The sequence below is a fragment of the Vulpes lagopus genome, chromosome 6 (assembly GCF_018345385.1).
Source record: "Vulpes lagopus strain Blue_001 chromosome 6, ASM1834538v1, whole genome shotgun sequence".
In the NCBI taxonomy this organism is placed as follows: Eukaryota; Metazoa; Chordata; class Mammalia; order Carnivora; family Canidae; genus Vulpes; species Vulpes lagopus.
The window spans coordinates 109,104,689-109,625,178 of NC_054829.1; the positions used below are offsets into that span (position 1 = coordinate 109,104,689).

General features: G+C 36.2%; 2 protein-coding genes, 1 non-coding gene and 1 pseudogene across 64 annotated transcripts in view; 1 reads left to right on the plus strand and 3 right to left on the minus strand.

Moving 5' to 3' along the window:
- Positions 1 to 31,470, plus strand: part of ANK2 (ankyrin 2) — a 259,972-nt gene extending 228,502 nt beyond the window's left edge. For 19 of the 50 annotated variants that reach the window (XM_041759904.1, XM_041759911.1, XM_041759903.1 and 16 more), the window contains 11 exons: positions 518 to 539; positions 11,292 to 11,366; positions 13,275 to 13,406; positions 14,332 to 14,475; positions 17,561 to 17,846; positions 19,433 to 19,721; positions 22,689 to 22,772; positions 22,861 to 23,025; positions 24,010 to 24,192; positions 25,560 to 25,651; positions 29,193 to 31,470. In XM_041759904.1, coding sequence (XP_041615838.1) covers positions 518 to 539; positions 11,292 to 11,366; positions 13,275 to 13,406; positions 14,332 to 14,475; positions 17,561 to 17,846; positions 19,433 to 19,721; positions 22,689 to 22,772; positions 22,861 to 23,025; positions 24,010 to 24,192; positions 25,560 to 25,651; positions 29,193 to 29,376 — 1,656 coding nt within the window. In that variant the 3' untranslated portion in view covers positions 29,377 to 31,470. Of the gene's footprint in view, positions 1 to 517; positions 540 to 3,460; positions 9,713 to 11,291; positions 11,367 to 13,274; positions 13,407 to 14,331; positions 14,476 to 17,560; positions 17,847 to 19,432; positions 19,722 to 22,097; positions 22,191 to 22,688; positions 22,773 to 22,860; positions 23,026 to 24,009; positions 24,193 to 25,559; positions 25,652 to 29,192 lie in introns of all 50 variants that reach the window. The other 31 variants (XM_041759873.1, XM_041759879.1, XM_041759872.1 and 28 more) reach the window with 6 other exon arrangements.
- Positions 31,471 to 116,109: 84,639 nt separating this feature from the next.
- CAMK2D (calcium/calmodulin dependent protein kinase II delta) lies at positions 116,110 to 421,303 on the minus strand. 13 transcript variants are annotated; one of them, XM_041758553.1, is made up of 21 exons: positions 420,889 to 421,303; positions 419,166 to 419,260; positions 323,272 to 323,331; positions 273,606 to 273,660; positions 206,747 to 206,812; positions 202,601 to 202,673; positions 192,706 to 192,808; positions 184,702 to 184,785; positions 170,676 to 170,770; positions 167,865 to 167,987; positions 166,968 to 167,051; positions 166,214 to 166,256; positions 162,855 to 162,892; positions 158,308 to 158,367; positions 156,291 to 156,332; positions 153,845 to 153,893; positions 126,831 to 126,906; positions 122,669 to 122,763; positions 120,639 to 120,867; positions 119,207 to 119,302; positions 116,110 to 118,012 (listed from the first exon to the last, which is right to left on the minus strand). In XM_041758553.1, the coding sequence occupies exons 1-20, from the start codon at positions 420,951 to 420,953 to the stop codon at positions 119,236 to 119,238; spliced, it is 1,602 nt and encodes a 533-aa protein (XP_041614487.1). In that variant the 5' UTR covers positions 420,954 to 421,303; the 3' UTR covers positions 116,110 to 118,012; positions 119,207 to 119,235. The 13 variants fall into 13 exon arrangements, with proteins under 13 accessions (XP_041614487.1, XP_041614477.1, XP_041614476.1 ...); XM_041758543.1 differs by lacking the exon at positions 202,601 to 202,673 and adding an exon at positions 203,624 to 203,696 and having other exon boundaries at positions 162,855 to 162,889; XM_041758542.1 differs by lacking the exon at positions 202,601 to 202,673 and adding an exon at positions 203,624 to 203,696.
- On the minus strand, positions 334,255 to 334,327 carry TRNAE-CUC. The gene has a single exon. It is a non-coding gene; the product is annotated as a tRNA-Glu (tRNA).
- A 17,409-nt stretch (positions 421,304 to 438,712) lies between the features above and the next one.
- LOC121493047 lies at positions 438,713 to 439,393 on the minus strand (annotated as a pseudogene).
- Between the last annotated feature and the right edge of the window lie 81,097 nt (positions 439,394 to 520,490).

Consider the following 520,490-nt stretch of genomic DNA (forward strand, 5'->3'; position numbering starts at 1 on the left):
AAACCATTTTTACTATGTTTAAATGAATTTCTTGCATTAAGTTTATGATATTTCTATTGAATATTTTCAGAAGCTATGCAGGGCAATAGATCCAGTTTGTATTCTTTTCAGGATTTGGAACGAAACTACTTCTGTAGAATGTATTACCCTGGCATGTTATTTGTTCTTTCCTTCTTTTTCTCCACTAAATTGACACTGTTTAACCTCCACTTAACTATTTTCCTGGCTTTTCCCTAAATAAATATTTCTAACATCAAACGCACCCTGGATCATATCTTCCTAGAAATAACATATTAAAAAGTACTTTCCACCTATAACATCTAGAAAGATTTTTTTCCAAGTTAGGATAAGAATCAAGGAGATTCTCAGGAAGAACTGTAGCAAATTACCCTGACCTTCCTCTAGCTTCTGGTATCTCCCTGTGGGTGTGATTATGAATAGGAGCTTATTTGCACATCAGGGGCTGTGAAACAAGACACAGTTTGTAACCATTCAATTTATGTATGTTTTCTTTCAGATCGATATGACATCAGAAAAAAGTAAGATTTTAAATAAAATTGAGTTTTTTTGAAAGCTGGCTACAATAAAGAGAAGCATGAATTAAGATGCAGCTAGTTGCCATTACTAACCACTGTAATAATTATGTTTTTATATTGTCCTTATTAATCATTAATGTCTACTTAGAAAAGCAGCTTGGCCAGTTAAATTACAAAAATACCTAATTTGTGAGCTAATTAGCAGTAAAATGCAATGATTATTCATCTAAGCATTCACTTTCTTTTGATACCCCTGTTAATCCTGCTATTGCTGTTATGCTTGTTTAGAAACCCACCCTACTGTTTTTGTCCATTTGTTAGCATAACATTGTCATCTCTCTTTTTTTTTTTAAGCACTGACATGACAGTATCACTTTTTGATATCAAGCAACACTGACTTGGGGAGAGAGCTCATTATTTTTGCAGGCTACACTTGCAAAAATGATACTGTCTTAATAGTTCTCAGCTAAAGCCAACCCTTTCCCCACCCCCACCCCCTAGCACCTCTTACTGTGGTGAAGTATAACTGACTTCTTTCGGGTTGAGGTCTAACGGATTTTTGTGAAACTTTTTGAGAAAAGTAAGAACCAAGAATACAAAAATCAAAACCTCCTGGATGAAATTATTAATCACAACATTGTGCCATTATAGGGCTAATTTTAAATAATGATGCAAATCCCACACATAATTTTGTACAGAGAGAACTGGTTTTTACAGACCTTAAGAGAGCTATCTTAGAACTCATTTTGGGTTTGTAACAATTCATTAACATTTTAGTTTTGAGGCCTGTTTCTGGTGACTCTGGCTTCTTGTGTGGAAGAAGTTGAGTTTTTCAGGTTTCTTTCTTGCTTTTATGCCCCAAGATAGTTTAAGGAAAAAATACTAATTTTTATTGCTTATTCATTTAAAAATTCATTTTGAGTCACTGTATTTCAGGGTACTATTCTTAAAAGGAGAAAACTTAGAACCATGTTTGATATGGCCATCTGGTTCTGTGCAATGATCTGGGGCTATTTTTTTTTTTGAAGACCTAGTACAATGTAAATTACTGTTATTAAAATGCTTTTCTTTAAAAAAAAAAGATTTTATTTATTTATTTGAATGTGGGGCTCTATCCCAGGACTCCAGGATCATGACCTGAGCTGAAGGCAATGGCTTAATGGCCTGAGCCACCCAGGCACCCGTAGAATGCTTTTAATTGAGAGTCTCTTTGCTCTTATGTTAAAATCACCATTCAGGACTAGATTATTTGAAATTCTGGGTGTTTTCATTGGTTTGTATATGAACAAATTTGCACTGATATAAACCATTTTAACATATCTTTATATATGCATAGTCACAGAGTTTATCTCCTCAACAAATGACAGTTCTCTCAGGAAAAGACACTTTCTTTGCTTAAAAAGTGACATTATCATTGCCTTCATTCCTTTTTTAAAAAAGAGATTTTATTATCCCATTTTCTTCTTCGGGACTACTATGTTATTTAAATCACCCTTTCCTTTGTTTCTTGAATACCAGATAGTAGAAATTGAAGTGTAATACCTCCAGCTGGCTCAATCATTTAAAAAGGAAAGGGAAAAGGTTACTATATTTCTATAATGCCACAGATTCTTCTGTGATGACTTCTTCTTCTTCTTCTTAGATGACTCCTAAGTGTTGTGAATATTTTTTAAAGTTTAAACATAGACTTGTGTTTGTTTGTTTTTTAAGTCTAAGACCATCCTTAAATAATCATCTAGGTATGAGATAATCTCTAAAGAAGGGCTCTATTGAAGGGACTCTTTCCTAATTCTTTTCAAGAGCAAATCCTAAAAGAGTGTGACCCAGTGTTTTCCTTTTTGCTTTGAATGGGTGCAGGTCCCCACTACCTATTCCTGGAATATATTACATTCAGCACCTATGTACAGACTTGTAGGGAAATAAATATGCTTCACCACAGTAATGTTTTACATACTTGTTCTAATTTCTTAACCATCCTCCTACCCATGCATTTCAGCAAAGCCATCTCTCCCACCAGTTTTCCTCCACCTTTGCTTTGCATGGAAATAACTTGGCTTACATAAATTGTGCGTGTGTCCCGTGTGACTGTCTCTGATTTGGATTGCCATGCATCACATTTTAACTTTGGACTCACATAATAAGTTTAATCACAGTTGTTATTTTGTTATTTTTTTCTTTCCTTTCCTTTATTTCCCTCCTTGGTCTGTCCATTTTGTGTCTAAACCAGGAGGTTGCTCCAAGGAAAGGACCATGCCTCTTAGCACAAGACCATTCGTTTCATTGTTAGGTGTGAATTTCCCTTAGATGAAATGCCGGTTTGCAGCTGATTCAGACATCTTTTATGTGTCATTGTAAATTGACAGAACAAAACATACTGAATTCTGGATTTTCATATGATAAAAAACATATATACATCATTAGAAGGCATTCTGAGTTTGCTACTACTGGCTTTCTCCTAGAGGAAATCAACTTTCTGCAATTTCTAATGCTTTTTTCCTTTTTTTTTCCCATGTTTATATTTTTTTCAACATCGATCTGTAACATCTGAACAATCTTGAGATACTTCTGTGTAATTTCACTGTGTCCGTTCTTTGTTTTGATCTGTGGTGTGTGTGTGTGTGTGTGTCTGTCTGTCTTGGCTATTTGTTATAGCTTTGTTGTATGTGTGGATGTGCTACAAGTGAGAAAATTAAGCAAGTTATTTCCTGCTCATTTTTCCTTTTCAGTTTTGGTTCTTTTTTTTTTCCGTTAGCCTTGCTTTGCTTTTGTATCCTGAGACCTTGTGGATCCACCATTCCCAGCCCATTCTGTTGTCCCTCCCGCCACAACAGGAAAAGACACTGTGTCGTTTCAGTCCTGATTACATTTGCCGATATATTTTTTGATTTCCATTTTACTTTCAATGTTTTTCATTCACATCAAAGATGATGAGACAGAGTCTACAGAAACATCTGTCCTGAAAAGTCACCTGGTTAATGAAGTTCCTGTCCTAGCCAGTCCGGACTTGCTCTCTGAAGTTTCTGAGATGAAACAAGATTTGATCAAAATGACCGCCATCTTGACCACAGATGTGTCTGATAGGGCAGGTTCTATCAAAGTGAAGGAGCTGGTGAAGGCTGCTGAGGAAGAGCCAGGAGAGCCTTTTGAAATTGTTGAAAGAGTTAAAGAGGACTTAGAGAAAGTGAATGAAATCCTGAGAAGTGGAACCTGCACGAGAGATGAAGGCAGTATGCCAAGGTCTCAGCTGGAGAGAGAGTTAGTGGAAGAGGAGTGGGTGATTGTCAGTGATGAGGAAATAGAGGAGGCTAAGCTAAAAGCACCTTTAGAAGTCACCGAATACCCATGCGTAGAGGTTAGACTAGATAAGGAGAGCAACGTCAAAGTAGAGAAAGACTCAGCTGGGCTAGTGAACTACCTTACTGAGGATCTAAAGTCCTATGTGTCTCCTCATGAAAAGCACCTGCAGACAGCTCAAGAGAGAGCAGGGGAGAAGCGTGAGGCTCCGCCTATTGGCAGGAGCTCTGAAAATGAAGGGAAAGATGCACCCCCAGAGACACAGAGTGCACAGAAACAACAGAAACCAAGCCTGGGAATAAAGAAGCCAGTGAGAAGGAAATTAAAGGAAAAACAGAAACAAAAAGAGGAAAGCGTACAAGGTAGTGCAGAAAAAAGTGAACTTAAAAAATGTAGTTCAGAAGAGTCATTAGAGGAAGATGCAGGTTTAGCCCCTGAGCCTCTTCCCACTGTAAAGGCCACTTCACCTTTGATAGAAGAAACTCCCATCGGTTCCATAAAGGACAAAGTTAAGGCCCTTCAGAAACGAGTGGAAGATGAACAGAAAGGTCGAAGCAAGTTGCCCGTCAGAGTCAAAGGCAAAGAGGATGTGCCGAAAAAGATAACCCACAGGACACATCCAGCTGCATCACCCTCTCTGAAGTCAGAGAGGCATGTACCGGCGTCACCCTCCTCTAAAACAGAACGACACTCTTCTCTTTCCTCCTCTACAAAAACTGAAAGGCACCCTCCCCTATCACCATCAAGTAAAACTGAGAAACACTCGCCTGTGTCACCCTCTGCGAAAATTGAAAGGCACTCCCCCGTGTCATCATCAAGTAAGACTGAGAAACACTCACCGGTATCACCCTCGACAAAAACTGAAAGGCACTCCCCTGTGTCATCTACAAAAACAGAAAGACACCCACCTGTTTCACCTTCAGGTAAAATGGACAAACGCCCCCCTGTATCACCTTCTGGGAGAGTGGAGAAACATGCACCAGTTTCACCTGGGAGAACAGAAAAACGTTTGCCTGTGTCACCAGCTGGACGACTAGAAAAGCATCCACCTGTATCAACCTCTGGGAAAACTGACAAGCACTTGCCTGTGTCGCCTTCTGGGAAAATAGAAAAGCAGCCCCCTGTATCCCCCACCTCAAAAACAGAAAGAATCGAAGAGACAATGTCTGTTCGGGAGTTGATGAAAGCTTTCCAGTCAGGTCAGGACCCATCCAAACATAAGACTGGACTCTTTGAGCACAAATCAGCAAAACAGAAGCAGCCACAAGAAAAAGGCAAAGCTCGAGTAGAAAAAGAAAAGGGTGCTAACCAGAGGGAGACACAGAAAACAGAGAGTCAGACCATCAAACGAAGCCAGAGGTTTGTGGTAACAGGAGTTTCTGAATCCAAGAGAGCAGTCCGTGCTTCTTCCATAGGGTTTAAGAGAGAAGATGTAGTTGTAGAAAAGGAGAAAGCTCTTAGCCACAAAACACCTGAACCTGTTCAGTCCGCACCAGAAGAAGAAAGCCATAAAGAAAATGAAGTTCCCAAAGAAAAGCTGGCTGATGAACAGGGAGACATGGATCTTCAGATCAGCCCAGATAGGAAAACCTCCACTGACTTTTCTGATGTCATTAAGCAAGAATTGGAAGACAATGACAAATACCAACAATTCCGAATGAGTGAGAAGACGGAAGAAGTACAGCTCCATTTAGATCAAGTCCTCACTAGTCCTTTCAACACAACCTTTCCACTAGATTACATGAAAGATGAATTTCTTCCGGCTCTGTCTTTACAAAATGGTGCTTTGGATGGCAGTCCTGAGAGCCTGAAACCTGAAGGGGTGCCAGGTTCTCCATGTGGCAGCCTGATGGAAGGGACCCCTCAGATTAGTTCGGAAGAAAGCTATAAGCATGAGGGCCTAGCAGAGACGCCTGAGACAAGCCCAGAAAGCCTTTCGTTCTCACCAAAGAAAAGTGAGGAGCAAGTTGGGGAAGTAAGTGAAACAACCAAGGTAGAAACACCGGCAGCAGTTCATTCAGAAAAAGAACATCCCTCAGTCAAAGACATCACCGATAGTTTTGAAGAGCAAGGTGCTGTGGTCACTAAAGGCACAGAGCCCTCAGCGGAGCATTTGCTGAAGGAGGCCACCCTGGACCCTTCTTCTGAAGACACATGCCTCAAACGAGAAGATGATTCCCTTGGCAGCTGTAGTATGTTATTAGCAAAGGAAACACCCAAAGGATTGACCGAGGAAGCATCCTCTGATGAGGCTCAACCAACAGATACTGGTTCCACCCACAAGACACAGACCGATACTGAAGCTCAGAAATCCACTACCACTGAGCCCTCAGATGAGACAGAGGCCTCCCCGCAGCCTAATGCTTCTGTAAAGACAGGCACAGGAACTGAATCAAAGCCCCAGGGAGTTGCTAGAAGTCCCCAAGGGTTAGAACTTGCACTCCCTAGCCGAGACAGTGAGGTCCTCAGCCCCGGTGCTGATGAATCGTTTGCAGTGAGCCACAGAGACTCCCTGGAAGCCAGCCCTGTGCTGGAGGATAACTCCTCACACAAAACTCCAGATTCTCTGGAGCCCAGTCCTCTGAAAGAATCCCCTTGCCGTGACTCTCTTGAAAGTAGCCCCGTGGAACCAAAGATGAAGGCTGGAGTTCTCCCAAGTCACTTTCCTCTCCCTGCAGCCGTAGCCAAAACAGAACTCTTGACAGAAGTGGCCTCTATGCGGTCCCGGCTGCTCCGAGACCCGGACGGCAGTGCTGAGGACGACAGTCTTGAGCAGACGTCACTGGTAGAGAGCTCAGGGAAGAGCCCCCTTTCTCCTGACACCCCCAGCTCTGAAGAAATTAGCTATGAGGTCACACCCAAAGCCACAGATGCAAGCACACCCAAACCGGCTGTAATTCATGAATGCGCGGAGGAGGATGACTTGGAAAATGGGGAGAAAAAGAGATTCACACCTGAAGAGGAAATGTTTAAAATGGTAACCAAAATAAAAACATTTGATGAACTTGAACAAGAAGCAAAGCAGAAAAGGGACTACAAAAAAGAACCCAAGCAAGAAGAATCTTCTTCGTCCTCTGACCCAGATGCTGACTGTACAGCAGATGTGGATGAATCAAAACATATGGAGAGTGTAGAGGATGAAAGCGATGTCCCTGTGGTAGTAACATCAGAGAGCAGAAAGGCTTCTTCCTCCTCAGAGAGTGAACCTGAGTTAGCACAGCTGAAAAAAGGTGCCGACTCAGGCCTCTTACCAGAGCCAGTTATTCGAGTGCAACCTCCCTCCCCACTTCCATCCAGCATCGACTCCAATTCCAGTCCCGAAGAAGTACAGTTTCAACCTATTGTTTCCAAACAATACACTTTCAAAATGAATGAAGATACTCAGGAAGAATCAGGTAAATCAGAAGAAGAAAAAGATCATGAATCCTGCGTACCTGAGGAGAGTCCTACCATTTCTCCTGATGGCCAAGATATGTTTGATGATGATTTGGACAGAGATGCTGCTCAAACAGAAGTCTGTGATGGCCACGGGTGTGAGACTGGGCGTCCTGGCAGCTCAGTCACTCCTATATCTTCAGGTCTCTACAGCTCCCCTAGGGAGGATACCAATGAGCAGCAAGTTATCCATGAAGAATCATTACCTCTGCAAGACACTGATGAAAAAATCACAGAAGGGGAAGAGCTTGATGTTTCTAGAGTAGAATCTCTACAAGGAGATTGCCCCAGTGAAGGCCCTTCATCTTTGTCCTCTTTGCCTCATATTCCAATATCTGAAGGACAAGAATTAGATGAAGCCGTATTCTCTCCACCTTCTACTACAGAAACGGAGGATACCAAAACCGACCAAGCTTTTGAAAGCTTACCAGAGGACTCTTCCACTCAAGACTCATTGACTGCTACTCAAACAGACAAATTGTCCGTGGATGTTCCAGCGTCTGACCCAGCCGATACTGATGAAATTTATGATCCTCAAGTAATAAGCCCTTACGAAAATGTCCCTTCCCAATCTTTTTTCTCCAGTGAAGAAAGCAAAACCCAAACAGAGACAAGACACACAAGTTTTCAGTCTTCAGAAGTACATTCTGTTACGACCACATCCTCTGTTGAAGACGTGGTAGTAACAAGCTCCTCCAATAGAACTGTTTCAAGCCAAGAATCTAATTTTGAGGACCAAAACATGGAAAAAGAATCCAAACAAGAAAGCATCTTGTGGGAAAGGCAATCAGATGGAGCCCCTTCATCTTTAGAGCCTTCTGTACCAAATACATCAGCAGTTGTTGGTGAACAAATAAGCAAAGTCATCATCACAAAAACAGATGTGGATTCTGATTCCTGGAGTGAAATCCGTGAGGATGATGAAGCCTTTGAGGCTCGAGTGAAAGAGGAAGAGCAAAAGATATTTGGCTTGATGGTAGACAGACAATCACAGGGTACCACCCCTGACACCACTCCTGCAAGGACCCCAACTGAGGAGGGGACCCCAACCAGTGAGCAAAACCCATTTCTCTTTCAGGAAGGAAAATTGTTTGAGATGACCCGAAGTGGTGCCATTGATATGACCAAAAGGTCCTATGCAGATGAAAGTTTTCACTTTTTCCAAATTGGTCAAGAATCCAGGGAAGAGACTGTCTCTGAAGACATGAAAGAAGGGAGTCCTGGGGCTGAGCTCCCACAACAGGAAACATCAGCTGAGTCACTAGCTCTCTTAGAATCAAAAGAAGCAGTGAGTGATGAAGCAGACTTACTTCCAGATGACCTGAGTGAGGAAGTAGAGGAAATATCTGCTTCAGATGCTCAGCTTAACTCCCATGTGGGGAATTCAGTCTCTGTTGAAATATCAATGGAAGAGACTCCTTCTGCAGGTGCCGAGGACCCCCCCACCATGCAAATGGGTGATATGTCTCCTAAGTCTAGTGTGAAAAATACATCTTGCCCTGACCCCCCTGAACCAGTTGTACATGTTCAGTTAGATTTTTCCACAGTTACCAGGTCTGTGTATTCAGATCGGAATGATGATTCTCCTGATTCTTCCCCAGAGGAACAGAGATCCGTAATTGAAATTCCTACTGCACCCATGGAGAATGTGCCTTCTACTGAAAACAAATCCAAAATTCCTGTAAGGACTATACCCATGTCAACCCCAGCACCTCCATCTGTGGAGTATGAGAATTCCCTTTCTGAAGATTTTTTACCCAGCCTGGATGAGGAAAGTAAAGAGGATGAAATAAAACCAAAGTCTAAAATCCCTGTGAAAGCACCTGTCCAAAGAGTAGAACAGCAGCTTTTGCATCTAGATTCATCTCTCCAGAAAATAGTGGCTCCTCAGGGTCAGGACATGACAAGCAGAACACCAGAGAGTAGAAGCAAATCTGAATCTGATGCCAGTCCTTTGGACTCAGAGACCAAATGTCCAGTAAAAACTAAAAGTTACACTGAGACAGAAACAGAGAGCACAGAGGGGGATGAGGAGCTTGAGTTAGAATCAGAAGAGGGGGCCACAAGACCAAAGATATTTACATCCCGATTGCCAGTTAAGAGCAAAAGCACCACATCTTCCTGCAAGGGGGCTGTGAGCCCCACAAAAGAAAGTAAGGAGCATTTCTTTGACCTTTACAGGAACTCCATAGAATTCTTTGAGGAGATTAGTGATGAGGCTTCCAAGTTAGTGGATAGACTTACACAGTCAGAAAGGGAGCAAGAATTGGTTTCAGATGATGAAAGTAGTAGTGCCCTGGAAGTTTCAGTAATTGAAAATCTGCCACCTGTTGAGACCGAGCATTCAATTCCTGAGGACATCTTTGACACAAGGCCTATTTGGGATGAGTCCATTGAGACTCTGATTGAACGCATCCCTGATGAAAATGGCCATGACCATGCTGAAGGTATTTGCCAGCCACTGGGATTCCCTGTGCTACGCATGTCATAAATTTGATATAGTTTTTCTGTATATCTTTTATTTGGTGATTTGTGTCTCATTTTCTTTAAGCTTTCTGTAGTGGTTACTGTGTTTGTGTAAGCCCTTTGTGTTTTGTGCCTTCTCTGTGTACTCTTGTCCATGAAAACAATCTCAAGATTGAGTAATGAGAATGCTTATGGAAAACATAAACATGATAAACAGGCAATGGTGATCTTGCCTTTCTCGAGCCGCTGCACGTAAGGCCATGCAAGCTTTGAGTTTTGTTGTTCTGAAGTCCTGGGCTTAGCTTCAAATTAAGCACTTTTGCTTTTGCATATGAATATGTTGGGCTTTGTTTCATATGGTAAGGATTCGTTGCTTTTTTTTCTTACCCTCAAGTACTTTAAAATAATTTGTACTTAATAATTCTGTAATCATTAGGAAGCCATTTGCCCAAGCAGATTTCACATTATCATGAAATTCCAATTGTTGTGGATCTGTTTTTGACTCAAAAGGCTGGATATCAGATACCACTGGTAAAAACTTTAAGAATACAAATATAAGGTAAAAAACAAAACAAAACAAACGTGCTTTTCATTAGAGTGTCAGGTAAATGGAGAATGTACTCCAGTTAGATGCAGCAGACAACAAAAACTCAAACTTTGCATGATGTAAGTGACCGTGAGAGGATGATGACCCTTGGAATTATAAAAAAGGAAACCATTGATGGCTTTGAGAAGTAGCCTCTGGTCTTCCAATATCTCTACAATGAAGACTATTATTCTTAAATTTGTGTTGTAAGAAAATGTCATAATGCCTAAAATGCTGCCCATCGATTAATGGGATTTAAAAATGAATGGAGAAATTATAGTTTGTGGGAGTTATATATAAGCTTACTTAGTAGTAAGCAGACAGAAATTTCACGCAAAAGACATCTATACCTATTGATACAATAGACACAAATACATATGCTTTTATCCTCCTTTCTTCCAAGGTCACCAGGACCAAGGAAGATGTTTCTGGCCACCCTGAAAACAAAACAAAACAAAAAAAAACCTAGCATGGCCTGATTAACCCATGATCTATGTCTCTTATGAATCTTGGATGTGATTTCTTTCAGACATGACCCGGAAGTGATCTATGCTGCCACAGGCAATAATAGTAGGTCCTAACCAGTTACTCCACTTCTATATCCCATTTATGATTTTTCTGTTTTTTGGTGAACAGGATGATTGTCTTCTGGTGGGCAGTATTCTCTCAGATAAATTTTTTAAAATAGTCCTAACATTACTAGAAATCAGCAACTTGTATAATGTGGCCTGTGACTAGTCTTGATTAAAGAGATATGGAAGCAGTTGGTTTTCATGATTTATAATTAAATTTATTTCCCATTCCATTCCAGAAATCAGGCAAACACACAATTTAAAATGATTTAAAATATAATAGCTAACTTGTGCTATTATCAAATATTTGGACAAGTGACTTCCTTTCTTTGGATGATCAGTACTGTGGTTGCTCTCTTGTCATAGACAACCTTTGGCCATTCTGTTTTTGACCTTCTATAGATCAACAGGATGAGCAGGAACGGATCGAGGAGAGGCTGGCATATATTGCTGATCACCTTGGCTTCAGCTGGACAGGTAAAATTAGTGTGACTCATTTTTTCAACAGAACTTGCTTCGTTTAGGAAACACAATTGCATCAGCCAACTATCATTAACAGTGAAGAAGACCACGTGGAATAGTAAAAAGAATGATAAAGTATGAACTAGAAAATCCAGGCAGGCCTTTTATTATCTCTGGAATTTAGAAAAATAGAACTTTAAAGTGGGGGATTTTGAGAATAGATCAATGTCACCATCCTCCTTTCGGAGCTTTGGATATTCAAACTTTGGGGAGATGACTGTGTTTCAAAATCATTGTTAGATGTAATTGTCATGAATTTAGTTGGAGGTTTAATCTAGGGCTTCTTATTTTAGACATCTTATATCAGATATCTTCATCATGAACAGTACTCAAATTTGCTTTGGATGCATGTTGAAATATATATAATACGATGTTTCACTAGTTTTCTGAGAAATGAGGCTATTTCAGCGTATAAATTATAATGTATGTTAAATTATTAAAGGAAAGTAAATTAGAAAATCAATATGATAAATAGAAATCCATAAAAGCCTTAAAAAGGTAATACAAAGCAGAAAGAATAGTCATCTCCTCACTTTTAAACAATTGTTGAATGCTGGTCAGATTTTTTTTAATAGGGGTTATAGGGGAAGGAAGGACATCAAAATGTCCCTGGTTGACTAATTAAATAGGTAACATTCAGAATTATTTAATTTATTTATTAAGTATGTGTGCATTTGCGTATAAAATGTAACATCTATATACTTGTTGAAAATGCAAACCCTACAACCATACAGAAATGGTATACAATGAAAAGTGTAAATAAGTTTCTCATGCCTGCATCTGATATTCTATCTCTATGCCTCAAAAGTAACTGCTTACACTTTCTCATGTATTCAGGAAAAAAAAAAATATATATATATATATATATATAAATACCCACATGTATGTGTACTATTTAAAAATAAGCACAATTAAAAAAAATAAAAATAAAAATAAGCACAATTTTCCTCAATACTACTCCTTATAAATATTCCATCAGCATAGACATATTATCTCATTCTTTGAAATGGCTATTTAATTTTATTGTATCTAAGTATAATTTTATCAGTGGCCTTTATTCCTGGATATTTAGGTTGTTTCCTGTTAATGACAAACATCCTAGTGCATTGGTATATTTTCATGACTGTCTCTATAGAGTATATTACTAGAAATAGAATTGAATATCTGCATAGAGTATATATATCTTTAATTTTGAAAGATATTGGCCAATTGCCCTCCAAAGAAGACACTTATTTTTACACACACACACACACACACACACCACAATATATAAGTGTCCACATACAATGTTGATGGTAGACTTTAAAGAAAAAATTTGTGGCTTTTTCCCTACGTCAATTAATGCTTCCCGGAGCTTTTATTTATGTGACATCAAATCAAAGAAAGGAGTTTATCCAACCACCATAATATAACCACAGGCAGTATTTATCCAAGTATACAGAAATAGGATTTATAGTACTTAAAATGTTACTTAATGATGATTAAAAGTGAGAAAGTCTATTACTCCTGTTTTCAGTAATTTATTTTCCATTACCTTGGTTAAGAGTATAAGCCTGTATTAATGGTCCAGTCTGCATTTTGGAATTAAATGGGTCGGAATTATACATATTTTATCATTAGTTGCCTCAAACTTAGTGTTTCCACTGTGAAAGTGATTAATTCTATAACCAATTTTAAGGAAACCATCTACAGTTAGGTCTAGAAGAACAAAGGCATGTTGAGAGTCACTTCTAATACATACGGGAAAAAAGGAACCCTGTTACAGTAATACAAAGAATGCATCATTTACTGAATCACAAAGCCATGTGTGGAGACTCAAACTTTGAAGTTAAGGTACTTATGGAGTAATATTTTCTTTTCTAGAATTAGCGAGAGAACTGGATTTCACTGAGGAACAAATTCATCAAATTCGAATTGAGAACCCTAATTCTCTCCAAGACCAGAGTCATGCGCTCTTGAAGTACTGGCTAGAAAGGGATGGCAAACATGCTACAGGTAGGTGGGGAACTGTATGTAAAAAACATTAGACTAAAGGTTGAGATACAAGGCCTATTCACCAACCCTTTCTTGCAAATTCAGTAAAATAATAAAATAATGAATGCCATCCATCTGAAATACTACTGTAAACAAGTGAGAACGAGCTCTGACATTTCTAAAATAAGCTGACAATTCTTACCCTATATTCCCCTGAACAAGGCCAATTAGTGGAAACATTGGCTGCTAACAGGAATGTTTTTAAAGTCCTAAAATTTTCTAAATATGAGAATGGACAGTTACTTTATTTGTCATTGTTTTATTGGTAGTGCCTTACCTTCAATTCCTACTTCCTTTACTCCTAAATAACTTAAATGAGGGAAAGATGTCAAGAAGATATTCTTTATAATGATTTGTATGTAATATGCTGGCCACATCAAATAAAGTGAGAAGTGGTAAAGACCTTTACTTTGTCCCATTCTTCAGCTAGTCTAAATTTGCTACTTCCTTTAATGTCTCTCTAAAGATCAACCTAGAGACCTCCCTTATTTATAGCCAGTCTACATTTGCCTTTCCTTCTATTGCATTCTTCTAGGTAGGATTGTCAGATTTGGCAAATAAAAATAAGTCAACAAATACTTTTTCAATATAAGTATATCCCCAGGTAGTATTTGGGATATACCTATGCTTTAAAATTTGTTTGGGTTTTCATCTGAAATTCAAATTTGACAGTGTCCTGTTTAATATCTGGCAACTCTACTTTTGGGGCTTATGCCTATGCTTTCCCACTTTTTCATACACATATCTTTTCTATTTGCTCCTTTTTACAAAGACGTTTAATAAGTTTTGTTGTTTCCTGTGCAAATATTAAAATTTTAGTAAGGCAACTAAATGAAAGACATTTTAGAAGGAATACTTTTTAAATGCATTTTCTCTGATATTCCAGATACCAATCTCATTGAATGTCTCACTAAGATCAACCGAATGGATATTGTTCATCTCATGGAGGCCAGCACAGAGCCTCTCCAGGAGCGCATCACTCATAGCTATGCAGAAATTGAACAGACAATTGCACTGGATCATAGTGAAGGTCAAACAATTAGTGTGTGTGGGTGTGTTGTACCTGTGTTTAATTCAGGCAACTGGACCAAATCTTCCTTTATTTAGAGGGTGGTCTGTGGACTTTGGTGATCACCAAAGTGGTGATTTTTCTCATTTTATAAGTACCCATATTGCTCATTCACCAACCATTGCTCATTCTTTATTATTTCACTATTGTCCTAACCTGTTTGGATTGCTATAACAAAATGCCATAAATTTGGTAGCTTAAACAAGAGAAATTTATTTCTCACAGTTCTAGAGAGTGGGAGTCAGAGATCAAGATGCCAGTATAGTCAGGTTCTGGTGAGGGCCCTCCTTTGGGTTGCAGATGGCCATCTTCTTGCTGTTGTCCACACGTGGGCAAAGAGATCTAGCTCACTCTTTGGCCTCCTCTTATAAAGGCACTAGTCCCATTAAGGGCTCTACCCTCAGTGACCTAATTACATTCTAAAGGCACCACCTCCAAATACTATCTCACTGGGATTAGGGTTTCATCACATGAGTCTTAAGGGGATACAAACAACAACATGGATGACCTATCCAGTGCCTTTTTTTTCAGTTCCTTAAAGGCACTTCTGATACTTGGGTCTTTCACTTTATTTTAGCTATCTACTTCAGTGCTCACAACCAAGACTATATTACTACCACTGACCATACTACTTCTGCATCCTAACTTGAAGAATTATGCTTACTTCCTCTTCTGCTTCCACACTAACAATTCTCCAAACCCACTGGGACTACTAGCCTTTGGCCCTACCACCTACTAAAGTTTCTCTAGTCCATTCTTATTTTTTTTATATGGTCACCCACTTTCTTTCTTCTTCTCTCTCTTATCTCTATTTTATACCTTCTCTTCTTTCAAGCCTCTAGCATTTCTCTTCTCTGTATTCAAATCCGATGACCAAGCTTCCTACTTCTTAGAAAAAAATAAGGATCGTCCTAAACAAATGTCCATATTCTTTCTTTCTTTTTTTAAGATTTTATTTATTTATTCATGAGAGACACACAGAGAGAGGCAGAGACATAGGCAGAGAGAGAAGCAGGCTCCTCACAGGGAGCCCGATGTGGGACTAGATCCCTGGACTGGGGTCACACCTTGAGCCGAAGTCAGATGCTCAACTGCTGATTCACCCAGGGGTCCCCATATTCTTTCATCACAAAATCTGCATCTCTAAGTGCATCTTAATGCCTGTCCTCTACTTTCCCTCCTGTATGAAATGTCTGTGCTTTGCTAAAACCATCATCTCTTGTTTTGTACTGGATCTTGTCCCCTTTTTATCCAATTAAGGACCTCACTCCTATAGTTATCCCCTGTAGCTTCCTACAACTAGACCATGCTCAACAGCATTGAGCATTAAAAACAAAACCAATCAACTCCTTTCATCCCATATTCCTCCTTGTATGATTGTTGTTTCTCCATTTTATAGAAAATCTCTTTAAAAGGATAGCCTAAATTTCCTGTATCTACTTCATGTCTTCCTAATCTCTCTAGAACTATTTCTAGAATCTATGCCAGACTTTTGTCATCACCACCCAATGGAAAACAGTCATAAAATTCACCAATTATTTCTTCTTTCCCAAATACAGTGAGTAATTTGTCAGTCTTTAGCTCATGTACCCCTTAGTACATTTGACAAAAAAAAATCTCTCCTTATAGTATTTTCTTTTTTTTTTTAATTAATTTTTATTGGTGTTCAATTTACCAACATACAGAAAAACACCCAGTGCTCATCCCGTCAAGTGTCCACCTCAGTGCCCGTCACCCATTCCCCTCCAACACCCGCCCCCCTCCCCTTCCACCACCCCTAGTTCGTTTCCCCGAGTTAGGAGTCTTTATGTTCTGTCTCCCTTCCTGATATTTCCCAACATTTCTTTTCCCTTCCTTTATATTCCCTTTCACTATTATTTATATTCCCCAAATGAATGAGAACATACACTGTTTGTCCTTCTCCGATTGACTTATTTTCTTCACACTTTCCTCCCTTCATGTTTTTTTCCCCACTATTTTACTGGCTATTCTTCCTTGGTTTCTTTCTATAGCTTCGTACTTTTCCTAGATTTAAATGATGATGTGTGTCTGTTCAGTGAAAGCTTATCCCCTCTCCTATCTCTCTCCTTCTTTCATAAATCCCGTCTGGCCTCCCTGTTGTTCCCTGGGCACCCTGCGTATTCTCAGGCTTTGGGGCTCTGCTCCTTTTTGTTTCCTCTACTCCCAAGTGTTCTTCCCTCAGAGCATCAGTACCCTTTTGTCTTTTAACTAAATTCAGGCCTCTGCTTAAAATCCTCTCCTAACAGGACTCTTTCCTGACAAGTCTACCTAAAATACTAACCCTATTTGCTCTATACTTTTACCCTGGTTTCTTTTTCTCCTATTTTTCTCCTAATTTTGTCATAAATACATATCTGCAGAAATCAGATTTCAATGAGGACTTTTTTTATCTTGTTCACTGCTGTATGTCTAACGTCTAAACAGCACCTAACACATCGTTGATACTCAATATGTATTTGTTGAGTGACATAACTCAGTCATAACTCTGCTAAAATTTTTTCAGTGACTCCTCACTGCCCTGGACATAATCAAATTCCTTAGCCTGGCTTGAGAGGCCCTCCATAAAAAGGGTATTAAACTTCAGAGTGTTGTTAATATAAGTTAATACTCTTGAAGCACCTAGAACAGTGACTGACACATAATCAATTTAGAATGTATGAGCTATTATTAATTATTCTTAAACTCTAATTCTTACTACTTACCTTCTGTGCTTCAGTATCCCAGTCAATGCCTACTTATCATTAGGTCTCCTTAAAATGTCACACCCTCTGCATTTCCTTTCCTAATTCTTTAACCCTGAGTTGGGTGCTCCTGCATTCATTGACTGGCACTGTGGCCCAGTCACTCTGCACTTTAATAGACTCTTGCTTGCCTGAGCATTGCTAGATGATCTGCATCTTGAAGGTCAGCTTTGTAGCCATGGGTCTATCACAGGATGTGGCACATTAATAGTTACTCAATAAATACCTGTTTAATAATAAGTGAGCTTCAATTCAATGCTTAATTTCCATTTTCTCCCCTGTAGGCTTCTCAGTACTTCAGGAGGAGCTAAACACTGCACAGCACAAGCAGAAAGAGGAGCAAGCTGCTTCTAAAGAAAGCGAGTCCTGTGATCACCCTCCCATTGTCTCAGAGGAAGACATTTCTGTTGGGTATTCCACTTTTCAGGATTGCATCCCCAAAGCTGAGGGGGATAGCTCGGCAACAGAGCTCTTTCCCCAAACTCACAAGGAGCAAGTTCAACAGGATTTCTCAGGGAAAACGCAAGGCCTGCCTGAAGAGTCATCTCTTGAATGTCAGCAAGAGTACTTGTGAGTGTCAAAAGAAAGCCCATCAAATGTAATTCTATGAAACAAGCCAGTGTGACAAGTGTGCCCAGGCATATACAGCTGTAAATGGTTTTCAGGTGGATTTCAAATAACCTCACCAATAACAAGTGCCAGAACTACAGAAAAAGAGCAAAAGAGTTGAGACCTTATTGTGACAGCCTCATGTGGTAGATCTGATGGAACCAACTTCCAGTCCTGTGACCTTGGGCAAGTCCCAAAGCCCTTTTGATTTCTCTTTCCACCTCTCTAAGTTATATTAATATGTTCCTTATTCATTTCATAGGGTCACAGGTCAAGGATGTGTGTGTGAAAGCATTGTTTCAACTCTAAAATTTCATATGGACCTCATTCTTATTACTCATTAGAGTACTGCCCCTCACTTCTCTGTAGTGCTTGGACAGGTGCCAGTTGTCCCTGGCTCGTTGAGAGTGTGAACAGTGGCAGCGTACAGTGAAGCAGCTCTCAGTGTGTTTCACCAAAGCGATGGGGTGGCCAGCAGTAAAATTGGAAACACAGCACAGATTATTCACACAGAAAGACAGACTATTAAAATAAGGTGGGATGGGATCAGAGTGGGAGTAAAGAAAGGCTTTGGGAGCGCTTCCGGCCAAAGGAAGCTACAGAACAGGCATCTCAGAACCCAAGTTCTGGGCTTTTATAGAAGCAAAGGAGAAAGAGTTGTTTAAATGGCACTTGTTATTTAGAGAAAGAAAACAGACTATGCAAAAGGAAATTGTGTCCCCAGCCCTGAAATCTGAGAACAGTGTGTCAGGAGATTGCATCAGAGCATTTCTCTTGTCATTAAGTGAGTTTTGTGCTGGGGTCACTGGAACTTGAAAAGAGAATGAAGTGAATAATAAAATCATCTGTATTTCCACCGAACCACCACCCTCCCAACTACCTTTAGATTTTAGGGAAGAGAAGAAAAAGAAAGAGAAAGAAACAGGTGGGAAGCAAAGAGGGCATATCAGAGAAGCACTTGGGGCATTTAATATCTATGGAGTGACAATAATGTACAGTAAGTTAAAAAAAAAAGCAGAGATTTTTCTTATTTAGAAAATTGGAGTATAAAGATTGCATTGGAGTAACTCCAAATTATAACAGTAGAAAAAGTTTTAACCAGGTCTTTCCATGAAGTCCTATAGTTTTCCAGAGGTATAATAAGATTCTATATATTTACAGTTATGATAATGATATTAACATAGGGTTTATATATTGGTTTTTAAATTTTTTTCCCAAACTTTGATTCTTGCCTCGAAAACCTTATTATTTACAGGTCTTTGTTATATAAACTTTCTCAAATCTTCAAGTTCACCTTCAGTTATCAAAGAAAAGATGAAATTATAATTTATATACTTTGTAGAAATTAGGAAATGGTAATACATTTTAGGATAATTTTTTATCTCTAGAATACACCTTTCTCAGTCAATGCTAGATCAATGTGCAGTAACTTAACATGACTTCCCTGGACCATGAAGGTAAATTCCATCTTTCCTTCCAATTCCCTTGCTTCGGCAGGACGAAAAATGCATATGCTTTCATGCTATAACTTGGCTTCTCTGTTTCAGTGTGACAACCCCAGGGACGGAAGTGTCAGAGACTCAAAAGCCTACAGCTGAACCTGCCTCTCCCAGCAAGACACCTGAGGAAATCAGGACCCCTCCTGAGGAGGAGAGGCCATACCTCCAGACCCCAACATCTAGCGAGCACGGAGATTCTCCTATCATACAAGAACCCGAAGAGCCCTCAGAACGTGGGGAGGAGAGTCCTCGGAAAACCAGCCTGGTGATAGTGGAATCTGCTGATGACCAGTCACAGATACTTGAAAGACCTGATGAAGATGCAGCTTTCCATAAGGTAAGAATGTACTCCATTTCCCTGCCCACAGGCAGTGAAGCTACAAATCTTCCCCAGTTTCCTTTTCTCTGATGGCTTATGTTTTCTCTGAAAAAATTAACCTGGGTCATGTGAACCTCTCAATCCCTTTTAAAACCTGAGGCCTAGAGAATCTAGAAAAAAAATGATACACGTTCCAATTCTAGCTACTTGATCATGAACTCTAATTGGAAAACGATTTGCTAAAAAATGAACCCTGGTGTGAAACAAGATACCTGGATGTAACTTTTCAAAATTGATAACCATGGGTTTGAAGACTAGTAAGAGGGATGCACAGGGCCTCAGGTAAGTGCCAGCTGTGGAAACGTGTGGCAGGCAGACTCTGATTAGATCTGTCTGTGCTGTCAGCTGATGAGCACGCAGATTGTGGATATTTAGTGGGGTTTACCTCCTCAAACAAAATTTTCTCATTAAAGGAAAGATGATTTCCCAAATAGATCTCCTTATATCTGTTTTTAAAATGATTTTGAAAAAAGGACACTGTTTCTCAACTTCTTGCTGATTGAGAATATCAGAATACCTGACTGGAGTAGGAGCTTGCATCACACCCTTTCCTTTGTCATTAAATGAATTCTGATGTTCTGAAGAGAGGTGGAGACCATATTAAGAAATTCACATAAACCATTTATTCTCAAAACATATTCTAATCTCTCCACATCCTCAGCATTAACTGGCGGGGTCTGAGCCCTCCTCAGAGCTTGTGAATCGAAATGAACCTCAGAGAGGGAAGGGGGACCCAGAATCTGTATTTTAGGTAACTTCCTAGATGATTCTCATGCACAGAAGAAAGTGCCAGGATCTTTTTGCGTTAAACGTAATTTAATATCAATTAAATTCTATATTTTTCCTTTTAGAATCCAAAAACATTTTCTACATCAAAGTGTTTATAAAGCATTACTATATGTCTCAGTAGTAGAGAATGAGTTATATAAAGGAACTGAAACTTTGAGGAAAAGAGTACAACTTATCTGCAGGCTGAAGGCTCACATTTATTTTTGTTCACCGTGAGGATGACATCTGCTCATAAATCTGCAGGATTTATCTAAAATCATAACTAAAATTAGGAGAGGTTCAGACGAATGAAAACTGTGTCCCAATTTTGGCAGTTATCTTAAATAATGAATTCATCCCATGAATGGAATTTTATTTTAAGTTTACATAGAATTATTCATCTCCCAAGTTCTTATCTTAAATGAATTCTAGTAAAAATGTTTCAAAGATGCTATCTGGACCTAAAAGTTAACTAAATTTAGCCTAAGAATCTATTGGCTAAATGAAGTATAGATCTCAAACAATTATTTGGATAATTCATTTACTCTTTCAATGCACATAAAGAAATTTTGATAAGTCCTTCTGTATTCCACTTTATACAGACCCATTCCATTTATTCATGATGAATATCCAATTATCTCTGTGATGCTTCCTAGTTTGACCCTTAACTTCTCATGACCCTATCTTGAGGATCCAATTTCAATCACTTTTCTTGCTGATCATATTTCTAGGCAGTAGATTCCTGAATATATTTAAAGTATAATTTGGCTTAGATTTTACATGTTTTCTTTTAGTAGAAAAGCATATAGAAATATACCAGATATTTAAAAATATGTTGGAAAAATTTCATTGAGTTTTCTTTAAAAAAAAAAATAGCATCCCCTTGAAAAAGAGTACATTGACAGAATGCCCCCAAGATATATTTTCTAATCTAAAATTATGTTTTAAATTCCATCTCTGACTCAGGGCCAGACCCATAATATCAGACTGGCCAGTGCACCTTAACTTCTCTGCAGAACGAGTCTAATATTCATAGCCTGCCTCCTTTGTTCCCAGGGAGATGCTTTACTGGCTAGATAACAACTATTAGGAAATACTGACTTTTTGCAGAAAGTTGTGCTCCAAGCATAAGTTATTTTATAGAAATATGGGTTAAATATGGTTAATATAGATTAACCTGTGGGTTAATCATTTCAAGACTAAGCCTGAGTGTCAGTGGCTTACAAGTGTTGTTTGTGCTGCTTAACTTCTGTGTTTACATCTAGTTATTTATCAGGATTTAAGTCCAAGAAGTGATGTGGACAAGCTGCTTATTTCTTCTGACAGATTTTGACAGATGGGCACTCAGACAGCTTTCAGAATTCCAGATTTTTTTTTCATTCATGAACACAAAACTATCTTCTTATCAAAATGTGAGATAGGCACACACCTGTTTGCCCTGCTGGCTTTTCCACCAAAGCTTCCATGAATGAGACTTTGAGAAAACAGTGTGAACTAAAGCAGAAACCAGTAGTGAAGACATTCCTTAGCATGTTAAACAAAACAATGCTTCCATGCTTCCACCAGGAGCTAACAGAGGAATTAGGTGAGCTGGAGGCCAGCTCAGATGAGGAGGCGATGGTAACTACCAGGGTTGTCCGCCGACGAGTGATTATTCAGGTACCAGTTACATTACTGCACGTCTGGGACGCTTCTGTCCCCATAGCCCTCAGAGAGTGATAGACCTGGAGCATTGAGGGCTTGGCATGCTCTTTAGGTAGTGCATGGCCATTCAAAAGCAGATCCTTTAACTCTCCTAAGTTTGGTTTGTTTAAAAAAAAAAATGCAGCAGTGATGACATTGGCAGCCCACCTCCAAGAGAGCGAACAGCAAGAGCAAGAGTGCTTCTTCACTCCCACCCACCTCACCTCGCTTGTCTGTTTTTGTTCGTTTGTTTGTTTGTTTTACACCTAACTTTGGTCCAGTTCTCCTAAGCATGTTATTACCCATTTTTTTCCCTTTCTTTTAAACATACTACTCGACAGGACTTGGCATCTCAGCAGTGCTTCTTAGTAGCTCCCTTCCTTTTCTAACATGGCTCACATTATAAGCACTTGGGAGTAGTTTCTCAGAATTGGTACCAAACACCAAAGTGACCCTTTTCTCTCAACCATTTAGGGAGATGATATGCCTGACATACCCCCAGAAACAGTCACAGAAGAAGAATACATTGATGAGCACGGACACACTGTGGTAAAGAAGGTATTAATCTAATGTGGTTGATGTCAAACTTACCAGTACCCCGGTACTGCCGCTCAAAGACGAGCTGCATGAATAAAATATCTTTCAGGTCACTAGAAAAATCATTAGGCGGTATGTATCCTCTGATGGCACAGAGAAAGAGGAGGTTACGATGCAGGGAACGGCACAGGGACCCATCAGCATTGAGGAAGGAGATGGCTATTCCAAAGTCATGAAGCGCATTGTATTAAAGAGTGACATCGAACAGTCAGAGGTAAGATCATCTGATTCTCCAACCTGGTTTTATGGAGAAGTATAAATTAGAGTCAGAAGAGGTGGGTGCAGTTGTTTTTCTCTATTGGCCCCTTATATGGCACCCTGATTTCAGCTCACATTCGTTTTTCTCTTCATGATTTTGTGGAATTTTAAAATAGCCATAGAGGAGATTTATAGCCATTATAGTCATTATCTCTCTTTGGCCCTTCTTATTTCTATTTCCTGTTTAATTCATAGTCAAGTACATACAACAGAAATCCAAAGTCAAATTTTAGAAGACCGGATTTTCATTTGCTGGCAAACAATGTCACACAAAGCGCCTACTCTTGTGTTGTTGTGCTTGTTCCCTGGGTGGGATGGCAGCCTTCTGTAAGGCACTATAGATAAATATCTGAGAGTTAAGCTTATGCATTTTAGAGTCACTAAAGCCAGGATCCCAAGAATCCCTGATCAATAGTTTTCTTTCTGTTCTACTTCTCTCTAAGGAACATTTACCTCTTTGACATATAATTTCTGACATACTCACTGTTTTGCATTCATTCATATCCTCAAAATTTTATTATTATACACAAAATTTCTCTAGAAATCTACTTTTTCAGTTTCTCATATCTTTGAGAGTTTCTCCTTTGGGAATTAATTTTTTTCTCATAATGTCAAAACCATTTAAACTTGGAAAGAGAGGGTTCATCTACAAGCTGTTATGGCCACATTGCACTGAGCAATTGGTTTCTCATTCATAATACTTCCTGACAGATTTTCTTTCAAGTGACTCATGAGTGGTTGGTTTGGTGCTGCGTACATTATAGCAGCATTACCAATTGATGCTTTTTGTAACTGCTTCTCTTTTCCAAAATACTGTTTTTAGAAGACCAATATATATCATTATAGGGTTTTGGTGTTTTTGTTTTTCTACATAGGAAAATTCATCACTGTTACATTGTGTCAGTCAGAAACTGTGTATCATGTGTCCTTCATTCATTAGGTAACTTTGTCTGAGCCCAGCATTTTGTCCAGTACCTCACAATTTCAGGCTGAACCAGTGGAAGGCCGTAGAGTCAGCAAAGTTGTTAAAACAACTGTGGTACATGGAGAGAGGATGGAGAAACATCTGGGTGATTCTAGTTTAGCCACTGATCTTCCTTCAGCCAAAGATGACTTTGAAGAGGTATAGAAGCATTATCACTTTTTTGGTTTTGTATTGTGTGTTTTATGTTTGCTTTGCGTTTAAAATAAAATGGTTTATCATTATGTCATTCCATATATGTGTTCATGGGAGGGCACAGACTAATTCAAGAGTAGAACTCCTGTTTGAGTAACTCTACAGCGAGTTAATGTTTCCACAACTTATGATATTCATTGGTGCCACTATAAATGCTTTAAATATCAAGATGACCAACATTGACTTCAGCTGAATCAGAATCAGAATCTTTAGAATTAGGTCATGATCGTACATCTTGCTTGGAAGTCCCGGAAGTGACTTCCCAATTACGAAGAGAAAGAAATGAATAGGTTGCAAATTATCATTACTAGCTGATATTTTCAAATGTTTCCAAAGATAGGCATTAAAGAAAGTTCAGGTTTATTTTAAACCTAGAAATAAAATAAGCATTTTTAATTATTTAAGTTCTAATTTCCAATAATTAGGAAATGAGTCTATGGGGACAGATCCTTCCTAGGATACAAGAATCCAAAAATTCTGAAAACCAAAACAAATTTTCTAAGTTAGTAGCAAGCTAATTGGGCAGTGAAACTTAAGATCAGCTGACATGGAGGGTTTTTTTTTTCTTTGTCCTACCTAGAATGAATATTCATGTTTTGCTGTTTATTTGTTTATTTATGAGTTTGATTGCAGGATGCTGTCCCAACCCCTTCTGGGGTATTAGAATGTACATTGTATATATCATACTACCTTCCTAAAATCCAAAAAGAAAAAATTCTGAATTCTGAAACATAGCTGGTCCCAAGGGTTTTGACTAAGGGATTGTGGGCATATGCAAACATCCACCAAACATTTTTTGCTATTGAGACATTTTGAAGTTAAATGTTACACGTGTGTCCTCATCTATACCCATGGTATGCGTTAGGATTATATATGAATGCATTGGGATTTGAAAAGCATACCTTAATGAAATACTTTTAAGGGAAGCATTTTGACCTTGGATAATCAAAAGATGAATTATGTGAGTTGTACACTGTAGACCGTATTTATTTGTTGCTTATTGTGTCTCTGATCATTATATTTACCAGTGGAGTCTCCACTGGGAAAGGAAGGAAGATGAAATGAGGAGAAAATAAAAGTCAATCAGTTCAGCTATTATTTACCAGCATTTATGAAGCATTATAATGCATGTCCCTCACAAGTGGGAGAAATTTAAATAAAATTCAATACTTGCATTTGATCCTAATATTGTTTTTACTTATCCTTTCAAATATATATTTTTATACTTATTATCAATTAAGCAAAGTAATAGATTATTTCTAAGTCTATGGTTTATGATGGGTTTTGTCCTGTTTTCTTTTTTCTTACTTCAGGCTTTGAGTTATACAGGTAGCCACATGAAAGTGCACCTCCCCAGTTTAGTAGAGAATGAAATTCTGAAAGAGGATGGATCAATAATTAAAAGGTTTGGGTTAGCATGGGGTTACGCTTTGCCAACTAACACCTTAAATTTTTCTCCAATTTTAAGAAAAGAAAAACAGAGCCCCTACATATACCCTAACATCCTTTGGGAACTTTCAACTCTCTCTGTATTGTACACTTTTGTCAAATGGTAGATCTGTCAATGTGTCATACCTATAGATGCTTTGAAGGTAATACTAAGGCTTGAGAATGAGACACCTGTTTACACAATCACTCCTTGGGTTTTATCAAGTCATCAGTTTTGCTGAGGCCAACTGCCTGGGATAGTCCATTGTGTTGATAGATTTGGAGCACATATGAAGAGGAATCTAATCAACTGCTCACAAATTAATCTTGTGACCAGCTGCCTTCAGCTCAATCTTAGCAAATCATAACTTTGTGTGGTGCATGCTTAAGGTTTTTTTCTTCTTCTTTTTTTTTTGTTTTTGTTTTTGTTTTTGTTTTGTTTTTAGCTCCTTCTAAAAGCTTTGAGCTAATTCATGATCTGGCATGTGAGTGGCAAATAACATGAGCATGAGTTTGATACCAACAAACCTGAATGTACCTAGCAGTACTGAAACCAGGGAATCTACTAAGTTAAGAAAGAATCATAAAAGCAGTAAGCAGCTCACTTTTGCACCTATAAAAGGGGACCAGCTGTGAAACGCTCTGGTCAGCCCACCCCTACCACCAATTTGATGTATGAACTTCAGTACCCTTGCCTTGTCTCCTGGCCCTTGTCTCTGGTCCTCTAGCAGCACCATGCTGATAAAGTGCTCTCTGCTTCTCAGTGAAAAGACACAATGGAAACTCAAGTTACTATTGTGCTTTCCATGTCATTGTAAAGAAGAAAAAGATTGTCATTTATAGTACTCTACAAAGCTATTTTTAGCCTGTAGAACATAATAATTAGAACAGTGAATTAAAGGTTCTATCACAATTCCGTCCTCCAATCGCATGTGAACAACCACAGCAGCTAAGAATTTAAGGGTGTAATTGCCAAGAGAACTATAAAAATGCTACATAGACTAAGGATAAATGCTTTTTATACTCTGAACTTTTTTTAAAAAAGATTTTATTTATTTACTTGAGAAAGAGAAAGAGACAGGGAGAGGGAGAAGCAGACTCCCCATTGAGCAGAGAGCATGATGTGGTGCTCGATCCCAGGGCCCCAAGATCATGGCCTAAGCAGAAGGCAGACGCTAACCCACTGAGCCACCCAGGCACTCCTGTACTCTAAACATTTAAGTCTTTTATTCAGTTACTCAGACAAAGCCATATAAACCATGTACATATCCTAGCATCATGAGATGTTTAAATTGGAATACATTTAGAGATGAGTTAATCCAAAGTTCTCAATTACAACTGGTGAATTTGAAGCCAAAGATACAGATAACTCACTTAAATTCTATAGCTATTTAGTACTGGAACTGTATTTGTCATGTATAACACTTTATCTTGTATGTTGCTGAAGACATTTCATGATGCCTACTGCTCCCCTGATATGCATAATGGGTAGATTCATTTCACTGCTTGAAGAATGCATATGCATACTCATAAACACATTCATCTACACATATCTGCACAAAATATCAGGGATTGTCCTGTGAATAAAGCTTATCCCCCCACACCAGTGCCATGAAGGCTTCTCTTAGCTCTTGGCAGAAATAGTCAGATATTTGCCTTTTGGGAGAAGAAAAATTATAGGTGCTACATAGTTTAAAAAAAAAAAAAAAACATGATCTGATGTCAACCATTGGAACCAGATTTGACCTTTTATAAGAAGAGCAAATTTAGTGTGCCTGGGTGGCTCAGTCGGTTAAGTGTCTGACTTAGGTCATAATCTCAGGGTCCCAGGATTGAGCCCCATATTGAGCTCCATGCTCAGTGGGGAGCCTGCTTAAAGATTCTCTCTCCCTGTACCTCTTTCCCAACTCTTTCCCTCTCTCTCTCAAATATATAAATAATTTTTAAAGGAACAGATTTGTTTTCAGATACAAAATAATTCATGTGGTGTCAAAGGAAGGGAGAGAAGAAGAGAACATGAGAGGAGAAAGAAGGAAACAAAGATGCCCAAAAGAAAGCTGAAAACATTTCAGCTAATAGAAGTCATTTAAAAAAATAAATAAATAAAAATGATTTTAAATGCATGACAGTGTTAGAAGGCAGAATAATGATGAGAGCAGAACCTCTAGCTCTTTAACACTAGGAATCAATAAGAAAAATGCTGGGTAAAGTCATGAAAACTGCTCATTTCTTCCATGGTTTTCAATGAAGATGCATGGCATCATGGTAGGGATTCAGGCTCTGGAATCTTTGAGTCTTGGCCCCACTTCATACTAACTGTTATTTTGTATTTGGAGCATTGCTTAAAATCTCTGAGATTCATTTTCCTTATTCATTATAATAATAGTGCCTGGCACATAAAAATGTTCACCACATATTTACGGAATGAATAATTATATTTAGAAGTAGTGAGAAGAAGAGAGGATGTACAAATTACAGCATAATCGTTTTCAAGTAGGGATACAGGAAAATAGTACAAAATATCACAGTACATCATAGCCCCTTTGTCGAGTAATCACTAGTTAAGAGGGAACCAAGAAAGCAGCAGACTGTTCAATGGCGTAGAAGACCAAAAATGGGCAAAGTCCATGGAGATCTGAGCAGATGGAGGAAGAATTTGTCTCGGTGTTTTTTTTCTTTCCTCTCTCTTCCCCACCATCTTCAGATGGGGTTTCAGTATCTGGGCAGACCTTCATCTCTCACTGGTAGTCACCTTCCTCTATGTTGATAGAAGAGGATTCCAGTTTTAAAGATCTGTGTCCATGGAAAAATTTTCCTAGAACAGGATGCAACTCTAAGGAGTAAGCTGGCAGTGAAGGTGTTTCAAAAAAAAAAAAAAAATCAAGAACTATTCTCAGCCTGTCAAGAAGTACATATGGAATCCCTGTTTCAGGATGAGCCAAGTTTTCCTTTTCTTTTCTTTTCTTTTTTTTTTTTTTTTTTAAGATTTGTTTATTTTAGAAAAAGAGTATGAGCAGGAAAGGCAGAAGGAGGGAGAGATTCTCAAACAGATCCCCACTGAGTGGGAAGACTTATGCAGGGCTCATTCCCATGATCCTGAGAATACGACCCGAGCCAAAATGAAGAGTCAGATACCCAACCAACTGCACCACTCAGGCGCCCCAAGCCAAGCTTTTCAAATCAGTGTGCCTTGAACAAAACATGAATGATTGGATGGTTACTTTTGGAGAGAATCACATTAAAGCATGGTTTTATTTATTTGAAATAGTTCCTTAAGTTTTAAAAAATACTCTTTGTTCCAAAACACTTTAAAACACTTCATGACTCACATCAGATAGAAGAAGCCATGTTTCAAAGACAGATGTGGAAAGATGGCTGTTGTTCAACTAATAGCTCAGTGTAGAATTATCCGGAGGTAGGACAGTAAAGTACTTTCATGTCACGGTTACCCCCATTCCAAAGATGGTGGCTGTCTTTTAGTGAAGAAAGCATAATTCTCTCTTGTCGCTTTCCTCCAGGACAACAATGAGTAAAGCCAGTACACAGAAGAGGGCTGTGGTGAAGGACCAGCATGGAAAACGCATTTACTTGGAGCACCTGGAGGATGTACCAGAAGCACTAGACCAAGATGACCTCCAGCGCGACCTCCAGCAACTCCTTCGGCATTTCTGCAAGGAGGACTCGAAGCCAGAGGCCAAGTGAGGGGCTGCCCAGTCCTCACACCAGAAACCACACATTCACTCAATATGCAACTTCCCACGTCATTAGCAGAGTGACCTAACCGGCCTCATGGGATACCCTGACACTTCCACTTTGAGCAAATACACACCGCATTTTGTTTCAGTTTTTCCCCGTCCTCTCTCTGACTGTAAGCTAATTTGTGACCAAAGATAGCATCCTTCAGACTGGATGCTGTATCCACTACTTTGTTGTGTCTGTGCTAAACTGGGAACTGGCCACCTCCATTGTTCTTTGCTCCTGCACAAGCTCCATGAAAATCCATCGATCAGAAGAACTTCACCTACAGACCTCTTCAAGTGATGCTATCTAGGAGTCCTTCCATGGGATATCCTTATACCATGTATATAGCTAAAATGCTCAGATGAACAACATATTAAAATTAAAACCACTGCCTATCATAACTACACTGGGCATCATGGAATAAAAGGCCTCTAGAAATTGCTGAACAATGAATGGTTAATTAAGATATTGCTAACACAATCGAATGATAATACAGTTCTACTGCAAAAGAAGCACTTCAGACCTACCATGTCCTTAGAACTTCCAGAGTAGCCATTGCTCCTAGTTAAAGATGGGTTGATAACCTCAAGGAACTATCCTAACTAAGCACTTACTGCTGGTGCTGGCCAGCCTTGATTTAGGATTCTCCAACAGCCACTCTGAGGGAGGGGAGAGGGGAGCAGACGGCTAAAGGAAGGAATCAATGAGGTATTCAGCTGCTAGCAGCCACAGCTGGTGGCGTTCTAGCATCTTCAGGTCTTTTAGATTTTGGACACATTGGCAGGGTATTTTAAAAGCTATAACTACTGTAGTTTTCCAGTTTTCATTGCTGCTTTAGCAAACCACGCTGTCTTATTGGTGGTACTTTCTTCTGGCCACTGCACTGTAGATAATTCATTGGAAACCAGATTTACCCTCTACGCAAAAGGTTAAACTCCTTCACCATGTTGGAGTGGTTCCCCTCCCCTGACCCCCCGCCCGGGTTTATATCTTCTCTAATACCTGCATGTAGCATTTAAAAATCAAAACCACAGTCAAAACTCCTCTTCTGATCACACTGATGGTTTTCATTCTTTTGACCCTGAGCAAGCACTTTTCACTTTTCCGCTAGGTCTGTTTTTTAGCTTGCAGACAAGGTTGAGAAATCCTTACCAATTTGGTTTTGGTTAAAATTTTTGATTTATTTATTTGAAATCCAAACTCCCTTGGAAACTCTGAAGTGCATTTGTGCACTTTTTTTGTTTCAAAGAAGGAACTTTAATCATCTGAGTGATTTCCATGTCCTATTCCTTATTCCTCTAGTGGTTGAAGCTGTGTAGCATTTTAACATATATATATATTCACAAATATATTCATATAAACAGTATACATTTCGAATCAGTTATTTGTTAAAGAAAAGTATATTCAATGAAGATGAAATTAAAAAAAAAAAAGAGTCTATCCTCCAGGGATTGAACATTTTCCAATTCTATCTGGTCTTTTCCTGTTGTGCAAAAATGACTCACTGCTCCGAATGTCAAAAACAAATGTGACAAACAATGGCACTTCATCATTTCAAGTAATGTTGCCAAGGGAGAAAATTTCCTGGGAGGGAGGTTTCCCACAAGCCAAATCTCTTAAGCCTCAAATGCTAGCACTTTTTGGCAGTTGGATAAGAAATAAAGCTTTCTTTGGCAGCCAAAATGAGAGCGGCTCATGGTGAAACTTTTTGAGACACGCCATGGCCTTCTTGTCAAAACCTTCACTGGAGCTCAAGAAAAGCATTTCTGTTGTGTTATTTGCAGTGCAGATGATGTCTGTGTAACAACATAATGGTTATTCACCTTTTTTTGATTTTTGATTTTTGCTGTGTAATCAAAAAACTTGAATACTGTGAGAAGAAGTGAATTTTCAGTTGATGAATCAGCATCTTGTTCCCATGGTGATAACACTAATTGAATATATCTATGAGGGCATGTATTAGTTAATGGAAAAAAAATACAACACTAACAATACATAGCTGCAATGTGTACAATGGCTGATTTAATTAAATAAAATGTACAAGTGTTAAATGTGGCAACAGTAATTTATTCTTCTTTATCACTAAGTCTGTGATTTCATGAGATAAGAGGTTGTTAAGGAGATGACATGGGTATGAAGCCACAGAAGGGGCACAGAATGCTCTTTCCCTTCTAATTTTTATTTAGTGACTGAATATGCTATATGCCCAACACTGTATATAAGCACTGAAATGGGTAGAAAGATTTTTGTCCTTGCCCTCAAAACTTTTCGTTATGCAAAAGGAGAAAGACAAAGATTTATATTTAGTTTCGGGATCATTAGTAAATAAGAAATAGGAATTTGGAGGCTGGGGGCAGTGAGGAGAGGGGAACCAGAGATTGGTAGGACATTAAGGCTCATTGGGCAGGAGTCTCCCATTTCGGTTCTCGCTTATAATGCAGGGGTGTTCCAGAAACACCTTCCTCTGGGAAGTAGCATTTCGCTGGGGTGGGTGAGCGTGTTATTTATCTCATGGCTTGAGAATTAAACATTAAATGGATACATTAATATGAGTAACAAAAGGGCAGAAATACACAAAACTGAAATCAGTTGTATTTGGAGAGTTTTTGGTTTTTGTTTTTATGAAAAATCCCTTTGGTGCTACTATAGTATTTTTTACCATAAAAACAGTACAAGAAGGCATGGTTAGGAAACCGATTAGGTTTTACTTAAGTCCTATCCAGCATGAGCTGTGAAGCTCACTGGACCTGGCTTATCTTAAATCTTTAGTTGATTTAGGAGATCTCACAAAATTAAAATACAAATTATTGCTCAAAATTAAAAAAAAAAAAGAGTCGAGGTTAAAGAAAATCCCAAAGTAGGTTTGTCTATGTGACCATCCTCTTCCTCCCATTTTTCTCATGGGCTGTGCTTTCTATTGACAGGAACTCTAGGCTTCCATTGCTTTGAGTTTGACTAAGGGAATATTCAATGTTTTCTCAGTACAGTGATGTAATGACTTGCTGTACAAACTCCATTAAAAAATGAGCAGTGATTCATCTGCCCTTTTACAGGAACATATTTAAAATACAAAGTGGGGCGAACCCTCCAGATTGAGGGAAGAGTATGCACATCTCAAATGACTTGAATTAGATACAAAGAGATGAAAATCACATATAAGTACATTGAAACAGGCTCAAATTGAGTTTGAACTTTGGTTGCTAGTGGAATGATTCAATTGATATCAGCATGGAGGGTCTGGGTGTGGGTAAGGAGACAGGCACATGAATAAGACAGATGAAGAGAAGCTAACCAAATATTTAATGAAAACCAAAATCACAAGGTTTTCTTGAGTAATGGCAAAAGATGGTCAGCTTGTTTTCATTATACCATGAGAAAATAATTACTTAAATGTCTTTGTCTTCAGTTGCCACTCTCTGTTTAAGAACTGTATTCTCTTCCTTCAGTCAAAGTCTGATTTCTGTTTCTGATCTAACTAAAGCTAGAATTACAATCTTAGAATGAACCACCCACGTAAATATGTAACACAACTTTTGTTTCACTGTAGTAATGGAACATTTGAGAAAATCGTTTAAATATCTGAAGAAAAACCTTTGTTCCTCACTCCTACACACAAATTATTTATTTTTTTGGTTAGACTGACTCCCTGGGAAAAATAAAAGTACCCCTTTACTTTAAATTAGCTCTTCTGAGTGGAATGGATGATTACATATGAGTATCCTGTGGGTGGAGCTGCTATATTTGGTGGACAGGGGCATCAGAAGATGGTATTTGTAATACTCCAGCAGATCTCTTCAATCGCTGGAAATGTTCAGCTGCTAGCCCTGGAAGTGTTTCGGTGAAGCACTACAACAAGATTGTTAAGTAGGTGATCCTGGAGTAAGCCTGGATTCAAATCAATCCAGCTACATTGGTACTTCTGTGACTTTGTGCAAGTTTACCCTCTGGAATCCTCATCAGTAACACAAAAGAGAACAATGCCTGAGAACCCTCTCACCATACCAGATGCAGGGAAGGGCAGCAAGCCCTTCCCCGTACCCTCCTGCCCCACCCCATCATCCTGTTAATCTGGAAGTGCCACAGGGGCCTGTGTGTTCTCAGAGCCCATGATATATGGACCTATATTTGTGACCTTCCACTTCTTTGGGAAGGGTGATCTTCCAGGTGGGAGTTGAAGTTGATAGTTTAGAAGGTATAAGTTAACTACTTATACCTCACAGGACAGTCATTGTCAATCAAGCCTTTTCATTCCCTTCCTACTCTGAGGAAGGATTCTTTAGGATCTCTTTTTCTCAGTAGGCCTTCAGAATTCAGTTCTGGTTTCCATCTCTTCTTCAAATTCTATGCACAGACTATTTTAGGTTTTCATTTTTGTCTTTACCCTCAAAATAGACTGCTGAATTAGAGAAAGCCACCAAACTCCCCTACTGAATGTTCTCTACCAGCAACAGGTCCAGCAGAGCTGCCACAAAGACCTGGAGGTGGGAGGAACAGACTAGCTGTCTCTGTGGGTGTGCAGAAACAACTGAATGACCATGTTGCATGACATCCACACTCTACCACTCTATCCCACTCTATTGATCGGAACTCAGAATTTTCATGGCATTAGTATAGCAGCAACTTCTGGGTGAGTTGGGCCTTGCGTGAAATTTTCAAAGGACTCACAAATATACGATACCTTCAACACCCTTCCAACCACACTGACTCACTCCAAAGAATCAGAGGGACAGCTTAGAGTCATTGTTCTAACAATCCAGCTACTGTTCAGACTGGTATATTCTTTTCATAGGGCTGCCATGTGACAAAGTACCCCAGGAGGATGGTATTTATTTTCTCACAATGCTGGAGGCTAGAAACCTGACCACAAGGTCTCAGAGGACTGGTTTCTACTAAGGCCTTTCTCATTGGCTTGCAGATGGCCACCTTCTAGCAGTGTCCTCAAGTGGTCTTTCTTCTTTGCGAGTGCATCCCTGGTGTCTCCTTGTGTATCCAAATGTCCTATTCTGATCAGAACATCTGTCAGACTTGGTTAAGCCCACCAAACTGGCCTCATTTTAACGTAATCACATCTCTAAAGGTCTGTTTCCAAATGCAATCATAATCTGTGGTACCAGATGTGAGTGCTTCAACCTATGAATTTGGGGAGGACACAATTCAGCACTTAACAATTGGGTTTAGTCCAAAAGGCAAAACCCATGAGATATTTTAAGCAGAAAAGCATTTAAAGAAGGGAATTAGAAACTTATATAAATGTTGGAATAGAAAAAAAAAAGGTAAGGAAGCTGCTGCTGCCTTGAAGAAACCCATAGTGCAGAAATCAGAACTCCAAGCAGTCACTGATGGGTTTGGCTTCATGTAGCAATGAAGTCTATGGATAATGCCCAGATGTAGCTGCATGAAAGCCTTCATCTGTCTTCTGCCAAAGTCCTACACACTGCCCAGCTGCTTCTGAACAGATAATTGTTTTCCTTCTCTCTCCCTTTCAAACTTTGGGCAAACACTTATTATTGGCTGAATCTAACACAACCCCACTGGAAAGCGATTCCAGAATTTAGTTCTGAGGATCTTCCCTCAACCTGCAGAGAAGATTATAGAATAGGGTGGAAATTATGATGAATTGGTAACCATTAACTGTAGAGGCTAAGCCACCAAAGAATAGTCTTCATCCATCTACTAACGCATCCATTCAAGATCTATATTCCAAACATTGTGCTAAGTGCTCAGGCAGATTGAGGCCAAGATGACCATGATTTTTACTATTGCCAGTCACCATTGAAACTGTACTCAAGATTTCTTTATTTTCTACCACAAACCTATGAAGTAATAACAGATGAGGAATCTGAGGAGTGGAAAGGTTGAGTATCTCGCCCAAGATCATGCAGCTAGAAAATAGAAAATCTGAGATAAGAACCCAAGCAAACGACTCCAACAGAAAACCATGCTCCATCTTTGAAAGACAATCCTTACCCCTTGAATTTATAATCTTGCAGGGGAGATATATGGAGCCAATAATTTCACAAATAATTCTCAGCAGATGACCTTGACTCTGTTTTTATAAGACAGTAGGTATGAATGGGCACAAATTACTTCAATGCCTTATGGGCCAGGGTTCTGTAGAGAACCTGTATATAATATATATATATATATAGATAGAGAGAGAGAGAGAGAGAGAGAGAGAGTTGGACCAAAATCTGTAGTCAGCAAGCTGAGACCCAGGACAGCTGATTTTTCAGTTCTAGTTTAAAAACTGGCAGACCCAGATCTAAGAGCTGATGTTTCAGTTCAACCCAGAAGGCAGGAAAGGACTGAAGTTCCAAGTCAAGAAAGTCAGGCAAGAAGAGCTCCTTCTTACTCAGGGACAGTCAGGCTTTTTGTACTATTCAGGGCTTCAATTGATTAGATGAGGCCCACCAACACTGGGAAGGGCAGTTTGCTTTACTCAGCCTACGATTCAAATGTTAATCTCATCCAGAAACACTCTCAGAGACATATTCAGAATAATGTTTGACCAAATGTCTGCCACCCATGTCCCAGACAAATTGATGCATAAAATTAATCATCACAAGTGTCTTTCCTATTCCTACCTCCAAAATTATGTATATCTCCCTTTACCCTAGCACATGTTAAAAAACAAAATTTAACTTAGTTTTAGATCTTATTGGCTTTATTCAGAGACTCATGAATTGGGCAGCATCCTATCTAGGCAGATAGAAAGGAGCTCTATAAAAGTGTTTATAGGCAGAAGGGAGCAGGGAAAAGGAAGTTATACTAGGCAGAAAGTAGATTAGTTATTAAAAGGTTACTTCCCTTTAGGGGATGGCTGGGGTCTGTCAGGCTCCTCACTACCTCATTAACATCAATCAGGCTATTCCTGACTGATGTTTAAGATTCCATTATAATTACTACCTGAAATTGTAATTAAGTCTTATTTGGTGATGTGGGGCTTAGCATCAGTGATTCTATTTTGTACTTGTGGGCTTGTTTTTAACATATTCTTGGTTTTCACCAATGTTCTCAATGGCTCTCTTGCCCAGCTGAGGCATACATTCATTCAGATTTCTCCTGGTTGCAGAGAAAAAAATTATAGTGCAATCTTGGCTTTGCATCTAACTAATGCTCTCTTCTCTCTCTCTCCCTCCCTCTCTCTTTCCCTTTTTTTCTTTTTTCTCTCTTACATATGCTTCCCCAGTTTCTTATCCTTCAATCTTCCTTCAACCTGGCTTTGAAGAATCTAAAAACTTAATGTATTAGAAATTATGGATCTGGCTCAAGAGAGCACAGAAAAACCCAAAGCTTTAAATGGAAGAGTTATAACTAGAATGTCTACAGGCCAGACAGGAAAGTAATGAATGAATTGTGTAGGCATGGGAAATAAGAATTAGTGGGGCCTGTGGCAAACTTAAGACAACATGCTGCATGTTATATATATATATATATTGAGATAAATATGAATTATCAATAATTAATGTATTATTTAGAATAGAAAAATACTAAAAATATAAAATGTATCTGAGAACTCTTTTTTGAAATAATATAGATAATGGCCATGAACATAAACAAGCAGAAATGTACAATGTTAAAAAAGGAAATTGGGGAGTATGATATTGTGATTTATAATAATTAAATATATATTTATCATTAATTTCTGGTACATTAATTTCTGGTACAGAGCTCCTAAAACCCTTGGAATTTCCTGAGCAACAAGATCATCTCTTATTATAATATTTAGTCTTTTACCTTCAGACCCATAAAGTGAAATATGTGTCTTATTACTCTTAACAAGCTCCTTTCCACCACACCTGAGTCTATGTTAATGCGGTGACTGTTGGAAAACACCTAGAATCGTGGCCTGGTTGCCAGGAAAAACAACCATAAACAGAGGGGAGGAAGTTTTATTTCCACCCTCTGATTTCCAGGGAGGGGAGAATGGGCTAGAGATTCAATCAATGGCCAATGATTTAATCAATCATGTCTATGTAAGAAAGCCTCCATAAAAACTCCGAAAGGAGGGGGTTTGGAGAACTTTCAGATTGATTAACATGTAAAGGCTTTGGGAGAGTGATGTGCCTAGAGAGGGCGTGGAAGCTCTCCACTACTTGTCTCACACCTTGTCCTGTGCATCTCTTCAGTCCAGGTGTTCCTAAATTATACTCTTTTATAATAAACCAGTAATCTAGTGAGGGAAATGTTTATCTGGGTTCTGTGAGCTGCTCTAGTAAGTTCAAACCCAAGGAGTTTGTTGGAACCTCTGATCTATAGCTGGTTGGTCAGAAGGACAAATACTAATGTGAGCTTTTGACTAGTGTGTGTGTCAGGGCGGGGGAGAAGTCCTGCAGGACTGACCCTTAACTTGCAGGATATGAAGCCATCTCCAAGTGGATAGGGTGAGGATTGAGCTGAATTGTAGGACTCCCAATTGCTGTCAGAGAATCATTTGTTGGTACGGAAAGCTCCCTCACCCACCACATACTGTAATTAGCAGCAGAGCCTCTTTAGTTAGATAATCAGGGGAAATAGCTATAAGAAAATGTTACCTAATTTTATGCAAGTAAATGTAGAAACCTGAATGAATGAGATTATTTTGTTTAAATGAAAATTAATAAAATTTATCACAGAAGATACAGCAAAGTAAACCCCAGTGTGTCTACCTGACTGGGGAAAGGGACGCCTAGAAAGCTGGTCCAACATTATATCTGGGTGTGTCTACTTGCTGTTAACAAGTAGCATTTGAATAGGTAGATGGAGTAATGAAAACCTACCCTCATCAATGCAGGTGGGCATCATCTAATCCATTGAGGGTCTGACTAGAACAAAAATGCAGAGGAAGGACAAATGTGCTTTAGCTGGAATATGTAACTTCTGCCTTTGGATATCTATGCTCCTGGTTCTTAGGCTATGGAACTTCTACCAGGACTTATGCCATGGGCCCCCTGGTTCACATGCCTTTGGGTTTGGACGAAAATTACACCCCTGGCTTCCCTGGGCCTCCAGCCTGCAGACAGCAGATACTGGGACCTCTCAACCTCCATAACTGCATCAACTGATTCCTCTCAATAAACCTTTATCTACCCATATATATCCTATTGGTTTTGTTTTTATGGAGAACACTATTAATATACCCAATCATCATGGAAGAAATTGAGAAAGTAACCAAAGACTTAACCCCACAAGAAAACTCCAGATCTAGGTGCTGTCACATAATCATAAAGAGATCATTCCAATACCATTTAAACTGCTATAGCGCCCTGAGAGAAAAGAAAGTTCCCACTTTTTTAATGAAGTAAATATGTCATTGATACCAAAACTGAACAAAATGCACTTCCAAAACATCCAAAATAACAAAAACACAAACCAATTTCACTCAGGAATAGCTGTGGAAAAGTCACAAATAAAATGGCAAATATAATTTGGCATACATTTTGAAAATTAAACTATAACCAAGTTTCTTCAAGATCCCAAATGGTTTGTTACTAATAGCTGTTAACACAAGTGCCCATATCAAAAAGTCAAAGGAGAAAAACAATGTATTATTATTCCCATAGATGACCAAGAGCCATTTGGTATAATATAGCATTCATTCTTGATTTTTCTATTCTTTTAAGAAAATCAGAAGATATTCTTCCTTAAATTGATCAAAGAATTTATGTATATATAAACAGCACTTCTTTAACAAATGTTCAAATAAATTTAATTTTTTAATAAAAGATTTTATTTGAGAGAGAGAGTGCAGAGCAAGAGCAAGAGCGAGGAAAGAGCACAAGGTGGAGGGGAGGTACAGAGGGAGAGGCAGAAGCAGGCTCCCCCCTGAGCAGGGAGCCCGATGCCGTGCTGACCCCAGGACCCTGGGATCATGACCTGAGCTGAAGGGGGACACTTAACCAATTGAGTCACCGAGGCGACCCTAAATAAACAACATTTAAGTTATGCTCACCTTATTTTTTTAAAGATTTTATTTATTTATTCATGAGAGACAGAGAGAGAGAGAGAGAGAGAGAGAGAGAGAGAGAGAGAGGCAGAGACACAGGCAGAGGGAGAAGCAGGCTCTATGCAGGGAGCCCGACGTAGGACTCGATCCCGGGTCTCCAGATCAGGCCCTGGGCTGAAGGTGGTGCTAAACCGCTAAGCCATCTGGGCTGCCCATATTATGATCATTTTAGCACAGCTTTTGCAATAATTTGCCATAATAGAGTAAACCTTACCTTTGCATACCACACACAACTGAGTTGTTACGTGTAAGGTAATATCAGTTATGGAGTGTTTATGAATCCTGTCATGTAATAGGTTCAAAATTAATACATTCATTAAATAAGTTATTTCTTTTAAATCATGAGAAAAGCAGGAATGAATGTGCAACAGAGGACTCTTATCACATAATACAATTAGAAAGAATTTACTTTTAAGATGTAGTTCACAAATGAATTTGCAATTTTAGCCCAAATTTGTACTTCATAGGAAATAATTTTTATTTTGTGTTTTGCAATTTTTTTAAAAAATGAGTTTTTAAAAAATGGATTAAAACACTAAAGAGAGGACATGTGCCCCTCATGACAAAATTCATCTTGCTTAATGATGAACACTGAGAGCATTCCTATTTTAAAGCTGTGAACAAAACAGAAATGCTTTATTTTTTTCTATAACTATACAGGATAGATCATGAGTATTAATCAGTGCAAATAAAAAACCCCAAAGAAAGAAAGCATAACAATTAGAAAACAAGAGGCAACCATTATCAATAGAGGTAGGTGATATGTTTGTGAACCAGGAAAATTTAGCTCAAGCTCGTCTGGGTGGTCTGGGCCACTGGAGCACTTCCTCCAAGCAGTCATTATTATTTGAGGGGTAATCTTGGTTTCCATCCAGGATATTATGTCCATCCTGTGGGAGTCTTTTGCCTAAGTTAAGAGTAAGCAGAAAAGAAGAGCTTACAGAAAAATGTGAGACAAAAGTAAATGGGTACAAGCCAGGTCTTGGGGTCTAGCTGGTGACATAAGCAATGAAATAAAATGGAGAATCCAGAAAGAGAAATTGATCCAAATTAAAAAGAAATTTGCCATACAATAAATGTAACCTTTCAAATTAACCATAAAAGGGTGGACCATTCTACGTAGTGTTAGGTCAAATGTTTAGTTATTTGGAGGAAGAAATAAAACTAAACCCTTATTTATTTCTTTTATTAAAACAAATTATAGATAGCTCAATTATTTAAATATAATTTTTTGAAAGTAAAAGTTATAAAGAAAGCAAAGGCAAATTGTTTACTACCTTCAATGAGGAAGATCTTCTTAGACAAACAAAAACAGAAGCCTGGGTGGGAAAAAAACAAAAACAAAACCCATACATTTGACTATCTAAGAATTTAACATTTCCACAAGGAAAAAATAAAAATAAAATCAAGAGATAAATGGAAAATTATTAATTTACTGATTATAGGAAGAGTTTGCATATGTCAACAACTAACATAAATAGCCCACTATCACCTATAATTAGACATCATAAATTAAATCATTAAGATATTATTTTTAAACGAATCAATTTGGAAACAATTACAATTTTCATAAGACCAAGTATTAGCCCAAGTGTGGTAAAATGGGTAACGAATACCAGTGAGAATGAAAAATGTCTTCCAGAATTAAATGTGTACAAATTCCTTGACTCCACAGTTCTACTTTAAAGGATTTATTGATAGTCTCCATGTAGAAGGAAAATATTTTACCTTTTTAAAATAATAGTTGAGAAAACTGAAGACAAATTTTATATCCATAATAAGATGCATAATGGGAACAGTATGTAGCTGTTGCCTTCAAGTATGTCTATGTGAATAAGTATGAATAGGTAAGGTCCAAAGGAGGGGGGCATAATATGCCCACATCTATGTAAAACTTAATTTATAGGTGTTGTTGTAAATCTGTAATGATTGTTCTCCAAGTCTGTAGGTAAGGAAGACTAACCTAGTACTATGTAGCCTCTGGTTGTGTTTACTTTCATTCTTCTTTTTTAAAAAAATCACATACTTCTTGAAAGACAGGAGTAAGGGTCCAGTTATTACATAGATGATTAAGCCCAAATGGAGATAGATACTGGAAAATGAGCTAGTGTTAAAATAACAACAAAACAACCAAAACTTAAGTAATTTTAAACAAATGGGGAGGTGAATTAAAAATGGAAATGTTGATACTCAAAATGAGGGAAAATCCCTTGTATGATTTGTATAAAAAAATTTAAGCTACTTATAAATATAAAATAAAAAATCTAGCAGTTTTACCTTTCACTTCAATATAGATACAATGTATACAGACTTTATTACATTCCTGGTGAGCCCTCTATAAATAAGTGGTTCTTAGGATTTCGTGTCCATCATTGTACATAAAAAAAAAAAAAAAAAAAATCTCCTCAGTCTGCCATTAGAGGGCAGCAGACGATAGGTCATTTGCCCAACAGCTCAAGGTAGTGGCTGCCACAATGAAATGGAAATCACTCAGCTCCGGAGTTTTGCAACCTAAAAAGTTGATGAACTTTTCTAGATCGCAACTTTGCCAGCAAAATGTAGAGGGGGTTGTGGACCAGAAGACTCTAAGACCTTTCCCAGGAATAGCAGGCTGTGATTTAACTCACAGTAAGTAGATTCACATGACTATAGTGACTCCTGCTCTGATAAAATGTAACCATGTTAAAGTGTAACCATTAGACAAAAACTGTTTAAAGCCCAAATCTGTCTAGATACTATTCTATTCTTTTAAAAATAGCTAACAGTTTTTGAGAGTTCTTATGAGCCAGATACTGTTTTCAGCACTTTACTTGTCTTGTTATTTATATAGCAATCCTGTTGAGGTAAATGCAGTTTGTTATTAGCATTTTGCTGATGAGCAAGGTGAGGACAGAGGCAAAATAACTTACCCACAGCTAGGAATGGCAGGGCCAGAATGTGAGAGCTCTGATACCAGAGGCCAAGTTTATAAAGCTCGGTTATGCAATGAAACTACTAGTGCAATGAAAGGCAAACCCAATGTCTAATGAAATCTTAATAATTACATCTGGCTGGCAAAGCATAGCTTTGTCCTTATAGAAAAAGACTTTCGTGGGAGCTTTTCAGGGTATATAATCACACAATTGTATCCTATACTTCCTACTTCAACAATATTTGGTTACCATAAAAACATTGTAATCTGTCCTTTGCAATGACTGTTGATCTCTGAGCTAATCTCTGCCCACCCCCAACTCCATAGCTGCTGGCAGTGTCCCATACAGCTTTGCTGCCAGCCCCACTGCAGTTCACACAGGCTGTTCACTAAATGGCTCTTCCCTGTCCCCATGGGCCATACTTCTTTATTCATTCACTCACTCATTCATTCATTCATTAGAGAGAGGGAGATTATGTTAGTGCACATGCTTGCATGCCTGTGTCAGGAGAGAGGCAGAGATGGAAGGAGAGAGAGAACCCTCAAGCCGACTCCTTGCTTTGCATAGAACCAGATACCAGGCTCCATCCCAGGACGATGAGATCATGACCTGAGCCGAAATCAAGAGTCAGGCACTTAACCTACTGAGCCACCCAAGTGCCTCCCCGTAGGCCATGCTTCTAAACCATGCATCAAGTGTGGTCTCCCTGTAAAGCTTTCCCCCTACCCTATGAGGCAGTCTAAAGTTCCCCTTCTTGTAAATCTCTACTTTGGCAACAATCTCATTGCACTGTATTTGTTTATTTTGTTTTCTTTCCCCAGTTTGATATAAGCTCTCGATATTTTCTCTCTTTTCATCTTTGTCTCCTAAGGTCTAACATAGTACTTGGGATATAGTAGATAATAATTATTCTTTGAACGAACGAATGAATGAATGAATGAATGTAGGTTTTTCAAACCTTTGCTCTGAGGTCTTTTAACCAATCTACCTATTACATAGTTGTTGGTTTTTTTTCCTGCCAGTGACCTTAATGATTCTGACTGACTTAAACATAGTTCTCTGAAAAAATAATTCTCTGACTTTATTTAAGTGTTCAATAAGTTTGCAATAACAATTCTTTTGTTTTGCTTTATCTTTTAGGTCATTATGCCCAGGTATTTTTGATGCTGAAAACTTCATTAGCAATCTCTGCCTACAAACTGGTATCCATTGTGGAGAGGCAGGATTGCAAAAACCAGTACAGTGTGGGAGAGTCCCTATATCTCTTGGGGGACGCAAACAACCAGCTAGATGGAGAAGTAGCTTCTTACCAATTTTGGAATAAGCAATTAAAGTCAGAACCACTCAACTTCCATCCAGAAACATCTTATTCAGCTTGAGGGGTCACTGGATTGAAAACATTCTTGCTGATTCTAAAACTAGATTGTTTCTCCTCACAGGTGCTCAGGATTCAAGCCAGGGATTATACTTGGTGGATAATCATTTTATGCCTTTGGGTCAGCTCTGCTAGTTTTTGTTTGTTTTAAACTTGTCTTTGCATCAGGTTCCATTAAAGCTGTGGTACTTTAGGTGAAATGTCTTTCTAAAATGGATGTCCTTCTGTTTACAAAGATATTTGGAATCAATGTCTTCAATGTACTTCAACCTCCCACACTTCTATAAGTAGCAATCTCCCTCACTGACCTACATTTTTGATAGCATCCTATCTCATCGCAGTTCTTCTATCTCTCTGAGACATGAAGTTCTCCCTCCTTGACTATAAATATGCTTATACTTTTTCTAGCTTAATTAAAAAAAAGACTTCACTAGAATCTGCCATGCCCCCCAAAATACATTCCCTCTCAGGCACTCATGCTCTTTCTCTTTGTCTCTGTCTTTTCAAACTAAAATGTTCAACTAACATTCCTAGAAAGGTGGAGAAGAGCCTGGAGAAATGTATAAGCACAGCAGGGAAGATAGAATATGCAAAGCATATGCAGGGAGTGTGAATAGCCGGGTTTCCCTGACAGAGAAGTTTTGGTGAATAGTGAAGTAAATCTGAAAAGATTTTTTTTTAGTTAAATTACAGAAGGTCTTGAATGCCAAGCTGTGAAGTTTGGATGTTATGTGGTTGGTCATTTATAACTACAGCAGTTATTTGATCTGGAAAGTGCTGGGTAGAATGAGGTTAGGGGTACAGACAGGAGACATTAGAATGTGGTCTAGGAATGAGGTCCTTACACACTGGAAAGAAAAAGAGATACTGATCGTGTTATCAGGATTAAACATTTTGAAAATAAAGTTATTGGAAATAGAATATAGTTTACCAAGGTCAAGGTTGGTTAAAATAAAGCTGACAGTAGTCTTTAAAAATGTGTTTATATGTGTGTTTATAAATGTGTTCATACAAAAATGTGTTTACATATAGCTGAGAATTTTAAATGAGTGTTACTAGTATGTGGAGTAAAATGTTATTCAGTGAAGGAGAAATGCACATACAAACACGTATATACATAACTAATGCTTTGGAAAAAAAACTAAGAGGGATTAAGAAGTATAGGTTGGTCTTCTGTGCTGTGCTATGTGTGTGTGTGTGTGTGTGTGTATGTGTGTGTGTATGTGAGACAGAGAGAGAGAGAGAGAGAGAGAGAGAGATTGAGAGAGAGAGATGTGGCCTGCATCCTTCTCTCCCTCTAACTGAGGGTCCCATCTCTGAAGTCCTTCACTGGCCACTTGCTAACCACTCCCACGGCCCCAGCTACCAATAGTCTGGGCGCTGGGGGGCCACCTCTCTGCCATGCCCTCAAAATGAGTCCTCCAGCAACTCAAAGCCAGTCACCTTTTCTTGTCCACTGGCTCTTGTGTATTCTTGCCCTGTTAATATTTAAAAATTCAGGGCCTGCTAGAGCAGAGCTGTTTCTTCCCTTTGCTCTGCCACCAGAGAGCGCTTTAGAACTCCCAGGTCAACCTCCCCAACTCTGAGGACTTGCGCTTATTTTTGCAAGTGGCTTCCCTGAAGCTCCACATGCTTAGCTGGGGAGTGAAAGAGGAATTCACAGGACATCAGCAGTCTCTGCAAAGTAGTCCACATCAACAGGCCTGGCTTTTCCCCTACTTTCTCCCGGTTAGATTCTTGCAAAGTAAGTGATGAGCTGGAGCTGCCAAACTGGTTTCACAAACAGCCTGTCTTGCAAAGACGGTAGTCAAACACCTATAGTTGTTGACCTTTGGGCTCTGAAAGCTCTAAACTGAGTCAGGAGGAAATTTAGCATCTGACACACATACACACACACACACACACACACACATACACATACACACACACACACTTTCATGTGTTCACACATTCTCACACACCCATGGAGAAAGGGCTAGGTGGACAATAGTTACCTGAGTACAAGAATTAGCTCAATCTTTTTCTCTATATTTTCTGTGTTTTCCAAGTTCTCTGCCTGGAAAATATATTTCTCTTTCAAATAACAAAATAGTAAATATTGTAAAATAAATCATAAGCAAAATAAATTGCTTATCTACTATCTGCTCCAATTTAACAAAATTCCATAGAGAAAAAATATTTTCTCTCTAATATGTCTGATGACCCATTGAAATAATTTCTTTTTTGAAACTTTGTTTTGATATTTACTTTTCAGAAATCCTTATTTATTTATGTAACAAAATCAGTAAAAATATTTATATACTTTTAGTTATTATACATTGAAAAGGAGACCCTACAATTGGGATGATTTCCCATTTCAAAAAAAAATCAGTCTGGGGCTTTATATGGTATTAGGAACTGTTGTGGCTCATAAATATTTATTTAGAAAATGTGATTGATGCTTGAATGTTCTTCCTTTCCTTTAAATAATCGCAACATAAGCCCTGAATCACACGTGTGATTTAAAAACTTTGTTCCTACCCCATTTATCTCACCATAAACTGGGAGTTCTGAACTTATATTTTGGCCTCATGTATCATGTCTTATCATCTCTAGTGATATTCACAGGAAACCCTGAATTTGATCAATAACAAACTCAATAAATCAAAGAATTCAAAAATGAATTTTTGAAATAATTTTTATAAACCAAATCTGAAATATGTATGAGGAAGTTAATCTTCTTCCTTAATTATCCATTCTTCTGCCTGGAGTGAGGTCTGAGGGCAATGGTGAATCACATCCTCTCTCTCTTGTGCGTTCTTACCCAGACGGGGAAAGTTTTGGAGTTATTATCAGCTTTATTTTGGTAAGTAAAAATAAAATAGGATTAAGCATAGATTCAGAGCCCAAATTGGGCTTTCTTCTCTGACTTTTCCACATGGTTCCAGGGTGGGTGGAAAGGCTATGCCCTGATGGCTGACTTTTCATGTGGTAGCATGGCATGTGTCCTGGAAGAAATGTGTTCTGCAAATATCTGGACCTGCCAATGCATGGTGAAAAGAAAAAAAAAAGTTTTCTTCTAAAGCTGTTGATTCTTAGGAAATAGAACTCCCTCTTTGGCAAAATAAGAAATAAAGTAATAAATGCCATGCTTACTACTGAACATGTCTGAATGCTTTTTTCCATTGCTAAAAATGTAAGACTGTAGATGAAATGTGATTGGTGAATCACCTCTCACAATGTCCTTGGTGATTACTTTAATAGTGCTTCACTTAGGATTTCATATATTTTCTTCTTTTGAATTTAATGAATGGGGCTGAGTGATCATCAAAATAAACAGAGTAGATGGTGAGGATTTTGAGAGTAAGAACTCCTTCCAAGAAGAGTGCCCAACATGTTTTCATTACTGTTGTGTATTGGTTTGATATGATTTAAAATCTACTTGTTTATGACTTACATAAAGTTGTTTTAATCCATTTGTTTATGACAAATACCAAAAGAAAAAAAAGGGTTTTGTTTTTGTTTTTTTGATACAAGAAATAAGTTTTGTCAGGATGGCATCATCTCACCTGTTCTCACTGATAAGAACTCAGTTGCTAAGAGGCCCTGCTGGGGGCTTATGGATTAAAAAAAAAAAAAATCTGAAGAAGCAACTAACTGTGGCAAGGTGATATTTAGACTATAAATACCAAGGGTTTGTGAGAACTATCTGAGTATTCAGTCTGGGCAAGGTGGCTCTTTGCTGATCTAAATAACCCTCTGAAGACCTTGGAGCAATTGGCTCCTGTGTTGTAAAGGCAACTGTTTTACCAGGCGTAGCAAAAGCTGTGCAACAGCCTGGAGAAGCTTGAGCAACAAGGGGCTTTTACTTTTGCTCAGGACCTCAGCTCTCTGTGTTGGCCGAGGCATTTCACCCGGGGCCTCACTGGCATGAAGGTACACCTCAACTACATTTGGACTGAATTCCTTTTATCTCCCATAGCCTGGAATAACAGTGTGATCAATCTATCACTGATTTGGAACTTGTTGTGTCTTGATTGGCTCATTAAGAGACATTATCCTGTATGTTATTGGCTGTGAAATTCACACAGTGAACCCGTGTTAAATAAATTGTTGGCAGAGACAAGCTCAGTCTCTGAGTATTAATTTGCCTCCCAAACAAAACACTGGTCTCCCTGTTTAGCCTAGGGCCAAATGGAGTAAACAGATCATGATAGCCATGTGCTTCCCTATGGGAAGAAAATCTGGTAACTGGGCATCCATGAAACGATCTGTGAGTCCTGCAACAAATGGAAACTGATGAATAAAGGTCTTCATTGTTTCTGGCCTTCATTCCTCACCAGTGATCCAAGATTTTATTCAGGGAACCAAGATTTGGTGTTGATCCAGGGCTTTGTATTAGGAGCCAATTTGAACTAAGAGCAAATTGCTGAGGAGAGGTTCAAACGCCTCTCCTTGACCATGGAGGAAGGATGGGAGCAGAGATGCTTCTCTACAATGGCTCATGTTCTCCTTCCCCCTCAGCTGTTGCATTAACAGAGGTCAACCCATTCTTCTAAATTTAAATCTCCCAGAACGTGCAGAAATGTGGACATGAGGGTAAGTGTGGGCAACCACGGACTAGCTGGAGTAACTGAACCAAACCAGGCCCGGACTTGCGTCCCTCATTCACTCAAAAGGCTCGGGAGCCTAAAGGGTGAATAGTTGGTTGACGCTTGATAAAGGGCTTTAGCAATGGTTCTCAGGGCTCGCTTGTACGTGATCGCCCACATAACACAATAGATACAACTTATTCTGGCCTGGTCATAAATGTAAATAAGGGTCTGTGCTGTCCTTGCTGGTCTGTTTACCATACCTAATATTCCTTTGAAGTATGCACATCTGGAGCAACAAGCTTATCTATTTACCAAGGTCTTCTGGCACCCATGAGTCTGTCTTGTATGCTGAGAAAGGGGAACTTTGGAGGGTTTCACAAACCTGCTAAAAATAGACACCTTCTTAGTTTTGTTTTGCTCATGCTATAAAATGTTGTAGAACCTTGAATAAATCTGGCACTTCTTGGACATCATCCACGGTGTCCCTCCTGTCCCCATCTCTTTACTTTTATTTTCCTCATCCCCTTAGCCTCAGGACCCTGATCGTGTTGCCGCAGCACGCGCAATAGGTAAGGTTCTTCAGATTAAAGGGAAAATAGGAAAGTTTGTGCTCCCAGCAAGTGTCTACTGCCCAGTACATAGTATATACTCAATAAATGCTGTTCTAGGAACTTGAGGTAGTTTGAAAATGGCTGTGTCAGGAAACAAATCACACAATATTAGATTGAGCAGCAAAGCCATATGAGACTAATAGATCAGAGCTCCTTTGGAAGCGGTATGAACCATCTCTGTATCCAGTGGGATTGTCTAGCCATGGTGACCTTGAGTTGCAGATGTGAGCAACACCTTGCTCTGTGGGAAGCCTGACAGTAAGCATCAAGATCTGATAAGCCCTGGAGGGGAAGGCAGCTCTTTTGTACATGTGTACATTGGCTTACACGTGGTGGATGCTCAGCAAATAGAGGGGAACTCCTTTAAACATGACCCTGGAGGACAGTAGATGCATGTATGACTGTTTTTTTTTGTTGTTGTTTTTTTTGTTTTGTTTTGTTTTTGAGCCAGGCTGAGAGAAATACCATATAGCCTATGACACAGAGAGGATAGGGTTTGGTCTGACCAAGTCCACTAGTTGAAGCATGTTCCACACAATGTTGTGAAGGACATAAAGGTCACTTTTTAGGGGTCCAATCTCTTCTTATACATTCCTCCTTTTTTATAGGTCCTTTCCTCTGTAACCCATGTCACGATCCCTTCTCGGGAAATCTCTGATTGGATTTCAACTTTTTTCTTTTGTCCAACCCTAATAAAAGACAAATTTGTCTGGGATATATATAATATTCTCTTAGTAATGTTCTCCTTAGTGAGATGATTCAATCAGAGATAGAAAGTCATGCATTTCCAACAGTGGAATTTAAGGCAGTGTATTAGGTAGGATAAGTAGTTAAGTTCAGCCACCATATCAATGGTTCAAACACAACAGAATTTTATTTCTCAATCATGTAACAATTCAGTGTGGATGTTCAGGTGACTGAATAGATTTCCTTCACATGGTAATTCAGAGACCATACTCTAGGTCTCATAGTTACAATTACAGCCAGCAGTGGGAGAGCCCAGCTTCTCTGTTAAAAGCTCTCATCAGGAAGTGGCACAGTCACCTGTGTAATGTTTCAATGATAAGACCTTAGTCACATGGGCACACCTACTTGCCAGTTAAAGTTCTACCGCCCTGGCAGAAGAGGAGGGTGCATTTTGGCATCAAACCAACAGTCTTAGCCAAAATTGTTAATCCAGGGTGTGGAGCTACATTGCTCTGGAGAGGTGCGGACAACAAGGGATAATGATCTCTATTAGTAAACTGTGTCCTGTAGCAGTTACCACATAAACTGAAGCCTATGCTGCTGAGGAAACTAATTCCCAAGATTTTCAAACAGATTTGCTAACACCATTTTACTTCTTTATAGATCTCCCTAGTTTTGCAATGGTAGAAATGTTCAGTGTGGTGCTGTTAGTGGCTCCTGGACCTAGAGCCATTATTTACTAGCTCCTCCACTGCTCCAAGTAGACCCAAGAAGTCAATCCCAAAAGCCACTACAGTGGAAGGGCTCCTAGTCACTGACTCAAGGCCTTTGCTTTGCTTGGGATCTGCCACTGGCCTCTGATTTCTCCACCTTCTCTTGATTTCTTCTCTTTTCCCTTGACTGTTTCAATGCTGATTCGTATCTGAACCAGATGGTGAGGAGAAGGTGATGGAGGTGGCAAAATAAACATAAGCCTGTTAATTACTTAAAACTGTTGAAAATAGGGTTGACCAGCTCCAGCTGAAATGCGGTTAGAGCTGTGGATAATCATCCTTTATCTTCTCCCAGTAGCATAAGCACAGATACTTAAAAGGTGTCTGTGATATTATTTAACACTGTAAATTGATCACATATTCAAGAAGTTTAATGCATTTTTCTAATTGTAACATTGTAATGTTGTAATGTGATTTATAATAAGAAATATATATTTGGTCTTCATCCCCATTTCTGACATGGAGATCCTAAAACCCTGGGAATTTCCTAAGTGTTGAGAGCTATAAAATTGTCTTATTATGCTAATGAGGCAACTTTTGGTAAGCACTCAAGGAAGAGGGCTGGTTGCCATTGGAACCAACCATGTGATCAGAGAGTTAGACATTTCCATCCCATCTCCTGACCTCTGGGGAGGAGAAAGGGGGCTGGAGGCTAAACCAGTTACCAATGGCCAAGGAATTTATCAGTTATGCCTGTGTAATCAAGCCTCAATAAAAACCAAGAGGGGAGAGGATTTGGAGAGCTTCTGGGTTGGTGAACACACTGGCAGTGCTGGGAAGGTGGTGTTCCTGGAGACAGCATGGAACCTCCTTGCTCCTTTCTGGCTAACTGGCACTAGGCATCTCTTCATTTGGAAGTTCATCTGTATCCTTTCCTCTATCTATCTATCTATCTATCTATCATCTATCTATCTATTCAGTGTGCACAGGCACGTGAATAGAGGGTAGGAAGGGGCTAAGGGAAAGAGAGAGGGAGTGGGAAGAAAAAGGAGGGGAGAGAGAGGGAGAGAGAATCTCAAGCAGGTTCCACCCTTGATACAGAGCCCATTACAGCACTTAGTCTCACTACCCATGAGATCATGATCTGAGTTGAAATCAAGAGTCCAGTGCTTAACTGACTGAGCCACCCAGGTGCCCCTCCCATAGCCTCTTATAACAAAGGTAAGTAAAATGTCTTCTTAGCCCAGTGAGCTGCTCTAGCAAATTAAAGAAACCCAAGGAGAGGGGTGTTGGAAGATCTACAGCTGATGGGTCAGAAGCACAGGTGACAACCTGGGCTTGTCTGTTGGCATCTTGGGTGGGGTTGGCCAATCTCGTGAGATTTGATGCTGCATCTGCAGTGTCCAGAATGGAGTTAAATTGTAGACACCCACCTGGTGTGAAGAATTGCTTGGTATGGGGGAAAAGCTCCTTCACATTTATGGCCCAAAGTGTCAGAAATAAAGTGTTCTGTGCAAATAGTAAAGGAAACAGGAAAGAAGAACACAAGAGAAAGGTTCATAGGAGGGAAAAAGTGGGTTTTCTCCCCCATACCGTATGAAAGAACTGTAGGTTTTTCTTTTCAAACATGTTAACAAGAAATAATTGTAACAGTGAGTGTTTATTGAGAGATTACGTGTCCAGTGTGGTCTTAAATACTTTATGTACATGGTTTCATTTAATTCCCTCTACAACCCTGAGTAGTAGGGACTTTTATTGCCCTGATTTCACAGTCAAGAAAATTGGGCTATAGCCAAACACACATACTTAATAAGTGACAGAGGCAGAACTATGTGATTACAGTGCCCAAGAATTGAACCTTTATGTTCTTTGCCCTCCTTATTCCAGCCACAAACTGTGACATACTTGTTTTTAAAGAAAATACGACAAACATATATTTCTTTTGAGAAAGTGAATTAATTGTGAAATTTTGCTTTTTCCACAAAATTTATAATTAGATATGGAATGAGATATCGAATTGAGAACTGAGAAGCCCCATTCTATGTTGATAACTCTGTCATCAGAGCAACACTCCCTCAATGGTCTTCATCAAATTAGTGGGTGACAACTTACCATGGAATTTAGATGGCCATACACTTCCACACCCCTCTACTCTACAAGGAGAAGAGAGTTTACAGCAGATAAAAATGGGAGGCAGAGACAGGCCGCCACACGGCATACCCCTCACCCCCCACACAGAGAACAGAAGAAACACTGCTGGTACCAGTTCCTGTTGACTGGTCTACCTAGTTTATGAAGGAGATCTTCTGTGAGGCTGCCATCGCAGATCACACTAAATCTTTTTCTGTTCTGTAACTCAACAGATTGTAAGCATTTCTCTAGCAAACGCCAAACAAGGTAGCAATGAGAACCGGAGCAGGCAGCTTGGGTCAGCTGGGGACACACCAATTGCTGTGTCTAATGACAAACATCGGAAAGCCCAATTAGGCTCCAGAAAGTTCCCCTGAGCAATCCCTGATATGGTGTTGACTTTCATGAGGCCTCAGCAATGCTGAGCACCTGCAAAGGGCTCATTAGCTACAGGAAGTTATCTTTTGCTGTTCAACTGCACCTCCAACATGAAACTCTTGGCAGGTAGAGCCTGCCAGCAGCTCAGGAAAGTTTTTTCTTTGGTTTTCACTCATAAGGCTAAGCAACCTCTTCAGTCAACTGAAAATCCACAGTAACCTGCAGCCAGATGCCCCATATAGAATAGTTATGGTCATACGCACTGCTTCCTGTTGTAGAGTTCCAAGCATTAGAAGGCACTTCTGAGAATTGGACTCTCTAATCCAGATTTTTTATAGGTTCCCCCACCCCCATCCTGACAGAACTCACACTTTCTCTTTTGTAATATCTAAAAATAACCTCCCACACATATTTTAGTGTGTTTGATGTGCCCTGTGGTGACCTTTTAGGATATGTTTTCCGTGGATATATAAATTTCACTTATAGCTAAGTGACTTCACAGATCACTTCAAGGCATTTTTTTGAAGGCAAATGTTTATATTTTTTTAAATTTTCTTTATTTCAGAGAGAGGGAGAACACAAGCAAGGAGGAGAGGCAGAGGCAAGAGTCCCCACTGAGCACAGAGCCTGATACAGAGCTGGATCCGGGGACTCTGGGATCAGGACCTGAGCTGAAGGCAGCTGTTTTGCTGGCTGAGCCCCCCCCACCCCAAGGAAAATTTTTAATCCCAGTCTCTCCTTCCTTCATTCAGTAAGTCCTTATTTACTATGCATTATACACCTACACTTTAGACCTTAGGGATATGACAGCAAATAAGAGACCAAGTCCCTTCCCTCATGGATAAAGGGGTGCCCTTCTTAAATAAATTAAATGAATGAGGTAAATAACACCGATGATAAAGGTTCTATTGAGATGACTAGATCAGGGAAGCACAATAGGACCTAGGGTGTTGGGAGGGAGGGGGGAGGGCATTGTTGTCTTGAACCAACAAGGCAGGGAAGGTCTTACTTCAATGATACTTGAGTAGAGACTCAATAGTGGCAAGAAAATAAGGCACCCCTGGGTGGGGAGAAGCACCTGGTCAGAGAAGAATGAGTGAGGTTTTATATAGACTGAGTCTTTTTGGTCCTTGTTTTGCAAAGGGAGCAACAATTCTACACTGATTGGTTGTGTTTATGACTAAAACCTATTGTGATGGACTGGATTTCTGTGTGCCTCTTGGATTCACAAGCTGAAATTCTAATCGCAGTGTGATGGTCTTTGGAGAGGAGGCCTTTAGGAGATAATCAGGTGATGAGGATTGGGCCCTCACAAATGGAATTGGTGCCCTTAGAAGAAGAGGAGCTCCCTCATGCTCTGCCCCCACCCTGAGGATCTGACCCGAATTTAGCAGTCTGCAACCTGGAAGAGCCATCTCAACAGGACTAACCACGTAGGCATCTGAGTCTTCAATCTCCAGCTTCCAAAACTGTGAGAAACAAATTTCTATTGTTCATAAGCCACACCCAGACTATGGCAATTTGTTATAGCAACCCAAATGAATGAAGACACCCATAAAATTAATTAGTTTGGAAGGATAAAACAGTGTGATGAAATCTCAAAAGGTTTGGTCTAAAATGGCTATGTTTATACAAACAGATTTGACTGTTTTATTTTAGTGTTGAATGCAGGCAAAACAAAAGTTGATTTTTATCAAATAACTGCCTTAACTACATTTCATTTTGAAACAGTTATTTTTATGGCAAGTAAAAAAAAAAATGCCTCCTGTGGAGAAAGAGTGAAGGTATTAGGCAATCACCAATGAAATGCAAGTAAAAAATATTTCTTCAGGAGTGAATTAATCTCACTTGATTTCCCAGCTTCTGTTTATGGGTCAGACAAATATAATAGTTTGCAAGCACTTCATTTTGCAAGGCTGATATGATCTGCATCTCTGAATCTTCTGTTATTGACTGAGACATTCCTAAACTGTTCTCTTTTTCTTTTTTAAGATATTTTTTATTCATGAGAGACACAGAGAGAGAGACAGAGACATAAGCAGAGGGAGAAACAAGCTCCTCACAGGGAGCCTGATGTGGGGCTCGATCCCAGGACCGGGATCATTCCCCGAGCCGAAGGCAGACACTCAACCGCTGAACCACCCATGCATCACTCTAAACTGTTCTTGTGCATGAAAGAAAAAGTTCTGGTCATCCCCTCTATATACTGATAACTGCAGTGGGAAATCCTTTAGAGCCTATGCAATTATTATCCTGTTTGCCACTATGAGAAACTCTAGGGAATGAAATGGTGCAAAAGCAAGGATGCTGGCACACCTGGGTGGCTCAGGGGTTGGGTGTCTGCCTTTGGCTCAGGGCGTGATCCTGGAGTTCCAGGATCGAGTCCCACATCGGGCTCCTAAGAGGAGCCTGCTTCTCCCTCTGCCTATGTTTCTGCCTTCTTTCTGTGTGTCTCATGAATAAATCTTCCAAAATTTTTTTTAAAAAGCAAGGATGCTGTAATTCCAACGGTTTTGCTCAGTGGTGACACTGTCAAAGTCCCAGGAAGAGAAGTTAAATGTTCATGTCTGTCCTATGCCAGAGAGGGAACCCCACTCTGTTCAGGGATTGCAGTGGGCACAACCCACCCTTGGATTCATTGAAGGTCAGTACAGCTTCTGTATTCAACAAATGTTCAGAAAACTTTTCAATGTGGATGCAGTGATTAACTTCGTTTTGGGGAGTTGTAAACCTGGTTCTATTATTTTGAGTAAGTGACAGCACAGAGTACAGCAAAAAACCCCAAAGGATTGGGATCCAAGGGTCTCTGGCAATGCATAGAAGCCCCAGATAGGGGGCTCTGCACTCAGGTCAGGCCTGATGTTGTAAGCTCCACCCTTGCAGAGGCATCTGTGCACTGAGGGCCATGAAAGGTTAAGATCCACTAGGCATTTAAATCTGTCATTTGAACATTGTCAGCTTCTAGCTGAGAACCATATTTTCATTTTCATAGTTCCTTTAAAAACACTCGGTATTTGTTCCTGGTTTGGGACCATACCACTGAAATGGCCTCTTTCTTTGTGGAGTCCTGAGGAATCTGCGAGGACTTTTAGGACCTTCATATTCCCTAGCAGTGGTTTTAGCTTTTTGGCTATTTGCAGAGTATTTTTTTTTTGTAAGTTTGTTTGCTTTTAATCCGAACTGTATTATGTAGTTTGTCAGCTAAATGGCTTCTCTCTATCTGGTGTGCTGTTCTTAATGATTCTCTGTGGCATCCTTTCCATTTCCTACTCCCTGATCACCAGAAGTTAATAACAGAACTCTAAACAAATGAGCCACTATTTCCAAGGGACCGTTTCTGCCAGTATTAGATTATTTTTGTATTGTGTGAGGCTGTTGCCTAGGAGGCTTTTATTTTCAGTAATCACAGTTTTTGTTGTTTCTTGATTTTTTTATGGATGGTAAAAAATTAAATTAAATTTAATTTAAAAAGCAGTTTTGGAGTATGTATAGAAAAATTCTTTAAAGTCCCCAGTTACCATAGCATATAATTTCCTATAAAATTCTTCCTGCGAAACACAGAAAAGGAACCTTTAATGGAAGTAATTACTCTAAGCTTTGTATTAAAGCACCTGTGAAAAGAGATTTTTAGAAGTAAAATCCCATATCCTAGAGCCCATGTAATTTCAATAGGTGAACTAAACAAAACCAGTTTCAGCCTGTAGAAAATAATTTTATCAAACAAGTTACTCTCTTGAAAAAATCTCTAACAACCGACAAGGACATTTAGCCAATGGAGAGATATTTGGTTGAACCCTATGAAATAGCCTTTTTTTTTTTTCTGTCAGAAATGGTGGGATATCAGCAGTTTCATAGGGTCTGATTTAATAGATAAAATCATAAAAGTTCAAAAATACAATAACCCAGGTCTATACAAAGACCTGCAAAAGTGGGGGAGAAAAGATCTCTAATGGTAAAATAGAGCAACTAAGCGACCAGGAGCCAATTCTCCACACTGGATACTCTTTTTGCATTGGTTCAAAATTCAATGCTGCTTTTGTGGAATATTTACAAGGAGCAATCCTTGCATTAATCTCTCTTTATGATCTATATATATTGTCTAGAGACACCTCATAGATTGACAGCATAATGTATTTTTATCTTCATTTTTATGTGGGAAGGAATTGTTTCCCAGGATTGAAACAACTTTCCCAAGCCTGGACAACATTCAAGACTACTCTTGCCTGATCCTAAAATTTCTTTCTTTCTTTTTTTTTTAAGATTTTATTTATTCATGAGAGACAGAGAGAGGCAGAGACATAGGCAGAGGGAGAAGCAGGCTCCTTGTGGGGTGCCTGATGCGGGACTTAATCCCAGAACCCTGGATCATGACCTGAGCCAAAGACAGATGCTCAACCACTGAAGCATAGGCGTCCCTGATTCTAAAATTTCTGCTCTGAATCATTGTGCCATTTTTGTCTTGTAACTAGAAAGTAGGAGAAAGCCTAGATGCTGGAGAGTTTTGGGGGTGCTCTCTCCTTTTATTTTCAAGAGAAGAATCTATACCCAAAAGCAAATTCTGCAGTGTTTCCCTTTTCGGGGTTCTCTCTCTCTCTCTCTCTCTCAATATCAGAGCTTTAAACCACCAGGTGTCAGAGTCACACAGACTTTAAAAGAAATCCTTCCCTTTCTTGCTATACCTCAAAGATTACAGTGTTTTATTTACAGTTGGAGTCTAAGTTATAAATGTCATCTTTTTATTTTTCTGCTAAGGATGCATCAGTGGTAGAAAATAGCTCAGCTACAAGAGCTATGGATGGATAGAAATGGGTCATGAAGGTATTAAGGAGACCAGAGGATTTCCTTTACCCTTCCCTGGTGGGAGTGAGGAAATGTCTTTGTGCTGCATCCTAGGGCCTTGATGCACTAAGCATGTCTTGGAAGATAGTGAATGGTGTATCCTCCCACATCACCATATTTCCTTTTTCAATTAGTGCCTGATTTATGTTTTAAAAATAAAAATACATCTGTATCTTTAAGAAGGGATGAAGTGTGAAAACAAGGGAGGAAAAAGATGTTTTAAAAAAATTAAGGCCTTGGACAAATCTACATATGTGTATTTACAAATGTTACTTTAGTTGGGGAGAATTAGATCAAAAATCTTTTTTTTGGGGGGGGGGAATCCCTGGGTGGCTCAGTGGTTTAGCACCTGCCTTCAGCCCAGGGTGTGATCCTGGTGTCCTGGGATTGAGTCCTGCATCGGGCTCCCTGCATGGAGCCTGCTTCTCCCTCTGCCAGTGTCTCTGCCTCTGTCTATGTCTCTCATGAATAAGTAAATAAACCTTTTAAAAAAATCTTTTTTAAGAGATTTTATTTATTAGAGAGAGAGCACACACACAAGTGGGGTTAGGGGCAGAGGGAGAAGCAGACTCCCCCCACTGAGGAGGGGCCCAGATCCAGGGCTCCATCCCAGGACCCTGGAATCATGACTTGAGCAGAAGGCAGTCGCTTAACCAACTGAGCCACCCAGGTGCCCCAGAATCTTTATAAGCCATAACAATGTCTTAAACATCCCTCCCCACGCCAAAAAGAATACCACATGGGCCTCCTTCATATTTGTAAGCTTGCCTTTTATCTTGGGCATTTCGTCTTTGGGAGCTTCAGCTGGTGTTTGTTTAAATATCTCTGTCCCATCAATCTTAGATCTGGTGAAGCGGATGCAATGCAGGGTTGAGACACGGAGAACTGGCTGGGTAGACAGCGAGAGTTCCACTATGGATCTCACACCACTAGAATACTAAGAGTTTTCCTAGAACCTTGTAGGAGAAACTAGCGTTACTTTCCCAGGAGGTTAGTTTGATTCATTCATTAGACTATCGTTTTTCCATCGCCTACTTTAAGCTTTAAGTCAGGCATTTTGCCAAGAGTTGTGGCTACACAGATGGCTTGGGCATAATTTTTACCCTCAAGGAGAAATGACAATTAGTTCCGACAAGCTGTCAATGACACACTACTATAGGAGGACTGAAATGACTGAGGGGAGCGTAGGGTGCTGGCTACACCAAAGGGAGTAGAAGAAAAGGTCTGCTGAAGTGATAGGGCTGTTCATACTGAAACCTTAGCCACAGTGGGATGGTATGCCTCAGTTTTTTCTGCCTATTGGGTAAAGCTTTATTTAGGGCACAATGCTCTGGGTCTCTAATGGAGTACTTTCCTTCATGTGTGATGTTTTTTGTGATCCATAAAATAAATGCATCTTCCTCATCTGACATCAGACAAATGTGAAGAGAGGTTATAAGCTGATCAGGAGGAAAGCAGGAAAGGAGAAATGAGTACATCTCTATAACAAATACTTGTGCATTTGTATGTGGTCAACCATGAAGAGGCTAGCCACTCAGAAGAACTGCTGATAGTAAAAAGAATTGTATGCACCAAAGGTAAAGTTTCAGTAATTTGTCTAAGAATTTATGGCCATCTCTACTGCTAAGGAAGAAAACCCATCAGTCCCTTATTCTGTCTCTCAGTGGCTAATGAAGCATGTAAAACACCATTTCTGTATAGCAAGTTGGCTATAAGGAATGCCTAAGATGTAATGATCAGCAGCCAACAATTAGAGCTAGTTAAATGTCTGTTGACATGGGGCTCTCTGCATGAATGTTATGAATCAACTTAAATAAAATTGGTCCCTAACTTTTTAGATTGTCTCCTAAAGTGGGGTCAGAGGACTAGCTGCATTAGAACCCTATAGGCTGCTTGTTTCCCTTGGAGTTCTCTTCCAGATCTTGGGTTTCTCTTCCAGATCTATTGGGTCAGAATTTTTTTAGGTAAGGACACTAATATGAATTTTGAAAAGTAAATTTCTCCACGATTTTTATGTATGCCACAGTTCAGGAAGTACTGCTATGGATGCTTATAACCTTAGAGTGTAATCTGGAATAGACCTACATATAAAGTAAAAATAGAGATAAAAGGAATACATTTAACAAATGGATAGAAAAGGAATGATATTCATGATATTATAGTCCTGAAAACCATTGAAATACAATCAATATTGAGCAATAATGCATAAAGAAAACAAGTTCAGAGTTCTTCTTAGACCTAAGATTACAAAAAAAAAAAAAAAAATCTTTCAGCTGGACTTCAAAAGAAGCAGCCTAAAAATCACTCTTTACCAAATTTGTCAAATAATAGTCCCTTTCACATGGCATGCAACTTCTAGACATATTGCATAAATAAATGGCAGGAGGCTCACAGGTACCAAGGACCAAGACATGGGGGTGATCTGTGAAGAGTTCAAGTACACATGCGCCTTTTCTCTCTCACGCCTTTCCTAAAGGAGCAAAAAGTTTTAAGTACACTCCATGCCTCCCAGCATTGGAATCCTTGCTGCTAAGTACAAACTACAAATGCTAATTGCTGACCAATCGCAGATCCAGGAGTTTTAGATAAATTTTTCTGGTCGGTTTGATTGGCATTTATGCTATGTCTATCTTCCTAGCTGTAAGTTCACAGATTGTTCCCTAGGCACTATGGCAACTTGGCATAAATGCAAATTTGAAATCAGAGTCCATGTTATTCCATGATATTAGCCAGGATCTCGGTGAGGGAGGGTCCTATTATAACCAGAAGAATTGTACACATTTTATCAGCTTTACCAGGAATTTTCTTAATTATTCAAGTCCAGATTAATGGACTTACACATTCAGAATCTCACCTTTCTTCGACCACTATTCATCTCAATGCAGACGCTGATTTCTTCCTTTCTTGGTTTAGCCCTCTTCCTCTTTCTTGGGTTTAAGTACTACATATTCCTAGTGATTGCTGCTTAACAGATAATTCCAGGTTATGATCCATGTTGGCTACAGCTAGCTAAATTAGTGAGATAATTAGAAGAAAACACAGAAGGCTCAAGAGTCTGTATTGAGAACTTAGATTTTCATATTGGATGGGAAGAAAGAGTGATGAGAAAAGGAAAAATGGAGGAGAAAATTATGCTTAAAACAAAAAGAAAGCAAGATTATGCCAACTGGAAATATCAGGTGACAGTGATAGTTTATAAAAGTCAAACTTGGAAGGGGAGACACTTTTACCTATTGTTGGAATAACATTGCTTCTCTTCCTTCTTGTTGTGGGTTATATTTTCTTCCCAAAAGATGATGAAGTCCTAACCTCCAGTGTCTGTGAATGTGAACTTATTTGGAAATACAGTCTGCGTAGATGATCAAAGTAAGATGAGGTCATGAGGGTGGGCCCTGTCCAATGTGACTCCTGATTAAAAGAAGAAATTTAGGCACAAAAATAAACAAGGATGAACGGAAAACAATGTGAAAACTCAGCGGGGAAACCATCTGCAATGAAGGAATGCCTGAGGCTACCAGAAACAGAGGCAGGAAACATTCTTTCTTAGAGACCACAGAAGGAACCAGCCCTTTCAACACTTTGCTGATTTCCAGCCTCCAGAACTATGAAACAATGTTCTGTTTTGTTTTGTTAAGTCACCCAGTTCATGGTACTTTGTTCTGGCAGCCCCAGGAAATACATATACTTAAAAAATATTTAAGAATTAAAAAGAACAAATTAGAATGTCATTAAGATAGAGAACTTTGGTCTATGGGACGTGAGAATTCTCCAAGCAATTTTCTGATTTGGTAAATGACTGATAGAAATTGAGAATGTACAAATCCTGGAAACCAACCATTTCTCTGAGCCTTGGTTCCTTTTATGGGAGGATGGTATACTTATTGCCACTGGGGTATTGTTTCTTCTAGGCCCTCTCAGCTCACAGAGGAAGAAAATGTCTAAGTGTATAATCACCCATACATACATTACAAATGTTATATGTAGCCATCTATATCTTCATTGGACTAAATTTGAGTTCATAGTGATACTTCCCACTGGAATCCATCACTACATGGATCATTCTACTCTCCATTATTTATCTTAATTCCCATTCAAACCACCCATTTTCCTTTTTTTTTTTTTTTTACTATAACACTCTTCATTTTACTTATTTATTTATTTATTATAAATTTATTTTTTATTGGTGTTCAATTTGCCAACATATAGAATAACACCCAGTGCTCATCCCGTCAAGTGCCCACCTCAGTGCCCGCCACCCATTCACCCCCACCCCCCTCCCACCTCCCCTTCAACCACCCCTAGTTCGTTTCCCAGAGTTAGGAGTCTTTCATGTTCTGTCTCCCTTTCTGATATTTCCCACTCATTTTTTCTTCTTTCCTCTTTGTTCCATTGTCCAGTTATATAACATTTGCTCCCAGTGTTGGATGTATAGTGGTATCAGAATTATAAATCTATACACCCAGGGGAAACAACTTTCTCAACTAGAGTAGATAATGTTTTGCTTCTAGTCTTACAGACTTCACTCTTCTACAGTTACCTGGGTCAGCATCTCTTCCTTCACCCTCTTCAGTGAGGCTGGTTCAGCCATTTGCAATACAGTTAGGTTGTACTGTCACCAGCTGCGTGCCATCTGTGGGTCCCCCCAATTTCTTGCATGCTATTTAAAAAATTTGTATAAAGATTCATTCTTCATACTGCAAAATCCTGTGGATTTTAACAAATTCATAGTATCATGTATTCACTACTACAATATTGTATGGGATTTTTTCACAGCCTTAAAAAAATGACTTGTGTCATTTTGAATAGAAACATTAAATATTTAACTGTTAAGCCCCTGCCAACCATTATTTTTCTTTTAACTATCACTAGAATTTAATCTTTTCCAGGATGTCCTATAATTGGAATCATAGAGTACCTTTTAAGACTGCTTTCTTTCACTTATCAATATGGACTTAAGATTCATACATGGCTAATTGTAACTTAATAGCTCTCTTTTATTAATTGCTGAAAAAACATTCCATTGTGTGGACATACCAGTTTGTTTACCCACTTACCTTTTGAAGGACTTGGCTGCTTCTAGGCTGGGCTTTGAATAAAGCTGCTATAAACCTTCTAGTACAGATTTTTGAGCAGACATACATTTTTCACCCATTTGGGTAAATATATAGAAGCGTGAGATTGTTAGATTATATGGTAAATCTGTGGTTAGCTTTGAAACAAGTTGCTGAACTAACTTCTAAAGTGGCTGTACCATTTTAAATTTCCACCAGCAATGAATGAGAATTCCTGTTGCTTGCCAGCAATTTGTGTTATCAAGTGTTTTGGATTTTAACCAATCAAGTGAGTATGCAGTGCTATCCTATTGCTGTTTTAATTTGCAATTCCCTATGACATATAATGTTAAGCATATTTTCATATGTTAATTTGGCATTTGTGTATAGTTTTTGATGAGGTGTATGTTCAGATTTTTTTAACCTATTTTTAAAATGTGTTTTCTTGTTTTTACTGTTAAGAGTTTTTTGTATGTTTGGGATACAGGTCCTTTATCAGACATGTGTTTTGCAAATATTTTTTTTTTCAGTCTAACATGTCTTCTCATTCCCATAATGATGTCTTCCACAGAGTAAAAGTTCAGCTTAACAATGTTTTTTTCTCCCATGAAATATGCTTTTGATGTTGTAACTAAAAATTGCCACCAAACCCAACATTATATAGATTTTCTTCTTCTAGAAATTTTTATATTTTAGAGAAAATATAGAAGCATTTCTGTAGTTTACCATTCAATATTATGTTTGTGATATATTTTGAGTTAGCCTTTGTGAAAAGTGTGAGGTCTCTGTCTAGGTTCCTTTGTTGTTGTTGAGACTGGGTATCTAATTGTGTAGCATCATTTGTTGAAAAAACTAGTCATTCTCCATTGAATCGCCTTTGCTGCTTTGTCAAAGATCTGTTGACTATATTTCTTTGGGTGTAGTTTTTGGCTTTCTAGTTTGGTCTAATGATTGGTGTGTCTGTTCTTTCACAATACCACAGTGGTATTGATTATTTGATTACTGGAGTTTTATAGTCTGCACTGAAATTGGGTAGTGTAAGTTTTCCAGCTTTATTTTTCTTCTTCAATATTGTGTTAGCTATGCTGGTTCTTCAATATTGTGTTAGCTATGCTGGTCCTTTTCATGTAAACTGTAGAATCATTTTGTCGATTATCTACAAAACCGTTTGATTTTGATTGGGATTGCATTGAAATTGTAGAGCAAGTTAGAAAGAAAACACATCTTAACAATATTGAGTCTTCAAAACAATGACCATGCAATTTTTCTCTATTAATTTATACCTTTCTTTGTCTTTCATCAGAATTCCTAGTTTTCTGCACATAGATTTTGCATATATTTTGTTAGTATGTCATTTTTTAGTGCTATTATAAACAGTATTTATTTTTGTAAAGATTTTATTTATTTTATTCATGAAAGACACAGAGAAAGCGGCAGAGACACAGGCAGAAGGAGAAGATGCTCCTTATGGGGAGCCCAATGTGGGACTCGATCCCAGGACCTGGGATCAGGACCTGAACCAAAGGTAGATGCTCAACCTCTGACCACCCAGGTGCCCCATAAACAGTATTTTTTAATTGACGTATAGCTAACACACTGTTAACATTAGTTTCACATGTATAACACAATGATTTGACAAGTCTATATATTATGTTACACTCACCATGAGTCATCAATCACCAGACAATGTTATGACAGTATCACACACTATATTCCCTATTCCCTTTTATCCCTATAAATTATTCATTCCATAACTAGAAGCTTTTATCACCTACTCCCCTTCATTCATTTTGCCCTTTATTACCTTCTCTGCTGGCAACTACAGTTTGTTCTCCATATTTATGAATCTGTTTCTGCTTTTTTGTTTTTACATTCATTTTGTTTTTTAGATATGTGAAATCATATGGTATTTGTTTTTCTCTGTCTGACTTTTATCATTTGGCTTAATACCCTCCATGCTGTCACAAATAGCAAGATCTCCTTTTTTTATAGTTGAGTGGTATCCCATCATGTGTGTGTGTGTGTGTGTGTGTGTGTGTGTGTGAGACATATTTTTAATGATTCATCTATTGATGCACACATAGGTCACATTTGTATGTGGGCTATTATAAATATGCTTTAACAAACATAGGGTGCATACATCTTTTCAAATTAGTATTTTTGTTTTCTTTGGATAAATACTTTGTAGTGGAATTAGTGGATATTATGGTAGTTCTACTTTTAATTTTTGGAGGAAAACTCCATACTGTTTTCCACAGTGGTTGTACCAATTTACTTCCCACCAATAGCGCATGAGGATTTCTTTTTATTCACATCCTCACCAATATTTTGTCATTTTGATTCTAGCCATTCTGACAGATATCAGGTCACATCTCATCATGGTTTTGATTTGCATTTTGCTGAGCATCTTTCCGTGTGTCTGTTTACTACCTATATATCTCCTTTGAGAAAAAAATATCTATTCAGATCCTCTGTCCATTTTTAAATTGAATTGTCTGGGGGTTTTGTTTGTTTGGTTGGTTGGTATTGAGTTGGATAGTTACTTTGTATAGTTGGATATTAACACTTTGTCAGATATATCATTTGTAAATATCTTCTCCCATCAGTAGATTGCCTTTTTGTTTTGTTGATAGTTTCCTGGTGCAAGAGATTATTTTAATGCAGTCTTGATAGTTTATTTTTGCTTCTCTTTCCCTTGCCTGAAGAGGTATATCCATAAATACTAAGACTGGTGTGTAAGAGACCACTGTCTATATTTTCTTCTAGGAGTTTTATGATTTCAAGTCTCCAATTTAGGTCTCTACTCATTTTGAGTTTATTTTTGTGAATAGTGAAAAAGTGGTCCAGTTTCTTTCTTTTTTTTTTTTTTTGCATGTAGTTGATCAGTTTTCCCAGAACCATTTATTGAAGAGAAGGTCTTTTCCCCACTGTATATTTTTACCTCCTTTGTCATAGATTAATTGACCATGTAAACATGGTTTTATTTCTGGGTTCTCTATTCTGCTCCATTGATCTGTGTGTCTGTTTTGGGCTAGCCATACTGTTTTGATTACAACAGATTTGTAATATATTTTGAAATCTGGGTATGTAGTACCTTTGGCTGTGTTCTTTTCAAAGACTGATTTGGCTATTCAGTATCTTTGTGGTCCCATACAAATTTTGGTATTATTTGTTCTAGTTCTGTGGAAAATGCTATTGGTAATTGAAAGGGATTACATTGAATCTGTACTTACTTTGGATAATATGGACATTTTAATGATATTAATTCTTCTAATCCATGAATATGAAATATCTTTCCATTTGTTTGTGTCACCTCCAATTTTTTCATCAGTATTTTGTAGTTTTCAGAGTACAATTCTTTCACCACCTTGGTTAAGTTTATTCCCTTGACACAATTATAAATGGAATTATTTTCTTAATTTCTGTTTGTTATTCTGTTATTATTAGATAGGAATGCAACTTATTTCTGTGTATTATTATTATTGTATCCTCAACTTTACTAAATTAATCAATTCTAATAGTTTTTTTTGGTGGGTTTTCTATATATAGCATTATGTCATTTCAAATGGTGACAGTTTAACTTCTTCCTTAACAATTTGGATGGCTTTTATTTCTTGTCTGATTGCTGTCACTGGGACATCTAGTACTATGTTGAATAAAAGTGGTGAGGATAAAATCCTTGTCTTATTCCTGACCTCAGAGGAAAAGCTTTGTTTTTTTGCCATTGAGTATGATGTGAGTTTTTCATATATGGTCTTCAATATGTTGAGATATAGTCTCTCTAATCCCGCTTTTTAACATGTATGGATGTTGAATTTTGTCAAATGCTTTTGCAGAAAAGATCTATTAAGATCATATGATTTTTATCCTTTGTTTTTTTAATGTGTTGTATCACATTGATTGATTTGCAAATATCGAATCACCCTTGCATACCCAGAATAAATCCCACTTGATTGTGGTGAATGATCCTTGTAATGCATTGTTAAATGTGGTTAGATAATGTTTTGTTGAATAATTTTGCATCTATGTTCATCAGGAATATTGTCCTATAATTTTTTGTTGTTGTTTTTCTTGTAGTGTATTAATCTGGTTTTGGTATCAGGGTAATAGTGGCCTCATATTTGAAAGCTTTATTTTCTCTTCTATATTTTTGAATAGACTAAGGAGAATAGGTACTAACACTTTAAATATTCAGTAGAATTCACTAGTGAATCTATTTGGTCCTGGACTTCTGTTGGGAGTTTCTTGATTGCCAATTTAACTTCTTTGTTAGTACTTAGTCTGTTCAGACTTCTATTGCTTCCTGATTCAGTTTTGGAAGATTGTTTCTAGGAATTTGCCTCGTTCTCCAGCTTGTCTGATTTTGTAGCATAGAAATTCTGTAGCAGTCTCTTATAAGCTTTCGGGTTTCTGTGTTGACTGTTTTTTTTCCTCTTTCATTTCTAATTGCATTTCTTCGGGTCCTCTCTTTTTTTCTTGAATAGTCTAGTTAAAGATTTATCAATTGTATCTATCTTTTCAAAGAACCAGCCTTTTATTTCACTAATATTTTCTATTTTTTTAAAATTTAGTCTCTAGTTCATGTATTCCTGCTCTGATCCTTATTAATTTCTTCTAATCTTTTTTCTCTTCTTCTTTTTTACTTTAGGTGTAAGGGTAGACTATTTCAGATTTTTCTTGTTTCTTGAGGTAGACTGGAATCATTATAAATTTCCCTCTTAGAATTGCTTTTGCTTCATCCTAGAGATTTTGGACTATTATGTTTTCATTTTAATTTGTCTCCATATACTTTTTAAATTTCCTCTTTGGTTTCTTCATTGACCTGTTGATTTTTTAGTAGCATGTTGTTTAGCTTCACAGGTCTGCATTCTGTCTAATTCTTTCTTTGTTATTGACTTCTAGTTTAAGACCATTGTGGTTAAAAAAGATGCATACTATGATATGAATTTGATATGAATTTTAAATTTATTGAGACTTGTTTTGTGACCTAATATGTGACCTATCCTGGAAAATGTACATGTGCACTTGAAAAGCATGTGTGTTCTGTTATTTTTGGATGGAATGTTCCACATATATTTGTTAAATCTGTCTGGTCTAATGTGTCATTCAAAGATACTGTTTCCTTATTTATTTTCTTCCTTGGATGATTTGTCCCATTGATGTAAGTGGAATATTAAAGTCCCCTTTTATTATTATTCTATTGTCAATGTCTGTCATCATGTCTGTCAATATCTGCTTTATTTAGGTGCTCCAAAGCTGGGTACATATGTATTAATGATTGTTATATCCTCTTGTTGGATTGACCCCTTTATTACTATGCAAATACTATTCTTTGTCTCTTGTTACAGGCTTTGTTTTAGAGTTTATCTCTTCAAGATAGTCATTTTGTTTCCTTTCAATATATTCCCAGAAATGATATTGCTGCTTCACATAATAGTTATACTTTTAATTTTTTGAGGAAACTCCATACTATTTCCATAATGACTATAAAATTTGTGTTCTCACCAATAGGATACAAGGGTTCCCTGTTCTCCACATTCTCATCAACACTTGTTAGCTCTTGACTTTTTGTTGGTAGATATCCTAACAAATGTGAATGATATCTCATTGTGGTTTTGATTTTAATTTTCCTGATTATTAGAAATGTTTAGTTTTTTTATTCATATAACTATTGCTCATTTGTATTTCATCCAGTTTTTTTTTAAAGATTTTATTTATTTATTCATGAGAGACAGAGACACAGGCAGAGGGAGAAGCAGACCCCATGCAAGGAGCCCTATGTAGGACTCCATCCTGGGACTCCAGGATCATGCCCTGAACCAAAGGCAGACGCTCAACCGCTGAGCCACCCAGGCGTCCCTCCATCCAAGTCTTTTGCCCATTTTCAAATGCGGTTTTGTTTTTGCTATTGAGTAGTTATTTCCTTTTATATTTTGGATATTTGCCCCTTATTGGATAGATGGTTTCCAAGTATTTTTTCTCATTCTGTAGATTGCCTTTTTACTTTGTTGGTTGTTTCCTTTGATATGCATAAACTATATAGTTTGGTGTAGTTTAACTTGTTTTACTTATCTTGCTTTTGCTACCTGTGCTTTTGGTGTCAAATCCAAAAAATCATTGTTAAGAACAATGTGAAGATTCCCCTCTCCATTTTCTTCTAGGACTTGTATAGTTTCAGATCTTACATTCAAGTCTTTCATTCATTTTGAGTTGATTTTTGTGTGTGGTATAAGATAATTGTCCAGTTTCATTTGCATGTAGATATCCAGTTTTTCCAACACCATTTATTGAAGACTCTCCTTTCCTTATTGTGTATTCTTGCTGCCTTTGTCAATGATTAGTTAACTGTATATGTGTGAGTTTATTCCTGGGCTCTCTATTCTATTCTATTGGTCTTTGCACCAGAACCATACAGTTTTAATTACTCTAGCTTTGTAATATAATTGCAAATGAGGAAGTGTGATGCCCCGAGCTTTGGTTTTCTTGCTGAAGATTGCTTTAATTATATGTGGTCTTGTGTGCTGTCATATGGATTTTTGGATTTTTAAATTTTTTTGTGTGTGAAAAATACCATTGGAATTTTTATAGATTCTGTTCAATCTGTAGATTACTTTGGATAGTGTGAACATTTTAATAATATTAATCTAATCCATGAATATAAGGCATTCTTTCATTTATTTGGTCTTGAGTTAATTTCATCAATGTGTAACAGTTTTCAGTGTATGGATATTTCACTTACTTGGCTAAGTTTATTCTTAGGTACTATTATTTTTGATGCCCTTGTAAATGAGGTTGCGTTCTTCTATGTTTTCAGATAATTTGTTTTCAGTGTATAGGAAAGTAACTGATTTTTACACTGGCATACCTTGGAGATAATATGTTTTTTGTTTCAGACCACTATAATAAAGTGAATATCCAATAAAGTAAGTCAAATGAATGTTTTTCCTTTCCTAGTACATAAAAAAGTTATATTTATACAATACTGTAGTTTATTGTGTAGTAGCATTATGTTTAAAAATAATGCATACCTTATTTTTAAAACACTTTATGCTAAGAAATGCTAACTATTATCTAGACTTTCAGCAAGTTGTATCTTTTTGCTGCTGGAGGGTCTTGCTTTGATGCTGATGACTACTGACTAATCAGGGTGGTGATTTTTTTTAATAATAAATTTATTTTTTATTGGTGTTCAATTTGCCAACATACAGAATAACACCCAGTGCTCATCCCATCAAGTGCCCACCTCAGTGCCCGCCACCCAGTCACCCCCACCCCCTGCCCTCCTCCCCTTCCACCACCCCTAGTTCGTTTCCCAGAGTTAGGAGTCTTCCATGTTCTGTCTCCCTTTCTGATATTTCCCACTATTTTTTCTCCTTTCCAGGGTGGTGATTGTTAAAGGTTGGAGTGGCTGTGGCAATATCATAAAATAAGGCAACAATGAAGTCTGCTCCATTGATTCACCCATCCTTTCACTTGAACACTCAGAGGCCATTGTAGGGTTCCTAACCAGCCTAAATTCATTGTTGCTGTGTCTCAGGGAATGAGGAGGCCCGAGCAGAGGGAGAGAAGGCTGGTCAGTGGGCTAACCAGAACACACACAACATCTATTTTATTAGGTTTGCCATTTTACACTGCCACAGTTCACAGTGCAGCAAAAACAATTACAATTGTAATATTAAAGATCACTGATCACAGATCATTACGACAAACATAATGATAAAAAAAAAGTTTGAAATTTTGTAAGAATTACCAAAATGTGACATGGAGGCATGAAGTGAACGGATGCTATTGGAAAAAATGGTACCAACAGACTTGTTTAACTGGGTTGCCACAAATCTTTGAAAAAAGATTTTTTTTTAAGAAAGGAGGGGGTGGTGAGCAATATGTGAAAAGCACAATGAGGGTAAGTGCAGTAAAATGTGGTTTGCTCTGTATATTGATTTGATATCCTGCAGTTTTACTGAATTCATTTATAAATCTTAACAGGTTTTTTTAGTGGAGTCTTTCAATATTTCTCTATATAAAATCATATCATCTGCAAACAGACAATTTTACTTTTTCCTTTCCAATTTAGAGGTCTTTTATTTCTTTTTGTCACCTAATTCCTCTAGCTTCAACTTCCAGTTGAATAAAGCGGTGACACAGGGTGTTCTTGTCTTATTCGAAAAGCTTTCAGCTTTTTTTTTTTTAAATTTTATTCTTTTATTTGAGACACACAGAGAGAGAGATAGAGAGAGGCAGAGACACAGGGAGAGGGAGAAGCAGGCTCCATGCAGGGAGCCTGATGTGGGACTCGATCCGGGGACTCCAGGATCACACCCTGGGCTGCAGGGGGCGCTAAACCGCTGTGCTACCGGGGCTGCCCAGCTTTCAGCTTTTTAATGTTGAGTGTGGTATTAGTTATGGGCTTGTCTAAATATCCTTCACTATGTTGAGGTACATTTCTTTCTTTTTTTAATTTTTTTTTTTAAGATTCTATTTATTTATTCATGAGAGACACACGGAGAGGGAGAGAGACAGAGACAGAGACACAGGCAGAGGGAGAAGCAGGCTCCACGCAGGAAGTCCGACATGGGACTCGATCCTGGGTCTCCAGGATCAGGCTGAAGGCGGCGCTAAACCGCTGAGCCATCGGGGCTGCCCAAGGGGTACATTTCTTCCATACCTAAGTTGTTGAAAGTCTTTATCATAAAGCAATGTTGAATTCCATCAAATGTTTTTCCTGCATCTATTGAGAGGATTATATATTTTTATTCTTCATTTTGTTAATGTGATACATCACATTGATTGATTTCATTATGTTGATTCATTATTGCATTCCAGGAATAAAGCTCACTTGATTATTATAATACTTTTAATATGCTGTTGAATTTGATTTGCTAGTATTTTGTTGAGGATTTTTGTATCTATTTTTATCAGTAATATTAGCCTTGTAGTTTACTTTTTCCTTAGTGTCCATATCTGGCTATCGTCTCAGGGTAATGCTAGACTTCCAAAATAAATTTGGAAGTGTTTCTACTACTTCAATTTTTTATGTGTGCAAAAAAGATTGGTATTAATTCTTTAAATGCTGGTAGAATTGTCAAGTGAAGATCTCTAGTCATAGACTTCTCTCTGTTGGGAGATTTTTGACAACTGATTCGATATCCTTTCTTAATATATTTAGGTTCTCCAGTGTTAGGTAAAACTGTATCTACAATTGTTATATCTTCTTAATGAATTGACCCTTTGTCATTATATGATGACTGTCTTAGTCTTATTGCAGTTTTGGACTTGAAGTCTATTTTGTCTGATATAATTCTTGCTCCCTCCTCTATCAGGTTTCTATTTGCATGAATATTTTTTCATCCCTTCGCTTTCAACCTGTGGGTGTCCTTAACGCTGAAGCAAGTCTCTAACTGGCAGCATGTAATTGGTTGGGTCTTGTTTTTTAATCCATTCAGCTCTTCTGTCATTTGATTGGAGAATTAAATCCATTTATCTTTAAATTATTAATAGATTAAGACTTACTATTGCCATTTTGTTAATTGCTTTCTAGCTATTTGTTTCTTTGTTCCTTTATTCCTCTCTTGCTGGCTTCCATTGTTATTTGACTTTCTCTATTGATGTACATTGATTGCTTTTTCTTTATCTTTTGTGTGTTTACTATAGTCTTTTTTTTTTTATAAATGCCATTAACCTTACATAAAACATCTTATAGTTATATCAGTCTATTTTAAACTGATAATTTTGCATTAAAAACTACCATTTTACTCTTCTACCCACTTGTTTCTTTCAAATATAGCATATTACTCATCACTTCTTCTAGTTTTCTTAATAATCATATATTATTGTGTAAGTTTGAGGGACATAACATGATAGTTTGAGTTACATATATTGCCAAATGATTACATTAGGTTCAGCTAACCTCCATCTTCTAATAGATGAAATTAAAAGAAAAAAAAAGAATAAAAAAAAATTCTCCTGTGATGAGAACTCAGGATTTACTTTAACAACTTTCCCATATATCACGAAGTATTGCTCACTATAATCATCATGTTGTATATTGCATCCTAATACTCATATCTGGAATTTGTACCTTTTGACCATTTCTTCTAATTCCCCCTTCCTAAAACCCTACTCTGGTAATAAGTCTGATCTCTTTTCTGTGAGTTCAATCTCCTCCTTTCTTTATATTTTACATTTAAATGAGATTATAGGGCACCTTGGTAGCTCAGTGGTTTTCTGCCTTTGGCTCAGGTCGTGATTCCGGGGTCCTGGGATCGAGTCCTGCATCAGGCTCCCTGCATGGAGCCTGCTTCTCCCTCTGCCTGTGTCTCTGCCCCTCTCTATCTCTGTCTCTCATGAATAAATAAATAAAATCTTAAAAAAAAAAAGAAACACTAACTCAAAAAGATATCTGCACACCCATGTTTATAGTATGATTATTTGTAAGTCAACACATGAAAGTAAGTGTCCATTGGTAGATAAATGGATAAAGAAGTTTATATATATAATGGATTGTTATTTAGCCTTAAAAAAAAAAAAACAAGGAAATCCTACCTTGAAGATATTATGCTAAGTGAAGTAAGTCAGACAGAGAAAGAAAAACACTATATAATCTCATTTATTTTTTTTTAAAGGTTTAAAGGTAATCCTAGGACTCCAGGATTACACCCTAGGCCGAAGGCAGGTGCCAAACTGCTGAGCCACCCAGCGATCCCCAAGTGTTTCCTTTCTTTGAATATATTCCCAGAAGTAGAATTACTGAATCTTATAGTAGTTCTATTTTTAATTTTTTGATGTTCCTCCATAGTGTTTTCCATAGTGTCTGTATCAATTTACGATCCCACCAATAGTGCACAAGTATTCCCTTTTCTCCACATCTACACCAGCAATTATTCCTTGTCTTTTTGATGATGACCATTCTCACGGGTGTGATGTGATAAGCCATTGTGGTTTTATTTTGCATTTTCCTGATAACTACTGATGTTGAATATCTTTTCATGGTTTGTTTTTCATGTATGTTGTTTGCAGAAATGTATATTGAGGTGCCTGCCCATTTTTTTAACTGGGTTTTTTTGGGGGGCTATTGATTTGTATAAGTTTTTAAAATATTTTAGATATTAACCTTTTGTCAGATATATGATTTGCAAATATCTTTTTTCCATTCAATAGATTATCTTTTCACTTTGTTGATGTTTTCCTTTGCTGTGTGGGAGCTTTTTAATTTGATGTGATCCCACTTGTTTTTTATTTTTGCTTATGCTTTAGGTATCATATCTAAAAAAATCATTAGTAAGAACCAGGTCAAGGAGCTTGGTTCCTATATTTTCTTCTAGAAGCTTAATGGTTTCAGGTCTTACGTTTGAGTCTGTAATCCATTTTGATTTAACTTTTGTAGCTGGTATAAGATATGGGTTCAGTTTAATTCTTTTACATGTGACTATTTAATTATCTCAACTCTGTTTATAGAGGAGATTTTTTTTTTTTACCATTAACTATTCTTGGCTACCTTTTCAAATACTAGTTAACTAAATATATGCTCAGGTTAATATCTGGACTCTTGATTCTGTTCCATTGGTCTAGTTGTCTGGTTTTTATGTCAGTACCATACTATTTTGATGATTATAGCTTTATAGTATAGCTAGAAAGCAGTAAGTGTGATATTTCCTGCTTTGCTCTTTTTCAATATTTCTTTGGCTAATTGGGGTCCTTAGTGGTTCAATACAAATTTTAGTAATGTTTTTTCCTACTTCTGTAAAAAAAAATGGCATTGGAATCTTGATAGGGATTGTACTGAATTTATTGATTGCTTTTTGTAATATAGACATTTTAATAATATTCTTCCAGTCCTTGAACATGGGATAGTTTTCCACTTATTTGTGTCTTTTTTATTACTTTAATCAATGTTTCATAGTTTCTGTATATATCTTTCACTTCCTTAAATTTATTCCCAAGTATTTTATTCTTTTTGATACTATTGTGAATGGGATGAATTTCATTTTTTTCACAAAACTTGTTCATGTCTAGAAACACTATTGATTTTTGTATGTGAATTTTGTATCCTGCACCTTTACTGAATTCATTGATTAGATCTAACAATTTTTTGGTAGAGTCTTTAGGATTTCCTATGTACAAAATCATGCAAATAGAGACAATTTTACTTCTTCTTTTACAATTTTGATACCGGATATTTTTCTTGCCTAATTGCTCTAGCTAGGACTTTCAGTATCATGTTGAATATGAGTGGTGAGAGTGGGCACCTTTGTCTTTTCCTGATCTTAAAGAAAATCTATCATCCTTTTGCCACTGAACGTAATGTTAGCTGTAGGGTTGTCATACATGGTCTTTGTTATATTGAATATGTTCCTTCTATGCCTAATTTGCTAAAAGTTTTTATATAAATAAATATTGAATTTTGTCAAATGAGTCTATTGAGATGATTACATGATTATTTTCTTGCATTCTTTATGTGATGTATCACATTGATATATTTGCATATGTTGATCCATCCTTGTGTCCCAGGAATAAATTCTACTTCATCATGGTGAATGATCCATTTAACATACTGCTAAATTTGGTTTGCTGGTATTTTATTAAGAATTTTTGTATCTATATTCATCAAGGATAATGGCCTATAGTTTTCTAGTGGTGTCTGTTTCTGGTTTTGGTATCAGGATGATGCTGGCTTCTTACAATACAGTTTGGGAGTGTTCCTTCCTTTCGTTTTTTTTTTTTTTTTCTTTTGGAAGAGTTTGCTAAGGATTGGTGTTAATTCTTCAAGTCTTTCATAATTCACTAGTGAAGCCATATCATCCTGGACTTTTCTTTCTTGGGAGATTTTTGATTATTGATTCAATCTCCCTTGCTAATAGTCAGATTTTGTATTTCTTCCTGATTTTGTCCTTTTTTGGTCCATTTTTAGTTTCAAGTCTATTTTATCTTATTTTTTATTTTTTTAAAAGATTTTATTTATTTATTCATGAGAGACACACAGAGAGAAAGAGGCAGAGACACAGGCAGAGGGAGAAGCAGGCTCCATGAGGGAGCCCGACGTGGGACTCAATCCTGGGTCTCCAGGATCTGCCCTGGGCTGGAGGCAGCGCTAAACCGCTGAGCCACCCAGGGTGCCCTCAAGTCTATTTTCTGTGATATAAGTATAGTTACCCCTGCTTGCTTTTTGTTTTGTTTGTTTTTGGTCACCACTTGCATGGAATGTTTTTTCCTATCCCTTCTCAGTCTACATGTGTCTTTAAGGCTAAAGTGAGTCTCTTGTAGACAGCATATTATTGGATCCTATTTTTTATCCATTTAGCCATTCTGTGTCTTTTGATTGGAGAGTTGAATCCATTTACATTGAAGGTAACTATTGATAAATAGTTATAACTAACATTTTGTTAATTGTTTTCTGGTTGTTTTGTACTGCCTTTTTTCCTTTTTTTTTTTCTCCTATCTTTTTTTGCCTCTGTGTTTTGATGTTGTTCATTTGCAACACTTTTAGGAGCTTCCATGATTTCCATGATGTACCCTGAAAGTTTTCTTCATACATAGAGGACAGGGAGAGACCAAGAAAGAGGCAGGCCACTTTAGGTTGATAGATGGGAATTTTAATTAGCAAAGGAAACTTACATATGAGGCTTTTCTTCAGTGTCAGCAAGACAAATGGATACCTACACATACCCACCAAATATTAAAAGTTTATAAAGAGGCCTTAACTTGGTTCAATCATGTATATTGGGAAGATGTTCACAACCCCATATAATTATCTCAAGACTCTCTTTGGAAGCCTCTGGGAAGAGGAAAGGTAAGTAGAACCCACATTCAAAGCACCAGGGAGGAAGTGAGGAGCATCCCAGTGCCTGTGTTCAGCTCACAGGTCAATCAGCGATCATGTCTTTTTGATGATATTCACCAACAGATGTCTTTGGGTACCAGCATTCATTGACTTCTTTGTCATGTTTTCTTTCTGTAAAGACTACAAGATTTTACCTTTTGGTGCCACGAGGCTTACAAAAAATGCCTTAAACCTGTAACACTATTTTAAACTGATAAGAACTCAACTTCAATAGAATTCATCTAGTGATATTAAACTCCCTCAGCTTTTGTTTGTTCAAGAAAGAAAATCTGCATCCCTCCTTTGTTTCTAAAGGACTGCTTTGCTGGGTTTAGAATTGTTGGTTGATAGTTATTTTCTTTTAATATTTTGGATATGATATCCTATTCTCTACTGGCCTGAAGAGTTGAGAAATATGCCTATAGTGTTATGGAGGTTCCCTTGTATTTAAGTTTTCTTTGCTCCTGCTTCTCTTTAAATTCTTTGACTTTTGTCAATTTACTTAATTTTTTAAGATTTTATTTTTTTAAATAATCTCTATCCCCAATGTGTGGCTTGAACTCATGACCCCGGGATCAAGAGTCATATGCTGACTATCAGCTCTAGCAGCTGAGCCAGCCAGGAACCCCGGACTTCTGTTAATTTATAATATGTCTGATGTAGATTTCTTCAGGTTCAACCTACTTTGGATTCATTTGGCCTCATGGATCTGGATGTCCATTTGTCTCCCCAGATTTGAAAAGTTTTCAGCCGCTATTGCTTTAAAAATATTTTCTGTTCTTTCTTTCTCTTCTCTTTCTGGAATTATGCAAGCTTTGTTTCTTTCCATTGTGTCTCATAATTCTTATAGGCTTTCTTCTCTCCTTATTTATTTATTTTTTCTTTTTGTTCTTCTTACTGGAAAATTTCCAATCATATCTTCCAGGTCACTAATTCTTTTTTTCTGTATGATCAGTCTACTTTTGAGACTACTGGATTCTTCAGTTACTGTATTTTTCGACTATAGGATTCCTGAGTTGGTTTGGTTTGGTTTGTTTTTTTTTGACAGTTATTTCCATGTCAATCTTCTCATTTTATTCATACATTATTTTCCTAATTTTGTTTAGTTGCCTCTGTTCCTATAGTTCACTAAACTTCCTTAAGAGGATTATTCTGAATTTTCTGTTGGCAGTTTATAGATCTCTTTTTTTCTTTAGTGTCACTTATTGGAGCTTTATTAGTTTCATTTAGTGGTCTTATTTACCTGATTTTTCATTATCCTTGATTCCTTATGTCAGTATCTACTCATTTGAGTAATCAGGCTCCTCTTAACAATTTTACAGGTTTGCTTTGGCAGAGAAAGTTTCTCACCAGTCAGTTCAGTTTGGATTTCTGGGTGTGTCTGCTGGTAATGTCCTTGCACAGGTGGGGCCTGTCATTATGGCCTTTTTGGGTGAGGCTACCAGATGAGTTCTTAGGACAGGGATGAGTATTGTGCCACTGGCTGAGAAGAGTTGGATATAACTGTTGACTTGGTTTTCTACACAAGTGAGGTTGTAAGGTGGGCTCCATGGTTGCCTGGATTCTCTAGTCAGGCTTACTAGACTGTTAGGAATGCATGCTATATTCAAATGTAGCTGGGTCGATCAATTAGCTTTCCTGCCCAACCATGGTACCAGGCTAGGGCCAAGGGCCTGTACAGCTTATTTTTCAGAAGTCTGAATGAGGCCTGAGTATGTATTAAATTCTTTGGTTAGGGGAGGTCACAGGTTTTACTCTGTAATTGGGAGAAGATTTGAACTGTGCTCTCTATTCAAGTTCCACTGTCTATAGGGCTTTTGAACGGGTTATGCAGTTTCCTATGTTCTCCGGTTAGGTTCCCTGGTCAAACTAAGTACCCTATTTAGTAATATCAGGGCTACAAATTAGATTCTCTGCTCTCATGCCATGGGAAAAGCAGCTGTAAAATTGTTAAAGCTCTTTGTTGTCTTAACTTGAGCAGACCCACACCCCAAGTTCCCTGGCTGAACAGGTATTAGTTTTACTTTGCAAACTGTAGTCTCTGCTTTTCTTGGCTAAAGCACCACACCCCCTACAGCTTTCAAGTGTGTTTGACAGTATTTCTGTTCAGAAGAGGCCAGAAGACACTCTCCACTATAAGTGGGGCTATGTTTCAGCCCATTTTCCTGGTCTAGAGGAGAAGGGAATGCTCCAGGCTACTCTCAATTTTCCAGATAGGCTGTCCAGTTGTAAAGGGCCTTAGTCTTATCATTAAATTAATCCTTCTACCCATGTGTAGCACAGAAGACTTCTCTTCCAATACTGACTTTGTTCTGGGGGCAGTCACTCTGTACACCTCTTGACTCAAATGCCAGTTGGTTGCAGAGCTCCCAGGAGTTGTTACCAGCCCTCTGGTCATATGGGCTGAAAGCACTCCATAGTAGGTGGGTCTGTGACTCAGCACCTTGCCCGGGCATGGACAAACTGGGCTCTAGGGCTGACAAAACTCATTTGAGAATCTGATTCAGGCAGTTTTGTACTCTGCCAAGTTTCCCAGTAAGAATGTGTCCAACTTGGCTCTGCAGATGGGCAAAACTGCTGGCTGGGATTACTACCTGGGTACTACAGGTACAAACTCTGCCTGCTGATATACTGCTGTTTGTTGCTCTATTCTCCATCACAGTCAGATTCACAGTGCCTGAGCCTTACACATTCTTCTGGAATTCCTAAGGAATGTATGAGTTTGCAGAGTAGAGGTCCCCATAAAGTGACCCACAAAGCTGGGAGAGGATAGCTATCTCCCTGGGTTCTCTTTTCCCACTGGAGGATTTAGAGGCTTAGGAGAGATCTCTCCACATGGTGCTGTGCTGTCCTGGGCAAGGGGTGATGTGGTCAACACGTAGCTCTTTCTTTTACCTTTCTAATGCAGTCTGTTGGTTTGTAAGATACAGGGACTATTTTAGCCATATCCTTGCATTCTAAAATTTTCTCAGTGGTTTTCTTGAATAGATATTAGTTGTTCTTATGAGGGGGAGCAATGTCAGGAATCACCTATGTTGCCATTTTGATGACACTCTTCCATGTTTTTGATATCAGAACTTATTTCTTTTTTTTTTTTTTTTTTAGATTTTATTTATTTATTTGAGAGCACATGAGCAGGAGGTAGGGGTGGAGGGCAAAGCAGACTCCCTGCTGATCAGGGAGCCTGATGAGGGGCTCAATCCCAGGACCCTGGGATCATGACCTGAGCCAAAGGCAGCTGCTTAACCAACTGAGCCACCTAGGTGCCCCTTATCTTTTTTAATATTGTGTATTTATTAATAAACTATTGTAGCTGTAGTTATTTTTATACTTTTGTTTTTATACTCTGATACCTGCTCAACTTATCCTAGCATTAACAGTGATTTATGCACCACCATTGGAGTATTAAAATATTCTAAATTAGAGTATATGTATTTTTTAAATTTTATTAATTTATTTATTTGATAGAGATAAAGAGAGTACAAGCAGGGGGAGCCACAGAGGGAAAAGGAGAAGCAGACTCTCCACTGAGCAGGGAACCAAAAGCAGGGCTGGATCCCAGGATGCCAGCACCATGATCCAAGCCAAAGGCAGATGCCTTACCAGCTGAGCCACCCAGGCACCCCAAAATATTCTAAATTAGAGTATATATTTACCTTTACCAGTTAGTTTTCTACTTTCATATGCTCCATGTTATTAATTAATATCATTTTTCTTCAGCTTAAAGAAAACTTCCTTTAGGGTTTCTTGTAAGGCAAGTCTTGTGGCGATGAAATCCCTCAGCTTTTGTTTGCCTAAGAACATTAATTTTTCTTCATTTGGGGAGACAACTTTGCCAGGTAAGGTATTCTTACTTAGCATTTTTTTTCCTTTCAGCACTTTTGAATATATCATCCCACTGTCTCCTGGCCTGCAAGTTTTCTACTGAGAAATTTACTGAACCTTTTGGGGTTCTTTGTATGTGAAGAGTTTCTTTCTTTTGATGTTTCACAATTCCCTTTGTGATTTTTCTTTTTTAAGATTGATTGATTGGGATCCCTGGGTGGCGCAGCGGTTTGGCGCCTGCCTTTGGCCCAGGGCACGATCCGGGAGACCCTGGATCGAATCCCACGTCGGGTTCCCGGTGCATGGAGCCTGCTTCTCCCTCTGCCTGTGTCTCTGCCTCTCTCTCTCTCTCTCTCTGTGACTATCATAAATAAATAAAAAAAAATTAAAAAAAAAAAAAGATTGATTGATTGATTGATTTGTGATATACATAGAGTGAGAGAGAGAGAGAGAGAGAGAGAGAGGCAGAGACACAGGAGGAGGGAGAAGCAGGTTCCATGCCGGGAGCCTGAGGTGGGACTCAACCCCAGGTCTCCAGGATCGCGCCTTGGGCCAAAGGCAGGCGCTAAACTGCTGAGCCACCCAGGGATCCCATTTGTCTGTGATTTTTGACAGTTTTATTAATGTGTCCTCATGAAGTCCCCTTTCAATTTGAGGATCTATGAGCTTCATATATTTGCATGTACATATCTCTTCCTAGATATAAGGTTTTCAGGCTTTTTTTCTTTAAATACGCTTTTTACCCTCTTTTCTCTTCTTGAAGTCCCATAATGTGTTTTGTTGAATAGTGTTGCATAAATCCCATAGGTTTTCTTCATTCTTTTTTGTTCTTTTTTCATTTTGTTCCTCTGAGTAATTTCAAATTGTCTTTAAATTCTTAGGTTTTTTTTCCCTCTGTTTGATCAAGTCTTCTGTTGACACTCTCCATTACACTTTTCACTCCATTCATTCTACTCTTCAGCTCCAGAATTTGTTTGGTTCTTTTTTAAAAAATAATAATAATTTCTTTTTTTTTTTTCAAGATTTTATTTATTCATGAGAGACACACAGAGAGAGAGAGAGAGATTGGCAGCGACACAGGCAGAGGGAGAAGCAGGCTCCATGCAAGGAGCCTGATGTGGAACTCGATTCCAGGTCTCCAGGATCACACCCCGGGGCTGCAGGCGGTGCTAAACTGCTGTGCCACCAGGGCTGCCCCCCCCCCCCCGCCAAATAATTTCTATCTTTGTATTGAACTTCTTGTTTTGTTCATGTGACCTTTCCTTAATTTCATTTTTTTTGTTTACCCATACTGTCTACAGCTAGAGCTTCCTTTAAAACAATTATTGTGAATTCTTTGTCTAGCCATCCATAGATATTCCTTTCTTTAGAGATGGTTATTGGAAAATTATTGTGTTCTTTTGGTGGTGTCATTTTGCCTTGGTCTTTGCATTGATATCTGCACATTTGATTGAGCAGGCACCTTTTCCAAAGTATGGACTGATTTTGGTAGGGAAAGAGCTTCACCCACCAGTGGGTGTGAGGTCACTGGCTGAGTACCAGTGGTTCCAATTCTGGGTAGGGAACAGCCCCATAGTTTTCATGCAGCCACATCAGTGAGACCCGGAGTCTGGAATAAAGGTTCTCTTCCTGAAGAGCTCTTGCTCAGGTGTCCTAGGCATGGGTAGTTATGGAGTAGCTACTGAGTCAGTATCTGAAACATGGGTACACATAGAGTGGCTAGAGTTTGGGACCTTGGCAGAGTGTTTAAGGGAGGAGGGGTGACAGAGATCCTGGGGTAGCTAACAGTGGCACCTTATTGGGGGTAGGGGGGTGCATAGTAATGTCTCTTTCTCTAGGCGTCTGCTGCAAAGATGGCTATTGGTTACCTTGAGGCAAAAGTTGCTTATGTATTCCATAGAGCAGGCTACTGGGGTCCATGCTGATGGGCCCTCTGCTGTAAAAGCTGTGGGGAGTCTGAAAATGTCAGCTGCTATAAGGGTCAGTGTGGACCATGGTGGCACCTGACAAATGGCTGATAGTGATATTCTCTACCCTTCTTCATTCCCAACCATTTCCTGATATTTCAGTTATGCTGATCTCCCCAGAGATCCTTTGCATGCAGTTATTCTATTTTTTGTTTTGTTTTTTTCCCCTTCTGCTGTGTTGCTGCAGGTTCTCATTGGACTCTTGAGCTCTCCCAAGGCTATTTTCATTCATGGTTAGTTATATAATTATTGGATTTTGTTGGGGAACAAGGACTTGTATCTTACTCCATCATCTTGCTGACTTCACTCAAGGAAAGCCACTCCTGTTCCCAGTTTGCTGAATTATTGCCATGAGTGAGTGTTGAATTTTGTCATATGTTTTCTTTTTCTGCAATTGATATAATCACTGGATTATTCTATTTCTTTATTTAGTGATGTGATGGATCACATTAATTGGTTTTCACATATTGAACCAGATTTACATATTTGAAATAAAGTCTTCTTGGTCATGGTATATGATTCTTTTTAAGCATTGTTGTATCCAGTTTTCTACTATTGTTTGAGGGCTTTTACATCTAAATGGATGAGGGTACTAGCCCATAGTTTTTCCTTCTTATACTGTCTTTATCTAGTTTTGATAATTATGGTTATACTAACCCCATAGGATATGTCAGAATGTGCATAATATGCTTGTTTTTTTTTCTGAAATAAATTATGAAGAGTTTGTAATTTTTTTAATAGAATTCACCAATGAAACCATCTGGGCCTGGTGCTTCTTTTGTGTGTAGGGGGGTGATGTATAATTATTGATTCAATTTCTTTAGTAGATATAGGCCTATTCAAATGACCTTGTGTGGAGTTTTGATAGTTTATGTCCTTCAAAGGATTGATCCGTTTAGTTTATCAAATTTGTGAGCATGGAGCTTTCCATAGTTTTCCTTTATTATTTTTTTGATGTCCAAGGACCCTGCTTTCATTTATGATATTAATAACATAAATATGGAGATTTAAAAAGTTATTATCACCAAGTAAAGAAAAGAGAAAAGATACAAATTATCAATATCATAAATGAAAGCAGGGTCCACTTTGCTTCAGGGCAAGGAGTATCCACCAGAGATAGATTCTAAACCCACATTTACAAATCTACAACAGGCTAAAATTCCACCTAACTGAAGAAGCGTCACAGATAAATAGCCTCATGGCCTTTAGTAACATTGTTAGAACACATTATTTTGATACTATACTTCATGAGGTCATTTGTCTGCAGTCCTACTACTTGGCATATTAAATCATAGTGTAAGAAGTGTTACTATGCATCTCTCAAGAAGTTTGCAAATATCTATTAAAAAATCACTAGTCTACAATTTTGTACAAATTCAACAATTTCTATATAAACTTTATTGTCACTCCATTCTCAGTTTCCTTGTCAAGTTCCTCATATCCACATGCAAAGAAAACAATGTCTTTCTTTTTAAAAAAATATTTTTATTTATTCATGAGAGGCACAAAGAGAGAGAGGCAGAGACACAGGCAGAGGGAGAAGCAGGCTCTCTGCGAGAAGCCCAATGTAGGACTCAGTTGCAAGACTCAAGGATCACAACCCTGAGCCAAAGGCAAACCCTCAACCACTGAGCCACCCAGCTGTCCCCAAAACAATATTTTTCAATAGACACACTGTATCACTGCCTCATTCTCCTTAGATTTCTTTAGATGTTGGTAGTTATTTTACTAAAGGGAAGTGATCATCTCCCAGAAGTAGAAAAACAGATTAAAACTTACTCAGTTTGATTTGGATTAATTAGGAGATATGATTTACCCTCTCATACTACATAGAGGATAGGTCATATGAAATGCAAAATCATCATAGGACAGTGCTACTAAATCAACACAGATGGTTTGATTTATTTCTAAAACACAAGTAATAGAGTCATTAAATAGGTCTGGAGTCAGAAAGAGATTGAACAATAGTTCTATCACTAACTGAAGTCTTAGACTATAAGAGTTACTTAATTCTCTCTAAACCTCAATTTTATCTTATATAGAATGGGAGTAAAAAAAATGCTGGTTAACATAGTAATAATAGATGCAAAGAATTTTAGAAAAGTGCCTGGTTTAAGTGCCTATAAATATTAATGATGATAATGATGTGATAAGGATAATGATGATCAGCTGAATCATTCAGAGAAGACCAGGAAGTACATCTGCCTACCTTACTTCAGGGTGACCCTTTTAAAAAACATTTGTATTGAGATCTACTTTACATAAACGTCACCAGTTTAAAGTGTATTGGCTTTAAGATACCAATGTAAAGTGTATCCGTGGTTTTAGTGTGTTCACAGAGCTGTGCATTATCACCGTCTAAGTTGAGAATATTTTCATCATCCCCAAAAGACACCCCATATCCATTAGCAATCCTATCCCAAGTCCTAAGCAACTGCTAATCTTCTTTCTATCTATATATAGTTACCTATTGGAGACATTTATATAAAAGACATGCTATCATATGTGGTCTCTTGTAACTGGCTTTTTTCTCTCCACATTGTTTTCAAGATTCATCCAAGCTGTGGCATCTATCAGGTCTTCATTTGTTTTAGCAACAAACAATATTCCATTGGATGGATGCACATTATATTTATTTGCTCATTAGTTGATAGATATCTGGGGGGTTTCCACTTTCTGGCTATAATAATGCTGTCAGTTCCTTCACAGTCTGCCTCAGCTGTAGAGAATCACCTCACTCAAGTTCATACCCTTTTTGAGGCAGCCCACATAGAGTAACTGGAAAAGGAGTACAAAGACCAGCCATTTCAGTCTGATGTGGGACACTCTGATGGGCCCACTTGCTCAAGAGTTTCCACTGTGTTTGACCCAGGTTTTTTGGCACTCCATTATAGCTTGACTTCTTCCTATGTCCAGTCTTGCTTCCTCCCCTTTTCTTCAAAGATCTTGATCCTTAGTAAATATCTTGTGCTGCTAACTCCATCTCATCACCTTCCTGGTAATTTAATCTGTGATCTTTCAGAATGGAAATGAGATTGGGAAAGAATTAATGATAACCATCCCTTGATGATGATGATCATGAGTCCTTCCTATCTCTCTCTCTCTTTTTAAAGATTTTTTTTTATTCATGAGAGACACAGAGAGAGAGGCAGAGACACAGGCACAGGGAGAAGCAGGCTCCATGCAGGGAGCCTGACGTGGGACTCGATCCCAGGTCTCCAGGATCAGGCCCTGGACTGAAGGTGGCACTAAACCGCTGAGCCAGTGGGGCTGCCTGCGTCCTTCCTATCTCTAATCTATTGACTCTAGGATTGCTTTGAAATCAGAAGACCAAGATATCCAGAATGGTGGCATTTTATGGCCCTTGGTAAAAAGTAGATGTGAAAGATTTCAGAGAAAGAGGTTCCTACATATCTAATGGCAAGGTGACCAAAAGCCCAAACAACAAATGAGAAAAACATAAACTCTGGTAAGTTCAAAGGATAACTTTGTGAATGGATTGACTTTTACTCAAGCGTTTTCTATCCTAGGGAACAATCCTTTACAAAGTAAAAATTCAATACTACTTGACTCCTCAAACATTCTAATTGTTCTCTTGATTCAGGTCACTCTATTTACTACCAAAAGGAAAAAAATGTAAGTATGTTCTTATCTCTGATTCTCTGTACTGCTTCACTGAGGGCTTACAGTTCAATTTATGAAAAAGCAAAGTGAAAAATTTAGATAATTAATTATTAATCTGACACTTGAATGTATCTCATGGATGAAAAGGGATTTCTTTCCTTGATCTTTAAACATGTTTTATCTAAGGTAGAGTATGAAACACAGTTCATATCCGTGGTTTAGTCAGAACATCTGTTTTCTGATGGCCTTATTTAAGGCAACCTTAAAAGAGAGAGAGAGAGAGAGAGAGAGAGAAGAGAGAGAGAGAAGGGAAGAGAGAGGGAGAGGAAACACTGGTGAGCAATTATCTGTCTGAATTTCTTAGGTAAGGTAGTTTTCCCAGGGTACTCAGAGGTTGGCTGGTAGTCCTTAACATGGATAAAGGACAATAGGATGTTAGTAGATCTGAAGTTCCATAGACTTTTAAAGACAATTTTGTAATCTCTACAATATGTTTCCATCAACCTTACCTTCTTAATGTGCACTCTATAATTGACAACTGTCATGTTCTTTTTGATGGAAAAATCACATATCCATCCAACCTAAGCAAAATCAGACTGCCTTAGAAAATGTGAAATTCAACTGACTAGCCCATTTCAGACTAAATATAGTTACTGGATCCTTATTTCCTCCGCTTATTTAGTTAACAATTCACATTTGGGGTTTTTTTTCTCCTTATGAATCCCACTTTGTTAGTGGTCTCAGGATCCTGGATCTATTCTATTTACTTTCTTGGACCTGTTCCAGTGCCTTATTCTGAGAAATCATGGTCACTTTTTCTCAAAGCACCTGGGAATTACCTTGCTATAGTCCATCCACAGTTGCATCTTTGATCTTTGGAGACTTCTGAAATTGCCATTGATTACAGCTTTGAGTATATTTATATTTATATTAGCTGTAGATTTCAGCTCTTAGTGCCATCCTGAATGGAATCTCTTTTCCTCAGTTTTGCTGTCTTTTTACTAAATTCTTTTGCGTTGTAACACTTTTTAAAAAAATATTTTATTTATTTATTCATGAGAGACACAGAGAGAGGCAGAGACACAGGCAGAGGGAGAAGCAGGCTCCACGCAGGGAGCCCGATATGGGACTCGATCCCAGGACTCCAGGATCATGCCCTGGGCCAAAGGCAGGCACCAAACCACTGAGCCACCCTGAGCCAGGGAGCCCTCCTGTTGTAAAATTTTTAACAATAGATTGTATTCACTTGGATTGTTTAAAGATACTCTTGGCTCTTTACAAAGTATTGACAAATTATTAGCTTCTCTTTTCATCTTACTGAAGAATTATGCTGCTGACATTTCAACCCACTAGATGCACACTTTGGAACCAGAATTTAGCAGGGGTCTCCACAGAACAATTCTGGCACAGTTACTGTATTCAAGATTGTGAAATTTTAGGGTGTCATCTTTATAAGAAAAAAATGGTGCTTAGATTAGGCATTTGTGCTGTTGGATGCCAATATATGTAGGAGAGAAAAAGAGGAAAAATGTAGTTTGAACTCTGTATTTTCTATGCTCTGTGTATGTGTGTGTGTGTGTGTGTGTGTGTGTGTGTGTGTAAACCTGTAAAAATGGAATCCTTACTGAAATAGTAAATTTGAGTTGAACAGTTGTATTTTTTCTTATGGTCCAATTCAATCTCTTCATGGCTTTTCTCTTAACAAAACATATTCACAGTTCCAAAAGCCACATGGTTGCTTCAGAATGTTCTCAACCACTGAATTGTCTCCTCTCCACACAAAGCTATTACTGGGGTTTCTATTTCCTGTCCACTCAACCCTCCCTTTTAGCAGCAGGAGGACACAGCCACTCCTCTGGTTTCAACTCTCTTTTGGAGAGGCACATTCAAGTAGGAACTCTTCATCATAACAACCTTATTTGTATTAAAGGGCTGAATGGAAGGTGGTATTGGTTTTCTGTGCACTGTACATACTGTAATTGATATTTTATTGTACATACTGTAATTGATATTTTTGTACATTTGTACAATTGTACATACTGTAATTGATATTTTCTTCTGACAACCAGGTGTTTCTGGCTCTTTGAAGAACACGCACATTTAAAGGGTTAGTGTGGTTTTTCCAATTTTTTAAAATTTTGATTTAAATTTTTTTTTTTTTTTAGTTCACCTTCTTTTCTCCCAAAGCAAAACTGGGCTTTGAAATTATTTACTGGAATTCTCACTGCCTGGCTGCCTAATTTAACTCTTTTTTGTTTTGTTTTGTTTTAAATTTGGTTGTTAGCAGACAGAAGGGCTACACCATGTTAATGAGGCCAAAAACAATGACTCATCCTGTGTCTGGAAGTGCTGATTTACCCTCACGGGATTGAGAGAAGAAACCTCTTTAATCAAGATGAGATGATCAGCCTTGCTGCCATGGTGATAGAACGCATGTTTTCAGAGGTAGTCAGAACTGGATGGCACTCAGCATCTCCCTGGGGAGAAAGAGACCAGTGCCAGAAACTCCATTCTGCTCCCAGGCGATTTCAGGAACCAATTGCTTACCATGATGACAGTTCTTAATTATGAGTCACAGCAGTATTAGGTCAGGCATGTCTGGAAGAGCTGTTGTTTTAGCCTTACCCTTCTTAAATTTTGCCTGAGTAAAGTTCATCAGGCTGTTTTTTTCTGGACACTTATTTTTTTTGAATAACTTATTAATAAGGTTCCTCTCTTGTTGAGAAGAGTATCTGTGAATTCAGATCTGTTTAGTTTTAGTTTATATTTATTTTTTATTGAATTACAGACATACAATGTTACATTGTACATAGGTACAACACAGTGATTTGACAACTTTATATATTATCCTATGCTTACTGCAAGTGTAGCTACTCTCTGTCACCATCCAATGCTATTGCAATACTATTGACTATATTCCCTATGCTGTTTCTTTAATTCCTGTGACTTAATTATCCCATGACTGGTTGCCTGTTCTCACTCCCATTCCTCTTCCATTTTTCCCATCCCCTCACGCAACTTCTCTCTGACAACCACCAGTTTGTTCTCTGTATTTATGTACCTATTTCTGCTTGGCTTGTTTGTTTGTTTGTTTTGGATTCAACACATAAATGAAATCATATGGTATTTTTCTCTTATTTTGCTTAGCATAATACCCTTAGGTCCATTCATGTTGTTGCAAATGACAAGATTTCATTTTTTATGGTAGGGTAATAATCCATTGTGTGTATGTATTTGTGTATGTGTGTGTGTATTTATATATGTGCATGTATGTATACACACACCATAACTTCTCTATTCGTCTGTCAATGGGTACTTATGTTGCTTCCCTATCTTGGCTATTATAAATAATGCTGCTATAAACATAAGGATGCATATATATTTTCAAGTTAGTGTTTTTGTTTTCTTTGGAAAAATACCTTGTAGGGGAATTGTGGACCATATGGTAATTCTATTTTCAATTTTAGGAGGAGACTCCATACAGTTTTCCACAATGGTTGTACCAATTTACATTCCCACCAACAGTGTATGAGGGCTCCTTTTTCCCCACATCCTTACCAACACTTGTTATTTCTTGTCATTTTGATTCTAGCCATTCTGACAGATGTCATTTTGGTGGGTTTTTTTTTTTTTGTCATTTTGGTTTTGATTTGCATTTATCCCTGATGATGAGTGATGTTAAGCATCTTTCCATGTGTCTATCATCTGTAGTTTCATTTGGAAAAATGTCTATTCTGATCCTCTGCCCATTTTTTAATTGTTTTGTCTGGGTTTTTTTTTGTATTGTTTGTTTTTAAAGATTTTATTTATTTATTTGAGAGAAACAGAGATAGACAGAAATAGCGCTAGAGAGAGCACAAGTGGGGAGGAGAGGGAGAAGCAGGCAATTTTTTTCATTTTCATTTTTCATTCTTTTTTTTAAAATTTTTTCATTCTTCTTTTCCTTCCTTCCTTCCTTCCTTCCTTCCTTCCTTCCTTCCTTCCTTCCTTCCTTCCTTTTTCTTTTCTTTTCTTTTCTTTATTTTTCTTTTCTCTTCTTTCTTTCTTTCTTTCTTTCTTTCTTTCTTTCTTTCTTTCTTTCTTTCTTTCGTAATGTCTTTGTCTCGTTTTAGTATCAGAGTAATGATGGCTTCGTATAATGTATTTGGAAAACTTCCTTCCTCTTCTATTTTTTGTAATACTTTCAGGAGGTATTAACTCCTTTTGGTTTTATTTTTTAATTATTAAAAATATTTTATTTATTTTAGAGAGAGAGCATACATTCATGAGAAAGGGGAGGGTAGAGGGAGAGAAGAGAGAGAGAATCCCGAGCAGAATCTGTGCTGAGCCCAGAGCCTGACATGGGGCTTGATCCCACAACCCTGAGACTATGACCAGAGTTGAAACCAAGAGTTGGACGTTTAACCAATTAAGCCATCCAGGCACCCCTTACTTCTTTTTTAATATTTGGTAGAATTCACCTATCAATCCTTCTGCTCTTGGACTTTGGTTTGCTGGAGGTTTTTAAATTACCAATTCAGTTTTGTTACTAGTAATTGATTTGTTCAGATTCTCTAGTTCTTCTTGATTCAGTTTTGGAAGATTGTATGTTTCTAGGAATTTATCCATTTCTCCTACATTGTGCAATTTGTTAATGTATAATTCTTCATAGTATTCTCTTAGAATTCATTATATCTCTGTAGTGTTAGTTTGCTACTTGTCTTCATTTCTGACTTGAGTACTCTCTCTTTTTTTTCTTGATGAGCATGGTGAAAGGTATACTATTCTTTTTTATTTTTTCAAAGAACTATGTCTTGGTTTAATTGATATTTTCTATTGTTAGTCTCTATTTCATTTATTTCTGCTTTGATCTTTATTATTTCCTCTCTTCTACTAACTTTGGGCTTGATTGTTCGTTTTCTAATTCCTTTAGGTATAAGATTAGATTATTTGAGATTTTTCTTGTTCTTTGAGATAGGCTGGTATCACCATTTCTGTCTTAAAACTGCTTTCACTGAATCCCAAAGATTTTGAACCATTGTGTTTTTATTTTCATGTGTCTCCATGTATTTATTTCCTCTTTGGTATTTTTCATTTGCCTATTGGTTGTTTAGCATCATGTTGTTTAGCCTCCACCTGTTTGTGTTTTTGCTAGAGTTTTCTTTTAATTGATTTCTAGTTTCATACCATTGATGTCAGAAAAGATGCTCAATATTATTTCAATCTTCTTAAATTTACTGATACTTATTTCGGCCGAATATGTGATCTATCCTGGAAAATGTCCATGTGCACTAGAAAAGAATGTGTACTCTGTTGTCTTTAGATGGAATATTTTTTATACAGGTGTAAGTCCATTTTAGTATAATGCATCATTCAGGGAACCCCGGATGGCTCAGCAGTTTAGCACCGCCTTCAGCCCAGGGCCTGATCCTGGAGACCTGAGATCGAGTCCCATGTCGGGCTCCCTGCATGGAGCTTGCTTCTCCCTCTGCCTGTCTCTGCCTCTCTCTCTGTCTCTCTCTCTCTCTCATGAATAAATAAAATCTTTAAAAAAAAATAATGCATCATTCAAAGATACTACTTATGTATTTTCTGCCTGAATGGTATATCCATTAATATAGGTGGAGTGTTAAGTCTCCTACTATTATTATATTACTGTCAGTCTCTCTCTCTTTATGTGTTAATAGTTGCTTTATGCATTTAGGTGCTCCAATGTTGGGTACATAGACATTTCACATGATATATACATTTTTTGGATTGACTGCTTTATCATTATGCAATGTCCTTCATCTCTTGTTACAGTCTTTGTTTTAAAGTCTATTTTACCTGATGTAAGTATTGCTGCTCTGGCTTTTTTTTTTTTTTCTTCCGTTGTTATGGAGTATCTTTTTCCATCCCTTCACTTTCAATCTGTTTATATCTTTGGGTCTGAAGTGAGTCTCTTGTAGGCAGCATATAGTTAGATGGGTCTTGTTTTTTTTTTTTTTTTTAATCCATTCCATCATCATGTTTTTTGATTGAAGTATTTAAACCATTTAAATTTAAAGTAATTCAGAACACTTGGGTGGCTCAGTGGTTGAGCATTTGCCTTTGGCTCAGGTTGTGATCCCGGGATCAAGTCTGGCATCAGACTCCCCACGGGGGGAGTGTGCCTCTCCCTCTGCCTTGTCTCTGCCTCTCTGTGTCTCTCATGAATAAATAAAATCTTTAAAATAAATAAATAAATTCGAAGTGATTTAGTCTGTACTTACTTGTTAATTGGTTTTTGGTTGTTTTTGTAGTTCTCTGCTCCTTTTTTCTCTTGCTGTCTTTCCCTGTGGTTGATAACTTTCTTTAGTGTTATGCTTGGCTTTCTTTTTCTTTTTATTTTTGTGTATCTCTTGAAAGTTTTGGGTTTGTGGTTACCATGAAGTTCATATAAAACATGAAAAGTATATGGAAGTCTATTATCTGAAAGCCACTTAAGTTTGAGCACATCCTAAAAGGACTTCATTTTTACTACCTCCTCCACATTTTTTATATATCCTGTCATGTTTTACATCTTTTTTTTTTGTGAATCCACTTAACTAATTTTTAAAATAAAATTGTTTTTCTTTTAACTTTAATGGTAGTTTTATAAGTGGTTGTTCTACTACCTTAACTGTATGTTTACTTTTATGCACAAATTTTTCTCCCTTCATAATTTTCTTCTAATTATGGATTTTGCTTTTCATTAAAGAAGTCCCTTTAGCATTTCTTTTAAGGCTGGTTTAGTGGTGATAAACTACTTGAACTTTTGTTTGCCTGGGAAACTATTTCTCCTTCAATTTTGAATAAACTTGCAAGGTTGAGTACTTTTGGTTGTGAGTTTTTTCCTTTGAGCACTTAGAAGAGAGTGGTGTTATATATTCTGACCTGCAACATTTCTGCTGAAAAATCAGCTGATGGCCTTATGGATCTTCCCTTATACATTACCAGTTGATTCACTCTTGCTACTTTTAAATTCTCTCTTTATCTTTACCCTTTGGCATTTTAATTATAATATGTTGTGGTGTGGACCACCTTGGGTTCATCTTGTTTGGAAATGTCTGTGCTTCCTGAACCTGGATGTCTTTCCTTCCTCAGGCTAGGAGAATTTTCAGCTATACTTTAAATAAATGTTCTGCCCCTTTATCTCTTCCTTTTCCTACTGGCATTCCTATAGTACTAATATTCGTTTACTGATGTCATCCAAGAGATCCCTTACTCTGTCCTTATTTTCAAAAGTTTTTTTTTTTTTTTTTTTCTGTTCAGCTTGGGCACTTTTCATTACCCTGTCTTCCAGATGGCTGATTCATTCTTCTGTATTTACTAATCTGTTGATTCCTTCTAGTGTATTTCTCATTTCACTTACTGTATTCTTCAAGTATGATTGCTTTTAAAAAATATTTTCTCTTATTTTAATTCCAGTAGTTAACATACAGTGTTATATTATTTTCAAGTGTACAGTATACTGATTCAATAATTCCATACATCACCCAGTGCTCATCATGACAAGCTTGCCCTTCTTAACATCCATTGCCTATTTCATTCATCCCCCTACCCTCTTCACTAGTAACCATCATCCTCTATAGTTAAGGGTCTGTTTCTTTGCCTCTCTCTTTTTCCTTTGTCCTTTGTTCATTTTGTTTCTTTAAAAATTCCACGTGAGTGAGATCATATGGTAATTGTCTTTCTCTGAATTATTTTCCTTAGCATTAAACTCTGATGTCATTGCAAGTGGTGAGACTTCATTCTTTTTTATGGTTGAATCATATTCCATTGTGTATGTGTGTGTGTGTGTGTGTGTGTGTGTGTGTGTATAAATATACATATACCACCTCTTCTCCATCCATTCATTTGTTGATGGACACTTGGGCTACTTCCATAATTTGGCTACTATAAATAATGCTGCTATAAACAGGGTGCATGTATCCTCTTCAATTAATGTTTTCATATTTTGGGTTATATACCCCATAGTGCAATTACTGGATTTTAAAGTAATTTTAACTTTTTGAGGACCCTCCATACTATTTTCCACAGTTCTACACCAGTTTGCATTCTCATGAACAGTGTATGAGGGATTATTTTTCTCCACATCCTAACCAATACTTGTTGTTTCTTGTGTTTTTGATTTTAGCCACTCTGATAGGTGTGAGGTGATATCTCATTGTAGTTTTGATTTGCATTTCTATAATGATGAGTGATGAACATCTTTTCATGTGTCTGTGGCCATCTGTATGTCTTCTTTGGCAAAGTGTATGTTCGTGTTTTCTGTGCATTTTAAATTGGATTATTTGCTTTTTTTTGGTGTTGAGTTTTATAAGTTCTACATATATTTTGGATACTAACCATTTACCAGATATGTCATTTGCAAATATCTTGTCCCCTTCTCTAAAGTTACTTTTTGTTTTGTTGATTGTTTCTTTTGCTATGTAGGAGCATTTTACTTTGATGTTGTCCTAATAGTTTATTTTTGCTTTTATTTCCCTTGCCTCAGGAGACATCTAGAAAAAGGTAGCTGTAGTCAATATTAAAGAGATTACTGTTTTCTCTTCCAAGATTCTTATGGCTTCAGGTCTTACATTTAGGATTTTTAATACATTTTTTTAAAGATTTTATTTTCAAGTAATCTTTACATGTAACACGGGGCTCGAATTCACAACCTCAAGATCAAGAATCACCTGCTCCACCAACTGAGCCAGCCAGGCGCCCCAGGGTTTTAACCCATTTTGAACTTATTTTTGTGAATGGTGTAAGAAAGCGGTCCAGTTTTATTTTTTTGCATGTTGCTGTCCAGTTTTCCCAACATCATTTGTTGAAGAGATAGTCTTTTTCCCATTGGATATTCTTTCCTGCCTTGTTGAAGGTTAATTGTATGATAATGAGTTCATTTCTGGGTTTTCTCTTCTGTCCTATTGATCTATGTGTCTATTTTTGTGCTGGTACCATACTCTTTTGATTACTGCAGCTTTGTAATAGTACTTAAAGTCTGGAAATGTGATGCCTCCAGCTTTGTTTTTCTTTTGATGGTTGCTTTGGCTATTTGGGGTCTTTTGTGGTTCCATGTAAATTTTAGGACTGTTTGTTCTGGTTCTGTGAAAAATGCTGTTGGTATTTTGATAGGGATTGCATTAGATGTGTAGATCACTTTGGGTAGTATAGGCATTTTAACATTATTTGTTCTTCCAATCCAGGAGCATGGAATGTCTTTCCATTTCTTTGTTTCACTTTCAATTTCTTTCATTATTGCTTTATAGTTTTCAGAGTATGGGGCTTTCACCTCTTTGGTTAGGCTTATATCCAGCTTATTTTTAATGTAGCAATTATAACTGCAAATGATTCCTTAATTCCTCCTTCTGCTGCTTCATTACTGGTGAATAGAAATGCAACAGTTTTCTGTATGTTGATTTTGTATCCTCGCAACTTTACTGAATTTATCAGTTCTAGCAGTTTTTGGGTGGACTACTTCAGGTTTTCTATATAGAGTATCATGTCATCTGCAAATAAGTTTTACTTCTTCCTTGATGATGTGGATGCCTTATTTCTTTTTGTTATCTGATTTCTGTGGCTAGGACTACTAGGACTATGTTGAATAAAGGTGGTGAGAATGGATACCCCTGATTTGTTCCTGACTGTAGAGGAAAAGCTTTCAGCTTTCACCCATTTAGGATGATATTAGTTGTGGATTTTTCATATATGGCCTTTCTTTTGTTGAAGTATGTTCCCTCCAAACCTACTTTGTTGAGAAATTTTATCATGAATGGATGTTGTACTTTGTCAAATGCTTTTTCTTGAAATTATCATATGCTTCTTATCCTTTCTTTTATTACTGTGTTGTATTAGGTTGATTTGCAAATATTGAACCACCTTGCATCCCAAGAATAAATCCCACTTGATTATGGTGAGTGATTTTTTAAATGTATTGTTGGATTTGTTTTGCTAGTATTTTGTTGAGGATTTTTGCATCTATGTTCATCAGAGACATTGGCCTGAAGTTCTTTTTTTCATGTGGTGTCTTTATCTGGTTTTGGTATCAGGGTGATACTGGCCTCATAGAATGAATCTGGAAGCTTTCCTCCTATATTTTGGAGTGGTTTGAGAATAATAGATATTAATTCTTCTTTAACTGTTTGATAAAATTCACCTGTGAACTCATCTGGTCCTGGACTTTTGTTTGTTGGGAGGTTTTTGATTACTGATTCAATTTCTTTGCTGGTTGTCAGTCTGAAAACAAATTTTCTATTTTTTTCTGTTTTAGTTCTGCTAATTTACATATTTATGGGAATTTATCCATTTCTTCTAGGTTGTGCAACCAGCATATAGTTTTTCATAATATTCTGTTATAATTGTTTGTTTTTTTGTGGTGTTGGTTGTTATTTCCTCTATCTCATTTGTGGTTTTATTAATTTGGGTCCTTTGTCTTTTCTTTTTGATAAGTTTGACTGGAGATTTTTTTTTTTAATTTTTATTTATTTATTTATGATAGTCACAGAGAGAGAGAGAGAGAGAGAGAGAGAGAGAGAGAGAGGGCAGAGACACAGGCAGAGGGAGAAGGCAGGCTCCATGCACCGGGAACCTGATGTGGGATTCGATCCAGGGTCTCCAGGATCGCGCCCTGGGCCAAAGGCCAGCGCCAAACCGCTGCGCCACCCAGGGATCCCTGACTGGAAATTTATCAATTACATTAATTTTTTACAAAGAATCAGCTCCTGGTTTCATTGATCTGTTCTATCACTTTTTTTTGTTTGTTTCTATATAATTTCTTCTTTTTTTATATAAAGATTTTATTATGAGAGAGAGAGAGAGAGAGAGAGAGAGAAAGAGCACCAGAGGAAGAACAGAGGGAGAGGGAGAAGCAGACTCCCCAACAAGCAGGGAGCCCCCTATGGGGCTTGATTCCAGGACCCTGGGATCATGCATGATCTGAGTCAAAGGCAGACGCCCAACCAACTGAGCCACCAGGCACCCCTATATCATTTATTTCTTATTTAGCCTTTATTATTTCCTTTCTCCGACTGCTTTAGGCTACTTTTGTTGTTATTTTTCTAGCTCCTTTATTATAAAGTTAGGTTGTTTATTTGAAAATTTTCTTCAGGTAGGCCTGTTTTGCTATAAACTTAGAACAACTTTTGCTGCATCCTAAAGTTTTTAGACTATTGTATTTTCATTTTCAATTGTTTCTATGTACTTTTTGATTTCTTCTTTGAGTTCTTGGTTGGCCCATTCACAGTTTAGTACCGTGTTATTTAGCCTCTGTGTATTTGTGGTCTTTCTGAAATTTTTTTCTTGTAATTGATTTCTCATATCATAGTGATGTGGTCAGAAAAGATCCATGGTATGACTTCAATTTTTTAAAATTTCTTGAGGCTTGTATTGTGGCCTAATATGTGATCTTTTCTGGAGAATGTTTTGTATGCATTTGAAAAGAATGTATATTCTGCTATTTTAGGATGGAATGTTCTGAATGTCTGTTAAATCCATCTGGTCCGTATGTTATTCAAAGCTACTGTTTTTTTCACTGTTGTTGATTTCTGTTTGAATAATTTGTCCATTGATATAAGTGGGTTGTTATACTACCCTACTATTATTGTATTACTATCAATTAGTTTCCTTATGTTTGTTAGTGACTATTTTATGTATTGGGTTCTCCCATGTTGGGTGTATAAATATTTACAATTGTTATAGCTTCTTGTTCGACAGTCCCCTTCATGATATACTGTTTTTTGTTTCTTTTTATAGTCTTTATTTTAAAGTCTCTTTTGTCTGATAGAAGTATTGCTATCTGGCTTTCTTTGACATCCATTTGCATGATAAATGTTTATTGATCTTTTCATTTTCATTCTGCTGGTATCTCTAGGTCTGGAAATGAGTCTCTTATAGGCAGAATATAGATGGATCTTGCTTTGTATCCACTCTGTCACCCTGTCTTTTGATTGGAGCCTTTAGTCCATTTACACTGAAAGTAGTTATTGGTAGATCTCTCTTTATTGCCATTTTGTTACTTATTTTGCTCTTGTCTCTATATGTTTTCTCTTATCCTTTCTTCACTTTCTCTCCATTGTAACTTGCTGATTTTCTTTAGTGACATATTTGGATTCTTTACCCTTTTTTGCATTTTTATTACTGTTTTTTGATTTTTGGTAACCATTTGGTTTATATATGACATTTTCTGTATATAGCAGTTCTATATTAAGCTGACTGGTCGCTTAATTTTGTACTCATTTTCTACTCCTTTCCCTTCCACATGGCAGATATTTGGTATCATATTTTACATCCTTTTTTTGTGCTTCTGTTGACTGAGTTTTACAAATATACTTAATTTTGTCTTGCTTTGGGGTTTCCTATTATTCTTACTCTTATGTTTTGTTGTTGATTTTTCCCTATACACTGAGTTTCCCTTAACATTTCTTGTTAGGGGTGATTTAGTGGTCATGAATTATTTTAACTTTTATCTGCCTGGGAAACTCTTTATCTCTCATTCTATGCTGAATGATAGAGTATTCTTGGCTCTAGATTTTTCCATTTCAGCACTTTAAATATAGCATGCCACTTCTTCAGGTCTGTAAAGTTTCTGCTGAAAAATCAGCTGATATCTCTATGGGTTTTCCTCTTTATGTAACCCATAACCCTCTTTATGTCTTTCTCTTAGAGTCTTAAAGTTCTTTACCACTTTTTTCTGTTCTGCCATTTTCATTACTATGTACCTTGGTTTGGGCCTCCTTTGGTTAAGTTTGTTGGGGGATCTCTGTGCCTCCTGATTCTGGATCTCTGTTTCCATCCCAAGATTTGAGAAGTGTTCAGCTATTATTTCTTCAAATACAATTCTTCCCCCCTTTCCCTTCTCCTTCTGGAATCCCTGTGATGTGAAAGTTATTATGCATGATGGTGTCACTGAGTTCTCTAATTCTATTCTCATTATGCAATGTTTGTCTCTCACATGTTCAGCTTGATTTCTTTCCATTACTCTATCCTCCAGGTCACTGATATGTTCTCTACTTTCTGTAGTCTACTATTTATTCCATCTATTGTATTTTCCATTTCATGTATTATGTTCCTCAACTGTAATATGTATTTTTATCTCTTTATTAAGGGTCTCAATGATGTCCTCCATGCTTTGCTAAAGTCCCATGAGTATCTTTACAATTATTACTTTACATTCTCTATGATGTATATTATTTATTTCTGTTTCACTTAGATCTCCTGCTGTGATTTTGTGACATATTCCTCTGTCTCCTCATTTTGTCTACCTTTGTTTGTCTGGTTCTCTATGTTACCTTTTTCTCTTGAAAGTAGTGGCTTTATGAAGAAGAGATCTTCTTTAGTGCAGTGTGCCCTGTTCACCAGAACCTGGCACTTCAAGGTAGTCCCTTGTGTGTGTTGCTGGTGTTCTGCTGTTGTGTTTGAGTCACCTTTTCTCAGTCCAGATGTCTGCACTGACTCTTTGCCTATTGGGGCCTGTGCTTGCTCTCCATGGTGTTAGCAAGACCCAGGCAGGCTGACTCTGAGGGCGTTTGACCATAGGAGGCTGGAGGGTAGGGCGGGAGTGTTAGCAAAATTTGTGCTGAGCTACTAGCTGGATCCCTTGAAGCAAAGTAGCTACCAGAGGTGTGGTGCTCAGTGGAGGGTGGTGGCTAGGTGTGCAGTAGTTGCATGGGGCATGTGTCATGTTATCAAAATTTGTACTAAGCTGCTAGTCCTAGGCTGGATCCTCAAAGCTTGGTGGCTTCTGGGTGCATTTCTTGTGACAGCAGTGCCTAGCGACATGGTGCATTGTGTACTGGATATTAAGAAAATTTGTGCTGAGCCCAGAGTTGAAGCCAGCATGTTTAGAGTGGACAAGTTCTCAGGAAAACTTCCAGGTGGGAGGCATGCTAGTGGGTTAGGTAGCAACCATCTGTGTAATGCCACCTCCCACAGCTGGCTCAGTGTTTATGTTGGGGGGTAGAGGAGGAAAATGCCAGCTCTTTTGTTCCAAGAGAAGTCCTCCAACACACTCTGGAGTCTATATAAACAGAGATTCCTCTCATTTGCACCTGTCATGCAAACTGTCACTCTACATCAACTCTCTGTTGGCTGTGGTCTCTTTAAGGACAGGAACCTAGCTATCACTTACTTGCCTTTCTGGTCTCACACAGTACTGAGTCAGCTGACTTTTAGAGCTCCAGGCTCCAAGTCCCTCTTGTTATACAAACTCACAGAATTCAGCCCCTCTGGTTTTCAAGGCCAGATGTTATCTTCCCCATGTTGGTTCCCTGGCTTGTTCCCTTCTCTGTGCTTGCTGTTCTCTTCTCTTGCAGGAAGCTCCCCACTGCCTTTCTGCCCTTCCTAAATGCTCCAATGCAGCTTCTTCTGTACATTTAGTTGTGGCGTTTTTTATGTTAGTCTTTGGATTGCTCTCTGGTTTATGTACTCAGATGTGAGTGATATCTAGTTGTTAACATGGATGGAGTGAGCTAAGGGTCCTCCTACTCCACCATCTTCCAGAATTCTCACCTAAAATCTTTTCCATCCCTTTGTTGAAGTTTTCTTTTCTTTTTTTTTCCCTTTGTTGAAGTTTTCACTGAGTTATTCCACCTTTATCTCCAGTCCAGTGAGAATCCTTATGATTACTACTTTCAACTCTTTATTAGGCATATTGCTTATTTCAGTTTCATTTTGTTCTTTTTCTGTGATTTTTGTCCTGTTATTTTGTTTGGAGCATATTCCCCTGTCTTCTCATTTTGCTAACTTTCTTTGTTTCTGTGAATTAGAATAGCTTCTCTTAAATAAATGGTCTTCTGTAAGGTCATTCCCTGTACAGACTATGTATGCATGGGACTTTGGCTGTGGCTGAATCTGTGGCTGGTATAGGCTATGGGTCCTGTGGCACTCTTCTTGTGTTGCCCTGGTGGGATGGCCAGAGCTGAAGTGGGCATGGGTTTGGGTGGTCCTGGGGGTCTTCACACAGAATGTGCCTTGCTAGGATTGCTGAGGCTGAAATCAGTGCAATCAAGGGGATCCTGAAACTCTCTGTATAGAAGATATCCTGGTATGATATGATGGTGAAGTGTGTGTAAGTGGAAGGGTCCAGGTAACATTCTGCTCAGAGGTCATCCAACTGGGGAAGCTGGAGCTGAGGTGGACATGAGGCAGAGAGTTTCTAGAATGCTCTGTGCTGAGGTTTCCTCAATCAGTCCTCAGTTCTTCTTCAGGAATAATTATTTATAGATAGGTATAGATTGGTGTGTCCATGGAGGAGGGGAGCTCAGGTTCTTTCTACATTGATGTTTAGGACTGAAAGCCTCTTCAAATCCAAATCTGAAAAAGCACCTACATAACCCTCCACCTCTGTTGTATCATAACCCATGAGAAACTAAAGGCTATTGTATGTGAGACCTCTCACCGCCACCACAATCATCATCATCATCATCAAATAGACATTAGTTGAAGACCTACTATGTGCCAGGACCCTGTAGTAATGGTTAGAGACACTCATATCTGGTTATTGAGATGTACATCTTTTTTTTTAATTTATCTATCTATCTATTATCTATTTATTTGATTGAGAGAGTGAGATAGAAAGACCACAAGCAGGGGAGAGGAGTGGAGGAGGAAGGAGAGGGACAAGCAGACTCTGTGCTAAGTGCAGAACCTGACTCAAGGTTCTATCCCAGGACCCTGAGATCACGATCTGAGCTGAAACCAAGAGTTGGATGTTTAACCAACTCAGCCACCCCGGCAAACCTCAAGATGTACAACTTAAAAAAAACAAAACTTTTTCCTAATATGAAAATATTTCATATTAATTAGAAGAGGGTATCCTAAGGGGGTGCTGATAGCTAGCAGCTGAATTCCCTGGTAAAAAATTTTCCTCTTCCAGAACTTTCCTGTGAGCAGCACAAATGGGATCTTATTTCCACCACTTTGTGGCTGTTGAATCTTAGACAAGTCTTGTGATCTCTCTGGATATGAATTTCTTTATCATAAAATGAGATAAAAACTTCTCTATTTCATAGGATTGTTGTAAGTATAAGGAAGACAAAAATTAATGACTCAAAGAGTTAGTAACAGGCTTATCTTAGATGAGCAAATGGGTCCCACATTAAAAAAAGGAATTTGGGGTGAGAGCCAGAATTAATACTCATTTGTAGGTCTGCATGAAAATATATATTTTTCATATATTGAAAACTGAATCTGGGTTTAAAAATAATCATTATAAGTCCATTCAATCTAAAATTGAGCAAATATTAGTAATTAATATAGATACAAAGCATAAATGTATCTTCAATATCTTCAAAAGATATCGAGAGCATTTAGAAAATTTAGAAAAGTATCAAGAAAGGAATTATCGGTAATACCAATGTTCATACACATTAAAGATTTAATGGAGAAAGGAATGGATATTATTTTTTGATTCTTCTATTTATATAGGAAGTTATTACAAAAATGTCATGATTCCATGCATTTATGCTGGCATTGCTTCTTTCAATGAATATATCAAATGTTACCATTTGAGTTTATGTATTTCATCTCTCATGATAAGCATCATGTATCAATTAGGATAATTCTACCTAATATTATCAATTATGCTATCAAGTCTGTCACTTACCTCAGTAGAAGTTTATTCCTCTCTCACTTCACAAGCCAAATGGCAACCTTCCATGTGTGGACTCAGGCATCTAGGCTTCTTCCATTTGTATTTTGCCTTCTAAAGTTCCAAAATGTATTGCCTTAAGTGCCATACAGAGAAAAAAAAAATGGAGAATGCACACCTGTTTCACAGATTCTAGGTTTGAAAGTGACCTGTATCATCTGCATTAACATGTTCACATTTCCAGGAACTAGTCACAGGGCTTACCTAACCTAGTCATGCAAGAGGCTGGGAAATGTGATCCCTACCTGGGTAGCTATTTTCCAGAGATAACCTACAATAGAAGGGGAGCGCAAGATTTTGGTGATCAGTTAAACATCCCTTACATGGTGCACTCATGTGGGCAGGCAGCCAATATCCACATACCAACTTTTCTCTAAACAGAGAATATACCTGAAAAGAACCAGAGTCCCTTCAACCACTGTATCTCAGAATCCTAGATCTGTAGGTAAAGAGCAGTCCTCAGTATTAGGTTTGGATGTGGCTTCTCATTATTTGGCAACATCTGAGTTAACAGGCACCTGTTCACACCCATACGTGATACAGTGGGAGCAGGAATATATATATATAATAGTGGACTACAGCTATGTTGCTTCTTCCAGGAAAACTTAGACCTGGAAAGACATGGCTGCAAATTAAGAAATAACTTTATGGTTTGCTTTAGGAAATTCCCACTTATCATCCCCCCACCCTCTTCAGACACAATAGTCTGCTCATCTGGGCTCAGTTACCAATAATAGCTAACTTACCAAAGCTTTGCTTCAAGACCTTCTTTTCACTTACACATACAAATCCTAAAATAATGCATCAAATACTTTTTCTTGTCTCAAATTGTTCCCTACATTGAATGACTTCCCTTAAATCAATTGACCCCAGACTCTGAAATCTATAAATATGGTACTTCTGACTTCTCTCTCTTGAGGCACTGTTAAACCTCCAATAATGTGGTAATCTCTCACACTGCAGGAAATTCCAAAAAATTAAATTTTGTTAAAACAGACTATCCATGTTATTGGGGATTCACCAAATGAGGGGGAGAATGGGAGTCACACAACAATCACTAGTGTCTGACAACACTGAAATCATTTGAGTTTGTAGCATTTTGAAGTTTCTCTGTCTTGGTTGGGGGTGGGGGTGGGTGGTGGTGTTCCTTGATTAGATATTGAACCAGCTTTCTAGTAGGGATTCTACTGGTAGGAATGGCCATGTCTGAGGTGGGCATTGTTTTGTTGAGCTTTCTGTTAGCACAGGTTTTGTAGTTTCAGGATAATGCTTAATATTCAACAGCATTTTTTGTTTAGGATTGAGGCTTCTTTGGTAATACAACTCCCTCTTTCAAGTAGATTTCTGTTCTATTGTTTCTGGGCAGTTCTACGTGCCAGAACTCATAACTAGAGTTTTACCCTACACCTTATTTGTAGGCCTGCTTTATTCCTTGACTTCTTGCCCATGCTTTTCTCTTAATTTAGTGGTGCCTGTTTTATAGCTATCATGAAACAATGGGCTTATATGGAAAGGAAACATCCTTATTCTGATTTTTGTTCTAAGACTGAATTACTTTCTTTGAGTGGAAAAATAAAAAGCTTCTGATATTAAAGTCTTTTTAGCCATATCTATTAATGTTTGAGTTCTAGAATTATGCAGATTTTTCAGTTGTGAGAAACCCCAGGTACTTGGATTCTGTTCTCTTTCAATTTTTGTTTGCAAACTGGTCAATTCTGCTTGGGCTCCTTTTTCTTCTGATAGCCTGCTAAGAATGGTCAGTAACAAGCTAACACAACCAATATTTTAATTTAGAGCTACCAGCTTGGCAGCCAAATTTTATCAGGTCTATTGCCACTGCATAACAACACTACACTCTATCTTTCCTACATCTTACATCGAGTTGTGTCATCCACTGAATGATGGCACTAGTTTAGGATTCTGTTAAAATAGCATTCTAGTTGTACCAATTTTTTAAGATGAAAATAAATAAGCCTCAAAATCAGTATTGCTGTTAAAATAGCATTCTAGTTGTACCAATTTTTTAAGATGAAAATAAATAAGCCTCAAAATCAGTATCTTAAAAAACATATTTCTTGGTGTTCACACAGCTGTGTGATATGGGTGCTTCTGGTGAGCAAGTGACCTTCCATGTTAAGATTTAGGGACCTTTCATACTTTGTCTCTCCTTGCCACCCAGAGACTCAAAATCCTCATTCAGCCAGAGGATGGGGAAAAGAGAGAGGATATATAACGCACACCTGGTTTTTGAGGACTTTGGCCTTCAAAGTAAGACATGGTGTTTCTGTTCATATTCTATTGACAAGATCTAATCATGTGGCTACTAGTTGCAAGATAATTGAGAAATGTAGTCCCTGGCCCGGCAGCAACTTTCCAGTAACACCATTGTACTGTGAAGAAGAAAGATCTGTGGCAGCAAATTAGTCACCTGGTATACGTTCTTTATTAGAGAAAATTTCCTTTTGATCTGGATACCAGAATACTAAATTTCTATAGTCACAACTCTACTAAATACCCAGTATGTAATTCATCCAGTAACTAATCCTCTCTTCTTCACCTCACTGTGATATGCTCAGGAGTCTCCAACATTTACCGGGATTACTGCATTAAATGCCTAATTGAGCTCTGTATTAATGTCCTGTTACAACTATAACAAATTGCCATAAACTCAGTGGTTTAACACAACTCATATTTATTATCTTTTACAATCCCAAAAGTCGGAGTTCTCCCTGGGCTAAAACCAGTGTGTACCTTTTGGAGGCTTTTGAAAGAAAGATTCTGCTTCTTGCCTTTTCTAGCTCCTAGAAGACACTTGCATTCCTTGGTATGTAGCCCCTTCTTGCATTTTCAAGGTCAGTAGTATATATAGCATCTTCAGACCTCTCCTTTCTCTGTCCCTGATGTCTGCTTCTGTAGTCTTCTCTAATCTTCCTTCCTTTTTTCCCCTTATAAGGACCCTTGCGATTATGTTAGGCCCACCTAGATAATCCAGGATAAACTTCCTATCTCAAGATCCTTAACTTTTTCACCTGCAAAATCCTTTTTGCCATATAAAGTGACATATTCTCAGATTCCAGGGGTTAGTCTATGGACATCTTTGGAGGTTTATTGTTTTTCCTACCACAGAATCCACATCTCTGTATGTCTAGCAGCTTTTAAAACTTTTTCTATATATGTTTGGATTTTTCTCCTTAACTCAAATTTTTTTCTTTCCCTTCTCGCACACATAAAATATTAAATTTGATGCTTCTGTCTACTAAGGTTCCATTTGCATTCTCTCTAGGTATGTTTCTTTCATTAATTTTTCTCCTCAGGATGGTTCATGTTTTCCTGATTTTCTGCATGCCTGGTAACATTTGTTGTATGAAGACATAGTGAATTTGAACTTACTTATTGTTAGATATTTGGTATTCCTCTATTCTTATTTTTTCCTCAAGCTCAGTAAAGTTACTTGAAACAGCTTGATCCTTTTTGAAGTTTATTTTCAACATCTCTTAGCTGGGATCAGGAAAGTCTTTAGGGGCTAATTTTTTTCCCACCATAGGATTATTACACTTTTGAGTATGCTCTCTGATGCCTGTGAATTATAAGGATTTTCTACTCTGGCTAGTGAAAGCGCAAACTATTTCCAGTCCTATGTGAGCCCTGGGGATTAGCCTTCAGGTGTTCTTTCCCAGCCTACTCAGCCGAAGACTCAGGCAGATCCTCTGAAATTTCCATAGCAGTTCTCCTCTTTCTAGAGCTTTATGCTGAGAATTCTACTTGCTTTGACCTCTCTATTCTCTCTCACCTCCATCTGCTCAACTTACGAAGACTATGGAGCAATGCTTGACCCCTTTGTGTTATAGGCTGGAAACTCTCTCAAGGTAATAAACTGGAGTAACTAGCTTGGGGCTCACTTTGTTTCTTCCTGTCTCTTCGGATCACTGTCCTCTGGCACTTAATATCCAGTGCCTGAAAACCTTTTTAATATATTTCATATGTTTTTTAAATTTTTTTTCAGCAGGGTGGTAAACCCAATCCCTGGTACTCTATCTTGGCAGATCTAGAACAACTTGGATGTTTGGCTGCTTCTTCCTTCCTTCCCCATCCAAATGTCATATTCATACAGTTAATTACTATGTTTGGCTACTCTTTTTCTTCCTGTTTCTATCCAAATCTATTTTTCAGCTTGTCATGTTGATCAATGATAATTTGTAATTTGTTCTCATCCTACTTTTAATTAATTCTCTTTTTAATGTCTATTTATATCCACCCATAAATGTATTGAGGGAGAGTACATTCCAAATGGTGTCTTAGTGGTTAAGCCTTCAGGAACATTACTCCATGTTTGATTAGTTATTCTATGCTTTTTTCTTCCTGTAGGCCAGAAGTTCTCAGTGTGACCCAAAAACACATGAGGGGGAACCTGTGACATTTTCAAGGATTGTATCCGGTCAAAACTATTTTTATAATAATACCAAAGTCTTAACTACCTGTTTTCTTTTTCTCTCATTATTACACACTGGAGTTTCTAGAGGCTTAGTGATGTTTGGTAACATCATTGCTCTAAGGGCTAATAGATGGTGTGCTTGAATATTATCATGCTTTAAAATCTTTTTCATTTTAATTCATGTGGTAAATGTCATTCCATTTTTAAAATTGGCAGTAACTATTCTTTGAGATTTCTTACTCATAAGATTGGCTGTTAGATTAGACGCCATCTACAAGCTGGCCATTTATCTGTTCTTAGCAGTGAGATTTTTTTTTTCTTTTTTGTATTAATGCTAATATTGGTGTAATGGTTCATTTTCTGTGTCAACTTTACTGGGCCAAGGGTACCTAGATATTTGATCAACAATGTTCTGTGTGTGTCTGTGAGAATTTTCTGGATGAGATTAACACTTGAGTTAGTAGACTGAATATAGCAGATTGTCCTCCCTCATGTGTGTGGGCCTTATTCAATCAGTTGACATTCTGTGTAGAACAAAAAGACTGACCCTTCCTCTTGTTAGAGGAAACTCTTCCTGCCTGTTTCTGAGCTGGGACTTCAGTTGGTCTTTTCTTGTTTTTGGATTTGAATTGAAACATTGGCTTTTCTTGGGTCTCAAGCTTGCTGGCTTTCAGACTGGAACCATGCAATTAGTTCCTTTGGGTCCCCAGTTTGCTGACTGTAGATCTTGGGAATTGTCAGCCTCCATAGTAATGTGAACCAATTCCTTATAATAAATAAATAAATAAATAAATAAATAAATAAATAAATATACACACACACACACACACACACACACACACACACACACACATATAAAACCCTGGCTAATATAGCTAACAGAACAAAAATAAAGAGTAAGAAACAGTGGATCCTGGAATCTTTTGAGTTCTCATAGTCATTTCCCCCAGTGTGTAGTTCGCAAACTGACAATCTAAACAAATTGTCAGCCCAAATACTAATTAAAAGAAACCTAGATGAAATCTTGGAAAATTTCATTTTTAAAGCTAAGATAAGGTGAAAAAAATAAAACAAAAACAAGACACTAAGCAGCAAGGTCCATGTACCAAAACACCTGGAGAAGAATATAATCAAGTGGAAAGAAGAAGTTGAGAACAGCATTTCAAAGCTAAAGTAATGAATAGCAACAGTGCTCTGGGATTTCCCTCGTGTCATCTTGTCTTTCCAATGCGGTGACCACAGTCTGGCATGGTAGCTTGAAAAAGCTGTAGATAGTTGGACAGTGGAGAAATATAGTGGACATGTAATGAGGAAACCTGGTAAAATTTGTCACTGAATGAGCCAGGACATTTAATTTAATCTCTATAATAATTTCTTCCCTATACATCTGCCCTATCATTATTTTTGTGAGGCTAAAATTGAATGGATGACTCAGTATTTTCTCCTCTGGCAGATTCAATTCCCTAAGAAAATTATTAAATAGCAAAAAGTTAGCTACAAAGATGCTCAATGCTTATTGTTCATATCATAAAAATGTGAAACATACATGTTCAACAATAGGTAATTGATTAAATAGCATATCACTTAAATAGACTAGTATGAGGTCACTAAAAGTAATGTTCTAGGGGCATAGTTTTGAAATGATATTTGTTATTATATGCTAGTGAGTGAAAAAACCAAGTTATATAAGAATATATAGCATGATCTTTTTATTATATGTATGCAATTAGAGAACTAAGCATCCCTTTTTCTTTTCTGCAGATGAGGAATGATAAGAAGGAAAGATCCTTAGTATTTCAAAGCCTCTCTCATGAAATAATAAGGGCAATAAGTTTTTTAGCCTATTTAGCTTGGGGAAATAGGAAAGAAATCAAACATGCTAAGAATGAGAAAGAGCATTAATCATGAGGTAGCTGGTAAAGTATTTTGTTTCTGTGTCCTGGAAGAATTAATGTTTGTTCTTGGAAGGATGTGGGTACTCCTGCCTTTAACAGATATGTTAAAAAAAAATTAGTGAACGTGGAGCACAGAATGAGATTAACTAAAAGAGAGACTTAAGATTTTGTGCTGCTGAAAATCTGGAGCTTCAAAATTCCCTTGCTTGCATTCCTTTCTTCCTATCTGGTGGCATCATAGCATCAGCATAGAATCACACAATACAAGGCCCAGATGCTTCTCTAGCCTCAATGTCTCAGACCCTTGGAACGGCTTCTGGGGGATGAATAATGAATTGGTGTGAAGGACTTCTATGACTTCTCCCAAAAATTAAACGAGTTTTGTGGCCTAAGCATAAATTATAGGAAGGTGGAGCCAGATTAAGAATGAGATAGATGCCCACAGCTGCCATCAGGCAAGGAGAGACTATCCTTTCAGGAAGATTTTTATCATCATGGCTCTAACCAGCAGGCACGTAGTGGATACTTCTTGTTTGCCGCCTATAAGGAAATTTGTTTTTTCTTTCCTACTCATCAATCCTAATGCTAGCTTCTATGCCTGTTATCCTAAAGTGCTTCATTTTTCTATCTCTTCACATGTTTACATGTGTGCATATTAATCTTTTAGCAGAGGGGTTCTGAGGATGGACTTGCTGATTTTTTTTTTTTTTTAATGACAGGAAAGAAGGGAATGCATGTGTGTAAACTCAGTCATCACTTTAAAGTCATCTTCTTAGAGGATCCTAGCCAGCTCAGTCACTTAAGTGTTCGACTCTTGATTTCGGCTCAGGTCATAATCTTAGTGTTGTGAGATCCAGCTCCGTGTCCAGCTCTGTGCTGGGCGAGGAGCCTGCTTAAGATTCTCTCCTTGCCTCTGCCCACCTCCTCCACAACCCCCACCCCCACTCACTTGGCTCTTAAAAAAAAAAAAAAAGATAAAAAAAAGTCATCCTCTTAGCCCCATGCCCTAGAGGGGATCCCTTCTTCATAGTTTGAACAACAGAGAATCTAGTTATTTTGTTTGGGGTGAAAAGCAATCATGAAAATGCTAAAAAAGCAAATATGAGAGGAAGCTTGATTCTGAAAATTAAGACTTCTGTTAAAAACAAAAAGACTGGTGATTAACCAAGTCATCTTTAGTGGAAGATATCTTTGAGTCACCTAGATTTGTAACAGCAGTACTGACAAAAAGGAGCATTGTACACGTAACACCACTTGATCACAAATCAGTTAGCTAAACACTTCTTCCCACACAGCAGCAAATTGTTGTTTCAGACCATGTGGGAACAGGTTCTAGAGATGAACTGCTTGTCCTTTTGTTCCCTTGGCCAGGCAGTTTCAAGTGGGTGGATGGTGAATAAGATCGTTGGTGTTTACTTAGTTGTTATGATCCTCCCATCCCCCGCCATTTTCCACTTTATTTAAAGTAATACAAAAAGAAAAGCAAAACTGAACAGCAGTTATCACTAAATGTGGTTTTGGGTACCAAATGGTCTTCACTTTGTTTTTAAAAAGTATTTCATTGAAAGGAGGGCAAGGCAAAGAGGGTATCTGGAGGGGGCAGGATGTAATTGTGGCTTACCAGGTCCTGCTTAGGACCAGAGCTCCTGGAAGAAATCCAAGCTGAGTGAAATGACTGAACTTTCCTAGTCCCAAAGACTTCTGTGCTGAAAGCACTCTCCAGCACTGACCTGACTGGGCAAATCGGGAGCACACAACATAAGAAAATGCATCAGTGGATGGGATTTAGCGTTTGGAGAAGAGAGTTCATTTCCTCAAATTCTGCCCCACCTCCATGACATGCATAGAATAGCAACTTGAAAAGGACAATAAAAACAAAGGTCTGACTTTCCTGAGGTACTTAGTATACTGGACAATGTTGGTTCTCAAATTCTTTCTTTAAAAAAGCAGTAAAATTCAGTCTTAGGTCAGATATCTATCCTTCGCTGAACACCCATCTAAAGAAAAGTGGCCCATTCATAGCTCTCATCTGGGTCCTTAAATCAGGTGAAGCTAAACAGGATATGGCAGTTGAGCCAGTTCTAGGCCAACTGGGCTATTGGGAAATGTTTCTTTGCTGACGGAGTGGGGAATGGAAGAGAGAGAGCATGAGCCCTTCCATTGGATGTTGTCCTGTCTGGATGTGATAGTAGGACCCAAGTCATGCATTTTGGGACCATTAGGTCTCTTAACCTGGAGTATGACATTTATACTTTAGAAAGGGCAAGCTAGGGGATCCCTGGGTGGCGCAGCGGTTTGGCGCCTGCCTTTGGCCCAGGGCGCGATCCTGGAGAGCCGGGATCGGGTCCCACGTCGGGCTCCCGGTGCATGGAGCCTGCTTCTCCCTCTGCCTGTGTCTCTGCCTCTCTCTCTCACTGTGTTCCTATCATAGGTAAATAAAAATTAAAAAAAAAAAAAGAATTTAGAAAATATCAGTCCTTGAATAAATCAATAAATACAAAAAGAACACCATTCTCTAAATCTGCTTTGCTCACTGCTTTGCTGTTACAGTTCTCTCACTGGGAATTCTATTTAAAAAAAAAAAAAAAAAAAAAAAAAAAAAAAAAAAGAAAGGGCAAGCTAAAAAATGGGTAGAACATGGTTTTTTTATGTTGCCGAGTCACTAAAACAACTGGAGCTAACTCATCTATATCTTCTGTAAAATATATATATATATTTTTTTTCCTTATTATTTAAGATGTTTAGAATTAAGTTTTGTTTCTTGCACTCCAAAAAAGTTCCAAATTTGTGCTTGGATGCTAGAAGAAGTTTTTTATAGCAGAGTTCCCCACACCCCCCAAGTAATTATGTGGGCAATGCACAACCCTGGGGATTACTGAGGAACCTTTTAAATGGGCAGGAAACCTCAGCTTTTCTAAGTGTAAAAGAAGAGAGCAATTCATTATTTGTTCCACTACAAATATTTATTAAGCAGTTGCTATGTTCCAGACACTGTTCTAAGAGCTGGTAATGTATCAATCAACAAAAGACAAAAATCTCTGCCCTTGGTGTATATTTTTTACTGAAGGAGTGTCTCAATCAATAAAATGAAGAAAACAATATGTAGTTCTAAGAAAACAAAATAGCAAGTGCTAAGGAAAAACATTCCAGGAAGGAGAATACATAGATACCATCTAGTAGGGGAGTTAAGTTTGAAGTCTTTGATGAGATGACCAGTGAAAGCTTTACTGACCATGTGACTTAATTCTGTAAAGGAATAAATAAGAAAGCAAAGAAGATAGCAACTTGGACCTCTGAGGAAGAGTATTCAAGGCACACTAAATAGCAAGTGTAAAGGCCCTGAGGTGGGAGCAATCCTGGCACATTTATAGAAGAGTGATAAGGGTAAAGGGGAATCTTTACCTAGTTTTATCATCATAGGCCACTTTAAGAAGTTTGATATTTAATGAGCGATAAGGGTAATTACTGGATGGTTTTGTGCAGAAAAGTGACATGTTTTGCCTTATACTTTAACAAGCTCATTCTAGCTGCTGCCTTGAGAGTAAAGAGAAGAGAGACAAGAATGGAAGCTGAGAGACTAATTAGGGGGATATTTCAATAGTATAGAGAATATGATGGTGATTTGGTGTAGGGATATAGCAGAAGGCATTGTGAGAAGTCAGTTCTAGTTATATTTTGGAGGTAAAAGTGACAGGATTTCAAATAGAGAATTAGAAAAAGACACTAGCCTGTGTGGCCTGATCAAAGGAATAATTGAGTTGACAATTACTTGAGATCTGGAAAGGACCGAGGGGAGCAGGTTTTGGTACAGACTCTCAAGATTTCAGTTTTTGACATTTCACTTTGAGACACTTGTTAGAAGTACACTGTAGATTTCAAATAGGCAGTTGGATCTCTATGTTTGGAATTTAGGGCAGTCATCTAGGCTGGACACATACACTTGAGAATCATTAATATAATCTAAAGCCATTGAAGTTGGACATAACTATCCTGGGAACAAGTGAAGACAAAAAAATATTCCAAAATTAAAAGTCAAGTTGATGAAAAGGGAGCAGTTAGAGGTTGGAAAGGGGCATCTAGAATGATAGGGAGAAAATCAGGGCAGTGTATTGTCTAAAAGACAGGAGAAAAATGTGTTTCAAGACTGGGATAGTAAACAATTTGAGCGATCAAGTAAAATGAAGACTGAACATTGATCTTTTGAATTAACAGGGTGGTCACTGGACTGAGGAAAAACTGGTGAAGCTGTAAAGGCAACTGGAGTGGGTTTAAGACGAATGAGGGGGAAAACTACACATAGCAAGTACAGGCAGCCTTTTCAAGGAGTCTGCAAAGGAAAGAAGCAGGCATGGGTGGGGATAGCTAGTAAGGAGGAAATGATTTATAGTGGTGGTAAAATGGGGAGGGCCACTAGAGTGATACCTAGGAGTGGGTGCTAGGAGATAGATGCTGGCCTTTGGCAGATATGTGAGCTATTTATCCACAGCAACTGGAGAGAAGGCAGTATGTGCAGAAAGAGATGCTGAGATTGCTTCACCTCTTGCAGTGAAATTGGAAGCACAGTCCTCCTGAGTGATGATGAGGAAGGACAGGTTAGAGGTAGGAGATGGAAAGGAGAGTCTGACCTAGTGGGTAGGAGAGTGGGAGAAAATGGACTAGGGAAATAGAATTCTTGGGCAGCTGCAGGGATCTGTGAGGGGTGTGAACGGCTATGAACGTAGAGCAAAAGCTGTCAGCAGAACTGGGGACTTCCCTTCAGCCACATTCAGCAGCAGGAGTGTGAGCATTGCCTACCCAGCCTGGGGGAATGTCAGCATGGTTCTGGGTTTCCAGGTGAGTGGAAGGAGAAAGCAGCAGGGGAGTTATTAAGTTCAGATTGCATTATGTGTTAATATCTGAGTCAGGCCGTCTGGCCTTAGTAAATGGTCACTCCTGCACCCCAAAGCAGTTTCTGAACATCTAGTTACAGAGAGAACACTGCTAGGGTTTATATAAATGGTTCACAATTACCCTGCACTGCCTATATAAACCTGGCAATAAAAATCAGCTGACAGTTCTTGGTCATTCAAGACTTTGGGAATGGGATAAATCATTTTACATGAAAATAGCAGCTGCTCTTCCTTTAATACATCAAAGTGTACCTCAGAAAAATTGTGTGCTTTGGGTTTATTTTTGTGGATCTCAATTTTCTTGTTTAAAAATGAAGTCAAAATAATGCTGGGTACTTTAGCTGGAGAGATCAAATAGGAAGACAGCTGCCTTAGTAGTATGGTTTAGGGATATAGGGACTGCTCCGTCCAAACCAAATGACCATGTTCGCTGAAGCCTGAGGTGCCAATAAGTGCTCTCTGACTTTAAGAAAAATGTTCAACTCTAGTGTCTGCAGCAGCTATTTGCAAATTCAAAGGAGTGGAGCATTTGTGGGTGGGGAGAGGCAGGGCACTTGGTCTCCTCTAAAAGAGGCATCAGCTTTTCTGTTATGATGAGTGAACATGGGACCAGCGTGGCAATTTTTCAAATTAACCCAGAAATCATAACTTTTATATGGACTCTCCGATTCTCAAATTTTGGCAACGTTTTTTCAAAAAGTTAAAATCATCTTTATGGGCAAACCAGAAAATTTTGACTCTGTATTGTAAAGCAGTAAAAGCTTTTAAAATTATAGTTACTTCTGGGGCAATATTAATACTTAATTTCATCATTTTTCCTATTAGAGTCTAATGGAGAACATTTCAGCCTACTTTAGAGAATTGGTTGATAGAAAAGTAGGAATACTGTAAATGCTTCATGCTGCTGTCTCAGCCATGTGGCTTGTATCACTGCTTATTGTTCAGATCATGGGTATGTGGCCTAGTATGCTAATGTTCATAATAATCTTTTATATATTCTAGTGTCTTAAAATCTGACAAAAGGTACCAAGAAAACATTAAAAGAACTGTAGATAACAGAATTTTAATGAAATCACTCAACTGTTATGCCATCTATGTTTACCCTTACATTAGATATGATTATACAGGGATTCAGAATTTCAGTTACTTAAGAGTAAGATTCCTTGAGAGTTTTCCTAGAATATACTGATTTATTTCTATGTTATTTTCCCTACTTTTGGCTAGATGACTACCTACTTCAGTGTTTCTCTTCTTCCTGCTGAGACATTTGATATGACTATATCCTTAGCACAATCCATAAACCTACATAAAGAGAGCAACCCATAAAAGAAGAATGTTCTATTCCCCTGAGTAAGGACTAATAAGAACAAGGGGAGTATTAATATTTGTGATTATAACAGTTATAGAAGCTACCACGTAATATTATCTACCAAATATTACTCTAGGTACTCTGTACCCATCACAATATCCCTAGTAGACTGGTCTGTTTGTTCTCATTTTACAAATACAGAAACTAAAGTTCAGAGAGAAGAGGCAACATGTTCAGAGTGTCAAAGACAATAGTGACGGAGCCAAACACTAAACCCAGGAATGTCTGATTGCATCTTGAGGTTCCCACTTATGGTTTGGCCAACAGTTCAAAACTATTAACAGCTTCTCCCTTCCTGGCTCTTTTTGAGTTTAGAGATGCAAAGAGGAATACACAGTTCTTGCCTATAGAGACATTATACTGCAGTAGAGGAGACACAAAGATGTGTTTTCAAAACCGCATGGCTGGCAGAACTAGATCCAGACTACACAATATTGAAAGGATAGGCAAGCTTAGAGCACAGTCTAAGGAAGTTTAATCAAGTTGATGATACTCTAAACTGGATTTTTAGGAATGAGTAAGAATTAGGTTGAAGAAGGGGGAATATTCTAGGTGAGAAGCCTAAATATGTGTGATATTTGCAGTAAATTGAAAGATGTTGCATATCTGTACATTCAAGTTCACGTCGACCAGTGGCAGGAGAGGAGGTGCTTGCCGGGATACTGGAGATAACACTGAAGTGTTATACAGTCAGATTTGGGTTAAAAAAGGAACGTCCTAGCAGCCATGGAAGGATGGATTGGAGGACATTTTTAAGACTCTTGTTTTTAACCGCTTTGTTCTCAGAAAAATTTTCTTAGCAGAGACTGTTATTTTGTGCATGTAGTAAATTGCCATTGTTACCAAGTATATTTTTAAAAGGAAGCATAGTTCAATAACTTCACCTACCCTTTACAAAAGATAAATTGTTATGAACTAATGAGACCATAGTAGGACAACTGCCGTTGGCACTAGCCAACATGATGCATGCATTTAGTACCTCTTCTTAAGAAATAAAGATGGACACATTGTCAGCAGAAATCACAAATTTATTAACTCTTAAATATATCAATCAGTCATTTACCATTATGGCAAGAAATATATACAGTGTCCCATGGTAAACTGCAGTGTTTCAAAATGACAGAAGATAATGTGTAATTCAGTTGTGGCGGAGAGAACAAATCACAATTTCCTCACATCTCAGTGCGGAGACAAACTTGATCTACAGTAATACTTCAACACCACATGCTAAGTTGAAAGTGTAAAAAAAAAAAAAAAACCACTCTATACCTATTATTTTTAAAATACATGTATGCCACGTATAGCCGCTTCACAAAAAGGTAAAAGAAATCAAAAAGGGAAAAACGAGGCCATTACTTTTTCACAGATCTCATTGGCAGGTTAACATGGCTCAATACATTTACTGTATATATTTATTTTAAATATATATTTTTAAATCGTGTAATTATCAGAAAAGCTTTAATCCATCTACCATACATCCACTAGCAACAATATCTAAGGTGATGAGTCATCAACACAGAAAGGTGAAATGAGAGAAAGAGGGTTTAGTTTTTTGCTTCTGCTTTAAAAATAGGCTTCTGAAGATTGTGAATTACTATTGTTAAAATAACGCTGATGAAGATACCATGCACTATAAAGCATTTCAGGGAAGAGAACCAGCCTTACAAGAGCTGAATAAACAAAGGAGAAATGAGAAGCACAAAGAAAATATGGGCATTTCCCTTTTCTTTTTAAACTGGAAAATCCTAATTCTTCACAGAGAGATAATGTTACTGACACAAGAGAGAAGCTAAGAGGGCGTAAGCCACAAAAATCAAGTTCTAAACACTTAATGAGAATGGAAATCACAGACCTCTCTGACTTTAGCCAGTAGTGAAGCAGGAGGGGCCCCTTCCACCAGGCAGAGCTAAGTGCACATTCACAAAATCCTGCTCTGCTACAACTCCTTGCAAGTCCCCTAATCAGTGAGACACAGCTCAGGGACACCAGAAATCCTCACTGCTTTGATCCTAAGTTTAAACAATGCTAAAACCACTGACATAGGCTCGCTACATCCAAGCTAGAGCCTAAGCAGAATCAGGAAGCTTTAAAATCTTGACAACAGTTTTGTGGGTCCTGAAGATGATCAAAAGTGCTAGTTTAGTTACCTCGATTATGCAAATTTCACTTTCCTTTCTGTCTAGTAGAATGTGAGAAAAGACAGAAGAGGATGGAGACAAAGCAAACAGCAACAAGTAAGATCAAATGGAGAAAAGAAAGCATATATCTGAGAAAGGAACAAAAAAATTCAGCAAATTCACCAGAAGTGTGAATATATCCTAAAGTGATCACTCATAAATTATGTGAATTTTTCCAGTTTACAGTCTAACCAAAAACAACTTTGGATGGTAGCAAACCAACTGATTCTCCCTTCCACATTCATGAGTGATTTTGCTCACATATCAACCTACTTTGTTAAACAGCAATATCAACCAGGAAACTGAAGGTATATATATATTTTGCTTTTTGTTAAACAAGCCAAAACTGATTAACAGCAAAGAATTTTAAAAAGGTATGTTTCTCTTACAAACTGTCATTCAGAGAGAATAATTTTGAAGTCTGTTATATCTTGGCATAAACAGAAACTTGAATAGGTTGCATTTGGAATATTATGGAATATTTTTTTATCTGACCTCCCCCTATTGTTTGCCAACAGTAATTGAAGTTTGCCTGGAACATCCCCATAGTTGAAGTGTAAACAATGTCTAGGAAAGGAATATATGACAAGATGATGCATCACATATGCATTACGTGTAGGACTTTCACAACTTCATGCACTCAGAAACATGCATGAAGGGGGGAGAGGACGGCCCAGGGTTACCATCCAGATGCCTTGAGAACAGAGAATGCAGAAGTGGCACTGTTGATATTTAGCTGAAAGAAAGGGGAGGGGAGCAAAAAAATAAGTTATACTGTTTTACAAAATATCGTCAAACTGTTTTGCCAAAGACTGTGACTAGGCTACAGTTATATAACAACTAAATTAATAGAGTGAAATACAATGTATAAAAGATCTTTGCTTGGGATCATTAAAAAATGAAATACACAATGTTAAACAAACACAATGTTAAAATAGTAAACAGTATTAATTATCTATCAACTTGTCCACACAGAGCTAAGCTACAAATAAAAATAGGAACCCAGGCTTCAATCTCCTTATTGAACTTAAATATGTATTAAAAGCATTCATGTTTACTAAACAAATATTTTGTTGAAATAGATGAAAAGTTTAAGTGCATCCTTAGCTTTTGTCATTATTCTTAGACTCCTTGGGGAGTTAAACCTACAAGTCAATTTGAGGAATATAGCCTCAAAAATAGAGAAAACATATTATTATTTAATTGGGAGTCTCTCTCTTTTTTAAATCCAACAGCAGGGAGCAGCACTATTTCTTAAAAGCTCTGACAAGGTTGAGTGCTTTGAGTGGAGAAAATATTCACAACATTAGCACACATAACTGAATCCTAAGCCAAGTTAAGAAACAAATCTTTAAAAACAACACAGGTGTGAATTTAATTACAGTCAACTTTCAATTATCCTCGGGAATTACCCACTATGTAAGTTTTAAATTTCAGCTTGACTTCCTCTTGTGGCCTGTCCTCATAGTCAAATACCATTATACTTAGGCAGAGCAAGTTAATTTATATATTAACCTTAGCCAAGTGTGTAACTCGAATTACTACCTCTAGAAAAACAGACCCCCAAAAATCCTAGACCTTGATATAAATTAGGTCTGGATAATTGAGAGTTGTCTGAATTGACCCAGACATAATGGACTTTGGATGTGGATGTGGGAAATCCAGGATATTCGAAATGCTAAGATCTATATGCTGAAGGGAGGCTCTGCTCAGCACTTATTACCTTTAAAATAAGGGTTATGCTACAAAATGAGGCCAAACATTAGACTCAAGAGCTCATGCAAAAATGCTATAAGTTTTCAAAGACCTTTTATATTTTCCATTGAGTATAATGCAAAAGAAAATATCCTTAAGGGGAAGAAAAACAGCCATGCAGCTTTTTAGTCATTAGCTCCATTCACAAAGTATCACGGAGCAGGATGTTACTTACAAGACCCATATGTGAATGGTTTTCAAGCCTTAGATGTTTTGCCACAAAGAGGTGCTTCCTGAGAAGTTTTCTTTCCCATTTGGAATACAGGATGGCCTATTAAGAGAAGCCCCACTTAAGCCACCTGGCATAAAATGAAGTTTTCTTAAATAGGCTCTGTCCCACAAATACTTCAGGGAATTGTAGAAAAACCTAACCCTATAGTACTGTATGAATGTAATCCCTTCCATATTAACTGGCAATTAGTGCTGTACCTCTTTGGGGTAAAAAACACACAAATATGAGTGTCTTCATTATTCTATTCTTTTTGTCATTCTCTTAATGGGCTGAAATTCATTCTAAAAATAATAGCTATCTTTTTTTCCTTCATCTACTTTTTACAAATCCAACAGTGATATATAACTATTAAGGCTATGGAGAAGGCCTTTGAAAACCACTGTGGTACATTATTAAACTAAGAAATTTTGACAGATTCTCTGGAGTTGAATGGCTGTTCGTATAAACTTGACTCCCTCATCCCACTCCCCACCCCACCAGGTGATCCTGGTGAAAGAATTTAGAATGACATCAGCAGTGGGACAAGCTTCTGAGTCTAATCCCTTCACTGATGCAACCTTATTTCCTAAAAATATTCCCCTTTACTCCAGTTGGAGCCAGCCTTCCTTATCCATACTCCTCTACCATATAAAACTAACATCTTGACTTTGTCCCATCCTTCTGATATTCCTTGACTGTGCTCCAGATCTCCAAATTCCACTCAGAATGTTGGACAAGTCTTAAATGATATCTTCTACAAAAGGTATACTTCCAATTGTTAACAGTTTTGCTACATTGGTCACTAATTCCATTCTACTCTGATGTTATGAATCTCATAATTTTTCTTTGGCCTAAGTTCCTTCAACTTTTACCTGTATTTTATCTGGTACAAGTTTATCACCTAGGAGATGTACAATAATATTTGTCTCATTACTGACTAGAAGAGCAGACATAATGTCTGAGATACAGTGGCACAGGGGAGGAAGATTTTGAGATATCTGCTACTTATATTTTAAATATTTCTAAATTTCTTCTAATATCTGTAACTGGGCCCAGTAGATAATCTATAAAGTTCGATATTATTTTGTCCATTTTAGAAACTCTCTACCTTCCTCTGCCAATTGTGACAATGAAGTCACAAATTATTTTCTTATTACCTGATTTAACAAAAATAAATCCGCTTACTAGAATATCCTCCAGTTTCTATTGTGTGTGTTTCAACCCACAGTTGGTCTAATCTTTCTAGAGAGTTACAATCTGTTTCTCTTTGAACATTCCCAATGTAACTGACTGCTAGCATTAAATAATATATATCATGTTATTAACAATGGAATAAGTATAAAATCGCTGACCATGGGTATATTAACAAAGAAGCTGACAGCCTGGAAATATTTACTTGATGGGTACTGTTGGTGACCCAGAGCGATGAAAATGAACATTCTGCCACTTTCCATCCCGGCGATGCCACACACGAGTCTCTTCTGACTGCATTGTCTTTGGCATTCCACTGCCATCCATGTATTGTGTGAGCCTAATGTATGCTATGCAGGCAGCATCATCACCTACCAGGTGTACGTGGGGGTTTAGGATAATTGTGTGGATTGGTTTATTGCTTTTGGACAAAGCTGAAAGAGAATAACATTGAAAAACAACACTTAGTTTCTACATAAAGTAAATCAAAACCAGTATCTTCACCTGGAATGCTATTCATTCATTCATTCAATTATGAATTGTTTGCACTAATTGAGTCCCTGGCAATGTGTAAAGTATAAAGGAAAAGAGAAAGAGCAAAAATAGTCATTGTCTGTGTTTCCCTTTTTGGAGAATTTGCATGTCACTCTGGAAACTATGGAGGGGGGAGCTGAAGAGATGTATTTATTCATAATGGGAAGTGGTTAGAAACAGAAGCCATGTTACAGAGGGAGAAAGCCTTGCCCAGATTCAGGGAGCAGTTGACAGGATATCCTGTCGTCTTGTTCGTTTTTGTTAGTTGCTATAGGATATGGGACAAGGGAAATATAACAAGTATCATATATGGATAGAACTGTCTAGAAAAAAGCCTGGCCATTAATTAATTCCAATTTGTTTCCCCATCTTATCCTGTCACCCCTTTACTTCACAGAGTCTATTTCCTGATAGTCCAGTTGTAGTCATCCAGTAAAAATCCAAAATTTGGCTGTTGGACATTTGGCCTGATTCTGATCCTCTAGTTCATTCTTTGATTAAGCAGTCCTCCTAAGGCTCTAGCCTTTGGTGTTTTGACAATAGCTACAGATTCTAATTATTCAATGACCAAGAGATGTGAAGATTTAGTACAAATGATCATTGATGTCATTCTTTTAGATCACTAAACAGGCTGACCTGTTTTACCTATTGTCCAAACCTGCTTCCTATTCTCAGAAAATATTTTAGTAAATTACTCAGTGCTACAGTTACATAAAAAGAATGCCTCATTATGAAGAATATATATTTATGGTAAGGAATAACATATAGTTTGAGTTGAAGGAAGTTGAATATTTAATGGGCTAATTATTAATTCTTTTGCTAGGGCTGAGATGGTATCAATGGAGAACCAACTGAAAGAAACATTGAGAATGAGAGAATTTACTGAGTATTTGTTAAGGCCAATTTACTACATAATTATTTGTTTGCTCTCAAATGCCCAGGGAATATAAAGAAAAAGTAATTCATTAAACATATCTTAACTTAAAAATCCATGCCAGGGCAGACACTCTTGTTAATACTTATAATTACTAGAAGTGGTCTTGATTATCCTAATCATTACTACACCTCTTCTTTCATTTCTAAGAATTCACTGAAAACGGGTGAATTCATTCTATGCATCATGCAAACAAAACACAATACCTAGTCTTTAAGTATAAGGAAAAGAAGATAAAAGGAATTTCTGGTTTACCCTTTTTTTTTTTTTTTTGAAGGCCTCAAGAATTTCTGCAGGGGCATGTGTTGTATGGCTGTTTCCTCTGAGACCACTAAAATTCTTGTAATGGTAACTGAAATATTTACCTGACCACTCATCTTCATGTACATTTTACTTTGAAAAGTGAGCACTAAATATGCTTGAAAGCACTAATTTATGTCAAGTATTCTGACATGCGGTGGTGTCTTTTATTTTTTCATATATAAATGATGTTTTATGAATACTTTTTTGGTGATTCATTTTACAGCTTATATCATACATTCACTGTGACTTAAATGGAGTATATTCAATCAACATTACCTTCTACAAATCAGATAGTTTTAAAAACACTAAAACCTTTAAGCTTGTCATTTCCTAAAAATTTCAAATATAAAAAATTTTATGATGTAAAATTCTCACTGCAGAATAGAGCAAACAAAACTGCAAATTTGGGAGAAATTCAACAAGAAGCTGGAAAAGTCATCTTATAAAATTTAGAATATATGTACCATTTTCAAAGTAGAATCGGTGAAAGTCCATCCCTTCCACTAAATTACCCAAAGCTTCAGGTTCAAAAGCAGTAAGACCTGGGTCACAGATTTTTCTGTAGGGACAAACAAATAAAAATAATCATAATGAAAATGACCATTACATGAGTTAATATATTCTGTTACACACATATCCACTCTTATTTATCAAACAGTGAAGGAGTCTCTTTAAAAAATACAAAATATAAAATTTCTTTCACAGCCCTTGGCACGGTGGGTTGAGGAGCAAAAACTGTTCTGCAGAAAACTCTGATGGGGCAAGATAATATAGCAAGTTCCAGCAGATGATAATCTATACTACTTTAGGAATCTCTTTTTAAAAATTTCTGCTTTTTTTTATATTTCCAAGGTAAATTTTTAGTATTTCTCCAGCTTTTCTCATTTTTAAAGTTCTGTCTAAGTACAATACACTGTCCAAGTCATACAAAACCAACTTTGGCTTTGAAATTAAATAATTTTGGAACAATTTTTGACACCTTGTACAGTCATGCCAAATATCTATATTATTGATTTGAAGGCATGTGTCACATCCTATACTTTCTGGAAAAGGTGAATTGAAAGTTTATTGAACTTTTAAAATTAATAAAATGCACGTATTCGTTTTTTTAATCCTAGAAACGTAATTTAACAAAGAGATACAACATTTTAAAATATTCAGAGAAATCCAGTAGGCTTTCTGTGGAGAAATTTATTCAACAAAGAATTGTTAAACACCTACTATGTAGTGGGTATTCTTTGAAACAATTATAATGCAACAATTAAGAGTGGAATAGAAATAAATACAAAGTGCTTGAAAACTAGATTACTTACATACTAGACAGGAAAGATTTAAGACAAAAAATGTAAGCTTGGCTTTCAGGAGCAAGTAGCAGTTTTACAGGTGTGTAGAAGGTGGTAGGTAAGAGGGGGCAGCAATCACAATGGCAAAGTAGTGTGAGAATGCAGAGTATATTTGGGGAATGATGGTTAGCTGCTTGATCTGGTGAGTGCTGGGCACAGGGTTTGTATATAAGTCCATGGAAACATAAAGGGGGAAGCAGTTCCTTCGGCCTTTGGTGAGGCTTCCCAGAGGTGATGACATAAAATCTGGATTTGAAGGAATTGGTGGAAGTTTACAAAGTAGATAAAAGGATCTGGGACTATTCTGGGGCTACATCTAAAATAGTCCCCCCCATTTGGGAGGCAAAACATTTTAACTGTTGAACAGAAATACAAGTTTCAAAAGGCTAACTCACTATGGTTCTTCACAGTATTGTTCATAGAATGTGGAACTGATTTTTTCAAAGAACATTTTAAAAGTACATAATAATTTAAAAATAAAAAAAAAACAGATCAGTGATTATTCTTTGTGTTAAAAGCCTTAAAGGCAGGGGTTGCAGGGGTAGCGGGGAGGCATTTTACATTTTTGCCTTAGACTTGCTAGTGGGCAGGTACTTCCAAGCTCGGAGTCAAATATATATGATCTCTTTGTAAGAGGCAAACTGCGAAAAGAACAATGTTCCTATGGTAACAGAAATTTATTCTGCTGGGGCTATTACTTCCTCTATAAATATGACTTTTAGTTGTCAACATAGGTGAGTCAAAATTTTTTACTACCTTATATTGGCACTAAAATAATCTGAGAATCACTGTACCATGACGGATCTCTTTACCTAACCATCAAAAGAGTCAATATATCTGAAAACCTGTTAATATGTTCTTTCTCTCTCTCCTATGTATATATGTATTTATTGCCTGTCCTAGGCTTTGGATTAATAAAGCATTCACAAAGCTGCCATTTGATGTACATATGTCTGTACACATACTCTGAACAGGTGTTCTAAGGACCAGATGACAGAGCTTTACCAGTTTGTTCTACATCCAAAAAGCTCCTAAATGGAAGGACCTGTTTGATTATCCCTGGGCCTGAGAATGCAACATCAGACCAGATTATAGGCCTCCATAGGCAAACTGAATTGATTCCAAGGGATTGCATTATTTAAAATACCCTACAATAAAGTGTCTGAGAATATAGGAAATATCCCAGTTTTGCTTGATTTTCATCACCACCAAAACATGTTTTTTTTTTTTGACTATTCCACCGGAGAATGCTATTACCAAAAAACAAAAACAAACAAACATTTTTAAAGAGTATTCTCATGTTTGGAGAATCCTATAGGTCTAACAAAGTTATCAGCAAAAAGAATAAAAGAGCAGGTTCTATGGCACAGACTTCTCAACAACGATTTAAAAGGGAACTCTTGTCTCTGACAATAGAGTTCTCTTTTAAGCTTCATATTGTACTATTTCATTTTAAATGCACTTTATTAAATCAATGTAAACAGTTTTTTTAAGATTTTATTTATTTATTCATGAGAGGCAGAGAGAGGGGAAGAGACATAGGTAGAGGGAGAAAAGCAGGCTCCTCACTGAGAGCCTGATGCAGGACTTGATCCCGGAATCCTGGGTCATGCCCTGAGCCAAGGACAGATGCTTAACCGCTGAGCCACCCAGGCGTTCCCATGTTAAATAGCTGATACACACAAATACACATGTATGTATGTATGTGTGTGTATATATATATATATATATATATATATGAATGTGTTTGTATATGCATATACACATTTAATTTATAAGAAGCACTCTGGCTATTTGTAACTGATGATAAAAGCAGTATTTTACATAAAATTTGGGGAAAAAAAGCAAGGAAAAAATCTCACACATAATTTCATCTTCCAGAGTCAATATCCTTTTATCCCTTTTAAAACCAAGTTGGCATATCTCATTCCATTTTTAATGCTTTTTTTATGTAGCTGGAATAATTTTGAACATTATAAGCCTTTCGTCAGATAGCTAGAAACTGTGCATCAACATTCACTGTACTAAATGAACCACATGTTACTTACTGGTTACCTTAATGTTGGACAGATGCTTCCAATTTTTCACTATTGTGAATGAATACTGCTTCAGTAATGTTTATAATTTCTGTCCATAAAAATCTATACCATGTTAAATTTTTATAAGTAAAATTAGAAGATCAAAACAATTTTAAAGTTCATAAATGCTTTCTGGTATATAAGAACTAAATGTCCCCTCCAATCCCTGCCACTGCCACTAACCTAATTGTCTGCCTCCCTTTATACCCCATCCAGTGGTGCAGGAAAGTCATAATAGTTCTGCAGTATCTGCACCCCTCTGGTTGTCAGTAGTTTTTATCTCTGCTGATCTGATTGGCAGAAAATGCTCTTGCATTCAAATTTGCATATTTTGACTTTTTTATTATTTTGGCTTTTTTTTAAGTATACATGTTTTACCAATTTGGGTTGCCTAAGCATTTTATCTTCTCATTTGTGATTAATTCCCCTGCTTTAAAACTTTGAATTTGATCTCTGATTAGAAAGATCTATCTCTTTTTTTGCCTTTAACTCTTTCATTTGAGAAGAACTTACTTGTATGGAATAAGGGGAAGGCTTAAACTGATTTTTATCTTCATCTAAATAGCTAACTTATTGACCCACATACTTTGTGAAGTAAGCATCCATGTCCTATTTATTTGTATGCTTTATTTTTATGATTGGAGTGATTTCCTGTAATTTATATACCCTATGACCCAGTAGTTTATAAACTTTAAGAATTTGAACCTTCCTTCAAATAAATTGTTACCCAAGAAACAAACTCATAAAAGAGATGAAGATAAAGTTGAGGTGTACTGCCTGATGAGGAAGAAGGCTGCCTCCTGTTGCCTCCTGATCTCTCTCTCTCTGTCCCAGCACCTTGACAGAGCTGCGAGGCAAAACATTTCTTAAACCAAAATGCCTTTTTTGGTGCTTTTCTCTCTCGTATTTTTACTCTCATGAATGCTCTGCCTGGAATGCCTTCCCCATATGGAGGTGCTGATGATTCCAAGTCTGTGCATTGACAGAGAAAGCTCCAATCCTCCTTTCAGAAGTCTTGTCTTTCCTCTCTAAATCCTCAATTTATTTCTCTCCTGGGGACACTTAATTTATACACTGAAATAAAGCTATTATTGACATCAAACCTGGGGTTAAATATACATGAATTCTAGTACACTGAAGAATGCATTCACATAGAAAATATCTTGTCATATGCATGAAAGCAAAATAAATGTGCCTCTACTCACGTGTAAGCTTCAAAGTCTCCATTGTTGATAGCTTCAATCAGTTGTTCAGTGACTTTGATGATTTCTTGCTTTCGTGCTAAAGGCAAACATGGAATGTTTTATATGACTTTTGTCCTTTATTGTCACAAAATTCTGACAATATTGCCATTTTTCTTAAACAGGGTATTACCATTTAAGACACACCCCTCCCCGAACCATGGTCTTACTCTCTCTATAATCTTGCTGCTCATGTTGCAGAGATGAGCATCATCTATTTTTCAGGGGCCTCTTAGACACAGATTCTCAGGTCCTACTCCAGACCTACAGAATCTGTATTTTAACAGGACCCTTAGTCACCTGGAAATTCAAGCCTATATATTTTTTAAATAATTTCTCATCACCTTTATCAATTTAATTGAATTTGTAATGTTTTTCTCTTGAACATTAACAAATGTCTATCTTTAGAGTATAGATGGATCTTTTACATTGAGACACTTTAAATAATTATTTTTTATTATTCAGTCCAATCAACTCGACAAAAGGGGATGTCAACACTATAATTGCCATCATATTTATACAAGGGGACTGCAGTAAGCTCTGTACATTGGAAAACCAACATATGAATCAATATGTGGATGTAGGCAGATAATTAGATGGAAGCCACCCTAGAGAACTGTCAAACTCAACACGAAACATGCTTTCTTTTTGTAGCCCACAAATGGTAAAATTATTAATAGCTGGCTTGGCTCAGATCCTATGCAGTCAATTCCTTTCTGATAACATCTGCAAGTGTTCTTTGCCTTTTTTGAATGCCTACAATGTATCATTCATTCTGTAATTAAGCATATGCTATGTACCATAACACCTTCTTTAGTTAAATTATTACTGGTTTTAAATTCTTATTAAACTTTGTTCACTGTGTAACTGCCTTTCTTGTTAAATTAAAAGCTCCCTATGTGTTTTTGGGGGAGAGGGAATGTTATTTTTTATATCATCTAAGTTTTATTTCAATATATTTAATAAAACAGATGCTTAATAATGAGCAATGGAATTTGATCAATTGCTATTAATGATAATCTTCTGAGTTCAGGATATTTTTCTGTTACCAATGAAATTAATGCATGAAATTTTTAAAAATTAAATTTCCCTGAGTTTTACCTTAAGAACATTGTGTTATTTCCTTAAATCACTGGAAATAAACTGGGAGAGTCACAAAAAGTTATATCTGTTTTATCTTAGTGAAACTGCTATTCATCACAGAAAAAGCTGAAGTTTTGTTTTTGTTTGTTATTGATTAAAGGCAACTAGTATGCATTTTTAATGAAACAAATCTTCATTAAATGTTTTAACCACAAAATTAGACTTTTATGTTATCTGCATTATATTTAATACAAATATCCTGTAAACACAACTTGACTTCATTTCTTCATTTATACATATGGCACTAACCTATAAAATATGATTTGTCCATAAAATGGTTGCTAATAATGTTAAGGTTTATAATGTCAAAAAACCACTATATAGGTTAGATTTCATATTTAGTTACATAACTAAATTTAAATTCTATTAGAGGGAAAAAAGAACATAAGGTTTCTTAGCTACTACACACATTTAAAACATTTTTGCCCTTGTTCATTTGATTTATGAATATAATATATCCAAGCACCAAAACCACACTGATACAAGTAGTAGCAGGGAATAATTCTCTAATAGAGATGCTGCCAGTGGCACATTTTAGCTTAATTTAGTTTGGCAATAAGTGATTCATCTGTCTCTGGCCTCAACAGTATGAACATTTGGCAAAAATGCATGACAGCTGACCCGATTCTGGAATATAAAGGACATTGGTAAGAGGGTACTCAGAGAATGAGATTAAGAAAGTGTGACTACCAAAACTTCATCCTCAATATTAAATCCTTGTTTAAAACTAATACATTTCTTAGTTTTCTAAGTTAAAGCCTATAGTTTAGAAAACAGTGTCAATTTTTAAAAACTAGGAGGGGGAAAATGAACATAAGGTCAGCGCCCTTTGTAGAGCTTCATTAGGTTAAGACAGCTTATAGAGCATGAAAAGTTCAAAGTCACTTTCTGAATTTCCAAAAGTCTCTGCATTCCCTGATAAGCAACATATTGAATTAAAATATCAGGCATATATATGGCCATTTCTCTCCCTCTAAATCCCTGGAAATATTAGCTCTTTCATAGTTTACATGACACAACTGGCTTAATTTTTGTCCTGCATAATCAAAGCAACACAAATTCCTTTCTCTCTTAGTTCTTAGGCTCAGCAACAATGGTCCTTTAGCTGGCAGCAGAGCAAGTGGGAATTAGTAAGAATGCTTCTGTGCTGCACCATTATAAAAACAATATGACTATCTTGGCTTCGGAGGAGCCTGGAACTCAGAAATCTTGAGAGTGTTTATTTCCCTGGGGTAAAGGAGCTTGAATGAGTCACAGACAGCACATGACAGCTGACTCTTTAAAGAAAAGCAGAAGTCTGGAAATGAATCAATTGTACATAGTAGTCTATTGTAGTTGAGACTATTGCCACAGTGACCTACAGGAAGAATGAGGTTTTGGTGTTATTTAGCTCTTCTTTTCAGCAGTGAGGATAAGCGACACTCAGTGTACTAGGTGATTGGATGCCTGTGACCTGTAGGAAGAGGCCCCTATCATCTGGCCTTCCCTCTTTCAAAAGATTGAGTACTGAACATTCCAGAAGTCAAAGTGGGGGATAGCTTGTGATGTGTCACTAATTAACACTTAACATGAAGAGTGTACAAATGCAGCATCCTCTGAATACCAAAAATTTTTCCACCCTTAGCTAGCATTTTAATTACAGAGAACTGATTACCCAGTAGTTTTATTTACAGATGGAGATGCTCAAGCCTATACCACAGGTCCCAAAATAGTTTCTGGGGATTTCCAGGTTCCTAGGGGAAATGTAGGGGAGAAAAGTGAGTGGGAGAGATGCTCCAGATCTTGAGTATAATTGCTTCCCATGCAACTATGCAAAAGAACTAGGAACATTTTCATGTTTAAATTCACATCTTTTTGGCTCTTTCGTTGTTCTAAAGAGGGCTGGAAGAGTAAGATAAGAGTGTGAATGGTCCCAGTGTTACAATTCAAACAAACAAGAAACCGAGAATGATTACATAATAAAATGACAGATTTCAACATTTCTCAAACATTAGCAGATCTTATCTGATCAGATCAACAAGGATCAAATCTGATCAAGGCTTTGAGATATGCAAACATTACCTGTTTAACCAGTACATACACAGAATATAGGCCCTGCCCAAAGGTACAGTGTTGCTGATTACTCCTTTCCTTCATGCTGAAATACTCTCATTTCTTTCCTGCATTTCTTACTAATTACGTGGTCACATGATCTCACTCTCATTTGCTATGTTATCTTTCTCTATCTGGACTTGAAAAGTTTTGATTCCTTTTAAAGGTTCAATATGAGGCCCTCTTCTCAACATACATTGTATCCCTATGATCCTGTCCACTCTAGTGTTTTATATTGCCATTCATGTCCCAATGACTCCCACATTGTGACTTCCTTTTCTTCTAGTCTTTTCCTTCAGATCTGGTATCAGTGCCTATTTTGGAATCTTCATTTGGCTATTTCAAATGCATCTTTAACTCAACATACCCTAAATTGAATTTATGAACTTCTACCCCCACAAGTCTATTTGCTTTTCCAGGGATTTCCCTCTTGGTGAATGGCAACATCATCATCCAGTTGCACAAACGAGAAAGAAACCTGAGAATAATCTTTGACTCCCTCAACCCACCCACCCTATATAATCTTTCAAGTTCTGTTGATTTTGTCTTTTAAAATGTCTTACTTATTAGTTTTTTTCTTTTTTCACCACCACTCTGGTATAAGCATGCATCATTTCTTGTCCAGGATAAGTATCTGGAGACTATGCAGTCTTCAATAATCTAGACCCTGACCACCTCACCAGACCCATTCAAATATTTTTACTTTATCTTTTCCATTCCACTCATATAGCCTACTTTCAGAAATTCAAAATGGCCATGATTCCTTCTATTATCAGCCCTTCATATATATTATCCTCTCTTCTTGGAAAAGTGTCCCCTATCGTTGCTTCTACTTCTTTTATCAGATCTCAACTATTATTTCTTTGAAAAAGCCTCCCCTGACCCTCATTTTAGGAGAGGTCTCTGTTTTAAATTCATACATGTCCTACAATTGGTGTTTAAAAGCACTTAGTACACATGTGTTTACATATTGTGTGTATTTGATTACATTTTCTTTATGTAATTGTAAACTCCTCAGGGGTGGATACCTTACCATTGCAACCCAACATCTAGCATAGTACATGTTTAATAAATATTTGAATGAACAGTGATCCAGAACAAACTCAAGTGCTTTCTGACTCCCAATACAGTGGCCTTTCCAAAATATACTACATTTTTTAATGATGGTCAGGTAGCCTTTACAAAATATACAACTGATAAATGGAAACAATTCAGATATAAAGAAGCATGTCTTATTGCTTACTGATAATGAAAGAAAATACTCAACTTGTCTAAAAACTAAACATCAAATTTCTTTCTCTTGACTTCCTCACTTTTGCTAAAGTGACCACAATTTTACTAGTCTTGTTCTCATATTCTGTCTTCCACAAGTCATATAATTTTTCATTACCAGCTATGATGATATTTCCTGGGGTATATCCTCAGCCTCTTCATCTTTTTGCTTGCCCTTGGCAATCTCATTTATTCCTCTGGCTTTGACCATATAATGAAGCCTGCCAAATCTCTATCACTAACCTTAAACGTGTGTAGGATCCAAGTTCATATTTCTAACTGCATCATATCATCTCTGGTTATCCTGACATTTTAGACCTAGTAGGGTACCCAAGATGGACCTCAAGTATTTTCCTTACAAAATATGCTTTCTCTTGTATCCACTCATCTTGGATAATGATGACATAATCTACTCAGTTACCCAAACCAAAAGCCTTGACACTCACTTTTCTTTCAATTCTTCACATAGCTGATCACTAGTGCCTCTTCACTTATCTAAATCTTTCTCAGATCCATTCTTCCTCTTTAGGCTAATGGTCACTGCTCTGATTCAGGCTCTTAGGTGTTCCTAACCCCTCCTGCTCTATGGTCACATCCTACAGATTCCACCCTCTACCCCTCACTGTTGCAAAATCATCTGCAGAACAGAGTTCTGTCTATACCTCTCTTCTGCCATCTAGAAGCCAAGCCCAAGCTTCTTTGTTCTTGAAAGGTCTTCCTACTTTACTTTTCTAGCTTTGACTCTGATACTTCTTTTCCCCCAGGAGCCCTACAACTCCACCAAGGGCCTCACTCTTCTTCAACTAGTCCTGGCTCTTTGATAATGCTGTGCCTTTCCTGTCACTATTTCTTCTGTCTGGAAACTCTCCCTCTCCTATCTAGAAATCTTCGATATTCTGCTCCAAAGTTATGTCTTCCTTATAGCCTTTTCTAGGCTCCATTTGCAGCTTTTTGGTTGTATTGCTGTCCTCCTAAAGTATTGTCATAGGATGTTCATATATCTATCCAGGACTTTTTTCTAGCTTCAACACCTAGCACTGACTACTGTCTATAAATGCATGCATATATGAATAAATGCACAGATAAGGTGTATAAAATATTATGTACATTTTGAAACATTAGATAAATGCCAAGTATATAGGTGATGATGATCCTGTCTGATAGCAGTCTGAATGTGACTGTGCTAACTGAAAAGGCACTCGTGGATCTTGCATACCTGAGATTCAGCAGAATGACCACTCTATGTGAGGCCATGGTATTTTAGATGCCAGAGTAATCTGTATAGGTCTAGTGAGATAAACTAGGCATGTCTAGTTGATGTTTAAACTTGTAATTTCTTTCAAGAGAATTGAGTGCAGAGAAAATCCTACTTATTCAAGCATGAGCTTTTCAGCAATTACAGATTTTGGGTTAACCAATTTGCTGATATGAAACTACTTGATAATAAACCTTACTCAGGAGGCTATCTGGCCTACAATGAAACTCAAACCAGGAAAGGAACTGAATTTATAGATGCAAACTGATCTTTACTAAAATGTTGGCAGGGTATATACATTGAAATCTTTTAGAGAACTATGCCTAAAGATTACTCAATGATCAAAGGTTACACAATTAAAATTAGATTTTTAAGTTATATTAGTTTACTAGCAATTCTGCTCACTTAAAAAAAAAAAAGAAGATTTGAGAGAAAGAGAAAGACACTAGGAGTAGGGAGGAGTGGCAGAAAGAGAATCTCAAGCAGACACCCTGCTGAGTGTGGAGCACTGTGTGGTACTCCATCTCATGACCCTGAGGATCATGACCTGACCTGAAACCAAGAGTCAGACTTACTGAGCCACCTGGGCGCACTGCTCATCTATTTTTTGCCAATAGGTATAGTTCTATTTAATTTAACTTCTTTCTACATTTCTCAGAGGTATTAGGCACTTGGCTGCCACAGAATTGAAAGACAGGGGGGTTAAATGACTTGCTCAAGTCATCCAGCGGAGTAAGAAGCTGTGCCAGGGCTGGAGCTTTATTTGGCTGAGGTATCTGTTTAATTCACTAATCTATGTTCCTTTCCAGGCCACAGTGCCTAATTCAATATTTTGAAATCATAAACTTAAATGAACCACCTAAGTGCCTTTGAACTTACTCTGGCAAGGTGACTGACTACTTAATTACTAAGCCAAGATTGTAATTAATTATACTAATTTCACAAAACAGGGTGCCCCATGATTTTACTATCTTTTTCCATATGCCATTAACAAAAATAACTGTTAGGAATAGTTATTATCTTGGGGAAATATACAAATTAGGATCATTTTCTTGCTTTTGATAGTTTTACAGAAACAGGTGCCTATCAGCTCAGCTGTTTGGCATTTCCTATGCAATTAACGCCTTGCTTTTTAATGATTTCATTTTTATTTCACCAGTTTGATGTATCAACATTCAGAAGAGTAATTTCCATTATTTTGGCTTTTGGCTTTTAAAATCAAGTCCACAGAAGATTTTAGAGTTGAGTGGTTTAATCTATAATATATTATTCAAATTATGACCTGGAAATTACCAAATTTCTATTCAAGAATTTCTATTCAAGAATGCTTTCAAGAATTGTAAAACTCACTTATCCAGAAGTCAATTACCTCCTTAATTACTAGAGGCCCTCAAAACTTAAAAAAAAATTCACACCATCTTTGTAACTTGCTCTATAAAAATGACTCATGAATTCAAAGCATAAAATGTAAATTGGGGGGAAGGAATACTATCAATCTCAGCTCTGTAGTTGCTATGACCTGACAACATATGATTAACAAAAATTTAAAAACAGAAAATTCTAGCATTGGGATCATTTAGCATAAGTGAAAAGAGGATTACATTTTTAAAAATTTTGTGAGATATTATTGGGTTATATAATATGGTGAGGTGATTTCTAAAATGACTGTAGATCTAAAGAGGAAATAAAATATTTACTTTTTTTTAAAAATTAAGGATGTGTAAAGTATTTTGAAATATTTTCATTAAAAATGGCTTAAGTAAAAGTTTTAAAGTATAAAAAAAACCTACATGTGGTTATATAATATTTGCTTATATGAAAGAATTCAGTCTAGCCACATTAAAGCAATTGAATAACTGTTCTGCTATCCTCAGCTGACTTAAAGAAGCTAGAAATAGCACAACATTATGAAGACCACTGAGTATTTTAGTATTAAGATGTGTCTGAATAAGGTCGATAGGTGTGGTAGCACTTCTAGTTAAGAGTTGATGACGTGGAAAAACAAGATTTTAAGAAGCTGGTTCAAAGATTTACATAACATCAACTGCTTGAGGATTAAAACTGTAGTCTCCTCAATAATGTGGGTTGACCTGTGCTAAGTGAAATGAATCACACAGAGAAAGATACACTGTATGCTTTCATTTATATATGGAATCTATCAATCAGACAAACAACAAACTCATAAAAAAAAAAAAGAGATCAGATTTCTGGTTACCAGAGATAACTAGAGAAAGGGAGTTGAAGAAAAGTGGTCAAAAGGTACAAACTTCCAGTTTTAAGGTAAATAAGTCCTAGGGATGTAATGTATAATATGAGTACTACAGTTAGCACTGTTGGATGATACATGTGAAAGTTGTTAAGGAAGTTGATCCCAAAAGTTCTCATCAGAAGAAAAAATTTTTTTTGAACATTTCTTTTACTTTCCTTTATTTCCTTTTTAGTATGTATTTTAGAAGACAATGTTATTTTATTTTTAATAACTTATTCTATTCCTATATAAAAAGTATATAGTTTGAATTTAGCAAAAAATAGAATTCAATACATTCTTGGATACGTTTATTTATAACTACATTTTCCTGAATAATTCAACTGGTAGATTTTTGAGTGCTCCCTTGGATCAAGAATGCAAGAAAAGCTTAAGAGCATGCGCTCTATATTACAAAACCATTTAAAAACTTTGTTTTGCAAAAACCAAAAATAAAAAGCAAAATGCAAACAAAACTCTACCAAAATTAGCTAAAGTGTGATGTCCCTGGATTTGCTTTTTGAGAAAGAACTAGGCTTTTTGAGCTAAACTCTTAATACTAGTAAGAGTATACAATATTATTCTGCCTCCACACATATTGATTTCCATCTAATCTTTTTTAAAAGATATTTTTATTTTTTCATGAGAGACAGAGAGGGAGGGAGGGAGGGAGGGAGGGAGAGAGAGAGAGAGAGAGAGAGAAAGAAAAAGAAAGAAAGAAAGAAAGAAAGAAAGAAAGAAAGAAAGAAAGAAAGAAAGAAAGAAAGAAAGAGATACAGAGGGAGAAGCAGGCTTCCCGCAAGGAGCCTGATATGGGACTCCATCCTGGACCCGGGATCACGCTTTGAGCCAAAGGCAGACGCTCAGCTGCTGAGCCACCCAAGTGTCCTGCCATCTAATCTTTTCCCTTGTCTCCGGGTTCACACAAGCTTAGTTATATTTCAATACTTCTTACACCAGTGTTGTCTCAGAGTAAGTCTGAAGCTAAGCAGCTTGTTATCACCTACCACTGTACATATATTTTAACTCTAAGAATGTCATTTCACTTTTTTTCTAAGTGTTAAGTTCTTCTACTTCTCCCATTTTGAACCATTCCCTTTGATGAAGCTGCTAAGATAACACAGCGGATATTACCCAAAAATATGCAGCAGCATCCCCTGTCACTGTAATTCTATACTCTCTAGCTAATTCTCATTTTCAACAGCTGCAAAAATAGTAGCTTGTGGTTTCATTACAAAGCTTATAATTATCCAATCCATAACTTCCAGAATCAATAAATGAGAATTGAAAGGGCAGATGAGGTCCAGTGAAGTGGAAAGAGAGAGGCCAATTCACAAAACATAGAATACAGTTGCACTCATATGTTATTCAAGAGTACTAGAGTATCTATAATCAATGGTAAATTGGGGAACTAGTGAAACAAGTTTATAGGACAAATAACATAAATAAGGATTTTTTTTTAAATTTGAAAAATTGTGGAATAATGATAGACTCTTGATAAATCAATTGTGTAATACAGTTGTCTACGGCATCATAAGTACAAAGGCCAGAGTTCAATGTAATACATATGTGCCTATATGCCTAACTTTGATGACCATTGTTGCCTTTTGAGATGCCAGACTACTGGTTTGAAAAGGCATAGCTGCAGTTAATCTGTATATAAATTTACAATGGTTTGTCACAACTTGGAAAACCTTTTTAGACTTAGAGGAAAATTACTTACAAATATCTCTTACTTTCAACACACACACACACACACACACACACACACACACACACACACACTCTCCCTCTCACAAAATGATGTAAATTCCTATAATTCTTCTGTTGTCCCCATGCATCTGACAGATTGCACTGGTAGGATTCCTAGGACCAAGAGTCATTTCTGTGATTAGTTACTACATTTTTCAAAGCTTACTTTGGAAAGGTGAAAATATCCTATCAGACCAGAAGTTCTTAAGTGAGTTCTCATAACAAATGCTTTTTATTCAAGTGATACCTCACATTGGCCTTATATAACTAGTTCAGTGCTGAGATATTTTGTGCTAAATTCAGCTTAGGAAATTAATGTAAAAGTATTTGTTAGACTATTTTGGCTAAATTTTACAAACCCAGTGAAGTTATTCTTGGTTTAATCAATGTGACCACAGTAATAATTAAATTTATGAACCATATTGTTTCAGAACATATTACTGTCATTCCCATTTATCCTATGGTATATTATAAATGTAAATTATCATAAATTAACAGTGTATTATAAAATGTAACTTAGAATGGATACAGTATTTTTGAGTAGGGAATATTCTTTTGCCTTTATCTGTTGAATTCAAATGATGAACATTCATCAGAGACACCATTCAGGTTATTTAATGTGTAATCAACAGTGCACACTTACAAAATTCATGTCTATATTATGTGAACTGAGGTTAAGACAATAGTAAGAATCTTCCATAGAGAATAGTTTTGAGCTAACAAGGAGATACTAACTTGGGAGTTCAGCAGGGTAGACCATCAGAAACATCTTTAAAACTTGTCTCTTGCACTTATATCAGCAGATTACACAAAAGGATGAGAAGTGAGTTATAATTTAAATAACACTGATAAGGAAATTCTTCAATAACTCACAACACTGTTCATGTTAGAAAATTCTAGTATAGACTCTAAGGATATCAACTCTGGTACAGATATTTAGACATTTATCCTAAACAGTTTTTTGTTTATTTCATTCTCCATAACAAGTAAACACATTTCATTTTTATTAGCTCTTTAATATTTAAATTTCATATTACTCTTTTTACTTGTAAAGGTTATGAATGAAGAGCTTCTACTTCTTGAAAAAAAATTTAAAATACACAATTCCAAAAAAAAAAAAATACACAATTCCAAAAAAAAAAAAATACACAATTCCATATGCTCACACTTCCTATACTGGTAAAAATACCTCTAAAAAATCATGGTAGTCTTTTTAAAGTATAGCTGCCTTTTCTGTTATTATAGACCATTAACCATTTCATTAACAGTACTTCTCTACTGTTCAAGAGTATCTTTACATTTTTGTTCACCTTAACTTTGTATAATGTGATGCAGTACTTGATTAGAAGTCTAAGTAGGCTAGGTATGGAATAAAAAATACGATATACTCAGATACCATCACCACGAATTATTTTCCTTGACTGAAAATATCCTCTAGTTTAAATGATAAACAAATGACATTCTGGAGCAGCATTTTTCTTTTCTCGTATTTTAAATTTGAAAACACATAACAGCAGTGGATTTTTTTCCTATTACTTAAACTTCCTAAAATCCAAAATACTCTCCTTAGCATTTCTTATCTGTGTTTTGCTAGACAGACACATTCTAAATAACCACATGTAATGAGGTTAAAGAAATCCATGATTCTGTAATAGATTATTTAACAAATAGGTCTTTCACACTTGATCTGTTAATTTCTACCAAGATGGTTAGTGGCCCTTTGAAGAACACTGAACTGAATAATTATCCCTCTAAGAGGGACATTTTATATTATAGTTCTTGCAACATTTTGCTTGAGAAGTGCATATATATACTTCTTTTTAAATATGTGTTTTACTTTTGTGGAAATCAGTCTACATACTTTTACTACTCTCGACCAGAATAATCAAGACAGCCAAAAGTGAGCTAATTTTTCAAAACACTTGAGAATATTAAAGGATAAAAGATCAGTTTAGACTCTGGAAGACTGAATCATTACTTAAAATATTTATGTTTAATTAGAAACAAAGTATGTCTGAACTCAAAATGTTAATGTAAAAACCTCATGAATAATTTATTAATTTACTGAGTGTCTACCATATGATACCAGGGAGGAAAAAAAAGCAATGAATTAAAACAATCTAACTTTAAAATTCATCACAAATTAAAAGAATATTGTTAGTTTAATAAAAGCTTATTTAAAAAAATAAGGCAAAAATGAATTTTTCTGTACTTATAGCTATTATGTGTATGTCTGTAAATTGGCTACATTCTATATGTGGATCTTTACATTTACAGATGTTTACTCACTTATTTGAAACAAATGGCTTAAAAAGTAGAAACACTGATGCTAAAATTAAAAAAACCTCCACAGTTCTTTTTAAATTTACAGTCTCTTTTAATTATGAATCTCTGTGTTAATGTCATCTGAGGAAAGAATGGCCAGAAATAATATAATTTGACTAAGCAACTATCATGGGCCAGGCATTTTAACAAACATTATTTCTAGTCAACGTGATCATAGTTGTTGTTTATTATTATTATTATTATTATGTTAAACCATATGACACTGTCACTTTTGAAGGTAAAAAAAATGGTTAAGAAGTGAGATACTGTATGTATGACTCAGAGAGGTTTACATGAGCAGCTGGATTACATTGCCCATCAAGGGCTGGGTTGGGATTCAAACCTAGTAAGTCTGACAGCAAAACACATGCTTCATCCAGACAGGGAAGAGGATCCTATGGGAGTTACTTTTTAAATTTGCAATTTTATATCGTTAGCTCCTAAATTATGGGGGAGGGGCAGAGGACATGTGTATAAAAACCTATAGAAATAAAAAGTTGTGATGAGGTCATAACTTTTAGAGAATTTTCATCATTTTATTGGCTGGCCAATAAATTTTATGGCATGGTTGGTATCCACCTGTTTCCTTCCTCCATCAATTAAGTACTTATTATTCCTATCATTCCCAAACACTGGTCTAGATAATGCAGATACATCAGTGGACAAAATAAATATCCCTGCCCTGAAGAAACTTACATTCTAGTAGACGAAGAGAGAGACATTAAACAAATAAGTAAAATAAATATCTCATATAATATAAAGTACTAGGTGAAAAGTAAAGCAGAGAAGGAAAATGGAATTGCTGGATTTGAAGGCACAATTTAAAGTAGGGTCATCAAGGTCTGAGAGGGTAATATTTAATCAGCTACCAAAAAAAAGAGAAGAGGCAGCAAGCAATGTGGAATGTGTATCAGGACATAATAGGCAGGGAACAGCAAGTGCAAAGGCCCTAAGCCAGGAACCTGCTTGATACAGTTTCAGGAATAGTGCTCTTGAGGTATATAATATGAGATGAGGCCAGATGGTAAAAGGAGGCATAGCTAGTGGAAGTTCTCATCATGGAGGGGCTTTTAATCCTGAAATGGCTTTGGTACATATATTGCACATGTGAAACTAATATAACACTGTATGTTTACTATATTGGGATAAAAATAAAAGATAATAAAATGGCTTTGGCAGTCACTGAAAAATACATAGTGGAAACATTATACAATCTGATATATTTTAAAAGTGTCACTCTGACTACTATGTTGTGAATAGACTATAATCAGGTGATACTTAAAGCAAGGAGACTAAGAAAGTCATGTCAATGATATGGGCAAAAGATGACAGTATCTCGGACAAGGGTGGTGGAAGTGGAGGTTAGTGAGCAGTTGTCAAGTGGGAAAAAAAAAATGTGTGTATTCTGAAAGGAGAGCCAGCAGGATTTGCTGATAGAGTGGTAGACTGGATGTAGGATATAAACAAAACCGAGGAGACAAAGAAAACTCTTAAGATGATGAGCCAGGAGTATTAAGGGATCTAGAATATACCACAAGCATGTCAAATTCGGTTTTCATAGATGCATTTGAACAGAGATACATGAAAAAGGTTGAAGACATGTTATACAGGAATAAGCAATTAGATCAAAACATTGCAGACTTGTACTGATAATATGTAGATGAGGAGAAATAAAAAAGAAATCTTTCCTGAAGGTGTCAGTAAGCCCTGACATTTTTAAAGTATAATTTTATTTATAACATATAACATGAAATAGTTCTACAAAGAAATTTTATGTTCATTTTTAAAGAAAACACAATTGAATAGTTTGGGAATGTTCAAACCTAAGTATAGGTTTTAAATTTTCTATTCTAATCTCAAGAGATCAAACCATCCAAAGGTATTTACATATTGCAAATTGTTTCATTTGGGTACTGAAGTACCTTTATACATATAATTAGTAGGATAATATGGCTCTAGCAGTGACATTTATGTTACTACGGTAAAACAAGTCACAACAATCCCAATAACTAAATCAGCCCTTTTGCACTAACCATGATGCTTATTTTCATATAATGGATTGGCAAATTCTGCTAAACAACATTGGCCAAGAGTACAATGTTACATTACATATCCAATAAATAAATAAATGAAAGAAAGAAAGAAAGAAAGAAAGAAAGAAAGAAAGAAAGAAGACAAATTCACTAAGTTTTAAGTACAAACATTTTATTCAGGTACCCTAGAAGAAATTTTCTTTAACATAGAACAAAATTGTAATGTAAAAATAGCCATTCACTGGGGAAATGTACCAGCAGGTATAATTTCATTAGAGAGGATACTATAAGACTGATAACTCCTTGAGGATAAAGGTAAGCCTTATTAGCCTCAGCCTAGTCTACCATTCCCAAGGCACAATGGGTGTTCAGTAATTTTTTCTCAAAAACAAAATTGGATCAAGTATTTCAAATAGAGATTTCAAATAGAGATCTCTTTGTTAGACATTACATATGTTAGGGGTGCCTGGGACGTTCAGTTGGTTAAGCCCCTGACTCCTTAGTTTTGGCCTAGCTCATATCTCCTGAGTCAAAAGAAGATTGAACTCTGGGGCTCCACACAGAGCCAGGAATCTGCTTGGAGATTCTCTCCCTCTGCTTCTCCTCCAACTCACAGGTACATGTGCATGCCCACATGTAGGTACACTCTCTTTCAAATAAACAACTCTTTAATAAAAAAGGAATATGTGTTACATGCATCTGAAATTTTCTGTATTGCTCATATATGACTTTGTGTCCTTATGTTTATTTTTTTTCATTAACATATTATTCCTTGTTTTAGAATTATCTGAGTATCATCCAGAAGTAAGAAGATATATTATCATGCAGAATCTCTTTCCTTTTCTAGACTTGTTCATGATGAGGGCAAGAAATGTGGCAAGTGCCTACTTAACTTACATTGGAGGTGTTCTCAGAATATTCATTGACTATTTCGATTGAATAATGAAATACCAGTATTATAGATGCAAAAAGAAATCCTGTATTTTTACATAATCTCTTTCATTAAGCTCCTTCATTCAATAATGCCTTCTCTGTTTTATCTCGTAATATCTTAGTTCTCCACCTAACATGGTCTAAAACTGAATGACCTATAACCAGATAAAATAGTAAAAGTGCCCAGGACTGAGATTTATTTGACAACTTTACACCTTCTGAGCAAATCAAAGGGATCTGAGAAGTCTATCAAAAAAAACAAAAAACAAACAAAAAAACGCTATTTCACTGAATCACTAATGTATAAGAAGAATCACTAAATAATATAGACATATAATTTCACATAATTTCTAGACATAGTTATTGGTATAAAATAATATAAGCTCAGCAAAGGAGGCAGTATTTTATTCTAATAAATAATTTCAAAATTACATAATTCATAGCTAATAAAAAATAATTATAATTTAATTTCTGCATAGAAATGTCTGAGGTAAAATAAATTTAGATATTTAAAGTAATTTTACCTAGTAGATACTTTAAAAACATGAAATACAGCCCCAGAATAATTCTGACTGGGATGTGTTTAAAGTACTAATTTTACAGTCCACTAAGTGCCATGATAATATTTTGAATATACAGATTGGTGGACACTATTTTTTTCATTGCAATAATATTCCATAAAACTGAAGCAATTTATTCCTGTATTCAACTTTGAATTAAATATCTTTTTAGAATTGTTTTGGATAATTTATACTATTATCATCTATATTTATTATATATTAATTTATAATGTAAAATTGCGCATACTTTAAAAATGTGAGACTTCATAAATCTTAGTAATAGTGCATTTAAGTAGGGTAGATCAAAACCTTATAATTCTGTATTATTGATTTCAGTATCTAAATTCTATAACCTGAAGGCTGAACCACAGAGAAGTTATACAATTTGCTTTAAGCAAGTTAGATAAAAGAACTACAAACAAGAGAGTAAACTCTGGATCCAAATCAGATACTTGTTAATATTTTTATATTGTTAAAAATGTAACAAAGTTACAATCTGAAAAGATAAAAGAAATAGAGAAAGTAAAGGAGATAGAGAAAGGTAAAGGAGATAAAGTAAAATACTTTAAAACTTGGACATAACTTTAAATTTAGTTGCTTATTAAATTGGACCATAATGGGAAATATAAATACATAGAAAAAAAAACAAGAAAGTTTTACACTCAATATATATATGCAACTAGGGATGCCTAGGTGGCTCAGTGGTTGAGCGTCTGCCTTCAGCTCAGGGCGTGATCCTGGAGTCCAAGGATTGAGTCCCACATTGGGCTCCCTGCATGGAGCCTGCTTCTCCCTCTGTCTGTGTCTCTGCCTCTCTCTCTCTCTCTCTCTCTCTCTCTGTCTCTCATGAATAAATAAATAAAATCTTTAAAAAAATATATGCAACTATATTATGATGTCAATTAGATCTTGCTGACTATAAAATTTTTGATTATATAAATTGTGAGTCTCATTATTTTTAAGTTCCATGTAAGTATCTAAAAATGTTAGATTTTTAAGCACTGAATTATTATTTTTTTAATCTTTTTTATTTTACTTATTTATTTATTTATTTACTTACTTACTTACTTACTTACTTATGATAGTCGAGAGAGAGAGGCAGAGACATAGGCAGAGGGAGAAGCAGGCTCCATGCACTGGGAGCCCGACGTGGGATTCGATCCCGGGTCTCCAGGATCGCGCCCTGGGCCAAAGGCAGGCACTAAACCGCTGGGCCACCCAGGGATCCCTAAGCACTGAATATTTAAAATGAATTCAAAGTTGTAAAACTGGTAGTTTAATCATAATTTGGAAATCAAAGAAGAAATAAAAAAGTACATGGAAAGAAATGAAAATGAGAACAAAATGGTCTAAAACCTTTGGGATACAGCAAAAGTGGCTCCAAGACAGAAATTTATAGCAATACAGGACTACTTCAATAAACAAGAAAACTCACATAAACAACCTAACATTATACCTAAAGAAGCTAGAAAAAGAACAAAGCCTGAAACCAGAAGAAGAAAGGAAATAATAAAGATTAGAGCAGAAATAAAAGATCAACAAAAAAACAGTGAGAAAGATTAATGAAAGCAAGACCTGGTTCTTTGAGAAGATGAACAAATAGCCAGACTCATCAAAGAAAAATAAAGAAGGGGTGGGGGGGGTAGGTAGGGAGCGAAGAGAAGAGAGAGAGAGCTCAAAATAAGCAAAATCACCAATGAAAGAGGAGAGATAGCCACCAACACAGCAGTACAATTGTATGAAATTATGATGAAAACCTACATGCCAACAAATTAGAAAACCAAGAAGAAATGGATAAATGCTTAGAAACATTTAACCCCCTAAAACTAAAGCAGGAAGAAATATAAACTTTGAAAAGACCGATTACCAGCAAGGAGTTGAATCAGCAAAGAACTCCCAATGAACAAAGTCTAGGACCAGATGGCTTTACAGGTATATTCCACCAGACACTTAAAGAAGAGTTAATACCTATTCTACTCAAGAAACTCCAGAAAACAGAAGGAAAACTCCCAAATTCATTCTTTGAGGTCAGTATCACCCACATACCAAAACTAGATAAAGAGAGCACATACACACACAAAAGAACTATAAGCCAATTATCTGTGATGAACATAGATGCAAAAATCCTCAACAAAATATTAGCAAACTGAATCCAACACTACATTAAAACATATTATTCACCACGATCAAGTGAGATTTATTCTTGGGATGCAAGGATGGTTCAATATTTGCAAATCAATCAATGTGATATGCCACATTAATAAAGAGAAAGAATAAAAACCACAGGATCATTTCAATAGATGCAGATAAAGCATTTGACAAAGTACAATATCTATTCATGATAAGCCCTCAACAAAGTAGGTGTAGATGGAACATACCTCAATATAAACCATATAATCAAAAACTCACAATGAACATCATACTCAATGGGGGAAAACTGAGAGCTTTTTCCCTAAGGTCAGGAATATGGCAAGGATTCCCATACACTCTTACTACTTTTACTCAATATTGTACTGGAAGTCTTAGCCACAGTAATCAGGCAACAAAAAGAAAGAGAAGGCAATCACATTCGTAAGAAGGAACTAAAACTTTCACTATTTGCAGATAATATGATAGTAGATAAAAAACCTTAGACTTTTTTTTTTTTTTTAAGAACTATCAGGACAAAAAAGTTGATTTAAGCAAAGGAGCTCCCTGTAAGTCATCAGGGAGGGGCAAGGAGGTGACCTGCCAGAGACAACCAGTCCTGAAGAGTACCACTCCCAGAAAAGGCAAGGAGGGTGGGGGGCTAAGATTAGTTATGTGAGGAGCAGGGAAGTGGGATGGGGTTCAGCAGGGACAGGAAAATAGGAAATTGGTCACTGGGACGTTCAAGGGCAGGGAATTTTTTTTTAAGCTTTCCATTAGGGTTTTAAAGGCTAAATAATCCCGATCTTCCCAAGTGATAGGGTCAGGTTTGTTTCGACTTTGATGGCATGCCCAGACTCTATCAGACTGACCCCTTGGGGACATACCATGCCTGGAAGGCCAATGCCATAGGTCGGGGTGCCAAGTCAGTGTGTGAATTTCTGGAGAAGAATTACACTGATGAAGCCATTGAGACTGACGACCTGACCATTAAGCTGGTTATCAAGGCCCTCCTGGAAGTGGTTCAGTCTGGTGGCAAAAACATTGAACTGGCTGTTATGAGGCGAGATCAACCCCTCAAGATTTTAAATCCTGAAGAAACTGAAAAATATGTTGCTGAAATTGAAAAAGAAAGAGAAGAAAATGAAAAGAAGAAACAAAAGAAAGCATCATGACGATGGAATCTTGTAGTGGTTTTTAAATTCAGATCATGGAGGATTCTCAAAAATGGTATGTAGGCATTTCCATTTCATTTACTGCCCATGTGTCCTGCAATAAATTTGTTTGTTGACCTTTAAAAAAAAAAACACTAGAACTGATCAATGAATTCAGTAAAGTTGCAGGATACGAATCAACCTACAGAAATCTGCTGCATTTCTATATACTAATAATGAAGCAGTAGAAAGAAATATTAATAAAACAATTCCATCTACAATTGCACCCAAAATAATAAGATACCAAAAATAAACCTAACTAAAGAGGTGAAAAACCCATATTCTGAAAATTATGAAACACTGATGAAAGAAATTGAAGACAACACAAAGAAACAGAAAGACATTCCATGCTTAGGGATTGGAAGAACAAATATTGTTAAAACGTCTATATTCCCAAAGCAATCTAAAGATTTAATGCAATCCCTATCAAAGTGCCAATAGCATTTTCCACAAAACTATAAAATATCCTAAAATTTACATGGAACTACAAAAGACCCCAAATAGCCAAAGCAATTCTGAAAAAGAAAAACAAAGCTAGAAGTATCCCAATTCCAGACTTCAGGTTATATTACAAAGCTATAGTAATCAAAACAGTTTGGTACTGGAACAAAAATAGACACACAGATCAATAGAACAGAAAACCTGGAAATGAACCTACAATTATATGGCCAATTAATTTTTGACAAAGCAGGAAAGACTATTTAATGAGAAAAAAAAATAGATGGGAATACTGGACATCAACAATCAAAAGAATGAAACTGGATCACTTTCTTACACCATATCAAAAATAAACTCAAAATGGAATAAAGACCTAACTGTGAGACCTGAAATCATAACAATCATAAAGGGAGCACAGGGAGTAATTTATCTGACATCAGCCATAGCAACATTTTTCTAGATATGTCTCAAGGCAAGAGAAATAAAAGCAAAAATAAATGATTAGGACTACATCAAAAGAAAATGCTTCTGCACAGTGAAGGAAACAATAAACAAAACTAAATGACCACCCACAGAACAGGAGAGGATATTTGCAAATGACACATATCTGATATTTGCAAATGACATATTTGGTCAGTATTCAAAACATATAAAGAACTTATACAAACACCCCAAAAGCAAATAATCCAGTTAAAAATGGGCAGAAGACATAAGCAGCCATTTCTCTGAAGAAAATAGCTGGCCAACAAACACATGAAAAGATGCTTAACATCACTTATCATAGAAACGCAAATCAAAACTACAATGAGGTATCACCTCACACCTATAAGAATGGCTAAAAATCAAAAACACAGTAAACAAGTATTGGCAAGCAAGTAGAGAGAAAGGAGCCCCCATGTACTGTTGGTGGGAATGCAAACTGGTGCAGACATGTGGAAGACAATATGGAGGTTCCTCAAAAAAAATAGAACTACCCCAAGATCCAGTAATCACACTACTGGGTATTTATCCAAAGAATACAAAAACACTAATTCAGAGGGATATATGCACCCCTATGTTTACTGCAGCATTATTTACAACAGCCAAATAATGGAAATAGCTCAAGTGTCCAATGACTGATGAGTGAATAGAGAAGATGTAGTGAATGTATATACACATACAAACAGACACACAAAGGAATGTTATTCAGCCAAAAAAAGAATGAAATCTTGCCATTTACAAAGACGTGAATAGAACTAGAGAGTATAATCCTAAGCAAAATAAGTCAGAGAAAGACAAATACCACATGATTTCACTCGCATGTGGGATTTAAGAAACGAAACAAAGGACAAAGGAAGAAAAGAGGAGGATAGGGAGATGGTGGGGGAGAGACAAACCAAAAAACAGACTCCTAGAATCCTAAGTATAGAGAATAAACTGGTACCAGAAGGGAGGTGGGTGAGAGTGAGGGGTAGGTGAAGTAAAGGATGAAGATTAAGGAGTGCACTTGTTGTGATGAGTACTGGATGATGTAAGGAATTATTTTTTTTAAAGATTTATTTATTTATTTATGATAGACATAGAGAGAGAGAGAGGGGGGGGGGGGCAGAGACACAGGAGGAGGGAGAAGCAGGCTCCATGCAGGGAGCCTGACGTGGGACTCAATCCCAGGACTCCAGGATCCCGCCCTGGGCCAAAGGCAAGCGCCAAACCGCTGAGCCACCCAGGGATCCCGATGTATGGAATTGTTGAATCACTATTTTGTATACCTGAAACTAATAAAAACTGTTCACTATACCAGAATGAAAATAACATAAGATTATATTAAAAAAATATAAAAAATAGGGAAAAAAAAACAAAATAAGGTGAAAGTAAAATAAAACCTAAACTGGAGTTTATCTGTCTTCAACATAAAAAAAAGTACAGCAATTAGCAAATATTTCTATGTTTCAGTTCTGAAAGCCAACTATTTAACAAATTGTACCTTGATAGAGATCCTTGGTGGTCACAATATAAGTACTAGAATAGTATGTTAGAACAAATTACCCTTTTTTTTTTTCTTATAAAGAGCTAAACCTGGTCAAAATGTAACACATTAATATGTTTTCTATGTCACAAGCCTTTGTCACTAAAAATACTAAACCTGTAGCCTAGTCTTAATATAAACACTATGAAAAGCATGTCTTATAAATACAAGATTTTTACCTAATAATAAAAAGATTGAGAAACTGATGGCAGGAGTCTTAGAACATACGTGATTTAGAATTTATGAAATACTTAATAAAATAATGCTCTATTATTTCCTAGAAATATATAGAGTTTTGCAAACTTGCTAAAATGCCATTTATGGAAACTTGGAACTGAGAATACTTATTAATATAGGATGAGCCTGTGATTTCCTAGTGATAAAATGAGTAGCTAACTACATGCTTTTGTTAGTTGGTTTTGCTCATTTTCAATTAGGACTTTTTTTAAGCTCAAGTTGGAAGCAGTTTTGACCCTGTATTGTGTCAGCATGGTTAAAGAAGCATGAGGTTGTCACTGACAGATCTAAGGTACCTAGCAGGTAGGCAAAGAGTAAATGGAAAAACCTGAGTGAGTATGATGGTAAAAAATAAAGGAATGTAAACAAGAAAAATAAAGAGAAATGAAATTATTTTATATTGGTGATAGAGCAGGTAAATTTGGCATCATTTCTATAAGTTATTGATCTTGATTTAAAAGTTAAAAGATCAACAGGCAAGATACACACATGCAGATGTAACTTTTTCTAAGTAAAACTTTTTAGAAATCAAATTTGGATTAGAAATCTGAAAGAAATTATTACGCACTGCACTATAGGTCTTCTAAGACACTTTTAACCTAATGGAATGACATAATTATCGAAGGTTCTTAAACAAAATAACAAGAAGTTTCTTGATTTGCAAATTCCCTTGAAAAGAGAAACACAGGCAGGACAAGTGCTGAGTAACAAGCCACAGAGGGATCTGAAAAAGATCAGTATCATATGATCATCTGCCTCAGGGAGTCCTACCCAGCAATGATGGTTTTCATTGAAAACAGAACTTAAGAATAGTTGAATCTGAATAGTCATCACACTGTCCACCGATGTACAGATTTACAAAGATGTACACAAAAGGCTCATTAACCAAGTGATTCTGTAAATTGGCCAAGACCTTTATAACCAGATGTCATCAAATACCAGGCCCCATTCAAATGAAGGGTGTCAACCCTTGCCCTTAAGGCCTTTCGCAAACATTCTGTGCAACTTCATTATCATCATCTATTTGTTAGCAAAGGGAAAAAAAAGAGGATAAACCAAAATGAAGTCCCACAGTCAAGCTCCTAGCAATACATGGTTGCTTGTTGTAAAGAGCTCCACTGGTCTAGAGTTGTTAAGGAGGAAGAAATGTGGCAAGAGATCCAAACAGCTACTCAGTTGTGAGCTGAATGCAATGAGATGCTGGAAGCAGGATGAGTGACAGAGATGACATATGGGCACAGAGGAGCTCAACTTCGACAGATGTCACACAACTCTGGAACTCTAGGAAAGAGCAGCAGATGGACCAAACCGATGCATACTCATCAGGAAGAAGCAGTTGACTCTGAACAACGGTGTTGGCAGGTTATGAGGTAGAGAGACATTGTGGCATACAGCAACAGGCCCTGCAAACTGTGGCTACAGCCACAAACCAAAGGACAGTCTTCAAATGTATATATAGTGGTGAAAGGACCATTGCTATGTATCATTGGCTTTAAGGACACCCATATTCATAGACAGCCACACTGTTAGTGTTGCCATATACTAATTAAAGGTTAATGATGATATCTGTTTGTTACACCTTAAACTAATGAAAGTCATTGTTTTACTAGAAATGTACTCAAAATGGAATGACTACAACAATTTTGGACCTAAAAATTTGCATTTTGAAAATACCAGTGAATTCTAATAGGAAAACTTGTTTGCTTACTGGGTTTTGGGTGCATAAAGCTGTTTTTACTACATGGTGCTTCTATGGTAATAACTATGCCTCATTAAGATCCCATTTATTTTAGAGCCCTTCGTGTCTTTCCATTACATGGAGTTTATCACTGAGTTTACAGACAGAGAGTTAGGGATAATATTTGGTTTTTGAATATAGTATAAAATTAGGAAATGGCTCAAAAGGTCCATACTAGGAAGTCCACATTGCCTTGAAAAGAGAAAACAGTGAACTTGATACACTTTTTAAAAAGAAAACTTATAAAATAATTCCTTAGGATAGATTGTGAGCTTTGGAAGGGCAATGTTGTGGTTATAACTAAATGCTGAAGTTTTTTTAAAAAATGAAAAATAAAAAGACTTTTAGAAATAAAATGCATTTATCTTGGATCTCACTTTTTGAAGTCAATTTCTTGGTATTTATTAAACTAGGTGAGGAAAATAGCCAAATTATAGCATTAAAGCTTCACGTAAAGCATACAGAAGAACGTCTTGACTCTGATTTGTTGAATAAGACTGGTCACCAAGAAAAGATGTGGAGCTCACACAAATAGTAGGCATTCAGTAAATATTTGCTGAATGAAAAAAAAGTGGGGTAGCCTACATAAAGTTCAAGAATAACACATAGATTGGGGCCTTATGAAAACCAAAGGCCATTTTGAATGGAAACTAACAAAGAGAGGTAAAAAAAAAAAAAAGGGGGTCTTCTCCAAATTCTGGCTCTCTAGGTTCCTTGAATGTGAAGGACTACTCATCTACTATGACTTCTTTCCTCATCCTTAAGAGCAGTTGGCCTACCTTTTCCCCCCCGAAAACGCCAGCAAAAGGTATTCTGTTGTTGGTTTTCATTTCTTCCTTTGTCTAGGTCACCATAATGTGTTAAGATTCCCCCCTAAGCTTCTTTACAGTAGAGAGGGTGTAGAACTGTCATTACCAGGTTGGTCCTTGGGGATTGGACAGAAAGTGCATGACACTAGCACAAAAGTATGTACTATGGTATTCCAGCCACCATGAAACAATGTAAGTCTAGGAGGGATACCCAGCAGGAATGGATGGAGCTTGTGATTGCATGCAGGAGCATGCTAGGGCAATATGCCTTTAGGAATGTGTTGAGAAATCTGGTGTTTCACCCTGATAACAAAGTTGTCTACAGAAGGGATAGGACTGCAAAGTAAATGTGGAAGAAAGATATGCAATTTTGTAAGTAGGATGTGACTTTGTAGAGAAGGTGTGGCTTTGGTCAGGTTTATAACCAATGATCTTTTTGAGTTCCTAGAGCTGAGATGTAAATTTGGGTTCTAACAGAGTTGGTCAATAAACATTCTCTACCAAGCTACCTAAAGCTATAGCAAACTCTGAGGTAAAGAGAAAAGAGCACAGTCGTACAAATGCAGAATTCAATTAGGAACTTTCTGAAGGACTGTGTATTTATTAATAAAGAGATCCCCATATAAGCATATAACCAGCACAATAAATACATTACAAATATTTATGACAGTTTTATGTACCACCTGTCTTGTAGTCAGAATGATAGCCTGGGTGATTTTTTTAAAGTGTCTTCTAGTCTGACAGGTTTCTAATATCATTCAAAATTAAAAAAGGTTAGCCACCAAAAAGCTGTGTGGGTCTTACAGAGAACACAAATGATGCTTAATATATTATCTGTGACTCTGCAGCCACATCCACTCAAGGAAAATTAAGCAGAAATGTCAATATCTTATTCACTGAGTTCAAAGAAATAAATCAAAGCACTTTGGGGTTAATAATAAACTGGACATTTCTTTCCATCTCAATATTATGCTTAATTCCTCTAACATTTGGTGTGTGTAGTCTCAGCATGTAACCATAAAGACAAATGTTATCTCAATTTGTGAAATCCCAGAGGCAAAATGAAACTAGTATCATTGTTGTGATTTAGAGAGAACTGTTTTGTGAGAGGTGCTGATATAATTTTATTTCATCAAAAAATATTATAAACTATAAGGTAACACAGACAGGGATTCTGTTTATATGTTGATATTTATAGTGTAATAGCTATGATCCTAAACCAAAACTTAGTAGAAGTCAAACTCAGGTGAGAAAGACCACTTATAAAAACTCTGCTTGTGATCATCAAGGAATATGTTTATTAGGATGAATTGCACATAGTGGTATTACTATTCTAATATTATTCAGCTGTTTAAAGACTCAGACTTTCCAGTGGATAATGCACAAGTTTATTTCCCCTGATTCTTGCTCAAGAGAAGAATGTATAAAGTCATATAAGTATTTTGCTTGGCTGAAAAGGTAATGAATCCAAAACACTTACAAAGATGATGCTTTCTGAATCACCGAGAAAGCTAAATGGCATATCTGCTTATTTGGTTAAAAAAAAAAATCTTTATCTAATGCGACTGGCATCAATGATTCATAAAATTATTTCCGTTCAAATTTCAGCTCAGGGGCAAGAGCAAGATGAATAGACCTACTAAATAAATCCTCAAAACAGTTATCCACCTTTCTATTGTAAGAGAAAAAAAAAATGACTATTCTGGCAGAGTTAGGTTAGTGCACTAAAAATAAATAGTGAGTACACTTTAATATAATAGAATCAGCTGTTCTATTCAACCAAAGGGGGAAAAGTCAGCACAGTGACTGGTAACTTGCAGTCTATAGGTATTTTTATTTTCTAAACTGCCTATATATCTTCGTGATCTGAGAGTTTCCAGGTTCCTTATTCTATAACATGAATACAGTTTTCCAAAACTGTGTCTTACTAATGCCATCTACAAAATGAAAACCCATGTTGATACTATTAGGTAAATAATCTTTCCAAATAATGTTTAATTACCTGACAAATCATTTCTCTACCTTTGTTTTATGCTTATTTTCCTTTAATACATCTTTAATACTTTTTAAACCTCCGATTGTTATCATTCTTTTTTAGAATGGTTTCTACAAAAGTGGCCAGTAGAAATTGCAGTTACACATATGGAAATACAAAAATGAGAACACAAAACCACGAAAGCAGCTGAAGCAAAATTAACACTTCTAGAACAGCCATGAGACCAAAAAGAAGTCAAAGTATGTTTAGTATGTATGGGCAGAAGCAGTGAGATGTCCATAGAAATGTTGGCAATGACTCATTTATATTCCTAAAAGATCCTGGGCAACTCAAGTGAGTGGAGGTCAAGAAAATATTAGGAAAATGCACAAAAACCGAGGATAAAAGGCTGCCAAATGTGAAATTCCATTGAAACTCATCAAGACCATTAAAGGCTTTAAAAAAATGGTCCTTTTAATACTCTATTCTTGAACATAAGCTGTTTTCTAGACATAGATATACATTTAAATTACCTTTTGACTGATACATTTACAATTTGATATCATGTCCCCAGACTGTCATCTGGTTTAAAATCACAATGTGTTCAAATATCCCACATTTGTTGATATTTCAAAACAGAAAAGAATGTGAAAAAATTGGCCAAATCAATACATATAATCAAAATAATAGTGTACTTTTAAGAAGAAAATTATTTTTGTTTCTTAGAACAGGCCTAGTTCCCAAACTTGTTAGTTATATGAACACTTATTTTTTTGATTCATGTGGAACTCTAAGTTAGGATTTTCCATTTCTGATTTAATCATACCTTTCACATCTTCATCCTCAATTGTTGTATTTGAACTTTCAGTTGACTCCTGTTGAGAAGAAAACAAGTGTTAAGTTGCAAACAATGGATAACTTCACTTTTTTCCTTCTTAAAATTGGCAAGTGATATACATATCATGCAAAAATTCATCAGCAGGCTGTGTACATATACTGACATGCAGATGGACAAATACATTATGTGGTTTTAATAGAAATAAAATGCCAAATGCTGCAAATGTTTCAAAAAGGGAGTACTCTGGTGGCCTACGCTAAAGCATGATAAGTCTAGGTTATTTGTAGAAGCAGCCAAAGTGGGCAACTTATTTTAAGAGCTGTGTAAGGCCGTATTTGGTTACAGTGCCCCATAAAGTGTGCTTTTTCTATATATTTATCAGAAATTGTATATATTAGCCCAATGAATCTGACCCTAAAATAGAACAATTTCTATCTCCAATTAATTAATCAGTAAATAATCCCTTCTTTGTATAAAGCACTATATCAAGCACTGAATTCATAGCCTATTTGTCTTATTCCTGTGTAGAGATAGAAAGCATTTCATTGCATCATTTGATGATGAAATTATGGGCACTAAGGTGAATTATGCTGAAATTGCTTTTAACAAGAATTTCCATGTTTGTGATCAGTGCAATGGAATTATATGAATAATTTACTTTCAAGGACTATTAAATTTTGTCATCTATTTAATTAGAGACTGATATTGATAACAAATCTGCTCTCATAATGGATAGAAAAAGCTATTATTTTTGTAAAACTACAAATGAAGTTGAAGATTAATAAGCACACTTAAAAAAGGACACTGCAACTGCCAGTAGTTAAGATATAGTTTCTTAAAAAGGTTTGATAAATTTTTCCATTAATAATGTGCTAACAAAATATTTTCTAGCAAAGAAATTTGGTAGTAGTCATAAGAAAAACACTATTTTCTACTTGAAATGATTAAAGGCTAGAGTTGAAAGAAATTGGAAACAAACTTCCAATCCAGAGCTATGTGCTCAGTGATGAAAAACAGATTTTGGAAAATGATGCAAATACTAATCAGTGTCCTTGTAGAGATTCAATAGTCAAAAAAGCCATCAATTTGTATAAATATAATATATAATATTTAAGCCAAAGGGTCAGACTACTTAAATGGGTCAGACTAATTAAATGTATATCCAGAGTCTCCATACACACAAAACCAAAGCAGAGAGTCTTCATGCGTTTCTTAATGTGACCTAGTGTTCAAATTAAACTCAAGATCAAGGTAAACCCATGCACTGTAAAAGTAAACTAATTCATGTAAGAAAAATCATGCAGCAACTCTTACAAATGATATAGCTAGAACTATCGAAGTATCCACTCCAGCTGTTATGCTTGGTCTTTCATTTGCTAACGATATTAAAAAAAAATTGTTCTCCTATATGATGCTCCTGAGTACTAGAAGTCTTTTAGGGACTTAAAATATTTTAAGTGTCATGACCATAAATACATCTTAAGAAATACTTGATTTTTTTCACTTTAATTATTTTAATATTGATCAACTAAATGTTAAACCAGAGAAAATGTGTTTTCTAGGACTTAAACATTGTTGATAAGAGTAAGGAGAAGTTAGACCCTTGACTGTATTTTGATCTTTGAGAAAAATTGGATGAATTATATTTTCCTTCCTTTAGAGATACAATAATATATGAGAATTAGTAAACTGGAAACATGGAATATGTTCAAAAATGTTTCCTTTCATCCAATAGACATGTATACAAGTACTATTATTTGGTCAACATGCTATACAACTAATCTACAACAGACAGAAAACATTACAGCCTAACTTCATTCAGCCTACCTGGTTAAATATGTTACCAAAATCCATATAATTCAACAAAAATAAACATTTCACAAGAATTGAAACTCCTTGATTATCCTCAATTTCATGCCAAAGAACAAAAACAACACCAACAACAGAATTAACAGAAAAGGCACTCTGACAACAGAATAAATAAAATTCAAAAGCAACATTAAATTTAAACAAACATCTATGAACTCAAGTTGATTTTTTTGAAGACAGTGAAATGATATAGCAAGAAATTCTAAAATTTCATGCAGAATATAACTAAAGTACAACACACAGAACAAGCATGGAAAAGAAAAAAAAAAGGATCAGATGGAATTGCTTAAGATACACAGTCATCTTGACATAAAGACTTTGCTTAACCCAACTTTTATTGACTAATGGTACCATTAACTTCTCTTTCAAGATGTCATTCATGATTGTTTTAAAAGAAATATGTGTACAATTCTATATAAATTAGCCCCCCCCCCAAAACAAAGCGTGTTAGAAAAAGGGTAAGGATTTTATTTCCACATTTAGATAGTGAATTAATTTTGCTTTGGATATTTGATGAAATGTGTAATCTTGTGAAAGCAAGATGATGTTGATTCTTTCTGAATACCTTGTTTCCATCAGGGTTGTGGATTACAGTAGTTTGGGGCTCCTGAGTGAGAACAAAATAGAGAAAGAAACAGTTCGCATTGTAAGTACATTCTTACTAGTGTGAGGGACAGAGCAGAGTGAGCCGGCTGACAAAACTAAATAGTGACAAGAGCTTAAGCGATGTTAACTACTGTCAGAGATAGCAGCTGACAAGATCACTGATGAAAAGTGTTCCTAGTGAGCCCATGAGATAGGATACCTCAGTACCCAGCAGCAGCATGCAAAAGACCTTATTCGTGATCAGTAAACAGACAAGGCTTTGAAGTTTGGAGACTTAAAGAGGCACTCACTGTTTCACAAGGTCCTATAATAGAATTTTCCTTTCTTCTTTAGTGAGTAAGCTGTTAATGTTTGTCCTACAGAAAACTGACCAAGGACACTGGAGATCAGAACTCTTTAAAATTAGTATTTTTTTCAGTTATATCTTTGAGAATCGATGATGGTGTCATCACTAATAGTAGTGCATAGTTAATACACAGGTAAATACTCTGAAAATTTAGAACATTGTGACTTGCTCTAAAAAATGCTATTCTAAAGAATTTATTTCAAAAGTCCATAAGAAATTCTAAAGAATATTGAAAAGGTTATTTAAAGGATATTAGAATTCATCATATAATCACTATAATTTGAGACATACTGCTGTTAAATGCCATGTTAATTCATATCTAAAAAGAAATTTCAGCTTTATGGAATGAATATATACAAATATTTGCTTGTAACATCATGCTTTTCCTTGAAGAGAACATTATTATTCTTTTCTGCTTTCTACCAGAGAATTGAAGAAATATTCCAAGTGGAAAATAATTCTCAAATAACTGATGTTAAAAAAGATTCAAGGCCCATATATTATTGGCATGCTTGACACTTTCATTGCATGATGTCTTGGTAACTGAGACATTATCTGAGGTATCTAGCCATTGAAAATTTTCTCCCACTATAAGTACTCTGTTCTCTAGGATCTCCTCTTCACCACAGTTTATGCTGTAATACTTAGAGAACATATTTACTGCTTCCATTCTTCCTCTCTCTTGGCTAGAGTTATGACTGACATTGTTTTTTTTACTCATAGATAATTTGCTATCTTGATTATGTCCTTTCTCCTTTAAATGTTTTTAAACAGAACCTTCTAGTTAACCCAAGTGAAAATAATCCCTTAGTATTTTCTTTCATTTAAAATATTAGTATAAAGGACAGTTAAAAATCAGAAATAGTTCAGAAAACCTATATCAAGATATGGAATTATTTGAGCAAAATATTATGAAACTCAGAGTACTGAATGCCAGTATTCAAATCTTGATTTTTAATATAACACTATCTCAAAGTATCAAAATGATTTAGTTGTAAATGGTGTGATTGGATTAAAATGAGCAAAACTGATTTCCACTGATAATTCAAAGTTCTATGGTATACATTTCATTCTTTGGATTACTGTGAAACAGTGATCGTTTAAAACTCAAAGAGCTCTTTAAAAGCTCAAAAATAGCAAATGCCTCTTTATCTCAAAAAGGTCTTATAAAGCCCTGCTGTCTTTCAAGAAGAGGGAAATGAACTCTGAATAAGGTCTACATTTACTGGTGTCTGGCAATAACCCCCTTAGCTCTCCTCGATGTCAATATTTGCATCACAGAAGGAGGAAATCATAATCTAGAGCTACCATCAGAAGAAGAGCTAAGAGCGACCAAAGCGCATTCTACTGTATTTCTAAAGCAGCATGCAACAATTTCAACTACAGGGACCACAGCTATCAGAATAATGTTCAACAATGAAATGAGATCATTATGTTAGAAACACACTGCTTGGCAACTACCTTAACAAAAAGAAAAAAAAAGAACTTTTCTCATATCTTCAAAAGCAAAACAAAACCCAACAAAATAAAATACTTATATAACATATGTATCTATATAGTGAAAGCAAATGAGAGAAACAACAAAAAACAGTAAAGAACTTAAGAAGGGTTACAAAGAGTCCAGGTATACCAGCGCTGGGGTAGGAATATTTTCTTTGGGGCTGGTTACCACGTTGGCTTTGTTGTTTATCTGTAGGTATGCAGAAAATAGAAACAGAGATGCCTTAAATCCCTTGGTAGCCAATGTCTCTATACTTCAGCATGTCTATGTGGAGATATAGACATGAAAATAAAGAGCCACTGAAGATGAACGTGAAAGACACCATGATGTGTGACAGAAATGATAATCAATTCTAGTCTCTGATGGTCACATACAGGCTAGGACCACGTCTGTGATGGTGGGATGATCAAACAGACTTGGCTGCTTTGGCTGTGCCACGTTAGCCAACAAAGAATTGCTTCAGTAGAGCTCAAGTCAAGTTTCAGAGTATGAAATTAACATAAATATTTTCATACTCTTCAAGTTGGAGTCTGTTCCCAGCTTCCAATTATTCTCTGTTATGAATACATTCCTTTTTTTTTTTTTTCATTTTATTCACGATCCTGAAGTCACACATAGACTGTTTTTCTCTGCGAAGCCATCATCACTTTGCTTAGTAGGTAACCAATTCCAAACTTAGATCTTCTGAAGAAATGCAGGCTTTATAACATACTTTTTAAAATGATAAGTTTGGGCCTCCTTTAAAAAATACATCTTCAATTATAAATGGGCAAATTGAATTCTTTGCTATCTTCTGAATGTAAAAAGATTATTTTTCACAATTGTTTGAGAGGAAAACACTGTGTTTTCTGTCAAAGTGTTACTACTTTGTTTTTCTTTCAAAGTGCTACTGTTGAAGATTGTATTTGGTAATATTATTCTCTTGCTTTAACATATTGGGGTTGATCTTTATTTTATTTTTAATAATAAATTTATTTTTTATTGGTGTTCAATTTGCCAACATACAGAATAACACCCAGTGCTCATCCCGTCAAGTGCCCCCCTCAGTGCCCGTCACCCAGTCACCCTCACCCCCCGCCCTCCTCCCCTTCCACCACCCCTAGTTCGTTTCCCAGAGTTAGGAGTCTCTCATGTTCTGTCTCATATTGGGGTTGATATTAAGGAGATCATATCACAATGGAAGCCACACTGGCAACTCAGTTGGGTCAATAAGTATTATAATGGGTCCACAGAGAAAACTCTTTGTAGACAAGTGGCAAGTTGAAATTACAGTTGAATTTGGGCATTAAATAAGAAAAAACTAAGCAGTAATAATCAACATTCATTTAAGTTCATGTATGATAACTTATATTACAGTTATCAAACAGAACTATTTATTTACATTAATTCTCCTGTACTACATTATCTAGGTATTTTCTTTACATATTATTATTTAAAGGAACACATCACATAATTTTAGTATAAATGTTCTTAAAGGCCTCAAAGGGAAAAACATACTGCATAAAATAGATAATACCAAACAAGTTTATAAGCAATTATGCCAATTTAATTGGACTTCCTGGGAGTTTTTTTTTTTCTTTTGTATTTTATACCTGTAGATCATAGTGAAACCAGCACTGAGAAGAACATAGAAGGTTAAAGAAATTAATTTCAGTACATAATATTTTGCTTTTTTAATCATTCATATTTGTGTGATTTTTTGTATTGGTATTATTTAAATAAGCTATAACACTATGCTCTATGACATGCAGGAAAAGAGAAAACTTCTGGTGCCCTTTACGGAAAAACTCTAAATATAAACCATCAATCTCTATTTTACATAGTCTAAATTTTTTCTTTAAATCAAAGTGCATGGAATTTAACATCAAATTTGTGCAACAGCCAGAAAGAGGTAAGAGATGGAATCTATTAAAGAGGGATCAAAATTAGTATTTATGTTAGTATGAAATACATGATAAAAGAGGAGGGTGCACATGCAAATAATTTCCAATGAGGAAGAGTACATGGTAAAACACAGTTGACTTCTTATCAAATGATCAGAGGTACTTATAATTGAAGCACCACATATATTTGTTATATTTAGTTTATATCAGCAGATACAAAAATAAAAGAGGAATATACTGAGATACGTCTTTTTTTTGAGATCTTTTCATTTCTGTATTGAGATAAGAGACGACTGTTTTCTAGAATGGTTGCAAAGAACTGATTTCTTTCAGTGAAAATGTCACACATGCACACCTATGCACACGCACTTCTCTGCACAAATGTGTGCACACACATACAACACACACTCCTACACACGTTCACAAATAGGTACGCAGCGTACACACATCACCTGGTCTTCCAATTGAAGGCCATTCTGCCTGGATAAGCCATTCTTTATTGTCAGGTATGACAAATATGAGTTAAATGAATATGAGCCTCAACCACCACTTTTAGTTGTGTTTAAATATGCAGTTACAAACTTTTTAAGTTAATGTAAAAATAAGCTTAATGATCTTTTATTACTATGGGAAGTCTTTTAAAGGTACTTGTAATATTAATTAGTTGAAAAATAATAGGAGAGTTTCCAAGTAAAAGGCTAGGAGGACTTCTTTTTTATTAAAGAATCAAATATTAAGTATGAGGTAAACTATAAGCAGTCTTTAAAACATACAAGGACTCAGGCACTTTTGTTATGAAATGTAGTTATTTTATGTTATGAAGCTATTTTTCTTTAACAAAACTAAATCAAACCAGGTATTTAAGTGATCCACTGAATTACTGTTATGGGGTATGGGCAAGATATTCTTATTTCTCAGGTGTTAAGTTTATTCAGTTTTGAGATTAATAAATGTTTCCTCTGTAGGTGCTTAACTAGGATGGGTCCATTGTAAGATAACTATTACACTATTTATAAACTTCATGGTAGATGTATTATGGTGTATCTGGAACTGAAAATGAGTCCTATTTTTAGTAATCATGATCATCACTTAAAAATAATCCTACAATATTCTTTCACTTATCATTAAACAGACATTAATTATGTCATGGTCTCTTCAGTTTTAAGGTCTTATAAATGGTCTTATAAATGATCCTTTAATAGCATATAGATAAAGGTATGAACTTTTTACATATTTTAAAAATTCAAAGTCCAAGATAAATAGTATTATGTGAATGTGGATACTGTGTTTTGACAGTTAATTGACATTGGCCTGTAATGGTCCTACACTCTACTTACACTAACTTAGGTAAATAAGACTGTTTTTATTCCTAAGTATGACTTTTCACAGGAGGAGAAATCTGGCAGATAGAGATCCTCACCATCATCTGAACACTCGAACTGGACTTCCTTTTCTGAATTGACCAGTCAAAGAGAAAGGAAAAGAAAAAAATATGACCGGTTGAATTTTTAAAGTATCAAAGCATGGAGGACAGAATAAATTTCTCTTTAAAGAGGAACTGTAAGTTGTCTAGAAGAAAAAAGTTCTGGAAGTTTTTCTTTCTATATAAGGGGAGTAAAAATAAATATCTCAATGGGAACTATGACTTCTGCATCACTGAAAGGTATAGAAAAACAGAATAAAACATTTGGAAAATTTAAAATATCACATTTCTACCAATGTAACACTGAGAAAAAGGCAACATCAACTGTCATTAGTGAAACTGAAATGAAACAAACTAAGCAGAAGGAAGAGAACATTACAGGTTGAGGATAGCAATTGGCAAAAGGCAAATGCCATCTTAATGGGAATCACAAGTACATGGTAACCATAGCTCTGGAAATTCCCTAATCACATAGACAGGAGGTGAAGAAATGATTGGGCATGAACCTAAGAAGTGACAAATGATTTTCTATGTTACATTTTCAAAATGAACTGACCACCTGACTTTGGGTCAAGTTCAATGTTAGAATATTAACTAATTCCCAAGAATGTTGAAGTGTTCATGAAGAATGTATGCATCTGCCATTGGAAGAGAAAGAAAAGGATTAAAGAAACAAAATACTTAGGTAATACTCTAGAAAGATAACAAACATAATACAAATACATTCAATTAAAGGTAAATTCCCACAAAACAAAATAGAATCAATAGAAAATAAGTTGTATTACTTGGTTTAGAAATCCAAGAAAGTCAAAATATCCTGTTGTTATCTTTCTTGGAAAATTTTCTATAATTTATTAGAATATTCACCTTGAGTATGTGTCAATACCTTATGACAGAAGCACAGGAACAATTAAGACCTTTATAAAAACTGTCTATGCAGATAAATTTAATCATTTGACGTTTAATTTCCCATACCCTATGACTTGATTTTTTTCAGGTTATATAATTCAGCAGACTTCAAGAACATAGCATAATTAATTAGAAAAGCATTTGGTTTTCATTGATTTTCAGGTCTTTATGATAGGATTGTAGTAAAGCACAGAGGATTTAGACATTGTTTCTACAACTGCATATAAAAGTATTATTTTGTCAGACTATTTAAAATATAATTGAATCAAAATATACACAGTTTGTCATAAATGATAGTCATATTTACATATTAAATTATTTTATACTTCAAACTGCATCCTTTACAGGAACTATAAAAAAACTTACAATTACTATGAAAACTTACAATTTAGATTTCACATTTAAAAATTATCCAGCATCTGAAAGTCAGAAATGATTTTCGGAGCACCTGTTTAACTTACCTTTACTCCATCTGGTTTCTTTAACAAACTCTTGGCTGCTGCAAAATGAGAGTAAAACCATTTCAGTGAGTTATTCACAGAAACTCATGCCAGCAACAAATTAGGTTATTGTTTCCTTCTATCACCTTTACTGAGTTATGGCCAACATATGCCAAATTATCAAGGTTACACTGATGAGCGTGAGCTTACAGGACATTGAAACACAGTATCGCTTTTCTTGGTTTTGCCACATCAAATTTAGAACTAAATTCTTATTTAGTGCATTGCATGTAATTGGACACTTTGCCAGTTATGTTACTGGACTTGGTTTCACTGTTGGTTGTGAAAAGGATACTGGAACTTTAACTGGACTATACTTTTGTAATCCAGAAAGTTGATTTCAGTCTTCAAACATCAGCTTACAGACTATATTACATGTTCATTCACACTACAAGTATGGTGACCAGGTCAGTTCTGCCACTTAAGCCCCTCTTTCTAAAGATTTGAAATTTATTTGTGAAAATTTGCTCTGGGTAAATAACATCTCTTAAAAAAAAAAATATATATATATATGAAATCAGAGCTTTCATTTTTTTACAAAAAACAGTAATAAATGTATTTAAAATGAAATGGTACATTATTGGCCTACAGCAAATTTTTTAAACACTTAGCATAGGACCTTTGAAAAAAGGTATTATGTATTCTTTTATACTTCAAAATCAGAATACAAAGCTTTCATAAACAAAAGCCATTTACATCAAAAAATTTAAAATTATAAAATTTGAGGTGAGTTATAAAACAAAACAACATCTTCAACTAAATCAAAGAACCCTTGAAGTATGTGGTCTCAATATGAAATTTCAATTTCTCAGAGGATAGCTTTTAGCATTCCTTCTGTTATTGAACTTCTTGAGTATATTAGAAGGTGAAGTCATCCTTTCAAAAAACAGACTTATGAATGGGTACATTCATACACAGTGAAAAGATTATATAACTGCTAATGACAATTAGTACACCAAGAGTAGAACATTTATGAATATGCAGGACAAAGTATACAGTTATATTTCCATTTAATGTTTTATATATATACATATATATATATACACACACACACATATATATATGTATATATATGTATAATTATTTAAGTATATCAGAATAGACTTTGGCATCTGAAATGGAATACCTAGCTATAATAGAACTGTATGAACATGTAATTTCCTGACATCCATTTGATTTGAGCTATTATTTTGATATTACTTTGGTATAATTTTAAATTTATTTAAGATACAAAAATGTTAATTTTATTTAGTTTTTAGCAACAAAAGCTATTAATTTATTATTAATTGATATTGTAAGCATTGGTGCCTTAGCTATAATACTATTTGCCTAGAGTTAAAAAGCAATATTAAGTAAATCCTGTGGCAGTTAATAGGTTAGAAAGCAAACTCAGAATAGTTGAAATTGCAATAGCAAGCAAAGAGAAGACAATGATTCAGGGTAAGCAGGGATTTGGCCTGGGAGATGCAGAAATGTCCCTTTTGGTTACTATTCACCTTACCTCACAAGAAATACATTCCACATAAAGGGAGAAAAGAAAAAAAATAAAAACAACTTTATAACCATATACTTATGGACAAATTACTTTAAAAGCATGTTTGCTAATGAAACAGAATGAATAAAATACTCAAAACTAAAATGCATTATCAAGTATAAGATGTTGTAACTGGGTTCAAGGTTATTCAGTTGCCTTGAAGTGATGGATTAAAAAAAAGTTTGCCTTTCATGCTAAGACATCAGAAACAATATAAAATTCACACATTAGTTATGAGTTTTAGTTTACACGATGATGAAAAGGAAAATGTGATGTATACAAAAAGCTTCTATACATGAGTGTATATTTAAAAAGGCCCAATTTATGCCCGAGTGTATTTAAAACTTTAACAAAATACATAATCTTAATATTGGAGATTTTTTCAAGTTAGTTTATCTTTAATAATATATATATTAATCATCCTTTTAGTGATTCACTAATTTTTGGGCCACAGTGAAATAACTATTTGAATATAGTATGTATTAGTTAATATTTAATGAGATGATATTGAACTCACCCTTGTAAATGTCAATTATATTAATCAACTGTTCATAAAACAGGTAACTTGACAAAGGCAGTAACAACGTTTTATTACATCAAACAAATTGGACAAAATACATATATTTCACTAACAGGTCGATGGAAGCCTTTGGAAAGCATCCTATGGTTTCACATTATGTATTAACTAAATATAGTGGGGGACAAAAGCTGATTATTTCATCTAGTCATAAACAATAACTAAAAGTTGAGAAGGTTGAAGAACATTTGATAAGGTTATGGATCATCACCTGATAGCACTATAATACCCAGGAGTTAAGTATGTACAATGATAAATATCTTAAGGATATCTAGATAATTTGATGTCACTCTTATGTGAATAGCAAGCAAAGTAAAGTGGTAGTATTTTTGGCAAATCGTTTGATAATCCTTCCAAGTCTTAAAGCCACTTTACCAAATGTAGCTTTCTTGCTGCTTCAGTTCCTCCCGAGATATAAGACTAATTAGTATTTACCAAAATTTGATTTTTGGAAACTGGTTCTTAGTGATAATCTATTAGAGGGGGGGTCCAAAATTCAAGTAATTTCTGGACATAATACATATTTATGTCCATTTTGAAGAGCCACACCTAAAGAAATGGCTTTACTTCTTTTATTTAAAAATTATTTTTATCATGGAATAATTTTGAGGAACATTTATTATCTTGTGATATTACTGTGAGGTAGGGTTCTCTGTACATTCTTGAATTTGGATACCTTTGAAAATGCAACCATTCTTTTAGTGTGTCAAGATACATCTGTACTTTTGAAAGAACTTGGGCCTATGAGAACTGGGTTCCACAATAATGGTCTTCTTTTAAAAATGTTGCTTATTGGGATTCCCTATGAGAATAAGACAAACAAAATATCTTATTTATAGCTATTAGTTGATGAAACATCAATTAACTAATTCTAGGTTTGAAATGCTGAGCTTCAGGAAGAGAGAGTACATATTTCCTCAACTTGTGTGTACCCCAGCAAGGATGGCAGATGGGTTTCAAATGCTGCACAACACTGACCAGTGGAGGTGCTGCTTGTGTGCTCTTTAGAAAAGTACAGTTACATGTCTAACATCTCCATGAGACAGTACCCTTAGGATTCCTAATGATAGACACTGCACAGAAGGAATCCATGCCGCCTATTTGCGATCCCTAACAACAGTGTTTTTCTAATTGTTAGGTTTTTCTTTAATTTCAAGATGACTACTAAAAAGGAGAGCAGTGGATAAGGAGAATTCTTAACACATGTACCTGAAAAATTTCTTGTAGCCAGCATAGTTGTTAAGATGGCACCCTGTCAGAAAAACAAGAATATGAAATTAATGTTGCTTGTACAAATCTTTGACCTAACAAATAAACAGTCTTTGATAACAAATCTTCTCCTAGCCTTACTTTCAGGTCAGGGTATTTTTTTTTTTTTTTGTAAATTTATTTTTATTGGTGTTCAATTTGCCAACATACAGAATAACACCCAGTGCTCATCCCGTCAAGTGTCCCCCTCAGTGCCCGTCACCCAGTCACCCCCACCCCCCGCCCACCTCCCCTTTCCCCACCCCTAGAGTTCGTTTCCCAGAGTTAGGAGTCTCTCATGTTCTGTCTCCCTTTCTGATATTTCCCACTAATTTTTTCTCCTTTCCTCTTTATTAAGTCAGGGGATTTTTATTTGTCTGTTTTTGATGTTTTGTTTCCTGAGACTAGCAGGACTATGTCCTCACATAACACTGGGGTTGCCCTCATGTGTATGGTTGGATTCTAATTATCAAATTGCAGTTGTTTTCTTCTGAAGGGAGGAACTACAGGACACACTGCCACACAGATCCTACCTCCTCATTGTAGACTTAAGTCCAGTGTGATATTCAATTTTCTGAAGACCCAGAAGAAGAGTAATATAAGTACTGAGGTCTACACATTTAAAAGCCTTTGCTGAAAAAGTTATTTTCCTCATAAGAATCTCATTTCTCACTCTGCCAAGTCTACCTCCTCACAAAAATGTAAAATTTCTTACCTTTAGTTTTCTTCTAGCATTAAATTTCTTCAAGCAGTCTACAGTCTCCTGTCTGTGCATCATGGAAGCAACAGTAGAACGTTGCTGAAAGAGGAGGAAAAGAAACTTAACTTAGGATATTCAAAACATACTAAGCATTATAGTATCTCAATTTCATCAAATCTGCATTAATGGTGCCTGAACCCATTTGATGAACTTGTGAGTATTCACTTGCAAAAGTTCGCTAATAATGGATGAGTAGTTTTGCCAAGACTATTTGTAACAAAGGTGCAACATTTATCTATAGAAAATATAGAAATGAATAGCAGTAATTCTCCAAATTAACTTTATTTCAATGTCTTTACTAATATTTCTATTGGACTGCTTTTCATTTACTTGGTACCATATTTACTGCCCTAACATTTGACACTTAAGCCTAGAAATGTACTGAAAACTCTACATTCCCCCTGAATTTCAGTTTTTCTTAGCACATCTAAAGTATATTTAGTCCACCATTGCTGTTCTTTCTTGCTAGTAAAACTTACTATAAGCTTCTAAAACTTTTTGCCCTAAAGCTGCCTAATGATAAATAATTGAACTTTGTCTAATATTCTCTACTGGGATATAATCTTAGTGGCATTTTCTTAACCTCTGTTCATAAGTATTATCAATAATTGATAGGGGGAAATACTCATTCCTTGTGTTATTGTAGGTAACATTTATCAATCTATGTAAATCAGATTTTGTTACACCAAATGGCAATTATCACCAGTACAAATTTATTTTGTTAAATACCTTGAGTCAAAAATTCATTCATTTTTAGTTTTATCTTTTTCTGCAAAAATTTAAATCTATGAAAAAAAATTAAAGGACTTATTTTTAATTTTTTCCTAAGGTCTTTCGAGAACTGTCACTTACACAGATCCATGGGTGTTTCAGTGCCTCTGAGGCTGTGATGCGCTTGGCAGGGTTGATAGTGAGCATTTTATTGATTAGGTCTTTGGCTTCAGGAGTCACTGTATCCCACTCTGGTGATGGAAACTTCAAAGATACAAATTAATAAGGAGTTTAAAAAATAGATACACTCAGTAGAATAGGGAAGAGCTAAGTAAAATAATCATTTCCTTAAGTATTGAATTTCTTTATAAATTTACTTTTTGTAGAAGTTAAATTGTATCTACAGGTAGATAAATCGTAGATGTATATATCCCCCTCTCCCTATATATATTTATATATATATTAAAGAAAAGTAACCAATAAGGGATAAACATATTATAAATTGCATATTAGAACTAGTAGTTATATTTTGAAATTTAGAAAAATAAACTTAAGAATCTTCTGGTCCTCTCAAAGCATATTTATTTTGGTTTGAAAATAAAATTTTATGCCATCTTTCTCATAATTATTTGCAAACATCAATAAAACTGACGTGGTTGTCACACGTATTGATGTCATCATGCTATTATACCAAGATTCAAAAGATGTTACAAAAAAAACCAATGAGGTATTACATACTTTCACAACTCATGAGCAGTTAATAGTGGATATAATAAAATAGCCTCCATTACCTGTTACAAAACTGACCTACTACTTGTGGCTATTTGTAATATAGTACTGAGAAGAAATCTCAGACTACAAGAGTGTTAGCAGGATCTCATTTTAACACTTCAGAAAGGTTTACCTACTTAATTATGAATTTCATCAAAGTTCATAAAAGGAACTAATATTCATAACTTCTATTAGTAATCTATTTGTGCATTAATAACTATATAATAAAGCTATTTATCCTGTTTATTTAAAATTTTTGTTGATAATAATGTAACTTAATTTTCACATAATTTATTATTAGACATACTATTCTCGATAGGTTAAGAAAAATTTACATTACATTAGGTTCTAAACAGACAGAATATCAGGTCCTTTTCTTATTCATGAATTTTTATGAGGTTACATGTACACTCAAGAATAGAAAATCTTAGAATAAAATGCCACTGTCACTGTGTCATGGACTTTAAGTTCACTTTTAGTATTTATAAAATGGTTTCTTTGTGACCCATTGGTAAAATGAAATATGAGAAAAATGATAGTGACTCATTATTTAATACTTCAAATTTTACTAGTTTAACAACTGTCATTTTATTTCCAAAAATTATTTTAGGCAGCTGCAAAAACTCAGTAATGATTAGGCGCTACTGAAGAAAGATTCAAGGCTGCTCCTTCATGATGTACAGATCTTCCGATAGCAAATTAGGAGCTGGTTCAGCCTGAATAAAGGTGGATCTTTTCCTCATTTTTTAAATTTTAACAATGTCACTCCTTCACATTCATCAAACAGTACATCTGCAGAGCCTTTCTAGGAGGGTACCTAGTTGTAGTCTATAAAGATGACGAATATGCTAGCTGTAGCCATGTAAATATAACTTGGTCCAATTATTAGCCTGACTACAATGGAATGCTTCAAAACTAAAAGAATATACATTTTAAATTCTTGTGATACACACTTCCATATATAGAACATTTTTACAGAAATGCCCATGCTGAGTTCATATGACCTGACACAATATAATACAGATTTTAACTCCTTACTGCTATATTGAGCTTTTAACTTGTGCACAGGCTTACCCAGTATTGCCTACTACTTAGTTACCCCACTTACTAATATATGAAAAGCATCTCCAGACCTTGATCTCTAATTTCCAGAGGGCTGGCTGTGTGAGATGCACCCAGAGGTGGTGGTAAATCATATTTATAGACATATTTGTCAAAGGAGAGAAAATTATATCAATAAACACAAAGTTAAGACATAAAGAGAAAATATATAAGGCCTCACTTTTTAGATTTAGGACTTTTTTTTTTTTTTTTTCTTAAATTTGAAAGAGGTGAGAGAATTAGATGGAAGAAATGTTTTGGTTTTTTTTTTTGTTTTGTTTTGTTTTGTTTTAAACATTTGATTTTTTTTTATTATTTATTTATGATAGTCATATATATATAGAGAGAGGCAGAGACAAGGCAGAGATAAAGGCAGAGGGAGAAGCAGGCTCCACGCACCGGGAGCCCGACATGGGATTCGATCCCGGGTCTCCAGGATCGCACCCTGGGCCAAAGGCAGGCGCCAAACCGCTGCGCCACCCAGGGATCCCTAGATTTAGGACTTAATTCATTCTCATACTTTCAAGCATACTGATTGTAAATGAAATGTATTAGAATTGTGATTTTCAAACATTTTAAAATTGTGAAACCCATTCTTCAAATGAAAGTCTGCAAAGAAGCCCATTAGGTAAACAAGACAAAAAATGTCAAGCTGACATAATGGAACAATGTTCTATTTGATACATGGATCACTGCAAAGTATTGTTGATATATTATTTAAAATTATGTGATAAACATTTGGGAATATAATTCAACTAAGCAAGTAGTAATCATTTCCAAAACAAAAATCATTTAGTTTTTCTATGTCTTAAAATGTGCTAAGATCTCAAAATTTGATAAGGAAACTCCTTCCTTAGAGACTTCCAATTGTATTTATTTCAATCCTAGGAGATAGTGAACTAAGAGGAAATATAAACTGAATACATATGCTGCATTCCTTACTCTTTATCTCCCTTTCCCTAGGAGAGAGAAAAATAGAGAAATTGTTGAAAATTATGGTTAAAATTGTAATAAAAAATTTGGTTCTTGGTCAAAAACAAAAAATACTCATCTACAGCTATATGAACTTTTATTACATACATCATAAGCTCCAGCCTTGATCTGCTGATAAAGTCTGTGTTGATCTTCATCCCAGAAGGGTGGATATCCCACCAGGAGGATATAGAGAATAACACCTGGACAGAATAAGCAAGCATATTAGCATAATGTTTAATCATTCAGGTAACAATAAGTTAAATATGGCAGATCCACAATGATGCTAAGCCACATCCATTCCAAGAGAGGAAACCAAATATTTGGAAAACTTCAGAAAGACATTCTCTGATCTCCTCTGAAGCATTCAGTGGAGGGTGAAAGTGCCTGTTGTTATGCTCAAGAACTCTGATAATGTGTGGCAATTTGAAACATAAAGAATTCTATGTGCACTTGAAAAGGATGTGTACTCAGTTGTTTTTGGATGGGATGTTACATATACATCTGCTATGTCCATCTGGTATAATGAATCATTCGAAGACACTGTTCCCTTGTAAACCTTAGGACCAAAGAATTCTGAAGAGGCATAGCAGGTTAATACCTAAAGATGAAACTCACATGTTATTGGGTGACATATTCTTTGGTGTCCCTGATTAAGACTTGTTCTGTGGCCTAACAAAGGATCTTTCCTGGAAGAGGTTACATGTACACTCAAGAAGAATGTGTATTCTGTTGTCCTCAGATGGAATATTCTGTATACATCTGTTAAGTTCATGTGGTCCAACATATTTAAGGCCAATACTTTCTTACTGATTTTCTGTCTGGATGATCTATCAACTGATGTAAATAAGGGTATTGAAATCCCTTAGTATTATTGTATTGCCATCTATTTCCCCCTTTAGGTCTGTTAATATTTGTTTTATATATTTAGAGGCTCCCATGTTGGGTGAATATTTATAAATGTTATTTTCTCTTGTTGGATTGACCCATTTATCATTACATAATGTTCATCTTTGTCTCTTACTACAGCCTCTGTTTTAAAGCCTGTTTTGTCAAAGTATACTCTACCTGTCTTTAGGTTTTCATTTGCATGAAAGATTTTTTTTTAAGTGAGAGGAGCTTTTTTTTTTTTTTTTTAGATTTTATTTATTTATTCATAAGAGACACACAGAGAGAGGCAGAGAGACAGGCAGAGGGGGAAGCAGGCTCCATGCATGTAGCGTGACGTGGGACTCAATCCCGGGTTTCCAGGATCACGCCCTGGGATAAACTCAGTGCTAAACTGCTGAGCCACCCAGGCTACCCAAAAAATCTTTTTCCATCCCTTCACTTTCAGTCTATGTGTCCTTACATCTGACGTGAGTCTCTTATAGGCAGTGTACATTTATTTTTGTTTTTAAAATCCATCCAGCCACTCTATGCCTTTTGATTGGATAATTTAGTCCATTTACATTTCAAGCAATTATTGATAGGTATGTACTTTTGTCTTTCTGTTGTTTTCTGACTGTTTTTGTACTTCCTCTCTGCTCCTTTCTTCTTTTGCTCTCTTTTGTGGTTTGATGACTTTCTTTAGTGGTATACTTATATTTCTTTCTCTTTCTCTCTTCTGCATTTACTATAGGTTTTCACTTTATGGTTACCATGAGTCTTATATATAACAAGTTTCTAAACAATATATTTAAATTCAGTTTGCCAACATATAGTTTAACACCCAGTGCTCATCTCATCAAGTGCCCTCCTTCGAACAAATTCTAATAGTCTACTTGAAGTTTGATTCTATCCTAAAGCTTATATTTTTACTCAGCCACGCTTTGTTTTTGATGTCACATTTTACTTCTGTATCCTTTAGATAATTATCACAACCATAGTATTTTTACCTCCTTTGTCTTTTAACCTGTATATCAGCTTTATAATCGACTAATCTACTACTTCTACTATGTATTTACCTTTCCAGTGATATTTATTCTTTCATAGGTTTTCTTGTTACCAACTGGCAACCTTTCTTTTCAGCTTAAAGGAATCCCTTTAACACTTCTTGTAAGGCTGGCTTAGTTGGATGAACTCCTTTTGTGTTTGTTATATGGAAAACTCATGATCTCTCCTTCAATTTTGAATGACTTTATGGGTAGGATATTCTTAGTTGGAAGCTTTTTTTCTTTCAGCACCTTAAATATATCATGCCACTCCCTTTGGCCTGCAAAGTTTCTGCTGAAAAACTTACTGATAGGCTTATGGGGGTTCCCTGGTACACAACTAATTATTTTTCTCTTATTGCTTTTAATATTTTATCATCTTTAATTTTTGACAGTTTAATTATAATGTGTATTGATGTGGGTTTTTGATTTCATCTTATTTGGAAATCTCTGGGCTTTCAGGATCTGGATGTCTGTTTCCTTCCCCATTTCCTTCCTTGACTTCCTCTAGAAAGTTTTTAGACATTATTTCTTCAAACAAGTTTGCCTATTTCTCTCCTCCTTGTGGGACTCCATAATGTGAATGTTAGTCTGCTTAATGTTGCCTCATAAGCCCCTTAAGTTAACTTCATTTTTTTTTTCTGCTGTGAGTGGGTGAGTTCCACCAGCAGCTTGGATTCATTTTAAATGATCCTTCCTTGTATTTCATGTAATCTGTTGTTGAACCCTTCTAATATGTTTCTCAGTTCAGTTACTGTATTCCTTAGCTCTATGACTTCTATTTGGTACTTCTTTTATTTTCCATTTCTATGTTGCAGTTCTGTGTCTATCCATTCTTTTCCCATGTTTGATGAACATATTTAAGAACATAATTTTGAGTGCTTTATTAGGTGAATTACTTATCTGCATTTTATTACAGTTTTTTTCCCTAAGGTTTTATCTTTTTCTTCCATTCTGAACATTTTCCTGTTTTTTTTTTTCATTTTACTTGACTCTGTATTGATTTATAGAATATACAAAACCACCACCTCTCCTTGTGTAGATGAGCCTTATGGGCATCTTTCAACTCTGCTCCAACTCTGTCATTCTCAAACCTTTGTTCTCTTCCAAAAAGCCTGCTATATCTTTATTAGGGCTCAGTAGGTGAGGATGTGCCAAGACCTGTCAGTGAATGAAAGGGGAAGAGCTCAGTACCTAGATTCAGGCTGTTTGGAAGCCAAATCTTCAGGTAGCAGCTTTTTAAATTATGCAAATAAAAAATTAAAAAATAAAATTATGCAAATATGTACAGTCCTGTGGGACCACAAGCATAAACCCACTGAACAAGCAATTTGGTGTCATCCCCTGGGTGACAGTTACAAAAACTGGGGCTCCAGATGAATGTAACATCTCTTTTCTGGGAGATACTGGCCAGATGGAACAAGGCAGAATGAGAGCACCATGATGGTGCCTACAACCTACATTCTTTGAGAGCAGCTCTTAGTGTGCTCCTCAGACCAAAGCTCTAGGACAAGCCAAGAGGCCCCCTTCACAGAATGACTGGAAAGAGGTATGCCTCGATCTTCTGTCTGTGCAGTGTCCTGGGATGGCAGCCTGCCAAGAACTTTGTCTCCAATTGCCAGTCTGGTGGAACTTCAGATGCAAGTTTCCCTAGCCAGCCAGGCAATCTAGGGACATACCCTGGGGGGCAGATAAAAATACATGGCAGCAGATGCAAAAACCAGGACACCAGCTTCATGTGAAGCTTCCCTCCAGGAGACACTGGTGCTCTGGAGTGTGACAGAGGGAGAACATGAAGATAGTGGTACTTTCTGAGGTCTCTGGAAGATTATAGTCATTCCTTAAATGTGTGTTTAATTAGAAACCTGCCCCTCAGGCTGCCAGCCATGACTTTTAGTTAGTAGGCTCCCTTCCCAGAAAGACCAAGCTCCTAGGTCTGTTGCCTTTTGCTGTGCAGTGGGGGTGGTGGGTATTTAGGAACCCTCTCTCCGCGAGTTACTGTCCTAAGGAACTCACAAGCATAAACCCCACTGACTAACAGAGCTGGCAATGTGGAGGTGTCTCCTGGCAGCAGGTACAAAAATTAAGGTGCCAGAGACAAGTATGAGCTCCTCTCTGGGTGATCCTGATTATTATAGTCTCATGAGATGAGGAACATAAGTCCCCCTGGCATCCAGAGCCAGCCAGTCAGGAGGCATCCCCTGGGCAGCAGCCACAAAAACCAGGGCACCAGATACATGTAAAAATTTCCTTTCTAGTGCTCTGGAGCACAGCAGAAGGAGAGCATGGACACAGTACTAACCAGTCTCTATCCCAGAGAATACTCCAGTAGGCTCCCAGATATGTGTGTTACGTTAGATGCTTGCCTCACAGGCTGACACTTAAATATCAGCAGGCCAACCTCCTTCAATTTATGTCTGGATGCAATCAGGCAGCCACTGAGCTGGGCCCTGAGGAAGGTATGTCCAAACATCCAGGCCCATTAAGAGCTGTCTTTCAGATCATGATAGCCTTGTGCATCTGGGACATAAGTGCTATTGGTTTTACAATTAGATATTTTGAGTGTTTAATTCCTAAAAGCTGAGGGACTGGATGGGGGCTTGAACACTTTACTCCACAAAAAGGCTCAGGTTTTGAATTTTTTCCTCATTTTGGTCACCAAATCATGGGCAGGGTTTATGGTGAGATTGTGTCCTAGCCTCTCCTGCACACTTCAATGTGATATTCTTTTCTTTTGCCTGATGTATAGTCAATACTCAGCCAATCTTTAGTTTTTCGTCTTTTGAAAAAGATTTATTTATTTGAGAGAGAGGGAGAGAAAGGGAGAGGGAGAGGTGGGGGGAGGGAGGGAGAGGGAGAGAGAGAGAGAGACAGAGAAAGAGAGAGAACACAAGCAGGGGGAGTGGCAGGCAGAAGGAACTGAGCAGGTAACTCCACACAGGACTCAATCCTAGGACCCCGGGATTATGACCTGAATCAAAGGTAGACGCTCAACCGACTGAGCCATCCAGGTGCCCTAGTTTTTCTTAAGTTGTTTCATATGAAGCTGTAGAGTCAGTGTGCTCACTGGGGAGTTGAATTTGGGATCTTCTAACCTTGCTATCTTGAACCAATCCCCTTTTGAATTAACTTTTGAAAAGTTAATTGGCCTGCATGAGGCCTTTAGTTTCTGCCACTGCTCTGACCTCTACTGCTTGTTTTCTTCTTGTTGCTTTCCCTTAAACCATGGAAACCAGGGACAGATAGGTAAGACACGTAAAACTGCCTGGCATGGCCTACGATTCCTTTTTTCTCTAACGAGGATCTCTTGGGTTTCTTTATGTTTTCTTTGTCAGGGAAATCTAGATTTGCTCTTATCCATAAGAGTTGGCATCTTTATACAGTAGACACTGTGGCAGCAAAAATGGCTTTTAAACAATGGTTTAATCACTTTAGATTTTGATAGCCTGCTTCAGGAAGTTCCAGTCCAAAAGCAGATTCTTAATTCATGTGAATCACAACCAGAGTAGAACAATTTAAACAACAATTTATTTAAACATCCTTAAATAGAAATCTAACAAAGCATTAAAAGCGAGACTGAAAATTATTTTACTGTACTGGAGTTAAAAAAGGAGACCATGAAAAAAACTTCAATACATTAAACCTCATCTTCACAACATAAAAAAATATTTTTCCACCTTTCACTACATTATAATCTAATGTACACTTTTAAAAATTATTTTTATATCATTTTTATTATCTGATGTAACAGATACATCTAATGATGATGATGATGATGCGTGTCTGTGTTTGCGTTCCTAGAACACAGGCAGAGGTAAGACTATTTCTAAGTTTTTTTTTAACCCTCCCTTTAATTACTCCCTTTAATTTAGGGAGCAAAGAAAAAAATTGGCCTTGTAATGGCAACAGTCTATATTAATTTTTAATTAGGAATTTTTCTTTTTTTTAAGATTTTATTTATTTATTCATGAGAGAGACAGAGAGAGGGAGGCAGGACATAGGCAGAAGGAGAAGCAGGCTCCATGCAGGGAGTCTGATGTGGGACTCAATCCTGGGACTGCAAGATCACACCCTGAGCCACCCAGGCGTCCCTAATTAGGCATTTTGCTAATAAATATCTGAGGTAGGCTGTTATGAAATTATAAAACAGACTCCCAACAGAGTCATTTAGCATTCTGGACCTAGGTTATGTTGCAAGCCTGGCCGCCTCTGAGGCTTTGTCCTTTTGCATTACATCCATAGTCCTACTGGCTAACACTTGATGTGGCATGTCTCTGCGAAGGGGAAGGCTCACTGGTTGAGTTCCTCCCAAATTGGCAGCCACTATATAGATAAATGACCACAGTTTAATTGTTTGAGGAGTTTCTACCAAACGAACTACTTTCACTAAAACAACTATACAAATACAGAAGATTTTAAAACACTCAGGCCAGAAGATTTCAAGACGAAAACTACATGGCACTAAGGAGACTGATGATTAATTATTGTCAGTACCTATTTAAATAAATATTGCTTTGTTAGCTTAATTTGATTTGCTCATTAGATTGGCATCTGAAGCCTTCCTGAATGATATACTTTTGGCGTTCTACTTTCTGAAAGCATAATTACAAGAGTCATGATATAATAATGTTTTATCGTAGGTTACATTTTTTGAGCAGCTGGATGTGCTTTAGTGCATTACCTCATTTACTCCCTATACAAAGCTGTGCGGTAATGTTATTGTCTCCATTATACAGATGAGGAAATGGAATTTGAGAGTTTGAGTGACTTAACTGTTTTAGCCACAAGCAGGCTTGACAAAGCCATGTCTTAAAGGTTCCTTGCAGCTACTTTTTCTTTATCTATGAACTTTAAGAGAAATGATCATTTTAAGTTTTAAATTGTTTGTGTTGTCTGATTGAGAGGCCTGGACTCTCAATGGTAAGGTTTCAACTTGGTCCTGCCTTAAATATTCCCTGTAGCCATTTTTTCCTTTAGCTAGGTACCTTGATTATTTTAAAGCTTTTTTGTTGTCTATGAGTCTTTGCCCCATTAGTAGGTTCCAATTTACTTTTTTCTTGTAACTTTTTTTTTTAAAGATTTTATTTATTTATTCATGAGACACACACACACACACACACACACACACACACACACACACAGAGACACAGGGAGAAGCAGGCTCCATGCAGGGAGCCCAATGTGGGACTCGATCCCGGAACTCCAGGATCACACCCTGGGCCAAAGGCAGGTGCCAAACCACTGAACCTCCCAGGGATCCCCTTTTTCTTGTAACCTTAATTTATAATCCTAACATCTTACCTTTTTCTCCTAGGTCAGAGGGAAAAAAATGAAAAAAAAAAAAGTTTTTTTTTCTTTCCCTATAACTGAAACAGCAAAAATTTTAAAAGTCAATCAAAATCTTCACTTCCTTTTTTTTTTTTTTTTCAAGAACACTTCAGGGGTGATGCCACAACCTCTAAAGTTTGGATTTTTCTCACAATGTTAGTGCCCTTTGATGATCTCTACCTAGATATTTCATTAGGGGTTGCAAAATAATGATACTGTTATTCTATTATACCTTCTTTAGTCTAAGAACAACGTACTTCATCATTATTTGGTTATTCTATCTTATAATTCATACAGGAAAGGCAAAGTAACAGAATTTTTCCCTTTTATTAGTTTTCAAAATAACATATTCATTCCCTATTAACTAATCTAACTCAAAAGTTAAAATTGCTGTTGTATTTTATCATCATGAATGCATGGATTTAAACTTATTTGATGTGTTTTAATCCATTACTGTTATTTTTCTCACTTATGCTCTAATTGTCCCATGTTTAACCAAAAGAAGCCTCTCCAAGTTGGCTCTTGAGTCCTGTTAATACCTAGGTAGATCATCAAAGGCCATTAACATCATTAGAACACCCAACCTTTGGAGGTTATATCATTATCCCTGAAGTGTTCTTGCTCCCTCCAAAAGTCTATAGCCTTTAACAGTTTTCTTTTTTCTTTCTTTCCTGCTATAACAAGATCCACCTCTATCATCTTGTGCTTTTTCCTGATCCATACTTGCAATCAGCCACTTACTTCTACAAGGAATCCTGGTTTCTTAGGTTGTAAACACTATGTAGAGACCAATATCAGGTACTCCATAGGGATGTTCCATGGGAACTACAGATTTCTTCAACAAATAGAGAAATGGGAAGGGGAATGAGGAGAGGGAGAGAGAAAGAAGCAGGAACTACAAATTAAAAGAGGCCTAAGAGATCAAACTAATAAATTGTGAGATAAGAGGGCAAATTAAAAAAAAAACAAACCCTTAAATGTTTGATGGTTTTAAGTAGTTATTATTATTTTAAATTTTGAAGTATTGCTATTATTATTTTTTTAGTTTTGATATTATTGTCATTCTTTTAAAAGAACCCTTTTCTTTTAGAGATATACATTACAGTATGTATAAATATATTGATATTATGTTTGGATTTGACTAAAATAATCTTGGGGATGAGGAATGAATAGATGAAATAAGATTAGCCAAGAGTTCATTCTGTATATTTCTGTATGCTTTAAAATTTCTAAAACAGAAAGCTAAAAACTATTTTGACACAGTTTCATATAACATTTAAAAGTGGATAAAACTAGTTTTAACTGTCATATGTGCATATTTGTGCTTGAGTGGTGCCAGAGATATGTGATTAATAAGAGTTGAGAAGCACTGATTACTGATTAGGTAAAAAGATTACATTATCAAGAACATTCAAAAATGATTTTAATAAAAGCTAGAGTTAGAAACATGATTAAACCTATAATCACATTAATGATTAAAACATTCTAATGAGTGCTCTAATGGAAGGAGAAAAAAAAGCAATGTTGAGAAACTTTGAAAAGTCAGTGGGAAGTTAACAGAACAATCTAACAACACATCCACTTAATACTCTCAGTAAATAAAGGACACACTATGAGTGGAGTTTGGAAATGCATAATTAACTATATGAGGAATAAGTATGGCTCTCTTTTAACTTTTTTTTTTTTTTTTTTTTTATTGATGATAGTCACAGAGAGATAGAGAGAGAGGCAGAGACACAGGCAGAGGGAGAAGCAGGCTCCATGCACCGGGAGCCCGACATGGGATTCAATCCCGGGTTTCCAGGATCGCGCCCTGGGCCAAAGGCAGGCGCCAAACTGCTGCGCCACCCAGGGATCCCGTATGGCTCTCTTTTATATTGTAATATCTTATGCAAAAAAAAATAATAGAATTCAAATAGGAAAAGTGTTTAACTCTGACCTACAAGGCCAATGATGGGTAGGACAAAGATCTAGAAGAAGGTCAAGGTCAGTAATATAGGAAGTTAGTCTTCGGATGATAGAAATTATGCCATATACTAGGGGTGGCAAACTGGCAGTTCTTCCAACATCAGGCAGAAATGAATGCCTGAGTTTGCAGTGTGCATCGGGGAGAGTGGTAATCAGGGGAGAGCATGTGTCCATTATCTGACAGGCACAGTTGCTATTTAAGGACAAAAGCATCTTGTTATTAGTTCTTTTGCTTACTTTAGAGGGGTTAGAAACTGATAGTTTTACCAGTAATCTCTTGATAACAAATTATAAAGATAATAAATGTCAACACCTCCCAAAGTGAAAGGTCCGCCAATCTGGCCAAGACATCTATAAACCAACCTGTTTACAACCTCTGCTGTATGGTGTAAGAATCCTAAAATTTGCTGCCCTAAGGAAATTTGCAACTCCTAGGGTGATGCTGTTCAATGTTGGTGTGTATTAGGATAACCCAGTAAGCTTGATAAAATGCAAATTCTTTAGCCTCACCACAGAGAATCTTATTAAGTGATCCTCGGGTGCATCCCAGGAAGCTAAAATTTTGATTAGCACTCAGGTCACTTTGAAGCATGGGTCCGTGGTCCACAGTTTGTAAAACATCAAGTTAGGGAAACCATAAATATTTTCTTAAGAAATCTAAGACCAGAGCAAGAAAATATTGGTAGAGGCTATAATTGTGAGTAAAGCTCCATGGGTAGAAGACTAATGAGAATGTGGGTCATAAAGAATGAAGACACAGAGACTTGTAATTGTGAAGTATATGTGTGATGGCCAAGTGTAAAGTAATCATAGAACTGGTAATCATAAGCAACAAATGTTGCCCAGTGTAAGGTAAGCATAGCAACAAATTTTACAGTAGGCTTGAGATTTCAAAACTGTCAATACTTTCTTTAAAAAGTGCTTGATGCTGACTTATCTCAGCTGAAATACATAAACAACCCCATAATCTCTAAGGTTAATGAGAACTGTTAGCAGATATATACTCTAAGGTCCAGTAATCACACAAATATTGAAGCTACAGTGTCCATGCAAGAAAAGAATATTTTCCATAATATTCCAAAGGTTCATCAAGTCATGATCATTCTGTGATAGTCACTAATTTATTACCACTCGTAATTGTTTTGAGTGATATCTAATTCAGTTAGAGACGTAGTTAAGACCAGGATGTGTGTGTGTGTGTGTGTGTGTGTGTGTGTGTGTGTGTGTGTGTGATATGTTTAGATGGGCTTACATTTTTTGAATCAAGATGTAGAAGCAAGTTCTGTTAAAATCCAGTGATTCAGTGACATCTATAAACAACATCTGCTCATTCCATTGGTGAATTACGGAAACAGCTATATATGCAAGAAAGCCATCAAAATCAATTGGTTAACGGTACAAAACAGGGGTATATTCTTGCTTCATTAATGTCTATTATTTGATTTCTAGTAATGGACTAGTTACTTTAAAAGACTGAGTACAGATCAGACTACACTCTGTATGAGGTCTCGAAAACAAGGTAATGGTAGTAAGTATTTGAAATTTCTTATGTACCAGTTTTTGCATATTTCTAATAAAAATAATGTGCAGACTTCTTTTAGCCATTATACTAATAGTGTGCCTCACTCTGGTCCGCGTCAACTGCTAAACAGATAATCTGCTGTAGTGAGTACTCACAGCTTAATTCACAGATTAGCTGCCATTCTGCTAAATGTCTTATCTTGCATTTGTTATCTGTGTAGTGTCATTTCCTACTATACTATACTATACTACGCAACGTCTAACCTTGAAAAAAAGTATTCACTAGGTAAGAGCCAGTGTTGATGGATGGCTAAAAAAAAGTTTCTCTCAAGATTGCCATCGCCTAAAGGTAATCAAATGATGTGTACATTACCTTGGTGGTTCTTAAATGGGAATGAGAAATGGTGGATCATCTTAGAAATAAAGAGAATTTAATGTAACTTCCATGTTACCTGAGTGAAATGAAAATAAAATAAAATGGTAAAACAACATTTCAAACTCACTCACTGCAGTGATCCAGAATGTAACAAAAGGCAGAAGATTTTATTATGATGTTTATGGAAGGTGGGGGGTCATTTCCCCCAAATATGTGATATTGGAATATCTAAGACAATTCTGTGGTTACCTTTGTGATCCCAAATACATTTCAAGGCACACTATTTTTAAAAATGTCACAATCTCTAAGGAAAATGGGAACTGTTAGGAAATATGGTCTAAATGGAGCATGGCTTGTCACAAAGGGATTTGGCTGTTTATAGAAAATTGTGGACAGAAAACAAAGGTAAGGATAGAACTGAATAAAGTGAGGGTCGTCAGTTAGGCATCTGACTCTTGGTTTTGGCTCAGGTCATGATTCTATGGTCCTGAGCCGATGTCAGGCTCAGTGTGGAGACTGCTTGAGATTTTTCTTTTCTCTCTGCCTCTACCCCTGCTTTCTCTCTCTCTCTCTCTCTAAATAACTAACTAACTGAGCACAAAGTGAAAGGTGGCTCTGCCCATGGGAAAACTGAGGTTGAAATTTTTGAGATACTCTATGGCTCTAAGTTTCTAGAGTTATTATGAGATATGTATGTGTGAATATATGTCTGCAGGTATACATGTACTATCTATCTACTACTTACTTACAGTTCTTAAGAATGGCATATAGCTTAGACAATAAGGAGGGAGGTAACTCTTCACCTATATTTTTTCCTTCTTCCAGCCAAGAGAGAGCTTCTACCCTGTAAGTTACCTCACATTTTACAGATGTGAAATCCTATTATTATAAAATATACTTTATAAAAGGTTAGCTATACAAATAATACACCCAAACAAAAAATCCAGAAGCCAATTAGACTCAAATTTACCAAAGTAATATTAAAATTGAGTGTAGTATATTTAGTGAGTCTAAGACAGTGAGTCTAAACTCTGATGATGTCATAGATATTAAAAATGCAGCTGCCTATACTGAGTTCAGACCCACTAAAACAGAAGACCCACTCAACTACTTCACACACTGCCTCCTGCCTGTGAAGCAGGTGGGAGAGAGGAGGAGAAAGAGAGAAAGAAGAAAGGATGAAGAATAAAGGAGTCGGGAGGAGGTTAGAGGTAAAGTCTAATGAAGGCAACAAAGAAGCCTTCTCAGTGCCTTGCCTCAGCTACTGACCAGTCTCTACCATACTAGCCCGCTGGTGTTCGGGGTCTGAGTGTAGCACACCAGATACACTCCCCTCAACTGTATCCTCCATAAAACCCATCTATGTTTGCCTGTCTCTCAACACACTCTACTACTTTTTAAATTCATCAGCAAAGAGAGGTCTGTGATGAGAGCTGATCATTGCAAGGGAAATATGTGAGTTATTTGCCTTTAGCATTTAGATTTCAAGAAGGACATTCTGTGACAATGGTCTAACCCAAAGGCATAGAGTTCATCCTTAGAAGATATTCTCAGGCAGGCAGGAAGACAACATAGCTTGGGGTACACATACAACATTACCCTTTAATTAATCCAACTTTTAGAGTAATAGCTGTCTGCATTTTAAATTTCTTTACAAACTATAAAATGCTTTTATTTGACCTCCATACAACTCTATGAGGGCAATATTTTCCTGTTTGACAGGTAAAGAAACCAACTCAGAGATACTAGAGATAGGGTTAGTAGGTGCAAAGCAAAGATCTGAATGCAGGCATTGACTCCAGATACAGTGCTCCTCCCATAACTGCTTTCCTAGGAGTGGAGGTAAGTCTAAAGGCCCAGGATGCATTCAGTTTAAGATCAAACACCAAGTTGCTATTGCTAATAGGATAAAGCTGACAAGAAATATAGTGTGGTTACTGATAGGTTAGGGATAACTATTACTATGAAGTAGTGGTAATAAATTATTATTTTTTCACTAGAGCCAAATCTAAAAAGTTATTTTCGGAATCAAAAAATGTTTTTATTTTTTTTTTTATCAACTCTTTCCGGGCTACTGACAAACACCAAAGGCAATGAAGTCTGTTTGCAGCACACTAAAGCCAAACTATTTATAGACTTGTAGCGATGGCAGTGTCAGGAACCTAGAGGACTAGTTTGTGTCAGTAACACCAGTTGAAAAATATTTCAGTGCATCCTATAGTATCCCTTTTATTTCGGTTTTTCACCTATTTGCTGTATATGTTAACACAGAGAAATTCCATTTAAAAACTGGTGGGAATCCTCCACATTAAGTGTCTTTGAGCCTGCACAGGATTCTCATTTGATTGGAGTTGGTTGCTAAAGGCCTAATTCTGAGTTCAGTCCATAGGACAGACCAGTTTCATCCTTTTCCAAGATCCACTTTTTGTCTCTTAATCCCTGCCAACCAAACATATTGTGCAAACATGGCATCTGTTATAAGGACTGCTTGAATGAGGTGGCAGGACAACAGTATAAATGCATGGCCACTAGTGGGGATGCTCTGTGTCCCTGGTCTCAGTGGTTCCTGATACTGGAAGCACTAACATTGTCTGGGAACTTGCTAAAATTATAGATGCTCCCACTCTAGACCTCCTTAATCAGATGCAGCAATCTGTGCTTTTTTTTTTTTTAAAGATTTTATTTATTTATTCATGATAGTCAGAGAGAGAGAGAGAGAGAGAGAGAGAGAGAGGCAGCGACACAGGCAGAGGGAGAAGCAGGCTCCATGCAGGGAGCCCGACGTGGGATTCGACCCCGGGTCTCCAGGATCGCGCCCTGGGCCAAAGGCAGGCGCCAAACTGCTGCACCACCCAGGGATCCCAGTAATCTGTGCTTTAACCAGCCTTCCATGTGACCTGTTGTAGGCTGAAGTTTGAGAACTACTATTCTAAGCTGATTCCTAGTGAGCATCAATTTCAAATTTAAAAAATACTATTTTTAATATACTGGTATACTGAAAAATTTGCAAGGAAATATGATTCCTTACCACATGCCCACATATCCACTGGCTTTCCATAAGGATCTTTACGTAAAACTTCTGGAGAAAGATATCCGGGTGTGCCAGCAAAACCTAAGAAAAAAAGGTTAATGAGTCAGAGTTCACTTGACAAAACCAAGAAACAGGAAACTAAGGAAGAAAAAATTTGGGGGGATTTTTGATCTGATGATATGCTTGTCAAGAGAAAACCAGGCCTAAAATAATGTACACTAGTTTCTCTCTATTGCAGTATCACACTAACCTGCTTTGTAGCTAATTAGAAAAAAAATGCATTTTTCCCAGAGATGAATGTTATTCTATTGTACCATACAGTCAGAATTTTTACTTAAGTCTACTTGGTTAGTTCTTATTCTCACTTACTTATGCAAGATTTGAAAATAAACCTTTGAAGGGGATCAGAACATACCACCCCAAAATATGTCACTGTGGCATACTGATTATTTTTAGCTGAAGGCAACTGAGAATCAGCAGATGTATGACAGGCTCTTTAATCTTCTCCTTTCTACCTAAAAGTAGGGCATAAATTCTTGTGAAAAGGTGCCCTCCCTGTACCAGAAAGAAGGGAAAATTCCTGGCACAGGAGTTGGTGCCAAGATGGATCTATACAAACCAACCTTACTAAAATAACCTTGATCTTCCATTAGTGTCCTTATAGGTTTCCTTGTTATTTCCCCACAATTTAATACCTCCAGCCCTAACTCCTTTTCCCTTTGTCTTGTCAAATCGCCACATTTTATCACTCTTTGTTAAAACAGGATATGAGCTCCTAAGGCTGGCCTTTCTTTAGGTCTTCATTAATTTTCTAGAAAGGCCCCTGTGTGTATGTAAGAGTTAAAATATTAACATCAAAAGCACTGTATGCTTTTCTCCTGTTCATCAGTCTTTTGTCAGTTCAACTCACAGGCCCCAGCCACAGACCCAAGAGGGGAAAGAAAAAGTCTTTCCTTTCCTATATCTGAAAGGAAATAGGGAGAAATTTGAAGATAGGGTTAGAACTTTGTAAGAAATGATAGTTAACATGATACCGATATAATTTTGAGACACACTCACCTATAAAACAAAAGGACAAAAAAAATAGATCCTAAGTAAATATTTTTGAAAGTGAGGTAGTCTATGGGGTAGTAATGGGGCTGAGTGTTTGAAGAATTCACCAGGAGAAGAAATAAACCCTAAATATATCAAAGAGATCACTGTGTTCTAATAAATAGTCAGTGCGTACTTATAATTGTCAACTAAAGAGAAGACTCAGGAACATCTGTATGAATCACTATTGAACAAGTATCAACTAGAATTTTGAGAGATGTGGTAAGAGAAAGAAAATGGTAAAATAAAAGTGGAACAAAAGTTTCACTATTGTATAAATCAGTGTAAAGCATACTTTCTGATAAAGTATGCTTAAATAATAATCAATTTAGAGTTAGGGCCTAGAGTGACATTTTTCTTATTTCTTATTTTCTTATTTCTTATTTCTTATAGCTTTCAAATAAAAAATAGCTGCTTTTAAAAAGATCCAAAATAACTATTTGCAAGTTTTATTTAAAGATACCCCCAAAATTGGAACCATTTCTTTAAAAGGATACGTAATCAGGAATTCCTCTGACCACAAATCACTGGAGAAGCTCATCATATATTTACTAGGATTTAAAGGGCTCAAGAAAGGAGCCTTTTCTTCCTATTTTCAAATTTATTAAGTACAAACAATGTGCAAAAAGGTATAAAAACAAGTGTGTGTGTGTGTGTGTGTGTGTGTGTCTGTGTGTGTAGAGAGAGAGAGATTGAGAAAGTAGCATGGTTATTACTCTGAACAAAATTGCCTTAGAAAACGAGGCAAAGGATTGTGGATTTTATCCCTTCTACCCCTTTATTACTTTTCCTTTCTTTTTTTTAAAATTTTTTTTAATTTATTTATGATAGGCACACAGTGAGAGAGAGAGAGACAGAGAGAGAGAGAGGCAGAGACACAGGCAGAGGGAGAAGCAGGCTCCACGCACCGGGAGCCCGACGTGGGACTCGATCCCGGGCCTCCAGGATCGCGCCCTAGGCCAAAGGCAGGCGCTAAACCACTGCGCCACCCAGGGATCCCCTACTTTTCCTTTCCTTTCTTGTGGAGGAAGATGGAGTGGACAATGAGAAGGGATTCCAAAAAAAGACGCCTGTAAAGTAGTTTAAGCTTCACATGGACCATAGTGGATCCAGCTCTATTCTTAAACTTTACTTAAAAGGAGCATTTGCCTCACAGGTGCGAGGTGAAAGAATTCCTGAGTAATCACGGTGGTTCCATTACCAAAGTTTGAAGATTACATCAAGGAGTGATGTGGAGTCAGCTAATTCCAAGGCAGGGATGGGCATAAGAGTCCTAAAGAGCTTCTGGGTATGCCTCATCTGCTCTTATTCCAATGATCCCTTTCCAACTCCTCCCAAGATGAGACACAAAGGAACCCAATGAGAAACCAATGCCAAACTCCAGATTAAAGACCAAGTTCCTAGCCTACATTTTAAGACCCTGTATTACCTGGTTTCCCTTCATTCAACCAACATGATTTCTTTCTACTCTTGAGCATTTGACCTTATTAATCTTTTTAAGGTCTCTTGAAACAAATTTCTCATTCTTGCCATTGATGTTATTTTTTGTTCCTTAAAACCTCAATTTCTACTTTTACCTTTTCTTTAACAGAGAGTGGACTCTAAATTATTTCCATCTTAGAGATCTCCTTAGCTAACTACAATTCTCAGTGGTCCTTCCTCACTCTGAATTTCTACCACCCTTTTATATACAATCTATAACCTCCTACCTAGAATTAGTAAACTTTAAATATAGGTATTAAATTTCTTAGAATAATATATTTCCTAGAGGAGGAAATATTAATGATACTTCATCTAGGAATAAAGATAAAGAAGAATTCATTAAGTGACTAAGAAATGAAAAGATAATTTTAAATGTAAATTATTACAAACCTTTTCTGGAGACTAAAAAGTTAAGAAAATACCATCATGTTCATTCTTATTTAATATAATTATCATTTGAGCGTCAGTGGGGTCCTTAGTATTAAGACTACTGAAGCATATTTTAAATATATAAACATAAAGGAACTGTGTACTGTGCAATGTGTTCTCATGAATACCAAAATACTTAGGGTAAGACAGGAAAAGCCTTTTTTAGCAGGAGATTACTCATAAGAATCTCATTTATCATGATATATGCTATTAGCAGGGAAATTATGAGAGCTTGCCTTCTCTAGAGGTAGTACATGATTCTTAATCTGAAAAACCAAAAGGAATATCAGAACAGACCAAAATCAAAACATAATTACTTACTGTTGGGAATCCAAATAATTATAATGGATATTCATTGCATTTTAAAAACACCAATATTTTTTTATATTTTATTTAAATTCAATTTGTCAACATATAACACTCAGTGCTCATCTCATCATGTGCCCTCCATCCAGTTACCCCAACCTCCCATCCACCTCCCCTTCTGAAACTCTTTGTTTGTTTTCCAGAGTTAGGAGTCTCTTATGGTTTGTCTTTCTCTTTAATTTTTCCCCACTCAGCTTCCCCCCTTCCCTTATGGACCCTTTCACTATTTCTTATATTCCACATATGAGTGAAACTATATGATAATTGTCTTTCTCTGACTTACTTCACTCAGCATAATACCCTCCAGTTTCATCCATATCGAAGAAAATGATAGGTATTCATTCTTTCTGATGGCTGAGTAATATTCTGTGAGTGAGTGTGTGTGTGTCTGTGTGTGTGAGCGTGTGTGTGTATATCACACCTTCTTTATCCATTCATCTGTCAAAGGACATCATGGCTCCTTCCACAGTTTGGCTATTGTGGGCATTGCTGTTGTGAACACTGAGGTGCAGGTGTCCCATCATTTCACTACCTCTGCATCTTTGGGGTAAATATCCAATAGTGAAATCATGAAACCCTCATTATTTTTAAAAAGAGACATAGTATTAATCAAGCAAAACAATTTTTCTATGAAGCAAGATGGTAGTGGTTATTCTTTTTTCCTAGCAGCAAAAAGGAACTAGAAATATACTGCAAATAGCACTTCTAATCCCACAGGAGAAATGGGCTATATTTGGATATTTCTCTTTGGTAAATTTTCTAGCCATCTTAAAACAAGTGTAATGATACAGGGTGTTACTTCTAGCTTTTTGGCTAGTAATCAAATAGAACAGGGCTAGGAAGACAGACAAAATTATCATGAGAAAAAGAAACATTAAAACTTACAAATGAGAATTAAAAACACAATAAACAGCTTCTATAAGCTTTGTGTAGTTTTATTTTTCTTATTTGTAGTAGACCTCTTATATTTATTATAATAAAATTGAGCAAAAGCCTGAAATTCTGGCATTACACAAAATGAAAAAAGAGTTCTGCTCTTGTCTTAAAATTAAAATAACTTATTTTATTAAAAATAAAAAGGTTCCCCTCCCTATCACTGATAATACATTTTAAAAGATAAAATTAATCAGTCAAGGGGAATGGGCCTTAAGGAGGGCACTTGATGTAATTGAGCACTGGGTGTTACATGCAATTGATGAATCACTTAACTCTACCCCTGAAACTAATAATATACTATATGTTAACTAACTTTAATATTTTAAAGATTTATTATTTATTCATGAGAGACACAGAGAGAGAGGCAGAGACACAGGCGGAGGGAGAAGCAGGCTCCATGCAGGGAGCCCGATGTGGGACTCGATCCCAGGACTCCAGGATTGTGCCCTGGGCCAAAGACAGGCGCCAAACCACTGAGCCACCCAGGGATCCCCACTAACTTTAATTTAAATTAAAAAATAATCAGTCAAATACATGAGACTATTATGGTAGATAATACTGAATAAAAATCAAACCAAGTCATTTATACTAAAACAGGCATTTACTTTAAAATCTGTGATATATCTGGTAGTACACCCAGAAGATATATAGTATACCACATGCCTCCTTTTCCTCGGGTGGGTTACCATGAGGATTCACTTGTACAGAATAAGCTGAAAAGAAGCTAAAGAAGAAAAAGAAAAAGAAAAACTTGTGCATTCTCTTGAGCTTATAAACTGTTTTTTCTACATCTTTTGAAATGATGAATTTTCTTAAGACTTCTAATGCACCTCCTAAAAATCATTATTCTAATAGGGATCTTAGTAAGAACATAAGGGTTATAATATCACACTGAAAAAGAAATGGGGATTTTATTCCAATCTGTCATTCTTTCTCTGGAATCAGATCACTTTTAGAAATAAATGATCACAATTTGAAATGTGTGTACACTTTTATGTAAATGCTATTGCTTTCACTAATTTGATATTGGGTTTTTTACTGATTGATTTGCTCAACAAGTTTCACTGAACAGGCAAAGAACTGTGACATTGTGCTTCATGCCAAGATGGTTTTGGAAACGTATTCAACATCTTTCGTAGCCCAGGGGATACCTATGGATTCATAATGGTCTTGCGAAGAAGTGTTTATTATCACTGCTTACAAGTGTTTATTATCACTGCTTACAAAGAGGACATGTACTCACAGAGTTAAAGTGACTTGCCCAATACTATATATCTATTAAGAATCAGACCCAGGATATGAGCTTGGGTATTCTAATTCAAAAAGCAGAATTTTTTTCTACTACACACAATCCTACCCTCAAACAGCTTATGATCTAAAACAGGAGATAAAACACAGAGCTCAAAAACAGGGGAGATTTAAGGTGCTCAATTATATCAGTCTTCTAAGTATGAAGCCAAGTTGCCGATGTTAATTTGCAGCATTAGCTGCAAAGCTTGTCTTGTTCCTAACATCCTATCATCACCTTACACCCAGTTCTGGCAATTATATTCCTAGCCTAAGTCCCTGTTTTAGTGTCCTGCTTCATACCCTGAATCTTGTGAAGCAGATGAGACTAGATGTGACTAGAGTTCAAACTCTGGGTCTTTGATTTCTTCTACACAGACCTCCTTAGAGCTCAGAGTCACTGTCTGTTCTGCAAGTTATCTGGAATTTGCTTGCTCTTGTACTCCTTGGCTCAAGCTGTCATCATGCATAATTTGAACTACTGTATTAGCCTAACTGGTTCCCTGACTTGAGAGTAAGTATCCTTAACACACTCTCCACATTGTTACCCACAAAATCATTATATAACATAAACCTAATTATGTCCTTCCCTACTTAAAATTTTTCACAGGATTCTTGAAACTTCTAGGATAAAAGCCAAATCCTTCCAAAGCACACAAAATCCTTTCCCACCTAATTATCTACCATTCATCCCAGTATACTTTATACTTTAGCTATATCAAACTTCTTGTTATTCCTTAAATAGAAACAAGTTTCACGCCTCTGAGATTTTGCATGTGCTGATCCTTCTGTCTGGCCTTCATCTCCTTACATGTTAGTGAACAAACTCTCATTTACCCATTAGGGAAACAAGCACTATCCCAATCACCAAAACTTTCCCCAGAGGCAGAATTTCATACTTCTCTTGTGTTCCAGAGCACCTTCACATGTGCCTCTGTTAAGATGCTCCCACATTGCACAGTAAATAGTCATTGTCAGCATCTTGAGGGGCAGACCTCCTGCTTAATTTAAGCACCCCCTTTAATTACTCTGCCCATCTCTGTGATAGCCTGTTACTTTCTGGGGGACTCCAACTCCAAGTCACCATATACTCTTTATCTCTGTCAACCGTGCTCTTACCCAGGATACAAAGATGCCTCTGAACCTCCAATTTACAGTACTTATTCTAAGCCCTAACTTCTTTCAGTTTGTAATTAATATGAACAAGCTTACTCATATGTCAAAATATGACAAACCAAATGCCAAGTTTGGAGATACTAAATTCATTAAGAGAGACTTAATGTAAACAGTGGTATTAAGCTTAGGAGGAATCATGGACAAGGTCAACAGTAAGATACTACTGAGATAGGACAGGAAGCAAAAAATGAGGTCCTAAATTAAGCTGCCTATAGACAAGATGAGAGAAGGCTGTCACATCATCCAGGCTCATTTACTAGCTGGGACAGATTAGGGACAATGGTGAACCCTGGGGACTCTGTGCACACCTTAAATTTAGGCAAACAAAGAAAGTCTTTGCATATAAAATGAAATGAGTAATTATATTTTGGGTGCTTTTTCTATTTGCGGTTGTTGTTCACAAGAAAAGCAATCAGAAACAAAGAGCATTTAAAAAACAATCTAACCTCAATACACTGAAAGTCAGAAAAGAAGTAAGATCGAGGCTTGAGGAGAGGTTATATTTTGGGAGATTACACGAAGAAAAATGGGTCAGTCCTGGGAAATGGCAAAAACAGAGGCAAACACACACACAAAACCAGTGAATAAAATAACCTAACAGGATAAATACTGAGACAATACACAAGCCTGGTTAGAAATGCTCTAATTTAAACTTAGAGTTAATTTTTTCCTTCATTGTAAAGAAACAGAAATTTCATCAAACAGAAATTTCAAAATTATCAGAATTTTAGAGCAGAAACCAGCAGTTTGAAGAAATAGAAGATAATTAAGATGAACACACACATATAAACACTATTATATTTTTAAAACTTTAATTTGTTAACCACAAAATATGTGGAAATATTATATTTCCTGAGTATCTACTATTTACACAGCAGTTTTTGGCATCAGGTAAGGTTCTATGTAAACAATCACTTTTCTCCCAAATAAAAAGTGATCTTCTAACATTGCAAACCTCCCTATTAATTCTTAGTATAAGATCTATTTTCTCACTCATTTTTTAAGGAAAAGTTTACATATTACTACTCTTGTATTAATATTTTCTCTTAAATTATTTCTAGATAATTTATACCTTTTAATATCAGTAAAATTAAGTGCCTATAAAGGTCTAATATCTTCAGTTTAGTCAGGTTGTTGTTAGAAGGAACATTTCTGTCTTATTTTGGCTGGGAAGTGGGTTATGATCAGTCAGAAGAGAATGAACAGCATGAAGTAGAGAGAGGCCCTACTCACCAAACCACGCCTGCTGGTCTCCTTGAACTTCTATGGCTAAGCCAAAGTCTGCCAGTTTCACAGCTGCTCCCTTGGATTTGCTAGCTAAAAGCAAATTCTCAGGCTTTATTTAGAAAGAAAAAATAGAGACTGAAGTGAGAACCTATTTTAAGAGACTACTCAAAACTAACAACATTTTGTAAGATTGGGGGGCGGGGGGGAAAGTCATGCACTGTCCTCTCTCCTGGAGACTGTCATTCCTAAATCCCAGGGAAAATATGGTTAGAAAAATGATTACAAATTATCATGTGTACAGGCTTCAGACAGATGCATAAAAGTATTGGAGAGATACTGGGCAGAAGAAAGAATACACTTGGGGAGAGATCAAATGAACGGAAGCACCTGTCTTGACCTGCTCACATGCTTCCAAGGGCTGGTGAGGTCCAGACTTGGCCATGGACATTGACTTAGAAGCCTAATAGAGCACAGACATTTTCAGCAGAAGGAAACTTGGCAAAATGATAACAAGAGTTGGACCAATCTACAGACATTTGGCAAATGAAACTGTGCAAATTAAATCCTAGTTGACTTCAAGAGTTTGGACCCAAATGTAGTGATTTTGATTTCTCAATGTTTCCAAACAATTTCTGTACAAATTTTGGAGTCTTATTCTGAATTATGTAATAATTGCTGTCTTTAAGAATCTGTTTATTCTTAAAGGCAGTAAGACTGTACTACTATTTGCCAAATGTTATAGTTAGCTTTTTTCCTTATAAGCCAGTTTTTAAAAACATAATTTATATGCCTACAAAGTGTGATTCAAAGCATTCCTTATACATTTGTTCTCATATCTTGGAATACTATAAGAAAGATACATTTTTATTTTCTTGGTTATTTATCATTATTCAAGGACTGACAATTCAGTCTTGGAATAAGGCTGTGTTTATATCACTGTTTCCCAACCAGGCCATCGAGACACACTGGAACTTTGAAAATAGGCACCAGAGCCAAGTCTTGAATTTCCCTGATCCACCTCTGTGAATTTTAGCCTTAATTAAGGGAGAAGACCATCAGAAAGAGGAGGCTGATTAATACATACAGTGAAGTCTACCATCCCCAGGTATCTGGTATCTGGTATATAGCTGGATTGGTACATTCATATATGGGAGAGTAGTTCAACATCTTCTTCCATTGGGTAAACCCCAGCAAATTTAGAGGTGTGCCTCAGACTGAAAAAAGTTGGGAAATAATGGAATCTACAAGTGCCAAAACAATTGTCTGGAAATTTAAATATTCAGGTCATTCAAATTGGTTCTGCTTATGTGTTGGCAAACTAATTCAATATTTTTTGGCATGAAATAGCTACTTTTTTCTTACTGAATTAAGCAATTCTGTTGGTTGTTTTGACCTTGCATAAACACAGCCTAAACCAATATTTAATTTATTAATTAAGCCAGCCATGCAATTAGCAAAGACTCATAACCAGAACTTGAAAAAATTAGGTTAAGTCTATAAGAAATAAGAGTATAGGCAAGTAAGTTTTAATCAAGTACCATACTTCTTCAGGCTATTGCTGTTCACTGCCATCAGATTCATCACTATTATGACAATTGGTAACTGTAAGGAAAACTTTGTAATTTCTTAGGGCTGATAGGGTTTTTAAATTATCTCAACACTAAGTACATGATAATTTGGACACTGGGATGAAGATGTCTCAAGAATATGAAAGATCTCCATGTTGAAATAACTTTTAGTAAAAGCTTAACATTCAAAATTACTTGGAACTCTAGTTATCTAGTAATGTAATACAGTACCTAACCATATTGTTACTAATACTTGACATTTTATTCTCACAACTAAAATTTGTAGCCTACTACATTCATGCGTTTTCTAATTTAATCACAAAGTGATTTGAAGCTATTAATTTATGAAATAAATGACTTGGAAAAAAACCACTCGAACTGTAATCAATAGTTTAATTCTTTGTAACCTTCACATTCAAAAGCACTGAGATATCTGAGATCTCTGCTAACACACATCTGTCCTATTTTGTCAACCACAGATTCATTCAAGGAAAGAGTTCCAATCCCTTTAGAAGTCAATCATTTTAGGTCTTTTAAATCAAGTGGTACTGAAGTTTGTTGAGCAAATGCCAGTGCCAGCAGTGAATAAACTTTTAAAATATTTAATGTGTTTTTATTCTTATCACTAGATCAAATAAGTTTCTGCACAGTGCTGTGTGCATTATGCCCTTACACACCAAGTATCTGCCAATTCAAAAGAAATGTAACACCTTAGAGTTTTATCATGCATGGCCTCTGAATGACTGGGACAAATATTCATACCTAGAGATGACCTAGAAGACCTCTCTATGGGGCCTTGTGAGTCATCCAGGGAAATAATCCCTCTGGATCAGTGTTTTACCTTATACCCATGAAGACTGTTCAGCTGCAGTTATGTACAGGAAAAGGCAGGGTTCTTTCAAGGTTATTGTGTAGATTTAAAAATTAGCAGCACTAAAATGGCTTCATGTTTGTACATATTTTTAAGCAAACCTAAAATATAGAATTATGGAATGTAAACTGAAAAATTAAGATGTTTACTGACTTTATTAAAGGATTATTTGCTTCATAAAATGTTTCATCATAAGATTGTTTCTAATGGCCAGCTGCAAGGAAACATTAGAAATAGCACACAAATTTGATTTATATACGACCCTTTGGAATATATTCAAAATTTGAATTATCCTATTATATTTTACCACTTATATAGTATCCAACTTAAATTTGTGTTGCACTATGAAAGCTCATTGGCATGTAGGTTAGTTCAAATTTTGAACACCTATAGAAAAGAAGATAATTTGTGATTGTATTTAACAAAAGCTGAAATAGTAGAATCTTTCAGCTAATTAGTGGCTGCTTCCTTAAAAAGGACCACCGCTATTATCTGCTACTATTCAAGTATTTTGATTTTCTAAAGCAAATGAGAAAGGTAAAATCAGAAACAATGCTCTTCCAGTGTACAGCTGAACATGAGAGAAATTGGCAACACAATGCTCTAGGAAAAAGATGGAGAGATAGGTTTATGTCCTGGGACTGACTGTTATTAACTGTTATTGTCTATGGGTAACTCATAGACTCTTGGAGCTAATTAGTTCCTTCATCTCTCAAATAAACATGTATTTCATCACAGTATACATAAAAGTATAAAATCTCACTGGATTTTATCATAAGAGCTCTGTACTCTGTATGGAACAATATACACATTAGTGATTATTACACTCCAGTGCAGCTGGCCATGTCTATGTGCACGACACAGAATATTCACAATGAATGTTCATAACTTGAGGGATGTCTATATTCTTAAATTTAACTCAGTTTATTATGCTAATCTTTATGTATTGAGATTATCTCTAAATTCCTATAATGAATCACTTTTTAGGTTGGCTTTTAAATAGATTCTACTGACATTCTCACACACAGGTTCCTTCCCCACCCAATTGCTTTCTAATGATGCAGGATTTTCCATGACATCTGGTCTTAGTGTCAACAACCATTTATAGCATATCAGCTGTAATGAGCAGCAACTGTTGGCAAGTTTTGTTCTGTACTTCCATATGGATGCAATGGCAACATCTTTCATTGTGATTTGAGATTTTCTTGAGTCTGCTCACATATCTCAAAGTACCTAGGCAACTTGCTGGGTCACTTTTAGGGACTGGGACTGACTTGGGAGATAAAATAACTCAAACCCCTCAATCTCCAAATGAAGTAGGGAGATCCAGAAAAGATGGAGGATTTTGAAGCCAGATCTCTTGATTTCTTCTTTTAAAGATGTGATACTGAGGAAACTCATCCAATGGCATAAAAATGGGTCATTTTCAAAGATAGTTCACTCAGTAGATGGTTGCAAAAGAATATGAAATACTTAAAAGTATTTATTACCCATATCCAAATCAAACAAGAGGGGAAACTTATGAAACACAAGCCATAGTTTCAATCTTCTCAAAAGTCTCACAAACACATGAGAATTCTGAGTGTGATCTTTATTAAGTAACTGATTTGGCAAAGGTGACGATCATCTTCAGCATTCGTCATATCACAGATTTATCCATGTACATATGTGATCATCTAGCCAACAAAACTCAAACATTACAAATTTTTATGTGTAGTGAAATCATGTGTTTTACTTTATAGTTTTTTCTTCTTGAATATCATAAAATAGCTAGTTATTCATTTTATTCCTATTAATTAATTCTTAAGTTTATTTGGATATTACTTTTTAAGAGTTGAAATTATCTTTTTAGATTTCTTTTATTGGAGAGTATTAATTTTTTCAACATAAAGTTAAGCATTCTGTGCTTTGGTGTGTTTTTAGTAACTTTTCCTTTGCCAAAGAACGTGTGAACGAAGCTCCTAGAAATAATCTAAGTCAAAGTTTGCATGGATTGAAAAGCTTGAATATCAAGCTCCTCGTGCACATGGTAGAAGCTCTTCTGTATACACAGTACAAGTGACTTTTGCTTTTATTTTTATATGGAATGAATACTTGAATTTATGCACTTAGCACAGGGAGTTCTCAGCTGATGCACTGTGCTGTAAGTCTGGTTGGGAAGAATCACTTCTACCACTATGCATATATGGGTAAGTTCTTAAGAATCATATGTTCTCCATTACTATTTTTTTAATTGACTTCTACACTATTAGCACATAGTATCAGGTAGACTGAAATCAGCAGAGTGGAGTACAACCACAGTGGGACTGACAATTACCTACTGTTTCTCTAAGGCCTGATACACAGCAGTCAGGTTCAATAAACAAACACAATAATGACCAATGGATTATGGAATTTATCACTTACATAGTTTGTGTCTAAAACACCTAGACATACATTATACATAGTTCTTTAAACTTTTATCTAAGCATACTTCTGAGAGAAGTGGAATAATCACAATTTTATGATTATTCAAAGTGTAGATTCACAATTTGATTTATGTACTACTAAAGAGGATTTACTGAATGCATGCTGTATTCCCCTAGAAAATTAATTTTTCTTTTCTGATCTTAAATTAAATTTTATTCCTCTAAAATAGTCTTTAAACTCCTCCATCTCCAAAATTATCATCTCCATCAAAATCTATTCTCCTCCCCTCTTGCTGCCCTCTTCCTTCCATTCCTCTCTCCCTCCCTCTCTCTCATAACCATCCATTGATCTAATGACTTTTCCATTAAATAAAAATTGTTTTTCTGGAGTTAGAATTAAAAAAAAGCAGCATTCTCTGCTGAGGCAATTTACAGGTGTTGGTATGTGACTAAAAGATTATTGTATGCATGAAGCTTCCTATTCATTTAGATGCTGTTCATAAAGTAGTTTGGTAACCATTTCTGATGAACCTTGAAGAAATCTTACTATATTGTGTGAAATATATTATATGATAAAGCAGTACTGCCTTCTTTGACTAACTTCTGTTACTGGATTTACACAAATTGTATTCTTCAGGCTGTTAAATGAAAGAACACATCTGATTTGATATCCTCTATTTCCCAAGACCTCAAGAGTTGTCACTTTTTAAGGCAATCTCTCTTTCACCTAATATATTTTTGGATGAAGTATTCATCTAACATCTTTCCTTATTTCTGGGAGGAACTGCATTGATACATATTTTAAAATGATCTTTAATTCAGTGGCCTGTGGATTTTGTCCACACAAGGTTTATGCTTCTTTTGCTCTGTAATTTATGTCGCAGCTCTGACAGTGCCTCAGTAGGTGCTCAAGTTATGTTTGAAGAATGTTTGTTCCTTTCTTTTTATACCTGAATTTTCAATGATTAGTTCACAAGCACTCAACAGAGTTACAGTAATTTACTCTTTATAAACAATCTATTTTTAGGCAGTCCAGACTGATTATCTTGATGTGGCCTAAATCAAATGTGGCAAATGAATTTCGTTCTTTTCTATGTCTCATTTTCCAAAGGCTGTGACCAATGCTACTTTACTGATTTCCTAAATAAGAAATTTTTACTTTGGACACCAATCTATAGCAGATATGTTGCCTCTCAACTCCATATTATATCTTAAGTATAACTTAAACTTAATCTCTTTCCTAATGATGCAGATTTTGTACAGCTCTGGAAGATCCATAAGCAGGATCATTTTAATCATTTGACTCACTAAACTTAGAACCGTTTCCCAATTCTTAATGTTGCTGGCAAAATTACTTTCTCATTGTTTGACCTAATTTTTGGCCTCTATAAAGTTTTCAATTTATCCAATTAACGAATTGAGAAGTGGTTAGCAATTAAGTATGCAGACTCTGGAACCAAAATGCTTGGACACAAATCATAACTTACTAGCTGAGCGACCATGAGTAAGTACTTTCATCCATGGTTGCTAAATCTCTCCTCATGCAACGGGGGGGGGGGGGGGGGGGGAGAGATCAAAGTGCCTTCCTCATAAAGCTGTTGTTAAGATTCATATGATAACACAGTACAGGGTACATGGTAACTGCCTGATAAACGGCATCTATAATCATTTTTATTACTAACGTCCTGCCTTGATCCAAATCCTCCCAAAGACAAGAGTCATATTCCTGAACTATAGTACTATAATTATGTCACCACTGCTAGATACTCCTTAACACTGCTTGGATCTGACACTGGATGCACCTTAGACGAAAGGTTTGTGTATCCACTACATACTGTCTGGTTGTGACTGATGTGCTTCCTTAATGCTAATATTCCACCACACGGAGCCTTCTCCTATTGTTTGTTTCTGGGACATCCTCCAATTGTCTGCTATGCCTCAGCCTTGTCTCTAGGTTCTTATAATTTTCCATCTGGTGGATTCTACTGCCTAATAAGTTCCCAAGAGTGGCAGTTACTCAAATAATGATCTTAAAAGCTATCACTGTCTCAAAGAGTGATACTTATCCTCTTTATTCAATATTAATTAACATACACAAAAATCTATGTTATTTAATAACGCCTTTTATTTTTTTAAAGATTTTATTTATTTATTCATGAGAGACACAGAGAGAGAGGCAGAGACACAGGCAGAGGGAGAAGCAGGCTCCGTACAGGGAGCCCGACGTGGGACTCGATCCCTGGACTCCAGGATCATGCCCTGAGCCGAAGGCAGGTACTCAACTGCTGAGCTACCCAGGTGTCCCAGTAAAGCCTTTTATATTATAAATGTGCTTCTGATTGAACTTCCTGCATTCCTAAATTGAAAGTATATGCTACAGGTATTTACTAGGTATAAAGTCCTATATTAGAGACTGTGAAGTAATACAGTATTATAGGTAGGTATTGTATAGTTATACAGCTATTGTTCTAGCAGAGGCTTACAAATTGTACAACATTCATATGCTTGTAGGTACATTTAATAATGATAAAGAACATAATGTTTTCTGTGTTTTTCTCACTGATATGCATAAATTAAACTGTGCATCAAACATTTGTATTATATATAAATTAATGTATGAATCAAGATATGAAACTAAATATATGACCTAAGAATAATAGGGGCAAATTTTTTTTAATAGGGGCAAATTTTTGTTTAAAGCTTGGTAATAAGAAATTTTACCAATCTTTTTCATTTTAATACACTGGTGAATATGCTATTATAAGTAGTATACTTATCAAATAAAGTACATGTGTGGGTATAAAGAAACATACCGCAAAGCCAGGGATTTAGCACCCTCTGGGAGTGTGTAAATTGTCTCTAACATACTCTGTTAGTATGTTATGAAATGGCCTACTCAAACATACACCAAAAACTAGACTCAAGTCTATTCCAGTCAGCAATTTGAGAGAAACCAAGAGAATTATAAAAATCTTAACAAGCTCTACTCAAAGTTCATCCCCATCCTCTCCTAAAATCAGAATAAGGATAGAGAACAAAAATATTTTTATCCCTTGAAAGAATCTAATGGGTGAGGCAGCAGGTTATTTCTTTTGGTAGTAAGCCTCCCTAAAAGTCACCTGCCTGAGTTTTTAATTAGTCAATTTAGCTCATATGTCAGAAAATAGGTTTTCTTCTCAGCCCATATCCTAGGCCCACTGCCATCTCTGATTAAAGTTCTAGTCTTTGAGGAACTTAGCTGAGTTTGAACTCATCATGACCCCACAATATATATTTTGAAGATCATGTAAGAGAATTCATATTTTTCATCCCTGGCTTTTAGAGTATGCTTATATAGTATGGAGCAAAATATTTCAATGGTAAATTTATTAAATAGAATATGTAATAAAATAGCATAAATAAATACGTATGCCCATATATTTTTACTTTCTTTTTTTTTTTAAGATTGTATTTATTTATTCATGAGAGACACAAAGAGAGGCAGAGACACAAGCAGAGGGAGAGGCAAGCTCCTTACAGGGAGCCCAATGCAAGACTTGATCCCAGCACTCCAGGATCATGCCCTGAGCCAAAGGCAGATGCTCAACCACTGAACCACCAGGTGCCACCATGTATTTTCACTTAAAAAGGGAAGTAGTACTGTGAGTTCTGAGAATTAACAAAAAGGGTTGGTCTCTCTCTCTCTCTCTCTCTCTCTGTGGCTGGTAAGGAATTCTTGAGGTGCCTGCCAAAGATATGAATTTTCAAAGGAACCTATTGTTTTTCCTTAATCATGATGGGTACACTTGGTAAAGTGTTAGCAGATGTAAAAGAGTCCCGTCTTGGCTCTCCAAAAAAAAAAAAAAAAAAAAAGGAAAAAAAGAAGAAAGGAAGGAAAGAAAAGAAAAGAAAATGCCATTAACCATAACTTTGGTTATGGTTCACATTTAAAGATCTAAGACTCAAACTGAAATCAGAGGAATATTCCAGAAACCTAAGGCAATGCTTTGCTTATAAATCACATCTTCAAATAACTTGTTGTGAATCCTTAGAGATATATTCTACTAGAGCATACTAAATGATGGAAACTACAGATTTATCACAACTAGAGAAGTCCACACATGAGAAACCACCCTAGGTCCTCCCACTGAACATATACAGCTGAAGACATTCTAAATTATTTTGCTGCCTTTGTACTAATGCTTGTATATGGATGAGGCTTGAAACAAAGAATGACAGCTACATAGTGCTCACATTTGCTATTTTGCCCACTCAGTGGTTTCATTTAAGTTTCTAGGCCTTCACTAGATCTCTGAAATTCCATAAGTGAAGCTAGAATCTTGGGAGAAGGGGTCAGAAAATGAATGAAAGAATAGTCTCCTTCTGAACTATTTAATTTCTAAATGATCTAAACACTTCTCATCTGCAGTGATATCAGAAATTGAGTGGAGTCTTAAAAGTATTAGCCAATATATGTTACATAAATATTATTTTATGATAAAATTTTACTTTTTTCCTGTTTTAAAAGGCACTAGTATCTTGATACATAGGAATGTAAAGAACAGGAAGCCTCAACATCCTCAGAATTCCTAGGACTACTGTTAAGGGAAAGAGACTTCAGACAGAGGTTCTTTAATGCTAAAAACTATTTAATAACTATTCTCTTTATAATATTCACAACTATTTACATAATATTAGGTATACACAATATGACTCCAAAATAGTATGTTTGATCAATGTCCACAGAACAGGTTTAGAATGAAAAAGATCATCAGTCCTATGCAGTGTCACATTAAATGCTATAGTCTTACGAGGAAGGAAACATAAGTAGCCTCTTTATTGTTAATGGTAGGACATTATTCCTCTGGATGAAATGGGATTTATGTAAGTTTCAAGCGTGGATGAGGAAAAAGATGAAATAAGAGAGACTGTGGTGAAGGAAAGTGTTTTAGTAATATGTTGGAATGAGTCCACACAACTTTCTGGCTCATATTTTTTCCTTTATAGGCATAATTGCAGCTGAACAGTCATTAGGAATTGTGTGGTGGTTTATCTTCTCCAAGGGCATTACTCACCTTCAGGTCCCGATGGACTACGCCCATCTGATGGCAGTGTAGCACAGCCTCCAGGATCTGCTGAATGCAATGACTGCATGCAAACACCAGGGGGCGTGTGTTAGTTCCAAGCTTACACTCACTGTCTGTATACCCTCAGAGAGACTGGGTTAAAGTGCAAAACCAGCAGACAACTGGGGTTGTATTTTACCACCTTCAGTAATGTAAACATATTGCTCAAACAGAGTGACTACTACCTCAGAGCAATCAGGATCTTGCCAGATGTGAGCAAAAATGTAGATCCACTTGATCTTAGGGAAAAAAATCATCTTAAAAATATTTTAATTCAGTAGTTCCTTTCCTAGTTATAAATTCTTATGGGAAAAGAATTGGAATGCAAATAAAATTTTTATAGCTGTTGTGGTCCACCTTCACCCCACATAGAAAAAACTGTTTTCCCAATCCCTCCCATTTTTCTAGTATCATTCCAAAGCTGTCACATTAGCAGTCAAGACATCATTAAGGTTAAATTAGGATACATAATGAATTTTTGATAAATCATTAACTTCTTGTGCTTTAATTTAGCTGGCAATTATTATCTCTTGCCTGAGGGTTCATCAGACTCAAATGGAGCAATGTGTAACCAGTTGTTTTGCTACAGCAACCCATGGTCTCAGAACAGAAGTGGTGTTTAAATCTACAGGCGGACATACATCACAGGCCAAGTTCGTCTCCAGGCAAATGCTGGACATTTCAGGAAAGCCTGCCCCCAAACCGCCTCTGGTAGTTTATTGCTTGGAAACTTAATAGGTTGTGTTTTCAATATTGACCCTCTCTTTTTGCTATGATGTATATTTAGCCTGTAGATGAGCAAACTGAAAGAGGCATCATGCATTATCATTTCATCATGTATTCATTTTAGGGAAAAATTGGGAAAGGCAAGGGAACCATTTTAAACACCCACCCTCTGCCCTTTCCCCAGAAATAAAACCAAAAAAAAAAAAAAACTCCTTTGATTCAGATTTATGGACTCCATATACTGACCTTCAGGTCCCTGTGAACTATGCCATTTAGGTGACAATGATTTACACTTTCTAGAATCTGCTGTATACAATGACTGTAAAGATACAAGGGCAGAATGGAAGGGAGAACATTTTAAAGGTACATAATCACATTGAATACAAAATAAAATGAAAGTTAAAAACGAAACAAACAAACAAACAAAAATTATATTTTTTCACAACATTTTTTTAGCTTTACACTGGAATTTAATAATGCTGAATAAAGCTAATTCAGGTTCTAACGAAAATGACATCCAACATACAGTTTGTGACATATTCAGACAAAACAATTTGAGCTGTGCTTTTTTTCCATTGCAAGTATACAAATTAAATCACTTGTATACAGAAGCCAAAATTTCCATATTCAAGAAGAAAAATTTATAAATATTCCCATAATGTTCTGGGAAAATTTTTCAGCCAATATAAAATTTATGGTTATTTCTCATACACATCTAAACTGTTTAAAATCTGAGGTCACAATTAAACATAGGTGTTGAAACAAGAGGGTAAACACAGATGAAGTGGCAGGTGAAACAAGGGTTAGAAAAATGGAGGGACACATTTATCATTTTGACTTAGAAATGGTGCTTCTTGTATAATATAGTAAGAGGAAAACTAATGCAAGTCTCCAATACAGAGGGGGAATTTCAAGTAAACCCATCACATAAAATAAACCCTTTTTCAGGATAGGCATACTCTAGAGAAGGGCTAGGAACTTACAAAAAAACAAATTCTAAAATCCCCTGAACACTAGTAATGTTGATATGTTTCTATACACCTCACTAAAGGAAAATTTTTTATTATTATGTCAAAAAACACAATTTATACTATTCTTAAAAGGCTCACTGATGTCAAACAGACTGCTAATTAGATTAGAAGGGATAAATCATTGATTGGCACCTGTAGGTTCCCATGAGTTGTCATCTGATATAATATAGACCACACTGACATATTTTGTTCAAATTTACTGTGTGATTCAAATGCAGGTTATGTGCTGAGCTACATTTATTAACATTTTAATAAGGTTATTTTCAGCCATTTAATTACAAAATAATATTACTCAGTAAATTCCTGAATTATAAAAAGTAATCACCATCTGATTTACTACAATGTGAATGTAAAAAATGATCAAGGTTATGGATTTCTCAGGTCTAACTCTATAAAGAGTCCCACTAAAAGAGCCAAACATTAGTTGCTTTTTGACCAAATAGCTTACTTGGATGTTGGTAATTATTTTTTAAATCCTATGACTTTTCTTCACTTTGTACTACTTTTTAGAAATATTTCACTTTCTCTTCTCAAACCACAGATATAAGTCATTAGGCTTAATGAATAATACATAGTAAAGCATACAATAATTCATATTAAATGAACATCATTTTTTACTAGTGAGAATGGATTCAATTCTTTAGTTCTTGAGGACTAGTAAGAAGCCTTTTTCTTTAAGTTCATCCTTGGGGAAAAAAATGTTCCTTCTCCTTGATTTTGTATGGGACCTACCCTAAAAAAGAACTTGTACCAAATTCCAAAACAATAATAAATGTGCATATAAAATGATCCAACCTATAGGGTCTTTTCTGTTATCTGTACGGCTCTTCAATATTGAAAACAGTTTCTATTTTAATTTCAAACAATACTTTTCAAACATAATGACTTAACATAACTTTAAAAAGCAAAATAAATGTAATTCCCTAACTAGTGAACTACCTGATTAAAATTATTACCCTGTCTAGGCAAATGGGCAAATAGCTTCTCGCAAGGCTGCTCTAAAGTCCCTTTTCAGGGCCCTAACATAAGAATTGGGGGATGATTCACTTATAAGAGTATAAATGACACGGAAGTTTCTATTTGACTTTGGCAGTAAAAATTCCATTAAAAAATTAGAGTGTAGTCATGTACAGATAAGATTCACAGACTGTCATAAACTGGCATTAAACCAAGAAGATTAATTAGAGATTTGCAAGCGAGCCTGTGTATGCATGTGCTACTTTGAAGGGATGGGGAGGGAACCTGCTATCAGCTGACTATCTGCTGAGTGCAGGCTACAGTGGGATTAGCAAGCTTCAGGAAGCTCTGAGAGCATTAGATAATGGGGGCAGACAATAAGTAACTGAATTTTCATAAGATCTCATTTACATTGTTAATAATGAGTCAATTACCCAAGGCTAGATCTTTCAAAACAAGTGCCAACTACTGAATATGTATAAAGAAATGCCAAGGAAAACTAACATGATACATCTAAATAGTATCTAGGCAAGTAAACTAATGTCACTTCATTCCAAAAAGGTTGCCTTTGTGCAGACTAGGAAGTTTCGAATGAGAAAAAAAGTATAGCCACTGTTAACTTCTCTAAAGATGATATCAATTAACAAGACTGAGAAATCCTTTTGAACGCTCTGATACATCTGAATCAATATTTTTTACATGAAGGTTCCAAAAGCTATCCTGGAATTTCCAGAGTGAAATAGCTAATAATGCTTTAAGGATACCACTGGGGCTTTTGTAGTCTGTTTCTTTTTATGATCTCTGATTAGAGTGGGCTGTTCAGTGAATCTTTCTGTGATAATGGAAATGTTCTATAACTGTTATGTCCAATTGATAGTTACTAGTCACTTATAGCCAGTAAGTATTCAAAATGTAGCTAGTACAACTGAGAAACTAAATTTTTATTTAATTTTAATTAACTGAAATTAAAATAGCCATGCGTTATTAGTAGCTACCATAAGGAGCAGCTTAGGATCTAGAGACCAGAAGATCTGAATCTTTGATCTCTTAACTTTGCTAGAAAAGTATATTTCTTTAGCAGAAGTCATTCCAAGTTGAGTACATATTTTTTAATTTTTTTAAAAAAACTAACTATAGATGTTAGATAATAACAAAGTGTAGACCAGATTCTAGGTTTTTTTTTTTTCTCTCCTAAACAATTATCCTGGAAATCCGTAAGAGAGAGAAATAGCTAAGATGGACTCATCATGAGAAGTCATCCAAGATGGTATTATGAGAGTCTCATAAATAATAAGCTTTATGATGCATTTGTAAAGAGATATACTGAACAGTGTCATTTGAATGTTGAGTCTTATATCTTGCCCCTGGGCAAGTCACTTACCTGGCATCTGCTTCACTGTAATACTCTCTTGCCACTATGTCTTCAAAGAGTTCACCTCCAGTAACTCTGTAAAGACAAACAATATGTTGACATTAAACAAGAAAAAAAATTATGCATCAATAGATTTGCAACATGTTCATGCAGAATTTTTGTTTTCAGATTACTTTGAAAACTACCAAAACAAAATATTGTAAAACATTACAGGACTTACAGTTTTCATAACAATCTAATGTTAACTCTAAACATTTCCTCTTTTCTACATGTCTTTGTATTGCTAGATCCTGAGGACACAATTTTCTGTATAACATAAATATATTCAGTGGTATCTCTTACACAAAATAATCTCTATGCAACTTTTCATTTTAATTCTTCAAATATTAACTAAGGTCTGATGAAGTGTATGGAACAGTTTAGAAACATTTTCTGAACAATAAGAGAAGATGATTACTATCAAAGCCTAGAGTATGTATTTTCAGGTTGTATCTCTCTGTTTTTTAAACTGCAATAAACATGACTTTATGGGCTAGAGGTGGCCTTCCAAAATATATATAGTTTTTGGGCTGAGTGCTAGCTAGATTTTCCTTGTAAAACACCCCAATTTCTTTTATGATCATGTATTTGCCAGTGAACACAGTCTTAGGGCTTTTGGCAATGTCCTTAAGAAGGCAGGATTGATCCCTTGCCACCTAAGAAACCTTATCTGTCTTCCATCTTAAGTGAAGACTTTCCTACAACTCAGCAACTGGATTTAGTTACTCTATAAAGTACATTAAAACCAGGGCTTTCAAGGCTCTCTATATAAGTAGATATAATTATCTTTGGGATTCATTTCTTCTCCAGGTTTTGGGGCTAGAATTTCCTAACCAGTGATTCTTTGCCTTAGGAATCCCCCTCAATACGTGTATTTAACATTTCTTTTTAGCAAAATATGGAAGTATACCAAATATGCTCTTATCTGTTAACCGTAATTCCACTCTCTGGAATAAAATAATTTTAACTTTATGCATATCCTTTCAACTTTCTATGTATCTTTAAACATACTTGGTCCCCCTGCAAACACAAAGTCATATATTTTTTGTCTCAAAAAGTAGAATCATACAATATATACAAATTATTAGGTTAATTGTGTTTTTCATTTCACTTTAAGTCATGGGCACTATTTCATGTTAGAAGTATCTTCCCTGTTTAAAATAAGTAATAAGCAGAAATATATGTTTGTGTGTATGAGGACAGGGCAAACTACCTTCCACAACAGTTGTACCCCAATATTGAGAAGGTACCCACAGTTTTTTCAGTTAAAAAAGTTGGAAAAAAGTTATTGCCTGTTAATATTTTTTGATTATTAGCAAAGTGAACCATTTTTTTTCCATGTATTTATCAGCCATTTCTTTCTCTATTATGCTATGGTTTGATTTTAAAAGGAAATTTCAGCTTTGGAACTTAACCTCGTAATAGTTAACATTTGCTTACCATGTGCTACACAGTGTGCTAAGCATTATATTAACTCATAAATCCTTGCAATTATTGTATGAGATGAGTTTTAACACTAGCTCAGTTTATTGATGAGAAAAATGGAGGCACAGAGAAGCAACTTGCCAAAGATTACAAAGACTTAAGTAGTACAGGTGGGCCATCCATTCCACAGCCCCTGCTCTCAATCAGCACACAATGTAGCCATTCTAATAATTACGCTGTCAATCCTTCCAGAAGTTTAGAAAGCATGAGTCATTTGAAAAAGCACTGGGTGAAAGTATAAAGCTTGGTGTATGTTCACTATGGAACGGAAGATAAAATTACTCTTAAGATAGCTTTTTAATTTTTTTTCATTTGCTTTATTTAATAAGTTCTGAAACATCAAATGATAACATGTTCCAGAAATGTCCAGTTATTAGTCTCTTTTGTATTTTCCTTTCCTAAAGGATAAGAGGGAATACTAAAAACTTAATGTATCTGAAAGTTTATGCAACTCTGACTCTTCTTCATAGCATCCTAGGTATTTATAAGACCTTTAATGATGGAGTCATTATTTTCAGTCTTTACATATAAAATGTGCACCTAAAATTATTTAAAGCTTCATATGGGCCTGTTCTGAAAAATCGTGGTTACATGTATATGTAATTTCATTTAATAGCTCAGCAAGCTTTTTTTCCCAGTTAGAATTATAATAATAATGCAATCAAATAAGGTACCCTAGATAAATTATAATACAAAATAATTAAATATTAGAAAGTACTTCCAACAAACCCATTATATCTCTATAATGGTAATAACAGTTTCGTGGGGTTTCTTCCTTTGAATGAATATAACTAAGGTAAACATGATATATATATATTTATCTTTGTTTTTGCTCATAGGTACCCAGAAAAATCTGTATTACACACAAGTGTGGTTTGTAAAGTGTTTAACAAGTATTGATTAAAAAGCTTATTGCTGAGAATAAAAGCTTATTGCCATTAATGAAATTGCTGTGTATAGTAGCTCCTTAAGTATACTATATATTCCAAGTGAACTGTCATGTCTTACATCACTGGAATCATGATTTACTGATCTTTGCTACCATAGCATCTAACGCACAGTATTTGATCAATTAGGAAGTACTGAAGTAATGATTATGTGAATTAATCAAATCAGAAAATCATGCTGTCCATTTGCTCCAACTGTGGACTTCATATAAACTTAAAAAGGGAAAAGAAAACATTAAAATTTGGCTCTATATGGCAATAGGTTTTATTTCTTAAGGTGCTTGTATTTAAAGAAAAATATTAAAAACTCTTGGTGCCTAGCATTCTGGTAATTTTCAATGAACTATTCTAGCTGTTAAAGAAATTTAAGGTGTGCAGGGTTTAATGCTAAGTATTTGTAACAGCACTCTTTCTCATTTTCTAACATTCATTCTTCTCATTATTTAAAAATATCCTTGTGCAAATGAAACCATTTTATCTTTTCTGTTATGTGTATAATAAATGCCTGGGAAGGAAAAAATGGAGCTACTAGAACATGCTGCCTTGAAGATAAACTAATGAATTTTCTAACTTGAATACATTTTCATACTGACATCATTGTTTAATGGGGCAAAAAATTAAGCAGTAGTTATTAGAGATTTTTAAAAAATTTTAGTGTGTTATATAAAATTTCATACAAAGTCAAATTAAATCCGTCTCATGAATAAACTGCTAATTAACTAAGTAGAGCTTTTGTGAATAAATTAATGCTGGAGTTCTGCTATGATATGAGGCATATCAGTTATATATTTGAAGCATTAATTTTTTTTGAAGCATTAATTATCATTTATGAATCTCTAGAACATTAGGGCTTCCAGGGAAAAATAAGATAATCCTAGAATCAAGAAAAGATGAAACTTTACATATCAAAAAGATAAATACTTTTGCTGCCATTATCATTATTTATAGGGATGTTGATTCATTCTGTGTTATCTAGAAGAATGAATTGTTCTTTTCTTCCTAGTCTATATATTTATGATTTATTCAGAAATGGTTGAAACTAGTTTCATATTGAATAAAATATTTATAAAATTTCAGGAGGATTATAGCCTTGACTATGAAGCTAAGCAGACAATAGAGTCCAAAATTGGGCTTTGGAAGATCAAAATGGTGCCATATTAACCCCCAAATTAGCAATGATATAGTGACCAAGGTGGTGGGGGGAAATCCAGGAATCTCAAGATGTAGCTAAATTGGAAAACAGGAATCAAAAGGAGGGCCCAGCTAACTCACAGTGGGGAGGTAATCTCACCAAAACAGGGAGGGCCAGGAATATCCCCTGGAAAAAGAAGTAATTCCTCCCAGACACTAAGTATAAAGCTGAAGAATAAACCCAATGAGTAGAAGCCATCCATCCTGTAATCCAAGGCTCTGAGTGGAGGCACCTGGAATCATATTAGCAAAGAGCCATCACAGCTAGATTTTTTGTCAAAAAACGTATCATAAGGTGCCCTGCATTTGGATGACAGACATGTCTTCTGGTGTTCTCCAAGGCAGAAGCTGTGATGGTGATGTTACCTTCATGGTATCCAGCACACTGCCTTCTATATTGTTGAACAATAACAGCAGATATCCATTGGGTCCTCACCACGTGCTAAGGCCAAGTGTTGTTCTGTCTCTATAGGTTAGAACACAATAACCCCATGAAGTAGATAACTAATGCTATTTCCATTTTACAGATGAGAAAATAGGAGTAATGAAGGTTAAACACTTTTCCCAAGAATACATAGCACAAGAAGGAAAAAGGGTTTGTTCTCATCTGTGCTTCCCTAATAGTTGCACCCTGAGCACATTCTGGAGAGGAGAGGAGCAAGTCAAGAGTCTCTGGAGAGCCCAAAGGATCATGTGGAAAGACTGGAAAGAATTCTGACATAAAGGCATTCCATTTATATCCCGTTTTTATTTTTTTTTTTATTTTTTTTTTTTTTATTTATTTAGGATAGTCACACAGAGAGAGAGAGAGAGACAGAGACATAGGCAGAGGGAGAAGCAGGCTCCATGCACCGGGAGCCCGATGTGGGATTCGATCCCGGGTCTCCAGGATCGCGCCCTGGGCCAAAGGCAGGCGCTAAACCGCTGCACCACCCAGGGATCCCTATATCCCGTTTTTAAAGTCAAACTGCTAGCCAGGGCTGGAGAGCCATCATTAGTTGAAATAAAGGTGACCAGGTTCATCAACAGGAGTATAACGGCCCTTTTTGGCCATATAGGATGGTCTCTTGCATGACAAGATTGTCAGCAGCAGGCCCCACACTAGGTGCCAACAGTACTACCTTGTCACTGTAACAACCAGTGTCCCAATTTATACCATTTATAATCACCCCCTCACACCCAGAGCGCCCTAGGCATCCTTGATGAGAACCTCTGAGCTAAGGAAACAAAATCTACAGAGATGCAATTGAGAATTTTAGTCTTCTTGGTGCCTTGTTTTAACATATATAATCAATCAAGCTAGTCATTATATAATGGAACGGTGTATCTTCAGTACCCTTACAGAGTACCTGACATACAGAAGAAGCTTAATAAATTTGATGAGTGAATAAATGATTAAATAATTAAAAGGAGGAATGAAGCCATAAGCATCTGTCCACAGTTTTATGGTTTAACCTGTAAGCTAGAATCTGAGGCAAAGAAGTTTTCCCACTTTTTGTATTACTTATCTACTAATGTCTAACCAAATCCTGCTGATTTTATCTCCAAAATAGAACTTGAATTAAGACTTTTCTACCCACCACTACAATGTTACCAACCCAAGTAGTCACTGTCTTATCACCTGCTCTACTGCAAAAGCCTCTTAATTGGCCCAGCTTCTTCTCTTCCCCCTCTGCCATCAGTTCTCTAGACAGCAGATTTAAATATGCTTCATATTTTGTTCCATGCCTACAGGACTTCCTGTAGGAAGTCCCATGCCTAATTTGTACTCTGCCCATTTTCTGGCCCTCCTTGGTACTCCTTTCTCCATCCTGCTCCAAACATAAGGGCCTTCTTCCAATTTCTTGAGTACATCAAAATCCTTACCATCCCTGAGCCTTTTCACATGCTTGTCTCTCTTCCAGGACATTCCCAACCTGTCTACCACTATTACTGGGTAAGCACAAAGTTAAGCAGTAGTTATACATTTTTTTTTAAAATTAGTATATTTATGTTATCCTTAAAATTTGGCTTAAGTGTTATATCCTTAGACCTCCACTCATCTACATTATCTTACCCCCCTAGGACTTTGTTATTCTCCATAACACTTATCCCATATGTGTTTGTTTATGTATTTATTTGTTTAATGTTTCTCTCTCTACTAGTATGGTAGCTTTGGGAGGGTAGAATTTGTTCCTCTGTTTTCACTATAAAATAAACAGAGCTGAGTCAGAGTGCCTTTGACAAGCTCATTAAGTGCTTTTAAGTGAATAATTCCAGAGTTTTATATCTCACAGAGATGTGTGAGATGTGTGAGATGATGTGTGTGTGTCACATGTATGAGATGATCATGTGCCAATGCCATAATGTTGGTTAATTCCTGATATCATGTCATTTACCATTATATTTGGTAAGAAGACAAAGATATTCCAAGCAGTTTTCCCCTAGAAATCATTTAAGTCAGTTCTGGATCTTGTAGTATCTTCCCACAAGACAGACTATGTCTATGAACTAATGTTTGATCACAAATGCAGAACTATTTGTTGAATTAATTATAAGGCACATATTTAGATTAGAGATTGAGAAGTAAGGGCATAGTGTTTCAACAATTTTGGGAAGACAGCTAGCTATTTTTTAAAGAACTGAACCTTTGCCTCATGTTACTATAATTAAATACAGACCACAAGAACATCTATATGTCCAACTTAATTTGACAGTATACCTCCTCTCTCATATGTCTGGATACTTTCCTGGTTCCTGGTGAATGATCAGTGTTTCAAAATGAGTCAGGTGGTATAACCATGACTCCAGCAGAATCAGATATATCTGCCAATTCTGTTAAAGCTACAGTGGTCGAATGCCTGGGTGGCTCAGTTGGTTAAGTGTCTGCCTTTGGCTTAGGTCATGATCCTGGGGTCCTGAAGTCTGCTTCTTCCTCTCTGTCAGCCTCTCCTTCTCACTCATGCACATGCTCTCTCTCTCTCTCTCTCTCTCATTGTCATAAATAAATAAATAAATAAATAAATAAATAAATAAATAAATAAATAAAATTTTTTGTTTAAAGCTACAATGGTAGACATGGGGGCAGCTGATGATGCAAATTAAGGACAGAGGGATTCAAAGGACCACACTAGTTCTTTTCTTAATACCATCATTAGTATCTTATTTAGCTAAGATCAATTTCTTATGTAAGTTATTTTCTAGCTGAATACCAAGTATCTGATGACACCTCTGAAGTAGAGGATTATCTGAAGTTGTTCAGAAATGATTTTCTGAATGAATTCCAAATTGGATTATGGAAATTTTAAAAGGCTAGGAGTTTGCTTTAATAGAAGGTCCAAAGAGTTTCTTATTGATCTTGTTGTAAATAGATTTGCTGTGTCATACAAAGAATTATAATTGAGATGATAAAATGGAGACAGGCCATTGGAACTGTTCCATTCAAAACTGACACTGGCCAGGAGAGAGGCAATACACTGGGGGAGGCACAATTTGAGATATTAGAAGGAGAGTAGATTTATGGGCTCTGTCCAACCTGTGTTCATTAAGCAGAGTGGGGAAGAGGAGTGGGATAGCAGGGTTCAAAATACTTCAATGGAGCACTTACTTTACTCTTGTTTTTCTGACTAATCTCTTATTGCTGAATCTATCCTTTCAACATCATTCTGGATTTACTTTCTCTCACCTCTCTTTATACTTCATACCTTCTGTATCTTCCCTCAATCCTAAAACACATGCCAGCTCTACATTACAATTCCCTTCTCATTTCATCTGTCACAAATGCACATGAAAAATATGAACCACTATCAAAAGTTCATATTCTTAAGACTTTTTTTTTCCTATTCTATGGCCAAGAAAAAGCATCAGTGAAAACAACACTGCTAACCACAATTAAGGACACACAGAATAAAGCAAAACCTGAAATGAATGAGGTTTTGTTATGTGAGTATCACCAACCTCCTCAAATGAAATCAGCTACTCAGCTTATTATATAATCTCTCTCTCTCTGTGTGTGTGTGTGTGTTTTAACAAGATGCCTTAATCTGGGAATGTTTGATTAAACACTCAGGCAATGTATCAAAAATAACAAAATGAATGCTTCCTGAAGGAAAGGGATAAATTGTAAAACTATATATTTAAAAAGCATAACAAAATGAATGCTTCCTGAAGGAAAGGGATAAATTGTAAAACTATATATTCAAAAATGTTTTTCGATGCAAATTAAAGCCACAACAAGATACCCACTCATACCCATTAGGATGACAGACAGACAAACAGAAAGAAAGAAAATAAGTACTGGTGAAGATCTAGAGAGATTGGAACCTTTGTGCACTACTGGTGGGAATATAAAATAATACAGCTGCTGTGGAAAACTACAACAGTTCCTCAAGAAATTAATACTAGAATTACCATATAACACACCAATTCTATATCTAGGTATATGCACAAAAGAACCAAAATCAGGTGTTGAAGAGATATTTGTATACCCAAGTTCACAACAGAATTATTTACATCAGTTAAAACATGGAAGTAACCCAAGTGTTCACTGACAGATGAACAAATAAGTGTGGTACCTATAGACAAGGAAATATTAAAAAGGAAGAAAATCCTGTCATATGTTTTACAATATAGATGAACCCTGAGAACACTATGTTAAGTGAAGTAAGCCAGTCACAAAAAACAAATACTGTATGATTTCATGAGGTACTTAGGATGGGCAAAATTATAGAGACAGAAAGTAGAATGTTAGTTGTCAGGAACTTAGGGGAGAGAGGAATGTGGAGTCATTGTTTAATAGATGTAGAGCTTCAGTTTTGCAAAATGAAAAGTTTTGTAGATGGGTGTTGATGATGGCTGCACCACAATGTAAATGTACTTAATGACACTTAACTATACTTAAAAATGGTTAAGATAAAAAAATTTATGCTATGCGTATTTTACCACAATAAAAAATAAACCAACCCAAAATATTTGATGATGATGACAATGAAAAAAGTACAATTTAACATACATATTGCTATTTTCTATTCCTCTTTCTGGGTTCCAGAGGGCTTTAGAAAAGTATCTATACTGGGGCACCTGGGTGGCTCAGTTGGTTAAATGTCTGCCTTTGGCTCAGGTCCTGACCCCAGGGTCCAGAATTAAATCCTGCATCAGACTCCCTACTCAGCAGAGCAGTCTGTTTTTCCCTCTACCTCTGCCTTTTTTCCCTGTTTGTGCTCTCTCTGTCACTCACTCTCTCTCTCTCTTACATAAATAAAATCTTTTTTAATTTTTTGAAAAAGATTTTATTTATTTATTAACGAGAGACATAGAGAGAAAGGCAAAGACAGAGGCAGAGTGAGAAGCAGGCTCCACACAGGAAGCCTGTGGGACTCAATCCCGGGACTCCAGGATCACGCCCTGAGCTGAAGGCAGATGCTTAACCACCGAGCCACCCAGGCGTCACAATAAAATCTTTTTTTAAAAAAGAAAATTATCTATACCATAATCTTGAAAGCTAATAAATAGTTCTTTATCAGCCAGTTATTAAAATTGATAATTTATTTCACTGTTAGGCAGGATGGTCAAAGAGAGAATGAAGTAGTCTCAATATTCTGCTTTGATATCAGCCAACACTATGAGGTCAGATCAGGCAATTTTTCTTTGCTATTTTGCCTATTTATAAATTGCAAAAAGAAAAGACAGCATTTTTCATAATTCACATTCAAGAAATAAATATTGTGCAATCTGTGTTTTATATAAAGGTACAAACCACTGGGACAAGGAAGAGCTATAATCCAGCCTTATTCCATTTTCTAAGCAAAGTGCCCACACCAGGAGCTTTTCCTAATGGCAAAGAAATATCTAACAGATATACAGTGGCTATTGATATTTGACGAAGTTCTGTGAGTAATTCAGTTCATATTATCTTCTATTCATATATATGCCTACTATAACCCCAGAATACATACTCATTGAAGCACCCAAGTTATTCTTATTCTGGAAATATCAAATATGAAATTAAATGATCTTTCTGTGGTATCTCTGAGGTGTGAGACATTTATAGAATTATTTATAAGACCTTATAGAAATTTTAGAATTAAATTTAGGACTCTGCAAGCTGCATTTTGGAGACCAGCAGAATTGTTTACCTCTCTCATGCCTTATCACACAGTACTTATCTTTTCTGACTTGAGGCTGGTCTACTAAGGGGCAGCTTACCTCTTTGGCAGTTGATCACTTGCAATTACATAGCTTTGCACCAGTCCTACTCTTTACTCACCAAAATCCTGCTTGGTACATATACTTAAATTATGAGGATGGATGAATTGATATAAACTCTCAACTCTTTAGAAGAAGACATGACAACTGATATCACAGTGCCTATGTATATATAAAACAGAAAAAAATATATATATATAGAAAAGCTGATAATCCATCCAGGTAGATAATGGTAGGTGCCCTGTTGAGGGTTTGGCCCACCTACCAACCACTGGCTCTGGTTCCTTAGACTTCTCGTCCATATGGTTGTAGCTGGGCTCATACTCAAATATTCAAGACACTCTTTTAGAAGTGAGGAATCTAGCTGAAGAGAGTTACAGCCTGGACCCACAGTTGGGCAAGAATAATCTTCAGTTAAACATGTGAGAGCAAAGGACAAATACTGTTCAATACATTTAGGTGATTTGCAAGGTCAATAAACCACATACAAAAAATTTCATTCTTATAATTACCATTTAATTTTCCACTTCATCTATCTAAGCTAAATGCATATCCTAGTCACATTTTTAAAAGAATTTGATACTTAAGAAGTGAAGAGAAATTTTCTAACATATACCAAACATCTTAACAAGATACCTGATATCCTGTGCTTCAATGTGCATAAAATAAAAACCCTCAAACAGAAAGCAACGACCATTTAAAGATTTACATACACTATAGATATGCTAAATACAAGAGAATATTTACAAAATGTTTTAAAAAGAGTAGAAATTTTCATCTAATTAGAAATAATTTGAGTACTATAGAGAAATGACCTATGAACTGCACAACTGGAAATCAGTAAATCTATCAGAAGTACTGTTACATAAAAAATAAATTAAAATCCTGATACCTGTGCTATCCTCTTGTCATTCGCTAGACTTAAGTCTCAAGCAATACAATATAGACATGATTATTTTTAAATTATCTTCATATTAAAATGATTGCTACCTTAAAAATCTCTTGTATTACAGAATTTTTGTTCATATTTTATTTATCATGCCTATGTAATTCTTAGAGAAAAATTACAATAACTTTTTAAAAAAATCTGTCATTAGCCCTCTGATGAATGTTATGAACTGATCATCATCACCTTATAAACTACACTCATTAATCTTTTCACTGACTGCTGAATAGCCTAAGAGTCCTGCTGAGGCTATGCTGAATCTTTCTATGAATATAAGTTTTCATTGTTAGTGTCAAAGCAACTGCCTCTGACTGAAAAAAAACACTGCAGCTAAAATTTGTTTCACAAGTTAATTGGGCTGAAACAGTTTTTGTGTCTCAGTAATTCATCCAAAAGTTGGCTGTAGTCATCAGAGAAATGAGCCTATATTTAGCAACAAAATGTTTATATCATATTATAAAGGCAGCAAAGCCAGTGCAAATGATGAGTGAATTTATACCCCAAAGCTGAGACTTTAACATATTTCTGACAAACAATACTCCAGAAAGAATACCGAATAGAGGTGACAGATGAGTCAAGCTAGTAATTTGATAATACATCCCCATAAGACATCAGGTTTTCCAGGTTCTGGAACATTAGAGTTTTCCAAGATGACAGACAAGAGGAGATCCTAGCATTAACCAGTCTTTTTTTTTTTTTAAGATGTATTTATTTATTTATGATAGACAGAGAGAGAGAGAGAGAGAGAGACAGAGACACAGGAGGAGAGAGAAGCAGGCTCCAGGCCGGGAGCCCGACGTGGGACTCGATTCCGGGACTCCAGGATCACGCCCTGGGCCAAAGGCAGGCACTAAACCGCTGAGCCACCCAGGGATCCCCTTTTAACCAGTCTTGAATACTCAGGAGAGCAATAAATTCTCTGCTGCAGAGGCCATACTGTTATTGTTGATCACAGTCAATGTCTAAATGTTTACAAAGAAAGGGCTCAAGCTACTTGTGACTATAAGCTATTAAATGGTGTTTGCTGTTTTTTAGAACTAGGAGATAAGTTCCCCTACTAAGTTCTCCAGCTAGAGACACATTTGTTCTCATGGTTTTCTTTCTGATAACACAAATAACTTCATGGACAGTTAAGTTTGTTACCTATACATCAGTGTCATTTATATACTAATTCCACAATCAACTGTGTCTCTAATAGGTATGAGACTTGTCTATATTAACAGATATTAGGATATAAAGAATATAGGGATATAGATAAGATTATCTATCTATCTATCTATCTATCTATCTATCTATCTATCATCTATCTATCTATCATCTATCTGAATACAAGGTATTATATTGAATATAAGGGTATAAAATCTATCATCTATCATCTATCATCTATCTATCATCTATCTGAATACAAGGTATTATATTGAATATAAGGGTATAAAATCTATCATTTGGTTTAGTGGAATAAGCAGAAACATAAATCAAAACTAAGTTTCTGTGGGATATGCTTCAACTAAGGCACAGGTATGATTATAAAACAAAAATCCTTGGGATGTGGCAAATCCTAGCAATTAGGGGATCTTCTCATTTACAGAGGAAGTATGTGTACCTGTAGGTAAAAATGTTTCACCCAACACTCATCTTTTTGGTGTGATAAAAGAAAGAAAAATGAGCACAAATGCACCATAAATGTACTCTATAAGAGCTCACTTATGAATAAGCAGTAAGTAACATGCCCAGTGGAGCATCTTATTAACTGAAGCTCAATGCCAGTAAGGCCAGGAGTCCTTTCACATTCTGTCACTTATTGGAGTTTTTGATGAATTCCCTACTTGCCCCATTTTCTAGGCTTTACAAAGGGCTCCAGACTCTCTATGTCATCGGGATTCAGGAAGTTACATTGTACAAAGGATTGGCAAAAAGAAAGGAGGAAATAATAAATCCACAAAGGACAAAAGAAAAAGAGAGGACAGAATTATAAATTCTTTCTAGGGGTCAGAGAAAACTTCACAGACAAGGTGTTGTTTGAAGAGGAACTGACATAAATAAGGAAGTTAGCTAGAAAGAAATGTGGAACAGTAATGCCCAAGAAGCAATGGGGTTTAAACAGAGAAAGGAAAAAGAAAGGGAACAAAAGGATTAAAGCAGGAATCTCAATCTCTTATCTGGTCCCACTATTGTTTTCTTCCATTCTTCATAATAAATATTCATACCAAATATACCTTACCGCGAATGGTACTTCCAAAAGCTACATTCTCCCAAATGCTATCAACTTTCCACTTTCTACCAAAATTCTTTCTGGTATGTGATTATGTAATTACGCGATTAGGCTTTCACACTGGAATCTAATAGCAAGTTAATTTCTGATAGCACAATTTCCTAAATATCTGAATAAAGAATCATCCCATGAAAAATAAAAATACAAAAACAGAAACATAACCAAAAAACTGGTTTTTAAAAAAGTAATGCTGGATTAATTTTTATACAGGGTTATAGAAATAATGCTTCTTTAAGGGATACGGGGGACAGTAATTTCATTTAAAAATACCAAGAATTATTCCTGGCTTTATTCCCAACCTTTTGTCAATAGCAAATAATCTAGTACTTGTTTCTAGGTTTAGCATTTATGCTCACAAGTTCTTCTCCATGCTTTAGCTTGAGAATCCTACTACCAATGTACTACACTTATTATCGGACAACAGATTTCCTCTTTTAAAAAAAAATATTTTATTTATTTATTCATGAGAGACACAGAGAAAGAGAGGCAGAGACACAGGCAGAGAGAGAAGCAGGCTCCATGCAGGAGCCCGATGTGGGACTCGATCCTGGGACTCCAGGACCATGCCCTGGGCAAAAGGCAAGTACTAAACCACTGAGCCATCCAGGGATCCCCCCCCCCTTTTTATTTTTATTTTTATTTATTTATTTTTTAAGATTTCCTCTTTTGCTTGCACTTTTAGTTGGGTCTCTGGAATATTAATGAATAGTTTATTGCACACGTGTATGCATACACTTGCAAACATATCCACTTCCTTCGTAGGTGTGAAGAAAACAGCACCATTTACTCAAGTAATTTAATCTTATTTTTTATTGGCTATAAAACATTCAATGAGTTTCAAAATAAAAAAATAAGCATCACAGTAAAGCTGCAGTAATTCAGATTAATTGGCTGGTCTAAAGAGCCATCTTTCTTTCTTTTTTGAAGTGTTATACTTATCATACAATATCCTGTTAGTTTCAGGTATATGTCATAGTGATTCAATATTTTTATACATTACAAAATGATCCCCATGATAAGTCTCATCACCATCTGTCGCCATATAAAGTTATTACAACGTTACTAACTATATTATTCCCTATGTTGTACATCATATCCACATGACTTACTTACCTTATGACTGGAAGTTTTTACCTCTTAATGAGCAGTCATATTTCTGAGTTATAGAATATATTTCTAAGGAAAGGAAGCTATATTTTATTTTAAATAAAAGGAAATAAAGCCATCTTTGCTTCATTTGCTAGTAAGAGGTCCTGCCGGTGTGCCACTATGAAATTGCTAAAAACCTTACATCAGCATGCTACATGCAAATTACTAAGTTAAGTACTTACTTGAAAGCTTATTTATACTCACTCTTTAAGCATACTGCCTATCTAGAATTGAAAGACACATCTAGGCCTAACTCACTCAAATTACTATCAATTTAAAAATTATTCATTTATTCATCTATTTGTGTGTTACTTATGGCACCTTCCAAAGGGGATGTGAGACAGCTTATCAAATAATCTAAATTATCAAAATTCCTCATCTGAACTCTAAGTGCATGTACTAATGTTTCTTATTTAGGCTAATATTGCAAAAGAAGGAATAACAATTTATATGTAATTGCTACCTACAAAAATCTTAGATTGCCTCCATTTTTTAAATCACAACAGCTCAGAAAGAGAAAACATACTTGAATTTAATAATTGCTTACTGAATCAAAAATATTTGTTGCTTATTATGTGCAAGCCACTGTATTAAGTGTTTAATTTACTGAAGCTTGGTTTAGTCATTTGAGTCAATAGAATTTTTTTTCAATAGACAATTAGGTTTTCAGGTATATAACTTAATTCATTCTTACAGGGCTATAAACTAATTCACAGTTAGTAGTACTTTTGTCATTGTTCAGCAATAATATGATCTTTAGAACAAGAATTTGAAAATAAAAAAATATTCTTACACATAATATTTGTAGGAATCAGTATGGAGAACAATTCATCCTTAGAACGTAAATGTTAAGTTAGTATAATACAAATCAGATTTAGCATGATGTCAAACATAAAGCATCCTCAAATACCCTAGTTCTGGGTGTCTAAAGTATAATGTGTCTAAAGCATAAGGTGGCTTGCTTTCTCAGAGATTTCTTCATCACTCAGAGAATCTTCACTCTGGTTTCTCTTGTGTATTCTTCTCCTCTTGCTGCCATCAGCCCCAGAGGAAAGAGGGTGTTGCAGATATACTAAACCATTTTGAGACCCTAAAAAGGAAATCCTAGAATGTCTCAATGTCTTGTTGCATTTCCAACTCTAATATGGGTTGCTTGATGGATAGATTGATGGACGATACTATTCTGCATATCTTTAATGTTGGAAAAAGAGAAGATTCTCTTGGAGGTACTTAAAAACAATAGGGAAGTGGTAGCAGAATTCTATTTTATTTATTTAAAGATTTTATTTCTTTGAGAGAGAGAGAGAGAGAGAGAGAGCACACAGAGGGAGAGGGAGCAGCAGACTCCCTGCTGAGCAGAGTCAGATGTGGGGCTTGATCTCTGGACCTTGAGATCATGACCTGAGCTGAAGGGAGATGCTTAACCAACTGAGCAACCCAGGCACCCCACAGAATTCTATTTTAGATGACCATTCAGAGGTTGTCTATTTAACTACATTATTCAAGTCTGGAGTATACTGCACTCAACTCTTTACTACAAAAGATCAGTAAGAATAAGCAATTCAGCATAGTGTCAAACGTCCCCCAAATATATTCAATATCAATATTTATATTTTGCTTAAATAAATTTTCACATTAAGCAGTCCTTGGGAAAAAGGGAAGGAGAAGAATTTAGTGAAAAATATTACAGGTTGTGATAGTATAAAAGGAAGTTAGCCTAGAATTTAAAAATTCCTTAGTGAATCTATGAAATAGAGACTCCTCATGCAGATAACTAAGTTTCTTTTATTTTTTAAAATATTTTATTTATTTATTCATGAGAGACACACACACACACAAACACACACACACACACACACACACACACACAGAGAGAGAGAGAGAGAGAGAGAGGCAGAGACACAGGCAGAGGGAGAAGCAGGCTCCATTCAGGGAGCCTGACGTGGGACTTGATCCCTGGTCTCCAGGATCACGCCCTGGGCCAAAGGCAGGTACCAAACCCCAGAGCCATCCAGGGATCCCCTAAGTTTCTTTTAAACTTCCACTTATATCTATTAAATATATACTTTTCATTTATAAAATGTTTCCTATATTAAATTATTTATACTGAAACTACTTTACTGCCTGATAACCAAATTGGAATAGATTCATATAAAATAGGAAGATTATAACATATATATGAATTCTCACTCTCTTAAAAAGAACATCACTCCTAACCCTCTTACACTATTGGCGGGAATGCAAACTGGTATAGCCAATTTGCAAAACAGTATGGATTCCTCAAAAAGTTAAAAACAGAGCTATCCTATGACCTAGCAATTGTACTACTAGATATTTATCCAAAGGATACAAACAGTGATTTGAAGGGGTGCATGTACTCCAATGTTTATAACAGCAATGCCCACAATAACTAAAATATGGGGGGAAAAGCCCAGATGTCCATTGACAGATAAATGGATAAAGTTATATATATATATGAAACATATATATACACACACATATATAATGGAATATTACTCAGCCATCAAAAAGAATGAAATCTTGCCATTTGCAATGATGTGTGGGGGTGACTAGAAGGTATGCTAAGTAAAGTAAGTCAGAGAAAGACAAATATCATATGATTTCACTTGTGTGGAATTTAAGAAACAAAACAGATGAACACAGGGGGAGGGAAAGAAAAATAAAATAAGATGAAAACAGAAGGGGAGGCAAATAATGAGAGACTCCTAACTACAGGAAACAAACTGAGGGTTGCTGGAGGGGTAGGGGGTGGGACGATTAGGTAACTGGATGATGGGCATTAAGGAAGGCACTGAAAGTAATGAGTGCTAGGTGTTATATGCAACCAAAAAATCACTGAATTCTACCTCTGAAACAAATAATACGTGTATATGTACATTAAGCTTTTAGAATTTAAATTAAAAATTTAAAAAAGAAAGATGTTGCCCCTGATTCTAGAATGTGAAACATTCCAATTCCTTACTGACATGACTTTTTCTCTGTGCCCTTTACTCTTGCCATCATCCTTAATTCTTTGACGTGAAGTATACTGTGTTCAGAATCTCATTTGCTGGATAAAAGTGGGGCAGTTAGATTTACAAAAGGAACTGTAGGTGATTTAAAAATTCCGCTTCAGGAATTTGCATTTTATGATGCTTGAAAGCTGCAAAATCACTAAACTTAGGAAGCATTTGAATTAAACTTAGAAATTCAAAGCTGCATAATAGGAGCTATTTAATGAAGCATTATCCTGAAATAGCAAAAGTATAGAAAACCATCTAAATGAATGTCTTCACAATAATGGGTTAATAATTTTGATGCAATACGATGAGATGTTACACTAAAACTAAAATTATAATAATGAAGATGATGTATGAATGTGAAAAATGTGTTTTCAGTATAAGTATTGGAACACAAAATAATTTCAGTATATACATTTCACTACACAAATATACACATGAATTCTTCCCTCATTTTCTATAAAACACCTTTCTTCTTTAAAGCTTATATAATCTGCCATATTACCATCTATCACCCCCTCATTTCTCTTACCCTTACATGGTCACTTCTAGCCCTCCCCCCAACATATCCTGCTATTATTTTCATTGACTTCACTGTCCATTTGGTCAGCCCTTCCTACATCTATTATTTTAGTTCCTTGCAGCAGTCCTGGACGATGACAAGGTCAAAGGTATGCCCATGGGTAGGAGTAGCTGATATGAATTTAAGGTTTGAGTAAATAAATACATATATTAGAATTTGTGACCACAACGTGTGACTTTTCTTCAAAAAGCATCCTAGCCCCTTAACTCCTCCATTTTCTCCTTATCTCCAGGCTTCTTCTAATCTCATTGATCTCATCCAGTTAAGAGAGAGGGGCTGATCATGAGAACACTCCTCAACATTCTCAAATCTCATTTATGCCACTATTCACCATACATTGGGTGTCTCTACTAGTTTTGACATTGATGACTATTAGTTCTACATAATCCCTTATTTCCACAACACTCTGTTCTTGGAAATTTCCTATTTCTTTCACTTATACACACTTTTTCCCCTGAGTCACCTCCTTAGTGTTTGATATGGAATAACATAATTCCCTCATAAAAATGATACCTCTTATGATTTAAGCTGGCATGCCAATGATGTCCCACAAGCATCTTAAATTCAATTAACTATTGTCTTTATCTCAAGACCTGCTGCTCCTCCCATATCCCAAATCTCATTTAATAGTACAACTGTCCACAAAGCCAACCAAGCCAAAAGCTTGGCTAATCATCCTTGACTAATTTTATCTACTTTTCTCCATCAATTAATATGCTCTGTTAATTCTGTCTTTTAAATATTTCCTGATTCACAATACTTTTTTTCATCCCTTCTATTGCTGTCATGGCCATATAATCTCTCAACTAGAGAGATATATTGGTTGCATGACTAATCACCCTCCTTTGCTTTTATCTCCCTCCACATTGTGATCAGCATGATCTATCTAAAAAGCAAATCTGACCATGTGACTACTCTGCTAAAACCTTCTTCCATGGCTACCCATTCCCTATGTCAAGGCTTCTAAGTTCATTTTACACATATGTGCTTCAAGTGCAATGGCAAGGCATCAGTGACCTTTTTCCAAAAAGCTAAGGTTCACTGGCCTAGAGCATAGAGTTCCACATCCTTACCATGACATATACAGACCTCCATAACCTGTCTTTCACTTGCAGAGCTCATGCTCTTTACTCCATACCAATCACCTGGACTTTGGCTACTTGCATTATGTTTGCATGCATTTTAATATTATTCACTGCTAATAATGCCTACGTAGCCTTTATTTTGTTTTCCTTGAGCTTATACTTTCTTCAAAGCCCTAGACTTTTCCAGGAAGGATTCTCTAAAACCCACTCACAAACACTGTGCTTACTTGATTTAAATTTCATATGACACCAACCATCTGCTATACACAAAAATCCTCAACTATATTTCAAAAAAAAAAATGGCAAGAGCAATACCTAGTTCATTTTCTTTGTATCCTCTATGCCTAACACATGAGCTTATTATAATGCCTGAGAAATATTAGCTCAATAAACATTACATTGAAAGAGAAGGTACAAATATGAAATCAGTTAAAATAAGGTAGTGAAATTATGAATAATTTTTATTATTAAAATTTTCCTTTGAAGGAGTGATTTTAAAGTCCTGTCCCTCCAGTCATTTGCACATTTATTCTTTTAACAAGTATTTACCAAATGTCAAAATATAAGAGCCTATGTAATAGAGCTTTACCAAAAAAAAAAACTAGAAAATACACATCGTATTAGAAAATCGTCAGATACAAGCAAATACCCAGGCAATACATAAAAAGACATCAATTGAAATTTTCAAAGCATAAAAGCTTAACTATTACTACAAATAAGTCAGTGGAAACATCAAATGAAAACAGTTAAGACATTTAAAGAGACATCAAAAAAATAACATGTAACCACAGGATGTGGTCAATCTCCAATCAGACCACAAATATCTTGCCACTAGGTCACTAGATGCAGATAAGCCTGTGATTAGAAATGTTTTTAGCCAGTGCCACACTATGCTGGTTTGTGAAAGGTACAAGGTCAGTGATTAGACAGGATCATGGTCCTATAAATTTAGAGTAAATTAAAAAGGGTTCAGGCAATATCTTTTTTTTTGCCAAATGCCTGAAGAACGCCTTTCATAGAAATCATACAGTGAAAGAATATATGAATCTGCACATGCAAGACAAAGCTACTGATCTTTGTATCTTTGCCATGCAAATAACACATTCATCTTAAAATGAGATCTAAGTCACATGGGAATGTTGAAAGATGTTGAGGAGAGATAATAAAGTAGAGAAAGATTTTCTGAACTCAGTTTGGCTTCCTGCAGAATATAAAAATTTAGCAGAGGCTAGTAATGATCCCACATGTATCTGGAAGATTTGCTGTGTTATTTGATATTCTGAAATACCAAACAGAATTTCCATGTATTTTCCTCATCATAAAACATGTTTTAATCTCTTGTGGTTATTCTGTGATATTGTCACTTTTTTTTTTTCAATATTAGCTTGAGTTCTGATTAACAATAAGAGAGATTCAGTCAGAAGAGTGGGAACAATGAAGGAAAGGCGGTCTCCCCAGCAAAAGGTAAAGTCATCCTTTGAGCCTGAAATCATCTCTAATTCTGGCCTAGATTGAGGAGCAGGGATTTCTTTTGTTTAAATCTGTAGTTTTTCCTAAAGCTCTGAATGTCTAATATTGATTTTATGTTTGCAATATACATGTACAGTTTACTTTAAAAATTTACCCTCTCATGATGACACTTCAGTTTCTCTTTTTCTAATTTGTCTTCATCCTTGTGCAAATAACTACTTTTTCTTTCCCTTGAACTCCCATAATGTCCATTTTCCTCACTTCCCTTCTGGCCTCCCATAATCCCTTTGCCACACTACAGCAAGAGAAAGCTTTGTAAAATGAAATCAGATCATTTAATTTCCTGGCTTTAATCTTTCCAGCACACATATAATATCCAAATTCTTTCTCTTGGCCTACAAGGCCTTCTGAACTCTGGCCCATACCTATGTTACATGTTACTCTGCATGCCTGTACCCTAGTCCTTGTGACATTTTAAGCCATGCTAGCCTTCCTTACACTCCTCAAGGAGATCACTTTTTCTTAAGGCTGTGCTTATTGCTCACTGTGTGTGGATTCTCTACTTCTAGATCTTTTCAATACTTAGGTTTCTGTTCCTGACACCTCATAGCAACCTCACCCTAATTATCCCGTTTAAATCTGTCATCAGCCCCTAGTCCACTCAGCATATATCATCCTGTTTTCCTAACACTACAAATGATCTAAAATTATCTTGTTGATTTTACTTGTTTACTTACTTTTTATCTATTTCCTCCACCCTCAACTGCCACAATGTAAGTCTTTTTCTTGTCCATCACTGTATTTCCAGAGCTAGGAAAGTATATGCAAATAAAGGGTAGCACATAAATGTTTGTTGAATGAATTAAGATCAACCAACCAGAAAAAGCAGAACAGAACTAAAAAATGAACATTATAAAAAATCTGGATATAATCTGAAATTGATTAAAATGACAAGGTTAAAAATTAGACATCTTGTGTTAGAATTATGAGTCCAGGGACACCTGGGTGGCTCAGTGGTTGAGCACCTGCCTTTGGCCCAGGGCATGATCCTGGAGTCCCAGGATTGAGCCCCACATCGGGCTCCCTGTGTGGAGCCTGCTTCTCTCTCTGCCTATGTCTCTGCCTCTTTCCCTCTGTCTCCCATGAATAATAAATAAGATCTTTAAAAAAAAAAGAATTATGAGTCTACTACTTAGCTATTAGCTAGCTGTATGGCTTATAAGAGTCATTTCATCTCTGAGCTTCAGTGTCTTCACTGATAAAAAAACAAAAAATAGTACCTAGTTGATGTAAGCATCAAATGAATTAATATAGTTAAATAGTGTGAAGTACGCAATTGGTACCCAATGAACATTAGATATAGTTATTATTATTTCAATATAGTATGGACACTTTGATTAATCTATGCAACTACATAACAAGTCATCATTGTATTGGGTATCAAGTTTATAATTTTAGAAGTAGAAGTGATTAGCAATAACTTGACATTTAAACCACAATACTTATAAAATTAAAATATCCATATAGTGTGTTTAGATATCTCTAATAATTTTTTATGGTAACATCATTTTTTTTATCGTGGTAAAGTACACATAACATAGTTTACCCTTTTACTCAATTTCAACTGTGCAATCTAGTGGCATAAACATAATTGACAATGTGCAACCATCACCACAATCCATTTATAAGGTCTTTTATAACTCCAAACAGAACTCTGTACTGATTAAACAAAAATTCCCCATTTCCTCTTCTCCTTCAGCCCGTTTCTGTGAATCTATTTTAGATATTACATATAAGCAGAACTATACAGTATTTGTCCTTTTGTGTCTGGCTTACTTCACTTAGCATATTTTCAAGGTTTATCCATGTTGTGGCACACACCAAAACTTCAGTCTTTTTTAAGGCTGAATAATATTCCATCGTGCATATATTTTATTCATCTGTTTAACTGTAGATGGGCATCTGAGCTGTTTCTACTTTTTGGCTATTGTGAATAATGCTACGAACTTTGGTACATAAGTATCTGAGTGCCTGATTTCGATTCTTTTGGGTATATACTGAAAAGTTAAGTTGCTAGGTCATACCACAATTCTGTGTTTAACTTTTTGAGGAACGGTGAATTTTTTCCAAAGTATTTGCATTACTTTCCATTCCCACCAGCAATGCACAAGGGGTCCAAATACTCCATATTCTTGAAAAAGCTTGCATTTTCCTGTTTTGTTTTTATAACAGCCACTCTAATGGGTATAATGTGGTATTTTACAGTAGTTTTAATTTGTATTTTCCCTAATAATTAACAACGCTGAGCATATTTTCATGGGCTAGTCATTTGTATATCTTTTCAAAAAACGTCTATTAAAATGCTTTGCCCAATTCTGAATGGTGTTGTTTTTGTTATTGAGTTATAGGAGTTCTTTATATATTCTGGATTTCTGGATATTAATCCTTACCACATATATGCTGTACAAATATTTCCCATCATTCTATGGGTCATCTTTTTGCTCTGTTGAAAGTGTCCTTTAATACACAATTTTTTCTGCTTGCTATTACTTATTTATTATAAGGGATACAAATGAATGATCAGATGGCTATCAGATGAAGAGATACATAGGGCAAGGTCTGAAAGGGTCCTGAGCACAGAAGCTCTAGTCCTTGTGGAGTCAGAGTGTGGCACCCTGCTGGTACATCGATAGGTACACATTTTTTTTGTGTGTGGATGAAGTCCAATTTATCTTTCTTTTTCTTCTGTTGCCTGTACTTCTGGGGTCACATTCAGGAAAATATTACCAATCCACTGTCATGAAGATTTTTTTCTTGTTTTCTTCTAAGAGTTCAACAGTTTTAGCTCTTACATTTAGGACCTTGATCAATTTTGAGTTATATTTTGTATATGGTATAAGGTAAGGGTTCAATTTCATTATTTTGCAGGTAGACATCCTGTCATTCTCTAATGATTTAGGTTTCATGTAGGAAAATAGCTGAAAGAGCTATCAAAGTTTATATATGTCTACTGAGATTAATTACAAATGCATTCCAGGTTTCTGTTTATATATAGATAATAAAAAATACAATATATCTGCTACCAGAATTTTAAGCAATTCACTTCTAAATATCTTACACAATGTTTTGGGAGAATTTGTTCATATTTAATCCAAACCATTATAGCACAGGTCCCTCTCCATAGGGCAGAATTAATGTAATTCTATCTTCTTTAGGGTAATTTATCTGTGGACAATATTATATTGGCTTTTGTGGTGACGTTTAGAAAAACCATTTGTAGTGACAATAAAATACGTATGTACAAATATTCTCCTAAATCGTAAATTTTTAAATAGCACCAGTATAGCAAGTTTATTCTTGTTTTTCCTTTATAGTGAATATAATTTAATTTGTTAAGAATGCAGTTCTAAAACAGATCAGAAAGTTCTCTCTCAGGCATACATCTTTATTTCTTTCCCACAACTTCACTAGCTGAACCCCAGATTGCTATTCTCCACAACATCAAAAGAGCTGAAATAGCTTGCTGCCATAACAAGTGTATATTAAACCTTGTCATTAGATAAATCACACTTATTGCAAACTTAAATGTATACTAATTAAGAGATCCATAAATTTCCATCTATTTCTCTACGGGGCATTAAAATATTAAAAATAAGGTTATAATGTTTCATTCTTTGTAATCAAATTAATTTTAGGATAACATTACTTTTTATGAAAAAATTTTTTAAAAGATCATTCCAGTATGAAAAACACAAGAATAACAAGTTATTTTGATACATTTTTTAAGAAGCAGTGTTCTTTATTAACTAGGAGAAGGGCATCCAAGTCTAGAGCAGCACAAATAAGTATAAGGAAGAAATAAACAGAAAATGTAAAGATGAATACAATTTAGGAATAATGCAACAATAAGATATAGATACTCTCACTGTGAGCATTCAGAAAATATCTGTCACCCACAGGGTCCTGGTCAGACTTTGGGTGAATTTTTGCTCTACCATTTACTGTTCCCAGGGAAATTATTAAACTTTTTCCATCATTTATATAGTAACAAGACCAGTAGTTGTTTTGAGTTTACACATAAGGCTTATAATATACTCAGAAAAATAATTAGCATTATTAATAGCTCAACAATGTTATCTATTATAATGATAAAAAAAGCATGAACTTTTGCTGTGTCAATAATTATGTTTTGCTTCTATTCTTGAAGGTAATATAGCACGAATAGAGATTTGCAATGAAAAGTCTATGTATAAACTGAAGAGAATAAATTTGTGTGAAGGAAAGAATTCAAAAGAATATTGTACCCTGTTCTAAATAAAAATGCAGAGAATCATCCATTTTTAGAGCTTTTCACCTAAGATATAATTTATTCTTTCAATTGCCTTATTTACCCAGAGACACTAAGGCAAAGAGAAGATAGTACATCCAAGGTCACACAAATAGGCTATACATTTATAATAAGCAAACTTATTAAAATTTCAGGGTTTCAAATTTCTACAATCTTTTTTGTCAGATTAATCTAATTAAATTATAACATGTAAATACTTATGCCTTCTGAGTTCTATCAACAAGGAAAAATCACAAATGGATATTCAAACTTGATAATTGTAAGCACATACTTCATAGCATAAAAATTCATCTTTCCTAGGTCCCACCATCACAACTTTTTTGTATCTAGTACTACATATTTGTTTCCAGACACCTCTTTCTCATTGTGTTTTGTTCTTTCCTTTGTAAGACCATTTAACTGCTTAAAGACTAGATCTTTTCAATTTTCAAGGGTTCAAAAGAGCCAATATACCTGAGACTTGATCTTTTGAAAGATGAGTCTAGCCCTGCTTCCTTTGTCTTTGGCCTGTCTCTATGACCTTAGTGGGAGACACTTCTACTTCCATAGCTAAACAACTGAGCTGGAATCATCAAGGTGGCTAACTACCAACTGTGATTTTACACCCTGAGGGTATATGCCATAATAGCTGACATTTAAAGAAAAAGGTAAGATTTATTAAGCACTTGCTTTATTAGGGTACTTTGTGAACACTGTCTTATTTAATCCATTCAAAACATCTTATGAACAATATTATGTCAATTTTAGAGATAAAAAACATGAAGCCTGGCAAAGATAAACTGCAGAAAATCACACAGGTAGAAAATAGTTGATATGGGACACATATATGGATCTAAGTTTATATATCATGCTCTCAGCCACAATGTTTACCGCATCCTACAATGAAAAGGCACCAAATGCAGCATAGTTTCTATAGTATTTTTAGGCATTGATTTTTTACTATATTAAAAGGCATGGATTTTTATAATAGGCTATATTATATCTAATATCTTACCTCAACTATATGGAACTGTATTTGACACTAGAAAAATATAGAAAACAATAAAAATGAAACTGCAAACACATAGGGCAGTAAATGACATTTATCTTGAAAGCTTAAGACAATGCTAACAATAAAATTCCAATGTCTGAAAAAAAGAAATCAAAAAGTAATTATCAACCAAAGATCTACTACACAGTTTTGTTCATGTTTGGAGGAGGGAATTTGGTTTTAGAAAAGAGGACATGTAAAGAAGTCTCCTCGGACTTAGCTACAGGTGATTTGCCTTAGAGGGTTAGGTTAACTCTGATAACTATTTGTTCTGCATCCCTCCTTCTCATTGGAAAGCTTCTAGGTTTCAAAGGGGCCACATGCCCAGTGACACTGTATAGACATTGGATTTTTATTCTCGTCCCCCTCATATTTTCAAAGAATGGCATATTTATAGAAACTTCTAGGTCAGGTTGCTTAATGTTGCCTTGGAGAAAATGCCAGTTAGATAGCTGAAAAGATTTCAGATTAAAATACTTATAGGAATAAAAAAGAAAAATATACATTTGCATGTTAGTATAAATGAACAAAGATGTCTAACTGTTCTGAGATCTAGCCTCTAAATATCAACAGAGTGTCAATATTAAAAAGGCTTATAATAATAGGAAAAGTAAGTTAATTTGAAGACCTTGATTTACATTAAAATACTTTCTTGTATTAAATTTATTCTTTTAAGTAGAGAGTTGAAAATTGCTAACAGTTCATCATCTAAGTTGACAGATAATTAGAAAATTTAATCTTTATTCTTCATATTAGTTTAAAAAACTCCTGGAAACTATATGAAGGTAGGCCAAATTAAATATCATTATTTTTCCCAATAATATTCACAAAAGCAGAAATGGCAACTGAGAAAAACAAGTTATAAGATTTTCAATATTTTAATGATTATTTATGGAGAGCTTTCCAATTTATTTTTATAAAATCCATCTGTAGGTCAGTTATCTATTTATATTACACTTTTTATACATGAGATGCTAGTTTTATAAATGTTATTAACAGAACACAGACTGCACTAGAGAACTGTGAAATCCAATTTAGGTACAATACACTCAATGAACTCAAAAAACATATTCTCAAAAAACTTCAAAAGCCCACATCAATCTTGTTTATGTGGAGACATGTTGACCCTATTCCTCCAAGATTATTTTACTTCGAGACAGGTAAAAACCAGGACCATAATAACAGTCCTCAAAAAATAAAGCAACAGCCTCAATATGTTATTTAAAAAAAAAAAATTTGGCTCTGGTACCCTTCAAGAGATGGTCCCTTCTTCCTCTCCACGGTATGGCTTACTAAACCAGAGAATGGACTATTTAAATATAGCATAGTCGCATATGAACTGTTTTATTATAAATGTTGGCAGGTAAAGGGAAAAGTACCTGGAAATACATCATTAGCTGACAAAGACTGATTGATCTTGAACTCTTATTTTTACATTGGAAGGCCTTTGAAACCATTTAGAAGATTAAAAAAAAAAATGGTAAAAGCAGCCATCTCTCAAAAAAGAAAAGAATGAGGGCATCTCTCATACAAAGAATGCTTAAAATATTTACTAGTAGCAGTTACAAGCTGGTAGATGGGATGAAACTGTCATTAAAATACACACACACCTCAGATCTCTAAGGAAATTTATTTTATTACAGGGAACTGGAATGGTCTAAGGTGATCTTTTTGATACTGACCAATTTATTCAGAAACTACAATTATGTTTCTGATTTGCCTGAGCATTCTGGTACTGACTTCGATTCTCTCTTTTTTGGAAAAACACAGCATGAGGGTTTGAAGGAATTACCAACCATTTCATCAACTTAACTCAGCCCCACTTGGCCCTAGCCTGAATACTACAATAAGACACAAGAGGCCCATGGAGAATCTGTAAGTGAAAAGACAGGGAAATAGTAAAGACCTTGGCTCAGAAGTGTAATGAATAGTGATTTCCAAGTATAATCTGCAGATATTGTACAATTTAGCAAACAGAAGCTTCCAGATAACAAGCAGACAGGCTTTATAGAATTATTTCTATAAACTTTCAAACTCCCACATTTGAATACAGATATAAACCCAGACTTACTCTTCTCTTAACCTCAGAGAAAGACATCTCTCTCCTTCAAAGATCAAAGGCTTTTAGATATGATCTTAGTTTGTTCCTGCTTTTTCCTTCTGAACTTTACACTTTAGTTTCCCCTGACTCTCACTTTTTTTCCCCTGGGTCTTAAATATCCCTTCTTCACTGGCTTCTTCTAATTAGCCTAAAAATGAATCGCCCATCAAAATCTATTCTCATTCTCTCTCCTATTAATCTCTCATCTTTTAACTAGTTCCAGTCAATGTCTTATGGACATCCCAAAGACACTGTGCAAAAATAAATTCATTTTAGTCTACCTTCTCATATTATAATGGAATTATGATTTACATAGCTCCCACTTCAGTTAAGCTAAATTCTACTTCTTCCTTACCACAGCATCCAGTGGTTTATCACATTCCGCCAAATTCTAGCTTCAAAAAACCTCTGGACTTGATCACCTCCTCTCCATCCTCCATCTTAAAGTTAATGTTTCACCATGTCTCAAATAAACTACCAGACTGCCTCTTATGGCTAACATCATGTCTCCCTACTACAGATATATTCTCCATATTGCTGCTACGTTATTGTTCTAAAATGGAGTATGACTGTATTAGATCCCGTGAATAGCACCTGAATAAATTATAAAACTTTAGAGCCTAGAAAGTACTGCTGAGATAATTTACTCTAGCACAGAAGTGTGGGATAATATTTCCAAGGACATCAATCACTACTAAATCTAGTGCCAGAACCCAAAAGTCCCGATTCCTCACCATACACATGCTAAAGCTTATTTCTAAGTTTGAATTTTGGTTTGCAAATTGAGACACTTACTTTTCACTTTCAATATTATGCAGTCATTAAAGTGCTCTTTCAACCATGTGTCTGCATTATAAAGAATTTGTAAAGCACAATATGTTCTGGAACTTAGAAAAGTTTTCACAAAGTGCTTTACTGGACAATATTCACTGAAGACAGTGTTTCTCTCTGTTGATGCCAGTGGAAAAATGCTAGGACTATTTGCCAACTTTAAAACTCTGTTAAATGTTAAATATGCATTCAAATATAGCTAGAAAACACTGTACATGAAAACATTAATCCAAAAGACAGCAAAAAGATACTGTCATTCACCACTAGTGGATTTGAGAACTCCAGAAAGTTTCTTATAAGCCTAGTTTTACATAATATGTCATCTTTGTAAACAGCATATGGTGTGATACATAGGTGGAACAAATTGAAGGAAAAAATAAACAGAGCATCTGTGCACTCACTTCTTCAAGGTTTAACAGCCAATTAGTTTTTCTACACTAATATTTATAGCACCACAAAACTCAGGTAATAAATGTAATTATTTTCCCCTCTGGAGAATATTAGGCTGCTAAACTGCCAAAGTAAGGGGGTATATTCTATGCACTTGCTGTTTCAAGGAACTTAAAATGAAGGATAATTGTTTATTTGAAGACTGCCATCCATTCCTTAGAAAGAAAACAGATTAAGGCTATGTGCCTGTACCCTAATTGCAGTCTTTCCATGAAACAAAATGTAAACCAACAATTAGAGAAATGCCTCATTTTCCTGGCATCATTAGGAAAGGGGATATTTTATTTTTACAAGTAAAAAATTATTCCTTAAGTTATAAAATTCAGGTTAAGTATCTTGATGGTCACATAAAAATATACGTTGAATACCTCTGAATTCTTAATATACAAAATCTAATTTTCTGGATGGCTCAGGATCATGATTATAGGATTCTGTGGTCTGTACAGTTTTTGGTGCCTCATACCTTAGAGAGGTGAGCAGAAATATTTGCTCCCACACTAAGCCCTCCCAAACCACAGCATTTTGCTGGTTCTGCTTTGTTTTATCCCCTTATTTAAAATATGCTTATTTCTTCTCTCAGTCGGACAGTCAGCTTTTTCTTCCTTTTGTTCCTATAATCACTGTATCTGCTTCCTGGGCCTCTTTGGTCTTTATTTCTCTTCTTGAATTTCCAGGCTTCTAATTGTCAGGGGGTTTGGATAGTAGATCATAAAACCTGTTAAAACATTTGAAGTCAATATATTCTGATGGAGGGTCTGGGATACTTTATGGAATGAAGTTCATGAACTTCAGCAAACACGTTTTAACAAAAAATTTAGTGACTTAAAGAACATTCTTGCTTACTGAATTCCTAATAAGTGGAGATTTTTTTTTTATAAGTGGAGATTTAAAGCATAAAGTGCATTGCTCTTTTTTAAGAGAACACATATCAGTCTCTAGTAAGTATCTTCTAGATGAAGAAGATACCCAGAATCAACTATTAAGTTCTTTTAATATTTCAATTTTTGACATTTCAAGAAAACAGAGAAAAGAATAGAAATCTGTATTTGCAGCTTCCCCAAATTTAATGTTGTTTATATGCGAGCATATGTGTTTCTAATCTCCTCTCACCTGATGTTTTTATTAAGAAAAAAACAAAAAACTTGCTCAATTAGTTTTCCTCAACTAATTTTTTTTCAACACACAGTGAATTAAAACAATGCAGAAAAGTACAAATTAAAAGCAAAAAGATGGAAAATGTATTCCAAATCCACAAACCAGTAACTGTATGTGCAGGAATGTGTATGAAAGATACATAGATGATAGAAACATAAAGAGACTTTAAAAAAAAATGGGACTCATCTTGTTATTAATCTTAATTTACAAAACAGTAAATTTGAAATTAGAAGAGAATCTAATAAAATTAATTAAAATGAGTTTTATCAAAATTAGCAGGCATATTTTCTTAAAAGAGTACTTAAAAGTTTTTAAAAAAGAGAATTCTGAACAAAAATTAAGAGACTAAGAATAATTTTCGATTATATATGCTTTAATTTAGATGGTATCAACTGACTCCTTGCTTTTTGACAGATAAGGGGATTAGCATTCTCATGTTCCCTTATTTTTTTTAAAAGATTTTATTTAGGGACACCTGGGTGGCTCAGCAGTTGAGAGTCTGTCTTCAGCTCAGGGCTTGCTCCTGGAGTCCTAGAATCGAGTCCCATGTCAGGCTCCATGCTGGAGCCTGTGTCCCTCCTCTGCCTGTGTCTCTGCCCCGCCCCCCTCTCTGTGTCTCTCATGAATGAATAAAATCTTAAAAAAATAATTTTAAAAAAGATTTTATTTATTTGACAGAAGAAGAGCACGCATGCTCACACACACACCAGAGAGCACAAGCAGGGAGTTGGGGTGGGGGTGGGGCAGCAGAGGGAGAGGGAGAAGCAAGCTCCCTGATGAGCCGGGAGCCCTACCCAGGACCCTAGGATCAGGACCTGAGCCTGAAGGCAGATGCTTAACCACTTGAGACACCTTGGTGTCCCCTCATGTTCCTTTCTAATTCCCCTCCCTCACCTCTCTATTTTGCTACTTATGTTATAAATTCTAAACTGTCTATACTTATGTATTCACATTCTATTGGTTGTCAGTAATTCCCAGCACTGTTTAGTATTCATGTCATCTCAGAGAGAATTAAATGTACACAGCCAGATCTTTTGCCACAGCCTTTTTCATTCACGAATTCCTCCTTTTGATTGATTCTCTTGATTTCACTTTTTCAAGTAGTTCCTCCAGCTCTGTCACCCCCAATCCCCACCCTGGCCCTGTAAGAGCCCAGTGAATTTTGTATTTTGAGAGTATTATATATTTGAGAATTTTTATACTGTTTCTTCTCTTCAATGGCATTTTGCTACTTGGATATCTAAAGAATTTTCTCGTCATCTTACAAGTGTATCAGCCAAACTAGGACACATCTCGGATTCATGTTCTGATTCAAAATTTCCTGGAACATACTGTGCTTTTAATATACAGGTTCAATTGTCTCTTCATTTTATAGAAGTTCTCTTGAGTTATATATTCTGTTCCTTATTTTGGATTTTCTATTCAGAGACACCAATTATTCTTATGTTGACTTAGCTTTAGCTCTGTTCTCTATTAGATTTTCTAAAATTATGATATTCTCATCTCTCTCATCTGCATACACTATAATTATCACAAATCTTTTTTACTATGTCACTAACCTGGCAATCAGTGGTGTTTATCAACTACCTCATATTTTGTCAGTCACTTACTCAATAATGATGTTTATTTGGTCCTCAATTTGTTTCCTCAGGTATATGATATCCCTTTTACCTTCTAAGCTTTGGGTTCTTAATTATATTGAAAGCATTCTTATTAAGTTGTTCTTTAGTGTGAAGCATTTGTGAGATTTTCTTTGGATTATTTGTGTTCTAGTTTTATTTGGGTTCTTTAGTATATACTGCTTTTATTTTTTCATTTAACTTTAGTAGGTTTATATAGTTATTTGCATAAATTCTGTGCCACAGCTCCACACCCCCCCCACTCTCCTCACCATTCTGCCACATGTTTGAGCATTTCAGTCAAGACCTTGTATTTGCTCTGAAAGAATGTGCCTAATTTGAGTATCTCCCCACTCTAAATAAGACCACATTTGGTCTTATTTGAGTATCTCCCCACTCTAAATAAGACCACATGCTTCCTCCCCATCTTCCAAGAGGTAAATTGAGTACTGGTTCTATAAGACTTACCACATTTTCTTAAACCTATATATAATTATCTATCTAGTTGGATATGAGATTCAGAAAAATAAAATACAAAAATGATCTGATGATTCCTTCCTTAGCTCTAATATTTTGGTGTATTCTTCATTGGGATTAAGAGCTCAGATTGAAGGGGCTCCTGGCTAGCTCAGTAGGTGGAGCATGTGACTCTTGATCTTGGGGCTGTGAGTTCAAAGCCCCATATTGGGCATAGACTCACAAGTAGGTCAGTTTGGGCTTAAAGTTAGGTGTTAAAACTTACTATTATGGAGCTGTAACTTACTTAACTTCACTAAGGCTTATTATCTGTAAAATGATAATAATTATTTCATAAGACTGTAAGGATTAAATAAAATAATATATTCAAGACACTGGGTGTAGCCACTAGGCACTTATTAAGCACCTAATTCAAATTGGCTATAATTAACTTTTAAAGTTATACTCCAGTATGTAGAAGCTTTTTAACTTGTTTTCTTTTTTTAAATGGATCTGTCATCAACACTTTGGTGTGAAAGTAAAGGTAAAAAGTTTTCCTTACAAAAAAGATAATTTTACTAGTAGAAGGAGCTAAAATCAATTACTATGATTCTATTTTACCTTTTTTGTATCTAAATAATTTTATAGGAAGGAAGAAAAAAGGAAATGCCAAGTATCAAATTCTTAGTCTGATGGTATCTGATTTTTAAAAAATGAAATTTCCAGATGAAAACAGAGCTAACAGAAATAGTTCAGACTTTTGTATGATTTCATTTGTCTTTCCCCCTACTAGAGCCATGTATTTTAGAAATAAAGAGGTGATGATATCAACAGTTTAGTATTGGCCTGTAATTTGGGATGAAGAACATCAAATGTCATTGAATAATTTTCCTGATCTTTACATGAAAACCAAAACTCCCACAGACTACATTAAAAGATTTACAGAGGAGAAAAGTCAGAGAAACCTATTTCAAGTTTAGCCAAACCTCTGAGAAATTGGGAAGTCATTATACGTTCATCTCTCTTCCTATGAAGACACAAGGGCTCTTCTTCAGTGCTTCTCCACATACCCACTTAACCTACCTTCCCTGATACTAGCTTCTTCTGTATAACTCTGTTTTGGAAATTCCCAATAACTCTCATTTGTCCATGGCTTCTGGAGCACATATTTTGACTCTGGCCCCAAATCTCTACGAACTTACAGCTTCAGTCTGTGTCTTGGTTCCAAATCCAGCTGACTTAGCTCCAGAGACATGTCCAAACCTAATCCAATAAACTGTGTCCAGAAGGACAGAATCTTGTGACATGCATGGTGGCTCACTCTAGGGTGTGGGTGGGATCTGTTCTCCTTGAATAGAATGAAGGTAGGAAGGAAATTTGTATATAAACCATAAAAAGAATAAAGCATTTAGGACACATGACTTCCATCTAGTATAGCTATGTCTTTAACCTACATTTATCAAGGTATAATTTGTATATAGTGAAATTCACTTTTTAATGCACAGTTCTGAGTTTTGACAAACACATATAGTCATGCAATCATCACATGCAACTGAGACAGAGAAGGCTTCCACTGTTAACTTGTATCTAAAACTTCTCAAAGTTATATATTTTAAATACACCTCTTTCCACTTTAAAGAAACAAGCTTATAAACTACTATTGGAGCTTTCATTCAAAAAAAATCTGTCATTAAGGAATAACATGAAAATTATATATATTGATACTTGGACTTGAGTGATTGAATCATATGAAAAACAGAAAACAGACTATTTCTACTGATAGCCTATCTCAGGCTATTATTAAAATAAATAATAAAGAGACTACTCTGATCTAGGACTTCATAAAACACTAAGAGGTCCCTAGTATTCAAGGATTGACAGAGTGCCTCTCAGACGAAAAGTCTGTACAGTATATACAGTAGACACTTATTGTCATGAGCTTCAGGCAATGTCTGAATTTAGACCACAGCCTGCTGATAAATATACCCTATTCCATGGCATTCTGCCAAAGGAGAGGTAGAAAAGCTTGGGAGATAATCAAAGGTCACAGCTTTATTTAACACCATCACACACTAAATAGGAAGACAGGCACTCCCTACTGGGACAGAGACAGTCTGTCCTCCTGTGATTGCTCCTCTCTCCCACAGGATCAAGTCCTGCCTTTAAAAGGTGGGGCTCACCAAGAAGGCTAAAACAGGTCTCATCTTTCATCAAGGGCTTCTAATTTTAAATTGCTGCCATGCTAAATTTTATCTTGAGCGTCTGAGTCTCCACCCAGTTTGTTCAGATATACCATTGGTTTTAGAAAAGAATTTCCTAGGGCTGTGAATTCTAATCCATACTGTTTAATGTACAGCCTGCATGTGGTACAAACAATGCAAGATTTTTAAAACCTCATGTATTTATTTCTTTATATATTTTATGTGGATATACTTAAATTAACATACAAAAATACTAATCTGTTTTGGTATCACTCTCAGTGATAACAAAATCCACTAGGGGAAAGCCAAAAAAAAAAAAAAAAAAAAGTTGTTTCCCAGGAAAAAAGTTAGAAGCCCTATTTAAATACTATTTAGAAATATGCTGTGGTAGCATTATGAGTGCTACCTGGTCTCAATTAGTAAAAATGGCCAATATCATACATTAGAAACTCAACTCTAAAACGTGAGGCAGCAGGATTCCTCAGGATAAATGCTCAAAACCAACACTGTTTTTGAGAAAATGCAGTTGATAATTGCTGTTAAGGCACTTATGGTTTAAAATGGGAACATTTAGGAGAGAACAAAATTTCCAGTCTTACTTACCACAGCTAACTTATGTAATCAAGATCATAAGCAAAAATGTACTTATAAAGACATAGTTCATATTACCAAGTACATGTTAATTTTTTCCCATGTGTTATAAAATATAGATTCCTACACATAGATTCACTTCATCTGAGTGTGCATTTTATACCCATTGTGGACTAATCTCCCGTTGGCTCAGTGTATGGTGTAGACTGAAATGCCTGAAATGCTTGAATCAGGGCCACCATTGCTCTGATGGTACATGCTACACATGCCTTTATGGACCTGAAAAATCCAAACTATTCTTAGATAAAACTTAATCATTAGCTAGGATGTGGAGAAATCACTTTCCTGTATTTACATTACAAAATCCAACATAATGCAAGAGCTGTGTGTGGATATCAAGTATTTCCAGAAATCTTTATTGTCAGGAGAAAGGAGCTCCTTATCTATAGTACATGGGCCAAGAGTTGCTATAGTCTCTCATTGCTCAGTGGAATTGGAATGTGTCTTCTAGGATCTCATGCTATCAGCATCAGAGTACAGTAAGGCTGTATAAAAGTTTCTAGGGAATAGGACATGAGAAATGAGGGGTGACCTGGGAATCTGGGGGTCCTGAGGGTGACTACTAAAGGCAGAGCTAAAGAAGTGCATAATGAAGTAAGTTTAAGTGGATTCAAAGCACCAAGGCTGGGTGAGTTGTAAGAAATGAGGGTGGACTGTCGGGGTGGTCCCGGCCTTCCTCTTCACCTCTAGTGATGGGGACAAAAGCACAGGAGAGGCATGTCTTTGGTGGCGGGCCTCCTCCTGACTTCAGGTAAAGAGGGCAAAAGATATCTTCAGCCAAACCAGATTATTTATCGTCAAACAGAATACACTTCAACCCTCACTTTTGCTCCAACTGATCTCTGACTAAAACTATGTGTGAAAACTTAAACACACTTAAAGATCATATATAGGTAATTTTTTTATTCTCTGTTGGAACAAACTCTTTTCTCCAAACTCCCTAAGTACCCTTTCCACATTTCTCATGGCATCTTTCTGTCTTGCATTGTATCTAATTGCATCAACCATCAAAACCATATTGTGAGCAATTTAATGGAAGAAAAAGTGCCTCCATCTTTGTATTTCCTATAGCATCTACTACAATAATATCACATATTAGGTATTCAATAAATATTTGCTCACTGACCCAAGGAGGCATAAATGAGGTAGAAAGAATAGACACTATTTTTTTTCTTTCTGTACCTGAGCTCAGATTCATAATCACAGGTAACACCTGCTAAGAGCTTACTCTCAGCCAAGCATTGTTCTGTAAGTTTTACATCAGTAAAATCATTTGATTCTCACAGCAATCTTACAAGTTATATGGTACTGCTATTTTTGTTTAACAACAGAGGAAAATGAAGCCATATGAGGTTAAGCAAATTGTTCAAGGTGAGAAAAAAAGTAACTAGCAGAGCTGGGGGTAAAATTCAAGCAAGTGAGTTTCAGGGCTCAAAAGTACTGTACTTCACCAGCTCACTCTCTGGCTGATAGAATAAGAGTGGAGCTGAAGGTAAAAGCATTATTTCTGGAGAAAAGATGAAAGATAGAGACTAGACAGGCTAAGGCATAGGTCCTCTTCTTTTTCCTCATTACTTATTCTCTTCTTTTCCTTTCTGTTCTTATCTCTTCTTTCCTTTACCTTTTCTCCTGCCTCAACTATGGTTCATTGCTTTGAAGGGCCCAGAAACCAACTCCAGCTTATGCAGGATAGAAGAGTTTATTGGCAGACATGGGATAGCTCAGAATCAGAGGATGGCCTGAAGCAGCAGGCTGAGAAGTGAAGAACTAGAGAAGCTTTCCCAAAGTCTCCAGGCCAGAACAACTACTGGGGATCTTGGCACTCCCACCATGAATCTATTCCCACCACTTTACATCTCTCAGTTACTTGGTTTGGGTTTCAAATTCTAGACAGAAGGGGGAGCACCTGACAGGTCTGGCTTGAGTCATGTGCCTACCTCTTAGATAAGGGAGGAGAGGACACTTTCTAGGACAGACTCATGGGGCTATCCATAATTGGGAAGAATAGGTAGCCCTATAGTTAAATTGTGGTGGATACCAAAGAAAAGCAGGAAAATGGTTGGCAAAAAAATATTCATAATACCTATTACTATTATGTTTAATTGTCCCCGTGTCTATATCTATTTTTGCCCAATGACCCATAAAAACCAGTAATGGGATCACTCACTATTCTCTCATTATCAGATAAACTCAGATGACTCTGTATTTCTGAATTTTTCTTCTCATCATGTGGTTCTCTGATTCAAAATGCACTGATTTTAAATTTCCACTTGAGATAAGCATATAGACCTTTATGCTTAAAAAATAAACACAATTTAAACTAATTTAGTTCCTGTTATATAGATAACTTTTAAATATGACCTCCAGTATTAAAGTGGAGGTAACTGTTTAAGAAGAGAATGTAACTAGCATATATAGCAAGACTTGCTCCTATTCTCCTACACTACTGACTTCTGGCCACTGTTTCCTTCTCTTCAAAGACACTTTTCCTTTGGCTTGACTCCCATCTGCCGCCTCTTCTTTTGTTCTGCCTATAGTATACCTTTGTTGCTTTTCCACCTACCTGGCATATATTTCTCTTCTGAGAGCTGCATATCTCTCTCTCTCTTTTTTTTTTTTTTTTGTAAACTTTCTTTACTACCACCCCCTTCCAGCCCCACAGGCTACTGTGTAATTCCCGTGGTCAGAGTAATTGATTCAGGAATATACCATACAACTCAATTTTGGTACAACCATTGGAATTAACTGGAAAAAGAGGCTTTCTTTGCAAGGAGACTAATTGTCTGAAGAAAAATGTAAAGACTGGAACTTTTAGGGGCCACATAATGGGAGAATGTGCCTGAAAATAAACTAGAAAAGAGTACATGGAGTTCAGCTGAATCTGGGCCACTTTTGAGCACATATGAAACCAAATCTACTTATGGACTTTTCATTTATTTGAGGAAATAAATTAACTTTTTGGCTGAAGCTATTTTGGACTTCTGTCCCTTGTAACAAAAAGAGTTCTGAAAAATACATCAACTTTTACATGTTATTGTCACCACTTCCCAACAAAACTCAAAGCTGCTAGGTGATTCTATCTACCAGGTGATTCTAGCTCCGTTTCTCTCAACAGAAGCACCTAGGATGTAGGGCTCCACTCAATCCCCATTTTCCTAAATACCCTGTGACTGTGCACATTTGGATTTAGTTCAAATGGGCCTAATTTCCATAAATCTTGAGTTTATTTCTGTATTCAACAAATGAGCCATCTCCAATACTATTTTTTTTAAATTCATTTATTCATGAGAGACAGAGAGGCAGAGACATAGGCAGAGGGAAAAGCAGGCTCCATTTAGGGAGTCTGATGTGGGACTCAATCCAGGTCTCCAGGATCCTGCCCTGGGCTGAAGGCGGCGCCAAACTGCTGAGCCCCCTGGGCTGGCCCATCTCTACTACTATTGACTGAGGGCTGTAACATTCGGAAATTTATAGAAAAGCCGCCCCCCCCCCTTCCTATGAAAGTAAGAGAGGGACAAATTCAGGATCCTGTCAGCTACAAATTCAGGGCATGCAGTTAAGAGTATATGCATGGAACAGAGGGGGGGGGGGGCGGGGTGTGAAAGGTAGACTGAATGAAAAATAACAGAATTCAGAAACTCCTTACATTAATATTTGGGCTAAAGGGGGAAAAGATGAAACAAATCATTCAAAACTAAATGCAAGCACATGGTACTCCACCATTTAAGTTCTTCAAGTATGGAGCAAGATTTCAGGGTGGTTTCTTCAGTGTCAGGAAAATCTAAATCCTAGAATAGCCATTTATGCTGTGACCTTGGACAAAACAAAAAACCTCTCTTGTTCCAATTTCCTTATCTATTCTATATCTTATCTATTTCTTATCTATAAAGAAGAATTGGGTAGCCTGGGTGGCTTAGCAGTTTAGCACTGCCTTCAGCCCAGGGCATCATCCTGGAGACCCAGGATCAAGTCCCACATTGGGCTCCCTGCATGGAGCCTGCTTCTCCCTCTGCCTGTGTCTCTGCCTCTCTCTCTGTGTGTCTCTCATGAATAAATAAATAAAATCTTAAAAAAAAATAAGAAGAAGAATTAAATAATACTATATAATCTCATAGGATACCGTGCAACATAAATGAAACAGTATGTCATAATATTTGTCATGGCTTGGGAAGGGAGGTTCATAGCACGTAACAAATTTTTAGCTCTGATTAAGGACAGACACTCCTTTGCAAAAATCAAATGCTTTTCTGATAATATAGTGTTGATAAGGACAAATCAATAACATTCATTTAAACAAATTTTATTCAAGAATTTTTCTTTTTATCCTTGGGTTTTATTCACAGAGTCAGTAACTTTGCTTCATATATTCTTACTTCTACTCAGCATAGACTAAGTCAACATCATTGTCCCCAAAACCCTCTTTACATTGCAACACTCAAAACAAAGAGTACGGTGTTTCTTTTTAATCCCTCTCTGTTTTCTTTAGGTAAAGAGATTACCTAAAAACCCAGAGAACTCCTATGTTGAGATGGCCAACAAGCGAAATAATTAAACTGCTGTAAAGTTACAGAAACAAGGCTTTAAGAAGTCTGAGGATATAAAAAGTGTTCTTTCTCTAGGATATTAGTAACTACCACATGTAAAGTTTTTCCAAACTCCAGGCATAAATTTTAAGGGTCTAAATACTGTTAAGTCCTAAGGCACTATGCCTTATTTATTCACCACTTCACTTCTATTCAGTCCCCAAGTGTTTTTTAAGACTGCCTGCTAGTAGGCATGTTCTTAGGAAAGGTCCATATTATCACTAATAGCTAGGACAAGAAACCAAATGCTGATGATGTCCTGCACCCCGATCAGTGGTTTCTTTGTTCCAGTAAGAACAGGAAGAAAGGATTTCTTACTGCCCATGAAAATTCCCCAGTTGGGTCAACATATCTGGAAAGGGTTGAATAGTTTTCAAATTCCAAAATAAGAGATTAAAAAAGCAAACAAAAGAGTCTTTCTTTCCTAAGTCTCCAATGACAAATATGACTGCTAAAGAAATCTATTAGGCCATGTATATATCGCATGTTTCAATCTTGGCACCTTGTGGTTTTGAAAAAGAGAATGAGAGGAATGACTTCAATTGCTAGTCATTAGCATTATGCTCCCAGGGCATTTGAATATCCTGCTTTGCCTGCTGACTGAAAAGAAGTAACCGAAATATCTCTAAGAAAAAGTTAAGATAGATGGTAGATATCAATTTATTAAGCACTCATAACAATAAGAAATAATCAGTATGTGAATTTAAACTACATCATAATTATCATGTTTGAGAATACTACAATTCATTTTGACCATACAGGCATTGCTATTTAACATTTCTTAAAATATGGGACACCTGAGTGGGTCAGCAGTTGAGCGTCTGCCTTCGGCTCAGGGCGTGATTCCGGGATCTGGATGGAGTCCCTCATTGGGCTCCCTGCAGGGCTCCCGCTTCTCCCCCTCTGCCTATGTCTCTGCCTTTGTCTTTGTCTTTCATGAATGAATAAATCAATCTTTAAAAAAAAAAATTCTTAAAATGTGTCTTCATAATGTCACATTTTGCTCCAAAATAGATACTTGGCTAAACTAAATCTTCATTTTTAGTTTTGGCAAAAAGTCTTTTTCTATGATTCTGAGCATGCTAAGTAACTAGTAATTAGGCAACTGGACCTTCAAAGTGTTGGCAGTGTGGTCCCATATGTACTCAAAGTAACAAGTAAATGAAAGAAGACCTAACTATTCACTTTAAGCTCTCTAAATTCTTTACAAAATAATTGTATATTCTTTTCAAAAGCTGGGGCAGCCCAGGTGGCTCAGTGGTTTAGCACCACCTTCGGCCCGGGGTGTGATCCTAGAGACCCACGATTGAGTCCCACATCAGGCTCCCTGTATGGAGCCTGCTTCTCCCTCTGCCTCTATCTCTCATGAATAAATAAATAAATTCTTAAAAAATAAATAAAAATAAAAAAATAAAATCTTAAAAAATAAAACAAAACAAAAGCTTCCTCATATTCTGTATGTTAAAAACAAAATTTTGAAAGCCTACTATGTGTAAGCAGTATTCTAGGCACTGAGGATAAAACTGTGAACAAAAGAAAAAATAAAGTCCCAGCATTCATGGAGCTCACATTCTAGTGGGTGATGTAGATAATTAACCAGATGAATTAAGTTTAATTTATCCTAGATTAATAGTGATAAGTATCGGGGTTGTGGGGGGGGGGGGAAGGCAAAGAAAGAGTTGGGAACAGTTGGTGAAGAAAGAATGGCAACATATAGAAGGTACCTGGGAAAGCCTCCTTGAGAAGGTGACCTAGGAGCCAAGCCCTGAAGGGAGTGATAGGTGAGCCAGGCAAGTTTCAGGGATAAGAACATTCAGGGCCAAGGAAAAAGGCAGCGTGAACTCAGCTTGTTCCAAGCTATGAGGAAGGCAGTGTGGCTAGAGCTGAGGAAGGCAGGAGGAAGGTAATAAGCAATGAAACAACAGAGTGCTCTGAACAGAGCAATGACATGCTCTTGGATTTTGATAGGATATTTCTGTGGATTCTGTACTGACTGCAGATGCAGAAGGGTGGGTGCAGAAACATGCAGCCTGGTAGGAATGTTTTCACAGTGACCAGGCAAGAGAGGACAGCAGATGGGGCCAAGGTGGTACTGCAGAGATGGTGACAAGTTACCAAATTCTGAGTATATTTTGAAATTGACAGGAGTTGGTGATCAATCAGATATAGTATATTAAAAAAAAAAGTCAATAATTACTCCAATGTTTTTGGACTTAACAACTGGGATGAAGGAGTTGCCATGAACTTATAGGAGAAGGTTTTGCTGTAGGGAGATGAGTAGGTGAGTTTCAGACATTTTAAATTTGAAACACCAATTAGACACCAAGTGGAGACGGTGAGTAGGCAGTAGAATATCCAAGACTGGAATTCAGGTAGAGGTCTGAGCTGCAATTATAAATTTGAGTAACATTAATTTATAGATGGAATTTAAGACCATGATACTGGATGAGATACTCTGGAAACTCTATAAACTGAAAATATAAGATGCCCAAGGACCAAGACCTTGGGTCATTCTTGTATTTAAATGTCCAGGAGATGAAAAAACACTAAAAAAGGAGACAAAGAAGAGTGAAAAGAAATTACCAAGATAGATCTAAATTACCTCTATGGTATTTTGAATATGTGCATGTTTAATGAATATCTAAAAAAAACTTCAAATGCCTTGAAGAGAGGTACAAAACAAACTCATTGTGGACCCCAGGGATCAGCACTGTACCAACTATATAATAAATACTAAATGTATTTATTCCATGAATACATGAATGAAAAATGAATTCAGAATCCTGGAGGTTATTACCAAGCACCTTCTCATTCCAGAAACTGAGCAAGGCACTAGGAAAACAAAGAAACTAGTAGAGACCTATCTATATAGAAGAGAGGTTAACTTAGTAGTAAATTGATTTTATTTTTTATCAAGGATAGTACCAAGCCAGTAAACAAAAACAAATCCGGTATGGATAAAAATGTTATGTTCTTTAAAAGAAAGAATAAGTCTCCTTTAAAAAAACATTATTAAGATTTGATTCCCTGTTCTCCTTTTAGTAAGTTATATGAAAAATTACAGTAAAAGTTAATGGAAAAATCATGACTCAAGATGGTAAATCTAGTATATTAAAAAAACTTTTCATAAATACATCTATCAGTACATTAAAAGGGCAAAGAAGAGAAATGAACACTATTTTAAAATATAATTTTCTTCAAAATTTTATGTTGAAAACTTTTCTTAAGGCACACCTGGGTGGCTCAGTGGTTGAGGGTCTGCCTTTGGCTTGGGTCATGATCCCGGGGTCCTGGGATCGAGTCCTATTATCAGGCTCCCACATGTATCCTGCTTCTCCCTCTGCCTATGTCTTTTCCTTTCTCTCTCTGTCTCTCTCATGAATAAATAAAATCTTAAAAAAAAAAAAAAAACCTTTTCTTGAGGATTTAATAAAAGTCCTGATTGATGTCAGGTTGCTGCTTTAGAATCCAAAACAAAATACAAAAACATTTATGAAAAATCAGACTTCTATTTCTCAAATATTTTTCAAAACAAAAGAAACATCTTTCTTTAAAACAATTATTCTTCTCTGTCAAAATCTTGGCAAATTTATAGCCACGCTGTGGAGCCGAGAAAAATCAAGGCCATTAGCACAAGTACAGCCATCTTAGGCCCCTGTGAATAAGAACTGAACTTTATAGGAAAAACTGCAGAATGTCCTCGGCAGGTAATCCCATATCAGAAAGACAACAGAGCCCACCCCGTGGTATAAAGTCCCATATTAGAATGAGAACAGAGCTCAATGCCCTTAAGCCCCATATCAGAATGTAAACAGAACTTGAGAAATTCCTCCACCCCTTCTGAAAATCCCCTAGACCAGCCTATAAAAAACCCAGCTGTAACCCACTTCGGGGTCCAAGTCCCTGCTCCCCTGTGTCCGGTATACTTGGACCCAAGCTGGAGCTTGTAAACAAACCCTCGTGTGTTTGAATCGGTTGTCGGCTCCTTGGTGGTTTCTGGGATTCTCAATCTTGGGCACAACAACACCAACCATACAAAACACATAAATATCACACACACCACACACACACACACACACACACACACAAGACTGACAGATACACAGGCATAATAAAAGAAACAATGTTTAAACACTGACTCATGTTGAAACTATAATTATTACATATTACCTACAAAGGGATTTCTAAATCATGAGTAACCATTTTTAATATTTCAAATATTTCAGTTTGTTATTTGTAAACCAAATCAATTAGCACACCAGTAATTTTCACAAGTTTTACCCTGACTACTTGGAAGGAATAACTCTATTGGATATTTGCCCTCATCCCTTCACAGAACTGGCACACATCACACAACAGTAGTTTATATTATGTATGTATACATGAAGAATGAATATGTGCAATTAAAATTGATGTAATCTCAATACTTGCTTCTACTTTTTCTGACTTACTTAAAATGTTACATAATTCAACTCATTTATTCAACAAGTATTTATGAAGTAGCAACTATGTTTTAGCACTGTTTACATCCTTGCTTTAGTTGGGGAAGAGAAGATCTTTTTTCAAAGTCTTCTTGTTTGTCAAGTCACATACTTATAAATGTTTTACTTGTTTAATTCACATAGTTAAAATTCCAAAACACTGACCTGGTAACTATTTCTGAGTCCACCGTCTATCAACAAAAATGTCATTGTTCTAACTGTTCTCAATTACATGGCTATCAATTAGCTACTCAAAGCTTTAAGGAGATAAAATATTCTTTTCTCTAATCAGATTATTGTAGTTATTTTAGAAATGGAATGTTCTCAAAAGACAGAAAGCTTCAACAAAAGAGTTTTAAGTCAATTAATCATTATATCTATTACTTTTACCTCTTAAATTACTCTCGAAGCTTTCCACTTTTCCTCATTCCCATTTCACTGCTTAGTTCCAGAAACTAGTATCTCACATTAGGATGCCAATAAGTACCTCAACTTGTAGCTGGAATGATTCTTCTAAACACATATCTCATTATATTGTTTCCCTTAACTCTTTTAAAAATCAGGTTTTAGTTCATTTCAGGTTTTAGTTCAAGGAATGATAAATAAGGAAGAAGCTTTGAGAATTGGCTCCTGCCTGCTTCTTCAGTCTCCTAACCTCATGGTTCTCCACTTTTCCACTCAAAAATCTTGCTGGTTTCCACACTGAGGTACAGATGTCTAGAATTGTCTAAAGTCTCTTCTGGGATATTGCATATATTGTTTCCCTTGGCATTGCAGGGAAGAATAACAATCTATGACGACTAATTCTACTTATCTTTTAAATCTCAGAATAGAGTCTCCCCCTCTACACTCTCACCCTTGTACCCATTAGGCACCGTTCTTTCCCACAAGCTCACCCTATCTTAGGGCTCAGCATAGTCTACTATCCTTTTTCAACAACTGGCTATAAGCTCCTGGTGGGCAGGGACTATGTCTTATTCATAGTTTTATCTCTAGTATTTAGCAAAGTGCTTGGCATATAATTAGCACCCAATCAGTATTCTAGTCATTGGATGAATGTATTATAATAGCAAATCTATTTACAGAGAATGTCTGAAGTACCAAAGCTAGGGTGAGAATTAACTGCAAGCCAAGAGCAGCACCTGCCAATTTTGGGTGTCTCAAGCAGAAATGAAAAGTAAGCAGGGATCAAGTGGGACTTGGGCTTCCTGCCTACAAAGTCCAGGCGAAAAAATGGAATGGATGAGAGCATGGTAGAAAATATCATCACATACTAAAGAAGTGGACTGCTAAACTTAGTCTAATATCTTTTAAACTGTAACTTTTCCAGATTCTCTTACATAGTAGAATGTCACTGACAGTCCATAGACACTACCTGTCTCTAACATGACAATTAATACCTTAGATAACAATGCCAGCCTTTTCCAAGGAGAACTATCTGACCCAAGAGGTGAAAGGCATTTATATTTATTTAGCACTTTCATAAGCATCCATGATTTTAATATTTAACCTCTTGAGAAAATTCTGCTTTTAAAATCTGGTTGAACAAAAGAGGTAGTAAATCTCTTTAATGACTCTGGACAAAAAATTCCAATGGGGTGTAATTAAGCAAGTTTCAATTGTTTCCTGAGGAATATTCAATCTACTCATTCTATCACTCTTGCTGACTTACAATATAAAGAAACACATAGGTCAGACTTCTAATTATCTTAACCTTAAGAATATAAATTTCTAGCCTCAGATTTCAGACCTCCAACTAATAAATGACTATGCCTTGTCTTTTCAATTCCCAGCAATTTTGAAGTTTTTAGTTGAATTTTATAAAACTTAAAGTTAAAAAAAGAAAAAAACATGAGGACTTCTGGTTTCTGGTCTGGCACATAGGGAGCTTAAAAGTTGTCATTGTCATAACAACAAATAAAAAGCTAAACAAACTGAGAAATTAACAATTCTTCATATATCTGTCAAATAAGGTCACAAGGCAGACTGATGCCCCGAAAACTAGAGAGAGAGACAGGCAGACACAGAAAATAACGGAGCAGAAACTTCTGCAGGAATCAGTACTGTGACAGGAAAATCTGAACTGTAATTGAAAAATTACTGAAGGCTCCCTGTGTTCAAGCCAGGAAGGTAAAAGTGGGGGACCCAGTCATAGGGGGCCCACAGACTTAGACTCTTGTACATTTTCCATCAGGAGCTCTATCAGGCCCTCACAGTGACTATCAAAAAAAAAAAAAAAAAAAGAAAGAAAGAAAGAAAGAAAGAAAAAGAAAGAAAGAAAAAGAAAGAAAGAAAGAAAGAAAGAAAGAAAGAAAGAAAGAAAGAAGAAAAAAAGAAAAGAAAGAAAGAAAGAAGAAAGAAAATTCATACTTCTAGCAGGGAGAGGAGAAAAGAAAAGGAACCACTCTGAAAAATATTCTCTTTTAAAAATGCCTGCTTAAAGAAAAAACTATTTTATCAAAGCCTAAAACCCACATTACACTAAAGGCTTATTTACCTAGTTCCTCTTACCTACTGTTTCATATCTACCTTCTAACAAAAAATTACAAGACATACTAAAAGGCAAAAAGCACACTTTGAAGAAACCTAACAAGCATTAGAGCCAGAGTCAGACATGGTAGTAATGTTGGAATTATCAGACCAAGACTTTTAAAACTATGGTTAATATGCTACAGACATTACATGATAAAACAGACAACATGCAAGAAAGAACAGATGGGTAATGTTAGTACAGATATGGAAATTCTAGGAAAGAATCAAGAAGAAGTACCAGAGAAAAGAAAACACTCTCACAGAAATGAATGCCACTGATGAGCTCATTAGTAGACTAGACACGGCTGAATAAAGAATCTCTGAGCTTGAGGAAATGACAATAGAAATTTCAAAAAAAAAAAAAAAAAGCATGTAAGATAAAAACAGGAACAAAGAACAAGGAAAACATGGCACCTGGGTAGCACAGTCTGCTAAGTGTCTGTCTTCAGCTCAGGTTATGATCCTCAGGTCCTGGGATCAAGCCCTGTGTTGGGATCCTGCTCAATGGAGAGCCTACTTGTCCTTCTCCCTCTGCCCTGCTGTGTTCTCACTCTCCCAGCCTCTCAAATAAATAAATAAATAAATAAATAAATAAATAAATAAATAAATAAAATCTTTAAAAACAAGACCCGACTACATGTTGTCAGAAACTTGGTTTACAGACACATATAGATTAAGACTAAAGGTAGGAAAAACAACCATGTTAACACTGCTCAAAAGAACATGAGCATAGCTTTATTAATTGCAGAGCAGACTTAATACGTTACTTAATAATAAAAGAGTCTCCAAGAAGAGCCATTAATCCTTAATATGCAGGTGTTTAACAATACAACATTAATACATGTCAGGCAGAAAATGAAAAATATAAGAAAAGGTGAATCTACTACCACGGCTGGAAACTTTAATACACCCCATCAAAAATGGACTGATCCAACAAGCAGAAAATCATTAGCCATATAGTTCAACTCAAGAGCACCATAAATCAACTGGATATAATTTACATCTATAGACTACTTCATGTAACAAAAGTAGAAAACACATTCTTCTCAAGGTCACATGGAACCAAGACGGACTACAATATGAGTCATAAAAAAAACCCTTAACAAATATAGAACAGAAATCATCATACAGTGTCTTCTCTCAGACCATATGGAATTGAACTAGTAGTCAATACCAGAAATATAGCTGAAAAACCCAAAATACTTAGAGATTAAAGAACACAGGGGTCAAAGAAGTAATTTCAAGAGAAATTTAAAAGCATTTTGAATTAAATGGAAATTAAAGTACAACTTATCAGAATTTGTGGGATGTAGTATATAGAGGGAAATTCATATATTTGAAAAGAAAGATATCAGTAATTTAAGCTTCCACTAAAAACAAAACAAGAAAAAGGAGCAAATGAAATCTAAAATAAGCAGAATAAGTTATAAAAATTAGAGCAGAAATCAATAAAATTGAAAACAGGAAACCAAAAAAATCAACAAAAGCAAAAAAGCTAGTTTGAAAAGATCCATTAAAATGTATAAGCCTATAATCAGACTAAGAAAAAAAGAGAGAAAACATAAATTGCTAGTATCAGAAATGAAAGAGAAGACATCATTATAGGTAACATGGACAATAAAAGGATAATAAAGGAATATTATGAATAACTCTATATCCTCATATTTGGTAATCTAGATGAAATAGATTAATTCCTTGAAAGACACAATATGCCAAAATCACACAAGAAGAAACAGACAATACAAATAGGCCTATCTAAGGGCACCTGTGTGGCTCAGTGATTGAGTGTCTGCCTTTGGCTCAGGTTGTGATCCCGTGGGCCTGAGATGAAGTCTCACATCAGGCTCCCCATGGGAAGCCTTTTTCTTCCTCTACCTATGTCTCTGTCTCTTTCTTCGTGTTGTTCATGAATAAATAAATAAAATCTTAAAAAAAAAAAAATAGGCCTATTGGGGGATCCCTGGGTGGCTCAGCGGTTTGGTGCCTGCCTTCAGCACAGGCCGTGATCCTGGAGTCCCGGGATCAAGTACCACATCAGGCTTCCTGGAAGGAGTCTGCTTCTCCTCTGTGTCTCTGCCTCTCTCTCTCTCTCTCTCTCTCTCTCTCTCTCTCTCTGTCTCTCTCATGAATAAATAAAATCTTTTTAAAAATGGGCCTATTAAAGAAAGTGTATCATTAATAACTTTCCAAAACAGAAGGAGACTTAGATGAATTCACTGGTAAATTATACCAAACACTTAAGAAATAATACCAGCCCTTCATAATTTCACCAGAAAACAGAAGTAGAGTGAACACATGCCAACACGTCCTATGAGATCAGCATTACTTTAATTCCAGAACAAGATAAAGACACTACAAGAAAATTATAGACCAATGGCCGTCACAAACACAGATATAAAAATCCTCAACAAAATATTAAGAAATTGAAATTAATAGTATATAAAAAGAATTATATCTCATTTAAAAAGGGATTTATTTCAAGTATGCAGGGCTTGTTTAATATGTGAAATTTAAAAAATGTTATCCATCACAATAACAGGTAAAAACAGAAAAAAAAAAACCCATGATCATACTAGTTGATGCAGAAAAACACATTTGACAAAATTCAACACCCATTCATGATAATAACTCTCAGCAAACTAGGAACAGAAATGACCTCCCTCAACTTGATAAAGAACATTCACAAAATATCACAAGCTAGCATCATATTTAATAGACACTTAAAGCTTTCCCACTGAGATCAGGAACAAGACAAAAATGTCTCTTTTTACGACTCCTTTTCAATACCATACTGGAAGTCCTAGTTAATGCAGTACGACAAGAAATAAAAGGCATACATACAAATTGGGAAGGAAGAAATACAGTTGTATTTATTCACAGATTAACATGACTGTCTATGTAAAAACCCCTAAGAATACACAACAAAGCTTTTGGAAACTAAGAAGCAAATATAGCAAATTGTGGAATACAAGGTTAATATGCAAAAGTCTACCACTTGACTGTATTAGGAAATGACCAAGTGAAACAGAAATCAAAAACACTTTACCATTTGGCACAGCTGGGTGGCTCAGTTGGCTAAGCACCTGCTTTCAACTCAGGTCATGATCCCAAGGTCCCAGGATCAAGCCCTACATAGGGCTCCCTGCTCAGCTAAGAGCCTGCTTCTCTTTCTCCCTCTGTCCCTCCTCTTGCTCTTGCTTGCTTTGCTCTCTTTCTCTCTCTCAAATAATAAAATCTTTAAAAGAAAATAGGCTTTTTTTTTTTACTTTACCATTTACATTGTACTCCCCCCAAATTTAAAACCATAATGTGTGATGGAAGAGCTGAGTTTGCCATCTTGTAGCAGCACCATAATACGTGAGAAAAGCTGAGTATTTTGCTTTCTATTCAGAAAGAAAATAATATGATTTTCTCTATACCTATTAAAAGTATAAATGCCATAGTCATTTAAAATGTTTTTCTAGGGGTGCCTTGGTGGCTCATTTGGTTAAGGGTCTGCTTTCAGCTTAAGTCACGATCTCCTTCAGTGGAGCCCTGAGTCAGGCTTCCTGCTCAGTGGAACATTTGTTTCTTCCTCTCCCTCTGCTCTTGTCCCTAGTTCCCACTCACGCTCATTCACTCTTTCTCAAATAAATAAAATCTTTAAAAAATTAATAAATGTTTTTCTGTAAAAAATAGGACAGAATCATTGCCATTTTATTAATTTTCCAACTAATAGGACGTTGAAATTGTGTAGTTTACCTTTGTAAAAGCCGTATTTTCCTATCAGTGACCCTCTTACAATTCTAGAATTATTGAGTGGACATTCTAGAATTATTCTCGTGGACATTAAATTTATTTTAAAAATAGCCAAGATATTTTGACTCAAACACTTTTCTAAAAACAAATGAGAAATGCAATATCTTTAAAGCATTAGGGTTTCTTTGTTATTTAAATTATCTTCCACGTTATGCAGAATGACTGTTTCTTGCATATAAAGGGCCAACCAAAACCAAAATCCATAGGTTCAACTTTGTTCTAAAAGGTAGATGCAGAGGATTTATACCTTGTAACTTCTTTTGTTCCTACCAACATCTTACTTCAAGGGCTTACTATCTTCTACCTGGATATTAGTGTAGCCAACTTCTAACTGGATTTATACCTCTAATTCAATCTCCTTTTTCTTCAATCATCCACGCACACAGCAAAACACTGCACAAGTCATGCTACACTATAAATACTTATTTAGTTTTTTGTCTTTTGACAGGAGTTTAACCTAGAGGCCTATTCTCAAGTGCTGTTTACAGGGCACTGATAGACCAAATAATCTTCAAACATGTGCATTCACATTTTGATCTGAGAGTAGAAATTATTTTTGTCACCACTTCCTATATACACCATTATAAATCAAATGTGACCAAATAATATTAAAACCAAATATAAGATAAATGAATTATATTAGGTAGGTTTTAAGGATAAAATTTGAGATGCCTGGGTGGCTCAGTGGTTGGGCATCTGCCTTCGGCTCAGGTCCTGATCCCGGGATCTGGGATTGAGTCCCGCATTGGGCTTCCCACAAGGAGCTTGATCTCCTCTGCCAATGTCTCTGCCTCTCTCTCTCTCTCTCTTTCTGTGTCTCTCACGAATACATAAAATCTTAAAAAAAAAAAAAAAAGGATAAAATTTGCTGTGACTAATAGGTCAAAGATGTCCAGAAAAATCAGACTAGGCTTCCACCCCTAAAAAAGATTTAATATTCATTGGAATGTATATGGAATATATATGCCTTGTGAGATACAGGAGAATATTATCAGCATAATAGAAGAATTTTATTAAATAACCATAAAGATGACCAAGTGACAAGGGCACACACAGATGTTCACAGATACTGTGAAACTTACTACGCTGTATCTGAATGTTTTGTAAAATGCTGACCTGTTGGTTATGTAACCAAATATTCTAGTAGATGAAAGAATGCTAGAACAAAACAAGTATGAGATTGCTTTTAGTTCTTTTGAAGGCAAAAATTGTCATTCACCTTCCCTCCAATCAGTTTACCCCACAGTGTCTGATAGAGAGTAAGTACAGACTTTAGGTACATTTGTTGAATGAAGACATAGACAAAGACATAATTACATCTGCTTCAACTTCAGTTCTTCCCATTGTGTTTCCTGGCATTCCTCACTAAATGAATGCTGGCTCTCTCTCCCAAACCTCTGTATAACTCTTAACAGCTTTTACCATATTATGTCTATTCTGCAGATTTTTTGAAGCTGTCTAATCCCCTTTCCGATCTACAAAAATTTCAAAAAAGTGGATGGTATCTTATATTTTAGTCTTGATATTGCCAGTATAACGATCAGCATCCCAGTCCAAGGGGTGTAGTTTTTGAAAGGTGTTTTTTAATACTGATATAATTTCAAATTTGTAAAAATGAAAAATATATGTCTTCTTAGTAATAACTATAAGGCATGCTGTTTAACCAATCTTTCTGGCTGGTACAAGAATGAAAAAAATGGGACACAGGAAGGGAACACATCATATTCTCTGAGTATTCAATTTTAAAAGTGTCAAAATAGGACATTGATTTTAAAATGTTCAGAAACACTACCTTTTTTCTTAAAGCATTAGGCATAGTATCTTACATTTAATAGGTACTCATTATATATTTGATGAACAGAATCTCTTATATGGGGACAAAAACACATTTCGTGTACCAAGATGTGTTTTTGCTAGGAGAAAAAAAAGTTCTTTCTAAAGATGCAATAATAGAATTTTTCTCAATTTGAAATCATAATAAATCTAATATTTAAAAATGACACTTGGATTCCTATTCTACCAGAAATCTCAACTTGATGAGAACAACATCCTGGCCTCACAAAATAAGCAAGGACTTGAGAGATGTCTGACACATTTTTCATCTGGTCCCACAGCCTCATTCTGTATGAGAAAAATTAGGATTAGAGAAAAGGTAATGTTAGATGGTTAGCCTTGGGTAGCTCTGAGATGGAAACTTAAGACTTTTCATTCTGGATCAGCACTTTTGCCAATAAACCTTAATCTAATCTTAGTTCCCTATTGAGATTACAAAATTTAACTCAAGTATTATTCTCTTATACATTTACTTAGAAAGGCTGTGATATTTCTATACTTCATTATACATTCACCCAACACGCACATAATACAGATCTTCACTGACATTTAGTTCCTGAAATATATATGTCACATTCAGATGACTGCCCTTGTCAAGGCCTTATTTCTCAAAGAAATGGACTGAATCGGCTGTATTTGCCTAAGGCCAATGGCTCTCAGTACAGGCCTCTCCCTTAGGGACTATAATTCTAGGTACAAATCCATTATTTCCCTGCCTGGCCTTCAGATAAATCCACATCTCTTATCTCCCAGAACTGCTGAGGTGTCCTGAAAACCCTGCTAGGCACAAACCTGGAGGATGATTATTTGCCGTGAAGAGCTCTTTGCTTTCATGCAGGTCTTTCCCACGGATTCCTGAGTCTATTTGCAAAAGTGATTACTAATGCTCTGTAGTTGGAAATGGTGTATAGATACTTGAATGAAAAATGTAAATTTAAAATTTTAAGAAATTTTTTTTTTAATGGAACTCATTGCCTCTTCTGTTTTGCTTTTTAGAAAGGGAAAAGTATTCCATTAGAAGAAAACTCAGTGCACCTATAAAAATAGAACTTCCCAATAGATTGTGAATAGCTGACATTCCACAGGAAGTATGCACAAGTACCACACTGCCAAAACCATCATCAAAAGGACAAACAGTAACATTCCTTCTTTAGGAATTCAAGTAGTTATTTTATCTTGGAACTGATTGGCTAAGTGACTCCAATTTTCCCATATGAGTATTTCATTGATACATTTGAGACCATACTTTTCTTAAATGTATAAAATGTTCATTCTTCTTTTTTTTTAATTTTTATTTATTTATCATAGTCCAGAGAGAGAGAGAGAGAGAGGCAGAGACACAGGCAGATGGAGAAGCAGGCTCCATGCACTGGGAGCCCGATGTGGGATTCGATCCCGGGTCTCCAGGATCGCGCCCTGGGCCAAAGACAGGCGCCAAACCGCTGCGCCACCCAGGGATCCCAAAATGTTCATTTTTCAAAGGCTACTTACTTTTCCTCTTCATAGAGTAACCATCACAGTTAGATAATTTAGAGGAATTATATCTGTTATAATCTCTTCTTAATCACTCAAAATCTATACTTTTAACCATTATTTTCCAAATGTCTCTAAAGCTGGGTGTTTTATCACTTAATGACAGAATATTTTATGAAAAGTGCTCATAACTCCTCAAACTTTAAACATTGAAGAATAATTGCGAAGACTCTGAGCTTTCAATCTAGCAACTTCCTGATGAAGCAATTTCAATCTATCAATTCAACTGTCTGATGAAGCATATTTAATGATATTATGGTTCAGATGCAAACTTACACTTTGGTTTCAGAGACATTAATAACACAAATACTGTGACAAATATGATCCACTGTAACTGAAAATCTTATTTTGTATTCACATGAACTGTTTTTTATATGTTCTGTACCAATTATTTAAAGAACTATGATTCTTATTCCCTCCATTTAATAAGAAGTATAGAAAAGTATAAAATTTTATATGTGAACATGGTAACTATAGAAAAGTAGTATGCATGACATGAGAAGAAGGGTATTGCCTTTCTGCATCTGACCTTTTTTATTTAAGGATTTTATTTATTTATTCATGAGAGAAAGAGAGAGAGAGAGAGAGAGAGAGAGAGAGAGGGGGAGAGAGAGAGAGAGAGAGAGAGAGAGAGGCAGAGACACAGGCAGAGGGAGAAGCAAGCTCCTCACAGGGAGCCTGATGTGGGACTTGATCCCTGGACCAGGATTGTACCCTAAGCCAAAGGCACACTCAACTGCTGAGCCACCCAGACATCCCTACATCTGACCTCACATTAATGTGCTTCTTGGAGCTGAAGCAGATTAGAATATACCACCCTACGAAATGCCACTTTGGCAAAAAGATTATTTTGGGCTAAAGTCAACTGAGAATGAACAAATACAGGAAGAGTTCTCTACTTTCCCCTTATTTTCCCAAGAGGCATCAATTTCCCTTTGAGGAAGGTTATCTGCTCAGCTAGAGAAGCAGGGAGAACATTTCCCTATGTACCAGGGAGAGAAGAGTAATTTTTGTCATCTAAGACAAGAATTTAATATTTTCACTGCCTCTTTTAGTTTCACTTCTTTTCTACAAATTCCCATGCACATAAATACTAATAAAAATTGTCTTTTATTCTGTTAACTTGACTTTAGTCTAATTCACATGCCTTCATGCACAGAACATAAGAAGGTATAGGGAAAGTATATCCTCTCTGATAGAGCTATGATCAAATCCAATTCTGAGGGGGGAGGGGCAAGATGGCGAAGAGTAGGGTCCCCAAGTCACCTGTCCTCAACAAATTACCTAGAAAACCATCCAATCATCCTGAAAATCTACGAATTCGGCCTGAGATTCAAAGAGAGACCAGCTGGAACGCCACAGTGAGAAGAGTTCGCGCTTCTATCGAGGTAGGAAGACGGGGAAAAGGAATAAAGAAACAAAAGGCCTCCAAGGGGGAGGGGCCCGCGAGGAGCCGGGCTGAGGCCGGGGCGAGTGTCCCCAGGACAGGAGAGCCCCGTCCCGGAGGAGCAGGAGCTGCACCAACCTTCCCTGGCGGAAAGGGGCCCGCAGGGAGTTAGAGCAGGACCCAGGAGGGCGGGGATGCCCTCGGGCTCCCTGGGACACTAACAGGCACCTGCGCCCCCGGAGAGTGCGCCGAGCTCCCTAAGGGCTGCAGCGCTCGGCGGGGCCCGGAGCAGCTCGGAGGGGCTCGGGCGGCGGCTCCGCGGAGGGGGCTGCGGGGCGGGAGCGCGAATCCAACAGCGCAGGCCCCAGAGCACAGGGCGCCGGGACACAGCCCAGGATCCGGCCTCCCCCGGGACAGGCAGAGGCCGGGAGGGCCCAGGACACCAAGGACGCTCCTGCCTGGAACTGAGCAGATCAGCGGCCCCGCCCGGGAGCCCCCAGGCCCTGCAGACGGAGAGCCCCGGAGCTACTGCGGGGGCTGGATCCAGGGTCCCAGAGCTGCCCCCGCCACTGTGGCTTCCTCCCGGGGCCTCACGGGGTGAACAACCCCCACTGAGCCCTGCACCAGGCAGGGGCAGAGCAGCTCCCCCAAGTGCTAACACCTGAGAATCAGCACAGCAGGCCCCTCCCCCAGAAGACCAAGAAGGCAGACCAGTTCCAGGGGAAGGCAAGGGACTTAAAGTATACAGAATCATAAGATACTCCCCCGTGGTGTGTTTTTTGTTTTGTTTTGTTTTGTTTTGTGCTTTTTTTTTCTTTCTTTCTTCTTGATTTCTGATTGCTTCCCCCACCCCACCCCCCCTTTTTTTTTCTTTTTTCTCCTTGCTTTCTCTTTCTCTTTTTCTTCTCTTTCCCCCCCTTTTTTTTATTTCTTTTTTTTCTTTTTCTCTTTTCTTTCCTTCTCTTTTTCTCCTTTTCCCAATACAACTTGTTTTTGGCCACTCTGCACTGAGCAAAATGACTAGAAGGAAAACCTCACCTCAAAAAAAAGAATCAGGAACAGCCCTCTCTCCCACAGGGTTACAAAATCTAGATTACAATTCAATGTCAGAAAGCCAATTCAGAAGCACTATTATACGGCTACTGGTGGCTCTAGAAAAAACCATAAAGGACTCAAGAGACTTCATGACTGCAGAATTTAGATCCAATCAGGCAGAAATTAAAAATCAATTAAATGAGATGCAATCCAAGCTAGAAGTCCTAACGACGAGGGTTAACGAGGTGGAAGAACGAGTGAGTGACATAGAAGACAAGTTGATGGCAAAGAGGGAAACTGAGGAAAAAAGAGACAGGCAATTAAAAGATCATGAGGATAGATTAAGGGAAATAAATGACAGCCTGAGGAAGAAAAACCTACGTTTAATTGGGGTTCCTGAGGGCGCCGAAAGGGACAGAGGGCCAGAATATGTATTTGAACAAATCCTAGCTGAAAACTTTCCTAATCTGGGAAGGGAAACGGGCATTCAGATCCAGGAAATAGAGAGATCCCCCCCTAAAATCAACAAAAACCGTTCAACACCTCGACATTTAATAGTGAAGCTTGCAAATTCCAAAGATAAGGAGAAGATCCTTAAAGCAGCAAGAGAAAAAAAGTCCCTGACTTTTATGGGGAGGAATATTAGGGTAACAGCAGACCTCTCCACAGAGACCTGGCAGGCCAGAAAGGGCTGGCAGGATATATTCAGGGTCCTAAATGAAAAAAACAAGCAACCAAGAATACTTTATCCAGCAAGGCTCTCATTCAAAATGGAAGGAGAGATAAAGAGCTTCCAAGACAGGCAGGAACTGAAAGAATATGTGACCTCCAAACCAGCTCTGCAACAAATGTTAAGGGGGACTCTTAAAATTCCCCTTTAAGAAGAAGTTCAGTGGAACAATCCACAAAAACAAGGACTGAATAGATATGATGACACTAAACTCATATCTCTCAATAGTAACTCTGAACGTGAACGGGCTTAATGACCCCATCAAAAGGCGCAGGGTTTCAGACTGGATAAAAAAGCAGGACCCATCTATTTGCTGTCTACAAGAGACTCATTTTAGACAGGACACCTACAACCTGAAAATAAAAGGTTGGAGAACCATTTACCATTCAAATGGTCCTCAAAAGAAAGCAGGGGTAGCCATCCTTATATCAGATAAACTAAAATTTACCCCGAAGACTATAGTGAGAGATGAAGAGGGACATATCTCATACTCAAAGGATCTATCCAACAAGAGGACTTAACAATCCTCAATATATATGCCCCGAATGTGGGAGCTGCCAAATATTTAAACCAATTAATAACCAAACTGAAGAAATACTTTGATAATAATACATTTATACTTGGTGACTTCAATCTAGCTCTTTCTATACTAGATAGGTCTTCTAAGCACAACATATCCAAAGAAACGAGAGCTTTAAATGATACACTGGACCAGATGGATTTCACAGATATCTACAGAACTTTACATCCAAACTCAACTGAATACACATTCTTCTCAAGTGCACATGGAACTTTCTTCAGAATAGACCACATACTGGGTCACAAATCGGGTCTGAACCGATACCAAAAGATCGGGATAGTCCCCTGTATATTCTCAGACCATAATGCCTTGAAATTAGAACTTAATCACAACAAGAAGTTTGGAAGGACCACAAACACGTGGAGGTTAAGGACCATCCTGCTAAAAGATGAAAAGGTCAACCAGGAAATTAAGGAAGAATTGAGAAGATTCATGGAAACTAATGAGAATGAAGATACAACCGTTCAAAATCTTTGGGATGCAGCAAAAACAGTCCTGAGGGGGAAATACATCGCAATACAAGCATCCATTCAAAAACTGGAAAGAACTCAAATTCAAAAGCTCACCTTACACATAAAGGAACTAGAGAAAAAGCAACAAATAGACCCCACCCCCAGCAGAAGAAGACAGTTAATTAAAATTCGAGCAGAACTAAATGATATCGAGACCAAAAGAACTGTGGAACAGATCAACAGAACCAGGAGTTGGTTCTTTGAAAGAATCAATAAGATAGATAAACCATTAGCCAACCTTATTAAAAAGAAGAGAGAGAAGACTCAAATTAATAAAATAATGAATGAGAAAGGAGAGATCACTACCAACACCAAGGAAATACAAACGATTTTAAAAACATATTATGAACAGCTGTACGCCAATAAATTAGGAAATCTAGAAGAAATGGACGCATTCCTGGAAAGCCACAAACTACCAAAACTGAAGCAGGAAGAAATAGAAAACCTGAACAGGCCAATAACCAGGGAGGAAATTGAAGCAGTCATCAAAAACCTCCCAAGACACAAGAGTCCAGGGCCAGATGGCTTCCCAGGGGAATTCTATCAAATGTTTAAAGAAGAAATCATACCTATTCTACTAAAGCTGTTTGGAAAGATAGAAAGAGATGGAGTACTTCCAAATTCGTTCTATGAGGCCAGCATCACCTTAATTCCGAAACCAGACAAAGACCCCACCAAAAAGAATTACAGACCAATATCCCTGATGAACATGGATGCAAAAATTCTCAACAAGATACTAGCCAATAGGATCCAACAACACATTAAGAAAATTATTCACCATGACCAAGTAGGATTTATCCCTGGGACACAAGGCTGGTTCCACACTCGTAAAACCATCAATGTGATTCATCATATCAGCAAGAGAAAAACCAAGAACCATATGATCCTCTCATTAGATGCAGAGAAAGCATTTGACAAAATACAGCATCCATTCCTGATCAAAACCCTTCAGAGTGTTGGGATAGAGGGAACTTTCCTCGACATCTTAAAAGCCATTTACGAAAAGCCCACAGCAAATATCATTCTCAATGGGGAAGCACTGGGAGCCTTTCCCCTAAGATCAGGAACAAGACAGGGATGTCCACTCTCACCACTGCTGTTCAACATAGTTCTGGAAGTCCTCGCCTCAGCAATCAGACAACAAAAAGACATTAAAGGCATTCAAATTGGCAAAGAAGAAGTCAAACTCTCCCTCTTCGCCGATGACATGATACTCTACATAGAAAACCCAAAAGCCTCCACCCCAAGATTTCTAGAACTCATACAGCAATTTGGTAGCGTGACAGGATACAAAATCAATGCCCAGAAATCAATGGCATTTCTATACACTAACAATGAGACTGAAGAAATAGAAATTAAGGAGTCAATCCCATTTACAATTGCACCCAAAAGCATAAGATACCTAGGAATAAACCTAACCAAAGAGGTAAAAGATCTATACCCTAAAAACTATAGAACACTTCTGAAAGAAATTGAGGAAGACACAAAGAGATGGAAAAATATTCCATGCTCATGGATTGGCAGAATTAATATTGTAAAAATGTCAATGTTACCCAGGGCAATTTACACGTTTAATGCAATCCCTATCAAAATACCATGGACTTTCTTCAGAGAGGTAGAACAAATTATTTTAAGATTTGTGTGGAATCAGAAAAGACCCCGAATAGCCAGGGGAATTTTAAAAAAGAAAACCATAGCTGGGGGCATCACAATGCCAGATTTCAGGTTGTACTACAAAGCTGTGGTCATCAAGACAGTGTGGTACTGGCACAAAAACAGACACATAGATCAATGGAACAGAATAGAGAACCCAGAAGTGGACCCTGAAATGTATGGTCAACTAATATTTGATAAAGGAGGAAAGACTATCCATTGGAAGAAAGACAGTCTCTTCAATAAATGGTGCTGGGAAAATTGGACATCCACATGCAGAAGAATGAAACTGGACCACTCTCTTTCACCACACACAAAGATAAACTCAAAATGGATGAGAGATCTAAATGTGAGACAAGAGCCCATCAAAATCATAGAAGAGAACTCAGGCAACACCCTTTTTGAGCTCGGCCACAGTAACTTCTTGCAAGATACATCCACAAAGGCAAAAGAAACAAAAGCAAAAATGAACTATTGGGACTTCATCAAGATAAGAAGCTTTTGCACAGCAAAGGATACAGTCAACAAAACTAAAAGACAACCTACAGAATGGGAGAAGATATTTGCAAATGACATATCAGATAAAGGGCTAGTTTCCAAAATCTATAAAGAACTTATTAAACTCAACACCAAAGAAGCAAACAATCCAATCATGAAATGGGCAAAAGACATGAAGAGAAATCTCACAGAGGAAGACATAGACATGGCCAACATGCACATGAGAAAATGCTCTGCATCACTTGCCATCAGGGAAATACAAATCAAAACCACAATGAGATACCACCTTACACCAGTGAGAATGGGGAAAATTAACAAGGCAGGAAACAACAAATGTTGGAGAGGATGCGGAGAAAAGGGAACCCTCTTACACTGTTGGTGGGAATGTGAAGTGGTGCAGCCGCTCTGGAAAACTGTGTGGAGGTTCCTCAAAGAGTTAAAAATAGACCTGCCCTACGACCCAGCAATTGCACTGTTGGGGATTTACCCCAAAGATTCAGATGCAATGAAACGTCGGGACACCTGCACCCCGATGTTTCTATCAGCAATGGCCGCAATAGCCAAACTGTGGAAGGAGCCTCGGTGTCCATCGAAAGATGAATGGATAAAGAAGATGTGGTTTATGTATACAATGGAATATTACTCAGCCATTAGAAACGACAAATACCCACCATTTGCTTCTACGTGGATGGAACTGGAGGGTATTATGCTGAGTGAAATAAGTCAATCGGAGAAGGACAAACAGTGTATGTTCTCATTCATTTGGGGAATATAAATAATAGTGAAAGGGAATATAAAGGAAGGGAAAAGAAATGTTGGGAAATATCAGGAAGGGAGACAGAACATAAAGACTCCTAACTCGGGGACACGAACTAAGGGTGGTGGAAGGGGAGGAGGGTGGGTGTTGGAGGGGAATGGGTGACAGGCACTGAGGTGGACACTTGACGGGATGAGCACTGGGTGTTTTTCTGTATGTTGGTAAATTGAACACCAATAAAAATTAATTTAAAAAAAATAAAATAAAAAAAAAGTAAAAAAAAAAATCCAATTCTGAATAATGGTAGTCAGGTAAATGAGCATTAGCAAAATTATTTTTCATTCCAGCATTCATCATAGCATGAAGGACATATCCCAGTTTATAATACCATACCGTTGATATATACAGCAAAGGAGATCTAACAAATTAAATCTATTAGGAAATAACAATAGGTCTAAAAAATTAGGGTAGATACATTTCTCTCATTAAATGCATTAAAAAAAATTCTCTGTTTTCCCAGTCCTGCCCAGCAGTGAGGAGGAACACCCATGGAGTGCCACAGGAAGCTAAATAGGAAACTGGGGCTTCCACTCCCACCCAAAAAGTAGTAAGATGGTACCTAATTACCCCTACCAATGTGGTATCAGAGAAGGCCTGTTACAAAGATTTAAATTAAATCCATGGTCTCATAAAATAATACCCCAAATGTCCAGGATATAATGCAAAATTACTCATTATATAGAAAAAAAACAAGAAAATTTCAATATGAATGAGAAAAAACAATGAACAGATGCCAACAACACCATGATCACCATGCAGTTGGAATTATCTGACAAAGATTTTTTGATTACTAATATAATGCTTCAGTGAGCAATTATGAATGCAAAGAAAATATAGAAAAGTCTCAGCAAAGACAGAGAATTTATAGAAAAACCAACAGTCTATCGTGGAACTAGAAGAATATAATAACTGAAATGGATGCATTCAATAGCAGAATGAAAGAAAATGGATCAGTCAACTTAAAGAAAACAGTATAAATTTCCTAATCTAAGCAAGAAGAAAAAAAGATAAAAATGAACAGAGCCCCAGGAATTTTTGTAGCTATGACAAAAGATCTAGCATTCATGTTATCAAGTTCCAGAAGGAAAAGAGAAAGAAGGCAAGGCTAAAAAAAAGTATTCAAAGAAACAATGTCTAAAAATTTGCCAAGTTTGGCAGAAGACATCACCTGTATTGTATACTCAAGAGGTTAAGTGAAGACCAAATAAGATAAACTCTAAGAAATCCAAGCCAAGACACATCATAGTCAAACTTCTAAAAACTATAGACAAAAGAAATCTCTAAAGCATCTGGAGAGAAAAAACACCTTACTTTTAGGGGCAAAACAGAACGACAAGAGATTTTTCATCAGAAATCAGAGAATCCAGAAGGAATTGATGTAACATTAAAAGAATATAACTGTTTACCTAGAATTCTTTAGCAAAAAGGAGTGAAAGGGGAAATCAAGACATTCTCAGAAAAATAGTAAGAATCTGTTGCTAGAATATCTACTCTGAAAGAATGGAAGTTATTAAAGGAAATCATAAAAGAAGAGGTCTTAGAACATCAGAAAGGAAGAAAGGACAATGGAGAAAGTAAAAATATGAGCTCTGAGAAAGCACTGAAGAGGGAGGACTAGCACAATACGGAATGGTGCCAAACTACAGCCCTGTGAACAAGCCTTGGGTGGACTGCGACTGTGCAAAGGAGCCTGTATACTGGGACTCTGCAATAATTAGAGCTTCAGTCTCTATTCCCCACCACACATCAATCACCAATATAATAGACACACTTGGCTGCCTACCTAACAGGCAGGCCTCCCCTATTTTCTTATTAACAACGTCATGGTTTAGTTCTTACCTGACCATGCATATGGTGATTCAGGGGAGGCCAGTTACCTCCCAAGACGGACATATTAGGTTTATAATTGGTCAAAGCCAATTGTTTTAAAACTCATTCCCTTCATCAATACTTGATTCGGGAATGAGATGAGAAGCAATTCTAAACAGGGATTCATTAACAGATAATCTTCTGAGGGACTGCTGAGAAAGGATAAAACCACAGGCAATGGCATTAGTAGTGCCCTTTTTTTCTGACTGTGAAAGTCACTAATATCTGAAAATGAGGTAGCCAACCTGAGAATAAGCCCATATACTACAGAGAAAAAACAAAACGATGGAAAAAACTTGATTTCTTAATTACATCATTGAAGGGCTGAATTAAACAAATCTAACAATCACCTACTTTTAGACTATTACAAAAAATATTTTTTCCTATTTCCCAAGCATCACATGAAAATGCTAGACAGTAGTCCATTTTATGAATTCACCATAATTACACAAATATTTATTATTAGATCTATAAGATGTCTTTCTTTCTTTTTTTCCCCCATTATAAAGGCTGATGCAAGGAACATCTTTTGGCCAAAGTTTTATTTAAATTTAGGGTATACTTTCCATGGACTTCATTTCTAGAAGTGAAATTACTGCCAAATGGTATGGACGTTTCTGATATATCGTACAAACAAAAAAAAGAAAGTGTGTTCTTATTAAACACCAACCAGCCATGTATATGGCCTGTCTCACTAAATCCCAGGCAGCCAGAGCAAATGCTGAGTCATATTTTCCCTTCATTCTAGTCGACAGAACTTCATTTATAAATCCTAGTTAGGGGATCCCTGGGTGGCGCAGCGGTTTGGCGCCTGCCTTTGGCCCAGGGCGCGATCCTGGAGACCCGGGATCGAATCCCACATCAGGCTCCCGGTGCATGGAGCCTGCTTCTCCCTCCGCCTGTGTCTCTGCCTCTCTCTCTCTCTCTCTGTGACTATCATAAATAAATAAATAATTAAAAAAAAAATAAATCCTAGTTAGTCTAAATCAATCTTGGTAATTACATTCCTCTTGCTACTGATTGGTTAAGGATGGGCATGTGACCTAATCCTGGCCAGTGAGAGGAAATGAGAGGCTTACCGGGTAAATTTTTGATTCTTATAAAAAACAAGACAATGTCATCTACTGGTCATTAGCATGTGTATATAATATCTTGAACCATACCAATCTGAGAAAAAGCCAATGAGCTGAAGTAAAAGATGGGAGTATGAAAATGCTGACCCCTGAATAAACCAACTTCAAGGACCCTTTCCTTAGTCTTTTTCCATTATTTGAATTATAATTTATTTTTAGTTTTTAAATGTGAATATAATTGACATACAATGTTGCATTAATTTCAGGTACACACCATAGTGATTTAAGATATCTACACATTATGCTATGCTCACAAGTGTACTTACCATCTGTTATCATACAATGCTATTATAATATCATTAAAAATATTCCCTTATGTATTTTATTCCTGTGATTTATTCATTCCATAACTGGAAGCCTATATTCCCCACTCCCCTTCATCCATTTTGCCCATCCTCTACCCTCTCCTGCCCTCTGGCAACCACCAATTTGTTCTCTGATTCTGGTTTTTGTTTATTCACTTTGTTTTTTACATTCCACATATGAGTAAAATCTCATGGTATTTGTCTTTCTCAGTGTGACTTATTTCACTTAGCATAATACTGTCTTGCTCCATCCATATTGTTACACATGGCAAGACCTCTCCTTTCTTTGTAGCCATGTAGTGTTCCACTGTATGTGTGTGTGTATACACCACACCACATCTTATTTATCCATTCATCTACTGATGGACACTTAAGTTGCTTCCATATCTTGGCTATTGTAAATAATGCTGCAATAAACATAGTGGAGCAAATTTCTTTTCAAATTAGTGTTGTCACATTCTTTGGGTACATACCTAAGAGTGGAGTTTTTAGATCATATGGCATTCCTATTTTTAATTTTTGGAGGAACCTCTATACTGGTTTCCACAGTGGTTATATCCAATTCACATTCCCACCAACAGTGCAGAAGGGTTCCTTTTTCCCCAAATCCTCATCAACACTTAATATTTCTTATGTATTTGGTTTTGGCCATTCTGACAGGTAAGGTGATATCTCATTATAGTTTTGATTTGCATTTCCAAAATGAGTGATACTGAGCATGTTTTTATGTGTCTCTTGACTATCTATACATCTTCTTTGGAAAAATGTCTATTCAGGTCTTCTGACTGAATACGTAGAATCCAGTTTTTTTAATTGGATTTTTTTTCTGGTACTGACTGGAATAAGTTCTTAATATATTTTGGATATTAACCCATTATTGGATATACCATTTGCAAATATCTTTACTCATTCAGTAAGCTGCCTTTTTGTTTTGTTGATGCTTTCCTTTGCTGTGCAAAAGCTTTTTATTTTGATGTAGTTTAATCGTTTGTTTTTGCCTTTGTATCCCTTGCCTCAGTAGACATATCTAGAACAATGTCACTATGACTGATAGCAATTATTGGGTTTAATCCATTTTCAGTTTATTTTTTATGTTTGGTGTTAGAAAGTCATCCAGTTTCATTCTTTTGCATAGCTGTTCAATTTTCCCAGTGCCACTTATTGAAGAGACTGGCTTTTTCTCCATTGTATATTTTTGCCTCTTTTGTCATAGATTAATTGACTACATAAGTATGGGTTTATTTCTGGGCTCTCTACTCTGTTTAACTGATGTATGGGTCTATTTTTGTGCCAGTACCATACTGTTTCGATTACTACAGCTTTGTAGGGTATCTTGGAATCTGGGATTATGATGTTTCTACTTTTGTACTTTCTCAAGGCTGCTTTGGCTATTGGAGTTTTTTCTGTGGTTCTATACAAATTTTAGTATTATTTGTTCTAGTTCTGAGAAAAATGCTGCTGGTATTTTGATAGGGATTGCATTGAAAGATAGCTCTGGGTAGTTGCAACATTTAAACAATATTATTCTTCCAATCCATGAGCATGGCATATCTTTCTATTTGTTTGTGTTGTCTTCAATTTCTTTCAACATTATTTTACAGTTTTCAGAGTAAGATCTTTCACTTTCTTAAGTTTATTCCTAGGCATTTTATTCTTTTTGACGCAATTGTAAATGGAACTGTTTTCTTAATTTCTCTTCTTTGCTACTTTGTTACTAGCATATAGAAATGCTACCAATTTTTGCATATTAATTTTGTATTCTGCAACTTGACTATTTATTACTGCTAATAGTTTTTTGGTGGTGTCTTTAGGATTTTCTATGTATGGTATCATGTCATCTGCAAATAGGGGAGTTTTACTTCTTCCTTACCACTATGATGTCTCTTATTTCTTTTTCTTATCTGATTACTGTGGCTAGGAGTCCCAGGCTATGTTGAATAAAACTGGCAAGGTGAACATCCTTATCTTTTTCCTGATCTTAGAGAAAAAAATCTGTCATTTTTTCACCACTGAGTATGATGTTAGCTATGGTTCTTTTTATATAAGCCAATAAATTATACATAGTCCAAAAAATTCAATGGAAAACTCGCTCATACCAGCCATTTGTATGCCCAAAGACAAAACTGAGAACTGCTTATAACATCACAGTGAACAATCCAAACAGACTCCTGTTTCAGTTATGAAGATTAACTTAAGTTTTAAATAAACACTCCTGAACAGTCATATTTTTTTCAGAAGAATTAAAGTTGAATGTTATTTGGAGAACATCTAAAAAAATTAGTCATTAATTTAGACCATAAATTAGAAAAACTCATGTTTAATTCAAAATGGTCTTCAAATAGCAAAAATAAATGACTACAAAGTGTGCTGTACTTACAAATCAAACACCAAATAGTGGAAGCCCTCTTCTGATATGCTGTCATGAAGTCGCACTAAAAAAAAAGAGAGAGAGAGAGAGAGAGAGAAAGAGAGAGATGTTTATTGTATACATATGTCAATGAAGAACAATAAACCAGACTTCTAATGGGCATTTATCTGTCCCCTAACTAAAAGTGCTAGCAGTACTCTTTATTCTAGACTCTGGTAAGTAGTATTCTTTACAACAAGGCATGGGTTCAGACAAACCCAAAGTTTAGATTCTGCCTCTGATAATTATTAACTGTGTTAGCTTAATCATTTTTTGAGAGAGAGAGAGAGAGAGAGAGAGAGAGAGAGAGAGCCCGAGAGAGGAGAGGGCAAGCAGGAGAGACAGAGGCAGAAGGAGAGCTAGAGAATCATAAGCGGGCTCCACATGTTATCAATTTGGTCATTTGCATTCAAATTAGCATGGAGTCACTGCTTTCTCTTCCTGTCCTATATTATTATTTAATTTCACTGCAGTTTCTAGATAAGTACTAGTTCTACAGAGGGGCCAAATAGGATTAAATAGGACCTTGTAATTATCTGAAAAAAACTTATTTAAATGTGAAAGAAGTTTTTTAATTTAATACATCCTTTCATTTAAGGGGTTAAAAGATAATAACTACAATGCTTACTATATCAACACAGTGCAAATCATTTTTGCAAGACTTATTTTAGATAACATATAAGACCTTCCCATCACCATTTACAAATGAATGTGCACAAGCTTAGAGAGGAGAAAGAAACTTCCAATCGTTAACAGCTAGTTAAGGTCCTAGGCTAGGCTAGGACCATAATCCAGAGCTAGAAGATTCCAAAGATCTGGTTCTTGTTCAGAATACCATATGGACACTCTAAAGTATATCTATCAATAAACTACCGCCTCCACTCTGCCCACTCCCCCGCCCCCTGATACTGTAGAGTATGAATTGGATAAAACAATATTTAGAAAAGAATTAAAGAGGAAGAAATAGTTATGGTAACTAGAGAAAAAAAAAAAAGCAGTGCTTAAAAAAACAGCACTAAGAAAAAAATCTACTTACAAAAAGAGAAAAATATTTTTAGTTTAGGAAGTTTAAAATGTGATGCTGTACTATGGGAGGTATAGAGACAGCTAGATGATATCTAAGATACAGAGTCAACATCAGCCACATCTGTCTCTCTGTCCAGTCCCTAAATCCCTAGAAAAGTGTTAATTCTCCTTTTCAAATTGGAAATGTTAGACCACCCAGTGACTCAGCTATTTTACCTGATAGGATGTTTAATGTACCAAAAATCCTAATTAAAGAATCTGGAAAAATAGCATAAATTTAACAATTTTTGTTTCCAAAATTGACATTTCTATGATATGGATACTATGTTAACATGGGAAGAGACAGAGGAAGTGGAAATGAGTATGCAAGGAAGAAAAGGGAAAGATTAGGAGAACTGAACTCTAAATAGAAGCCATGTCAAAACTGCTTATTAGGTACATCTTATCTATTTTTTTCACCTTTTCTATTTTGATGACACATAGTAAGAACATTTCTGTCAAAACAAAGTGAACATATATTATTTTATGATAATTTATTATCTTTCAAAAAAGACTAATAGCATACAAAATCACTTGTTTCAATTTCAGTATACTTCCTTCACTCTTCATTTCCTAACAACATCCTCTAAACACAACCAAGGGTAGTAATTATAATTTTGTGAATTTATTTATACAACATACCACTTGGTTCAAATTATACTGATTCCTACCTTTCCATTCAACTATACTCACTACCTGCTGTTCTCTACTAGTGTTTATTATGGAGAAGTAGCAGGCTATTCCATTGGTGGCCCCAAGAGACCATGTCTTCCAATATTCATGTCTTGTATAATCCTTTCCCATACTGACTCTGGGTTTGGCCATGTGACTTGCTTTGAGTGATTAGTGTGTTTGATGTAAACAGAGCCTTTATAAGCTCTTGTACCTTGGAGTTGTCTTCTTGGAAACCACATGCTATGCTAAAGAGAAGTCTGGAATAGGCTTAGACAAAAGGCCACATGGAGAGAAACCCTGGAGGATGAGAGGCCATGTTGACATTCCACCACTAGCAGAGCTCATTGCAGAAGGCAACTGCAATTGTTACCTCACATCATGTGGAGTAGAACTATCTACTGAATCCAGTCAGTCCACAGAGCAATAAGAAATAATAAACAGATGTTGTTTTGGGCCATTAAGTTCAGAGTGGGAGTTATTACCTAACAATAGATAAATAAATAAGACAATCTGAAATTTGTGATTGACTCATTGTCCTTAAAGAATTCATTCCTTATCATAAACATTTTTTTAGCAGAAAAAGAATGAGTTGTACCTCAAAATATGAGTTATTAGAAACCTCCAAAACTAAATAGGGCAATGCTGCCAATATTATCATACTACTAATTAAATAATTCATACAGAAAAGACTCTAGTGCATTCCCACAATCACTATTTGTCAGCTCTAAGCAATAGTCCTGGTTATAAATGAGGTAGATTTTGCATTTTTAGCTTTACCATGTTATAAGGCTTGAAGTAGTTGGATTTGATTCACATACTGGGATGGAAAGATGGCAGCTTGTAAGTCAGATGCTTTTTATACTCCCATCAGTACTTAATTATATTTCAGAGCTAGAGTAAGCACTAGCCAAGTATGGCCATGCAATGTGCCATAGCCTTCTCAAAAGAGGGATGCCAACAATGAGTTCATTTGTTAAATTAAAAAAAATACATAAACATACATGTCTCAAACATTATAACATTCAAATGGCAGTATTCTAGAGAGAAATTTGAGCTCAACCATTACTACCGGCTCTTTTGTGACAAAGCTAAGCATTTCTAGAGAGAAGTTTTCAAACAGACACTGAAAAACCAAATTCACAATCAAGCTAACATTTCTAAAAATCTGAAGGCAAATCTGCATATGCATGTTCTTTTAGATTTCCACTTCTTATAACACAAGTAATAGTTAATAAAACAATACCATTTAAAACATAGTTTTGCATATTTTTAAAATATATGCTCTACTTCTTTGAAATATGGATTCATGTACACTGTTAATTTTATATGGAATAAAAATATAGGCAGATATAGATAAATAAGTATTTCTTTGCCGTTATTATTGTTAGAGTAATAGCCTTGTAGGGTTTATACTTTGATTTGTTTGTCTTAATACTTTTAAAATTTAGGCATAAAAACGGGGAATTTGACTTAGCTGGCTAAGGCAAATAAATAAGCTCAACCAGCAGAGAAACGATGATCTGTCCTAATCTTAGATATCTGAACCCAAATTCCTAGAATTGCATGAAGGATATATATTTTTGACAAATACTTACCAATATGTACCATTATCCAGCACTCAAATATTAAAATAACTTTAACATGAGAACCACAAAAGTTGTTTTAATAAAATTACAAATATATTTTTCATGACAAGAAAATGTTTTTAAAATTTATCATAAATCATATTTAAAAGCAATTCAGTGCTTATACTTAAGAAAAATAACTTTTTAAAAAAACAAATTATTGTATGAAAACAGTGGGAAATGTCATCCACATAATTTTAAGATTTTTTTAAAAGATTTTATTTATTTATTCATGAGAGACACAGAGAGAGAGAGAGGGAGAGACATAGAAGAAGGAGAAGCAAGCTCCCTGCGGAGAGCCTGATGTGGGACTCGATCCCAGGACCCCAGGATCATGCCCTGAGCTGAAGGCAGATACTCAACTACTGACCCACACAGGTATCCCTTAAGATTATTTTAAAAGTACACAAAAAAAGTCATTGGATCCTAACATCAGTGTTGAAAGTCAATGTGTATCAACTTTGCTGACTATCATCTTCATCCTTACTCCCAAATTCTCACCCCATTTTCCTGGTTCCAGATTTTAAAAAGTAAGTTTAGATTAGCTTCAATATTTATAAGATCAGGTTAGTAACATTCAGGGCTGACTAGAACAAATTATAATGTCTTCTAATAGGTCAGAGTTTGTCCTAAACTCAGATTATTCAAAGGAATTTCTGACTGGTCAAAAAAAATTATTACTCATGAAGATTTCAACCTCGGACGATGACAGAAAGTGAGAAAACATGACCAGTGGTTGCTAATTATATGGTTACCTGCTGCAACCATGCAACAGTATGAACAACATAAGAGAGCAAGCAATCCTTTTGCTTGAAAGAAAAAAGTCATAAGGGCTAAATATAGAATTTCAGAGATGGTTAATAAAGTTAATGGATAAGTCATTTAATACACTTTCCTGCTCATTTTAAATAAAATTGTATATGTGAGGAGAAATTAAATTAGAGGTTTATTACTAAACCTAGTAATATCTAGATATATTCTTTGCTCCCTTTAGTTTTTTAAATTTCTTTTTAAGATTTTATTTGTTTATTCATGATAGACATAGAGAGAGAGGCAGAGACACAAGCAGAAGGAGAAGCAGGCTCCACGCAGGGAGCCCGACGCAGGACTCGATCCCGGGTCTCCAGGATTGTGCCCCAGGCCAAAGGCAGGGGCCAAACCACTGCGCCACCCAGGGATCTCCTCTTTGCTCCCTTTAAAAAATAATTTGAGATTATCTTATTGCACACTTTAATTGCATAATTCCATTTTACTTATAATTTGTTTTTGAAAACATGATTTCATTTATTGGAAAAGTTAGTATTTATTTCAAGTTCCCTTCATTCAATTTTTTTTTCCTTTTTTAATTCTGCATCAATATTATTTATGTATTTCAGTAAGTAGTTCTAGTTTTCTTCATTTTTCTTTTCCTTGCCTCATCTTTTAGTTATTCCACCTTCTAATACTTATATAGAGCTAATTAGTGATCACTCACAGATATTCTTAAGTATTAGGAATATTTAAAAAGGAAGAAAAACTGTTATCATATGACTTGCCTATTATAGGAATCTTAAGATGGTGCATCTTCATATTGTACTGTAATTATGAGGATCTACCAGAGCACTGGACTAATACAAACTTTTTGTTAAATTTATCCAAAATGTACACAGCTATCTACTATGTATTAAATGTGTAAGACGTCTGGTTAAGAAGACAAAAAATGGCCATAAGTAATTTCTCAGCTTTAAGTATCTGAATAGCATTATTATCTTTCTGATTGTAGAATCCAATGCAGATTCAACCATTCTGCGTTCCTCAGTCTGGGTCAAAAAGAGAAGCCCTATTGATAATTTCACACCAGGCTGCTCAGCTGGGTCCATATTTAACAGCAAGACACAAACACATTAAATGTCTTAAAGCAGTACAATACTTAGCTACATTGTGAGATTAAACCAAGGCTTTGTGATTTATGATAAACTAAGGATATCACACAGGAAGGAGACTGCATCATGCCAAAGGACAGACAAGATAAGGATCTTTTATTCAAAGTGCAGATCAAGGCAGCATAAATGAAAATAAGATACATTGAAGTGCATTTCCCATCTAAGGTAACTATAGCTTTGTGACACTTTTGCTTGACTTTTATACAAATATATTGTGCACTGGGTCATGATATAAAACCTTTATTTGTTTTTTTAATGGTAGATCACAGGAAAAATGCTTGATAAACACTGTGTTACATAATCTTTTAAGGGGATCCTATAAGCTCTTTTCCAACTTTTTTTACATTTCCACATTTCAAGATGATTATAACTAATAAACATACAGAAAACTAAAAAATATGGTTATTACCAATACAAGGTTGAATACAATCCTCTAAGACTTTTTCCTCTAATATTCAAAAAATTTAAGTTTAAAACATACTTCATTTCATTTTGGATTTACTTTTAATGAATAACTAGAAGGAAAACCTAAAACATTTATCTCGCCAAATTAAAAATAAGCCTTTACAAAAATTCACTCAGTAGATGAATTGCTTTTCTGATAATAGCCCTTAGAGAATAGAGTGAATGGAAAAACTTATTAGATCATCCTCTCTTTGCAGCTTACTACCATATTACCTTAACATTTGCAACTAAATATTCCCTGAAGATACATAAGCCCAAATGCTCTCAATCTTTCAAATCCCTGAGAATTCATTTCTCGCATAAAGTATTTTTCCAAATTTGATTCATCCTATAAGCAGAAATCCCGTGAGTTTAAAATTCTACTAAAATGATAAGAAATGTACTCTAAAACTGTAGCCAGTGTCCATACTATACTATCTCATAATGGTTTTTGATTAGCTATTTATATACTGAAATTGCTTAAAAGATCAGTTTATTTCCTCTGTATAATATATACAAACATGAAACACATGAAGAAGTACTATGATCTTAGGCTCACAATTGAAGAAAAATATAAAAGTTATGCATGAAATTATTCACAAATTCATACCCTTGGAATAATAAAGCCTTTTAATAAATACAGCTATAGGCACAGTCAGCATCAGGTACCTGGGAATATATTTTGGATAAGCATTCAATGGAACAGTCAGTTCACCTAGATCAGTAATTTTTTTAAAAAATAAAGACTAATTGTTTCTTATCATGAAATCAAGGAAGTTATAACAAATGTCAGACATCTCAAATATTGGGGGCATATGCCTACCTCAAAGACATCTCAAAATAAGCCCAAGAACCAATGATCTTTCTCTAAAATCTGCTTTATCCAATGTCTTCCATATCTTTCTAGTTATTCAGGATAAAAATATCAGTGTAATTCTTAACTCTTTTCTCTCTTATACCCAAAATCTAATCTGACAGCAAACACCTCAAAATATGTGTTAGAAAAAAAAATTATGTCCTTTCACTGTCCTTATCACAGCAGCCAAAACAATCCTGTTAAAACTTAAATCTGATATTGCCCCTCTGCTCAGAACCCTCCAGTCTCTTCAACTGCCTCCATGTAAAAACCAAAATCCCATCTGTGACCTATAAGATCCCTTAAAGTCCACCCTCCTCCCCCCATCATCTCCCTGGCATCTACCTGCACCACTCTTCCTTTGGTGGCTGTGTTCTGACCACACTGGCCTCCTTGCTGCTTCTAGAGAACCCCAGGCAAAATCCTGCCTCAGACTTTGCACTTGCTATTTCCTCTGCCTACTGGAACTCTTTCCCCCCAAATATGGCTAGCTACCTCATCTTCAAATTGCTACTCAGCTTTTCACCTTTTTTGTAAATAAAGTTTTACTTGAACACAGCCTTGTCCATTTGTTTATATATTCCAATCAATGGGTGCCTTCAAGCTAGAACTACAGTGCTGAACAGCTGCAGCGAAAACCATATAGCCAGGAAACTGAAAATATTTACTGTTTGTCCCTTGAGAGGTAAAGTTTGCTGACCCCTAGAATAGAAGAAAAGACCTTGAAAGGGAGAGGACTGGTTGTGAGAGCCCTGGGTGTGGCACCCATAATCTATATAGCTAATTAAAGCTACCAAGACTAATGGTTTTAAGTGAGGAAGGAGAGAAGATAGTCAGTTCCTATAGAACACACAAATGACAGGAAATTGCTACACTAGGAAGTGTAGGATGTTATAATTTGAGAAAATGTTTCAAAGATAGGGCGGTAGAAGAATGGAGGTGGGGGATATTGAGGGAGGAGGTGTTAACAACAGTGGTTTTACAAAAGCACTGAAGAGCAAGAAAACACCTCTCGACTCCCACGTTCAGCAGTATGTAGAAGAAAACAGCCAACTCAAGAGAAAACCAGATTGTTGTTAACACAAGAAAAAGAAATGAACAGAGACCACAGGAGAACTTAGGGCATTTTGCAAATATTATGACATCAGATTTATTATATAATTAAAGGGAAAAAGAAAACCAATAAAATGTATTAAAACTTGGCAATATTCTCAGTCTTAGATATTAACTCAATAGTTAAACAAATTGATTCTCTTTGATAAATTTTCATTTTTTTTCTTTTTTAGAAAATAGACATTTTTAAATAAATATATTAATTTTTAAAAATTACACTTAAGGAATAGGAGGTTTCTGTCATTTTATTACCAGAATAATCCTGGGGGAGGATTTGAATCTTATTAAAGTGTTACTGTGATTTTAAACGTTTATGCATATTTCCTGCATTTTATAACATCTAAATTACAGAATACTATGATTTTACTCATTTATATCATAACAATTTTAATATATTCATACTCAGTTTTATTTTTTTCCTTCTTGGAATAAAGAAGATACATTTTAAATTGTCCTCAATAAAAACTACATGACATTAATTTGGTTTTTGATGGAAATTGGTTTTGCCATCTCTATTCCTAACCAAAATTTATGTCAAACTGTCCTTTAATGCTGAACAACAACAACAAAAAAAACATCAGTAGGAAATATGTTTCAGTTTTATTTGGTAAATATTTTTATCTCTATAATCTTGACCACAGTTCCCATTCAGAGATTCTAAGCTTACGGCATATATGTCTTAAGCTTTATGAATGTTGTACCAAGGTTTTTTAAGAAATGAAGTTCTTTGTTAGAGGAGGGATTTCATTTTTTTCAGTCACTCAGCCAGTTTACTTGGGTGCCATATGCTGGGGCTATAACTATGAACAAGTCAATGGTGATATTCATCCTCAAACAGTTTTCAGTCTTTGGGACAAAATCCCTTGTTAATTTTGTGATTCTGTAGCCTAGATTATCAGATTCATCGCTTCACAAAGCACATTTCAATAGTTTTATTTTATAGTCTTCTCATTATGCACCCCTATGGGAACACAGGAACACAAAATAATGAGGTGGCAGACAAATCTAAACAAAGCATCAGTGATAACTAAATACACTATAAAATATCTTCATCTACTAGTGGCTATTAAATCAACAGTCTGTATCTACTGACCAACTGATTTCACCAAACACATTCCTCTGAATTTTTTTTTCCTGGACTCACTATTGAGAAAATTTAACAAGTTGTTTAACCTGAAAGACAAATTTCCCCGTAAACAAGAAATTTAGCATCCCCTGTGGCCTACTCAAAACCATTATCCACAAGGCAGCCATCACTTCAAAATTTGAATCTAGTTGTATCACACTAGCGAGTCTTAAAATTCTTTAATGTCTTCCTACTGATTTATCACATAATTTATCATTTAAACGGGGACATTTTGAGAATAAAAGAGGGTGATTAATTTTTACACCATGGTATAAATCAGGACAGCCCTTGGAAAAGTAGTTAGAATGGTCATCCCACCCACTAGGCTCTAGCTCTTCAATTTCCCTCACACTTGCCCTCCAGCTCTCTCCAACAACAGAGGTCCTCTTTCAGAATCGGGTACTCTGCTCCCTCATGTAGCAAGCCACATCTTCACATCTTCATTCTTTGGTTTGGCCTTCTCCTTCCTCCTCTCCAACTTAACCCCTAGCTATCCTTTAGAATTAAAAAAAAAAAATTTTGGGGGGCAGCCACGGTGGCTCAGTGGTTTAGCACTGCCTTCAGCCCAAGGTGGGATCCTGGGGACCCAGGATAGAGTCCCATGTCGGGCTCCCTGCAGGGAGCCTGCTTCTCCCTCTGCCTGTGTCTCTGCCTCTCTCTCTCTCTATGTCTCTCATGAATAAATAAATAAAATCTTAAAAAAAATTTTTAAGTTTATTTCTTTATCTATTTATTTATTCATGAGACACACACTCAGAGAGGCAGAGACATAGGTAGAGGGAGAAGCAGGCTCCCGGTGGGGAGCAAGATGCAGGACTCGATCCCAGGACCCCGGGATCACGCCCTGAGGTAAAGGCAGATGCTCAACCAGTGAGCCACCCAGGTGTCACCAGGATTTATTTTAAGCGTCATTTCATCAGGAAAGTCCCCTTTCCCCCGGGCTCCCAAAAAAACTCTCATAGCACCACCCATCTCTCCTTCATACCACTGGACACACCACCAATAATACCTTTCATTGTGTGATCATTTGACTAGCATTATCTTTCCTGCTTAACTCATCTCCTTGGGTGACTAGATTCATATGTCCCCAGGAAACACCTTCCTAGTATCGTTAAAACAATGCATATATACCCCACACCTGCAAATGAGCAAAAAGGATGAATACGTGTCTCTTGAATATCATAATGGAACACCATTTAACTGACTCTGATTCTCTAAGATAGTATTTTTGTTCTGTTTTATTATTTACTATTGATCAGGCCTTAATCAGGAACATGTAAACTATGGTCCATGGGCCAAATTAGGGCAGCAGTCTGTTCTTGCACAGCCCTTGAGCTAATTTTTTGTTGTTGCTATTTACATTTTTAAGGGACTGCAAAGGTAAGTAAAAACAACAACAACAACAACAAAAAAAAAAACAAATATGGCTCACAAACCTAAATATTTACTACCATACTGAAAAAGTTTGCCAACCGGTGGATTAGAGTATTTCACTTGTATAAAACAGATGACAAAGCAAATGATTCTTGTCTGATAGCAATGCAAATGAGTTCTTTGTTATAGAGACATAAATGGATTCTCAAAGGTTATAGTTTTATTGCCTATAGGGCAACAATCAGTTTATCACTATAGCAATCAAAGAATCCAGAATTCTTTCTGTGACTATAAATATTTCTGTTACTCTTACGGGTTTAATAACTGGCTCTCACAGTTTAATAACTCTGACAGTTTAATAATTGGCTCTGACAGTCTACTAGTTCTCTCATTAATTAGTTAAGTAAATTTTTTGATATTTTAGGTATATGTAATGCGTTAATTGGTGTACACAGTATATGATACACCACAGTCTACTTACCCAGCCCCTCTGCAAGGATATTTGGATTGTTTTCAGGCTTTTGTTCTTTAGCCCCATTGCTATCACTTGTCTTTAGTGAGCTTCTCATCGTTTATTAAATACATATATAACAACATAAGAGGCAGAATTTCAAGGCCTTCTTTGGCCCAGAGGTATTTAAATAATGATCTGCTGTTTGTACTTTATATTCAAACAAGCAGGCTTCTTACTATTCCCTAAGAGATCTTTTTGATTTTTGAGACTCAAAAGCTTCCTTTCCTAGAATGTTACCCTACACCAGTCTTAACTTTCCAGTAGATGGAAATCCTATCTACTCCTTAAGCTCCAATGCCAGCTGTTCTTGATCCATGGACTCAACATGGACTCCTTTTCCTTTATTTCCTATAGTCCTTAGAATTTTACTTCAGGAAAAAATTTTTTTTAAAAAGCAAAGTAAAAATTACTTACTGAAATAAAAATGAGAAACATACTCAACCTTGAAATAATCATTTTGGAAATAACACATTCTAAGATTTTTTTTGATACCTAATCAGATAAAGAAAATATCAAATCTCCAGTCAGACCCAAGGTGTATTATGGAAACATAGCTTGAAAGTAACTGATACAAAACAAAATCAAAATTGAATCTTTCCAATAGCTTTGTAACATGCTTGTTATATTATTGTAAAAGGATTTGAAAAAGGAAAGAAAAAGAGTTGTTATTGCTCTTAAGTGCTTTAGTCAGTTAAAATGAACATTCCTGCTCACTTGATAGAAAAGCCTTGATTTTATAGAATTAAACAACTTTCTGTTCTTCATGTCCCTCTAGGGTAGACTCTCATACAAATGAGACAAACACTGCATTCAATAATGCAGTGTCCTACAAAATCTGGTGTTGTATTTCAGGTCTCTCTGTTCTTCATGACTAGTATATTCTGGCATATAGAAGAAACTGAGTAAATGCTTATTAAGGAATTAATGGACTCTGGTATTAGTGTATCAATGGGTTGTTTTGGCTAAGTTGATCTCCTACACCAACTCTTGGTGAATGATTGGCCACATTCCTATAATTATAAAATAAAGTTAAGTTTTGGACACGGGGTGACCTATAATCAACACTAAGGACTGCTTTCGACTTCATATAAAAAGATTAACATCATCTTAGCTAAATAATGCTTATCAAACACTGTCTTGTCCTAGGAGTTTTATTTATGTCCTTGGTAGAAGCAAAATCTTCTCTTCTCTCCAACTAAGCATGTGGAATAATGAGGAAGGGACCACCTGCTTAGCTGGCCAGATGTCTTGTGATCAGTGAAACACACACAGGAGATTGAGGCCAGATCAGACTTATCTTCTAGTTATTTATATATGCCTTCTTTAATCCACAAAATGTTGGAGGCAGGGAGCAGGCATTCAATAATAGTTGCTGATGATGAATTATTTTTCCAGTAAACATTTACTGACTTCCTCTCAGTGCAAAGTACCACAGGTATTAGGAATGAAGCAGGCAACAAAACTATTTGCATAACTCTCACGAAGCTAATGTTCAAAATGTACACAGACAGATCAATGTCAAATAGGCAAAAATACACATAAGAGTCTAGTAAGTGCTCTGAAAAAAAAATGGAGAAGAGTAAGGAGTAACAAGAGAAAGGAAAGAGGAGGCTATGTGGAGAAATCTTCATTAATAAGGTGAATTTTGGGGGTGCCTGGGTGGCTCAGTTGGTTAAGTGTTTGCCTTTGGTTCAAGTCATGATCCCAGGGTTCTGGGATGGAGCTCCACATCCAGCTCCCTGTTCCATGGACAGCCTGCTTCTCCCTCTCTCTCAGCCTGCCACTTCCCCTGCTTGTATGTATGTGCTTGCATGCCCTCTTTCATGAAAATAAATAAATTTTAAAAAATATAAAAAAATAATATGGTGAAATTTGAGGGGAAACCAGAAGGAAATGAATAGAGCAAATCATGGAGATGGCTCAGAGAAAATCTAATAGAAGACTAAAATTGATGTGTCTGAGAAACAGCATGTCTGGAATAGAGTGAACAAGAGAGAAGATAGCAGGGTAAGAGGTCAGATGTATGAGTACGCTCCTTTTTGGTGGGGGAGGGAATTTCAGGGGCCTATAGGGCTTTGGAAGAGGACATTAAGGGCTCTTTCCTCTGAGCTTTAAGGGAATTCACTACAGGCTTCTGAGGAGGGGGAGACCGTTCCATTTGTTTTAAGAATAACACTGTAACTGGTGTTATTCTGAAATATATTGTAAGGAAGCAAAAATTGAAACACAAAGAAATGAATGTAAAAAGCCAGGTGAGAGAAAGATGGAATTTCAGGCAAGAGTAGTGTCCCTGGAAGCACACATGCGGTCAGATTGAGGATATATTTTGAAAGCAGAGCTGACAGTACTATTGATAGATTAGATGTGGGATATGAGAGAAGGAAAGGAATAAAGTAGGACTTTGGTTTTGTTCTGAGTAAATGCATATGAGAATAAGTGAAGATGCAGGAGTGTGCGCGGCAGGCTAAGGCAATGGGGGTAAATTACAAACACCCAATATACATCTTAGTGGAGAAATAAAAAAGACAGCTCATAAATGAATTCACTCTTTAGTGAATGAAATCTACTCTTGGCCTCCCTGAATACAACATGAAGGGAAGATATCAGCAGGTGCCTGGTGGTTCAGTCAGTTAAGCAATTAAACTCTTGGTTTCGACTCAGGTCATTGAGCCCTGCAATGGGTTCTTTGCTCATTGAGAAGTCAGCTTGTGATTCTGTCTCCCACCTTCCTCCATCCTCCAAGCTCTCAATTAAATGTTTTTAAAAAATAAAAATAGATATCAGAACATTATTGTGTTTAAGAGCAAGAGCTCTGAAGTCAGTATTTGTATGCTCTAATCTTGATTCTGTCACATAGTAACCATGTAATCCTGGACACTTACTTAACCTTTCAATGCCTCAGTTTCTCAGTTGTAAAATGAGGATAATAAGAGAATCCCTCCAATAGCCTATTGTGACGATTAATGGAGATAATATGTCAAGAGCTCAAAACAGTTCATTGTACATAAAAGCCCTGAATGTGATTTATTAAATTACTATAATTATTAAATGAAAAGGAGTTATTATTTAATAAAAGTTGTAAATTTCATAGCAAAAATTTGACCAATTTAATTGTATAAAAATATTGTAGGAAATAAAATCTTTCATACTTGTGGTTGGCAGTAACTATAGGATTATGACAGTTGGGTTTCAGCAAATGGGCAGCCTGAGGAAGAACAGAGGCACTTGACTGAATGAGGAAACTTTAGTTCATACCCTGACTACCAATAGTTTGTTCTTCAATCTTGGCAAAGTACAAATGGATCTGGGCCTCCATTCCTCATATACAAACTAGTGAGCTGGAGTTAGATGGATCTCAGCTATCCACTTCACCTAAAACAGTGCATTGGCTTCAAACTTTAAGCAACATTTCTTATAACATTAATTATATAAATAAAGAACAAATATTTTTCATAAGGACTCACAAAAGAGTTTCTTTTTTAAGTAATAGGCACAACAAATTATCACTTAGGAGTTAGCTCATTTCCTTTCGATCACTGATTGCCATATGATGCTCTCTTCAAAGCTAAAGGAAGTAGAGCAAAATGCCTTTCCAATAATTATGCTATTATTTTCTGTAGAAATGTGTTCCCTTAAAAGTAAATTTCATTCTTTGAGTTCAAAATCATTGTTTTCCATCAATTTTCACTCTAACAAATATCAGAGCGCTTAATACAGTCATTTTTCATTATTCATGGTAGTTATGCTCTACAAAGTTGTCATGGACGCTGAATTAATAAATACTGAACCATTGTTTCTGGGGGAAAATACAGGGTTAGCTTCCTGAAAATCTCCTGTCACAATATTTTTATCAATTTATCAATATGTAACCTTGCTTTATATGTGCTTCTAGTTAAAGAAATCTTAATCTATAGTGCTGATTCATTAATGATGAACACACAGCCAATAGGGCTGTAACTCACACCTGTAGGAAGCTTTCCTATAAAGCCTATCTAACACATGTGTTGTTGTTTTTTTTTTTCATATTTTCTACATAGGCACATCACAGCCTTTCTAAGCTTAGAAACAATAAACACCACTTCAGCATTATGCTTGGGGACCATTCTAAACAGAAAAATCACCAACAAAAGGCACAAAAATGTGACATTAAAGAGTGAAAAAGACACTTGTTTCAACTATGAGAGCTGATACAAGAAAACTGACCATGACCATGTCAGATCTCAACTGGGAATGCCATGCACATCGGGTGACTCCAACTTTTTGCTCCTCTGCATGTGTCTGTGAATGTCCAAGAATGACTACAAAAGCAGTCAAATCGGAAGTCAAATATTGAAGAAATTATAAACAAATTTTAGCAAGTGAATTTGCAAATATGGAATCTATAAATGAGGACTATATGTATTTCCACATGTAGTTTCACTTGATCATGGCTCTTAGCTCTTTAGTTATATTTAACTGTTCTTTAGCACTATCAAGTATCAAATAAGGTTAATAACCACAATACTTAATTGTAGATGAGGAGATCAAACCTATGTGCTTAATCATTTATAAAGTAAAACTTTTTAATATATCAGTTATCATTTGATCAATCTACCTAATAATCTTACCTTTTTTGATATAATCTTCCTAAATATTTAAGATTTTATGTATAACCATAAACACTATTAAAAGAATGCCTACATTTGATGACACTATGTTAGATACTACACTAGCAAATTACCTTGCAGTTTATAACCTACTATAAGATTGGCTTCCATTCAGGAAAGAACATAAGAAAGAAAGAGAAATGGAATAAGAGATATAACCTCATTAATTTTAAAAAGCCATCTTTAATATTGAAGTATGATTAACATTAATGTGAAAATTATACTTAAAAATGGCAGTAAAATCGGAAGTCTAGGTGACCTTTTTTCTGGATTCCTACCATAGAACAGTGAAATGTGAAGAGAGTTTGGTATATATATTACCTTCTCTGATCCTCTCAAAGGGCTTATCTTTCCTCCTACAAAGCCTCTGGATGTTCAAATTATTCATTATTTCACAAAATATTTGGGGCTCTCTGGTAAGAATTCTCAAGATTATATATGTATATATGTATGAATAAAAAAAGTAGAAAAGAAAGGTAATTAAAATGAAGGCAATTCTTTCTATTGGTAAAAGTGGACTCCTTTTTAAAAAAAACTATTTTCATTTTTTAAGGGCAATAAAATCTTAGAAAATATTATTTCAGTGTCATATTGGGGAATTTATAATTCTTAATATCTCCTAAACAGAAAGGTTTTTGAACTAGACCATAGGTTTGCCTGAACAATCTAAGAATTGAAAAATGAATGGCTATACCTGTTCCTCTTGCTTTATGTTACCAATAACTCAGTGTAAAACTGCACTCAACAATGGCAAGCATGGGTGGGAGAACATTTTCACAAACTTAAAAAATTACTTATTTCTACAACTCAACAAAACAAAATCTAAACAGTAAAAAAAAAAATACTGTAAATGAACCATACACTGGAATTAAGGGACTGTTTTTTATTTCAAGCATATTCTTTCAATTGGCTAATTCATTACACATACACACACACACACATTATGCAAAGTACCAGACTGACCAGAACTACTCAATGGGCTGAACCTCAAAAAACCTTTTAGAAACTGCTGATGTAATTGAATCATCTGAATAAATAAGTTTATATCAGAAATTCCTAGAACCTAGAGTAACAATTTCTGTGTGATCATTTGTGACAGTCAATTCTGAAAACCAAAAATGGGCTCAAAATAATTTTAATAATTTCTTTTTTTTTAGATTTATTTATTTATTCATGAGACACGCACAGGGAGAGAGAGAGGGAGAGAGAGAGAGAGGCAGATACACAGGCAGAGGGGAAGCAGGCTCCCCAAAGGGAGCCTGATGTGGGAGATCCTGGATCCCAGGATCACGCCTGGAGCTGAAGGCAGAGGCTCAGCCCCTGAGCCACCCAGGCATCCCAATATTTTTTTTTTTAAGGAAAGATACATGGCATCAACGGACTAAAAGTAAGCTTTTGGTCTCTTAAACTTTCTCATTAAGAAATGACTCAGTTAAAATTATATTCCTTATAGCATATATATAAAAATACACACACACGCATACAACTGGAAAATGTTACACAAAATGATATTTAACGTTACTACATGAAAGACATCTGATATCTTTTATTAAGTATTTATTTTATTACACATAGTGGTAATGAGTCACAATGTACAGTTCAAAAAAACCCTGACACCAGTATTTGCTGTTCTCTCTCCCAGTTCAGGGCTTCAGTGCTAGTAGTGGATTGATGTAATAGTGAAAAAGATTTCATTTCTTTTGAAGTTCCTTAGATAATAATATATGTAATATAAGTTTACTTCTATCAAATTATGTTCTTAGTAAAAATAGAAAAGATAGAAAAATTCTCCATCCTGCCATTTTTCTCTAACAGTTCTCAAATCAAACCTCCCTTACGCAGACTCATACAAAGGAAATGATGTATAATTTGCAAAGTTTTTTAAAAATATATTTCATTTATTTATTCATGAGAGACACAAGGAGAGAGAAGCAAAGACGTAGGCAGAGGGAGAAGCAGCCTCCCTGTAAGGAGCCCAATGTGGGACTTGATCCCAGGGCCCCAGGATCACTCCCTGAGCTGAAGGCAGATGCTTAACTGCTGAGCCACCCAAGCATCCCTAATTTGCAAAGTTAAAAAGCTCTTCAGGGGACACTTACGATATTGACTATGATCAGCGATTTAACTTAGCAGATAATGAATCAGGTTCATATTATCCATAGACCAGGCAATCTAGACATAAATTCAACACTTTACTTCGGCTCATCTGTATCTTCCTTTCTATTCACATCTAACTCAAGTCACTGTACTAAATATCCACTTGTTGGGTTGCAAAAAAATTAATGTTACTTTCAATGAAGAGAAATATTTACATAGCTCTACCACTACATCTGCCACCATTTTATCATTAATGTACAACTGCCAGTATCTCCAGGATAAATGTCAATTCTGTATCAAGAATTGGATATTATACTGCTAATGTCTCAAACCAGAGCAGTATGCTACCATACTCACTGACAAAATAGAAGATCCATGCAAATCTTGTTCCTCGACAATGATCAATCCTCAATCTAAATATGGAAAAGGTTTGTCAGATTGGACAATCCGAGGTAACATGATTGCTTACGAGCTGCAAGGGAGGCTGAAACTTTGATTCCTGACTTCTAAATTGGTAAGGTGGGACTCAAAATTTGATTTCCCAACTTTAGAAAGACTATTTAAAAGATCATAGGATACGGCAATTATCTACCACACCTATTTTGTGTAACCTATAATTAACACAACATAATAAAGAAATCAAGTTCCAGAATTTCAGACTTATCAGAGACATTAAATATCAACTACAATGTATCCTCTTTGTTGTACCAAACAAGTCCAGGGGCTATGTATTTATATAAACCAGAGCGCCACACTGTTATTCCAAAGCAGGAATGGTTTTTGTATTGGGCTGTCCAAAAATCTCCTCTTTTGTTCTCCTACCCCTAATGCTATCTGTGAGCAGAGAATGCTCAATTAAAACATAGGGAATTACACTGAAGGAGTACAGTTAGTGATTTTAAAAAATATCCAGACTGGTTGCAGTTGATACTTCTATTATCCAACAAACATTCCCCTCAACTGAGAGAACCTGCTAGCCAATGATTTTGTGATTTGTTGCCCATGAGTCAGAACCAGGGTTCCTGAACACTGACATTCAAAATAACAATACATACAAAATAGCAAGTCAAATGCCTTAGCAGGATGGTCCTGAACAAAACAAAACATTAACTGGGTAAATATTGTATTTGGTGTCTGTTTGCCTTTAGTTAGGTTAGAACATGAAGATGAGTGAGGGAAGTACGTAGTGGTGAAACTGGTGCTGCAAGCCTGCTTGCAAGTAGCAAGGCAATCTAAAAAGTAATTAAAAAATAAATAAATAAAAAGAGAGAGAGGTACACACCCACACTGAGTGAAGAAACAATGTTCTGGATAACAGTCATCTTCATGATGGTGAAAGTTAGGGTGTCTTTACAGAGTTCTATCTAATTTAGAAGTTTTGAAGGACAGACAACTTACCTTAAATGACACATTAGACCAGACAGATTTAATAGATATATACAAAACATTTCATCCAAAAGCAGAATATACATTATTCTCAAGTGCACATGGAACATTGTCCAGAATAGATCATATGTTAGGCCACAAAACAAGTCTTCACAAATTTAAGATTGAAGTGATAACAAGCGTGTTTTCTGACCATAATGGTAAAAAACTAAAAATCACTTACAGGAGGAAAATGAAAAATCACAAATATGTAGAGATTAAACACTATGTAATTGAAAACCAATAGTTCAATAAAGAATCAAAGGAGCAAACAAAAATACAGTGAGACAAATGAAAATGGAAATGCAATGTACCAGAAAATGGAAATGTAATGTACCCAGTTTGGGGGCACAGGAAAAACATTTCCAAGAGGGAATTTCAAAATAATCCCAGTCTATCTCAAAAGATGAGAAAAGTTTCAAATGAACAATCTGATTTTATCTCTCAAAGAAACTAGAAAGGAAGCAACAAATGAAGCCAGAAAGAAGAAAAAAATATCAGAGCAGAAATAGAGACTAAAAAGACAATACAGAAGATCAAAGAAACTAAGAGCTACTTCTTAGAAAAGATAAACCAAATTGACAAGCTTTTGGCTAAACTTACCAAGAAAAAAAAGAGACTTCAAATAAGTAAAATCAGAAATGAAAGAGAAGACATTATAACTTTTACCATAAAAACAACATTTTTATGTCTCTAAAAGCATTAGAGACTACTAAAAACAGTCAAAGACCAACAAATTGGACAACTTAGAGTAGATAAATTCTTAGAAATATACAACCCTACAAGATAGAATCATGAAGAAACAGAAAATGTGAATTAACTGATCACTAGAAAGTAGATTGAATCAGTAACCAGAAATCTCCCAACAAAAGTCCAGGACCAGATGACTTCACTGGTAAATTCTACCAAAAATTCAAAGAAGTAACACCAATTCTTTTTAAACTTTTCTAAAAAAATAAAAGAGGATAAAATCTTTCTAAACTAATTTTACAAGACCAGCATTACCCTGATACCAAAACCAGACAAAGATACTACAAGAAAAGAAAATTATAGGCCAACATCCCTGATGAATATAGATGTAAAAATCTTCAACAAAATATTAACCACACTCAATGACACATTAAAGTGTAATTCATAATTAAGTGGTATTTATTCCAGGGATGCAAAGATAGTTCAACATTTATATATACATCAACATGATACATCACATTAACAAAATGAAGAATAAAAATCATATGATTATCTCAATTGATGCAGAAAAAGCACTAGGCAAAATTCAATATCCAGTTATGATAAAATCTCTCAACAAAGTGGGTACAGAGGAAACACATCAATATAATTAGGCTATCCATGACAGGCCAATAGCTAATAACACACTTAATGGTAAAAAGCTGAAAGGCTTTCTTTAGGATAAAAAAAAAAAAAAAAAAAAAAAGACAAGAATGCCTGTTCTCCCCACTTTTATTCAAAACAGTGCTGGAAGTCCTAGTCAAAGCAATTAGGCAAGAAACAGAAATAAAAAGCATCCAAATTGGAAAGGAAGAAGTAAAAGTATCACTATTTGCACATGACATGACTTTATTTCTAGAAAACCTTAAAGATGCCACAAAACAACTGCTAGAACTAATAATTTCAGTAAAGTAGCAGGATACAAAATCAATGTACAGAAATCTGTTGCATTTCTATCCACTAACAATAAAATATCAGAAAGTGAAATTAAGAAAACAATTCCATTTATAACTGCATTAAGAAGAATAAAATACATAGGAATAAATTTAACCAAGGAGGTGAAAGACCTGTACATTGAAAACTATAAGATATCAACTAAAGAAACTGAAGAAGAAACAAATGGGAAGACATTCTGTGCTCATGGATTGGAAGAATTAATACTGTTAAAATGTCCGTACTACCTAAAGAAATCTATAGATTCGGTGAAATCTCAATCAAAATTCCAATGGGAATTTTCATAGAAATAGAACAAAGAATCCTAAAATTTGTATAGAATGACAAAAGACCCAGAATAACCAAAGCAATATTCAGAAAGAACAAAGGTAGACGCATTACACCCCCTGATTTCACCTACATTACAACATTAAAGTAGTCAAGACTGTGTGATATCAGCATAAAAGCAGATACATAGATCACTTTAACAGAACAGAGTCTAGAAATAAACCCATGCATATATGGTTCATTAATTTATGATTAAGGAAGCAAGAATATATAATAGAGAAAAGACAGTTTCTTTAATAAACAGTGTTGGGAAACTGGGACAGCCACAGACAAAAGAAATTAAACTACTATCTTACATCATACACAGAAATAAATTCAAAATGTATCTAAAGACTTGAATATAAGACCTGAAACCATAAAACTCCTAAAAGAAAACAAAGATGTCAATCTCCTTGACATTATTCTTGGTGATGAACTTTTTGATCTAGCTTCAAAAGTAAAGGCAATGAGGGCAAAAATTAACAAGTGGGATTACATCAAACTGAAAAGCTCAACAAAGGAAATCATACACAAAATGTAAAGACAACCTACTGAATGGGAGAAAATATTTTCAAATTATCTATCTGATAAGGGGTTAATATCTAAAATATATCTATAAAAATTTACATAACTAATTAGCATAACCCTGATTAGAAAATGGGCAGCAACCCTGAATAGACATTTCTCTAAAGATCTATTAATGTCCAACAGTCACAAGAAAAGATATGCAACATCACTAATCATTAGGGAAAAGCAAATTGAAACCACCATGAGCTATCACTTCACATCTGTTACAATGACTATTAACAAAAAGACAAAAAATAACAAGTGATATAATAAAATGGCTATGGTTATGTAAATTGGTATAGCCATAATGAAAAAAATTATGGAGATTCCTCAAAAATTTAAAAATAGAACTACCATATGATCCAGCAATTCCACTTCTGGGTATTTACCCAAGGAAAATAAAAATGCTGGGATGCCTGAGTGACTCAGTCGTTGAGCATCTGCCTTCAGCTCAGGGTGTGATCCCAGAGTCCCAAGATCGAGTCCCACATCAGGATCCCTGATTGGAGCCTGCTTCTCCCTCTGCCTCTCTCTCTCTCTCTGCCTCTCTCTCTCTCTCTCTCTCTCTCTCTCTGTGTCTCTCATGAATAAATAAATAAAATCTTTAAAATAAAAAATGCTAATTCAAAAAGATACATGCATATATACACACACACATTCACACACAAATGTAATTCTATTCAACCATAAAAAAGAATGAGATCTTCCCGTTTGCAATGACATGGGGGTATTATGCTAATAATATTCAGTTAAGCAGAGAAAAACAAATACCATATGTTCTCACTTATATGTTCAATCTAAAAACCAAAACAAAACAAAATGAAACAGAAAATTAAATTCATAGATACAGAGAAGAGGTTGGTGGCTGCCAGGAAGGAGGGGTCAAGTGGGTAGGTAAAATAGATGAAGGGAGTCAAAGGTACAAAACTCCTCATTTAAGCATGAGATGTAACATACAGTATGGTGGCTATAGTTACTAATATTGGATTGTATATTTGAAGATTGATGAGCTTAAATATTAAAAGTCATCATAAGAAATACATCATAAAAATTAAGTCTATAGACACAGAAAAATGTTTTTTAGGAAGAAACAATATAATGAGTAATTCAGACCAAATACACAGATCCTTCTCAGACTGAACTGGAAAGTGGCTAGAATGGCATAGGATCTCAAAGTACTAAAAAGTATCACAAAGTAATGTTTAGTGCATACATTCCTCGGGTTTCTATTCCTAGGCATAAGGTCATTCATATGGTACCTTGTTTCCTACAACCATCTGCTCTAAGTGAATTAATAGCTGCTTTCTCTTGCAAAGACCAAAGTCAGGAAATCTGGCCACAAACTATAAATTCTATTGAAAAATGTATTAGGAATTTTACAGGCAAATCAATTTGAAGAAACTAAATGTAGACATGAAAAGGTATTATATGTTAAAGTTTTCATTGGTTTTAACACTGTATATGCACAAAAATACATTTTTTAAAGGTTATCTGCTTATTAGTTTGTCTCTCTCCCAACTTCAAGAAGGGGACAATAGTGCAAACGTAATTCCCACTGCATGAGGGTTTTATTTCCACACAAAGGCTACTTCAGCATAGTTGTCACATTTACTTATTTCTCTTAAGATGGCTACTTTCAAAGGACATGATTAAAATAGCCTCACAGAAAATATGATTAATGTGCGGAGGGCAAAACCAGTGGCATTGACTGCAACAGGACACAAAGTCCAATAGGAGCAGCTCCAAACAATGTCATTTGTAAATCAATTAAAAGCTGCATTCATAGAAATCAGACATTCAGTTTACCAAACATAATCAAATTACACTTCCAGGGGGAATTAATGTCACAGTATACTTGGTCATTACTGCAGTTGTCCCTTCAATAGGATAAACAAAAGAATCCCAGGCCTCCAGAGACATCAGGGAGAAAGTGCAGAGGCAAGTGTGGGCTCTCCACACAGAACATCTGGTGTGCAGTCCCCACTTGGCCACTTGCTGGGTAACCGTGTAAGGTGCTTCTATGCCTTACTTCTTTACTTCATTTGTAGACATGAACACAACACTGTACCGAGCTCAGAAGGTTACTATGATGATTGAATGAGATAATGTATACAGGGCATTTAGTGTCATGCCTGGCATGTGACATACATTCAATAAAATGTTAGTAGTTGATATAATTTTAAGAATCATTTTAAAAATGTGCAATCACATAGCAGTTGGAAGGGATGGAACATGTTTTATTAGAAATATTTCTGGAAGAATCCTTTGCTTTTAAAAATAGGACAAAAAGCACAGTCTGATCTGTGGCAGAGGCCTACAAAACACTGAGAAGCCTTTGCCTTCCAGAGTGCTGCTCACAAACCAGCTGCCATCAAGGTTTCTCTGTTCTTCCTTCCCTTTTCCGATCCTCCACAGGTGGCTATATTTTCATTTTCACACTGGGGAGAATCAGCAGTTTGAATCATGGCTGTGTCCACAGCTGGCTTCTGACATTTGGCATATCTAACAAATTAGAAAAGGGATAGGGCCTGAGATTTCTCCAAGGAGAGAGCTCTTTCCAAGAGTAGAGAGAATGGGCAATTAATATTAACTCAGTAATTAAATGTAAACTACAGTATTTTCTCTATCTCTCTGATGAGGAAAGAAAACTTGGTAAGTAAAATCTATAACTTTAATGAGGAGAGAAAGAAAACACAACATCGAGCACAACAGGACATTAAGTCCAATAGCAGCAGCCACAGCTCAGTAATGACATTTGCAAATCAGTTACGAGCTGCATTCACAAAAATGAGATACTCACTGCTTATTTCCCTCAAAAATTCTGACTCCAAGGTACAATTAGCATTACACTATTTTGTTTCCACGTATTAATTTTACAAACATTTCTTGAGCACCAAATCGTGCCAACAAACTTTCTAGGTATTGAGGAATCAACAGCAAACAAAACAGTCTCTGACCTCACTTCCACCCATCTGGGAAGGCAGCCAAAATGTTCTCCCACATCTATCTAGAACAAAGATGCATTAATGACTGGAATGGGCAAGATCTTCTGAAGTTTATTTAAAGGCCAGACTGTCCTCTATCCAACACACATGTACCTAGTTCTGTAATTATCCTCATGTAATGGTGATAGCAAAAAAACCATAGCAAGAAAGAAAAAGAATCCCTGTCTTTATTGTGGGAACATATCAACAAAGGTGAAGGGCTCATAATTGCTTGGTGATGGTATAACAAGTAAATATTTATATAAAGATATAATCGGTGGCTTACATAGTTTGAGAAAGTACTTTCTGGTAGATTTTCCCAGGCTGACTTGTAGGAAAGAACTTATCAAAATCAAGGTCTTTCCTTTGATAAATACTCATATTTCCTCTTGGTATGCATAAATCTAAGCCCCAAGATCTCTGAATGCAGATTACATTCTCAATCCAATTTAGATGGCATGAATATTACTGTAATGGTTTGACTATTATAAAAACACAAGAGAAAGTAAGGTCCTTTCAATATCTAAAACCTTATGATTTAAATAGGGAATTACACCACAAGTAATGGGCACTATGATAGGTTTTTTATATGTTGGATTTGTTTTTAAAGATTCTATTTATTTATTCATGAGAGACAGAGAGAGAGGGAGGTAGAAACATAGGCAGAGGGAGAAGCAGGCTCCATGCAGGAAGCCTGATGTAGACTCGATCCCAGGAATCTGGGATCATGCCCTGAGCCAAAGGCAGACGCCCAACTGCTGAGCCACCCAGGCATCCCACATGTTGAATTTCTAAACCTCATTATACTGTGAGGTGGTCTTAATTTTACAGATTTTAAGAAAAAATAACTTGTTTCTGAAAACATAAGTAGTACAAAGATCTAGGACTCCAAAATGGTCTGTTGTACTTGAAAGCCAGTACTTTCAAACCAGTCTTTAAAACTACATTGATTTGTTGAGTACTTATATTTAACCCCTAAAGGAAAACAGAGTGGGCATAATGTGAATCAGGGAGTAGAAAAATGAGAATGTAATTGTGCTTATGCTTTCTAGTTAGTAACTTTTTGTGTTTTACAGGAAATCTACATTTATGGTTTATCTGCTAAGTTTACAGTTTATCTGTAACAAATGAGGAGGAATGTCTTTAGCAAGTGTGATTGATATATGCTATATATTCTGCTGACAGGAAGCTGTACAGCCGTGTCTGTTGTTAAGGCAGGCACCCATCTTGGCTGCTTGGTACTCAAGCCATATTAGTTGATAAATATTTTAAATATCATTCCTGGTTACTGTCAACTGTTGATTTTTTATCTTTAATCCTGAACTCCCACCAAACTGCAGACTCATAGCAATGACTTATTTGACACCTCCACTTGAAGGTTCAGTTGGTATTTTAACTTTACATGTTAACCAATCCTCTACTCTTCCAACATATCTCCACCCCTAGCCATACCCATTTCCGCCTGGGGCAACTATATCCTGCCAGTTTCTCAAAATTCATCTTTGAATCCCTTCTGTATGTGACAACAAACCACCATATACCCAGTGCCACTTTTAAAACACACCCTGAATCTGACTGTAGTGCTCCTTCTCCATGGCTGTTGCTCTGACTCAAGACACTGATCCCAGCAACTATCTTGAAACTGGTCTCTCAGGCTCTGGTTTGCCCTTGCAATCGTCCAGCAACCTAGTAGCCACGGCCAGCCTCTTAAAACAGAAATCAGATCAATTCACTTTTCTCCTCAGAACTTTCCAAAACGTTCCTATCTTAGTCAGCTTGGGCTTCCATAACAAAACACCACAGATTTAGGTGGCTCAAACAACCCACACTTACTTCTCACACCTCTAGAGACTGGGAAATTCTAGATCAAGATGCTGGCAGATCTGGCTCCTGGTGAGAACTCTTTTCCTGGCTTGCAGAGGTAAGCCCTCTCAATGTGTCCTCATATGAAGGGGGGCAGGCAGCACTCTGGTGTTTCTTTATCTTCATATAAGGGCACTATTCCCATCCCGAGGGTCCCCCTCTCATGTTAACGTAATTACCTCACAAAGGCCCTACCACAAATATACCACATTGGGAATTAAGGCTTTAACATCGGAATTTGAGGGAGGCACACACGTTCAGTACATAACACCATATCACTAGGACAGAAACGAAGATCCTTACTACAACCTAGAGGCCTCTGTCACCTATCTGGTGGCATCACCTACAACCGCCTGCCCCCTCACTCCACACCATACCATGCCACATGGGCCTATGTGTTGCTCTCAGCCATGCCAGGCAAGCTCCCAACTCACTAGCCCTGCAAGGCTCATTCCTCCTTGGGAATTGCAAAGTCTGTTCTCTCACTTCCTTCTGGGTTTAGCTTCCTTATACAATTTGTTTATCCTCAGCCCCTGCCAGCAGAGTATAAGCAGAATAAGGCCTAGAAATTTTACTAGCTTTGTTCAGTCATATCACAGGTACCTATAAGAGTAAATAACATGACAGATATTCAACAAGTATTTGCTAAATGGATGAATAAATGAGTAAGGCTGATATCGTAGGCCAAATGTCATTCTAAACCTGGAATGATTTTCCTATAATTTTCAAGATAGTCCTAACATCCAAAATTGAACATAGCCTCAATTTTGTTTTATTTTTCAAAATAACATAAAATATATTGTGCAGGATAAGAAATTTGAATGAGAGTAAAGAATAAAATGGAGTTAAGTCCCATTAGCAAGTTTCATAAACTTATGAGCCCTTATCTTTCCTCTCTTGGTTTCATTTGGGTTAGGTTTCAGAAATCTTCATTCAAGAAGCTAAATGCATTCTTTTGTTTTGGTTTGGGCACATAATTAACAATCTTTAGCAGCCAACAAACAATAATCCAACTATTCAGTATATCCTTTGAAATCTATCATCTATAGATTTACTCTGATATAAAACTTGGCCCCAAATTGCTCTGAAGTATCTATCCAGTAAGATACCATCTGAATGTTGTTTTCAGAAACTACAGAGGTGTACGGTTTTTTTTTTTTTTTTTTGCCTGTAGATTGGTTTGTAGGCATTTTACTGTGCAGGCCCTTGCTGACTGGGCAAACGAGTTGAAATGCTCTTGAAATAATAATTTTAAAATTTCATACAAGGGCTCTGAGTCTCTGAACTGGTTCCCTAAGGTTCTACACCAACGAAAAAGAATGGCAGCCTTGTCCTCGTGCATCCTTGCTATCCTCCCTCTCCCAGATCTGGTTTTATGTATCCACCTCTCTTGGTACCTCCTGATTTGTAGCTGAAGAGCCTGACCCACTGGTCACCCAAATTTCCGAATCCTCTAAGCAGAAGGTATGAGCTAGTGTATGCAAATGATTCTGTACATTTGTATGGACACAGTCTAAAGAAACCTCAGATGAAGAAAAGGGAAACCTGACTGGGAAGATGAGGCTGAAAACTATAGAGCTGAACAGAAACACATAAAACAACTCCAATTAGATGAGTGTGTGTGTGTGTGTGTGTGTGTGTGTGTGTGTGTGAGAAAGAGAGAGACAGACAGAGAAACAGAGAGACAGAGACAGAGAGGGAGAGGGAGACAGAGAGAGAGAAATAGAAAGGAGGGAGAGCATGAGAGCAAGTGAGAACCAGAGTACAAGAAGACAAATGAGGTAGATATTTGGAGCAAGTGGTGTGAGGATGAGAGTCCCCAGCAAGCAGTGTCCTCTTTTCTAAGCTGGGATTCCTACCGGGATATCTCCCTAGGGGGAAGGTTAGATACTTACAAGGAGCAGGATACAATGTTCTCTCAGTTCTGCCAGGTGCAGTTTTAGGAAAACAGAGGTAGGAGGCAATTGGATCAGTTTACGGCTTTAGCTGAGAGAGATTCAGAGAAAAAAAAATAATAAAGGAATTTCACCATCACTAAGCAGATACCTGCTTCTAAAAAGCAAACTCATCAGGGCTATGTTCCTATCCAACTTCTGTTCAAGCAACTCTAGAGAAAAATACTATTCAAATAGTCCCCAGATCGGAGGTACCAGGGTGGCTCCATTTGTTAAGCATCCGACTCTTGGTTTTGGCTCAGGTCATTATCTCAGGGTCCTGTGATGAAGCCCCATCGTGGGTTTCAAACTGAACCCAAAGTCTGCTTGAGATTCTCTCTCTCCCTGCTCCTCTCCCCACTCCCATACTCTTTCTCAAATAAATAAATCTTAAACATATATACACATGTATGTATATATGTGTGTATATATATGTGTGTATGGATGGATGGATTGATGGATGTATAGATATTTTCCCCAGATCTGCCCCCAATTTGATCCAATCAACAGGAAAGGAATGACTCAGACACAGAGTCAATCCAAAGTGCTCTGTTAGGGGGAAAACGTGGTAAGGGCAGAGCTTTCCATCTGAAGTAAAAAGTAACATTTTCATCTATTTCTTCCTCTTCCCAGGTAGCTAATGATCTAGGCTCACTGTGAATTACACAAAAAAATTATACAAAAAAATGAACAGTAAATTGTGAAAGCAATATAAACAGACATGATTATTATGTTATAGTTTGTGCTAGACTTAATGGCAACTTATGTGCTAGACCCTGAAAATAAAATGTGAATGAGGTCCCTAACACCAATTAACTAAGTCTGGGGGTAATATACATAGGTAAACACATAATGTATAAGAGTAGCTGCTAGCCTGCATAGCACATTTTAAAAAGGCAGCCCTTGTATCGGCCTGACTCATCCCTTTAGCTAGACACCTTCCTATACTGAAAACCTTCCCCAGACTACCCACTAGAGGTGTCAAGAATGGCAGAGGGTTCATGCCAGAGATAAGGCCTAAAAAAATTATATATGCTTGGAGGTAGCAGGAGGGGGGACAGTTTCCCCACAAAAGCAGTATGAATAAAAAGGCATCAAGAAAAGATGGTAAACTTCGAGACTGGAGGTGGGGAGGAGAGAGGATATGGTCTATATGGCTGGACAGTATAGAACAGTTAAGGAAACTGAAATGTAAAATATTTTGCAAAGTTGGGATTTTAGAATTTAACTTGAGGAACTAGAGAACTGTAGAAGGATTTTAAGAAGAGGAGTGAGAGATCTGATCTGCACTCTTAAAAGCCCACTTTCTGGGGCCCCTAGTGGCTCAGTCAGTTAAGTGTCTGCCTTTGGCTCAGGTCATGATCCCAAGCTCCTGGAATGGGACCATATTGGGCTTACTGCTCAGCAGGGAGCCTGGTTCTCCCTTTCCCTCTGCTCCTACTTCTTCCCCTGCTTGTGCTCTCTGGTTTTCTCTCAAACAAATAAATAAAATCTCTCTCTTTTTTAAGCCCCCTTTCTTAGAAGCAAAATGGAGAGCTGAGAAGAGGAAAGGTTTATTGGAGCATGTCCTGTGGTATGTGGGTAAAGAGGAAGCAACAAATTTAAAAGTCATTTAGGAAGTTAAGTGAAGGGAATTGCTAAGTGATTATATAAGTTGGCAAGGGAAAGAGAGGTGGGCAGGATGAAACCAGGTTTCTGGCTTAGGCAAGGCTAGAAGGTAAGGCAGGGAACACAAGCAGAGAAGCAGGTTTGGGTGAAGGTCATGTAGGGCAGCGGGGGAAAACAAGGTCCATTTTGTATATGGTATTACTATTAAGGTACCAGTATACAACATTCAAGAAATATTCAAGTAATAGGAAGCCCATCTGAATAGAAATATTAAGTGGGGAAAAACTGGTATGTGAATGAGATGCCCTGGTTAGATTTAAGAGACAGGCAAAGGAAGAGAAATTCAGGAAGAAGATGAAAGAAAATAAGTTGTTCAAGACAAAGAAGAAATCTAGAATACATGACATGTTACAAAAGCCAAAGCAGGTGACTCACTCTTGCAACTATAGAGAGATCAAGTAAGACCAGAACCTAAAAAATTTCACTGAACTTAGTAATAAGGAGGTGGCTTCTAATCACAAGGAGAACAGTTTCACTGGAACATAAGGGAAGAAGCCAGAATGTAGAAGCTGAGGAAATGGAAACAGAGTGCTTCTTTAAAAAAACAAGTAACTGTTCAGTGAAATGGAAATGGGAAGGAATGGGGAGGAATTACTTAAATAACTGTTTACATAATTTTTTAAATGTAGAAGGATGGTTACCCAGCATTATCCCTAGAACAGACTCACGTTAACTTCTCTGTCTGGAGAAAACATTGTTCCCTCCTTAAATCTCAAAGGTATTCAAATCTGCTCAATATTCTGCAGAAAACAATGACAGACAACATGAGACTCTCTCTTCTCTATATATCTAATTTGGGCACTTAATTACATGCACTTTTAAACTGCTGAGTATTTTCATTTGCAAATGTCCTAGCTTCCTGCACAAGTAGGAAGCCCCTACCATGTCAACAATATTTGGTGCCATGTAGGCCACGTCCTAGGGCTTTATTTAAATAAAAAGTAATGCAGCTGCACAAAGAGCGCACATAGCTTTGAGCAGAGAAGGAAGTAAAGAACAGAAGGCTTGTAGAGTAGAACTGTGAACTTTGGAATCAAACAAATGTATTTGAATCTTGGTTCCACCCTTCATAAAGTAAGTCACCCTCAGGCAAATTAATTAATCTGAGACCGAACTTCTTCATAGGTACAAGATACACAGCAGGTGCTCAATATTTATTAAGTTGAATCAAAAAATGGAGAGGATAATACCTGTAGAGTAGTTGTTTAGAAAATTAAATATGCTCATTATGGTAAGTGTTTAGACAACGGGCTTCAGTTTGCAAAATGAACATTAGGATAAGGTTAAAAATGTGGAATAAGAGGGTGAGGGAATGGGTGAAATAGGTGATGAGGATTATGGAGGGCACTTGTGATGAGCACTGGCTAATATATGGAATTGGTGAATCACTAAATTCTTCACTTGAAACTAACATTACACTGTATGTTAACAGGAATTTAAATAAAAACTTGAAAGAGCAAAATAAGAGATATACTACAACTTCAAGAAAAAGAGCACGATCAAGCAGTATTACAAAATCATTTATAAGTAGATCTATAGGGATCCCTGGGTGGCGCAGCGGTTTGGCGCCTGCCTTTGGCCCAGGGCGCGATCCTGGAGACCCGGGATCGAATCCCACATCGGGCTCCCGGTGCATGGAGCCTGCTTCTCCCTCTGCCTGTGTCTCTGGCTCTGTCTCTGCCTGTGTCTCTGGCTCTGTCTCTCCTTCTATCACTCAAGAATAAATAAATAAATAAATAAAAATCTTTATAAGTACATCTATAATCAAATTATATTAGATATAGCAGGAATTATCTCTTATATAACTCAAGGATTAGCAATTAAACAATCAAAACACCAAATAATAAATCCTCAGAAGTGAAAATCTTTCTCAGAAGACCAATTTTATTTCTTCAGTCTGTATCTATTCAAATATATGCCTTAAAAAATGGAACTTTGGACGTAATGGGATTATTTTGTCTTCCACGATACTAGAGGTAAGCTTTATAGCAAGGATAGTAGCATTAGTGTGCAGAGGATGGTGTGGAAAGTTGGGAGGATGGAAGATCAAGGCCAGAGGTAGCTATCACAGGTTCAGCTCACTAATAGGGCTGTCTGCAAAGTTACACATGGGGGCTCATGAGTCCAGACTTCAAGTGTGTAGGAAGAATGGTCCAGAGCCCAGAAAGTCCAAGTCCAAAAACAAGAGCTATGTCAGAGTATCAATTACCAGCAGTAGGACAGGGTCTGGGACTGTGTTAATGGTCTTTTGAAACCAGGGAATTCTGATAAGTTGTTGACACAAAGTAAGAATTGTTCACCATGGCTGGCCGTTTGCAGTCTACATCTATACACAAATAAGTGAGTGAGACTGGGTCAGTATTTCCCAGGCTCAGCAGAAGAAACCAGCAGCCTCGCCTTCCACCGACCATCTTGATAACCTACTGAAATGGCTCTGTGCCTAGATGTGGTTTTCTCATTTCTCCCACCAGGGGAAATTTGTTATATCTGAGGTGCCAAGATGTTCAAAAAATGGTATTGCCTTTTCTGAGCAATAAAAGGCTACCCATCTGGGCTCACACTACATTGACCCATCCTGGTTAAACTGGGCAGAGAGTTTAAGGGGATCCAGGTCAGCTCCAAAAGTGCAAATACATTTAAAGAATACAGGGATTTCCTCATGAGATATTTGCAAATGAAAATAAATATGTTCTCTTCTGTACTCTCATAGAAAGGATCTTTTAGTACATCAAAATTAGTTCATTCTCGTTTATACCTATTGTTGTCAGAATGGTTTCATGTTATTAATAAAGGCAAAATCTCAGCTGAGGCCAATCATAAGAGAGGCAGGCCCTGGTAGACTCCGTATGTTTTGGGAAGCACAGGGGAAGATTAAATACAAAAAGAAAAAGACCTCAACAATAGCAGAATAAATAGAAAAGATAACACCCTGTCAGATTCATGGCTTAGAGAGCAGTACATCTGCCAAATAAGGACAAACCTGGCTTAGGTTTTATACAAGGCAAAAGTTAAAAACTATAAGGAAAAAGTCAGGGCTCAAAGTTATTTTGGAAATAGTGCATGTATGTGTAAATTCAGATGTACTCTGAAACAGAAAATCAATTTTCAAGTAAAATAAAAAGGTAAGCTTTGAGTGATCTCCCCTTAAGATGTAAACCATATTTGCCATCTGTAGGTTAGGTAGGTGTGGTAGTTGGCTGATGAGGCAAAAAGAGGTGGGCAGCAACTACCTAGAAGCCCATTTATGAAGTGTCTGTGGCTGCTTTGCACTACAATGACAAAGTTAAAAATAAGGGCAAGAGATCACATGGCTGCAAAACCTAAAATACTTACTATTGGGTGCTTTACAGAAGTAGTTTGACAATCCTTGCTTAGAGGCTTTAAAAGAATCGGTGAGGATAGGATGCTATCATGAAAGCATAAGTTAGGCTGACAACCAGTACTCTTTATATACTCAAAAGTTTGATAATTTTATCTGGACAGTAGGCATTGGTTTTGAAGTATGGAACAGTCAAACTAATGGCTATTCCATAAAAGTCTAAGAATGAGGCTCACTATCAAATTGGTAGATGATCTGGCAAGAGAAAAAAAAATGGTGATATTTATTGACAGTACAGTTCTGCTTCCTGGGGTATCACTAAAATGCTCCCTAAGGTGGAGAAGCAGCTGGCAGTTTTAGGTATCAGCCAGATAAAAGAGACAGTGACCTTGACATTCAACAAAGATGACTCATGTTCTCCAGGTTGCATGGGAAATACGTCAAAGATTACCAAGAGGGCTCTGGGCCAAGATTCCAGCCAGTAGAATGGGAATTTCAGACTAAATGATAAGGATTGTTCGGGAAGACCAGGCAGCAAAAAAGAGGTATGCTAACTCATATGGTTTATTGATCTTCTAAACCAGGTAGGATCCATATGTTTGTTCTCCTGCTTTTGTAGTCTTTATTTAGTTATGTACTTGCCCTAGCCCACTGATACTGATTTTAGCCAGAGGAAAACCTAAGTTCTATAGACGAGCCCTCTGTTTGAATAAAACCGCTGTGTCATAAGTTGAAATTTATATTTTTTCCAATAGAAGTGTTTGTTCCCCTTCAGATTATCTACATTTAATAAAAATATGTTTATTGTTTAACATGCATCATTTAATGTGTGACATTTATTTGTTGAGCACAGACTTGAAGCCAAACACTATTTTTGGTACAGGGGATACAATTAGTAAGCAAAGTCCCTGCCTTCACTGAGGTTTTACATGCTAGCGGGTAGAAAATAAATCAACAAGTAAATATTCAGTATTATGATAAAGGCTATAGAGAAAAAAATAGAGGAAGGAGGGAAGAAGACAGGGAGTGTAGGGTGGGCATGGGGGAAGGAGGCTGCTTTTTTTATGCAGAGCTATTAGGGAAGGTTTCCTAGATGAGGTAAAGGTTGAGCAATGGCCTGAAGGAAGGGAACTAGCATTCCTGTGGGGAGTAGAGGGTAGCAGTGCCCTCAGGAGGGACACATAGTGTACTCATGAACCCCCAGGGGCCAAGGGGCTGGGGCAGAGCAAGTGAAGGGGAGAGAAGAGCTAAGATCAGGAAGGTAAAGGGACAGGTGATCCCTGTGGATAGCTTCACACCATTGTGAAGGCTCTAGAACTTGTCCCGAGTGAAGTAGGAAGCAGAGGACAGATGTGATCTGACTCATACACAGCAAGAGCAAATCTGTTAAAAGTAAGTGGTATATTACCACTTCACCAAACATTAAAATATTCCCAAATTAAAAACAAGTAACATCAACATACCTGTTCACTTATTGTCTCAAAAAAATAACATTTTCTAGTTTTTGGAAAAACCTTGGGAGAGAGTTACAACATTCTTTTTTTCATTTTATTGGGAAATGCTTTGCAACTGTTTTATCATATTAACACATCACTGATTTGGAATAACTGGGGAGAAGATCTATGAAAATTGGTTAAAAAATTAAATAATCTATTTAAATAAATTTCACTATCCTTTAGCATGTGAAGTAAGAAATCAGGCTTGCCAACACTGACTAATAAACGTTGTTTTAATAAAAAGATTTCTTTTGGGGGTGGGGGGTGAGAGAGAATCTTAAGCAGGCTCCATGCTCAGCATGGAGGCCAACCTTGGGCTTGATCTCACGATCCTGAGAGATCATGACCTGAGCTGAGATCAAGAGTTGGACACTTAACCAACTGAGCCACCCAGGGATTTCAAATAAACAGATTTGTAAAGGATTGTAATTAGCATATGTCAGCATCAGTCTACACTAGGTTAACTTCTAAGGATACTATCTAAAGGATACTTCAAAATGTCTCAGAACAGTTTATATCTCTACATGAGATACATATCCAAAATCTTAAAAAAAAATCTTACATTATTCCTTTTCTTAATAGTATATTTGGGGGGTATATTAGTAATATAAAGGTATAAATTGGCATAAACAAATGTAAGCCTAGTTTAGCTCAGTGTCTGTCCAGTGTTTTATTTACCAAGTGAGCTGGGTGATGCTTCTCCATTCCACAATCAGGCTACATCTCCAACCCAAAATGCACACTTTACTAAGATAGGAGTTGAAGTGAAGAGAAATTTGTAAATCTTTTACGAAGATTACAAGATCATTAAGACTACTATGGGAGTCACATTTAAGATTAAGGGACCATTCTACTATGTTTCTTCAAAGTAAGTTTTCTTCTGTTTTAATATGAAATCTATGGTGAAAGGTCCATATTTGGGCTCTACTGGTCTCTGAAAATTTCAAACTACATAAAAACTTTGGGGTCAATATGCAATTTTATAGAGAAGGAGAATCTATGACTATAAAAGTTTATCTGAACATGGTTCAAGATCCAAAAATGATAAAATAAAAAAGGATCACAATGAAGATAAAATTATTTCCTTGAGAATTACTGTTCTTTTTATGATTCTTGGGATACTCTCCTCATTTTTTACTTCAATATTGACTTACATAGTTTCTCCTAGTTTTAAATTAAAAAACTTAAAATATAAAAATACCCTTTTTCAATGATTCAGAAAAAATTTTTTTTAAAGATTTTATTTATTCATGAGAGACAGAGAGAGAGAGAGAGAGAGAGGCAGAGACACAGGTAGAGGGAGAAGCAGGCTCCATGCAGAGAGCCTGACATGGGACTCGATCCTGGGTCTCCAGAATCAGGCCCTGGGCTGAAGGCAGAGCTAAACCTCTGAGCCACCAGGGCTGCCCAGAAAAAAATATTCTAATCTGTAACTTGATATCACTTATGGCTGACATTTAAGCTAGTTATTTTTCTACTCTTTGGTTAAAAGAGTAGAAACTTTTATTTTAGAAACTTTTATTCACAGGATAGTTTATACAAGTATCATTGCTTACTTGCTCTTCATTAAAGGGGACACATTGACTAATTTTATTTTTTATTTTTTGACTAATTTTATATAATATATATATACATATACATATATATATGAAAATCGCATGGGTCCAGGGCTAAACCAAGTAAGTCTAGCTCTTCACTGTATTACTGTTATTGTTGCTCTTACCTTAAATCAAGGTTTCCCAATCTCAGCACTATTAATATTTTGGACGAAATAATTCATTATTGTGAGGGGCTGTCTTGTCCCTTGTAGGATTTTAGTGGCATCTGAGGCTTCTATTCAATTGATACCGATGGGCACCTTTAGCTCTGATGACCTAAATGCATAGTGCCAAATGTCCCCAGGAAGAAGAAAGAGTAAAAGCTACAAAATTACCCCAGGTTGAAAACCTACCTTGAATCAACGATTCTTTGGCTTTTGGGGATGGGGGAAGGGGATTGGCCTTATCTCATTTCTCTTGTCCATATTATGAATGTATTCTTAGAAAGTGACCAGGAGATGTAATTTAATTTTAAAGGGCAGATTTATAAAAGAAATATCAAAAGAAAAGGTCACTGGAATAATCTATAGAATATGAAAATGACATTTGAAAACCATGTTTTATCAGAGCGCTTCTCTTGTAAAGTTCCTAACAAATAAGTTTAAATATATATTTGGTACTACTACCTTTAATTTTTTTATTTATTTTAAGATTTTATTTATTTATGAGAGACACAGAGAGAGGCAGAGACACAAGGAGAGAAGCAGGCTCCATCAGGGAGCCCAATGTGGGACTCAATCCCAGGATTCCAGGATCACGCCCTGGGCCAAAGAGAAGCACTCAACTGCTGAGCCACTCAGGTGTCCCTGGTACTACTACCTTTTAAATGAGACATCGGGGGATGGCAACTGACAGAAGAAAAAATATGATCTTCAATATACTAATTTTATTGTAGCTCTAACAAAATCAAACCTGTTAACAAAACATAGACTTAGTCCTTTCCTTATAAGAGTAAATACTGATATAAGCCTATCTAAGATCAACACATTTTAACTATTATTGCTAAAATGAAAAGAAGGGCAGCCCGGGTGGCTCAGTGGTTTAGCGCTGCTTTTGGCCCAGGGCTTGATTCTGGGGGCTCGGGATCAGGTCCCATGTCGGGCTCCCTGCATGGAGCCTGCTTCTCCCTCTGCCTGTGTCTCTGCCTCTCTCTCTCTCTGTCTCTCATGAATAAATAAAATCTTTAAAAGATAAAATAAAATGAAAAGAAGCCTATATGATTTTTTGTACACTTGCAAATATTTTGTCCCTAAATATAATTTCCTTTCATTCAACCAGGATAAAATTTTATATATATGTTTTTAAAGCACATTCAGAATATAAAAATAATCTAAGAAAATTATTGTTGTTGTTGTTCTTGGTCCTAAAAACTCATTTTCATGTTCTTCAAGACTAGGTTATTAGTCATGATTTGTCTTTGACCCTCTTCATAATACTCACACTGCTGCGTTCATTTAACTACTTTCACTTTCTCCTACATGTAAATGTCTCCAAAATAGATATCCACACTCTCTCGAGGTCTATGCAGTATCCTACATCGAAGTCAGATAGGATATATCCTAATTAAAGGAATTATCAAGTCACTGAATTAGTATATGTTGGACTAAGGTATGAGAGAGTAATGATAAGTGAGGCTTACTCTATCTAGTTGATAATATGTGGAGGAAAGAACACTCTAGAAATGTTCAGTCATACTTAGGGAATGGAGTTGGTGCACTATCTTACTACTTATTCAGAAGATACTTTGAGAATCCAGCTTGACTATCTTTACTTCCTGCATGAAAAAAAGGACCCAAAACCAAAGGTTTAGCTACCCTTCAAGTCTTGGTCTAAGAGGGATGATCATAACCATTGCCAACAGCTTCCACCCTGAAGAAGAATGCCCAAATGGGAAAAGGCTTAGAGTTTTTAGGAAAAAGTGAATGATCCAGCTTTTACATAGTATTGTTTGTCATTTCTATTTTTCCTTCTTCATCCATTGCACCCCCAAAAAGGTATTTTCCAATCTTTAAAAAATACTTTCACCAGGGGTACCTGGGTAGCACATTTGATTAAGCCTCCAACTCTTGGTTTTGGCTCAGGTCATGACCTGAAGGTCATGAGATGGATGAAGCCCCAGGGTGGGCTCCAGGCTCTGTAAGGAGTCTCCTTAGTATCCTCCCTCTCACTCTGCCTCTCCTTCTCCTGTGCACGCACACATGCACACTCTCTCTCTCACATAAATTTAAAAAAAAAAAAAATACTTTCATCATGTTCTCAATTCAATTAAATTTCTAATTTCTCCCAACTTCCTTCCCCTCCTTTGTTCCCTATTCTTAAAGAAATATACATCTCTCCACTCACCCAAACTAGAAACCTCAGAAAAACCACGTTCTGTTCCATTTACTACAGTTTAACTGCTGCCCAAGATCTCCTAATTCTACCCTCACAATATCTCTAGTATCTTTGCCCTTGTTGCCATTTCTGTTCTCATTACCATGATTTAGAAATTCATTATTTGCCTTATATATAAATTAATTTTCAAATGCTCTTTCAACACAAATTTATCCTGACTCCAAAAAATTGTTTATTACTGCCAAAATTGTTCTTCTAAGAAACCAATATAATCGTATGAGTCAAATAAATAAATCTTTAATAATTCTTCATTTCTAAAGATTTAGAGATCAAACACTTTGGCATAGAAAAGTTGACGCTCTGTTATCATTCCTAATCAAGCTTTATGGCCAACACGCCAATATACTCCAGTCATTCCAGGTTTTCTATTATTCTTTTTATTTAAATTAAATTAATTAACATATAGCATATTATTGGTTTCAGAGGTAGCAGTGACTCATCAGTCTCATATAACACCCAGTGCTCATTGCATCTCATGCCCTCCCTTAAAGTCCATCATCTAGTTACCCCATCCCTCCCACATCCCTCTCCTCCAGCAACCCTCAGTTTGTTTCCTGTGATTAAGAGTCCTCTACAGTTTGTCTCCATCTCTGATTTCATCTTGTTTTATTTTTTCCCTCCCTTCCCCTATGACCCTGTTTTGTGTCCTAAATTTCACATATGAGTGATAAAATAATTGTCTTTCTGACTTATTTTGTTTAGCATAATACCAATTCCATCCACATCATTACAAATGACAAGATTTCATTTTTTGATGGCTAAGTAGTATTCCATTCTGTGTCTATGTATGTATATATGTATACACACACACACACACACCATCTTTATTCTTCTGTTATAAACAGTGGGGTGCAGGTGCCCCTCCAGATCACTACATTTGTTTCTTTGGGGTAAATCCCTAGTAGTGCAATTGCTCAGTCATAAGGTAGCTCTATTTTCAACTTTTTAAAGATTTTTTATTTATTTATTTGAGACACACACAGAGAGACAGGCAGACAGACAGGCAGGCAGAGGGAGAAGCAGGCTCCATGCAGCGAGCCTAATGTGGGACTCGATCCCGGGTCTCCAGGATCACGCCCTGAGCTGAAGATGGCACTAAACCGCTAAGCCACCAGGGTTGCCCTATTTTCAACTTTTTGAGGAACCTCCATACTATTTTCCAGAGTGGCTGTAGCAGCTTGCATTCCTGCCAACAGTGTAAGAGGGTTCCCCTTTCTCTGCATCCTCATCAACATCCGCCATTTCCTCACTTGTTAATTTTAGCCATTCTGACTGGTGTGAGGTGGTATCTCATTGTGGTTTTGATTTGTATTTCCCTGATACAAAGTGATATGGAGTATATTTTCATGTGTCTGTTGACCATGCGTATGTCTTCTTAGGAGAAATGTCTGTTCATGTCTTCTGCCTATTTCTTGATTGGATTATTTGTTCTTTGGGTGTTGAATTTGATAAGTTCTTTATAGATTCTGGATACTAGCCCTTTATCTGATAAGACATTTGCAAATATCTTCTCCCATTCTGTCAGTTGTCTTTTGGTTTTGTCGACTCTACCATTTTTCAGGAGTAACATGAACTTTCACAACTGATGTTTTCCTTTTATTGTTTTGTCTTTCTACCCTGCTATTGAGTATAAAATACCTGCTCATTTATGGCAAAAACTTTTTTCATTATATAATGCATTTCAGTTAAAATTATTAGTTTATTACTTAGTGCTCTCATGGCACCTTAGTAATAGCATCATTAAGTATGTAACCACATTATATTTTAGTTGTACACATACTATCTGCCCTCCAAAACGGTGAACTTGTGGTCAAGGGCTATGGTTCATTCATCATTATAGTCATCTTTCAGTATTTTAACTGCAACTAAGTTAGCAGTATTCAAATTAATGCTTAATACTAATCATAGGAAATAGAAGACAACTTGCAGATTATATATACTTTTATTTTGCTCTTTTTTTTCATTTTACTTTTACCCTGGCATTATTCTTTAATTCTGAAATCAAGTGTGGATTAAAAAAAAAAAAAAAAGACTCAGGGCACCTGGATGGCTCAGTTGGTTAAGCATCTGCCTTTGGCTCAGGTCATGATCCCAGGGTCTTGGGATCCAGTCCTGCATTGGGCTCCCTGCTCAGTGGGGAGCCTGTTTCTCCCTTTCCCTCTGATGCTCTCCCTGCTTTTAAGCTTGCTTGCTCTTTCTCCATCAAATAAATAACATCTTTTAAAAAAAAAAAGGCTTATCTAATGATTGTTTTATGAAATTAGAAGAAAAAATAGGTAGCAAGAAATTTTATTACATTTTTAAAAGCTTTTAAGGAATACTTTCAGAACAGGGGTGCCTGGGTAGCTCAGTCAGTTAAGCATTTGCCTTCAGCTCAGGTCATGATCCCAGCGTTCTGGGATGGGCTCCCTGCTCATGGGGGGAGCTGGCTTTTCCCTCTCTCTTTCCTCTTCCCCACCACTCATGCACCCTTGCTCTCTTTCTCTCTCTTTCCAATAAATAAAATCTTTTCAAAAATATTTTCAGAGCTAATTAAAATATAACAGTATGCTTCACCACTTCAATTTGAAAGTGAGAGGTCTGCTTAGGAAATATAGATTAACAATTAAAAAGCATAGTTACGTAATTTTTAAAAACATATCCAATGTAAATTCATCTATATGTGTAAAAATCACTGCTACCTAAGGAAATTATAATTCAGGATATCCTTATGGGGGAACTGTTTACACAATTTAAGTTTCCAATATTCTAAGTCAATTAATTTTCTGAACAGAACACATGAAAGACAAGCTATCCTATATCTCAAAATAATGGACTCATAAAAATTATTGTCATCTTCTTTGGTGATTAACATTATAGTCTACAGAAAATTTTCTTATTCTAAGTCTTTTGTTGAACTACTTACAGAATAAACTTATGTCTAAAAATTGAAAGCAATCTTTGAAGAACAAACTATAAAAACTACTAAACTTCAATAGTGTGAACAAAATCTAACCACATGATTTCTGTCACTTCATAGGAAATGTATTATAAATTACTACAGAAGTACAAAATGTGAAAGAATAAGAGAATTCAAGTCATATATAACTGTATGTACCTATTTCCTTTCCTTCCACATACACCATTAGCTTTGTAAACTAAATAATCAACAAAATGAATATATCAAACAATAACCTGTCATAATCACTACTTTACAACTAGCTCATTAGATCTAGGGTAGTTTTTGTGAAGCAGATACAAATCAAATATAAAGAACACCACTTCTAACTACGGAACATTTTAAAAGAAAATAAATTCTTACTTTCAAATTTATAAAAAATAGGAATATAGGGCTACCTTCCCTAAAGTGGAAATTTTTCTGTCAAACTAAACCACAGTTTACATTACAAAATGCTAGAAATAAATGCTATAGTTGGACTCTAAATCATACTCTCAAAAGTTATCTCAAAACTCTAAAGTAGTATTCCTATGTATACTCTATTAAAATAAGTTATAAGTAAAAAAAATAACGTATAAGCAATGATTACTTAAAACACCCCACGCACACACATACATACGTACACACACAACTCCAAGGGCTTATCTGATCTTAGAATACATAATCTCACGTGTCATATCCCAAATCTTTTTTATAATTTAAAGAATAGTTTTTAAAAATTTGTCGTGTTACACATCAATTACTGTTGTTGGTTTATTTCCTTAACCCTCATTGTGTTCTGAAAAATATTTGTTTTCCTTATCAAGAAGAAGAAGGGACTAAAAGATAGTCTTGCATAGCACGTAAGTAATTCAGGGTCAGATCCGACCACCTAAAAGGTTTTTCACCAAGACACTAAAAATTATTAAATTATAACAAAATTGTCATTAAAATCTAATTAGTTCTATAATATCAGTATTTGCCATAAGTGTTTCAATAATCTTTTGCTGATATTTTCCCTCTAGAGTAAGGGCTGGAAATAAATAGTAAAATTACATAATATCTCTAGGAAAGAATCTCAGTCTGCTGTTATTTTAACTAATCTTTGTAAAATTTGAAGATTCTTTATTTATTAAGCAACAATGTGACTAATTCAGAGTTACACAACTATAGGCAACACAGTGTGGTATTGAAGAGTATGGATCATGATACCAGAATGTGAAGGCTGGAATGTCTATTACCTTCTAGCTGTCTGACCTTGGTTGCCTGTATAACCTGTTTGGGCTTTATATTCCTTGTCTGTAAAATAGAGACAAGAATGGCACTTACTTGTTTTGAAGGTTAAAAGACTGGATGCATGGAAAGCATTTAGATTAGTGTCTGATAACATAGTTAACAGCTCTGCTTTTCATTGTAGTGACAAGGTGCCTTGCTCATTAGCACAGTACGCAGTGCATCAGTCTCCTAATTGTAGTGACAAAGTTCACTGAAATTTCAACCTATTTTTTTTTCTTTTATTCAGCACATCTTCAAATCTCAACACGATAGCTTATTTTATCTAAGTTGATTTTTGTGGTCAAAACTATCAGAAGAAGGTAAAATAGCAATGATTTTTGAACGATTAAAAGGTTTCCTCAGCTCTTTTCATCATTTCCAGGATACATGAGCTATTCTTACCCAGGGTGAGGCAAGGGAGTGGAGAGGGCATTCTGTATAATTGAAGCCCCAGTAAAACAAGCAAATAAAGAAAGAAAATGTCCTAGTAATGTTTGGAATTATTTTTTTCTTTTGAAGTTTCAGTTTAGGGCACAATACTGAGTCCAAGGAACTATTATAAACTTCCAAAACTCAATTATGAGATTCTAGCTTGAACATAGTGAAGACGAGACAAGATGAAAATAAAAAAGGTTTAGTAGAACAAAACAGAGGATATATTTGAGTAAGCATTATGACTGATAAATCAAAGTACATTATCTAGTAAATCCAAATCACAAATTGTCCTTTATTTGTAACAGAAGAGCCATTTTTTTTTCCTCTACAGTTTCATTTAAAACCCAAGTATTCTAATATAACTCAGGGAAATTTCCATTTAATTTATATACAGAAAATATAATTTACAAAGAAATTTAAAAAATGGACTCATAGCCAAACTCACAATTAAAAGAGTTTAAAATGTCATCTAATATCAATTAATTTTATAGCTATATCTCATCTTTCTACTACATAGTTTGTTTACTTAAGATAATGACGAATTTAGCTTTCAACTAAGAATTACAAAGGGTACATCACTGATACCATTATTAGATGAACAAAAGAAAAACCAGCAACAGATAATGAGAAATATTGAAAATAATTATTTGCCAGGAAAACATTATTTCTGTGCTGTTTCTCATTTGTTAAGAGAGAGTATTCTGCAGACAGTAACATATTCTGAGACGTAATTTAGCCTTCACACCAAATAATCAAGATAAAGAGGTGAGATTTAATCAAATAAAAGGTGAACAGAAAACAAGAGTACCTTGCTTTTTTAGTACTTAATTGTGTTAAATTACCTTTTATCTGTTGAAAAGTCAGTAGAGCAAGCTGTTTAGCCATAAAAATTACTTATTCTTGTATAATTATAGACTGTTATGAATATTAGGCATAACTGCCAATAACGAGGGAGGTCATAAAAACTTTATCATTTTCTGTCAATGTTGTTTAATTTCTCATAACATTGAAAAAGACTTGAGTGTCATTCATAAAATCATTAACTTTGTTTTCTCAGCACACCAATTAACATTTACTCTGTATTAACACTGTTCTCCTTTTCCCTGTCTCTTCCAAAGGATTTAAAACTGAAATATTACAGCAATAGACATAAAAGGCAATTTATTCATTTGATAACCAACTACTGGGAATATTTAAGATACATATTTATTAAATGTAAGCTTGTACATACAATGTGATTAGAGCAGTTTCTTATACATTCTAGGAACCTGGAAGAGGACTACATGCAGAGTAGAACACAAAGATAAAATATTGTTAAAAGCAAAACATGAACAAAAATGACTTAATTTTGTCTTGTGAAAATTAGAGGTATGGTGTTTAACTTGAGGATTATTTGCAAAGAAGAGGGAGATCTGAGATTGAGGTTAAAATACTAGTTTTAGAGTATGACACCATGCCTCCTAAGGTTAGTGAAAATGAAAAACACTACATGCAAGGTGAAGTAATAAACAGGTTGTGCATTTTTAATCCCTTTTGAGATCTGCATGTGACCTTGGCCATTACCTCCCTACTGAAATCTCCAAACTCCCATCTGCAGAATCTAGGCTGGATTTAGATAATTCCTAAAGGCTCTTCCAGTTTTATTAGGAAAAGGAAAATGTTTAAATCCTAGATGCAATAAATTATCACTCATGGGCATGGAAAATCTGCTTCTATAGAAAGTAAAGTCTTTATATATTTTCTATTCTCTACCTCTCAGCATATGTAATTTTACATATTATAGATGTCAAATTAAAAACCTGTTCACTGTATCTTTATAAAATACGTGGTTCCACATCAGAGTAGAGAGGTATTACTTATGCTCTCCAAAACTTACAAAGTTTTCTTGTATTAGTATTAGAAGTTTCTAATTTAAATATTTTTCCCATATATGGGGAGGGTTGAGTTGAAGCAAAAACAACTTCAAAATTCTCCTTGAAAGGGAATATAATTACCTTTTCAATCTTGTTGCTGCAAGTCAGGTTCCCTCAAACGTCGGTACCTCTTTACAGAAATATCAAGAATTTAGGCTTGACAACATCACTAAAGAATTGTGACTTTGGAGAAGTCATACAGATACAGAAAATTTTAGTTTCCTCAATTATTAAAAAATAAGTTTGTACTAGATAACTGTAAGATCTTGGTTATTGTAATATTATGATTTTCTGATTATGTAATATATGTGTAAGCAAACAGTTGAGTAAATTATTATGGGGCATTACTTATACAATATACTACCTGACTGATCGTTTAATAATGTCTGGTAGCTTTTTCCTGAGAGATATATACTCAAAAGTGGAAAAACATTTCAGAAACATGTATTATTCATATATATATACATTTGTGTGTTTATTTACATTAAGTAATATCCAAAGTTTATTAACTCCTCACCAAAAAGAAGCACTATCTAGTTCTCCCTAATAATTCTCAGAAGGAAATAAAATGGTAAATATTTTCTCTGCTTTACAAAGAGAGCAACTAGACATTAATGAGCAAATGGGATATGCTTCAGCAGTTCATTGAACAGACTCCGTGTCAGAGGCGGAACAAAGTGGGGTTCACTGAGTCTATAGACTTTTCCATTAATACTGTGTCTTTAATTTTCTATTACAGCTTATACAATGTAGGAGTGGATATGTTTATGTGTTTTGGGGCAGTGGCTGAGAAAACTGATAGGAAATGATAATCATTAAGATATGATGTGGTCTCAGAACAGTTAACTCATTGTACTAGGGGTCCCAGGGCACTGGTACAGACTAGATTCTTTTTTTTTTTTTTTTTTAAAGGCCACATAGCCCTTCCTTTGGCTCTCTAGCTACTGGGATTCATTGAGCCGTATCACTAAAGGCTTACCTTACAAAGGAGGTATTGATCTTCTACAAATAAAAATGTTCCCTTACACTTTCAGAAAACCATCTTGCTCTTTCTAAAGTCTACACAAAGTGTAGATTCAGGTCTTTAGAGAATGGGTATAGCCCAGCCTCAAAATGTATCATCCCGCCAACTGAAAAGTTCTCTCAAATAGTGATTTCCTTACAAATAAAGACTAAGTGGGTATCTTCTCACTTGGGAACCCAGAGGAGTCAGGTCTAAGTTCCTGATAGCTTTCCCTTTCCCCTTGCTGGCCCATTGTTCTCAGATTCACCTACTTGCAGTGAGTGAGTGTGCTGCCTGATTTAGCTTCCCCTTACTACTTTGAGTTATTTGGACTTTGCCACAGGTTTCAATAAGTTCCCCAGTAATAATGCTTATCAAAGATCAAGTACAAAAACAATGGAAATAGAAAGTAATTTTGAGAACAATTTGGCTATTACCTCAAGTATTTCATTTTGCTACCTCCAAGGTATTTTCCCTTCGCTTGGTAGATATGCTAACATATAGCTTACACTATTTGATTTACCATAGACCTGTTTAGACCTCAAGAGAAAATAAGCCCATTTTATTAAAATAAAGAATGAACAATTAAAAAACAAGCTAATTAACAAAAGCTTGAGGCAAGATGTTCTCTCCAAATTGCTTCAACACTTTCAAATAAGGTTAGTGATAATCGTTCCAGTTTGGGACTCAAACAAGATTGTTTGGCTACCTACTCTGAAGACAGAGCAAAGATGGAGCTGCTTAGGAAGCTGCCTGCATGGCAGTTTGTTGAGCAAATGATGCATGGTACTTTCTGTGAACTACCTAAGCACACAGGAAAGAGGTCAACCTGAATCTATTTGAATTTTTACCAAAAAGATGGGAGCCAAGGGCAATATATACAAACACTGGACTCTAATGAACTAATGGAGTACTATTATCTCTGATTGTGCTCATGTAACTATAATCCATTTTATACACAGTAGGCACAACAAATCAGATGACGACACTCTTACTTATGATCTTTCTATTGGCTTCCCATTGTACTTAGAATAAGTCCTAAACACTATAACCTGATTTCCAAGGCCCTCCATGGTCAGGCATCTACCTATCCTTCTGACCCATCTCAGGTCAGTCTCTCTCTTTCTCTCTCATGGTAGGCTACACACTGATCCTCTGACTCTTCCCCTAACAGGGAAAGCTTACTCTGACTGTAACTCTTTCTCCCTGAACTTTTTCATGATGGATTCTTATCTTTTAGAGATCAATTTAAATGTGACCCCTGCATATCTTGCCTGACAAGCCACTCTAATGTAGCAACAAAGACTGTCCCCTTGACTAAAATTAGTCAGGCTCCTTTGAGTCTTCTTTTTAACCAGACCTTGTATTGGACTCTATACTCAATCTGCCTATACTAGTCTTAGCAAAGAATCCTACCAAGCCATCCTTCCATCTTTGATATGTGATCACCCACAACACCTGATCAAGTTCTTCATCCCTGACTCTTGATGTCTAAGCTTTGGCCTTCCTTTAGTAAGAATTTCATTGGTAGTTTAATAAGTTCAGTAACAATTCCCCTACGTGTGATACCTCCTCTCAGCAATTTTCAATTCACTGACTCCTTCATTCTGCTCTTTGGCTATAAATCCCTGGTTGTCTTTGCTGTATTTGGAACTGAGCTCAGCTCTTTCCCCTAATGAAATAATATTGAATAAAATCTGTCTATTGATTTTAATGAGTGGCTGATTCTGTTTCTCTGGATCTCAGAATTCAAGAACCTGGAATTTCTATCATTGCTTTGGTACATCTGAAATCTTGAAAGATGAATAAAACTTCAAGTGAGGAGACCAAGGAGCCATGGAACTTGATGCTATGGACTACTGAAAAAAAAAAATTATGTAGTGTCAAGAGTGTGTTAATGGTGCTTTCTAGGTCAGAAAACTTTAGACCTTTCCCCACTGTACAACTTCCCCTTTGTTACTAAGGTTATTCTGCATGGAGTTTCAAAATGAAAATTGTTCTTGTTTTAGTTTGAGTGTCTTTAGAATGTCTGACTTTGGTGTCCTAGAGGAAATGAGGACAGTTAGTTTCAATATCTACAAAAACTGAGTTTCACAGAAAGATCTTGATTAAAAACAAAACAAATAACAACTCTTCTTCAGAAGAATAATAAGTGAACCAAACAAAAATTTCATTTTATCTTAAACCTAAGTAAGAACAGTGCTCTTTGAACTATAGTGGGTCATATTGTGTAATTTCTCATTAGCCAATATTATGCACTGAATTGTGTCTCTCCAAAATTTGTGTCTCAACCCCAGGGCCTCATAAAGTTACTGTATTTGAAGATAAAGTCTTTGAAAGGACATTTAAGTTAAAATGAGGTCATCAGGGTGGACCCTAATTCAATATGATGGTGCTCTTATAAGAAGAAAAAATTACAACAGAGACAAGACCAGTTGAAGACACAGGGGGAAGACACCTATCTACAACATAAGGATAGAGGTCTCAGAAGAAACAAACCCTGTGAACACTTAACACCTTAATCTCAGATTTCTTGCTTACAGAATTGTGAGATAGTAAATTTCGCTGTTAAAGCCATCTAATCTGTTATATGTTGTTATGGCAGCCCTAGCAAAAAAATACAACAGCCAACCAAGAAATGCCAAAGACTGTCATCAGGGTAAAAACATTTATAAAGAGGTAGATTTACATTTCAGAGTTGTTTGGTTCTCTCTCCAACCAGTAGGATATTAGACAGCTGCTAGTTTGTTAATACTTCAGATTTACTTGGTGGTATCCGTTCATTCGTTTAAGAACCTAAGAAGTATGCAGGAAACTAGAAACTTCAAGTCAGGAATAGAAACTGACTAGAAACTTCAAGTCAGGAATAGAAACTGAATGGTCTCACCATTCATAAAAATAGAAGAACTATAAACCTTCTTAGTGAATGATTTTGCAATTCTACTGCATTATCCCTCCTTCTTTCACAACTTCCACATCATAAATAATTTGGCTGACAATAAAACAGGGCTAGGAAAGCAATATTTATCTAAAATAATCAAAACTATTGTCACAGAATCATGTTCTTGGCTCTTCTTGTTTTGTTTTTGTTCTTTTTCTTTCCTTTGTTTCTTCTATTTTTCTTATATTCATCATTTTTTTTATTTTGAACATTATCATGCTATTTATAATTCATGGGGGATAATATTCTAAAATAACTTTACTAGATTTTGGAAGAGAAGCAATGTCTAGATTACTAAAATAACATTTTTATTGTGGTTAAAATACACATAACATAAACTTTAACATTCAAAATGAATTATTGAAAACTACATATGAAACATATGAAAGATGTATACTACATGTAAAGCTAACTGAATTTAAATTGAAAAAAAACATACATTGAAAAGATTTCCTTACCAATATTGGGGTGCTTCAAAAGACGGCAGATTCTAGCTTCTCTTTCCAGTTTCTGATGATCTGTTTAAAAATATAAATCACAAGTCTTAGCAAAAAAGATTTAAAGATAATAAATGACATATTAAAATGATATAAAGCCTTTACATTTACATATCCTTTGATCTCTTTTTTAAAAAATGATAATTTGCAATTAGGTGAACATAATATAGCTTAGCAACCAAATTTTCCTTTTTTCCTTAGCTTGATGTTTGATAGAGATACAGAATACAGCTGAATTTCGACAGGGCTGGAGAAAACAGTGAAAAATGTCACAAAACAATAGTATTCTTTCTTTACCTTAAGTATATATTATTACAACAACTTAAATAACCCAAATACACATACACATTTAAGCAGAGGATGCCTATCCGGAATTTGGAATGCCATAGAAACACTGCTAAGTAGGGTTACAGTTTGCCCCTAATGAAGAAATATTTCCTGTCCCGTCATATTTTCTATCAACCACTTTTCATACAATTGTTGGTCCAACTCCCTAAGTTTATGATGTTCTTTCTTATATCCGAGACTTCTAAAAATCCCACGTTGCTTGCTCACTTTTCACCCTTCTACATTTCCCTACTCATTTCTTTGAAGAGGCATGGCCACTGTAAACTTGCCTTTTAAGAACTGATACTCTCCTCTGGTTTCTTTGTGGTGGTTCATATGCACATATTTATAACCAAAATCACTGGCCAAAGCACAAAATAAGTGTCAAAAAGAGGCAAGAAGAGAGAAGAAACACATGCTGCCAATCAGGACAGCACTACAAAGTGGTCATTAGTTGAAAGCCGTATATAGCTATCTGACTTAAAACTTACAGTAACCCTCTGGGAATAGGCACTACTATATCCATATTTTAAAAATATAAAAACTAAGGCATAAAGGCATGAAAGATTAATGGTGTCTACCAAATCAGCTCTCATTAACTAGAGTCATAAAATAGCCTTAAAAGAAAGAGGGAACACACATCTAACTACTTACACACGGTCTATACCAATGGTCCTCAAACTCTGTGGTCTTACAACCCCTTGTTATTCTTAAAAATTATGGAGGATCCCAAAAAGTTTTGTTCATATTGATTAGATCTAATCATGCTTTCTCTATGAGAAAGAAAACTAAGAAAAATGTTAAACATATATTAATTCATTTAAAAATAATAATGAACCCATTATATTAACATAACCGTTGCATTTAATTTTTAAACTTTTTATTTGGAAATAACTAATACTTACAGAAAATTTGAAGAACAGTACTAAAAACACATATACCAGATTTCCCAGATACATCTATTATTAATATTTTACCCCTTAAAAAATCATTTATGGGGACCCCTGGGTAGCTCAGCGGTTTAGTGCCTACCTTCAGCTCAGGGCCTGATCCTGGAGTCCCAGGATGGAGTCCCACATCAGGCTCCCTCTATGGAGCCTGCTTCTCCCTCTGCCTGTGTCTCTGCCTCTATCTCATGAATAAATACATAAATAAATATTTTTTAAAAATCAATTATATATACATATCCAAGCTCTATGTATATATACATGTCTGTGTATGTGTATACACATTTGTTAAGATTTTATTTTATTCATTCATGAGAAACACAGAGAAAGAGAGGCAGAGACACAGGCAGAGGGAGAAGTAGGCTCCCTGTGAGGAGCCCGATGTGGGACTCGATCCCAAGACCCTGGGATCATGAGCCAAGGCTGATGTTCAACCACTGAGCCATGCTAGTGCCCCATATACATGTATTTAATCAACACACAAATAAATATATAAATATACATGTTTATATTTATATCTAACTTTTTTTCTGAACTATTTGAAGGTAAGTTACAAACATGAAGGCCCTTTTTACCTCTAAAATTTCGGTATATATTACCTAAGAACTATAATACTCTCTTACAATCACTGCATGGTGATCAACTTCAGCAAATGCCACACTGAAACAATACTTTACCATCCATATTCTAATTTTCTCCATTTAACTCAATTATGCCCTTTATAGGACTTCTTCCCTCCAGTGCAGGATCTGGCCGAGGTTCAGATATGGCACTGAGTTATCATCTCTCTTTAGTTCCTTTACTCTGGAATATTTCCACAGTTTTTGTCTTTTATGACCTGACAGTTCTGAGGTATATCATCATGTCTATCTTCAAAAAGAATTATTTTCATTTTGGTATTGTCAACTGCCAATCATGGTTTGATTTAGACTATGCATTCTCAGCTAGAACACTATCCTCCTCTGGCTGTCACATATGAAGGTATATATTGTCCAACTGCTTCTCAAAAATGATAACTTTGAGCACCAGGTCAAGGAGCTGTTGAATTTCTCTGCTAAATATTACTTTTTATGTTTCCTTTGTAACTAATAAAAATATGTGGTGAGACCTTATGACCAGGAAAACATCCTGCTCTTCATCAAAATTTCCCTGTAGATTTTGCATTCAGTGATGATTCCTGCCTGAACCAGTCTTTATGATAGTAGAAAAATGTTGATTTTCTAACGCTAGCACAGTAACATATATTTCATGAAATATATGATCACTTAAAGTCAATGATTGTAAATAAGAATGTATAAGGACAGATAGTAGCTATACTTGCAATAAAAATAATGTAGTATTCATCTTATCGTTATGTTGTACACCTCATCGTTTCAACTGTACTAAAAAAATGATTTTGAAGTGAAAAAAAATTTAAAAAGAGTAGCACGGTTGGCAAATCTCTTTGATGTTTGACTTAATTAGAATACAGCTGTATTCTCATGTTTGCTTCTATATTCTATCTACTGTAATATGTTGTTTTGGTTGAAGTAGATCAACCAAATATGACCTCACAAGGATATGTAGTTGGAAAAAGAAAGAGCACTGTTACAGCCTTTTCAGATAATTATGGTTATTGTTCTTTAATATCATCCCAAAATTCAACAAGTGATAGCTTCTTAAAGGTTAGTTGCCATGTGAAATGGGCAAATACAAATTCATTCCCAGGAATGAATGAATTATTAATGCATTTTATGGACCATATCAATGAAGTCATTAACTTTAATGTTTAAATCAAATTAATTTTCAACATTAATATAATAAATGTTCTTTTTTAATATAATAAAATTTTACTCTGCTACATTAAAATTCATTGCTCTTTCATATGCTTCCTTTACACCTAGGCATAACTTTATAATATGATGAACCATTTGGAAAACATTGGTTTAGTACGTTATGTAGTTCTTCTAAACATGGACACATTTCATTACATACATAAAAACAACACTATTATCAGAACAATCTTTAAATTTGGGAATTTATCATGTTTCTCATGGGCAAATACAAATTTTCCAAATTCTAATTATTGTTTGAACCCTGAACTATGTTGTTGGCAATAAATGCTGTCAGTTGTTGTCCTTTAAGCAACAGGCTCACTTTGTTCATTTTTGAGAAAATGTCTCTCAGTAACCTAAGTCTGAATAATCATAGCTAGTTTTTCAGTTGTAATTCCAAGTAAAAATGGTGTTCCATGAAAGAGTATCTAGTTAAGCTTCCAACTCAATCAATCACAAAGTACTTTTTCTTGAGACAACCATTGTACCTAGGTATAGAGTAAAAGTGCTTTCTGCATTCTTCTCATTTAATCATGCAGAATGTTGCAAAGACATGTGATCAAAGGTCAAGATTTAACAACAGTAATAATTTTAATTGGTTCATTAAGGTCAATCCTTAGTGAAGTTTTATATTTAGTTTATAAGTGCAAAAATTACAGACTAATAGTATAGTCTGATGCCACTGCCTTGATTCATGCAAAGGTCCCAGGAATGAAATATCCACTATTTCTTTTGTATCATAGGTACAAACATCAACACACATCAACACACATCAACACACACACACACACACACAAAGCATATAATGTCTTAGATTTATTATGAAAACAGTTTTGACCTTGTAGATTCAGGGACTCCTAGGTCTACAGGCCACATTTCTGACATTTTTGAGAACCACTGGTATATTCTAAAAAAAACAAAAAAACCCTGCTTTATATTCTATTTTTCTTGCAATTTTGAAAAAATATTTTAAACATATTTTGCGTTTTAAGTAATCTCTATGCTGAATGTGGGTATATAGTGTTGTTAGCAACTCAAACAGAAATAGTGTTTTAAAGAATCAGCTCAGGGCAGCCCGGGTGGCTCAGTGGTTTAGAGCCGCCTTCAGCCCAGGGCCTGACCCTGGAGACCCAGGATCGAGTCCCACATCAGGCTCCCTGCATGGAGCCTGCTTCTCCCTCTGCCTGTGTCTCTGCCCCTCTCTTTCTCTTGTGTGTCTCTCATGAATAAATAAATAAAATCTTAAAAAAAAAAATCAGCTCAGCATTGGATTGGATCTAACAGTGTTATCTGTTATATCTGGATTACCAAATATGAAGACATGTTCTCTGGCTTTACCATTATCTAAAACTACAAGTGCCTCAAATAAATGTAAATTCTTCAAACTCCCTAGCTCTTTAACAGGTTGTCATCCTTAACACAAGCTACTTCTAGAATATTCTCATTTAGAAATATACAAATAAACATAAAAGATTAAACCTGATTTGAAAATGCGTCTAACACCATCTTCACTACTGCCAAGTGACATATGTAAAACATATGCTTACAGAAATTATAATTTTGTTGTGGAGACCGGGATATGCAAATATGTACTATATCATGTGATATATATATATATATTATGTATAATATATACATCATCTGATACCTATATAATTAAACAAGATGACAAAAGATCTTTATTGACAATATGTGACATAGAGGTTTAGCTATAAAGATGAACATAATTACAGAATTTTATATAGCCTATTCTTACAGACTGAACTAGGTCTTATAAAATCTATATGTTGAGCTCCTAACCGTTACTATCTCAGAATGAGTATGTATGTGAACAGTCTATAAAGGGATAATTAAGTTAAAATGAGGTCATTAGGGGAAGCCCTAATTCAACTGACTGGTGTCCTTTTAAAAAGAGTTTAGAACAGACATACATTGAGGGAAGGTCATATAAAGCCACAGGGAGAAGATACCTACAAGCCAAAGAGAGCCCTTGGAAAACCAACCCCACCGAAACTCTGATCTTGGACTTCTAGCCTCCAGAATTTGAAAAGATAAACTCTATTGTTTAACCGCCTAATTTGTATTACTTTCTTATGGCAGCTCTAACTAACAAATACACCAAAGTATTAGTTTTCTACTGCTATATAACGAATAGCCACAAATTTGGAAGCTTAAAATAACATACATTTATAATCTCACAGTTTCTGTGGATCAGGAACCTGAACATGGTTTAACTGAGTCCTTTGCTTTAGGGTCTCTCAAAAGGCTGCAATGAATATATCAGCTAGGGCTGGGGTCGCATCTAAATACAAGAGAAGGACTGGTTTCCAAGTCCATATGGTTGGTGGAAGTATTCAGTACCTTAGAAGTTGTTGACCTGAGTGTCTTGGTTCCTAGCCAGCTCTTGGTTGGGTGGTTGTTGGCCTCACTTCCTTGCTCTGTGTCAACATAGCAAAGCGCTTCATCAAAGCCACTAAGGTAAAGAATCTCCTACCAAAACGGAAGTCACTGTCTTATCCAGCTCAATCACAGAAAAGTGATATCCCATGACATCTGCCATAGTATTTGTTTAGAAGCAAGTCACTAAGATGGTCCACTTTTTTAATGGGGGGTATGTATACAAAGTATACAAGTGCAGTAATATCAGGAAGCAAAGGTCACTGGAGCTGTCTTAAGAGGTTGCTTTTCATGTCTAACTTCATAATAGTACTGATATCTTCATGAGCTTTTGCTTTGATTACTTTTTCTTCCATACAGTCACATAACTTAGTGATCCCCTATGACTCCTAAGGCATCCCACACCACACTTTCCTATTGGGGCATGTTTGGACATTCCAAACACAGTGATAGAACTAAAGCTTTCATTAAAATCAGAATTTAGAAATAATGGAAATGCTTCATATTCAACATCAAGTGTACAACTTTCCTTTAGAGGGAGTAGGAAGGTGAAGAGGCCTATTATTACTAAAGGGACATTTCAGTATTTATCCTTCTCAAGAGATAATTAAATTTTGCATTAAAATTTCCTTTACTTTTAATTCAATCAGCAACTAAAAATCATACATTCCTACCTCATCATTCCCAGGTCTCACAACTGTAATGGTAAGAGGCAAAGAGATTATAAAATCAAGACATCCATAATACTGTTTACCATCATCTGAAGATTTTCTTTTATTATCCACACACCTTGAAGCTACTGTAGAACCAGATTCATTTATCATTTAATATTTATTAAAGTATTCAAATTGTAATAGTTTGACTTTTTTCTTCCTTTGAAACTCAAGTCCACTGTTCTATGGATAAAATAATAACCCTTCAGGCTTTAATATTGTCAAGTCTGAAAAGATACATGCTGTTAGCAATGGATAGTTGAAGATCCACCATACAAACAATGTGCAAATAAAATAAATCATCATTCAGTTTTGACATGGTATCAGTAGAGAATGGTACTACCCAGTACAAAGACCTCAGCATTTTAAAATTTTCTGAGAATTGTGAGAAAATGTAGTCACTTCTTCCCAGCTTTAGGATACTTTTAGATACTTTTTAAATTTAATAAGTTATTTATTTCAAATGAGGAGGTAAATGTGATTTCAAACCTACTGACGTAAATCCTTCACTCCTGTTCCAATCAAAATTTAATCTTTATGGAGAATAACTGATCACAAATGGAAATTAAAGGGCTAGCCCTGAATCACTTTCACAGAGCAATAGGAGTATCACTAAATCTACATAAAACAACAATTTATTTATCCAGCAACACCAGCCAATGAACTTTCATCTAGTAAATTTCAAAAGTTAACTACCTTCCCCACCACAAATGACAAACAACTTAAAATGTCAACCTCTTGGGGATCTCTGGGTGGCTCAGCGGTTTGGTGCCTGCCTTTGGCCCAGGGCGTGGTCCTGGGGACCTGGGATCAAGTCCCACATCGGGCTCCCTGCATGGAGTCTGCTTCTCCCTCTGCCTGTCTCTCTCTCTCTCTCTGTCTCTCATGAATAAATAAATAAAATCTTTTTTTTAAAAAAATCAACCTCTTGAGGGTAAATCTAATAATCACTGCTTTCTTAAATAAATGACACATAAAATAATTTAACCTTTTTTGACACCATTGGGTCATTACTAACACCATTATTACTCTGCTATAATCCAGTGAAGCCTGAAAAAGCTACTGAGGTGTAGAAGCCCACAGGGTACTTCCCTGTGTTCAGTCTGCTCTCTGCACCTCAATGTGGAATCATCTTGTCAGCACAGGCAATGCCAAGGGATGGTCTGGGCTGGAGGAGAGAGGTGGCTATCTTAATTGGTCACTTACCACAACTTCCTCCAAACACACATGAGTGTAAACATACAACCTATGGAGGACATGAATTTGCCACACCCAAGAGGGTTAAATTCTTTTAGTTACCCCTCCCCAAAAACAGATTCCCACCCACAAACAATCTTACATAGCAGTTAGAAGTCACTCCTCATGTCCACGAAAATAGGTTTAAAATCCAACTCCATCCATCATTAATGTTTGTTCTGCCGACCTTCTGGCTTGCCAGATCAAGCTGCTCTTATCTTTCCTGCCCCTATCTCCTTGGTTGTTCCTTAGCCCGGTGCACCAGTTTGAGATCAATGCCTTAGATCAGTTTATTTCTCAGGGCAGGTTAATCCTGCTTTCCCGGTTTCTTCCATAACCAACCCAACTTGATTCTTAACTTTGTCACATTTGTTTGGTTTCTAAGAAACTACACTCTCAAGTAAGAGACACCCTTACTCCCCATTTAGAACCACACCTGCCTGGCTGTCCATTTTCAGAAGAGGGAAGATTAGACAAAATGAACCTAAACTAATTTAAGTCTTATATTTTGCATCTGTTTATTATACTTTTCTATATCTTCCCATGTGTTTTTTGTTTGTTTGTTTGTTTGTTTGTTTTTTACTGTCAGCTCTTACTGCTGTATCTCCAGTACACTAAACAATTTCAGGTACACATAACAGGCATTAAATAAATCTCTGTCAAATGAAGAAATTGAAGACAACTGCCCCTTCATCATTTCAAAACTGCTATGAACTAAGAATAGAGGATAACAAGGATAAAAAATATAAACTAATTACAAATAACCAGGCAGTGAGAACCTGAAGAGATGTTTTCTGAATAAAAGGTACAATCCTCAGGGCACAGATTCTGGAGCACTATAATGTGGCTACTCAGAGACCTTATTCCTAAAGATTTTTAAAATTGTATTCTGAATACATTTTTCTTGTTTGAGAAACTACTTCAAGCTAATGAGGCATTCCTTTGGTAGGAATATAGATTCTATCCATTTAAGTAGGTCACACTTAAAACCACACTGTAAGTTAGAAGGAGCTATTTAAAGGGGTCACTTCATTACAAAGCTCAGTATGATATATATATGGATTTAAAGCTGTCATATTAAGTTTTTTTAATTCATAATTAAATATTATCTTTCATTTTATACTTTTAAACTAGGCTTAATCCATATCATAGATTTTATTTTTTTTTAACTCTTTGACCTAGATTCTTTCTGACATTAGGGACTGGTCATGTCCCGTTATTTTCTATTGCCAGTAATATCCTGGATAAATCGGTAAGATTCTATAACTATATAGGATGATGTTCTTTCTTTCCTGGTAGAGTAGAATTAGATACATGAACTAAAAGTTCATATATCTTAAGAGTGAAGTCTTTTGAAAGCTTTTTTTTTTTTTCCTGTGTGGGAAGCTCATGCAAATGTTAAATTCTGAATGTCAGTCAAACTTTCATTCTTTATGGAATGGTTTACAATTTTTGTGATAAACCTTTTTTCCCCTTATTTTTTTTAAACATCTATCACACAGGGGATAAACCAGTCCTCTCCATTTTACCTTCTTTCTGCAGTTTCACCTGTGGAGGAAGATGGCACTGGCCACAGGTGCCAGAGAAATAAAAGGCCTATAATGATAGCTCCTGATTTTGTAGAACTCTAGACACAGAAACAACCCAGAAGGATAGAAAGACCTCGGGTTTCAGAGTAAAACAGTCAAGAGTTGCTATCTGGTTCTACCACTTACAAGTAGCTAAGTATCAAAGTTCCTTGACTGCTCAAAAGATTCATCTATAAAAGGAGCATAAAATATCTAGCACCAGGCAGCATATCTGGAAGAAAGTAGGTACTCAACAAATTATGGTATCATCATCATTATTTTTATTATTCCTAGAAATCTGTAACTCTAAGAAACCAAAATTCTTAACAGATGCTATTAATTTCATCAAGTATTAATCATTTTATATGTACTCTAATATACTATGAAAATAATTTTCCATAAAATCATATGATTGTGCTAAACAGTGGGAGAACCAGTGGTATGTATGTTGAGAAAGAGAAAAATCAATACAGTAAAATATGGACAAAAACTCATACTTATTCAGTGCTATTATTCATTCTAAACATCTCAAAAATTAACGATAATACAGGGAAATAATTTGAGTGTAAAATTTTTAGACAAATTAAACTGACCAGTTTTATATGCAAATTATATTTATTCATTCATTCCACACATTCAAAATGAACTATGTTCTGATAATTTATATGATATTATTTCAGTAGTACTAGATAATATAGTTAGCCTATTTTCTAGGAATGTAAAGAAATAAATAATAAAATTTGATAGTACCACTCTTAAGCTGTCCTGCAAAAAAAATATTTTCCCTCTTCCACCACAATGACATTCTTTTTTTTTTTTTATTTAATTTCTTTATCTGAGAAAGAGAGAGAGAGAGCATGAGCAGAGAGGACAGGCAAAGGGAGAGATACAAGCGGACACCCCGCTGGGCAAGGAACCGGATATGGGGCTGGATCCCAGATTATGACTTGAGCCAAAGGCAGATGCTTAACCGACTGAGCCACCCAAGGCTCCGCACAACAGTGACATTCATTCAGAGACATATCATATCTGCTACAAAACTAATGCTTCATACAAAATTATGAAACACATGATAAAGTATCTTATAAATAGGCTTTTGTTGAGTAGCAATTTAAACATACAATATATATAGGCCTCTTAGAATTGTAAATAGTGGACATTAATTTACATAAAATACTTTCATATAAATGTTTAATATCTGGTTATACAGAATATATAAAATATCTACATATCTACCAAGAATATAGCATGGGATGGAAATACTCTGTTCAGACATACTAGAAGTCACAGGAAAATCTCTTAGTAAGCCTCTCATTATCTCTAGGTGATGGGTTAAGAGAATTTGAATTGAGCTTTTATCCTCTGAGAGGAAGAGGAAGTGTAACTGTGTAGAATTTGGGCACAGGCATAAAATCCTATAAAGATTCTTGCTAGAGTGTAGATATCCTCCAGATGATAAAGGGAGGAGATGGACAGGAAGCTCTACTTATACCCCTTTAGTCCTAGTTGACATCAGCCAGCTTTCCTCCTAGGTTCAAAGCTTCTCATGGTGTTGCCATTCTCCTGTTATGGAGGGAGAGGGGTGCTTCTGCCTGGTTGTGTGTGTCTCATTTTGCTAACATACTGGCATCACTCATTACATGTTCTAAGGCAGGGAACTTGTATTGAGAGGATCACCAAAAGATTCTGTTTAGAGAAATAAACCAGGAAGGAAAATAAACGGAAAGTGGTACCCAGAAAAGACTGATAGCCCAAACAAGTCTCTGTAGGAAGTCACAGTCAAGTCACAGGAGGAGAGCAAATTTTCCTAGATGGCATTTAGAACACAAGGTGTCAGATAGAATTCACACAGTACAGATAGAGGATTCAATAGTAGAATTTTAAGCTGTTTTGGCTCAAGTGACTGTTAATATCTTATAAAACAAACTTTAAGTAGGTTCCATGCCCAATGTGAGGCTTGAACTCATGACCCTGAGATCGAGAGTCACATGCTTTACTAACTGAGCCAACCAGGCACCCCAAAACAAACCTTTGTATAAATAAATTATGAGAATATTCATTGGTGCATATTAAGTATTAAAGACATTTCAATTATATCTTTATTTTAATTGTACATCAATAATTTAATTCATCTAGCATTTAAAAAATTATTCTGTGATTCCTGGGTGGCTCAGCGGTTGAGCATCTGCCTTTGGCTCAGGGCGTGATCCCGATCCAGCGATCGAGTCCCGTGTCGGGCTCCCTGTGAGGAGCCTGCTTCTCTCTCTGCCTGTGTCTCTGCCTCTCTCTGTCTCTCTCATGAATAAATAATATCTTTAAATAAATAAAAATTATTTTAAAAATTTTCTGATCGCATTTCTATAGAAGGGTAATGGGTAATGAATTTTGTATAGTATCTCATTCTACCCTCAGTCTCTAGAATTTGGTCAATATAGTACTGTCCCCTTAGTGTAATTTTACTTGTGCTTTTGGAAGAACTTAGCTACATAATTCCTTTCTCATGTTTAGGCATAATAGAGCTATGTCACTTGGGACATTCTGTATTAAAATCTTTTAAACTCACTACCTTGAGACTATAAGGACCCCAAAGAGAAACAAGGCATACTAAAGATAATTACAATCCATGCTTTACCATTTTTTCCAGTGGCCCAGATGATTTTTATAGGTAGTTGCATAGTAACACAAAAGAACATTACTTTTGGGATTTCACAAGAAGAATTAATTTTTCTTACTATAGTAAACATATTTTGCTATTCTTACATCTATTTTTCTACTAATTAAATACACATAATTTATTCAAAACATGAAAAGCAGCAAATATATAGTTATCCACAGGACATTTTTCCTCATGTAGTTTAATATTAATATATTAAAAAAATAACTTTGGATAACAATTTACAGATTGATTTGATAGAGTGAGAAAGAGCACATGCAAGTGAGTACAAGCGTGGGGTATGTGAAGCAGAGGGAGATGGACAAGCAGACTTGGCGCTAGCCCAGAGCCCTACTCAGGGCTTAATCCTCCAACCCTGAGATCATGACCTAAGCCAAAATCAAGAGTCAACTGACTGAGCTGCTCGGGTGACCCTGGATAACAATCTAGAAGAATGAAGGAAAAAAAGAGGGAGAAATGGACTTTTATGTTTCCTTTAAGCATCTGGAACTTTCAGTTATTTACTTCTCTGTTAATGAGTTTCCCTCAGATGTAACTGTGAAGCTAAAAATCTTAAACTTTGGGCCCCTAAGAGGATCTTAGTCATATGGTCATATCTTCTCAAAAAAAAAAATGGTCATATGTTCGCATAAAACTTGCAAAACCAGATGTTTCAACACAAGTATGATCATGATTTCCTTCCACTGCTCTTCCCCTCAATTTTATCTCTGCTTATACTGAGTGATACTGGAGTGGCCACAAATATTTTTGAGGTCTAGCAAAGGGGAAGTTGAGTCAAACACATAATTTAGTTTGGATATAATGAAACATATTTATCTGGTTCACAACCACTTCTGGATATACTTGTTATTACTACTTATCCCAACATAATGCTTCTAGAAATATGCCCACTTCCCAGCCTATCATGTGATGTGAGGACACCCTGGTATGTGAACTTGTACTACAAATCACCCCACGAGTGTGGGTGAGCAAAGGAGAAACACTAACTTTTTACTATTTTTCTAAATTTCATTTTGCTTTGCAATATATGTCAGCTTCTTAAATTCATAATTTCTTGTGACTATTTTCCCTCTAAATATATATTTACATTTCAGTTTCATTTTGTATTTATAATTTTGTTTTCTTTATTTAGCGAGAATCTCCTAGACTGCATAAGTTGCAGGCCCTGGGTCCACACTCCCTATTATAAAAAAAGAAGGTGGTAATTTACTGTTCAAATTCTGAACATAAAAAATCATATCCAATAAAGTTCAAAATTCATATCAATTCTCTAAATAAATACATATTCATTTATATTGCTAAGCTATTCATTTAAAAACTATACATCTCTTAGTCATGAGTGAAAAACTATAGCAAAAAGACCATCAAGTGAAAATCAGGAAGAAAAAAATGACTTCCAGTATAAGCTCTGCAAGGAATTAAGGGCAAAAGAGAACAAATTTTATGAAAGTGAAGTAGTATACTTATTCCTCTATATCCTGAGAATGTTACATATTTGAAATGACTTATGCTTACTTAGGGGGGAAAATTACTAGATCAAATATAGTACCTAAACATATTCATTATGAACATATTTATTAAGCATTTTTATTAAGCAGATACAAGGACACTGATATTTTGGAAGATAAAGTAACTTATTATAGTCTACTCATGAACTAATAATTAAACTAGAAATCACAAATATAATAATGATAATAATGATAATAATAATAATAATAATAATACCCTTCAAGTTGGAGATGGAAAGTGAAATTATCATTTATTGAACCATACTCCCCAAGTTAAAAACTTTCAAGACACCCAGTCTTGTGTCTCAGCATATGTAATCATGTGTCTCTAATCTACCCACACTTTGTGGATGTTTTTTTATTTCCCATGCTCGCGTGCTCGCTCTCTCTCTCTCTCTCTCTCTCACACACACACACACACACACACAAATAGGAAGTTTAATGAAGCTTCCTTAAAAAAAAAAAACTACTGAAACAAGATAAAATAGTTTCAGTTTTAGTTGAAATTCTGAAGTCTAAAAACTAAACACAATTGTCAGAGACAAGATGCTAAAACCATATATTTAGGACTTGTCAAGTTGTCAGCTGAAGCCACTCTGCCACTATGAGCCCACTGCTCACTTCCAGCAGTATAAGAGCAGAAAACAAGACCATGAGGAGGACTGCTGTGGATAGAGTCCTCAGAACATTCTGCATTGCCTTCTACCCCACACTGGAAAAGAGCTTACTCTAGGGCACTAAATTGAGAGAGAAAAGGGTGTGTCTGAGAGAAATATTTGAAGGAATTCATCTCCTACAGTTTGAGAAAAACAAGAATGGCTTCCTATTTAACTGGACTTTAACAGCATGAAATTTTGTCTGGCTAGCTGCCCTGGAACTGCAAAGCAAAGTAGGCTCTGCTGGGATCAGGCTATACTTCCACCACCAGCAGGACAAAGATGCCCATTCCCAGAAGCCAGATGTGGGCCCCTAGGAAGGATAGATTGTCTTACGTTGGACAATCCCCACAAGAACTACATGGAGACCCAATGTGACCCCAAAGAGGAGTAGAATAGCAGAAGCCCAAAAGCTGGAAAGGCAGATAAAAACACCCAGAGGGCCGAAACATAGCCATCATTAGCAAAACAGTCACCAGCGGTCCCTAAGGGAAACTGTCCAAAAACCCTCAAGAATGTCCCGGGAGATCAGTAATCATGTATCTCTCAGACAGTTGTAGTACAGATTAATTAGAACTGTAGCAGTGAAATCAAACACACAGCTCCTTATACCTTTGCCCTAAAGAGCCACAAAGAGTAACCAGTGAATGGGAGAGGATGTGAGGTCATAAAACATGTTGGGTACTACACCCGTCTCTGGTCCCCAGAGTCTCTCAAGTGTGCAACAGGCCTGACTTGGCAGAGGAGTGAAGTTTCAAATGATACTACACTGGTCAGGACTTTTTAATTTCTGAAATGAGACTGTTGTTTTGACTCAAAAGAAATGCAAAGCCTGACTTCTTCAAGGGCAGGAGTGAATAGGTACAGTGGATTTGAGGGAGCTGAGGAGGTGGAGGGATCAGTGGGGTGCAAATGATCTGATTATAGTGCTTTCATACAATAGAGGTTACAAATATTTTCTTTAACAAATCTAAAACCCTAGAAATTGAATTTACTGAATATTGTTATTTCTTTCACATTGCATTCTTCTGCTTTCAGAGTTCCCCGTTCAATTCCCTTTGGAAGTAGACCTATAAAGAATAGATTACATTAGAATACCTGTGAAATATGTTTGTGTACTTTTCAATCACCTAAAAATTTTCTAGATAGCTTACAGTTTAGGGTGTATCATCTTATTCCATCTGATCTTGACGTTACAATGCATCTGAAATGCACGACAAAATCCCCTGGACTTAAGAGAGTGTAATTCATCATTCTAGATGTTATCATTCATTGGTAATGAGTATCTTTTATCTAAAATTCTCTATCTCAAGTAAGTGCTACCTCATTTAGAACACATATTTGCCACTGATGGGGCATTACAAATTGGGCCAGCTCTAAAGCAAAAGCTTTTTGTGACTCTGCTTGGCTCAACACTTACAATTCATAAGGAGGTATATTAAATGTCACCCAAATTGACTTTGGTTCATTCTAAACTCTAAAGAGGAAGATGTTTGCCTCTTTGTGGAAAACTTTAAAGTCATCAGCAGAAAAATCTGTCCTGGAATGACAACGTGAAATTAACTTCTACTCCCATTATAATAAACATACCCACTGTCCCAGCTGTTAAAGTGTCTACTGTCTGTAGAGTGGTACTGGGGAAAAAAATCTGATTTGTGTCAATCTACAGGTATTATGAGAGTCAAACAAGACTCCCTAACAGCTGGAAAGAGGTCAGGGGAACCCCTAGGAGTTCACTATTTTTTCTATCACAGTTAAAAGAAATCAATGGCTACTAATCCCTCAGGGAATAAAATGCCAGTGGCACTAGGGAGAAACCCATACCATTTGCTCCTTAAAACATGAGACTCTCAGAATTCTGCCAAGTGACCTGGAAACATGGGACATGACAGAGACCTTTGAAGAGAGCATCCTGAATTAGTTTCTCACAGCAGAATCAAACATGCAGCTGCAGCTATAGTCCACCCCTGCATGTTCCATCCTTGACAACCCGCCTATCTCCTCCACACTAAATCTTTTTTTTCTTTTCACATAGCCTTATTCCTGAGTTATTTGTGCCCATTCTTATTTACCTTCTCCTTTCACATTATTTTAAAAAGTCTTATTGTAAAAATAATAAATTTCAACTCCTGAGCCAAAGACAGATGCTCAACTGCTGAGCCACCCAGTCGTCCCCACACTTCTGACTTTACAAAAGTATATAAATTATGATTTTAAACTACCTGAATCTGTCAAGCAATTGCTTAGAGAAGACAGACTGATGGCTGGCTAAACAACTGAATGATAAAAGCTTTCAAACTGGAATTTGGGGAGGCAGAAAGATCCTTCCTAGACAAAACATTGGGATGCCTGGGTGGCTCAGCGGTTGAGCATCTGCCTTTGGCTCAGGTTGTGATCCAGGGTCCTGGGATCAAGTCTTGCATCGGGCTTCCCACGGGGAGCCTGCTTCTTCCTCTGCCTATATCTTTGCCTCTGTCTCTCACGAATAAACAAAATCTTTAAAAAAAAAAAAAAAACCCTAATCACACCAGGTGCTCCTCCATGCAATTTTTGTCAAAAGGGTGTGATTAATTGGCTCCTCAAAATATTTGCATAAATGGTAAAGTTCCCACAGAATCAGAGGGAAATTATTCTCATTTAAAAGTTCACTTTTGAGAGAAAAAACATGAGACTAGTAGGTAAATAATGGACATGCAAATATAATTGTAGTCACAAAGGTAAAATGTCATGTAAAATTTTTAAAATTTGCAGGATTGTATGAAAATAAAAACAACAAAATCTTCCATGTAAAATAGCTGCACTGTTCACTCAGAATTTATTAATATGCTTTTATTTATCAACACCATTTGTCTTTAGGTAAGCCAAGATGATCTACACAGGCTCTACATAAGTGATTAAGACACAATTTGTGCCATCTTGGAATCTGCAACTCAAATGAGGAGACTCCTTTAGTTCTTATTTTTAAGTCCATATACTGGCCAAAATACAAGGCAAATATGGAAAAGAGATCACTCAAAATCCAGGCTATCTCTATCATACAAACCATTCAAATCTTAGGAAATTTTTATTTGGTTTAGGGAGTCTCCTTCCCCTATCCGTTCCCTGCATCCCAACCATTCAACCCTCTTTGTTTATTAAACATGTGGCACCTGGCCAATCCCCATCTGCAGCCTGCCAACATGTTAGGCTACTTCAACATAGGGATAATTCGTCCACACACAACTTCTCAGTTCCTTGAAGGCTTTGTCTCCAAGTATCTGGAGATTATTTCTGGCCCATTTCAATCACTACTCTTGTAGTCATTCCTTGAAACTTGGTCATCCTCCTCCAGAGTCAGGAAGTTAAAAACCCTAATCTCCAACCACGAACTGTTCATTTTCCAAATTGGTGTGTTCAAAGTCCTCTAGGTAACTTTTTTCAACCATTAGAACCACCAGTCCACTGACTCCGTTCACTTCTCCCAATCCAGAAGTCCTCCCCATTATTCACTTTCCTCCCCATCCCTATGTACTCTCACCTCCAGCCATCTGAGTGCCTCAAATGTGCCATGAATTCTCCACCTCAGAACCTTTGTGCATGCTATCCCCACTGCTGAAATAGTCACTGCTCCTTTCCTTGTCTAATTTATGCCTATTCATGTTCTAAGTTTTTCTAAGGAAGCCATTTCTAACATGCTCAAATACTGTATTATTGGTTCTTACACACAATACAAATTCCACTTCATTGTTACTTGCCACATTCATGATTTTTTTAATTCAGTTGTATGTTTTTTTAAAAATGATTATCTCTTTAAATAAACTGTAAGATCTGGACAGAAGAATACATAACTTTTTTTTTCACTACTTTATATCCTATGCCTAAGACAATGTCTGACATATAGTAAAGAAAAAAATAAATATTTATTAAATGAATGTGTAAGTAAACAGGAAAAATGTGGTACAAACAAAAAAGCAGGAGTAAAAAAAGAATGGAGACTACTCTTGATGTAACTTGATTTACTTTCCTCTTCAGTGACCAAAGATATATGAGGGCAATCTGGATAATCAATCAAGAGGCTGCTCTAAGAATCAGACAAGACAAAACATCTGAATAAGGAGGCCCTGTGTCAGCACTGGATGACAACTGAGCCTAGATTATAGAAATTCAATGCTTGTTGGATTGACGAAGATGGGATTACTCATTAGATTATCAGAAAGCTAAAAATCAAGTTTATATTATATACAATTATACATATATATACATATATATACATATATATAATATATAATATATACAATTAAAATCTGAACTATAGGCCTTGAATAAGTAATAAGTAATAAGTAATAAATCAAGTAATCAATCAAGTGAAAGCAGCCCCACGTATATAGAAAAAAAAATAAGTAGTTTTACCTAGTGGCAAAATAAGTACAAACCTAAAGGATATATCATACTAATATTAAGTAGGAAATCTGCAGAAATACACATAGAAGAATATGTAGTAGCACCTTGACTCAAGCCTCAAAAATCAACCAAAGATGTTATTTTTAAACAGTTGTGAAATAAACTGCCATGAGAGATTTTATTTATTTATTTTTGATAGCAAAGATTTTAAAAGCTAGAGTAAAATTTCAAACAAATAGGATATTTTATACTTTGATAGTTCCAGTCAGCTGAAAAATCACATTATTTGACGATTAAATGAAAGAAAATCTTTTTGTATGAATTGTCATTAGAAATCTCTGTTAGCTATGTTAACCCAAGTCTCCTGTTTAATAAAGGATAGTTCTATGAAGGAACTACTTTTATGTGATAGGCTGAGCCCAACAGTAGGAAGAACTCAAGCAAAGGAGGCAGCTGGATCACGGTGCTCTTCAGAAGGTGAGACCTTCCCAAACATCATTTTCCTTGGTTTGAAGATGTGAAATGGTATGGTAGGACACTTGCAACACCCCAAAACCTTCTAGGCTTCTATTCATCCTCATGACAGAGTGGACTAGAAAAAGGTATTTTCCATTTCTATGATTTTATATTTGATTCTGGAATTCTTAAAGTGTAAGTGGGCGCAAAGTACACCTAACCCAAAGGTTCCTCAGTCTGACATTCTAAAAAGATATTTATTTAGGTATAAAATTAAAATAAGCATATGGGATTGCACACGCCATAAGTATACTGTACAATGATCTTTCACAAAGTATAAACACCCATATAATCAGCATCTATATAAAGAAACAGAACATGACCAGCACACAAAACCCTCCATGCTCCCAGCCCCAATATCCCACACCAAAGTAGCCACTATCCTGACTCCTAACAGTATAGTTTAGCTTGTATCTGTATTTAACATGAACAAAATAATACAAAGAGAACTATGCCTTTGTTTTATTTTATCTCTGGAACACATTCCATTCACGTGGTACTGCTCCGGGGGTCTCGTGTGCCAATATTATTAAGAGATGAAAATTTGTTAAAATGAATGCATGGATAGATGAAAAAGCAAGTAAGACAGTACGAAAAGTTGTTAATGCTAAAGAGCTAATTAAATTTACAAAGGCTTAGTGTAACTGGTATATTTACTTTATGACCACAACATAAATAGTAGGTAAAATCAAAAGTAGTTTAGGTTTACTGTAATACCTACATGCCAGAAATTAGTCTCTTACCTCTTCTTAACTAATACATGCTGTTTTTTAAATGTTTGCTTCACCCAAGTTCCTTTTCCTTTAACTCTTTTCTAGATGCCAGCCATACAGACAAGTCTCTGCTCTTTTGGATTAAAATAAAATCAACAATAACATGTAAAAGAAAACAGAAAAATACTAAGTTATATACCTTAATCACGGATAGAGAGAAATCAAATTTTTAAGAAGTCACATAATTGAATTTGGGGAACTCTCATTTCAAATCCAAAAAAATTTAAGCCAAATCTCTAAATGCAAATTCAAAATTAAAGCACAAACAGGGAAACATCAGCCCTCTGTTACAATATAAAAGCACAAACAGGGAAACATCAGCCCTCTGTTACAATATAAAAGCACAAACAGGGAAACATCAGCCCTCTGTTACAATATAAAAATTTGATTTCTTAGAAACACTCACCATATAGTCCGTATAAGGATATCAAGCTCATAGTAATAGACTTACTAGTATTTTAGGGCATACACAACCAAATCCAAACAATTAGAAAGGAATAAAGGAAAAAAGGAAGAAAGAGAATGGCCTCTATTAGCATAATGATGTATTTGAGGATCAGCTAAAAAATACTGTAATGTATCTCTAACATGTACTGGCAAGAGCCATATTTGATGTATTAATGTTTCTTTTTTTTTTTTTTTTAAGATTTTTATTTATTCATGAGAGACACAGAGAGGCAGAGACATAGACGGAGGGAGAAGCAAGCTCCCTATGGGGAGCCTGATGCAGGCCCCAAGATCATGACCTGAGCCAGACAGTCAACCACTGAGACATCCAGGTGTCCGAACTGGACCCTGGGAGAGCCAGCTCTCTGCGGCAGAAGCTGACTCTGACTGCTGGAGCCTCTGCTGACTACCTGCCTCACTTCTGGCCACCAAGGCATTCCTTAGAGGAGGATCTGAATGGCCTATCTCAGTCTGCCACAGTCATTTAATAGCACATGAGCTTAAAAAAAATGTTTACTAGGTCAGAGAAGCTAGGTGGGCCAAGAGAAGCAAACATATTTATGAATTAAGGTTACTCTAGGGTTAGTTCCCAATTTAGAAAGTATCTGGCTTGAGGCGCCTGGGTGGTTCCATCAGCTAAGCATCGACTCAATTTCAGCTCAGGTCACGAACTTAGGGTCTTGAGGTTGAGCCCCACATTTGACTCCATGCTGGGCATGGAGCCTGCTTAAAATTCTCTTTCTCCCTCTCTCTCTGTCCCTCCTCCCTTATTCTCTCTCTCACACACATAAATAATTTAAAAATTAAATATAAAAGGAATTATCTGGCTAGGGACTGCTGCTTTTACAGATGAGGACACTGAGGTCCACAGAAGCAGAAATCTGGTCACAGAGAACTAAAAGAAAACAAATGTCGTTTGTGTCATGGGAGAACATGCCCTTGGCCTGAATATAGGTGACTCCCATTAGGATATGAAGTAAATGCACCATCCTATTCAGGGACTTGAGACAAACAAAGGCCTCCTAAAGACAGGTCTGATTTATGGAACACCTTTCTCTAGGGCAGGCACTGGGTACTTGGATGGCAGGGTCTAATTAATCTATACCATCTCTCTGTGAAATAGGTAGGTCACAAAGAGCATCCCTTTAAATTAAGAGTCAGAATGAAACACAAAATACATTTCTGTAAGTTTCCTATAATCATTCAGTAAATTAGGGAAATACCAATTGAAGATCAGGTGTCAGGTCCCTGTTGACTGTATTTACTAAAGCAAATATTGTTTTATTGCTAGTTATAGTTAAGCTTAAGCTGTTATTTCTTTTCCTTTCCTTCCATCTCTCATGTATGATACTTCTGTATTAAAAATGGAAAATAGAATATACTGTACATTCTTTATTTGCAGTGCAAAGCTAGTGACATGGCCAGTTCCAATAGATCCACAGAAAACTTCAAAACTGTACTGAAAAACAAAATCTGACCTCAAATTTTATCCTAAATTTATTCTGAGCTATAATGCAAGTGATCATATTATTGAAGCAAAAATCATAGATAAATACCGTTAGCCCACCATTTAATAAGTCTCTATTGAGATTTCAATGACAGTTGAATATTAAAAAAATCATTTATTTAGATGACTTCTGTTTAAATTATGCCAAATGACATAACCAATATAAACGACTTTTTCCAGTTAAAATTTACTGTTAGTTTTGTACTTCTGGTAAGTTTGTTTCCCTATTTCATGGGGAATCTCTGGTCAAAACTGAAATTTCCTACCAAGGAAAAAAAGAACTGAATGCAGTCAGCAGTGAACCTGGGTTTGAATCCTGCTCTGCTCTTTGTTTTCTGAAACAATTGCTGAGCTTCCTTTTCTGTGTTTATATGATGAAAGATGATAATGGTTTACAGGGTAACTGCAAGAATGAAATTAGATTACATACATGAAACCTTCCAACACAGAATTAAGTTAAATGTTTCCACTGTTTTGATAGAAAGGAAAAACATTATTTTAACATACTAGATTTTCTTTTAATAATTTCTAAATAAACCTTTAAAAACAGAATAGGGTAAGAGAAAATTATATACTCAGATTTTTATAAATTGAATTAAAATGGCAATTCTATTAATTTTTCTAAGTTTTTGATTATTGATGTTTTGACTCATTTTAAAAGTCCATAAGCTTTGGAAATTCAAATTCCTAATTTATTTCAGTGCTTTTCAGCTTTCAATTTCCAGTCCAATACTGAATAATAGTGCAGTTATGAACAGGCCAATCTTGTCTTTTTTTCTTCTCTACTCCAAGAGAGGTGTCTAAAACCCTTAAATAATCTCTCTCACCCTTTATTTTGCTGAAGTCATGCAGAGACCTATAATTTGGCATTTACCTAACTTAAAATTAGAACTATCATCTTAGCATTTACTACAGTAGATAAAGAAAAATGTTCTTCTACTATTATCATTAAAGTAAATGTTTTAATTCAAACATTCTTCAATTAAAGTCAAAATAAAGTCATCAAAGTTTCACTGTATCAAAGGGCAAAATACAAAATGCTTTATGACTGTAAAAAATCTGACCGAATTCACTACTTTCCTTAGAGAAATTCAGTGCTCTTGGTTTCACCATGTTCCATCAGTTTCCCTGCCCTGCCAGTTTCCCTAAATACACTTGTGTCAGATGACCTATAATCAAGAAAACAGAATAAGAGACGGTACTGCAAAATCAGTCAATACTAATCTAACATCTGGAAACTTATGTTCTAAATTAAAATAAATAGAAGAATGGAGGGGCAAAATATTTTAAACACAACTTACATGTGTTATTTTACCTCATTCATGACATTTATTTGGCAACCTCAACTCCAAGAAATAGTCTGTGTGCACTAATTTTTTCCCACCTACCTCTTATCATACGCAGACAAGAGAAACTATTTTAAGTGGGTGTAATGGTTTAGTTTCAGGCATTTCAAAATCCTCCACCACCTGCACAGGAAACTCTGACTGAAAACCAGGCAGGGCCCCTCAGAGCAGCACCCAGGACATGGCAACATGCCCAAGAGTTGAGTCTGGTTACGAGATGGTCACATGAAATCAGCAGTGGGAACACAGTACTCCCAGTGAAAGGCACATGACATCTTTTCTTGTCAATAGAGGTTTGCAGCCAGATTCAGGATGCCTCTACCTTCCTGCAATTCTAGGACATGAACTGATTCAGTGTTGAATTCAATTTAATACTGACACTATTTCATGAGTGCCTACTACGAATCACTCACTTATATTAGCTGTACTGAGGATACAAAGCTGAGGAAAACAATCCCTAACTCAAGAAGTCCCACAGATCAAGAAGAAAAAACATAGATAAACAACACCATATGATGGGACAAGTATCAAAACAGCTACATCTTAAGTACAAATGAAAGAGAAAACAATTTTACCACAATGTATAAAAGAGGTAAAGCTTGAATTGGCCTTTGAAGAATAGGGATTTTCCAGTTAGACACTGATGAAGCAAATTCTAGACAAAAGCATATAATGATTAACAGTATGAAGTAAAAACATATTCGGGATATTTTGGAGAAGTAAAAACAGTCTAATGTGCTTGATTATGAACAATGACCTCAAACATGAGCAGAGGTGAATCATAAAAAGCTGACAAATCAGTCCTAAGCTAAGTTAGCATGTTCTGCTGCAGAGAACGTAGGTTTTAATTAGAAGGCTGAGGAAACATGTTTTTGTTTGCAAGGCAGTATGATTTAGTAGTTAAGTATGCAGTTTCTAAAGTGAGACTGCCTGGATTCAAAAATCAACTCTACCACTTAGGAGGTTTGTGACCTGGAGCAAACACCTTGACCTCTCTGTGCTTCAATTTCTTCTTCCATAAAATGAAGATTTTTAATAGTACCTACTTCATGGAGTTGTTGAAAGGTTTATACATAAAAACAGAACAGTGCCTGGCATATAATAAGCAAAACAAAATGCTAGCTATTGTTATTTTAGAAAAATATTGTGGAATATGAAAACTAGAGAAAGAAAAGATTAAAGGCAAGGATTTCACTCAGGAGGCTAATGAAAACTGTGTCTGTAAAAATTAAATGGATTTGTGAAGACATTTCTCTGTTCAAATATCCAAATACATTAACTATGTACCATAAAGTAATACATAATACAAAATACATATACATAAAAAGTTACTATTTATATATTCCAAATCAGACCTGTGTGTATGTGTGTGTCTCCAAATCTCTTAGGCAAGCTAATAGATATGCCAGGTTACAATTTATAAACACAAATATACTCCCCACAAACAACCTGGTAGATATTATAATTGCAATTTAAAATTTAGTTACTTGGAAAGTAGATGACTGACAAGAATATATGCTTCTTTCTTCTTTGTACATTAGGGAACTCGCTCAGAATGAGGGACAAGGAAAATTATGCACCCCTTCCATTACAATCCTTCAGTCTTCATGTCCAAGTTCAGCAGGAATAGAGGAAGCATACTGCTCCCATCTCTTTCTGCCCGGTAAGTCCCATTTCCTGGAAAAGTTTCAGAAATCTTGACCCAAAAATATCTATTTAAAATCCCAAAATTCTATTTCTCAGAAAAATAATATTACTGTCCAGTCTAGAAATAACATCCAGGCCTCAAAGTGCTATAGTGTCATTATTTCTAAAAATAAACTGAGATCAAAGTCTTGAGGTCAGTTTTAAATAATGTGCTTCAGCAACTACATAAGCAGTGGCCCCACTCCACCCCACAGCAGGCAGTGAGTTCCCCGAATGGCTAGGCCTGCTTTTCTTCTTCTCTGGTGTGCCCATTTGCAGAGAGCTGGCAGCAGTTAACTGGACAGGCCTCCCAGGCAAAAGAGACTGAGCAAAACCCCTCCTTCTTTACTGACTGCCTTTAGTAAGGCACCAGAGGAGAGCAAATCAAGATTTCAGAATCCAACAGCTTTTCCAAATGGCATTTCAACCAATCTCCCAAGATTCTGGATTCCCTGGGCCCAACATCATGGGTAGGAGCCCCTAATCACCAATAGGTAATACTGTAAAAAGTGTCAAGACACTTTGGGGTGCTGGGGTGGCTCAGCTGGTTAAGTGTCTGCCTTCCGCTCAGGTCATGATCTGATGGTCCTGGGATGGAGCCCCACCATCAGGCTCCCGGCTCATTGGGGTATCTGCTTCTCTCTCCCCCTGTGCCCTTCCCCAAGCTTGTGCACACACTCTCTCTCTCAAAAACATAAAATCTTAAAAAAAAAAATTGTTGAGACACTTTAGTTTTATGTCAATAGTCATGAAAATTAACCATCTATTAGAATAAAAATAGGTATCTTTGGGAACTAGGAGAGATAAATAATATTTTCTCATATTTTCTTTGAAAATTATAATTTAAAAAGAAAAATTACAGAAATGAATGATGAATGAATGCTAAATCACTAGAATGTACTGTACTTGATCCTAAGCAACATCTTTGACGATAATATTTAACTTTTACCTTAAAAAGGTAAAAGTTACCTTACTCAATTATCTGCAACAATATCCATTACTAATGGTACTAAAGAAAAGTTTACTTTTCCTCTTTTGCTAACAACAAAATTGAAAATCTTAAATTATTTTTCTAAATGCCATAATAATTCTAATATTTCTTTGGGGTTTCTAATTTTCTTGAAAGAGGATTTTTATTGCCCCTTTGAGAAGTGTACCTTTAAATTTAAGAAGGAGGTACACAGCTTACTTCTGGAATCATTTTCCTCCCTAAGTAATTAGGAATTTTGGGAATTAAATCTGCAAAAATTTTGAGCCACAAACCAAGTATCTTGTAATACAATGAATTTATTTTTAATATGATTATTGGAAAGAAATCTTTCAGCCCTGACTTACCAATAAAAGAATGATACTCATCCATGTTGGTCAGTGCAAAATTTTATGCCACAAGTTTTAATGCAAACATACTAAGCTCCTTTCTTGTTTTTAATGTGTGTGCATATACACACACTGAATGCTCAAATGATTATCCCTTAAAATAAATTTCTCTTAAAAAATAACTAAGTGGAAGGAAAAAAAAAAAGACGAGTTTCACAATACAAAAATTCACCTGGAAGCTAGCCAGGAGCACCAGTGTTTTCTTCTTTGAATCAGTTTCTATTGTGACCTTTCCTAAATTGAGCACAAGAAATTATTAACCGTTCTTCCCTTTTTCTGGCTTTCCCTCATTTGAGGGAAATAAGTTCCCCAGTCCTCATGTCAGATTCTCAACCATGTGTCCTTAAAGGGGAGGAAAATATATCTTAGAGCCCATAATAATTTTATATGTTCCCAGGTAGTTGGTTACATATCATTTGCTTAACCGTGATCAATAACAGTAACAAAACCTCTATAAAAATGGGTGATATATAAATGTTTATTGACTAAAAAAATATATATATATGTATATATATATATATATACATATATATATATATATATATCAACTAGCCTGTGATTACAAACCATCCTCTTAAGTGCAGGACAGGTCATCAATCAAATACTATTAAGTGGTTTAATCAACTAGGATGAAAATAATTGATAGCCTAAAAAATTATCAGTCCTGTTGTCAGGAGCACTAGTGACTGGAATGGACCAATAGACATTGCTCTCCAACTCAGAATTAACAATAATCCTACAAAGGATAAATAGTCTGCCACAAGTAAGGCCAAGTTTGTCTTGTTCTTAAACAAGGAAATCTTGTTTCTAAAGCTTTTTATCCAGTATATGCTTTATAAGAAAGAAACTCAAGAATTCCTTGAACATCTACCCACTAGTTAAAAATAAGGAGCTTCCAACTGATCTTTCAGTAACATAAAAGTAGCCAAATACAAATGAGACATTTTTATTGTTTTACTTTTTACATGAAATATAAAAACTTTAGGCACTCTACCCGTTTCCCATATCCCTTCTTGGCTCAATCATCACAAAGAATCTCATATAAATACTGTAATTTTCAGGTCATATTTTTGTCACAAAATAATGTATGAATTAAAACTTCTAAAGCAGCATGACAGAGTAATATTTACTTTTACAATCTGAAAACACAGAGGGGAAAAAAAACTTCAGTTAAGTAGACATTCATAGCTTACCAAATAAAACCATGATTAGATAGATGAGACTCAGCAAAAGAAAAACACTTAATTTTCAATTGTTAAATAATAACTGATTTCTATATTTGCTAAATCTGAATAAGTTTCCTAGAAAATTCTGCACTCTGACATCAGCTACCAAAACTATGTCTAGGAACTACTGGGTGGCTCAGTGGCTGAGCATCTGCCTTCCACCCAGGATGTGATCTGGAGTCCCAGGATCAGGCTCCCTGCAATGGGGCCTGCTTCTCTCTCTATGTCTCTGCCTCTCTCTCTTTCTCATGAATAAATAAATAAAACTTAAAAAAAAGAAAAAAAAAACCCACAACACTATGTCTATTGCAAAGGGTCTGAAACTCTTGCCATCCAAAAGCAGAATGAGGCCAACTAAACAGATCTCTTCTTTACATTATATATCTGTCAAACGTGTGACCTTCACAAGGAGATCTGTACATTCTCAGAATTTCATATGGAAAGAAACCTTATTCAAAAAGCCTTAAAAGCCCGGGGTGGGGAGGTCATTTTCCTTTGTAACCATGCCTCAGTCTTTAAGTATGTGAGAATAAAACAACTTTCCACTATTTTCTAGTTAAATGACATGGTGTCATAACATGTATTTGACTTTAGAAATAACATAGTAAATCATCTATTCACACAATTATCTTCTCTATATAGATGTTTCTAAAATCCTTGTCTAGCCTGACCTCTATTTCGAATTCCAAACATCTCTGGATCCATCTTCATATATAATATCCAATATAAAACAGTTACTCCCTCTCTCTCTAACCTCATTTCATTCCACTCTCCCTTTTGCTTGTTATATTCTACACACACTAGTGCTTTTTCTTTTCCTCCATCATGCCCTTCACATTCTTGTCTCGGGGACTTCATACTTTTTCCCCTCTTCTGGTATAAATATTATTCCTTTCGTTTCATGGGTAGCTTCTTTTCATCATTCAGGCCTCTGCTCAAATGTTACCAATATACTTTTTACAACTCTTTCTCAGGAAGCCCCACTATCATCTTATTAATCTGAATCACTCACCCCATCCCTGTATATTGCCTTCATGGCACTTAACACAATCTGAAATCAATGTGTTTGATTACTTACTTAAAAGAAATCTGTCCCATCACCTACCATTCTTTAACTCCCACTAAAATACTAATCTCTTAAAGGCAGGGAACTTGTTGGCATGTTTAACACCATTTCTCCAAAGTCTATGTGCCAAGTACATAATGGGTGCTCAATAATTATTAGTTGAATAAATAGCAAAGTTCCTGCATAGCAATTAACATTAATTTGGTTTGAATACCCAAAAATACCATGGTGGGGAGAGGAAGAACATCCATGCAAAGATAACAATATGAAACCAGATCAAGAATGGTAAGAAGAACCAAAGGTAATTAAGCAAAACAGAACAAAAGAACAATTTTGTAAGTTCAAAATATGATGACCAATGACCAAAACTCAGCATGTTTTATAACTCATCTTCAACGCAACCTCACCCCTATTCTTGAATTCATTCTGGTAAAGGTACTGATAAAATTCTGAGAGAAGATCAAGAGGTCACAGGTCACAGGTCATCCACCCTGGCCAATAAAATATCTTGTTTAAATTCCTACAGCACCTAGCAGGGAATGTATGAGGAAGGGTTTCAGGACATTTAAGGAAGTGATTTGTGAAATAATGGAAAGTGAACTCCCAGTTGTAAGAAGGTCCAGGAGTAGATATGTGCCTATGCTAAACTCTAGTCCTGCATCTCCAGTTATTACCTGGGGAAAACTGAAGCAGAAGAATAACTGGAAATATTATTATTATTGAATAATCAGAGTTATATTTTCAAAGTGTCTGCTGAGTGGTTTCCCAGGCAACTACCTTATTCTTTTCACCATGTATGAGGATGATTAGACCTCTCCCCTACTTTAAAATAGCTATTTTTTCTTACTAATGTTGAAGAATTTCCAGATCAATCCTAGGCAGGCTTTAATTTGAATATACTCAGCACATTATTGTTTTTACCATGCACTGTATATTGTGCCACTATAAAATCAAAATTCAAGACTGCAGTCTGTATATATTGGTTTCCCCATAGTCTTGTGTCAATTCCTCTCAGAATTCTCTATTTGATACTGGTAATAGATCGCATAGGAAATAAGAAAGGGACTGTCTGTAAATGCTGTGAAACCCAAAACCCTTAGACATAAAATGAGTTTATTTTGCTGCACTAAAGAAATTATTATTACAAGCGAAGAATAATTAAGATACACAATTGTCTTGGGATTCACAACACAAAGTATTTCTTAATAGAGTGCTCTGTATGCGCAACTCAAATGCATCAAGGCAATTCACCATCATCACTGTTACACACACACACACACACACACACACACACACACACACACACAAAAGATTCTCCTAAAGAATGGAAGACTCTCCATTGAAATTAAAAAGACATAGATTATCTATCACAACACTCTTGAAAACTTGAAGACTGATTACCCTACATACTCTGCATAATTTCCTAGGCTTAAGTACCATACCTGCTCTATCAAGAATTTAGTACATGAAGGTATATACTTTCTTAAAAGATTAAAGCTAATTACGCTTTTTAAATTGGAAAACTGGGTGAAAGAAATCTGATGGTGGGAATAAAGGCAATGCCATCAGGCTGAGTAGACTCTCCAGAGCTAAAGCTATTCTGTGGCTGCATCTACATTTAACAAGATTTATAGATGTTCCTAAATGGCTGGGGAAATCCCAATTACATTTGCCATACTACTTAAATGGGTGGTGAAGGAAATTGGCCAAATTATACAATGACTCTTCTATGAAGTGTGGCCAACAAATATAATTGTCTTGTGTTTTAATGAAATTCTCTTCCTACTCTTGAGAAAAGGACAAAGAAAAATAGCAATACATGAGAAGCATAAAGTCAACCATGAAACAGTTACATAAACACAATTTAAAATGCTGCTGAGGAAATCACTGAATAATTTAAGAGTCTTTGCTAAGTGTCTCAGTCTTCAACCACTTGTTTTCTAAGAAAAGATTATATCTCACTCAAAATTCTTCATTCATTCCAGGTAACTTGTCTCTGCATAAGAGTTTCTCTCTTGACCATATTGCTTCCATTCATACACCAAAATACCGATTTAACCCTATCAGAAAATGATAAAAACAAATAATTTTGCTCTTCCTAATAAAATGTGTTTAAAATAAATATCAGACTATATCAAAATAAAGAGCTTCTGCACAGTAAAGGAAACAGTCAACAAAATTAAAAGGCAACCTACTGAATGGGAGAAGATATCTGCAAATAACATATCTGACAAAGCGTTAATTTCCAAAATATAAGAGAACTTAAAACACCCAAAAAACAAATAATCCAATTAAAAAATGGGCAAAACACATAAGCAGACATTTATCCAAAGAAGACATCCAGAGGGCCAATAGACATGAAAAGATGCTTAACATCACTCATCATCAGGGAAATGTAAATCAAAACTATGAGACATCACCTATTAAGTGTTAGATTGGCTAAAATCAAAAGCAAGAAACAAGTATTGGTGGGGAGGAGAGAAATAAGAACTTCTGTGCACTGTTGATGGGAATGCAAACTGGTGTTGCCACCGTGAAAAACAGTACAGAGGTTCCAAAAAAAGTTAAAAATAGAGCTTCTCTATGACCCAGAAATCATAGTACTGGGTACTTATCCAAAAAGTACAAAAACACTAATTCAAAGGGATATATACACTCCTATGTTTACTGCAGCATTATTTACAATAGCCAAATTATGGAAGTAACCCAAGTGTCCACGGATAAATGGATAAAAAGATGTGTTATATATACACAGTGAAATATTATTCAGCCATAAAAAAGAATGAACTCTTGCCATTTGCAACAACATGGATGGAGCTAGAGAGTGTAATGCCAAGTGGAATAAGTCAGAGAATGACAAATACCATATTATTTCACTCATGAGCATAATTTAAGAAACAAGCAAAGGAAAAAAGAGACAAAACAAAAATCTGATTTTTTTTTCCCAAAAAATCAGACGCTTAAAGAAAACTGATGGTTACTAGAGGGGAGATGGTTGGAAATGGGTGAAATAGGTGATGGGGTTAGGCGTGCACTTGTTGTGATGAGCACAACACTGTGTATGGAATCACTATATTGTACACCTGACACTAATATAACACTGCATATTAACTACATTGGAATAAAAATAAAATAACATCAATTTGATAATATCCACTAAATAAAAATGTATATAATTTTCAGTGTTCAACTTGAGTAATACTAAATTTTGACAATTCACATTTACACAGTGTTAATTCCTGCACTAAATATTTATAGAAACCATGCATGCCACAAAACATCAATGTATGTACCTAATATATTTCCTGAATACAAGTGTATAAATTTTATGTTATACTTAGGAATATTATCTTCATTGACTATAATTTAAAACAAGGCTTGTTTTCAAGCTCTATCATTATAACTTATAGAACTGCTTATAATAATTTTCATCAAGTCACAGGGTACATGAAACCTTATACTTCCTTATTCAGGCAGAAGCCCACATGAAATCATTTATACTCCCTCTGACCCCAGGGAGATGTAAAAAAAAATAAATAAATCTGCAGCAGCTGGCTATAAACTGGTTCTTGAGCTAACCCTTCTACCGACAATGTCATCTACAGACTAGATCAATGGGTAAGGAAGATTCTGAGTAACAGATCAGAATAAAAAAGGCAAACTTAAACAATCTCCTTGGGTAGCAGTCCTTCCCAGGATGGTTTCATTGGGTTGTCAGAAGCAACATTTGTAAAGTTTATGGGCTCCAAAGTTCCCATAAAAAATTCCTAGGAGACCAGCCTGGAAGTCAGGAGAGCCAAAGACAGACTTAGCTAGTTTGGCTAAATTCCAAAATGCTAAAGGATTTTTTCTGAGACTTCACTGATGTAAGGTATTTGGAGATGACCCAATAAAATACTGCCTTTTATTTGTAGCTTCAGTAAAAGATCAGCTACTCACTTCCTAACATTCAAATGCCCCTCTGTTTCTGATCCTTCCAGAGAAAATGAAAACATCAAGCAAAGGCAGCAAGTGGCAGAAGAGAAAGAATTAATGCCTTATTTCCTTTCTCCTTGAGTCTAATTGTTACAATCCCTACACTCCAACTGGGATGGTTTTTGAAAGTTCATGGGGTTCTATTGGAAAGTTTTGCTCAGAACCTAAGAATTTAAAACTTTCTCCTATAAGATATGGTTGGATATGATTATAACCAAATGTAAATACAAAAATAAAACTATCTTATTAACAGTAAAGTCACTCCTCTAGATGAAAACTCTTCAGAGATCATTGAAAGGAAAAGTTTCAGACTTTTCTACCCTACCTAATATTTTAATAGTTACTAAGATGAACCCAATTAGGAAGACATTATATGCTACAAAACCATTCTATTAAGCATACCAAAGCTAAATGAAAATGAGTTTTAATATATCCACTCTCCCTCACTTCCTCACTTTTATTTACTAAGCAAAAACCAAAATTCTCGTCCTCTATATACAAATCTCTGACATTTGTTAGGCTTTAAAAACCTTATGTTGAAAAAGATACATTCATTATTCACATCAAGTAGTTAGCTCACCTGAGGTTGGTGGATTAATCTGGGGGTGTAAGCATCAGCTAATCTGTCCAGAGACTGTTAATGCCATATGATATCATCCGACCTCAAACTTTAGGAGTTTCCTGACCTCTAAACCAATGGAGCACAGAGATACATTAAAGTCTTCAGGAAAAGAAAGATCTAGTTTCTTACCCATTGCTGATTTATTAATGAAGCATTAATATAAGCTTTCATTAATGCTTTCAGCTCTTGTAATGAAGCTGCCCTCCAAATGCCACCAATATGTTTATATTTAAGCAGTTAATAATCTAGAATAACAGGGAACCTACAATCCACTAAAAAAGCGTTTTATTTCTCCAAAATAAGCATTTTTATGAATGAAAACATCAACATCTGGATTTACAAAAGGCTCTTATTTTGGGAATGTGGGTGGCATTGATTCTAATATGTCTCAAGGGAATCATCAAGACCTATGGGATACTGGACAGACAGGAAGGACAGTACATCTCACCCACACATGATGAAAATTAACTTACCAGGACATTGCCAAAAATATCAAAATGTTAGCTTTAATAAGCTTTTCCTTGTACTGCTAAACTACACAACCTCAGGCAAAATTAAATGTTGTCTTACATTGTGTTTAATTGGTTTACCTGTGTGTGTCCAGGCTCTCACGTAATTAGTAAGTTTCCCCAGGCCAGAAACTTTCAGCAAAACACTTCTCTAACATCACTGACAACATAGGTACATAATGTTCTACACGTTTACAGACTGATTCCTTGATTAGCACATAGTTGATACAAAAATACTGTTAAAACAAACATGTTTCCAACTTTCTAGTTAGAACAGGATCTACCACAACTATAGTCATCAAGAAAAATTCTTCATCTCACTAAAATGAACACTTATTCTGACTATATCTCAAAATGAGAAAAGTAGAATCCTCCTACACATCACCCAAGGTGAATGATAACCGACAATACTACTGTCATTTTGGACTTTGTGGGATGAGAAGATAAATAAGAAGAATGATCAAGATAGAGAAATTAAATGAAAAAAATGGTATGAGAAGGCTAGGAGGAATTTACCAATTATTCACTATCCAATGCCTACATTTGAAATACTATCTATGTATTGACAAGCCCAAATCTGTAGCTCTAACCCTGACCTCTCCCTTGAATTCCAAACTATATCTAGGGGTCAGCTCTCTATCTCTACTTGAATGTCTCAAAAGGTGTGCCAATTTAGCATGTCCGGATTAGCCCTTGTTCTTTCCCTCCAAATCTACCATTCTTCAGTGTTTTCTATTTCAGTAAATAACCCGATCCTTCTAAGTTGCTCAGGCCAAGTCTCATCCCTAACTTCTCTCTTTCCTTCATATCCAATTGTCAGCAGGTCCTATGGGCTCTGCTTTCAAAATATAACCAGAATCAAGCCACTTCTCACCACCTCCACTACAACCACCCAGGTCTAAGCCAACATTATGTCTCTCCTGGATCAGGGCAATAGTGTCCAATTTGTCTCCCTGCTCCTGCCCTTGCTGACTTTAGTCTTTGTTCAATACAGCAGCCAGAGTAATCTCATTGCAGCCTAATCAGATAATATTATTCCTGCACACAAAACCTTCCCAAGGCTCCTCATCTCACACAGCATAAAAGACACAGGTATTGCTATAGTCTACAGTATCGTATGTGATCTGTACCTGCCCCAGGCCAACACACATTCTACCTCGTTTCCTATTTCTCTCTGACTCATCCTGCTCCACGCACACTGGCCTCCTTGTTGTTCTTTGAACGTACTGGGTATGTTACCAACTCAGGTCCTTTACACTTCCTGATCCCTCTGCTTGGAAAGCTTCCCACAGGTATATACGTTATTCCTTTACCTCCTTCAGAACTTTTCCTAAATATGCCATACTACGTTGTCTTTTCTAACCATACTTAAAATTGCAATCCACACCCCCTGACAGACACACACATACACTTCTGTACATCTCTACCTTTGCCCCCTTGTGGCTTCATTTTTTCCACAGTCCTTTTACCATCTCACATACTTATATTTTACTTATGACTAAAAATGTAAGTTACATGAAGACAGGCATTTTCTTCTATTTTGATACCTGCTGTATCACCAGAACCTCGAATGGTGCCTGGCACATAATAAGTAATCAATTACTACGTATTTAATAAAGTAGTGGACCCATAAGACACAAGCAAGAGTAATTAATATCTCTACACAATCACTCATAATACATTTCAGTCATCTCCCTTGTCCTTTTAAAGGTTATCATCCACCTTACTAATAATCTATTAACAGCTAGTAAATAGTATTTGCTCAGGAGCAATCCCTACTTCCTCAACTTCACAGGTAAGATAAAATATACACAGAAACATTCGTAATAGCTAACATTTAAGGAATGCTTACAATATACCAAGCACTGTGCTAAGCACTTTAATAGATTAGTGAGTCCTTACCACACAAGTCCTTACCATACAAGTTTCCATGACCTTCTTTCTTTTTAAAAGGAGGTGACTGAGGCTAAGAGGCTTCAAGAAATTTTCACATGGCTAGGAAGTGAAAGAATCACCATTTGAATTCAGGTCCTCTGTTCATAGGCCATGTTTTTAACTTTTGCATCTAACAGAAAGATGGTTCCATCATGGGGTACAAAGAAAGTAATGTTTAAGTATGTTCTGAAGTGGTCTGAAAAACAACCTAATAAATAACACTTGGATGCATGAGGAGCACAATGTCCCTAAACTTCAAAGGAGCCTGGATTTGGTATAGGAGGCAGTAGGGACCTGTTGCACTGAGCCTGGGAATGAGTGATACTGACAGTGATAAGGTCTCTCCATAAGTACAATGACTCTGGTCTAAGGTTTTGAAAGGTTGAGGAAAGAAAGGAATGCAAAGCTCTACACATGGAAATGTATATGCGCAAGAGAATGAAGACCAAAATGAAAGCATTCATTCACTCATTTGTATAACAGCTTTAAGTCTCCTATGGTACAGGCACTATTATGGATGTCAGGGACACTAAAAACCCTGTGCTTAAGTTCATCTCCTGGCAAAAGCAGCTACAGAGGAATGATTTAAAAGTCAGACTGAACAGGCCAGATGATGCTGAGGGAATTTCCTGGAGAATAGTGAAAGAGGTTAATCAACACAAAGAGAAGTGACTATGGGAGATTTTGAGGGCCATGGGAGTTTAAATCTGGTCGTTAAAATATATAAATTTTAGGTTTCTGAGGTATACAATAAATATCTATTAAATGAAAGAGCACTATTGTAAAGTACATTCAAAGCCCTGACCTAAAAGCTATTTTTCACCTTTCTGTACTTGGATAACTATTGCCAGAAAGAAAATCATTTGTTAGCATCTCTCAATAATCTTGGAAAATATGAGAAAGCTATTTTTCTTACTATAGGAGGCCAGTTCTTATGAGAAATGGCTCATAGAATACCTCTCTGTTTTGAAATACCTACAAAAAAATCCCATAGTTGATTTCTCCCCAGGAAATAACTCCCTCAAAGCAGTCTTTGGAATTTATCAAACAGACATTTTTCTCCTTGAATTAAACTCCTGAGAATCACTACAGGAGTCATAGGGTAAAAGAACCTACCTTTCCTCTCCCTCCTGCTCACAAAACTAGGAAGCCACAATGCTTAGCCTTCTAGGTGACAGAAGTAGAGATCATTTATAAATGGTAACATTCATTCTATACCAATGCTTTTATTTGACTCCTTCCTCATACACTGACTTGGACATAAAATTACAGATTTCTTTGTGTCTCAGATTCATCAACTATAAAACAAGGATACAACAAAGCTACCTGATAAGGTTTCTGTTATAATTTAGTGAATAAATACATGTCACATATATACAATAGTGCCTGGTCCACTGTAAGTATTTAACAAATATTAGATCTCATCATAAGTATTATTATTGTATTATTTCTTTTTCTATCAGTGGTCAACATTTAAAATATGTTACAAATATGCTCACGGCCAAAATAATCAAACAGTACAGAAAAGAAAAATAAACATGAATACCCCATCTTCTTCATCACTGGCTCCCACTCTCCCAAAGTTTCACTGCCTGCATGCCCTTCCAACATAATTTGGTGACAGGAAACATAGCTATATACCTAGACATTTTCTTTTTTATTTACATAAATAAGATTACACTACATAAACTTCTGCAATTTTTTTCCTTTCCTCTAATGATAGGTTTTATAAACTTTCCTATTTATATCAACATTTTAACATGGCACTCAAAAATTTGGTTAATTTATTAGTGTCCAATTGATAAACATGGATGTTGTATCTAGTTTTACCATTAGCAAACAATGCTTTAAAAAATTTTATTTGGAGATGGCTGGGTGGGTCAGTGGTTAAGCGTGCCTGCCCTCAGCTCAGGGTGTGATCCTGGAGACCCGGGATTAAGTCCCACATCGAGCTCCCTGCATGGAGCCTGCTTCTCCCTCTGCCTGTGTCTCTGCCTGTCTCTCTCATGAATAAATAAATAAAATTCATTAAAACAAATTCCTAATTCTTAAAAAATAACATTTTATGTGTATACACACACACTTTTGGGATTATGTCATTCTAGAAGTGTGTCTATTGGAACAATGGCAATATCTATATTTCAATTATATAAGATATTGCCAAAGTGCCTCTAGGAAAGGATATACCTACATCAGTGGTATATTTTTAAAGTCTTAAAGGTTACGCTAATCTAGTAAGAATAGAAATATAGGGATTCTACCAACTAAAGAGATATGATATGATCCCTGGGTTTATCTACCAGTATAGGGAGTTAAAGGAGATTAAGGAACCAGCTTGAACAGATTAGAAGTACAGAGGATGTTTTCTGGCAAACACAGAGGTAGAGCTATATCTCTAATATGCCATGAAATTAAAATAAAATACTACTTTTATTCTGCTTATCTGATATCCTTTCCTTATTTTATTATCCATAACACCACTCACATACTTGTAATACCAAGATGTTACTTTTCAGACAACCATATAATCTCAAATACACTGACATATTTAAGTACTGTAGATTCCTTTTATTTAAGAATTTATTTATTTATTCATAAGAGACACAGAGTGAGAGATACAGGCAGAGTGAGAACCAGTCTCCCTGCAAGGAGCCTGATGTGGGACTAGATCCCAGGACCCCAGGATCATGACCTGAGGAAAGGCAGACATTCAACCACTGAGCCACAGGCATCCCTGTAGGTTACTTGTAATATTATGTCATGAATGTGCAAGCATATAATCTAACATTTATCAAAAGTTAAACTCTAATCCATTAGTCTAAAAGCTAAAGAAGACAGGCGACATTACCACATTCCTTCTCCCTCCCATTCTGCCTCACTTTCCAATCTTCCTCCGTCCTAAAAAGGTGATTGAACCCATAATCATCTTGTTCCCATCCCTAAAAAAGATAATAAGGTTTATGGAAAATAAAAAAATATCCCTATATAAAATAAAAACAAAACACACTTTGGGAATTCTGATATAGTTACAAGGCATATGCAAAATATTTTTAATGTAGAGACCGAATTGTTATGATGCAAACTTAAATTAAGAAACTCATTCCTATGGATCCGCATTCATTAAAAATATTTCATGCTTTAACTTGTGTTTTTTTTTAAAGATTTTATTTATTTATTCATGAGAAACACAGAGAGAGAGAAAGAGACAGAGAGAGAGAGAGAGAGAGAGAGAGAGGAAGAGACACAGAGGGAGAAGCAGCTCCATGCAGGGAGCCTGACATGGGACTTGATCCAGGGTCTCCAGGATCACAACCTGGGCTGAAGGCTAAACCGCTGAGCCACCAGGGCTGCCCCTTAACTTATGTTTTGAATCAGAAGCACTAATTTTTAGGAACAGATTTATGAGTAAGAGAAAGTCATTCTTTTATGAAAATACTAGGCACTTCTGTAATGCAAATGTTGCAACTATAAACCATGTTAAGAAGCTAGTTCTACTATTTGTTTATTTCATTTCAAAGGGCTGTGTACCTAAGCATCCTACATTCCTACTTGTCCGTAATCTCTCCATCTGGTACTTTTTGCATATCAGATCTTACAAAATTATTTCTATGGAAAGACAAGCACATAATATTCAATGGCCAATTGAAATTGAATTTTCTTCAAAGACTGTGACCAAAGCCAGCAAAGATTGAGACTACTTTTTATTAAATACCCTAAGAAAATCTGCCAATTTCAAACAGGCAACCATTTCACTGCCTTGTCAAAGGGTTATTTTTAATAACCTCATAATTGTATGTTGGCCCTCTTTGTCAATGATATTAAAGTAAATTCCACCAATTTATAATAAAAGCTAAAGAAGGATTAATCCTTTCAGGTTGAGAAAATTACCATATAATTTATATACACATATATACATATTTATATATACATATATATATATAATATTTTTTTTCTGCTGTTTCTTGGAGCTGTAACACTGGTAAGAGAATAGATTAATGCAACTTCAGAAGAGTCACTGATACTGGCTCCGTTTGCATAATTCTAAAGCCTATTCTTATGCCACACCTCCCAGCCCTGGTAACAAAGGCTTCTCCTCCTTAGTTCTAAATAGCAGTATCAAATAACCAACTCCTTCAGATCAAGAAACAACAACAAAAATAAAAACACTTCCCCCAAAACCAGACAGAGCAGAGTAAAACTGTGAAGGAAACCCAAGGAGCCCCAGGTAAACTGTGTCATCTACCAGTGTAGGAAGACCACCCAATTCCAGTTTTCCCCTCATCATTCTAGCTGTGGGCAACTATGTTTTCCCTGTAGAAGAGAAGAAAGTGGTCACAGCAAACTCAACTGGCAAAAGTAGGCTCAGCTGTGTCAGCTGGCATTTGGAAAAACTGGAGTGGGTAAAATGCCAGGCAGCCCTTTGGATGAGCCTAGGACACTCTAGAAGGGCGCTCTTCCTACCCTCTTTGGGACTACACTAAAAGCAAGGAACCTGATCCAGCTTTCAGAAATGATCTAAAAAGAATACACTGCCAGAATAATTTCAAGTTCTCAAATCTCAACTAATAAGATTTTCATTAAATAAGGCATTCAATCATCACTTACTGGCAACCCACAAAATCAGGCACTGATGAAAAATTAGCATAGAAATGGATATATTTTTAACAATTTTGCTCCCTATAATATGTGCTTCTCGTTACTAGATTAATTCCCCTAAAGCACTGTTTTCTTCATGCCACATCCCTGTTCAAAAAGCTTCCTGTTTTCCCCAAGAGAAAGCCCTTTTGGCAATTTTCTAGCCTGTTACTTCAAACATAAACACTCTGCACTACCCAGGTAATTAATTGCACTGCCCCCAAGCAGGGCTTTTGTTTGTTTTTGTCTCTGTCCCTTTGTCATCACAACACTCAACAAGTAGAATGCTATTTACTTTTCTGCCCAATGCAGGTTGGATTCTCTAGGTAGTAGACTGAGATGGAGTTTAATACACAGAACATTAATTAGAGAATGCCCTAGAAATCAAAACCTGAGGAAAGGAGAAGGATGCAGAACTGGGTAGAGGGAAAAGCTGGCTATGACAGGCTTAGCCAGCAACTTCCAGGAGCTCTGTAAGTAAAACGGCCCTTCAGAAATATCACAGGTTTCCTGAAATGGTGAGGCCTTTATACTCAACCTGACCATTCACTGGATACTGGCCACCCTAGGAAGGGTGTGAAATTGGATGAGGTGGTGTTCTACAAATGCAAGCTCTGAAGGGATTAACATTTCCAGCTAGCTGAGACAGGAACACCTTTGAAGGGGAACCTGGGGAGCACAGCACCACATCCACCACTCTGCCCAAACTATCTCATCCTGTTCTTCCTCTAGTCCATTTATACATCATATAATGCCGAACAGAACACTCGCATTTAATAAAACTTCAATTGTGTTATGTAACATTTCTAGAATGTTAATTCCATTAAACTACAAACCTTGAGTAAGAACCATGAGTTATATCCTCCTAACTTCTTTAGAACAATTATAAACTTTTTATATTAAAGGCCAGAGAGTAAATATTCTAGGCTTTGTGTATTACATTTGATCTCTGTCGCATATACTTTTTTAAAACCTTTAAAAATGTAAAAAACATTCTTAGCCCATTGGCCATATAAATAGGCCAGATATGGCCCAATTGCCATAATTTACCAACTTTTGCTTCAGAACAGCACTGTTAAATGGAAACTTAATGCAAATCCTATATGTAATTTTAAATTGTCTAGCAGCTATTTATTTATTTATTTATTTATTTATTTATTTATTTATTTATTTATTTATTTATGATAGTCACAGAGAGAAGAGAGAGAGAGAGGGGCAGAGGGAGAAGCAGGCTCCATGCACCGGGAGCCCGACATGGGACTCAATCCCGGGTCTCCAGGATCACGCCCTGGGCCGAAGGCAGGAGCTAAACCGCTGCGCCACCCAGGGATCCCTGTCTAGCAGCTATTTAAAAAAAAAAAAAAAAAAAGCAAAAAGAAATGTGTGGACTCAATTCAAATAGGATTTAATAAAAAATATAAAAGATACTCTTATTTCAACATGGAATCAATATAAAAATATTAACAACTATTTTACATTCTAAGTCTTTGAAATTAAGTGTGTATCTTAGATTTGTATCAAATTTCAATTCAGACTAGGTACTCCCAAGTGCTCATTAGTTACATATAGCTAATGGCTACCATATTGGAGAGTAGAGCTAAAGAATACGGAGGATGGTGTTTTGACAAATGTGAATTTGTTCATTTAAACAGCATTTACAGGGATCCCTGGGTGGCGCACTGGTTTAGCGCCTGCCTTTGGCTCAGAGCGCGATCCTGGAGACCCGGGATCGAATCCCACGTCGGGCTCCCGGTGCATGGAGCCTGCTTCTCCCTCTGCCTGTGTCTCTGCCTCTCTCTCTCTCTCACTGTGTGCCTATCATAAAAAAAAAAAAAAAAACAACAGCATTTACAGAGTTCTAGCTATTGAGAATACAGATTTAATAGGATTCAATTTTTGCCCTTCAGCAGTGCAGTTTAGTGGGAAACACAGATAGGTGATATAATAACACCTAGTGTCTGGAAAAAGTGCTACAGTAGAATAAAAAATAAAAAGACTTAAGTCTTATTTGGTCACCAAATCTGTGAGAACTTCTTCAATGCACTAGAGATTCCTTAACTCACAATTTTTAAAAACTTAAAATGATTTAGACTTTTAAAACCGTTTTTCTTTAAATACTCTCTGAATGAGAAAAATAAATTTGAGATGCAAGAAAATAACTCTATGACAACTGGGTAAGAATTGCATAAACTTTCATGGTGACTTGATTATTCTGCTTTATAGAAGACATAAAAAACTCTACGACAACTGGGTAAGAATTGCATAATCTTTCATGGTGACTTGATTATTCTGCTTTATAGAAGACATACAGAAGGTGTATTTCCTCAAAATATTTTTCAAGCTTCTGTCAGAGGACCAACTTTCTATATCTTATAATATCCTTTCGTTTTTTAAGACCAGATGCTACATGTGGCAAAATCATGCTTTCTGAAATCTCAATATTCCAAAGATTTCTTTCTTGCCTTTGTGCAATTTTTGATACCCCAGAAAATAAAATTAATATAAAATAGCTTTACAAACACAGTATTATTCTTAAAGAGATAAGAGCCGTTTATCTGGGAGTCAGAAGGGATACTAAAATGAAATTTGAATGTCTTCTATAAATATACAAGATTGGTATTTCCATTTGTTTTCCCCCCAAACTATAACAAGCTTCCCATACTTTTTGTCCTTAACATGTCTGATATAAAAGTAACATCATCTGTAATTTATTTTTCTTTGGTCTACTGAAATTTCATGGTTGGAAGTTGTTTGCACTAGTATATTCCGCCATATTTTACAAATTGTAAAAAATAAACTTTAATATTATAGGAAAAATATGTTTTAACATTTTTAATGTTGTAAGAAAAATAGAAAATTTATTTTCTGGACTATTAACTTATATTTTATTAATCTAAAATAATTTTATTTAAAGTAAGTCCATAACTAAATTTCATTCTTAATAGAAACATGTATCTTTTTTTGAGAGAGAGAGAATGAGCATGTGTGGGCCCAAACAGGGGAGAGGGGGAGGAGCAAACAGGGGGGAAGAGAGACAATCTTAAACAAAGCAGGCTCCAAGCTAGGACCCTGAGATCATGACCCAAGTCAAAAATCAAGAGTCAGAAGCTTAACCAACTGAGCCATCCAGAAACACGTATCTTTTAGTATATACTGATAAAGAATATATATTTAAAATCCCATTAGCAATGTCAATCTAATTTACCTGAAATTTTCTATGCTATCTTTCTCACACCTGAGCAGAAGGGTTACTAATTTGAGGAGAAGAAATAAAGCAGGGAGTGATTACACACACTCCTGAAAATCTCATAAAATCTATAGATCCTCCTCTCAAAAAAAAATACACATTCCCATATACACTATAAAGCCCACAGTGAATCCACTAAAGTTTATCGACATCAGGTTAACAGCCTTTCTACTAAAAGGTACATCAGTCAGTGAATAATAAAGCAGTGAAATTAAATACAAAAAAAGTATTATCAATAAGGCTTTTATGGTAGTGCAAGTTAATGTCCTATGAGAATAAGTTGCTTCAATAAAATAAGAGTATCTAAAAGTTATAGCAGGGGTCAAACAACAGCAGGAAAACAAAAGATGACAGCAGGCCCTTTGACATTCAGTTGCTGTCACCACGGTATGTTTGATTAGAGACAGGAGAGGTTCCAGAAATACTGCTTCTATCTTAAAAGTGGTAGATGAAGACTAGCACTCCCTACTTCAAAAGGTTGTTCAGGAGCACCTGGTTTGCTCCGTCTGTTAAGTGCCTGCCTTTGACTCAGGTCATAATCTCAGGGCCCTAGGATCCAACCCTGTGTCAGGCTCCCCGATCAGCAGAGTGTCTCTCCGCACCCCCTTCCCTTGTGTGCATTAAAAAATGAGTAAAATCTTAAAAAAAAAAAAAAAGCTTATTCATATGCTTCAACTCTTCTCATTTCTGCCAAGTGTTGGTGCCTAGCAGCTATGTACACCACACTACCACCATCTACAGATACTCAACCACCCAAAGGTCTTTGTACATGCTTTGAAGTTAAAAGGTAGCCAGCATCTGGTTTTTAAGCAGGAAACACTAAGCTATTCTGTCTTTAAAAATTTTAGCTCTAAAAAAATAATTAAAAAAATAAAAATTTTAGCTCTAAACTACATGATTTGTATTTGAGAAAATTCTATACTATCTTTGCAACTGTCTCATAGATAAAAATTATTTCAAACTAAAAAGTTTTAACAAAAGTGTACTACTGAGAGACTACTCAGTAGTCAATTTTATTTTTTATGTAGACTTGCCTAGATTGGAGACTGAATTTTCTTAAAAACTGATGGTGAATGGAATTTAAAGAGAATAGTACATTCATATTGTTAGTAAGTCTCCCCAGCATATTAAGAGGAGGTAAAGAATCATGTCCAGAATTTAAAGAAGAAAATCATTCTATTGGTCTCTGAGCAACACTTCAGAGAAAAGGAGCACTGGAATAGTAAGGAAGAGATATGCACATCTGTGTCACAAAATACCACTGCTGAAAGTGGTGGGAGGGAAGACAAGAAGTGAGGATACCCAGGAAATAGGTCTTATGCCAAGATCAAGGCTAAAGAGAGAATACTGCTACTCTCTCAAAATTGGCCAATTTAATGGGTCATTAAAGTAAAAAAGATGGTAATCAACTAACTGGTAAGAAGAGACTTCAAAATACTTCTGATAGTTATATTCAATCTTTTTCTATACAAAATTGTCAATTTTAGGGATATATTTTATAGAAAGAAGCTAATTTTTTAAGGATTTTATTTATTTTTTCATGAGAGACACAGACAGAAAGAGAGAGAGAGGCAGAGACACAGGCAGAGGGAGAAGCAGGCTCCATGCAGGGAGCCCAATGTGGGACTCGATCCCGGGACTCCAGGATCATGCCCTGGGCTGAAGGCAGGCGTCAAACACAAATCCCCCAAGAGAAGCTAATTTCTATAAAAGGTCGATTTAATGTTATTAAACCAGTGATAAACATCCTTTCTAGATCTTTGTATAGCACTTACTGAGGGAGCATAAACTTTTAATTAAACTAGAAAGCATTCATGAAAAACTCCAATTCTGAATTGGCAAACTTACCACACTGTAACAGAATGAAAATGATAAGTTCACTAATAAAAGCTATCCCACTTAAGCTGGATTAAAGCAAGACATTTCCTAGCTAAATAAAAATAACTTTGACCCCTTACTCTTAACAAAAAAGATAAAGTATGGTATTAAATTGATAACAAAATAAATCTAAAATTGAAAAAAAAAATGGGATGCCTAGGTGGCTCAGCCGTTGAGCAGCTGATCAAGTCTCGCATCGGGCTCCCTGCATGGAGGCTGCTTCTCTCTCTGCCTGTGTCTCTCTGCCTCTCTCTCTCTCTCTGTGTCTCTCGTGAATAAATAAAATCTTAAAAAAAACAATAAAATTAAATCTAAAAAATACTACAGTAACAACACTTTCCAGGAAACAAAGTGATTTTATAAATTAAAAATGTTCTGAAGTGGGAAGGAAAAAAATGTGAGGTATTTTAATACAGAATGTGCATTTTGGAATAAGTTTTAAAGGATGGTATAGGTAAAATTTGGCCTAGTATTTTGTACTATTTAACATTTCCTCAGGAAAATATGTCATTGTAATAGACAGTAAGCTTAAGTTCCCATTCGTAAATAAGCTAGAAACAAAGAACTTTGATGGATTCAAATAGTATTCAAAATGGGGTTGGTATATTAGAATACCCTTAGGTAATTAACTAAATCATTGAGGCAAAGCTGCATTATCAACTATTTAGGTATATATGAAGTATTTCAAGGTCCCATTGTATATAAAGAACAAAGCATTTTTAATGTAGTCAAAGTGATTATGTTAAAACGTTCTAAAAGTTTCTTTCCTATCAAAATATTCTTCACATTTATGCAGCTCTTATTTGTCATTTTGCAAATAACATGCTTTGGAATATGAAATACACAGCTTTTACATAAGCTGCTATGTATGTAAAATAAGTGAAATACAACAGGGGGAAAATACATCTTGCACCTAGCAGACCTATAAGTGAAATGTGATAACAAGCCACCATTCTTGTGTTTTAAGCAAACACATTACTGGCGTTCATAAATAGAAAATTAGTTTAGAAACTCTGAGGTAAGCTTCTTATTTTACTCTTCACTGCTTGACTCACACTGGATATCCATGCCCAGTTAGGATCTCCACATCTGAAAGGGAATGCAGAGAAATAAAAAAGAAGGAAGCCCACACTGATGATGAAAGGGTTGGAAAAAGAAGAAAGATCAAAAAGACAGAAGTATTCAAGCTATAAAGAAAGAGCTGAGGGGATACTTTTTAATGTCCTTGAAATATATGGACTATTATATTGAGAATGGTAACCAGCTGTTCTCCATCTCTATTTAGGACAACCCAGAAGAAAATGGCTTAAATCAAAGCAATGACAGATTTAGGTTATTAAAAGAAATCATGGAATCTTTTTCTAGAATTACTTAAAACTACACAGATATTTAATTTACCTAGAGTGGTTAAGGTACAGGAGTGAGAAATACAAAGTGATTTACAAGATCCTTTCAAACTCTAATTTTTTACATATACTTTATCAAGACATATTAAATTGCATAAAGAGAACTATTAGATGTTACTGAACAGTCAACTACTCCGAATTACAGGAGGCAATGCAATGAAAATTGCTTTAGATCAAACCATAATGTTAGACATTGGGCAAGATTTTTAGCCTCAAAATGCTTCAACTCTGTAGAAGCATTCATCTCTAGAAGAGGATTATAGATAGCAATAATACTCAGTTTGTAAAAGTGTTCTGATGATAAAAAAAATGAGATAATCTGTATAAAGAATCTAGTATAATTTCTTAGACCGATGCTCAGGTAATGTTAGTTCCCTTCCATTCCCTGATAGATGAAACACATGAGGTTTCCAATTTTCCAAAAGGAATAGAGATATGTTACCATGAAACTTTCCTGAATTGCTACTCTTATTATTCATAGAACTGTTAAGTATGAAAGTAATAGCACCAAACATCAGAGAATGACCTCTCTCCAGTCTGTAAATTTCCCATCCTCTAATATTCTTTCCTCTCCCTCTTATTGGAGTTCAAGGGTCTGAGCCTTATTTTGAAGAGCACCATGTTACTATATCATAGGCAAATTGGAGTAAATCAAAAGGGCTCCACATTTTCCTTACAGGTTATCACAGCCCACTTTTTAAGTGGTCTATAGCAAGGTCAGTGCTGGTATAATCTGAAGGCTTCCAGGGTGTTGCACATTCAGAAAACAAAATCTGGGGACAGATTCTTCGTGGGCAACTAATTCTATAAACAATTGCCAGGAATTGGGCTGCAGGACCGGAGAATCTCTTTACTAACAATTAAATGAAAGTTTTGCAGCTCACATATTTCAGCCTGCTATTTGTTGCCTGGTAACTGGAAGTACTTCTGTACTCTGACCACTTCACAGACACTACAGTAAAATTACTCCAGCATGCAAATTACCTAGTAATTTTTACATCAAGAGTGGGGAAAGTTTTCTTCACAGCTTTAGTGATAATCTTTTTAAAAGCAAAACCTTCCTAACAGTCTATAACCTAGCCATAAAACGTGTTATCAAACTAAAGCATATTTTACTCCCTTTAAAATCAATGGTGTATGTATTTTAATGGAACCAAACCAATGAAATTTTTTTTAAGATTTATTTATTTGAGAGAAAGAGAGAGGGAGAGAGAGAGCGCGCCCACAAGCTGTGGGGAGGAGCAGAGGGAGAGGGAAAAGAAGACTCTCCACGAGCAGGGAGGCTGATGTGGGGCTGAATCCCTGGACCCTGAGATCATGACCTGAGCTAAAGGTAGATGCTTAACTGAGTCACTAAAGTACCCTCCAAACTATATGAAATTTTAAGGTAAGAAAAATACTGATACAGCAACCTGATCTGGCTATAAAAACAAATTATTTTCCGGTCCATTTTTAAAAAATAAATCACCCTATCATCTCTGAAACAAATTACATCCTCTCAAAATCATCTTATTTCTCTGAGCACCTATATTTTATTCTATTTTTTCCTCTAGAGACATTTTATATGGAAATCAAAATATTTTTTTTCAATTTGAAAAATGGCAACTCAAATATTTTTTCAATTCAAAAATTTAAAATATTCTTTTCAATTAGAAAAATTCAAAATATTTATTCGAGTTCCAGAAAAATGAAAATAGGTAACTTTTTTTGCAATTTGAGAATACTATGTATTTTTATTTTAAATACATTGACATTCCCTGAATCATATTAGGATCAGAATTGAAACAAGTGGTTAAAAGTTAAAACATCGGTCTATCACCTTCCAATTCAATTGGAACACAGGACAAGCACAAAAGCTAGCAGAGAAGAGGAGATTATTTTTAAATAGTAGAATATGTGCCTAAAAGGTAAAACTAGTAGAGTGGGTTGATTTAAATATTTTGGGAGCTGATCATCTAAATCTAACAAGAGTGGACTAGATAATTGCCGCAGTCTGACAGCCTTCCAAATGTGGCATATTCCTGTACCCAAAAAACCCCAAATACCACAGGGTACCCACACTGATAAACAACAGTCCAATCTGTTCTGGTTTCAAGGAAGGCTTTGCAGATACAGAAGAAGTAAAAAGCTAAATACCATAAGAGTTATAGGCTATATATAAGTTATATATAAGAAAGCTTCCAGAACTGAATACAAATATCCCAGAAAATAGGAATTATCTAGGCAGAACTCCATTTTTGTTGTAAGCAAAAGCAACCTGGGGTTTGGGATAGCACTTATTTTTCCTTTAATGCCATGTGAGGAGAGGGGTAAATCTGCTCTTTTATCTTAAACTCTGTTTCCATAGGCTAATGTTGGTATGAGAAGTAAAATGTAAAGAAATTAGGATATCTGGAAGGCGGCAGTCTAAAGCTCCAAACTTTTTACGTACTAGAGCTCAGAACTACAGATTTTCAAAGACATTTAGATTTCAGGATATTTAAAAACAAAGATACTTTGAGAAGATTTACTTACTTATTTGTGAAAAGGTCAATAGATTTCAATGACATATATGTCTACAACAGTTACACTATATGTATTTACGAGGCTACACAGGACATAAAGTAGAAACCCATCACTAACTAGAGGCCAATGAAAGGGGACAATTCTAGGATATAGTAATTAATAAATCCTTGTCAGGATTTCGATTCCCACATGGCACAAACTCAAGACATGCAAATGGTTCTTTAAGGCTGGAGGAATAAAAGCCGCAGAACTAAAGCTGTAAATAGAGACACATTCTGAGCCCCCAGAACTATTTGAGGCCATGAGCTTCTACCCATGAAGAAGACAATAAACACTTTGCTCTTTGGCACCTAACTGAAATTACTATTCAACACACACACACACACACACACACACACGCACGCACAAAAAAATCAATCCCAAGTGTCAATTATTCCTTTCCTTATTTATTCAAAGATGAAAATAGAGGGATTATAAATAAGGAATAAATATTTTATTTGGTATAATGCGCCTATGTTAACCAAACCTGAAACACATCTTAAAATGTTGCATGTGGCTACAGTTCCATCTCCATGGACCATTCCCTCTTGACACTGCTGCTGTTTCAGCTGTTACTGCCACTACAACTTCAGCAGCTAGGTGAGGCAATGCCAGCAGTGGAAGGCAAGTTTATGCTATTTTCAGAGAAAGTGCAGAATCAAAGATTGCTGACTTAGATATACTAAATTCATACTGAGAAATGAGAAATTGCCTTAGTAAGCACTTGGGGTATTGATCAAATGCACTACTCCTACAGTAAGAGATCAAATGTTTCTCTAATGTATGTCTTCTTTGGATTAATTCTGAAATGTGTTCTACATAATAAATACTATGTAGATCACACTCTAAAATCTGCATCCTGTGGAACTGTTAGAAAGTTTTCTTTATGGTAGTCTTAATTTCTAATAATTATGAATCTACCAAAAATATAATTATCTTATTAAATATATAACATAAAATATTTGTCTAAACAGATTTATAAATATATAAATCCATTATGCTGTATTTTATTATCACATGTAAAATTGAATATATATGTATATATGCAAAATATATGGACATATTAGAATTTCCCAACTTATCCTTTGTAATACATTTTCAAAATATTAACACAGTCATGGATAATGCCATTGGATCTCCCATTTTTACACAAACTATCTCAATGGAAACTAACAAACTTAAAAGAGAAAATATTTAATACTGAGGAATTCAAAATCTATAGTAAAGCTAAAGTATCTACCGGCAAAGGTGTTAACATATTTCTACTCAATAATTTGTGCCTGTCTGAACTAAAAGAGAAATTTAAATGAGTTGATGAAATCTGGCCTCAAGGCAACTACTAAACTAAATTGAAATAATATTGGTTTGCAATGAAATAGTTATTCCCCAAAGATTCATTTCAATATGGAACTAGCCTTTATGTTGACCCATGATAATAAATGATATAGGAATTTATTTATTATAATGACTATCAGGATGAAAATGACCCTATAGTCAGTCAATTTACTGGAAGCTTATCATTGGGCCTTCACTTATACTCCTCTGATGTCATCACCCTAGCTTATACTTCATTCTATGCATATAAAGAATAACTGAATACTGAATATTTTTCAGGGTAAAGAGATTGTAAGATTTCTAATTCGACCCTAATTTGCAATTTAAAAAATAACATTTCCATTAAATAAACTTTTCTGTTCATTTTATTTTCCTTGTTACAAACAAGTATCCATTTGCCTCCTAAGTACAGCATATACTCTCTAGGCGATCGGTTTAAAAAGTCACAGGAAGGCATTTAACAAACCATCTACCCTGAATCTACAGACCTTATCCTTCTCTTTTAGAAATTCATTATGTTGTCTTTCAACCTACTTAAAATGCAAGGATCATTAGGAAATGAAATGCATTATTCATCCTCAAACACTTACATTTTATTGCATGAGCTGATAAATTCACATGACATATTTTTGTAGGAAAGGATGTTGTCACCAATTCCCAAGGGATAGAGGCAGCCTTAGGGAAGCCTGGGGTAAACAATTAACTTTGACTTACTTGAAAATGGGTCCAAGAATGACACAGAAGACTATGGTTGTTTGTAAATTTCAATTACTCATTATCTTTAGAGTTAGGTTCAAATTCATAGAGTTATAGAGAGTTGTAATTTAAAGCTGATGGAAAATAGTGTTTCCCAATCTGGATGCCTAGATGTTGTAGAAGTATACTGCTATTTAAAGACTTTACTCCTAGCTCACATAAATGTATCTACTAGGAAAAGCTATATGCCATTGGTTTTTTCATCTCAAATTAGACATTTTGGAAGTTTCAAGGTACATTCAAACACCATTAAGGCACTAGCTATCTTTATGGTAACTGCAAAAGTTTCCTCTTCCATGCTTCCCTAACACTAACACTACAAAATCTCAAATGTCTGTGAATGTATTTTTTCTGTGGTAGTTTAATTTTATAGAATATAATGCAATAAAAAATTTACCCATTACCATGTTTAAACCAATATTAACATTTCACCATATTTGTTTCCAATCTCTTTTCTTACAAGAGAATAAAGTCATGTTTAGGAAACATTTCTCAATTTCTATGCAGCACTGTTATATTTCCAGATATTATAGGTGGTTTATGTGATCAAGTGAGTTTGAGCAATGCCAAGATCTATATACCTCCTTCTTAGAAATCTGCAATATTGCTAGTACATATTGGCTCTGAGATAACCTACAGTAAAATATACATACACACACATATTTGATTATTTAACAAAAGTTTCTCAAACTGACTTGATCAAATAATTATTTTTTCTCAGAAAAACTTACTGGCATTTCCAGGGCATTACTGTACTAGAAAAACACTGACTGGGAGTCCAAACCTTACTTTGGAGTAATTTCAAGAGTCATTAAGCTTTATCACACACATTAAGAGACATTACCCCCGTTACTTTCCCTGAAAAATTCAACACTCTGAAACAGAGAAAAGGCCATATTCATGCCACATCACAGAAAACTAAGGATTTTCTCCCTGGATTGCCTCAAGGTATAAGGCCTCTAAGTATGACCTGCACCAACCTTCTCTGTGATTGCTCCATCTCAGTCATTTGCTCTGACAGTAATAAATATACATCACAACTATTAGACTAGTTAAACTTTGATCAAGTGCTCAGCATTCATCAAACAAAACACAAATTTGAAGAGCCAAATACCATTCTATTATATGCCACAAGGAAGGGCTCTATTGCTTGAATGAGTCTCGCCATTTGATGAATCTTGAACAAATCATAAACCCGCAGACCTTACCTCCAAGCCAAAATCTTTCCTTGTATTAATTAAAAACTACATAAAAGTAATGACATCCAGCAAAAGTGTACTAGTAATATAAGGAAGGATGCTCATTAATGAACAGAATGTTTAGTTTTATGTATTTCTAAAAATGAGTCCCCACAAATTCATATTTGGTACCATTTTTAGGGGCATTTTGCAAACCAAAGGAAGAATAATCCAATGATATTGTTATGAACACATAAAAATGAACAAAAACTCTTAAATTCCATTTTTATACAGTTTAAAAATTAAAAGTTTGAAAGGATTCCTATATAAAAGACTGCCTTTTTCTAACCTATTCCCTAACTTTTAAAAGTGATCTGGTCCAAATAAATCTAGCATTTTGCTGAATAAACCACTGAGATACATCTTTTTTATCTCTCAGAATGAAATTGCTCTTACAAATTAAGAGAGAAAGGTAAATGTCTCAGAAAGCAAAAAGTTCTAATTTGTGGGTAGTTTATATTTTCCAGAATTGTCTTTTATATTCATATTCAAGGCCAACAAGAAATAGCATCAATACCTAACGAAAATGCTTGTTAAAACATTGTAAAACATAAGCAATATAAAAAATAAAGATATTTTTTTAAAAAGAAAGCAATATAAATCTCACCTTGCTGACAGAAAAACTGTCTTTGGTGGGTTTCACTTAATATGAGTTTTAAAACATAAGGATGATAAAATACATGATTTTTAAATTTTATGGAAACCCCTAGGAGAATCTAGTATAATGAATTTTTAGAGCATGCTCATAATTAAATTCTCAAAAAAAAATGCAGGGACTTGGAACTACCTGAAACTTGTGCTATAAATATGTATCTCTCAACTGTATTTTTATCCTGTGCATGAGCAAAAGTAAAGTCTTCACTTCCAAAAGTGAGTGTTGAGGTAAACCAAATGTTTTTGTAAATACAACTTTTAAATGATTCTACTAAACCTCTATGTTCTAGTTTTAAATTATAAAGGCGGGGTGGGGGGACTGAATTTGCAGTCCTAAAATCTTTGATTATTGAATAAAGAACTGTTCATATAATAATTGTCTTTTATTTCCTTCTGAAATTAGTAGTCCCAATAACTACACCAACTAATCTTATACACAGGTAACTACCAATAGATAAACTGTGATTAATTTGCAAAGTAGAAACAGGGTTTGATGAAACTTAAAAGTTTTCACTTAGTAACTGTGGCCTATTAAATTTTACTTACAAAGAAGAATTACTCCTAACAATATAAAATATATTTTAAAATATGTATACCCCAACTCTTTGCAAATATACTTTGCCTAGAAAGGAGCAAGCCCCCCCTCTTTTTTTCAAGTCCTTCTGTCTTATAAGCTACTAGGATGAAGCAAAACTTTCTTGCCCTAAATAGTACACAAGTAGCTTCTAGTAGCTACTAATAGGTTTAATCTGCTTATAACAAGTCACTTTAAATTTTATCATCAACAAAGATTTCTGGAATGGCTAGGAAACACTGGAAACAATTTGGGCACTTGTATTAACAATAACAATTCTTTCATAAAGTTGTTACACACTTTAAAAAATGAAAGATAATTTCTTTGTATCCTATAACACATAGCCATCTCTAGAGAAGTTATTTTAAAATAATAATGATGTAATAGTAACAGTATAATTAAAATTGATTGGTTGGAAAGCACTAACTTCTTTCTCTCACTAAAGATTCCCATGGTTCTGTCCTCAAAATATATCAAAATCCAACCATTTCTCTCTACTGAATGATTACACTAAAGAAAATCATCATAACTCTTGTTTGGATTAATTTAATAGCTTCCTAACCATACTTGTTGATTATACCTTGCCCTGGTATAATTTATCTTCCATATGATAGCCAGAATGATCTTTTATTAATATGTCAGATCAAATAAAATTCTCAAGTAATCTACTAAAAAAAAGCAAAGTCACAGGATACAAAATACACAAAAATCAACAATATTTCCAAATGCTAGCAATGAAGATGTAGAAACCAAAATCAAATACAATACCTTTAACAACTGCTAAAGAAAGAAAAAAGTGGATTTTCTAGTACAAATAGAATTGAAAACTCAAAAAGATATGAATTCTCCCTAAATCATTCTACAAATTTAATATATTTCCTATCAAAATCTCAGTAATACTTTTTGTAGATATTGACAAGATTATTCTAAAATTTATATGGAAATGCAAAGGAACTAGAATAACTGAAAGAACTTTGAAACAGAAGAATAAAGGAGGAAAAAAATCACTCTACAGGATAATCTTAGTACTCAGATGAATCCAGTCACTGTGGTACTGTAGGAAGGTAGACATGTAAGTCAGTGGAAAAGGATAGAGAACTCAGAAAAAGATCCACATAATACATTCAACTGAGTTTGACAAAGGTACAAAAGCAATTCAATAAAAAAGGACAGCCTCTTCACAAATGGTGCTTGAGCAATTAATTATACATTGCCCCAAAAAAGTAAATCTTATCCTAAATATATCCCTTATATAGAAAATTAACTTAAAATGCAAAACTTTAAAAATAAGAGAAAATTGTCAGGATCCTGGGCTAGACAAAGAATTTTAAACTTGATACCCAAAGTACAATTCTAAAAAGAAAAACTGATAAACTGGACCTCATCAGGATTAACAACTTTTGCTCTGTAAAAGACCATCTTAAGTGGATGGAAAAACAGCTAGAGGTAGGGAGAAAAATTTTACAAACCACATCTCCAACAAAAGACTAGTAACTACAATATATAATGAACTCTCAAAATTTAAGAGTAAAAACCAAACAATTCAATTAGAAAATGAACAACAAGATAGACATTTCACTAAAGAAATACAGATGGTAAATAAGCACACAAAAAGATGTTTAACATTAGATGCCATTAAGGAAGTGCAAATTAAAACCACAATGAGATTATCACCACACACTTATCAGAATGACTAAAATAAAAGACAATGACAAATGCTGGCAAAATGCAGAGGAACTGGATCACTCATTTGTGGCCAGTGGGAATTTAAAATGGCTCAGGCAGTCTGGAAAACAGTCTGGCAGTTTCTTATAAACTAAACATGCAATTACCATATACCCAGCAATTGCACTCCTGGGCATTTATCCCAGAGAAATGAAACTTTATGCCCACACACAAGCCTATACACAAATGCTCACAGCAGTTTAATTACTACTAGCCCAAAACTGAAGACAACAGGGATGTCCTTCAACAGGTTTTTGGTTAAACAAACTGTAGCTGATCCATACTGAATAATGAAAAAGAACAAAATATTGGTACATGCAACAACTGGATGAAACTTAAGGGAATTACGCTGAGTTTTTAAAAAGTTAACGTCAGGGTGCCTGTGTAGCTTAGTTAAGTGTCTGACTCTTAGTTTCAGTTCAGGTCATGATCTCATGGGTTGTAGGATCCATGGAGCTTCACATCAGGCTCTGTGCTTAGTAGAGGGTCTGCTTGGGATTCTCTCCCTCTGCCCCTAATTTGTTTTCTCTCTCTCAAATAAATAAATCTTTTTTTAAAATTTTTAAAAATTAAAAAGCTAATCTCAAAAGGTTATATACTAGACAATACCATTTACATAATATTCCTCAAGTAACAAAATTATAGAGATGAAAAAAATGAGTGGTTAGCAGGGTTAGGCATGGGATTTGGGAATTTTGCAGGGTGGGACATGGGTTTAAAAGGACAATGGAAAAGGTCTTGCTATTCAATACATTAATTTGGAGGTGGATACAAGAACCTACACAGGTGATAATATTGCGCAGAACTAAGCACATTTGAATCATAAAACTGGTGAAGTAAGATTAGTAAATTGTATCAGTTTTAATTTGTGATTGTGGCATTATTCTAAAGTTTTGCTAGATGTTGCCATTAGAAGAATGAGGGACGCCTAGGTGGCTCAGCAACTGAATGTCTGGCCTTCAGCTCAGGGTATGATCCTGGAGTCCTGGGATGAGTTCCTCATCGGGCTCCCCACAGGGAGCCCGCTTCTCCCTCTGCCTATGTCTCTGCCTCTCTCTCTGTGTCGCTCATGAATAAATAAAATCAAGAAAAGAAAGAGAAAGAAGAAAGAAAAAAGAAAGAAAGAAAAAGAAAGAAAGAAAGAAAGAAAGAAAGAAAGAAAGAAAGAAAGAAAGAAAGAAAGAAAAAGAAAAAAGAAAAGAAAAAAGAAAAAAGAAAAAAGAAAAAAGAAAAAAGAAAGAAAAAGAAAAAGAAAAAGAAAAAGAAAAAGAAAAAGAAAAAGAAAAAGAAAGGAAGAAAGAAAGAAAATGGGTAAAGGGTACATGGACTTTCTCAATATCAATTTTTACCACAGCCTGTGAATCTACAATTATCTTCAAAGTATAATTTCTAAAAATGTGTGAGCTTAAAAACTCAATTTTAGAGAAATTTTATCTTTAAATGCGAATATTAGAATAGTCTTAAAATCAACAATACAGCCATCCACCTTAAGAAGCTAGGAAAAATATGAGCACATTAATCCAAAAGTAAGTAGAGTAAAAGTCAAAGAAATAGAAAAATGCAAAACAGAGAAGTCAATGAAACTAAAAATCTGTTCTTTGATAAGTTTAATAAAAGTTATGAACCTGCTTGTTAGACTAAGAAAATAGCATAACACAAGGTACCAATATCAGGTATTAAAAATGACATAATTCTATATCCAAAAATATGTAAAAGACAATAAGGGAATGTTATTCCAATAAATTCAACATATAAAATATATTTCCATCATTTATTAAGAAATTTAATTCATAATCAAAACCTCTCCATGTGTAAGATTTCAGGCCCAGACATTTTCACTGGCGAATTATATCAAATACTAATCATCAAAAAAAACAAAAACAAAAACAAAAAAAGGATATGAAGGATAGAAAGAGGGAAGGGAAGTGGGGGAGGGAGAGGATAAGAACTCCAGCAAATAGCAAACTAAGCATAGAACTTTAATCTGATAAAGGACATTTAAGAAAGGCTATTAGCTAACATCATATTGAATGGTGAAGGGCTGAATGTTTTTCCTTTAGCATCAGAAATAAGTCAAGAGGGCAGTCCCGGTGGCCGGTGGCCAAGAGGTTTAGTGCCGCCTTCAGCCTGAGGTGTGATCCTGGGGACCCAGGATCGAGTCCCACGTAGAATTCCCTGCCTGGAGCCTGCTTCTCCCTCTGCCTGTGTCTCTGCCTCTCTCTCTCTCTGTGTCTGTCATGAATGAATGAATGAATGAATAAATAATCTTTAAAAAAAAAGGAAATAAGTCAAGAATATCCACTGTCTTCATTCATATCACTTTTATTTAATAGTGAACTAGAGGTCCTATCTAGTGTAATCCAATAAGAAAAAGAAATGAAGAGCATAAAGTTGGGAAAGGAAAAAGACAAAAAAGATTTTAAAAAATAAACTTGATTCTGTGCACAGAAAATATTTAAATATCTATCAAAAAATGCTAGAAGTGAATCTGACAAGTTTGGAGGATAAGAAAGCATTTTACAAAACTTCAATGAATTTCTATTTTATATACTAAAAATGAACAATTAGAAAATGAAATTCAAAACATAAAACCATTTATGTTAAAATAAAATATCTGGGGATATAATTAATGAAAATGAGCAAAACCTCTATAAAGAAAACTATAAATCACTGCTGATTTAAAGAAGATCTTGTAAAAATAGCTATATTTTATAGGTCATGTTCATGATTAGAAAACACAGTATTGTTAAGAAGCTGATTTTCCCCATATTGCTATATAGATTATTGTTATGCCAAATAAAATCCCAGCAAAATTGTGGTAGATATTTACAAGCAAATCCTGAAATCTACAACAAAGTGCAAAACACTTAGACAAGGGGCACCTGGGTGGCTTAGTAGGTTAAGCATCAGACTCTTGATTTCAGCTCAGGTCATGATCTCTGGGTCATGAGATTAAGCCTGTGCTGGATGTGGAGAATGTTCAAGATTCTCTCTCTCCCTCTGTCCCTCCCTCCCTGCTCATGCACACATGTGGTCTCCAAATATATATATATATTTTACATAAATTAATATTAATATAAATAAATTCTTTATTTCTAAATATATATATCTAGAGAAGTTTGAACAATCTTGAAAAGAACAAACGTAATTTCAAAATTTACTGAATAAACTGATTTCAAGATGTACTATATAGCTATAGTAATAATGCAGTATGGAATTAGTATGGAATTAGCATAAGGATATACAGATTATGAAAATATATGTCAGGGACCAGTAATTGTCCCACATTTAGGTGATTAATTTTTGATAAATATAAAGTAATTCCATGATATAAAAGAAGCATTTTCAAAATCAGTGGTAAAATAACAATATGCATACAATATAAAATATACCTTTAATGCACAGACTAGGGGAAAATATTCTCAATAAATTTATCTGATAAAAGGCTTGTATCCAGAATACATAAAGAACTCCTATAAGTCAACAGCAAAGAGTAGAACACTACTTGAAATAAAATTAAGAAAGAGCATTTCACCAAAAAAAAAAAAAAAAAAAAAAACCAGTATACTAATAGCCAATAAGCACAAGAGATGTTTAACATCTTTAGGCATTAGAGAAATGAAAATCAAAACCACAATGAGATAAAATTACACACCCACTAAAATAACTAACATAAAATAACTGGTAACACTAAATGTTATTTAGGATTATAGAGCAACAGAGACTCAGATCGATGGTGAGAAAATAAAACGGTTCAACAACTTTGGGGAACTACTTTGAAGTTATTTGTTTGTTTTGGGGGACAGCTTAGAGAGAAGGAGAGAGAGAATCTTAATCAGGAGCCCAACCCTGAGACCATGACCTGACCCAAAATCAGGAGTTGGACACTTAACTAAGTCACCCAGGTACCCCACTACTTTGAAGTTTCTTAAGGATTTATAACCTAGAATTCAGCAATTCTACTCCTTGAAATTTACCCAAAACAAATTACCCAGAAAAACATAGATTCACAAAAACTTTGTATAAGAATGTTTCTTATAGTTTTATTCATCATGGTCCCAAACTGGAAACTATATATACACATACACACATATATACATACACATATTACATATTATATATATATTAATAAAGTACGTACACCAATAGGAGTGGTAATATTTATATAATGAAATACTATTTTTCAAAAAGAGGAATAAGTTAATGATAAATGCAAAAACAATATCAGAAACACTCTGGTGAATGAAAGAAGCCAGACCCAAAAGAGTACTGCATGATTCCCTGATATTAAGTTCTAGAATAGTAAAAAATAACCCGTAATTCCAATTTTACAGAGTTCCAAAAAATAGAAGTAATCTACGGTGACAGAAATCAAAACACCATTTGGCTGAGGGAGAAGCAGGGCACAGTAAGCCTGGGAAATGGCCCTAGAGAATATCCTGTTGTGATGAAAATGATCTGTAACTTCATAAAGCCCTAGGTTGCACAGATGCATGCATTTGCCATCCTTCATTGAACTATATATTTTTATCTATTTCATTGGAAATTTAACTAGGCTCCAATAAAAAAAAATTAATGAAAAATTTTAAATAAGAAAGCAAAAAAAAAAAAAAACGAATGAAAAATAAATGCCTAAATACTAAAATCAAAAACACAAGAAGCAAGTGTTGGCAAGGAAATGGAAAGAAAGGAACCCTTATGACTTGTTGGGGATGCAAACTGGTACGACTGCTCTGGAAAACAGTATGGAGGTTCCTCAAAAAGTTAAAAATAGAATTACCCTACAATCCAGTAATTCCTTTACTGGATATTTACCCAAAGAATCCACAAACACTAATTTGAAAAGATATATGCATCCTTATATTTACTGCAGCATTATTTCCAGTAACCAAATTATGGAAGCAACTGTGTCAATTAATAGATGAATAGATAAATAAAATGGATAAATGTACACACACACACACACACACACACACACACACAAATATTACTCAGCCATAAAAAAAGAATGAAATCTTGCCATCCATGGATGGATCTAAAGGGTATAAAGCTAAGTGAAATAATTCAGTCAGAGAAAGATACCATATATTTCACTCATATGTAGAATTTAAGGAACAAAACAAAGGAAAGAGAAAAACAAAAAAACAGACTCTATTGGAGAACAAACTGATGGTTACTAGAAGGGAGGGAAGGTAGGTGGATGAGTGAAACAGGTGATAAGTTTCACTTTTTTTGAAAGTGAAACTTACCAAAATGAACACTGAGAAATGCATAGAATTGCTGAATTACTACATTGTACACCTAAAACTAATATAATACTGTATGTTAATTTCATTGGAAAATAAAAACTATAAATAAATGACTAATAAAAATCCTATCATGTCATTTTGTGAATATCAACAAACTGATTCTAATATTTATATGGAAAGGCAAAGATCCAGGACAGTAAACATGATATTGAAAGAGAAGAACAAGTTAAAGAAGTGAAACTATATAACTTTAAGAGTTACTATTAAGCTACATTAATCAAGACAGTTTGGTATTGGTAAAAGAATAGACAAGCAGATCAGTGGAACAAAATGCAAAGCCCAAAAATACACTCATACAATTATAGTCAACTGATCTCCAATAAACACAATAGATAAAAGTCCACTCAAAAAACAGCGCTACAATAGACATCCATGTCAAAAAAGAAAAAGAATCTAGACACAGACCTAACACCCTTCACAAGAATTAATTCTATATTGATCAAAGACCTAAATATGAAATGCAGAACTATAAAGCTCCTAAAAGAGAACATGGGAGAAAATCTAGATGATCTTGGGTATGGCAATGACTCTTCAAATACAACACCAAAGGCATGACTCACGAAAGCAGTGACTAAAAAAAAAAAAAAAAAAAAGTTCTGCTCTACAAAAGACACTGTCAAAAAATTGAGAAGATAAGCCACAGACTGGGAGAAAATATATACCAAAGATATATCTGACAAAAGACTATTATCCAAAATATACCAAAAACTTTTAAATCTCACCAGTAAGAAAACAATTTAAAGATGAGCAAAAGATATGAAAAGACACCTCACCAAAGAAAATACACAGATGGCAAGTAAGTATATGAAAAAACATTCAACATTATATGTCATTAGGGAATTGCAAATTAAAGCACAATAAAATACCACTACACACTTATTAGAATGGTCAAAACCCAAAGTCCTGACACCACCAAAGGCTGGCAAAGATATGAAACAACAGGAAGTCTTACTGGCAGGAATGCAAAATGGTACTGCCACTTTAAAACACAGTTTGGTGGTTTCTCCCAAAACTACAGTCTTAGCATACAATCCAGTGACTGCACTCCTTGACATCTACCCCAAAGAGTCACAAACACATGTCCACACAAAAACCTTCACAAAGATATTTATAGCAGCCTTATTCATAATTGCTAAAATTTGAAAGCAACCAGGATATTCTTCAGTAGGTGAACAGATAAATTGAGATTCATCCAATAATGGAGTAATATATAGTTCTGAAAGAAATGAACCATTAAGCCATAAAAAGACATAGGGAAAACTTAAATGCACATTGTTAAGTAAAAGAAGCTAATCTGAATAGGTTACAGGCTATTCTAACTATATGACATTCTGGGAAAAAGCAAAACTATAGAGACAATAAAATGATCAATGGTCTCCAGGGTTTACTGGGGAGGGAGACTAAAGAAGCAGAGCACAGAAGATTTTTAGGACAGTAAAACTGTTCTGTATGTTGCCATAAAAATGGATACATGTTGTTATATATTTGTCAAAACCCACAGAGTATAAACACCATAAGTGAACCCTAAGGTAAACTATGGACTTCAAGTGATTATGATATGTCATTTAAGTTCATCAACTGTAACAACTGTCAACTGCACCACTCTGATGAAAGATACTGATAGTTGCCAAGGATGTGCAAGTTGGGGCAAGGGAAATCTCTGCACTTTTGTTATGAACCTAAAAGCTCTAAAAATTAAAGGTCAGTTGAAGGAAGAGGAGAGGAGGGCAGGAGAGGGGAGAGGAGAAAGGAAAAAAATAAAGGAAGAAAGAAACATTCATCTTGTGAACACAGAGAAAGATTTTAAAACCAAACACTGCCTTTTGGCAAAAGCATCATACACTATGCCCCCAGAATTGAAGATATTTTCTCAATTTATGTTAATACAGTGAATCCTAATACTTTGAAGATTTTACTCAGTCCTCTGAATTTTGATAATTCAGATATTTCTTTAAAGATTTATTTATTTTTAACAGGAGAGAGAACACAAGCAGGGGAAGGGGCAGAGGGAGAGAGAGAATCTCAAGCAGACTCCCCACTAAGCATGAAGCCTGAAGGGCTTGATCTCATGACCCCAAAATCACAACCTGAGCTGAAAGCAGGAGTCAGTTGCCCACCAAATGAGCCATCCAGGCACCCAAATAATTCAGATGTTATTAGCAATACCTTCTCAGACATTCCACTCCCTTGGTTTTAACAAAAAAAAAAACAAGCATGTAATTTTTTGGTGATAAAAAGGAATCATTACTTCTTAAAAATGAATTTATTTTGAAAACTTATTGTATTTCAATGAAATTTTAATAGTATACACAAACATATAGACTACATCCATATACATATGCATATTATACACATGCATATACACGTGTGTGTGTGTGCACGCACGTGCATAATTATACATATAGTGTCTTCTTTTTATTTCCTGGTTGGGGGGAAGAAAGCTTTAGTTGATCAATATATCTAATCAATTTTATTTGGTAGAAATGTTGAATTACCATCTTGACAAGAACTTTCTATTCTCTAAGGTATGATAATGTGAAAAGATAGCTACTGCTCATTTTTAAAATGCATTTATTTTAATGCCAGAGCCTAGCATGCTAAGCTCTTTAGATCACCTTCCTTAAAAAATACCTAAAGATATATAGTTTCAAGTGTTTGAATCATAACATCTGGCATTCAATATGTAAATCCTAGTGAATTTAATTTTGTTATTGGATTTATTTGTAACAATATTTCTTAAATTCCTTATACTTAAAACAATTATAAAAACTATAATTAACGTATGCTTAGATAGCCAAAATCTAAATAAGAAATAAAAGAACCTAGCAAATAGAATAAGTGAGTTTAAGTGGAATGTTAAAATTTTAGTGGGGATGTTTGTTAGATCTCATAAAAACATTTGTTTAAAAGAGGTGTTTACCATCTGGAACTATATCTTATGTTTTTCCAAATTAATAACCATTAAAGCCTTTAGAAATCATGAACATTTCTGTCACTGGCTAACAGATCTATATATAGGAAACAAGACCCTGTTGGCTGACTGAAATTGCCTTGGGATGAGGTGGTGAAAAGAGACCATGTAACTTCTATAGTGTTGCATGCTCCAGCCATAAAGCAAAATTCCAAACCAAATGGGATCTTTGCTCCTAAATATCTTTCCAATGTAAAATCATAAATCATTTAGCAGTTAAACATCAACTCAAAACTCAAAATTTGGGGATCCCTGGGTGGTGCAGCGGTTTAGCACCTGCCTTTGGCCCAGGGCGCGATCCTGGAGACCTGGGATCGAATCCCATGTCAGGCTCCCAGTGCATGGAGCCTGCTTCTCCCTCTGCCTGTGTCTCTGCCTCTCTCTCTCTCTCTCTCTCTCTCTCTCTGTGTGTGTGACTATCATAAATAAAAAAAAATTTAAAAAACTCAAAATTTGGAGGTTAATATTTCTGAGGTTCCCTGGCATACAAAGAAGGGTAGCCCTATTTAATTCGCATATTTCTTAAATTTGCATAAAGATTTAGAGATCTAAAGAAAAATTCACAACACAGAGACATACACACACACACACACACACACACACACACACAGATGTTCACACCTTAAAACATCCTGAAGTGTAAGTCCAATAATAATGCATAATATTAATCAAAGTATTTGGAATAAAATTCTATTTTTCTTAATATTTAATTTTTTAAATAAATTTATTTTTTATTGGTGTTCAATTTGCCAATATACAGAATAACACCCAGTGCTCATCCCGCCAAGTGCCCCCCTCAGTGCCCGTTACCCATTTACCCCCACCCTCCGCCCTCCTCCCCTTCCACCACCCCTAGTTTGTTTCCCAAAGTTAGGAGTCTTTATGTTCTGTCTCCCTTTCTGATATTTCCTACCCATTTCTTCTTCCTTCCCTTCTATTCCCTTTCACTATTATTTATATTCCCCAAATGAATGAGAACATATAATGTTTGTCCTTCTTCGACTGACTCATTTTACTCAGCATAATACCCTCCAGTTCCATCCACGTTGAAGCAAATGGTGGGTATTTTTCATTTCTAATGGCTGAGTAATATTCCATTATATACATAAACTACATCTTAATATTTAAAAGAAATCATTCCCTTGCTGATCACTTGTTTGCTTAAAGACAAAAAAGCAGTAAAAGATATCCACATACATTCCTTCCTCTTTTCCGGTTTCCCTATCTCCATCTCTGACTTCTACTGAGAGTTGATATCTAGACTGAAATTCTGTTATGTTTACAGAAGAGTAACAACTTCTATCAATTAGCTGCCCCATTAAAGATGATGTAACATCTCACATAAGGAATATGCTAAAACTCAGTAACAATGTAGAAATTAAAAGTAAAAAACAATACATATTTTAGTGTTAAGGTAGTAACAAATGCCATAGGTCCATAAATTAATTAGCTTCTACTACTGGATTCAGGGAAAAAAATTATGGAATTTCATTCTTCTAAAAGTAAGCAGTAGCTTCAAGTTCAGTGAAAGAAAAAAAAAATACTTTAAGTAAAATGGCTCTATCTATAGCTACCTGTCAAACAGAATAAGTGAGACCTAGGACTCAAAATCAAATTAATATTTGTAGAAAGTCACATGTTTACAAAAAACCTGAATATTGAGGTCTACAATAGCATTCTAAAGCAAAAGCACATGAGATTACACAGGTTAAACACTTGTACCCAAGAACTTGTCCTGGATTTAGATAAAGAGATAGTTTATTGAGAGCTTATCCCACTCCAAGCAACGTGCTTGGCACTTGACATAGATTTTCTGCTGTAATCATCACAATAACCCCGTGAGCTACATATTCTTTACTCCTCCAATATTATGTATTAAAAGATGAATGCTCTGAATCACTATTACCACTGGCAAACTCAAATCCCAAAAGCTGTTATTTTCATTAGCTCTGTTGTACTTATTAGGTAAACACATCTTCCCTAGACTTAGAAAATGCAGCCACACTCAGAGTTACTTTAAGGGATTTTCTGTCTCCACACAGATAGCTTATTCTACATGCAATATTTTATGAGAATACTGGTCACCACAGACCAGCTTATTAGGTAATTAATTAAACCACGACAGATCATACTTTCATTAGTACAAAAAAACATCAGTAGTCGAAAGACTACATATTATTTGGAAAGCAAGGTTTCTTGAGAACTATATACAATGGTGAAGTTTTAACCACTCCTCATATGGTAATGAAGCATACCTCACCCATTTTCACAGGCACCAAATTTATGAGAATTAGTGTTTTAACAGATTTAAAAGATAGAGTTTCCTGTGTTTGCTGGAGCTAAGTGATCATATATTCTGGACTATAAAATAAATGTAGAGATAATACCATATATGTTGATCAGAAGACTCACTAGGCCCATTCTTGCAAAATTAATCTATAGGTTTAATGCCATCCAAACAAAAATACTAGCAGTATTTTAATAAGAAATTGGCAGGCTATTCTTAAAATTATATGAAAATAAAAGAACCTAAAATAGGTAGTTTGAAAAAAATAGACAACATATACTACCTAATTGAACTATAATAAACAAGACATTGTCCTACCAGCACAAAGACAAATGAATCAAGATGGTGTCCAGGAATTGACCCACATACATATGGCCAACTGACTTGACATAGGCACCAAAGCAATTCAAAGGGAAACAAAAGTCTTTTCAATAAAGTACTGAAACAAGATAAACATGGGGAAAAAAATGAACCTTGCCCTTTACCTGATACCATACACAAAAATAAATTCTAAATGGATCAAAGACTGAACTCTAAAATTAATATAAATCTTCCAGAGGAAAACACATGAGAAAACCTTTTTGGGTTATAAAGCAGGCAAAGGTTTCTTAGGACACAGGCAACAGTAACTATGGAAGACAAAACTGGTAAATTGGACTTCCTTAAATATTAAACATTTCTGCTCATCAAAAGATACTGATCGAGAAATGAACAGGCAAACTATAGTTTGAGATAAAATGGTCTCTCATAATGAGAGAGGGAGATATATCTGACAAAAATAAATGTACCTGTATCAAGAAACCTTAAAAATGTATAAAGATGCAAATAACCTAAGAGTATTTTAAAAGGCAAAGATCTTTTTAGGAAAAAGAAAACATACTAATGGACAATAAACACATTTAAAAATGCCTGACATCATTGTCACTAGGGACATGAACATTAAAACCACAGTAAGATACCATGTTGTAGACCCATTAGCATGGCTAAAATAAAACCACTGACAATACCAAATGCCAGTTATATGTCCAGCAACTGAAATCTCCATATACTGCTGGTGGGAAAGTATAATGTTACAACCACTCAGAAGCTTTTTGGCAGCTTCTTAAAAAGGTAAATACACAGCTTACCTTATGATCGAGAAATTGTACTCCTTAGTATCAACCCAATTGAAATGAAAACATAATCTTGCACACAAATGTGTGAAGTTTTATCCATAAAACATCAAAGAACTGGAAACAATACAAATGTCCCTAAATAGGTAAACAGATTGATATATTTGCTATACGATATATTATGCTATATTCATATAATGGAATACTACTCCTTGGAGATAGGAAAGCATAAACAACAGAATAGATGAACACAGAAGACAGAACATAATCTTGCACACAAATGTTCATAGCAGATTTATTCATAAAATAGCAAAGAACCAGAAACAACCTAAATGTACCCAAACAGGTAAATGGATTGATATATTATACTATATTCATATAATGGAATACTACACTCCTTGGAGATGAGAAAGAATAACAGAATAGAGGAGTCTCCCAAAATGTCATGTCAGATGGAAGAAGCCAGACACAAAAGAATATATTGTTTGTTTTCATTCACATGAAATTCAAGAAGAGACAAAACCAACATATGGTGATGGAAGCCAGAAAGTATTTGTCTGTAGGGTGGGAGGATGTTGGGGGAGAACTGACTGGAAGGAAGTTTCTGCAGTTATAGCAATGTTCTATATTTTGTTTGGAGAGGTGGCTACATAGGTGGTTACAACTGCCAAAATTTATCCAATTATACACTTAAGACATGAGCATTTTATTACATTAAAGCATTTTATTATATGTAAGTTGTTTCTCAATAAGAGGTATGTTAGCTTTTGTTGTTTTTTTAAGCATTTTAGCTGTGGTGTCACAAAAAATCAGGTTTGAATTCTGACTGCACTATTTCTCTTGTGTGACCTTCGAAAGTTCCTTAACTTCTCAGTCCCTTGATTATTTCCAAAACGTAGATAATAAGTGTTTCCATCATAGGATTATTGTGAAGATTAAATGAGATAATGGATTTGAAAGCACTACAGTGCACAAAATAAGAGCTCAAAAAACCTTCACTATTATTATTTATTAATCAAAACTTTACAAAGAACATGCCTAATTCAATCATAGGTAAGTACATACAATTCTGAACCTAAAACTACTTTCTTGCCACAGTAGATTACAACAGAAAGTCTCTTATGGTATTGTAGTTCTGTTCAAAGAACAGTGATTATTATAAAATTGCTTTCCAATGGACAATGGAAAAACACAGGATTGAATTTGCGGCCACAATAAATGTAGCTTATGGGGGAGGGACCCACAAAACTCAAACATGCATCCCAATCAGCTTCATAACCACCCCTATTTTTAGCAGTCTCCTAACTACTCTTATAGCTTCTACTATTGCACCTTTCCTCAATCTGTTACCCTAGGGAAGCCAGGGTGATTGTTTTATAAACATAATTTAGATCATGTCATGCCCCTGCTTAAATTATTTCAATGGCTAAACAATGCTTTTAAGCTAAAATCCACATTTCTTACTATGGCCCACAAGACTCTACTTGACACAATTACTTACCTGTCCAGCTTTGATCAGTCCCCTCCATCGTAACTGCATTTGAACTACACCTGCTCTTTCTGTTGTTCCAACATGTCAAATCTGTCTTATATTTGCACTTATCATTTCTTCTACCTCATGTGCTCTTGTTCACTTCTGCTCTTCCCTTAAGTTCAAATGTCTTATCCTCAGAAACCCTTCCTGGCCATCTTATTTAAAGTCAGTCTTCCAGGGATCCCTGGGTGGCGCAGTGGTTTGGCGCTTGCCTTTGGCCCAGGGCGCGATCCTGGAGACCCGGGATCGAATCCCACATCAGGCTCCCGGTGCATGGAGCCTGCTTCTCCCTCTGCCTATGTCTCTGCCTCTCTCTCTCTCTCTCTGTGACTATCATAAATAAATAAAAAATTTAAAAAAAAATAAATAAATAAAGTCAGTCTTCCAGAATCAGTTTCTATTACACATCACCTTGACAGCACTTATCAACTCCTGCACATATCTCATGTAGATGTTTGCTCCATCTCCCATCACTACACTATAAGCTTTATGAAGACAAACTATTTCTTTTGTTCATTCTGCATTCTCAGTTCCTAAAAGACAGTGAGTGTTCAATACAGATCTGTTATATTAATTAATGAACTGACAAGGGTGACTATTATTTGTTCTTAACTTCTCAGCGGGTATTAACAGCAAATTCATTTCAGCAACATACTGTCAACAAATTTTTTTTTTTCCTGAGCTCTTCATTTTATGGTTTTGTTCACTTAGTTTCATGACTTTTGTTTGGGTAGTAACTTCTTCTAAGCGACATAATGAATTAAAATAATGAGGACAGTAATGATACAAAGTTCCTCATAAGAGGAAAAAAAGGATATGTGAAATTCTTTTAAGATTTTATTTATTCATGAGAGACATAGAGAGAGAGGCAGAGACACAGGCAGAGGGAGAAGCAGGCTCCCCACAGGAGCCCAAAGTGGGACTCAATCCCAGGATCCCTGGGATCATGACCCTAGCCAAAGGCAGATGCTCAACCACTGAGCTACCCAGGTGCCTCTCATATACACTTTATATGAAATTTAAATTTCATCTTATAATTTCATACAAATGGAAAGAAAGTTCTTCCCATTTCTTAGAGATGTTTTACTAAGGTACTCATGAATAATACTAGTCATATATACCCATTTTATTTGCTATAAAGACCTTTTCCACCAAACTACAAACATATATTGCAAAAGAACATTGACCTTGAATATAACATTAACAGAGCCAGTCCTACAGTTGAGGTCTCTTATATGACATTTTCTTACTCCAATTCATGAAACTCTGGACTTTAACATAATTCATTCACCTGGTTATAGAAAGGATTTAAACTGTTGCTTTTAAAATCACCTTTCTCATAGTACTTTCTACTTACTCCCCAGTTCAATTCCCTGTCTTAACCATCCTTCTGTAGAGTGAATACATAACTGAGCTTTTTCTACCCTTGCTAATTCTTATAACCCTTGTATTGTGTGTACTGTACATGCAAGGTATTACATTTATTAACATCTTCTTTTGCCAACTTACATGACAGTTATAAGACTTACCACTGAATAGAAACACCACAAACAGAAAGTCACTTATTTAGCAGTTACCATAGCACCACATATTTCAAATCACTGACTTAAAAAATGCAATATATATAACCCTTAGGTATTATTTAAGTCATCAATTTCAATATATTCATAAATTGATTCTCTTCAACAAGTACTAGCAAAAAGCCAAACTGACTGCCTAGCATTTCAACCTTTCTGTAAATCTGCTGCCTCACTAAAGGAACATGGAGAAGCAAAGACATGCCACAAAATTAAAACATAGGTAATGGGCATAAAATAGAACTGAGGGTTAAGAGACCCATATTTCAAGACAAAGAAGTCCATGGCTCCAGGCCATTCATTTAACTTCTCTGTGTATCAGCATTCCCAAGTCTAAAAAGAGGGGCTCACCGAAACTTCCCTAATTGTTTCTCAAGGCTTTATAAAGATATAAAATTATAATTGTAAAAATGATTTCAAAAAGTTTAAACATACTATTAAAATGATATTTGAACTATTATTGAGGCTCCAAAAAATCAAAAATTAACAGAATAAATTAAGCCATTTTCATTAGCACTATACAACATTATCTCCAATAATCAAGCCATTACTTGCCACTTATTCCTTGATGGTGAATAAAGGAACTTCAAACTAAAAGTATTCAAAGAAAGGGTTATTGCTCTTTGTCCCACCCAATCTCACAAATTCCATTACCCTTAATGAAGTCCACTTTATGAAGTCCACTCCCCTTTATGAAGTACTATGATTATAGAGCCATTGAACACCTGAGCTCTGATCTCTAGTCTTAACTCTGACACTCACTGGTAAGGTCTGGATGGGTCATTTTATTTCCTGTGGCCCAGCGTCTTCATCTTTAAAATTAGGCAACTGGACTCTAGTGGTGCCTAGACTCTTGGGACATTTGCACCCTCTCTTTCAATGTTGAAACACTTGACTGCCACATGACAGTGGTGGTGTTCTGAGTGTGTTGTCTATCTAGTGCATCATATATCAAAAAAGGAAGTTATATGCTACAAGAAGTCCTACACAATACAAATGGAAAAGACATAGGAGGAGCTATCTCATAATATCTAAATAATTTCAAATGAATATATGGTAAAAATTAAGTATGTAATGAATATAAAGTAAAAGAGGTCATGTAGGACAGATTGATCAAGAAGTTTCCCACTGTTCAGTTTTGGAAGGAGGTGAGGGGAGCTAGTGGAAAAGAGGGACAAAGCAATTTGCGTTGTGAGAGCTATATGTGCAAAGAGGCAGAGACTGAAATGATGAAGCTGGAATGTGCTAATGACTGCTAGTAGCATCCAGCAAACCAGAATTCAGAAAAGTGCCATTTTGTAATGCTTCTGAATGATTACAAAAGAAATCTTTGTGGTTCTCCCATGCACCTATAATAGCAGTTGCTTTGTATTTATGGAAGGAGTCTTGGTCCTCAATGTCTTTTCTCCTGTATAAGCATTTTGTCTTTAGTCAGTTTTAAAATGTTTAGGCATGAACACCACAAATGAAAGATCAAAGAGTAATTAAATGCCGGTCTGATTTTAAAAACTGTTCTCCATAAGTACAAATCCTTTTATAATTGCTCAAGTGAACATCTGCTTTATTACGCCTTTTTTTCAGCCACATTTAAGTGAATTAAAAATCCCCAAAGAGAAGAAAAGTCAAGTGGATAGGCCCCAATCAGGAATTCAAATAAAATATCAGTAATATTGAAATTATTAAAAATTAATTTGCCACTCTACTAAAATCTTGGCTATCATTCTAAAAGCAGAGCTATGGAAAAAAATGTAGAGTTGCCAAACATGGTTTTACATAAAGGTAAAAGGCCATTTCATTTTTAAATATATAAATACAAGCTCTGCTCATGCATGTAGCTTTTAAAGTATGAAATTAGATCAATGGCATTTTCTGAATGAGTAAACTGTGATGCACACATCTAATTATAATGAGTCTCTTATAAGGTGATTACTTGACATCTGCCATTTAAAATACATACACAAAGTAACTTTGTTCATGACTCAACCATTGGTAAGCCAAAGGGTAGGCCAAATATGTATAAATGAGAATAAGTTTCCATTCTGCCTTAAACAGAATGGACAAGAAAAATGTTTTCTAAGGAAAAAAAGAACTTCAATTTTTAAATATCGAAAAGATTCTCACCTGACTTCTATAATAGAACAAAAGAACAGAATTTTGTTTGAAATTCTCATGTTTAACAGTTTGTTTGTTTTTTTTAATAAGGGTAATTTGATGTGTTTTCACTTTCAGCTGAGGGTATAAAATAAAATCTTTGTTCATGAAATCCTAAGAAACACAAGAAGTTTGAGTGTAATATAAAATCCTTATTCTCAGTATTGGTTAGTAGAGAATAGTTCAGCTGTGTAAACTTTTTTTTTTTTTTTATTTCTTTCTAAAATACCATAGTACATGGGGATGGAGAACCTTGTGGAGATTTTTTAGTTGCTCTACTTCAGAGGCGGTATCTGGAAAGAAAATTCACAAACCCACTTATTGAATCATCATTAACAAATTTTCAGAATAGTATTCTACTATATTCTAATAGAGCATTTTGTTGTTTTCTTCATTACTGTAGTAATGTCCTAGATTTAGCCTTTTCAAAAATAATTTTTCCAAATAGATGGCATATATACAAATCACTTAATGAGTATGCAAATCAGATACTTCAAATTGTTCCGTATCATCTATTGACAATAAGAGAGTGGGAGGTTCCAGCATTAATGCCAAAGCAGCTTTACCATTTCAAGAGGTTAGCTGACAGCCTAGAAAGATTGGTTATTAAAATGGCAATGCTTTCATAATTAACAAGATAGAATGATTTGAAAAGCTGATGGGAAAACATATTTTACTGTGAACACATTTCTCTACATATTATATATGCCCTCGTGCTAATACAAAGGGAAAATAAGACTAAACTGCAAACACTTAATCTTTTTAAATGCTTTGAAATGTTTTTTTTTTTTTAGATTTTATTTATTTATTCGTGACAGACACAGAGAGAGAGAGAGACAGAGAGTCACAGGCAGAGGGAGAAGCAGGCTCCATGCCGAGAGCCCGACGTGGGACTCGATCCCAGGTCTCCAGGATCACACCTGGGGCCGAAGGTGGCGCTAAACCTCTGGGCCACCGGGGCTGCCCTCAAAATGTTTTTTTAAACCAATTTTACTCCTACAGCTTTAGGAAGATGTGGGGAAAAGGTAGAAAAAAATTAAGTGAGCCAGGATTTTTAGATTATTTTACATGGCAAACTTTTAGGTAATAATGTATAATCACCAAATTAATGAAGTGGATTCTGAAAATGACTCAAGAAATGTAAGAACTAAAACACACACACAAAACAACACACTTTGCCTATCAGAGAAATTGCAACACCAACTGCATATAGGAGCCTTGTCAGAATAACGTACAGGAAATAGTATATATGAAATTCTGCCTTTGTATAATATGCAACTACATGTATTTTATAGAGATAATATATATGGTGCTTTATAATATGCAGAGTGCTTTCATATTAAATCATTTGTTTTTCACAATAACTCTGAGAGATACACAAGGGTTATTATTCCCCATCTAATGAAGAAATAAAGCTCAGAAAGATTTAAAATACAGCTGTAGTACCTTAATAAATAACATTTTCCTAAGAAATAAGACTGATGAGACATTTTTGCATTTAGCATAAAGCAATTAGAAAGAAATGAAAAACAAAAAGGAGACTTGGGGCACCTGCTGGCTCAGTCAGTGAATCACCCAGCTCTTGATCTTGGGGTCATGAGTTCAAGCCCCACGTTGGGAATAGAGTTCATTTAATTTCTTAAAAATTTAAAGAAGGAGACTCAACTAGACAGATAAAAATCAAATGACATTAAAAAAACTATATTTAAAAAACCAACTATATTTATATAAGTATATTAACATTCTCACCACTGCAAATGGCAACAGAAAATGAGTTCCCATAACTTTCTACAAAACAAAGTAGCTAATATTTTGAATATCTGAAATAATAAAAATTAAAAATATCCTTTTATAATCTTCTTTGTTAGATCATCAGAAAGACTTAAAGAAGCTCTACCAACTTTATATAACTCCTGAGCAAGGACATACAGATTATTTAGAAAGAAACTATCTCTTCATCTATAAGGTATATTCAATTAGAAGTCAACCAGATTCTTCACCAGAATAAAAATAACTCCACCTACTAACAGCCCCATAATTGTATAAGAGTGTATTTGGGGTCACTGTCATTTTGAATAATAAACCTATCACTGACAAGCAGTGAAACAATGATTGGATCGGTTGGTCAAATAAATCCTTAAAAAAATATAAAAACAAAATTAAGCAAAACATAGCAAACGCTTTTCAAGGCTTTCTTTCCCACTCACAGCTATAATTATACTTTGAAATATCCACATATGATCAGATCTTCCAAGTCATCCAACATACTCGGAAGGATTCTTAGATGCTATATTACTCAATGCTAATGTATTTTAAATACTTTTATTCTAATGTTAGACATTAAGTGTACCATATTAAACCATAAACTCTTCACTTAGATTAGTTCCAGAAACCAAAACTGCCTGCCATACTTCAATATCTTCAAGCATTTAAAAGGTAATGATTTAGGGGCACCAGGGTAGTACAGTCAGTTAGGTATCTGACTCTTGGTTTTGGCTTAGGTCATGATCTCAGGGTCATGAGACCACGTGCTTACTCTCTTCCTCTCTCTCTCAAATAAAACTTTTTAAAAACAAAAGACAGTGAGATAGAAAAGCAATTCACTGCAAAAGTTAATCAACTCGAGTTAAAGTTTGTTTCAGTTTTGTTTCATTACTTTAAAACAAGAGAAACAATAGAAAAAAGGTAATGCAATGCACATACTCTCTTTCAATGGCATATACTCCCTAAATTAGTACCTGCAAAAATTTAGTAGAAGTTTACAGATACCTTACAAGTCTAGGGCACAGACAATGATTCCGTATCACTGCAATTAGGTACTCAATAAACCCACATTTCTTCCACACCAGTACATGACACTTTATATTTGAAAACCTAAACATTATCATATTAACATTAATATGATAAAACTAATTAAATGAAAAGTAATTATAAAAGCCAGAGTAAAGGCAAAAGAAAAATCACATGCAGTAGAATATTCAACATAAACAGTTTACAAAATGATAAAAGTATCTTGGGATAAAATCACCCCACACATTCCTGTATATAATCAAGAAATCAAAATTATAAGATATGTAACATTATCCCTTCTTTATTTCATCCAATTAGAACATTCAACTTAATGATCATAAATAGCTTTTCAGAACTCTTAAAAATCCCTACCATTCACAATTGCCAAAAGGTGGAAGCAACCTAAGTGTTCACCAATAGATGAGTGGATAAACAAAATGTGGTATATATCGATACAATATTATTCAGCCTTAAAAAGGAAGGAAATTCTGACACATGCTACAATATGGATGACTCTTTAGAACATTACACTAAGTGAAATAAGCCATCACAAAAGGACAAACAATGCAGGAGTCCACTTAGATGAGGTCTCTAGAGTAGTCAAATTCAGAAGCAGAAGGAAGAATGGTGGTTGTCAGGGGCATGGAGGAGAGAATTGAGGGCTAATGTTTAATGGGTATGGAGTGTCAGAGAAAATGAAAAAAAAAATTATAGAGATGGATACTTATGATGGTTGCACAACAATGTAAACATACTTAACACCACTGAACTATATATTTAAAAATGATTAAAATGGTAGATTTTAAGACAATGTGCCTTGCAGGTTCCCTCATTATTTTTCACAAATCCAAATTAGGCTTTCAAATAAAACATTAAGCAAATTGCTTAAGGTCATCTCATTGATGTCAGAAATTAAAGTTTACAACTCTGTACAAAAGAAATGGTAAATCACAGCTTTTACATATTGCAGGCCCACAGAATCAATGAATTTCTTTGAAAATCATTTTGTGAGAAGGAACTAAGCAAGATGATAACAAATTAAATGCCTATTTATGAAATCACAGTAGTTTGTTTTCTGATAACTCTCCCTAAATTAGCCCTGAATATTATACAAGACGGTCTGTACATGTTCCTTTCCAATCCATCTCCCACAAATAATGGTTTCATGTGGCTGTTTAAACATACCCATATAAAAACCCACAAGGGAGAAAGAATGTGTGGGAAAGTTAGCCAGTCTCCTATTTCCAGCTAACTCGCCAACCTGATTTTTAAAATGAAAATAGAATATTGCAAAATGAGTGAACACACAAAATATTTTTAATGTGTTGTTGTCCTCCTTGTATTCTGGCAAAAAATAAGTAGTACTTTTCATAATTTCTACAACTGCTTCTATTTTGAATGAAAATATGATACTAAAAAAATATAACAAAATAATGTCATCAGATATTCACTATTTCAAATACTAAGGCAAACTTTTCTAGTATGGATTTCTCCATGGCACCAAAAATTTCCTGAGAAAAGTCAATTATGAAAGACTTTAAAGGCTATTAATTCAACCTAGTCTTTAAAATCAATTACATGGGATGCCTAGGTGGCTCAGTGATCCTGGACTCCTGGGATCGAGTCCCACATCGGGCTCCCTGAGTGGAGCCTGCTTCTCCCTCTGCCTGTGTCTGTGCCCCTCTCTCTCTCTCTCTCTCTCTCTCATGAATAAATAAAATCTTTAAAACAAAAAAAAATTTAAATTACAGCATTTTATAAAAGATATAATGTGGGGAACAATACTTATTAATTCACTTGAAAATATACATCAAATTATTAATATATATAAGACAGAACCCACCCAAAAAATGTCCTGCCATCAGTGTAAAGCTGGGTTTTAATGGCATAAAAAAATATTAACTGTAATTGGAATATCCCTTCAAAAAAGCAACTTCCTTAGTTCTTTTCCATTCCTAAAGTGGTTATAGCATTTAAAAGCACAGAACATGGAAATTCTCCACAGATGGGTTTGTCTTATATTGTCAGACAAGAAAATACAATGCTGAAAAAAAAAAATTGAAATTAGTCAAATTTCATAGGAAAGAAAAAGGCAGGTTGCTGCATTCTTAGACCTTCAATGAATTCTAAATTCACTTTTCAATATAAAAGATGAAAATAAAACTTCTTACTGATTATGAGCTCATCTATTAAGAGTCTTAGTGAAAGACAACTTCTGCCTATTTATCTCAGCCCTCATGGCCTATTGCCCCAATCATTCCCCAAAACAGTTCCCACCTCAAAAGCAAAAAGACTAGCAAATTTTATAGCAGCATCAACAGACTATGAATATATGTCACAGCCTAGAAAGTAACATGCAGAAACAGACACCTCTCTGACAAAGGGGTAACAGGAAAGGATAGGTCTAGGATAAGAATTTAAGCACACTTCCCATTCAATCAACAGAAAAATACCGATCTGCATCAATATTCTAACAAAACCCACGATACAAATAATGATCCTCATGCCAAATTATTTCTAGTAACAGTGAACATGAGTAAAAAGATCACACAGTAATAGATTAGATTGATGATTCTTTGACATGAAACAGATGCTCCTTTCAACTCTGGGCACAGCTATTTTAAAATATCTTACTTGGTATGATATCTCTATTCCTACACATGAAGGGAAAATGGTCATAATTCACTTTCTTATACTGAAATTCTGTTTTCATTTTTCTCACATCAAAATATATAAATTACTTTGTTACCTATTTGTTACATGTACATGTGTCATCATGCAAATTAATCTGGTTAATAATAATTCCGGTATGACACTATAACTATACAGTTATACTATCTGTGTTATAAACTCTTCACTTTGCATTTCTTTAATGTGTATGTGTGTGTTTGCCTGTGTGTAGCAGTTCCTTCACTCCTAGGTATATATGCAAGAGAAATAAAAACACAGGTCTATACAGAAAACCTGGGACACAAATGCTCACAGCAGCATTATTCATAGTGGCTGAAAAGTAGAGACCACTCAAATGTTCATCAGCTGATGGATGAACAAAATGTGCTATATCCGTAAGATGGAACACTATTCAATAATAAAATGTGCTACAACATGAATGAACCTTGAAAACATGCTAAATGAAAGAAGCCAATCACAGAGGACTATATAATGTACGGTTATACTTAATATGAAATGCCCATAAAAAACAAATCTACAGAGAAAGAAAATAGACTCCTGGTTGCCTGGAGTTGAAGGAGAAGAGAAAAAGCAGGAATGGGGAATAATTGCTAAAAAGTAAAAGGTTTCTTTTTGAAGTTGATGAGTCACATTATATGTCAAAACCTTAACTCCTGATTTCCCACTTCAATCTAATTCCACTCCACTATTCTCTACCTCTGTTAATAGCACACCATTAGATAGTTGAGTCGGCCATAAGCCCAGTAGTCATGCCTCTTCACATTCCTTCATATCTCACAATCTTTCCATTAGCAAGTCCTGTATTTTCTCCTCCCCCAAAATATCTTCTTGGGCAGCCCCAGTGGCTCAGCGGTTTAGCGCCACCTTCAGCCCAGAGCCTGATCCTGGAGTACTAGGATCGAGTCCCATGTCGGGCTCGCTGCATGGAGCCTACTTCTCCCTCTGCCTGTGTCCCTGCCTCCCTCTCTCTCTCTCTCTCTAATAAATAAATAAAACCTTTAAAAATATATCTTCTTACTGACCTTCACATCTCTAATAGACTTTAAGACTCTTCCTAGTCTTGTTCTCATTCACGTACTCTTACAATCTATCCTCTACGTGGCATCCAGAGACAGACTTATTAAGCCAAACGCTGGTCACATCACTTCTCTGCTCCACATCCTCAAATCAGCTTTATGACGGCTTTCAAAATAAGTTCCAAATTTCTTAACATTAGCCAAAAGGCTCTATCTACCCAATCTGTCCTCTGCCTACCTCAAGAGAGCATTGTGTGCTTTCTCTCCTCCTTGCTAATTAGCTATGATTACTTTCTTTCTAGCCCTGTGCAAGCTCATTGCCATGTTGGTCCTTTGACCTGGAAGTTTCTTCCCTCATATTTTCTCATGGTTTGTTTCTTCTCTTCATTAATGCCTCAACTCAAATGTTACATCCTCAGAGAGGCCTATCTAAAGCAATTTCATTTGAGCCCTGTTTTATTTACTTCATAGCACTTATCTATCCAGATGATTCTTCCAGCCTCTCCTATACCAACTATGCTCATCTCTATCTCCCCCAAGATCAAGAAGTATGTATGTACATAGCAGCTGCTCAGTAAATATTCGTTAAATAAGTGAGTGAATTAATGAATTAATGATGGCTGATAAAATGAGTGTAAGTTAAGACATGAGATCTCTCTGGTCACTATGGTACTAGATTCATGTTAGCTCGACCTGTTAATGATCCACTGTAAACTGCTTTTGGTGGACTCTTCTCTACAAACTGCAAAGACCATAACAAATGTGTTCTCTTCAAGCTCTCATTCCTAAACTCTGGGAAGTAGAAAAACAAAGTCCAGGACTACAAAAACATCAGTATAAAAGACATATATCTCTCTACTTATTACACAAGCTAATAACTGAGAAAGTTGAAAAAAGGTTTTCTTTTCTAGAACTTCTAAGTCTGAACTCAAAGTTTTCGTTAAGAGAAATCAGATGGTAGAGGGACAGAAAAGTAGGAGAAATTATGTACTAAACATCAATAGTAATAGCAAAGGGAGAGAGAATGAGGAATAAGGGAACAAAACCATTTTATGAAAAAAGAAAAAATAAATGACACATATTCTGATCACATCCACCTTGATAACAATCTGGGTTCACTGCTTTTCTCAGGGAGCAAAGAAAGCTTTGCTTTCTTTGAACTTAGAAACCCAAATGAAAGATGACACAGACTTAAAGAAATTATTTTTTTAAGATTTTATTTGAGATAGCAAGATAGCACAAGTTGGGGGGGGGGGAGTGGCAGGGAGAGGAAGACGCAGACTCCCCACTGAGCAGGAAGCCCAAGGTGGGGCACCATCCCAGGATCAAGACCTGAGCTGTAGGCAGACACTTAACCTACTGAGCCACCGAGGCACTTTAAGGAAATTATTAAGAATACTAATGCTTTGGGGGGAAGTTGTCAAAGCAAAATCCTTACCATCAAAGTCAATGAACCAGAGATATGTAGATAGGAAAGTAAGCAAGGCACACATGAAATAGAATATTCAGAATGACGAACCTTACAAACTTTGGTAATAAAACTTCTAAAATGAACTAGCTTAAGTCTTTACAGTTTTATTTCATACTCCTGATCTGCGGTAATTTTCTACATAAACACTGCCTTCCTACAGATGAAATCATGTACAACTCTGATCCATTAAAAACTGCCTACAGAGGCTTTTGTTTATGTAGAGAAATTGAATGAAATTGAGTAGAAATAAGGGAAATTTAGATTCTGAATTGAAGAATCCCCCAGGCTTCTCTTTCAGATAAAAAAAGAAATCTGCTACCAAACATTCCTAAATGGAATTATTCTGTCATTCTTATAGAACAAAATTTTCCTCCCAAGCTTCTGCTTTCTAATGGCCTCCCTACCTCATCTCTCTGCTGGATGTACCCAGAGAGAACAAAATAGAAGGACAATAGCAAGGGTCTTAAATTCCAGCTGCTCTATTCTTACCAGCTATACAAATTAAGGAAAATTAATGTGTGTGTGTGTGATTTTCTTTAAGGGCTTTTTCTCCTTAAATGTTTAAAAAGCACCAGGATTCCTGTTGTCTCACCCTGTCAAACCCTAATGGGTTCCTAAAGACTTCTCTGGTCACTATGGGACTCGATTTATGTTAGCTCTACCTGTTAATGATCTTGGTGGGCTCTTCTCTACAAACCCCAAAGACCACAACAAATGGATTCTCTCCAAGCTCTCAATCCTACTTCTTTTTCTATTAATCTCAGCTGAACTGTAACTCTCATCTTCTCCATCTCAAAACATCTCTGCATGTGTGCTATCTTCTCATTCTCCTGCTATCCTGCTATCTCTCTAGGAAAAATGTCTTTCTTCCTACACAAATCTCCTGTTCCCACTAACAACCAACAGTCTCCATGACTGCCCAGTAAATTTTATACTCTTGCTTTGCATTATCAGTCTTTCTGTTCCTTACTGCTTTTTGTTCCTTTTCCTCCTCCAAATAAACTTCAGCTTTATTTATCACCAAAGTTAATTCCCTTGACCTGGCTAATCCCTGGAATTACTCCTGAGGATGTCAATCTCTTTTTTCCTGTTTTATTAAACAAGCAAGGCTTTTCATGTTATCTCCATTTATTCTTTAATCCCAAGAAATAGTTTTCTTTATCCATTCAGCAAATACTTATTAAATATCTATTATATTTCATGCAATGTGCTCAGTTACAAGAATGTAGAGATGAATAACAGATTGGCCCAATCCTTAAGATCTTTTCCTGAAAACTACTGAAATTCTGCCAAATGAAAACCCAAGGCCTTTTCGCAGTCTTCGTTGCTCTTTACTTCTCAAACACACTGTTACTAGCCAACCCCTTCCTTTGAAAAATTTCTCTCCTTGAGTCAAAGCATTGAACTCTCCTGGTTTCCTCTTCCTTTTCTGACATATCTTTCCATTTCTCTTACTCCAGGCCTACTTTTTCTTTCCATCTATTAAGATGAATGTATTTCCCCAGACCACTGTCCTAGGATCTCTATTCTTTTCTTTCTATATTCTCTTCTGATCTTTTCCATGAATATGGCTTTTACCATCAACTCTGCACAGACAAGTCACAAATAGTAGCTCAATTGATTACTGCTATTTTATAGATAAGAAAAACCAAGGCTTAGAAACATCAGGAATTTCTCCCCAGATCACATGGACTAGGAAGTTTTAGAACCAGGTCTTGAACCCTAGCAATTGGATTTCAGAGCCAATGCTCTTAACCTATACAGTATATTGCCCTGCTTCCTGGGACCCTTTCTCAAAGATCACACCCAATGTTTAATGGTCTTTTAGATATTTCAGTCTTATATACTGCTTGTACATCAGACACATACACGTCAATTCATCATCTTTATCAAGATCAAATGATTCTGACTTAATTTGTTATATGCAAATTACAATGTTCTCCATTATTCGAACTTCAAACCTCAGTTATCCTTGTGTCCTCACTCTTCCTTATCCTTTCATATCTTAAGGTTTCAGAACTCAGTATCTCACACTCTTTGCAATCCAACCTGCTTATTCACTGCTGTCAAGTAAGGTCCTAGATGCCCTCTTTAACGTGTCTTCACTATATTTAAGACAATATTCTCAACTTAGCAATCAAACACTTTACATGCTTTTAAGCTTTATTTAAAAAGATTTTAGAGAGTAAGAAAGTGAACATGCACACAAAGGGGAAGGGCAGAGGGAAGGGAAAAGAGAGTCTTAAACAGACGCCCCCCCCCGCCCCCCCAGAGTTGCAGAGCCCTATATCAAAGCCTGATCTTAAAACCCTGAAATTACAACCCAGAGATTATGACCCGGAGATCATGACTTGAGCTGAAACCAAGAGTCAGGCAGGCACTTAACCGACTGCGCCATACAGGTGCCCCAAAGCTTTTTTTCCTGATTTCCCACAGATTATCTTCCGCCCAAACAGGTATTTTTGGTTCTTGCCAGAAGACTTCCTGCATCCCAGGGTCTTTGTTCTTCTTCCTTCCTTCTATCCACCCATCAACTTCCTCGATATTACTTTTGTTTCCACAACTACAGGTCATTTAGGCACACTGAATCATCATACTACATTCTTCTGCTACTCCTCTTTATCTCTTGTAAAATTATGTGTTTCTCCTATTCTCCAAACCAAGCTGTGAGTTCTTTGACCATGTTTCATTATTTCCATGTCCCTTACAGCTTTCTTTGCCCAAAAATAATACAAACGGTTCTCTTCTGTTGTCCTTTAAAGAAAATGCTAACCTTGCTTTCTTCTCTCAACAACTGTACATATTAACAGCATATTCCTCACCATTAAATGTTAAAACTTCCAAAGATACATAGTAACACAGATGAAAAGTGAGGCAGAGTTTATTTTCTAGGAGAGAAAGCAGGATATCAAATGTTTTAAAGACAGTAAATGTTCTAACTCAGAGACTTAACCAAATTCCAAATTAGGTAATCAACTCCTTACTCCCTAAATCTCTCTGCTCCTATGTTCCTTCAGCTGAGTAATACCGCCTCCTCCATTCCCTGGCTTTGGAGGAAATGTGATGTGTCCCATGAAACAGCTGCAACATGCCACTTGGGGATGGCAGGCTTATAGCACTGGGCACAAGAATCCCTGAATGTCCCTCATCAACACTGCAAAAGTAGGAGATTGTAGGGAATGTCTTAAGATCCTAAGAATGAAAGATGCTAAATACAAGAATTTTTCAAAAAGACTTATTTCACACTCCCCTTCCTCAAAACTTTTTTCTTTTCAAAGCTTGTTACTGAAGGTCTTAATAAAACATTTTACATGTAGGGTGAGGAGAAATTATCCTCTCAAAGCTAAGTGCTATTTTTAAAACTGACCTTGTGGGTGTTCACGGAATATTTCTAACATTGGTCCTTCTAAATTTGGATTTATTCATTTGGATTATTCAAAATATACCCCTTAAAGTTTTCTACCTAATGAAGTTTACAAAAGCTCAGTAAATATGAACTCAATTTTTAAAAATTATTTCTATTTTAAAAGATAAATAATCCCAATGATCATTTAACCATCCCTGTTCATGCCTTAAGACCTTCTCTTTATTATGTCATTGGCAGAATACAGACACTACAATTACCAGGATTAAATGAAGGATACAAAGCTACAGGTAATCCAGTAATTAGGTCTTTGGCAGTATAAAATATAATTTTTTTCCTTCAAACTTAAGGTTAACAAAGTTGTTTTTCCTTTTTCTGAATAGAGAGATGCATAGGAAGCAGTCAATCCAAACATTTTTTCTGAAAATTATTTCCAGATCATATAAATATTAGAGAAAAGTAAGCCTCTATCCTATTTACAAGAGGCAAAACTTTTCTCTTTCACAGCTTTTTCTTTGTCCTCTCCAATTCTCCTAGAAAGAAAAATACCCTGAAATCAGGAGATCTACATTCAAGAGAACAGGAGTTGACTGACCTTGAAATTTTTGCTTGCAATCTGGAACTAGAATTTTTTCCAACCTGCATTCTAATGGTTATACCAACCCTGAATCACTGCTTTTGAATTCAATAGAAGATTTTCTGCTCAACAAAGTTCCCATCTGAACTCCAAAAAATTCTACCATGAATTTTATATATTTCAGAGAGAGAGAGAGAGAAACAATATTTCTTCCTCCTTTGATTTCTATGGCCCTTAATATTAACTGGAGAAATCATATAATTTTATTTTACAGCTGTAAGATCCTTTTAAAAAGAAAGAAACATACTGCATGGCTGAACTTAGCTAGGGAGGTTAAATACCTAAATTGAAGTTATCTTCTAAGCAATGAATGAGATATTTGTCCATTATTTAATGATGGGAATAAATGATTATTTTCCAACCACCAACTTAAGTTATATCACAGAATTAATCTAACTGTACAATTGTGAGCTTTCCTTAAAAAATTTTTGAAAAGACAATAGTTGGGAATAATGTATACAAATCTTACTGCTAAAAGTTCTGGGTGTCTAAATGTGTATTCATTAATCATAAAATGATGCAGTTTGGGAGTCATGCATTCATTCATTTCATTCAATAGATATATCTGCGAAAGGTACCAGGTATTAATCCAGACACTGGGAATGCAGACGGGGAATATTAAACATCTTTTGGTTTTGAACAGAAACCTACAATTTTTGCAATAGTCATTAATCTAATATTGTGACTGCACAGACTATCTAGCTTTTCTTGTTTATAAACACCAATGGGATTCCCTAGGGCACTTTCATAATATTGGTTAAGTAAAAAAAAAAAAACAAAAATCTTTTAACAATTCTCCTTTATCTTCCACTTAGTCACTTTTTTTTTTTTTTTGTATTGCCCCAGAGCTAAATAAAACAAAATGGGAGGTTGATAAGAAGATGCTATTCCTCTCTTAACAGCTATTCATCCCTAATGACTCAGGGCTGTAAAATCCCACAATCCACCTTATTAAATCCTTCCAACAGATCTTGCTGTACTCAATAATTCACTGTAAAACAAAAACTTTCCATCTCTTTTCATCAGTTTTTACATGCTTTTATGAAAATTTATACACAAGTCAGTCACTCTGGGTAAAAAAGTATGTATTTTCTTTTAAGTTTGCTCCTTATTGACACTTCCTGATTACTTTGCTTCCCATGATTTTTTTTTTTATTGAAAGATTTTATTTATTTTAGACATAGGAAAGATGAGCAGCAGGAGGAGCAGAAAGAGACTCTCAAGCAGACTCCACTCTGAGCATGGAGCCCAACCTAGGGTTCAATCCCAGGACCCTGAAATCATGACTTGAGCCAAAAATCAAGAGTCAGACCCTTAACCACCTGACCCACCCAAATGACTCAAATTTCATTATTTTCATCATTATTCAATGATTCATTATATAATGAATTTAAATAATTTCCTATTAAATTTGTTATCTTTTTCTGCCATCTTTCATTCAAAACTGGTTATTTTCAAAACCCAGTTCAATATCAACCACTCTAGGAAGCCTTCCCCTTATCTTTCACCAACCCAATAGTTAGGTCCTTACACCTCAGAATGAGTAAACACTTCCACTGTGACACTTATCAATTGGTATGGTAATTTACTTCGATTCCACATCTACTTCACCTTAAGATGAAGAACCTTACCCTTTGTACTTTGTTTATCCACACTTAGCAGAGAGTCTGGAAGAAGGCGAGTAACTGAAATTTAGAATCATGCTCCCCAAAATTCACTTTCAGTAGCATAATTAAATGGTCATTGGTGGAAATGTACTAAACTTGCAGAATGCAATCTGGCAATAATGCATCAAAAATTTTGATAATATTACATCTTCCAACCCATTAATTCTCCTTTATGAATATTTCCTAAGAATCAGAAATATGAAAAAGTATTACAAAAAAAATGTTTACTGTTTTGTCAGTTATCATAGCAAAAGGCAAAAATTTTTAGAAGGCAAAAATTTTTTCAAACCAATATTAAATACACTAATATTTTACTCAGTGGGGTATAATTCAGTTATTAAGAATTCAAATGATTTGTAGTAACATAGGAAAATTTTAAAATATTAAGCAAAAAATCAGAACACAATAGTATACATTTTAGTGTCTAGTATTCTCCAATTTAAAAAAAGAAACCCCACCAGTGACTGGGAAAACTGGGTGAGCTATGAATATGTTGTTTTCTATTTTTCTGTATTTCTCCAGATTGCATAATTAGCATATGTATTTTTATGATACAATTTTTACTGTACTTATACAAATTGGTGATGATTAAAAATTTCAAAGATATGTCCAAAATATACAATTCTCCCTGTACCTAAAAATACTAATATAACCTTTAATATAAAAACACATACAATTTGCTTTACTAAAAGATTCATCATGTATAAAACTTCTACAAAATGGCCAAAATGCTCAGCTGAACTAATTTCACAAATCACTTTTGCCACCATGATTATATACAAATGATTTGCATGTTTTTATGAAAAAAGTATATTTTCTTAAAATGTGTGTGAATATATGCATATATATACATATATGTATACAAACATATGTTTGCTAAAATTACAGAATTGTGAGACTCCTAATAAAGAAATAAGTGCTTTAAAGCATATATTGTTCTAAGGGATTTCCAGTACTGAAACAAGCACATTTTCTAGTCCTTTTACCAAGTTTCTGAATTGAAAGACATAGCAGTTTTAACAGTTGGCCTCTAACAGCCTTCACTAAAAAATCAAATAATATACACGATTTGTGCATCCAAAACTATACAAAGTATCACCAAAGTGCTTTTTAAAACGAGCTTCATTAAAAAATAAGTCAAAAAGTAAGCACCTCTGGAAAATGGATAAAAACTTAAAAAGCTAAACATTTAAAATTATGTGATGATAGCATGAGTCTGGCATTATTAATGGACTAATGGACACACATACCAGGAAAATGTTACTCCTTATTATCAAGCCACTTTACAATTACATGGTAAAAAACAGCAGTAAGAATTTACACAGTTGTTCAAAAAGTTACGAAATTATACAAAACTCTTTCCAACAAAGCATAATATCATCAAGGAACTAATGAAATAATTTATGAATTAAAAATTTGATATAGTGCATTCCATTTGACATGAAGCCTCAGCTCAATTTTCACTTACTTTATCTGCAAGAAGTCTCTGTTAATCATATATCTAAGATTCTCTCTTATTTGCTTACTCATTTGTCCACTCATTCAACAAACACAAGTATCTTTAATACTATAATTACTGTGCCAGGCACAGATTCAAAGATAAGCTTAAAAATGTCCAAGAGATATTTGAAAGCTACAACATATATAACTAAAATACAAAAGGAGAAATATGATCAGCTGCTTAGGAAACATGAAAAAGCTATTCAAAGGAGGATGAAAAGAATCACTTGGGCCTAGAGAAGGGAACAAAGGGTGGAGAATAAGTGAGAGGTGGCATCATAGAGGCGGCAGCACCTGAAGAGAGTCTTACAGAAGGATTTCAACAGCACTAGGTGTACTCATTTCTTCTGGAGGGTGGAGCCAGAACTGTCTCCCTTTGAAAAGACTGCTTACTTTGCCTGGACAACCATTTCTCTCTCTTCTACCAGGCTCAATTGCCATTCAAAAACACAATCTCACGCATTTATCTCTTCAAGAAATCTGTGATAACAATCTCCTCCAGCCTGTATCTACACAAAAGCCTTGTGTAAATCTCTACTATAGTCCTCAAAAACTATACTGTACATGCCAGGCTATCAGCCACACTAATAGACCACAAAACACTTACCAGCAGATCTCCATTTTTCACCTCCGTATTCCTACAATTTATCAAGATGCCCAGGACAATGGGTACTGAAAGGTCTAATGATGAGCTGAATAAATGAATAGGAAGGAAACATGGTAACCGTCAGCTGGAAAACCTGTTTAGGAAGCTGTTTAAAAAAGCTGAAGCAAGAAAAAACAGCTCAAGTTAGACTGGTGAAAAAGAAAGAGATGGAAAATGGTAAGATGGATTAAAGAAAAGAAAATCAAGCATGCTTGAAAGTCCAGAAAAATTATGGCACCATTCATAGAAGGAAGAAAGTACTGAGTCCCCAGGGATGAGTAGAGTTTGTACCTGGTTTTCTAATGAATACACTTCAGCAGAAATTCAAGTCATCAGAACACAGTCTCCAAAAATCACAGAAGTATTTCTTAACCAAAATATCAAATTTTAGTTTAAACCCTAATGCCATGATGTGGCATAGCTCAACTCTACAACTTCTCTATAATACAGAATAAAAATCTACTTATGATATTTACCTTTAATAAGTAGTTTTATATAACTTACTCTTGCTTTATTTCAATGTGTAGACATCATGAATAAAATTGCTTCAAAAAGAAATAGGAAGAAAATAATTTCCTGTTACTAAATAAATTCCAAATTATTTGCCTTCCCTACCCTTAAGGGACATATTCCTATTTATGAAAGACCCTGAAGTTTAGTGAGATCAGTCAAGCACATATAGATAAGCATAGAAAGGTTAAGATAAGTTCTAACAGCTTATCCCATCTAATCAATGGGATGTGATAGTAGAAAGAGCCAGAATTCAGAGTCAGAGAAAAATGAGTGGAAATACGGACTCTACCACTTACTAATATTTAGGATTTTAGTAACTTAGAGCTTCAGTTTCCTTTATTTAAAAATGGAGTAAACTATTTAAATAAAACAAAGTGTTTTGTAAGTATACACTAGTCACTGAGAAGGTTCTCTTTAAATAATAGCTATTAACATTCCTATTATTTTATCATTACCGAGTTGGGTAGTAATAAAGGTCTCAGAAGTTAAGGAGACTATAGTATTTACAAAAGGGGTTCGACTAAGAAAATCAATTATGATACTGTTCTGTGATTGTGTATAATTATGACACTGAAGCTATTTAAAATCAAAACCAAACAACAAGCAAAGCTGTCTTCTCCCCTTTCTCTAGTCTCCAAACCTAACAGTTTCCCCATATTAGAGAAAGAAACAGTTCATGGTAGAACAATACTTCTTAAGGTGAGTTCCTGGCCTATCTTCCTTAACTGGAATCAGGAATTTTGTCATCTAAAAAAGTATCCTACTACACTTAAAATTATTTTATCTAAAAATAACTTTATACTGAGAGTTGCAGCAAATTTACCATATACTGATAGTTGCAACAAACTTAATCATAATCAGATAAACTATTTTGAATAATCTCTCCAAATTGTTTAGATTTTGGTACTTGAGCCCTATCTGCATTATAGTTTTAACAATTTATTTAAATCCATATTATATAAAAGGCTTCCTTCATCTCTCCAGACAGAAATAATCTTTTCCTTTGAAAAAAATCAATAACATTTTATTCATGTTAGCAACTTATACCATTTATGTCTTCTATGATAACTATTTGTGTAGACTTTTCCTAACACTCTGCCCATTGTACTCATTTAATATTAAATAAAAATATATTAAATAAGGCCACATAATTGAACATGCTTAGTAATCTATCAAGTAATATGAAATGTAAATTACTACAGAGGTACTGTGTGTTTTTTTTTTTAAGATTTTTATTTATTTATTCATGAGAGACAGAGAGAGAGAGAGAGAGAGAGAGAGAGGCAGAGACACAGGCAGAGGGAGAAGCAGAATCCATGCAGGGAGCCTGACGTGGGACTAGATCCTGCGTCTCCAGGACCACCCTGGGCCAAAGGCAGCACTAAACCGCTGAGCCACTGGGCTGCCCAAGAGGTACTGTGTTTTAGAGAAAAGAAATATTGCTAAGACTCCACTTAATGTATAGCATTGCAATTTACAAAACAATCATTAATTGCCAATAATAAAAAAACATTGTGTACACCATACCCTAATAAATGAAGAGAGAGAGAGGTCTAAAAAGAAAAATACCAACTCAATCCTAGAGGCACTAGGAGTTGGTCAGCCTCCATATTGCCCCAGGAAAAAGATTTTTAAAAATTAAATTCTAGTTAACAAATGAAGTTAAATGCCCAACACAATCCCAGTATGTGCTCTATAACAACTCATGATTATTAACTTTAAAAGGGCCCATAAAAATTTACTACTAAATTTTACTTTTTTTTTATATTTTATTTATATATTCATGAGAGACACAGAGAAAGAGAGAGAGAGAGACAGGCAGAGGCAGAGGGAGAAGCAGGCTCCATGCAGGGAGCCGATGTGGGACTCGATCCTGGGTCTCCAGGATCAGGCCCTGGACTGAAGGCAGTGCTAAACCATTGAGCCACCCGGGCTGCCCCTAAATTTTAATTTTTTTTAAATATTTTATTTATTTATTCATTCATAGAGATGCAGAGAGAGAGAGTAGCAGAGACACAGGCAGAGGGAGAAGCAGGCTCCATGCAGAGAGCCCAACGCGGGACTCGATCCAGGGTCTCCAGGATCACGCCGTGGGCTGCAGGCGGCACTAAACCACTGCGGCACCGGGGCTGCCCTAAATTTTAATTTTTATACGAAGTTGATTCAGAATTTCAAGGAAATGAAAAGTATTAATCTAATTGTATAAACAATGAAGGTTCTCCAGGTGTTCAACTCCTACTTCATGATCAGTTGGGTAGAGGTTGACAGTAGTTATTAATATCACAGTGAGGTACCTGACAACCATATTCTTTATTAAATTTGCCTATTTTAATGATGTTGGAACACGGAAAAAGATTTTTATTATTTCCTAGAAATGCAGATATACATTTTTATCTCCTAGCCAATTTGAACATCAATAATATTCTCACTCACCAAAAGAGGAAAATAGATATGCAATATCAATACATTTGTAAGAATGCAAATACAACTAAATGTAACTAAAGGACACTAAATGTTAAAATTGATACATGCCACTTTGGGACCCAATTAATTAAGAAGCTGTAGAAACTCCACATACAAAAATAAACATAATTTACTAATTTTTTCTTAAACATTGCTCAAACCAATAAACTTTCAAAAAATATTAATTCACCCAATTAGTTCCAAGTCGCCAAATCAATAATGTTTAATCACAACAATCTCTAACATCTTGGTTCTGCTTTCAATTTAAGACAAGTAACCATAAGGCTGAAAAATTGCAGTAATTGCTTTATTGCCTGGGTGTCAAAGAAGAAAACAAGTAGCAAGAGTTGGTTGTTGACATCTCTATTATAAAATAAAAAAGACTACTTAAGGACATACATGCAACATTGATTTCAAAGCTGGGACCTAATTTGGGGTACATGATCAAGCAGTTTTATAAAGTCCTGATTCACAGTCTACTAAGATCATCAACTTGGGAATAACAAAACTAGTAAAAATCAAAGAATGCAAATAACTTGTGTTGTATCTGTGAAGTATTATAGAAATATAAAATGAAATCCCTTTTTATTTTTTTTTTAAGATTTATTTATTTATTCATGATAGACATAAAGAGAGCAAGAGGCAGAGACACAGGCAGAGGAAGAGGGAGAAGCAGGCTCCATGTCGGGAGCCCAATGCAGGACTTGATCCCGGGACTCCAGGATCGCGTCCTGGGCCAAAGACAGGCGCCAAACCCCTGAGCCACCCAGGGATCCCCTGAAATCCCTTTTTAAATTCCAAGGGAGTGAAGTTAAAATACACGTATAAAAGTATACTATTTCACGCTTCTATTGTAGTTTACATTTTACAAATACAATGACCTGTGGCATATCAGACCCCATGTCATAGAAAGTGGTTTATAATGATCAAAAATTACAGTGGAAAATGAGTATCAAAAAGACATTACGATCATTAAAAAAAAAAACATTTACCAAAGAGTCTTTAAAATGTGAAATCACAAATACTATTTCTAAAGACATCTGCCATCGAAACCATCAGTCCACTGGATTCTGAACAGCAATCACAACTTTTCATGAACTTCACACAACCTGACAATATATTACAGTTATAAACATGTCAAAAATCAAAAAAATCTCAGAACTGCAGGGCAAATTAGCCCTGCTAATTGGTATTTGTTAAATACCAACCTAATTGTCTGGGACCAAAATGATATAATTTCTACTTCCCATGGTAAAAATAGGATAAAATTCTATCGTCACTAACCACCATTTAAGCATACCTAATCCTAACAAAAAACTTGAGAGAAATTTCATATGAAATACAAGCCATCTGAAACTTTTCTACACTATTTTTAAAACAAGCCAAATTATGTATCAGTGTACTTAATCTATCTGATCAGTACCATATGATGAATGCTCTGTGCATGCATGTGCTAAAGCAATAGGGAAGAAATTCTTCAACAGACTGAGTCTCCCAAATAAGGTTTGTGTGACTAACAGCTGAGAGGAAATGCAACTGAAACTGTACTGGAAATCCATTAACATCTAGGCACAGAAAAATGCCTGGGTGACAGTATAGTTGGATGTGCAAATTTGTGCAGGAATATAGCCAAATTTTTGGCAATCCCTCATGGTCTTATATGTATTGACAATAGCCTTTCTTTTTCAGTTGTAATGTTACATTTAAAGAATACTATTTGAGTTGGAGAACCTGGCTGGTCTTTAAAACAAACAGGTTTAAAGCTTGGATTTACAAAGGCACAGCATTTTAAATTATACAAACAAAAATTTGTACAAAAAAATTATATGCTTCACAAAAACTGCTATGCGCAGCTGAAAGAAAAAAAATCAGTATGTTACGAGGGGGAAAAGTATGCTAATTTACATATCATTCTAATTTCCCTTTAAATGTATCACCTTAAATTTTTCTAGAAAGGTCATTTTAAGGATTATTATATTCTGAGAAGGGAGTGCTTTTAACGTTCATATTTTAAAGCATATGTTAATACACTACTTTATAGATTACATCTAGTATTTGCTTGTTTTTTTGTTTTTTGTTTTTAAGATTTTACTTATTTATTCATGAGAGAGAGAGAGAGAGAGAGAGGCAGAGACATAAGCAGAAGGAGAAGCAGGCTCCCTGCAGGGAGCCCGATGTGGGACTCCTGGATCCTGGGACTCCAGGATCACACCCTGGGCCTAAGGCAGGCACTCAACCGCTGAGCCACGCAGGCATCCCTAGGATTTGCTTAGTTTTTGCCTAAGAACAAGTATTTAACTCCTTCACAAACCATGTGATCCTAGTCACTCCATACCGAACCCTTCCTATATACTCAATGCTGTGAAATGTTAAAAACTGAAAGCACTTCATTAAGAGTTTACAACTTAATATGGGTTAGTTTAAACAAGTGTACAAATTCAAAAGTATAAATATGCTATAAGTAGCTTTAGTTGTGGTGATAAAATAAACTGAACATTACGAAGTACTATAATATTTTACAGGTGAGCAGTAATAGTAAAATTGACTCAGCACTTTGCAATTAAGAAATGATTCTCATAAAATTCACTGAATCCGCAAAACCACCCAGGATACCCTATGAGTACTCTTCCCCCATTCTGTTGATGAAGAACCTGAGATCAAGAAAAGATAAGTGACTAATCCAAATTTACACATTAAGTAGTAAAGTCAAGATTCAAATTGCATTCTCACAGCTAAATCAAGGCTGCCCCTGGATTCATAATTTTCACATTCTTTCATGTAAGTAATCCATCTGATCATTACGACCCAAGAGATAATAATAACAGCTAATATTCATTGAATACGTATTATGTAGCAGTGCTGTTCTGTACTATATTAATTTACTCCTCACAAACCCTATAAAAGGGTTACATTATTAGTCCATTTTATGGATGAGTAAACAAAGGCTCATCAAAAACAGGTAATCTGGGGATCCCTGGGTGGCGCAGCGGTTTGGCGCCTGCCTTTGGCCCAGGGCGCAATCCTGGAGACCTGGGATCGAATCCCACATCGGGCTCCCGGTGCATGGAGCCTGCTTCTGTCTCTGCCTCTCTCTCTCTCTCTCTCTGTGACTATCATAAATAAATAAAAAATTAAAAAAAAAAAAAAAGAAAGAAATTTGCCCAAAGTCACAAGAAAACTGGAGAGGGAGAGGTCTTTTAGTATTTCACCCTACTTTTCCTGAATGTAATTGGAATCATTAAATCTAGATGGGGCAAAGTGGTTTGGGATGTAGATTGTTCTTTAAAGTGGAGTATGAGCAGGTGAGAAACACTGGCAGGAAGAAGGAATACCATCAAGTTAGAGAAGACTTATCCTCCACAGACCGGAGTCAGAAGAAAAATAAAATGTGAGCAGAAACTGTATTTGCCATTCTGATATAGGGAGTATGAAGCAGGGTAGATGAAGAGGGATAACACTAATTAAGAAAATCAGTAGAAGTGAAGCATGAGACTGATTTGTTTTGAAAGAAAATTTAAAGCCACTAAGAGATTTGGGACAGGTGGTATAACGCCTCCAAAAGAACTACTACCTACTCTTGCCAAGAGCACCTAGAGTAGGGAAAGAAAACATATAAGCCCTGACAGAATTTATACACTGTTTTTTCTTTTTAAAAACTAAAATGTCATTTACAGTTTAGCAACTCATTTTGACTGTTAAAAACCTTCCTGTGGAGAGAAGAGGGATAGGGGAGTATAATCAAAGATGACGTGCTTCTCATTAGTTCTCAAGCTGTGAAGCTATGGTACTGGTTACTTTAGTACATAGATGTCCCTCGGAAGACCGTTAAAATCAGATGAAGGAAATGACAACAAAATCTCTCTCATTCAAATAAATGAACTGAAATGCCAATCTAAACCTCAAGCATATGTTAAAAGTAGAATTTGTAACAGAGAGAGGAAAAGTTTTTAAAAATCATGGCAGAGACCAAACACAAGGATCCTAGGAAGCAGCACTTTTTTAGAAGACAAATTGAAATGAGGCAAACTAACCCTAATAGAATTTCCTCTCTCATTACTTAAAATAAACCAGGTCACTAAAATGGCTTATATTGTGGCATTTTGTTCATTTTAATTCCATTTAAATTCCATTAAACCATAAATTCCCATGGAAATACATTAGACACGTGCTCACAATAATTAGAATGCCTAACATTTCAGTGTAAGTACTTTTGCATGCGTTCAACAAAATAAAAGAATGCAGTGAGGCCCCTTTCAAGGTTTTTTTTTTTTTTTTTTTTTTGCGTATGTCAACAGCTATTTTATGATAGGAATTATCTCCGTGGCTATAAAGCATGTGTAAAATACATTACAAGAGTCGGCGAGAAGCCTTAATGCGGAAGACCCAGTATAGGTCTGGACTACACACACGGAAACATCAAAATTAAGCTGAACTTCCTAGAATATATGATAAATTTTTTCCTCCCAAAGCTATTACTGTTAAATATACCTTGATAAATTAAGTTCAAGTGTAACTACAATTGAAATATGATTCAACTGAGCTATGACCTATTTTTCCTCTTAAAAGCAAAAGAGAAAAGAAAAAAAAAAAAAAGCAAAAGAGAATAATGACAGTTGTGAGACATTTTTCCATTCCAGGGTATTTCTGAAAGTTGTTTCACAGCAGAGCTAAAGGCAAGACGCACTAAGGGACAACTTATTTGCTTTAAAATAGTTACATATGCTACTGCTCACAGGACAGTTGGAATGATTTAATAATTTGTTGTTAAAATTCTACGTCTTCACTTAACTTTTGAACTATACATACCAAGAGGCATTCAAGAAGGAAGTAACTGCAAAAATGTAAGAGGACACCTAAGTCTACAGTTCAATTATAACTATATATTTACAGACAACAGAACAATCAACATGACAAATACATAATTAACATATACTGTATTACGTGGTTGAAAATACCCACCCCTAGCAGAAAGCTTTTTGGTGTTGATAATTTTGGCAGCATATTCTTGTCCAGTAGGGATTTTCATACATCTTCTCACCACTGAGAAAGCCCCCCTGAAAACCAATAATTAGCATGTCATCAATATAATCAGCTCCGATATCCTATTAAAAATTACAGCAATCTGAGCATTTTTACTGCATTTAGTGACTTGTTAAATATCAATGCGCTACAGTAATACCAGAAAATGAACGATTCTTCCTGGAATCCCAAACCTCCTTTAATGTTGAAGAATAAAAGTAAATTTTATTTAACTGGGAGCACACATTATTAATCAACATAATGAAAGAAACTGCCAATTATGACGGCTCTTGTTTGCACAGGAAATTTGAAAACATTTTACAATTCACACTCACATAGTACCAAATGCTCTGAGAAGGAAAAAAAAAAAAAAACCTGCAAAGAGCATGGCTGAGGAGGAGCAGCAAAAATCTGCCGCCTATTCATTAGAAAAAAAAAAAAAATTAATGTGGCTCCAAGTAAATATGGCGATTGTTTTCACTAAAATCTAAATCTTGGGAACATTTGTGTGGTTTAATAAGTCCTGATTCGGTGATTTCTCTGTGCCCTCTTTTGAGCTGGGGGAAGGGTGAGATTTGAATTAAGCTGCTCTTCCGACATAGTCTCCATGTTTTAACAGCAGACAACATGTAAATATATAAGGATATACTTGTCATTACGTTTAAAAGATAATCACAGTTTCCTGAATTCAATTGTATACGACATACACACATATAAACGCACCCCTTTGCTAAGTAAGAGTCGGCACTAGCGATGGAGGAGTGGGGTCTGGGTGGGATGCTACATGAATCAACATTCGCGGTTTGGCCCCTGGGTCCCTAAGCGCACAGGTCCTCAGGAGGTCTCCGAGGAGTTCCGCCAGCCGGGGCGTGGGAGGTCGTTTCTACACGACGCTAGGCTACCCCGGGCAAGCTTTCTCTCGGGCTCCGGGTCTTTTCCGCTGCCTGTATAAATAGATCCTCCCGGGGAATGCGAAGATGTACACGTAAATCCTAGGAAGGATGATGATGAGCGAATGACCTAGGTGCAAAGGATAGTGGATATGGGGCAGGGGGTCGAGTTCCGTTGGTGACCCTTTTCCTGGACAGAACAACTACTGGACGTGAAACAGACTCCACGCCAAGTTGAACTTTCGGCATCAATAAACATGGCACCGTCTGTGGCAGGGAGTTCTCACTCGTACGCGGGGCGTACGGGCGACACGCCGGCTAACCAGGAGGCATCTCTATTTACAGAAAACATGATCTATGTTGCATTTTACATGGGCTCTGGTTTTCTCTCCCCTCGCGCGCGCACACACACACACACACAGACGCTCGCACACTTGTCGGGATGACAGCTACAACTGCAGGGATCGTAAATCCACTAAGTCTCTAGTGCAAGAGGGGTGGGGGTGGGGTGGGGGTGGGGTGGGGGCGGGAGGAGGTGGGTTGAGGATTCCAGGAGTGGGCCACACAAGCGGGGTGGGGGGTCTTTTGCAGCCTCGGCCCCCCTCCTCCTGCTAGAGCAGCACCTTCCTCAGAGCCGGCCAGGCCACCGGCCTCCTCCCACTCCTCTGGTCTCCCAAACTCCCTCGCCCCACGCGGGAGGCCGGTGGGTCGGGGGAACGCTACCCGCCCCTCTGCTGGAAAGGGGACGCGCGGATGCGGGCAAAGGCGCTTACTTTCCGAGCTCCTCGAAAAGCTGATACTCGTCCGTGAACCTGGTGCAGGTTGTGGTCGAAGCCATCCTCTCGGTCCGGGCTATGCCCCTGGCTGGGAGAGCCGGCGGACGAGACTCGAACAGACGCGCGGCTTCCCCGGGACTGGCCCCGCGGCGCTGTCACCCAGGGCCGCCCTCACTTTCCGCGTCCGAAAGTAGCTCGCCCGGGAGGGAGTGTGCGCAGGGGCGGGGCGCGAGGGGAGATGACCAGAAAGGGTGGCGTGGGGTCTCCTCCCCACGGTCCGCCGGTTCTCTTCCTCCTCCTCCTCCTCCTCCTCCTCCTCCTCCTCCGGCCCCGCTTCCTTCTCCGCTGGACGCTCCACCCGCCCCCTTTCCAGCCCCTCTCCCCCAAATGCCGGGGGCAAAGTACTCAGGAAGAAGGGGCCGGGAAATGGAAAACAGCCGGGCACGGGGCGAGAGGCGAGCAGTTGCGAAACTAGCCGCACCGGGCTGGAGGGGAGGGAGCCCGAGGGGGCGGAGGCCGAGGAGCTGGGAGCGGACCGCGCGAGCCCAGCTGCAGCTGTCAGCAGGCGCGGGCGCGGGGGGCGCGGGGCGCGCCGGGGCTCGGCCGAGCGTGCGCGCCCGGGGCCCGCCTGCCTCCCTCCCGCCTCCCTCCCGCGGGCGCCTCGGCTGCCTGGCGCTCCCCTGGGGCCCGCGCCGCTCCGCTGCGAGGCTGCGCGGCGAGAGAAAGAGCGCTCGGATGGGGCGAAGCCCGGGCGGCCTTCCGCGGGCCTCCGCCTCCTCCCCTCCCCTCCCCCGCGCTCCCCCGCGGAGCCCCCTCCTCGCCGGTCCCACACCTCCCTCTAGCGACTCCCGGCCCGGCGCCTTCGCGGACCTCGCTCTCCCGCCCTGGGTCTCACGCTCGCGCAAAGCCGTCCAGGGGGGTGGGGGGGCGGGGGGGGGAGGAGGATGCACGAACGAGAAGCCTGGCGAGGGTTTAGGTGAGTGAGGCGGCGCGGCCAAACCACCGCGTTAAACTCGGCGTCGGGCGGCTGCCGACATTGGGGCTGGAGGCGGCGGGACGACGCGGGGCGAGCCGCGGGCTGTTCGGGGGACGCCCCGGCGGGGAGGGCGACGTGCGCGACCGTGTCATCTCGGCTCCGCCGCGGGTCGACACCGCGGGGCCGGATGTGGGCAGTCGACTGCGTCCCGAGCGGGGTCCCGGCCTCCCACAGCCCCCGGGGACTCCGGGCCCTCGGGGCAGAAGCCGCGCCGCCGCCCCCAGCCGGCTGAGCGAGGGGCGATGCCCGCCGTGCGCCACGTTTCCCTTCCGAGGTGACTGCCACCTCACCGCCCACGTCCCCCCGCGCCGCTTTCCCGGTCGGGCTGCTCAAACTCTTGACAGCCCCCCCCGCCCCAGGCCTTTGCTTCAGCCTTTGCTTCAGCCTTTGCTGAAGGCTAGAATGAAAGCAAAAACTCCCCGAGAGAGCCACGCCTCCCCTCCAGAGTAACTCCCCGGGCAGCTCAGTGAGCTCTGATAGTAAGGCGGCTTCTCGCGAGACCTCCGGCCCGGGCGGCGGGGGCGGCTGCTGGGCGGGTTGGGTGGCGGTCACGCGACCCGGCTGGGGCTGACGTCACTCGCATCACGTGAGCACGTTCTGGCCCGTTTCGTTTTGCAAAGGGGAAGAAGAGAAGTAGAGGGGCCGGGCGTGTTCTGCTTGTATGATCGAAGACCTGGCGAGGTAGTGACCCAGAAGTACGCTTCGTAAGCGACTGTCTGAAAAGCCACCTAACGGTTCAAGAGCACGTCCTTAACGTTAGCTTACACTAAATAGGAGAAAAAAATTATATTTAAAATAAATCGCTGATCGCTAAAACAACCCCTGGCGCTCCCTCTGTCTTTAATGAACTATGCATCTGCAAACTTAAAGGCAGAACAAAACGGTTATGAACGGTCTTTCCAGATTGCTGTCCTTTGTTTTACAGCAGGGGACCCTAAAAACCTTGTAGTTCTGGCTGATTTGTTCATGATTAGCATTACCTCATGGACTCAAATTTCCGCAGCTGGAAGATAAAGGATAACTTGGATATACAGTCTAATGGAGAGGAATTGTTGCTATCTCCCGAGGGCTGCTTGTCCATAGTCACACATTTCCTCATCTGGGGAATGATCTCCTGCCAAGAAGCAGAGCTTTTACTGAGGTTTTCAAAGTATTTACCAATTCTAACAACTGTAACAAAATGGAACCTTGTGCCTATTTTTATTCCTAGCCATAAAAAGCGAATAGAACATTGTGTAAAATGTAATGATACAAGATGATACCAAAGGCTATATAAAGAAAAACAGGTCTAGATATTAATAATTGAGCTATAAAATTGGAAAAAAAAGATTTTGTCTGCTAAAGATTTTTAACTTGTGTCTTAAATATCTAGCAACATGGTTCCAAGTCATAATGCAATAATGTAATATTCTCTGAATCTGAAAATGAAGCAGAGTAAGGAAAATTAAAACAATAAATAAAGATAATATAAAATTTTACAACTCCGGGGAGGAAAAAAATTTTGAATATTCAAGTAATTAGGTCTACATAATTACAGTATTTATCTCAGTTATTTAAACTAGCAATAATTGTGAGTGGTTATGATGATTGTATGATACAATGAAACAGAAGAGTTTCAATATTGATGTATTAGACAATAAATGTGTATTTTAAACTCTGCTTACTCAATATTTGTGCTGTTTCCTGATTAATAACTTAGACTGATTAAAATATTTCTCTTATTCACAGATTGACAGTTATTTCTGAAGTTTGGGCTTTCTTAAAACAGTGATTTTTTTTTTTTTAATGTTTACAAGACAGTAACCCTTCTAAAGTTACACAGAAATTCCATTTGGATTATAATCTTCTTGCCTTCTTCCTGGTCTCCTGTGTCTGCCCTTGCCCCTTTTCGTTCTAGTCTGGCCATGGCAGGCATAATGGTCCCCTTAAAACCTCTGTCAGAACAAATCATGCCTTTGCTCAAAAACTTCTGAAGCCTTAGTATCTCAATTAGATTAAAAAGCAAAATTCCAAAAATGGCTAACAAGGCCTTCACAGGTCTGCCCTCCATCCCTACTCCATTAGTCTTCTTACCCTCACGTTTGTACCCTGGCTCATTCTACTCCAGCCACATTGGCCTCTGCTGTTCTGGAGCATGACTTGGCATGCTCCTGATTAGGGACTTCACATGTACTATTCTCTCTTTCCTGGAATATTCATTTCTCCTATTGCATTTTTTTACCTCCTTCTAGTATTTTCTCAAATATCACCTCATCAATGCAGCTTTCCCTAGCCACTCTATCAATTACTGCCCATTTTTCAGACATGATTTCTATTTGCACTGCCTGCTTTATTGTTCCCCTTAATAACTGTTACCATCTAGTATACTATAAATTTTCCCCCCGTTGTTTACTTCCCAACTAAAATATAAGTTCCCCAAGGGCATGCGTTATTGTCTGTTTTGTTTACTACTCTATTTCCAGCAACTGGAATAGTACCTGGTACATAATAGCTGCTCAATGAATTTTATTGAATGGGCAAATTAATTATTTTGGAATTTAAATGATCTAATTGCAATTTTTATATGAAAGTTGTTGGGCAGCCCGAGTGGCTCAGCGGTTTAGCGCTGCTTTTGGCCCAGGGCCTGATCCTGGAGACCTGGGATCGAGTCACATAGGGCTCCCTGCATGGAGCCTGCTTCTCCCTCTCTCTCTCTCTCTCTCTCTCTCTCTCTCTCTCTCTCTTAAATACATAAAATCTTTTTTTAAAAAGTTGTTGATAATTAATATACCAATAAAACTTATTACTCTAAGGTGATCATTTTCAATTAAGATAGTCCCAGTATCCTATAATTGAAAGTGCTTACGCGGAGAAGTGGAATTTTAAAAATCAACATCAAGGGAAAAAGGATCTAGTACTAATTTTCATGCCATTGAAGTCCATAAAGGGAGAAGGAATTTCTGTTTTTGTAGATATACTGGCATTACTAAATTTTACATTGTAATAAAAGACAGATGCCAAAAGTTTCAAGTGATTAGGTCTCACTGTGAAGACACAACTCAGTTAAGGAAATGAAAAATGTGGCTTTGAAATAAGTTTTTGTAATTCCTATACTAGTTTAATACCACCCCTACTATGAAAGAAGATCCATTTTATGATGTGAAGAAATACTTAGGAAGTCATAAATGTGAAAAGGACGTCAGAAGTTACAAATGGGAATGAAAGATTGGCAGGTTAAAGGTAAGAAATTTTCTAAAATTTAGTAAAACACATGAGCTGAAAGTTATACAAAAAATAAAATGCAGGAATGCCTGGGTGGCTCAGTGGTTAAATGTCTGTCTTTGGCTCAGGTCATGATCCTGGACGTCCTGGGATGGAGTCCTGCAACGGGCTCCCCAATGGGAGCCTGCTTCTCCAGAGATATGTCTCTGCCTGTCTCTGCCTCTCTCTCTCTCTCTCTCTCTCTCTGTCTCTCGTGAATAAATAAATAAAATCTTTTAAAATAAAATACATTATTCAAGTATAAATGGGAACAAAGTTATAAACATGTGCATATTTGGTTTCTCAATTGATTTAATCACACAAAGATTGGAATCAGCTAGTGTTATAAGCTCCTAATGTTCTGTTTCCTAAAGTGAAAGAAAAACAGTCATAATTTTATCTTTTTCTAAAATGTATTCTTTAATGCTGGAAAAGGTAACAGTAAGCAAAGGAAGAGGTGTGAGGTTTGAGGGGTGGGGAGTTTCAGGGGGGTAACTAGTTCTAAGCAGAGCCCAGTCACTACATTGCTAGACTTCCATCAGATGAAATCATGTTAATACCAAGACCACACAATATTTTGCTCTAAATATATTCCCTCCCTTTTGTGTGTGTGTGTGTGATGGCATCAACTGACCAAAGTAGCAAAGAGGTAGAAGACAGAATGAAAATCATCAGTACGTACAAATACAACAGGAGAACCAAAGATAGAAGATCTCTTTTTTTCTCTTTTTTGCCATTTTGCAATTAAAAATTGGAAGCCTTCAGGAGTCCCACCAGGAAAGAGTAATACTAATACCTAAGTAATACTTAGGTAAACAAAACGGATACTGGCAGTCATTGATATTCCTTGCTACAGTTACAAGACAAGAAACAACAGAGAGATGATGCTATCTCCACAGCTCCTTACAGTAAAGACTATCAGTAATAAGTAGATTGCTGTGAGAGTTTTAGCAGGGTGTGTATTGTAGCCACTTTCCACTGAGTATTTGGAGGCAAGGAGAAGAATGCAACTTGCTGTTGTTTTTTCCAGTTAGCTTTCTCAAGATATAACTGAATCGCATAGAGCCAGACGCAAAAATAGTCTACTAGTAAGCTGATAATCTATTCACCAAACTATCCATTCATGAGAGATGAGTTTGCAGGTGAAGAAATGAACTATTCATGAAACACAAGCTCATAACTGAAAAGATTTTCTTCATTTCTTCAGGTTCAGAAGGAATTTTTCCCCTACAAATAAACATAAATGTGTAAATGAACGAGGAAATAAGCGATACCCGCACAATGAAGAGGTAGCTTTTTTTCCCATTACTTCCAAGTACATGGATTAGCATATTTGACATGGATTAGATTTGAAGATATCTAACACTCTGCTAAAAGAATTGTAGCAGGAGATTATATTTAATATAAAGTACGATGCATAAACCAAAACAACTATATAAAAGGCTATTGATCATTAGCAAAGTAAAAACATGAATTAGCAGATGTTAAATCTTCCTCTGTGCATGGGTAATGACTTTCACTTACTACTGTTGCAACACTTCTTGCACTGGACTGTGACTATTGGCCCCTTATATGACAGGAACTGTCAATCTCCTACTGCAGCACTGGTACAGGGCTCAAAAATACCTTTTATTAAAATATATACATATATATTATCATCAGTCTCTATCTCCAAAATATTAAAAATGCCCAATATTTAATAGGGTGTAATAAGGCCTTTTCCTGTCTATATATAATAGATCATTTTCAATTCTTCCATAATTTGACTTCTTTGTAGGATTTCATACTGGGTTTAAAATATTCTCCATAGGTTTCCACATCCAGCACCATATTTTCCATTCACAGCACCTCCCAACACCCACAACATTTCTGTCTCTTTTCTTCAGGCTCATTCCTGAGCTCTTTTTTTTTCCAACTTTATGGTGAATGGTATGCTTCGGCATTCCATTGTAGGCTGCTTTTGTTCTTACCTTACACACACCCTTCTCAGGCTGCTTTAATAACTAATTTTCCTGATTATTACCTGTTTTAAATTTGGCTCTCCAGATATAGACCTGTAGACAAAAATGTCTGTACAAGTGATTTATGGAGAGGCAGAGCTCTCAGAGAAAAGGGTAAGGATGGGGAGGAAGCAGAACAAAGACAAACAAACAACTTAGTGTGATTTCAGGCAAAGTCCTAGCCTGAGCCTCTTTTACATTCAGCTCTAGAATGTAGATTCCATCCAGATTTTGTTCCTTTCCAGGTAAGGACTTTCCTATTCTTTCACCAGTCAGTCCTTGACTCCTAGCTAAGGGGAAGGGGAAAGAAGGGATGCAAACCCCCTAAGAATCAAGTAGGACCCCCCCCTTCTTGCAGGCACATAGAGAGTGGGGAGGAGATAACAAGAGTCTGTTAGATATGGAAATGCTAATAACTCTGAAATCTTCCTCTCAAACTCCAATCTCTTCCTGAGCTTCAGACACGTGTTTCCTCTCCCTATTAGAAACTTCCTCTTAGATATTCCTCCTCTATGTCTGATTTAACATGTTAAAAATTCAACTCCTGTATTCCCTCTTCACTTACACCTCTTCCATATCTCAGTAAAATTTGAGGGCCACCTGTAAGTAACAATCCCTCTGCCTTACTACCCCCAACCAATCACATGTCCCTGTACCTCCTGCCATCTCCACTGCAAATACCTTCCTTTAGGCCACCACCTTCTCTCACTTGGATTAGGGCGTTAAGTCATCCTTCTGTAGTGAACTCACGTTAAAGAAATCTAATGTTTCTCCTCACCATTTATCCTATGGAAAAAAAGTCCAAAATCTTTAGTACACCCTACCAGGTGTTTCCTCATCAGGACCCTGCTTAGTTTCATAGATTCATCTCTCTTGTCACCATCCCATACAGCGACTCCCAAGTATTTCTAGAATTATCTATTCACTTCGTATTTCTCATCACTGGCATTCTAGACCAAACTGTTGTCATCTCTCAACCAAGTTTGCAGAGAAAGCCTCCCAACTCCATTAATTTCTGCTAGCTTCCATCTCCTCTGCACATCTGAGAGAATGATCTTTTAAAAACAAACTGATCCCAAAATTCCTTTGCTAAAATACTTCAATCACTTTTCTAATCATCTTGAAATAGAGACCAACATGTTGTATGTGTTTTAGGAAGCCCTACACGATCTGTTTTTGTCTGTTTCTTACATGTTGAAGAAACCTTTTCTATTCACAAGGTTATATATTTGCCTGTGTTTTCTCTTAACAATGTTATGATTAGTATTTTAACCCGTCTAAAATTTACTGTTGTGAATGGTACAAGGCAGGCATCTAATTTCATGTTTTTCTCTAAAATATCTAGTTTTGGGCAGCCTGGGTGGCTCAGCGGTTTAGCGCCTGCCTTCAGCCCAGGGTGTGATCCTGGACACCCAAGATCAAGTCCCATGTCCGGCTCTGAGCATGGAGCCTGCTTCTCCCTCTGCCTATGTCTCTGCCTCTCTCTGTGTGTGTCTCTCATGAATAAATAAATAAAATATTTCTTAAAATAAAATATCTAGTTTTGCCAATGCATTAACTGAATAGTTCATCTTTCCCACTTCTTTAGAAGACCTTTTAAAAAATCATATAGTCATGATACATGGAATTGCTTCATTATTCTCTATCTTCTATTTGTCTATTCCTGTGCTAAAACTCTTCTCCTAATTCATGTGGCTTTAGAGGAGGATAGCATTTCCCTCATCTTTCTTCATTTTCAAACTTAGCTTTTAAAAAAACATTAATGGTTTAAATTATCTTTGCCAAAACTTGAAAGTTGTTTTTTCTTCATGTAGGGCCCAATGCCAAGGCTTTGCTATATGGTATCAACTAGGCAACACAAACTTGACACAGAATAGATTTTAAAATACGTTTTCTTACTCAATTTATTATCACCAAATCCTGTATAATTATAGTAACCTCTGTCCTATTTGCATGACAGGTCAGGCTTATTTATTATTATTTATTATAATTTGTTATCAACTACTATTTCATTCCTAGCTTACCAAGGCCTCCAATATTTCTTATTTCTCTGCTTCTTTGCTTTGTAGAAGTTCATTGTAGATATGCTCACTCATTCATTTAAAAAGTAGAAAGAGAAGTGGTTTTAAAGTTTTACTTGGCCAGGATCCCTGGGTGGCGCAGCGGTTTAGTGCCTGCCTTTGGCCCAGGGCGCGATCCTGGAGACCCGGGATCGAATCCCATATCGGGCTCCTGGTGCATGGAGCCTGCTTCTCCCTCTGCCTGTGTCTCTGTCCCTCTCTCTCTCTCTCTCTGTGACTATCATAAATAAATAAATTTTAAAAAAAATAAAGTTTTACTTGGCCAACGCAGTAATACATGTAGCTAAACCTAACCATCAGAATCTGTTCTATCCTTCTACAAAAATAGGGTTGGAGCTGAGCACATAGGTAGCATATATCTAGCAGAAGTTTTTGCCTTCAGATTAAATTCTTGACAAAGAAATGGGAGCAGAAATGATGTATACCACTTTAGGTTTTGCATTTTCCCCAGCTCCCACCCCCACAAAACAACAACACTTAATGCTGCTTAATGTTCTTCACATTCCTGAATGACTGTCATGGCAAATCCTAGGATGACTTTCTAAGTGTCATGTTGAAGATGTCAGTCTGGATCCCTGAAAGAATTCATAAAAGCAAAGCTGCTGCTGACCTGGAAACTCTGCTCTAGACTAAAGAAATAAACTTTTGTTCTCAAAGGAACTGAATTTTAAACTTTTGTTTCTATAGCTTAGCCTGCCCTATGTAAAACAAAGCATTTTTAAAAAGACCTCTTAAAAGTCCTGTATAAATGTAAAGTATCACTATAACTCAAAGCTTAAGAATAAAAGTATAATTAATGAATGAATGGAAATAAGTGGTTGGGGGTATGACCATATTTTACTTTTCCATATTATGCCAGTTTCCATTAGTGAGGTTATTAATATTTAGCTTTGTTGTAAAATGGTCCAACTCTAGTCAGAACAAGTATCTATATGGTTCAAGTTAAAAAAATAAAGGAAAGAATCATTCTACCATTTTACCCCTACAACACCCTCCCCCAATACACACATATGCCCACACAAAGATTTCATCCAATAGGGGAAACAGATTTTTAGAAATCTTGGAAGCTATAGCAATATCACTGCAAAGGGCCACGAACATTTTTCTCTGAAGTCTTCCCATTTTTTGTGTTTTTCTATTTCATTTATTACTCCAAAAAAAAAAGTATTCAATTAATTGCTTATTTGTAAGCAACACTTTTTTTTCACAAGTACTTGATTCATTTAACAAAGAAGGTGTGCCCTCAAGAGTTTAAAGGTGTTTTTGAAGGCAGAGACATTTAAGCTGAGAGAGTTATCAAAGTATATGGAAAACAAAGAGCTTCTTTCTGCAGCTTTAATGTGAATTGTGCCATTAATTTTGCAACATTTATTGTATAAGTTGTTTGTTTATACATTAGGCCATGCACAATAAACAGTGTCCCCACTATTTGGAGGGGGATAGGCATTTAATCAATGGTTTGTAAGAAATTTAAGCAATATAAAGGAAGAATATAGGGAGCTATGAGAATGTAGAATATTTGTCTTGGTGGAGTAGGCAAAGAAGGTTTTTCTGAGAATGGATGAGCAAATGAGATCTGAAAAATAAGTAGGAACTAGATAAAAGAAAGTACAGGGAAAAGCAAGGTCCCTGGCTGGCTCAATTGGAAGAGCATTCAATCCTTGATCTTGGGGTTGTGAGTTTGAGCCCCATGTTGGGTGTAGAGATTACTTAAAAATAAAATCTTTTTTTTTTTTAAAAAGTACAGGAAAAAGTATTCTGGTATATGGAACATGGTAAATTTGAGGAACCAGAGGAGGTCTACTGTGGGCAGCATGCAGTGAGCCAAATGAGGCTATAGGGAAGGGTCTGAGAGGCTGTCATGGGGAACTTAAAACTATATGAAAAGGAAAGGGCACCTGAGTGGCTCAGTTGGTTAAGCACCCAACTCTTGACCTTAGCTCAAGTCTTAATTTCAGGATCGGACGTATAAGCAGCATGTTGACCTCCACACTGGGTATGGAGCCTACTCAAAAAACACAAAAAAGAAGGAAAAGAAACGAAAAAGAAAAAGAAAAACAGTGCGGAAGCACTGCAAGGATTTAAAAATGCATGTGATATTCTGTATCCCATAGTTTACTCTGGCTGCCTTGTGGAAAATGAATGCTAGTAATCTAAAGTGATCAGCTTAGAAGGCAAAAGTAAGAGAAAGTGATAGCATGGACTTAGGTGGTAGTGGTGTAAATAACGCTAAATTAATATTTAAAATATATTTGGAAAATTAATATTAAAACTATAAAAGACACATTGACATTTGAAACCATCTGTATTATTAGGAATTAGATAAAACCATAGACTATCTATGTTAGAATGACTTAGATTTGGGTTTTTTTGTTTTGTTTTGTTTTGTTTTTAGGAAAACTCTGCCAAGAAATATAGTACTATAAATTAATAAATAACTTTACTGTTTTATTTGGGAACTTTCTATCAAGTTACTCGAGAGAGTATTCTGCTCACCTGGCTAACTAACTTACTCATCAGTTCAGTTTTCAATAATTACTTTACAGCATCCACTAATTTTCAGCTCTTATATCATAGATTTTGCCCAATTTTCTGTTTCCTTTCTTGGAAGACTTCTTTAAACATCTTGAGGCCAGATCCCAAGTCCTATGCATATCTCCCCTCTGAATTCTTTCTATTGAAACATTAGGTGGTGTTCTCCCTATCGTAATGAGTTTGTACTTCATTATTAATAGGTTGTCTGAAGATATTCAGAGGGGACAATGGAAACACAGGAAGTTCTTTCAAATACTGGCATGTTGTACAATAAAATATATGCAGCTATTATTGCACTAAATCGTGCTTAGCAAAGTTCTGGCATGGAAAAATGTCACAATATGTTAACTAAAAATTCAAGTTACTAAAGAGTTTATTTTAATCTCAATTTAGTTTAGCTTAATCTGTTTTTTATTTGGTTTATGTTTGGTTGTTTGGATGGATGGATAGAGAAAGAGTTAAGTAAGATATAAGAGATAGATAAAATTCTCAAACTTCAAACAATTTCCTAAATTTTAACTGTGATTATCTTTGGAAGTAGGTGTATGAATTATTTCTTTTCAGTATTTTTGGATTTTCCTTCACCCAATAACTTTTGTGTACTAAAAGCAATGAATGCTCTAAAGAGATAAAACTTTTGAATTTACGTATATTTGAGAATTAGAATATACATTCCAGAATCAAAGAGAAGCTTGGAATTTATCAATTCTGTGGTTTCCTCTTGGAGAGTTCCTTGTTGGTGCTGGGACTAAAGGATGAAGGAATAGTAATAACTACTCTTTGCATGTCATAGTTTCCCAGTAATCATATAAGCAACATGACATTTTTTATCTTCTGGAATGAGGAAACTTGAGCATTAAATGTTTAACCTTATTTCTCACTAGAAATAGGGGTCACTTCAAGTTTTATATTCAAGTTTTATACTAAGGTAATAATAACAGGTAACATTTTTTTGAGTGTTACTATATGACTCACAACCCTCTGAGATAGTTTTCTGCTACAGAGCCACAGAACCTGTATTTTTAATTACTATATATTATCTTTCATATTTTTATTCATTTTACATCCCACAGCTAGATACACTCATAGATACATTTTTCAAATGGATAGTTCTGAGACTATTTAGCTGTGCAGATTTGGCAGCTCTTTAAGGGGAGAAATGGTGTGGAGTTAACAAACGGACTACAGAAGTCATGTCTTCAGGGGAAAACCAGTGAATTTCCTACTTTGATAATTAGCTACAGTCAGCCCTAAGTGGTAAATAATATTAGCCAATAAACAACTGCTTTTCTAGAGAGATGGGTGACTCATTTTCTAAACATGTGTTTATGTGACTCTCATCTTCTGCTCCAGAGGTTCAGCTGAATACATCCTTCCTCCATTCTCCGTAGGCCTTGTCCAGTTTTTGCTTCTTTCTGGCTCTGGTACCCACTTATCAACTTAGTTTCTTACCTCATCTCAGGGCTAGGATCTGTTTCATTTCCTAGGATCTGCTAGGATCTTACTTCAGATTAGGATCTGCAAATCCGACTGGTAAGGGGGAGAGTGACAATATACTCCACAGACCTCACTAGATATTTTAACGACTAGATGCAAGCCCTTTTCCTTAACATTCCCAGTTCACCTCATTTCCTGAGTGCATTTCTGTGGTTTACTCCCTGAACTTCAAACCAGGCCCTTCCAACAGGCTGGCAACGCCAGATTCCAAGTTCACCTCAAAAACATAAAAAGGATTCATATTGGATGGGTTCTATCACTATCTCCCACTGCCACCTGTTTAAATATGTGTGTTCTGGTTTCAATCCCTCTACCAATCCAAGAATCCTACTAATCACCAGGCCAGGAACTCCCAATGGCCAAATCCAGGCAACTTGACTCCAGCCCCATCCTCATGAGGATCTGTAGAAATCTTCATGGCCAATTGCCATCTTTTCTTGAAATGAGTCTTCCTTTGACTTCCTTAATCCCAGTTCTCCTGGGTCTCCTACTGCTAAGAATCGTTCCTGCAGTGTTCATACTTCTGCCTTGTTCTTCTTCCTTCCCCTTTTCTTTATAATTAGGCCTTTACCACTGCTTTGGAGTGGATAACACTACCAAAATCCTTGCCTACTGGCTCCATACAGAGAATTCCCACATCATGGTCCTCAGCCCCTGTAGCTCTCCAGAGGTGCTCATTCCTCTCTCATATTTCATGTGTTGATGCCACAGTGCATCCTTTCCAAACTCTCAATTTCTGTTAATGGTACCATTTCCTCACTTCTACAAATTCAATCCTTGGGGTAATGTTTGATCTCTTCCTTATATTCCCTATTTCCAATATTATCACATCCTATAGATTCTATATTAAAATTATCTACCTTAAAACTACCCATTAGGGGAAATAAAAACTACCCATTAGGATTTACTCCTTCCCACTTATATGTCATCATCAGAGAGGGAGTCTATTATCTTGGTGCTCAGTGATTACAATGGTCTCCTTAGTGTTTCACCTACTGAGCCTTCTCCTCCAAGACAGCAGTCCATTTCTTCAGTATTCTATAAAGCCCATTCATCACCTCCTATATTAAAAATGAAACCAAGTTAAAAATGGAGAACTTGAAGTATAAGGCTAATCTGTATTCTTCTCGTAGTAACTATTGTTTATTTAGTATCTACTATGTGCCAAACACTTTGTTAACCACTTAACGTATATTTACATTTTTAATCTTTTAGAGAATTGTCGAAAGTAATGGTTATTATGCCTGTTGTACATTTGAGCAAACAAGATTCAATTAACAATATGTTTGCTGGAAGGTCACACCTACCAGAGGGCACATAGAGCTGTCATTTGATCCAGGTCTCTTAGATTCCAAAGCTTGTTCTAAGAATTTAATATATGATACTACAAAGACACATAAATTAGACAATCACTGGATACAACTTCTTGTTTTATATGTGATTATATGTCAGAAAAAAATTAAAAATCCAATGAAGTCAAGAAACTTGTTTTCAGGATTTTTTAAAAAGATTTTATTTATTTACTCATGAGAGACCCACAGAGAGAGGCAGAGACATAGGCAGAGGGAGAAGCGGGCTCTCTGCAGCAAGCCTGATGCAGGACTTCATCCCAGGACCCTGGAATCATGACCTGAACCAAAAGCAGATGCTCAATCACTGAGCCACCTTAGCGTGCCCCTGCTTTCAGGGTTTTTGCTGATGTAGAATGAGATTAAGTACACACACACACACACACACACACACACACACAAAAAGCATTGATACTTTAACCTATCCTAAATTTCCTAGTGAGATTCAAGAAATGATAATTTCTCTGATGGCCAAGTACTTATTTATACCCAAACTGTGATTCTCAAGAAGTAAAAATACCACACCGAACTATGGTATGGGCATCCTTAGACCATGCTGTGTGAAATGGATGCTTTCAACACATGATTTCATGCAAGATGTCTGTAATGAATGAACTGTATGTTAGAGCAAGTTTGCCTCTCATGTTAAATGGTAGAAAGACAATGAGAAAACAACTTCCTATATCTTCACCTGGAGGAAAGTAAATGTCTATGAAAATGGCTCTGTGAAGACTTGAGATGTGATAGTTTACGAAAAAGCAGAGCTTTTCCCCACAATCATAAAAACAGAACAAATAGAACAAAACAAAAACCTTTGGTAATATATAAGCCACTGCCCAGAGAGGTCTTAGTTAACACTGTAAGTGGTTCTGTTCTTGTTCCTGTTTATTCCAGTGTTTCTTTCTTTCATGTCATTAAGCTGTTTTTGTATAAAACCTTCTGATTCCTTCTTTTTACTGCCTCTCCAATTCTATATTTACGAATTGTTCCAAAAAAAGAAAAGGCATTTATATCAAACAACAAAGCTTATAATCCAGCCTGAGGAGCTCATTATTCATAGGAAGTGAATTAAAATTAAATTCATTCTGGGTGCAGTTAAGGCAAACCTTTTTGTTCACTGAAGGATTTCTCAGCCTCTGAAACTAAGATCAATCCAGAAAGTAAAAGAAAGGCACATTGGTGTATTCAGATATTAGTTCAATATAGATTATTGCCAGAATCTTTTTTTTTTATGATAAACATAGAGAGGGAGAGAGAAAGAGAGAGAGAGAGAGAGAGGCAGAGACACAAGCAGAGGGATAAGCAGGCTCCATGCAGGGAGCCCGACGTGGGACTCCATCCCGGGACTCTAGGATTGCGCCCTGGGCCAAAGGCAGGCGCCAAACCGCTGAGCCACCCAGGGATCCCCTATTGCCAGAATCTTATCAGAATCTGCCAGTGATTCTTAAGACATTACTTTAAAGCCAGTATTTATGTAACTAATTACAATATTTTGTTTTCAAGTGTCAGGAATGAGTATGATCTACAGTAAGCAAAATGGAGGAATTTATTATAAAGATTCAAGAGAATATTTTATAAAACATAGTGATAGAAATAAACCTTTGTCTCAAGGAGGTTTAGAATTTAGAAACAAAAATATCAAAGTGCTAGCAGTATTCTTATACTGTTTTCCATTTCCACTTGTTTCTGTACTCTACTTTTTATTTTGCACAGCATAAAATAGCAAGCAAGGCAATCCCATAAGATTGTACAGTTTGCAATCTACACAAGGGTGTCCAGCCAAGAGAGTTAAAAAACAATCTAGTTCTGCTAGCCCAGCTGTGAATCCTCAGGGTTGAGTTGTCCTAGATGGGTGACTTTTTCTAGTTTCTAAAAGGCAGCATATAAGCATGCAGAGACCCCATCAAATGGCCATGGTTTTGCACATTTCAGGTCTAGCCACACACACAAAAAATTAATATTGTTCAAACTCCAGATCCCTGGAGAAGAATTTTTTATTGAAAGTGGCCCCCACTTCTGATTCAGTTAGCTACGATTCAGGAAGTAAGGGTATTTTTTTTTTTTAATTGTGAATTGGTAAGACTTTTGTGGGTAAAGCAGTTTTTCACAATTCCTTGAATTTTTATATTTCAGACTGTCTACTAACCTTTAACTCTTAGAGATCTCCTAAGAGCCAATTATTCAAGAAACTTATATCAGAATGGAAATTATGCCAAGAACAGCAGAAATCATCTAGATCTGGAAACAGAGCTAGTTCTTTTTTTCTCTCCATATGCATAAAATTCTGTATGTATTGGCCTTGCATTCTTAGTAGACTGGAGATCCCCCCCCCCTTTTTTTTTCAGCTAAAATACAAGGTATTATTGTTGAAATATTTGTTTTGCATTTTATTCCAAATTAATTTTTTTCTTCCTTTTATGGTTAACAGATTTAGCCAATAAATATACAAGGTAATCAGTTAAACTTGAATTTCAGATAGATAATGAATAATTTTTTAGTATAAGTTTGACCTATATAATATCTGGGACTTAGATACACTAAAAAAATTGTTGCATGAAATATATACTAAATATTCATTGCTTATCTGGAACAAATTGGAGGGCAACTCTGCTTACCACCAACACTGTACTGTTTGAAACAAATTGAATTGGCCATACTTTATTTTATCTGGCAAACGTACTTCCTTTTTATTATAAGTTGAACCCTGCAAAACTACTTTTAAACATTTCTAGATCTAATTTTGGCAGAGGTATGAAGTCAAGGAAATAGAAACAGATGTATATCCTTACATATAAAGGACATTAAAGCTTAAATTGGTGACTTTACAGTGAAATACGATACATAATCACCTGGCCTATATGAGTAAAAGGTCTATGTTTTCTTTTGTAGGAGAAAAATTAATGAAGAATATGTTGTATTATTTTTATAGTATTATACACATACTTAGTCACACAGTGGAACAAGGATATTTTATCACTAAAATATAACCAGCTAAATAGTATATAATTCCACCAGAAAGTTAATTTACTTTTTTAGAGCTGAAAGAAGTGAGACATTTCCACGTATTAATATTGTCACATCTCTTATTACTTTTCATTTTAATTTTAAATACTTGGAGTAGTCCTAAACTAACTCTATAGAATCACTGCAATTATTTATAATTGGTCATTTTTTTAAAAAACACCTAATGTTGCCTTTAGTTCTTGAGACTTAGCCTTACTTTAAAAAAATGGCACACAGTATTGGTGTTAAACTGAGAAACAAAAACCACAGAGTTTTGTGACAGGGTAACTATCTTATTAAGTCATATAAAACTTAAAAATAAAACTTAAAATGTTGGAATAATTATTATTTAGGTACACATAAAATCCACATGAGTTTAGACTTAATTAAGTAATGTGAATAAGAGTATTGTTTTTGTAAGAAATTGAATTGAAGAAATGTCTTACTTTTCCTTTATTGCTCAAAAGTAGCACCACCACGATTATTTTAGTGATTTGAGGAGCACTTTTCTGTACCATGCAGTACACTAATTAATGTATATATTTAATCTTGTTTCCATTTCATAATCCTTGTAAGGTACATATTATCTAGATTTTTTTTTAAACTAGTAGAACCTGATAGAAGTATTTATTAACTCCTCTAAGCCATGCATATAAATAATAAGTAGTCATATCTGTTCCTAAAGTCTGTATGATATGCCATAATAAAAAAAATAAATAAATATACTGTGTTATTAAAAGATATGACCCAAACCCAAGGTAGGAAGTATTGACAATTTATCTTGGTTTCTTGATGTTTTTTTATTAGTAGTATTAATTTACACTGGTATTCACAACTCTTTTTTGATATAATGAATTATTCAGCTTGAACTGTGGTACCATATTTGGGGGACAAAGATAATGGCCCCTTATCTTTTGATGGAAATATTATTGAAATTTACTCTTTGAGGAAGTCTTAGAGAATGAGCAACATGGTATTGACCACTAGAGGGCTCAAAATTTGCAATTCCTATTAATAACTAGTAGTACCGATGGACACTTTTTGTTTTTTAGTTTAAGTGCTTTTTATTTTTAGATAACCTACATGACATGTTTTTTTCCCCTTAAGACAATGTGTCTGCTCCAAGTATATCAAGCCGAAAATTAATGAAGAGCTCAAAATGGCATCAGTCCCATTTGCCTAAGTTCTGATTTGTATAGATGAAAAGTAATAGCCAGTTACGGCAACAGGTGATCAATCCAATGTAATAGCCAAATTGGTTAACATTTTTCCATTTCTAAAACATCCTTAAAGATGTTATCCTCATTGTAGTCCAGCAGAGCAATCACACCATCTAGATTCATGTTTTTAGCAAAAAAGGAACTGGTTGTTTCTGGAATTAGCAAGAATGTGCTTGATTTGTTCTACAGCCCCTGTCATAAAAGGTTTTTCTATTTTTGGTCTCTGTTCTTCAAGTCTGCCTTTGATTAAGTTCATGCAATCATTGATATATTTCTTATAGGCTTTTGTGAAGCTGTTTTTCTTTTCCTGCCAAGGATGGTTCATGACAATAGCAACACCAGTGGTAACTGTGCTCTTGCTACCTTTGATGCCCTTGGGGACTTTGAGGTGGCATTTTCACCAATGAGCTAGCCATTAATGATATTCGCTGTTCTACTGACCATCTTCCGGTCTACCTCCAGGGGCAGGATCTGAGATCTCGCAGATCTTATAGATGTTGGAGAACATCTCATCACGGCTGATGAAATCCTGGTAGATGACTATGAGGGCACCTGAAAAGAGCAAGGGCAGCGCCAGTGTAGCAGGAACCAGAAACTATCCCCAGGTGTGGTGCAGTGGGCACAGAGCTCAGATGGAGGGAGATGAGAGCCAAAAAGCTGAATAGACATTTCACTAAAGGCTTCTGGTAAATTTTGAAAAAAGAAATAGATACACTGATTCTGGATCTCCTAGGCTAAAAAATGTTAAAATTAATCTTAATGTTTGTTGGAATCTTTACTTCTAAACAATTGTTCCATTAGGATGGTTATTATACAATTATTTTTATACATTTCCCAGGGAATCTTAATAAAATTGGAATATAATGCAATTGAAGTATTAGAAGTAACAATAAGGATAGGGAGAGGCTAATAGAATGTCTACTGGGAGGAGAAGCCAATAAAAGACTGGGAGAAATTGCCTGGAGGAAGAAAAGAAAAGATGACAAATGAGTAAAGATAACTAACCATAAAAAGAAAAAAGAAATGAGTATTCTTCCCTTGGACTGGCATGCATTTGGCAATGTGAAGCAGGGGTTGAGAGATGGTTCTAGATAATAATAACAATTATAAAAGCAACATTTATTGAATTTTTACTATGTGCCAGGATTCTACTAAAACATTTATGTATATTAACACATTGAAATATCAAAAACCTCATGATATTTGTTCTATTCCTCTTATTCTACAAATGAGAGAATAGAATTTTTCTCCATAGACTCTTGCCCCACCTCCCCTAAAAATTCAATAAAGGATGCAGCAGATACAGAGCAGCTTTCCTAAAGCAGACTTAGATTTAGGGTTTATTAAATTCAAGATCTAGGAAAAAGCAATGATTTCAGATGAGGATGTATCTTTCATGAGCTTTGGGAGAACTGAGGTCAGTGCATTTAATAGTATCTGATAGTAGGAAGCTAAATGTCATTTAAAAATATCTGATAATTGGAAGTTGGGAAATAGCACATGGTCTAAGATATTGTGTAGGGGACCAGGATGAGAGAAATGTTAGTAGAGTACATTGTTAGATGGCTAGATATTAAGAACCTGATCTTGCCATAGATTCTTAATGACTTTAAGTGGTGAAACAAGGCAAAACACAATAGAAAACAAATGCCTGATTACTAAATACATGTAACAATTTCTGGCAATTAAAATTTTTGGCCCAGCTAATGGTAAGGAAATCCTGCATTTTGGATACTGTCTGAAGTTGTGAAATGTCATGCCAGTGGCACATGGAATATTATCCAGAGGGAACACTATGTAAAAGTGCACTTATGATGGTTTTAAACAAAAACACTCTCAAAGTTGTAGCACATCATAATAAGTAAATATACCTAGAAAAAGATATTTCAGGGATGCCTGAATGACTCAGCAGTTGGTTGAGCATCTGCCTTCAGCTCAGGGTGTGATCCTGGGTCCAGGAATCAAGTCTCGCATCTGGCTCCCTGCAAGGAGCCTGCTTCTCCCTCTGCCTGTGTCTCTGCCTCTCTCTGTGTGTCTCTTATGAATAAATAAATACAATCTTTAAAAATATTTCAGATAAGGAAATGACAGGTGAGGACATTGAACTAGCCATTGTTTCTGGCAAGATGTTGTTCATGGGTGACTCCAATAAGCATAATTATGTAATATTCCCAAGGAGTATTTAGCCACTTAAATGCAGGATAGATTAATGCATCCAACAGATAGGTGGGTTTGATCAGAGTTTAGATTTTGCCAGGAAAGATTGCTTGAGGGAGAAAGTATAAAGGCAGTTAAAGACATTCATTGGGAAGTAATTATAGGGCAGAATCATGAAAAACAAGCTGGATAATATGACATGTTTAGACAAGGAGTTATGATGAATAAAGATGAATTATAGGGTCAATGAATGAGTAGTTGTGATGAGTTGGTGAATTGCATGAGTGGAGTCCTAGAGGGAATAGACTGGAAGAACAGGGGATGACAATCAAAATGAGATGTTTGAAACTGAAATTCAGTTTTGGGTGTTGACAAGGTCTAGGTATGACATGGGGGTCATGGAGAAAGGATGGAGAAAAAGATTATCGGAGCTAATGAAAGAAAAGAATTTAGAAGCCAAAGTGATAGTTGGATCATAGAGCTGTATTTTAAAGTGGATAACCAAAATGGCAGGGAAAGTATTAATGAGTGAAGAACAATGATTCAGAGGTCTGTATGTGGCCTGACAAAGAGGGATACAGGGTGACACAGTATGAGAATGGATGTTTCAAAAGACATGAAGTTTCAAACGCAGAAAGGAGTGATCATTTGGAAGTGGGAACAGGGAGCAGAAAAGACCTTACCTCAAGCTCCAGTCATGTGTACTACTTAAGCATGAGAGGAAAAAATAAAAATAAGTCCTTCACTTGAATGGTCCAGGAAAGCAGTGTTTTCGGGAGCCAAGTTAAATTTCAGCAAAAATGTAAAGGACATGTTCAGCGAAGACGTTAAGGAAGGAGAAGAGTTTTCTGATCAGGAAACAAGTTTGGGTGGAAGGACTTGGATAGCCAAGAGTGTGGGAGATATGGTCAGATTCATGGAGGCTGGGAACTGGGTGATGATGAATATCTGTGTGAAACTGGGTGATCTGGGAATCCTGGACTTCTTGTGGTAATACAGGAGAGCTGGTATTGAGGCATGATGGGATTTGCTTCAGAAGCCACAGGATAGTAATTAAAGGTCATGTGGTGGCTGGGCTTGCCTGCAACTGAAGGTGGGGTGGTAGTGAGGAAGCAGTCTCATCCCTGAGGTTTCAGAGCAAAGGATATCTAGAAGTCTTGGATCCAGTGTTCCCAGAGAAAGAGCAGCAATTCAGTGACCTTTGCTTCCCATTAAGGGCTCTCTCTACTAAGTAATTCTATTTATTGGAAAAATTCCTACAGTGTCTCTAAACCCAGAAGTCCCCTGCTCTGTGAACCCTTTCCAAAACTCCACATCTCATAGTTAGTCATTTCCTCTGTAACCAAAAGAGCTTTGCACAAATATCTCTCTGGATTTGTATGGCATTTCATTGTAATTATTCATGTATCTATCTCTCCCAGTACACACTGAACTCCTTGACCCACAATTTGTGGCTTATTTTATATCTGCACCACAAAGCGGATCATATCCACATAACCGGGTAACAAATTTGGGACCAAGTAAATGCTGGATAGTTTTTGAGAAGTGAATTAAAATGGATTGAAAGGCTGCTTCAGCAGTGTTACTATTATGTATGACTAGCCATTGAGAGTTTCCTAAGCATTGTGCTGTGTTATGTGTACCCAATCTTGACTTGGTAGGTGTCCTAGTCAGCTTGAGCTGCTACAACAAATATACTTCAGACTGGGAGCTTAAACAACAGACATTTATTTCTCAGTTCTGGAGACTGAAAGTTCAATATCAGGGTGCTCTCATGATTAGGCTCCTGGTGAAGGCTCTTTCTCTAGCTGAAAGAAGATGGCCTTCTTTCTATGGTATCCTCACGTGAAGAGAAGACTAAGAAAGGAAGCAAGCTCTCTTGCATTTCCTATAAAGCACTAGCCCCGTTTGTGACAGGTCTATCCTTATGACCTAATTACTCCCCAGAGGACCTACCTCCTACTCCTAACATTTACCACATAGAGGGGTGTGACTTTATTTTTATATTTATTTTTTTAAAGACTTTATTTATTTATTCATGAGGGACACACACAGAGAGAGGCAGAGACATAGGCAGAGGGAGAAGCAGGCTCCTCGCAGGGGTCTTGGATTACATAGTTTGGTGGTTCACAACCAAATAGGCACATAATTTGCACATCTTCTTTTGATGCTTCACAGGCTTATCTTGAGGTTTATGGGCAAATGGAGCAGTAGCTGGTTCATTATATAATGAAAGGTTTATGGAAGAGGCCAGACTGGATCCCCAATCAGGATCACACCCTGAGTCAAAGGCAGACACTCGATCATTAAGGGGTATGATTTTAATGTATACATTTGGGGAAAACACAAACATTCAGTTCATAACAGTAGATTACACTATTGCCATTTTACAGGCAAGAGAGCCAGGAAGGTTATACGGTTGAGAGGATGTCAAATCAGGACTGACTCAGGCCTAGTTTGTCTGATTCTAAAGCCTCTCAATTCGATCAAATTGCTCTCCTGATTCTGCTTCTATTCTCATCCTAAGATATAGGAGTTAAGTATTGCCAATGCAGATTTAATACTGCAGTAATAAAATAGAGAAAATGAAGGTTGTTAATTTTGTTGTGATATTTACTATTTATTAATGTGACTCTTAAAAAAACAAAAATACCTTTCTGGAGTGTAAAGGATACAAAAAAGAAAAATGGCTTCTATAATGAAGATTTGATCAAAACTTACTTAGGACAAAATATGCAAATTACACTCTGAGAATAACCTCAGCTCAGAATATGCAAAGAACTCTAATTCCACCCAGACAGAAAGAAATATAGAAATATCCTAGAATATCATGAAGTTTCACAGAAATTCTAACATAGGTAATAAAATATGAAACTATGTTGCATTTAAATTATTTAAATTATAGTGCTCTTTTAGAATATGAGATGCCAACTAGCCCTGTGCACTTTTAACTTTATAGTACTCTCTTTCCCTAAGCTGAATGCAGTTAAATATCCAAGGCCCAACGTTGGGCTTGCACAAATCCAAATCCCACAGGATCTTTGCTGTGAATTCTATGCCGTAAACTGCAAAAGAGATTCATAAAAACCTCCTTCATTGATAAAAGCTTAGGTATGTAAGTCCAGAGTAAGTGTTTTCTGCCATTTGAGAGAGAGGAAGATTTGAGGCCTTCCTCAGATGTCAGAAGCAACAAAGAATCCTATTTCTTTATTCTGATCTGGAGCATTTATAGGACTATCAAGTTCAATCTGGACAAATGAAAAGACTCCAACTCCTCAGTAACCAAAACATTCAATTGTGGATACTGTACATGTGACAGGAACTTGACTATACGTAGGAGACGAGTAGAAGTAGCAGCAGCAGCAGCATGTATTTTTTAGAACAAAAAATGGTTGCAGAGGTTGGTGTCCATGAATATACCCTTAACAGATAATGATTTACTTATTCAACTTGATCCAAGTGACCAGGTAAACCAGATGATTCCATAAAAGAACTACAGCCAATAGAACTCAAGGTCTTAGATTACATAGTTTGGTGGTTCACATCCAAATAGGCACATAATTTGCAAATCTTTTGATGCATCACAGGTTTATCTTGAGGTTTATGGGCAAATGGAGCAGTAGCTGGTTCATTAGATAATGAAAGGTCTATGGAAGAGGCCAGACTGGCAAAATTGGAATTTAATTCTGTGGGTTATGACCTCTGAAAGAATGGCACTTAAGTTTCATTGGTTTATCTGCCAAAACTGCTGGACTTTGAACAATCCTTTACCCAGGTTTAGCTATTTTAACACTCAACAATTTATGTCTAGAGTAATTAAGAGCAGGCAGATGCTCTGACATAACTGCTGGATACATCTCAGTAGCATTTATTCTGTTGAGTATTTAAAAATTTGAACAGGATACATGAACAACAAGCATTATTAGCCACTCTCAGCCGATTAAACTTATTAACTATGATCTCAGACATTCTATCTTTGCCTGACTCTATTGGCCAGAGCTTTAAGTCTTCTCCTAAAATCAACTATCCTGCTAAGACTTAGATGCTGAAGTTATAGGGTAAATTAGGAAAAGTCAGGATTTGAGATTGGCCATGTAGGGATGATACTGGATATGGTAAATCAGAAAGGCAAGAGATTATGTTCAGAAGGGTCACCTAGAAAACAGAGAGATAATACGTAAAATTCAGAGCAATCAATATCCTTCTAAAATATTCAATTCTAGGGAATTGAACTGGGTTGCTCAGTGGTTGAGCATCTGCCTTTGGCTCAGGGTGTGATCCTGGGGCCCTGGGATCAAGTACCGCATTGGGCTCCCCACAAGGAGCCTGCTTCTCCCTCTGCCTGTGTCTCTGCCTCTCTCTCCGTGTCTCTCATAGACAAATATATAAAATCTTTTTAAAAAAAAATAAATAAAATGTAATATTCAGTTCTATTTGCAATGAAACAGAAAGAATAGTCCTTATTTTCTCACCCAATCTGCTCAGATCATATTTTCCATGATGGTGACATAGTAAAAGAAAGATTCTGGGGTGAGGGACATCTTGGGGGGGCAGAGGAGGAAAGTCTTATGTGGGTACTTAAAATGAGTTAAAATTTATTTTTTAATGATATTAATAGGCATAACACACAGCTCTAAGAAGGAGAGAAGATGTGTATAATAGATAAAAATTGAAGAGGAAATACTAATATGCTGTCAGAAATTTTGATTTGACACTCTAAAGCATGACTGTTTAGGATGAGAATGAATTCAGAGACAGAGAAGAGCCACATGTGAGTGACTACACATGTTCCACTCCATTCCTCAACAAGGTTGCTGGCTACTCCTAGAACATACTTATATCCATTTTTTTCCAGTGGTACTACCCTCCCATATCATCATAATTTTCACTCTCTATAGCATCATCTAAATCAGCATACAAATGCACTACAGTACCTCTCACCTAAAAAACAAAAACAGGAATGTTTTAGTAACATCTTCTGCGGGCACCTGGGTGGCTCAGTGGCTGAGCATCTGCCTTTGGCTCAGGGTGTGATCCCGGGGTCCTGGAATTGAGTCCCACATCGGGCTCCCTGCAAGGGGCTGCTTCTCCCTCTACCTATGTCTCTGCCTCTCTGTCCCTGTGCCTTTCGGGAATAAATAAACAAACTCTTTTAAAAAAATAACATTTTCCATCCATATTATACATCTTTGTAAAAAAATTCAAGGAAGAACTGTCTATACTTGCTAGCTTTTATTCTCTCTTGAACCTACTTCACAAGTCCTTCTCCCCTATTCAACTAAAATTACTCTTGTCAAGGCCACTTGTGATCTTTTGTTGCTCAATCTAACAATCTATTTATAGTCCTCAAATTACTTGACTTCTCATCAGAATTTGGCACAGTTAATTAGTCACTTTTATTTTGAAGCACTGTCTTCTCTTGGATCCTAAGACAACCCTCTCTCTTATGTCACTCGCTATTCTTTCCCTGTCTCCAGGAGGTTCCTATTCATTTTCCCAGTCTCTAATCTAGGAACCTCCTAAAGCTCAGTTTTTGGAACACCGCTGTTCTTTAATACTACTCACTTCTTACATAATCTCAATCTAATTTTATGATGTTAAATGATATCTATATAGGATAGATTCCAAAGTTCATGCCGCCAGCCTAGGCTTTTCTCTTTAACTTCACTTTCATATTTCCAGTTACAACTTGACATGTCCACATGGACAGAATAGACATCTCAGACTCTTCTTGTCCCTAATCATGCACTTGATCCCTCACCCTGAACACTTGAATTCATTCTTTCAGTGGTCTCTGTAAATCATTTTACAGTTAATGAAAACTCTACTATTGAAATTGCTTAAGGCAAAATTTCAGTCTTTCTTGCTTTTTTTATTTCACATCCAACCACAAATTTTATTGACTATATCTCAAGATATATCCTGAATCTGTCATCTCAATATCTCCATTGCTACCATTCTTATTCAGAACACCATTAAATCTTGCCTCAATTACTACAGGAGTCTCTGACTGGTCTCCCTATTTCTACTCTAGACATCTACAATCTATTTTCCAACCAGCAATTGGTGTGAGTTTTAAAGAACATGTCTGATTATGTCATTTCTTTCTGTATACAGTAAAATCCAAAGCCTCGTCTCTGACCCTCGTAGCCCTCTATGATCTTCCTCTGGCTACCTCTCTGAGTCCAGCTACTCCCACTCTATAGTTCGTTTACTGTGCTCCAGCCATATTGGCCTCCATGCTGTTTCCTGCCTTCACACCTGTTACTCCCTCTTCCCATAGGGGATAGGTCACCAAAGCATGATGTCCTTGCCTCATTTTCTTTTTTCTCTGTTCAGATGTCTTTTTCTCATGAGGCACACACACCTTTCTCAGGTTTTACCTGTCGGTGAAGCTCTGTATGACTTTGACTATAGTCTTCCTTGGCTTATTGGCTTAGATTTAGGCCTCCAAAGCCAATCTAGTACTTGCTTTGTAACTTATCTTTCCTGACTCCAGGTAATACCCACAGCTAGTTGCTAGCCCTAGCGTTGGCCCAGCATAACTTTGACCATGATCAGAACCAGCTACCCACTGGAGCAGTCTGTCAAATAGGCAGCTACGTTCCCTGGCCCATTGTTCCAGATTGCTGTAATTGTAATTGTCCCTTTGAACTCTGATGATGAAAGAGGTATATCTGTATAGGTTGTAGGAAACACAGCCATGAGGGGTCAGATATAGAATCAGATGTACCAGCCAACTTCATCATAGCTCTTGGTTAGATTCTAAACTTTCCCTAGAATTTTGTTCATAAAATCAAGTGAATCACACTGTGACCAAGAAATAAATTTTACTTTGATGTAATTCAAAAAAGTAAAACTATATTTCTTATAAATGTGATTGAGAGTTTACAGCATCAGGAATTGGGCAAAAGTAGAAAGTGATCTTATTATTCAAGAAGAGAAGAGTTTAAGCACTTTTTAATAGATTCAAAATTAAAGCAGGATGATTCATATTAGTATTTGCAGATGACATAAACTTAGAAATAGCATAGGCCTGTGTCTTGAATTGGAAAGTCTATTGGTATTCCTAGCAATTTTAAGTTTGAAGATAATGAGCCAAATGGAAAAATCAAAATGATAATTTTTTTTTTTTAAATGCTGGTCAGGAAGAAAAGTCTCAAGAAAATTAGATGAAAAAGATTCAGGTAATTTTAAGGCCAAAATACCTTGACCATTTTTGTTTGAATAGTCATTTAAACAGTCTTTCTGTTGCCATTTTTCCTCTCTTCCCTCTCTGCCAACAAAAAATCATTTGTCTGAAACAAGCCATTGCCTTCCTTAAAAAGCATCTGTTGCCCTCCAGCTTTCAAAGAACCAAGCCCCACATTCATTGCATGGCATGAAAACTCTTAAAATTCACCCCTGACCACCTGTCTGCAGGTGTTTTATCTGTAAAATCGAAGTTCTCTGTCAGGGAGTTCTACTCTTCCAGGCCTTTTCTTGGATCATTTTCCCACCCAGCAATGCTGTTATCTTCTGGGAGGGAGACTCCACTATATTCTTAAAGCCCAAATCAAAATCCACTTTCTATGAAAGGTAGTTATTCTCATTCTAGCAGGATTTTAAAAAACTTTCTCATTGATCAAGGTGAATTACTGTAAAGGTGTTAAAAATGTATATAAGGCTAGCATTTACAACAACATAAGGACACAAGGCATGCTTATACAGAGTTTCTTAATTCAAAACTTCAGTCCTTTTATAAATATAAAGAACAAATTGTCTTTACCTTCAGAGTCGAAAAATAATATGAAATTAAATGTGATGATATGTTCAAAAACACCCACTTAAAGTACACTGGGTGCTTAACACACCAAAAGCCCCGGGAATACACTATATACTTCTTCAAATGTCTGCAAGCGCCAGGAACTAACTAAGAGCACTGAAGCAGTTCCTTGCTTTAGAAGTGTTCAAAAATATTTGCAAGATACTTTTAATTAACAATTTGTGTGTGTGCGTGTGTGTATTTTTGAAGGATCTTAGATATAGCTAAAGTTTTTCAGAAGTGTCATAGGTAAAGGACACATTGGTAGAATTGGATGGTTATACTATGCTTTTAAAACTGTAACGTGACCGATATTGCCTGTTAGTATGGTCAAAGATTAAAAAATCCTGAGAATTTCTTGAGTAGCTGGATAGTAAATCCAGCAGCCAAACCAACTTTTTTTTTTTGTCTTGATGATTCTTATTTTATAGCCAGAGTTATGAAAAGCCAAACACTCAAATTATAGGCCTGCTTCCTGTGTGTGTTGGCAGGCTCTGTTTGCCTGGGAGACAGGCCTCTGGGGCAATATTCAGACCTCTCCTGTTCTAGAAAAGGAAAATGTTGTTGATGCTGGCCCACAGGCTCTGATTCAGAGAGTCTGAGTCATGATGGATATATTACAAAAAAAAAAAAAAAATTATGCCAGTGCCAGTGTTGGAGTCATCTAATTCAAAACTGTAAAAAAAAAAAAAAAAAAAAAAAAAAGGCACAAAAGCAAAAGATAGCTTTAATGACATTCATTACCTGGATATACCAGGTGTTACATATCTGTTGCTTTCCTTGTTCAAAGGAAAACCCATTAGATAAAAGCATGACAAGGGAAAGGAAACCCTGACGTGATTTAACGAGCTTATTGCTAGTTTTCATTTAGGTGATATTTTTTTCCAACAGGGCTGTGAAAAATGTCGGAATATATACTAAGCTTTAGGTAGGATTATTTCCATTAAATTTAATGACTGTGTTTTGTGATTCAGAATATCAGCATCTTAATCATTGCAATAAATATTTGTAATAATCATTGCAATAATCATTACAATAAATGTTTGTAATAATATCCAAGTTATCTCATTTTCTTATTTATTTTCCATTCCTAGTTTTATTCATTACCCTTATATCCTTCAGGGATTGTATGTCTGTAAATATTCAAAGGAATCTTAATGTATGACATGTTTTATATAGTATTATTTATTGATATTATTCTAGAAATTTAATTAAAAATGTAAAATATCTTCAAAGAGTCTAGAAAATTGGATCTTTATAAATTAAAGGGGAGACATAAACTCTAAATAAATAAGGGTGTGATGTGACCAAACTGCTTTTGGGTAGATGTGACTGAAAGAAATTCTAATTAGTATGTCATAAACAGATGGGGTTAAATTTAAATCTAACATTCAATGATTTAATGGAAAAAATAACTAAGGCAATGGGATTTTTAAAGAGAACCATAGTATGAAGGAACTGAGTTTATATTTTTATAGAAACTATTAATCAGGTTTTATAACAGAGTCATGATAGATTTGGGTTCTGCAATTGCTTTGTAATATGAAGAATTTGCAATGAAATTCAAAGAACAATCCATTTACAGCTTAATCTTGAGGAAAAATTTCTTGGGTTAAATACCACAACCAAATGGGTCTAGTGGTGAGATTGGAGTGGTCACCTAGAGCTAATATAGCAGCTTGCTCTTTTAAAATTAATGATTCCTTCTATCACAAGAATCTCTCAATTCCTCTAGTATTTAAAAGTATAGATGTTAGAAGGATCACTTCAATGCTTCTGGAGATCTGAGATTCTGTTACTTGCTCAATTACCTGAATCATTGTTTTAAACTGAAAAATTTTTTTTAAGATTTATTTATTTATCCATGAGAGACACAGAGTGAGAGGCAGAGACATAGGCAGAGGGAGAAGCAGGCTCCCTACAGGGAGCCCATTGCTGGACTCATCAGGGAACTCCAGAATCAAGCCCTGAACCAAAGGCAGATGCTCAACTGCTGAGCCCCCCAGGCAACCCTAAAGAATCATAAGGGCTGTACAAAATCAATGAAACTAGTTCTTTAACTAGCAAGCAATATTGAATGCCTGTTGAGGGTCATAAACTCTGTGGTGGTTTATACTCTGTATTAGTTATCTATTGCTGAGTAACAAATAATTCCCAAATTTCGTGGTTTAAGATAACAAACACTATCTCCTAGTTTCTGTGGGCCATGCAACTATGGATGGCTTAGTTATGTGCTTTTGCCACAAAATCTAAAAAGACTGTAATAAAAAGAAAAGCCATGGCTGTGATCTTTTGTGAAGACCTGACTTGAAGAGGATACAATTTCAAGTTTGATAACATGGTTATTGGCAGGATCTAGTTCCTCATAGACTTTTGGACTGAGGTCTCAGTTCCTTACTGGTTGTTGGCTGGTTCCATATGTGCCTCTCCATATGTGCTAGCTCACAACCTAGCAGCTGCTTCCATCAAATTGAGTAAATATGTAAGAGAGAGCATCATATCAGAAGCCACAGTCTCTTTGTCACCTAACCTTGAAAGTATCATTGCATTATTTTTGCCATAGTCTATTCACTAGAATAGTGAATCCCTAGGTCCAGCTCATACTCAAAAGGAGGGTATATTATACAAGGGTGTGAATTTCAAGGTGTGGGGATCATTATTCACCATATGTCCATTTATAGATGGGGAAATTATGGGATGGCTGTTTAGTTTGGAAAATTTAATTTCTGGATGGAAAACTAGATGCTGGCAATGTTTTACCATGTTTCAAATATTTCTGAAAATACATTTCTTTAATTAGAGCATTAGATAATTGTAATTCAGCAACCTGATTATATAACACCTCTGTAACTCTCTTCTATGTGAAAACTCATACTCTGGCTTAGCAAAAGGAAAAAAATGGATTTAATAGCTAGCAATTTAAGATTCCTATTTGCATATGGCATTTTATCTGAGCAAGGTTGACATGATTGTGTACATAATTATTATTTAGGATCCTGCAGAGCATCCTAAAAGTAAGAGGATACATTACTTCACAACTGATGTAGAGTCAGAAATGGCAGCAGGGAAAACATTCTCTGTTATAGTCATGTTAAGTCTGGCTAAACCTAGAATATAGGAATCTCTTACCATTTCTGTATTTTATTTCCAAATATCAATTTCCTTTTCTTGAAAACACTGACATAATCAAGAGAGGAGCACATCTCTTTGATGTGTTTTATTTATTTTAAGCATACATAATGCATCAGAATAAGCTGTCACATGCAGGACATCTACATTCACATTGTCTTTAAAGTCCATGTCAGTATAACTAACTAGCGTTGCATTTATTAGATGAATGTATGGAGTGGACTGAGAGTCTGACACCCAGTCTCCAATCCTGACCATCATCTAGCTATGTCCACATAGCAAATCAATGAACACCTCTGAACCTTGTTTAAAAGTTTTCATCTTGCTTTATGAAATGATTTGGCAGCCATGTGATGAACAATGTTTATAACTAAAGGGCAAAAATTATATGGAGACCCACAGCTGGCTAGACTTCTGTAAGAGCCAGGAGAGAATATTAAAGTATTGGACTGAGAGGCGGGAAATAGAGTGAATCCCAGCCCTGTTGTTAATAGCTTTAGAGTGTTGAGAAAGTTACTACCCTTTCTAATCTTTAATTTTATTATCCTTAAAATTTCTACCTTTAGGAGGACTCATTGTACATATCATTTTAGGTATCCACATTTCTCCTGGAGCAGCCTCAGGACTCTTGTGTGATCTCTAGATGACTTGTGATATATTCAGCACACGTTTTAGAGATAATAAAGCCTCTAACTGAAAGCATATTAGATGAACCAATTAACTACCAGAAGCTACACTAAGTGTGCTAGAACCCAAGGTTGTAGCCAGGGGAGTTGTTGGAAGTGCTGCTTGGTTTGGGATACTGGTGCCCAGCCTGCAGACAATCGCAGTTTCTGTCTCTTATTTAAATTCTTGTGAGGTAATCTGATTGGTGTCATTCAGGCAGTAGACTGGATGCACTCCAGTCAGAGTCCAACCCTGGAAAAACAGCTGTGGTCTAAGTGGTGGAGTTAAATAGCAGAAACAGGGCCATTTGAGACACCCAGGAACAATGGATGGGATAGCGTCCAGCAAAAAGGGCAATGAATGGAAGCATATTCTCCAAGGAAAAGGTTCATTAATGTGCTTTAATGTGCTCACTCTCACACAGTAGAGCCTGAAGACAAAAGCTTTTATGGTGTTTGCCCAAAGCTGAAAAATAAAAATACTAAAACTTGCTGACTGTACAATGATCTGTGATCTCCAAATTTTAATAAGATTGCATATGTTATGGGACTCCTGGTTGGCTCAGTGGTTGAGCATCTGCCTTTGGTTCAGGTCATGATCCCAGGGTCCTGGGATTGAATCCCACATCAGGTTCCCAGGGGAATCTGCTTCTGCCTCTGCCTATGTCTCTGCTTCTCTGTGTCTCAAGAATAAATAGATAAAAATCTTTTAAAAAAATGGTCAGTGGTAATTTTCATGGCATCATTGAAGAGTTTTCCCATATCTGAAAATTTAAGTTATCAGAGAGGCAGAATTTTTTTTCCTCCTATTTTCTATTACTTTTTTTTTTTTCAAAATAAAACCCCTCACTTTAGTCATTCAAATTTCTCTTGCTCCCCGCCTTAATAGGAGTAATTTGATAAAAAATGTGCGCCAACATTTTGTCTAGTAGAAATATTTTACAGGCAATCATTTTTTTTTAAATGATCAAGACATTCATCTGGATACTTTTTTTAATTTGAGAGATAAAAAATTAAAACACCCCATTTGTTAACCTACAAGACATATTGTTTAATTCGTTATCCCCTACTCATAAAAGATAGTTCTTTTGCTTTGGCCAATATCTTAATATACTTTTTTATGATGCTATTACTCATGGCCTGAAAGAAAAGAAATTCACAGGAAGTAAACAACTAGAAAGTGAAAATATCTGGTTGTCACATTTCTAATACATTTTGAACGTATTATTTGCTGGAAACAAAAGCCAAAAATCAACCCTTTCTTCTCTGAAAGATGCTTAAAATATAATGTTTTTATAAACAAATTAGTACTACGAAAGGGACCCTGGAATGATTACATTATATATGAACCATGGAGTTATCTGTACGCTGGTTGAAATGAATATTTTTTTTTTTTTTAAATATATGTTCAAGGGATAGAGCTTTTTATTTTTTTTATTTATTTTTTTTTAATTTTTTTTATTTATTTATGATAGTCACAGAGAGAGAGAGAGAGAGGCAGAGACATAGGCAGAGGGAGAAGCAGGCTCCATGCACCGGGAGCCCGACGTGGGATTCGATCCCGGGTCTCCAGGATCGCGCCCTGGGCCAAAGGCAGGCGCCAAACCGCTACGCCACCCAGGGATCCCTGAAATGAATATTTATTGTGTAGAAAGTGCTTTGGAACAAATGTGATAGAAAGATGCATTTCAGGGAGATACCTGGCAAAGTGCTTAGCATTACGTAATCAAAGCTTCCCCCGAAATGCATTTTTGTTCTGCCAATTCTATCATATAAAATTTTAAATGTCTCTTTGCAGAAACAATTCATTATATTTCCCCTTACACTTCCTTTGGATATAAGGTGACAAGAATATCAAGTCTCCAATATGCCCAAGCGGGACCATCTCTGACACAACTGTTTAGGTAGTTTTAGTAAAAATCAGGTAGTTTTTTGCCATCTTTTGAAGGCAATCTGATTTAGGAAGTCATTCCGTGGTACCGTAGTCTGGATTTATGATGGCAGGATTCTCTGAGCTCCCCTTTTACACCTTCTGGTTTCTAGTTCCTTGTGACATTTTTGGAGAAAACCTAACAAGAATAAAATTCATAGGAAATCTAAATGTTAAGTCTTCTCCTGAGCCTTTTAGAAAGAAACCGCGTGGCTTCTGGAGGAAGACCTAGTCTAGGCAGATCGCAAGGAAGCTGGCGTGTTATAGGCCGTTTGTTTTCTTTTGCCCCAATGATGCAGGAAATATGAACTGATGCTGGTGCTAATTCAGGAACAATTAACAAAACATCAAACTGTTAAGTGTTTTCTATCTAAACAAGGAAGAGATTACAATGAAAGGAAGCAGTTCTAATGCCAAAGGAGATTCCATCAGGATAAACCTTTGTATATACTTTGATATTTAACACTCCACTTGCAAAGCATCTTTAGAACTTTAGGGACTATCTGCTACATGCATTTATAAATGAAAGAGAATCATAGTTCTATTGATGCAGACAATTTGTCATCATTTAAGAATTAAGACTTTTGAAAAAAAAAAAAAGAATTAAGACTTTTGGCATACTTGTAATAAAAACACAAGTTGCACTCTCTGAAGTGGAAATTTACAACATCTGATCATTGATTTTCTGCCTCTTGTTGAAAAAGGATGAAGTCTGAGTTACAATGGAAATATCAGTTGTCAGGAATTATATTTGGTTTCTCCAAGGGACTAGCATGTTTCACTCCATGTCTGGCTTTTCTCACTTATTGTTAATGTTTAAATATTTATTTTTTAATTAAAGACTGGATATGTACTTAATATGCAAGTAGGCATGGAGAATTTGAGTGGAAACCAGACAGAAAATTAATATTCTCACAAAGAAGTGAGAGATGAAGCACTAGTAACTCCTCATGCATTGATTAGTTGGAAGAGTTATGGAGAGATATGCTTTGAATTATTGATTTTCCATATTATTTTCTAGTGCTCTATCATTTTCTTTGTGTTTTGCTGGAAACACTTAAACAAACCTAAACAGCCGTGACAGAAAAGCTATGCACCTCCGAACTGGTGGGTTTGACAGTATTCTTTAACTCATCATTTTGATCCCTAATGAATGCAATATTAAATAGTTTTCTTCTTAAATTACAACACATTTAAATTACCCCCGGATTGGGATTCATAAACAGCAGTATTATCTTCATTTTGATTATTGGGATATTTCAGGAAATTCTGATATTCATTGCCTAAGTATATGGATAATTTCAGAAAAAATTGATGCTTTGGATCAACAGAAGTCTACATGTAGCCTTTTATGATGCTTAGTATGTTGCTGTAATTTAATATTCATAAAATTTTCTAAAAAATTGAAGCACTTGAAAAGAGGGATGAAACTTCAATATGACCTTCCATGTCTTTCATTTTATATATGAAGAAAAATGAAGCCTTTCCAGCTATGTGTCCTTGTCAAGACCAGGAAAGTTGAAGTATCATTCAAATTACACATTCCTAATGCTTAGAGCACTTGCTGAAGGAAACCAATTGTCTAACCAATCAACCAAGGGCCCTTTGTAAAGACATTATGGTGATTATTTACTGCCATGTGAACTTTATGCAAGTAACTTCAACTCTTGATTCAAATTTCTGTATCCATAGAAGAGAAATAAAAATTATAGTAGAATCTATTTCATTGGATTAAATGAGATAAGGCCTATAAAGTTAAGTTATGTAAAAGTGCATTAACTGTGATGATGGGGAAAAAAGGTATCTTCATATAGATATGAAGGCCCTAGTTTCCACTTATTTTCAATTCATTGCTTTTCTATGCTAATTAGTGATACATTATAGGACTCTATGAGGAGGTAGTTGTTTTATTCACTCTCCTATTTTCTACAATGTGTAACCCAAGTTTTGCCTGCAATGGACACTTAAATTGTAAAGGAAAATATGACTTTGTGCTAGTTTGAAAATTTGACTATGGTAAAAAAACAAAATTCAACTGAATAAATTTAAAGATCTTATTGGCTTTATTCCACAATTCATGAATCAGGCAACATTCCATCTAACAAACAAAGAGGAGCTCTGAAGAGCTATTCAAAAGGAAGATTTAAAAAAATAAAGATATAAAAATTTTTAAAAAGGAAGATTTTTTATAAGTACAAGGAGGTGGGACAAAGACCTTATTCTAACCAAACACTAATTGTTTCAGGCAAAATCTCCTTCCTATGGGGGACAGTAGGGGTCTATCAGCTGAATTACCTCACTAGTGCTGACCAGAAAATTCCAGACTGACTGGATAAGACTACATTCCTGGAAAAGTCTGAAACTGCAGTTAGGTTACGTTAGGTATTAAGTCTTGGTTTGGTAACATAGGCTTGACATAGGTGACTCCATTTGGGGCCTGTTGTCACTTTTTTTTTACAACTATCTTTCTTTGGATCAGTGTTTTCACCCACCTACCTCATAGACACTCTATTTCTACTTTCTTATTAGCTTAGCCATTTTTTCATATCTACTTTAAATTAATTCTGTGTCAAATTCTAAAGAAAAAAAGAATTTGTTCATTGTATTTTCTATATGTGACTATATGCACTGCATTTTAACCCATTTGGCTACAAAATATATGCATGCTTTTTTTTTTTAAATCAGAGTCAAGTGAAAGTAGCTGCAGTTGTCTAGATGAGAATGCATGATAAATAGTAGGCCTTGGCTTATACATGTTTATTCTTTGGGTGATTTTGTCTATCTACAAAGCTAATTAAATTTAAATATTGAAAGAATAAATGTTCTAAATATTTCATTAGTTCCTCATTGTGCAAATGATTGAAGTGAAGAAGCTATATCCTACCTAAAATATAGGTATGGTAGTGGCAGTTAAAAATTCAATCAAAAAAATTTTTTAAATAAGAACTGATCACCTCACCTTGTATACAATATGACAATAGATTATAATAAACAATATTTTTATTCTAAATCCCAATGTATGGAAAAAATCAAATGCTCAATTTTTCTTGTTCTTCCTTTCCTCCTCTCTAATACTTGCCAAGCACAACTATATTGTAGGCTAAGAGAGAACACAGAAGGGAGGAATTACTCTGTGTTCTCACTAAAGGATATTCAATAACCATCAGTAGTTTATGACCAACAAACACCACCATAGGGTAATATCTACTGGATGTCTTCTGTGAGCAAAAGATGCTGAAGGGTTAAGGAGATAGAAATTTAATTTTTATAATAGTTCAATGATCTCTTCATTTACACATTAGGAATCTAATGTATAGAGAGATTAAGTAATTTGTTCAGGTTCATGCACACATTTTTTCATATTTACTTTAAATTAATTCTGTGTCAAATTCTAAAGAAAAAAAGAGTTTGTTTTTTATGAACCTGGACTGCATGTTTGTAAATGCAATCCACAAGGATCAGGTGGTTAGGAGTTGAGGTAAAATATGCACATAAAAAAGTGCCACAGACTGCCCAGGGGAATTTTGCTTAGCAATGTGCCCATTGGTGGAAATACTTCCAGTCAGGATGGACTAAGAATTATTATATTGGACAATGCTCTTCTTTATTCCTCTTTGCAACTGTGCTTAAAATAAGGCTATAGAAAATAATTAAATGGAAAATGTCATCTAAATATTTACTAAATATCTGTGAATTCTATGTGAAAATTATGATGCTTTCTGGGCCACTCTCAATGTAGAGAGACACTATAGTGCAGTGGTTAAAAGCATAATCTTGGATGTCAGTTTGTCGCCTATTAGCTTGGATATCTTACTTAATGTAACCTCTATGGGCATCAGTTTTCTAATCGGTAAAATGGGTTTAATAATAGTACATACTCACAGAGTTATTATAAAATAACTTACTTGTAAAACACTCTCCACAGTGCTTGGAATATAATAAAGGCAAAATAAAAATTGGTTGTTGTTGTATTATCATTACATCTAAGTAAATCATAGGAAGCAGAATCTTGTTTTTCTTAGTGTTTCTCTCCAGGTTATCAGAAACCATAGTGGATGCTCTTCTCTTAGACTTTAGAATAGTACCTGATACGGTCATCCTAGTGGTGCTGCTCTTTTGTTTCCTTGTGGTTCATTTCCTTTCCTGGTTAACATCTCTTTTCCTTTCTCCCCTTTTGCCAATGATCTATTTCCTTTTCCCTCTTTCTGGGGTAGAAACAACTCAACAACGACAACAACTACTTCTCTCTGCTGCCCTTTCTTGCCCAGGGTCCTGTAGCACAAACTTACCCATGCTCTTTTGGTGACTGCCTGTGAATCCTTCCTCTCCTACCTCCTGGCTCCTCCGTATTTTCACACAGCAAAGAAGAAGTACCCAAGGGAAATCCAATAAACTGCTGAAGGAAGCCAGAGAAGAAAGAAGTAATTTCCAATGAGGAACTATAAGAAAGATCTATCTGTATGGGGAGAGAGATCTGAGCAGAAATGGAAGGAAGAGTATTGTGGAAAGTGGACATAGAAAAGCAAATGAGCTGTGTGATACACAGCACTCTAGATGGTTCCTTTGGAAAGAAACTTTTCCAGGGATTGTCAGGCAATCCCATAGATTTTGAATGCTATGAATTTTCTAAGAATTTTTTGAGAAAAGATGAAATGTTATTCTATGTGAAAATTATACCACTTCTCGTTCTACTGGCTTGAGGTAGGTTTAGGGCCATTTGTATCAGTCCCACAAGCAGGAAACAGAAACACGTGGCGATGGTCCATGGTCCAGAAAGCCACAGCCACTCCTGCTGCTAAGGTAGGAAGCTTTGCCAAAGCCCGCTTAGCTACCTGTCCACATTTGGGAGGCTAAATTGTGCTGCAAAAGCCCTAAATATCTCCATAACATGTTTGCAAGCAACAGCAGGTTAAAGAGCCTAGAAATATTTCCTCTTCACTTGGGCCTTCCACATTTTGCATAGGTACATCTTATGGTCAGCACCTCATTTGCACACAGAACCCTAACTGCAGAGGACTCTGAGGAAATGTAGCTTTCAGGTTTCTAGCCCATGTGTGATGACATACCAGCAGGAGGGGATACATGCTGAGCACCCCAGACTGTAGTATTTGCCATTCTGTTATATCATGATAGCTTTTGTATTTCATGCTTGAATGTTCACTTGGAAGTATGATGCTTCTGATTGATAACTGCACAGCAGGTTAGTCTAAGATCCTTTGGGGTTTGAGTTACCCCACACTTTAATCACATGATTAACATCTGGCAGCACTTAAAAGCAAGGTGGACTTTACAAACAGATACCTATAAATGGAATGGAGAAATGACTGAACCACCTGGGAATCAGAATCCTGAGGTTTAGGTGTCTGTTTTCTTCCCTCCAGGCTCACAATAACTGTGTGTCACCTTCAACAAGATATCTAACCTCTCTGGGTTTTTCAGTGTTTTCTCCACTATAACAAGAATAATGGTCTTGTCACTTCCCTGCCTCTAGGGGTATTGTCAGAATTAATGAGACACCAGGGTAAAAAGCTTTCAACTTTTTTTCCCCTCAGAGAATGCTGGCATGTAAATAAAAGTAATATCTCTATTTTGTGAATGCTTTTCCCTCCTGCGTGTCTTAATAACATTCAGAAAAGATTTTTTGAAGCAGCAGCAATTACCGTAGGTGTTACATATAATGAAGGAACTGTATCTGCCAGGAAAAACAAAGGAGGAACCAAAAGCTTGAGTCAGAGAGAGTCTGCTCCTGGCTTACTCTCTAATGGAATCAGTAGGAGGGCTGGGGTAATCGCAAGTAAAATATTACTGTACAGAGAGCATATGAGAGTAGGAGGAGAAACCACTAATTAAAGTTGCCATCCTGCAAGTAGAAAAAGAAAAGAGATGCTGACTGCTGACGTGTTGCTGAAAGGTTCTTAGACATACTCAAGGGAGAAGATGAGGGGTGGAGGTCAAAATGTTTGTGCATTGGGGTTGAACAGCCCAAAGCAATGAGAATAATACTACTGCTCATTTTATCCACCTGGAAGCTAAGCTCCAATGAAATGAAAATGTTGTCAGCAATTTCTTTGATTGATTTGCCAGTGAATTGTCTGTTAAACACAGGCAACATGTACTATAGCAGTGCTGTCACTTTGGTGGGATACAGTCCTCTGGTTTTGATTGACGTTAATGATGTCAAAAATACACATCTTAAAAAGATTTATTCTTTTCCATCTGTAGATGATGAATTTCTAAATAAAGCTATTCCTGAGATAGAAAATAACCAACTTCATTGGTGATTATACTAGTGTCCATATTTATAATAAAATTGCTTTCTTTGCTTAGACTCTTTCCTTTAAGCATGTTAAGCATTTAGAAAAATATCCTGGTGACATTTATCATGACCATTTCTGATAGATAAGGTGTGACTAAGCAAAGATGGGCCACATATCAAAGAGTGAGCTCCTAGACAGATTGAGAACTCAGTTCTCTCACCCAGTGGTCACATTCACCAACTGGCTCCTAAAGAAAGACAATAATCATTTTTTCTTTCTAAGTGTTTTTATGAGTACAGTATCCCTGGGAGTATTTAACTCAGTTACAGAAAATTTTCTATTTTCTCACATATTTTTTTCTAACTCAGAACAAATAGTGTTAGTGTTGTTCAGTTATCACAGAACCTTTTCACATCCATCTTGTACCACATTGATCAAAAAAAGCTAAAAAGAACTCAGCTTGATGGGATAATATATACTAAGTTAGGAATATGATCTTTTCTTCTAATAGGTCATCATACTTTCACTTCAAACTTCTTGCCTTAAGTTCAACATTTTTAGGATAATAATAGCTTATGAAGAACCTTTTTTTAAGGTAAAAGTATTATAGAAACAAGGACTTCAGGTAGTTTAAATATGTTAGGAGCTAGACATTATAGAGAGTATGAAGGCTCATTTGTATCTCAAATATAAACAGGATTAGGAGTTAAGACAAGATCCAAATGGAGTAATTCAAAATATCATACATCCTTTATGAAGCCCCTTGAAAAATAATATTTGGAGCAATCAAAATAATCTATATATTTCTTGGCAAAAAAGCATTTGTTTTATAAAGAGCAGGATGTGGAATCATAACAAGAATGTTTCCAGTGTCTGGAACTATAGATTCTCTGAATGAGTTTGGAATTGAGGAGCAATCTCTTCATGGAAATCCTAGTGTTTCAAAGGTGCTGCTCTGAATGTTTGTGTAATTTCTTTCAGTAGCAATCATTTATGCAGTGGTAGGGGATGATAATGAAACCCTGAGGTTTACCATTTTTGTGATTTAGTTGAGCAGGGACAGGAGAGGATATTGTATAAGAGGATCAGTGGTGCAAGTCAGATAAAAATTTGGGTCATTGGCTAGGTCCAGGATGCACAGGGGAAAAGGGAGATACTTCTTTATTAAGAAGATGAATAGACACCTGAAAGATCAAGTGGCTAGAAGTCTCTAACTTTCAACACTTGTAAGTCAAAGAATAGATAGGAAATATGCTCATGGAGTAAAATAGCTTAGTTTAAATTTCCAGAGATTTTAGTTCCCAGGGAGCAACAAGGTGCAGGGTAGAGCTATGAGAGCAGGTAACTGCTTTTTGGAAGAAACCCAATGGGAAATTATTATCAGTTATCTATCACTGTGCAACAAAATGCCACAAATTTAGTGACTTAAAACAACAGTTATTATTTGAGTTTCTGTGGGTCATAAGTTTGAGCACAGCTTAACCCTTTCCTCTGCCTAGGGTCTCACAGTGCTACAAAGTGTTGGCTGGGCTGCATTTTTATCTGGAGGTTCAACTGTTGAAGAATTCGCTTCCAAGTTTATTTAGTTTGTTGGCTGAATTTCTCTGTGATGGCAGGATCGATCGAGGGCCAGGGCTTTTTGTTGGCTATGGACTGAAGATAGTCCTTAGCAGTTAGAAACTACTCTCATTTCCTGGAGGCCACCTGCAACCCCTCACCATGTGAGCTTTTCCATTCAGCCCCTTTCTTCATCAAAGTAGTAAAGAGAGATGGCAGAGTGATATCCCATCATCATGCCACGTTCTGTGGGATGGAAGTAAGTCACAGGCCCCACCCTACACTAAAGGGTAGAGGTTTATACAAGGATATGAATGCCAGGAAGGGGGAATCATAGGAACCTCCTTAGAATCCTTCCTTATGGAGGAAAAAAAAACAAAACCCTAAGGTCATTGTGACTTTAAAATTTTCCATGCTAGAATTAACCAGGTGCCAAAGTCTAATAAATTCAGGAAAATAACTAAGGAACAATGGAGAACAAGAGGGACAAACGTTGAGACAGTTGTGTAGTATGAATCTTAGAGGCACGGGGATTTTTCTATTTGGCTGGAGGAGTAAAACAGGAAGCTGCATTAACCACAGGAAGAAAAAAGCTTACAGCAGGGCACCGGAAGCTTGGGAGAATCAACAACTTTCACTGTAGAGGTTTCAGGTTTAACATTTATTGAAACTATGGAGTGGAAAGATCATTTTCCACTCAGGTGAATAGGTTGATGTGTGGAAAATGTTGTTTCCCCTGGATTAAGTTGGAAAAAATGAGAGGAAATATGAGATAAAGGAGAGCAGTAGGGAGATGAGTCAATGTGGGATACCTTTACACTTACTTCCACTTCATCGGCATTGGGTTCTGTGGCTTTATTTTCATCCTTTCTCTGTTATTGATTATAGATATGTCTCTCATAAACCTGTACATAGCTGTTTTTTTTGTTGTTGTTGTTGTTTTGTTGTTTTACTGCAATCTGAGACTCTGTTACTCAATATAGGAATTTAATCCATTCACTACTTTTTGTTTACTGTTAGACTCACTCCCACCTTGTTGTAGACCTTCCTTTTATTATGCTTTTTATTTTTTGTTCATCTTTTGTATGATTGATATGGTGGTCTTTGTTCCATTTCTTATCTCTGTCTTCCACATCCTACCTTCTTCCTTTTATTGCTAAGTAGTATTCCATTGTATGGATTACCATGATTTGTTTATATGTTCACCAACTGAAGAAACTTTGAGTTGTTTTCAGCATTTGGAGCATGTGAATAAAACCAAAATTCATATTCACATATGAGTTTTTGTGTGACTGCTTCTTTTGGACAAATATTGAACAGTCGAACTGAAATCTCTGAACTGATTTCCAACGTGTTTGTACCATTTTGCATTTCCCCCAATAGTTCTTAATATATCAACTTTTATTTTAGATGGATTTTTAAGTTTACTTAAAAACCAGTTAGAGTAATATGGATATAATTTATTTGTAAGTCAAAGGTGTTTATGAAATATGTAGCTTACTATTCACTCTAGAAATTATATTTATATAATTATGCTTAATAAGGTTGCTTTCATTATGAAAAATGTTACCCACTTGTAATTATATAATGATATGAAAAAAGGATGGAAAAACTGAAATTTCCACAGTGATCTCTGGATAATCAGTGTTATGGTTAAGACTCTTATAAGTCACAGAAAACCCAATTAAATATGGTAGATATATTGGCTCTTACAATCCATATGAAGCCCAAAAGTAAACTTAGATTCAGAAACAATTGGGTTTGGGATTCACAAAGCATCTTTAGGTAGCAGTTTTTCCCATCCTTCTACTCTGCTAATCACTGTTTCGTATTCTTTATCTCAATGTAGTGGTACAATGGTTATAGAATTTCTATGTTAGACGAGAGAGAATATCTTTGTCCTAATATTCCCAGCAAATGTCCTAAAAGTCTCTTTGATTGGACTAGTATGGGGTATGTGACCTAATCTTTATTTCAAGGGGATTATGTTGCTCTGATTGGCTTCTGCATGAGTCATTTGTTCCATTCATGTGCTGAATGGGGAAGGAAACCTACCTACACTACACAGATAGAAAGCCAATAGGCATGAGATGGCACTAGGTGGGGAGATGGGAGATGGATATCAAAATAAAACTGGAATTTTTGATGCCAACAAGCCCAATGTTTATACCATTATGTCTATGGTACATTTATGTCTGTGTGTGTGTGTGTGTGTGTGTGTGTGTATACATACTACATAATGTCTGTGCATGTATATATATATATATATATATCAATATTATATAATTTATATATATTCAATTAAATACATTATTATATATAAAATAACCAATGTCTACACTGTTAGAATAATTATTCATTTGTATTTATATACAAATATTATATACATATGTACCATTACATTTCAACATTATATACAATTATACACATATACACACACACAGAGTATTTCCCTGATTGGCATGTATCACTTTTAAAATAAGAAAATGTGGGGATCCCTGGGTGGTACAGCAGTTTAGCGCCTGCCTTGGGCTCAGAGTGTGATCCTGGAGTCCCAGGATGGAGTCCCGCATCGAGCTCCCTGCATGGAGTCTGCTTCTCCCTCTGCCTGTGTCTCTGCCTCTCTCTGTGTGTCTCTCATGAATAAATAAATAAAATCTTAAAAAACAAACAAACAATGTTGTGGCATCAATCGGTATTTCATACTCTTGGCTAAGAGTTTATCAATTTAAAAAGAATAGGAATAATCACGTGTTTAGATGAAAACTTAATGTCTTCAGGCCTTGACAAATACCAAGAAAGCATCAATTCCTAACATGAGATCAATTATAACTTCATGTACCTAAGTAGATGACACATGAATCTAAACATTTATTTTTTTTTTTGTTTTTTGTTTTTATTTTTATTTTTATTTTTTTTGAATCTAAACATTTAAATTTAACAGTGGCTTAACAGTGCTTCAGGTAGGCTCACTAAGCATAATTTAGTGGGGTTTTGGAACTGTTTTCTCTCTCATTTTTAAAAGATTTTATTTATTCACTTGATTGAGAGCAAGAGAGAGGGAGCACAAGCCAGGAGGCACAGCAAGCAGAGGGAAAAGGAGAAGCAGGTCCCCACTGAGCAGGGAGCCTGATGTGGAGCTTAGTCCCAGGACCCTAAGGCAGATGCTTAACTGACTGAGCCACCCAAGGCAGACCTGGAACAGTTTTATCTTAATTTTCCCCAGGCTTTCGAGAATGGAAAATAACAAATTCTAAATATCAATTACATTTTACAATATTAATTTGAGAGAAATTCATCATTTAAAAATCAAGTCAATTAAAAAGAAGCAGATGGAAATTAAACCCATGGTTTCAACTCGTAGCATGGAAGGAGGTTTTTGAATCAGACAGAGATCAGCGACTGAATTTTGAAGAACAACCATTCTCCTAAGGAATGATATTTAATGGAAATGGTGGAGAAAGGAGCCAGAGGAACCCTGATGGCTTCCATTCTGTCCCCTCCCTGCTAAGCCTGGGCAAACTTTCAGGAGCTCTCATACCTCTCCCAAGAAGTCTCCGTTTTTTCCTTCCCTGTTCTCTCTCGGTCTCTGTGTATTTGTCTCTCTCTTCTTCAAAGTTCAAAGGAGCTTTAGATAGATTGAATGTGGAAAAAATTTGAGCCAAAGGTGGTCAGGAGGATTGTGGTAGAAGAGGGATAAAGTGCAACATTCCAGCTCATTTCTTCCTCCATCTCAAATTTAAGCAGAAAAAAACAAAACCAGACCAGACCAAAGGTTTTGAGAGGAGATTATGGAAAGGTGCCTGTACTGCACGGCTAATGTGAACATTGGTATTAACTGCTGCTTTCCAAGAACAAAATAATCATTCTTAAGTCCTTTCCTCTCCCTTCCAAATATGTATACCAATTCTGACATTCTAAGAGGTCTGGCCTAGGTTTGAGCCCTTTAACAGAGAAGAAAAAAAAAATGGTCTGGTTAGCTAGGTTTCAAGGTCAAAGGAGATATGCCTGACTTTCACATAGAGTTCATATGCTAAATAAGTTCTTTTAAAATTATTCCTACTCAAAGAAACAATTCACACATAAATCACTTGATTAAGTGCTTCAAATGACAAAGTTGGGATGGAAACAACTTCTTTGATATTTTCCAGTGTTCTATTACTTCGAATATTCTGACTGGCTGCAAAATAAATAAATAAATAAATAAATAACCCTTGGGATCGTCCAAAAATGAGCTTTGGAGCAGAACCTAGGTATGATGGTCGGGAACAACCCACATTGGCTGACCCTTGCTTCTTATGTAACACTTGGCTTCTCCAAACCTGGAATAGTCTGTGTTTAGACACCATGTGTGCTCTTCTTTGTGCCAAGATGCCAATGTTGTAGCTGTCTCTTATTGGGCTCCACACTGGTGGCCTCCAGGTGGTTGAATGCTTCTATCCAGTTCAAATATGTCTGTTTTACAATGCCTAAATAGATTGGTTAATGAAGGCTTATGGAATACCACTATAACTAGCTGAAGAAAACTTGAGCAACATAATGATAAACTATTCATCAAGGTACTTAATAGCCAACCTAAACATACACAGGTAGCTAATTACCTACTATTTTTAAAAAATATTTTATTCATTTACTTGAGAGGGAGAGGAGAGAGAGAGAGCAAGTGAGCAGGGGGAAGGGCAGAGGGAGAAGCAGACTCCCTGCTGAGTGAGAAGCCCGAAGCTGGGCTTGATCCCAGGACCCTGAGATCATGAGCTGAGCAGAAGGCAGACACTTAACCTACTGAGCCACCCAGGTACCCCACAAGTTATCTATTCTTATTTTTCTTTTTAATTTTACTTATTTAAGTCTTATTTAAGTAATCTGTATATTCCACCTGGGGCTTGAGCTCACAATCTGGAGATCAAGAGTCACACACTCCTCCAATTAACCCAGCCAGGCACCTCTGTTCAGTACCTATTCTTGATGAATTTGTAATCTCTCCCCAATAACATCATTCATTTTTCACACTTCATTGTATAAAAAAAAAAAGTCTACTGAATGCTTACCATGTATCAGACACTGTTCTAGGTGCCTAGACACAATGATAAATGCAATCAGACATGGTCCTTCCAGTCCCCATGGAACTATATGCTCAGATTGAAAGAGGCATACACTAATCTAATGATTATAGACAAATGTAAAAATCACAATTATTCAGATACTGGAAAGGAAAGGTCGGATAAATAGACTTTTCAGGGCACCAAATATGGATGGCTTTAGTAATTGTAAGTCCTCTTATAACTATAGCTATGAAATAAGTTTGCATCCTCTTTAGTGCAAGGTTCTTCTTGAGCCCATTCCTGGCCCATTTCAACTCTCGCCCCTTTTGCAGACTCCACTCATGCTCTTTGAAGGCTTAGATTTCTCCACCACCTACTATCTAGTCTGAGTTGCCCCTCTACCTTCTTAATGAGGCCCCTTCTCTTCCATGTCCTCTAAATCATCATGTTTTTAGAGGAGGAAAGAATTTAGCCATCAAGTTGGCTTCAAAATCTTTTTGTCTCAAATGGTGCCTAATAGCTTCACTATTTGGATCTTTGGCTATGGCTTAGGGGAAATGTCCTCAGAGTACTATTTAGAAAGCAGAAGGAGAGATTAACACTCAGAAAATAAACAAATTACTACTTTTGGGTAAAATGCTGTCATATTAGTAAAGAGATAGGTAGATATCTGGTGAAGAAGGCATAGTGAGTGGTTGTCAGGCACAAGACAGGATGAATTAATTTCAAAGCAACTAGTCAAAGATGAGCCAGTCTATAGGAGTGACAAGATCAGATAGTAGCAAGATTGATCCATAACCATGTACATTAATGAAATTTGATATATATATGAAGTTCTAATATGACCTCTTAGTAATTTCATCTTCCAGGAACAAATCATAGCAGACTTGCCTGGATAGAGGAGAGGAGGTGGTTGGAGGTACACAGCAGGGTGGAGGAGTGAGGACATTCAGCTGAAACTCTCAGGGAAGATTTTTCAAAATCATATAATCTCAGATTTTGTTCTAGGCTTTTGAAATAATTTTATCCTTTAACACTGAGCTAAAAGTAAGTCCTTATAACACTTGGTCTAGAAGACAGAAGACATGATAGTTATCTTGAAATAACTAAAGGATTGTAGTATTAAGATGCAACAGGCCAATTATTCAGGATTGCAGAGGACAGGGGTAGAATTTTGTCTAATAAAGAATTTTCTGACAGTGGAAACTCTTTGAAACAGGAGTAGGCTACCTCATGTGGCAATGTTCCGAGGCAGCATGGCCTTTTGTCAGGGATGAACAGAAATTCATGCATCAACCAGAGATTTGAAATGAACTCTAAGCTTCCCGCTTGCTCCACAGCTTCTGCAGTGAATTTTCCCAACCAAAAAATTCTCCTTAAGAAAACAGTGCTTTTAAAATACTTTTGTGCGAAAGAAAATGTTTTATAGGTACAACCAGAAAATATTTAAGAAGTAATAATACAACTGAAAATTGCATGTAATACTTTCATTTTGATTTGATTTCATCATAAGTTACTATAATGGATTTTTCTGGCTTTACATTGAACATGCTGGTATGCCTTAGGAAAGGAGGTGGGGATAGAAAAAAAAAAGAGAATTGTTTATTTTTAACATTTGATATTTCAGATATTCTGTTTTGTTGAAATTTGCAGAAGTTTAGTTATCAACTCCATTATAAGCTATAAACTCAATTTACCATTTCACACAAAATAGACATGGTGGGTTTTTGTTTTTTTTGCTTTTTTGGCATGAAGCGTGGTTATAGTAAATAATGTAGAAAAATTTGGAAGTGATTGCTTCATTTTTTCTTCAATGCTGACTGTTAGAGATCCAGCAAGTACTCTTTAATTAAGATAGGCTCTTCAAAACAAAATTCTTTACTGCCTGAGTTGTAGCTTCTGGAAGATAAATAATTTAACGTAGTCACTGTTGACTAATATATATCTTTATATATATATATATCAGGCATATCATAAAAATGTCAATTTAAGATTTGCAAACTGTTCATTTCTATGATTTATATGATATTTTTCTGAGGATATGCTCCATGTCTAAGTTTCTTTTTCACATTCATTCAAGTAATATTTGTTGATCTCCTACTATGTGTAAAGCATTGTTTCAGATACTCTGAGAAATACACAAATGAATAAAAGAAGGTATTTTCCTCCCTTGTATTAGAAAAGAAAAGAAGACAACTAACCACACAGAACCAGAACTTGAGGTATATTCAATATGTGCATTAATAGTGTTATGAACCAAGTATTCAGAAGATCAGACAGAAAGACCTCTTCTTATCGAAGAGCCACAGATAGGCTTCATGGAGGCAGTAGCATTTGACTGAAACTCTAGTGATAAGTAGGATTTTATAAGTAGAGATGGGTTGTTAGGTTTTGATGGAATGACATGAAAAAAGACAGAAGAGAGGAACATTTAAGAAATAGTCATTAGCTCAGCTCAGTTGTTTTTTTTTTTTTTTCCAAAGAAAGTGGTATAAAATATGTTTGAGGAAGATCAAGCATAGGCTTGTAGCATCAGACTAATGGGTTTGAATTGAGTTTATAAGAATGGAATGATTGAAATAGTGCTTTAGGGGATCCCTGGGTGGCGCAGCGGTTTGGCGCCTGCCTTTGGCCCAGGACGCGATCCTGGAGACCTGGGATCGAATCCCACGTTGGGCTCCCAGTGCATGGAGCCTGCTTCTCCCTCTGCCTGTGTCTCTGCCTCTCTCTCTGTGTGTGTGTGAGAGAGACTATCATTAAAAAAAAAAAAAAAAGATTAAAAAAATAGTGCTTTAGGAGGACTGATCTGAAAACAATTTTCAGGGGGAGAGATGTGAGATAGAATGCACTGCTGGGAGGCTACAGTAGGAGAACAGCATGAGGATAATGGCAGCAAGAATGGAATGCAAGCTCTGGGTAGGATGGATATTGGGAAGAATTAACCTACAGAATAGAGTGTATGAGGTGGGGAGTGGAAGGAAGATGGAGAAATTTATAATAATTCCAAGATTTTGGGTTTGAGAGGTAACAAGACATTAGTATTAATAAAAATAGTGTAGAGAGGACAAAATGCTAGTTTTTGATTTTTGAATTTAGATGTCTTTATTTTGAGATGCTGTTTCTGTATACACAATGAAAAGAAAAATTTTAAGGCATAGGAATCAGGAGATCAGGCTCTGAAATATGACATACTTCCCTATCACATATTTGGATAAATTACTCCATTCCTCTGAGCTTCAGTCTCCTCATCTGTAAAATGGGGAAAGGGATGCCTGGGTGGCTCCGCAGTTGAGCGTCTACCTTTGGCTCAGGGCTGATCCCAGGATCAAGGATCAAGTCCCTCATTAGGCTCCCTGCATGGAGCCTGCTTCTCCCTCTGCCTGTGTTTCTGCCTCTCTCTCGTGTGTCTCTCATGAATAAATAAATAAAATCTTTTAAAATGGGGATAACTTTTGCACCTACTCATAGGTCTGTATGTGGATCTAATAAAATGGATTATGTAAAATTCTTCTCATGGTTAGTGATATCATGTAGCTTAATAGTAGCCAGCTGTTTTTCTTCAGAGTTTTATTAGTAGGCAGGTGGAAATATGGGTCTAGAAATTGTGAGAGAATCCAGGAATCAAAGTATAGTTGTACAAGTCATCCTTGAAGCTTGGCTGGTTGAAGTCATTTAAAAAACCTATTTATGTATGTATTATGTATGTATGTGTGTATGCATGTATGTATGTATTTATTTATTTGAGATAAATTGAGCAGGGTTGGAAGGAGCAGAGGGTGAGAGAGAAGCAGGCTCTCCACTGGGGAAAGCCCAATGTGGGGCTCAATTCTAGGACCCCATGATCCTGACCTGAGCCAAAGGCAGATGCTTAACTGACTGAGCCACTCAGGTGCCCCAGGTTGAGGCCATTTTAATAGCTGAAAATAGATTATCAAAACTTGGGGAAGTGTACACATTTAGGACATAGGAAAGAAAAGGGTTTATCAAAAGTATCAGAAAAAGAGTAACAAGAGATAATAGAGGGAAAGTTCTTAAAGTCCTAGAATTTCAAACATGCACATTTTTTTTAATTTTTTTAAATTTATTTATTTATGATAGTTACAGAGAGAGAGAGATAGAGACACAGGCAGAGGGAGAAGCAAGCTCCATGCACCGGGAGCCCGACGTGGGACTCGATCCCGGGTCTCCAGGATCGCGCCCTGGGCCAAAGGCAGGCGCCAAACCGCTGCGCCACCCAGGGATCCCAAACATGCACATTTTAAAAAGAATTGCTAAGCAGGTCAAATTTTGCTAAAATATGAAGGATAGAAGGCTATTGAGTTACTTAGATCATCAATACCATTCAAAGGCATTTATCAGAGGACTATGTTTCTGTATTTTGGCCTTTGAAAAGACTTCCTCCACATGGTATTTATTTGGTGGTCTCACATTCCACACATTAATTATGCCTGTGATTCATCACCTTGTACCTAGAAGTTTTAAACATCTGTGTTCAACCATATTATAGGTTGAGAATTTCTAACACCTTCTACAATCCCTCCGAAGCCATGAGAATCTTTAACCATCATTCCTATGTTTATTTGAAATAAATGTAATAATATTACTTTGCAGTTGAATGATGTTTTCTACTTTTAATATATTTTTACTTAGACTAATTTTATCCTTACAACAACCTTATTACTTAGGTAGGGGAAGTATTATATTTTCTTATTTTATATGCAAGGAATATGAACTTTCAAAATGTTAAAAATTGAATAAGTAAAAAGAGTTGGGCCTTAAATTTAATACCTAGTCAAGAATTTGCACCAAAATACACTCTGGTCCATTTCCTTCTGTATTTACCCTCTCTTTCCTACTTTGGAATCTTCCTCTGTGTTCTCATTTAACAAAATTCATTCTTCCTCCTTACATAATTTGTTTTAATTTCCATCCCTCTTTTTATTCTTTATAAATATCTTTAATTGATACTTCACATAAGTAATCATTTCGGACCAGAGTATGAGTCCAGACTTTTTTTTTTTTTCAGGAGAAAGGGGAATGGTGAACTCTCTGTAAAAACCTGATTTTGGCTCTGACAGAAAGAGAAAGAAACAGCAACCAAAAAAACAACTCATGATTAGGAGTTTAGCAAAAGCACTAGATAGTCTTGGTTGTCATGGAGACCACCACTGCCACTGCTTTATATGCAGATAACGTGCAGGAAGGGTAGGCAGGAAGATTAGACATAGACATGGATCCCAAATGGTAAAATGGTAGCAACAAAATAAGATACTGGCCTGAGGAGGTAACATAGGTCAGGGAAGAAAGTCAGAACTAGAGGTTGAGGTAAAGGGTTTGACTTGGAAGCCTAGGCAGGCAAAGTCTATGAAGGAGCTTATATGGTAATCATTAGTACTGCTTCTGGAATATTTCTGGCTCTCTTCCTCCAAAGTACATGATAGGACTAATACTTCTGGCACCTCTGTGTGTAGGAGGAGCCATATGACCAGTTCTGGCCAATGAGCCAACAGCAAAAGTAATGTATCATTTCCAGGCTTAACATCTAACTGCTGATACAAGAACTTTCAGAGCTCTGTCTGCCTCTAGCCTCGTGATTGGCAGTGTTTATGAGCTTGAGTTTCTGAGTAACTAGGAGGAGGTGAACTTCCCTGTTGACCCACAATGGACATGTGGTATAAGGAATGAGTATCTGTTATTTAAAACCACTGAGATTGGGACGCCTGGGTGGCTCAGCAGTTGAGCTTCTGCTTTTGGCTCAGGGCATGGTCCTGGAGTCCTGGGAATGAGTCCCACTTTGGGCTCCCTGCAGGGAGCCTGCTTCTCCCTCTGCCTATGTTTCTGCCTCTCTCTCTCTGTGTCTCTCATGAATAAATAAATAAAATCTTAAAAAAAAAAAAACCCCACTGAGATTATTAGGTTGTTTTCTGTGTCATGTAACCTGTCCTGTCCTGGCTATTACAGCTCATGAATGATAAGGGTCAAATTGGCAGGCCATGTATGAGAAGTTTTTTCGGTTATGTACTGCTGTGTAATAAGCCACCCCAAGACTTCGTAGCATAAAACAACAAGTGTTTTATTGTGCTTATAGATTCTGTGGGCCAGGAATTCAGAAAGACAAAGAAGGGCTGACTTTTTTCTGCTCCACAATGACTGGGTTGACTAGGATGACTCCCTAGTTAGAATCATCTGCTGGCGTTTTCACTCAATGCTTGGTGCTTGGACTAGGATGCCTAAAGCACAGGCCAGAGTGGGCCTGTCCACAGGAGCCCCTATCTGTGACCTCTCCATGTAGTTTGGACTTTTCACAGCATGGCAGCCAGAATTTGAGAGGAAGCATCCTGTGAATGAGCATCCCAGAAGATTCAAGTGGAAGCTTCATGGCCTTTCATTACACACAGTGTCACATCTGTGTCACATCTGTCACATCTGTGTCACATCTGTGTCACATCTGTCACATCTGTGTCACATCTGTGTATTCTATTAGTTATGAGAGAGTCATAAAAACAGCCAAGAATCCAGTGGTGAGGGGTGGCGTGAAGAGGGAGGCAAGAATTGGATTTTACCTCTCCAGGAGAGGAGTATCTAAGAATTTGCAGCCATTTGTAAAGTCATCATGTAGTAAAGAAAAGCTTCCATAATCATGGAAGGAGCTCATGTGCAATGTGGTCAAATCAGTTTATTTCATAAATGTAAGATCCTATCTCTATATAGTGTTCTGCAGCTTATATACACTTTCATATGCCTTGCCTGTGTGATCCTCCCCAAATCCTGACATAATGCAGGACTGTTGTGCTTATCTCTAGAATACAAATTAGTAAAAGAAATTCTAAGAGAAACCTGAACTAAATACTATACCACCTAAAGGATAAATATTAAATCTGTCCTCAAAGATTTCAAACTACACCCTACATCTTATTCTGAATTAAATATACTATTAAATGCTTATTTAGTTTTGAAGCACTCTCTTAGGCACTGTGAATATACAAAGACAGGCAAACTATCATCATAAGCTAGCTGAGAAGACAAACTTGTACACAGAGAATGAAAGAAAACGGCTAACAATAAGAGCTCCATGACAAGGAGATATAGAGGAAGGTGCATGTTATTCAGACTCAGAAGAAGTAGAATTTAAGATAAAACTTAAAGAATGAGAAACATTTGGATTGGTAGAAAAGGGGTTGCCAAATGTGTTTAGCGTGAGCAAAGGCACAAGACATGACTGAACACACACGTTCAGAATTTATTCCAGAAGAAGCTAGAGTATGGCTGAAGTATAAATAAAAAAAAAAGAAGAGATGGACTCCAAAACTATAATTAGTCAATTCACCTCCAATTGTCTCAAGCTGTCCTATAATGTCTTTATTTTGAGAGCTATGCAATGGCATATATTAAATATTTTTTGATATATAAATTGCTTTCTGTCCCTGGAAGTTGACTCATCATCACTAATTTCTCCATATTCTCATAAGAGTCTTTAAAATCATCTCTTGGGACACCTGGGTGGCTCAGTGGTTGAGCATCGGCCTTTGGCTTAGGGCATGATCCAGGGTTCCTACATGGGGCTCCCCACAGGAAGCCTGCTTCTCCTCTCTTTGCCTATGTCTCTGCCTCTCTCTCTCTCTCTGTCTCTCATGAATAAATAAATAAAATATTTTAAAAAATCATCTCTCAGTTGATGGCTTCCTTTTCACTGAATGCTATTCTTTTTGGTTATAAAGTGTTTATTCTCCTGGCAAGATTCTTTATTAGTCAGTTGCCTTCTCACATAGACTAGAGCAGACATTAGAAATAATTGAGGCAGTCTTATATTTTCCAAAAAACATATTTGAAGGAATAAGAAATAATTAGTACATGAACAGTAGAGAATTATTAGCTAATTTTATAGAATCACCCTTATTATGATAAAACTCTAAAATAACATCGCAAAAATAAAGCATCTTCCTTCTAGACTGGTTTTCAAAAGGAATTTTTGATTCAATTGCTAACAGTCTTCTCTAGGCTACTCCTTCTTGCCCCACCCCTAGCTTCTGCTCTCCTCTCTCCCCTCAAATTACTCAAAATCCATTACCTATTTGTCTATTTCCTGTCATCCACCATTAAATGCCCTTCTGGTTATAACCACAGGGATTAAATGTTTTGCACTTACAGAGGAATATTATCTCCCCAGGATTTTGCTATGTAACTTTTCATGACCACTAGGAGATAGTGAGCATGAAATGATTAAATAGAAATGACTTTGAACTACTGTTGCTAAGAGTATTTAATATATAATGGCATTGAGCATATGGATCTGATTTCATTTTATGCTCCAAACAGGAAATTACTTTCTTGCCTAAAGGCATTCAAGCCCTTGTGAAGTTCCCCCAGCATGGAGAACAATATTGGTCCTGCAGAGAGAATGGAACAATTAAAACAGAGAAAACTGATCTTACCCCCCCTACCCCCCTGCCCCCCGCCCCACCACAGAACAAGGCATCATATCACATGACCAGCATGTTAAAGCATATCCAATGAAGTACAAAGCCTTCTGTAGAATTCAACTGATTCCCAGGGAATCAACAGGCACAATACCTGACACATTATAGCAGCTAAATAAATATCTGTTAAGAGAAAGAAAGACCAATACTAGAAGGCCGTATTTGGGGCAAGTACATAGCATAATTAAAACCTATTAAGAGCCTGAAAGAAACGGATACCTCAGACCCAATTTAGTAGGAGAGTGAACTGGATTATATTTCTATTTCTAGAGGACAGACATTTTCTAGAAATAGAAATAGAATCCACCCTAACAACAAGAGTTTTTTTTAAAAATAATCAAATTCTTTAGAAGAATATACTAATATACCCAGTTGTACAGTATATATAAGGTTGCAGTATAAATTTGGTGTGTCTGTCATAATAGAGTGTAGGTCCAGTTAATTAAAATAAGTATTTTTGCTATTTTCATAAAGTTTAAAATGAAATAACCCTTATAGTTATTGTTTAATATAGATTCCTAAATGCAGTGACCCATATCTGGCTATTCCAGTTAAGATTCTAGTGCTTTGTTTCGCAAAACCAGGAAAGAAGTAATGGAATTGGGTCTTTATGAAATATACTCCATGTTTCATGCATAATTCTGTTATTAGAGAATGACTTGAGGCTTAGGAGCACAAGTAACTTGACCGTGTTAACTACACGTGTAGTAACAGGAAGAACCAGGACCCACATATTGGATTGTCTGGTTCTAAAAATCAGGCTGCCTCTGTTATGTGTTGCTGCTTCAAGTCATAGGAAAGAACTCATGCCCTACCCTTGAGCCTACTCAGTGTGTGAGGCATCACTTACAATAATTATCTTAGTGGGTAAAAGCAGAATTCCTGTATTTACTCACTGATTATTTTTGCTCTGGACATCGACCTCTTTGGATCTTTCCTTGTAATGTAAATACCACCCTTTTTAAGAAAATTTGGACTCACAACGAGAGCCCTAGGGGTTTACAGATGATGTTGCTGAAGATAACACTTCTTCCCTTTCGAATGTAAGGAGGAAGGTGCAACTAGTATCTATCAGTATTCTTAGAACTTTCCTGTCTGGGTAAATTTAAAGTCTTTTGCTGAATGTAGGACTGAAAATGATATTTAATAAAAATATTTAAAATTATGATAAATGTTACCTGTTCTACCTCTGAGGGGTCATTTTGGTTCAGAGGACAGCATTCCAATTTATGATTACATAATGATGCCAAAATGTATTTGCAGAAATGAATAGGCAACTATTGCTCCATCTTAAGAGTTATGACTTTGGCAAAATGCATAACTTTCAGGGACTGTCAGGATCTAAAAGAAATGGTTTCCTCAGAACTGCAGACATCAATAACGTCTAGTTGGAAAGGTATTTTCAACAGTTAGCACTTTTAGAATTGGCATTGCTTTAAATGTTTTTAAACTGTGCACATAAAAGAAAATATCTATCAAATGTTCAAAGCAATGATCTTCTTAAACAAAGTCTTGCATTAGGGAAATAATACAGACTAAAATTAAGTGCACAGAAAGAAGCAAACAAATCACTTTAGGATCCATAGCCTCTCTCTTCCACTCTGGGCAGAGCCTAATTTTATGTAGGTCTCTTTAATATTATGTCAATCACTCATTCTTTTTTAAAAATGTGCATGAAAATCATATGATAAATACTTTTAAAGGCATTTTTTATCTCTTGGGCCAAATTCTTGACAGACTGCTCCTATAATAGTCCCAGGAGCAATAAAAAGGTGTCTGCTGTTTTCAAGGGCAATCCGCTCATTAGCAATGGAGCTAATAAGGCAATTTAAAGCATTTCCAAGTTGGCCCTGACTAAAATGGACACAACTGGATTACCTTGCTGAATTTCACATAGCTATTTCAACACACAATCTAATGACTTGAAGATAAAACATCCCATCCTGTTAAGCAGTGCGGTTGAGCACCCGTAAGACTTAGGAATAGAATCATATGTAAGTATATACCTCAAAGGAAAGCACTGAGGCACCATGTTGAAGATGGACAAGTAGTTTTTAAAGCTAAATATGGTGTGGTCATGTGTTTATGTGACTGCATGTGTTTTGGTTAAAAGTCTTTTAGATTTCTTTATTTATTGAAATATAGAAAATGAAAATATAATTTATATATCTAAATATATGTACACACATGTATAATTTAAAGCAAAAGTGCTGATAAATAGCATCACATTCAACTATTTTAAATTAAGAATATCCTTTTTTTTTTTTTTTTTTAAATTAAGAATATCCTATGGCTGTTCAGACTTGGATAATTTGGACCAGAAGGGATACTGGCCCTTTGTGCTATGGAATAATGGGATGAGAAAGGAAGCTGGGGCCAGCGCTGAGGAAATTAACCTGGCTTTACGTCTGGGTCCCCAACAGAGCAGTGGCCAGCAGCCAATGTATGGTGTCCAAAGGATGATGAACGCAGCTTGACAGCCCCGCATGATAGAGCAAGGCAGGAAGGGCTTGCAAGAAGTAACAATAGTCCGTATAGGGTAGATGGCCATATCATGGTTCCAGATGGTCTTTCTCTAAGCCAGGATTAGAGAGAGCAAGATGCAGTGCCCAGAAGCTGAGCCAGGGCCACCGGTTTCTAGTCTCAGCAGGAGATAATGCTGTGAAAGCCAGAAAAGCAGGTTTTAATATCGAATGTGTGCTTTGGAATCAGTTAGACCTGGATTATAACCCTGGCTCTCCCACATGCTCATCATGTTTTGTAATCTCTTTAAACTTAACCTCTATAAATCTTAGTTTTATCACTGGTAAAGTGGAACTAATAATACTACAAAAGATTTTGTTGAGGATTAAATGATGTGTTGAGGAATCTAGTGATGAAGAATACGGGGATCAAGAATACAAAGATTAGAGGTATAGGTCCTGGAGTTGGACTCCTTGAATTTGGATGCTAGCCAGTGACTTGAGGCAATTAACGTTCTTTACCTCTGTTTCCTCATCGCCGTGAAAGGGTTGCTAATGCACCTATCTCTTAGGGTTTGTTATTAGAACAGCGTCTGGTATGTGATAGTAATCAGACAAGTTAATTATCATTACCTATAGCATTATATCAATGTACAAGGGATTTTTTTAATTGTTGCTATTATTCTTGTTAATAAGGCTAGTTAATATAGACAGCTAAACATGATGGTGGATAGGAGAAAGCTCTGAGAGACCAGGGTTCATCCTAGGTTTTAAAATCACAAGCCTCATCACATAGATGTTGGTGGAGTCTCTGTGTTCATGTACCATTTGCCGTCATCAAGAATGATTCTCCATCTGAGTAGTGAGAGCCACCTGCTAAAATGAAAGGTCCAAAGCCAAGGCTTAGCAAGGTGGGGGAGGAATGAGGAAATAGAAGACCATGTGGTCACTTTTATAGGTTCTAAGAAGAAAACCACATGTGTCTGCTTCAAATTTTATTGTATCTTTCTCAGAATTATTGCCTCATTCCTGGCTTGTTCTGCTCTGCTAAGAAGCTCCTGAAGATGTGTCAAAATAAATCCTCACCGGGACCATCACTTTAAATGCATTTTTCGGATTTACACTAAAGAACATTACTAGACAGTTTCTCCATGTTCCCATTTCCTTAGTTATAAAATGGAAGCGTTGAATGAGAAATTCTGTACGAATCTTTCAATTCATAAATTGTATGATTCTGTGATTACATACCATATTTGGCTTTGAATCCCACCTTCAGAAACTAGGGCATATGATTGTTGTAACCCTATTTTAATAAAGTCCTCATGGTACTTCATGTAACTAAAAGCCTTTGGAATAGGTCCAAGGTCATTAAAACTAAATTCTGTGATCTGCAGAGATTTTAGTTTATAACCCGTATGCATTAAATAAAGTAATTTATAATGAACTAAAGCCTGAGGGAGGTCTGACTATTTTTCAATATGTTCAGTCTCACCATTTTCTCTTAGGCAGTAGAGTTGTCTGTAAAGGAAGTTACTTTGAAACTTATATCAATGGTTCCTGTTAAAGCTTCTCACTTCAACTTAGTGTTTAAGCCTCATAGCTGTTCTGCGTCCTCTGTCAGGCAAATTCTGACACACTCTTGGCTTTGTAAATATCATATGTCTCGATGACATTATTACTTCTACAAAAGCATTTGCTTTGTGTTTCTTTTTCCTTCTGACGTATCATGTCACAATAATAACTGACATCTCCCAGGCATGTAGTATGTACCCATCTCTATGCTCTGTGTATTATGTTCATTATCTCATTTAATCTTCATGGGAAACTTGCAAGGCAGTGCTATCAATACTTCCATTTGGTAAGAGGGCAGATTAAGGCTTTGGAAGCCTAAGTCTCCTGCTGCAGGTCACACAGTGGTCTAATCAGGACCTCAACTATCAAGTTCATGCTTTTAATCGCTCAGTTTTGTAGACAAGCACGAGGGAAAGGTTGACGATGAGAATGGCAAAAGCTTCTGAATTTAGATGTGTGACCTTCACTAATAGAGCAACTGTAAGATTTTCAAGTATATTTTATTTGAGCATTGTAGATGTTTTGTAGAACTTGGTGATTCTTTTTTATGGCAAATATTTTGCTTTCTATAAGTCTGTTCACTGTATTGTTCTCAGATGGAGCTTAAATCTATTTTTATCAAAACTAACAATTCATCCATGCTTTTAGAAAGTTTGGTAATTGTTTCTATTTAGAAATGGCTTATAAAACTTCCCTGGAGGATCTTTGCCTTTTATGCTCTTGAAAAAAGAATTATTTTGAGTCTCTCTGTCCTCAAAGAGCTATTATTACTAACTGAATCTTTAGCATCACAAATAGGCCAAAGGGTAAGAGGCTTTTATTGATATTGTTCATTAAAATATTCATAACTAGGAATTTAAGATGCATTCCCTGTTGAGTGTAATCAAGCTATCATTGTGTGTGCCTATCCTTATCTCCTTATTTTTAAAAATAATTACCCACAGTGTAAAAAGTGTTAGACTTTATAAGTGAAATGTGTACTTTTGCTTTGGCATAGGATGAGAGATTGGGAGAAAGCATATAACAGAAGCTTTTCTCCCCACAATGTGCTGAGTCAATTGTGGAACTAATAATCGAGGCATGGTACAAGGCATTGTGGTGGATACAGGGGGAAAAAAAGAAAGTATGGTCTCTGGGGCAATAGGATATACATTTTAGACAAATAAAGGGGAGCTTATAAAGTCTCAAAAGAATACTGACAATACTGGGACACCTGGGTGGTTGAGTGTCTGCCTTCGGCTCAGGGCATGATCACCAGGGTCCAGGGATGGAGTCCTGCATTGGGCTCCCCGCAGAGAGCCTGCTTCCCCCTCTGCCTATGTCTCTGCCTCTCTCTGTGTCTCTCATGAATAAATAAATAAAATCTTAAAAAAAAAAAAAAAACCAAAAAGAATACTGACAAAACTAAATGCTTTAGAGAGAGAAGAATTTGTTTGGGATTGTTATGCAAGTTTTCACAGAAGAGATAAGGATTGATCTTGTCCATGAATGAAGAACAGGAATTAGATGCAAAGAGGGATACACTCAACTAATGCCAGAGGCCAAACTGTGGCATCAAGAGATGCTCAGGACAATGACTAAGAAGACCTGCAGGCTCATGGGGAAAGTATGTGTGAGAGCAAAGTTAGAGAAAAAATAAGAAGTGTAGCTCATATTCTGGTAGTTAAGAAGTTTGAATGCTAATCCAAGAATCTTGAATCTTAGTCATCAAAGAGGCACTGAATGTTTGAATATGGACAAAAGACATGATGTTGTTTAAGGATAATTTTTAAAAAAAGATAAAATCATGATGCTCCAACAAGATAAAAGATAAACATGTATTAAATATTTTATTTGACTCACAATAAGGGAATGAGGCAGATCTTCAAAAGAGAATCCAGAAAATGGACACACTTACTGATCAGGAATATTGAAATAAATGTGCAAATAGAGGCAAAACTCATTTTTTGGAGTGGTGGGGGTGGGGACTGTCTCTCCACTGCACAGAATTTGTCATATCTATAGGCAAGATTTATTTTGCACTTTTATTAGCTGCCTCCAACATTTAAATTTGTAAGAATCAGAAAGCCCAGAAGAGTGTATGGTGTGTTGTGCAGGTTGAATTGAAAGGAAGACTAGAGTTTTTTACAGGGATGGTTCATAGTGAATAGTAGGGGAAGACAGAAGGAGAAATACAGCTAGACAGGTAAACAAGTTGCCTAGATGTACTTGCACTATCAATCATGAGATTGCAAGGGAGAATGAGGAATCCATGAATAATCTGAGGTTCTAACCATAGGGTGAGCAGTGGTATATTGACAGATTTTTTAAGTTAAAATGCAAATTAGTTTTATACAAGTTGAGCCTGAAGTGCCATTTAAATGGAAATGTTCAATTGAGTCCCTTTCATTTCCTTCCCACAGTGGGGATTGCACGTTGCTGTTGTTTACTAATATGCTTTCTTTAGGAATTTAAACTCTCCCAGAATGATGGATCCTTCTCCTGTGAGATAAGACTTTTGGAGTAGTATCAGTAGAGTGCAAGAAAAAGAAGGCCTATTACACTCCAATGTGTAGGACCTTTACATGGGATAAGGCATTTGTTTCCAGAAAAGCCCTGGAATGAAAATATATTTCCTTGAAGATAAGATCTTCCTTTTTGAAGCTAAAGCTATCAGATTATGTGTTAAAGAAAGAACAGAGTCCAGAGAAAATGTGACTCAAGGCTGGTGAATTTGGGGGCTGGAAAAAAGCAAACATTTATTGTATATTTTTTTTATATGGATTGCATTATGCTCAGCATTTTCCTGGTATTGGCTCCTATAAACCTCACAGGAACCCACTAGGGTGGGTGATATTATTATCTCCACTTACCAGTGAGGAAGCTAAGAATGTTTAAGTTACTTACCAGTGAGGAAGCTAAGAATGTTTAAGTAAGTTACTCACAGGTCTAGTGACGTCAGGACCAGGCATAAGCTTAGGCTGTGACTCCAGACCCCACACAGATTCAACCTTACTCCACTGCTATTTATGATGAGTGAAAAGTTTGCAACTGTGCCTCTCCCAGGGAAGACAGAGTAAGGGTGAGGGTCACTGCTCAGAAATTTAAGAGTAGATACTGAATGTCTAGGGACAGGGAAATCGAGGTGTAGCCTGAAAGGATTGTTGCAAGCAGAGAATCAGGGGGGTTCAAATTCAAGAGAAAGAGGATATGAAGTTTAATTTTAGGATTCTTTACTGTTGCATGGTATTGTTTCTTTGCTAAAAACCATTATCTGTAATGGGCAGTAGAACATCACCTATGAGTCTATAAAGGCCTCTGCCACTCACTGAACAGTTGAACCCTGAGCAGTGTGCTTTTTCTGTGCTATTGTTTCTTCAACAAATGGGTAAAATGGGTATGATAGCTTTATAGCATTATTGTGCAGAATCAATGAGTTGAATTGTAGAGCACTTAGAACAATGCCTGGAATTCAGGTAAGCATTCAGTGAGTATTTGCTGTTATAATTATTATTAATTATATTAATGAGTCAATTTACATTCCAGAGCATTTGAATACGTTATGACTAATATTAATTGGTCAGAGCTCTCCAGAGAAACAACCAAAGGATGCGTATATATAAAGACACTTATTTTAAGGAATTAGCTCCTACGATTGTGAAGGCTTAATGAGTCCAAAATCGATAAGAGAAGCTGGCAGGCTGGAGACCCAGGAATAGCCAATATGGCAGCTGAGATCCAGTTCCTTCTTGTTGAATGAGATCAGTCTTTTGTTTTTGTCAGTACTTTAACTGATTGGATGAGACCCACCCATATCATGAGAGACACTCTACATTATTAAGTCCACCCATTTAAATCCTAACTTCATTCAATAATATCATCACAGAAACCTCTAGGATAATGTTTGACCCATGTCTTAGTTCAGGTTGCTATAACAAAATACAATAGGCTGGTGGCTTAAATAACAAAATTAATTTCTCATAGTTCCGTTGGCTGGAAAGTCCAAAATCAAGGTGCTGGCAGCTTCAGTGTCTGGTGAAGGCCCTCTTCCTGATTTGCAGATGGCTACCTTCTTGCTGTATCCTCTTATTGTGGAAAGAACGGGTTGGGCGGGGAGAAAGAGCAAGAGAGAGAATATACTCTAGTCTCGTCATCTTTTTATAAGGACACTAACCTCATCGTGGGGGCAATAGGACCTTGGTAAATCTCATTACTTCCCACAGACTCCACCTCTTCATACCATCACACTGGGAATTAGGGTCTCAACATATAGGTTGGGCGGGGGCATGGGAGAGACAGCATTCACTTGATAACAACCAGGCACCTGAAAACCGTGGCTGAGCCAAGTTAACACATAAAATTAACCATTACAGTGGTTAATCAACTTAGCCTTTGCATCCCAGGATTTGCCAATTTGGTCCACTTATTAAGTACCATGGAAAAGTGTACTTATCATTGCATGCCGTAAGTCAGCCATTTCTTGACAGAGTATGTCTTTTAGAGTGTGCTTCCTTCATTCTTTTGTCTCATATTCTAAAGAGTTTTTTCTTCACCTCTTGCATATTTAACTAGTGGGACCAGATGCTAAACTGGAGGTCTAGACTTCTAAGGAGGTATTCAAAAGCATTTCTTTAAACACACACACATGCATCTGGTCAACACTCATGCTTAATTGATAACGAACCCACCCAGGAATCAAAGGAAATGAGGCTAATGTAAAATTAATCAGATTAGATTTGAAGTTTCATAATATCTTGTATGAGATCTTACTGTGTGCTTCTTTCGGTAAGTTTGAAGAGCTCCACACTGAGGTTTATCCTGCATGTGACGCTGGCATAGCTGCTGCTCTAAAATTTTTTCTGTGAGATCCTTCATTTTTTTCAACCAGAATCTTTCTCGAGAATAGCTGTTCTCATTCTGTGGCTCGGCCCCTGCTATATACACCTTTGGAAATGCTGCAGGAGTGGACGTCCGTCTGTTTATCTATTAATCATTCTGAGTCCTTAGTGAGTGGCTCATTCTTCATTCAGGGCTCTCTGGAGTGTATCTCAGTCACAGCCGGTATGTTAGTTTAGTGAGTATAGTTTTGGGTACTTTATTTTCCAATGAAAGTTCTCAGGTAAGAACTTATTCTCTTGTCCAAGGTTAATAAAAAGGCTTATAATAGAGTTTGTATTTCAGCTTAAGTCCAATAGTACAATTATTGTCTTCATCACCTGATTAGAAGGTCTTCTTCCTGGTATGTTGACTTGATACTAGGTTTAAACATCATTAGTCTTTTCAAAGGATTTTAAAATGTGAAATTAACTCATGCTGACTATACTAAAATAATGAAAAAATTACTCAGGAAAAGCTAACAATTTCCTTCCACGTCCCTGAGAAGACTGATTCCAACAAATTGATGTACAGCCTTTGACCTCTCTCCAAGGTTATAGAAACACACACAGTTTAGTGTTGTCGTTATTGTTGTTGCTTAAGATTTTATTTATTTGACTCAGAGAGAGGAAGTGCACCAGCAGGGGGAGTGGCAGAGGCAGAGGCAGAAGCAGACTCCCTGCTGAGTGGAGAGGACAATGCAGGGCTCCATCCCAGGACCCTGAGATCATGACCTCAGCTGAAGGCAGACACTTAACTGACTGAGCCACCGAGGCACCCCATAGTCTTGGTTGTTTTTATACATGGCATCACATATATTTATCTGCACTTCATTTTTCCTTTTTAAACAATATACTATGGATGACCTTCCAGGTCAACATATTTTCTCATTTTCAAAATAGCTACGTTTTAAACCTGAGTTTCCCCCAAAAAGCCTGAGACAAGGGGTTGCCACAGGCAGCTTATTCTGGAAAGTGATCCCCAAGGACCAGGAATAGAAGACTAGAAAGAGTGAACAGGAGAAAAGGGAAAGTCAGCCAGTGATTCACTAGGCCAGAACTGTGGAGAATCAGGACTTCTGAGCAGCAGTGTAGAGTATGTACTCAGAACTATCTGCTTAAGGGACAGGAGAAAAACCATTTATACACTGGTTCCCACTCTTGAATAGTCAGGATGTGCCGTGTGTTCTTTTCAATTGCAGGTTTGCACCTGTGTTGAAATGGCTAGGAGCTCCTGCCTATGTTCCAAGTGTTGATGGGCCGAGGCTCTGGGCACAGATCAAGAAATCTGTGATGCCGCTGGAGGAGGGTGCTGTGGAGGATGCCTTGAAGCAGTCGGTTGCTACGCAACAGCTGGAGTAAAGTGTGGACTAGGATGTAAGATGATACCCGGCAGATGTCTAAAACAACTGTACAATGTTCTGTCGTATGTAGGTACCACATTTATTTAACTATACACAGTTGGATAGATATTTGTGTTGTTTCCAGTTTTCCTGTTTGCCACCACAATGTTGCACCGAACATCCTTACACATATATTCTTATTAACTGATGCTTTTAGGGCTATTTAACATATTCCCTGAAGTGGAATTGCTGGCTTGAAATACTTTTCGTCTACTAACTCGCACAATCCTCCCCCACAGCCTAGTTATTATTACTGTCCTCATTTTTCACATGAGAAATCAGGGGCACACAGAAGTCTAGAAAATGGTAGCAGTTAGAATTTTCTAGTGGATCCTGAAAGATTAGATTCCAAAAATTTCTTGAGTCTAAAAAGGAAAAGATTTTAGTAGTAAATCAACATGTTTTTAGTTCTTTAAGCTGCAGATTGTGTTTCCTGGTAGCCATTAGAGCATCATATCTCCAGGAAAGGGGTACGGGGAGAGGCCACTCCCAAAAAGACAAGGTTCTGATGTAGTAGATTTTTTTTTCACACTGGCAGGTTACCTGGAAGGTCATTCCTGGGGTGGGGTGGGGTGGGGGGAATGACACTTAGTTGAGGGCTACAAGGTGGATTGCTTCAGTTGTAACTTTTTGCAAAGGAGAAGCTCAGGTTCTTGACCAAAATAAGAGAAAACGTGTTCTTGAACCCGCCTTATGCATGAGAGACAGCAAGGGAACCAGCTTTCAGGCAGGCACAGCAATGGGCATGTTACAGGCGTGTAATCAGGGCTAGACTACAGAAATCTTTGATAACAAAATATCTCCATTTGTTGAAGTAACTCTGAAGTGAAATGTCTAGATTCCTGAAGGAAACTCAGTATCATTTTGTGACCCCAGTACCAAGGAGATGCTCTTCTAAGCACAAAGGAAGAAGTGTTTATGTTCAGATGAAACTAATAACAAATAAGTCATAATATGAAGTTCCCTTATCAGGTAGAGATGAGGAACCTAAAGATCTTCCAGTAACTTCAGTTGAATCTTGATTGTACTGTTTCTCTGGTCCAGTCATAATTCTAAGACAAAAGCCTCATAGAGAGTAACGGGTGATTCCTAAGTTCAATGAACTGAACTTCTAATGAGTATAATTAGTGTGTGAACACAACTAATTTGAACATGAATTGGCAGGTAGTGTTAGTTTGCTATTGTAACAAATTATCACAAGTTTAACGGTGACACAATTTATTTTCTCACAGTATCTGTAGATCTTAAGCCCATGTGAGCTCAGCTGGGTTCTTTGCTTAAGGCTTCAGAAGGCTAAAATTAAGGTTTCACCTGGGCTGCATTCCTTACCAGGGAAGAATTTGCTTCCAAGTTCATTCAAGTTGTTGGATGAATCCACTTCACTGTGGTTATAGGGCTGAGGTCTGTGTCTTTGCTGGCCTTCATCGAAGGGCCAGTTTTTGCTCCTTCAGGTGCCTACATTCTTTTTCATGCTTCCCATGGATTGCCCTCCAACAATAAGGAGCCAAGTTCCTCTCAAGCTTTCCATCTCTGACCTGCACTTGGATATTTCAACTTAAATAGCACCCCCCTCACCTGTTGTTCCCGTGTCTTGACCACTCTCTGCTTACCCACCTTACCCCCACTACCAACCCCTAACACCATAACCAAGAACAATTCATATTCCAGTTTTTCCAGTCTCAGTTCTTGATTTCAACATTCTTAGCAATAAAAACAGTTGCAATAAATAGGTTCCAGAGTGCTATTTTATTCTTATGCACTTTGCACGTGCCATTCCCTTTACTTGGCATACTCATCCCGAGCTTGCATAGCTCCCCATTCTGAAGCCCTTAAGATAAATGGTTACTCCCTATTCCATGCTGCTCTGTACTTGTGCACACTCTTGAGGTTGCATATATTGCATTGTCTTGTAAATAGCGGTTAATACCTCTGATTCTCCTAGAAGTACACATGGGATCCTTAGGAGTCCCTGCCTTTTTATCTTTGTATTCATTGTACTTAGTAGACTTTATGGCTTATAGTAATAGATATTTTAAAAAAACATTGTTGAAATGACTTTGAGTTTATCTTAGAGGCAACAAGGGGGTCACCGAAGTCAATTTTTAAGTCAATGAAAGACAATATCAGATAAATATTTCAGCAAAACAATTCTGGCAGCCATGCTAGATGGGGTGGAGGGAAATGAGAGACAGGTGGCAGAGAATCTCTATAGGAGGTTTCATTATAAAATGAGAGATGATAAAGGTCTAGGAGTGGCTGTGGAAATGAGAAAGAATGAATAAATTAGAAATTATGACAGGCAGGATTTCTATGACTTATTGTGTGATTGGACAATGGAGATGGGAGAGAGAGGAGCACAGGACAATGCTTTGGTTTGGGGTTTGGCTGACCAGATGGAATAAATGTTGAGTTAGGGAAGTTAGAAGGAAGACTTTGTTCATGGAGGGGGCAGGGGAATACTAGGTTTGGTTTTGAATGTGTTGAGGTGGAGGTGCTCAGAGACATACCAGTAGAAATGTCTAATAGGCAATCAGATATAGAGGATATATATACATATATATATATATAAATACTATATATATATATATTACATATATATATCTTTTGGTTTTATATTTGGTTATATATATATATATATATATATATATAATAAAAGACATACATATGTGTGTGTGTAATGTTTTAAAACATTCTTCCAAATATGTTTCTTGATTTTAAAAATGTTTAAGCAAATTTATAAAGCATTTCTTACCTTTTATTTTCTAAAATTGAAGGCTTTATCTCATTCTATACTTAGTATGCTGTATGCTGAGAATTAAGAATAGAAGAATTAAGTTGACCAGATGTTGGAGGAGGACTCCTCCAGGAGGAGTGACCTCCTCACCTCTTCTTCATTCTCGCCTCCTCAATGAGGAGGAACACAACACATCACTTCCTACCATGGAAACAATGCATACACAGAGGGCGAGAAGGGAACTTGCTCAAAGTCCTGTGGGAAGTAATGGTAGAACTTAACTACAGTTTCTGACTCCTCACATATAAACATTCCTCTCAAGAGAGCATTAAATGTGTATTTTTTGAGTTTGACTTTTTCAAAAGATGTTGAAGAATCTCTTCTCTCCCAAGATCTAACAATAATGGATCATTGAAAGGCTGTCCTTTTTTTTTAGATTCAAAATATTTAATGAAATATTTTTAAAATCCCAGCTGTCAAGTAAACCAGCTCTGCAGAGAAAGGGTTATAACAACACACACACACAAAAAAAAACTAGGCTGTAGACAATTCCAAGGCCATCTTAGAAAATGGCATATGATTGTAAATAATGATTGAGTTCTATTTTTATCTTTCTTCTGTTTTTCCTTGTTCATTATCCAGATCCATCAGGAAAAGTAGCACAGCAACTAAATGTATTTTGTTGAGGCTATAACATACACACCCAAAAGCAAAACATGGAAAATCACATTAATGAAACATAATTTTGGGAAATAGGGAGATACTAACTCCAAATATTGTGAACTATAGCTCCAAGAAGCATTTCAATGGATGTTTTCCCCATCACACTTTAGGATATGAAAGACCTTTTATTAAAAATCCCAAGGAAGAGACTCCATTATCTCCTGAAGGGCTGTCTTAATAATATTGTTTCCACAGAGTATTATGCTCTTGAAAACCTGTCACATTAGTCCTTTAGTTTATCTGTATTCTTGTAATTCTAGAGAAGACATTTAAGGCCACCTATCCTCTGTGACCTCTAATGTGATGGAAGAGGCTAAGTGGCATATGTGTCCCTGAACAGGAAGGGAAAGAGAATCCATGAGGGATACTGCATTAAGCAACCATTTCCCTGAGCAGTGTGATTACACCGTGCAGGTTTTGTGCCTGGTTAGTGTCTCTAAATATGGATTTAATTGTACTGCAGTAGCATGTTCATACTCACCAAGGATATAAGAACAAGTAATAGCTTTCTCACCAGTAAGGCATCTTATTTACCTAGTGCTTGCTGGCTGCATAGAAACCACAGACAATAAATCTCTCTTGAACATCTATGAGATTTCTTTTTAAAATGCAGGAAATGTAGCCCTCCTACAGATTGCAAGCAATTCTAAACTCTTTCCTATGAGATTTCTCCTTAAACTCTTTGTGCCAAAATGCAATTTATTTTGAGTACTCTTGAGTTTCTTAGGACTTTAATGAGTTTAATAAATGTTTGGCTGTCATTTTTACATCAGTGCTATTATGAATAGCCACAAGCTTTAGAGGCTAGTTCCCTATTACAGTCTACCAGACCCTCCCTCCCTGTCTGGCAGGTGGATATTAGGCATTTTTAAGTTGTTTGATTCTGAATATCATATGGTATAACAATAAGAAGTACTTAATGTACTATGATGTATGTTAGATATCCAAAAATAGAAATAAGTTCATCAAAGTACTGGCACCTGCTTGTCCCCTCTCGTTCTGATCTCTCAGGGAAAAGGAGCAAAAATGCCCATCAAGGACCATTGTGGACAAAATAGACAAAGTAGAATCAAAGACAGTTATATATAAATGCAGATGGTGTGTTAGGTGCACTATAAGATATTGTGTCACTCAGATCATGGAAGTTGGAGACTAAACCTTTTTTGAGAGAAGTGAAAGGATCATACATGTGGGAGTCCTGGAGGATGTCTTTCTCCCTTTGTCATACTACTGGTGAAGGTTGAGTGCACTTCCCCCCAGCTTTATTGAGGTATAATTGACAGACAAAAATTGTGTATATTTATGGTGTACAATGTGATGTTTTGATTTATGTATACATTGTGAAATGACTACCATAATCAAATTAACTAACATATTATCACCTCACATAGTTCTCATTTTTTTGTGCTAAGAACATTTAAGATCTACTCTCCTAGCAAATCTTAAGTATAAATACAGTATTGTTAATTATATATATAATTATACATATATGTGTTTTCATACACACACACACACACACACACACACACTATTTTCTTTATCCATTCTTTCATTCACAGAGACTCAGGTTGGATTCTATATCTTGGCTATTATGAGTAGTGCTGCAATGAACATAGGAGTGCAAATATCTCTTCAAGATACTGATTTTATTTCCTTTGGCTATATTCCCAGAAGTGGGATTGCTGGATCATATGGTAGTTCTATTTTTGATTTTTTGAGGAACCTCCATACTGTTTTCATAATGGCTGTACCAATTTACATTCCCACCAACAGGGTACAAGAGTTCCTGAGCTGGGTGTATTTTATGCAAGTAGGAAATCTAGGTTTTAATGAGAGGAATGCCACGGTAAGCCATATGGGAAGAGAGGCAGGATCAGACTTCCAGGTTTAGTTTGGCTCCAAGCTTGAAGGAAGTGTGACAAGAAAGAAGCCAGGTGGTCCTTGCAGCTCCAGTACTGACTTGGTTTCCTAGGTAGGAGAGAAGACACGTATTTGAGTCAAAAGCCCTTGCAATGAATGAGGAGTGTACACTGGTCTGAGCTATTTCTGCAACCCAAGGATAGGTACCCATTCAGTCAAGGGGGGAGATGCCCTAGCATTTGCCAGAATGACCTCATGAAACAGCAACATCCATAAAATTCTCAGCACAAACTACAAACTGCAAAATGGAAAAACAGAGATGGCTTTCAGAAAAAGAGGATTGTGTACTAAGCCATGGATAGCATCCTGATTTAGATACTCTTGTTAAAAAAATAAAATGCAATGATTAAGTTTGTCATGTGGTATTAGAGAAAATCTCCCTATTCAGCTCTAGGATTCTTCGAGACAATGTGGTTTCCACCTGGCTACCCAAGGAGAATTGCTTGGCTGCTATGGCAACTGTAGTCCTTGAATGTATGGCAATTGACAGAAACACTCTTTATGTGCTGATTTTTAAGCTTAGCAACGTGGGCTGGGCTGGTGGGCTGGGTAAAATAACAAACTGGATGATTAAATTGCTGTTAAGACAGTGTTGTCATACTCCTTTCTTTATCTCACACCTCACCTCCTAATCACCCCCAAATCCTGTCTGCTCCAAGACTCCCACCCTGATCTAGCCACCATGGTGCCTCACCTGGATGCTGGCAGTGGCCTCCAAATTGTTCTATCTCCACTTGTATCTTTCTTCCTTCTACTCTCCAAACCGCTGATTTTAAAATATGTCAGATTACTGTCTTCCTTTGATTTAAACCCTCCAGTGGTGTATTAGTCAGCTCTTGCTTCAGTAAGACTGCTAAACAAACCACTCTGACTCTAAATAGTTTACGGCATTAAGCACTCTTTTTTACTTGCTCACAGGTCAGCTGTGACTCAGGGCTCAGGTTGGGTTCTAGTGTGTTCCATGAATCTTATTCTGGGACACTGGCTGAGGGCCTACTCTTCAAATGGGAACCAGGGGAGCTCCAGAGTCCAAGACAACCGATGTGAACACATGTAAGGCTTCTGTTTGTGTCACATTAGCTAACATTCCATTGACCAAAGCAAGTCATATGCATCAATGGTGTAAGGAAATACATGTTACACATGTGGGAGGGGGCTGCAAAGGACTATGGCTAAGGGTGTGTCTAAGTATATCATCCTATGACAAGCAAGTGAAAAAATGGGGACCAATAATCAAAGCTCTCCAAAATAGCTTCCAAGGCACTTGAGGGTGGGAAGGAACAGTTTGACAACCCTTACCATAGTTTACAAGGGCCTATGCAATCGGGCCTCTGACTACTTTTAGGAAATATTTTTCTTTTTTTTTTTTTTTAAGATTTTTATTTATTCATGAGAGATACACACACACACACAGAGGCAGAGACAGAGATAGGCAGAGGGAGAGGCAGGCTTCCTGTAGAGATCCTGATGGGAGACTCGATCCCAGGACCTGGGGATCATGACCTGAGCCAAAGGCAGATGCTCAACCACTGAGCCACCCAGTTGCTCCTTGAGACACATTTTTCTACGTTTCTCCTTTCTCTCTGTTACAGATGCTTTGGTTCTTTTTCTATTCATTGGACCCTCCAAGCATGTTCTAAGCCCTGGACTTTTCCATTCATTATTCTTGCCACCTGAAGTTCTCCCTATACTTCTGCACAGTTCACTCTTTGTCTCATTCTGGCCTCTATTGAAGGCCTCCTAAGAAAAACCTACTCAGGCTCTATGTTTCACCTAGCAGGACTTGCCACACTTCTTCTTCTTAACCTGCTCTATTTTTTCTTTCTTTCTTTTTCTTTCTTTCTTCTTTCTTTCTTTCTTTCTTTCTTTCTTTCTTTCTTTCTTTCTTCTTTCTTTCTTTCTTTTTCTTTCTTTCTTTTTCTTTCTTTCTTTTCTTTCTTTCTTTCTCTCTCTCTTTCTTTTTCTTTCTTTTCTTTTCTTTTCTTTTCTTTCTTCCTTTCTTCCTTTCTTTCCTTTCTTTTTCTTTCTTTCCAGCACTAGCACTGCCTGTTGTGTGTTCTAAACTTCTTTATTTATTTGGTTTTTCTCTGTCTGGTCCATGAGAAAGTAAGTTCTGTGAAGGCAGAGCATTGGTGTTCCCAACACAGAGCAGGGGCTCAAAATATTGTTGAATGAATGAATAAACTGAATTGCAGTAACTGCCAGGTTCTACTTATTCTCCATTGCTCCCCAGACCTTCAAAGCCCTGGGAATACCCCAGCATGTGGCCTGGTAAAGACAAAATACTCACAGGCTAAGGGCAAGGTATTGTTTTTGTTTTTCTCCTCTACGGTTTCTCACAAGCTCCTTCCACAGATGGAAAATATTGATCTCAGAGTTTTGTTTTTTTTTTTTTTTTGTATTTTGCCTTCCAAGTAGTTTGTGTCAGGTTTTTGAAATTGAAGAAGGCCCAAGGATTTTGTTACAAGCTCTTATCAATCATTGCTTGAGTCAATGCACTTTGGATTGTGTGTTTGTGTATATCAGGGATGGGCAAACTGTTAATACTGGATGCCAAGTTTCCAGTTTCTGCTTTTTAAAAAGATTTTATTTATTTATTCATGAGAGATACAGAGAGGCAGAGACATAGGCAGAGGGAGAAGCAGGAAAGCAGATGCTCAACCACTGAGCCACCTAGGCGACCCTGCTTTTCTGTTTTGATTTAATTATTTTTGAGGTGTGGAAGTTCCCTGTCATGAATAAGGCATGTGTCTATTTGAATGTAAAATTGCATTCATTCTCTAGCTCTGGGGGTTTGACCCTGAGGGAATAATCTAGCACTTGAGACAGGTATTGAAGAAAGCATTTTCAGCAACAGGATCTCTTTAAAAAGACATACATAGGGAGGATTGGCGATAGTAGAAGGCCCAGTTTTACTGGGAAGGTCTGATGATAGCATGCACACTGTGGGCAGATAATCCTTCATGTATATATGCCAAACCTGCAAGATCTCGTGCCTACTCTGTGGGCCGGGCCCAGCCAAATATCAGCTGTAAGGAGGGTCGTGTGTAGTAGAAGGGCTGAAATCCTTTCCAAAAAAGAGCTCCTTATCATTGTGTAATTTGAGATGATGTTCAGAAAAACAACCATGATTTGGAGTGAAGGGAACGAAGCTGAAAGTCCAGAAGTGGGAGAGCAGCCAATTAGTGTATCAGGTGAAACAGAAGTACGAGGGAATAGGTGAAGGCTCAGCACAGAATAACAAGAAAAAAAAACAGCAAGGTACGAGGGGGCAGTCTGGAGAGTCATTCTGTAAATGCAGCATGAGCATGTGTGCCACCTATTTCTTTTAGATACAGCCTGTAAGTGAGCTGAGAGGGTATATCAGTTATGTGTGCTCAGTATTTTTTACAGAGATTATAGTTCAATTTGTTTGTTTTTAAGACTTTATTTCTGAGTACTCTCTATGCCCACTGTGGGGCTTGAACTCACAACCCTGATTTCAAGAGTCTCTTGTTCTACTTACTAAGCTGCCCAGGTGCCCCTCAGTTTATTTGTTTTTAATTCCTATTATGTTTAGGTAAAAAGGCATAATTCAAGTTAGATAGGTCTGTATAGGTTCTAGTATTTGAAGGAATCTGAGTTGCAAAAAAAAAAAAAAAATTCTCTTCTACCTCAAGTCATGAGGTGTGTGTACATTTAGTCCTAATAAAAAGCTGGAATGATGCCCGCTACTCCAATTAAGGGTAAAAAAGAAAGGGCATGAGAAATAGATAATTGGGTCTGTTTTGAAGCCCAAGTCTCTTCTTTCAAAACTCTAATGATGTATTTAGACCCTAATCGAGGTGACATTTAATGGAGTATACACTTATAAATTTTTAAAGTACATGGTTTAAGTAAAACATTTTTGTATATAAGCAATAAATATTGCAACATTTTTAAATTTTAATTTATCATCACTGTAACTGTATCTTTATTTGTGGCTTTAGCTCAATATGCTGAGATAAAGGCCAAATCTTTGAAAAATAATATATGATTATATTGGCAACATTAGAGATGAAGGTAAGCAAGCAGGCCTTATTCACGTAATTGTTTTGGGTATCAAGTAGTTTTAAATAAACATTGCTAAAAACTGCATTTCATGATTTTAAACTCATTTACTAAGTATTTTTTTTCTTTGTGGAAAACCACATAGCCTAAGGGAAAAATCTTCTATTTGAGGCACTGATAAGGCACTTTCTAGGATTATCTTGGGTTCATATAATCACTATTTCTCCTCCGCCTGAGAGGATTTTATTTCCAACACTTTCCTTTTCTACGTTTCTTCCTCTTTCCAAATTAGTTTTAGGCAGTGAATACTTGCATATTAAAGGTCTTGAATAATATAAGTACTTCTTTGTTTATTCATGTGAGCTCTTTATCATGGTGTCTGGCACAAACTAGGTATTCTCTAACATTGGTGTTCGTGCTATCCCCAGACTTACACATTTCCTTGTCATTTTCCATTGTTCCCTCATTCAACAAATATTTACTGAACGCCAGTCAGGGTCATAAAAAGTTGTATGATAATGAGCTACCCCAGTGGGCTGCACTATTGCAGTGTGCCGTGTCAAAGCGAAGACTATGATCAACTTATATGGTCTAATTCTAACAGAATTGTATCTTTTCCTTTTAGTCTTCTATGGTTTTGTAAGCAAAAAGTCCTATGAATTTCCCAAATTCTCTATGTCAAATATAAAATTATTACTCATTATTTATTTATAGTATTTTTAAAATTATGTAACATTATTAATTTATACATCAGGGCCATATTATTAGTTATGTACAGCTTTGTACCAAATTACCCTCAAACCCTAACAGCTTAGAACAACATATGTTTTTTATCTCCTAAAGTTTCTGAAGGTTTGGTGACCAGAAATGCCTTAGCTAGGTGGTTGTGGCTCAGGGTTTCCTTTAAGATTACAGTAAAAATCTGAGCCAGGGCTGTGGCCATCTGAAGGTTTGATTGGGCAAGAGGATCCACTTCCAAGATTGCTCAGTCACATGACTTTGGGCAGGAGCCCCCAGTTCCTTGCCATGTAGACCTCTCCAGAGGGTTGCTCACCTGGTATGTAGCTACTCCCAGAATTAGCAACCCAAAAGAGAGCGAGAGCTGAAGAGTAATACTCTATCCTCTATAAATAAAATAAAAGAAACATTCTATTAATAATAATTTTAAAAAAGAGAGCAAGGGGCAAGCAGGCCATGCCTTTTATGACTTCTTCCCAGTCACTTCCATCATCGTCTGTTTTTAGTCAGTCATTAAGACCAGCCCACGCTCAAAGGGAGGGGAATTAGGCTCCACTTTTCGAATGGAAGAATATATAAGAATCTGTGGATACATATATACTTTTAAAGATTTTATTTATTTATTTATTTGACGGAAAGAGAGCAAGACAAGCAGGGGGAGCTGCAGGTAGAGGGAGAGGGAGAAGCAGACTCCCCACTGAACAGAAAGCCAGACATGGGGCTCGATCCCAGAGCCCCAAAATCATGACCTGAGACAAAGGCAGATGCTTAACCGACACCGCTGGATGTATTTTAAAACTACTGAAATCATAGCATCATCAAAACTTTCTGGACCATTTCCTTACTTTCATAAATGAAGAAACTGAGTCCCAGAGATGTGATGACACTACAAGCTCTTCTTACCCTCATACTTCTATCCTCTATAGAGTTGAATCCTTCCCTTTTTTACTCTAGGTCTTCAAGTTTTCTGGCTTCTGGGTTTTATTGAGTTTCATTCGGTTCTTTTCACTGCTTTCCATCTTATATACAGTTAACTAAATAATAATACACATTAATCTATAAGTTCTTCATAAACAAAGAACATTTATTATAAATATTTTTATCCGAATGCCTGGCATAGAGCTTGACACATACTAGGAATTTCAATAATATTTATTTGAGCTACACTGATTAACATTTGCTCATCTCTCACTGACATTTCTTTCCAGTTGGTGTGCTATTGTTTAAAGTCTCAGATTAAAAATAGCCAGAGGATATCTCTTAATTCTGTTTTATAGCTCATAAGCAAAGGCTGTGTACATTTGATCAAGATATTGGGGCAAATAGCAATAGCTGAAAAAAATGTTTTTTGCCTGCAATTATTCTGCTAAAGGAATCATGTGGTGGGAGGTAAAAAGGCAGACTTACAAAAGGCAATGAGAGTATTTAATGTGTTCATTAATGGCTGTAGTATTTAAATTGATAACACTAAATGGAAACTGTCTAAAATATGGAATCAGCTACTTCTTCAATGTCAAGGTTTACTAACAGCTAGTGTAGATAATAGTACACATTTTATTCAGTAGATGAATGTGAATGAATGAATGTGAAGGGAAGACATTCCATTTTATTCTCTATTGAATCTACCAGAGTGAAACAAAATCCCAGAAATACAATACCAGTGTTGAAATAAGTCTATATGAGACAGCTAAGTTTTCCTGTTAGTTACTAGGTGGTTCTAATTATACTATTGCTCTCGGGGAGCACGGCCCATGTCCAAACCAGGTCTCTGTGTCCACTAGGGAACACAGTCTCCAGAGATTAGCAGCAAATGGAGACTGAAAACCCACTTTAGCTCCACCTCACACTGTTCTCTTAAGTTAGGTAGTTTTTGATTGCTATGCACTATTCACTAATGTATTCATTTATCCAATATTTGTCAAGCACTGTCTATATGATTGATATTGTACTAAGGACCTTAATAAGTTAATAAGTAAGTTATTAAATAAGGGATTTTTATGGTAATAAAGGCATCCTTATCACTTATCATGTTTTTTTTTTTTTTTCTACTTTCCCTTCTTTTTATTTGTCATCTTATTTTGCTCACTTTCTTTGGTTACTTTTGGTCTTAGTTCCAAAAGGAAAGAGTAAATTAATGTAAAAAAAAAAAAAAAAAAACCTAAGAGGATGCAAGATGTAAACTTTCTTCAGATAGATGCTTCTTACCTCAGTGGCTATGGTGCCTTCTTCATGGGGAGGAAATCAGGTCATTGGGAAGCCATGTTCTTGGGAATTTTTGCTTGGATGAGCTATACGCATTACAGACATATAAGAAAGCAATAGTGTTCAATGCAACACATATATTTGAATTACACAAAGTTTAAAATAATAATTTCTCTAGTTTAGTTTTAGGTTTTTAAAATGTCCTTTTCCCTGGAGAGATGGAAATGCCATCTTGAGGGGAAATTATTTCACAGAAGCTATGTAATTTAATTGGATTTATTTCTAATAATTCGTGACATGAAAAGGTTAATCTGAAATGTTGAGAAGCAGTGAATTCCTTGGATGATTCACCAAAAATTAGCTTTACTTTACAAATTACTGTGCTGTACTGTCTTTCTTGCCTGAGGGTCAGCTGGTACTTATTGAAGCCCAGGCTGTTGGGTATAAAATAATGAGAAGAAATAATATCACATTAAAAAAGAACAAAATTTCACATTCAAATGCCTGCTATAAATTAAATCACTATTTTACATATTTTCTAATTACTTTCTGATTTTAGTGTATACCCTAAGTTTCAGAGCATTTTCAAAATTCAGTGCCCTGAAGCTAACATATTTTAGTTAGTAATTTGATAAAAACAAGAATAATTAGATTTAATATGCTAACACTTTTTACTTGCTTTTTTCGTTGTAGTGAATCCCTTTTTGGTTTAGCTTTTTTGGTTATTCCTAAATGTGGTTTTGAAATACTTCCTTTAGTACATTTAGCTGTGTTTTGGAGCTGATAAAATAAACTGAGAAATGTTTAATACCACTGGTCAGAATTTAGATATTTTAGTAGTGCTCCAATAAGGTAAAATAAGATAACTACCTTTTATGTTAGACAATTCATTAGTTATTAACCCAGTAATAAGTCATCTCATAATCAATATAGTTTCAAGGCCAAAACTTCAATATCATTTATTAATTCACTCACCTGTCAAAAATTAATTAAATATCTCTTGGTTATTTACAAAAGTATACAACCAATCTTACACTGATTATCAGTATAAAACTCTACTAATAGCTACAACGAGTATTAGTATCAGATGGAGAATGTAGATACATATATTCATAATATTATATACATATGTTGTATAGACTAAGTAGTCCTAGATAGGTTAGCACTTTCTGTTTTTGTTTGTTTGTTTGTTTGTTCTTAAAATTTTATTTATTTATTTATTTATTTATTTATTTATTTATTTATTTATTTATTTTGGTTAGCCCTTTCTGTATTGCAAGAATTTCCTTCAGAATGTTTGCAAATTCAAACAAATTTCATTAGCAAAATATATTCCTTCACAACTATCTAAAAAGTGAAGAATGTGAGCTCTTGATCCCTGTGAAGTACAAAGAGAAAACAGTTACTGGTTGCAGAGAGACTCAGATCTTAATTGTTGAAAAGCCAAGATGGAGAATTGCTTAGGATAATCTCATGTATTATTAGTCAGGTCCAGTTACCCTACAGAATGCAAACACAGGCTTCAATTCTATCATCTGCATAACCATGGGCAGCTCCATAAACATATAGAAAGGGGGTCAGCAACTGTCATAATAATGTAGTAATTATGTTTAATAATGCCTTTTAGTGATTTTAGTTTAGTTTAGTTATAATGGCCACTGTTGAAGACAATATCAACCTTTACTGAGTAATAGAAAAAGATGAAAACCAGAAATTTTGAGATAATGCATAAGAAAAAGATAAAACTGAAATGTGCTCAGAAATACTTTCAATATTGACCTTGTAAAACCACAATAGGGTTAACATTTCTTTTCAGAACAGAAGCAATTCTGAAAGGCAGTTCTATAGCCATTGGGATGACTTCCTATGCAGATAAGCTCAGAAGGCAGCATCAGCTGATGGAGTCTTTGGCTTTGTTCACTTTGAGATGTTTTAAAATTTCATTGGTTTCGGTGAACTTTGCCATCTTTTAGCAACTTCTTCTCTCCTATTCACATTTGCCTAGATTAAATGAGGCTATAGACTTTAAAAATAGGTCCTTTCTTCTTGTCTGGTTTGGATTCACTGTGTAAAGTGAAAAATAATTTAAGCATGCATTATATATGCATTTGGCTATTAATGTGTGAAGCAAAGGTTTCATATTTTATATATTATTTGTTGTGATGAAAGGCCTGATTCAAAATACAAATATAACCACTGTTCAAAAATCAAAAATGATATCTGATTTTTTATGACATTTTGATTCCTTAAAAGAGGGCTGATGTCATTTAAGAAATCTTCTTTTTCTTTTTTCTTTCTTTTTTTTCTTTTAATACTGAAGCCTAGGGGAAAATCTATTTAGCTTAATGGTCGACCTTAGTTATGATTTATATTCTTTTTGACTGTCCATGCTCCCTCTGGTGGATAATATTACATAAGAAAATTTTCCATTTATTTCCCTTTTATTCTCTTCTAGGCCCTGAATACCCAATACAGTAATACTGTACACCACTAATCTAAAATTCTGCACCTGAGTGATACATTCTATCATGTTCCATGTATTGTTCCAATATAGAATATCCCCATTGTAATTTTTGAAGGCTAAACACATTATAACATAATTAACTATGTGTTAATTGTCCATATTAATGGCAATAACAAAAAGTTTTTTATGCTCATGAGGCAATTTTATGCTCAAGTCATGGGCATGTCAGAATCTTTCTTTATGAATACATAGGGTATATTTTTTCCCATTGTAAGGAATAAAATAATACAATTAATTTAATTGTATCATCTCCTTATTTTTGAGCACTAGCTAAGAAGGAATAACCTGACTTTTCTGTTTAACACTTTTTAATGTTAAATAAAGCAGATTTTTAAAAAACCAAACTATTGGATTTGAGCCTTTAAGTTACCCAGAGTGTACTTGCTCAGAATTCCACAATTTCATAAGTAAATGTCACTATTTTTAGAAAACAATGTTTTATTCCTGGCTCCCCTTTAACAACCTTGAAAAAGATTCATTAAAAAGAGACCTCCTATGTAATATTGCTTTCAGCTTGAATATAAATGAGCAATGATAACAAGCACAAGTCTAAGAATTATTCATAGACTAAAATTTCTTTGTTAGAAAATTAATCTACAGCAGTAATTTTCATGGGATTTTCAAAGCCTGGTTCATTTAAGCCCTGTCTTCCTGACCCGAGCACACACACAACTGATTTGAAAACCAGTGGTATAGACTAGAGAATCCATTTTTTTCTTTCCCCAGATTACTTTATATACAAATTGATACCTAGAGCTATCATACATATTTTGTGCATATTGAAAACAACACATGTGGGCCACCTGGGTGGCTCAGGTAGTTAAGCATCTGCCTTCAGCTTAGATCCTGATCCAGGGGTCCTGGAATGGAGCCTTGCATTGGGCGGGCTCCCTGCTCAGTGGGGAGCCTGCTTCTCCCTCTCTCTCTGCCCCTCCCCCTGCTCCTGTTTTCTCTCTCTCTCTCCCTCAAATAAATAAATAAAAATCTTAAAAATAAAAAGAAAGAAAACTACACATGTAAAAAACTGCAAATTGCTGTCCATATTCTTCAATCTCTAAACTACATTTTGAAATTAAGATTTTAAATGATGAGTGCACCTATACAACCCTAGATGTTATTTGATGACTAGGGCAAAATAAATGAAAGTTTCTGCCTGTTATTCTCTGTATTGATTAACCCTAACATTGATCAACTTGAACTTTGCCTTAGTTTCATTTATTTAGCTGTTTGGTTTTCCATTCCCACAATTAACCCATTATTGAACATAACAAAGAGAGGTTGTTCTGAATTTGTTTTTAAGAATCTCCTCAGTGGGGGCGCCTGGGTGGCTCAGTCAGCCTTCTGCTCAGGTCATGATCCCAGGGTCCTGGGACTGAGCTCCAACGGGAGCCTGCTTCTCCCTCTCCCTCTGCCTGCCACTTCCCCTGCTTGTGTGCACTCTCTCTTTCTGTCAAATGAATGAATTTAATAAAAAAGAAATTCCTCAGTGATAAGAGAGGTATGATCATCCTGCATATAAGCAGTATAAAAATAAGAGTTCTTGGGGCACCTGGTGGCTCAATGGTTAAGCATCTGCCTTTGGCTCAGGTCTTAATCCTGAGTTCCTGGGATCCAGTTCTGCATCAGGTTCCCTTGGGGAGCCTACTTCTCCTTCTTCCTATGTCTCTGAGTCTCTCTCTGTGTTTCTCAGGAATAAATAAATAAAATATTTTTTAAAAATAAGAGTTCTTGATAAAGCCTCCATGCTTCCTGCTGCTTTTTCACTGCCCAGTCATTCCCTAGAATAAGCGTCCTTTTGATTCAGCTCTATTGCTCATGTTTTTGTACAAAATCACAGTACTTTCGTTGGAGGTTGCTCAAGTTCAGTGGATGGAAATGAATAAATGAATGTGTTCTTAGCTCATTCTCCATAAGCATGTCTCTGACTACACATTGTGTGGTTCATTCCTCCATTCATTGAACATCTAATAATTACCTAATCTTTGAGACTCTGCTCTCTGCTGAGATTACAAAGACTAAACAAAAAAAAAAAAAAGGAGGTGAATGGGAAGATCTTCCTTGTGAAAATTCTGAATAGTGGTGGGGGAGGCATAATTACAAAAATGCAAAAATGCAATTAGAACTTCAATCAAACATGGGATTCTGAGGTTGAACAATGACCTGATTGCAGCACATGTTAGCAGCCAGAAAAGGGCCACTCATTAAATATTAGTTGAATGAATAAATATCTCATGCTATTGTTCTGGAATTCTAACCAATATATGAGACACTAAAGTAGAAAAAAATAAGGTTTTTACTTTGCAGTGACTGAGACAATAATGTTTATTTGCTAGCAACATAGCATAAACCAAGCATACTCAAGAAAATAATTTGAAAACCCTTGATATACACAAAATAACTCATTAAGAAAATGCGAAAGAGGGGATCCCTGGGTGGCTCAGCGGTTTAGCACCTGCCTCCGGCCCAGGGCTTGATCCTGGAGTCCCGGGAATGAGTTCTACATTGGGCTCCCTGCATGGAGCCGGCTTCTCCCTCTGCCTACATCTCTACCTACATCTCTGCCTACGTCTCTGCCTCTCTCTCTCTGTGTGACTCTCATGAATAAATAAATAAAATCTTAAAAAAAAAAGAAAATGTGAAAGATATGAAAATTCATAGCTTTCCAGTTTAATAATGATCGCTTAGAATATATTATGAAAGAAAAATATTTCATTACAAATAGTAACGAAATTCTATCAAGAGACATTTCTTAAGAAAAAATCATAATTCACATTAAATAATTATAAAAACATATTTGGAAATAAGTTCTGATATGTACAGACATAAAATTTTCCTTTTAAGAATATTTTAAAGATGATAGTTCTTCCCAAATTAATTTCTTTTAGATTTTTTATTTATTTACTCATGAGGGACAGAGAGAGAGAAGCAGAGGCACAGGCAGAGAGAGTAGCAGGCTCCATGCAAGGAGCCCGACGTGACTTGATCCGGGGTCTCCAGGATCAGGCCCTGGGCTGAAAGCAGGCACTAAACTGCTGAGCCACCCAGGCTGCCCTTCCCAAATTAATTTATACACTTCTGCTCTAAGTGAAAATAACACCAGGATCATTTTAGACCTTGAAATAAAGATTTAAATATTTACTTGGAATGATAAAAAAAACTGAGAGGAAAAATTGGACTGGGATTTGTCTAATAATTAATAGGTTTTTAAAATACATTATAAAACTAGAAGGAATGTCAATCATTTCTGTAAGAATTGATAGATGGTGTGTGTATCTGTACACACAATAATATATTTTAGAATTTATATAAACATATGGTTATGAATGGATAAATTCTTCAGTAAATGGTATTGAGAGATGGCCTTTATTTGGGGGATGTATTAATTTAAATTTTCTCATTGCATCATGTACCAAAATAAAACCCAAGTGAATCTAATAGTTAAGCATAAAAAGTTCTAAATTATACAGGAAGAAAATTTAACAGAATATTTAACTCAAGATGGAGGGGAGGGATATCTAAGGATATATGCAAGAGAAAATACAATAAAATAATTGATAGATTTCAAGAGTAAAAAGTTGTAATGTTATTGTACGAGAAAAACATCAAATGTTTTGAGAAACTCAGAAAATATAATAAGTTATATCAAGAAGTTAATATGCTTCCTTGTATGAAGACTTAACAAAAATGAAAAAACATTTTAGTTCCAACAGAAAAACTGGGAAGTATGCAGACAATTTGGACCTGAAAATATACAAATGGCCAAAAATATACCTTATAAAATTTCAAACTCACTAATAATAAAAAAGGCAAGTAAAAATAAGGTGCCATAAGTTTTTAAAATGCTGAAATACCCAATGGTGCTGAAGATATGCTTAGACTATTTTATACCCTGCTTGTCAAAGTCTAAATGAAAGTAACATTTCTTGGAAAATAGTTTCTAGGAAAAGACATTTATATTTATTCAAATACACTTATCTTTGCATGATTTAATGGGAAAAAAAATAAATAGCCTAAATATCCAATTATAAGGGAATGTGTATATCATCTTTTTTGCATCTATGTAATAGAATATTATACCATTAGTAAAAAAAAAAAAAAAACAGCTTTTAGAAAAGAGCATTTATTATTATTTTCTGATATAGAAGTGACAATATTATTATGGAGAATCAGAAAATACTGAAAAAATAAACAAACAAAAAGGTGTACCGGTAGCCCAACTACACCCAAAACTTTGTGTGTGATTTTTTTCTATCTTTAGTTAAGATTAAACTGCATATAACTGTATATTTAATTTTTCAGGTGGGGAGGGGTAGGAGGAAACGGAGAAAGAATCTTAAGTAGGCTCCACACCCAGCTCAGAGCCTAAAGTGGGGCTTGATCTCAAGACTCTGAGATCATGACCTGAGTTGAAACCAAGAGTTGAATTATTAATCTACTGAGGCACCCAGCTGTCCCTTTTTGTTAGAGAGAGAGAGAGAAAGAGAGAGAGAGAGAGAGAGAGAGAGAGAGAGAAACGTTTAGAGGGGCTGTATATTTAATTTTTAATGAGTCTTTTTTTTTAAATTATTTTATTCTAGGTGATTATGTGTGTATCTGAATGTTGCAGAGGAAGCAAGAGTGGAGCTAGAGAGAATGAGAAACCTAAAAGGGGAGGTGTGGTGGAAGAGATAGAATAGAATTCCTTGCAGAAAAAAAAAATTAATTAAGGTGGACTAATTGTCTGAACGACCTTTGAGCTCCTATAGCTTTTTTTTAATTTTTTCTTAAGTTTATTTTATTTAAGTAATCTCTACACTCAATGTGGGGCTTGAATTCACAACCTGAAACCCTGAGATCAGGAGTCATGTGTTCTTCCAACTAAGCCAGTCTGGCGCTCTTACTACAGTTTTTTTTTTTTATTTTTTTTTTTTAAACAGTAATTGGAATAGGAGTATCTACATCTGGTGGATTATTTGCAAAGATGGTCACCAATTCCTTCCATCCTTTCATATATATCCCCCTCCTTCCATCAAGAGATGAGTCTTCTACCCTTGAATCCAGACTAGTCATGATTTATTTTGGCCAGTAGACAGTGTGAAAGTGATGTTGGTTGACTCCTGGGATTAGGTCTCAATAAACTTTGCAGCTTCTGTTCTTTCATTCTCTTGGAAGCCAGCCATCATGTAAAGAATTCCAAGGTCTAACTAGAAAAAGTTTACTGGTGGAAAGAGAAAAATCCTGGAGGAATTATAAGGAGAAGAGAGGCCCAGTGAATCCCCAGTCATTCTAGCCAGCCAAACTGACTGCCAAATTTCTGGGTGGAGCCGTCTTGGATCCTCCAAGCTACTATCCCTTAAAGCAAGAACTAGCTCTCCCTAGTCCACTTGGCGGTTGTCTGTCATTTTCTTGATGTTTCAGCCTTTATGTATTGGGATCATTTGTTATGCAGTAGTAAGCTGAAATACTGTATGAACCAGATATGGCTAATGGTGAGAGGGGCTTTTGAGGCACAACACCTGGGGGCATGTCCCTCTTTCTTTTCCCCTTTTTCTCTTATCTGAAACACAGCAGCTACAGATGTGACAGTCACCCACCATATGACAATGAGGCGCCAGTAAGAGGATGAACTTCTGTCTACTAAGACAGCACAGGGAAAGATGGAAAGGTCTAGATTGCTGATGGTATTTTTGAACTCAGAATTCTTGTAGGTAGATAAGCACTTACCTGTTTCAAGCTTATCTGTTAGGTTTGCTGTCCCTTCCAGCTGAATGTAATTTAAACTGACTCAGCAGGCTTTTAGATTTTTGGTAAAATTTCAAGACACACATAAAAACTGCTTATGATATAATTATATGTGACAGAATTAGGTTTCAAACATGATTGTCCTAATAATAAGAAGAGTATCTGTATCTGCCTATCCATCTATCTATCATCCACTTATCCACCTACCTATCCGTTTCTATCTTTGTCTATATCTATCCATCCATTATTTATCACAAATGAATAAAAATTGGAATGCAAAACATCAAACACCACTTACAACTTTTATAATTAGTGATTCATTCACTTAGTCACTTAATGCAACTCATTGAGTGTTGTTTTCTCCAGCCATAAAACAGAGCAAAGCAATGTATTTTGCAGCATTGTTGGGAGGTAGAGAAAATGTGTGTAAGATGCTTAGATCTATGCTCATACTAAATTAATGCTGAAAAAAATGTTAGCTAGAATGATTTCTTTTAAGTTTTCATTTTTTAAAAAAGATTCTATTTATTTATTCATGAAAGACACAGGGAGAGAGAGAGAAGCAGAGACACAGGCAGAGGGAGAAGCAGGCTCCATGCAAGGAGCCGCATGTGGGACCCGATCCCGGCACTCCAGGATCTCGCCCTGAGCCAAAGGCAGGTGCTAAACCGCTGAGCAGGGATTCCCTAAGTTTTCATTTTTATTTCTATACTTTTTGCTTCTCTAATTTTCTACAATAAGAATAGTCAGAGAACAAAACAAAGCAGAAGGAGTCTTGTAGAAAAATCTTCGGATGGTATTTCTACAGTATGAAGCTCCAAAACAAATATAAAGTTCTATAAAGCAAAGGTTGAGAATCCAAGTTTTGTGGCTTAAAATCAGGTCTGCTAGAACCATTTCATCCTGAAATATCCAACCATTCACCTGAAATATTTGTAAGTATTATTTAAATATTTTGTTTAATATTAAGTGGCAAAGTGAATCTTTATGGCAAAATGAATTTTGCTGTTAGGTTCCTCTGCATATTCTTGACTAAACTTATGTATTTTAAAGTTGCCACAAAACCCCACCCAGTAAAGCTTGCAATGTTTCTAGATGGGTGGTTCACAAAACATCAGGTTGAATTTGTCTGAGATTTTTCTAAACATATGGCAAAGAGGTGGGAGCTAACACTTTTAGTTACTTATACTCACTGGATTTGCCTGGGCTGATATTTCTGGAACTTTAATATTACTCAAAATAAAGTAGAGAAAACAGCACAAAGAATTTGATTATTTCTGACTGGTAGTTGATCCCCAGTGTTGATGGAAATCTGGCAATTATAACAAGAGAGTCTGATGGCTTTGGATTCTTGAATTTTAAGTCATTTCATAACTTGAAGGTGGATGTTCTAATTTCAATTCTGCTACTGACTGGCTTCCTATTATCACATTGTCCTGGTTTTTTAATGTGTAAAATGGGGTTATAATGCTGATCTTTTCTGTTTCTTTCTTTTTCAGAGTGTTTCATATTTCAAAATTCTTTAAGGTGAAGTATAACAATGCATATAATATATCTGGATAAAATAAAAATATGTAACTAAGAAAAATCACTGCAGACAGAATGCTTAAAATAAGAGAAACAAAAATAAAACTAGAAGTGAGTAGTAAAATATTTGCCAAGAGATCCTGTGTGCTTGTTAGACATAAGCCATGATTTTGACTCTGTGCTCTCTAGTAGACAACCAAAAGGGAAAAGAAAATAAAGGGGTTACACAATTCAGAGGGTCAATAAGATAGAATTGACCGTATCAATATCCATACAAAACCCAAAACAAAGCGGTTGTTTGCTCCAGAGACACTATGCTCCTGGGAACTTCCCTACCCTAGATATATATATATATATATATATATATATATATATATATATATATATATATATATATATATATATATATTAACACTTTCATAGGGCAATTTCTTATAAAAATCTTCAAAATAGACCAACTGGAGAATACCAAGTTTAGTATGATTAATCTTAGTAGTACCAGAAGACTCTAAATTCAGGTTCAGGCTTTCGGATAATCTGGCTTCATCCAGGGATTCACTGAAGCACATAGGCATGGAAGGATTGCACAACTTTTTCACAGTCTTCAGTTAGTCATGTTTCTTTCAAATAAGCTTTTGTTAAGAACTGGATTGCAATTGCAACATGTTGCCAGTTACATTTCAAGTTAATTGCCAGTTAAGTTTCAATGGAGTTGGCAAGCAGAAAGACATTCTCTTGTGAAAGCAGAGCTGAATAAGGACAGTGCCAGAACAAGAGTCACCCAACCTCTTCATACAAATGGGCTGAGGGGTGGGCAGAGCCAGGATTCTCCTCTTGAATATGAGCCATGAAGTGAGGGGATTCAACAAAACAGAAAAAAAATTAAATTAAAATTAATAAATGGAAAAACAAAATTAAAATGGATGAAGTCTAGAAACAAAAGAAGCAGAAATAGAGTATAATTTTAAGAGAATTTATCCCAAGGAAAAAATATTGTTTTTAAAATATAGAAAAAGCAATTAAGTTAAAAAAATTAAATAGACTTGAAAATAAATAGATTCAAGATAGCTAGGTCTAAAAAGTAAACAGTTAAGAAAGAGGTTAAGACTAAAAGTAGTTTTTAAGAATGTAAAATAAAGTTGTTTTTTTTTTTTAATTTTTATTTATTTATGATACGCACACAGTGAGAGAGAGAGAGGCAGAGACACAGGCAGAGGGAGAAGCAGGCTCCATGCACCGGGAGCCCGACGACAGATTCGATCCCGGGTCTCCAGGATCGCGCCCTGGGCCAAAGGCAGACGCTAAACCACTGCGCCACCCAAGGATCCCGTAAAATAAAGTTTTGTATTAAAAACTAAATGTTTAAGTTACAAGAAAATAAAAGCTAGCAAATCTAAAATCTAAATTAATAGAATAAAAATGGGAGTATACAACATATAAATTATTAATAAATTTTAGGTCAATGTTGAAGCAATGAATTGCATAAATAAATTTTTAGTAAAGGTAGAAAACAATGCAAAAGGTAGGCTAGTAGGAGGAGTCCCTCATAAAGAAAGGTTTTCATTGCAGATGGCTTAATAATCAACTCATGGTAGACATAGCTTTCCTCAAAGAGCGGAGCTATACAAATTCCTTTGCCTGTTTTTAGTAAAGAACCTCACTTCTGTTGGAAACTTTCACAATTATGAACATTTATGTATCTCCATCTTTACACCTCTGTTTTGTTTTGTTTGGGAAAAAGTTCTGAAAGTTTAGTTGACTAAAGAATATACATATTTTAAAAGGTTTTAATGATATATGATGTCAATTTATCCTGTGGCTGGTAGCAATTTGTAATTAAACAGTTTAAAAAACATCTTTTAACTTCCAGTTTCTCTCACCCTGGTATTATCACACTATTTTCTTTGCTATCTGAGAAGCAAAAAATATTTTTTCTTAAATTGAGCATCTTTAATTGTTATTGTGATGACACAGATTCTTATGGAAGTTTATTCAGTACTCTCCTCTTCCTCTTTCCTCTACTAATCCTGATGTAAATAGACTAGAATACTTTAATTCTCACAAAGCAGATAATTTAATTGGCAAATGACTTCCGGAATAGACATGAAATACAAAACATGTTTGTTCATGTCCCTTTTGTTAAACCAGCCTTTCCCAAGCTTCCTGCTTACTAGTTAGCTCTCAGATCTGGCTTGACTCCTAAGAAAATGGAAATGATGATTAATTAATGACAATAGTTGCCTGAATTCCCATATTATTTGGTAATATAAAAATGCTGAAATGACTCTTAGGAACTTTCAGTTAGCTTAATTAAAATAAAAAATGAAACAATAGACTAAAACTGTTCTGCTAAACAATCAAGCACAGTTATCTTGTGATAATAGAGTCATTGTATTGACCTTTTGTATTTCTTAGTATTATCAGAACTTGAAATTAAAGCAAAGTGACCTAAAATTAATATGATATTGAAACCGCAGGTAATATCTTATGTAATTTAAATTGTTTTCTAATTACAGTTTACGGACTACACATCTATATTATTATATAATGTGTACAGAGTCTTCTTTGGTTGGCTTTTGAAATGTTTTCTTATTGCCCATTTAGAGGATATTGAATAGGTAGGTTCAATGATAGGTTGAATGGCTTCTATGTTCTAAGGCGAGCAAACTGCAGAATCTGATCTCTATGTTAAGAAATATTGACATCTTTTACAAAAATAATTTCAATATTGAAAAAGGAAGACAGATGTTCTCACATTTTAAAATTAAATTTCAGATTGCAACATGAAATCACAGGGAAGATTTTCAATTTCTTAGAGAAAATAAAAATTACAAAACATTTAGTCAGAAAAGTCAAGTAGCTTCATTTTATGGCTGTCGCTCAAAATGTACAAAACTATTTGAAGGCCTAAAAAAATCGTATTGAAATTTCATTATATACTATTTTAGGATTTTTTTTCTTGCTTTTAGTAGAGTTTAAGAATAACCTTTAATAAGCAAAGAGACATTAAAGGATAAATCAAAGATTTTTATTTTTTTAAGATTTTATTTATCTATTTTGGAGAGAAAGCACATGTGCAAGAGTGAGTGGGGAGGAGGGGTATTGGGGGAGGGAGAGAGAATCTGAAGCAGCCTCCACCTTCAGAGCCCAAAGGTGAGATCAGAGATCATACTCTGAGCCAGAACCAAGAGTTGGTTGCTCAACCAAGCCACCCAAGCTCCCCAAAGACTTTAATTTTAGCAAAATGCTTGACTAGTGGAGCAGAGTATGTGTGAAATAACAAATTAAATGTGAAAATGTTTTAAAAATCGTTGCTGATGTGGTAGTAAATTAAGAAAAAACATCAGAAGTCAGAATTAACAACAAAACCTCCCCACATATTCAGAACAGAAAGTGAGCACTTGAGGCAGTGTTTGCCTTTTGCCTGGAGAGCACCTGCTAATTGTTAGTAACCTTGAGCTTGGATTCTTAAGGCCCGTATACCCACACAGGAAGATGTTGAGAATACTTGCCCATCTCACCTTGGGTACTATATTTATTTATTTGTTTGTTTCAAGATTTTTTAATACTTTGTCATCTTGGGCCCTTGCTAATCTTGCAAAGATTGCCTCTCCCAGGGCTACCTAACTCCTACAGCTAGTTAAGGTCTTTCCTTTGAGCATGCCTTTCATATACAAACCAAATAATCCTGAGTCCTTAACCTCAACCACCTCTTTTATGTAACTCACACACCAAGCCAAGATTCCCCTTGCCTTAAATCACCCCAACACCAGGTACCCAATAATTAGGGGCCACCCTTATAGTCCAGAGCCCTCAAAAATTATTCAAACTATGCAATACTAAGCTTGCTCAGCTTGCCTACCCAGTCTTAACCCTTCCTTCTTCTTCTTCTTTTTTAAAAAATATTTTATTTATTTATTCACGAGTGACACAGAAAGAGACAGGCAGAGACATAATCAGAGGGAGAAACAGGCACCCTGTGGGGAGCCTGATGCAGGACTCCATCCCAGGGCCCTGGGATCATGACCTGAGTCAAAGGCAGACGCTCAACCATTGAGCCACCCAGGTGCCCCTACCCCTTCCTTCTTGCAAAAATTGTGATAAAGCCTCTGCACATGCTTTTCTCTTGCTCCGTCTGCCTTCTATTAACCCTGGTGATTCAACAGATGGCTCTGTATGGCATGGTATGCGCCCCATTCTCTAGGAAATTGTGAGTAATAAAGTCATTCTTTGAGGCAATTGCCTCCATGTCTGTCATCTTACCATAATTGATTAAAACAAACCCCAAATACACATTAAAACACATTGGCTTTGGGTGGAACAGAACATAAAATTAAAAGCAAATATAAAAAGAACAAAAGTCTTCTAAGAGTTTCTAATCAGAATTTTTCTTATTTTTAAGTAGGCTCCACACTCAGCATTGACCCCAGTGGGGGGTTTAAACTTACGACGCTGAGATCAAGACCTGAGCTGAGAGCATGAGTGGGACACAACCAACCGAACCACACAGTCGCCCCTAACCAGAATATTTTAACATACGTGGATATGGGGCATGAATTCACACTACTATGTAACTTTAAAACTAAGCTAATATGATTCTGTATTGGTAGTAATACCAAGAACCTGACAAAAGAAAACATAGATATGCTATGGGGAAAAAAACTTTAAAAACAAATTTCAAACAATTCTCCAAATTCCAATCAATATCATCTCTCAATAAAATGTCATTAAAAACATGAAGAAATAAGCCATAAGCAAAATTAACACAAAACATTATGAACCTACCTGTAAAGCCTATAGATATAATAATCAGAAAAATATGTGTGAATATTTTTTAAATCTTTAAGAGTGAATCAAAAATATAAACAAAGGCCAATTTGCTATTGATAAAGAACCAAACAGAAGTTCTAAAAATTAAAATATAAAATTATATTAAACCCGATCGATGGATAAAATAACACATTACACAGTTGAAGAAAGAATTAGTCAATGGAAGATTGATGCAAAGAATCAATTATCCAGGATCAACAAAGAGAGAGAAGGACATGAAAATATGAAAGAGAGGATAGAGGGAAGAGTTTCAGATACCCCTAACGATAGTTCCAGAATAATATAAAATAGAAAGGATGGTGAAAAAGGATATGTTTGAAGAGATAATTGCCATCAGATGTTATGAAAGCACCAATATACCAATATCAAATTGAGAAAATTCAATGGATCCTAAGGAGGTAAATTGTTTAAAACAAATACACACCTAGACATAGTGAAAGTAAAACATTAATGAAAAAAAGAGGAGTTATTTAAAGCATCAAGGCATCAGGGAATAAATCATATTAATCACAAAGGAAGAACAATTAGATTAAAATTTGATTTCTCAACATTAGAAACTGAAGCCAGAAAGCAATGGCATAATCTAAGGACTAAAAGAAAATAACTGTTACCATAGACTTGCAGATTAAACAGAACTTTCACAAATGGGATATATGCAGGTATTTCACATAAGAAAAATAATACAAGTTACTGGTTATTAATAGTCTATTTTAGAATGTAAATCTTGTAATCAATTTAAGTCTTCCCTTAGCCCCCAAGTCCAGCCTAGTGGTTCAGGACATGGGTTAACAGTGGAAGTAGAGCAAACTTTCTTATGACCTTGTCCTTTCTCAAGCTCTTAGTCCTCTGGTGTTGAGATAGAGAGGGAGAACAGTCAAAATGTGTTGCCATATGCAACTGCCTATGTATGGATAATTGGCTGATGTTTATTTTGTTAGTTGAAATGCTCTTCTGTCCCTTAAATCCACCGTAGCAATTTGTTCTCCCTTTCTGTCAGTTCCAGCTACTTCTCTGTGGTAGGAATCCAAATGATTGTTTTCTAATGGGCAGATGTTCCCTGACTCTGCGAAGAGCCCCTAATGGGTTCTTACTCTTTACCATGCCATGGCTTGAAAGAATCAGCTGAGGTGAGGTTTAACCACTTACTATCCCCATTTCTGCCGTGGGGATTTCACTTTATTGCCTCTTGCAGTTGGGAATTCCTGTTCTAGTTGATAGCTCACTTGGAGAGTACTAGCAAAATCACCCAGTTTCTAACCTATACCCATTGTGCTTGTGGGAAACATATTCTTGCCACACCATATGGTAGGGATACAGGCAATACCCCTTTGTAGCTGTCTCTCCTCATCTCTGTTGCCCCTCCCTTTTCTCATCAGTAGCTCTAAGTTTAATTTTTTTTATTATTTATTTATGATAGTCATACAGAGAGAGAGAGAGGCAGAGACAAGGCAGAGACATAGGCAGAGGGAAAAGCAGGCTCCATGCACCGGGAGCCCGACGTGGGACTCGATCCCAGGTCTCCAGGATCGCGCCCCGGGCCAAAGGCAGGCGCCAAACCGCTGCGCCACCCAGGGATCCCCTAGCTCTAAGTTTAGGGCAGAAAGTGTCCGGCTGGTTTTGTAGCTTAGAAAATTTTACATGAGGATGATCAGCAGTCACAACTTAGTGGAAGAGGTAGTGGTTCTGACATCTTCAACCACGTGGGATCAGAAAGACTATTTTGAATGTGCTTCCTCACCTATGGGAGAAGGATGGAAAGCTGCTCCACAAATTCTCATTCCCATCAAAGATGACTTCTAGCCTTCCTTCTTTGTATATAGTGCAGGGGAAGTGGAGAAGTGATGGGTTGTATAATGGATGATGCCAGCGGTGCTGAAATGGTGCCTTTTAGGAATCCTCTTTTCAAAGTGGTTAGCCCCACAGGTGGTATTTTTTGATTTTAGAATTTGACATTACTTGACATTACAATGTGGATTCTAGGCATCAATATTGGGAAAATAAGAAAATATACATGCATTACTTGGTATCAGACTATGGACCCTTAGACATTAATTCTGGGACAGTAAGAAAGTTTTCCACTGGTAATCTACAATATCATGCTGTAATAACATAACTTATCATTGAAGACAAAAGTTGTCCTCTGCATAAGTGTTATGCAAACATCATTGAAGATCATTGAATTCCCTGCAATATATTGAAAAACTAATGTTTTTAATAAGACAATCAGGTTTTAAAATACAGACAATGGTGGTTGTTGGAGATAATATGAAACTATATAGCATTAGAAATAAACAGGTAAAGTACATGAAATAAAGGTAAGAAAGCACTCCAGTTTGCATTAATTGTCCAGAATGAATAGTGCAGAGAGCCACTCAACCTGAGAACTTAGAGTGCTAATTTCCTATATAAATTTAATTTCATAATTTTGAGACTAATTCTGAGTCCTATACTACATTGGACTTGGAAGAAAATTCATTTTGTATTCTCACTTCTATTCCATTTCTCAGAGGTCAGATTAGTAAAATAATAACAATTTTTGAGTGACTATGCCTATAAGTCTTCTATAAATTAGTACAAGAAAAAAGCAAGTTCTTGCCACACATTATATTCAGCCAAAAGTATAAGTTACTGAAAAATCCAGTTCAAGTCCTTGCCTTCTCACCTGTTGACCAAGTATTAGGAGGATTTGTTTTTATTTAATGTTTATTTCTTTATGAACTCTTACTGATTTATACTAACAGTTAATTTCAGGTTTTGTCCTTCAAGAATGACATATTGTTGAATGACTCAAATCCCTGTCACCTCCAGCATCTTTCTTTTTTTAAAAAAAAAAATATTTATTTATTCATGAGAGACAGAGAGAGAAGCAGAGACATAGGCAGAGGGAGAAGCAGGCTCCATGCAGGGAGCCTGATGTGGGACTCGATGCCAGATCTTGGGATCACGCCCTGAGCCAAAGGTGGACACTCAACTGCTGAGCACCCAGGTGTCCCACCTCCAGCATCTTTCAAAATTTTTTTTAGAAAACAAAATTTTTTTTAAAGAATCCTACCTTAAAAGTATACTAATCTTATGCATTGATGAATTTCTCAATAAGCAAAGAGTAGTTATAATAAATGAAGATTGAACTTGATCAGCATGTATCTATGAATGTATTTAGCAAACTTGTAGTTAAACAACAGGGATCCCTGGGTGGCTCAGTGGTTGAGCACCTGCCTTCGGCCCAGGGCTGATCCTGGAGACCCGGGATCAAGTCCCACATCAGGCTCCCTGCATGGAGCTTGCTTCTCCCTCTGCCTGTGTCTCTGCCTCTCTCTCTCTCTCTCTCTCTCTCTCTCTGTGTGTCTCTCATGAATAAATAAATAAAATCTTAAAAAAATAAAAACAAATGTTTAAAAAAAAAGAAAAGAAAAACAACAGCTCTTGGAAACACAGCTAAAGTTTATGAATCAACTCTTATTTGATGAAACACCTTAAGCTCTTTGGGGAGATTTGATCACAAACATACATCATACTGAGTGGCTGCCAGCTGCAGGAAATTTGGCAATAATTAGTCAATCCCTAAAATTTCCATATAATGTTAAAACAAAGGGCAACACTTTTCATAAATCCACAAAGCCACACCCTAAAAAAGGAGAAATAATTTTTAAAACTTTTATTTTGTGTAATATATCTTCAGGATGCATTTCTAGAATTTCATTTTGAAAATATCTGTTACTTTGTATATTATTCAAATTCAAACATACATGAAAATCATTTCAAGTTACTTCAAATTTTCTTGTTTCCACTGGATATTTTGGCCAGATAATTGATGTGATGGAAGTCTAGATTTTAACCATTAGGAGGTGGTAAAAACACAGGACTTGTTTATCCTTCTTGTGAGGTATGAATTACAGCCACAAAACTTTAGATTGTCATCTGAGATTTTAGTTCTTTCATTTACTAATTCTGTTTCATTTTAAAGTAATGAACTGATTAATACAAGAAAGTATAGGCCCTCTGGCCTCTTTTCCAAATCATCTATTTGAAAGTCCTATCATTCAAAGAAAGGAACTAACTCCAGTTAAAGTTCCTCATGTTGCATTCTTCAGTTTTGAATATATAAGAGGAAAAAACAGAATTCTTTATTGGCAAACACTGTTGTTACTAATTGCCCATTCTTTTCCAGCAAACTCTAGTAGCTGCATTTGACTTGTTTCATTATGCTAAGAAAAATTATAAAATTTTACTTTTATGAACTATTCTTACCCTTTTAAATTTCCATAATTCTGAAAAAGCTACAGTATCATGCCTGAATGTTATCTGTGAATATACTTTTCTATTCCAATATTCAGTGTGTGTTAATAATGCAAGCAAGCACTTTTTGGGTCCTCTCTGTCACTCTTCCTGACTCTTGTAATCATACGGAATAATCTGATGTATGATCTAACACCAACATAAAGCTTCTAATATTCTTCTCCCCTAAAAGTAACGAGGGCTCCTTGGAGTAGAGCTGAATCCACTTAACATCAGGAAAATAAGAATAAACTTTAAAGAAGTTAGTATGCGGGACTCCTGGGTGGCTCAGCAGTTTGGAGTCTGCCTTCTGCTCAGGGTGTGATCCGGGATGGAGTCCCACATCGGGCTCCCAGGGAGCAGCCTGCTTCTCCCTCTGCCTGTGTCTCTCTGCTTCTCTCTGTGTGTGTCTCTCATGAATAAATAAATAAATCTTTTTTTTAAAAAAGAAAAACTAGTTTGTCAGAGGGCTTTCAGGGCCCACTATATCAATTTTAACATAAAAAAGGAAAAAATGATTACAGATAATTTGAACATGTTAAGTATCTTGAAGACATGATTCTATGATGAAACTAAAAATACATGTTAAAAAGAGGTTGTAGTACTCATGTAGTTTTCCAAAATATAGGGTTTTTTTAAATGCACAAGTTGATTTCTCTTCATTTTTTTCTAATGGAGATGAAAAATTTGAGAGAAACATATGCAAAGGATGGGAAATAAATCTTGTTTTCAGTGTGGTGAAATGCATTTGAACTAGTTAATAAAAATAAAATGTCAGTGAATCAAAGGAAAAGAGTATATAGACAAACAGATCCTTGTGAAAAATGGCAAAATAAGAAGAGGGGAAATTGCAGAATGCTTACATCTTAATGACACAAAAGTGAGACCTGACAAGATTACAGAGGGAATTTGACAAGGTTGTATAGGCTTTAAGGAAACAAATGTGCATTTAGGTTGCCCTGGCAACAGGAGTATCTTGTTATGCTAAAACATTATAATGAGAAAACCACGTGAATGTGAAGTAAATCATAATTAGAGTGGTCCTATCTTCCTTGGAGACAGATTTATGCCATCGACAAGAGACCAAGTCATGAGAGAGAAAATTTGAGTGACGTTCTAAAGAGAGTTGAGCCTGCATGCTCACGAGCTTCTGAACATGGCACAAATCTTCCTTTTTCTACTGATTTCAGTTGAGTCGGGGAAAATAAATAAATCATATACACATATATTCACATCATCTCAACTACTATATATTAGTTAGAATCAGCACTGGAAGGAACATTGACAGGAGAAACTGTGAGAGCTCATTTCTCCTGATGCTTGTGGAAGGTGGCTTTGGACCCAAACTATTATAGCTGTCTGGGCTGTGGACAACTCTCCTGGTTCTTACTAACACATGGAGTCTGGATATGTCCCTCCCATTTAGTGATTGCACTTCAGTTATAGTTGCTTCAATAACAGGAGACACATGTAGATTTCTGAGTCTGCCATATCCCACTGAAGGTAGCATTAATTGCTAGAAAATTCTGCTTATATTGATATAAAATTTACCTAATTTCATCTGTTCATCCTAGGTTTGCTTTAGAGAGCCACCGAAGGCAGCTTACAAAAACATTTTAATCTATTTCTAAGCTGTAATTGACTTAAGCTAATGCCTCTTAGAATGTGTTTAGCAATGATATATGTTTAAATATGCCTTTTAGTAATTGCACCCCTATTATTAACCATAATAAATAATAACATATGTCTATTACTAGCAAGAATAAGAATATTGTATTATTACTTGCAATTATGCACACTTCACTTCATATTTTTATAAACAAATAGGAAGAGCAACTTTCCCTGGCTGTGAGTCTCTCCAGGCTGAAGAATAAGTATGACAAACTGAGAGCAGATTGGTTGTACTCATTATTTGATTGATTTCAGGCATTTTATTGTTTGTTGCTCTGTTAACCACCTACAGCCAAAGAATGATGTGAAATTCAGGTGAGACTCACAAGTAATGTGTCAAGCTCAAGGGAATCAGTGACATCTATTTTTAAACATTATGATTTTTGAAAAATCAATTTTGCCTTTTGCTATCTTGCTTTGATTTAGCCCTACTTTCTTTTTGTAGAAAAATGAGTACAAATGGCTAGTCAAAGAGAATGCAATTTTCTTACAAAGTTTTCATGTTTCTCATCTTGGAAGAAAGAAATAAAAGATCTGAATTTAAGTGGTAAAATTCTCATGTTCTCTGTAGAGGATATATAGCCAGTAATGTGAAGCCTCTCACTACTTATTTTCTTCTACTTAAATATCAAGATTGGTTGTCTGATTCAGAGAAAGGAGGCAAAAAAGAAATGAAATGAAGTTATTGATGTTTTTATAAAACAGGTATTCTCTCTCTTTTCACACACAGCTATAGGAAGTTCATTCAGCAACACTCATTTTTGACTCCTAGAGTATTTTTAAAACAATACATGTGAGGTGAGAATTGAGAGAATGAATTTAGTCTGGCCAATTTAACCCTATTGCTCACTACTTATAAGGTACACTTCTATCTTAAATGATATTTCAAGGTTCTCAAAGAGATATTAAATAATAATAGCAACAATATTAAGAGTACATTTCCTAAGATAAAAAGATTATTAGTACATTTGAACATAGTTAAAATCCTAAATTCCTTCACTCTCTGAAGTCCAGATTAAAAAAATGGACTTCAGAAATCAGATTTCAGAAATGTGTATTTTGCATGTAAATAGGGTACATAATACTTTTTTAGTATAAGAGAAAAGACAAGCAATGACAGGGAAAATGTTCAAGGATCTGCTTGGCAGTATTTCATGAACATGTACAGCATCCAAATCAGCTAATAAAATGCTTCAGCTCAGTAACTGGCTGCTTACAAAGAAATTTTAAGATAAATGTCGAGAGAAAGATGCTTTAAAGGGCAAATAAATTATGGAGTAAATTAGCATCAATAACAAATTATAAGGAAATTACAGCAGTTTCATATTGATGAAAAAAACACCAAGATTTATTTACGAATTATAAAGGAAACAGAATAACTCATGGTCAAAAAGAAAAAAAAGGTCAAATGATCGTTAGAGGGAAAAGGAGGACTA

Bases quoted from the DNA above. Each gene is read 5' to 3' on its own strand.
- CAMK2D (XM_041758553.1), bottom strand. From the start codon at position 420,953: ATGGCTTCGACCACAACCTGCACCAGGTTCACGGACGAGTATCAGCTT. The intron at 166,257-166,967 runs GTAAGAAATTTT...TTTTTCTGACAG, and splicing joins ATGCTAGAAGAAAACTAAAG to GGTGCCATCTTAACAACTAT. The intron at 158,368-162,854 runs GTAAGTTAAACA...GCATACCTACAG, and splicing joins AGAAACCAGATGGAGTAAAG to ATAAACAACAAAGCCAACGT.